Below are 499,005 nucleotides of genomic sequence, written 5' to 3' on the forward strand. Positions count from 1 at the left end.
ACTTTCTAAGGGGTCTATGTTCCCTTTGACCTCTCTCTGCCTATGTATGTATATCTATAAAAATATATACATTTAAAGAAGCGAAAAGATGTTAATACATTGGAAGCAGTTCAGAGAAGGTTTACCAGACTGATATCTGGCATTGCAGTCTGCCTTATGAGGAAAGGTCAGACAGACTAGGTCTGTATCCTCTGGAGTTTAGAACAGTTCTAATTCTTGAACTGAGGTTCACAGTTTAAGATTAAGGGAGAGAGAGATGAGGAGAGATTCTTTATTTCAAGAGGCTCAGAGTCTTTAGAATTCCTTTCCTTAAAAGTCAGTGGATTCTAAGTCTTTAAATATTTTAAGACAGAGTTTGATAGATTCCTGATCACCACAGGGATGTAAGATTATCGGAGATATGCAGCAATGAGAGTTAAGTTAGAATTAGAACAGCCATGATCTTATTAACTGGCACAGCACACTTGAAGGGCTGAATGACCTACTATTTTTCCATGTTCATATGGTTTCCATAATGATCACACTCCCTTTCCAAACCTTCAATTGAACCTGCCTCTTCTCACTCTCAGGCAGCACCTTCCAGACCCGAACCCCTTGACTAATCCTGCCTCTCCCTCACTCTCAGGCAGCATCTTCCAGACAATAACCCCTCGACTGATCCTGCTTCTCCCTCACTCTCAGGCAGCATCTTCCAGACCCTAACCCCTCGCTGAGTGAAAAGGTTTCTCCTTGTGTCTGTTGCTCCCTTTCACCAATCCCCTTCAATCTGTGCCCCTCTGGTTCTCGATCTTCCCACCAACGGGAACGTTAGCAACCATGTCCTGACCCTTTGTGATTTTGAACATCTCGATCAAATCTCCTCTCGACCTTCTCTTCCCCAAGAACAAGACCAGCTTTTCCAACCTGTCACACCACCGAGCTCTTTCATCCCTTGCAATCGTTCTCATGAATCTCTTCTGTACTCTCTCTAAAGCAGGCTGGACCCAAAGGCAACCCAACAAAGGGTACAAAGAGTGACACCACGTCCCCAAATCCAGGGAGGACGACTGGATGATTTTGATTCTGGGTGGGATGCACTTCAGAGTGTCGGAGTGGGCTGGAGGAGGTTAGAAAGATAGGGTTGTTGGGGCTGGAGGAGGTTACAGAGATATGAAGTTTGTAGGGGAGGGAGATTTCAGAGATGGGTAGTATTTTAAGAGCTGTGACCTTTCACAATAACTTACTGGTAAACTGTTTCATCAGGGGGTGAGAAAACGATCAAGCCCTTGGTGCAACGCAGATAGTGAGCGGAGTGGTTCAGTTGACGTTTGGCATCCCATTGATTTACCCCTCAATCTTCTCGATCGCAGGAACTTTAGGAACAATGTGGTGGACTGGAGCAACGGTCTGTTTTGGAGGGATTTGGATTTACTGCAGCTTCCTAGTCTCGGCTCCTCTGCTGCAACCAGCTCCCAGCCTCCACCGTATTCCCTCGATCACCCTACTTGAGGCTACACTCTGGACCATTCCCCATATTCCATGAGCTTCAGGCCCATCTTTAGCCAAGGGATCTATTTGCCTGTCCACGACAATCACCTTGCAATCTTTAAATGTCCCCTTTCTCATCTTCGGAATCCTGACAATTCCAATGCTTTCCCAACCAAAAACTCGTATTTTGGAGTTTGGCACTTTGAACTTACCAGGACTCTCTCTGGCCAAACTTATTAGTGTCTGGCCCCTTCATTGATTGAACACCAAGCAACCAAACTCCCTACTATTCTCATTCTCAATCTCAATTCCCTTCATTGTCTTGTACCACCTTTCCTCCCTACCTCCTCCAGCTCCAATACCCCTCCCTATTTCTGTAACTACTGTCAGCCCCTACACACCCTCCCTATCTCTGTAACCTCCTCCAGCCCCTACACACCCTCCCTATCTCTGTAACCCCCTCCAGCCCCTACACCCCCTCCCTATCTCTGTAACCCCCTCCAGCCCCTACACCCCCTCCCCATCACTGTAACCCCCTCCAGCATCTACAGCTGTCTAGCTGGGACCCTTATCTCTGTCATTTTCTCCCTAAACCTCCCCAGTGCTTGTACACACACACACACACAGTCTCTCTCTCTCTCTCTCGCTTTCATTCTGTCCTTTTCCTCTAAGATGCTTCTTGAAAGCTCCCTGTATGACTGAACCTTTAGTCACTTCTAATATATCCTCATGTGGCTGAGGCTTATGTTTTGGGCGTAAATCTTGCGAAGCACATTGTTTTGTGATGTTAAGGGGATTATTTAAATGGGAGTTTATTTTGAACTATCTAACCCTTCCTGACAGTGCCATTTTTTTTGTAAATGCTGCTCACTTTCACTAGACTGATGATATATTCTTAGAAGAAAATTAATAGTAATAGGTTGAAAGAAGCAAAACTGACTAGCACCTTTCGTTGTGCTGGTGTTGTGAACAAATTGGAACTGGGCACATTACACTGAGTGCTAGTTCATTCACGATGCTTGTAGCCTCATTCTGTTCAGGGTCATGGCTAGGCCTCAAACAAGTCAGATGGCTAATGTGTCTATTTCTCAGACCTCCAACTACCTTGTACATTGTAGAATCCTTGCCCAGTAGTTCACTTTCCCTGGCCATGCACCCAGTGATGTAATGGATTTACAGTGAAGCCAGACTTAGCTCCAACTCAGTTTCCAGAATTTTCATAGATATCTGATGAATTTTCACTGATGTGTATTACTTAACCAATGCAGGTTGATAACTAGGCAAATAGCACAATAATCTGTAAATATGCCTGGAATGATAAACTCTTTTCGTGGAGTTAGTAGAAACAAAAGATAAGCAGCTAACATAAGCATCTAAAATTCATTGCAGCAAGAAAACCTGCAGGGTGGGGGGAGAAGGACATATGATATAATGAGACAGAAGAGTCTGTCACTGAAACAATATCTGAAACAGTAAAGAAGCACATTTGTTTTCATGCAAATCAGTTGCCGAACTGACATATCAAGTAGTATCTCAAAATGTTTTGAAAACTCAAACTCCAACCAAAATGATTTTAAACACATTGTCCTCTGGCACCTAGCAACACACACTAAGACTGCAGCACCTGAAGGCCGCAGGTGTAATTTATAGTTTATTTCATTTAATGGCAACAGTTTTGGCTTTTTGACTGATGCGAATGCTTCCAAATAAATATAATGAAGGTTCTTCAACAATATCTGTATATTCAAGCTTGTTATGCTACAGTGAAATACATCTTTGCAATATTTGAAACCTCATTTTGAACCGTAGAGATCTGAATGTGTGAAGCATTTTAAAGTGAGAGGCAGAGATGTTTGAGAATTCATTCTGAGCAATGTGGATCGTTGTTTTATTTATTTATTGAATTTTAAAAACCATTTCTCAAGGCTTTAGTGCTCGAAGCATTGATCTATGGAACCGAAATTTGAACAAATCAAAAGAATGACATCAGCAGTATCATATTTATCAGTATTGTCCGTGTTGCACCGCATAATTTGTTAGATAACAAGGGTGTGTTTGCGACCTTGGTGCACATCATGATTATGGATCATGTTGGAACCTGAAAAGGAACTGAGTAAAGTCCTGCAAGTAGGCTTGAGAAGTTGATAAAATAGCAGTGCTTCAGTGGTAATTATGTAAGAATTGCAATTGCTATTAAATGTTTCTTAGTACGTGAATCATATGATAAGGGAGATATATGTGTATTGGAGGGATGATGCAGAAATAAATTCTTCAGATTTCTGATACAAGACTGGCCTGGGAGTAAAAATGCAAAGCTTTAAACTGAATATTGTTAAACGGAGGGAGAATATAAAATGAAGAAAACTGTTAGAGATTCAGTAAAACACTGAAATTCTTGATGGTATGGAAGGTGAGGGACAAGCTGAATGAATTTCGTGAGAATCAAAGAATTAAAAAGGAACTGCAAATCTATGGAAGCATATCGTAAATTGCAGAAGGGTTATATCTTCCATCCAGTAACTCATCCAAAGACCCCATTTGATATTTTCCCAACTAAATGGTGAGATTCCTATCAATCGTAGCACAGACTACTTGGCACTAAACAAGGTGAAATGACCATTAATTTGGCCTTGTGTTAGTTTCACTGGGCAGGGCAAATGGAAAATTCATCCAATACTCACAGCAAATGAAATTGTCCCAGAATATTTTAAATGGAAAAAATGATAGAAGCAGAATCCTTAATATTTTGAAAGGGATGTGGAAAAGTAAATTATTTCATAAGAATTATTGGATTAGAGGAAAGGGTCTAAGAGATTCTCATTTAGAGTGAGGAACAGGTCCAATGTCTCAAAGAACCTCCTTAACTGTAAAATTCTGTTACTCTAATTTTGATTTAGTTTTATTCCATTTCACTTGGTAACACATATTTAGAATCTACCTATGTGCTTTAACTGAAATTGTGAAATGGAGACAGTCATGATGGCAGAGGTAGGAGGAACTGCAGATGCTGAAGAATCTGAAATAACAAGGTGTAGAGCTGGATGAACACAGCAGGCCAAGCCGGGTCAGAGGAGCAGGAAGGCTGACGTTTTGGGCTTAGACCATTCTTCAGAGATGGAGAAGTGGAAGGGGATTCTGAAATAAATAGGGAGAGGTGGATAGAAGATGGATAGAGGAGAAGATAGGTGGAGAGGAGACAGACAAGTCAAAGAGGCAGGGATGGAGCCAGTAAAGGTGAGTATAGGTGGGGTGGGGATGAGGTTAGTAGGTAGGAAATGGGGGTGGAGCTTGAGGCGGGAGGAAGGACAGGATGAGCTGGGCTGGTTTTGGGATGCAGTAGCCAGGGCAGCGGTGGGGGGTGGTGGTTAGATTTTGAAGCTTGTGGTGAAGTCCACATTGCTACCATTGGGCTGCAGGGTTCCCAAGTGGAATATGAGTTGCTGTTCCTGCAACCTTCGGGTAGCATTGTTGTGGCACTGCAGGAGGCCCAGGATGGACATGTCGTCTGAGGAATGGGAGGGGGAGTTGAAATGGTTCGCGACAGGGAGATGCAGTTGTTTAGTGCAAACCGAGCGTAGATGTTCTGCAAAGCGGTCCCCAAGCCTCTGTTTGGTTTCCCCAATGTAGAGGAGGCCACAGCAGGAACAGCAGATGCAGTATTACCACATTAGCAGGTGCAGGTGAACATCTGCTTGATGTGGAAAGTCTTCTTGGGGCCTGGGATGGGAGTGAGGGGGTGTAGGTGTAGGGGCAGATGTAGCACTTCCTGTGGTTGCAGGGGAAAGTGCCAGATGTGGTGGGGCTGGACGGGAGCGTGGAACAGGCAAGGGAGTCACAGGGAAAATGGTCCCTCCGGAAACTAGATAAGGGTGGGTCTTTGGTGGTGGGGTTGGATTGCAGATGGCGGAAGTGTCGGAGGATGATGCATTGGATCCGGAGATTGGTGGGGTGGTAGGTGAGGATGAGGGGGATTCTGTTTTGGTTGTTATTGTGGGGAGGGGGTGCGATGGAAAACGTGGAAGACACAGTCGAGGGCGTTCTCGACCACTGAGGTGGGGGAAGTTCCAGTCCTTGAAAAACGAGGCCCTCTGGGACGTACGGGAGTGGAATGCCTCATCCTGGGAGCTGATGCAATGGAGGTGAAGGAATAGGGGATGGCATTTTTGCAGGAGAGTGGGTGGGAGGATGTGTATTCTAGGTAGCTGTGGGAGCCGGTGGGCTTGAAATGGATATGGGTTTCTAGGTGGTTGCCAGAGATGGAGACAGAGGGGTCCAGGAAGGAGAGAGATGGTCCAGGTGAACTTAAGGTTGGGGTGGAAGGTGTTGGTGAAGTGGATGAACTATTTGAGATAACAAAGTGTGGAGCTGGATGAACACAGCAGGCCAAGTAGCATCTTAGGAGCACAAAATCTGACGTTTCGGGCCAAGACGTTTCATCATTCCTGAAGGGTCTAGGCCTGAAACGTTAGCTTTTGTGCTCCTAAGATGCTGCTTGGCCTGCTGTGTTCATCCAGCTCCACACTTTGTTATCTCAGATTCTCCAGCATCTGCAGCCCATTATCTCTGGATGAACTGCTTGAGCTCCTTGTGGGCGCATGAGGCAGCGACGATACAGTTATCAATGTAATAGAGGGAGTGGTGGGGTTTAGGGCCAGTGTAGGTACGGAAGAGGGACTGGGGAGTCATGATGGCAATAGGTTTATGATTACTCAGTAACAGAAACATCAGACTACGCAATTTAGACTTTTGCTTTTTGACAAAATGCATGAAGAAAGATTATTTGACTATAGTTTTATCCAGATGTTGTATAATAATCAGCAGTTACACAGTATAGACTTTAGGGTTCATAGAAACGGCTCAACATGGTCATTGTTTTGTGAAAATTATTGAATAATAGGATAAGAAAACCAATAACAAAGGAAAACACTGTTTTGCTTTTTAGAAAGTTGTTTGTGTCATTTCTAGGAATTCTGCCAATGCTGAGGTTACAGTGAGACATCCTAACCAAAATTCCAGGGTTCATGATTCAGACCTTGTACTAAATTAACAGTTGAGGCATTTAGCCCCACAGGGTCTCCAGATTATCCCAGGTTTGTGCCAACTTAGATGATTAATTTTATACTAAATGATAAGATATAATGTAAACTTCATTCAATTAAAATTATTCTCTTGAGTTTTGTGGTTAAGTGCTAAATACTGGAGTCAGGGGAAAATTCAATGATACACACCATGTTGAAAACTGCCACCTGGTGGTCAGAAACAGAACAGATACAAAAACACCAATGAGGCAATTGGAGCAGGCTTGGGAACTTCAGAGGAGCAAGAAATCTGATGTTTCGGGTCGGGACCCTTCAGATTTTTTTCAGTCATTCAATGAATTACCAAATCAGCGTGTGGTTCCTTGGAAAACATTTCCATTTCACCATTACTTTACAATTCTCCACCTTTCCATTCCAAGCTGTTGCCGAAAATACAATAATGGAAACATCATTTCGTGACCCCTACATCTATGGGATCATTCTTGGTAACCTCCTTCAGAATCCCTGCAACTCCAGACTTCTTAATATAGCCCAAAACTGCTCTCAATATTCCAAGTGCAATCTGACCAGAATTTTGTACAGCCCCAGCAATGCACGCTCTTGGATTCTTGAAACGAATGCTAACGTTGAATTTGCCTTTCTAACTGCCAACTGACCCTGCATATTAACCCAAAGAGAAACCTGAACTTGGACTCAAAAATCCCTTTGTACTTCAGATTTAGTCTACACCTCTATTCTTCCTGCCAAAGTGCATAACTTCAGGCTTGCCAACATTGTATTCCAGCTCAAGAGACAAAGTGTGGAGCTGGATGAACCCAGCAGGCCAAGCAGCATCTTAGGAGCACAAAAGCTGACGTTTCGGGCCTAGACCCTTCATCAGAAATTCCAGCTTTTGTGCTCCTAAGATGCTGCTTGGCCCGCTGTGTTCATCCAGCTCTACACTTTGTTGTCTCGGATTCTCCAGCATCTGCAGTTTCTATTATCTCTGATACAATTGTATTCCAGCTGCCACTTTTTTCCTCACTCACCTGAGCTGTTCAGGCCTTCTGCAGCTTCCCCATTTCTTCAACATTATCTATCTCTCCGTCTAACTTTGTGCAATCTGCAAACTTAGCAACACTGCCCCCAGTTCCTTCATCCAGATCGTTAATGTATAACATGAAAAGCTGTGGTCCCAGCACAGAGGCCTGTGGAACTCGGCTTGTCACCAGCTGTCAGTGAAAAAGTCCCCTTTATCCCCACTCTCTGTCCTCCGCCAGTTGGCTAATCCTCTATCTATGCTAGTATAATGTCCCATAATACCATGGCTTCTTATCTGGTTTTGCAGCTGTTGTCTGGGTATCTCTAAGGCCCTACAGACTCCTTGATTAATGTATGCAATATTAGTTTACCCAGGCACCTTAGCATGGATCAGGAAAGGGCTACACACTACGAGTCCACAGTAAGTGAACAAGGTCACAATTTTATTTGAAGATAACAAAAGTTGAGTTAAATTTTAGACTTTTAACAACTATCGCTAACTATCCCATTCTTTAGAAACTTGAAATACTTCCCACATACTTGTTGCTTTATTGGTCTGACAAATTGTTCAGTCTGTTCCTCTTTATATGGTTTGACTGTCTGTCTCCCTCTATCTGGTCAGGGGGGTGAGCTGCTTCTGTCACTGGTGTATCCTAATGTGCATCTTGGTTGGCTGGGGAGGGTGGGTGGTTTGGGGGATTGGGGAATGAATCATTGAGCCCTGTCAGGCTGGGTTCTTATACCCTTCTGGTTACCTTCCAGAACTTTCCAAGACTTGACTAATCAGAGGTATCAAATTAATTGGCTTCATCACCTTAAAATGCTGCTAATGACAGTCGATGGCTTGCTTATCAGTAACCTCTTTGGGACCTGGATGTCTGGTTTTATCCCAGGATATACAGCTAGTCTTTTGTCTTACTCAGGCATCCCTGCCCCACGCATCTAGCTTTTCTGATGAAGGGTCTAGGCCTGAAACGTCAGCTTTCCTGCTCCTATGATGCTGCTTGGCCTGCTGTGTTTATCCAGCTCCACACTTTGTTACCATGCATCTGGTGTTGTTTGTTTGTCAGGAAGGATTGAATTGCCCTTTCACACTTCCTGATGTGTTCTGGTGCCTTTCTGATTTCAATTGTCTGAACTTGGGTCTTCAAGGACTTCCCCTGAGGCAGAATTGTCTCTTGTAAGAGTCTGAGATAACAAGGCGTAGAGCTGGATGTACACTGCAGGCCAAGCAGCGTCAGAGGAGCAGGAAGGCTGACATTTTGGGCCTAGACCCTTCCTCAGAAAATGAAGAAAATGACCCTTCTGAAGAAGGGTCTAGGCCCAAAACGTCAGCTTTCCTGCTCCTCTGATGCTGCTTGGCCTGCTGTGTTCATCCAGCTCTACACCTTATTATCTCGGATTCTCCAGCATCTGCAGTTCCTACTATCTCTTGTAAGAGTCTGTCTTCGCTCAGGCATTCCTAATATACATAGCATTTTGACCAATTTTGATGCCCTGTTTATTTCAGTTGCTCTGCCTATATTTCTGGCCACCGTTTTAAGGATTTTTATTTCACTTAAGCAGTCCCAGGCTGTTACACAGCTTTCTGAGTGGCACTTTGACAAAGGCTTTCTGGAAATCCAAACAGATCATGTACCCTGGCTGTTCTTTGTCTTGCTACTCATCAATTAATTCCTACGGATTTGTCAGGCATGACCTACCTCAGGAAACCATACTGACTCTGTCCTATTTTCCCATGCAGTTCCATGTGCTCCACAATCACACCCTTAAAAATGGACTCTAAAATCTTCCAAAAGACCAAGGTCAGGCTAACAGGCCTATAGTTTCCTGTCTTCTGCCTCACTCCCCTTTTAAACAAGTGTGTTAATTAGCAATTTTCCAGTCCTCTGGGCCCCTCTCTGATTCCAGTATACATCAATGTCACTCCAATTCCCTCAGCTATCTCCTTTAGAGTTCTGGGATATAGTCCATCTTGTCCTGATGATTTCTCCATCTTCAGTCTTTCAGCTTTTCCAGCAACTTCTCCTTCGTGATGGCCACTACACTTACCTCTGCCCTGACTCTGTTGAAGTTCTGATATGCTGCTGATGTGTTCCAATGTAAAAATGAATGCAAAGTATCAATTCAGTTCCTCTACAATTTCTTTGTTCCTGGTTCCTACTTCTCTGGCATCATTTTCCAGTGTTTCAATGTCCACCCTTGCCTCTTTCTTACTTTTTAGATATCTAAAAAAATCTTCCAATCTCCTTTTCCATTACTGGCTAGCTTACCTTCATATTTCATCTTCATCCCTTTATTTATTTATCCTGTGCTGGTTTTTAAAGGCTTCCCAATCCTCTGGCTTTGCACTAATCTTCACTACATTGTAAGCTTTCTCTTTTGCTTTTATGCTGTCCCTAACTTTCCTTGTCAGCCACGATTGCTTCATTCTTCCCTTAATATGGTTTTTCTTCCTTGGGATGAATTTCTGCTGCGCCTCCCAAATTATCCCCGGAAACTCCTGCCACTGCTGCTCCGTCATATCTTTGTATTATCTTTACTCAATTGTAATACCATTACGTCTGATTCTATCTTCTCTCCGTCAAACTGCAGGGTAAATTCTTTCATATTGTGGTCATCTCCTCCTAGTGGCTCCTTCACCTTAAGCTATCTAATCAGGTCTTTCTCGTTACATATCACCAGATCCCTTGTTGGACCTGCTACAAGCTGCTCCAACAAAGCATCTCAGACATTCCAAGGATAGTAGGAACTGCAGATACTGGAGAATCTGAGATAACAAGGTTTAGAGCTGGATAGACACAGCAGGCCAAGCAGCATCAGGGGAGCAGGAAAGCTGACGTTTCGCGGCTAGACACTTCTTCAGAAATGGGGGAGGGGAATGGGAAAGGGAAGAAGGGTCTTGACCTGAAACGTCAGCTTTCCTGCTCCCCTGCTGTGTTCATCCTTGTTATGTCAGACATTCCAGAAAGTCCTTTTCTTGAGATTACTACCAATTTGATTTTCCCAGCCCACCTGCATGTTGAAGTCCTGCATGATCATTATTGTAATGGTGCTTTTCTTTACACGCATTTTCTGTTTCCCAAACCCAGCTACTGCTAGGAGGCTTGCTCACCGCTCTCTTCGTGTCTTTTTATCCTTTGTGGCTTGTAAGCTCTACCCACACAGATTCTACATGTTCTGTCTCTACATCGTTTCTTGCTATCAATACAATTTCATTTGTTACTAACAACCCAACTCCACCTCTCTTTGCCCATCTGCCTGCTCTTTTAATAGGTTATGTCCTTGGAAATTTAGTTCCCAGCCCTGATCTCCTTGCAGACACATCCTTGTGATAACTACAATATCACACCTGCCAATTTCAATCTGTGCTACAAGCTCATTTTCCTCATTTCCTTTACTGTGTGCATTTATGCACAACACACCCCAGTTCTCCCCACAATCTCAGAGTTGTCCGCTTATCTGTTGTGCCTGGAATTAGATGCCTGACCTACCCCATACTATGTCTTATTACTTGTTCTGGAAACTTTAATAGCCTCTTCTGAGCAACCCCATCCCCGCCCTTAACATTTTTCCATAATTTTCCATGCAACTGAACCCACTCTCCCCCACTATAAAAGCCCCATCCATACCCCTAGTTGTGTGATTTGTCATGTTTCTGGCCCCAGCATGATTCAGGTGGAGCCTATCCCATTGGAACATCTCCCTCCTTCCCCTCTGCTGGTGTCAATGTCCTAAGAATTTGGGCCCTTTTCTCCCACACCAATCTTTGAGCCATGCATTTACCTCTTTAACATTCTTGACCCTGTGCCAATTAGCTCATAATGCAGAGATTATTTCTTCTTTGGTTCTGCTTTTCAATTTAGCCTCTAGCTGCTCATAACCCCTTAATAGAAGCTCTTTCTATCTAATGTGGACCACGCTAACTGGATCTTTTCACTCTTGTTCCAAGTTCCTCAGAGCCCAGAGGAGTTATCCTGAACTAGGGGGCGGCATGATGGCTCAGTGGTTAGCACTGCTGCCTCACAGCGCTAGGAACCTGGGTTTGATTCCATCCTCGGGCGACTGTCTGTGTGGAGTTTGCACATTCTCACAATGTCTGCTTGTGTTTCCTCTGGGTGCTCTGGTTTCCTCCCGCAGTCCAAAGATGTGCAGGCTAGGTGGATCGGCCATGATAAATTGCCCATAGTGTTCAGGGATGTGCAGATTAGTGGGGTTATAGGGGGTTAGGCCTAGGTGGGATGCTCTGAGGATCAGCGCGGACTTATTGGACCGAAGGGCCTGTTTCCACACTGTCAGGATTCTATGATATCTTCTACGATGTCTAACTGAAAGCACAAATGTAAGTAGATGGTTAGGGTGAAGAAAGGTGGGATAAGGCAGAATGCAAGAAGCCCTTAACATGCCATATGTATGGAGTTGTGGACTCTGATATACAGAACAAAAATAAATCTGCTGCATTTGTAATGGGTTCAAGTTCTTTTCTCATGCTTGTTCAAGTTACTGGAGACTGCCAGATTCCAATTGCATTAAACAATAAATTTGCACAGATTCCTAGATGTTAGTTGTTGAAATCAACCGAATACTCAAAGATTTTCCAGACCGCTACCAAAACCTCATCTTTTCTAGCAAACAAAAAATGTACAAAAGACATGTCACTTGATGTAACATGCTTTATGAGTTTCTTCAATGTAGAAAAGTCAGATCACTTTTCCATTTCTTTACAATGACACAGGAATTAGATTGCACTACAGGGGATATTAGCCCATATGCCACTAACCAATGACATAGTGCAGTGCACTGTCACTTGGATACTTGTAAACTAATTAAAAATATAAACCATTTACCCTCACAATTAAATACATTTAATTCATGAAATACAACACATATCCAGATTGCACTGCTGGATAGTTCATAGACAATAAATTGTACCTCACTAGTATCATCCTCATCCAGATAACAAAATAACACTTCCTGATCATCTAAAACCACTTTGCTCTCAACAAATAAGTTAATCTATTTGTTCTTTATCCAGAACCATCTGAATCTGCCCAATTCATAATTAGCATTGAAAGATCATGTTTTCAAAGCATGGTTTATGTTGCAAGGATTATTGAAAATAATTTGTAATTTATATTGCTGGAGTTAAACAATTTTATATTTCAGCACCAAGGTAAGCAAAGTGAAGTCTCTTTTAAGATGCAAGTGCTTTCTGGGCTCAACTGCTTACATGCAGACACATATACTCACAGTATATCCTTGTTCGAGCATATTATAACTGCACAGCACATTCTGGTGCTCTTTTGAAGTAGACTGTCCTGCCGTGGATTCCAACCAAGTTGATTGTCAAGAGGCAAAGGTCGTACTTGGCTTCACAATAATTCCAGAAAATAACTCCCACATCACATTCGGCAACATTGTTTATTTGATTTCTAAACCACCAAAGATCTTAAATTACTGTTGAATTTCTCATGTGGATTCATAATGCTCAGACATAAATGAGCTAAGAAACAGATATTTTGCATTTAATTGTAACTTGCTGTTGGTGTTAACTTCACTCATAGCTTAAATTACTAAAACAATTATAACAATATTAGTGGCCAGTTCTATTGCATTACCAGGTGAATGCATTACACTGGTTGCAAACTATCTGCCCACTCTTTTACATTTTACATTTAACATGGAGGAAGTCAATGTATTAATAATCAGATTATCACGAATAAATTATTTAGTATGTAATTATTTGTGACTACTATGCGATTATGGGTAGGCTATGGCCTAGCGGTATTAATTGCTAGACTATTAATCCAGAAACTCGACTAATGTTCTGGGGATCGGGGTTCAAATCTTGCCATGGTAGATGGTGGAATTTGAATTCAGTAAGAAAAGCTTGACTTAAGAGTCTAATGATGACTATGAAACCATTATTGATTGTCAGAAAAACTTGCCTGGCTCACTAATATCCTTCAGGGAAGGGAATCTGCCATCCTTACCTGGTCTGGCCTACATGTGACTCCAGACCCACAGAAATTTTGTTGACTCTTAACTGTCCAAAGGGCAATTAGAGATGGGCAATAAATGCTGGCTTAGCCAGAGATGCCCATATCCCTTGAGTTAATAAAAAAGTTACTGTATCATATGAAAATATATTTGACAAAGACACTGTTTCTCACTGTACAACTGCAATCCAGAGAATGAGGTCAAACCCTGTTGTAGTAAGTTACAAAATTTACATAAATAATACAACTAGTTGTTTGTGGACAAGGATCATATAAAATATCCATGAAAGACGTCAGACTATTATAAAATCACAACTTAGTCAAATGTCCTTCAGGAAAGCAGAGCTACAGTCTCTACTAGGTACAAACTATACCATGATGTGCACAAGGTAATAGATTCAATGCTCTCAGCAACTAACAATGAACAAAAAATGGGAAATAGTTCATTTCCTGAAAGAAAACAAGAAAAAATCTGCCTGACAATATAAACCCAACTTTCCATGAAAGATAACCCATTCTGCTTGAAAACAAAATTAGTCCTACTTCAAAAATGGATATTGCAAACAGAAAGGCTGAAGCATGCAAACAAACTGAACCATTCCAACTTAACCTAACAGAAACAAGGACAGAACTTGGAATGGAGTTTATTAGTTAGGTAAACACCTGTTAGAATTTAAAAAAATGAAAATGGGAAAAAGAGGTTACAAAGGGAAAAACAATACAACAAAACCATAAACATAACCAATTGAAAGGCAAGTAAAAACCAATGGCTTCTAGACCCTGTCCTATTAGATTATAGTGAGATTTTTACAGATTCACTATCCCTTTGCTGCTGTCAACACTTGCTCTCTCCTGCCCCTTGACTCCCACAAACCAACCACTGAATCACCTGGGAGAATTAAAAAGAAACTGAAAAAAAGCCTGAGGGCCACTGAGACAAAAATCGTCTAACTCATGAAGTAACTTTTCTTTTACACCCATGTTTTAAATATGTTCCCAGTTTTTACCTTGTTGAAGGAATTTGTAATAAAATTATATCTTTGAAAGTATCACTTCACACAACAGCATCCATGGACATCTATTTGGCAGCCACTCAATTTCAAGCCTAGATGTACTGAACCTGTAATTCATAAAGAAAAGCTTAGCTTTTGTGTTGACTGAACTATCACAGGTTTTGACTTCCATGCGTGAGTCAGACGGAGATAGTGTGCACAACTGAAAGTCATTCTTGGTTTTCCCAGGTTGGAAGACTTTTGTAAGATCTTAGTTTTTAGTCCTGAAGAAAACTTTTATTTATTTTTAAATGAAATACGCATTAAATAATAATAATTTTAAAATGCCCTGCTTTCTTTCTTTTCAATTGCTGTTCTTCAGGCATGTGATGTGATATCTATCTTCATCATCCTTTCCTAAAGATCAAATGATGTTGCAGTGGACTAAATTTACATCTTATTGTGGGTGTCAGACAAGGATGAAAAAATCCTAGTTAAAAAATCTGCTGCATCAATCCTGCCTTTCCTCAGAAAACACACTTCTCTTTACTATATTTTGTTACAGTCCCAGCATAGTCTCATAACCTTGTTAAAAAAAGTAACAAAATCAACTAAAATCAGTGTAATTCAAACACTAATTAACAGGTAAATGCTACTTCAAAATTCACTTGAAATTGTTGATGCAACAAAGATATGCCTTGTCTACATGCACGTTTTCAGTCACTTCCTGCTCAAGAACAAGAACACATGAATTAGGAGCAAGAATAGACTATTTGGTCCCCTGCAGCAAGGAAGAATTGAAAGTTCGTATACGACTTAGAAGTGCTGGGTGAGTCAGGATTGTTGTGATGTTATGTTCCCTGCTGCTGTTGAGCAGGAAGGATATATGTGGCAGAATTGGAATTTGTTCCAATCTCAGTGGGATAACTATGAAGTAGTTAAGGAATTAAATAAAAAGACTGAATAAGAGTAACACCCTTTTATCAGTGTAGAACATTTTAACAATCTAGAAGTGTTGAAGACATACTTTGAACCCAAATTAAATGTTACTTGTACATTTGTTCAACATCAGAGTTCAAGGGGAGATGGAGATCAGTACGTGATGGCATATGCAAGTCTGATGACTGTAAGATGATCTGATCAGAGATAGAATTGACTAAGGAAGAAAAAGAAAAGATTTGACTGTGAAAACGTGTCTATGGCAAGAGGAGAAATGTACTCTAAAGACAGCTATCAACACCAGCAGAGTTTTTGAGGTTGTCACTTAGAGTCTGTTCATGTTAGAACAGATGAGGTTTTGCATTATATTGTGAGACACTGCAGGGCCAATAAGTTAAGTATGTTGGATAAAAATGATAAGTATTTTCAGAAGGGCTGTTAGAAAGATCAAGTCCTGAAGGCACATACAAATTTTGTGGAGATCATGAAGAAATGTGACATGTCAGGTAAGGGAAGGTTTAAGTTAAATGCTGGGACAACACTGATCCCAAGAGGACAAATGATGCAGACAGTCAAATGTAATTGAAAGACGAAAATCTGGAATTTCATACAGTAGACATTTACAAAATCTACCCATCTCAGCCGAATCAAGTTTTAAATTTTGGATTGGTAACTCCACACATGCCAGAAGAGGCTTGCAGTGTTTCACAGACCATTAAGCCATTGAACAGATGCTAGAAGGTTACAAAGATGTTATTATTGGTCTTGGATGTCTTCCTATTGAACATGATCTCAAAGTAGCTAAGAGTACGAGGCCAATACCAAAATTGGTGGTGTAGTAGATACTGATGAAGGCTATCTCAGCATGCAACAGGATTTTGATCAAATGGGCCAATGGGCCAAAGAGTGGCAGATGGAGTTTAATTTAGATAAAGGTGGGGTGCTGCATTTTGGTAAGGCAAACCAGGGCAGGACTTATAGAGTTAATGGTTAGGCGCTGGGGAGTTTTACTGAACAATGAGAACTCAGAATGCAGGAGCATATTTCCTTAGAAATAGGGTAGCAGATAGACAGGGTGGTGAAGGAGGCATTTGGTACATGTGCTTTCATTGCTCAATGAATTAATATAGGAATTGGGATAGCATGTTGCAGCTGTATAGGAAATTAGGCCACTTTTGGAATAGTTTGTTCAATTCTGATCTCCCTGCTATCGGAAAGATGTTGTTAAGGGTTCAGAAAATATTTAAAGGATGTTATCAGGCTTGAAGAATTGTAAAGGTTGAATAGACAGCAATTCTTTTTTCCTGGAGCATTGGAAGCTGAAGGGTGACTTTGTACGAGTTTATAAAATCACCAGGGGCATGGATAGGGTGAATAGCCAAGGTCATTTTCCCTGGGTAGGGGAGTCCATAACTAGAGGCCATAAATTTAAGATGAGAGAGGAAAGATTTAGAAGGGGGCCTGAGGAGTAACATTTTCATGCAGTGGGTGGTGCGTATATGAAATGAGTTGCCAGAGCTGGTGCTGGAGGCTGGTACAATTACAGCACTTATTATTTATCTAGATTCCTTGTAAGAGTTTAGAGGGATATGGGTCATATGGTGGCAAACGGGACTGGATCAGTTTAGGACACCTGGTTGGCATGGATGAGTTGGACCAAAAGGTCTCTTTCTGTAGAATTGTATGACTATATGACTTTATAACTCTAAATCTGTTGATGAGCATTCTAAGTTTGCTCAAGTCCAACTTGAAAGACAGGTTAGAGGGACTAGCAATGCAATGGTCCCAGCAGGTCTTAAAGAAATTGAAGAAAAAGTAAGAAGGCCAAGAAATTTCACACTGAGGATCTGGCAGTTGGTGATAAGCAAGTGAAAATAGAAGTGTCAGCCAGCACAGAATAGTAGAATAATAAAACATGATAATAGTAAAGAATTAAACAAGAAGAAAATGTTATAATTGAAAATGCCCAAAGTCAAAAAAGTCATGCATTGATAGCAAAAGAATTTCATCTGGATCCTGACAAGGTCAAAGCTAGAGTAGACTAGTGGTGCTACAATTTGTTGGATTCATGCTTAATTTGCAAAGTTCTTGCCTAATTTAGTATCAGGATGTGAACCTCTATGTAAACTCGCTTGTAAGTATATAGAATGGTACTGTCGCACAGAACAAAAAGCAACTTATACTTGAATTAAAAAACTAGCAATGACAACTCGACATGCTGTGGAAGTCTTTAATCTAGCAAAGTCATCGAATTTGAAAGATAAATGTCTTGTAGTGATCAAGGAACAATATTGTCCAGGGAAGTAATAAGTCCAGGAATGTGTGGTTACCAGACAAGCTGACACAAACAACAACAACTGTCAGCATGTCAATATAAACACTGAATGCTATAGAAATAATGGATCAAGTGAATTTTCAGAGACTGATGGAAGTGGGATAGACTAGGATTTATACAGTGTTGTTCATGAATGAACATTTTTATTTATGAAACATGTACAGTAGGTAATTTAGGAAACTTCAAATGACAAATGATGGTATTTGCAAATTTTAAGGGACATGTTTGATGAAATGCATTTGTAGACAATATGCCAGCTACAGATGTTTTCCTAATCAACTTGTTTAAGAGATGTTATTACATACCTCTGGAGCAGGTGGGACTTGAACTCAGGCCTCCTGGCTCAGAGGTACGGACATAGCCACTAAGCCACAAGAGCCCTTAATTGGCTTTATGTAGTTAAGCAACCTCAAAATGTTTGTTTTAAATGCTTTTATTTCAATTTGTGGCCATTAAACACATTAAATAAAATAAATACTCCCCTAATTTTATGCTATTCCCTTTGGGGAAATTCCATTTGAATTCTTAATCACCTGCATACCAGCTTGTTGTGATTCATGTACTAGGAAATCCAGATCCATCTGTACCTTTAAGTTTCTTTCTCTGTTTAAATAATGTGCTGCTTTTTTATTTTTGATGACGAAGTGGACAAATTCACATCTCACATTATACTTCATATATCAAATGTTTGGCCAAAAACATACCCCATTTTAATCCTTATGTCATCTGACAATCTTAGCTTCTTATTTATCTTTATGTCATCAGTAAATTAGCCACCATTCATTTTGAACCTTTATCCAAGTCCCCAATAAAGACTGAATAGTTGAAGTCCCAGAACTAATCCCTGTGGCTAATCCCTGTGGCACTACATAAGCAAAAGCTATAAGATTTTCGAGCCCTCAGCAAATAATATCTTTCAATATGGTATTGTACTCTTCTGAAAAAAGAGAGTGCATTATCATGCTTCCTGTCTTTGGAAAAGTCTCACTAATTCTATATTTAAGAAGGTAAAATCATTATCACAAAGATTATACTGTCAATATTGAGCTGACCAGTTTCCTGAACCAATATCAGGCAGATTTCTGGCATCATGTGCACCCCATATCTATACAAGTCTTTAGAAATCATCAGGATAGGATTGTCATCATGAAACAAACTAAAAATTGATTCTGTGCTGGGAGGTGGGCTTGGAGAGAGGTTACCATCCTGATGTCTGGGTCATCTGTCCCGAATCCAATGATTGGAAAGTTTGAAGTAAATTATTAACATTGGGTAAATTACCCAGCCCTAGGATAAAATATATTAGTTGGTGTTTGGAGACAGGGCCAGTCCTCATTAAGTAGCAATGCTTGTCAAGCAGCCACCTTCTCCAGATAGAAGATGGACCAGTGAAGATGGAGAAAGAGTTGGGAAAGAGTTCCCTAACAGTCTGGCCAGAGAGCAGAATGTCACCATCACAAGCTCTTGAGATCCACAGTGTCTGTCAACTTGACCTTTGCTATCAGTGAACTGCCCTGAGCTGGAAAAAGTTGTATACGTTCCCTCTCCATCTAATTATTGCAGCATATCTGAACTCTGTCTCCATATCTCAAAATGAGTAAATGGCAAAAGTGTTTTGTCTTGCCTATATTGCTACGGAGGCACAGGAAACTAAACTTGGAAAGAACCAACAGTTTATACAGCATGAAAAGGGGCTGCTGATTTATAGGAATGCAGCAAGAACCTTAGCTTAGTCAATCTTAGTCAATTGAACGTAGACCAGGCAGGTAGACTCTGACTTGTCAGGGAACAAAGAACCGCCTCGGTCAGGCTATTTAAGCTGGCACTAACAGTATGCATGCCCTTGTTTGAATGCCATATTGGAATGTCCAACATTTTGGTGAACTTTCTATGGATGAAGACATAGTTTTAGGGACCTGGAAAGATGTACCATTCTTGCTTGAAACAGATTTCTCCAATTTCTCTCGAATCATATGAGGTAGCATTGATGATTCATGCATGCCAACTGGCATGTGGATGTGTTGATTTCCAGTTCCTTAAGGATCTGGCAGTGGCAGGAAGAATGAGAGGAAATGTATGTCTTAGCAGGTTGTGGCAAAACTCTTCACTGGTTAGAATGGGGTAGTGTGGTCTCTTCACAGGTTCATGAGATCTTTGGACCTATGCATACTCTCAGCTTTCTTGGTTGTCTCACAGTCCTGCCAAGTTGCTAAGTTCATTCTATCAGAATTGTCACTTCCTTGATTATTACTTTAATTTTTATTTTTTAATCTTTTAGGCTGGACTTATGGGAAAGCTGAATTAATTCTACACTTTCACTTACTTTGAAATGATATTCAACAAGGAAACATCCAAAGTCTGTGAAAATAACTTTATACTCTTTTGGGATCTGATTAGTTGTCAATGGCCACATATTCTGTGGAATGCAGCAAATCTCTACCTGTAGGGTTCCCAGTCCAAGCTTTAGATTTGCATTAGCTGATGAATTTTGCTTGATGTTTAGTACCTGGGCCCGTGGATCTTCATTTCGCCCCATTGCACTGTCTGTGACAGTAATATCACGTACAGGATACATCATATTTTCTTGATGCTCTCCTTAAGCAGCCATCATGCTAACGGTCTCAACCTACTGATCACCTATAGACAATTCAGTGCCAACACCTTGTTTGGTGTAAAGTGATTTATCAGAATCGTTGCACAGCATCCCTCCATCAGCCACCATTATAAGCCATATTGCTTCTTTTCAGTCAAACAACCCAATGGAAAGTCATTCAGTTTCTTTCAGTTTAAGCTCTGCTTTGCCCAACTTTTTCTTTCACATGGTATCCCTCTGCAATTTTGACATTTTGTACTGTGTTTCCAGAAGGGCCTGAAGAAAAATCAAAGACAATCTCCCTTTCTCCCTGACTGTCCTTGTTAATCACATACCGTTCATAATTAATAGCAATAGAGGATCTTCAAGGCTTTCACAATTTCTCCAGTCTAGCTATTACAGTCTTACTGAACAATGATAATAAAGTTCCTTTTCTTATATGTTGAATTTTCTGATTATCTCTTAACTTTGCCACCAGGATTGGAAGAAACTTGACTTTTGTCTCACATCATGTTTCATCTCCACAGGAACATGGACAAGAAGATCCAAGACCATAAGACAATAACAAGTAGGACAGGAGGTGGCCGTTCTTTCTCTCTAGCCGGTTCTTCCATTTAATAGGATCATAGATGAACCAACATTCCTCACATTCACTTTCCTGATTTTTTCCCATAATCTTGACTCACACTGGAGTGCAAAGTTGACTCACTTAAAGCCTGTAGTAAATGTCTCCATTCTGGCACAAACCATGCTTTCCTTATTCTTTAGCAACGTTTAACTTTCCTTGTGAAGGTGTCAGTTGGACATTCTTCCAGGCTGTCCTATTGCTACTCTGATGTCTCTGTCATCCCTAATTGAATGGAGAATGTGACAGTGACCTGTTAATTGGCTGTCTCCTAGAAGATCTCCCATTCTGGCTCAATGCTGAGCGGAGCAAATTCCCCACCTGGAAATAGTCCCAATACCCCAAAATATTTAAAGTCTCGAGGTTTGCAGCCAATATATCCCAGTTGTTCTTTATAGCCACTGGCATTGCACCCAGGGAGGTATCACCAAAATGAGTCATAGCTTTTGAATATTTCATCATTCTGTCAATTTATTCTGTTCTACTCCAAAACAAGAATCCATCAAATTTCACTGTTGCAACATTCCATTAAGTACTAGAGCGTAAATTGATTATGCAGTTGCCATCACATCCACTCAACCTACTATGGTAAACGTGGAAGTACTACATTGAGTAGACAGCAGGGACTGATGGATACTGTTTAGCTCCTGGATTCTGTGCTACCAGGCACTGTCCTGTGCCTCTGCCATTGTTTCATTATGTGTAGTGTTTCACTGTATTTAGTTTCCCAAAGTAATGTTGCTGAGCTCCATGGAACTGTTTGCAGGAACTCATTATTAACAGCTTGACCCATTCACATTTCAAGCAGCCTTCTACTTTTAGGTCTGGTTGCAGTTACAGTTGTGAAACTGGTGTCAAACACCCCATCACTGTAAACAGGAAAGCCCACAGGGCATGCATGGTCACCTGGTGGGCTTCCTGCTTTGATCATGACCCAGGGCAGTCATCTCCTGCCCCATCTGAAGCACTTGTGTCTCAGACACTAGCCACTATTGAGAGCTGCAGAACTGTGTCACAGTGTGCAGATGCTGGCACACAGGGGGCCAGGAGCAATGGGCATGGAAGGGAACTTTTTTGAGGGGATTGTAATGGGTCTCATGGGAAGAGAAAAGTGATGGAGAAATTGGCAGCAAGGTGATGGGAATCTCTCCAACAATGGTCCTGATTATTTTCCACTCCTGCTTTTTGCTCATATTCTGCCTATTCTATTCTCACGAGGTTAGAGTTTCAGCTCTAATCCAGCTGTATCTACTTAATCATGTGCCTTTGATATCATCAACATCATTAGTATATAGACTTCTGACATTAATCCCATGATCTCACAGCCACTGCATCCAGACCATTCAGGGTCTAGGCCCAAAATGTCAGCTTTCCTGATCCTACAATGCTACTTGACCTGCTGTGTTCATCCAGCTCTACACCTTGTTATCTCGGAAGCAGAATTGGTTTGGTTGTTTCGGACTCAGTTCCACCTTTAGAGGCAAAAGAAAAAGCCCAACTTTGAAAATGCCATCAGTGCAGAAACCTAGAGTTAGCTTTCTTTTCCTTTAGTGTACAGATACCAGGACCTGGCCTCACTCTCACTCATATCAACAAACTGAGCACAGATCAGCTATTGAATCTGGGACTTATCTATCATTCATTCTATTTACTGAGTGAACTTTAACACAATAATATATGCATGGAAATGATTTAAGTTCCTTAAAATAAACTCAAAAAAATTATTGTTAATCATAAACATGTGTTTATTTTTAGCTGAAAAAAGCTTAAAAGGAAACATCTGGTTAAACTATACTTTGGAAAATGAATGGTAGGATGTGGGACTACAGATTCACAATGGTAACAATAGCTCAATTATCTCAATGAGGTTCACTACAGATCAAAGCTATCTGTTCCATTGTTCATGTAGTTGAAAACAATGACATTCATGTTAATAAGTTTTTGATGCAAATTCAATCTATTTCAGCTAAGAGGTATTGAACTGGTGACTGCAATTGCCTTCACTTCATTCGATGGGATTTTATTTCAATATTGCTCCTAGTTATTATGACTAAAGAGCTCTGACAGGAATTTGTGCTCAAGAGAAAGTAACTAAAATATTTTTTTAGTGAGGACTGAAGGAATTTGCTGCTGAGCTGTGCCCAAATGATGGACTACTTCAATCTGAAACAGATGTCTGAATACACTATTATTAATCAAACCCTGTCCGTCTGCCTGAATGCTCTACTCCATCTATCTTTGTCATTATAACTGTGCAGTGCTGAGGCCTGAATGGGCTCACTAATACACTGTCTCTATTTGCTGGTCTCTGGGTTTCTGTTCATGTGTTCATTTATCTGCTTACCTGTTTGAAAATTGTTATGTATGAGCTTTTTGAAAGAGGATTTTTCCAATACAAGATTGCATGCACATCACACAGTTTATTTCAAAAGGGCTGCATCGCTGAAGTGTTGTAAGACAATTTACAACATTAGCAGACGAAGCAACAAGATTTCAATATTGTGTTAGTTTTAAACTTGGCAAAGTTTTACTATATAAACAGCAATCCTTCATTGGGTGATCTGCAGATCTCAAATGTAAAACCAGGTAAAGGTGAACAGAAAGGAAACAAAAATTAGAGGCAGAACCATTATCATGTCCTGTCTGTCAGATTCTGAGCCATAGAGGCCAGCATGTTGGCCAATGCAATTTAAGAAACAATTAGATTTACTTTTGGTGAAATTGAGCATTTTTTAATAAAGAATTTCTGTAAACAGAAAGTTTAAAAAAAAATCAGATAATTTCAAATTGCTCAGTTGCATTGTTCACATTTTTGTGGCCTAAGCTGAAGCTCATGATGTCATTCCCTGTGCCTCTCTTTCTTGTCTGTGTCACTTTATTTTCTACATTCCTATTGAATCCACTGTCTTATCAGAATGACCTAAATGATCTTATATCAAATAAGTTCTTTATAATCAGGAAATTGTTATCCTTTTATGGGACGTGCAAGTCTCAGATGCAATACTACCTCTTTTTACGAGGCTTTGGAAAAGGTGCAGAAAATAAATCCTAGTTTGAAGCATCTTTGTTGTCAAAATATGCTGGAAGAGTTGGGACTTTACACCTTCAAAAATCACAAACCTGGAGAAATCTGATTGAGATTTAGAAGATGATGAGGGGAATAGATTGTTTTCCACTTGACAGTTTGATCCAATTGAATAGGCTTGGGGAGAACTAGAAACACAATTTTAAGGTTGTATAAGCTTAGAAACAAGATAGATGGCATGGTAATAAAATGTGAGGCTGGATGAACACAGCAGGCCAAGCAGCATCTCAGGAGCACAAAAGCTGACGTTTCGGGCCTAGACCCTTCATCGGAGAGGGGGATGGGGAGAGGGAGCTGGAATAAATAGGGAGAGAGGGAGAGGCGGACCGAAGATGGAGAGTAAAGAAGATAGGTGGAGAGAGTATAGGTGGGGAGGTAGGGAGGGGATAGGTCAGTCCAGGGAAGACGGACAGGTCAAGGAGGTGGGATGAGGTTAGTAGGTAGCTGGGGGTGCGGCTTGGTGTGGGAGGAAGGGATGGGTGAGAGGAAGAACCGGTTAGGGAGGCAGAGACAGGTTGGACTGGTTTTGGGATGCAGTGGGTGGGGGGGAAGAGCTAGGCTGGTTGTGTGGTGCAGTGGGGGGAGGGGACGAACGAGGCTGGTTTAGGGATGCAGTAGGGGAAGGGGAGATTTTGAAACTGGTGAAGTCCACATTGATACCATATGGCTGCACTCTCTCCACCTATCTTCTTTACTCTCCATCTTCGGTTCGCCTCCCCCTCTCTCCCTATTTATTCCAGCTCCCTCTCCCCATTCCCCTCTCTGATGAAGGGTCTAGGCCCGAAACGTCAGCTTTTGTGCTCCTGAGATGCTGCTTGGCCTGCTGTGTTCATCCAGCCTCACATTTTATTATCTTGGAATTCTCCAGCATCTGCAGTTCCCATTATCTCTGATACTAGATGGCATGGTCCCTGAATGGCATTTTTCTGTGTTGTAGCCATTCTACAAAATTCTATGATGATAAAACGTGAGGCTGGATGAACACAGCAGGCCAAGCAGCATCTCAGGAGCACAAAAGCTGACGTTTCGGGCCTAGACCCTTCAACAGAGAGGGGGGTGGGGAGAGGGAACTGGAATAAATAGGGAGAGAGGGGGAGGCGGAGCGAAGATGGAGATAAAAGAAGATAGGTGGAGAGTATAGGTGGGGAGGTAGGGAGGGGATAGGTCAGTCCAGGGAGGACGGACAGGTCAAGGAGGTGGGATGAGGTTAGTAGGTAGCTGGGAGTGCGGCTTGGGGTGGGAGGAAGGGATGGGTGAGAGGAAGAACCGGTTAGGGAGGCAGAGACAGGTTGGACTGGTTTTGGGATGCAGTGGGTGGGTGGGGGGCGGGGAAAGAGCTGGGCTGGTTGTGTGGTGCAGTGGGGGGAGGGGACGAACTGGGCTGGTTTAGGGATGCTGTAGGGAAAGGGGAGATTTTGAAACTGGTGAAGTCCACATTGATACCATTAGGCTGCAGGGTTCCCAGGCGGAATATGAGTTGCTGTTCCTGCAACCTTCGGGTGGCATCATTGTGGCAGTGCAGGAGGCCCATGATGGACATGTCATCTAGAGAATGGGAGGGGGAGTGGAAATGGTTTGCGACTGGGAGGTGCAGTTGTTTGTTGCGAACTGAGCGGAGGTGTTCCGCAAAGCGGTCTCCAAGCCTCCGCTTGGTTTCCCCAATGTAGAGGAAGCCACACCGGGTACAGTGGATGCAGTATACCACATTGGCAGATGTGCAGGTGAACCTCTGCTTAATGTGGAATGTCATCTTGGGGCCTGGGATAGGGGTGAGGGAGGAGGTGTGGGGGCAAGTGTAGCATTTCCTGCGGTTGCAGGGGAAGGTGCCAGGTGTGGTGGGGTTGGAGGGCAGTGTGGAGCGAACAAGGGAGTCACGGAGAGAGTGGTCTCTCCGGAAAGCAGACAGGGGTGGGGATGGAAAAATGTCTTGGGTGATGGGGTCGGATTGTAAATGGCAGAAATGTCGGAGGATGAGGCGTTGTATCCGGAGGTTGGTAGGGTGGTGTGTGAGAACAAGGGGGATCCTCTTAGGGCGGTTGTGGCGGGGGCGGGGTGTGAGGGATGTGTTGCGGGAAATACGGGAGACGCGGTCAAGGGCGTTCTCGATCACTGTGGGGGGAATGTTGCGTTCCTTGAAGTACTTGGACATCTGGGATGTGCGGGAGTGGAATGTCTTATCGTGGGAGCAGATGTGGCGGAGGCGGAGGAATTGGGAATAGGGGATGGAATTTTTGCAGGAGGGTGGGTGGGAGGAGGTGTATTCTAGGTAGCTGTGGGAGTCAGTGGGCTTGAAATGGACATCAGTTACAAGCTGGTTGCCTGAGATGGAGACTGAGAGGTCCAGGAAGGCGAGGGATGTGCTGGAGATGGCCCAGGTGAACTGAAGGTTGGGGTGGAAGGTGTTGGTGAAGTGGATGAACTGTTCGAGCTCCTCTGGGGAGCAAGAGGCGGCGCCGATACAGTCATCAATGTACCGGAGGAAGAGGTGGGGTTTGGGGCCTGTGTAGGTGCGGAAGAGGGACTGTTCCACGTAACCTACAAAAAGGCAGGCATAGCTGGGGCCCATGCGGGTGCCATGGCCACCCCCTTAGTCTGTAGGAAGTGGGAGGAGTCAAAAGAGAAGTTGTTGAGGGTGAGGACGAGTTCAGCTAGGTGGATGAGGGTGTTGGTGGAGGGGGACTGGTCGGGCCTGCGGGACAGGAAGAAGCGGAGGGCCTTGAGGCCATCTGCATGCGGAATGCAGGTGTATAGGGACTGGATGTCCATGATGAAGATGAGGTGTTGGGGGCCAGGGAATTGGAAGTCCTGGAGGAGGTGGAGGATGTGGGTGGTGTCACGGACGTAGGTGGGGAGTTCCTGGACCAAAGGGGAGAAAATGGAGTCCAGATAGGTGGAGATGAGTTCGGTGGGGCAGGAGCAGGCTGAGACGATGGGTCGACCAGGGCAGGCAGGTTTGTGGATTTTGGGAAGGAGATAGAAACGGGCCGTGCGGGGTTGGGGAACAATGAGGTTGAAGGCTGTGGGTGGGAGGTCCCCTGAGGTGATGAGGTCATGAATGGTGTTGGAGATGATGGTTTGGTGCTCGGGCGTGGGGTCATGATCGAGGGGGCGGTAGGAGGTGGTGTCGGAGAGTTGGCGTCTGGCCTCGGCGATGTAGAGGTCAGTGCGCCATACTACCACTGCGCCACCCTTGTCTGCGGGTTTGATGGTGAGGTTGGGGTTGGAGCGGAGGGAGCGGAGGGCTGCCCGTTCTGCGGGGGAGAGGTTGGAGTGGGTGAGAGGGGTGGAGAGGTTGAGGCGGTTAATGTCTCAACGGCAGTTGGAGATGAAGAGGTCGAGGGAGGGTAGGAGGCCTGGGGGTGGTGTCCAGGAGGAGGACTTGTGTTGGAAGCGGGTAAAGGGGTCAGTGGAGGGAGGGTTAGGTTCCCGGTTGAAGAAGTAGGCATGGAGGCGAAGACAGCGGAAAAACTGCTCTATGTCCAACCGTGACTGGTATTCGTTGATGTGTGGTTGTAGGGGGACAAAGGTGAGCCCCTTACTAAGGACTGACCGTTCGTCCTCAGTCAGTGGAAGGTCTGGGGGGACGGTGAAGATGCGGCAGGGTTCAGTGTAACCCCACCACACCTGGCACCTTCCACTGCAACCGCAGGAAATGCTACACTTGCCCCCACACCTCCTCCCTCACCCCTATCCCAGGCCCCAAGATGACATTCCACATTAAGCAGAGGTTCACCTGCACATCTGCTAATGTGGTATACTGCATCCACTGTACCCGGTGTGGCTTCCTCTACATTGGGGAAACCAAGCGGAGGCTTGGAGACCGCTTTGCAGAACACCTCCGCTCAGTTCGCAACAAACAACTGCACCTCCCAGTCGCAAACCATTTCCACTCCCCCTCCCATTCTCTAGATGACATGTCCATCATGGGCCTCCTGCACTGCCACAATGATGCCACCCGAAGGTTGCAGGAACAGCAACTCATATTCCGCCTGGGAACCCTGCAGCCTAATGGTATCAATGTGGACTTCACCAGTTTCAAAATCTCCCCTTTCCCTACAGCATCCCTAAACCAGCCCAGTTCGTCCCCTCCCCCCACTGCACCACACAACCAGCCCAGCTCTTCCCCCCCACCCACTGCATCCCAAAACCAGTCCAACCTGTCTCTGCCTCCCTAACCTGTTCTTCCTCTCACCCATCCCTTCCTCCCACCCCAAGCCGCACCCCCCGCTACTTACTAACCTCATCCCACCTCCTTGACCTGTTCGTCTTCCCTGGACTGACCTATCCCCTCTCTACCTCCCCACCTATACTCTCTCCACCTATCTTCTTTTCTCTCCATCTTCGGTCCGCCTCCCCCTCTCTCCCTATTCATTCCAGTGCCCTCTCCCCATCCTCCTCTCTGATGAAGGGTCTAGGCCCGAAACGTCAGCTTTTGTGCTCCTGAGATGCTGCTTGGCCTGCTGTGTTCATCCAGCCTCACATTTTATCATCTTGGAATTCTCCAGCATTTGCAGTTCCCATTATCTCCTCTACAAAATTCTATACTTGCCAAGAGTCAGTAAAGTTTGATAGGCTGAATAGCTTCATTTAGTGTTGTAGCCATTCTATGATTCTATGTCAGGTGGTAGTTCTTTTCTTAGGGAATAGTGGACCGCTGTAATATGCTGCTGTTGATTCACTTAATTCATTGAAGTGAGTGCTGAAGCCATTTTGGTTGCAAGACGCATCACCTTGTTTGATAAATAATCTGGGCCAGAGTGGTCTACGTGATGATTTTTGACCATCTGGGGGAATCAAAGAGGAATTTTCAACATTTTATTCCCAAAACTGACTTGTGCTTTTAGTGTTTTATCATCTCGCCCAGGAGACTACATGGTTTTGTGTGGGCTGGATAATGTTTACATTAAACACCTTTCGAAGTCCATCCACACAACATTGTCCACCTTACATCCACCAACCGTCTCTGTTATCTTGTCAATCAACTTAATTGAACATGATTTGTTTTCAACAAAGTGTTAGCTTTTTTAATCCACGTTTACCCAAGCTGTTGTATACGGAAATGCTTCCGAAGGGGTTAATGTTCATGTTCCATTGGCTTCACCATTTTTCTGATGCCACATCAGATCTCTAGGTTTTGAAGAAACCAGCTATATTTTTTATCAGCTCCCTAAGGTACTAGGAATTCTTCCTGAGTAATTATGGTTGTATATATTGCTATTATGAAATATATCTTCTTGTTATCTAAGAATGATACTTCTTCTGTAGATCTTCCACACTCATCACTATATAGGACCAAAACAAAGTAAAAGACAGAGGAGGATTCATGGCAACAAATTATCTCAAACAATCCTTATCTACTCTCACTGGTTGGTAGCTATAACCAATACTAAAGGGTACCATGAATGGACACCTGGGAAAATACCACCCAGTTGTGGCATTGCAGATTTGACCTTCACCATGAAGAGAAGAAATCCAGAAAATGTAAAAAAAAATTCAAACAAGTGAGTTTACTGCTTTAAGAGCATTTTCACTATAAGAAAACACAGTCGGCAGCTGAAACAAGACTGTTGACAGAGACAGCAGCCGCTGCAGAAGCAGTAAAATCTAGTGAAAGAGTGTAGCTGGAGAATAAAAGTCTGAATAATTTAAAGGTTTGTAAGGATCAGGAGTCATTAATTAATTTATAAGTTTGATGGCAAGTTTTAAAATCAACAACTGTTCTGTATATCTTAAGATCAGTACCTCAGTAAGCCTTTAAGCAACATGCTCATGATATCATTACTGTATCATAGCACATGACCTGACAGTATAAAGCTTTCATACATCATCTCACCTAGGATCACATGAAGCATGACACCCCAGTGGAAACATGCTCTCAGTTGCAACTTAATAGCATGAGACAGTAATGTGCCTACGGAATGTAATGTTTGTATAGAATAGTCAGTTCTAAGAAGTGACTTTTGGATTCTTTGATGCCACAACATCCACGACTAGTTTCTTATATTATAGGAGATGACATGAGTATTGCTGTGACAAGGAAACATCCTGTTGGAGGAAAATTCACACCATGATAGCAGTACTCCAGGACAAAGCTTCCTGATTGATTGGCACTACATCCACTCCCTCCAACTGACGCTCAGTAGCAGTGGTATACTATCTGTCTACAAGATGCACTGCAGAAATTCACCAAAGATCCTCACAGAGCACCTTCCAAACCCACAACCATTTCCATCTAGAAGGACAAGGGTAGCAGATATATGGGAACAGTACCAATTTCAGGTTCTCCTCCAGGTCATTCAGCATCCTGACTTGGAAATATATCACTGTGCCTTCACCGTCACTGGGGAAAAAAAATCCTGGAATTCCCTCCCTAACGGCATTGGGAGTCAACCCACGCAGGTGAACTGCAGCAGTTCAAGAAGGCAGCTCACCACCACCTTCTCAAGGGCAACTGGGGAGGAGCACTAATGCTGGAAAGCCAGCAATGCCCACGTTCCAGAAATGAATAAAGAAAAAAAACCTCTATGAAAGATTCCAATATCTTGGTGATAGGTGCTTGGAAAACTAACTGAAGATCAACAGAGCAACATCTTTCGACAGTAGAGAATTTGGACCAAGAAATAATTTCTTACCCATTTGCAGTATCAGTTTCTTTGTATTTGTGGTAGGGCATTAACTACCAAGAAAACAGAGGTAAACTCCTTTTGATTAGCATGTGGATTCTTTCAAGACAAAATAAGTTTCTATGACTGCCTTACTTATAAAAAGGAGCTGAAGTACACTGTTGAGCTGGGACATAGTTGTGAAAGCTGGAAGGCCAGAATACTTGGTTTCTGAAAGTTGACACATGAATCAACAATCTCTCATAACAACAGCTGCAAAGTCTTTGTTATTAAGGAAACAGCAGGTTTAATTTACACAGATTCATACTAAGAGACACATGGCACGAATTATTAGGGTACAGTTTTATAAATTGGAATCATGGATAGCTGAAAGTTCATTTTGGATTTGGGATCCTGTCACACCCTTAGTGAATTGCAACATATGCAGTTCTATTTTAAATATCAATAGCAGATGATCCTGAGAAAAGATCTCTCAGGATCTGGCTTGCCATCAGTAGCGCGGGACTTCACAGACTTAATAGATCCAAATTTATCATGTAATCAAATAGAGCCAGGAAACATCTGAAAGGTTCGTAGAGACCGGTTCAAGTTAAAAAACAACTTCAGGATTAACAAACTCCACTTTATTTCCTACAGCTATCAATCTCAAAAGCCCATTGACTAGTTTGTCAGAAAATGTTGCGACAAAGAGCAGACCTGATAGTGGTCTCTCCACCATTGTTGTACCAGACAACCCCCCACCCCCCACTACCATTGGATCATAGTTCCCCTCTCTTCTACTTTCCACATAGCACCCTGGAGGGTCCCTTTCCTGCAGAGACCTTCTCTGTTGCTGCTAGATCTGACACCACCACTGCTATTGGACCAGATATCCCCTCCCTGTCAGCCCCTTTTCTACCAAGACCATTCCTACCATTTGTCACTGGGGTATTACACTGGAAATTGAGCCCCTCAATTCCCGAATATTACAAATGTGACATTTGATTAAACCATCACTTCACCAGTTCTACCTGATGGTCAAATTCAGGTTAAAAAGATGCATAATAGGTTTTATTGTATGCAAGAAAATAACTAACTATTTAAATAAAACATCTTTAAGCCAATGTCAAGAAGGAAAAAAAGCATTTACTACTCACTTGTAGCTGTATCACTTAAACTTTACCTCTTTTTAAAATTCCCATATACATACAAACAGATACATAAAAAAAATCAAGCACAATGCAAATATTACGGGTGGGAAAAGGGAAAGATGTCGGAGAAACACAGTTCTGGTACCATGCTGGATCACAGATCACAGACACAGACAATGAAATATTCTCTTTTAGTTTTCTCTCAATTCCTGGTCCTTTACTAATGACATAAGGTTGTGGATACCTTAATTCTCAGTCTTTCATTCACTGATTGAAAATTTGCTCTTGCAGTGCCTGTGAAGGTTTTTTTTTACAATTTTCTGTTCATTAAGGGAATTGCAGAGGCACATTTTACAGGAAAATAGTGAATGAGAACAGCTACCAAAAGATTTTTTTATTATTTCTTTGCACAAGAGGAGAAAAGATTCAAATGCTTTCTTTTTACAGGCTAGAAGATTCTCCTGGATTGTCCAAACACAAGGCTGTCTCCTCCTAAACCAATCACAAAGTTGTCCAGATGCTGATTTCTTCTGCACCCACACAACTATTCCTGATTGAGAAAGCGATCAAATGATTGACTCTTGGCAAAGTTGCCCTTGGTGATGATATATCTAACAGTCTCCTCCACTGCTTGAATAAGACAATATTATACATTCAGCTCACAAAGTGTCCCACTAATTTCTAAAAATAATTGCAAATACCTTCTTACACACCTTTCTGAAGCAACAGTTTTTAAACTTTATGATGTTTATTTCAGCCAAGTCTAACAAATCTTTTTGCTGAAAGAATAATTTCCTGCAAATCAGTCTCAATGCATTTCCTACTTACTGTATCTGAATGCAGGTTCTGTTTTACTTCAGAGCCATGTGGAAATTTCAAAACTTAAAAAAACTTACACCAACACTAAGAAACACTGATAATTTCAGATGATGGTTGAAAAACATCTACATTGGATGCTAAAAGAGAATTTGTAGGACAATGTTCAACAACTATTTTGCATTTTTTAAACTGTGAAGAGATTGTCTTTATATTCTTGGTCTCTACCTCACTGGATAACGTCCTTGACATAGCACAGTTTGAGAGATTTGGTCATGCTACTGCTGTGGATGCTTTTAAAGGATGTTCTAGGCTATCTCATTCATTAAAATCTCCAAAGTTTACCTGCATTTCACTATTCTCCTGTACGTTGTGCAGAATTACTACTTCCTGAGCTTCAGAACTTTAAAAATTTAAAATCAAAATGTAGACCTGATGGAATAGATGAATCTATAATAGGACACTGAACAGTTGTTTCATATTCTGTTAACTGAATAAACATTTGCTCATTTTTCATGATAGAGTTGCGCATTCCACATTATTTGATTAAGCTTCAGATTTACTTTTTATCCCGTGCTTCAAAATATAACAATGATTTCTTTACCACAATTAAACTTTTCTTTTGACTGGACAGTCACCTTCCCTGCACCAACCAAAATTTTCTTGCAGAAATCATTACTGACAGTTGTGTTACAATCCTTCTTGGACAAAACAGAATTATTCTCCAAGGAGTAGCTTCTGGAAACAAGGTCATCATCTCCATAATTGGAGTACATTGACATTCTGTTCATTTGGGTAATTGTCTGACACAATCCTCTAACATCCTACTCATTAATACTTCACAAACTGGTCTGGATATGAAATGTGCTGGTTTGATTGAACCTGACATCTATGACACATTTTATAGAATGGTTCTGTGTGTTTAAGTAGTATTGTCCATGTAAAATACCTGTTTGTCAATGCTCAAGTTTTCCCTATTCCAACAAACTGTGCCATAGAAGTTTCAATTGTAATTTGCAGTATCGTCGTGATATCTGGTTGCTAGCACTACACAATAATCTGTCCATGCCTTGTCCACAGTTCTGTGAGGGAGTCTCCACTTCCTCGTCGAAACTCTGTTTTAAATACAGTAACGCTCTGGAATTCCTTCAGCCTCAGCTTCAAATCGAACTGCCTGTGCTAACTAATTTAACTATTGATCTGCTTCCTGAGCCTCAATTGGCAAGGATATGCCAAACACTTTTGCTGAATTATCCTCAATCTTAAATAGAGTTTCCGTTATCCTAACATCTGCTTGCAGTAAAACTGTGACCTCTGGTGATGGAAGTTATTCAGTCATTGCTTTGGTTACTACACATGATAGAAAAACATTTGGAACTTGTTCTTGTAATTGTTCTGTCTCTTTAACCTCATTCAGGCTTTCCATGATAATGGGTGAAAATATAACCTCAAACTTAACGCTGGCCATATCATCACCCAGGAGTAAGCCAACTCCGTCTACAGCTGTTTTCTTAATAACTACTACTACCAAAGTTTCTGAACAATAAATCACACTTGAATTGCACTTTGTGCAATGGGGCTGAGATATACTCTCCACTCTTCTGTTTAATAACACTCTGGCTTTCATCGTACTCTCTCTAGAAAGAAATCTCGATCCTTCGTCAGCAACTGAGTTTGATTATGTCTTGTGTCTTTTAATACAGTTATAGTTGTAGCTGTATTATTCAAAGGAAAAGCAGTTGCCTTCCCTTTTGACAAAAACCTTTCATATCTCTCCTTTACCTTATTCACCCTACCAGGTTCGTTGCAGCTTTTACCTGGTTTTCTGATTGTGGTTCAAGCTACAATCTGATCTATGGTTTTTTTTTGAGTTCCCTTTGCAGTGTCACTCATACAAACTTCAATAAGTCAGTGTCATACAGCATGGAAACAGACCCTTCGGTCCAACCAGTCCATGCCGACCATAACCCGATACTAAACTAATCCCACCTAACTGCTCCTGGCCTGCATCCTTTTAAGCTTTTCCTATGCGTGTACTTGTCCAAATGTCTTTTAAACATTGCAATTGTACCCACATCCATCACTTCTTCAAAAACTGAGTTCGAGACATGAACCACCCTGTGTGTAAAAATTTGCTCCACATGTCTTTTTTTAAAAATCTCTCTCCTTAAAACAATGTGCCCCCTACACTTGAAATCCCTCATCCAGGGAAAAGACAATTCCATTAACTCTATCTATACCTCTCATTATTTTATAAACTTCTATAAGGTCACCTCTCAACCTCCTCCAGTCCAGTGAAAAACGTCCCAGCCTTCCCAGCCTTTCTATTCTCAAACCTTCCATACCGCCAACATCCTGGTAAACCTCTTCTGAACCCTCTCCAGCTTAATAATCTCCTTCCTATAACTGGGGGATCAGAATTGGACAGAGTATTCCAGAACAGGCCTCGCCAATGTCCTGCATAACTTTAACATGACTTCCCAACTCCTAAACTCAAAGATCTGAGCAATGAAGACAAGTGTCTCAAAGGCCTTTTTAACCACATCGTCTACAGGTGATAAAAACTTCAAAGAATGCATACCTGCACTTCTAGGTCCCTCTGTTCTACAATACTACACTAGGCTTTACCATTAATTGCATTAACCCTACCTTTGTTGTGCGAAAGCGCAATACCTCGTGCTTATCCAGATCGAATGCCATCTGCCATTTTTTAGTCCATTGACCCATTTGATCAGGATTCCTTTCTAATCTTAGAAAACCTTCTTCACTGTCTACAATGCCACCAGTTTACTTACTAACCATGCCTACCATATTCTCATTCAAATCATTTATATAGATGATAAACAAGAAGAGGGCCCAGAGCCGATCACTGTGGAACACCAATCTGTAGAATTCTGGTTTGCATTTAGTAATTTGCTGACTTTAGATGGTTTGAATCACCTCCAAATCCATGGTTCTAGGCACTGGATTTAGGGAATGTGAAATGAAGAAGCAGTAGACAGATATTTCAGGTCAAAAGAATCTGTGTTTATTTAAATATGAAATGGTAAGTTTCACACAAAAAATAAAAGGTAAATGCAATAACAGTGAGATTAACACTTGTCAATCAATCATACAAAGGACAGCAATGAAGGACACTATAAAATTAATCACAGATTAAAAACTATTAGAACCTAACAGTTTTAAAGCACAGAAACTTTAATCAGGTTTCCTACCCTTGGGATCCCATGCACTATCACTTTCCCCTCCTTGCTAGCTAGGTCAGAAATTTTGGAAGTTTAAGCTCATCATAGAGGCAAACCTGATTTTGAAGTACAGCTGGCTGTTCCCACCTGGTACCTGGAAGACGACTGTGGACAGCGTAGGCCTTCAGTTCGGGTTGAATCCACTGATGCAGTAGGAAGTAAACTGGATCTATTGGGTAAGTACTTGGTTTTCCTTACCCTCTGTTGGTTTTTTAGGCCCAGTTTTCATGTCAGGAAGTGTCTGAGGCCGTGTGGTGTCGGTTGGCTCAGTGGTTTGCAGAGTTTGTCAGTTCTTTGGTCTGCTGTTCGTGGTCAGCTGCCACTCATTCCCCTAGTTAGGAACAGATCTGTGTCAGTAATTTTCGGCATTGCTGTTGAGATCCCTTTTCTGGAAATCACTCTTGGAAACAGCCATGGAATTAGCTGTTAGAATTCTTCTAAGCAAAAGCTGCATAGGTGAGGTCAGGGCCTGCAATTATACTGATTGTGAGCCTCTTATCTTCATTCCAAATCCATGCTTGCCATTGTGTTTCTGGTGTTCCCTTTGAAGTCACTTGGCTTCCTGATAGTTAAGAGTATGTGCGAATGCAACTTGATTGGCTTTGAACATCCAGAATCCCTGTGAATGGATTTTGATTGAAGTTGAAGGTTTGGTATTTGTGTAGGATCCTTACTGCCTATGATCAGTAGCGTGAGGTGTAAAAAATAGCTTTGGTCTTGAGTAATAGATTTAGTTCAGTTCTGAAGAAGGGTCATTGGACCCAAAACATTAACATTTTTTTTCCTTCACAGGTGCTGCCAGACCTGCTGAGCCTTTCCAGCAACTTTGTTTTTGTTCCGGATTTACAGTATCCACTGTTCTTTTGGTTCTCAAGATTTCATTGATTGTTCTTTAGCATGGAGGTGTAAATTGGAATTCCAGGTCGAACAATTGCCCCAGGCTGATTTAACACAATGTGGGGCTGGAGGAACACAGTAGGCCAGGTAGCATCAGAGGAGCAGGAAAGTTGACATTTCAGGTCAGGACCCTCCTTCAGAAATGGGAGGAGGAAGGGAGCTCAGAACTCTGAGGAAGGTAGGTGGGATGGTGATAGGTGAGTGCAGGTAGGGAATGGTGGGGATTGGTTTGTAAGGTTGGAGAGGTGGATAAGTGGGAGAGAAGATGGACAGGTTGTATCAGGTCAAGGAGGCAGAGATGAGGGGGGAATTGGTCTTGGGATGAGGCAGAGAGTGAGATTTTAAAACTGGTGAAATCCATGTTTAGGCCATTAGCTGTAGACTCCCGAGGCGGAATATGAGGTGCTGCTCCTTCAGTTTGTGGGTAGTGTCATTGTGACACTGGAGGAGGCCCAAGATGAACTTTTCACCCAGGGAGGGGGGAGTTAAAATGATTGGCAACCGGAAGGTGTTGTTGTTTGTCGCTTGTTGCATACAGAACACAGATGCTCTACAAAAACAGTCTCCGAGTCTCTGCTTGGTCTCACCGATGTACAGGAGACCACATTAGGACTGCAGATGCAGTAGACCAAGTTGACAGATGTGCAGGTGAATCTCTGTCTAATGTGGAAGGTTTGTTTGGTGCCTTGAATGGAGGGGATGCGGGAGGTGTAGGGACAGGCTTAGCACTTCCTGTGGTTGCAGTGCCGGGGCGGTGGGGTTGGTAGGGAGAGTGGAGCGGACGAGGGAATCATGGAGACAGCAGTCCCTGCAAAGGGCAGGTAGGGGTGGGCAGGGAAATATCTCTTTGGTTGTGGGATCGGACTGTAGGTGGTGGAAGTGATGGAGAATGAGACGTTGGATGCAGAGGTTGGTGGGGTGATATGTGAGGACAAAGGGGTATTCTGTCATAATTATTGTTGGGCGGAGGGGATGTGAGGGCAGAGGTGGGGAAAACACGGGAGATACGGTTGAAGGCATTTTTGGTCACTGGAGGGGCAAAGTTATGTTCCTTGAAATAAGGAGGCTTCTGGGATATATGAGAGTGGAACGCCCCATCCTGGGAGCAGAGGCATAGGAATTAGGAGTAGGAGATCGCGTTCTTGAAGGAAGGTGGGTGAGGTGAGGTGTAGTCTAGGTAGCTGTGGGAGTCGGTGGGCTTGACATAGCTGTCACTCCCTGGGTGACGTGTCTGTCCTGATGTGGCCTCCTCTGCATTGCTGAGACCAAGTGGAGGCTCGGAGACTGTTTTGTACACCATCTGTGCTCTGTACGCAACAAATGATAATACCTTCCGGTTGCCAACCATTTTACCTCTCCCTCCCTGGTGACAAGTCAATGTTGTTAACTTCATCACTTTACACCAGTTTTACTCATTTTTTTCTTGAAACGTTCATTCTCTCTTCTTCGTTTCAAGCTCGAGTCTTTTAGGTTCTGATTCTCGTTTAATCCTGCTTTCCTGATCTTTCTCTGATCTCTCTAGCTGCTTTATTTTCTTATCCATTTCAAGCTGCTTTAAATATTTCCTCACATTCAAACCATTATCAGTTCAACTCGACAGGATTCGGATGTCACATTACTTGGAGAGCCTGGTCTCTCTGGTTTCTCCCGTGCAAATCTTTCAATTATTCTTGCCTTCTTGGCTCTGATAGGCAATTCCATCACTAAATGACTTCTCAATTCAACTTTGTTGTTATCATTTTTAAAGTCCATCAGGGAAAGCTAATCCATCTATAGTTTGGAATAAGCGGTTACTAATGCCACCTTTTTCACTTCAAAACCTGGTGTTTATTCTTTATTACTCCACATCGAATCCTATGTTGTCTTTGCTCTAAAATCCTGGCCAAGAGCCACGAAACTTTATCACAGCTCACCAAATTGGTGTTTTACAAATCAAGTCTCATTATTACCAGGAGCTGTCATAAATATGAAAGTTTGATTAAACAACAAAATTGACCTCATTGTTTAATTCATTTTATTTTAAAATTATCCTTTTTTTAAACATAAGAAAATAACTACTAATCAAACTGTTTTAAACCAATGGCAAAAAAACATTAAGTGCTAACTTATAATCCTACAATTTAAGCTCTACTCCTTTTATTGTTCTCATACATGTACAGACACACAAAGAGACAAGTTAAGACACAAGTATGATTAGTGGGGAAAGGGAAATTATCAGTGATGCACAGTTCTAGCTCCAGGTTGGATCATAGATATCAGTGGGTTGTTACCTTTTGGATTTCTTTCAACTCCTCCTGATTGTTTGCAAAGTTGTGGATACCCTGATTCTCAGTCTTTCATGCATTTGTTGAGTATTCCCCCTTGCAATGCCTCTGAAAAGGTGTTCCCCTTCCAGCAAGAAAGTTTGCCGACAGAATCTTTTACAGGAAAATGGTAAATGGAGAGCAGTGATGATGCAATTTTCAGTTGCTTCGGTTCAGGAAGGAAAGAGAGCGTGAGAGACTGAAAGCGATTTAGGTGTTTAATTGATTTTAGATATATGGCTGCTTGAAGGACTGAATGGCCTATTCCTGCTGCTATCTCTCTCTCTCTCTCTCTCTCTCTCTCTCTCTCACACACACGCACACACACACACACATAATAGCTCCTGTTACCCTGACCTCTGCTAGAAGTATCCATCACTGACTTTGTACCCTGCCCAACTTGTGCCCTAACACCCTTCCCATTGGTATCCTAATTACCTTCTGCCCAAACCACCTAGCACCCTATTCACTTGGCACCTTGCTCACCCATCATTCCATTCACCTGGAACCCTGGTATACTACCCACTAGTCACCATACCCACCTGGTGCTCTACTTACTTGATATTCAACATTGCTGTAACCTCAGCTTCTGGCACCTTGTCTATCTGGTATCATATTGATCTGGCATCTAGTTAACATACATTCTGGCACCCTATCAAGCCAACACAGTAGCCACGTGGCACCTTCTATACCTGCACCATACTTATTCTACCCATCTTGCACCCTGGCATCCCACCCATCTAGCACTCCATTCACCTGTCACTCCACCACTTGGCACAGTGATAGCCTCAGTGATGTTGCAAGTATGCAAGCTAACAATGGGGTCAAAATTACTCTCTTTGCTGTTGCACATGCTAGCAATGCCCACACCAGACATGGCTGCTTGGTATACAGCCCGACAGTCAGTAGAGTATTCAACAAGGGACTACCACACAATCTCTGTGTTCCCTACTTCAGCTCTCCTGGGCACCAAGTGCATGGGCATTGTGATGGCTGCAATCGCAAACAGGTCTAATCGCACTTTTAACCCTTCTTTGCCTGTCAACTTAAAATCTCTCCACATAAAGTCATCCTCCTTACCTCTGACCATACTTCCTTTGTAACTATTTATAATACTGTATGCATTACAGATTCTGTTTTTTGATTTGTGTAATTATGAGACTTGCTCGTAAGTGCATTCATGTTTCTGCATCTTTGAGGATTGAAGATCGCAGGAGAGATCTCCATCAACAGCCTCTCTGCACAAGCTGGACTTTTATTTCTGGAGGACCTCTGCTGGTGAAATGATGAAATTTCCAATATGACTGTCAGGCTGGGAGAAAGGCAACATTTATTTTAATTAAATTATATAAATTTACACATTTTCTAAGGTCGTTCCACTTTACCAAATATATACTAAATGTCAAGTTTGACAAGTAAAGATACAACTTTCTGCAGAAACACTTCTTAGGCCAAAACTTCAAGGATGGTCTGCAGACTTATACAAGAGTTCAGCTTCTGGTCAGAATAAAACAGCAATCACAGTAGAAATAAAAAGATAAAATAACTTCTTTTAAGAATTTATTTTTTCTTGTTGTGGTTTAATCCCACTGGATTTACTAAACACAATCCTGTGTCAGTCGAGTGCAGGGAAAACCAGATGAATAAAGAAGACATTAGATCCCATTTGTAAAGAGCCTGATGTCAAAGTGGGTCCTGTGAGCCTCTTTTTAATACCAATATGTTGCAACACACCGCGCTAAAATCGGAATGAGTGTGCAACATCTGGCATATTGGCTGTTTCTGCATCCTTTTTACGCCTTTCAAATAGCCATTGTGTGATCAAGTTCTTAGGCTGAGTTTGTGTTGGGATGTTTACAATTTGAATAAAGGAATAGCAGACGGTCAATCTAAAACTGTATTATGTAACATGGAAGGATCTTCCATCAATGATATTAATCAATAATCTTTTGTTGCGCTAGTTAGGACTGCATTTACCTGGTTCCATTTCTACCCCCCATCTTAACCAGGAAGCCATCAACAATGTGAGACAATAAGGTGTAGAGCTGGATGAACACAGCAGGCCAAGCAGCATCTCAGGAGCAGGAAAGCTGACATTTCAGGCCTAGATCTGATGAAGGGTCTAGGCCCGTGACGTCAGCTTTCCTGTTCCTGTGATGCTGCTTGGCCTGCTGTGTTCATCCAGCTCTACATTTATTATCTAGGATTCTCCAGCATCTGCAGTTTCTATTATCTCTGAAGCCATCAACAATGCGTTCTTTTTCCATTCTGACACAGGTACCTGTTATGTCCCTGAAGGATATATCTCTGAGCTCTTCCTATTGTTTGCCAACATGCTGCCTGTCCATGACATATCCAAATACAAAACATCAGTTAAGATGTACAATGAAAAGCCCAGCTTCAACATGCCGCTTCCACTCTGGATCCCTTTACCAGACTGCTTGTATGCTATCCGGTACTCGATGAGAAAAAAAGTACTTTGTCAGTTAAATTCAGAAGGATTTGTGTCATCTCCATTAACCTTCAACAAAAACATTGTGCTTTCACCACCCTCCCTTTCCCTGACACTTGTCAGAGAATGAATTCACTGTGTGCAACTTTAGTGTCACGTTTGATCGCGACATGGACTTATGTATCCATGGCATCCTAAAACTGCTTTTTTCCACCTTTATAGTATGCTCAGAATTCACCCCTGTCCCAGCTCTTCTGCTCATCATCTCTGAAATTAAATATTTTCAGATTCCTGGTTGGCTCTCACATTCTACTCTCCGGAAACTTAAGGCCATACAAAGCTCTGCTGCTTATGTCTTGCACCAAATCCTGTTCACCCATCAGCCTATTGTGTAAAGAACACCCTTATTTTAAAATCCTTATCTTTGTTTCGGTCCCTTCACATCCTCATCCCTTCCTACTTCTGTAATCTCCTCCAACCCTAAATCCTTGGGATTATCTGTCTTCCTCTAATTCTGGAAGAATTTCAGTCTAAATCATTGCACTACTGGTGGCTGTATGTCCAGCTACCTGGGGCCTTAGCTCTGTAATTCTCTCCATAAAGCCCCTTGTCTCTAGCTCATTTTCTTCTCTGAAGAAATTCCTTAAACTTAGATTTGATTAGCTGTTTAGGCCATTGTCCCAAATATCTCCAATGCGGCTGTGTCATATTTGTGAAGCCTCCTTCGGGTGTTTTACTATATAGAGTCACTTTGTGAGTGCATGTTGTTGTTTACTAAGTTGACAGGTAGGTGAAACTTTGTCCTTAAACGTAAGGCCAGAAGACAACCTACTCTTGGGTCTGTACTTCTGTTGCTCAGGGGCTGACTGTTAGGATATGGCTAACAGTAGTCCTGCATATCTAAGCTCCGCTCCAGTTTGGAACAGCCAGCCCTTCCACGGATTGCTGAGCTAACATTGTCACTTTCTCACTAGGTGAAAGGCAGGAGCAAAACCCAAAACTGAAGTATAATCTGAGAAGAAAACAAAATAGCTGAAGAAACAATATTTGGCTTATTTATCTGACCGTAGGAAACACATCGCAAAGGAATTCCCTCAGTTGGCTCTGCCACAGGCAAGTTGACAGAGCGCCTTACAGCAGGGGCTCTGTGTGAGCTTACACAGTCCCTTTGTTTTAAAACAGATTCCCTTGCTTTCTGCCAGTTGGCTTACGAGCAGCTCCTCCCTTTCAAACAGCGTTACATTATTATATCATAAATAGCCAGAAGTTTGAAGAGAAATCAGATCCTCACATAATTTTGAAAAGACTTGAGCAGCTATTTCTTTCTCAACAGACTTTAAAACACTTTGGTGGAACCGGAGATGCATGGCTGAAATTTTTGTATTTTATTGAAACCAAATCATATTGGATTCCTGTTATTCTGCAACTTAAATGCACGCTATTTAGATCAGGATTTTTGGAAAAAAAGAGGCAATGTTTGTCAATTAGGGATTGTTGGCTGCAGCAGGCACATGTAGTTGCAGCTGTGACATTCACGTATTTCCATAAGACCATAGACCATAAGATACAGGAGCAGAATTAGGCTATTCACCCATTGAATCTTCTCCACCGTTCAATCATTCCTGACTGTTTATCAACCTCACTAGCCAGCCTTTTCCCTGTAACCCTTGATCCCCTGATCCCCTTACTAAGCAAAAACGTATCTCTTTCTTAAAATACACTCAATAACTTGGCCTCTAAAGCCTTCTGTCTTAATGAGTTCCACAGAGTCACCCCCTTCTGGCTGAAGAAATTCCTCCCTGTCTCAGTATTAAAAGGGTTATTGGTTCACTTGGAGACTATGCCCCTAGGTCCGCCTCACTCCTACTAGTGGAAACATCTTATCCATGTCCACTGTACCAGGTTTCTCAGTACTCTAAGTTCCAATGAGATTCCCCTGTCATCCTTCCAAACTTTATCGAATACAGACCTAGAATCCCATGGCAAGCTCTTCGTCTCTTGCAACATTTTTGTAAACCTCTTCTGGACCACCCCCAAGGCCAGTGCATCCTTCCTCAGACATGGGGCCTAAAACCGCTCACAATATTCCAATGCAGTATGACTAGAGCCTTATACAGCCTCAGCAGTACATTCCAGCTATTGTGTACTAAGCCTCTTGAAATGAATGCTAACATTGCACTTGTCTTCCTAACTGCCAATTGAACTTGCATGTTAACCCTAACAGAATCCTGAACTATGTCCTTTTTCAAATTTCCAAAGCTTTTCCCCAATTAGAAAATAGTCTTCACATTTATTCTTCCTACCATAGTGCATACCTCATACTTTTACATCTTGTATTCCATTTGCCACTCTCCTAGCATGTCCAAATTCTTCTGAGACCTTCTAATTTCCTCAACAATACCTGTCCCTCCAATTTTCTTTGTGTCATCTTCAAACAGTGTCTTCAGTTCCTTTGTCCAGAATGTTAATGTATAACAGGAATAGTTGTAGTTCCAACCCTGACCCATGTAGAACTCAGGTCACTAACTACTATCTGAAAAAGACCCCCTTATTTTTACTCTCTGCCTTCTGCCAGTCAGCCAATCCTCTATTTCATCAGAAACTACAATATTAACTTCTAGAACACCACAATTGCTCGCTCTGAAAAACTGCACTGATGTCAACACTGAGACACCCTACTTCTCCCGTTCTTAAAATACGAAGGTGCATTGGTATTGCCAAAAGCGTAGGATGACATTAGACTGAAAATCCAGAAGCCCAGGCCAATACTCTGGGAATATGTGTTCAAATCTCAATATGGCAAATGGTGACATTTGAATTCAATAAAAATCTGGAATTAAGAGTTAGCCTAATAGTGTTTATGTAACCGTTGTTGATCATTGGTAAAAATCCATCTGGTTCATTAAAGTCCTCTCGGGAAGAAAATCTGCTGTCCTCATTTAGTCTGGCCTACACGTGACCCTAAACCCATAGGAATGTGGTTAACTCTTTATTACCGCCTGGGCAATTAGTGTTGGGCAATAAATGTTGGTGTAGCCAGCAGTGCCAACATTCTATGAATGAATATTAATAAAAATAAGTTTAGCTGCTGGAACTGAGATTTTACATACTAAAGCTGGCAAACAAATCAATGGGGGGGAAGAAGAGAACAGAGTGACTAGTGGGGCAAAAGAGGAAAGCAGAGCAGTGAGGTGAGCCCTGAATGGGGTCGAGAGGAGGGAGGAAAGTAGCACAACGGCTGGAAGATAAAGTGAGCCAGCAAGTGTAAGGCAGAAACAACATGCACCCTGTTTCCAGTTCCAGCTCCAATCTCCTCTTCCAATGTGGTACAGGCACAATCAAATTGTACACAAAACTGACCTCCTGTTCGAGTGTGTTGGCAGGAGATCCACTGGATAAATGATGAACAAACAAAAGCAATTCTCAGAGAACACGCTACACTGTAAGATCTCAGTAAATTCATAGTCATAATGAATGGGTGAGTAAAGCAAATCAGGAACCAATTTACCTCCAGTTGGTCAAGGAGAAGATAAAGAAGCTGCAAGAAGTTTAACAAAGACTAAATTTGAGATAACTTCACAACACCCAAGATTCAGCACTCTCCCAAAAGGTTGTGTTTGATCGATATTGAATCTCCACAGGGTTAAGAGATAAATGACTCTCTGTCATGAGTCTACAGACTGCAGTCTTTCAAAGTAATGGGATTTTACCCCCCCCCCCCATCCCCTTTACCTATCCCCAGGAAAGCACTATTAATTTGATGGAAGATGACATTATTTGTATAACCCAAAGTAGCTAATTCAGTCACTTATTCAGTCTATTCATACTTGTCAGTTCAACTGATGATACTTGATAGCTTGCCCCTATGATTCAGTTTGAATGATCTGTACAAGAAACATCAGTACCTTTTTAATTGTAAAAAAAAAGAAAATAATAAATTCCAACAAACAACAGCACCAGAGAATTCAGAGCCGTCAATAAGCAAAACCAATGAGAATTCTTCATGCATCCTCCCACCCACCCTCCTGCACTAGAATACACCTCCTCCCACCCACCCTCCTGCACTAGAATACACCTCCTCCCACCCACCCTCCTGCAAAAATTCCATCCCCTATTCCCAATTCCTTTGCCGCATCTGCTCCCAGGATGAGGCATTCCACTCCCGCACATCCCAGATGTCCACGTTCTTCCAGGACCACAACTTTTCCCCCGCAGTGGTCGAAAACACCCTTGACCGCGTCGCCCGCATTTCCCGCAACACATCCCTCACACCCCGCCCCCGCCACAACCGCCCCCAGAGGATCCCCCTTGTCCTCACATACCACCCCACCAACCTCCGGATACAACGTATCATCCTCCGACACTTCCGCCATCTACAATCCGACCCCACCACCTAAGCCATTTTTCCATCCCCACTCTTGTCTGCTTTCCGGAAAGACCACTCTCTCCGTGACTCCCTTGTCCGCTCCACACTCCCCTCCAACCCCACCACGCCCGGCACCTTCCCCTGCAACCGCAGGAAGTGCTACACTTGTCCCCACACCTCCTCCCTCACCCCCATCCCAGGCCCCACGATGACCTTCCATATCAAACAGATGTTCACCTGCACATCTGCCAATGTGGTATATTTTATCCATTACACCCGGCGTGGCTTCCTCTACATTGGGGAAACCAAGCGGAGGCTTGGGGACCGCTTTGCAGAACACCTCCGCTCGGTTCGCAACAAACAACTGCACTTTCCAGTCGCGAACCATTTCAACTCCCCCTCCCATTCCTCAAACGACATGTCCATCATGGGCCTCCTGCAGTACCACAATGATGCCACCCGAAGGTTGCAGGAACAGCAACTCATATTCTGCTTGGGAACCCTGCAGCCCAATGGTATTAAAGTGGACTTCACAAGCTTCAAAATCTCCCCTTCCCCTACTGCATCCCAAAACCGGCCCAGCCTGTCTCTGCTTCCCTAACCTGTTCTTCCTCTCACCCATCCCTTCCTCCCACCTCAAGCCGCACCTCCATTTCCTACCTACGACCTCATCTTGCCTCCTTGACCTGTCCGTCTTCCCTGGACTGGCCTGGCCTGTCCCCTCCCTACCTCCCCGCCTATAATCTCCTCTCTACCTATCTTCTTTTCTCTCCATCTTCGGTCCGCCTCCCCCTCTCTCCCTATTTATTCCAGAACCCTCACCCCATCCCCCTCTCTGATGAAGGGTCTAGGCCCAAAACGTCAGCTTTTGTGCTCCTGAGATGCTGCTTGGCCTGCTGTGTTCATCCAGCTCCACACTTTGTTATCTTGGATTTTCCAGCGTCTGCAGTTCCCATTATCACAAATACTCCAGCACGTTAACTCTTGTATAACCATTCTCAGAAATGCTGTATTACAAACTGATGGATCCTTTTTATAGCAGGATTATGTGTTTAGATTATGTAAATACAATGCAAATATGTCCAACCAATTCACTAAGATTAGGAGCAGAAGTTGGCCATTTGCCTCATCATTAATTGAGGTAAGTATTTATTTACTGTCCTGTTACATTAGTTTTTTTTCAAAAAACCTGTTAGAAATAATAAACAATATCATCACATTAAATTCAATTTTAAAATAACTTGCCTTCACTGTCCCACCACAAATGCCATAAATCTTGTGAATAATATCTTGAAAAATTCGATATGATTTTTCTTTGTAAAGTAAATAGCATATTAAATCATTAATAATTAGAACACGAAATATTTACAGTTTTGAATTGCAATGTTGTACATAACGTGGGAACCTAGCTGCAGTACAAATTAACACCAGTAGATGGTGCAGTAAAAAGAAGCTGGAGAAACTGTTGTAATGCAGACAGCTCTTGTGGATCCTGTACTATTTGTATTCCAGCGTGTCTCTGGGTGTTTTCATGTCCGAAGAACCTCAGACCAACCATAAATGTGGCATACCTCTGTAGGTGGCGTTTGGCTTCTTGTCCAATTTAGAAGTTTGGGCATTTGGCTTTGGAGAGAAAATTGATACATTGTTTGGCTAACCAGCTGCAGCCCACGGATGATTCTGGAGGTTGAACTAAAACAAGCTCATATGATATTCAGCCATCAGGGCACAGGAAGGAGCAGAGACAATGAACACCGGGAAAATACAATGTGACTTCAGCATCCCCTGTAGAACACCCACTCCCCTCCAGCCACCAATCTAAAGACAAACGTTCAGTTAGATTTGTGAAGATATAGCCCCATAGAATATTAACACGCTGCTGCAATGCAGATGAACTCCGTTACTGCAATGTACTTGTTTACATGAGCTCCCCAAAGACATATGCTGATCTGCTGCAAACAATGGGGAAGGGTGGGTAGAGATGCAAATATACTGAGTCTTGAAGCAGGGAGAAAATGTGAAAGTCTTGGGGTTTAAGAATATAAGAACTAGAAGGGGTAGGCAAGTCAGCCCTTGATCCTGATCCACCATTTGACACGATCTCATCTGGGCCTCAACTTCACTTTCCTGCCTCAGTGATAATGGGAACTGCAGATGCTGGAGAATCCAAGATAACAAAGCGTGGAGCTGGATGAACACAGCAGGTCAAGCAGCATTTCAGGAGCACAGGAACACCCTCTCTGATGAAGGGTCTAGGCCTGAAACGTCAGCTTTTGTGCTCCTGAGATGCTGCTTGGCCTGCTGTGTTCATCCAGCTCCACACTTCATTATCTTCACTTTCCTGCCTGCTCTCCATTACCTTTCAACACATCATTAATTGAAAATTTGCTTATCTCCTCAAATTTACTCAATGTCCCAGAATCCACCACACTTTGGGATAGATTCATGACCCTCCGAGAGAGGTAATTAAACACCTGTTTTAAATTTGCTACCCCTTATCCAAAAACTATGCCTCCTTATTCTAGATTGTCCCACAAGAGAATGTCATTTCCTCATCAACTTTGTTAATCTCTTTTAGTTTCTTATATACCACAATTTGATTTTCTCTCATTATCCTAAACCCCAGAGAGTGTAGGCCTAAACCACTCAGTCTGTCTCTTCATAAGGAAATCCCTCACCTCTAGAATGAAACAACACAGACAATGCATTGGACTACAATGCATTGTAAAGATATTTAAAAATTCATTTGTGGGACACAGGTGTTGCTGGGTGGGCCAGCAATGATTACCCATTCTCAGATTCCATGGGTCAAGCTCCACCTGCTCCTGCTATGTAGTGCAATATGTTTGAACAAGTGGATTGAAAATATTCATAGCAAAAAAAATGGAGGAGCTAAGTAGTGTTACTAGAATCTAAACCATATCATTGGAGAAATAAATATTATCAAAACACATCCTCATTTTCACCTTAGTGTACTGAGGAAATTGTTGATGCATTACTTATATCTCCTAAAACACTTTCAATTCAGGAATCATTTCCTTGCTACAAAGAGTAAGAGGGATAAACTGTGAAATTATCAACTTATTTGTTGGGGATATCAGTTTAAGACAAATGATCAAAAATCTATTTCTATGGACAGATAATAGGGACAAACATGAGCTGAGCAGAAAGCATCAGTATGGATTTTTAATGGCTAAGTCCTGCCAAAGAATCTAGTAACTTTTTGAGGAGGCAACTAATGTGACGGATAGGGAAAAACAATGGATATTTAAAGAGAATTCCAAATTCAATACAGCTTTGCAAGAGTGATTGTTAATAAAATGAGGCAAAAAGTGAAGGCAACCTGTTGGCTTTACTAGGGAGCTAAATAGAAATTAGATTGGGGATGATAGACAAATCATTCAATTTGCTAATGAGCAATGGATCGTTACCAGATCCACATGTTTTCAACATAATTACAAATGACAAGGATCAAGGAAAAAGAGAGAGAGACCCATACATCAAAATTTGCTGACCAAGTTGCAAAGCACAACAACTTGAACCAAAGAATTGCAAAGCTAAGTTGATTAAGTTCGTTCTCAAAATTAGCAGGTGTTCGATAAGGGGAAGTGAAAGCCAGTCACTTCAGTCACAAGAAAGATCAATTAAAGTATCTTCTAAATATTGACAAGTTAGAAAATGATAACAGAAAAATTTGAATTTTTTGTTGTTTAAACTATTTTCTACTCTATTGCTACATTCTTGTTTGTTCCTCTTCTTTCCCAATGTGACATCTCTGTGCTTTCTTAACATAGAATTGATCAATTCTGTCTGTAACATGCTACAGTTCTGATGAAAAGGTGCTATCTGTCCTGCTCAGTGCTCCCAGCAATTCTGATTATGTTCTAGAAGACCTTGAAGTCATTGGAGCACACATATACCAGAACCATACCTGGGCCCAATAAATAGTTCAAATATAAGGACAGCATACGAATGAGGCTTGTTTTCCCTAATGAGTTTATGTAATTGAAGTGTTAAAAATTCTTGAGATAATTAATGGTTGGTGAAGAACCTGGTAGAGCAGATAAGGAACAGGAGCAGGCCATTCAGCCTTTAAGCTCATTCTGGAGATGGAGAGAAACTCTGTACACTAGTGTGGGTCTCCCGAACAAGGGGTTAAATGTTTAACTGGGCCATCTGGGCTGATGTCAGTTGCTGTTGTAATTCTTCACAAAAGGCATAGAAATCTAAAACTATTATCCTAGGAATGTGTTGAAACTTGATCAATTGAGAACTTCAAAACAAAGATTAATACATTTTTATCAGGCCATAGAATTAAACATTGTAGAATGAAAGTCCTGTCTTGAATTAAGATACAGATAAGCTGAATTCTCAAATGAATAACGTACAAAATGTCCTTGCTCCTTTATCAAAAGCTACACCCAAAAAGTTTAATGTGAGGCAAATATCCCATCAGGTCAGTTTCAGTTTCCAGCATTGTCACCCTGTGGCCAAATTATTTTTATAGGAGCAGATCAAGAATACCCTTGAACTCCAGGCCTTAAAAATGCAACACTCCCCTAGAACATTAACCTCCGTTGAGCAAATCATTTATAGCTATTCCTTTGTGCATAGAGGAGATTGAATGAGGAGTGTACACATTGCTTCCCCTGCTTTCTGATAGCTCTCAGCATAGACCTTCAACTATGGATCTTTGTCTGCAGCAATGAAATATATCACATATCTACAGAGATACTTACTGTCACTTTTGAGTCAACATCAGAAACATTCATTCATAAACAGGGATAGAGCAGATCTGAGGCCTGGATTGCTTATTTATGCTCTGACTTGTTATGATCCAAGCCACTTTCACTTGTGCCAAAATGCCCACAACACATTTTGCTTTCTCTCACTACGTCTTAGTGCAATCTCTGGTTTTGCAGATGGGATGGAAGGAGCCTTTTGACCATAGAAGTTTGGTAAGGTTGGACATGCTGAGGGTTTTATTCTGCAAGGCAAATTGACCTTTCTCTTGCCTGAACTTCCAAGAGTTGGAGGAGTGCAGGCAAGGTGAAGGTGGAGGTCCCAAATACCTTGAGTGCCCAGGGTGAAAGGTTTGGAGAGGCCTGTGTGTGGCTCCCCCTCTAGCTGCGTGCCTCCTGTCACTGTGCCTTTCGTCCTGAGGACTAATAACTGGGGTTGTGACCAGCGGTATGTGCACTTCTTCACTAGTCTGGGAGGACACTGAGCCTGACTGCCAACCTGTCCTTTGAACTATGTACATTTTTTTCCTTTTGTCTGTGATCCTTCTAATCTTTTGGCATTAAACTATCTATCAGCAGAATACAAACCATGGTCTGTTCTGCCAAGAATATACTTTATCCATCGATTCACTACCTTAGCTCAACTGTGCATGTTGATCACTTTCCTAAGAAGAAGTTTCTCTGCAGTTGAATGCCCTGATGGTAGGATCTCTTAAAGTTAAGACAATCCTATAGCCCAAATGCATAGCATTCTGAGAGCTGAGTTATGCAGTCATATACTGATCAATTAACTCATTTCCACTCTGAGCCTTAATATTGAACACATACTCGTTGCTTGGGGTTCAGAGAACACATTCAAGGCTTTCACACTTTTGAATTTGTTCATTCTATTCTTCAGAGAAATTTATGGTGGAGTACACTTTATAACAGTCTCTTCTTAAATAATAAGTCTGTACTTGCTCATTAGCTGCTCTGAATTGTTATTGTAGTCTGTCACAATTTCAAACTTCTTGTGTTGCAGTAAGATTGCTAGTTCCATTTCAAATCATCCTTGATTTCTACCAGAGCTGAGAGAAGAAGGTTTACAAGTGCTATGTGACTTACTCACTTATTCAGCTACAGCTTGATTCTTTGTTTATTTCGCAGTGGCTTTTAGAAACTTCCACCAGCTCTGAACTTTTCTGTATTCCCCTTTTAGTAGCTTTAGGTCTTTTAACAGTTCTTCAACCCTCAATTTCATCCCCACTTCTGAAAACTTGGAGCACATTCAAAGAGTAGAATTTTGCTTGTTAGATGGTTACCTGCAATGTGTCTAATGGCTGAGGTCACATGACTACAACAAGCATTGCATTTCCATCCAAACAACATGCACACTGATGCAGACTCATCAACCTACCTAATACACACGGATGTATACGTATGAGATAGCGGGAACTGCTGATGCTGGAGAAATTGAGATAACAAGGTCTTGAGCTGGATGAACACAACAGGCCAAGCAGCATCAGAGGAGCAGGAAAGTTGACGTTTTGCGTCTGGACCTTTCTCCATTCCTGAAGAAGGGTCCAGACCCAAAATGTCAGCTTTCCTGCTTCTCTGACGCTGCTCGGCCTACTGTGTTCAGCCAGCTCGATACCTTGTTATCGTGGATGTATATCTATATTTAGATACCAACCTACTCATATAAACCACGTACAAACTCTCAAACAGAGTCGCAGACACACCATCAGTTTATTCACAGAACTAATTTCACACAGATTTAATTTAATGGAATCAGAGTCATTAATCAACACTAATGGTGTGGCAGCCAACTTTTCTTCCCAGAGACTTCAGCAACCACATGCCATTGATAAGAATCAGCTGTTTTATGAAAAGCAAAAGAATATGAAACATTTTAAAGCCAGGGCCCACAGGGTTTAATTTACCATATTTTTGAGATTTAATGCCAATGTTGTTTATAAATTTCAAAATGAGAAACTAAGTGTAATCATTTGAGTGCAATTTACAACTGATTGGTTTCAGAAACCCAGGATTATCTTGTCTATAAAGCATAGTATCTGAAGAGCTCTTCAGGTTAATTGCTGTAGTTCAAAAGACTTTGAAATACATTTGAATCTTGTCAATAGCTTCCTTCTTATGCAGCAGTTTAGTAAAACAGACAAACTGTATATTGTATCAGAGATAATGGGAACTGGAGAATCTGAGATAACAAAGTGTGGAGCTGAATGAACACAGTAGGTCAAGCAGCATTTTAGGAGCTTTTTCTGATGCAGGGTCTAGGCCTGAAACTTCAGTGTTTGTGCTCCTAAGATGCTGCTTGGCCTGCTATATTTATCCAGCTCCATACTTTGAAACAATATACAGTTTAAGAGATAACAATGTAATTTTCCCTGATTGTGTGCAGAAGTACTGGTTGGCTGGTATCTCCATCAGCATCCTTGCCCATTCTTTTCTCTCTCTCTCTCTCTCTCCCCATCTCTTGCCCTCACTACACAAGCCTACATTTTATTGGACAAACCTAAGAGCACACTCAGTGTTAATCTGTAACTTCCTGCCTTACAAAGACTGAAGATCCTGTTACCCCTGAGTCTCTGAAAGATTACAAATTCAGTCCCAAAGAACTACACAACATCAGTAAGCAGTCTTCTTACAAAACTCTTGTAGTACTCTCACGTTCAGCACTCCAGGAACAGAAAACCCTGCAATTTTGGTGCTTGGCCTTCCCAATCTGACACTGCCAAAATATAAGCAGAAAAGTAATTGCCAAAACAAGATTGGTCTGAAACAAACTAATCAGCCTCACTTTCATACATAGAGCCTTTTATCTATCAGGACTCCATTTTTGTCACATCTGTTCTGTTGATGCAGTCTCCTGCAACAGTATTTCAAATGCAGCTTCTTTTTCCCCTCAGTGAGGACTCCCCACCCTCATGTCCAACCCATTAGGCTCACTTCTACCCCCACCCTTTCCCTTATTGATCAAGTCACCTTGATTACACACTGCAGCTGAACTCCACTGAGACTCAATACAATCTGGAGGAACAACAGCTCATCTTCCAATTAGACACTTTACGGCCTTCTGGACTCATCATTGAGTTCAACAATTTTGGACCATGTGCTCTGTCCTTCATTGGTTCTGCTTTGTGGCTGTGTGCCAGTTTGTTTTCCATAATTGTTCTTTCAGGGAAGCCTGTTCATCATTCTGGGAATTCACTCTGGACAATGCTTTGTTTCTTCAATACAATAGCTTTTGCCTTTGATGCCATGACATTTTTGTAACTTCATCTTTCTTATCCTTTCCCTTTCCATTTTGTTCTTCCTTCTCCTCCCATTTTCAATGGCATAAAACACATGAAATACTTTCCAAAAAAAAAACAAAGAATTATGGATGCTGGAAATCTGGAATGACAGAAACTGCTGGCAAATTCAACTGGTCTGGCAGCATCTGTGGGGAGAAAACAGTTAAGATTTTGAATCTGGTGATTTTTCATCAGAACATATCAGTTCATCCGTTCTGATGAACATTTACCAGACTCAAAGTGTTAACTCTGTTTTCTTCCCACTATCCAGACCTGCTGAGTTTCTGCAGAAATTTCAGTTCTTATTGCAAATTGATAGCTTCTTTCAGCTCCGAGGGTGAGTTGTATTTGAGCTGAAGCATTGCTCATGTTTCTCTTTCCACAGATGCTGTCAGACCTGCTGAGTATTTCCAGCACCTTGTTTTGATTTCAGATTGCCAGCATGCACAGTACTTTATTTTTATAACAGGAGACTTACCTCCATTTGAGATGAAGATCTTACGAATTGCTATTTGTGAAGTCTACTTTCACTGACTTTGTTGATGTGATTTGCAGAGAGGAAGTGAGGCTTTATTCAGTAAAAATAGATTTATCAAAAACTCAATTTTAGCCTTAAGGGTATAATTACCGTATTTAAATGAAGTATGTGCTTGTTGCAGGCATTCCTCACAGACAATGAAGGAAAATCCACATCCACATCAATTTACCCTCTCTGATGAAGGGTCTAGGCCCAAAACGTCAGCTTTTGTGCTCCTGAGATGCTGCTGGGCCTGCTGTGTTCATCCAGCCTCACATTTTATTATCTTCAATTTGCCCGGAGGCTAGTTTCCAGTGTGATGTTGTGTTGCTCTGTTAGACTGCTTTGGTGTCGTTTTAAATCCATCAGGTGCAGATGCAACATGATATTTACTGGACCCTCCACTTTTAATCCAAAAATATCGTAAGACAATGTTATTCCAGATATGCCCAAGGAAAGCAATATAGAAATGGAGAAGTATGAAAATGTATGCGAGTGAAGATAGTTGAACAAATGTGTAGAATATAGAAAAGGTACAGTTTTTAGTCAGAGTGATTATCTGGCTCCAACTCAGCCTTTCTCCTACAAAGAATCACCTAACTTCAAACATTCAGATTTTGTTCAGGCTGGTATTTCTAATTTTCCTTCAATGAAGGAAGTAATTTATCCTGAGGTATATTTTGGTTTCATGTAAGTGGTGAAGGTGGGCTGGTTAGTTTGTGTGGGATGGTGTTGGATGTATGACCAGCTGAGGAGTTAACCATTTATTAAGGCAAATAAGCAGCAGCCAAACATGGGAAGAATCTCAGGAGGCAAATAATATGAATACTATTATTTTTCCATTTGTGTAAGGAGAGGGGGTGGAGTGCTTCTGTCATCAGGAAACAAGTTAGGAGATTTCCCCAGCCCAAGGAGTAATGAATCTATCTATATAAAGCTCAGTTTTTTTGTCATTGATTAATATTCTTGTAATAAAGTCAAGATCCTTTTCCTGAATGCTTGTGATTTCAATATATATGCTACATGGATGTCTGTGCAACATATGGCATTAAAAGTTGGATGTTATCCAGGGGAAATAAAAAGAAAGTTGTTCATCCAAACCTTTGGAGTATTCCCACTAAACTAAGAGAAAAAGCAGAAGTCAGCATAAGGATTGAGCAAGAAAACTGGGGCCATGTGCAGGGTGAGTTGCTGTTGTGACACCTCAAGTCATGTGTTAAATGTCAAGCAAAAACTAAATATAAGCTGATGTTGTTGTAGCTTTTTCCAGTATATTTAAAATTTTCCAAGCTTAAGGAATGGTGGAGCTGAAAGGGATTGACTAATGTCATGGCTCGTTTATATACCAGAAACTGAATTACTCAAGGAAACAAAATGATTCATTTGCAGTGTTAAATTAAACAGGATTTTTGCATCATCCCACTTGATGGAAGTAAAAACATATCAGTGGGAAAGTTCGAGAAACTGCTTCTGCCTAAAATGAAACATAGTCCTATGACACCACATTTCACTTGTTTGCATATCCAGACAACTATGCGGATTAAAAATAATATATTGTCAAGTTCAGGTAGATTTGTAATAAATCAAGAAAGTGTAATAGATTGGAGTTGAATTTTCCCAAGCATTGTCTAATAGGCAATTTTGTCACGTTTCATGGATACTTTTTGTCATCTTATTACTTATGCACCACATCTGTAACAAATACTCTAAAACCAACTAATATCCAAAAATTCAAGCATGTTAATCATTTAACGTGCTAATGCAACGAGTAATTTTGCACTGCCTATAGATACGTCTCAATGCTTCCCACAGCATTACATTGTTTAAAGGGTACAGTCCACAATGACTTCCAACGGGTTAATATGTTTCACCAATTTCCAATTTACATCAGTGTTAGATGTGGGTTCAAATGGATGGCTGCCAATTTTGCCAATGATAGCAAGATCGGTAGAAAAGTAAGTTGTAAAGAGGAGGCAGAGAGTATGCAAAGTGTTGTAGACTGAGCGTTCTGGCAATTGGAGTATAATGTGGGTGAATGGGAACTTGTTAACGTTGTTATAAAAATAAGAAAGCATTTTACTATTTAAGACTATTAGTTAGAGCAGAAAGATTATCACTGATGCCTCCACAATCCCCTCAACTAACTCCTTCAGAACCTTTGGGTGTAGTCCATCCAGTCCAGGTGATTTATCCACCTTCAGACCGTTCACCTTCCTTAGCACCTTCTCCTCAGCAATGGCCACTTCATTCCTCTCTGTGCCCTGTTTCTCTTGAAGTTCTGGTATGTTGCTGGTGTCTTCCACTGTGAACACTGATACAATGAACATAGTCAGTTCCTTTCCTACTTCTTTGTTCTCTATTACTACTTTTCCAGCCTCATTTTACAGCAGTGATATATCCACTCTGCATGTATCTTACATTTTATATAACTTAAAAAAGATTTGTAATTTTTTTAATGTTACTATCTAGCTTGCCCTCATATTTCATTTTCTCCACCCCTTATTGGTTTTCTCATGATCATCAGCTGGTTTTTCAAGGCTTCCCAATTCTCTGGTTTCTCACTAATCTTCACCATATTATATGCTTTTTCTTTTTTTTATATGTTGTGCCTGACATCCCTTATCCTCCATGGTTGCCTCATTTTGCCCTTAGCAAGTTTCTTCTTCCTTGAGATGAATTTCTACTGGGCCTCCTGAATTGACCCCAGCAACAGCTGCCACTGTTGTGCTTTTTTCTACTTGCAAATCTCCCCTACCAATCAACTCTGGCCAACTCCTCCCTCATGTCTTTGTAGTTATTTTTGACTTAATTATAATACTTTTAAATCTGATTCAATATGCTCCCTCTCAAACTGCATCATTTCCTTTACATGAAGACATACTGACTCTGTATGATCATAGTATGTTTTTCTAAATGTCTGCTATTACATTCTTTATGATTAAATCTAACATTTTTCCAATAACAGATATTAAACAAACTGGCCCACAGTTGAGATAACAAAGTATGGAGCTAGATGAACACAGCGGGCTAAGCAGCATCTTAGGAGCACAAAAGCTGATGTTTTGGGCCTAGACCCTTCATCAGAAAAGGGGGATGGGGAGAGGGTTCTGAAATAAATAAGGAGAGAGGGGGAGGCGGACCGAAGATGGATAGAGGAGAAGCTAGGTGGAGAGGAGACAGACAAGTTAAAGAGGTGGGGATGGAGCCAGTAGAAGTGAGTGTAAGTGGGGAGATAGGGAGGTGATAGGTCAGTCCGGAAGGATGGACAGGTCAAGTGGGCGGGATGAGGTTAGTAGGTAGGAAATAGAGGTGCAGCTTGAGGTGGGAGGAGGGGATAGGTGAGAGGAAGAACGGGTTAGGGAGGTGGGGACGAGCTGGGCTGGTTATGGGATGTAGTGGGGGAGGGGAAGATTTTGAAGCTTGTGAAGTCCACATTGATACCATTGGGCTGCAGGGTTCCCAAGTGGAATATGAGTTGCTGTTCCTGCAACCTTCAAGTGGCATCATTGTGGCACTGCAGGAGGCCCATGCTGGACATGTCATCTAAAGAATGGGAGGGGGAGTGGAAATGGTTTGCGACTGGGAGGTGCAGTTGTTTGTTGCGAACTGAGCGGAGGTGTTTGGCAAAGCGGTCCCCAAGCCTCCGCTTGGTTTCCCCAATGTAGAGGTAGCCACAACGAGTACAGTGGATACAGTATACCACATTGGCAGATGTGCAGGTGAACCTCTGCTTGACATGGAAAGTCATCTTGGGGCCTGGGATGGGGGTGAGGGAGGAGGTGTGGGGGCAAGTGTAGCACTTCCTGCGGTTGCAGCAGAAAGTGCCGGGTGTGGTGGGGTTGGAGCAGAGTGTGGAGCGGACAAGGGAGTCGCAGAGAGAGTGGTCTCTCTGGAAAGCAGACAAGGGTAGGGATGGAAAAATGTCTTTGGTGGTGGGGTTGGATTGTAGATGGCGGAAGTGTCGGAGGATGATGTGTTGTATCCAGAGGTTGGTGGGGTGGTATGTGAAGACTAGGGGGATTCTCTTTTGACGGTTGTTGCAGGGGTGGGGTGTGAGGGATGAGATGCAGGAAATGCGGGAGACATGGTCGAGGGCATTCTCGACCACCGTGGTGGTGGGGGGAGGTTGCAGTCCTTGAAGAACAAGGACATCTGGGATGTATCAGAGTGGAATGCCTCATCCTGGGAGCAGATGCAGCGAAGGCGAAGGAATTGGGAATAGGGGATGGAATCTTTGCAGGAAGGTGGGTGGGAGGAGGTGTATTCTAGGTAGCTGTGGGAGTCAGTGGGCTTGAAATGGATATCGGTTTCTAGGTGGCTGCCTGAGATAGAGACAGAGAGGTCCAGGAAGGTGAGGATGTGTTGGAGATGGTCCAGGTGAACTGAAGGTTGGGGTGGAAGGTGTTGGTGAAGTGGATGAACTGTTCAAGCTCCTCTTGGGAGCACGAGGCGGCGCCAATACAGTCATCAATGTAACGGAGGAAGTGGTGGGGTTTGGGGTCAGTGTAGTTGCAGAAGAGGAATTGTTCCATGTGACCTACAAAGAGGCCTATAGTTGCCTGTTTTTTTTTGTCACTGGCCCTTTTTAAATGAAGTATTACAGTGACAATTTTCTCATCCTATGTGACATATCGAGAATCCAGAAGATTACTACTAATGCATCCATTATCTTTGTAGCTACTTTAGTTAATATCCTAGGATGCCTCCAATCACTTTAGTGATGGAAAGGGATACGTGTATACCACTGGACAAGAGTTATAGCTGGGGGAAAGGCAATTACAATGAGATTAGGCAAGATTTAGGGAGCATAGGATGGGGAAGGAACCTGCAGGGGATGGGCACATTAGAAATGTGGAGCTTATTCAAGGAAAATCTCCTGTGTATCCTAGATAATTATGTACCTGTCAGGCAGGGAGGAAGCTGTAGAGTGTGGGAGCCGTGGTTTACGAATGAGGTGGAATCTCTGGTCAAGAGGAAGAAGAAGGCTTATGTTAGGATGAGATGTGAAGGCTCAGTTAGGGCACTTGAGGGCTACGAGGTAGACAGGAAAGACCTAAAGAGAGAGCTCAGAAGAGCCAGGAGGAGACATGAGAAGTTGTTGGCGGATAGGATCAGGGTAAACCCTAAGGCTTTCTATAGGTATTTAAGGAATAAAAGAATGACAAAAGTAAGATTAGGCCCAATCAAGGATAGTAGTGGTAAGTTGTGTGTGGAGTCAGATGAGATAGCGGAAGCGCTAAATGAATATTTTTCAACAGTATTCACTCTAGAAAACAACAATGTTGTCGAGGAGAACAGTGAGATACAGACTACTAGACTAGGTGGGATTGAGGTTCACACAGGAGAGGTATTAGAAATCCTTCAGAAGGTGAAGATAGATAAGTCCCCTGGTCCAGATGGGATTTATCCTCGGATCCTCTGGGAAGCCAGGGAGGAGATTGCCGAGCCTTTGGCATTGATCTTTAACTCGTCATTGTCTACAGGAATAGTGCCACATGACTGGAGGATAGCAAATGTGGTTCCCCTGTTCAAGATGGGGAGTAGAGACAACGCTGGTAATTATAGACCAGTGAGCCTTACCTCAGTTGTTGGTAAAGTGTTGGAAAAGGTTATAAGGGATAGGATTTATAATCATCTAGAATAGAATAAATTGATTAGGGATAGTTAGCACGGTTTTGTGAAGGGAAGATCGTGCCTCACAAACCTTATTGAGTTCTTTGAGAAGGCGACCAAACAGGTAGATGAGAGTAAACCGGTTGATGTGGTGTATATGGATTTCAGCAAGGCGTTTGATAAGGTTCCCCACAATAGGCTATTGTACAAAATGCGGAGGAATGGAATTGTGGGAGATATAGCAGTTTGGATCGGAAATTGGCTTGCTGAAAGAAGACAGAGGGTGGTAGTTGATGGGAAATGTTCATCCTGGAGACCAGTTACTAGTGGTGTACCGCGAGGGTCAGTGTTGGGTCCACTGCTGTTTGTCATTTTTATAAATGGCCTGGATGAGGGCGTAGAAGGATGGGTTAATAAATTTGCAGATGACTATAAGGTCGGTGGAGTTGTGGATAGTGACGAAGGCTTCTGTAGGTTGCAGAGAGACATAGATAAGCTGCAGACCTGGGCTGAGAGGTGGCAAATGGAGTTTAATGCAGACAAGTGTGAGGTGATGCACTTTGGTAGGAGTAACCGGAAGGCAAAGTACAGAGCTAATGGTAAGATTCTTAGCAGTGTAGATGAGCAGAGAGATCTCGGTTTCCATGTACACAGATCCTTGAAAGTTGCCACCCAGGTTGACAGGACTGTTGAGAAGGCATACAGTGTTTTAGCTTTTATTAATAGAGGGATTGAGTTCTGGAACCAAGAGGTTATGGTGAAGCTGTACAAAACTCTGGTGCAGCCCCACTTGGAGTATTGTGTACAGTTCTGGTCACCGCATTATAAGAAGAATGTGGAAGCTTTGGAAAGGGTGAAGAGAAGATTTACTAGGATGTTGCCTGGTATGGAGGGAAGGTCTTACAAGGAAAGGCTCAGGGACTTGAGGCTGTTTTCATTAGAGAGAAGAAGGCTGAGAGGTGACTTAATTGAAACATATAAAATAATCAGAGGGTTAGATAGGGTGGATAGGGAGAGCCTTTTTCCTAGGATGGTGACGGCGAGCACGAGGGGGCATAGCTTTAAATTGAGGGGTGAAAGATATAGGACAGATGTCAGAGGTAGTTTCTTTACTCTGAGAGTAGTAAGGGAATGGAACCCTTTGCCTGCAACGGTCGTAGATTCGCCAACTTTAGGTACATTTAAGTTGTCATTGGATGGGCATACGGACGTACATGGAATAGTGTAGGTTAGATGGGCTTGAGATCAGTATGACAGGTCGGCACAACATAGAGGGCCGAAGGGCCTGTACTGTGCTGTAATGTTCTATGTTCCATGTTCTATATCTAGGGCATATGTCAGTGTTTAGCCCCATTAATTTCCCTATCACATTTTCTTTAGTGAAGGATATTGTATAACTATTGCACATAATGGTAGTAATTCCTGTCTTCCTTTTCACCATATTTAATATTTTTGGAAATCTTTAAAGTCTTCCCTTGTGAAGATGGATCTGAAATATTTATTCAACTCCGCTATTTCCTGATTCCTCTTTATTATTTCCCAGCCTCATTCTCCAACAGCCTATGTTCACTTTTGATCCTCTCTTCCATTTTGTATATTTAAAGAAGCTCTTGCTATTACCTGAAAGTTTCCCTTCAAGGTTTTTCTTCTCCCTCTTTTTAATCTCATCATCTTTTGGTTTTTCAACCACTCCCAATCGAATGACTTATCACTCGCCTTTGTCAAATTATATGCCTTTTTCATTAATTTTATGCCATTCTTCACTTCTCTGGTTAATGCATTTCCTCCCTAGAATCCTTCTTTCTCACTGCAGTGGGTCTTTACATTAAGCCATGAATTATTTTCTTAAACATCTGCCATTGCTCCTTAGCCATTGACCTTATACCCGAGTACTGATACTAGTGCCCCATGAACTGAAACCCATTCCAACCACATCGATCTTTGAACCATCGATCTTTGAGTTTATTTACCTTCAGTTTACCTGTAGCTCAGGTAGTAATCCATCAATTATTATCTTGGAAGATCTGCTTTTAATTTTTCTCCCAACCGTTCAAAAATTATTTTTGTTCAATTAGTCGTAAACACAGCATGAAATGATAATGGTAGCACACTCTGTCTGAAATAGATTTCAAGTCCCCTCACTCTCCCAAATCAATGCGCATATTGGAATTTCAGGTTCGTTGGGGCTATTTTGTGCTTCACAATGGTCCTAGTTAAAGAAGGACTGCATCATATCTCTGCACAGTGACGGTCAGGGGATCGCATAACAGTCAGAATTGTTGTGGAGCTCCTTTGTCTCCCAGTAGCCATCATTGTGAAGCATCTGCCATTGAAACAAAACGAGATCATGGCATATCCCATGGTATCTGGCACAGCATTCTAAGATGTGGTACCAATGATCAATGAGGGCTAGAACATTGATCAAATTGAACCCTTTTCTATGGATGAAGTCAGCTGTGTTATGACATCGCACTTTCAACATGATGTGTGTACAGTCTATAGTGCCCAGGACCGGGGGAAAGCCAGCCATGTTGGCTCAGCCTAGTGCTCAGGCTGTAGCACTGACCTTGTCACAGGGGATTGAGATGAAGCGGGATGATCTGGCACAATTGCAAGCATAACATCCTTGACACATTTAAAGATTGAGGAATGAAAGGTCTCACACAGGTTCCCAGTGGATCCTTTGAAACAGCTAGTTAAATAACGAATTAGTACAGCTGTCACCTTTTGGGTCACTGGGACAGGGTGGCCACCCACCCCTGCAGGGGTCAAGCCCTTCACAGCTGACTGCACTATTCTGTGACAGTGTCTGGTACCTCAATCTCAGGAAGTAACGAGTCTGCATCACTTGGAGGTAATGACATTGATGCTGATAGACTTTGTGTTTCCTGTAGCCCCCTCTGCTTCCTGAAATGATCTTCAGTTGTGGCTTCTTCTTGTGGAGGCCATTCAGCCCCTGCAGATTGCTCCTGGTCCTAAGCTTGCTTAGTGTATTTGCTCCTCCTTGATTTTTTTTTGTGTCTTCATTCCACTGTGGCCACAGCGATTGACAAATGCTATGGCTGAACCCTTTAGTCATAATTCCAATTAATCTGGATGGGGAATGACAGTGGAAAAGATTCTAATGCAGCCGTAGTAATGTTTAGGTGCTAGGGATTGGCCTGACTCATTGCTGTAGGGCTTCATCCCCCTGTACAAGAAAATGTAAAAGCCTTACAGCTCTCATCTCTCATATTCCCTCATCCCCGATACACTCTCCATGTCACCTAATGGCTGTCATGCCAAGTTAAAGTTCTACTCCCAGTCCAAATGCACCTCATGTCATCTACTCTACCTACTCTGCAGGCCCATAATGCTCCACATTTCAAAGTATGGCAGTTCCATGCCCATAAACAAACTACTACTGGACCGAAACAATGAATTCTAGAGTGACAGCTGGATACATAATCTAAGCATCAAAAATGTGAATAATTTTAACTTTCCACTGTTTGAAAAAATAATTTCTTAATGCAGACAAAATGAAAGGTCAGTCATTCAGAGTCTTTAATGTTTCAGAAGCAGTTATTCCCAACTGTTCTTGTGTTTACTTTCAAGAGCTGAAATTACAAGATACTTGAAAGGACTGAACATTGTGTAAAGAGCAGTGTGAAATTGATGGATATTTGATGGTCAGAACTGTCAGTCCAGCAGGGGCTCAGGTGTTTCAACAATCTAATAGTTTGTTAACTATCAGTTAAGCTTTCTTATATATTCTTGGCTGTCAGATCAGGCCACAAAATTGGAAAGCCTGGGAATGGACTGGGAATCCCAGAATTGGAGACAAGCTGCCATTTTTAAGTGACTCTAAATCAACTAGTCTAAAAAAAATTAAAAATGATCCGCCTAGTATGTACAGTTAGCTGAACTGCTCATGTCTCTGCTTTCAGGTGTAAGCATTTTGCGTTCTTCTGCCAGTAAGTCTGAAGCCAGGCACCTCAGTCTTCACGGTAACCAAAACATATGCCTGTTATTTAATAAAACTCTGAACAGATCACAAGATAATCTTTGCTCCTTCATTTTACTTTGAATTAAAGAGGCAGCTTAAGACATAAGGATCTTATAAAACCTCACATATGTATCATAAAACTTTCTCATGCAGTTGCTATCAATGAGAGAGGAAATGAAATTATATTTTTGAGCAAAGGATATGTGCTTTCTTCTATTATCTGTTACGAAATTGCTAATGTGACTTTTTTAAATAATGAAATTATCCAGGTGCATAGTTGTTAAAGGTTACTGTAATCTTTGTGATATACTTGGTTGCAGGTCACTGCAAACAACACAACCCAGTCAAACACTCACCTGAATCATAGCCTGCTTGAGCATTATTTCTCTTACATAATGAAGTTCTGTAACTGTAAGTTCATGTATGAAGATGTTGGCAAATGGAATAGGTGCTTCAGGGCACCCTGACCTACTTTGTAATGTTCCATAGTAATATTCCAATATAATATTCCATCTTCCAGAAAATACAAGTATAGAGCACTACCATGGAAAAACCGATTGATACTATTAATGGTAGCACTAATAATAGCATAAGCGCTACATTTGCTATAAAGGTGCCTTCATAGGCAAGTGAAAAGAGGAAACACGAAAAAGCGTAGATTTGTTTTAAATTCTTAATGCAGTCTTCAGATAGCAACTTTTTAGGATCAACATTATTTCAAAAGCTTTGGCTCTAGGAACTGTAGGTAAAGTACATTTGTAAATGAACAATAACTTTTTGAGAATTGCACAAAAGATATTGATATTACTCACAACTTACTGGCATATTAAAGTGATTGAATTCCAGAAAAAAAGGCTGTAGAAAATTGCACAAGTCAGCTAACGTTCAGGGAACTTGTATAACTGCTCTTTCCTCTATTATCAGCTGGTTCTGAAATCAAACCCATGTGTCCACAAGTGCTGCACTCATATCGAGGCGGTGTTACCAGAGAAACTCGTATAAGACACTGTAATACAAATAGCACAACACCAGTGATTTCAGTAGCACTATGAACCTTTTCTACTCAGCATTTTTGAAACTCAATAAAATACCTTGAATGGATGTACAAGTCCTGCAAAATTATTAGAAATTTACCTAAGCATGGGGTTGCAGACAAAGCAAGCAGAATGCGTGAAGGTTTGTTAGTAGTCAGTTGTAATAATGTGATTTAGTAACCCTGATTTCCCAAAAGAAATCTGCTCAATGCTGCTGTTTCATCTTCAAATGTTGCAAACATCATGGACTGTTGCACAATGAAAACTTCATAGCCATATCCTGGATACAAGTTGCTGATATTGCTGTCTATCATTAATTAACTAAAAGTTCATTGAGTATAAATATCTTCAGGTTAGTGAATAACACAAATACAGGAGTTATTTGTCTCTTCAGCTTTACAACCAAGCGAGTAGGAAAATTGGGGCCCACCCCATACATCTCCCTCACTTTTGATGGTCTGCATTGGCCTTAATGGGTTTTGCACATAAATCAACCAATTCGAAAGCTAGTGTAATATAATGGTAGTGGTTAATTCCCAGCGCCAAATCACCTGAGGCTAAAGCTGTTTGGTTGTATTTTATCAGAGATAATGGGAACTGCAGATGCTGGAGAATCCAAGATAACAAAGTGTGGGGCTGGATGAACACAGCAGGCCAAGCAGCATCTTAGGAGCACAAAAGCTGATGTTTCAAGCCTAGACCCTTCATCAGAAATGGAGGAGGAGGAAAGGGTTCTGAAATAAATAGGAAGAGAGGATTGAAGATGCAAAGAGGAGAAGATAGGTGGGGAGGAGACAGACAAGTTAAAGGGGCGGGGATGGAGCCAGTAAAGGTGAGTACAGGTGGGGAGGTAGGGAGGGGATAGGTCAGTCCGGGAAGGACGGATAGGTCAAGGGGGTGGGATGAGGTTATTAGGTCAGAAATGGAGGTGCGGTTTGAGGTGGGAGGAGGGGATAGGTGAGAGGAAGAACAGGTTAGGGAGGCAGGGACGAGCTGGGCTGATTTTGGGATGCAGTAGTGGGGAGGGGACGAGCTGGGCTGGATGTGTGGTGCAGTGGGGGGAGGGGACGAACTGGGCTGGTTTTGGGATGCAGTGGGGGAGGGGAGATTTTGACGCTTGTGAAGTCCACATTGATACCATTGGGCTGCAGCGTTCCCAAGTGGAATATGAGCTGTTCCTGCAACCTTTGGGTGGCATAGCACTTTTGGATATAAGTAAACAAAATAAAAATGGAGGACATGGGGGAATGCTTTGTGGCACAATAATAGTGTCCCTACCTCTGAGCCAGGAGGCCTAGGTTCAAGTCCCAGCTGCTCCAGAGGTCTGTGATAACATCTCTGAAAAGCTTGATTTGAAACTTTTGAAAGTATCTAATCAGAATTGGCCCCAGGGAATGTCAAGGCTTCCAGTTTCAGATCAGTTATTTCATTCAGCTCTATGTAAGCAATAATCTTTAATATTCATCACTTAGCATTTTTAATATTAGAAACACAAGTAAATTCTATTGCAGCTTTTGAAGGAACACTCTATTTCCCTACTTTAGTTCTGTTGCTTGCCTCTGAGAATGTCCTAGTTGAATCCTAGGTTGAAATGGCTCCCCTCTGTTTTAACCTTCCTTCAATTGGCTGCAGTAAATATTTTTCTGGTTTCCTTTTATTGCACAGCAATCACAATTTATTTAAAATGCTGTTTATTAGAAAATGAAGGAGCCAATTGCCAAGGTGCTCACGAATGAAAGAAAGAGGAATTATGTATTAACCCTGGGGAAAAAATGCAACAGAGTGCATACAAACAATCACACATAATAAGTTTTTATAAAAAGGATAGTAATACGGACAGGAATAACAATTATCACACAGTCAGAATCATTGAGGTGTTAGAATATTAATTTGAAAATGTTGTATTCAATGGTTAACTCATTGCCTCAGCAGTAGTATAGTCTGTGGATAGCTTTGTGTTCTTGGTGAATACTTGTTTTACTAGGTTGATTTTTAATTACCATGAGTTTCAGAGTGATGAAAAATATAGAGATGAAGAGTTCCAGTGCCTGTTGTCATAAATTTACTTTCCTTTCCTTTACCCTGCACTTTAAATGTAGCTATTGAAATATAATTCACTATGTATTCTAGAGTCTGGCTTCATTATCTTTCTAAGCTGGCTAACTGGCGATAAGCCTTATATCCTACAATACGTAAAATTATTATACATGCGTGAATTAAATAAGAGATGTAAATTTCTTGATGCTGACTCAACTGCCTGGTTTCAATGTCAGTAGATTAATATGGTAATTTCAGTGTAGGTGGCTTCATTTTTTAACTTGTGTCTAACAAATCTTGCCTCAAAATGTGACCATTTTAGTTTGATGTTAGAGATAATAGGAACTGCAGATGCTGGAGAATCTGAGATAACAAGGCGTAGAGCTGGATGAACACAGCAGGCCAAGCAGCATCAAAAGAGCAGAAAGGCTGACGTTTCGGGCCTAGGCCCTTCATCAGAAATGATGTTACTTTTTCTTCAAAAGCTATTTCAGTTCAGAGACGGTCTCAGGGATAACAATGAGATGAAGGAGGCTGAAATTTAGTAGACCATATTTACCATTATCATTACAACTTGAATTGCTACAGTTTTCTGGATTTTTTTTTGCCATTTTTGAATGGGTGTGTAACATTTTTGTTGGTGTTGTATTGCTGATACGTTGAGTTTGGTGCTTGATTAGTAAGGCGTTCAAAGGTTACAGGGAGAAGGCAGGAGAATGGGGTTGAGAAACATCAGCCATGATCGAATAGTGATTCAGACTTGATGAGCTGAATGGCCTAATTATGTTCCGATATCTTCTCTCATTTACATTGAGAACTGTTTCAGCATTTATGAATTTTCAACTGCATGCATTAATTCAGTTCCACCACACTACTGGGCTTTTTCCTTTCATTTTGTTTTACGAGGAGGTCACTGCGATTTGAAAGACAAATTACATTGTGCATTTACTGTGTTGCATGGATGAAGGTGAAAGCTATCTTGCACACAACAGAATCCCTCAAACAATAATATAGCGATTGACCGGTTTTTTTATGGCAGTTGTTTCAGGGAGAAATCTAATTTTCATTTATAAATTTGAATAAAGATGTAATCATGACAAAGTTTACAATGGAAATTAATTTGTGTTGTTTTGTATAGAAAAAGATTATAGAGCAAAATATCATTAAAATTAATATATCCCTGGACATTAGAATGCTGAGACTCAGACCCATGAAGTAAGTAATCAGCACAGGTTCAGGTTGCAGGTTTACTTCCCATAATGAGATATGTTTGCTTTGAGATTTCTCACTCTTTAGGCAAAGAGTGCAAAAAAATTGTTGGGCAAGCTGCTTAGTAGCAACGGCTGATGGTTAATCACAGGTAGAATTGCTAGAAAGTTACAAACAGGCTGTTTGCTTTGTTGGCAGCAGAAGTGTTTAAGCAATGAGAATGTAGGTCACTACGTGGAAGCAGCATTTATGATGGTTCCACTTCAGCTAAATGAAAATCATGTTCCCTGACTAACTGATTCTTCTTTCTTCAAGAAAGATTAGTGAAGTGCTTGCATTTATGGAATCAGCATTGATAAAGCTGTGTTTACACCCTGCCCAATGGGACAGAGCTCTCATAATTTGCAAGCATTCAGTAACAAAAATGAACATCTTACTGCTGTGGTAAATGTCACTCTGTTGAAAATCTGTGACAGATCCGGATTAATGTTTCAATATGTGAAATAACTTTGCAATAGCTTGTCTTGTGATAGACAGACATCCTGGGCAGGGCCTTGCTAAATAAGCTTTATAAATATAACTCTTTTTAAATGAGGTTCTAAACTGTGCCATGCTCTGAGTGGAGTAATACCTCATATTTCCTTAGTATTGGCAATGCTGCTATACAAAAAAGAGAATGACAAAACAAGTTTGCCTGAAAATTTATTTTGTGGAAAGCATGATATTCTTAGCGAGTGAAGGTTTCACACAAATCTTCCCAGACCAAATAAACAGGTAGCAAAGGGGAATTTTCCAGAATCAAGCCACACTACTGGAAGAACAATTTGTGGTAACTTCACAAAAGAATTACACTCCAACTGACTCCAGGAGTAGCACCACTCACTCATCAAGCAGACCATTATCATCATTGATCAACAACAGTTTGAAGACCATACAGGAGAAGAAGCCGATTTCACGTTTAAGTTTCACTAATGAGAACCTCTTGGTTTTGTTCCTTCATGCCATTGCAGCCCTCTGTGTTGTTTCTTCAATTATACTATTTTGAATGTAAGTGAAATAAATAGTACATTGGTGAACAAGGAAACTGTTTGAAGTCTATCTGAGAAAGTTCTTTTCTATCCTTAGCCTGTCTTATCATCCAATAGCATATATTTGCTAACAATTCAATAGAAATAGGCCTGATTGATTGCTTTATGCGCATCTGTTGGTAAAGCTTCTAAATTAGTGCGTTGCATGTTGGTCAACACTGCGGCTTCATCATTGTAAAACAGCAACCATGCCCACATTAAGTGCAAGCAGCATTCCAGCCAGAGAAATCCCAGATGCTCCTCCACACTCCTCTGCATTTTCCTGTGGAGATAATGTAAATTGCCATTAAAACATTTATTTAAAATCCTTTCTTCAGCACTTAGAATTTGCTTCAGAAGATACTGATTCACACTGAGAGACTGATCTGTGCACAATGTCAGCACCTGACCCAACTGGCTGTGCTGCATTCACAAACCAAAACAGTGCACACTGACAGCTTAATCTGTTATGAAACATTATTAAAGCCAATTTAGATCCTCAGCCAAGACAATTTCATCTGCATAAATAGGCAAAAAGAAATTGGTAGCTCAGCAATTATAGAATGAAACATGTTTCCCTATCTATATTCTCCCGTCTCTTCGTCAATGCATGTATGTAAACACAAGAACTTCTGCTTGTAAGTGACTCTGTTGAAGTGGTACCATCAAGAATGGTCTTGGTCTCAGGGAGATACGACCTATCATTCAGCTGCTTCTGCTTGATCTTTTAGAGGAAAAAAAACGTGCAATGTGCCGCAGAACTAAGGGAGGGGCAGCAAATTGTGCCCTACCACTTCTTTATGTCTAACCCACCAATTTATTGATCCTCCGAATATCCACAGGTAATAGGTTTCCAAAAACAAATTATGTAAAATTTTTGGAAGTGTTTATCATGCGCTACATTCAATGATAGTGAAACTATGATATGAAAACCTGGTACTAGAGAAACAACTGTCAGATTATAGATAACATGGCGTGAAGCTGGATGAACACAGCAGGCCAAGCAGCATCAAAGGAGCAGGAAAGCTTGACGTTTCGGGTCGGGACCCTTCTTCAGAAAATTTTCTGAAGGAGGAGAGATGTCCTAGCCTCTTCTCAAATAGTCTCTATGTCCTGTTACACACAACTGTTAGAGTATTGTGTGAGGCTGGATGAACACAGCAGGCCAAGCAGCATCTCAGGAGCACAAATTTTGTGCTCCTGAGATGCTGCTTGGCCTGCTGTGTTCATCCAGCCTCACATTTTATTATCTTGGAATTCTCCAGCATCTGCAGTTCCCATTATCTCTGTTAGAGTATTGTTTCCACTAACCATTTAAAGTAAACTAAAGTGACCCATTGAATTCACAATTCAATCAGCTCCTCTGATGCTGTGTTCATCCAGCTTCACACCGTGTTATCTCAGATTCTCCAGCAGTTCCTACTATCTCTGTCAGATTATAGCATCATTTCATTTCATTGTACTCTTTGTAAGTGGATTCTTTTTTAATCATACAACAGTGTTTGTCCTGAAACACACCTTACCTCAGGATGGAATGCATGGCACGTATTGGGTCGACGCCTTAACTTTTGTGTTCGCATACGTTCACACTTCACTGATGCATTATTTACACAGGGGTCAAAGAAACATAATGTAATTAGTGGAGATTATTAGTCATCTCTTCCGACAGCATTGAGGCCTCTGCTGAGTTCGTAAATATAAACCTTAGACAGTAGTGAAATGTATGATATGCGGCGGACGTTCGTGTGTTGCAAAATTGTCATGTGCTACTGCATGTTACCATCATGACAGATTGACATTGCACTCTGCCTAAGAAGAAATAGAAATGAGCTTGAGTTGACAGGTGTTGTTTCCTCGCTGTAGCTGACATTGTCTCTGTGGAAAGGCTCTCTTCAGTGCTGGACCCTGTTGCCAGGGACAAAGTCTTCAAATATTTTTAGTGATAGTTTGCAATATGCAGGTGAATTGAATTTTATGATAATAGTTTCATTTCATGCAGGTTTAGTCAAGATATGGTCTGAAATTGAGGTAATTCTGAAGAGCCATCCTAAACCAAGATTATTTAAGCATTTTAATATCCGCATGGTGTCATTAGTTCAACTGTAAGTTTTCCTTTAATGTTATCTGTAAAGACTAGGTCTAGCCATCTCTGTAGATACAATTGCAACTTATATGAAGATTTCAGTTGAAAACCTTTTGGTGCAAGTAATCATGCTTGGTGAAGGGAAACAAGTGTAAAAATAAAACACTTGAACAGCAGCTCATGAGAATCTAACTGTGACCAGAAAATGAACACTGAAGAAACGGCTTAAGTATCCTTTGAACCTTGTTATTAGATTCTTGAAAAAAATCTGACCACTGATACCGCAGCAGTTAGCAACTCGAACATACCTGTTTCTAGGTGGGATGCTGAGCCAGCAGTCTGGCCAAACAAAAGCCTTACTGTAATAAAAGTATGTAGCTCTGGCCTTTTTCAGGTAGGCTTTTGTTTAACCTGTTCTTTTGCCTCTCAAGCCATTGGAAACGCCTATCTTGTGCAAAAGGAGGAGAGATGTCCTAGCCTTTTCTCAAATAGTCTCTACGTCCTATCACACTCACAACTATTAGAGTATTGTCTCCACTAACCATTTAAAGTAAACTGAAGTGACTCGGGTATAAACCCATTGAATTCACAAGCAGGTGATCTGTAAAATTCACAAATGTAACTGCAGTTATAAATTCACTGATGCAATACTTGTGATGTTGTCATTTGGGGAACAATCCTGTCAAAGGGATGTCTTTGTAAAAAAAACATCCTGTTCAAACATGTTATGACACATGTCCATGGTAGGTAGGACAGACTTGAACCCTGATGTTCTAGTGCAGAAGACACTACCTCTATGCCACAAGACCCTAAATGTGCTTTTTCAAAAAAGAACAACATGTTTAGAGATATTATTGTGTGCCTCTAGAGCATGTGGAAATTTAACATTGGTCTCCTGGTCCACAGGTTGGAGCATACCACTGCACCAGAAGACCTCTAAGACACTATACTTTTTAAACAGAACTCAACCATCTTTGCTAAAATTTTCCAACCATCCTATTCAGACAGATATTATGACACGTTTGGTGCATGCGGGTCTTGAAACTTGACCTCCTGGTCCAAAAGTAGAGACATTACGAAGGGGCACAGGATCCTAATAGCCTACACCAGTATTCTACTTCTACATTCCTTTCAGATGTGGAAGGCTAATAAGGGGAATGTCTTCAAAGTCAGTCGTATTGTGTGGCTCTGTAAACAAAGTGCTGGCAAGCATGTACCTATTAAGGTGGTCAATAAATTGGCCACTGACCTGTCTTTTAATCCAATTAGCAAGGACACTTTTGATTTTCTGATTTCTTCTTTATGAAAGAACGAGGCCGAAATGTGATCAACTTGGTTTACCGCAGGTGGACACAGATTCCAAACCTTCCGCCAACTCTTTTTGCCGTGTATGTTTTAGAACATAGAACATAGAACATAGAACAGTACAGCACAGAACAGGCCCTTCAGCCCACGATGTTGTGCCAACCATTGATCCTCATGTATGCGCCCTCAAATTTCTGTGACCATATGCATGTCCAGCAGTGTCTTAAATGACCCCAATGACCTTGCTTCCACAACTGCTGCTGGCAACGCATTCCATGCTCTCACAACTCTCTGTGTAAAGAACCCGCCTCTGACATCCCCTCTATACTTTCCTCCAACCAGCTTAAAACTATGACCCCTCGTGCTAGCCATTTCTGCCCTAGGAAATAGTCTCTGGCTATCAACTCTATCTATGCCTCTCATTATCTTGTATACCTCAATTAGGTCCCCTCTCCTCCTCCTTTACTCCAATGAAAAGAGACCGAGCTCAGTCAACCTCTCTTCATAAGATAAGCCCTCCAGTCCAGGCAGCATCCTGGTAAACCTCCTCTGAACCCTCTCCAAAGCATCCACATATTTCCTATAATAGGGCGACCAGAACTGGACGCAGTATTCCAAGTGCGGTCTGACCAAAGTTTTATAGAGCTGCAACAAGATCTCACGACTCTTAAACTCAATCCCCCTGTTAATGAAAGCCAAAACACCATATGCTTTCTTAACAACCCTGTCCACTTGCGTGGCCATTTTAAGGGATCTATGTATCTGCACACCAAGATCCCTCTGTTCCTCCACACTGCCAAGAATCCTATCCTTAATCCTGTACTCAGCTTTCAAATTCGACCTTCCAAAATGCATCACCTCGCATTTATCCAGGTTGAACTCCATCTGCCACCTCTCAGCCCATCTCTGCATCCTGTCAATGTCCTGCTGCAGCCTACAACAGCCCTCTATACTGTCAACGACACCTCCGGCCTTTGTGTCGTCTGCAAACTTGCTGACCCATCGTTCAATCCCCTCATCCAAGTCATTATTTAAAAATTACAAACAGTAGAGGCCCAAGGACAGACCCCTGTGGAACCCCACTCACCACTGACTTCCAGGCAGAATATTTTCCTTCTACTACCACTCGCTGTCTTCTGTTGGCCAGCCAATTCTGTATCCAGACAGCTAAGTTCCCCTGTATCCCATTCCTCCTGACCTTCTGAATGAGCCTACCATGGGGAACCTTATCAAATGCCTTGCTGAAGTCCATATACACCACATCCACAGCTCGACCCTCACCAACTTTTCTAGTCACATCCTCAAAAAACTCGATAAGGTTTGTCAGGCATGACCTACCCCTCACACAAAGCCGTGTTGACTATATTTGATCAAGGCATGCTCTTCCAGATGGTCATAAATCCTATCCCTCAGAATCCTTTCTAACACCTTGCAGACGACAGACGTGAGATTTACTGGTCTGTAATTGCCGGGGATTTCCCTATTTCCTTTCTTGAAGAGAGGAATTACATTTGCCTCTCTCCAGTCCTCAGGTACGACTCCAGTGGAGAGCAAGGATGCAAAGATCCTCACAAGTGGTGAAGCAATTGCATTTCTCGCTTCCCAAAGCAGCCAAGGACAAATCTGGTCCTGGCCTGGCGACTTGTCAATCTTAATGTTTGACAAAATTTTCAGCACATCAGCTTCTTCTATCTCTATCCATTCCAGCATGCACACCTGCTCTTCAAAGGTTTCATTCACTACAAAGTTCGTTTCTTTCATAAAGACAGAAGCAAAAAACTCATTTAGGGCTTCCCCTACCTCCTCAGACTCCACACACAAGTTCCCTGTGCTATCCCTGATCGGCCCTACTCTTTCTTTGACCATTCTCTTATTCCTCACATAAGTGTAACATGCCTTTGAGTTTTCCCTAATTCGTTCTGCCAAGCCTTTCTCGTGCCCCCTCCTGGCTCTCCTCAGACCATTTTTGAGCTCCTTCCTTGCCTGCGTGTAATCCTCTCTAGCTGAACTTGACCCTAGCTTCCTCCACCTTTTATTTAATGTTGTTGAAATATATGTTTTTATAAAGGATATATTTCACTTCTTTAGGTTCCAGTGTTACTGGTGGGAAGACGCTGCAGTCACAGTATGCTTCTGTCACTAGGAGGAGTAGATTGCTGTTTTCAATGCTCTGCACAACAAACATTCTGGAAAAGAGGAAAATACACAGCAACTGTAAGGCACACAATGAGAAGGATGTTTTCAATGTTTTCTCCAGTTAAATAATCACTATGCTTTACTTGATTTGTTAAAAATTCTCTCTGTTTCAAGTCAGTCAGCACACACATGGGGGAAGAAAGGGGTATAATTTGGTCTGGGTATTTACCAAGGAGCAGGAGAAGTTAAGTATTGAGGGTGATCAATAAAGTCAGTGGATGAGAAAGTGACAGAAGCATGTTAGAAGTTGAAAGAAAAATTAATCAGATGAAGAACATGTTTTCACTGACTGTAGGTTTGCTGGTGACTTTCATTTTGTTTGCTGCCTTTCTGTTGTGATGATGCTGTGGCTTTAAGAGGTTATTTTTGTCCAGTATCTGCAGAAATTTGCTCCTACCTTATTTTGTGGGCTTGAAGAAGTAGATGCTACTTTCCCTCTCCCAAATACAGCCAAAAGCTGGGGTTCTCTTCCTATGCTGCTGGACTGCATGTGAGACAAAACCTGATTTCTGAATTTGCCTTTTTGCCAAAGGGTATATTTATAGGATGTTATTACATTGAAACAATGAATTAGTAATAGTCACTCTATCTATTATTCTGTTAAGTCTCCCAATAGAGCTATGTTATTCTAAGTTCTTCTTTCATTTGTTGCATTTTAATTATAGTGTTTAAATAATGTTTTGCATAAGAACGTAAGAACTAGGAGCAGGAGTAGGCCATCTGGCCCCTCAAGCCTGTCCCGCCAATTAATAAGATCATGGCCAATCTTTTTGAGACTCAGCTCCACTTACCTGCCCACTCATCATAACCCTTAATTCCTTTACTGTTCAAAAATTTATCCAGCCTTGCCTTAAAAACATTTAGTGAGGCAGCTTCAACCACTTCACTGGGCAGGGAATTCCACAGATTCACAACCCTTTGGGTGAAGAAGTTCCTCCTGACCTCAGTCCGACATCTGCTTCCCCTTATTTTGAGGCGATGCCCTCTAGTCCTAGTTTCACCTGCAAGCGTAAACAACCTCCCTGCCTCCACTTTATATATTCCCTTCATAATTTTATATGTTCCTATAAGATCTCCCCTCATACTTCTGAATTCCAATGAGTATAATCCCAGTCTACTCAGTCTCTCCTCATGATCCAACCCTCTCAACTCTGGAATCAACCGAGTGAATCTCCTCTACACCCCCTCCAGTGTTAGTATATCTCTTCTCAAGTGAGGAGACCAAAACTGCACACAGCACTCCAGGTGTAGCCTCACCAGGACCCTATACAGCTGCAGCACAGCCTCCCTGTTTTTAAACTCCATCTGTCTAGCAATGGCAGACAAGATTCCATTTGCCTTTTTAAACACTGCTGCACCTGAAATCCCACCTTCAGCGAGTCATACACAAGGACACCCAAGACCCTCTACACAGCAGCGTGCTGCAATTTTTTACCATTTAAAACTTAGTCCATTTTGCTGTTACTCCAACCAAAATGGATGACCTCACACTTATCAACATTGTATTCCATTGGATAGACCTTTGCCCACTTACTTAGACTATCTATATCCCTCTGCAGACGTTCAGTGTCATCTGCACACTTTGCTCTACCACTCGTCTTAGTGTCATCTACAAATTTTGACACACCACACCTAGCCCCCAACTCCAAATTATCTTTGTAAATTGCAAACAATTGCGGTCCCAACACTGATCCCTGAGGCACACCACTAACCACTGACCGCCAACCAGAAAAACGCCCATTTACCCCTACTCTTTGCTTTCTACTGGTCAACCAATCCTCTATCCATGCCAATATATTACCTGTAATACCGTGTAACTTTATCTTAGGTAGCAGCCTTTGGTGTGGCACCTTGTCAAATGCCTTCTGGAAATCCAGATACACGGTGGCACGGTGGCTCAGTGGTTAGCACTGCAGCCTCACAGCACCAGGGACCCGGGTTCGAGTCCAGCCTCCGGCAACTGTCTGTGCGGAGTTTGCACATTCTCCCCGTGTCTGCGTGGGTTTCCTCCGGGTGCTGTGTTTCCTCCCACAGTCCAAAGATGTGCAGGCTAGGTGGATCGGCCATGCTAAATTGCCTGTAGTGTTCAGGGGTGTGTGGGTTATAGGGGGATGGGTTTGGGTGGGATGCTCCAAAGGGCAGTGTGGCCTTGTTGGGCCGAAGGGCCTGTTTCCACACTGTAGGGAATCTAATCTAATCTAAACGACATCCACAAGTTCCCCGCTGTCCCCCATGCAAGTAATGTCCTCAAAGATTTCAACCAAATTAGTTAAACATGACCTACCCTTCATGAACCCATGCTGGGTGTTCCCAGTGGGACAATTTAAATCCCGATGTCTTGCTATTTCTTCCTTAATGACAGATTCAAGCATTTTCCCCACTGCCGAAGTTAAGCTAACTGGGCTATAGTTACCTCCTTTTTGTCTACTTCCTTTTTTAAACAGTGGTGTCACATTGGCTGTTTTCCAATTTGCAGGAACCACCCCAGAGTCCAGTGAATTTTGGTAAATAATTACTAGTGCATTTGCTATTTCCCCTATCACCTCTTTTAGTACCCTGGGATGCATTTCATCAGAGCCAGGAGACTTGTCTAACTTTAGCCCCATTAGCTTGCCCAGCACTGCCTCCTTAGCGATAATGATAGTTTCTAGGTCCTCACCTGTTATAACCTTATTGCCATTAGTTTTTGGCATATTATTTGTATCTTCCGCTGTGAACTCCGACATGAAATAACTGTTTAATGTCTCGGCTATTTCCTCATTCCCAGTTAGTAAATTGGTCTTCTCATCCTCTAAAGGACCAACGTTTACCTTCGCTACTCTTATGATTTACACATTTACAGAAACCTTTGCTGCCTGTTTTAATATTCTGAGCTAGTATACTCTCATAATCTATCTTACTTTATAACATTTTTTGTGACTTTCTGTTGGCCTTTAAAGATTTCCCAGTCTGCTAGTTTCCCACTACTCTTTGTTTTTTTATATGTGTTTTTTTTCAGTCTGATACTTTCCTTTATTGCCTTAGACATCCATGGCTGGCTGTCTCTTTTCCTACAGTTCTTCCTTATCACTGGAATATACTTCTGCTGAGCACTGTGAAAAATTGGTTTGAAAGTCCTTCATTGTTCCTCAGTTGACCGACCATAAAGTTTTTCCTCCCATTCTACCTTAGCTAACTCCTTCCTCATTCTTTCATAGTCTTCTTTGTTTAAGCACAGGACACCGGTCCTGGATTTAACCTTCTCATGCTCCTCTGTATTTTAAATTCGGCCATACTGTGAGCAGTCCTTCTGGGAGGATCCCTAACTGTGAGATTAACGTCAAGTAGTTTGACCAATTGCATTGTATCTGCAAATGGGGCATTACATTTGCCTTTAAAATAAGGAAACTTTAAGGTCGAGGCTACTTTAGGAGCTGTGGTCTGGAACATAACACTGGTTAAGAAGAAATTTATGTGGAAGGAGAGGTTTTCTTAATTGTTGAAGTTGACGGAATTGACATTATTGATATGACTTAATTAGTTAATCTTAAATATAGTAGGTCAAAAATGGATTCATGAACTGAACACTTGCTTTATTTGATGTCATGTGATCTCTGTATATGATCTAGCATATTGTGACTTAGAGCTCGTGGAATTACCCACTGGTTTGCCCTTGATTACATTCTTAGAGATTTTTATTTCATCTCTGAATGACCAAATTAGCAGAAAAACCTGTTGGAAGCATTCAGGCCCCCCGCTGATAATGATCTTATTAATGGGGTCATCATCTGACACATCCTGCTGAGTCTGCCTCAATTGACTGAGACCAAACTGAACGAGGTTGATGTTGCAGTTAGAATGTTTGGTGATGTAACTGATAGTTTTTCACTTTGTGGATTGTTATAGCATATCTGTGCATGCTGGCAGACCAATAATAGGCCCTGCTGTTTCAACAATGTGGAAGATTTCAAATATCATATTGACAATGAAGATGGGCAATGTCATTGCAAGCGATGTCAGACCAAATGTAAACAGTTAACTTATTGTGTGTGATTGCACTACATTGTGTCAATTTCCTGCGTACGTCGCTTGTAAGATATGAAAAAGGTTGATATTTGCACTTGCATCAGGATCAAAATTGGAATTTAGTGCATGTTGTCAATTTTTTTTATCGTGTAAAACCACTTGGATGGAGGCCAAAGTTTCATCTTTTTGGGCATCATCTATTTTTCTTAATCAACCTGTTAGGAGATTTTATTACACATCTACAGAGCAGATGGGACTTGAATCCAGGCCTTCTGGTCCAGGAGTTGAGAGATTATCAGTGCTCCACAAGACGGTCATAAATATCTCTTTCATTTTGCTGTTAAGGTTATGTCATGAACTTGAGCCTACATGTCCTGAAATTGACTAGAACATTGTCAGGATCTTCGGAGACAGTTCAATTAAGCAGGTTCCTTCACCTTTGGTTGGAACTGCACCTATTCAGGCAAGTGGAGAGTATTCTATCATAGTCCTGACATGTTTATTTTTATCAACATTCCAAGAAAATATTTGCTGATCATATTACTGTTTGTGGGAGCATGCTGTGTAAAAGTTAGCTATATAAGATAAAGATTCTGAAAGAATTAATATAGAATTGCATTAGTTGCACCCAACCTGATGGTGTGCCAGAGTCTTCAGATGGAGATCAAAAACAGAAGTTCTGGAAAAGCTCAGCAAGTCTGGCAGCATCTCTGGAAAGAAAATCAGAGTTAAAGTTTTGGGTCTAGTGACCCTTCCTCAGAACAGTTCTTACTGAGGTTCAAATTAAGGCATGTCAATTGTGACTAGGATTAGGGTGCTTTTGCTTTGCTGCATCTGATGTTACATCAGACCAAGGAGTATATGTTGCTGATACTTTAAATGGGAGATTGCTGCACTCCCTGATGCTAATTTCATTGTTTTGATGGGGCGGCACGGTGGCTCAGTGGCTAGCACTGCCGCCTCACAGCATTAGGGACCTGGGTTCGATTCCACCCTGGGGGGGCTATCTGTGTGGAGTTTGCACATTCTCCCCGTGTCTGTGGGGTTTCCTCCAGGTGCTCTGGTTTCCGACCAAATTCCAAAGATTTGCAGGCTGGGTGGATTGGCCATGCTAAATTGCCTGTAGTGTTCAGGGATGTGTAGATGTGGTGGGTTATAGGGGGATGGGTCTGGGTGGGATGCTCTGAGGTTCAGTGTGGACTTGTTGGGCTGAAGGGCCTGTTCCCACACTGTAGGGATTCTATGATTTATAAAATAATTACAGGGAATAATATGCATTATACTGATCACTCAATAATCAAAGCAAGATAAAGAGAGAAGTGTGCTTTTGAGGAAGTGTACTCACACTAATTTCCTACTTGTAACTGTTAATATTGAGTCACTGTGCAGCTGGTGCGTGGTCTATTATTCTGTGAGGAGTTAAGCGCTATTGGACATTCTGCTCTGCTCCCTCCTCTGTAACTGCATTCTCAACTTCCTAACCAATAGAACATAATCAATAATGAAGGTAACTACGCCTCCCCCATGATAATCCTCAACACTGGTGCCTTGCAAAGCTGTGTACTTAGACATCTGCTATATTCCTTATACACACGTGACTGTGTGGCCAAATTCTGCACCAGCTCCATTTACAAGTTTGCTGTTTAAGGACTGTTGTAGTTTGGATCTCAAACAATGATGAGACAGAATACAGGAAAGAGATTGAATGCTTGGTGGCAAGGTGCAATGACAACAATCGGTCCCTCAACATCAGCAAAATGAATAAACTGGTCAATGAGTTCAGGAAAAGAAGTGGATGACATGCCCCTGTCTGCAGCAACGGTGCTGAGGTGGAAATGGTCGAGAATGTCATGTTCCTGGGAACGATGATCACTAACAATCTGTCCTGGTCCATCCACATTGACTCTACGGTCAAGAAAGCACAGCAATGTCTCTACTTCCTCAGAAGTGTAAGGAAATTTGGCATGTCCATAAAGACTCTTATAAATTTCTATACATGCACCATAGAAAGCATCCTATCCATACGCATTGCAGCATGGTATGACAACTGCTCTTCCCAAGACAAAAAGAAAATATAGGGAGTTGTGAACGCAACCCAGGCCATCACACAAACTAGCCACCCATCCATCGACCTCATTGGTACTTCCCTCTGCATTAGGAAAGTAACATAATCAAAGACCCCTTCCACTTTGGGCAGAGGATACAAAAGCTTTTATCCACCTAAGAACAGATTCAAAAACAGCTTCTTCTCTGCTGTTATGAGGCTTTTGAAAGGACCTTTTTAATGTTAATGTTGATCTTGTTCTGCACCTTCTTGGCAGCTATAACACTGTATCCTGAACTCTGTTCTGTTATCCTGATGCAGTTGTAGAGTGGGATCTGCCTGTAAAGCATGTAAGATACAACTTTTCATGGTACCTTGGTACACATGACAGTAATAAGTCAAACCAAATTCAAACAGCTAACATATCTAATTTATCACATTCATCAACTGCGAGGAAAAGTAATGGAATGTTGCTAGTTCTTTAACGTAGATGAGTTCTCAATGGTTTCTTTGTTAGACTTTGATCAGCTGCAATTACTACTATTGTTTGTTGGATGTAATCTGTCAAGCCACATCCTCTTGCAAAACAGGCATTATTTTTTACATGCTAAGGTACAAGGAAGGTATTTCCTCCTGTGGACATGTCAGAAATTTTTTGTCATTGCAACCATTTTCCTGGCATTTTCAACTCTGTTTTTAAACGAGACTAGAGCTTTAAAAGAGCCATTTTGCTGCACCCTGTGCTTCATGCACCAACTCTCATGAAGCACAATTATTTACATTTCCCATGATTTCCTAATCTAGGTTAAACTGTGTTCAAATGCAATCTGTAGCCTTGTGGCCTGCCATGTCCTTCACCCTATTATCATCATGTGGGGAACCACTTCGGTTTAATAAAGTGCGCAGGAGGACATGCAGTACTAGGCATACCTAAAAATGAAGCATATTATGACTGCTGCACTTTTCAGTCTTAGAGTCATAAGACTAATATGTCACATATTGTCTCAACGGGCCAGTCATTGACAGCAGCTTAAGAAATGATCCCTTGAAGATACATGTACATCATATCGCAACATATGTTTCTCCACTCTGTAAAACTGCTCAACTACAGTCATTAACGAGTATCAAATAATCAATTAATTAGCAATTAGCTATTGGGAAAACTGAAGCCATTGTTCTTGGTCCCTGCTCCAAACTTTGTTCCCTAGCTACTAATCCATGTCTCTCTCATGCCAGTTTAGGAACATACTACAGGCTGGACTGAGGCCTGACATGCTGAAAATGTACCACTGACTGCATTTTAACCTGCTGTGTTGTGAAGTCAAAATTGTGCATCCTGCTTAATTCAGTCACCTTGCTTGCCATATTTATGGTACTTGTGGCCTCTGTAAAACAGCTCCTAATGTTAAAAACTTAAATATTTTGATCAACACTGCTTTCCTCTTGTTTCTCTTGAAAAGATCAAGCATAAAAGAAAAAGCATAAAAAAATCCAGTTTCTCCTGTCACTTCAGCTAACCAGCTCTGAAACAACAGCAAGTCAACCCAGATTCTCAGTCATTGAATGAATCCTACCATGAGAGGAAAACAAATTGAAAGACAATTTTATTCAGAGTTTTACTTCACACACGGCTAGAAGAATTGAAATGAAGTGAACCAGTTAACAGATAACAAAGACATGGATAGATTCAGACTTCAGTGCCAATGCCTTGTCATGATAGAGATGGGAAAGTAGGAACTGAAACATACTAGCTCAATGATGTTGGAAATCAGATATTCTCCTCTTAAAAAATATTATTAGTTCAGTGACATAACTACTATACATAACCGTGGTGCTATCTTATCTGAATAAATGTAACCGGCAGATGAAAATTGAAGGACAAAGGATACTTACTATCCATATAAGACTCTGGAAGATGCAGATTAACCTACAAATGAACAAATAACACATGTATGCAAACCAGGTGCAGTGATACTAAATTATACCAATTTGGGTCCTTTGGTGGCTGTACAATCCTGACAGCAAATATTTTATACAAATGGAATGTGTGCATGTACCAAACATTAAGCAGCCTAACCAGCTTAAATGGGCTGAAGGGTGCTCATAAATTCAATTTTTAAAAGGGTGAAATAGATTTTGAATTGTTATTTTTGCAGCCCAGAAGAATGAGAAGTGTTCTACAGCTCCTTTCCGCCACAAAATTTCACCCTGTTCTTTCTTAGTTTATTAAACTAAATGATTGAAAGGGTTCAATTCCGATGTGGAGGACTGTTTCCATGACAAAATAATGACAAGGTGAATAGTTTTACAAGAATTAGGTACAGTATCAAAGACTTTAGGTAACCTGGAATTGAAAGATGTCAAAACAAGACAGGAGGACATGGCAACAATTGGTGCTGGTGGCAGAACACACATGTACAATTGTGGTACTAAATGTATAATTGTGGTACTGAATGACTGAAAAAGCTGCCAAACTGCCTTTAGGAGTTTTCATGAATTATCTTTGCTGGAACTCAACAACATCTCATTCACTTTCTATTTATATCTCCTGACCATTCTTCATTTCTATTCTTTATAAATATTTATGTGGGAAAATTTAGAGCCCATTAAGGAGATGGATGACAATACTGTGCAAAATATATTGCGTCAGTAAGTGTTAGCATTGGGTACTGCCAACAAAAAAAAATTAGAATCAGAGTTGTATTCTTCTAATTCAAGTCTAAATACCCCATTTTTTACTAGCTGACAAGGGTGGAGTAAATATATAGTAATTCTTCATTTCCAAGGAGGCAGATTAGAATCATTTTGTGTAAGAAACTGATACGTAGCTGCAGAACGCAGAAGTTTTTTTTATCCTATGTTGCTTCAGGACTTAGTTGGCAATGACTCAGCTCTAAAATTGAGGCGATCTCAGCATGGCAGCTATGTCTCTCACATAGAATGGAAACTCCACTGTTTAAAAAAAAATAAAATTAAAGTGTTTTCAGCTGAAGGAGCATAAGAAATACAGACAAGGACTTTACATTCTCTAAAGAACAGTTCTCACCTTGCTCCAATCTCCTACTTGGCTCGTCAAATGTGTGTCTTTCCTATTGTTCCATTTTGCTGTTTCCAAATTAATTGAATTTCTTACTAATACCTGCTCTCATCCAGGTTTTCTTTTTCAAAGTATATAAAGGAACTGGCTTTAACTCTAATTGACTAATTGGAATATTGTGGTCTCAGATATGGACTGCAGATTTTCATACACATTGATACACCACATGGCTGAAGAGTCATGCTCAACAGGTTGTATATCAAAAACTGTCCAGCAGATATGGCTTCAGTTACAGACTCTGACCATTTCAACATTATCAAGCTATTGCTCAACAAGAGCAAGGATATACCTTAACAGAAAATATTATATGCCAGTTAAGTTAGGTTCATGAATGGAGGTGGAAACATGTTTTCTAATTTTATGTAAGAACTGAATAATATATTTTATTATTTCCAGACTTAAATCTTTTTGCATACATCAATTGGCAGTGGTTTGTACATAATTTAACAATTGTGGCCTTCCATTTGACTCTGAACTGAGTTTCTGATCCTATATCCACTTCGTCAACGAGATCACAAATGTCCATCTCCATAACATTCTTCATCTTTGCCATACCTCAGCTCAACTGTTGTATCAAACTTCAGCTGTGCTTCTGTTATTTCTAGGCTAGGCTATTCCAATACTTTCTTGACTGATCTTCTACATTCCACTTGCAACAGACCAGTGCAACAATTATTTTCTTTGGGATTCGACCAGCACGGCCAGTAGTGGTGCTCCACCCAGAGTACATTCTGCACCAGTGCCACCAGTGTTTCCTCCAAGTGATGTTAAACATGGAACAGCACTGTTTCATCAGCTGAGGTGGGGCCAGTAAGTGGTAATCAGCTGTAGGTTTCCTTGCCCATGCCTGACCTGACGATTGAGACTTCATGGGGTCTGCAGTCAAGGGTGACTCCCTCCTGACTGTACACTACAGTGTTGCCACCTCTGCTAAGTCTGTCCTGCCTTTGGGACAGGATGTATCCAGGGATGTGATGGTGTTGTCAAGGATAGATAATGTACTCTGTAAGCATGTCAGGCTGTTGTTTGACAACTCACTGTGACATTTTGGCACTAGCCCCCAGATGTTGGTACAGAAGACTTTGTAGGGTTGGCAAGGCTGAGTTTGCCCTTGTCTTTTCTGGTGTCTAAGTTGGGCAATTCAAGTTCATTCCATTTCAAAAATTGTTTTAGCCCTGTGCTTCAACCATTTCAAAGGGCATTTAATGGTTAACCACAGTGTTGTGGATATGGAGTCACATGTAGGCCAGATCAGGTAAGAATGGCAGTTTTCCTTCCTTAAAGGGCATTAGTGAACTAGATGGGTTTTTACAACAATCAAGAGTGGTTTCCTGCACTACCAGAGATGTCGTCACTGTGCCTTCCTCCACATGGTTCAGTATTAACAGTCATGTTATCACAGTCTCTCATCCAGAATGTCCTACATTTCTGGAGATTCTATCACTGTTCCTCCTCTATGAAGTTCAGCATAGCCAGAAATGCTGCGGGGGAGCTTGATGAAGATGATGAGAATCCCGAGCAACTTGCACAGTTTAAGGATGACATGCTCCTTGTGTGGTCATAACTGCATTAATACCAGTGACTTTGGTGGGAATTAATGCCAAGCCTACCCATGGGTTTTCTCCTATGGACTTGATCAGCATGGAGAGGTAAAGGATACAAATTCAAATAAATGGCCTCTCCATATCCAAACTTAGTATGGGGGGAAACAGCATAAATTGTCAGTTGTTAATTGTCATCTTCGCACAGTTCAGTGCTGCTGGCAATGTTGTAACTGTCCTTGGTTCAGAAAGTCTGACATTTCTATAGAATTACTACTACTGTCACCTCTCCACATTAACTACTCTGGATACAGTTGCTGTCCACCAGCACAGTCTGTGTTACTAGTGGATTATATAACTGTTCCTCTCCCTTTGCCTTTTCCATGCACAGTGGATTGTTCAGAAATGTGATTATGAATCTGCATGGAAAGTGTGCTTATTGATTTCTTTCTACCGTCTGTGTTTTGCTTGCTTGCATGCAAATCTAAGACTCTACATTCAAGCAGAATAAGCTTATTCAGGAGTGATGTGTGTTTCCACATGAGTCAACTTGAAAATCTTAGTGGTGAACAACATAGATGAGAATGCTATCATTTAGGTTAGACTTTGAGTGGGTATTCTAATGATTGGGTTAAGGTGGGAATTCACTTGTTATCATATATATAGGAGCAGACTGAAATTGTGATAATTGAATTGTATGGCACATTTGTGATGTTTGACTTTGGTCATAAAAGTTTATAAGCATGTCAGGCTTCAGTTTTATCCTTCATTTCCTAGCTATCTGGAATAGAGCAGTTGTAATCCTAATATTTCACTCATTGAAAGAATGTGCTCTAAACAAAATCACTATCAAATAAGTAAATAGGTGTTGGAAGCTGACGCCTTCAGAGAAAGAACAGATACTTTTCAAAATTGAGAGAAGATGAAGAATGTGGATTAAGAGCGAACCCTATTAACTTTTAGCTGTGAAAGGAATGGGATATAAGTATCCTCTGTCAGCTGGTTACAAGGGTTCAGATACAAAATAGTAGCACTTACCGTTTCCTAACATACTCTGTATAACACAGTGCATGTCTGATACACCACAGCCTTCTGAACAATGGCATTGTTTACGAGATGTAGAAAGGCAATACAGCTCAAGAGGATGAAGAGAAAACAAATTTGAAATATGTTCATAGTTTTTATTCTATAACAGCTTGGTTTAAACTAAATGTTCTGCTCAATGTAATGATGATCGAAAGATTACAAAAATGACTAAGGTTTTTGTCTGAGAATTGAGGTTATTTAAATAAACCTGGAGTGCAACATTGATTCAATTAACCTGTATTAGTTTATTCAACACCTTTATTAATATAAACAGCTGAGCGACAATTACCAGAAGCAGGTTGAGTCTCCAATAAATCAAATTCACAATCTTTATTGTCAGCCGTGTTTGGGTTAGTGTAGTTGTGGCATAATCATTAACTCATTCTTTAATAAATTGCTTATTGAAGAAATGAATTAATTGCACATATGTCAGGGAATAATGAAGAAGAAAAAGAAATCTGACCATGGAGCTCTAAAGATAAACTAGTAAGCAAAAAAGGCAACAGCAATTGAACGGTGTATTTTAAGAAAATTCTACTCATCACCAGTATACCTTAAGTGATTTTAAACCGCCACTGATATTCTTTATCTCACTCATTGTTGCATGTTAGAGCATTAAATTTCAATATTAATGTTTATAAACTACACAATTATATATTTAACATACATCAAATAATTGCTCTTTCATGATCACTGTAATAAAAACTACAATGGCATCACAAATCAGTGATATGGTTCACAGATGACCAGGTGCGTTTTTTTCATTAAATTAATTATTACAATCTAGCATTTCTCCCACATACCTCCTTGCTTTCCCAATCAGTTTCTCTTGAGATCTACATATTCGCTTTTCTATCAATTCTGTTTTTAAGCACTTCAATCCACTTGCCCACAACATTAAAGCAAATTTTCACAAACTGAAGTGACATCCTATGAGGCAGCAAAGTGTCCATAATATCAGGGAAGTTTCAGATCGGGAATTATAAAGAGATCATTTGTCATGCGCTACTTCTCAGCACTTTGAATGTGATTCTGGTTTTCTACCATTCATTCTCCTTCTTAGTAGTTTGGTAGCCTTTTGTATGCATTTTCCTCTGTAACCAATGCCTCTGTGTTACTGCCCCTTGGAGTTCCACTGACATGTGTCTCAATATAGATACTGCAGAATTGATTCCATTATATCAATGAGGAGTGGCCTGCATAGGAAAGGCATTACTGCTGATAATTGGTACATTTCCCATGATCTTCTAGCCACCAAAGTAATGGATGGAACATCATTCACATCCCTATCATTACCACTTGTGCTTTTTCTCCATGACTGCTGTTGAATCAGTCTTTGTGTCTTCTTCAATGAATGCTGCTCTTGTATTCATGATCATTCCACAAGCCCTTGTTATTAAATGGAGTCAGCTTCTATCCTCAAGAATGTTTCACTATTTATCTGCCACAATAGAGCTGTTTATATTATTAAAGATGGCGAATAAACTAAAACAGGTTAATTGAATCAATATTGCTCTTTGTTTATTTAAAAATGCACTGATGTTACAGTTACTTGTGTCACACTTTATGGTATAGTGCATTGGAAACCATGCCTTACTATTCCCAGACACATCGCATAAGTTGAAGATTTTATCAAAGTATGCAAAAGTTCCCATCTTCACCAGTCAATTTCAACTTAGGCAAACAGAAACGAGAGGGGGTGGGGTGTAGAAGAAAAAGGGGAAGATTCAATGGCCCCTGTTCTCACTGAGATGATCCTTTCACAAGCCCAGATTTTCTGTTCTGGAATTTCTCTTCTCCTAGGTACTTTTAACTTCACTTGCAGGAAGCATAGAATGACCGGATCATAAATGATAATGTTTCTGATGTATTGGTTAAAAGTAACAGCTTTCAGCAACTGGTGGGAGAAGATAACTGGATTTTTTTCAAGCTCACATTAATTTCTACTTCAGAGAGACACACCACCTCCCCTACAGGAGGTCTAAAGGTTTCTTGCAATGTCGTTGTCACCCACAAGTGGTTCAGCTACCCAGGAGAAATCACATAGTTGTTGACAAAAGCTATTCAGTTTGACAACTGGTCATTACTCCGGGGCTTCTTTTTGTTGGCCAAGTCTCACTCTTTACTCATCCCCTGGTGCAATCAGCCAACTTCACTGGCTGAGCAAAGCAGCAATGTAAACACCACTTACAATGACTTTCAATGACAAGATTTTAAAAAGTGCAGCAATCTCATCCACATTACTTTTTAAAAAAATAATCCTTATCCCATTTCAACCTATAATTAAAGCACAGAAATAAAATCTCATTAAGTGTAACATGCAATTTTTGGAAACCTAGTCTAATTGATTGCTTGGTTTTCATTGAATCATAGGATCCCCACTGTGTGGAAACAGGCCATTCAGCCTAACAAGTCCACACCAGCTCTCTAAAGGGCATTCCACTTAGAAACATCACCATAACCCTGCATTTCCCACGGCTAGTACACCTAAACTGTGCATCCCTGAACACAATGGGCCAGTTTAGCATAGCTAATCCATCTAAATTTCACATCTTTTGAGTGTGGGAGGAAACCAGAGCACCTGGCAAAACCCCATGCTGGCACAGGGAGGATGTGCAAACCCCACACAGACATTTTTCCAAGGCTGGAATCAAACCCAGGTCCCTGGCACTGTGAGGCAGCAGTGCTAACCACTGAGCCACCGTGCCACCCCATGGATTATTTTACAGTGAATATATTCTGAGTCAGCTGCTTATTCAAGGCATAGTGATTTTGAGGGACAAGATTAAATTTTATGAGGGACAGAAATTATTTACCTTTGTTTAGTCTAGAATTTTGCCAAATAGATTACAGGTTCAAGAATTGTCAGATGTGCCATCTTTCAGAGGAAATATTACATCCCAGTTGGTCATAAAAGAATTCATTGCATTAATTAAAGATGAGCACAGAAGTTTTCCTGATGTCTTGGTTAACATTTATCCGTCAAATAATACATAAAATAGGTGATTCTGTAATTTAATTCTCTGCTTATTATTATACCAACTGCAAACCCATTTTGAGGTCCACCACTGTCCCAAAGAGCTGTTGTGTAGAACCACATCTTATTTTCTTCACAACATATCAATAATACTAGACAAGGACACAAAACATGATTCTGTGGAGGAAAATTATGCTAACTGCCTTCTTGAGTCAATTTCTTTCAACAGATCACTTATGTAGTACTGCCCTCTTTTTTTGTAAATCTAATTTACCCCCTAAAGGATTGTAATGAGTGTAGGTCACTTTCAAGAAGAGTAACCTTGCTGACATTTTACCTGGTTCCCAAAGATAATTAGACAAAAACTCCACAACACCAATTAATGCTACCATCTACAAGACCTCGCTCTGAGTAAACACTCTTTCCAAGTAGAAATCTTGTGGGGCCACTAGTAAGTATTCCACTGTGTTTTTATCTCATCTTTTACATTGCCTTACAGCCTTCAAACCCATACTCAACTGTGTATTACTCAGCTTGGGTACGTGGGAGTTAATTTAACAAATAAAAACAATCAGTGTTATAAATAATGTGGTGCTGGAGGAACACAGCTGGCCAGGCAAATCTTCTGAAGATTTCTGAAGCAGGGTCCTGACTTGAAACAGTATCAGAGATAATGGGAACTGCAGATGCTGGAGAATCCAAGATAATAAAATGTGAGGCTGGATGAACACAGCAGGCCCAGCAGCATCTCAGGAGCACAAAAGCTGATGTATCGGGCCTAGATCCTTCACCAGAGTGGGGGATGGGGTGAGGGTTCTGGAATAAATAGGGAGAGAGGGGGAGGCGGACCGAAGATGGAGAGAAAAGAAGATAGGTGGAGAGAGTGTAGGTGGGGAGGTAGGGAGGGGATAGGTCAGTCCAGGGAAGACGGACAGGTCAAGGAGGTGGGATGAGGTTAGTAGGTAGATGGGGGTGCGGCTTGGGGTGGGAGGAAGGGATGGGTGAGAGGAAGAACAGGTTAGGGAGGCAGAGACAGGTTGGACTGGTTTTGGGATGCAGTGGGTATAGGGGAAGAGCTGGGCTGGTTGTGTGGTGCAGTGGGGGGAGGGGACGAACTGGGCTGGTTTTGGGATGCGGTGGGGGAAGGGGAGATTTTGAAACTGGTGAAGTCCACATTGATACCATTAAGCTGCAGGGTTCACAGGCGGAATATGAGTTGCTGTTCCTGCAACCTTCGGGTGGCATCATTGTGGCAGTGCAGGAGGCCCATGATGGACATGTCATCTAAAGAATGGGAGGAGGAGTGGAAATGGTTTGCGACTGGGAGGTGCAGTTGTTTGTTGCGAACTGAGCAGAGCTGTTCTGCAAAGTGGTCCCCAAGCCTCCGCTTGGTTTCCCCAATGTAGAGGAAGTCACACCAGGTACAGTGGATGCAGTATACCACATTGGCAGATGTGCAGGTGAACCTCTGCTTAATGTGGAATGTCATCTTGGGGCCTGGGATAGGGGTGAGGGAGGAGGTATGGGAGCAAGTGTAGCATTTCCTGCGGTTGCAAGGGAAGGTGCCGGGTGTGGTGGGGTTGGAGGGCAGTGTGGAGCGAACAAGGGAGTCACGGAGAGAGTGGTCTCTCCGGAAAGCAGACAGGGGTGGGGATGGAAAAATGTCTTGGGTGGTGGGGTCAGATTGTAGATGGCGGAAGTGTCGGAGAATGATGCGTTGTATCCGGAGGTTGGTGGGGTGGTGTGTGAGAACGAGGGGGATCCTCTTTGGGCGGTTGTGGCAGGGGTGGGGTGTGAGGGATGTGTTGCGGGAAATACGGGAGACGCGGTCAAGAGCGTTCTCGATCACTGTGGGGGGAGAGTTGCGGTCCTGGAAGAACTTGGACATCTGGGATGTGCAGGAGTGGAATGTCTTATCGTGGGAGCAGATGCGGCGGAGGCGGAGGAATTGGGAATAGGAATATCCCACAGCTACCTAGAATACACCTCCTCCCACCCACCATCCTGCAAAAATTCTATCCCCTATTCCCAATTCCTCCGCCTCCTTCTCCATCTTCGGTCCGCCTCCCCCTCTCTCCCTATTTATTCCAGAGCCCTCACCCCATCCCCCTCTCTGATGAAGGGTCTAGGCCCGAAACGTCAGCTTTTGTGCTCCTGAGATGCTGCTTGGCCTGCTGTGTTCATCCAGCCTCACATTTTATTATCCTGACTTGAAACAGCAACTTTCCTGCTCCTCTGATGCTGTCTGGCCAACTGAGTTCCTTCAGCTCCACACTGTGTTATCTCTGACTCCAGCATCGGCAGTTCTTGCTATCTCTGACTCAGTGTCATAAATATCTTCAAACTGACTGACAACCTGAAATATATAAACCTGCATACTTTGGTTCCCAGATATAAATTGAAGATTTCTGAAGAAGGGTCCTGACCGAAACATCAACTTTCCTGCTCCTCTGATGCTGCCTGGCCTGCTGTGTTCCTCCAGCTCCACTGTGTTTTCTCTGACTCCAGCATCTGCAGTTCATACTATCTTCACTTTGGTTCCCCGCTGCTTTTTCAATTTAAAAACGGTGATATAGCACACCCTGTTGACAGCTCAATAAAGCTGCAATTCTTCAAAAATACAATTAATGACAATTCATATGGAAGAATATTTGCATTTACATCATCACTCACCAATTTAGTGGAATGTCTCAAACCACTTCATGAAAGAAGTGAACTTGAGAGGTGTATTATTTTGATTTTTAAAAGAATGAATTAATAAATGGACTTTATCGCACAGCTGAGATAATTCTACATTGCAAAAAGATTACCGAATATGAAAATATGAAAATATCCTGTCAATGTATGATATTTAGATTTGTACTAGTGACAAATAAGTATTTTCCAAACCAATTTTTGAAGAGGATGAGCATAATTGTTGCAAGATTCAATCTGCAGAGTGTTATTTTCATACGTTTCTCACATATTTAATTTTGATATATATCACAACTATTTATTTGCTTCATTAGGAATGAAATGGAAATGAAATCATTTAGAAAATTACACCAATCATTTTATATTTTTCATTCACTAAAGTCTATTAAACGTTCACTAACTTTGCTTTGATGAAGGAAATCTGCCATCAGATCACAATGTGAATGAATCTTCTTGTGTCTGGAAGCACACAGCAATGTGGTTGATGCTTAAATGCTCTCTGAAATGACCAAGCAAGCCCCTTGTAGCAAACTTAGTGCAATGAAGTTTAAAAGGACTGAAGCTGTTCAGACTGGCTGGCACTGAGCAGCGTCCAGAAAAAGCAACAGACCCAGCTTTGTTACTCCTGTAAAATCCTCCTTACTAACTGGTGGAGGCTTGTGACAAAGTTAGGAGAACTGACCAATGGATCCTCTTCACCTGATAAAGGAGCAGTGTTATGAAAGTGTGTGATTTCAAATAAACCTGTCGGACTATAACCTGGAGTCGTGTGACTTCTGACTTTGTCTGACCCAGTCCAACATTGCCACCTCCACAATTACGGATTAGTGAAATGACAACCTGACATAGCCACACTTATTGAATCATACTGTACAATGTCCCAGACACCACCTCACCATCCTGTATATGCCTAACCTACTGACAGAAGGGACACGATTGTGATGACACAACAGTGGTATATATTAAGGATGTCATGGTCCAATTATCACGGATCTCAGGAAGGCTCAGTATTATCAGGTCAAACGTAGGTAAAGAAGCCTCCTACTGACTACCACCTATTGCCCCCAAACCCCACCTCCTCCTCACTCATCTACCTGTACAGATGCATCAATCGATTTCAGTATTGAAAGGAGTGACCATCATACGGTCCTAGTGGAAACAAATTTCTGATGAGGATAGACTCCATTGTACTGTGTGGCACTACCGTAGTACTAAATGGGTTAGATGTTGAACAAACCTCACAACTCATAACTGAGCTCCGTGAGATACTGTAGACCATCAGTAGCAGAAAGTAATTTAATCACAATCTTAATGCAATTTAATCACTATCTTTATGCCCCAGGCTCGGGGGTTAACCTTGATTTAATAATTGTGCAAAAGGCACATGCCAGGAGCAGCACCAGGCATACCTAAAAATGTTGTGTTAACCTGGTGAAGTTACAACGCAGGATTACATGCATGTGGATCAGATTTTAGCTCTATAGTCCTGTCACATCTAGTCATGAATAGTGATTGAAAATTAAACAACTAACTGGCAGACTATCCAAAAATAACTCCATTCTCGAAAATAGGCGAGCCCAGCAAATCTGAAAGCCAGAAGTAGATAATCCATTTTGGCCACTTCCTAGGTTCCTAGCATTATAGTTGCCAGCTTTTACCCAATTTATTCACTTCACAAGATATCAAGAAATGGGTGAAGGCACTGGAAACTTGACTGTGGACCCTGACGCCAATCTCGCAATAATATTGGAGACTTGTGTTCCAGAACTATCTGTGTCCTTAGATAACATTGGTATCAACCTGACAATGTGGATTATTTCCCAGTTCCTTCCATTCCACAAAAAGCAGGACAAATTTAGCCCAGCCACTGGTTGTCCTGTTCTACTCCTGATGATCAATAAAATGATAGAAGGTTTTGTTGACAGAGATATCCAGCTCTTATTTAGCAATAATCTGCTCACTGATGATCAGTTTGTGTTTCAATGAAGCTGCTCTGCTTTTGGCCATACTACAGCCTTGGTCCACTCATGGACAAAAGACTGAACTCAACAGGTGAAGTGAGAATGCCTGCTGTTGGCATCAAGGAAGCACTTGACAGTATGTGGCATCAAGGACTGTTTGTAAAACTGAAGCCAATGTGAGTCAAGGGGAAAAGCCTTCACATAAAAAAAATACAGCTGATGATGGAACAATGAAATAAAAACAGAGAATGCTGGAGAAACTCAGCAGGTCTGGCAGCATGTGATAATGGGAACTGCAGATGCTGGAGAATCCAAGATAACAAAGTGTGGAGCTGGATGAACACAGCAGGCCAAGCAACATCTCAGGAGCACAAAAGCTGACGTTTCAGGCCTAGACCCTTCATCAGAGAGGATGCTCTCTGATGAAGGGTCTAGGCCCGAAACACCAGCTTTTGAGCTCCTGAGATGCTGCTTGGCCTGCTGTGTTCATCCAGCTCCACACTTTGTTATCTTAGGTCTGGCAGCATCTTTGGAGAACTATTGAGTCTTGTTTGGACAAAGACCCTTCCTCGGAATCTCTTCAGTAAACTCAATCTTTGCACAAAGAAGGATGGTTTGAATTATTGACGGGCAATCATCTCAGCTCCAGGTCATCTCTGCAGGAGTTCTTCAGGCTAGTGTCCGAGGCCCAACCATCATCAACTGCTTCATCAATTAACTTTTCTCCTGCATAAGATCAGAAACGAGGATGTTTGGCGATGATTGCACAATGTGTTCAACACCATTTGTGATTTCTCAGATATTGATGTATTGTTTATCCAAATGCAGCAAGACCCGGACTATATCCAGGTTCGGATTGACAAGGGCCAAGTAATATTCACATGGCACAGTACCAGCCAATGACTCCCTTAAACAAGAGAGAATCGAACTATTCCTTCATAAAATTCAACAGCATTATAATTGCAGAATTCCCCCACTACAAACATCCTGGGGTTACTATTGACCAGAACAGAACTGAGCCAGCCATGTAAATAGCCTGGCTACAAGATCAAGTCAGAGGCTGGGAATTCTGCTGCAAATAACTAACCTCCTGAATCCCGAAAGCCTGTCCACCATTTACAAAATACAAGTTTGGAATCTGATGTAATGCTGTCAATTTGCCTGGATTAGCGTAGCACTGGCAACACCAAAAGTTGGTTGTCATTCAAGACAAAGCAGCTGGCTTAAAGGAGACTCCATCCACCATTTTCTTCATTCATTCCCTCTACCTCTGATGCACTGAGCCCGCAGCACATAATATCTACAAAATACACAGTAGCATCCAATTATGCGACCTTTATCAAATGGAAGGAAAAAAGGCAGCAGATAGAAGCATGGGACACCACCACCTGCAAGTTCACATCAAAGCCAAGCACTATTCTGATTTGGAATCATATTGCCATTCCTTCACTTTCATGTGATTAGTATCCTGGAATTCCTTTCCTTACAGCACTGTGGGCATTCCAAACCCTCATGATCTGCTGCAGTTAAGAAGGTGGCTTGCCACCACCTTCTCCAGGTCAATTGTGGATGAAAAATAAATGTTGGTCCTAAGAATGAATTATATAGTCAGATTCCAGCATGTAACTGATTTTTCTTTGATTAAATCATTTGTCAGTTAGATTTAGCTCTATAGTTGGGCTTACAGAACGATGGCAACCATTTAGAATAACCCGTTTCGTGTGGAGACATTTATCCCAATTGAACAGTACTGGGTATCATTTTGGTGATGGCATCAGTACAAGTTCAGAGAGAACCTATTGCAAATATGCAGAGCAGGCAGACTGATCCAAAAGTCACTTTGGTGCCCAATGCTTTAGTTAATTCCCTGTCTAAATCCTGCACAACTAAGGGCACATTTAACACTAGAAAGGAGCCCCTTTCACTAGTTTTATATATATGAATCATCAACTATCTACAGATTGTTAAAACTTCTGTTGTATGTTGATGTGTCTGTAAAAGTCATTAGTGTTTTCTAGACTTCTGTGCAGCTATTGAGCGCTCTATAAAGAGTGGTGTGATGCAGCTCAGAGGTTTTGTCTTGGCCTGAAAGATTCTGCACAATCTGCTGCAGATATTGCTACAGTAGTTTGGATTTGCAATGAACTATAGCATGATTGTGGCAATACTTTGGCTTTAAGAGGTGTATTTGGTCCTTTTTTTAAATGAAGAAAGGTTAAGGCAGAGGTACCGTGCAGTCTGTTCTAAACCTAATATAGTAAACAGCTTGTGAGGCCTTGAATTTTCTTTTATAAGTCAGAATAGAAGCAGCCTAAATGGGTGGAGTCAAGCTCTCACAGAATAAGGTTTTGTTTTAGTTTTGGCTTTCGGTAGCTGCTTTTCCTCTCTCTGTAACAGCTAAAATTGGGGGGTGGGGTTGGGGGGTGGGGGGTTCTCTTCCTGTTGCTAAAATGGCATGTGAGACAATCTATTTTACTGAATGTGCCTTTGCCAAGAGTGTGTTTATGGGATCTTGCTATATTGGAACAGTTAATGCCTAGTAGCTAAATAATTCTGTTAAATTTTCCAACAGAGTTGTTATTCCAATTCTTTCTTTTGTTGTATTTTGACTATTGTATATGAATAAAAGGGTGTTTTGCTTCAAGACTGGTAGTTTGACCAATTGAGTTGTACTTGGAATGACTTTAAAATAAGAAAACCTTAGGGTCTAAGCTATCTTCTTCATATATTTTGAGGGGGTTTGGTCTGGGCCATAACGTCTGGTCACGCACTGCACCTGCAACCAAAGCCTCAGTGTAGAGCAAGGAAATAAGAACATAAGGGAAAGGTAGGCCATCTGGCCAATTAAGCCTACCATTCAATAAGATCCAGGGCTCAGCTGAACTTGGCCTCATCTCCAGTTTCTCCAAAACCCTAGTGTCTATAATTTGCTGAGAATCTATCTCAACCTTTAATATGTTTTATGACTCAGCCTCCACAACTCTCTGAGGTAGAGCATTCCAAGGAATAATGACCTTCTGAGAGAAGAAATTCCATCTCATTTTCATCTTAAATGTCCAACTGCCCCTCAGGTTGAGTCTTCCCCATGAGGGGGAATATCCTTTCAGCTTTTATGTTGCTAAGTTCCCCCCAAATCTGATACATTTCAATAAGGTCTCCTGTTGTTCCTCTGAACTCCAATGATTGTAGACCTAACCCCCCTCAACAAGGCTGCATAGGACCTATACCTTCATCCCTGGAACCCAAGCTTGCATGAACCATACTCAGTGCTTGGATCAGAATATCTAGTTTTACTACAGTTCTCTGATATTGGGTGTCCTTCTGTGTGTGACGCAGTGGGGGTTAAGGCCTTGGCCACCATAAGCTGCAGCACAGTTGAATCTGTAAGTATGCTAACTGAGTCGGCCAACACATTCACACTGGAAAAGGAGGACTCCAAGTTCTGTGTCAAGTTGGTGCTAGACTCCACTATGATCTTGCATCTAAAGTATCTTCCTAGGCATATGCAATGTTTGATCTGGTGGCTGGGAGAGCTAATGACAGTATCGCTTTATCATCACTGTTTTCCTGATTTTTCACTTCTTTTTCTTCTAGCACTGCCTGACAGCTTGTAGTTCCTGGATATTTGAAAGGAGGAAAGAACAAGAATGAGGGCATGATTGGGGTTGGTGTGGATAGTAGGAAGTGTATGAGTACACTGTCAACAGCCTGTCAACAGGATAAGGGGAAAAGAATGTGAGAAAAAGGGTTTTTATGAGATGGTTGTATCCTACTGCCTTTAGTTACGTGTTAACTTGTCTAATAAGAAAGAGAGTATTGTGTCATGGATTGCTGCAAACTGTTTGGGTAATTGGTGATTTGATTGGTGTGGATCTGTGAGATGAGATGTGAGGGTGAATCTTGTGGCAGTGCAACGTGTGTGAATGTGAGGCGATGCTATGAGATTTGAGTATGATCCATGACAGATAGAAACTGTTAGGAAATGAGAGATGTAGGTATCAAGGAGAGTTTTTTAAAAATGCTCTGGTTGTTTCAATTGCTATTTGTTGATATTTTCCAAAGGATTCCACAAGTTAAAAACTAAATGCTATGGATGGTAGAAATCTGAAATAAAACCCAGGGAGCAGGCCAAGAGCAGTGGTCAGGAGGGGACAGAGGCCGACAGCTGACAAAGAGAGTATGCACCTGAAAGCTCCCAAAGTCATGGAGAGTGGTTGTGTGGAGGCTCAGGCTGAGGTGGCATCAAGGAGCAATGGTAATCCACCACAGAGGTAGCAAGAACTGCCAGTGCTGGAGTCTGAGATAACAAGGTGTACAGCTAGATGAACACAGGAGGCCAGGCAGCAGCAAAAGAGCAGGAAATCTGATGTTTTGGGTCTGGACCCTTCTTCAGAATTGGGGGAGGGGAAGGGGGCTCTGAAATAAATAGAGACGGGGGAGGCGATGATCGAAGGTTGATAGGGGAGCAGATAGGTGGAGTGAAGACGGACAGGCTAAGGAGCTGGGGATGAAGCCATTAAAGGTGAGTGTAGGTAGGGAGTTGGGATGGAAGTTGGTCAGTGAAGAAGGAGGGGAAGGTAGGTGGGAGGGAAGATGGACAGGTCAAGGAGGCGGGGATGAATCTTGTAGGTAGGAAGTGGGGGGGGGTTGGTCAGTGAGGTGTGAGGAGTGGATAGGTGGGAGAAAAGACGGACAGGACAAGGATGGAGGGACAAGACGGGCTGGTTTTGGGATGAGGTTGGGGCTGGGGAGATTTTGAAACTTGTGAAGTCCACATTGACACCACTGGGCTGCAAGGTTCACAAGTGGAATATGAGGTGCTGTTCCTCCAGCCTTTGGGTGGCATCGTTGTGGCACTGGAGGAGGCCCAGGATGGACATATCATCCAAGGAGTGGGTGCGGGAGTTGAAGTGGTTTGCGACGGGGAGGTGTTGTCATTTGTAACGAACCGAGCATAGGTGCTCCACAAAGTGATCTCCAAACCTCCACTTGGTTTCCCTGATGTAGAGGAGGCCACAAATTCTCATCACACAACCTGTTTATAAGTCCAGAATGATGGGATTGGCCCATTCACAGGGTTCACCAACCATTCCAGTTCCACCAGTGCTCCAGGCCGGATGACATATGGCGCTAGATTAACCTTCGGACTCCTAGTCCAGTTGATTAACCATGGCCAAGTTCAGCCCTAATTTTAGGAACTGGGCCGCCAGAATAATGGAAGATTTTCACCCTTTACCATGTAAAGTGGAAATTCTGCACACTGGTCCCTTAATTGTACTTTCACCAGTACATATCTCTTCAGAGGCACCACTTGTTCCATGTATGTCTGTAGTACTATATTGGAAGGCCACTCCCATCATTCTGGACTTAAAAACAGGTCGTGCGATGAGGATTTGTGGTGACTTTAAGGTTGCAATAAGCCCAGACCTCAGTGCAGATCAATTCCCTTCCACAGATAAAAGGCCTATTCAGTGCAGGGGGAATGAAATTTTCAAAAATGGATCTGCCACAGGCCAATGCCTACAGATGGCAATTACAAAGGAGTCTCAGCCATTGCTGCTAATAGTGATACACAGGGGACTGTTCCACTGCAAGGGAATTCCATTTGGCATCATGTCAGCCAGCTGTATCCCAGAAGACCATGGATCAAATACTAAGTGGGTTGCCAGGAGACCTGTGTTAACTGAACAATATTTTGACTACTCAATCATCTGAGAGGATCATTTTAAAAATTTAGAAGTAACTCCAACAAGATTGCAGGAGCATGGCTGACAAATAAAAAGGAGAAAAACATGAGTTTTTTAAAGACTCTATAATATACTTGGGCCATGTAATCAATGGCAAGGGACTACACAAGGTGCCCATAAAGATCAAGTCTATCATGAAGGCTCCCAGACCAGAGAATGTATCTCAACTGGGATTGTTCTTGGGACTTGTAAATTATGGTGGCAAGTTTGTGTCTGATCTGTGCTAAGACCCCTGCATCGATTGCTGGGAAATCGACTCAGGAATGTGAGGTGACTTACCGGGGGCGGGGGGTGGGTGAACCAAGCCTTAAAAAAGGTTGGAAGTGTTAACGCATTTTGACCCACAGTTGCCGCTACAGTTAACATGTGATGCCTTGTCTTATGGGGTTATTGCTGTACTGTCATACATCTTACTGAATGGAGAGGAAGGCCCATTGTGTTCACATCGAGGTCACTAATGAAGATGGAGGAGTTTATGCTCAAACTGAAAAAGAAGGATTGAGCATTGTGCGGTGAATTAAGAAGTTCACCTATTTCTTTTACAGCAGGATGCTGTGTTAAAGACTGACCATGGACATCTCGTGTCCATTTTTTGGCCCCTATTTGGGGATACCATCAATGACATCAGCCCGCCTGCAGAGGTAGGCACTGGCTCTGTCAGCATACTCATCTGAGACTACATAAGAACAGACAGAGAAGCACAGCAATGCAGATGTCATGTCAAGGCTGCCACAATCGGGGAGTAAAGATGTTCTTGAATGGAACCTAAAAATTATGTACTTTTCCCAGGATGACAAGGTGCCAGTGAATCAAGTACAGAATGCCACTTGGAACAACCCAGATTGGAGCTGGGTGGGTGGGCTTATTCCTGAGAGGGAGGACCAGTCATGGAAACCACTGAGAATTAAATCCTCTCCTGCCCAGGAGGTGGGAGTTGTCCTTGTCGGATGGGTGTTTAATGTGGGAAATGAGAGATGTTATTTCTCCCCTGTTAAGAGGAAGGGTGCTAGAACAAGTGCTCCCTGGGCATCGTGGCATAATGTGAATGGAGGAGATAGCCACATCTATTTTTAGTGGCCAAATGTGGACTTTCAGGTTGAGCAGAAAGCAGAAGCAAGTGAATTCTGCGCACTAGTAAGAAAGGTGCTGCTGTTACAAACCTTTCATTCATGGGAATGCCTCAAACACCACACCAGTAAATTCACACTGAATTTGTGGGACTGGTGGAGGGACAGATGCTACTCATGGTCTTGGATGGCCACTCCCAGGGGCTGAGGTTTGAATAATACCCACTCCCCCGAGGGTCTGATCATGTCAACATAAACTGGAGAAGGGTTTTTTTCTCTTTCTGTTTTTTTCTATACATTCCCGATGATGTAAATATGTTAGCCACAATGCTTATTTAATAGATATAATTGTTGTATACATGTTTATTAAAGGGAGTTTTAAAATAATGGCGGAGGATTGTAAAACATGTAGTTGTGGCTGCTACCCCTTTAAAAGGGTTGGTTGGGTGACGTGGAAGGACGGAACTTGGGTCCAGTCCAGAACTGGCTGGGGAGGTGTGAGCATCCAAATAAAGTGTTCCTGTTCAGATTTACCATTTATCTACCAAGCACGTGATTCCTGGTTGAAAAAGAGCCAACGTAACAGTTATGGAACATGCACTAGTCTCACCACCTCATCATGGCACAGCTCCAACTCACTTGGAATACAGTTCTCCAATTCCATGTTGGATTTTGGCGTGCACAGTCACCTCTCAGTGCAATATTGCAATCAGACATCTCTGTACACAGGGACAAGTACCCATCTTACAAATTAGAGCAGGTTGTATCTCAGGACTCTTGCTTTTGTAGCAATTACTCACTACGTTTTCCTCCCTAAATGCTCATTGCAACTCTATCTTTGCTGCCTCATTCAGAAATTACAGGCTTACAATATCTCTGTCTTGTTAATGTTCCAGCACAGAAACAAAGCCAGGTAGTTCATCACATTTGTCAACATCAGTCAAGTGGGTAGACAAGTTGCTGTGTGGCATAGAGTTGCATCAATGTCACATTCACATCATGCATCAGGGCTTTAGGCAGCTAACACACCAAATACTGAATGGTCATAACTCAAAGTCTAAGAGCATTTGTCCTTAGTTGAATCAAGAGGACTGTCAGCAGCCAGGTGGGTTCCACCACAGTCAGTCAAGGGCAGTGTCTGATCTCAGTCTAGGGGCTCACTCACGGTCAGCCTTTTCAGGTGTTTAGGGTCAATGGTTCTGTATCATCATTGTCTGGGGAATAGACCATGCAGATCAAGTGCAAGAAGTCAGGAATTAGTGTTAAGTCAGGTGGGGAGCTGTACAGAGATCTGTGAGGGATCTGGTCACTCATCAGTCAGGACTGTCCTTTCAAGACTGTCAAGGAGGTGGGTCATGGTCAGTCGTGGGGATATGGTCAGTAAAAATCAAGGTGGGTTCCTCAGGAGCCAGCGCTGAGATATGGAAATTGGGCAAGTAAATTGTGAGAATTAGAGGTAGGATGTTGTGAAACAGAGGAGACAATAACTGTAATGGGAGCAATTCAACATATAAGGGTGGGAACCATCAGTCCATTGCAGTATAAAACAAGGAACTGCGGATGTTAGAGATCTGAGAAAAACACAGAAGTTGCTGGAGAAACTTAGTAGGTCCGGCAACATCTGTTGGAAGAAAGCAGAGTTAGTATTTTGAGTCTGTTGACTCTTCAGCAGAATTGTTAGCAGCTGGGAAAAAGCGTATTTATGCTGAAGCTGAAGTTGGGCTTGGGAGGGGGGATTGTGGGGGAGGAGGAGGGGAGGGAAGAGGTGAGCTGATAGGTAGAGATGGAGCCCAGAGAGAGAGGAATATGAAAAGGTAGGAAGCAAGGACATTATGGATAGCAGACTAGGACAGGAGGAAAGCTGAATAGTGATATTAAGAGCTAAGAGTAGGGGAAAATGGATAAACCGTAATGAGTGCAACCCACATCATGTTTTAATGGGCTTAGAAGTACATGTGACTGTACTAAAGCACCTATGTCATTATGGGATTAGGTGTGGGGTGGGTAACAAAACATGGAAGGACATAATCAAGCTCAAGTGAACTTGAAGTTGGAACCAAGAGACTGCAGGAACCCCCCAAGTGGAAAATGTGATGATGCCAGACCTGCTGAGTTTCTCCAGCAATTTGTTTTGGTCCGTTGTAGGATTGGGGTCACTGCAGGGGGGAGTCAGAGGGTTTAGTTGACTGTCACCACCACCCTGACTTCAATAGGAAGCAGTACATCATGCTGATTGTCAGTGGTTAACTGTAGACCCAGGTCTCTGGAGTGAAGTCAGGACATGAAGACTTAAATGAATGAGTTGGTAGGAATAAGTCAAATGTCAGAGCTGATGGAATCTTACCAGGAGTTCAAGGAAGAAAGGGAGGTTTGGGTGGGAGGGTTGTATTACCAGTCTGAGCCTATTATCCCCTTTGTGAAGCATGACAGGGTCGCCTTTCATCTTCATACAAATTGCAAATGTGCAATGGAAATAAAAGGAACGGCTGTGAGCATAACCAGAAGTGGGTGGAGTAAATGGTTTCAGTTGTCTGAGCAAGTGGGTGACATGAGGCCCTCAAGGGGCAATTGCATTAATCAGGCATTTACACACTTCAGGTTGATGACATCAGTAATTCTCGAGTTTTGTACATGAAATACATACAGTGACCAATCCTGGTCACAGCAATCTTGACCAAATCATTGGTCACTGTCAATTGATCAAAAGCATCTTTATGAAGCAGAAATAATCACAAGTGACCATTATAGTGTCACTTGTAGGTTACAATTCAGAAAAGCAACCCAAGACCTCAAAGACCATACAGGAACTGATTTCCTGTCACTTTGAACGGTAACTATTTGCCAACATGCCCTCATATGCAATACTGCCTTTCCTTGGGTGATGTGTGGTTGGAGTTGCAGGTGAGATGGTTTTAGTAATCATCGAATCATAGAATCCCTACAGTGTGGAAACAGGCCCGTTGGCCCAACAAGTCCACACCAAACCTCAGAGCATCCCACCCAGATACATGCCCCTATAATTCACCTAATCTACGCATCCCGATTGGCAATTTAGCGTGGCAATTTCACCTAAACTGCAAATCTTTGAACTTTGGGAGGAAACTGGAGCACCCAGAGGAAACCCACGCAAACATGGGGAGAATGTGCAAACTCCACACAGACAGTCACCCAAGGCTGAGAATCGAGGTTGGGTTCCTGGAGCTGTGAGGCAGCAGTGCTAACCACTGAGCCACTGAGCCACCCCTGCACTATCACATTCTTACGATATTTTCTACATGGCTTGTGCTGCACACAACAAGATAAGGTCTCCTATGTCAAAGGAACATTTACAGACATTTTGTGGCCATCCTTGTCAGAGTTTTCCATGACTCACTGTTTTAAGGACTATGCTGAATGTGATGGTCTCATTGTTAAGGACCTGACGTCTTTCTGATATTGCCCACTCAGGTTTATTGAAACTGTGACTAGTAGATCTAGGCCCAGCAAAGGTCATGTCACTGTGGCCATGATGCAATGAAGACTCAGAGAAATTTAGAAACACCAGGTTTGTCAGCAAGCCCCAGAGCAGCAGCAACCTCCAGGAGCTGTGGGTGAGATACATTGCCTCCACAGACTGAGGTTGTCTCAGGACACCATCACAGAATGCCATACATCTGCTGGAGCCGTACCTGTGACCTGAAGGAGGGGGTGGCCATCCTACCCCAGTGGCCATCAAGGTGACACAATTTCACTCCATTTATTATGTAACTGGCTGTTTCCAAGGATCCACTAGGGACCTGTGAGGGATCTGTCAATCCTCGACCCACAAATGTATCGAGGATGCTACTGACGAAATTGTGCCAGATCACACCGCTTCATCTCATTCCCCTGTGATGAGGTCAATGCTGCAGTCTGGGCACTAGGCTGTGCCAACATGGCTGGCTTTGCCAAAGTCCTGGGCATCATAGATTGTACACACATCATGCTGAAAGCGCCATATCATAACACAGCTGACTTCATCTATAGAAAAGGGTTCAATAAGATCAATATTCAAGTCCTCAGTGAGCTTAGATCACCAGATCCGCCTGGGAGCTGCCAAGTTGCCTATATCCTCGAGAACTTTCATGTTCCTGCTTCAGTTCAATAGTGAATTGCCTTTCAAGGGTGGTCACAGGGAGGCTACAATTTGCTTTCTACAAGCATAGCTGCTAAATCAATTATAAAACCGCTGATTGATGCTGAGAGTAGATACAACAGAGCCTAATTTTTAACCAGATCCACCCTGGGACAGATGAAAGGCTTCCTGAAGGGAAAGGTTCTGATGTTTGGATCAGACCGGGGAAGGCTTGCGGTACAGTCTAGCCAGAGTGTGCTGAAAATTTTCCAGGCTGCACTCTGAACAACTGGGTAGGTACAAAGGCAATGTGATGGATGCTGAAGAGCTGGGAGAGTGACAGCAGTCTTTCAAGGAGGAAGATGAGGGCATTGAGCAGGAGGAACAACTCGTTAACCATGATAGAGCAGGGTAGCATTGTGGTCATCAAGCCAGAGAGGACTTAACTCACATCCACTGTCAATAGATGTGAGCAGTGGACATTCATTAACATAATTTGCTGTTGATCAAAAGGCAAGCAGTTCTTTTCAATTCCCATAGGCAAATGCAGTCTTTTCACTTGATTTTTTTGCTTTTCCTCGTGTTCAATAAAAGTTAATGTTTTCAATGTTTGAAGGTCTTTCACTATGTGATGCATTGAGAAGATGTTTTGCTGCGGCTGATGTTATGGAAAGAATAGTTCTTCCTTACACAGGGTTCTAAGGATGGGGAGCTTGTGCAACTTGATTGTTGCCCATCAGACAGGTGCTGATGTGAAGTAACAATGTATTTCCAAACATGAGTTTCCCCTTACAATGAAAAGTCACCCGTGTCAAGTGTGTGCCCTCAGAACCTGTTCTTATTTATGTCCCTCCCACTAAGTGTACTCTAAAGGGCTACTCATGGCCTGGCAATGAATAACCTGCTATACAGTGAGGTTATATATATGGCACCTGTGGCAGACATTCCCAAAATGCCCAGCAGTAGCTAGTAGTTCTGCTGCTGGTAAGAGCACAATAACATGAGAATGGCACGATGGAGCCATGGTGTATTTGGAATGAGGTGAGCAGGGTAATTATGAGTAACTCATTGGAGTTCATGGGAAGAAATCCTCCATGAAATTGCTGAAATTGTCACTCAGCTGATTTTTGGTGAAATTTGGCATTGGTTCTTAAAACGTACATTTTTGACCAAATTTTTGGTTGTCCACCCTAATATTGCCTAATGTGTCAAATATTGCTTAGGATTACTCCTATCCCTTGGTTTTAGTATGCTAAATTACCATTCAGCTATGTGTTATTGTTGTTCTGTAATCTGGTGAGTATACTCAGATAAAATGAATACCGGAGTGCTGAAAGCTAAATGCATTTAACAACACCAACCCCCACCACCCCCGTCTCAACTCAATCCGTACCATACAGATAGCAAAAAACATTATTCAACTCCATTAATGTAACTATACAGTCAAAATATATTTCCCTTTCATGCCGCAGACCAAAAGCAACCCCTTTACCACTGCAAATAATTTTCAAAGTGCTTCTTAAAATATGAAAGTCATTTCACTCCCTGCATTCCATTCTGGATTAAAGTTCTCATGACATGCACTGATGAAGAGAAATTTTCCATTCTTAGTGCTAAACTTAGACCAGTGAGTACTGTTCACTGAAATCAGACTGTACCACTCTCATGGGATTTGATGTGGTTGGCCTCTTCAGCTATTCATAGCAATGTTCCAGCTTAGATTTTGGCTTGCCTGTGGGAATTCAGTCAATGGGAAGTGGTAAATATGTGCAGCAGTAATTCTTACAAGCTACATCTGCTGTCTTTAAGGCATGGTTTCATTCTTTCTGTGGAAAATCAGAAATAGCCAGTGAGAGGGTAACACTGTCTTTCACTTCCTGGAATATGATTGTAATTGCTTGGCAATGATTTTTTGGATAGTGGGGTTTCTGGCCTCGCTATTTGAAGGGTCAGTGGAACACATTGCTGCTAATATTGGCTGCTTCACAACAACTGAGTTTCTGGCCCTCCCTTGGGAGGTAGATTCACTTTGAAAACTACTGACTAATCTGATTGTCCATTAGTTCTATATTCCCAGCAGTGGCAGAACATGCAATGGACATGACTGGGGCTGCAAATAGTCCCCGGTGCAGTGATTCAGGGTTAGATAGATATGGCACCTTGGGCTGGGAATGGGAGGTGAAGCTTTAGGTTGGATGGGTAGATTGGATGTGGGAGTGTGGAGGGAGAGTTCAGGGGATTGGGGAGCAGATGTGGGCAAGGGGAGCCTGATGTTGAAGGAAAGTTGTTGGTGTGGGCACCCTCAGCCTCCCATCTGAGATATGCACAGGTTGGTTATCTGAGCTGAACTTCGTCTCTGCTGCTGAACTTTGCCAGCCAGCCTGAAAATCAAGGTGGTTTGGGAAACAACCTTTAAGTGGTCATTGTAGTAAATTATGGTCTTCAAATAAGGCAAGGGTGAGCTGGCTGGCTTGTAGTTGTCCCACCGTGAAATTGAGGAGAGGGGTAAGGAGAGCTAGCAGGAAGACCACATTAGGAATTTTATAGGCCTCCATCAAGCCTGCAGGTTGGCGGTAAGCAAATGTAAAATTCTGCCCACTGTGAAAAATGTGCAGCCAAGGAGGTTATTTATTTAATATCCTTTAGAAAAGGATAATCTGCTATTCTTACTTTGTCTGGCTTACATGTGACTCCAGATCCACGACAATGTGGTTGATTCTTAAAAATTCTCTGAAATGTCTGAGAAAATTGTTTTTTGCGACGGAATATTCAAAATTACTTCGTAACTTTAAGTTCCCTGTACCGTATCAATGAGGAAAATGTTTTGGGCTACCTGCAGCCATTAGCACCCAATTATACAAGTCAAGATTAATTTCTAATGGTTTTACTTTCACCTGTTCTTCTGACTCATGGTTATAATATAAGGCAAGTGGTATAGAAACAGGCTATTTGGCCTAATCAATCTATGATGACATTGATGCTCCATCTTGAGCCTCCTCCTAATTTTCCTTATTCAAACCTATCATCGTAACCTTCCATTTTCTTCTCCTTAAGTTTCTTTTCCATATGTTTGTCTAGCCTTTCCTTATACACATATCCACACATTTTATTTTAATTTATCCCTGGGTGAAAATTCCACATTCCCACCAGTCTTTCGGTTAAGAAGTTTGTTCTGAGTTCACCATTTGATTACATGACTATTTAATATAGATGGCTCCTAGTTAGGCTCTTCACTGCAAGAGAAAACATAGTCTGTGTATTCATTCTATTAAATCTCTCATAATGTTAAAGGCCTCTAATAGGTCATCCTGAGCCTTTGTTTCCCATGTGAGAAGAGACACACACTTTCAATCTTTTCTGACTCATATATTTCTGGAAGCCTTCTCTGAAAACCTCTCCAGTACCTCTAAATTGTTTTGTTTGTAGTATGGTGAACAGAACTGCACATAGTCCTCTCAGTGTGGTCTCAGCCAGGTCCAACACACGTTCAAAAAAAATCCCTACTTTTCAGTTCCACCAGGGCCTTAGTCTGTGTAGAGCTGTCAAGATTATTCTGTATATGCATGATCCATTCCACTGCAATACCTTAGAACACCAACTGAGAACCAACATCATAATGCTTCAGTACCTAATGGAGTCTTAACGGCTATAATGAATCAGAATTTCAATTTCTTGGTTCAAATTATGGAAACCTTTAATGTAGACTGATGAGGGTTTTGTAAGGGTCATTACCGTATGGCACATGTTGAACAATTGCCTCCCTGAGGCCCCAGAGGCATAAGGCACAAAGGCACTCAAAAGCATGAGTGTTTTGGCAGTTAAGGATAGAGACAGAGGTTGAATTGGTTAAAACGGAAATTGGGGAGGGGAATTACGGGAAGTGTTGACTATAGCATCAAATTCCAAATAGGGAGATAGGATGCCAGTAAGAGACTGGAGTGAGAGAACACAAAGTGGTAAAGAAGAGATGCCACCTATGATATATAGGAGAAGAAAAACTGCATTATTTTGACATGATATAGGGGAAGGATGCACAGGCAAGAAAGTAGCAAAAATATCTTTCTTGGTACTGGGTAGTCTCAATGTTTGGTCTTTGTATGGGGTCTAGTTTAAGGCAAACCAATGGCTGTGAGTCACTTCAAATCTTGCTTACCATTTTTAGGAGATTCAACACTTTGACAAACTAGATTGATTTAGCTATAAAACCTTTCACAAACTTCCTCTGATAAATTAAGTACTATTACTGCGACGGAATATTCAAAATTACTTCGTAACTTTAAGTTCCCTGTACCGTATCAATGAGGAAAGTGTGCTTCTGAAATAATTACTTGGAAAATGAGTGATTTAATTTCTTAACATAAAGTAATGGCTTTTCTTTTAAAAGAAGGCTACAGATAAGGTTGGAACTTGGACCAACTAAGTATGCTCAATGATCTTGTATCAGTGATAATGGGAACAGCAGATGCTGTAGAATCCAAGATAACAAAGTGTGGAGGTGGATGAACACAGCAGGCCAAGCAGCATCTCAGGAGCACAAAAGCTGACGTTTCGGGCCTAGACCCTCCATCTGATGTGTTCATCCAGCTCCACACTTTGTTATCTTATGCTCAATAATCTCACTGCACCTTTATAACTAGTTGACAATGTTAATATGAGAAAATTGGCTGTTATTTTTCCTTTTCCCTGCCCTCCCTATGGATATTCTTTATGTATTTGCTTCAGATGGCTCACTTCCTCAGGATACAGTGATTGATGAATCTGGGTCACAACAAAACAGCTTTGATAGTGCATGGCGAAGAAATAAAATTTATTAGAAAGATTCATTGGAGCAGTGTCTAGTAAATAAGGGCTCTGAAATAGTTGTAAACTGATACTCAGAAGCAGAATTAATAATTGTGTTAAACTATAACGTTTCAGCTTTACAGAAGTTATTTAAAATAATTAATTTTGACTTGGCTGCTGTCTGCTCAATACTGTCAAGTCTCCAAGTTGATGGAGTATCCCATAATACTTTGGAATACTGCAGTAACCTACATTTTTAACACTAAAGGAAGCATGATTTATGAAGCTGCTGCAAAAATAGATAATGCAGTTAGAAAATGCTAAGGAATCTTCAAATTAAAAGCACTTTATGGTAGAGTAGTTAGAAAATGCTAAGGAATCTTTGAATTAAAAGCACTTTGTGGTAAAATGATTTTGTTTTCACATTCATGTTAAATATAAAATAAGTGGGTCTCAATTTAGCATTAAATTACTAGTACAAATCATTCAAACAGCATTTAATATGGATGCTCTGTTTCTTTGCAGATTCCCCCCAAAAAAGGTAACAAAGGCCACCTAGTAAGTGATAATGGGAACTGTAGATGCTGGAGAATCCAAGATAACAAAGTGTGGAGCTGGATGAACACAGCAGGCCAAGCAGCATCTCAGGAGCACAAAAGCTGACGTTTCAGACCTAGACCAGTTGCTCTCTGATGAAGAGTCTGGGCCCGAAACGTCAGCTTTTGTGCTCCTGAGATGCTGCTGGGCCTGCTGTGTTCATCCAGCTTCACACTTTGTTTTCCACCTAGTAAGTGTCCTGTTCTAATATATGTCATGGTACATCTTCAAACTGACTTAGGTATTCACAAACATTAAAAAAAAGGAGACGTAAATTTATCCAGAGCCTTTCATAACTTCAGGATATCCCAAAAAGTGTTTTACAGCTTATGATTTACTTTTGAAGTATTGTAATGTTGGAAGCATTGTAGGCCAATTTACACAAAAGTTCCTGCAAATAGACTGGTGATAATGACCAGATAATCTGTTCTGGTAATGTTGATTGAGGTATAAATATTGGCTTGGTCACTGGGGAATAGCTTCTCAAAAAAAGGAAATCTTTTATGGCCATCTACAAAAGGAAACAAAGCCTCAGTTTAATGTCTTACCCAAAAGACATACTTCCAACATTGCAACTCTGCCTCAGTCATGCAGTGAACTGTCAAAGCCTCAACTTTTAAGCATGAGTCTCTCAAGTAGAACTTGAACACGCAATCCTTTGACACAAAGGTAAAAGTGTTATCTACAGAATCATAGCAGACACCAAGGTGAAATCAATTGATTCAAATCGCACCTGGGTGAATCACCTGACTTTAAAGCCGAAAATACAGGAAATACTCAGCAGGTTTGAAATGGCTGTGGAGGGAGAATCATTTCATGTTTCAAGTCAGTGTTTTTTCATGGTCACAACTACACACAAACTGCTTGACCTATCAAGTATTTCAGGTGTTTTCCATTATAATTTCAGATTTTCAACATCCTACCAGAACAAGTGCAGGCTCAATGGGCTGAATGGCAACCTTCTGCACTGTAACAATTCTCTGATTCTGTGTTTTGTGTTTGTAAACTGCAGGCTCATAAGTAATGTGTGCCATGCACATCGTCTTCTGTGGCCATTCGGTCTAGTTGATAATTTAATTGTTTTGTATCAACCATTGATATCCTTATCCCGCCTCAAATTTCTTCCTGTTCTCAAGATGTTGATTCACACTGGCTTCAAGAAGTGCAGATTACTTTTAGAATATAGCATAAATTCTTTATTTTACTTTGAGCCTGGACATGACCATTTTCAGGTTGTTCACACCAAAGGGCACCACAGCCTGATCACCTCACTACCAGATCTCCACTTTCCAGCAGAGGTCAACACAGAGTGGTCAGGAACCAGAACCCTGGCTTGTATACTTTCCTCCTCAGTCACGTGATTTATAAGTTGGCAGACTCAGGCAACACTGCATCCCAAATATTAAAGAATGGAAAGATAAATGTATCTGTTATAAAGATATTGGGAAGCAGTCAGCCTTCAAGCAAAGTGTTTCACAAATAGCTCATTTGACAAATGCGTGCATATAACACAAAATGAATCATAACAGTGTGGATAGAAACTCTGATAACAGTCAAGAAAAGAAGCACAGACACGGGCATGAATTTTCCCCATATTGATTGACATAGGCATTACCAAGGAAGTTGGGAGAATTGCATGAGATTGGCAGTGAGGAGATACCTGATATTTACCAACCAAATGCTGAACAATGAGATGAGAATCTTGCTAGTGAATGATGAGAGGCCTATTTACCTACATTTACATCCATTAACATCCACTTTATTATATAATTCCCACTTTCCCAGCCACTGGATAGAAAATAAATAGCAAGAACAAGTCAGAGAAGTTACATGGTGATTCCAGTTTGACATTTGTTCCTCCAGCCCTCCATCTTGGCACCTACATCTCAAGGCAGTGATCACATGTGACCCTTGTCTGTCAGAACCTCCAGCTCCATGGGAGGAACTATGCAGGGCAGCTGCAGACTAGCAGTACTTAATCAGGAATGACTCAGCAGCACAGTGACTGAACAAGCTGGTCATGTCCGAAAGGATACAGCTGCTACACTGGGTCTGTTGCAGGTAGTTAGGGAACCAAAAAAAGGGGAAAAACAAACTTGATATCATCTCAACATTCTGCCTGCTGCAGCTACAATTGTCTATGACAGTATCAGCGAGACTGACCGCTCCCAGGACAAAGTCCTGTCTTCACAGTAATAGCATTCTAAATGGGATCGACTTCAAACATTTTTAACACCTTAAGACTGGGCACTCATTGGCCATCAGCAGTTGCTGGATCGTACTGCAACACCATCTGCAGTCTCATAGTCTTTATATCCCCCACTCTACCATTACTATGAAGGCAGGGAATCAATCTTTGTTCAATGACAGAATGCAGGAGGGCATGCCAGCAGCAGCAATGGCATGCCTAAAATGTTGGTAACTACACGCAAGACTACTTGCATGCTAAACAGTGTAAGAAGCAAATGATAGATAGAACTAAGCGCTCACACAACCAGTGGATCAGATCTAAGCTCTGCAGTCCTGTTACATCTAGTAACGAATGATGCTGGAGAATTAAACCACTCACTGGAGAAGGAGGGTCCATAAATATCCCCATTGTCAATTATGGGGGAGTGCAGCACATCAGTGCAAAGATAAGGCTAAGACATTTGCAAAAATATTTTAACCCAAGGTGCTGAACAATTCATGTTGGCTCCTCTAGAGGTCCCCAGTATCACTGATACTAGGCTTCAACCAATTTGATTCACACCACATGATATCAAGAAACAATCTCTGGATATTGCAAAGGCTATGGTCCTGACAAGAATTAAACAAGACTACTGAAGATTTGTACTCCAGAACTTACAGCACCCCTAGCAATACTGTTCCAGTACAGCTACAACACTAGTACCAACCCGACAATGTGGAAACTTGCCCAGATATGTCCCGTACACAGAACGCAGGATATATCTAACCCAGCCAATTGCCGCCAATCAGTCTACTCTTGAACATCAGCGAAGTTCTGGAAAGTGTCATCAACAGTGCTATGAACTCCTGACCTCCAACACAGACAAAAGTGCTGAATTTCAAAGATGGGGTGGGAGTGACTAACCTTGACATCAAGGTTATATTTGACCGAGTGTGACATCAAGGAGCTCTAGTAAAACTGGAATGAATAGGACTCAGGATCAGAAACTCTCTGCTGTTTGCAGTCATACCTGACACAAGGTATCTCAGTTCCAGGACATCTCTGCTTGAATTCCTAGTGTCCTGGGCCCAACAACCTTCAACTGCTTTATCAATGACCTTTCCCCAGCAACTACCTTCCCTCCATCACAAGGTCAGAAATAGAGATGTTCACTGATGATTGCAGAACATTCAGCAACATCTTGGACACATGTTTGGATGCACCAATATCTCAACAGTATCAAAGTTGAGCTGCAAACGGGGAAGGCAAAGTTGTCATAGTCCTCCCAGTCTATAGGACTGCTCTCTGAAAGAGAGGAATGTCTGGTGATAGTTTAAACTGCGGGTCACCATTTCCTCAGGTGAGGGGAAAGGTTGAGCAGGATAGCCCTTCATCATAACCTCGAGTGGTGCAGGAATTGAACCCAGACCCTTGGTGTTACTGTGTACTACAAATCAGCCATTCAGCCAACTGACCTAACTTGCCCCCAACAAGTAATATGCACCTTACCCAAGTGCCAAGCATTGGCCATCTCCATTAAGACAAAATTCAGTCATCAATCCTTGTCATTTAATCACTGTCACTGAAACTCCCCCTGTCAACATCCTGGAGATTAGAACATGGCTTTTCTGAAAATCCTGGACCAGAAATTGAACTGGACTACTTATATTAGTAACATGGCTACAAGACCAGGTCAGAGGTTAGGCATCCTGTTTTGAGCAACTCACCTTCTGAATCCCTAAAACCAGTGCAATATTTCCAAGGCACAAGTCAGGAGTGTGACAGCATACTCCCCACCTACCTGATGTTCAAGAAGCTTTACATCATCCAGAACAAAGCAAACCTCTTGATTTGCAATAATCCACAAACATTCACACTCTTCACCACTGATGCTCAGTAGAAGCAGTATGGACTTCCTACAAGAAGCACTGCAGAAATTCACCAAAGCTCCTCAAAATAGCACCTTCCAAAACCAATGACTACCATTGAGAAGTACAAGGGCAGCAAATACGTGGAACATCACCTCTTGCAAGATACCCTCCATCATCCTGAGTGGAAAATATATTCTCATTTTTCTATTGTTGCTGTGTTAAGATCCTAGAACTCCCTCTCTAATAGCTCTGTATATATACCAACTGCAAACGAATTGCTGAGGTTATTGAAAGTAGCTCACCAGCACCTTCTCAAGTACAACTATAGACATGCAATAAATGCTGGCCCAGCCAGTGATGACTACATCCATGAGGAATAGAAAGAAGACCAGGGCATGTATGGGCTTTGAAGGTGCTGGCATGGGGGTTCCAGAAGGTGTCAGAAGTGGCCAGTCAATGATAATAAGAGGTAGGCTATTTGTCCAATGAGTTTGCCTTGCCATTCAATGGGATCATGGCTTTTCTGATAATCCTCAACTCCACTTTCCTGTCTTATCTCCATAACCTTTTATTTACTTACTGATTATACATCTGTCTATCAGCCTTGAAAACACCTAAAACCCTAACCTTGACAGTCGTCCCTGACAAAGAATTCCACAGAATGATTATCCTCCTCCTCACCTGTGTCTTAAATGGTGACCTCTTACTCTGCAACTATGCCCTCTGATCTTAGACACTACCACAAGGGGAAATATTTTCTCTGCATCTACCCTAAGGTAAACTGCTAAGGATTTGATATATTTTAATATATTGCTATTTCATTCTTCTAAAGTCTAAGAGCACTGGACTAATTTATTCATCCCCTGCTCACAAGAAAATCCCCCCTGGATCCCATAAGAATCAATCTGGCAAACCTTGTCTGGATTGCCTCTCATGCCAGTATGTCTTTCCTTAGATAAAGGAACCAAAACTGATTACAGTATTCCAGGTGGGGTTTGACTTGTTCATTTTATTGGTTTTGCAAAACCTCCTGATTTTTACTTCTGCCTGTTGTGAGTGGGAGAATATGATAAGTGGGTGCCACTTGATTTGTGGTGCATAGGTAATGAAACAAATGTAAAGCTTGCTTGAGAAAATGGCGTGGTGGCTCAGTGGTTAGCACTGCAGCCTCACAGTGCCAGGGACCGGGGTTTGATTTTAGCCTCAGGCAACTGTCTGTGTGGAGTTTGCACATTCTCCCCGTGTCAGCGTGGGTCTCCTTCCACAGCCCAAAGATGTGGATTGGCCATGTTAAATTGCTCCTAGTGTTCAGGGTGTGTGGGTTATAGGGGGATGGGTCTGGGTGGAATGCTCCAAGGGGCAATGTGGACTTGTTGGGCCAAAGGGCCTGTTTCCACACTGCAGGGAATCTAATCTAAAAAAAACAGATAAGGCTCACTGAGAGAAAATCTTTATGCAGCACATCAAAACTGACATTTGTCAATTTCTGATAAAGTGGAACCCATGTTAAATGGTGAAGGGTTGAAAGTACTGTACCCCAGAGGTTAATGTTGGGTCCTAGGTGTATGCCAATCATTTGGACTTGGGTACATTTAACACAAACTTGAGATTTGTTGATTGTTTATAGTAGACAATGAGGAGAGTGTGGACATGTTACTTGGATGGGAAAATGACAGATGCAATTTAGTGTATCTGCAGCCCAGCCACCTAAACACAAAATGGATATAATATCAAATATATAATAAAGGTTTTGAAAACAATGAAGAGCTTTGGTAAAGTGAAAAGGAAACATTTTCTTTGTTGGAGAACCAGAGACATGGAATCATCAATTGAAAATTATCACTGAAAGAGAGGAGCGATTGGTAGGTCATTTTTGTTGCAAGGAGGGATGTTAGCACTTGGGAGCCGCTGCTATTCTAGAGAGTGGCTGAGGCAGATATAATTGTATTTTTAAAAAGGAAAATTGAATAGATATCTGATGCAGAAGGAGGTAGAACAAAATGGTAAGAAAGAAGAACAACAGATTATTTTTAGATTACTTGAGCAAAATGTCAGCCAGACAGAACTGGCTGAATGCTGCTGGAAACCTTTCTGATTCTCTACCTATGTCATAATGCTTGGTATCAGAAGGTGAAAAATGTACTGACTTGTTAATAAAATTAGAGTAAAGTCAAACAATTCAACACTTGAGACTACTTTTGTGAGAATATACTTATATTGACCTTAAAGAGTGAGGAATTCTTAGAGATCAACATGTGCAGCTTTGTGCAGTGTTGTTTTAGTCTGACTCAGGACTGTAGTCGATGAGTGAAATGTTGGTGTTTGACAGTATTCTCCTGCAGAGGGCACTGCAAACCAGGAAACTGCAAAAAATTCACCCACAATGCCAACATAGTAAAATAACAGAAACAGCAAGATCCTCTGAGCTCTAGTTACAGGCACTAGACAATACTAATTAACATTAAATAAAGACTGTAGAGAGGATTTATGTATAGGGCAGGGTTACCTCAGAAAAATATAAATCAATTCCATCTGCTAATTAATTTTTTTTCTCCTCGGTACAATGTGCTTCTTCTTTGCACTTCACTCTTCTTCATATTAGACAAGGTAAAAACGAACTAGCGCCTGTACCGTCTGATGCTAATTGCAGATTCTGGATCAGCAACCATGCTTTAGTATGCATACAGCTCAACGTGTATATATAACCATATGTGACACATTATATACATTCAACAACAGCAACTTATGTTTGCATAATGCCTTAAAAATAATAAAACATCCTGAGTTGCTTCCTAGGAGCACTATAAAATAAAGTATGGCACAAAGCTATACAAAGAGATATTACTTCAAGTGATCAAAGGTTTTATAAGGAGATATGTTTAAAAAGAGACAGAGAGGTTTATGGAAGGTAGTCTGGAGCACAGGGTCTAGGCAACTGAGACAAGACCACAATAATAAAATTTGAAATGTTCAAGGTGCTGGAATCAGATAAACATTGGTATCTATGAAGGCTGTGGGATTACAGAAGGAGATTACAGATAAAGGAAAGGCTGAGACTTATGAGGAATTTGTGATCAAGGATGTGACTTTAAAAATGAAAATGTTGCTTGATTTAGAGCCAATGTAAGTTAGTGAGTACAGATGTGATAGGTGAACAGTATATAGATGAGAAATATGAAAGGGCTAAGACATAATATTGATGGACACCGGAATTAATGATGAGAGCAGCAAGAGAAGCCATTGCAAACGATATGCCATCCATGATTAGAAAGATACAAATGGAACCAGATGAGACCAGTCCTATGGAGTTGGAAGACTACAGAAGACTATTGCAGATGAATATTTAAAGGAGATGGAGGGACAACACCAGAAGAACTATTAATAATATCAGCCGGAAAGGGGACCTGGAGGAAAAATTAGATGGTCAGCAGTTTAGTGGGAATAGAGTTAAAGAAGTAAGAGGTTGGTTCATGAATACTATGAGCTTAGAGAGGGCCTGAGGAGAGATCAAAATTAGAAAGCGATGTGAGTTCAGAATTAGAAGCATTTTAAACCAGATAGGATCTGAACCACCGTTCACTTGTTAATGGTGATGTTTAATGTAAGTCAGTGGTTTTGGATAAAGTGCATATTCATGACACTCGTAATCAAAAACTAAAGCCGTGCACCCACATCACAGAGATATGTTATGGATCAGTCTTAAATTCAGAAGATTAATTCTGAACTACTTGCAACATCCTTCATTGTTTTGCTGAGCACACCTGATAATTTTTAACTGTTGCTTTGAAAGAAACTCTTTTCACTGCGTTGAGTAATGACCATATCCTGAGTTCCCCTGGAGGTCTTTTCTTGAAATTAACAAAAATTTCTAAAAGTAGTTTCTATTCTGCACTCATGATTTTCTGTTTTCATGCCAGGTACTTCAGTGCAAAATACTCCTCCCAATCCCAAAAGGGTGTTCCATCTTTAAAGCTAACACTTCAGCCTAGATCTTCGTCCTCAAGATGGGAAGAGCAAGTTGGGCTATTTCCCAACATTGCAATTCCTCCATCTGCCCAGGCTATTTTTACAACAACTAGGTGGGATCGGCCAGAGTGAGGTTTCTGCCTTCAGAATCAGACTGAAGACATGGGCAAAAGCAAGTGGCTGTTGAGATGGGCAGGTTAGCCCACTGCTGTTTATTGGAACATTGGCCTTGTTAATAAGTATTAGGCACCTTGTTGCACATCCCTGACTTCCATACACCTCCATACTCCCTTCATTAGCTTGGTCAGGCATTTATAATGCGAGTCTATAGGGCAACTCTGTCAACAAAATCGCTAGGGCTTAACGCATGAAATGTTTGGAGAAGCTGGAGTAAAAGGCTATCAGTTCTAATGGTTCTAGAGGCTGAACAGATGACAGGACTACTAATTTTAAAAAAAGAGGGAAAAATTGATTGTTCAAAATCTAGATCTCAAAATTCCTGAAATGTAGAAGGGCTGCTTCTAAACAAAGCCCTTTCATTTATCACTATATGAAAAGCGTAATTAACTTACCATGTGCTATTACATTGTGCCATGTGAAGTTGCTAACACCTTTGAACTTACTTATTCCAGACTCCACTTCTGCCATGGTTTAGAATTCCCTTGAAGTATTGTGAATCACTTCTTCCAACCAATGGACCCTACTCCATGAAAGAAAGGGGGGAACCAGAATTCACATCCTCACAATAGAACAGTGAAGGATGAGATTGATTGATTTGCGCTTGTTACTCACACCCTTATCAGAAAGCCATTAAATACCACAAAGCAGGCCTGGGGGTCATGAATCCAAGAACTAGGTGCTGCCTGCCATTGTAAATGCCTCCTGTCTCCATCTTCATTGCTAAAGATGTTTACCTTACTATCTCCAGAGCAACCATCATCTGCTTCATTGGCATAGAAAGGATTACTTTTTTCAACTTCCTGTATAGGAGTTCCATCCCGCAATCAATACAAAATGAATGCTTCCAATTATTATGCTCTCTTCTCATATCCATTTTCCTTACTATAGGAAATTAAAACGTCAATTATTATTCTTCATACCATGGTATTTCGCTGATACCTAGTTGTTCTGTGGTGACGTCCTGGTCATCTTGCTACCCATCCTACAGCTCTTTTTACATGAACTCCTAACTGCAAGGGAGGATGAACTAACCCATATTTCCAGTGCATGAAGCTGAGATTGAACTATATTTCAATGTCTTCAAATATTGATTCCAGAAGGGGTTATGGTGTGCTATGAAATGTCAGAGCAATCGGAATAACCTGACTCAGTTTGCCTTCTAGAGGTAACAAGGTGTGGAGCTGGATGAACACAGCAGGCCAAGCAGCATCTTAGGAGCAGGAAAGCTGATGTTTCGGGCCTAGACTCTAGAAAAGGTCTAGGCCCGAAACATCAGCTTTCCTGCTCCTAAGATGCTGCTTGGCCTCCTGTGTTCATCCAGCTCCACACCTTGTTATCGCGGATTCTCCAGCATCTGCAGTTCCCATTATCTCAGTTTGCCCACTGGCTGGCGTAAAGGTAATGTAGAAATGTTGTTATTGGGTATGGGTGAGGGAGAGAGAGAGAGAGAGAGAAGGAGAAAGAAAGAGAGTCTATTGCAACCTTACTTGGTATCTCTGCTTTGTTTTATAATTTGATGGTGAAAAGATATTTTTAATACTAACATAGAAATCTATCTAGTCTCGTGCCTATTTGGCCTAACTGATCACTAAATCCAATGATGCAATTGTCACTGTAGTTGCTCTATCAAAGGATCCTGCATGTTCAATCCCCATTTGTTGATTGCTGGCTTTCTCTTTACTAGCTGCTACTTCTTGGAAGCTTCTGGAGAGCTTCATGAATGACCTCAATAATCTATCATGCTGAAATAGCATATTTTTGTTATCAGCAGTCAACAGTACAAAATAGGCAATGTCAATGGCTTCTGACAGATTTGCTGGTCGTCTTTCACTTGCTCCTGATTTGGTTCACCTATGTTCTATGACTCAAGATTCGTGCTGCGCTTCTGCAAGCTACCTAATGCTCCTGAAATGACTGTATTTGAAGTGATGAATGGCTAAGGTGAACACAGTGACAGAATACTAAAAACTCTGCTATTTCCCCACGTAACCCAGTTTCAGGAGGGAATGGCTCTGGCTCTGTGAGAATATCCTTCAAAAATTGAAAAGGACACACTGACAAGAAAAAGCCTTAGAGTTTGATACTAGTGTGACATTGCTTTTTTGCTTCAGGAGAAATAATGTGAAACCATTTTGATATGATGTGCAGGAGGGAGTAATGGAATAATAAACGTTTTGTGCATATCCCTTTCCCTCAAATTTTATTACGTTTGGACAGAGATATCCAGAATCTCAAAGGGTCATAATCCATGATGGAAGGGTATTTTCCTTCCGTTGCTAAGTGCTGTGTTGTGGTGATCTACTTCCATTTGTAAAAGAGAAAAGCGGTGAGGTTGAGACATGGAGAGAAGTGGCATTAACAGAAAAATATAATTATGTAGAAGAGATATTGAAGCATTGAGAGTTTTTGAGGTGGGCGTGTTTATGCTAGAAAAGAAACAGCCACAAATAGTGAGCATGGGAAATGCAATTGCTACAGTGATTCAGTGGTGGGCTCCCCTTCTGAGATTAGGTTTCAGCAAATTGCAAATACAGTATTATCCTGCATTGATTCTGAAGTATGTTAACTTTGACCTGGACTCACTCAAAGCTGGAACTGGAAATAAAAAGGGTAAAAACGTACTTTTCTAAGGACCTTTCAAAGGCAATTAGTTAAGCAAAGCTTTGAACTATATAAACACAGCATAACAGTAAACTACATAAACTGTAGTGAAACGTGGGACAAATCTGTTGTATAGGATGTAATAATATGGAATGAAGTGATTAAGGTAACAATTTACATCACAAAATATTAAACATAATACAATTTGTTTGAGAATGAACTGCAGAAACCAGACCACTAATCACTCAAATCAATATCTTGGTAGAGATGCTGGGTTGAATTTTAAACAATAAGTTATGTTTTAGTCAGGTTGTGGTCCATGATAACAGTCTCAAGAAACTGTTTCCAGATTCAAAGCTGCCTCCAACTCATCCATTTCTCACTTTAACTCAGGTTGGCAGGTAGATGGGTGATTAATCCAATTCTAAAAGGCAGATTGGGACTTTTACCTATGATAAGAAGGTTAAGAGCCTCGCAGGTTTTTAACATTACTTGTGGTTTCCACTGAGTTTCCTGTTGCACTCTTACTGAGATAAGGCACTCGTAGGATTCGTATGGTAAGAGGTTTCACACTGACTTCGTGAATTTGGATGTCCATCTTAGGATCCTCTACGGTTAGGTCTAGTCCCTTCTTAATGATATTATCCTCAAGGCGTCTGATCGCATTGCAGGCCCTTTGAGCTTTTCCAACTAAATCAATCCTCTGAGCATCCCTGTCCCAAAATTCCTCACTAGACACCCCAGCCATTCATGTAAGGATTGGCTGCGCGTAAGATTGATTTGCTGTTCATCCTTCCATCTAATCCGTCTCCCTTCCTTCTTCCTCTAATCATCTCTCCTTTGTCCACTGAATGGTTTTCCTCTTCGCACTCCCTTCTAATAAATCCCACCACTCCAGTAAACCAAGCCTGATGCCTCACAGTACATATCCCTGTCCCTCTCTGATTGTGTGCCTACCTGCTGCTGTGGTGGTCACTGATTTGGGTGTACCTGACTGGAAACCTAAATTGTCTTTGGAGTTGACTGTCTGATGGGGAACTGGTCAGTGGTTGCAAGTGATGGCAAGGACAGCAAAGCTCTACATTATGTGAACAGGCCACTAAAAATTCTGCCTGATTTAGCGTTACAGCAGATTGATTGATAAATGTTACTTTCAAAGATTGGGACTGGATAAATGGAGTGTCCTATTACAGTCGTCTGTTCCTATTATTCTTCTTCCTGCTCCATTAATGATCTATTCCAGTTCCAAATGGATATAAAGACATGAAATAATTTCCTTACTTCTGACAGTCTCCACATTCAACAAATCCATTTGCTTCTTTGATCGTGTCATCATGCACAAAAGCTGGATATTCCGTGTTGCAGGGCTGAAAGGCCTCCACTTTCCGGTGCTTATGACCTGCAACAATTAAATTAGCATAAACATGGGTGTTCAGGGTGAAATTCATACCAAATTGGTTTTTTCGATAAAGGGATTAACAATTTGGGCCTCCAGATTTCTGAGATTGCTTGGTGTTGGTGGTGGGAGCAACAGAATGGGGGAGGATGCAAACACATACAGATCGGGTGGTGGCAGTCTTGCTACGTGTGAAAACGGAATGTGGGATGAGTTAGAAATGGTTGGGATGGAGTCAAAGATGAAAAGAATGGGAGAAGTTGGAGATCATGGAGTCTGTAAGGGGGTAAAGCTTACTGAACTTGGATGAAACATTCCTTCTGTGCATGTCCTACAAGCATTTCTGTCAATGCACTTGCCTCATGAACCTTCTCTTTCCTGTCTCCTTTTACCTGCCAGATTTGCCAAGCCCAGCCCCCATAGGTTTTAAACTAAATTCCCGTTAAGTTGGCCAACCTGGCACCAAAGGATGAATTAGTTGTCTTTCCGCCAAGCCACTCTTAAGAAAACAGGAAGTTCACGTGGTTGGAGGTGAGTCAAGGTCAGGTTTAGATATTTCTTTCTTTACACCTGTCCCCAACCCACCTGCTTGCTAACTGAAACTCCCCCTTCAATGTCACCAATTAGTCAAGTATTAGCATTTTAAAAGATAGTGTCAATTAGTAAGCGTTGATAAGCATTGGTTAATATAACCTCGTGAGGAAGTACTGTAAAACTTATTAAGACTCAATTGTTATAGAAATTCCACATTCATGTAATTAATTAGAATCTGATGAATTTCTAATGGAAGCAGTTTGATTTTATTCTAACAAAATAGAGATGAAGATGACCTCATAGATGTTGAATATACAGTTACTTACCAAAATGGAAGACAGTTTTGGCTGAACAGATCGCATCACATTTTAGCAAAGGATGATAGCAGTTCACATGATGATCACAGTCACAGATGGATGATAAAGTATAGGGTAATGATTCATGAGGAAAATATGTATGAGAGAAACAGAGACAAGAAGCGATTAGGGTCCAAAGATAAACAGACTGACAGCCAGAGGCCCAAGGGAGGATTCTGTGTTTGAGGGCATCAGGAAGACATACACAGGAACTTTTGTTCATATAGAATATAATTGAAATGATCTTATTCATATGCTTATACAGCTATTAATACATTTTAGATCACTTTATTTCTTTCTTCAGTTTATTTCAAATAAATATTCAAAATAACTAAGATTGAATGTCAACATTCTTACTGCTGTTTTACCTTGGGTTCAAATTGCCTGCCTGGGTCTGGGAGGGTCAAGTTTGCAAATAACAAACTATTTCAATACTTTCAACATTCACCTCAGTCTCTTGGCTGATTCAACAGGATTATGTCTTGTCCTTCTAAACACCAGAGAATGTGCACCTATTTTGCTTAATCTTCCTCTGGGGACAATCCATTACCCCAGAAATTGACCAAAGCTTTACTGAATAGCTTTGAGAAGACTTTTTAAATTAATCCTCAGCATGTGGGCATTATTGACCATTTATGGCCCATCCTGAACTGGCCTTGAGAAGATCATGGTAAATAGTCTTCTTAAACCGTTGCAGTTCATGTGATATATGATCAGCATGAACATGTGCTGTTAGGGAGGGACTTATAGCATTTTGACCTAGGGATACTGAAAGAATGCTGATATATTTCCAAGTCAGGATGCTGAGCAGCGCTGGGGGGAAACTTGCAGGTGCTTGTGTGCCCATGTATCTGCTCCTCTTGTCCTTCCAGATGGTTAGAGATTGCTGGTTTATAAGATTTTGCCTAAGGAGCCTCGGTCAATTGTTGCAGTACACCTTGTAGGTGCGTTTCAGCTTTGTGGGCCCATCTTTGCAAATTTGAGAGGAGGCTTTGATAATCTTTGGCTTAGCAAGTGTGGGCCACCTCTATGTAGTTTATTGGTTTAGTGCTTTGCTGGGGACACAAACAAAGCCTATATCATTCTGTCAGTGTTAAATTATCTGGGCCTTAATTAAAGCTATTGGCTGCCAAATATTTGGAATGTTGACGGGCAATTTGTCCCTGGAAAAGTCACCCGAGGTTGGGGATAGCTGTGGGAATATTCCTGATGTAGTTTCCTGCTGCTTACCGAGCACTCCCTCTTTGCTCCAAACCTGTCCTTATTGTGAAGGGAAAATTTAGTCCTCCTCAAAGCTTACTTTCCCACCAAGTAAATTGGGATATAGTGTTCTTGATTCCTTCAACTTAGTTAATAATGTTGACGATTCAGCACAGCTTCTTGTGCCACCCCTGTCATAAAATGACCTACTTAATCCTGCTCTCTTTTTTGTCCTTTAACCAATTCTTTATCCATGTTGAAGCATTACCCACAAGCCCATGAGTTCTTGCCTAACAACCTTTCATAGCACTCAAAGGACAGCCTTTTGAAACTTTAAATGTATTATATCTACTGGTACCCTTTATATCACTTCCTGGTTATATCGACAATAAAATTTCATTTAATCATGTTGATTCTATCTAATTTTCAAAATGTCTTGTTGTAGCCTTTTAAAAATGGATTACAGAATTTTCTTTATTCCTTCTTTGATAACAGGGTAAATTTGCTAATTTCCAATCCATTGGGATTATTCTTGAGATAATTTCAGTAGAATACATCCAGTATGTCCAATATTTGTGGGACTGTCGCTTTCAGAATGTTAGGAGGTAGATCATTAGGTCCAAGTTAATTATTTGATCTAATATGATTTACGTAAAGTCTCACTCTCACTAGACTCTTGGCTCCACACTACTTCTGGCATGCTTTTTGTGTCATTTACTGTGGAGACAGGTATAAATATTTGTTAAAGTCTTTTTCCATTTCCTTATTCCTCAGTATATTCTTTGCTGCATTAGCCTCAAAGGAGCCTATATTTCAAGATAATCTCAAACATATGAAAATTCTTTGACTTACCATTCACTAAACCTTCCCTATTCCACAGATCACAGAGGTTGAATTCAATGAAAAATCTGCAACATTCAAAGATACATTATTGTTCCTGAAAAGATGCCTTACAAGATAAATTCTTCAGATATGCTAGAAGAATGCAGAGACAATAGATGGTTAATTCAGTTAGTGTGTAATGCTGATTTGATTCTACTGGTGCCAAACTGAATGCTTCAGCTAACATCCTCTCTTAATCTTATATAGTTGAATATGCATTCAGGAGCAGGAAGAAAATCCTACCAGTGCTATTGAGGAGTTTGTCATGTTCTTAGAGTATCTGGAGGTTTTCAGAGCTATTTAAATCTGTTAAAGTTTTCAGAGAGAGTTGTAATGGGTTTGGTTTTGATTTTAAAAGATTTTTCCCAATCATTAGATGTCATAATTTCATTCATTCTTGGCTTATAACATGACAGAACATGCAGAGATGGCATAGAAGGCCTTCTTGAAGACAGGAGGAGGAAGAGAAAGCCCTCAGTAGAGAGCAATTCAGGTACCTCATTCTTGGAGAGGCTTGCAAGGCCTCTTAAAAAGATACTAAACAAAATAGGCCATTGGTTGCAGGTAACACTTCCTGCCATAACAAGGTCAGGGACAATGTCAGTGGTCAAGACTTTTTCATGCTGGCTCCTTCCAGACTGGGAATGGCAGCAACTCACTGTCTTGGAGCTTTTCATCCACTGTTTGAAAAGGGAGATCACTAGCTGCCTTTGGTAAGACGAGGGAAATACATTCCCAACAGTGCTGAGTGCATTCAATTCACACATCACTTTGTGGATGTTATGTCTAAATTCAAAGATGTAGCATGACCAAAAAGTGTCCAAATGGCATGTGCTCATACTGAGCACATCTTGCAAGACAATGTCTGGCATGCTTGCAGCAGTCAGAATCTCTTTATTCTGAACGGGTACACTGTAATATTTAGCATCTGAGTCGTCACAAGAATTTGGATGGTTACAACTGAGCAACGAAGGCTATTGGCTACTATCTGTCTCATCACATTCGTGAACAGTCAGTTGCAGTTGGGCAGTGTGTTTACAGCAAAAGCCAGGCTGCAACAGAAAAAGGAACAACACAATAGAGCACACGGGTAACACGGGTCCACTGTCTGCGGCCATCTGGTGGAATCATTTGAAATATGATCTGAATTGTGGTGGTCCACTGCATGTTGTACAACCTCAATATCTTAAGGGCACTGGTCTTATTACGCTGAGGATGGAGAAGGAAAGTTGACATAAATGCTACCACAAAGCAAACACTCCAAACCAACAATATTTCTAAACCATTCAATATTCTGTACAAAATTCGAGTGATTATCCTGATGATTTTCCTTAGTCCTTCCTTCTGTCTGCTTTAAATCTTCTCGTGCTCTACAGCGGTGCTATCCCAAGAGCTGTAGCACAACTAACAGTTGGGGAGAAAGGAGCTGGCGTTGCAGGATGGCTTCATGAAATTCTGGTTCAAGCTGGCCTGACTTACCAATAGAACGCACTGCGATGGGCGGGCTGGTCAACAGGCAGGAGCACTGACAGAGTGGCACCAGTAGGAGGGGCACCAATCTTGTGCCCTATAATGCTACAGGCAGTCTCCTTGATGGATGTGTCAATAATCTTTGTAATATGTTGGAAGACATATTGATGGACTGCTACAAACCTCTGAATACCTGCAGCATTACAAAGATTACAGAGATTCCGGTCCAGGGAAGCAGCAACAGCATCATGGAACACAAACTAGCTTTCCTTTCTCAGGATGAGAGTAGATTGAAGTTACATACTGACAAACGGTTTTACCAGATAAACACCTGGGTTTAGATCCACAGTCATATTTTGACTGGATATCTTCTTTCAAGAGAAGGACATCATAATTAAAAGTTCAATATCTCAAAAAATAATGCAAGGTTATAATCTATTGATATGATACACTATGTCTAGGTCGTTGAGACTCCACTTTGGCAATTGTCATACTGGATATAGGGTCCCAATTCATTCGCAATGCCTATCTGGTTGTCCTTGGATAGATGTCACTTTTCCTCTGCCCACTTCTTGCACTGATACTTCCAGTGTTGAAGAACCTTGGGTATAGTTCTTTGTCACATTGTGCCATTCTTGTATTTTCCTTGGGTTAAATTAATTTTTACAACGATTTCTAGCACATTCTCCTGACAAAATGCATCTCCTTTTCAGAGACATATACTAACATGATTTTATGCTGGCTTCTCAAAACTTTGCACCCTACACAGGCATGCAGCCATTGAATTAAATGTTAGATGCACATTATGTAAACAAGCAGGCAGTAGGCATTTTGTATGCTGTCTGTGTCAGAAGGAATGATGGTGAGTCTATCCCCACATCATATTTAGGTCCTCATGAATTTTATTTCTTAAACCAGCTAACTGATATTTTTCTGAGATCTATGGAAATTAGTGGCTTGTGATACCTTGGTAACTGGAAAGGATTCTATCTCAGTTATCAAATTACACCACAATGCACAACAACAACAATGCATCTGTTCAAAACACTGTTAGTTTCATTTTCAGTCACTATTTCAAACCCTAACAAAAACTGATTTGGCATCAATAAAAGCTATTTCAACATGGTACCGGAATATGCAGGATTCACCAATATTTCAGCAGATGATTTCTAGACAACAAAAGCAGATATTTTGTAGCAGACAACATTCAGTCAAATCAGAACAACACACACCAGTTTGCTTGTCTAAAGATTTACCATCTACAAAGCTCACAGATATTCAAACCTGAGTTTACAGATTACATCTAAAATGTTGACTGCTAGATTGAAATATGAAAAATTATCGATATTTCCTGTTGCCAAAAAAGAAGATATGTTTGATTTTAACATCAGTGTTGTGCTCCTGGATTTTAACTCTGGTGGTATTTGCAAATCTTAGATGATATTTGGCAGGCACTGAAACCTGCTATTGGGACTGACAAGGTTGGCCCAGGGAGTAAATTCAAAGCGCATTGTTGAAGTGTTGTGTATGCTGAAGGGGGCAGCTGCGCCCCGAGAAAACCTAAAGAGAAAAGCATGAATCTGGTTGAACATTTTTAGTAGCTGTATTATGAATGTTCAATTTCATAAGCAGCAAGGAAATATTCTGGAGTGCTTCTAAAAATGTATTTATGCCAAGTGTTGTTTTGCAGATGGCAGTGCCAAGAAGAAAGGGGTTGGAAAGCACAGCAAGTGACTCAGGTTGGGCATCCTACTTTCATGATGTGCCATTGACCAGTGATCAGAGGAAGGGAGGTTAAAAGATTACTTCCCTATTACGGAACTGAACTGCTTTAGTGATGATCTACATATATACAGATATTTCATGAATAAGGTATATTTTTGAAATTAAAAAAGTCAGTATCATTGAGAAAAGGGGTTGAGGTGAGGATCCTGTGATGGACAGTCAACATCTCGGAGAGGGGAACAGAGGAGGGGTGAGGACCCTGGGACAGGCAGTCAGCATCTGAGAGGAGAGGGCAACAGTTCAGCCACACCACAGGGATACAGGCAGCCTCCAGTGACAAGACTGCAGATGAGTGGCCATAGGCTCGATAGGTAATTCTATAAACACTCAAAATGGGTTTTAAGATTGCCACTAGTAACATGCGTATTGTTAAATCTACTACATGATGAGTTTCCATGCTGGCTTATCTTGCCAAAGTCAAAGTAGACCTCCCGTTTCTAAAACTGGGAATGGTTGCACTATGGGCCCACTTTGCGATAGGGGATAATGATTGCCATTCTTCCAGCCTGGGTATTCTGCTGTGAGGAGGCAACTTCACTATCTGCGAGTTAAGGAAGTGGTAAGTGGGTACCTCCTTGTAGCAGACATTATGTACAGGAATGCTCCCCTGAGACTAATTAATGTGTATGCCCTGGTGGTAAACAGCGAGTAGCTGGCCATCCTCCCTATGCCGCTGGCTACGTCCAGGCCAGCCATTCTAGCCGCAGGCTTCAACTGCCTCATTGATGCAGGTGGATAATCCGGAGGGGCTGACAGCAAATTAGATGCCACATCCGGATTTCTGATGGAAATGGTTAAAGTCGCCAAACTGCATGACGTTTTCAGCACCCTGCAGACAGAGTGCAGCATGGATACAGCCAGACAGGTCTAGCCACTCAAGGATAGATATCCTGTCTGAGTCCTGCATGTTGTCAGTCAGATCCACTGATGTCAAGTCAGTGTTTTTCTGACCACTGCCTCCTGCTGGCTGACTGTCAGCTGCAGGTATGTCGAAGCTGAACCTGAAACTGTTGATCCAGAAAACACTGAAGAACCCAATAGGGATTACAAAGGTTGGAGGACTGTGAAACCCCTCTTTGCTTCTCCAGCAGATTAGTAGGAAATCATGGGGAACATCAAGAGGTTGTTTATCCTCAAAGGTGTTCAGAAGTTGTGTGTGTGTGAGACCATGCAGGACCTACTCCTGCTGCAGACGATAAGGGTTGATGTCAGAGATGACCTCCAGCAGGTGAAGAGCCAGCAAGCCTCACTCTCTGCCTCGGAGGCCTCCAAGATAATCTTCCAGTCTAGGGTCCACACCATGGTTGAGATGTACACATGTTTCTTCTTCCAGAAGGTACACAGGAAGAGCTCTGATCAACAGCTGAGGGAAGAATGTGTCTTGGCAACATCATCTTATTTGAATATTTGAGGATCAGGAAATTTTTTTTACGTCTGACTGTGTGACATGAAGCTTGCAGGCAGTACATCCTGCCAATCATTCCTGACCTCTATCATGGAGGTCTTAGATGACAGCACATGAAAGAGGCTGGACCAGCCTTTATCTCTGGATGACCAGATCAAGACCCTTGAGTCCTTTGAAATGAATAAAACTCATGGAAGTGATGGCTTACTGGCTATGTTGTATTCAGCTTTGTGGGACGTGATTGGCCAAGACCTGCTGGAGGTGTCCAACAAAATGCTTTTGGCTGGTATCATGTGTGAATCCATAAGAAAAAGTATCATCATCCTCATCCACAAGCAGAAGAGGGGGAAGGGAGGAAATTGGAAATTGGATACCAATTTCACTGCTGAATTCAGATTACAAAATCCTGTCTCAGGTCATTGCCAGCCAGGTCAGGTCTGCTCAGGGATCAGTGATTCAACCCGATCAAACCGGTGCTGTATTGCCAGGAGAAATAAGTGTTTTTTTTTCTATCTGTGGTAGAAAGGTCTCCTTGTGAGCAACATGAGGCCCTTCAAGAGGTAATTGCATTAATCAGGCACTGACAAAGTACAGACGAAAGATGTCTATAATCCTCAAATTCTAAATGTGAAGTACATCCAATGACAACTGTGTGGCAAACAAATCCTGGTCATAAGCAATCTTGATCATGTCATTGGTCATTACAGATTGATTACAGACATCTCAGTGAAGCAGAAGTAATCATGTATGACCTCAGGACCTAATAACAATGGCTGCTGTTCTGAATGTTGTAGAGGTTTATTGGGGGACTTGAGAGAGCATCTCAGTGAGTGGGGTCTGTTGCAATGTCTGGGAGACATTTTTGTGAAGTTCAGCACCAGACTGACAAATTATACCAACTTCTTCAACAAATACAGTGCCAACCTAAAGGCCATTGATAAGGTATGAGTCTGTTTGAGGTGCTTGATCTTCCATGATCACATTAAGATTGCATTCTGGTCTCCCTACCATGGAAAAGCTGTTGTGATACCTGGAAGGGCTCAGAAAAGATTTACAATCATGTTGCCGAGTCTAGAAGGCTTGAGCTAGAGGGAGAGGCTGAGTAGGCTGGAGCTATTTTCCCTGGAGAGTCAGAGACTGAAGGGTGACCTTATACAAGTTTACTAAATCATGAAGGGCATGGTTAGGGTTAGTAGATAAGGTCTTTTCCATGGAATAGGTGAATCAAAACTAGAGAGCTCAGGTTTAAGGTGAGAGGCGAAAACTATAAAAGGGCCTGAGGGGCAACTTATTCATGCAGAGGATGGTGAATGTATGGAATGAGCTGCCAGAAGAAGCTGTTGAGGCTGGTACAAGCCATCATGCTCTTTTCTTAGTTACACTTTGTTTTGACTGCATCAGTTCTGAATTTCTATATATTCCCACCTAATTCTTTCATCTCCCTGAGCAATTGGCTACAGCTGAGCAATCCCAACAATCATGATGTGCAGTCCTCGTGTTGTGGCAGTTACTGTTACTGACCGCACTTAGTGCAGTATTCCCTGCCTCCAATGCATTATTGTCTCCCGTTCTTATATCATAAAATGTGAGGCTGGATGAACACAGCAGGCCAAGCAGCATCTCAGGAGCACAAAAGCTGACGTTTCGGGCCTAGACCCTTCATCAGAGAGGGGGATGGGGAGAGGGAGCTGGAATAAATAGGGAGAGAGGGGGAGGCGGACCGAAGATGGAGAGTAAAGAAGATAGGTGGAGAGAGTATAGGTGGGGAGGTAGGGGGGGGATAGACTGCAGCTTAAAGCCCTTGCCATGCTGGAAATGCGATCCATTTGAAACCAGCACTGAGTTCAAAAGGACACCTTTGCTCGGTTCGCAATAAACAACTGCACCTCCCAGTCGCAAACCATTTCCACTCCCCCTCCCATTCTTTAGATGGCATGTCCATCATGGGCCTCCTGCAGTGCCACAATGATGCCACCCGAAGGTTGCAGGAACAGCAACTCATATTCCCCCTGGGAACCCTGCAGCCTAATGGTATCAATGTGGACTTCACCAGTTTCAAAATCTCCCCTTCCCCAACTGCATCCATAAACCAGACCAGTTCGTCCCCTCCCCCCACTGCACCACACAACCAGCCCAGCTCTTCCCCCCCACCCACTGCATCCCAAAACCAGTCCAACCTGTCTCTGCCTCCCTAACCGGTTCTTCCTCTCACCCATCCCTTCCTCCCACCCCAAGCCGCACCCCCATCTACCTACTAACCTCATCCCACCTCCTTGACCTGTCCGTCTTCCCTGGACTGACCTATCCCCTCCCTACCTCCCCACCTATACTCTCTCCACCTATCTTCTTTACTCTCCATCTTCGATCCGCCTCCCCCTCTCTCCCTATTCATTCCAGTTCCCTCTCCCCATCCCCCTCTCTGATGAAGGGTCTAGGCCCGAAACGTCAGCTTTTGTGCTCCTGAGATGCTGCTTGGCCTGCTGTGTTCATCCAGCCTCACATTTTATTATCTTGGAATTCTCCAGCATCTGCAGTTCCCATTATCTCCTGTTCTTATATGTTGAATTGCATCCCTTCATGATTGTTATTTCTTTTGTATTCCAGTGTGCTTCCTCCAGTCCCCACAAAAGATTTGCCCATCTTCTGAATCACAGGATGCCTTCTCATAAAGCCCAATGACTTTCAGTGAGTTCACTGTGGCCCATTCCTCCAACCAATATGCAAGGACTGCTTCCATTTAGTGAGTCACCAGACCCCTAACTGATACCTGGGCAGCTTCCAGATTGATTTACCACAAATTCCCAATCTGGTTGGACTGGATCTGCAGGACTGACCATGGCCCACATTCTGGGCTGCCGGGATATGAAACCCTTGACCCTGACAGCTGAAGCAGCTGACTGATTGAGTCTAAGCTCCTGGGTGAGATAAGATGAGATGATGCCTTTGACCTACAATGGTGACACACCTGACTGATGACAGTTCCATTTGACTTGATTGAAGATTGTGTCCTTGGACTTTGAGTCATGGCCATTAAGCTGAATCGTATTCAGTGTGCTGCATAGGGTTCTGGCACATGATGTGGGTGTAACATTGATGTAATACAATGCTATGCAGCAAAATGTCCACACACTTGGGCGGCACAGTGGTTCAATGGTCAGTACTGGTGCCTCAAGGCGCCACTGACCCAGGTTTGATTCCACTCTCAGGCGACTGTCTGTGTGGAGTTTGCACATTCTCCCTGTGTCTGCATGGATTTCTTCCAGGTGTTCCAGATTCCTCCCACACTCCAAAGACATGCCAGTTAGGTCGATTAGCCATGTTAAATTGCCAATAGTGTCCAGGGATGTGTGGGGTATGTGGATTAGTTGTCGGATATGTATGGTTACAAGGATAGGGTAGGGCCGTGGGTCAGGGTGGGATGCTCTTCAGAGAGTCAGTGTAGACTCATTAGCCCTGATGGTCTGCTTCCACACTATAGGGATTCTATGATTTTATGACTTACTGTTGCTGCTGATAATCGTGACTTGTATGCTGGCTTTATGTCTATGCTGGAAGGCAAGGTAAGGCAGAATTACTCTAAGCCTGTAAGTTCTGAATGAGGTTGAAAAGTGCAAAAAATGCAGGGCTGTGAGCATCCAAATAGGTGCAAAGTGAGTGAGTACCCATAAAGTAAGCGAAGAGTCCAGAGGCTCACTCTGGTCCAATCCATGAGATGGCTGCCTGCCCCTGGCCAGATGTCACCTGGCAGCAGCATTGCAATGAAACATGTCAGTAAACTCCTAATTTCAGTTTTTAAGTGAAGAACTGATCTTCAACTTAGTCTAAACTGTACCATGATGAGTCGATGATGCCAGCGTGCATCCATTGCCTAGCTCCATAGACAGGGTGTGCAGGTGGTCACTACCTGTGTCTCCGAGGTGTTGGGGCATATAAGTAAGGCAAAAATAGTTAATGATGAATATTAATTAATACAAGTAGGCATCTGACTCCTCACTGGCAAGATTCTCATCTCATCATTCATGGCCTGGGAAGCAAATTGGACTTTTTATCCCCCTCAAGGTCATTTTTCTGTTTGCACTTTATTGTCCCAACTGACATCATTTCCACGGTGCTCAGGGGCTGGGATAATTCAGCCCAACATTTCTCTCTATCTTTTAGCAGTCTGATTATTGGTACTACAATAAAAAGATAACCATTCAAAAACAGACGAGGACATTCAATCTGGTCCACAGTTGAGCCATTTTGAGAGTACCTGACTCCAACACATTTATTATCGTTTTAAACAGAAAATAACTTAAATGACTGCTTACTCAAAGAATTCACAGGGAAGATGCAAACAGCATGGCATTTCTTAACCAGAACCCCAAACTCCAAGCTACAAAATCAAATGCAAATGCTGTGAGCATCCAGGTAGGCTCAAAGTGAGTGAATGTTGAACAGCAAGCAAATGACATGGAAATAGAACCTGGTTCAGTCTATAAGTTGGATGCATGTCCTGAGCCCAGAGTGTCCTGCTGTAGCATTACAATGATGGTTGTCATCATGCCTTGAGGTGCAACACTGAAGTCCTCTAACTGAGTCAAAGATATGCCATGAGGAGTCTTAGAAGCTGCACATGTTAGATGCCAATTTTGTGGATGTGAGATGCGTTAGTGCTTTTGGAGTGTTCTCTGTGATGTTGCTACCCAATGTCCTTTGGAGCTGGTGGTGTACCCTCTTTAACTTCCATGTTGAGAATTCTTGAAATCTAGTTTACTCGTGGTGGATGGTATGATAGGAAGCTCCGTATTAATGGGGTGAGGTTTGCTGTTAATAAGGTCATTGATAAGGAGGGAAAGAAAGGAGAAAAGTTTCTGAGGACAGATAGGTGGCACGGGTGACATGTCGTTGTAAATACATTATCACAAATGTTCTCTTTTCACCATCATCTGTGTGTACAAGTCTCTGTAATTACAACACTATAGATATGGAGCCCACCCATCCTTAGCATAACTTGATTCTCCATAGATGAAGGTGTGAAGTGTGAGCAGCTCCTGCACCATATGCAGGCAATGGGTAAATTGCATGTGACTGCTAATTGAACAACTAAGCACTATCTTTCCTGATAAGAAAAATTGCTACGGTGTCACAAGTATTGGTGGAATGAATTTGTTATGTGCATGCTATGATCACGAGTGATTGGGGCATAGATTTGGACAGCTCACAGTAGGCTCATACCCAAGATTCACAATGCAGGTAGTGCTTTCAGGTTGTAATGAAGTGTCACTGGATTCGAAACGTTAACCATGCTTTCTTCCCATGGATATTGCCAGGCCTGTTCAGTTTCACCAATTTCTATTTTTGTTTCAGATCTCCAGCATTTGTAGCTCTTTATTTTCTTTTAGTGCTTGCGGGTGTTTAGCTTCAGTGTATGAATGTTTGTGTTATGCTGTTGCCCTTTGACGGTCTTACATTGCTCAAAAGGGGAGGTCCTCTCCCTTAAAGAACAAAGAATTTACCCTGTTCTGTCTGGGTGTGGTTGCAGCCATTTTCAGCACCATTGTGCGGTTGTTATTTATAACACAATGGAAAGTAACAGTGGTGACTTATTGAAATGGCAATAATAAAGTGCAGAAGTGTACTGTGTGCCATGAGAGATGTGAGGCTGGTACTGATTAATGCCATGAAGATGGTGTGAGTGGCGGCTACCCAAGAGTGTGCCCTGCAATGCTGTTGCTGAGTGTCTGCAATAGATGACCAAAGTGGTGAGGTGCAGTTGCCAGATAACTGCTCAGACTTTCATGTCAGGAATTCTCAGCTCTTTGTTTCTATCTGGGTGAGCAGGAGAAGATTAGATAGTAATATGGGTGGTAATGAGTGATGGTCCATGTTAAAAATCACTTGCAACCCATTATTGAGAATCTCATCTCAAGCCCCTGTGTAAACTCAGGGTAATAGTGGGAATGGATGAAAAATTGACTGAAAATGTACCTTCTCTGACCCTATGCTCATTCAAATGTCTTAATATCAAAGGTAGCAATTCTTGCTTTTTCTCAGGTAAAAACGCTTTTACTCTTATCAAGGCTGATAGAGGTTTGGAGTCAATGCTTCCAATGCAACACACAACAGCCTTTAGGACAGGGGAATATTGCCATCAAAAGAGTTTTATTCCTGAAAATACATTGTTAATGTTGATGACAGCTTCAGCCAAGTTGCACGAGTGAGAGAACATTCCTACCACTGTAAGACTGAAAAATACAAAATTGGTTTCATTGCCTCTTTCGCAACAAAATACTGGAGCTCACTGCCATTTTGCCTTGGCCACTCCCTGAATGCAGGTCAGCACTGTAAGTTTTCACTTGTTATCTCTATGGATTTGCTGCATGTGGCCATTTGGAAAAATTAGAAACGTAGTTTGTCAAAATGGTGTACGAGTTGTTTTTGTTTATTGGTAGTACAAAAAGGTCATAAAACCTATTCTGCTTGTCGATATACCAAAGAATCGGTAAATGATAGATCATGTAGCAGTTGCAAGTGATGCGAGAGACTTTTGGTTACTCTGCTGCCTCAGAAGTTGCAAAAGACCTCAACAGAGTTGACACTACTGTGCCTTTTTAAAAAACAAGTTTAACAACTATTTAACAAATAGTATTCCATGACAAGAGTACCTCTTTCAAACTACGGAAGGTGACTTTGATGGCTTTATACAAAGTGGAATACATAACATCTTCTGAAGCATTTATCATAACAAGTTTGAGAATAATGAGTACGTACATGAATAAATTGTTCAGGAACCATTTTAGAGCAGCCAAAATAACGTAGAAAGGCTACAGAAAGAACCAAAAAAGAAATTAGATACTACTAAAAAATACCTCAGTCTGTAAAATACCTTAGCTGTAAAACTACTTTGGATAAAGCTAGGAGATTAAACTTAATTTACTTCTGTTGGTACAAAGTCACACTATGATGAAATACTTCTTTAATTGTTTCATGTGAGGATTATTTGAGACTGTATGTGAAAGTGAATGAAATAATAATACCTTATGCACAGCAGCAAAGTTATGTTGACTGTAACTTGCAGTTCTCAAAAATTACTATAGCAAATGCCCCAGAAGTCAGGAACACTGACTTTATTCTAATAACTGGTTTAGAAACCTTCAAAACACAACAAACCTGCCAGGAATGGGTGAATCTATAAAATCTAATTTAGTCCCGGAAACGAGTCTTGCATTGATTGCTGTAGTCTAGAGTTTTGGACCTTATACGTTATTCAGAAAGACTGGAGGCTATTTGTTTTGGCATCTACTCCACCATGCTGTTGGCTTTATCCCAAACAAAATACACATGAAAGAATTATAAATTATTTGCAATATTTACAATAAAATAGATATTCATTGGCTGGAGATCCTAGAACCAATTTTGGGATAAATTTAGAATTATCTTCACTTAATGGGTTGTGAATTTGAATTTTGCTGACAAGATTAGGTGGGAAAGTAGGCTGTACAGCAAATATAAAGGGATTGTAAAGAGATTTAGTGATGGGGAATAAAGGTGGCAGATGGAGATGTCGTGACAAGGTGTAAAATTATTCGCTTTAGTGAGAGGAATGGAAAAACAGAATATTTTGGAAAAGGTAAGAGAATGAAAAATTTTTAGCTCAGACGGATTTGGTTTTCCTTGCACAAAAATCACAGGGAGTACACATGCATGTGGCACAAACGGTTAGAAAAGTAAACAGTATGTTGGTCTTTAACTTGAAGGAATTGCAAGATGTTAGAAAGTCTTCTGCAATTATACAGGGCTTTGGGAGGAACACACCGGCGTATAGGTTTAGATTGTTTACCCAAGAAAACAGAGAGAGAGAAAGAGAGAGAGAGAGACGGGGGGAGAGAGAGCGAGAGGCAGAGAGAGACAGACGTTCACTAAACTGATTCCTGGGTTGAGATGGTTGTCCCACAATAAGTTGGTAGAACAGACCTTTATTTTCTAGAGATTAGAAAACTTAGAAGTGACCTTATTGAAATGTATAACAATCTTAGAGGGCTTTAAAGATTAGAGTCAAGAGGTCTTTGACCCCCGAAGCGACGGCAGGACAAAAGCTTGGCCATTTAAGAATGACAGTAAGAGGAATTTCTTCTCTCAGGAGTTTGTGCAACTTTTGAATTCTCTACCTGTGGATGCTGAGTTACCGAATTTATTTAAAATTGAAGTTTTTGACATTTTTTTAACATTAAAGAAATTAAGAGAGTAAAATGTTAACCTGGCAAAATGAAGTTGATGTCAAATTCCAATTATGATGCGATTGGTGGAACAAGCTCTGAGGCCTGATGGCCTTATCCTGGTCTTATTTCACAAGCTGTTGTGAAGTGCCACTGAGTTCAGTGTAAAGAGCTGAGGTTAACACAGAGGATGTAAAATTATACTGGGTCAATTGGAAAACGTAATTCGTACACCCACTTTGTTCAAAGTGCATTGATCACTGTGTGGATACTGTAGGGTCTTGAATTACTTCAGAATCCAAACTGTCAAGAATGCCAAAATCCTTTTGTCTGTCAGTTTATTTGTTGAACTAGGTAAATTGCTTCTTAAGAGGGCCAGCACGGACATGACAGGCCAAATAACCTCATAATTAAATTTCTGCAATGCTCATCCTTTGTAGTGCCATCAATCTCTGCTGCAGGGATGCCATCAATAGATTAATGCTCTGAGTAGATTGACATCAAAAACAGAAGCATTCTGTAAATAAGTCCCACACCCAAACTGGACTTTTCTTTTGCAGTGAGTAAACAGCCCAGTTGTTTGTTAAATAAAATTGCTTATGGTTGCGTTAGGAGGTATTTATTCTGCCATCCTAATTCTGATGGAACAAGCAAACACATTTATGATCTTTGGTAAATAAGAGGTAATTTTGCTTGCTCAGTTGTTGCATTTGTATTGGTAACCAGTGACACATACTTTTACAATCTTTATGAATATAGCACAACAATCAAGAATGTTAAATTAAGCACAACAATGTCATTATGGGATAGATACTCACACTGAGCATAGGCTGAGATCCACTGTGGTGATTGGTGGCCCCTTTGCACATAGCTTGGTAATCATAAAGTTTCACCCTAAGATTAGAAATAAGAACAGGGTTACTTATTTGCATACAGTTCAAAACAACAAAACAGTGCTAATTTTGTCAAAGCTTGCAGAGAAACCTGAAACATTATAGGCGGAGACTTACAAAAGACCACTGTGATAATTGTCTAGGCTGTACTGCTAACAGCCTGCTGAAAGTGAAATAAACCAAAAACAATGCTGGAAATTATCAAAAGGTCAGAGTTTTGAGAGAGAAGCACAATAATGGGCAGATTCTTTCTAGCCTGGCAAACGATAGGGGTAAAAACTTGATGGCAACACATGGAGTTGATTTCCTGACTAGGCCCCACCTTTGTGCAAACATACTGGATGAGGCTATGGCTACCTGCCATACAGCAACAGTCAGTTAGGCAACTTTAGGAATGAATCAAAAGCAAACTGTTCTTGCCATTGGGATTTTCTAGAAGTCTGCCCTTACCTGAAGGCAGGCCAGGGAACTATCAAAGCTTTCAACCAACTAACTCTCAATTAGTTCCAAAAGTGGTGTAAATGACTACTTGCTGCTGCAAAGCGGTAGATGTGTTAAATCTGCCTCTGGCAATTTTGCTCGGATGCTGGAATACTTTCGAGGAACCAAACCTCCACAATGATGACCTGACAAGTGTGGCCATGTCTTTTAAATTTACGCAAGTCATTACAGAGTATCTCCATCTTGAAATGACCTCGCCATCTTGGACATCTAGCAGTAGCATGCATCCTTTGTCGGCAGTTCAAATTTTTGATCCTACTGTTTGACCTTTCCACTTTGGGTCTCTTGCCCATTGTCCTTAACTCACCAACAAAGACACAAGTGGCCTCTTGATTGGCCCCATTCCAGAAGATCACATTATTATGTGGTTAGCCAACATCATTGAGGTCAGGGACTGATTTTGTCCCAGAGCTAGAAAAATTCAGAGTTGATAGAATTCCACCAAAGGTTTCAGGTGAATAATTATCCATTGTCTCTGTCACCACAATTGTTGCCAGGCCTACTGAATATTTTCAACAAGTTGTATTTTTATTTCAGAATTCCAGCAGTCCACAGTATTCTGCCTTTGCATTGCTATTGGTAAAGTCTGTTTGAGGAAGTTTAGAGATAAATTTTAATGAAATCTGTCAGACTAAACTTACAGAAGTGCTTAATGAATTCCAGGATGCTATCAGTGGCAAGTAACAGTAAAATCTGTCAAGCTTTCATTTGTTTTAGACTACTGCGCCATCTGTTTGATACCTTTAAAGGTGCCTTTGTAATACTTCTGGCTACATTTGCATTCCCATAATAAATCACTTCCTCCTCTTTTAGGATACAGGAAAAATGTAAATGCAAATAAAAGCAAATACTGTTATAAGCAAAACTAAAATAACTTAAAAACCAATGTTCACTTCTATTAACATTACCCACCAACACTTTTGTAGAGATAGCAGAAGAGTGAGTTTAGGTGCAGCTCAAAGACTAAAGACAGGAACAAGTTCAGTAGGAGAGTCGCACCAAAGGGCAAGGGGGTTGGGTGTGGGATGTAGTTCAATCAATTACAGGTAGCAATCTATCTTGTCTTTTATAGTTGTATTTCTGTAGGCTTGTCTGTGCATTTTGCTTTGTAAAATTCTGAACAGTTATTTTCTGGCTCCTTTTTTTGCCTTTATGTGATACTGCCAGTTACTTCAATTTGGACATGTTTTAAAAATGCCACAAAATCAAACATTTGTAACCGCTGGACCCTGAGTGAGGTTTTCAAGTTATTATGATTTCAGATGTAATTTCCAAACTGTCAGCTCCTTGATAAGGAGGGTTGAACTAGCTCCCTTTTATTCACCTTGCCCCTTTGACTGGTTGCAATGAGTTCACTTAGAAAACATCCCTTCCCTTGTGGATACCCTTCTTATACCAAAAGAATTTATATTTTAAAAGATACCATTTTGAGTAGGCTTTCTTCAGGTGATGAAAGAGTGGATTTATTGGTTACCAAAAGTGAAGAGAAATAACAATGCAACACTCACAGATCGGAAATGAGAAATGAGTGAAAAGAGACAGAAGTTAGAAGATCTGTGATTCAGTCTCCAATTGTTCATTAAGGATAAATAGTAAAATGTTTATAGTCAACCAGTTGATTTTCAGATTCATAGTTTTGCTTTGAACTAATGACTCCCAGGAGATCACAGTTTAGTTTATAACGTATTTCTTCATTTTTAAGTCAATTCATTTGAAAGTTCCTTGCCACCTTGTGAGGTGTGGCACTCTATGGTCTCTCTCTCTCACTCCAGACAATCCTATTAATTTCCAAGCTGACTGGCCTATTATTCCCATGTTACACACAATTTCTATGAATCAACATTCAAAAGAGCTAGCTGTAATGATTCAGTGAGATCAATCCTGCAGAGGATTAGTAGTTGCAAATGCCAGCTATGAAGTTCAAAACTGACACATTTGGCTCTGGAGAATTCTGCGTCCTGATTATTGAAGGTGTAGGTAAATGTGATCATTATACCCTGTGGAACAGCAAAGTATTTCAAATCCCTGTCCTTCTACCAATGTTATGGAGGAACTGGGTGAATTCCTCATGTAGGTCATGATAACTTTGTGCTGAGATGTATCTCTTTAACGTTGACAATGCAATGGCAGTTGACTGAAAAATTAACTTGTAAGATTGCCAACATCCACAGAATCAATTGCTGAAAGATTGATTCTCTAAGCTGATATTAAACATGATACAACTATTTCTCCATTTTGCTTAGCTTAGAGGTCCAATACTAGAATACAATTGCTGATTTCCAGAATGAATAATGGATCTAGCAATGTTAGTTTCCAGCTGAAAAGCAAGATCATAACAGTTTCAGACATGCTTGATAGAATTACGTTCCAGTAAAAGGTCAAGGGTTGGAATTTTACAACCTGCCTCTCAGCCTTGCGGTTAAGCTGGCTTCAGGAGTTGGTGAGGGTGGGGGGGAGTGTGTTGTAAAATTGAATGGCACACTAGCGTTTGGTGCCTGCCATATTGTTACAATTTCCCCAGTTCACTCATATGCTCTCAATGATATGACATTTTACCTGTCTGCCAGGTTTCCTGATGGCCAGGCAAAGGGGAAGCCTACTTTTTGGGCTATGTGTCAATCAGATGCCTCCCTCAAGGTATTCCACCCATGTTTCTGCTCCTCCACCTTAGCCCCCAAATCCCTTGTCCCCTTCTCCCTCAGTGAAGAACTCCATTGCAACATATTTCCTCCTGGGACACATTTCAGGTGGTACAGTGGCTACTGCCTCCAATGACAATGTTGGGAGCAGAAAGCAGGTGACCATTTAATTGTCGATAACAAAGTGTGGAGCTGGATGAACACAGCAGACCAAGCAGCAACTTACGAGAACAAAAGCTAGCTTTTGTGGTCCTAAGATGCTGCTTGGCCTGCTGTGTTCATCCAGCTCCACACTTTGTTATCTCGGATTTTCCAGCATCTGGAGTTCCCATTATCTCTGATCACAATTTTAACCTCACTGCGAAGCCTCTTCCAGGATGGCTAACCTGAAGAAGTTACCCTCCTCCCTCCGGACTAACCTCAGGGGATCTCTCTCCTATTGCAACTCTCTTGTTGTCTCTTCGGCCTTGAAATTGCTCGACCATGTCCTGAAACGAGGTACCACGGCCACGTCACCTTCCTCAGCACCTGCCTACGGAACTAGATCATCCCCAATGGACTACAGTCTACATTCAAGTCTTCCCAATTTTTCCCCAACCGTGACCACATCTACATCCAGAACATCAAGACCCTTCAGAAGCGTTTCTCCCTGCGAGTCCTGAAACAAGCTTTTGTGCTCCTAAGATGCTGCTTGGCCTGCTGTGTTCATCCAGCTCCACACTTTGTTATCTCGGATTCTTCAGCATCTGCAGTTCTCATTATCTCTGACTATTTAATTGTTGGCAGTTCCCCAAGAATGGGCAAAGCTGTACGATGGTAGAATGGAGGTGGAAATCTTGTCTCAAGGCAATCAATGGTCTTACATTTGCTGAGGGCTGTTCTGGCCAAGATGGGCAAACTTGACTTCAATCTTACACAATGAGAGAACAAAATAAAATTCAGTGCAAAGAGTTTTGCAACTTGGATTAATTTTTCAATAGAGAGATCTGTGTCCCATTGAATACCACCATATCCAAAAGAAAAAAAAACGTGAAATGCAAACATACCAAAGAAAGCAGCATCTTTTCTCAGAATTCTGATTTTGTCTTTCAGATAATTATTTGTTGACTGAAACCCCAAATCCCAGCTGGCACACACTTAAATATTGATCATTGCAAATAAATGTGAGCAAACAATATCTTACTCAGTGAACAGCCCCATGTTCAGCAGTTGCGTCATCACTGACCCATCCACTTCTCCCAGAAACTTCCCTGTCTAAAAGAGAAAGTAAAGGAATGAAGATATTGCTTAATTCACAAATCCCTGATTCAGATGCTCAGCAGCTCCATTCACTGCTATACTGATTAAAAATTCATACTTACCTTCAAATTATTAACCAATAGGCTTATCCTCTGTAATTAATGATATCTGCAAATTTTTTGACCAAACATACATCCTTTTGAACAGTGATATATATTAAGTCTATGAACAGAAGCAGTAATGCAATGAGACACCAGAAGCCCACTTTACACATATGAGTCCCAAGACAATGACGAAGGGCTGGTATGTAATCTTAGGGGCTATCATACTTTTATCAGATCTTGTACTGAAGCAACATCCAAAAGTACAATTTCCAGAAGTGGCCACTGAGGAGTCATTAAGAATGAAAATCTTAGATGACCTTGCACCTTCTAACTTAGAGATGCTTAAACTATTTGCAACGTCCAATTGCTGTGCTGCCAGAGATTAGCCAATTTAGCAGAGACTGGGAATCAAAATTTGGGACCTTTTGGCATGTTTTCTTTAATACAGTTTCATGAAATCATTGTTGGGTTACATGATGTGATACTTGTATAATGCCATCTGCTCTAGTCTGCAGCATCAACTCTGACAAATTCAAAACTCCAACACAAATTTATTCACAGTGGCAATGCTTTAACCAGAGTCAAGAGAAAATTCTAATTATGCTGTTTAATTTGAAAAAAAATTACATACTCACCTCATATTCCTTGCCCTGTTCAAGTTACTTATTAAGAATTAAACATGATTCAATTCAAATAAAAACCAAAATAACTGCAGATGCTGTAAATTAGAAACGGAAACTGAAAATGCTGCGAGATCTGCTCAGTTTTTCCAGCAATTTCTGTATGATTCTGTTCAAACAGCCTTAATAAGTACAAGTACTGGTTCAGGTTTAACTGTTGTCAAATTTACTGGAATATTCTAAACATTGAAAATCAGGTGGAAATCCAGTCCAGGCAGAAGGGTTGCTGAAATATGTTGCAGAATGAGGTGAGAATGGGGTGTAATGAGATCCATCGCAACATCGAGATCATCTCACTCCATCTTATACATTTTTCATAAATAGTGTGCCATGATTCTCGTTAGGCTGAGATGTTAATTGATGCTCATTATTTATTGTTAAACTATGTGTTGACAGCATAGCTCATCTCATCAATATTCAGACCTTCATTTTACCAAAGGTGCCAAACAAGATCAAAATCAGCAAAACTCAACAAGGAAACCAGAGAGAGGACCTGGTGGATTCAGCCAATTCGTGTTCTGAGATACCTCCATTTCTGTGATCAGGCTAAAGCCCAGGTCACTATCCTTGGGCACCAGCTGCATGCACTCCTCCTCCATGGACAAAAGCATCTGCCTTCGAAGAATCTCCCTCAACCATCCAGACACATCTTATATACATTGGCAATGCACTCTGGAAGCACAGACTTGCATTGCAGGGTATACTAGCAACTAGCAATGAAAGGCTGCAGGAGGGTCACCTCGTACACAGGGACTGGTACCCCATTCCCAGACTGGACCAGGTTGCATCTCAATCTCTTAGTGTTTGCTCACAATGCTCTACCTGCAAGCTTGCAGCATCTCTGCCTTGCATTGCCTTGGCTTGGTATGTCAATTAGCACAGTCAACCAACAAGGCAACTTGCCTTACTGCTAGGCAGTCCTCAGTCTAGAGGTTCCCATCTTGCAAAATCACAGTGTGCTATATTAATCTCAAAGTTGCACTGTGTGCTGTGCAAACAGACAGTACATGCAGCAAGCAGACAGTAATCTTTCCAACTTCAAGGCAGGTAGCATGAAGGCACCGAGCAGTTCAGGGGCTCCTGGCACAGGAAGTCAAGGGGTCTTACACTGCTCAAGGGCAGGCTTGTGATACCAGTCAGGCTGCAGTCCAGAGAGAGGGCCACAATCAGTCCATTGCCTCTATAGCAGTAAGTCCAGAGGGTAGTGCTATTGCAGTCGGGGTGACATTAGTCAAGGATCTGGAAACGTCTGCTCCTGTTGGTCAAGGGGATGGGCCATGGTTAGTCTGTTGAGTCCCTTCACAGAATTTGAGACGGAATGACAGTAGGAGGGATGGGTGTGCAATTGCCAGTCTGAGGCTGTGAGCTCCGAAAGAAGCACTCACTCTCAACATCCATTGTGTTCATTCAGAATGGGTAGGATGAGTGATTCGAGCTGTGAAGGAGGGGGCTGCAGCACATTCTGTTCATAGGGGTCTTAAAGGGTAAACACCATAGGTTGCTAGTGTGTTAAGGATTTAGCACACAGGCCTGTAGGGTGCCTACAATCTGGTCATTCTATAACCCTCCCTGTGGGTTGCACCTCCCTGGCACAGCCACTGCAGGAGAACACTGGCTGGAGGGAGCCTGTTTTTATGTGGAGCCTGTTGGCTCTGGGTTTTGTTTGGATGATTTCCAAATGCACCTGTGTCTAGATGGGTTAGAAAATGCAAGAGTCTGCTCGCCACAGGCAAGTTGACCTTCCTTTTCCTGAACATCCAAGGGCTGAAGGGTCCAGCAACATATACAGTGTCCTGAATGGAAAGTTTGGTGAGGCCGGTGTGTGTGGCTCCTCCTCTAGCTGAATGACTCTTGGCACTACCCTGTCTCCTTGTAAGGATGGGGTTACTGGGCTGGGTCAAGGTTCTTCACCTCTCTCTGTCATCAAACCTTCAATCTTGGGGATCTGTGACTGTGGGCTGAGAATGCAGACATGTGAACCTCTTCAGCAGCCCCAGAGGATGCTACATTTGGGCCTGGATCTCTATTGTGACCACCAAACCATTCATGGAAGTCAACTCAATTGATTTTTGGCACGGCTACAGCCCCTGAACAAGGGGGGCCATTGTGTCCCATATACCTGTCAGCTACAGCTGCACCTTCCTGTGCATTTAAAAAAAATTCCCTGGTTGTTGAAACCACAGAACCAACATTCATGTTGGCCTGAGCAGGTTCCTGGTCTCTAATAGTCCTCTGAGTGCCAGCGACCTGAGGCATTCTTCATCAGCTAGCTGCATAGCAGTCACTGTAAGATGATTACTGCACATGTACCCTCATTTTCCATCATGACTGTTCCCCTGAGGTATCAGTATCTGGTTTAGTGTAGGGTGCAGGCAGCAGCCATGCACATGCTACCTTTAAGGCTTCAGTACTTAGGCCCTTAGAGATCCAGGAGGGTAGCTCTTCCATGACCTACCATTTCACTGCAGATGTTATAGGAACCTTTGTGGAACCTGCAATTCAAAAGAGAAATAAAGCATCATGGCCAGATGTTAGAAGAGGTGTTTAATGACAGAGTGATAGTGAGGTTAATGCCAGTAATAAGCAGAATGATACTCACTCATTTCGTAGGATGTGGATATTACCACCTCTGTGGAATTCGTCCTGGTCTTCTTCTGCAAGAGCCAAGATTTTTTCCTTGTAGAGGGTGAAGCGAAGAATACTGGGCACTCCCTGCCCCTCCCCACTCTTCTCCCCACAATCAGTCCAGGCTCTTTTTGCTCTGTTAGGACTCTCTTCTCCAGCAATGAGAAAGGTGTTGAATGAGTGAGATGGCAGTGGCTGGCACATCCAGTAGTACTTGTGCATTTGGAGAAAGACATTGAGATGTGTCAAAGAACTGAGAAGGCAGCACAGAGGGCAGGTATGGTTAGTGATATACAGGGCTGAGGGAAAGCAGTAGATGACGTAGTGTTTCATGCAATAGTGAGGGTGCTTGAGCATGAGCCTTAGCATTAGACTTGTGCAGCGACACAGACAGCATGAGTGTGAGATGGCAGAGATAATAGTGTGTCACTTCACCTGGTGGATCGAAGAAGATTGTTGACATTTTTTTATGCACTGCTAGCCGTTGCCTCACACTCTGGAGATGGCACTGACCAGGTGGTGACCTCAGACCAGGCTGGCAGGGTCTGTTAACATAGCCTTCTCTGCCAGTCCTCTGGCACTAACCTGCTGACCAGGATCCTGTCAAAGAATTGTGGTGCCATCTTCCCCTTCTCTGAAATGTTGAATGCTGTCCATAGACAATCAATGTGACAAGTTTGGTAAGATACGGCGTGAGAACTCTCAAATCCCTTCAATAATCTTCAAATTAGAAAAGGTAAGATTCAATCCTGGGTGGCACAAATTGGCAACTTCATGAAGGAGCCAACAGAACAGCTGTGGAGAAAGGAGAATATAATATTTTTCCACTCAGTGATATTCTTCTGAGATTGAGATAAGGCTAATTGTTTGTGTATATGGAAATATACACCTACGCCTAGTATTTTGACTCACGTGGTACTTACTGTTGACTGGAAGATGCACTGTAAAATCTTACAGCACTTAAGACAATTCCAGTCTATGTACATGGTACCTATCTCAGTCATGCTTCCATACGATTTGCCAAATTGATCTGCTATTTTGTCCCATGGGCAAACCAACAAACAAGAATGATATAAAGAAGAATGTAGGTCTGAACATGAGAGTAAAAAGACAGGATGAAAGATAGAAGAGATGAAGAAAGGGTTGGAGAAAGGAAGAGGGAGAATCAGAAAAGAGTGAAAACTTGTTCCCAGATTACTCTTATCCCATTGCTTTATTCAAGCGCTAGATAGACAAGGGTCTGGCAGACGTGGCTGCCTACCATTGTATACTCATTGCTTGTGATGTGCCTTTTTACATTGGGGAAACCAAACACAAATCAAGTGATCACTTTGTTGAAAACTCAGTTCTGTCTGTGATCTTCAATCACTGATAGTTATTGATTCAATTTTCCATTCCACTTCCACGCTAACTTCTGTTTCTGTTTTTTTCTACACTCTTTCGATAAAGCTTAACATAAGTTGGAAAATCAGCAACTCATCTTTCTCCTAAGCATTTTGTAGTCTTCTAGCCTTGATGTTCATTTCAACAATGAAGACTTTCATTGTAACTTCCATTTTTTCTCTGGCTGTAGGTGTTAGGAATATCAAATGACTTTCCGACATTTTCAGAGATGAGTTGGGAACATGATGGCAATGGGGGCTGGGTACCCTTTCCTGGAAACACTAATTAGTGGAATGAACTGCATCTTTGGTGTCAACCTGCAATAATTCTTACCAAATTCCTGGATCTACCACGGAAGTCCTCTACATTTTTTCATTTTACCGATCCTCTTTTAGCTATTAACAAATATTATTCTTATCAAATTTTGGTTCTCTTGTTATACTTCTTTTGAATCTTATTAGTATCATTCATGTAACTTAAATACCCCAACTCGTTAACATTTTTGCTGTTAAAACATCTCTGTTTACCACTTGAGCACTTGGGGTTTTTCTCCATCCTCTTTCCCCTTGTTTTGTTCCTTCTAAATGGTGTTAATCAGTAAAATCTTCCTGTCACAAGAATGGAACTAAGACCTGACATCTTAATTTCAACTGTTACCTGATCTGCTGAGTATCTCCAGCTTTTATTTGAGAAACTCACACTTCAGGGGAACATGGGTTAGGTACAGAGTGCCTTTCATTCGTCCTTTATCTGTTTTTTTTGTCAGAAAAATGTTCAAATGGCACATTTATATTTCCAAACCAGCCTACCCTATAATCTCTGAATAGAATTAGTTACAATTATTGCTGAATTATGGACAATTTTGCACGATGGTCTTAATCTTACTGCAGTTGACCTATTTTTCTAACTTACAGCAGTTGATTGTGCCTGTCCCAAATCCATTGAACTCATTAGTGTTCATTTCAAAGGGAGAAGAAGTAAACACTCATTCCACCTGCCACATTTTAAGGGCATTGGTGTAAGGACAATTTTTAGAGACAAGGCACAGATCATTTCCCTCCAGTGCATAGTAGACATCACAGTAAAATTGTAAATGTTTGTGTGGTTAAAGTCCAGATTACCCTGCCAAAATGGAGTGTAGGACAGAAATCCTGCAATCCTGTCTTCCACTTTGTCAAATTCTGTTTCCATAGCTAGGGGTAAATGTGTGGGGTGCAACTCACACATGAAGGAAATGCTGCAATGAGGGCCTTAACCTACAATGTGGGAGAAATTTTACAGTTGATGTAAATCTTCTGAAGGGTGAAGAATGTTTGTGAAGCTGTCGAGCTGAGTTGTCATTTAAATCCATTGCCCTTCAAAACGTAAAAAAAAATTATGACAGTAAAAGATAAAAGGAAGTGCACTAGTCACAATCGCTGTTTGTGGACGCTATCTTAAGGGATATAATTATGTCATTATTAATGCTTGTTTGCTTTTTACATCCTAAAATTATCCCAGCTGAGGATCCTAAGTTTACATTTTGCCTGATAGCCCAATAATGTTAATAAAGAACTGGTTGTCTTAAATGTTGGTTTATGAATATATAAGTCTGTTAGACTTTACAAATGCTTGAGAGGTTTCAAAGTTTTCAAAGGGATATCAAGAATGAGAGTGTTTTTACTGTACTGATATAGATATTAATAGATATCTAGAAATTTGGTTTATTTTGTCTCAACATGGCTCCAGAGATCTGCCCATAGTGTGCGTCCACCCAAAGGTGAGTTGGCATGGAGGATGTAAGGGTAAAGAATGATAGGGAGGGTAGTGTGCATGAGTTATCATTAGCTGCTATCAAGGACTATTGGTTCTCAATTCATCAATCAATGGGAACAGTTTACCTGTCTCTAGTCTGACCAGAATCCTCATGCTTTTGACTACCTCAAATAAATCTTCTCTCAATCTTCTTTTCTTTTATGGCCTTATTAACTTGTAGCCTAAATATTAGTAATCAGTGTGTATGAACTCCGAGATCTCTTGTTCCCCTAATTTAAAGACTCATACATGACTTTGTTATATTTCCTACCCAAACAAATTAATCTATGTTGAGCTTTGTTTGTCATGACCAGGTAACTAGTTCCATGACCTCAAGAATGACACCAAACTTTAAAAATTGGAAATGGTACATCGATTAATTGGTCATTGCTTGCTATCAACGGGTAACAGAACAAGGCCAATTAGAGATCTATTCAATGATCATCCAACATAATTCAATCATGCATCCTATTAACATGAATTCATTGCTAACGTGGTCCTAAGATCTTCAAAAGAACCGTGGTATGGCAAAGCAGAAGCAACATAGACAAGATTGTTTCTATGCTCTGAATTATAACAGGTGGCATTACTCTGCTATACCTTGCATATGATACCTTATACTTATTACCAACAAGAAAAAGTTCCTTTTTGTATTTACGCATTTATGTACTGCTCAACTCCAAGGCATTTCTGACATTAAATTCTCTACCTTCAATATTCTGAGGGGTTATCATTAACCAGAACTTTAACTGGTCCAATAACATACCACTATAGCTAGAAAGACATGTGAGAAACTGAGTATTCTGTAATAAATACTCACCTTCTGATGCCCCAAAGCCTTTCCACCATTTACAAGACAAAAGTCAGGATGGAGTGCTTTCCAATTATCTGGAAGAGTGTAGCTGTAACAATGGTTAAGAAGCTCAATTCCATCCAGGACAAGTCACCTTCATTGATTAGCACTCCATATGTTAAGGTCACGGCCTCCATTGTTGACAAACCCTGCCTGACATCTGCATCATCTACAAGGCGCATTGCAGCAGCTCAACAAGGCTTCTTTGAGATCACTACCCAAAACTGTGACCTCTACTATATAAAAGGATTGAGGTAGCAGGAACAGTTCATTTCCTATATGGCTGTTTCATTACTGTTTTTGCAGGAAAATGGAATGTTTTACTAATTGTATTCATGTTATACCTTCGTTATAGAGACTGCATAAATTTAAGAAGGCAAAACTATCACCATCTTCAAATGGGCATTTAGAGATGGGCAATAAATGCTGACCTTGTCAGCAAAACCATATTATTTGGATGAATAACAACAAAATAGTCAACATAATCAGTGAGAGAATAAATGGCTATATAGTGCAAGAAGGTCAAACCAAATCTGAGATAGGAAATTTAGTAATTTCTATTTTGATATAAATCCTTATGGAGTCTTATTGTGAATTTGAACATTGTATTGGAGAGTTCTTAGATCCTGAAGAAATGAGCAAGATTTTGGTGCATTCCAATATACTCTGACCAAAAGAGTCATGGCCACTTATTAAAATGGAGTCATGTGCTTCTTGCAGATTTTCGCAGGCACAAAGCCTCAATGGTAGCAGATAGGTTGGGACTATAGCAAGCAATGATTTTTTTAAAGGTTGTTGCTGCTTTCCTGCTCAGTTATTATAGTTGACAACTGTAAATAAGGTAGTTTTACTGCGATGTATGTTGTTGTAGTGTCAATACTGGAGTCCCTAGGACGATTGAGCAACAAAGGTGTCAGGAGTGGGATCGGCTGCTTTTTCCCCTTTTGTCTAAATTCCATTTCCTGCTCCTAAATCAATGGAATTGTCAGATTATTAGAATATTTATGTTGAGCACCATGTTGGAGTCAGATTTGCAGTGATTGGCAGCAACAATTTTGTGTTTGTAAATTTGTGGTTCAGTTTTCCAGAAAAGCAGCAAGAATATTTAAAAAAATACAAGCAAACAGCAGCACAGAAAGTCAAGTAGGGAAACAAATTCCAAATCATCAATAATTTGTAAATCTGCGATTCAAAATCTGAAGACAGCATAATAGAAAGAGAAAAGCTTTAAATAGTAAGTGGCACTTCAAAGGTAACAGAAATGAGACTTATCAGATATTATTTTTACTTAGAGATGAAATAAGGCTTATGAGACCATGTCAGTGTATACCATCAATGGCTGCATATTAGAATGACATACCTGTAATTTTTGCAATCTGTAAAGCTGTTAGTTATATAAAAAACATTTCTGATATCTTAGATAAGAAACTTGATTCTAAATTAGAAGTATTTCTTAGAAATATTTTGGGGAAGATGGAATACAATCATGAATTATATGCTTTGTTGTCAAAACCTCACATCAAAGTTGACCTGTATATTTTCTATAGCTGCTGTACTGCCTATAAGTAAACATTTTCCTGGAGAAATTACTAATTCTGTGTAATTTCTGTGTATCATGCTTTGCTATGTTACCATAGCAACCATCAATTAGATATTCCCCATTTTGTTACTGTAAAGTAGTGTGACTAAAAGTGTGAATGTTCAGAGAAACTGATCCTAATTTACATGGTTTATGATATGTGGAAATGTTGTGTATCCATGGTGACAACAAGTTTCTATTCAATTCCCAGAAATGCTGCCGACCCAAAGGAAAATCTTTGGAAGAATAAATATTCTTGCTTAAAGCATTCTTCAGTAGCTTTCCTCACACATGCGCGCTCAGGCACTGTATTGCTTTCAATTATATAATTGGAGAATAACCAATGACAGCAGTAAAGGGAAAATATTAATAAGAAAACTGACATTGATAGGTTTTTCATTTTTAAATGAAGTATTCTTTATATGACAAGGCATGAAAATCATTAAAACTGGGATTTCTGTAAAATGTAACAGAATTATTCATAAAATCTGTGCTGTGGTTGAGGAATTTACATCACCTGCTTATTCCTGTCATACTGCAAAATGACCAAATGTCTGGATTTAATTGGTTCAGCTGCGCAGACACCTAGGTCTGTATGTAATACATGCAAAGTTGTATTTGTGATGTTCAGTCCTAGTCATAGAATCTCCTGTGTGCCATACAAAGGTTATAATAAATCAGCAATGTTAAAAGTGAACTGTATTGTAGATTGATGACAAACATTACGAGGGGCAGGTTTTGAAAATTGATGTAAGTTGTTGACTTTACTTGATTGACATTTTAAGTGGATTTTGTAATGTCTTTTATTGATGCTTCAATTTTTTTTTATTGGATTAAAAGTTGTAAATGTTTGAAGCATCTGTAGTTCCTACTTAATGTTCTCTCTCATTTATACTGGTGTGGGGTTGTGAAGCATTTTTTTTCCAAAGAACATTTCTGAATGGATTTGTTTTAACTGCAGTTCCACACTTACCATTGCGGTTATATGGTTCATCAGTTATCTACATAATGTGTACTGAGTGAATTATGTCAGTTTGCATGAGGAGCTGTGGGGAATGAATGGGAAACGGATGGAGAATAGAGGGCCAAACTAGTTTTCTTATGATTAGGACAAAATCCCAAGAAACCAAGGCAGGCCTTCTAACCTGTAAACCTCAGCACTAGCCCGCCCCCATGGTTGCCTAGGATCTTCTTCAAGGTCGGCCTTCCTGACACTAGCTCAAACTCGAAGTGAAAATAGCATGATTCTAAACCCTCTAAACTAAGATACGTCCGCCAATCAGAAAGATTCCCAGCTTCAGCTATATGCACCAATAGCAAAAACACAGTCCCAACAACACTGTAATTCTGTCACAATTAGGGTATGAACCTTGTTTATTCTTCCCTGAGTCATTATAAGAACTTCCAAGTTGGAATCCTTGGCAAGGCAGGAATTTATTGCTGATCCCCCAATTGTCCTTGAACTATTCAGCTTTCTGTGCCATTTTGGACGGCCAGCCACATTTCTGTGAAACTAGTCACATATTTGTCAGATGAGATAAAGATGGCAGAAGTGCCTTCCTCTAAAACAGTATTAGTGAAGCAAATGGATTTTTACAACAATAGTTACATTTTTACCATTTGCTACATTTTTAATTCCAAATTTTATCAGATTTAAATTTCATCATCTGCCTTGGCAGGATTTGAACCCAAGTGCCTGGAGCTCCAGATTACCTATCTAGTCACATTGGCACAATGCTACGCTTTATAAAAGTGCATTGGGGAATCTTGCACCTACTGCTTGGCTATTCTCATCCACTTAAATATTCACAATTTTTTTTACCCATTACTGTTATTAACTTGGTAAACCAGGTGTATACCCTTTCCAAAGACCTTGACATCCTTCCAATACTATGAGCCCTCGATTCTACCCTAGACTCCAACTGACACCTACGTGTTTTGTGATAAAGATGATCTGTTCCACTTTCATGCTATGTATATTCATCAGTCATACTGAAGATCATAACCCCATGTTAAAATAGCTGCAATCCTACTGCATTGTCTGCCTCTTATAGTGTTTAAGACAAAATCACCCTTCATCTGAGCAGAACACTTACCTCTTCCTCATTCTTGGAGATCAGAATGAACCCATTGTTATCTATTAAGAAACAATTCAGAGCCTGCATGACAGATCAAAAGTTTTTAATTATGTGAAATGTTTTTGGCAGTTTCTCTATAATTCAATTCAAGAGTTATTTTCTCTTAGTTTAAGAGACAGGTTAATGAATACTCACATCATTATCACAGCTGATGGGACATGTCCCTTCTATGTTGCTGCACTGGAAAATGAAAAGAAGTGAAATGCGTGATAGACAGAAGGATAATATTTAATTAATACTGAAACACCACTCTTTTCATGGCATCTGTTTAGCAAACATTTCTCTGCACAAACAAAAGGTGCAAATTATAGCTAAATTCCTGATTGATATCATCAGAAAATTGGACAATGTAAAAAAGTGAGCAAGGCCTTTCCCTCTCTAAACTGATACAGAAGATTCTTCTCCGCTGCTAATAAAAACAATCTCACGTGATCTGCTGGCTGCCAAAATGTGCCACTCCTTTTAGAAGTGCACTGCCCCATAAAACAAGCTGCTAATGAATGGCATAGGACAGCTAGAAGACGGCCAATTTCATTTCAAATGATTGGAGACCAACTTAATGTTTTGATTGCTTGCACATCATTGTCTTCAGGCAAATTCTGCCCCTTTGTGCAAAAGCAAGATTTTAATGACAGCAGCTGAATAAATTATGTTTTTATTCCAATTTCTTCATTATAGTTTCTAGATTTTCGAATTAGTCATCTCCCATCATACCAGCCTGGATTTTAGTCTAGAGGCAGTTTCTATACAGGGCAGGAACACAGGAAGTGCAAATTTTTAAATTCTTTCAGGATTTGAGTATTACTGGTTAGACCAATATTTATTGCCCATCCCTAACAATGTGAAGGTGATGATCAGCCACATCTTTGAACTGATGCAGTCCATCTGGTGTAGATATCCCACAGTGTTGTTCAGAGGGAATTCAAGGTAAGTCTTTAGCCCAGTGACAACGAAGGAATGAAAATACAGTTTCAATTCCGGATAATATATGCTTCCCTAACCTCCTTGATAAAGCATAGGTAGGTATGTGGACAATAGCTGCATCTAATGTTAGGCCTGATTCTCATAAGTTTTATTCCAAGAAAGCAGTTTACTTACATCTGTATCATTAGACTGTAAAGGGAATAGTGCAAGGCAGCAAGAAAGAAGAAACATTAGCTCAGTCAGTTGTAAGCTTCAGGGCAAATATATTTGTACACTTCAATATAACTATGCATATTCTATTATACTTACATACACAATCATACCCAATTATGCAAACATTATAAATCACTGAAGATCAAAAAAAACTTAACACAAACCAGCAGACCTCAATAGAGTTTTTGAGAAGAATTGTAGCTCAGGCTGTGGATGAAGTTGTAGGCTTGCTCGCTGAGCTGGTGTGTTTCATTGCATACGTTTCGTCATCATGCTGGATAACATCGTCAGTGTGCTTCTGGTGAAGTGTTGGTGTTCTGTCCCTCTTATTATTTATGTGCCTCAGTTTGCTGGGCTGGTTGTCAATACTTCTGGTTCTGTTTTTCAGTGGTTTGTATAGTGGACCCAGTTCAATGTGTTTGTTGATGACAACCATCAACATATAAATAACAAGTGGGACACAACATTAAGGCTTCACTGAAGGTGCATTGAGGATGTTACCTATCAGGATGATGAAATGTCCACAATCAAACATACTGGCTCAGCGAGCAAGTCTACAACCTCATACCTCAATGGGTTTTATCATCCAAAATGTATCAACATCTGTTGAATGAGGGAACTAAATGAAACCCACTCTGTTGATTACCATGTTGTGCACACAAGTAAACTGTCTCTACACCTCAACAACTGGTAGATTTGCTGCCAGCATTTGCTTTAAGTGTTCGGCCTTTCTTGATCTAATGCAATAGAGAAAAAAGAACTCGATGGTCTAATGAAGAGTCTCTTACATTGAACAAATAGGTTATTGCATGTTAGCAACTAGTTACAGGTTACATTTATATGTTAGACATTGATACAGCTACTATAAGGAGGACCTGGATATTAGATCTTAATGACATGACCAGGAAACATCAATAGATGTTCCGAATTTTCTTTTGAAATATAGCTTGCAGATGTAAATCCAGTGGCTCTCTGACAGAAAAGCGCTGGAATATTACACTTGATGAGCTGTCAATGAAGATTAAAAAGGGTGGTCTTAAAAAGGGAAATATGCTACAAACTGAATTTTCAACTCTTTGGAGTTACCCAAGTCTGTGAACATGATGACAGAAGAGATAAAATTTAGGATGGAAGACATGTTTCATGTCTTCTCCTTTTAAGAATACAAAAGAATAGAGGTTAAAAGCTAATTCAATCCTGGTTTGTGTGTTCTGGTGGTCTAAGATGCTCATGTGTGCCAGTAGGCTGAGGTATTTATGTGTACAACCTGGGGTGTGACAGCTACTGAGCTTTGAAGGTCACAGTCTAAGAACCACCCACTAGTTACTCCTGTGTTGCAGGTAAGTATTCTCCCTAGCTGAATGCAAGAAGTCAGTTAGCCACTAAGCAAGTCAAAGGAAACAGGACAACAGAATCCCTACTAATCTACAAAGATAAGATTCTCAAATTATCAATGTTTCACTATTTACTCTTCACATACCACTCAAAGAGACTGATCCATGCATCTTGTAACTTTTGTCATTACTTTTAGACTCACTTCTTTCTAATTTGTGTTTATAGGTTTTGCACTATTATTTCTTCTTGCCTTTAAATAAATTCAGTATTTTGTCAACTCAGCTAAGCCTAGTTAAACGTACTCCTTTTAGAACAAATTCCTTAGGTCTGGAAGAAATATATCCATTAGGCAGCAGATTCTTTAAAAATTAACCTCCTTGCAAATAATTGAGAGGATGACCTGGTAAAGAAGGGTAGGCAGTTCATTTGTGGTTCTTTGGAAATTTGGGGTATCCTGTCCAAACTGTACTAACTTTGGGAACCTTGCTCGGGTTCTAGTTATAACACTTCTTTGCTCAAGATCCTAGGCCATTCAGCCCACAACTCCATAATTCATCACTGTGGTGGGTTGTGCTTATTGCACTCATGTACAGATCCCAAGTTAGTTTCCACAATTTGTAACATTTCCCCAAATTGTTAAGCTCCTGGATGAGGAGGGATGAACTGGCTCCCTATCTTTGTTCACCTTACCCTTGATTAGTGGTTAAAAGGTTATTTGTGGATACCTTCTTCCCCAGATCCATTTGAATTATATTTTAAAATAAACCATTTAAATCAAGCTTCCTACAGTCAACAAAGAGAGAATTTATTAACTTCTAAACCTGAGAATTATTAGTAAGACAACACATATTAACCCAGATTAGAATTAAGAGGTGAGTTCAAAAAGATAAAAGTTTAATAAAAACAAATATGCAGATCAGTCTCCAAATTGTTCACAAAGTTGAATATTTGGCTAATTGAACATTATGGCTGTTGCTGATATTAGTACTTGAACAGTTGGTTTTATGACTTTAAGTTTTTAAGATTGTTTGACATTCTGTAGTTTTGGTTCCTCTTAATGGTGACTAACTTTCAGCATTCAGGTGGAGACAGAATTCCATTTCCTTTTGTGTGTCTGGTAGTTTGCTGACTTCTAGCATTCAGAGTGAGACAATCTTTACTGCAACACAGGAGTAACTAGGGAATAGCTCTTCAACTGTGACCTCCACAGCATGCTAACACTTGAATTCAGGCTGCTCTGATGGCTGTGACATCTCATAGATTTCATTATAATGAGGTCTGTATACTGGGACTAACTCAGGCTACAGGATCCCAAGGATGGGCTCGCACAATTTTCTAGGCTTGTGTGTATGTAAAATCATGATGTAAAAAAGGATTACTGAGACAACAGCATTTGAAAAGAAATAGTAGGAACTCCAGATACTGGAGAATCTGAGATAACAGGGTGTAGAGCTGGATGAACACAGCAGGCCAAGCAGCATCAGAGGAGCAGGAAAGCTGACGTTTCGGCCCAAAACATCAGCCTTCCTGCTCCTCTGATACAGCTGTGTTCATCCAGCTCTACACCTTGTTATATCAGCCATTGAAAAGAGATTATTTTGATTAATCATATTTCTTTTCTCATCTTATTAAATCTGGAGACGATGATGTGAATTTGGATATTGCTACATTTCTTAGAATTGGTTCTGCAATTTAAATAACATAGGTAATAGGACTGAATGTGGTCCAAGGAAGTTGTTGATGCCGTGTATATTTCAGTCATGGTTTTTGCTTTTATGTCTGAGGAGAGAAACTCCCACTCTGCAGCGCTGTAGTCATTACTGCACATCACAGGATCACCTTATTAACTCATGCACAAAATGGTATCAAATTACAAGGACCTGTTCCCATGGAAACCACTGTATTTCAAAAGCTCATGTGCTACATGCCTTGAAGATCTCTATTACCTTTCGTTAACAAAATAGCTTTCCTTGTATAAAGGTAGTCTTATAATTAATGGAAAAATTCTCACAAAACAGGAATTTAATTGGGTTACTTGAGTGATTTATGTAAATTTCAGAGATTTAAACATTAAAGGTTTTATTTGAAATACAAATGAACAAACATTAAATACATTCATTTTAAATTATTCCTTATTTACCCTATTTAAAATACAGTTAATGCTTCTTAAAATAACAGAGCAAGAAATTACATCCCACTGCGCTAAGCTTTGTGAGCAGAGAAATTCATCGGACTAGGTTAGTCTGTCCTCAAAACAGTTCCTCCATTCAATGAGATTATGAGCGGGAAATATCTTAACTTGCAGTGCATTTGCCTTGGCTCCTTATTCCTTAATGGACTTGCTTGTTAAAATAAAACTATCAATCTCAAACTTAAAATGAGTAATTTAGTAATTAGTTATTTAGCAGCTATTTTTCTTTTGTGAGCGATAGGGTGAAACTTTGTGTTAAACAACGCTGAATTTCGCTCAAACAATCTGCCTCTAATTTTAAAGTTATGCTCCCTATCCTAGGCATTCCACCACTGGACATAAATAGTTTTCTTTATCCATTCTATCGATTATTTTCAAAATCCTAAAAGCTTCAACTAAAACACTCCTCAATCTTAGTATTCCAGGCAAGTGAGACTAGTTTGTGTAACCTTGTCTCAGAATGAGCTTTGATTACATTCTAGTGCCCAGAATTGTACACAATTCCAACAATGGTCTCAAAGAGCCTTCCATAGTTGCAATAAAACTTTTTCTTCTTTCTAATGGGCCTTAAAAGATTAAAAACTAACATTTCACTGCCCTTTTTTGTATTTTTTTATTCCTGATTAACATATTGTTGCGATTTGTCTACATGAAATCCTAAGTCTTTTTGGACCTTCACTGTTAACATTTTAAAAAAAATTCAGACAGATTCTTGTGTGAATCAAAATGGGTGATTTCACACACATTTTGCCGCAGCCTTGCTTACTCACTTAAGTCATCAATGTCCCTTTGCAATTTTATACTCCACCTACATTAATTAGTGTTCCATCAATCTTTTTGTCATTGGCAAACTTGGTTATATTGTCCTCTATCAGATAGATGAATTAAGCACAAATTCCACATTAATTTGTACCATTAGCATAGTATTAGTGCCAGTATGTAATAAAATAATATATACTAATATATCATGAGATAGTTTCAAGCTTTTACCATGAAACTGCACATTTGAAATGTGAAATGTTTTAAAATAAACACTATAATTACATAGATTATGTACGCATGATCATTATGTCATATATAGAACAGCCCACTCCCTGTCACATAACTTCACCTCAAATAATTTGTCTAACAAATGTATGCAAGTCTATTAAGAAAAATAGGCTTCATAGAAGTAGATAAAGTTTTTAATAAATATTTTTTCTTTCTGCCTTGTTTGGCGGGTTTTCATGGTTTGAATACAGTGAATACTAGGAACAAAAGACCAATATAGGCTAGTACTTTAAGGTTTGGTTGCAGTGTTGTTTAACTGTGTGGTTGATTTATTGTTCCATAAAGATCTTGGCATAGCACAGTGCAAAATGAGAAAAATTTATTCACCTATCAAGCATGCTGTTTCCATAAATTTATTTTTGATTGTTAATAAAAATTAACTCAAGATCTCAGACATTTTCTCATAATCCAACAAAATTGGAAGGAACTTGGTGCAAAAATAGGCAACCAAAGTGGTGCGTGAAATAAATGTGGCGTACAAATTAAATGACAAATGTCCTGTCTCTGACAATTATATGGATTTAGATTAAAATGATTTTAGGACAGCTTCAAGGCCAAAAAGGAAACCAAGTGAAGTGCAAATCATAGAAAATAACCTGAGAAATCACTTATCAGCTAAAAGTTCATTTTTTACCTGCCGTGTAGCCATCCAGAATTTCTGACGCATTAATCGGAGATTAATCTGCACACCAACAGCTGGAAGAAAAGATGAAATAATTAACCTAAGGTTTAAATAAACTAATTGCCTCATTTTCTGGAATGATTTCAAATACAGGGAGTCTCAGAGTAAAAGAATTAATGCACACTCTGGGAAAAGGGGTGGTGAGAGACATTTTGATGATTCTATAAATGAATATATTAAAGCTGTCTTTCTTGTGCAGTCATGAGACATGTATTCTCCTTGTGCCTTGTTCACATAAACATTCACATGCTGTTTTATCCTGATGTAAAAATTATTTCAGAAAGGCAAATTATTACCTCATGGGAAAGGGTGGCTTGCCACCTTCTGTAATAATGTAATTCAACATCAGTAAACCCGGAGAAAGCTTGCAGAAGAAAGAAATTGAAGGATTGCAATTGCATAATCCCCATCTGCAGATGGCTTGTGCACCATTCAGCAATTGTCTGCATGCAACAGGATCTGGATAATATTCAGGCTTTTTTTGCACCACGAAGTGTGAGGCTATAACCATGGGCAATAAATGAGAGTATCTCTTTAATATTCAATCGCATTACCATCACTGAATCCCCCACCTGGGACTTATCAGGGACAAAAACCTACCTGGATTAGTTAAATAAATCTTGTGGTTACGTAAACAGGTCAGAAACTCAATGAATCATGAAACTAGGCTCTTGGGTGCACTTCTCCTGGAATTGCATGGCTGGAGAGGGGGAAGTACTCACCACTGCCAGGACCTCCTGTCATTTGTGATGTGGGCACTGTATTTAAAGCCCAGCAACACACCACTTCATGGGCTGCAAATTAGAAATTGGCCTTGACATTGTGGTGTTTGTTGCTTATCGCAAAGGACATGAGATCCAGAGGAAAGGAAAGCCTTCTGCATGTTTCACAGACAAGAATTCAGCGGTTTTGGTGGATGAGCTGGGAAAGAAGGATTGTCCTTATAACTGTGGGTTGCCACATAAGATAATGCCTCTAAACCAAGCTAACCTGGAGCCAAATTTCAACTGGGTCAGTGTCACAACCCAGGTGAAACGGAATGCTCAGTAGCTGGTCCATGGTCAATGATATTCTGCACTGCCCAACAGTAAGCGTAATATTGACGCTGTTACTTCAAACTCACACTCACTCCAACTCTGCTACTGCACATGCCTCTCACCAAGGCTCATGGTCCCAAAATTGCCTGCATCATGTCAACTCAACAACACATCTACCTGAGACTCCTAAACTATTAACCCTTCCTGCCCTCCACACTTCCTGCTTACTCACCAGGGACCTCACCATTAAGTGTTCTTCAAATCACTTTTATCATAATCAATCCTTCCCTTTGTCAGATAGCAGGCAAGATTGGTCCACTCACAGACAGATGTCTCGACTGCAAAATGTAATTCTCAGACTGAGTGGAGAAAGCATCACTCAATCCTTGGATTGCAAGAACACAGATCCTGAAAATCTGCTCAGTCCAACCAACTGACTGAGCGTAGCCAACCCCTGTACTGGAATCGGATGTTACTTTGACTGATTGTAACTGTACCTGTAAAACTGTAGGAATTATCAACATTTGCACAACAGGAAACTCGAGTGTAACACGGACTGAAGCATAACCAAATATGGCAAAGTGTACACACTATCAGTGCAATGATAGTTCTGAGATAAGGGCAATCATTCCATTTTATCACCATGAAACACATTGACTACTTTATTTATCGCCTTTGGTAAAATAGCATGCACCTGACAAGATAGTGATCCAGTGAGCTATCTTCAAGACCTCTAGAGGGAGTGCTTTAATTCGTTTTCAGTTTGCAGAAATAAATATTTAATGGTTCATGGTAATTTCTGAGCACAAATGATCTTGTCCTTTTTTGAACATGATGCTAAAATAATATAGTTGAAAGATTGAGTGATTTAGTTGAGTTCTTTGGGATTATACTATGAAAAGCGGCAAAACTGACCTTTCAGTCTCAAGGACAAGTAAGTTTAAAAAATATAAAGAAAAGCTATGTAAAACATTCTCACCTGCAAAGCAGGAATGAAAGGCTTGAATTTACATTATAATCCTCTACCTCTGGAGTGGCTGGGACTTGACCCAAGTCCTCCTAGCCCAGTATCAATGTTCCCCTTAAGTTACACAGCTGTGTGTACATTACATTTCCAGTTCCATGATGATAAGTGCACCTATGCAGATCACATACTTCTGGTTCCAGAAGTCACTGCTGTGAACTGACCTTGTAGGCTCACATGAAAAATAAAGTTAGAGGGAATGCTGCACGGTGCCACAAAAAAATCCTAGACGTGAATTTATATAAAGCTTTTAGTGATCATTTGACATCTCAATGAATTTTACAGCCAAAAAAGTACTTTTGGATTATAGTCGATATGATCATTTGCAAGGAATAGTCAATAGATTTGTGCCAACATACTCCCATAAACAAAAATGTGTTGATGACCAGGTAATATGCCTTTTAATAATGACTGATGGTGAAACATGACTAAGACAATGAGGATGATATCCCTGCTCTTTTTTTAAAAAATGTCAGATTTTAAATGATAAATACTCAGGGATGATAAAAAGAAAGTCATTGTTATATTGTAGGATACCCAAGAGTCAACGTACATGCAGCAAGGGTCCAAAGCCAGCAACGATATAAATAGCCAGAGAACCTATTTTTGTGATTACGGTTGACACATGCCAACAAAACTTGCCTGCTTTCTTAGACTAGTGCCATAGGATTTTTTACATGCGAGGGAGCAATACCTTTAAAATGTCACTCAAAAACAAGTGTCTCTGACAATGTAGCAGTCCCTCAGTACTCCACTGGAGTGTTAGCTTCGAGTGTTTCCTTGAAATTTTTGGCTTGAAACTTAAAAGCACAAGGTTTAGAGGACAGAGTGCTACCACTTAGCTGTGTCTGACACCTAATGAAACTGATTAAAATGAGTCAAAATGCAACTAGACAGATATATAAAAGAAGCAAGAAAGGGTTATTGCTGGTTAAATGGGGTTGATCAATGCAAAACTAGAAATGTTTGGTTCTTCTTATTCTTTTCCTGCTCTTAAAGATTCCTGTCTTCATTTTAATGCACAGGAGAATTCACTATCATAAGAAATTCCAGTAGCAGAATAGTTAGGCAGAGCAAAGAGGGATGTTAATGACTCGGAAATATTAGCTCAATAGGAAATCTGTACTCCAATCTCTTAAAAGGCAAGGAAAACATTAAATCTAGGAGTGGTGTTGCCCCACGCCTTAGAATTTGAGAATATGCTCCATAAAAAACGTGGTTATATTTTCCTAGTTCCATGTGAGCTACTTAACTCAAACTTATACATTTTATTTAATGAACAATGAGTGTATTATTTTAAAACAGGTATAAACTCTGGATTGTTTATTCCTTTTTGATGGTGCTTATGACAAGAAAATGCAGAATGTTGTGTAAAATTGGACAGTTGGCATCTCATAAAATCACTGTATGCAGATGTGTACAATATTTTCCCGTTTACGCTCCTTTTGCTGTTCTCTCTCCAAATGGTCCTTACAACTAAAAATTCGGAATATGGTAAGACTCAGCTGTAAAGACAGGGAAGAAAAATAAAACTGATGTTGAAATCCATAAAGAGACTTGAGATGTGAAATTGAAACAGATCAATTACTTTGAAGGAATCAATCAGTTCAAGACTGAATCTTGTCATGGTTTGTGAGTGTATGTTATGTAATCACATTTATGAACTTCATCAGTGATAGTACATACTTTGAAGTTTCTGGGCATTTCACAGCAGCTTCACAAAAAGAATAGATTTCAGGTGTAATGAAAACCATAAAGATTAGGCAGCACAGGCCAAATGAACTGCACTGATGGCTTCAATGTGATTTTGTAGTTTTGCTTACTTCTTCATACCTAATGATAAATTGCTGGTTATGTGGAGCTGTACCTCCTTTAAAACGCAGACTAAATTAAACTAGAAATTTTTGTGTATTTGCTCCTGCGAAGTGAAGCGATATCTTGACTCTGGTAGTTATTAAAGCAATGATAATCACTGGTATAACAAGGTGTAGAGCTGGATGAACACAGCAGGCCAAGCAGCATCAGAGGAGCAGGAAGGCTAATGTTTCGGGCCTAGACCCTTCTTCATAAATTCTTCAGCAATTTCTGAAGAAGAGTCTAGGCCCAAAACATCAGCCTTCCTGCTCCTCTGATGCTGCTTGGCCTGCTGTGTTCATCCAGCTCTATACCTTGTTATCTCAGATTCTCTAGCATCTGTAGTTCCTACTATCTCTGAAACAATGATAATCACTGGTCTTGTGAAACATAAGTAGTCCGTTTTCTAACTTGGAAAATCTAAGCCTGTCACCTCTGCCCATACTCACCATATTTTTGACTCATTTATTTTGGGTGGGCAGGGTTCAGATTTCCTAATTCCTGAGGCAGTGTTGGAGGTGGTTGGTTAAAAGGTTGCCATACTTTACTGAGCCTCAGTCTAGTTTTTTGTAACGTTGATATTCTCCCTAATCATCACCCATCATCCCCCCCAAGCCCTCTCAGTTTCCTACATCTATCCTCTATAGCTAGTCAACCGGTAAACACTATGTACAGACATCGAGTGCTGTGTAGTCGCAATGGGAAGTCCTTGAGATGAGCATGTGAAAAAGACATTGTTAACAGTCTAGTAGAGCTGTCACACAAAAGCACACCACCATGCTTGAAATGCTACAGAACAAATTAAAAAAAATTAAATCCCTCAAATTGTTGTTTAGCTGTAAAAACAAGCAGGCATCTAACTGTAGTTCCAAAAAGAGAGGTAAAGCTTAAAACTGTCAATCAAACTGCGCACATCAAAGTAGGCGCTGCTTAAGCTTTTGAAACTAAGTTAAGCATTCATAATTGTTCAGTTTTCAAAACAAGCTCTTGCAACTGAAGATAATGTAGTCAACTGAAAAAGAAAAATAATGAATTTTTCATGGTTAATCGAACGGTCTACCGATCAGTACAACTCAGGAACAGATACATGGTTTTGCTATCAAAGCACATGATGCAAACTATTTTCTTTTCAAGTTGAACACATTATAGACATGTACCTCATTTCAAATCATGACATTCGAATTCCCAGACATACTTTCTCCAATTATGAATAATAACAACATTTTCCCATTGAAAAATGAGAATATCCCAGCCCAAGAGATAATAGGAACTGCAGATGCTGGAGAATCTGAGATAACAAGGCGTAGAGCTGGATGGACACAGCAGGCCAAGCAGCATCTTAGGAGCAGGAAAGCTGACATTTTGGGCCTAGACCCTTCATTAGAAAGGGTTTTCTGATGAATGGTCTAGGCCTGAAACCTCAACTTTCCTGCTCCTAAGATGCTGCTTGGCCTGCTGTGTCCATCCAGCTCTACACCTTGTTATCTCGAATACACCAGCCCAAGTTATTTCAGTCATTTACATCTAGTATAGTATAATTTATTTGGAGACATGGAAAGTACCACATGGAATGTGAGTATTAAGTCAATTAGATTTCCTTTGTGTAAACTGCGAAATGTTGACTAAGGCATTGCTAAGTAAATTAGATATAGTTGTATTCCATTTCCTCCCAGTTACTTGAAGCAGAGCTTGCAACTTTGTGATGTTCATTGTTATAGCTCAAGATCAGTGGCAGTGTCACTGGCAGGGATGCCTTCTTGGCATCACGAGGCATCTAAATTTGTTAGATATTTGTTCTGCAGATTGAGACTTGAACCTTTATTTTTGCGGCTTCTATCCTTAGAAGAAAATACCTTGTGGGTTTTAGCCAGAAAGTGTGATATACTGGCACCCTGCATTTTGCCTGATACCTGCATGCCCAGACAAGTTGTACAAGCTGACACTAGTTCAAAATAGTTTACTGTGGAAACTAGGAATTTCAGGCTGGAGCAAATTTAACAAAGTTAGCAATAATTGCAACCATATATCTAAGGTAGGAAGCTCTTTTACATAGACCACAGAGGGTCTGGCCAGTGACGTTGAACAATACTGCACTTTGACTTGGAGTATGGTCTACAGTTTTGGTCACTGTATTATAGGAAAGACTTGTTAAACTGCAAAGTGTGCGAAGAAGATTTGTCAGGGCTAGTAAGCCTGAGTTACAGAGAGAGGCTGGCCAGGATAAGACTTTGTTCCTTGGAATGTCGTAGAATGAGGGGTGACCTCATTGAGGTGTATAAAATCTTGAGGAGTGTAGATAGGATGAATGCATAGAGTCTTTTTCCAGGGATGGGGAATTTAAAACTAGAGGGCATAGGTTTAAGGTGAGACTGGAAAGATTTAAGAAAGACCTGAGGGGAAACTTCTTTACACAAAGAGTGGTGTATATGTTGAATGGGCCACCAGAGAAAGTGGTTAAGGCAGGTACAATAGCAACATTTTAAAAGCATTAGGATAGGTACATGGATGGGAAGGTTTAGAGAGATGTGAACCAAATGCGGGCAATTCGAACTAGCTGAGTGGACACCATGGTCAGCATCGGCCAGTTCAGCTCAAAAGGCCTGTTTCCATGTTGTATTACTCTTTGTTCTAATTTATATACCAATACTTAACCCTACCCTGTTAAATTTATTTCACTCCTTTTAGCATATATAACCCATATATTTCAAATGATATCTGAATAATAGGTAGTAGCATTGCATATAGATGCATTAAATGTTTATGTGCTAATATTTGTAAAATATAATTTTCAAGTTCCATTAGCTCCATTGTGAAACAAGTTGATCATTTCTTATTTGCCTCAAATCTCTGCCCAAATGTAGACCTGACCCATTGCATCACAAGGGGTTAGGTGAGGGGTGAGGGGTTAGCTCCTGATTTACTGTTGCAACATGCATTTTTACATGTACATTGTAGTTTAGAGATATGTACAGTGATGGTATTGACTTTAATTTTCTTTCATCACAAAGCTGGCCAGGAATTTTATCCACTCTTACTCCATGACATTGGCACACTTTGGGTGAAATGTAGATTGATATAGAATTTTTTGTGTTATGAAAGCAAATTTCTGGAATATCGAGATCTGGAGTTGGACTTGAATGCAGATGTTTGGGCTCAGAGGCACTATCCACAAGATCTCCGCATCATTCAAATTATGGCTAGGTTAATGCTTTTTTTAAAGAGGAAGTTGCAGTGCTATTCCCAATGCTATGTTATTCACAAGATTAGTCTCAGTATATTAAAGCAAATAAATAATATGTGTATATTTTTACCATGAATCCACTTCATTAGAATACCTGTGTTTCCCATGGGGACGTACCATCCCTAAAAACTTTTTAAAGCAAACTGACTTTTGGTTTAGGAAGATTAGATTAATTAGATTGCTCTGATGCCAATCATTCCTGTCAATTTTTTTATGGCAATTTAATTGGTTGAGTTGTGTAATCTACAAACTCTTTCTCACATGATTTGTGTCATGGAATAGATTTCAGAAATTTCTCATAATACTAGATTGAATGAGTCAACTACAACAAAAACAGCCAGTGCTTATATAGAGATAACAAGGTGTAGAGCTGGATGAACACAGCAGGCCAAGCAGCATCAGAAGAGCAGGAAAGCTGACGTTTCGGGCCTGGTGTCTTTAACATTGCAAATCCCCTCAAGGTGATTTGTGAAAAATGAATACAGATTCTCTGATTCTGTGATAATGACTCATATAGGACATATTAGAAAACCATGACTGGTCAAAGATGTAGGTTGTCAAGCGTTTCTTAAAGCAGGGAGAGATGCCGAAACATTAGCTTTCCTGCTCCCAAGATGCTGCTTGGCCTGCTGTGTTCATGCAGCTTCACACCTTGTTATCGCGGATTCTCCAGCATCTGCAGTTCCTATTATCTCAGAGATGTAACAGATTTAGGGAGGAGATTCCACTGTTTAGGTCCTTGGCAGTTTAAGAGGTGGCCACCAGTGGTAGAATGCTTAAAATTAGGAATGGTCAAGAGGTTGGGATATGGTAAGTAATAAATATTTAGTTGGGTACCCTGAAACATGTCTAAAGGTATTTAATGAGAATCCCTGGGGGTGAAACAGTATTCAGAGTTTTTGGCATGTGTCCGCAAAGAATTATGTACTCATATGAAATGCAGGCACACAGACTACATTGAGGTTATACAAAAAATAATTCTTCATTCCATTGGCCCAGATCTTTCCAAATATGATCAGAGAAGCTCAATGCCCAAAATTAAAATATTTATAGTTGACATTTGTGGCTGATACTTCAGATCCACCAGGATATTGTCAAGAGGTTAATTCCTAATTTTTACATCAGCTACAAACACTGATTTTCTTTTGTTGAATTAGGCAGCTAAAGACTTTCAGCAAGTTACAAAAAGGTTTTATTTTAAATCCGTATTAAAGTCCTGACATCTGTGTCCACCTTTCATTGTTCAGATTCTAACATGCTGCTGGGGAAGAACTCATCTTCTTACTAGTATTAAACAGATCAACATCTCTAAATACCAAATAACAACTACTTGTCAACCAGGGGCAGTTTAACAAGACCAAAAATCAAAAACTAAAAACCAAGAGAAGGGGAAAATTAAGAGGGGTTAAACCAAAATTTTGTTTTAGAGGAAGATAGTTAGGTAGCACAAGGCTTTCAGAGGTTCAGAACTATAATATAGTTCTTACATCAGTTTGCACTTTTCCTTTCTGGACCTTTTCCTTGTCCTTAAACCAATTCCCAATTGTGGAAGAACTGAAGTCTTATCTGAAGTCTTAACTGATGTGTAATTAACCCTCTTGAGGTAAGGTGGACTTGAAGCCATATCTTCTAGCTTAGAAGAAGGAAGAATTTTCATTTCATATTTTTGCCTTTATTTTAACTGGACATGCTATCACACACAACCAAATAACTTTTCCTACCAACAGTAAATCACCTATTTCCTCTACTAACCACCAGCAGTAAATCAGTTGTATTTCCAATTGTTCAAATCAAAGAACAGAACTCTTATTTAACCTATTTGCCCAATCAATCTATTCAGATATATTATTATACACTTCTGGAATAGGTGCAACTTGAACCCAGGTCTTTTAGTTCAGGGTTACAGAAACTATCAGGGCACTACAAGAGAACTCTAGAACTGAAAGGGGTTTATTTTTATTAAACCCATTTTTCTAATCAACCTGTTCAAAGATGTTATTACACACCTTTGGAGCAAATGGGACTTGAAATTGGGTCTCTTACTCCAGACATAAGGGCACTACCACTACACCTGCAAGAGGGCCCAGAACTGAACTGTTAAATACAAAATCAAATGAGAATCAACTGTTGTCATTAAACTCTGGAGCTAATACTCTTAAGCCTTAAAGAGACCTGCATTTCTAACGCAGACATTCAGTAGATTGAACTCTTACAGTTAATTTCCTGTTATCATGTGCACCAGATGATTGTCTCCCAGAGTTGAAGGGAATGTTCTCCTCCCTGTGACTTTTCAGACTTACTGATGCTGTTAAAACATTGCCCCTAGGGTCCAGGAGCTGTTTGCCTATTCCAATATGACATTTTGTCCTCCAGCCTATTTCTGGGATTCTGGGATAACCTATCCTTGGGTTTTACCATGCTGCAACAGATCAGGTTCTGAGCTTATGTTTGCTTGCAATGATGCTGCTCTCTGCCTCTCTTTCTTTTCATGGCTTCAGCCACACTTTGGGTATTAGGCTCAGCTCCATTTACAGCCCACACACTGGGCATTAGGCTGTGCCCCACTTAAAGTCCGCACTCTGAGAATCAGGCTTACCATTTTTCAGGCCATTTTATGGGTGAAAGGTTCAGTCCCATCTTCAAACTATGTTCTACGTGTCAGGATGCGCCCTTTCCAACATATGCTCCGGGCATCAGGTTTGCCATCAACTTGCCGAGAACAATACTTTGAGAACCAAGGCCACAGTGTCCCTGAGCCCCTCACACTGCTGCGTTCTGCTGGTCAGGACACAACGCCCCATGGGAAATGGCCCACAGAGGGCTAAATTTACTGGCTCTATGTTAAGGTCAAATGTGATGCCATAAGATCATAAAATGTAGGAGCAGAAGTAGGACATGGTGCCAATTGAGTCTGGCCTGCTATTCAATGGAATTATGGCTGATATGATAATCCTCAACTCCACTCTCCTGCCTTATTCCCATGAACCTCATTGCTTTATTCTTTAGAAATCTCTCTCTCTCACAGCATTGAAGATATTTAACAACTTAGCCTTGACAACCATCTGCAATAAGTAATTCCACAGATTCCTCACCACCTGAGTGAAAAAAAAACTTATTCCCCATCTCTTTCTTTGATGAGCAACTCCTCGCTCTGGTAGTATGCTCTCTGGATCTAGATTATCTCTTAATGTGAAAGAATTTTCTGCTTCTAAGCTGTCATACCCATCAAGAATTTTGTATGATTCAAAAAGGTCTCCTTCCTTCTTGTAAACTTCATTGCATATAAGCCCAACCTACTCAACCTCTCCTCATACGAAAATCCCTTCGTTCCCAGGCTCAACCTAGTGATTCCTTTCTGGACTGTCCCCAGTGATAGGATATCTTTTCTTAGATAAAGGGACCAAAATTTTTCACAGTATTCTAGCTATAGTCTCTCAAGTGTCTATTTCCAAGGATTCTTGGAAGATTATTACCAGTGTATCAATTATCTCTGTAGTACTTCCTTTAAAACCCTAGCATGCAATCCATTAGGACTGAGGACCAATTGACCTTTAGCTCATTAGTTTCCCCAGCATTTTTTTCTCTAGTGATAGATATTGCGTTTCATTTCTCACCTCTGCCCCCACACCATCTGCTCCATACCCTACCCACGCCCTCTGCCCTACTCTGCCTTTAGCCCCTTGATTATGTAATGTTTTTGGAATGTTATTGCATTACTATCCTCTAGAGCAAAAACTGAAACAAAATATATGTTCAATCTTTCTGTCATTTCCAAATTCTCCATTATTATTTCTCTAGCCTTGTTCTCTGTGCTGCTTATATCGACTATTTCCTCTGTCTACATTTTTGTATGTTTAAAGGAGCTTTCACTAACTGTTTTTATGTTACTTGTTAGTTTGCCCTTTTATTTATTTTCTCCCTCTTTATTATTTTCTGTAATCTTTTGGTAGATATTAATTTTTTCCAATCCTTTGATTTACCACTCATCTTTGCCACATTTTATAACTTTTCTTTCAGCCTTAGGATCCTTGGGTTAACTCTGGTCAGGTTAGCCCCTTCCTACAATTCTTCATCTACACTGTTGTGTCTTTGCTATGAGTCATGTTAAACAAAATCTGTCATTATTCATCAACCATCTTTTTTGATAGGCTCCATTTTCCCAGTTCACCCTAGCCAACTTTGGCCTCATTCCTGTGTAATTGTCATTGTTTGAGTTTAGCACAGTTGTTTCTGAATCAAGGTTCTCGCTCTCAGATTGACTGCTAAATTCTAACATGTTCTGTTCCCGGATCCCTAGGAGACCTTTTATTCTGAGACAATGTGTGATAACTGGTTCAATTCATAGCAGATTATCCCACGAAACTATCTTGAATACATGAATTCTTCCTTGTCACTATCCATGCCAATTTGATTTTCTCAGTCAACATGAAGATTAAAGTAATCTCTTAATCAACGTACTGAGACATCAATGTCCCACTCACCTCCTTATTCATGAGGGAGAAAAGAACAGAAGGATGTTAAGAAGGTGAGATGAAGAGGTGTGGGAAGATAAGCATATGATACATTAATATTCATGTATTTTTGTGCTGTATATTCTATGTAATTTAACTGATATGTAAATTATTTGTGGAACAGAAAGAGGAGATTTGACTATCATTGTCGCAATACATTAGAACCCCAAAATATATTTAGGCATTTTTTAATTTTAATTCCAAATTATGCTGATTCTAAGGAAAAATGATATTGGAAAATCTGTGGATTTAAATTCAGTAACTGTCTGGCAAAATAGTTGGAAAATTGCATATGTAACACGTAGACTTGTCAAAGAAACTTCAAACAGACTCTACTGTGAGGTCTTGTGATTACAAAGATAATGAAGGGCTGATGATTCCGAACACAACAGCAAGCCATCCTGCTGGAGATTATGTCTCAAACTACAGATGCATTTTGGGTTTTTCCCTGGTGTATAAAAAAGTTTAATTTCTGCTGGAGTGGACTTGTGGCACTGAATGCTTGCATGCATAGTAGGATGGATTCATGTGTTGATATACTATGAATGTCACAGTCAAACAATCATCTCCAACAAGCTCCACTCTAACTCCAAGTGTTGGAAACCGTTATTTTAAAAAAAAATCAAGACAAAGGAACTTCAAACAGCCTGCAAAACCAAGAATCTCAACCACTCTGGAAACTTAAGGATTGTAAAACAGACTATTCATCTATCAACACCAATACTGCCATTAACCTTCAAAGCAATATCAACAATGTTCAAACATATGCTCTTCACAAATAATTCAGAGACTGATCTAGACATCTTTTTTAAAAAAACTTCATTTCCAATCTGTGTGCATGTGTGTTCTGCCATTAGTTCTTCTCACATTTATCAATTAATAATCTCAATGTTTGTTAATTCAAGAAGGCCTAGGTAAACTGGCTCCTTTTAAAATATAAATTTATCTGCTCTGGTAGAAAGGTATCCACAAGGAAGAGGATCCTTCTTTACTTTAACTTGTTGCAAGCAACTGAGTGGGGTGGATAAATAAAGAAGGGAAGCCACTTCATCCCTTCTCACCTGGAAGCTTAAAAATTTAGCATATGCATGAAATAATAACAAATTGGGGAACATCTCTGAAGTTCTGGTTGTAACATGATCAGGTCTGCACTGGTTCTTTGAATAATCATTTTGTGCTATGCCATTTTCCCCGGAACCTTAATCATTGTTTCTTTTCAATAGCAAAGGCTATTTTCCTGTTGAATATGTCTGCAGAACCTGCTTCCACTGCACTTGAAGACAGTGGATTCCAGATCTTAACCAATCAATCCTTTTACAAGTGGGAACAGCTTCTCTACTCTACTATCAACTTTATCCAAACATCTTATGATTTGAATCTGCCAATCAGATCTCCTCTCAGCCTTCTTTTATCCAAGCAAAGCAGTCCCAATCTTCTCCATTCTATCATAACTAAAGATCTTATATCCTGGAATCATTCTTATGAACCTCTTCTGCACTGTCTCCATTGCCTTAATGTCATTTTTGGAGTGTAGTGCTCAGAACTTGACACAATATTTCAGCTGAGGTTGAACTAGTTTTTATGTTCTTACCATAATTTCAACATTTTCAACTTGCTCTTGCACTTTATGCTGCTTTGAATAAAGTCTAGAGCATTGTATACTTTATAAACCACTCACTCAACCCCTGCCATGATCAATGATTTATGTACAAATACAACGAGATACCATATTTCTTGTACCCACTTTAGAATTGTACTGTTATCTTCCGTATAGTCTCTCCATGCTCTTCCTAATACAATGAATCACTTCAGATTTCTCCACATTATACTTCTTCTAGCACCTATCCACTTATTCCACCAATCTGTCTCTGTCCTTTGAAGTTCTACGTGTCCTCCTCACAGTTTTCAATGACTCCAAGTTTAGTATCATATGTAAATTTCAAAATTGCATCTTGTGCATCAATGTCTATGTCATTAATACATATTGGGAGAGAGAAGGGGTCCAAAACTGACCTCCTGGGAACTCCGGTACAAACCTCTCTCCCCTTTGAGAACCACTCCTGGATCACTATTCTCTCTATTTAAAGTCATTTGCCCAAAATTTTTAATATCTGTTGCTATTGCCTCTTTTATTTCCCCATGAGGTACAGCTTTGCTTAAATGTCTGCTCTGTCTCTCTGCAGTAAATGTGTTTTGAAAGTAGATGTGCACCACACCAATGCCATGCCCTCATCAAACCTCTCTGTTACCTCTTCAAAATATTCCAACATGTCAGTAAAAACACAACATTAAAAATCCATGCTGGTTTTCCTTAATTAACCTGCACTGGTCCATGTGATTACCAATTTTGTCCACTTCACAGAAAAACCATGAATAGATTTGAAAACCAGGATGAAAATGTTAAAATTACATGCTACTGTACTGGAACCAAATATAGGTCAGTAACGACAAAAGTGATGCGTAAGTGGATTTGATGAAAGGTACAGCATGAGAAAATTAATTTCGTATGAACTAAGGTTTATGCAGTGTAAAACTAGAGAGGTCAGCCAGGAATATGTTTAAATAGGCAAGTTTTTAAAATATTCGCTAATATCATTTATGTGAATTAAGATTGTCATATTTTGAACGTGTAAGCAATGTTGGGAAGAAGTTTTTTTTAAAAATTTCTTCCAACAGCAAATGAATAGAACATATGAGCAATCCCAAGGTCATCTGTGATTGTCAATTTAAGGTAAAAAGTAAATCTTGAACAGATTTTACTCCTGTTGCAGCCTGAATGTAAAATAATTATATATTCAATCACACTAAAAAATGCTGCTGGGCCTGCTGTGTTCATCCAGCCTCACATTTTATTATCTTGGATTCTCCAGCATCTGCAGTTCCCATTGTCTCTGACACTAAAAAATGTGATGGTTTTGTTATCCAGTTCATGTTCTGTCCTATGGTTGTAGCAGCTACTCCCCACCATTAAGGTGAATTATGTTCAGGATAATTGCTTGCTTCTGTGCAGGGTACTGATGCCTCATGTTGGAATCACAAGCATTAATGTTTTGTTCATACTGACCCTCACCACTTCCAAATAATTTCTCACAGGCCGTTTAATGATCATTGCTCTTCTAACATTAATTTTGCTCACTTAGCAGAGTGTTTAATGCCATTAAATCATTGCTGCAAATTGGACTGCACTAGAAATAGAGACTGTATAAATGACAGTCTAAGTAGGCCATGCACGGAGCTGATATTCCCCTGGGGTGACATTTGTCCGCCTGAGCTTGGCAGTCAGGAGGAAAGAATAAAAGATCCTGTTGAAAAGGGGATTCCTGAATTCATCTGTTGGTATAGTCAAGCAAAGAACAGGTGTCAGCTAGATGAAGATTCAATTGTGGTCAGAACCTTCTAACCTTCTGTAAAATTATGGTTGAGGTATTATATTTAACATAGGATTGTGATGGCAAAAGGAGAAAACAACAGCAGACCATAAAATTTGATTTGTAGAGAGGGTATTCCACTGAATTATACACATTTTAAAGCTTGCATCACTATAGCTTTAATGTAAGTGATATCAATGTAGCACACGGAACTACTGTCAGAGCTGAGAATGTCAGATTCAACCTGACTGCAGCTTTGTAACACGTTAGACTGTGGGGAATGAAAGATAAGCGCACTTAAAATGTGAAAGTGGTCGGTTGTATCTCCCCAGGTTATTTTATTTGCGATTCTTTGGTATATTTAGCAGCATCTTTTTTCGGCTCAGCAACACGATCAGGAAGAAAAGCTGGGTTTGAGATTTAGGATGAGAGATGGGAGTATGTGAAAAGGTAAGGCAATGCATTCATTTATTAACTTATATGAAATCTACATTGTGTATTTATTGGGATTTAAATAACACGTTAAATATCAAAGTAAATCTAAAGTCTATTAAATAATAACCAAAATGAAAAATGTGGAAATATTTGAAATATGTGACAGGAACATTTTAATCAATTATAACTCTAAATTAAATACAGGCTTACGATGGAGGAGGTTTGGGAAGGTGGGGGAGGGGAGATGTCATTTTTAACATTTTTTCAGCAGTCTGGAATGGGGAATCCTACATTCTAGAAGTGCAGTAAATGATCTGAGCTGTCTGTGCTTGATGTCTTAATATAAAGCAGTAATAACAGGTGTCTTTGTTTCCTCATGAGGTACCCCAAATTGATACTGTCGTTCACAGGGGACAAGTGTTGTTTAAATGATGCATTTGTGTTGCATTTCAACTGTCACCTTGCATCAAAATAATATGAGGAAATAAGGTTCACAGAATTCAAAGGAAGACTGACGCGCAATGGCTCTGTATTTCTATTTGAATGAGACACATAGAACATGTGAAAATTTCCTGTCCAAATATTCTTCCCACCTCTTTTTAAAACCATATTGTACAGACATGGCAAAATTTCAAGTGTTATTAACCCATGGCATATGAATTAGCCTGATATGATATTATTGTCATAATGGAGTTGTACAATGTTTGAAGTTTCATTATTTTTGCAGAGCCCCATTTTCTCTTTATCCTATGTAGGTAAACATGTGGTAACCTGTGCACAGTTTATAGAAGGCAGGGAAATCTTCCAATGTCCTGGTAAATACCTCTACCTCAGCCAATTCCACCAGAAACAGATTCACTAGTCATTCATATTGTGTTTGTCTGAATTTCCATATTAAAAACGAGACACTTTTTGTTCTTCTTATACATCTGTCTTCATCCAACATACCTAAAGGATCATGAGGGAGCCAGCAATTAATGCCTAACATTACTAACTTGCTGTAGATTGGAAACTGAACTTGGGATCTTTGTGGTTCTGTACCATTTCAGTTACGCATTTCACTGAAATATCACAAGCAAATCATGAATGAAGTTTGGGAAGCGTGACGCAAGTTCAGCAATGTATATAAGCTAACCAAAGAGATATTAACTCATTTATGTTCTAAACATAATAACATCCAAACACATATGAGGATATTATTGTCCTGGTTTCAAGTGTAATTTGTTGTATATGAACAGGAGGCTGGGAGTTAATCATTTGTGCTACCTGCTGAATCCCTTTCCCTTTGATCACTGATGCCAATTGAATGCTGCATTAGCAGCTACAATCCAGGCAACCTGAGAGCATGGTCACTTACAGCAACAGTTCAGTAACACTCCCATTTGATACACCATTTCTTTATATTCATTAGAACAAAGGAGGATTACATGAAATTTTTGTTGGGAGACCCAACAAAACATCATTGACTTGACTGTTCCATCACATCGCGACAGAAAAGTGAGTGTCAAAGTTTGGGCGAGGGGAAGGATGTGTTGCTGGGAGATCCTGGCTGAAGGATTAATAACATGTGAGTTATTAGAATACGTGTGATCAGACAGAGTGATATTATTTCACTGTAAGTTAAACCATTGGCCAGGTATGCATAATTTCCTTTGCCAAATATTTCAGGTTTTCAGTATTGTTAATGCTGAGGTTGAGAATAGCAGCACCCTAAGATGCTGTAATGTAGCAGCACAATTTAGAAGGGAAAGAGGATTCTATATTCACCAAAGCTACTGCTAAGTCATTTTGTTTGAATTGATTCATGTCCCAGGTTTCAATTCAGGACAGTAATTCCCTCTCTAAAAAAAAGTAGCAGATTTCTCATACAATGTGACATGCTAAATTATACTGGAAACCCTTCAATTCTTTAATAAACGATACAATTTTTTAATATATGACAAGTATGTTCTTAGTTTTCAATACCACAGCTCTTAGCTTCTGCAGGGGTACCCCAAACTCCTGATGTAACTTAAATGGAAGATCAGTAAAACTGCGGAACATTGTTCCAAAAGCTGTTACCAGCAATTGACATGGTGGAATATGTATTGTAAAATTATTGTTTGTACTGCAATGATTGTAATGAGGTCAGCCACGTGGACCACCATGAATATCATGGCTATTAATCCGATCCATTCAGGGAGCTCTGGCTGATGGGTATAAACAAGAGTGTCAAAGGTTCTGTTCCCTCTGAGACCTGGCTCTGAGGCAGCTGGGTCAGTGTTAAGAATTTTCCATGTGTTAGTAAAGGTTAACTTGGTGAAAGGCCGTTGTGAAGTTATTTCAGTGGTGATGAGAGAAAAGCATGCTTCTGAAGAAATTCACTCTCAACAGTCATCTTTGAGTTGGGGTAAGTATTTCTGTCATCATGCTGGGATAGCAAGAACTGCAGATGTTGGAGTCAGAGACAACACAGTGTGGAGCTGAAGGAAGACAGCAGGCCAGGCAGCATCAGAGGAGCAGGAAAGCTGACATTTCGGGTTGGAACCCTTCTTCAGAAATGTTCAAGATTTCTGAAAAAGGATCCTGATCCGAAATGTCAACTTTCCTGCTCTTCTAATGCTGTCTGGCCTGCTGTGTTCATCCAGCTCCACAGTGTGTTGTCTCTGTCATCACACTGTTATTTGGGAGGCTTCACTCGTTCAATCCCACCATCAAATTCTGGGCCCAGCACGTGGAAAGAATACATTATTTTTTCTGGGCAAATAAGTTTTAGACAGATGAAAAACAACAATTAATTCTCTTGACAGCCGTGAACCCGTAGTTTTTTCAGTTATTAGGAGCCTAATTTTCCCTGAAACACCAGATACAAAAAAATTTCAAGAGACGATGGATTTAGTTAAGGAATATTACAATCCCAAGCCTTCACTAATTCTGAGACGCTAACAGTTTTACTTGGCAAGTTGAGAACAAGGGGAATCTGCATCGGGATTTTTGACCAGGTTAGGATGACTGGCAGAAGCATGTGACTTTGGTTTAATCCTTAATGAGTTGGTTTGCAACCATGTGGTATGTGGGATTAATGATGCAACCATGCAAATGCACCTACTAGGTGAAGCCCAACTAGACTTCAAACAGGCTTTATCATTAGGCAATGCAACAAATGGAACATATGAGTTGTAGGGTATTCTGATGGAAGTGGACATCCTCGCGAGTCTAACTGAGCTTGGGGTACACCTATTGCATAGCCTCACTCAGGTCATATCCTGAACTGTGAGATTCTACCCCACAGCAAAACCTCAAAAATAAAGACAAATCTTGGCCAAATGATTAAAATTTTCCTTAGGATCTGGTCTGGCAAGCCATTGTAGTTGCTGCTGGTGCGCAGACTTGAGACAGCAAAAGAGTCCCACTTGACTTAAATTGAATGAGAAGACATATAAGCCAGAATCTAGAACAAAAGAACAAAGAACAAATAAAAATTACAGCACAGGAACACGCCCTTCGGCCCTCCAAGCCTGCGCCGATCGAGATCCTCTATCTAAACATGTCATCTATTTTCTAAGGGTCTGTATCCATTTGCTTCCTGCCCATCCATGTACCTGTCCAGATATATCCTAAAAGACACTATCGTGTCTGCGTCTACCACCTCCGCTGGCAACGCATTCCAGGCACCCACCAGCCTCTGCATAAAGAGCTTGCCACACATATCTCTCTTAAACTTTCCTCCTCTCACTTTGAACTCATAACCCCCAGTAATTGAGTCCCCCACTCTGAGAAAAAAGTTTATTGCCATCCACCTTGTCTATACCCCTCATGATTTTGTAGACCTCAATCAGGTCCCCCCTCAATCTCCGTCTTTCTAATGAAAAAATCCTAATCTACTCACAACCTTTCTTCATAGCTAGCACCCTCCATACCAGGCAACATCCTGGTGAACCTCCTCTGCACCCTCTCCAAAGCATCCACATCCTTTTGTAATGTGGTGACCAGAACTGTATGCTGTACTCTAAATGTGGCCGAACCAAAGTCCTATACAACTGTAACATGTACTCAATACTCCATCCAATGAAGGAAAGCATGCCATATGCCTTCTCGACCACTCTATTGACGTGCTTTGCCACTTTCAGGGAACAATGGACCTGAGCACCCAGATCTCTCTGTACATCAGTTTTCCCCAGGACTTTTCCATTTACTGTATAGTTTGCTCTTGAATTAGATCTTCAAAATGCATCACCTCGCATTTGCCCGGATTGAACTGCATCTGTCATTGATCTGCCCAACTCTCCAATCTATCTATATTCTGCTGTAATCTCTGACAGTCCCCTTCACTATCTGCTACTCTACCAATCTTCGTGTCATCTGCAAACTTGCTAAACAGACCATTTACGTATATCATAAACAACAGTGGTCCCAGCACAGATCCCTGTGAAACACCATTGGTCATAGGTCTCCAATTTGAGAAACCCCCTTCCACTGCTGCTCTCTGCCTCCTGTTGCTTAGCCAGTTTTTTTATCCATCTAGCTAGCATACCCTGGGCCCCATGCAGCTTTGCTTTCTCCATCAGCATGCCATGGGAAACCTTATCAAACGCCTTACTAAGTCCATGTATACAACATCTACAGCCTTTCCCTCATCTACCAACTTTGTCACGTCCTCAAAGATCTCTATTAAGTTGGTAAGATATGACCTTCCCTGAACAAAACCATATTGGCTATCACTGATAAGACAATTTTCTTCCAAATGGGAATAGATCCTATCCCTCAGTATCTTCTCCAGTAGCTTCCCTACCACTGATGTCAGACTCACCGGTCGATAATTACCTGGATTATCCTTGCTACCCTTCTTAAACAAGGGGACAACATTAGCAATTCTCCAGTCCTCTGGGACCTCACCCGTGTTTAAGGATGCTGCAGAGATATCTGTTAAGGCCCTGGCTATTTCCTCTCGTGATTCCCTCAATAACCTGGGATAGATCCCATCCAGGCCTGGGGACTTGTCCACCTTAATGCCCTTTAGGATACCCAACACTTCCTCCCTCCTTATGCCGACTTGACCTGGAGTATACAAACATCTATCCCTAACCTCAACATCTGTCATGTCTCTCTCCTTGGTGAGTACCAATGCAAAGTACTCATGAAGAATGTCAACTTTTTTCTCTGACTCAACGCATAACTTTCCTTCTTTGTCCTTAAGTGGGCCAATCCTTTCTCTAGTTACCCTCTCGCTCTTTAAATATGAATAAAAGGCTTTGGAATTTTCCTTAACCATGTTTGCTAAAGATATCTCATGTCCCCTTTTAGCCCTCTTAATTCCTCGTTTCAGATTCGCCCTATATTCCCGCTATTCTTCCAAATCTTTGTCCGTTTTCAGTCGCCTAGGCCTTATGTATGCTTCCTCTTTCCTCTTAGGTAGTCTCACAATTTCACCTGTCATCTATGGTTCCCTAATCCTGCCATTTCTATCCCTCATTTTCACAGGAACATGACTCTCCTGCACTCTGATCAACCTCTTCTTTAAAAGCCTCCCACATATCAAATGTGAATTTACCTTCAAACAGTTTCTCCCCATCTACATTCCTCAGATCCAGCCAAATTTTGGTGTAGTTGGCCTTCCCCCAGTTTAGAACTCTTCCTTTAGGACCACTCTCATCTTTGTCCATGAGTATTGTAAAACTTAAGAAATTGTGGTCACTATTTCCAAAGTAGTCCCCTACTGTAATTTCAACGACCTGGCTGGGCTCATTCCCCAACACCAGGTCCAGTATGGCTCCTTCCCGAGTTGGACTATTTACATACTGCTCTAGAAAACCCTCCTGGATGCTCCTGACGAATTGTGCTCCATCTTGACCCCTAACACTAAGTGAATTCCAGTCAATGTTGGGAAAATTAAAATCTCTCATCACTACCACCCTGTTGCTCCTACACTTTTCCATAAACTGTTTACATATTTGTATCTCTATCTCACGCTTGCAGTTGGGAGGCCTGTAGTACAACCCCAACATTGCACCCTTCCTATTTCTGAGTTCTACCCATATTGCCTCATTGCTCGAGTCCTCCATAGTGCTATCCTTCAGTACAGCTGTGATATTGTCTTTGGCCAGTAATGCAACTCCTCCACCCCTTTTACCTCCCTCTCTATCCTGCCTGAAGCATCGATATCCTGGGACATCTAGTTGCCAATCATGCCCTTCCCTCAACCAAGTCTCAGTAATAGCAAGAACATGATACTTCCAAATACCGATCCAAGCCCTAAGTTAATCTGCCTTACCTGCTACACTTCTCACATTAAAACAAATGCACCTCAGACCACCTGTCCCTTTGTGTTCATCATCTGCTCCCTGCCTACTCTTCCCTATGGTCACGCTGGCTTCATTATCTAGTTCCCTACAGGCTTTAGTTACTACCTCTTTTCAGTCCAATAACCTGTCCAATATTTGGTTCCCATCCCCCTGCCACATTAGTTTAAATCTTCCCGCACAGCGTTAGCAAAAGCAACCCCAAGGACATTGGTTCCAGTCTGGCCCACGTGTAGACCGTCCAATTTGTAACAGTCCCACCTTCCCCAGACCCAGTCCCAATATCCCAAAAATCTGAACCCCTCCCTCCTGCACCATCTCTCAAGCCATGCATTCATCCTGGCTATTCTTTCATTTCTGCTCTGACTAGCACGTGGCACTGGTCACAATCCTGAGATTACTACCTTTGAGGTCCTACTTTTTAACTTGGCTCCTAACTCCCTAAATTATGCTTGTAGGACCTCATCCCGTTTTCTGCCTATATCGTTGGTGCCTATATGCACCATGACAACTGGCTGTTCACCCTCCCCCTTTAGAATGTTCTGCAGCCGATCGGAGACATCCCTGACCCGTGCACCTGGGAGGCAACATACCATTCGGGAGTCTCGTTTTCGACCACAGAACCGCCTATCTACTCTCCTTACAATTGAAACCCCAATGACTATAGCCCTACCACTCTTTTTCCCACCCTTCTGTACAGCAGAGCCAGCCACGGTGCCATGAACCTGGCTACTGCTGGCTTCCCCTGCTGAGCCATTTCCCCCAACAGTATCCAAAACGGAATACCTGTTTTGGACGGAAATGACCACAAGGGACACCGGCACTGCCTTCCTGCTTTTTTTCTGCCTTTTGGTCACCCATTCCCTTTCTCCCTCAGCGATCCTAATCTGCGTGTGACCAATTCGCTAAATGTGGTATCCAAGAGCCCCTCAGCATCACGTATGCTCCAAAGTGAGTCCATCTGCAGCTCCAGAGCCGTCATGCGGTCTAACAAGAGTTGCAGCTGGACACATTTCCTGCACATGAAGGAATCAGGGACATCAGCCGTGTTCCTGAGCTCCCACATTGAGCAAGAGGAGCATAACACGGGTCTGAGATCTCCTGACATAGTTAATGTTAAATTTAATTTAGATAAGTGAAAAAGGAACAAAAAAGGTTTTTAACAATCACATGATATACAAAAAAAATGAAACAGAAAAAGCCTTACCTTATCTTCACACCACCGAGTCATTTTTTTTTGGTTAGAGGAGGAGGGAGGGGTGGGAGACACTACAGGTGTAGTGTTTCGGGTTCAGCCGCTGCCCAAATAAATCTAGAGGAGTGCTTACCCTGGGAAGCCCACCTACTTCTGATTTGGAACAGTTAAATTGCTTAGCAACATCCAAACCAGAAGCAATCAAAATAAATATCTGGTTAAATGGTCACCTGTTTCAAATGGAGTTCAATACTGTCACAGCCATTTTAGTGATTGCAGAACTAGTTTTAACAAAATTTGCTCTGGACTCCAAACCTTCAGTTTGCATAAGACCTTGGCCAGACTGAAAACCTATACTGCGGAATCTTAACAGATTAACGGGACAGCTTTGATTCCAGTCTCTTTATGAGAAGCACCTGATTCAGTTATCACTGATTGTAGTAAAAGGTTCGGTCCCAAGCTTGATGGGGCAAAGTTGTTTGAGAAAAATTCACTGAGATTGGCATAACATTATTCGGTGAAAAAATGGTTGCCTGAGTGAAGTCCTAATTAAATACCTATAAGATTTTCAGGAAGGTCTTGGAAGTATTGCTGGGGCCAAGGGCACCTTGCATGTTGATCAGGAAGCAATTCCACGATTCTGCAAGGCCCGCTCAGTGCCATTTGCCTTATGGGCAAAAGTAGAGGCAGAAATCAGACGCTGGAAAGTGAAGGAATAATCAGGCCAGTCCAGTTTGTAGAATGGGCAGCACTGGTCATATTGCTTTTGAAGCCTGATGGATTGGTTCACCTTTGTGGGCATTTTAAACAAACAGTAAACCACTTTTTGTAGCTGGATAAATACCCAATCCCTCATATAGAGGATCTATATTCAAATATGGCAGTGGGGACTGTCCTTCATGAAGCTAAACATGAGCGTAATTGCAATTGCAGATAGATGACGATTTCCAGAAGTATGCTACAGTACTCATAAGGGTTTGTACCAATATACAAGATTACCATTTTGTTATCACCAGCCTGTGCCATTTTTCAGCCAACAACAGAAAACATTTTAGAGGGTCCACCAGGTTGTCATTTAACAAGATGACATGCTAATAACAGGGAAGATCAGTAAGGAGCATTTAGAGAATTTGGACATACTCCATAGATGTTCCTCCAGGGCGGGTGTATGTCTTAGAAGAGAAAAACGTGTGTTCCAGGCACTCCAAGTGACCCACTTGGGTTATGAGTCAACAAGACTAGCGTTTACCTGTTGGAAGATAAAGTGAGGGCAATCAGAGGTGCCCTGGCTTCCATGTCTGTACTGGAGCTTAGGTCTTTCCTTAGATTGGTGAATTATTGTGGAAAGTTCATATGTAACCTGGCCTCCATCCTGACATCTTTACATCAATTCCTAAAAACGGGATCAGCCTTGGGAAAGGTCAAGTAGCCAAGCCACAGTTTTCAGGGAAGTGAAAAAACAGCCATCAACCTCCAAGGTATTGGCATACCATGATCCCAAGCACGATCTGGTATTGATACGCGATGCCTCCCCATACAGCATTGGGGTAGTATTAGCTCATAGGTGGATTAATGGACAGGAATGCTTAGTAGTATATGCATCCAGGACTTCGGCTAATGCAGAGCTTAAATATGCCCAGATAGAGAAGGAATATTTGACAGTCATATTTGGAGTCAGGAAGGTCCATCAATACCTTTACTCATGTAAATTTGTAATAATAATAGACCACAAAGCCCTGCTAGGTCTAATTAAAGAGGACAAGACAGTGCCACCCATAGCTTCAGGCCAAGTCCAGTAGTGGGCTCTATTAATTAATAATGTGCATAATTACAAGTTGGAATACTGTCTGGGAGACGAAGTGGCAAATGCAGTTGCATTAAGCTGCCTCCTATAGGCAGATGTGCCACCAGTGGTGTAGGGTTCTGGAACAGCCCACTATGGTTTTAAATTTTCTGGACAGATGCAGACAAAGTTGCATTGGTCAGACAGTGCTCAAAATGCCAACAAGGTCAAAAATTACCACCTGCAGCCCCCCCACATTTGTGGGAATGGACATATAAACCCTAGACTTGGTTTTACTTTGACATTACAGGTCCTTTCATGGGGTCAGGGTTCTTAGCTATTGCGGACCATCCAAAATGTTTGGATGTTCATAGAGTTCATGCATCAAACACAGTTATACTGTTAGAAAACAACCTGCACACATCTTTTATAACACATGAACTCTCTGAAGTGTTGGTCACAGATAATGGGCCAACTTTAACCAGCAAGCAATTTGAATATTTCCTAAAATCTGTTGGTATTTGTCATAAAAGGACAGTTTCATACCATCCAATGGTTTGCAGAACGAGCAGTGCAAACTTTGAAGGCAGGCTTAAAGAAATATCCTACAGCTGCACTAGATACCAAACTGTCCCGGTTCCTATTTGATTACAGGACCATCCTTCGCACACACAAGGATAGCTCCAACGGAGTTGCTAATGGGGAGGAGATTCTATACCAGGTTTATCCTGATTTTCCCAGACCTGAGAGGGAGGGTGAAATGGTATCTGGAACACCAGTACTGGACACATGACTAAGTGAGAGAGACTGTTTACTTAAGGGGATGAAGTTTGGTGTAGGAACCACAGGTCTGGCCCAGCATGTGGAAGAGGCATTGTTGATGTGAGGTCAGGGCCAGAGATATGTAAAGTTTGGCTGAGTATGACGGTCCTGAACAAGTTCATGGATCACATGAAAGCTGCAAACTTGGAAATGAGGTGGGAGTAAAGCATGCCTTGCTAATCTGGTCCAATCAGAGAGCGCTGACTGACAGATATAAACAGGAGTGTCAGAGCTTCTATTCATCCTGACAGCTGGCTCTGAGGGAGCTGGATCAGAGTGCAGGACACTCCATGTATAAATAAAGGGTGACTTGGTGATGGGATACCAGCCCCTGTGCAGTTATTTCAATAACTAATTGAAGAAGATATAGACCTTGAACTTAATATAATCAAACTTTCTTGTAGCAAGGATGGGGTGACTGTGGACATTATAACTAATGCATGTGGCAGGGTGATATAGCTATTAATGGTTTTAACATTAATGTTTTACTAAGTCAGTATATTGCAATGGCTAAACATGGTGGTTCATCAATACCTTGTCAAGGGCAATTCAGCATGAATATGTTATGTCCAGTTCTGGCTGCCCAATTATAGGAAGGATATTATTAAGCTGAAGAGGCTTCTGAAGAGATTTATCAGAATGTTGCTGGGCATAGAAGGTTTGGGTTATAAAAAAAGACAGGAAAGGATAGGACTTCTTTCAATGGGCCACAGGAGGTTGAGATACGACCTTATAGAAGGTTATAAAATAATGAGGGGTATAGATAGAGTTAATGGTAGTTGTCATTTTTCTAGGATGGGGGATTTCAAGACCAGGGGACACATTTTTAAGGTGAGAGGAGAGAGACTTAAAAAAGACATGAGAGGCAAATATTTTACACCGAGGGTGATTCGCGTAGGGAATGAACTTCTGGATGAAGTTGTGGATGTGGGTGCAATTACAATGTTTAAAAGACTTTTAGATAAGCACGTGAATAGGAAAGGTTTGGAGAGATATGGGCCAGGAGGGGCTAGCCGAGACTTTTAGTTTAGTTTATTCTAGTTTAGTTTGTTCTGTATGGACTGGTTGGACCGAAGGGTCTGTTTTTGTGCTGCATGACTCTGTGACTCTATGTCTCACCTAGGACGCCAAGCGAACTTCTCATGGCCAAATAATAAATAACAAATAATAATAAAATGTCATGTGAATAAAAATATTTTGATAATTTTGCTTTGCTCAATTAATAGCTAATTATTTTCTCCTGGATTTCTGATGATTGCCGGAAGGTATGGCAGGAGATTTAGGAAAGTCTAGAAAAGTCTAGGAAAGTTTAAAAACTAAAGTCCACATTTTTTGAAGAATTTTACTTAGCTTTGTCAGGGATGCATACCCATAATCCAGTGCAGTGGTACATGTTAAATTGAGCCACACTGACCATGGCGACAGGGCCAGCTGGGATTTAACCTTAAGAAGGATTTTTCTCAAGCAGTCTTGGGGACACTGTAATGATAGCTATTATTTATTCATCTTTTATCAACAATTTTCTGGCAATTTTCCAAGAAAGCCATGTTCCTCTACTGGAGTAGAGGTTTTTGAATAATTTCTTCAGATTTCCAGTGAGGACAGCAGCTTTGAAGTGGAAGAAAGGGGGAAGGAAATCAAGGAGAGTAAGAATGGGCAAGGGTAGAGAAAGAAAGGTGCAGAAGATGCATAAAACAATGGAAGAGGAAGGAGAGTGGGATGTGGAAGTAGGAGAGGAAAGGCATCACAGGAGGCACAAGCCTCAAGGAGGAAGGTGAAAGCAAAGAGAAAAGGAACTGGAAGGACGCATAAAAGGATACACTAAGTAAAGATCATTTAGATCAGTGGAAGTAAGAAGAATTATTCTTTGAGAATCTAGCCACTGGAGAAGAAACTGAGTTTGGGAGGTATTGTTGTGGTTTGGAAACAGTGCATTGTGGTTATTGTAAAATGGGAAATGTGAAGTAATGTACAATCTGCAGATGGATGGAAGGGACAGAAAACTGAAATTTTGTTCAGTGGAGGTGGGTAAAGTGTCATGGTCCAAAGTATCTTCCTATGGATAGTCTAAGGTCATGCCCTGAAGAGTTCATGTTCTCGTTACTTTGGCCCTATTCATTCTACCACCGTCAGACATAATCTGTGGGTGGAGACGAACAGTTCTGCTCTATTTTTCAGAGGGAATAGAAGTACCAGCTACCTGAGGTCCTAGTAATTATGCCTTAACAATTCTAGTTATTGTTATTTCTACCGTGCATTAAACCTTGATACTAAGAATAGTGCTACTTCTGTAGGTACTCTACAATGGTCTAATGACTACCAATAATCACTAAATAGGCACAAATCAAAGTAAAGACAAAAGGAGATTGGAGTGGCGAATTACCTCAAATAATCCTTACTAAGCATAATAAACTGATAAAGGTGGCAATTATCAGAAGATTTTTTGGGAAAATACCATGATCAGTTTCCAGAATCTTGCTAATAGAGGAATGTTCACTGAATGAGCTGCAGTTTGTTTCTTGTTTGCCGCCGGAGTGTGTATTAATATTAAATCTCGTGCCATCATAATCATCCAAGATTACAATAATGTTAGAAATTTGACATCACTCATCATTTATAATATTTAATAAATGGGTTATAACTCTGTGAATTTAGGAAAGTAATATTACCACAGAGACAGTCCTGGAGAACGTGCATTTAAGGTATTTTTGGGCTGAAGATAACTTACCTTAGAGAACTATTCTTTGGGTTAACTGGGATGAAAAAGTAAAAGAGATGAAGGTAGTTTCAAATGTCAGGGTGTAATTGGCATAGACGCGTGAGTGTTTTGCCATGTAAATGTGCAGTGGGTTAGTTTCAAATATGAAAGAATGACATGGCTGCAATACACACCTGTACATTCTAGTGTTTTTCAACTTAAAATAATTCATGATCTTTTCAGAATCCCTTCAAAGGGTGGTATTTTCCCACCTAAGAGGCAGTAAGGAGAGTGGCTGGAAGGACAAATAATTGAATAGTCAATTGTAGAGCAAATCAAGCTTTTTAAATATAAATGACTCCACCAATCTCCACTTAAATGCAGGACTACATCTTCTAGTCTTGACTCTTATAGTTGGCTGCCTACTAATTCCACGAATCACTTAAGTTCTAACTGCGGACTTGGATTCCTCACTGAGTCCTTACATAGAATGTATGCAGTTCAGGTGCCTTGCCAGCAGTACAGCTAAGTTCATAACTCATAACATGGAATCTGCTTCTTTCTCTCTCCCATACATCCTCACTCGCTGCCTGTAATGTTTCAAATCCTTTTCAGTGATGCCTGAACTGTTCTGTATGACATATTGAAAACCTAATAATAAGCCTGCCCTTCTTGGAACTGTCTGTTCCATGAATGCAATCTGCTTGAGCAGAACAAAAAAACGGTACCAAAACAGGGTTTTGTCACACTAGACAGTTCCTAACATGACAAAAGAAGATTGCAGTATATAAGTCAAGCTTTGAGGTTTTGTAAAATCCATCCAAAAATGGGGATAAAATTACATTGTTCTCTTAACATGGGAACTGTTGGTATTGATAGTTAGTGGTCAAAATTTTGAAATGTGAAAGAAAAGCATAATTCAATAAAAAAAACTCAAGTTTTATTCAAACTCTAAAACACCATGGCAGTTTGTAAAATTTGAATTTAATAAAAATCTGGAATAAGAAACTGGTGTAATACAATCATGTAACTATTGTCAATTATCATAAAAAACATTCTGGTTCACTAATGTCCATAGGGAAGGAAAGCTGCCATCCTTGTTGGGTTTGGCCTACATGTGACTCCAGACCTACAGCAATACAGATGACTTTTAATTGCATTCTGGGCATTTAGGGATTTATATGGGGTTAGAATCGATTTGAAGGAAACCATAAGGGCAAGGTATGTCTATAATGATGTATTTTTGTCAAACTATGTTGCAAATTTCACTGTGCCTCATAATGTTTATCATTCAAAAAACTTAACGTAACTTGCGCTTTGGCAAAATAATCATAAGATTCAGCCCTTTACCTCCATCCAAGTGATGCATCCCAAAAGGAAGGTCAACATGCAAAAATGCCAAATTCACTCTGGTGCCAGTGCAAATATGATTACTTTATGTATATCACCCAAGAAGTACTCAGGAAATTGGCACAGCATGGTGCAGTCCACACAACATAAGTTAACTGTTTGCAATAAATCTGGTATCCCATGCAATGGCATTATCTATTTTAAGTATAAATTTGGTTTGGGACGGAGATCCGAATTGTTTTCAGCTATTATTAATCTACCGGCATGCACACATGCATATTGTTCTGATCCATGAGGTGACTAGTTCATCAATTGCACAAGAGTTTTGATCTCAGCATCAGCTTTAACCAGCACCTGATTAATCTTCACCCAGATAGGTTATCAGCTACTTTAAAGCCGATGCAGGGTTGCATCTGAAACATGATGCCCAGCCCAGCACCAACCAAAAGTGCAACATGCACTCTAGAAAAAAGCTCATACTAGAACTGGATTCCATTGTGCAAAATAACATCGTCCAGAAATTTGAGTATCATATTAATTGGTGCAGTTCCATTACTTGTGTGTTTCAGAAAATGTTCAGATCCAAAGTAATCGAATAATGCACTAACAACAATGTCTATAGGAGATTCCTTCCTTGGAGGAACTTAATTCCAAGTTCTTAGATGCCTAATATTTTTCCAAACTTCATGCAAAGAATGGATATTGGTCCACATTTCTTTCCTTGGAATCATAGGAACTGACAACATTAAGAACTCCTTTTGGTAAATACTGTTTTCTCAGATTAACATCCAGGTTATTGATCAGCCAGCACACAGCCCAACATCATGTCAATTATATCATCAGGAATCTACCAGGTTCTTTCTGTATCTCAGATAACATTACAGTTCTCAGAAGAACTAAACAGGAGAATGACAAAAACCTCCATCAGCTCATGACAATGGCAAGAAAGTGTGGTCTTGTTTTCAGCAGTAAAAAATGGTAAATGAATATAAAATCAATTTCTTCAGTTCAGGCTGCTCATAAACTGGTATGAGACTGTATCCTACTGAAGTGGAAGTCATACTATGTGTCATTTTGGTTTTCCTAATTAAGGAAGGATGTAAATACATAACAAAATAATGTGAGAAAACTCACTAGGGTTTACAAAGGTAACCCTCCATGAAACTCCCCAAAATTGACATGGACAATCTCTGATAAATTCAGCCTGTAGTGAAAAGAGATTCAACTGAAGCTTCTTATAGTTGTTGTTAAATACATGTAATACACTCACAGATACTTCATTGTCTGTGTTAATACTAAACCATGTGGTTACAAACAGTAGCATGATTATTTTATCATGTCATGCTGCAAGTGGCTTGTGTTAAGATGGAAACTGAGACATTACTACCCTTGAGTTCCCTTATTGTGGTATGGTAATAACATAATGAGCATATCTCTTAGAGATATACTGCGTACTAGCTGCGAGACATCATTGGATAGAATGATAGAATCCTTTATAGTGTAGAAAGATAACAATATGCATAGAAGATGTGTGCACTGCAAGGCAAAGTTGACTTGCAAAGGTTTCTTTAGCTTTTTATCTTTAAATATTCACTACTTGCACATCCTAACATGGAAATATATAACCTTTCCTTCAATGATCATTAAGTGGAAAGTTACTCACCAAGATTTACGGATTGCTAAGTTAAACCTACAAACTACTCTTCAAGGCAATGGTTTACCATCACCAGCTTTCTCATGTTTGGGAAAGAGATCCATACAGTCGAACACGTCTTCCCACACTCTCATGACCCAACTGCATGTATACAGTGGATTGTTGGAAGGAAGGGTGAAATGGTAGAAAAATATGATAATTAAGGCGTAGACAGTAATCCCAATTTAGACCAGGACACAGCATACAAGTGCCAGTTTTTGCATGAGCACATAGATTCATAGAACAATACAACTTAGTACAGGTTGTATGATGGTGGGATGAGTAATGGCTAAGTCCTGTGAAGAAATAGACAATATATTTGAACTTCACATCACTAACCACCAATCAACCATGACAACAACTCAGATACTGAATCTTTCACGGCAGCCATCAAATGGTACATGTCCATCAATGATGACAGACAGCAAACCACAGAGCAAACTGCACCATTAAATTGTGACAACTGTTTAAGGACTAAATCTTGTCACATCATAAGTCCAGCAAATGATTATCTCAATGTATGCCCATAATATGGATGTGTATCCTTGTACATCCTTATATTAGGAAAATAGTCTACCTCTTCTTTGAAGGACAAAGGGGATTCTTTTTATGGCATGGATTACAGGCACAATGTGCCTGTACCTTTAAGACCATTATATCTCTCTGATATATTTCAACTTATGACAGAAATGAAGTCTAAGCATGCAAAAAACACTGTTGAGAGAGAGTGCAGTTGTATTCAGTTCAATGCAGAGCATTCCATCTTGATATTACAGATGGATAAGCTTGTAATGTTAGTTCTTCCAGGTGGGGTTTCAATCATGTAACTGCTGGCTGTTGGTGCACTATGGAGGCAATCCATATCAATAAATGTCAAAGCTCCCAAGATGCCAATGAAACAGATAGATCAGCACTCTCTTGGTAGACCTTCCTGGTCTCTGGCTGTTCCTGCAGACAAATGGTCTGATTGCTTCGTGTTGCTTTCAATTATCTTAATAGCAATCAGCTCATTAGCAATGCTGTGTAGGCAACTATTTTGGAATTCCTTGTGGAGCTTGGCCAGCTTGGGGGTCAGGTGGCTTCTGCAGTTATTTTAAAACAGTGTCTATATTCATTTAAAGGTGTTGTCTTTCAAATGTGAATCACTGGCTTTAAATCAATCAATGGAATTCAAGACTAATAGTCTATATGTTACAACTTCATACTGTTAATTCTCTTTTAAAGACTCATTTTGAATATTTCAATCAGATTACCTTATTCCTCTCCATTTCTAAGTCGTAGATAATATCTTATAGTAATTCTACCCTTTCCCAGTTTTGTTGGACTTTATAAAATAACATATCTTTAAGTTAGAATGTCTAATACTGAATACAATTTTACAAAGGAATGAAGATGGGAATTCAGTCTAAATAGGAAGTATTAGCGTCTTTGATGAATAAAGGTATTTAGAGCTTGGAACTCTTTTGTCCACACCTTCCTCTCCACCAGTCTTCGTGTTCAACTGGTCATTTTCTGCTATTTCTGCTACTTCCAGCAGGATACTTCTACCAAGTTGATCTTCTCTTACATTCCACTAACAGCATTCCACAGGCATCATTCCTCTGTGACACCCTCTATCACTCCTCATTTCCTCATCCATGGCACCTTCCTGTGCCATTGCAGAAGGTATAATATTTCCTATTCACTTCCTCCTTCCTCATTGATCAAAGCCCCAAACACTCTTTACAGGTAAAACAGTGCTTTATTAATATTTCTTCTAATCTAGTTTTTGGTACATACTGCTCACAATGTGATCTCATTTACATTGGTGAGACCAAATACAAATTGGGTGACCACTTTGTGAAACACCTCTGCTCTGTCTGTAGAAATGGCCCTAGCCTTCCAGTTGCTTCCCATTTCAATAAATCACTTTGCTCCTATCCTAAAATTTCCATCTTTGGTCTCATACAGTGTTCCAATGAAGCTCAATTCCAGTTTTAGGGACAACTCCTCATTTTCTGATTTGGTACTTTATAGCCTCCAGGACTCAATATTAACTTTTGCAACTTCTTCCCATGCTGTGTCTTTGTGAATGTTGGATTTGCTCTCAGCAGAGTGTACTCATTTCTCTCTTTTCACAGCTATCATTTATACTTATTCACAGATAGCTAGGTTAAACCTACGAACCACACTTCAAGGCAATGGTTTACCATCACCAGCTTTCTCATGTTTGGCTAGGGCCATTTCTACAGACTGTCTTTCCTTTACCACCACAATCACTGCCTTTGCCTTTTGCACTGGGTGCCCACATAATCTGTTCACTTGCTCCCCATCAACGAACAGTATAAAACACCATTCTTGACCTTCTGTCAGTTCCAAAGAAGAGTCATTCCAGGTTCAAAACATTAACTCTGTTTTTCTCTGTACAGATTCTTTAGACCTGCCGAGTTTTCCCAGCACCTTTTGTTTTATTTCAGTTTTCTAACATCTGCATTCTTCTGAATTCTCTATTAATTTTCTGGTAACTATCTTATATTGATGGCCTCTAGTTATGATCTTCTGAAATAAAAAGATGAAGACAGCTTTTCTAAATGCTTGTGTTTGTGGGTTTCATAAACAGGAATGCATGTATTGTCTTAAACATTGCTTGTGTTCTATTATTTATACTCAGTTGTAAATAATAAGTGTCTGATATCAAATTGCCATGGTACATCTTTGAAATGATATACTTATGACCACAATTCTGTGCATTCTCAGTGACTTTCCATTTCTATTATTCATGAGTAAAGTCTCAAATGTGTTGGCAATCAAAATAACCAAGAAAAATGGAACTGAGATAGTCAAATATCTGACCACTCATTCCAAAGAAAGTGAATTGAGAGTTCTTCATGCACACTTTCTTTCTCATTCCTTTCACAACCAAAATTTCATAATTGAAAGTTGCAATTAACACGTGAATATTTTCACCCAATTATTTTTCTGGAAAAGGATTATGTGTTTTAATACTACACGAGAGAATAATTTAATGGTGTAATATGGTGCATTTTTGCTATATATGTAGAATACTGAATCATCAAGGTCAATATTGTATCAAATAGATGAAATTACCACAGAGTGCCGCTGAACCATATTTTTAACATATGGAAAGCAATACTGGTATTGTATAGAAAGAAATAGAATATCATAATAATTACACTAACATGGAGAATGCTATAAATTTAGATAGCAACAGACAGGGAAAAACCAAACAGAGACAATATAATTACATATAGACAGTCTAAATATGTAGCAATCTGCATTATGCAGTTGGATTACAGTATATATGACGGTAATACTGGAGTCATTGATAAAAATGCAAATACATATAATAGGGAACAATGACCCGGATATTGTTTTAATTCAATTAATAATTAATGAGTAGTAAATAAATAATTGAATTTTGTTTGGCTAAATGTGATGAATGATAGTTTGATGTTTAAATTTCAGGAAATAAACATCATCCATTGATAAAAATCAATGAAACAAATAAAATGCTATGTATTTTGGGAACAAAATTCTGAAAATGCAGTGCTGCATGAAAAAGCAACATTGCCATTCCTTTATTTGATTTATGTAATCAGTTGATAGCACCAATACTGTGAGCATGATCACAGACATCAGGCATCACAGTGATTGTGCTGAAGCTCAAGTTAATGACATATAATACTGCTGTCTCTGTGTCATTATTTCACTGAGAAGATGGGGGTGGGGGATTGGTGTCAGTATTTGGGCTAAGGAGAAAATGATTGCCAGGCAGATGAAACAAGAGGAACAAGTATTTTAAAAAGTGATTCGCAAGAATTCACCAAAAGAAAACATAGCAGAAACAAGGAATGACCTACTGACTAATATCAGTGAGAAACATTAAAGTAATTCACAACATCAGAGAAAAAGGACTGAATTTCCCAATTTTTGCTGAAGTGTCCTTATTAGTGAAATTCAAGGCAGGCCATAACAGGTAGTTTAAACCTTCTCACCTCCATTGTACACCGACCACCTACCCTCTTTATTCCACTATTTTCAATTCAGTATGCTCGAAAACTGATTGCGCACCATCTGCCTCCCATGTGCTTCCTTTACATAATCAACAGCTGTTTACATGTGCTTTGATCAGAAATGAATAACCTGCACATATGAGAAATCTAAGTCACTGATCAAGTAAGTGGCAGACAGAAGAACTCACCACATGGAATATCATCATTTCTGTGCATATTTTGATACACAGCTGTAATCACAAGAGCATATTCAAAAATCCACTGAATAACATTATGTACAGAAAGCAACAGTAAGGAAAAACACTCTGAGACTTTGTGCTTTGACTCACAAGTACCACTTTGGCAAAAATGGGATTCCAAAAGTTGCCACTGATTTTTCATTATATTTTACTATATGGTTTATGAATATTTGTAAATTGACTAAAATAAATGTGGAGTTTATGATACAAGAAATACACTGAACACACAAAGGAGGGAGCTCAGCTTCATTTTTTGGGTGACTGGAGATCTGAGTCTTTCAGTAAACATAGATAACAAAGTGTGGAGCTGGATGAACACAGCAGGCCAAGCAACATCTCAAGGCTGCTTGGCCTGCTGTGTTCATCCAGCTCCACACTTTGTTATCTTGGATTCTCCAGCATCTGCACTTCCCATTATCTTTTTCAGTAAACATATTTATTTAATTCAGGTGAGCTATTTTCGAGACTCACGGCTGTCAGTCTGGTGAAGGAAATCCCACATTGCTGTTTATTAGGAATATCCAGCATTCTAATCAAACGACAATGAAGAGATAGCTACAGATCAGATTGTCACCAAATTTGGATCCTTAAAAATGGCAGGTGGAATCTGGATTCTGAAGTTGCCACCTTCATGTTGACAGATTTCAGATTTTCCAAGAAGGAAATGCGGTGAGGTGTGACTCACACAGGATGGAAGCCCAAACTTAGCAAAGCCTTTTGAACTCAGTGATAATGGGAACTGCAGATGCTGGAGAATCCAAGATAATAAAATGTGAGGCTGGATGAACACAGCAGGCCTAGCAGCATCTCAGGAGCACAAAAGCTGACATTTCGGGCCTAGACCCTTCATCAGAGAGGGGGATGGGGTGAGGGTTCTGGAATAAATAGGGAGAGAGGGGGAGGCGGACCGAAGATGGATAGAAAAGAAGATAGGTGGAGAGGAGAGTATAGGTGGGGAGGTAGGGAGGGGATAGGTCAGTCCAGGGAAGACAGACAGGTCAAAGCGGTGGGATGAGGTTAGGAGGTAGGAGATGGAGGTGCGGCTTGGGGTGGGAGGAAGGGATGGGTGAGAGGAAGAACAGGTTAGGGAGGCAGAGACAGGTTGGACTGGTTTTGGGATGCAGTGGTTGGAGGGGAAGAGCTGGGCTGGTTGTGTCGTGCAGTGGGGGGAGGGGACGAACTGGGCTGGTTTTGGGATGCGGTAGGGGAAGGGGAGATTTTGAAGCTGATGAAGTCCACATTGATACCATTGGGCTGCAGGGTTCCCAAGCGGAATATGAGTTGCTGTTCCTGCAACCTTCAGGTGGCATCATTGTGGCACTGCAGGAGGCCCATGATGGACATGTCATCTAAAGAATGGGAGGGGGAGTGGAAATGGTTTGCGACTGGGAGGTGCAGTTGTTTATTGCGAACCGAGCTAAGGTGTCCTTTTGAACTCAGTGCTGGTTTCAAATGGATCGCATTTCCAGCATGGCAAGGGCTTTAAGCTGCAGTCTGTCAGGCAAATCTTTACAGTGGATGTATATGTTCATGAATGTTGGAGAAGAACTATTAGCACTGCCAAGTTGTGAGGCTATTCAAATGTATTCAATTCCAGTCTCCTTGCTGTAGGAAAAGTGTTGTTAAACTTGAAAGGTTTCAGAAAAGATTTCCAAGGATTTGGGAGTGTTGGAAGGTTTGAGGTAGAGGGACAGGCTGAATAGACTGGGGCTAGTTTCCCTGGAGAGTCTGAGGCTTTGGGGTGACGTTATGGAAATTTAGAAAATCATGAGGGGCATAGACAGAGTGAATAGTAAAGGTCTTTTCTAGAGGGTAGGGGAGTCCAAAAGCATTTCATGCAGAGGGTTGTGTGCATGGAATGAGCTGCTAGAGGAAGTTTTTTTTTCCTTTACCACCAATGCATTTACAATCCTTAGATATCTCTTTCAGAACTCTGTGGTGTAGTCCATCCAGACTGCGTAACTCAGCTTCAGACTTTTCGCTTCCAGTACCCCACAGTTTCTCCATAGTGATGGTCATGACACTCACCTTTGCCCCTTGACTTTCTTGAAGCTCTGGTATGTTGCTGGTGTCTTCCAAAGTGAAGACAGCTGCGAAGTACCAATTTGGTTCCTCCACCATTTCTTTGTTCCCTATTACTACTTCTCCGGCCTCATTTGACAGCAGTCCAATGTCTTCTCTTGCCTCTCTCTTATCTTTTAATATCTAAAGAAATTCTTGCAATCTTCGATATTACTAGCTAGCTTATTCTCATATTTCATCTTCTCTCTCCTTATTGGTCTTTTGGTTATCCTTTGGTGGTTTTTAAAGACTTCCCAATCATTTGGCTTCCTAATTATCTTTACTACATTGTATGCTTTTTCTTTTGCTTTTATGCTGCCCCTAACTTCCGTCATCGTCCCCTTAATGTATTTCTTCTTCCTTGGGATGAATTTCTGCTGTGCCTCCCAAATTACCCCAGAAATACCTGCCATTGCTGATTCACCATCTTCCCTCTTAGGCTTCTCTTCCGATCAATTCTGGTCAGCACCTCCCTCATGTCTTTGCAGTTACCTTTACTCAGTTAGAAAGTTTTGAGAAGATTTGTAGCTCAGGTTGAGTTTCTGGATGTGAGTTTGCTCGCTGAGCTGGAAGGTCAGTTTTCAGACGTTTCGTCACCATTCTAGGTAACATCATCAGTATGCTGCCGGTGAAGCGCTGGTGTTATGTCCCGCTTTCTATTTATCTGTTTAGGTTTCCTTGGGTTGGTGATGTCATTTCCTGCATTGGTGATGTCATTTCCCGTTCTTTTTCTCAGAGAATGTTAGGTGGGCTCCAAATCAATGTGTTTGTTGATGGAGTTCCAGTTGGAATGCCATGCTTCTAGGAATTCTCGTATGTGTCTCTGTTTGGCTTGACCTAGGATGGATGTGTTGTCCCAATCAAAGTGGTGTCCTTCCTCATCTGCATGTGAGGATACTAGTGATAGTGGGTCATGTCTTTTTGAGGCTAGTTGATGCTCATGTATCCTGGTGGCTAGCTTTCTGCCTGTTTGTCCAATGTAGTGTTTGTCACAGTTCTTACAAGGTAGTTTGTAGATGACGTTTGTTTTGCTTGTTGTCTGTATAGGGTCTTTTAAGTTCATTAGCTGCTGTTTTAGTGTGTTGGTGGGTTTGTGGGCTACCCTGATGCCAAGAGGTCTGAGTAGTCTGGCAGTCATTTCCGAAATGTCTTTGATGTAGGGGAGAGTGGTTATGGTTTCTGGGCATGTTTTGTCTGTTTGTTTGGGTTTGTTGCTGAGAAATCGGTGGACTGTGCTCATAGGGTACCCATTCTTTTTGAATACGCTGTATAGGTGATTTTCCTCTGCTCTTCATAGTTCCTCTGTGCTGCAGTGTGTGGTGGCTTGTTGAAATAATGTTTTAATGCAGCTTCGTTTGTGGGTGTTGGGATGGTTGCTCCTGTAGTTCAGTATTTGGTCCGTATGTGTTGTTTTCCTGTAGACGCGATGTGGATGACACCTTTGTCATCACTAAACAAAACAAATTAGAGAAAACCTTCAAGACTATCATGACTATGCCCTTACTAACATAACATTCACAAAAGAGGAGGAAAACAACAACAAACTGCCATTCCTAGATGTCACAGTAGAGCGAACAGCCAATGGGGAACTTCAAACCAGCGTCTACAGGAAAACAACACATACAGACCAAGTACTGAACTGCAGGAGCAACCATCCCAACACCCACAAACGAAGCTGCATTAGAACATTATTCCAACGAGCCACCACACACTGCAGCACAGAGGAACTATGAAGAGCAGAAGAAAATCACCTATACAGCGTATTCAAAAAGAATGGGTACCCTATGAACACAGTCCACCGATTTCTCAGCAACAAACCCAAACAAACAGACAAAACATGCCCAGAAACCATAACCACTCTCCCCTACATCAAAGACATTTCGGAAATGACTGCCAGACTACTCAGACCTCTTGGCATCAGGGTAGCCCACAAACCCACCAACACACTAAAACAGCAGCTAATGAACTTAAAAGACCCTATACAGACAACAAATAAAACGAACGTCATCTACAAAATACCTTGCAAGAACTGTGACAAACACTACATTGGACAAACAGGCAGAAAGCTAGCCACCAGGATACATGAGCATCAACTAGCCACAAAAAGACATGACCCACTATCACTAGTATCCTCACATACAGATGAGGAAGGACACCACTTTGATTGGAACAACACATCCATCCTAGGACAAGCCAAACAGAGACACGCACGAGAATTCCTAGAAGCATGGCATTCCAACCGGAACTCCATCAACAAACACATTGATTTGGAGCCCACCTACCATCCTCTGAGAAAAAGAACAGGAAATAACATCAACAACACAGGAAATGACATCCCCACCCAAGGAAACCTAAACAGATAAATAGAAAGCGGGACATAACACCAGCGCTTCACCGGTAGCTTACTGATGATGTTACTTAGAATGGTGATGTAACGTCTGAAAACTAACCTTCCAGCTCAGCAAGCAAACTCACATCCAGACCTTTACTCAGTTGCAATACATTTGATTCAAGCTTCTCTCAAACTGCAGACTAAATTCTATTATATTATGGTCACTGCCCCCTAAAGGTTCCTTCCCCTGCAGTTCCCCAAACAAGGCTGCCTCATTATAGATCATTGAATAGAATTTTTTATCCCTAGTGGGATCTACCACAAGTTCCTCCAAAACATATCTCATTGACATTCTATAAATTTCTTCTGTTGAGATCTGCGACCAACCTGATATTCTCAGGCCACTTGCACATTGAGGTCCCCCATGATTACTGCTACAGTGCCCTTCTTACATGTCTCTTCCACCTCCTGATTTATTTTCTTCCCTACATCCTAACTACTGCCAGGAGGCTGGCACACAACTGTCATCATGCTCATCATGGAGATAACTGGAGATGGTTTAATCTGAGGGTTACCATGCTTTAGGTAAGGGGAGAGGTTGAGAAGTAAAGTCCTTCAGGGTAACTTTTGCAGGATAGCACTGTTGATAAAACCTGCACTACTTTGTTGAAAATTGGGAGTGAACTAATGTGTGGTAATTGAGTGAGTTAGATTTGTCCATTTTTGTAGGCAGGGGATAACTGAGCAACCTCCCACATGGTTAGGTAGATTCCAATGTTATAACTGTATATGGGCAGTGTGACTAGGGGTTTGGCCAGTTTTAGAACATAAATCTTCAACTCTTTTGTTGAATTGTAGTTGAGGTCAATATCCTTTGACTAGACTCAGATATGTAGAAGGTAGGAAGGAAACAGTTGCATTTAAGACCATAGATACAAGACAGAATTAGGCCATTCAGCCCATCAAGTATGCTTCACCATTTGGTTGTGTCTGATACGATGTGTATGATTTGTCAACCCCATTCTCCTGCTTTCTTCCTGTAAGCCTTTGAACCCCTAATTAATCTATCTCTATTTTAAAGCCCCTCAATGACTTCACTTCCACAGCTTTTAATATTTAGATAACACTTTTCATAACCACTTGACACCCAAAGTTCTGTACATCTAATAAATTACTTTTGAAGCAGTCATTGTTGTAATGTGGAAAGCATTGTAACAATTCATTCACAGCTAGCTCCCATAAGCAGTAATGTGATAAAAATCAGATAATCTACAATTATTTTATAATGTGGGATAAATATTGGCCATAGCACCAGAAACCTGGAGGTCCATGTGTAGATGTGAAAAGGAGATGAAAAGAAATGTACATAGTGCATACATGGTGAACAGCAAGCATTTACCCATATTTTATACTTTTATTACTCCTTTACCATCAATTCCACTGCCTTTGTCTTTTACTGTGGGCATGCTCACCATTTGTTCTACTTGCTCCTCCTCCTCCCTTTGTCAATAGCATAAAAAACCATAATTTTCTCGCTCCCTTCAGGTCTGAAGAGTAATCATTTTAAACTCAAACTGTTCTCTCTCCACAGATGATGCCAGGCTTACTGAGATTCCCCAGCATCTCCTGTTTCTATGCCATAAATCCAGTTTGGCAGCTATGCTACTCCAAATGTTGGAAGCACTGTCAGTGGTGACACTCAACCAATCTTGGAGATTATCACTGAAGTTCTCCACCCCGGAATACACTTTGAGTTCTTGCTACACTCAGATGTTTCTTTCAAATAATGTTCAACACAGAACAACCAATTCATCATCTGAGAGAAGGTCATAGGTGGTAATCAGTAGAAGATTTTCTTCCTCATATTGACCTGATACTTTGAGACTTCATGGCGTTAAGTAAAGGACAGACATTTCTTCCAAACAAACACCACTGTGCAGCCATGGCTTAGGGGTCTCTCCTGCAGGTAGCATGCAGGGAAGGCAAAGAAGGAAATTGGAATGTTGATAGAAAGGTATAGCTTAATGAATATGTCTACATCAGAACATTACTTGACATGGAGATACTCACAAGTCACTAAATCATTTACAAAATATTCACTCGAAACCACTTCTTCATTTCACCTTCATATGAGCTATGTCTCATTAATTAGAGTCATAGAGTTGAACAGCATGGAAATAGACCCTTTGGTCCAATTTGTCCACGCTGATCAATATCATAAATTAATCTAGTCCCATTTGCCACCATTTTGCCCATATCCCTCAAAACTCTTCCTATTCATGTACCTATCCAGATGTCTTTTAAATGTTGTAATTGTATCAGCTTCTAACACTTCCTCTGGTATCTCCTAGAAATCTGTAAAATTCATAATGGACTAGACAGGTTAATTATAGGAAAGATATTCTGATGGTGGGGGAGTCCAGAGCCCGAAGTCATAGCAAGGATAAGGGGTAAACTTTTTTGGACTGTAATGAGGAAAAACTTCTTTACCCACAAAATTCATTATCACAGAAAGTGTTTGAGGCCAAACATTACATGTTTTGAAACAGTAAGTAGATATAGCTCTTATAGTTAAAGAGATCAAGGGATATGGTGGTTGGTTGGGGGAGTTGGGTCGGGGGAGGTGGTGGGGAAGTGTGGAGGTGGTGGGATTAAGGTATTGAACTTGAAGATCATCCATGATCACGATGAGTAGTGGGACAGGTTTGAAGGGTTGAATAGTGTACAGTTGCTCCTATCATCTATGTTTCTCCAATTCCCCAAAGTTTACAACTGCTATAATCAACTATTATTTTTCAATCTGTATTAAAATATAAATTTAAAGTAAGTATTATAATTTGTGATGATCAAATACAATATGAAGTGAAATTGTTCCTGTGTGAATGAAACCATGGAAATATCAGTCTTCAGCAGGTAATTGATTAAAGATGAATAATGTAGGATGTAAAGCAAGATGGCTGATCTAGAGTTTCATTCTAATTGGCTTTGTAGGGAAGTTTTTTTTTCTGGAAGTACATAAACTGCATGGAGTTCAAAGCAAATTGATTTGTGCTGGCCTGTGTGAAAACTGTAGCACCTTCAAATATCTAGGATCAGCCTGGCTTGCCTGTACTATATGACTGTATGCCATAGGAGTGGAAGTAAGGTCATTTGGCCCATCGAGTCCACTCCGCCATTTAATCGTGGCTGATGGGCATTTCAACTCCACTCCCCTGCACTCTTCCTGTAGCCCTTGATTCCTTGTGAGATCAAGAATTTATCAATCTCTGCCTTGAAGACATTTAATGTCCCGGCCTCCACTGCACTCCGTGGCAATGAATTTCACAGGCCCATCACTCTCTGGCTGAAGAAATGTCTCCTCATTTCCATTTTAAATTTACTCCCTCTAATTCTAAGGCTGTGCCCAAGGGTCACCTGAGTTCAAACAGCACATCAATGTGACAATCAAGGACAACTTTGAGCAATGTTACATTGTTAAAGACACTGTCAGATATGCACCTGTGTCCCATTCCAGCTGTTCAGGGTAACACAGTATTTAATAATGCTTTATGATATTATAGATTGACATTATTCCCTCATTCAATACTTCTAAAAACTAACAATTTTCTCTAGCATTTTTAAAGATCTTACTATAAAATATTATCTACAATTAACTGTTTGACAAGTTTATAAGTTTAAGTTGTTTATACTTTAATACAAGGAGTATTACAAACAAGGCTGATGAACTAAGGACATGGATAGAAACATGGCAACACGATATTGTTGTGATTATGGAAACCTGGCTACAGGAAGGATAAACTTGGCCGCTCAGTATCCCTGGATATAAAATTTTCAGGCAGGATAGAATGAATGACAAAGACAAAGGAGGAGAGGTGGTAACAGTTTTGGTTAAAGAATCAAACACAGTTGTGAGAAGGGATAATACACTAAAGGGATTAACAAATGAAACTTTATAGGTTGAGTTTAGGAATAAAAAAGGGGCAGGCGTACTACTGGGAGTATACTTCAGACCTCCAAATAGTGAGAAGGAGATAAAAGAATACGGATGTAGACAAATTTCTGCCTGTAGGAATAAGAGGGCAATAACTTAGGAGACTTTAACTATCCCAAAATCAACTCGGTTTCAAACAATATAAGGGGCATTGAGGGTGAAAAATTCAAGTACTGTGTCCAGGAAAAGTTTTTTAAACAATGTGTAACAAGTCCAATGACAGGAGATACAGCTCTGGATTTATTTATGGGAAAAGAGGATGGGAAAGTGACGATGAATGACCTTATTGGAGATTGTGGCCACACTTCAGTTAGATGTAATATTATTATGGAAAAGGACAGAGATAAATCAAGAACAAAAGTTTTTTAACTGCGAAAAGCTAAGTTTCCAAACTGAGAAGTGACTTGGCTGAGATGCTAAAGGATAAATTGATAGTCAAACTGTGGGTGGCACTAAAAATGAGATCCTTAGGGCATAAAGCAGACATGTCCTGTCCAAAATAAGAATGCTACTGTCAAATCTAGACCTCGATGATTGTCTAGAAAAGTACAGGGGAAGATTAAATAGAATAAGAACACTTCTGCTAGTCACAAAAAACTCAACACTGCAGATGGCCTAGAGGAGTATAAAGTACAGGGATCAAGTAAAGAAAGAAATAAGGAAATCAAAGAGATGGCATGAAAAAAATTAGCAGATAAGAGTACGGAAAATTCAAAGGTGTTTTACCAACGTATAAAGAGAAAAACAATAGTTTGGGAAAATGTATGACCTATCAGAGATGAAGAAGGGAATTTATGTGAAGATGCAGAGGATATAGAAGAATTTTAAATAATTTTTTTGACTCCATATTCATTAAGGAAAGGGATGATGCAGGTCTAATAATCCAAGAGGAACAGTGTGAAATATTGAACAAAATAATCATAATACGGGAGGAAGTGTTAGAAGAGTTGGAATCTTTGAAAGTGAATAATTCATCAGGGTAGGATGGATTGTTTCCTAGGATGTTGAAGGAGGTTGGGAGGAAATAATGGATGCTCTGAGCATTATTTTCAAATGTTCACTAGACAGGTGAGGTGCCAGAGGACTTGAGAAATGCAAATGTGGTTCAGGCGTTGAAAAAGATTACGAAGGAAATGCTAAACAATTATAAGCCAGTTAGACCTGAGACATCGGACAAACTGTCACTTAGAAAGACGTGGACTTGTCAGGGATAGTCAACATGGCTTTATTAAGGGAAATTTGATTGAATTCTTTGAGGAAGTGACAAGGAGGATTGGTAAGGTAGGGCAGTGGATGTTGTCTACATGGATTTTAGTAATGTATTTGACAAGGACCATCATGGCAGTCTGGTCAAAAAAAAAATAAAAGCCCATGGAATACAGGGGATATGTGTTGAAATGCATCCAAAGTGGGATTAGTAACAGGAAAAAAAGGGTGATGGTCATTGGTTGCCTTTGTGAATGGAAAGCTGTTGCATAGGGCTTGATGCTCGGAATCCTGCTGCTTGTTTTATACATTAATGATTTGGACTTGAATGTGGGGGGCACAATTAGAAACTTTTCAAAGGCACAAAAGTTGATTGTAGTAGATAGTGTAGAGGACATTTGTAAGCTCCAAATTGATATAGATGGATTGGTGGAGTGGGTAGGAAAGTGGCAGATGGAGTTCAACACTGATTGATATGAGATAATGCATTTCAGGACGTCAAACAGTAAAATGGTAAACACAATAAATGGGAACATACTAAGAGGGGTAGATGAAGAGAAATGGTGTTGGCGTGCAAGTGCACAGTCTCTAAATGTGGCAGTACAGATAGATAAGACTGTAAAAACGTCATATGGAATTGTCTCTTTCATTGGCAGAAGTATAGAATACAAAAGTTAGGATGTAATGATGAAACTGTATAAGACACTGGTGAGTCCACAACTGGGGTATTGTGTGAAATTCTGGTCACCACACTACAGGAAGGACATAATTACTCTGGACAAATTGCAGCAAAGATTTAGTAGAATGCGTCAGGGCTGCAGTTGTAGTTGCGAGAGACTGGAGAGGTTAAGGTTGTTTTCCTTGGAACAGAGAAGGCTGAGCAGTGACATGATCGAGGTATATAAAATTGTGAGGGGTAAAGATAAACTAGATAGAGGGAACCTGTTTCCCTTGGCAGAGAGTTCAAAAACAAGGGGTTAGAGGTTCAAGTGGCAGAAGGAATGCAGGGGATGTGAGGAAAATCTTCTTTACACAAAGGGTGGTGGGTTTATGAAATTTGCTGCCTGCATTGGTGGTGGAGGCAGACCTTAAACTCTTTTAGGAAGTACCCAGATCCATGCCTTAAGTGCTATAAACTGCAAGGCTATGGGTCATGTTTCAGAAAATGAGATTAGAAAGGGCATCCAGGTCTCTAGGATTGGCTGAATGGCCCCTTGTACTGTATCATTTCTAGGGTTCTGTGGTTCTAATTTGAAATGTTTGAGGGAAGTGATAAAGTGCAATGCAAATGCAAACCTAAGCCTTTCTTTCATAAAGGGGAAATACATATTACAAGTAAGCTTCTTTTTCTCATTCATGCTTTCTAAAATCCTAGAACAGCTATTTAAATGGCACTGTACTTTGGAACAAAACATGATACTTTTGATGTTCAATTTGTGCATTTTTGAATATTAAAATAAATTGAATTTGAGGATTTTGTATTTGGAAATAGTACGGGGGTCTCATTGTAAAAATTGTAAAAGGAGCAGAAATATTTCTAATTGCATCTAACATTATTTAATTTGACTCATCCATCTCTAAAATATAAGCAAGTGACCATTTCAGCTGCGAGATCTCTGTTTTGTCAGCTGATCAGCAGTAAGTAGAGCAGGCAGCAGATCTCAAGTTACTATCTATAACATAGCAGCAGCAGTGGTGAAACTGCACAGTCCCACTACTATCAGACAGACAAATGTGCCAGAGGGCTTACTGCGCCCTAGTCAGCACCTTACATTGTGGTAACAACAGATGGAAACAACATCCAGCTGAGTAATAAGAATGGCTGAGAAATTGAAAAATCAATGTTACATGTAAGTGTGTTCAAATATTTTGTTGCAATATGAATGGTTCAGAGGATGGTTTGGAGACCAAATACTAAAGCAGGATCTGTGCCTTTCTCAGTATTTTGTAGAGGATTCCGAACATGTAAGACATTCTGGGTCAATCCACAGCAGATCTTTTCCTTTTGAATTATTAGATCACATTTGTTGAATGAGCATGAAGTTGCAATGCAGGGATGAATGGCAAAAGCTAACCATACCTTATAAGGAATCCTTTATGCTTTAAATTGTTTGCTACTAATTTCTGCATGCCCTAAAGTATTGTGATATTTCTGTTAAATTGCACTGTCTGTGAAATTCAGTCAATTTATTTGCCCCTGTATAATTCTGTAACTGTATTGCGACAGCATAGAAATATATTCTGTGCCTCATATCTTAAGGTCTTTGTGCATACCTTAAAATTTACATTTATCTTAACTTCATATTTATATCCGTGTCTACTGCCTTTATCCTTCCTATTTTTACCCATGGTCTATACACTATATATTATGTATTTTGTAGTTTATTAGCAGACAGGCATTTGGATGATCACATTAAATTCAATGCTGAATGTGTTTGTGATATAGCCCTCCCCTCACCGAGCTGATTGTATAATGAAAATGGCTCAGCTAAGCGCATTCCTGCAAACAGTATTTATTTTCATCTTTATTGTCACAGGTGTTGCAACGGATGTTTATATAAACACAGATCCTGGGCCCAAGCTTGTACTCAGTATATTCCATGTTATCTATCAATTTAACTGACTGTACCAACCCAGTTAACTGTCTACCTGTGCGTATCCTTTTCATTTGTGAGTCTACATACCTGTATAAGTATTTGCCTGTAGTTACTTGCCTGCTAGTTTCTCCAACTGTTCATTTGTAGCCATAAGAATTTGCCATAAATCATATTTTTTTGTTGGTCCAACTACATCTCTTTATGAGCACATCCGTTGTTCTATGTCTTATAACTTTGCTTCTTTATCTGTTAGTCTCCTTCTCTATGCTTGACTTTGAACTTTCTGTGCTTACGTTTACCTACTGACAGCCATGTCTATTTTTATCTCATCATTAAGTCTGCCTAACTACACTTATATTTACATATATCAATGTCAGACAGTATTTCAGGACATGTGTCTACCTTCTGATTTCTCACCCTCTCTGTACTTGTCTCACAGTCATCTTGTTTGGATCTACTCATGTCTATGCATGTGAAGTCTAACTGATGTTTCTTTACATTACAGTTTAATAATGCTATGTTTCAAAGTGTGGTGCTATTGTGGAAAATGTGGGCTAATGTGACTACTTTAGAAAGCATGTCATATGGGGCATTTAAAACAGTGGTATCATGTTACTCTATCATAATGAGGGCTATCAAACACTTTGTATGCAACTAACATCATAAGGATTAAGTTATATAAAGATAGTTTGTTACTTCTCAATTGGAAAGGGAACAATATGCATTATAAAATTATTTGTTGATGGAAGAAATAATATCAATCATATAAGATGATACAGTGAGGCAGAGAATTATTTTGAAAGGTTCCTTGTCAAGAGCATGCCTTATGACTTTGATGGACTGATTGGCCTACATCTTATGGTCTGACGCAACATTAAGCCACAGCCTCGCACAGTTACTTGGGTAAAAGATCATAGTAATATTTTCAAGAACAGCAGAGGAGTTATTCCAATTTTTTTGGTCATTATGTATCACACAATCAATGTCACTAAATAGATTATCTGGTCATTGTCACATTGCTGATTATAGGATTTTAGTTATTTGGAAGTACAATGTGATGAGACTTCAAAAGTACTTTGAGGTTTATAAGGTTGTTATATTTGGCATTTTGTCTTTAAAGTTAAGATTAGGTGAAGGGTTTCATAACCTCATCGAACATCTGCCTAACAGCAAACTTCAGTGGTTTAGTTGTCAATGGAACCCAAATTGTTTTACTGAGAAGGAAGTGTAAAAGTTTAACAGTGGGAGTCAGTGGCTGCAGTTTATGTACTAGTATTGGATAGTTTAAGAATTTCCAAAAAAGGTGTCAAAATATTGTTTTGTGAACAATCACTATGATTTCAGTGGAGAGAGCAGTAATCTTCAAAGCTAAATGTAAACTCTAGTTTTTAACTATAATTTATATTTTAAATAAAAATCTTTAATTTAAGAAAGATAAACAATCAAGTATCACTAACTTAGACATTATCTTTCATTACCATTTATGATTTAAGATTAAATGCCTCAACAGGACATGCCCTGTTGTACTTTGATACCATCATGAGTTTACCTATATTTCACAAGATCTTTAGAGTTCTTGAACTCCCCTGGAACCAAACAAAGGTATGCCACAGCATCCAGGAATGTTAATCTCAGGCATATGTAACTTCTGGCAGGTTAATTCAGAAGTATCCATAGAGATAACCTGTCTAACTCACTTGCAACACTTTGTAGTTATGGTCTCCCAGCTCAAGCACGGACTTCCCAAAACCCTGCTCGGTACTTCCACATCAAAGAACACTTGCTTCCTCATAGTCTTCTGTTAATGACCTACAGCTGTTGGCAAATTCCCACTCTCTGCTTGTCGCAAAGCAGATACCAGATTTACTTCATTGCTTTTCTATACACAGATAAGCACAAAAAAATCAAAGAAAATTCTCTGAAATATATCCCCCCACAAAGTGGCATTTTTGCGATGTCCCAGATAGACATTTAAACTAACTGACATTACCTTGAAAACATCTCTTTGATTCTGTGAACAAAATTAATAATTTTATTTGTAATGAGGGTAATGTCTTACTGGAATCTTACCAGATTTACCGACTCCATTATCAAAGAGGACTACCTTTTTTTTACTACTTTCACACCTCCAACTCTGACTTCTTTAAGTTAACATGGACTATCATTTGAATTGGAGCTATCTTAGGGGTGGTTTTCAGTTTTTCAAACCTAGGTTTTTCTGTTTATCTTACATTTAAAAACTTAATTTCCAATATTAAAATTTGTATTCCTAATACATGTGAATCATAAAATTACATTCAACATAAAGTGTCCTTTAAAACTATCAATATACTTCTATGATGACAGAGAGTTAGAGTATCAAGAATAGCAAACTAGAATTCATAATTGAATATAGATCCCATGTGATTCACTTTGTGATGGAGCTGGACTTTGAAAGGAGAAGAATTTTAGAAAACTAAATAAAAACCGAAAGAATTGTTGATGCTGTAAATCAGGAACAAAAACAGAAGTTGCTGGAAAAGCTCAGCAGTTCTGGCAGCATCTGTGAAGAAAAAAATCAGAGTTAACGTTTCAGGTCTGGTTCTGAGGAAGGGTAACCAGACCCAAAACGTTAACACTGACTTTTTTTCTTCACAGATGCTGCCAGTCCTGCTGAGCTTTTCCAGTAACTTCTGTTTTTTTCCCTTAATTTGAGAAAACCCTGGAAACTCACAAACAAGGTTAATCTTCTGGGATCCAACAGAGGGAGAGCAGCTATAGGAAACAAGACACAATGGTTCACCACTCAAGGAGAAACAGAAAGCTCAAATTCATGCAGAGTTAAAACGAGGCTGAAAGATTTGATCACCTTCAGTTAGAATAAGAATTTTCAACTGAAATACTTCTCTGTGAAAGATAGTTTTGAGATACCTCAGGCTTGGAAAGAAAAAAAAGTACACCCCTGGGTGTTAACAATGACTTGGACTGGGTCCAGAAGAATTGAATATTAACTTAAAAGAGTAATGTAAAGTATAACTATGTAGTGTGCTGTTTGTTGTGATAAAAGGAAAAGTGGCATGTTCAGATTTGTGGTTTAAATTTTAAATTATCTACAAAGGTGATGTTTAGTCAATACTGCTTTGTCTTTTCTTTTGGTAAAAAAGTCTTAACACTTGAAATCTTGACATGTTATCTTTGCAGCTACTATCTGGAAGTCTGATCTTTTTTTAAAAAATGAGATTGTAATGCTGGAAAGTATTTTGAGAAATCAAATGATCAAAAAATATACTATATAAAAGCAAGTCTTGTCTCTTTTAAACCTGTTCTGCATTCTACCCAAGGAGCTAACATCATTCCTAAAATGTGGATTCTGGAATTGGACAGATTAATTTAGCTGCGTCTGTGGGGTGTTTGATCATTGTGTGCCGACACACGTTTAACACATCTCTGGAATTTAGAGTATAAATTGCAAATATATACAAAGGCCATGTTCCTTTTTCTAAATTTTTGAAGTAGTTTTGTAGGGTTTATTCTATTTGTTCAAAACCATGGAATTGTAAGATGTAACTTTTAAGGTAAGTACCTGGGATTTCAAGGATGGTTTATCTTAAATGGAAAGGGTACTGGTCCCTAATTAGATTGAAATATAAATCTGAGTAACTTGTCTGGGATTGTAACATGAATTGGGGGCTCCTGTTGATTGCAAATCTACAATCAAAAAGGTATTATCTCTGAGAATAACCAAACAGAAAATAATAAAAAACAACCAAGGCTTCATTAATATTATCTGCAGAAAATTTGAAGTGTAAGCTAAAATCAGGAATTTAGACAGCTATCATGACTGAGGTGAGAGCACAGCATTTAGAATTGGGAGAAGGAAAAAATAATCCAAATAGCAATTCAGTTGAGTTGGCTGGAATTCATTTGCAGATGGAGCAGCTTAAAACATAAAAAAGAAATTGTAATCAAACTAGAAAGATAATAAATACAGAAAGAAAAATAAATACAAACTGGAATAAGAAAAAGAAATATGAATGCTTGAATTTGAATTCCAGAGGAACAGTTAAAGACAGAGAGCTACAAGAAAAAAAAATAGCCAGATGGTATAAACTGGATAAAGAAAAGCTTAGGAGAAAAAAGAAAAGTGAGGCCAAAGTGAACACAGGCCCTATTGACAATGTGGCTGGGGAAATAATAATGGAGATCCAGGAAATGGCAGAGGAGTTGAATAATTACTTTGCATTAGTGTTCATGGTAGAAGACACTAATAGCATTGACAACATATTAAATAATCAAAAGGGAAAAGGGATGGAGAAGGAGATAAATACAATACATATCACTTGGGAAAAAGTACTTGGAAAAATAATATGGCTAAAGGCTGATCAATCCCTTGGATCTGATAGGTTGCAAACTTATAGAAGAGATTAGCAATAAATACGATATGTGTAAAAAAAAAGGACATCACCATGGCCCATGGTGAGTCTCGCATTAGCAACAGCCTCTACCAAAGTTGTAACAATGGAACTGAAGGGATGGGATTAAGAGAAAAGTACTTTCACCTTGCATTACATTGATAATGCAACTGGATTACCTAGCTTAAAAGCATAAGAGGAGACAAGCAATGGCAAAATAGTTAGGTACCAGGCTGGATGCACTGGCTAAGTTTCTAACTGAAGTTTAGGGTAATTTGCCAATGATGAATTCAGTAATTCATGAAAATTGTGAACTTTGAACATGGCAATAGAATGCACTTTTAATAATGAAGTGTGTGAAAGAAATTACATGAAAATAAATAACCTTCATAAAATTCTAAATAGGTTGTAAATTAACACATGCCCTGACATTGGCAGTCTATGCAAGGAACTTATTTCCGATGATAACAAAGTGTGGAGCTGGATGAACACAGCAGGCCAAGCAGCATCTTAGGAGCACAAAAGCTGATGTTTCCGGCCTAGACCCTTCTTTGACCCTGCTTTGTTCATCCAGCTCCGGGTCATTGCGGATTCTCCAGCATCTGCGGTTCCCATTATCACTTATTTCCGATAATTGGGTGCACTGTCCATATCAACTTGTTTTAGGGAGAAATCCTAGAATTCATCAGTACCAAGTGATCATTCTCTGGCTTCAAAGGGGACTATAGATACCTCTGCTATAACGCGTGTTTCATTAACGCAAATTGGCAGTAATGCAATTGATGAATATGGATGCTGTTTGCATAACACGACCTTTCTGCTGTTAGGTATAGTCATTTTTCTATGGCGATTTCCCTATAGCATGATTTTCTAAAGCATGAGGTCACACAGGAACGCAACTATTGAGAGCTAGGAGAAACACCTGTACAGTTTGCACCAATTTCTCTGAGCACTGCAATGTCCTGCAGGCAAGAAGAAGGGCATTCATTAAGACTGAAGTTTCAGAGGAAATTCTGCAAGCCTTATGACATCATATAAAGCCATCAGAAATAAATTTTCAAAGAAGGACATATAATATTTTAAGGAAAAAGGGTAGAAACATTTGAAATGTCTGGGTAAGGTCATAAGCAGTGATAAAAAAAGTAACAAAACCTAATTGTTAGACTGCATTCTTTGAAGTTAATTGACACTGCTTGCACACTCTGAATCTGAACAAGTCATAGAAAGTGATGAGGCATACTATAATTCACAGGCACGAATGTTGGACAATTATGTGGAACAAGTTATGGCTGATGAACAGCTGACTGAACATAGATAAAGAAATACACAGATACAGGATAAAGCTTTTTGCCCCAGAGGTCAACAATTGAAAGTTGTCACCAAAAGCAACACCAATGCCAGAACAGACCAGTGAATGGAAGAATATCCCCAATCTAGGGAGAACAAGGAAAGCCACTGGCATCTACAAATATTAGCAAAGTGTGCAAGGTGAGGAATCAGAGATCTATGGATTGATAAAATGAAATATAAATGTGGAAGGCAAGAAAATGCTGTACAAGTTCTGAGATTGTCCTGGAGTGAACATACCCTTTGATCCTTGGGAAAAAGGAATTCTGATTATAGCAGTGGCATAATCCTGAATAAATAGGAGGACTGGTGGCGGTTTGAGAAGGTCAAGAATTATGGAACAGATTATGACTACCATGAGGAGCAGAAGCCCTTACAATTGAGAAGTTGTAGTGTTTACAAATTAGAAGATGAGTTAATTAACAATGCAAACAAAAAGAGTTGGAGAGCTGGGAAAAAATTGGTGTGTACAATGATGTACCAAGTAGGGGACAGTGCTCCCTGATGGGGCATATGCATAATAGTCAGACTACTAACTTAGTATTTCAAAGAAAAATTCGAGTAGATTTTCCGACTGTAAAAGAAGTGACCTTTAGCTCTTTTAGCAGCATACTCATGGAAAATGTAAGGCAGTCAATACAAAGGCTGCATATTTTCAGGATTAAAATTTCAAAGAGAAGTATTTTTGAAACTGCCAAAAAAAAAGTGATAGAAGGAAAACTGTGCAAATTAAACAAGCACACTTATAGGTTGAGTAACACAATGAGGGTATGGTGTTATTCAGTTCAGTCCAAATTGCTGAAAATAAGTCATATTCAGCTTAAAACAGATTCAACAGTGTTCTACTGATGTCAAACAGAAAGACAGACCGGTGACCTTATCATACATGTTGATTTTTTTAGGTGAAGTTCTCTGGAATTTGAATATTTGTGATTCATAAATTTAAATGGAAATTAGATTGGAAGTGATTCTTTAAATAGGTTCAGGTAAATATTAAGCAGAATAAATTAGGAGGGATTTCACATCAGTAGCCTTACTTGGAAGATGTTAATTGAGTCCTGATGAATTGGACCAGATCCTCACAGAAAGATGGTTTTGCAGCCAAAGAAGAAACAGACCAATTAATGAGAGATAATGGGAACTGCAGATGCTGGAGAATCCGAAATCACAAAGTGTAGAACCAGATGAACACAGCAGGCCAAGCAGCATCTTAGGAGCAGAAAAGCTGATGTTTTGGGCCTAGACCCTTCATCATAAGGGTGATGAAGGGTCTAGGACTGAAACATCAGCTTTTGTGCTCCTAAGATGCTGCTGGCCTGCTGTGTTCATCCAGCTCCACACTTTGTTATCTTAGGCCGATTAATAAGTTTGACAAGACAACTAAACTGATAGTATATTGGGACTAAAAACACTGACAGTTTGAAGTATTGAAGCTGAATTCTGTGATGAAACATGACACTGTTTAGGAAGCTTTGAGAGGAAATACAACATTAAAAAGATTAAGTTTAGAAAAATGTACATTCAACTATTCTAGCTTTAGGTGACTCAAGATATAGTCCCTTGTGAAAAATAGTCAAATCAGCCTGGAAATATCAGCTTTGTTTCTTACTTTACAGATGCTGCCAGATCTCCTGATAGTCTCCAACATTTTATTATTATTAAACAAATCAATACTCTGAGATACACCTGGGCTGCTCAGTCATTCTGGAATTATGTATTTGCATCTTTCTTAGAAGTTAAGTTAAAAGTGACTCTGTAAGCTAAGCTGCTATTATGAGAATTGTTCAACATTTCCTATTGAAGGGGTATATTTTATTTTGCTAAGGAATTATACAGAAGATCAGCTAACATGGCAAAGATTGTGCTGCAGCAGTTGCTTGATCATGCTAAACTTCCCAAAATCACCGTGGCCAAACATTAGAAGAATATTGCTGATTATATACAATTGAAGAACTGACCAACTTAAGAACCAATTTTCATGCACAAAAGATTAGGTACCTAATAAAGAGTGATACCTGGTGAAAACGCTTCAACATTGGTTACAAGAAGTAAAATACTTGAATGGGGTCATGGAACTTCCAAATGAAAACTTAAAGAAGCTAATTCCATGAAGATAGATCTTCAATTAAAACTTAATGAAATGCAAGGATCAGATATATCATGAAAATATCCCTTGAGCTAGAAAAGGAATTGATAATAAATCTGAACAGTTGGTTAAATGCCAAATTCAAAACCTAGCGTAACAAACTACTGGATCATTGTCACAAAAAGAACAATAAGTATTTTGAACTCAGTTTGTGATTCATCATGGAATTCATAGAATCCCTACAGTGTGGAAACAGGCCCTTCAGCCCAACAAGTCCACACCAACCCTCAGAGCATCCTACTCAGACCCAACACCCTACAACCCACCTAACCCACACCCCTGAACAATACGGGCAATTTAGCATGGCCAATCCACCTAACCTGCACAACTTTGGACTGTGGGAGGAAACTGGAACACCCAGAGGAAACCCACACAGACACAGGGAAAATGTGCACACTCCACACAGACACCGGAGGATGAAACTGAACTCGGGTCCCTGGCCCTGTGAGGCAGCTATGCTAACCACTTAGGATGAAATGCGTGGTAAGAAAGACTCATTCCAAACTTTACAGCAGTTAAGGACAATATTAAGTAATGGATAGAGTTTAAAAAGCTGTCAGAAACATTGGAGGAAAAATTACAAAATGAACAGAATGCCCATGTAAAATTGTCAAACTGTGTAAAAATTCTATAGATGACTCTGAAACAAAAGGCAATAGAGCCCATCAGAGTAGTTGCTCAGCTCAATGAAGAGATCAAAAAAGAAACTGGAAAGTAAGGGAGTAATCAAATATTTGGAGAGGCTTGTGGAAGAAGTGCAAATGAAGACTCAATTTTTGATGCAACAGCCAGAAGAAAATGAATGTGTACAAAAGGCTGCAGGCAATCTCACAGACAAACTAGAAAATGACTTCACTAAAAAGATCAAAATTCCCTTGGCACTGGTTGATTCATCTTGTGCTGCTCAAGCAGTAAAATTACACTATCTATTATTGGGGAAGTGCCTTCCCATGCAAACTTTAAGGTAAAATTGAAGGCACATTTCCACTAACAGAGATGCGTAGGAAATTTTAAATGTTATTTTGTATCAAAAGTTTAGAAACCTAGGCAAAAATAACGTGTCATATAGCATGACTAATATACATCAATATGTGAAGAAGGGCAGGCTGCCAGTGTTGGTTTCTAAAGAAAACTTTACTGTAACTGGTTGGCCTTGAAAATATTATGGAAAAATGAACATGCAATTGTTGATATTCTTTCTAGAATTCAAAGGACAGGCATTAAAAAAGTGCAGGCTCTGATTAATAGAGTCAAAGATTCATAGAATCAAACAAAAGAGGATAGATACGATAGTGAAGAAGGCATTTGGTATGCTTGCCTTTATTGGTCAGTGCATTGAGTATAGGAGTTGAGAGGTCATACTGTGGCTGTCTAGGATATTGGTTCAGCCACTTTTGGAGTTTTGCATGCACTTCTGGTCTCCTGCTAAAGGAAGGATGTTGTGAAACTTGAAAGGGTTCAGAAAAGATTTACGAGACCGTTGCCAGGGCTGGCGGGTTTGAGCTACAGGGAGAGGCTGAGTTGGCTGCAGCTTATTTTCCTGGAGTGACGGAGGTTGAGGGGTGAATTTATAAAATCATGTGGGGCATGGATAGGGTAAATAGACAAGAACTTTTCCCTAGGATGAGGGTGTCCAAAACTGGAAGCCTTGGTTTAAGGTGAGAGGGGAAAGATTTGAAAGGGACCTAAGGGGTAACTTTTTCACACAGAGGGTGGTGCATGTATGGAATGAGCTACCAGGAGAAGCTGTGGAGGCTGGTATGATTACAACATTTAAAAGGCATCTAGATGGATATATCAGAAGCTTTTAGAGGAATATGGGTCAAATGCTGACAAATGGGACTAGATTTATGTAGGATATCTGATCAGCATGGATGATTTGGACCAAAGAGTCTGTTTTCATGCTATATACCTCTATCACTCTTTGATTGTAGTACCAATTGCCTGCATTTGGCTGATGTCCCTCTAAATCTTTCCTATACATGTACTTGTCCAAATGTCTTTAAATGTTATAACTGTAAATGCATCTACCACTTCCTCTAGCAGTTTATTCCACATACAAATTACCCTTTGCGTGAAAAAGCTGCCCCTCAGCTCCCTAGTAAATTTTTCCCTCTTGCCTTAAAATTATGTCCCCAAGTTTTAAAACTATGTCAATAACGCTGATCTATGATTAGTACCAGCTAAAAATAACTAAGTGAATATTCATTGTACAGGTTAATTAAAAGATGCACTTAATACTGTGAAAAGAAAATGCAACATCAGGGTTCAGGCTTGCAAAAAGGAAAACATTTGAGCATCAAATGACCCCAAGTTATTTATAAATGCTTGTAATATGATTTCCAGTTCTATTAACAAATGAAGTTCCAATGAACCTGGATTATTATGGGTAAAATAAGGTGCAGGTAATATAAACTTGCAATATTTGATGTTTCAAATAATTCGACAGCAATTTTTGAAATCCAGAGATCCATCACCAAACTGCAAAATTACTCATCACACCTGCTTAATCCAGACTTTGAACTCAAATCCTCTTCTAAGACAGTAATAAATTAGAACTCTTTCTACCTGCAACACTTCCTTTTTTGCTACACATCTACCTCATGGATTTATGTCTAATTTCACATTTGTTTTTTTTCCCTCCCACATTCCCTCACTAATATCACAAACCTACCTACCAAGAAAATAAAAGCATAGTCTGCTTAATTTCTGTGATGTCATAGATATACCACTTCAGTGTCACGCCTTCACAGCACAGAATTATTGTGCCTTTCTGAAGTTAGACCAAGAAGGCTCAGAGACATCAGCTGAAAGGACTGCCACCTTTTATTTCCAAGTGTACATATCATCTTTCACATCTTTGATGTCTGACAAGTGAATAAAACAAATACATATAGAAAAACAGAGGTATATTAATCTTACATCTCAATACATTTTATTTGCTTTCATTACACAATAATTTCAAATGGATTAAGTCACCAGATACTCCAGTTCAGTCTAGCTGTCATATACTGCATAGCACAAGTCTATTTTGAGATCAAAGCTGCTTGTGGTCAAAATGACATTATAGAAATATTTTTTGCAACATAATTCAGTTCCAATTATGTCATAAAACATTTCTGTTCAGTTCAGAAATTATGACTTGGAACAATTTGCTTATAATGTGATATTTAAATCCTAAGTATACTTGTCATGTGTACTTACTTTGGTTTGAGTTAATATTTTATTGCTTTATCAATATGATGCTGCAAACAAAAGGAAATCCATACAGTATATAATAAGCTACCTGTTAGAGGTGTTTGATAATAAGAATTTGTAATGTCAAACATACGGCAAAAGGAATCTTCACTATATTGAAGAATTTTCGCTTTCTTTCCTCAGTCATAAAATTTAATATTTTTAAAAAGGCATTTCTTGAAAGTCATATCTTTGATAACTGCTTGTTTACTGCAGAGTCTTGGTTACTGCCTGTCAGGGTGCAACTTCTGCTTTGGAGATTTGTTTTAGGTGATGGTCAGCCTGGGGAAGGAAAAGAGCCACCACCTCTACCATTGCCAGACCTGCTCTTCTGTTTCTGAAAAACTTTGTGTCATGGGTCCAGCAAAGTACCCAGAGCCCTGATTCACACTGGACCTCAATTATCCTCCTGACATGTGGCTGTAAAAATCGTCAATGAGTCTTTCCTGAGCTGGTGAAGATTCCAGAGATATCTGCCCAAGCTTGTGACATTAACTTTTGTGTGCCAGGATGTCATGCTGTCTGGATATTCCACACTTTATACTTCTTTCTTTGCTTTCAAGAGCTAAAACATATTGGACAAATGCTTTATTTCCGAAGTGAATCGCCGCAGACAGAAATTCACTTTTTCCTTTTACTTGACATATGTTTGTCTATGAATTTTGGGTCATTTTCATTTTACAAACTGAGTGTTTCATCCAGTCTTATATTATTTGATAAGAATATTGTTTATAATAAATTAATGATTGAGTTTTTTTGAAGAAGTGAGAACGAAAATTAATGGAGGCAGAGTAGTGAACATTGTCCCTGTGGGTTTCAGCAAGGGTTCAACAAGGTTCCACATGGTAGTCTGTTTAGCCAGGTTAGTTCACATAGAATCCAGGGAGAGTTAGCCATTTGGACACAAAATTGGCTTGAAGGTAGAGGACAAAGGATAGTGGTGGAGGGTTGTTTTTCAGCCTGAAGGCCTGTGACCAGAGGTGTGCCACAAGGATTGGTGCTGGGTCCACTTTTGTCATTTAAATGAATATTTGGATGTGAATATGGGAGGAATAGATAGTAAGTTTGCAGATGACACCAAAACTGGTAGTGTAGTAGACAGTGAAGAAGGTTATCTGAGCATAATGTGTCCTTGATCAGGTAGTCTAATGGGCCAAGGGGTGGCAGATGCCATATAATTGTACGGCACTATAATTCTTTTGTGTTTATTAAATTTGTATGTTTGGTAGATCTTTTTTATTTTAAGCATGGGGTCACTTAATATTTTAAGGCCCAGATAGATAGACTCATGTTGGGTAAGGCAATCAAAGGTTATCGATGATAGATGGGAATATATAATGTGAAACACAATCAGCTTAGTCATAGAGTAAGCTTGATGAGGCAAATGGATCTTTCCACTGCTAATTTGTGTTTGTAAATTTAATACATATAAATAAAGGTTATGAATGGCAATACCAGGAACTGGATAAACTAGAATAGTGGAGCTGAGAAAGACAGTGCACTCCTCCCATCTTAATCACTATGGTAAAGTAGTAAGCACCAGTTCTGCATGGCATTCACACTCAAAGGGAAACTCTATCCTTCCAATATGTCAGTCTCATTCTTCCCCTTTTCACATGGCGTAGTCTCTGAGAATCTCAGTAATTTAAACTTATGTTTTACCATTTGCCATAAAACCAAAATCCAATTGGCTATTATCTTGAAAGCATTATAGTGTCTTTCACCTGTAGGCAACCATTCTCTGCCACTGTGTTTGGACTTAATTTGGCAGATGGTGAAGGATAGAATGCTTAAAAGATTTTATTTGCATATTGTATGTCTTTAACATCTCTTTCAGTTTGTTCCCTTACATTTTATAACAAATGAGTTCATCACTTATACCTAGGACCTGAATGAAATCAATGCCGAATTGATAAAAGTGGCAGAGGGCTCTTGTGTTGCAGTGATAGTAACCCTACCTTTGCACAGGAGATCTAGGTTCAGGTCCCACTTGCTCCAGAGGTGTATCACAGCATACCTGAACACATTGATTATAAAACTAAAACATGCAGATTGATACATGTTCTGCTGTGTGTGTGTGTGTTTCCCCGCCCCCACCTATTCATTAACAGTATAAGGGCATTGCTGGCCAGTCGGCATTTATTGCCCATCCCAACTGCCCAGTGGGCACTTAAGAGTTCAACCACAGTGCTGTGGGTCTGGAGTCACATGTAGGCCAAACTGGGTAAGGATAGCAGTTTCCCTCCCTAAAGGACATTACTGAACCAGATGGGTTTTTCCAACAATTGACAATGGATTCGCGGTCATCATTAGATTCTTAATTTCAGATAGGTTTATTGAATTCAAATTCCACCATCTGCCTCAAAGGGATTCAATCTCAGGTCCCCAGAATGTTATCTTGGTCTCTGCATTAACAGTCCAGTGATAACAGCACTTGGCCATTGCCTCCCCTCATTTATACACAGGCATTAACAGGACCCATGAGCTTCAAAACATAAGTTGATTGTCAAATCAGTCTTGGATGCAGACAAGCTGCCTGACTTATATGCTGCTTATGGTAGACCCATACAGTATGCCCATCCTAACATAGCAGTCAATGCAGGCCATGCCAGAAGTTGGTGGAGCTAACTCTTCAATTTTTCATCTTCAGGCTCCAGTTATGTGAACAGCATAATATTCTGATGACAAATTTTGCAACCTCATTCTTTTAACATTTTCCCATTGGCTGAATTCTTAGCATTTCACCTCCTTCTTTTGACATGATATATAACATTTACAGCTTCCACTTTCCAGGTCCCAAGTCCCAATGATGATTGGACAATTGTGGACAAACTCACATCCAGAGCTACCTCCTTTGCACTGTAAAAGACACCTTTTAGATAAATAAACTTATCTACTTCGCTACCATTTCCTACATCAAGTACTCTTACATCATCCCTGAGTGACACTGAAAGTTTAGGCTGAATTGTTCAGTTTTGCAGCATGATTAACCATAAGCATTCAGTTTGAACATGGCCAAATTCATTGACTTAAGAGGTTTACAGTTTGTGAAGATAGACTTTAATCCTCTTAATTTATGATCTTATGCTCTTAACATGGGCTTGATCCAAAACTGTCTGTCAGAGAAGAAAGGAATGCTCCTGTTCTAACCCAGTAAAGAAAAACCGCAGAGTGGTGAACACTGCCCAATCCATCACGCAAGCCAACCTTCCATCCATTGACTCCATCTACATTTCCCACTGCCTTGGAAAGACAGCCAACATCATCAAAGACCCCTCCCATTCTGTTACAATCATTTCAAATCTCTTCCGTCAGGCAGAAGATACAAAAGCTTAAACACTGTTATCAACAAGTTTCAGTTTCTTCTCCGCTGTTATTAGACTTCTAAAATGGACCTCTCAGATTTCAAACCTAATCTTGCTTTTTGCATACCTTCTTTGCAGCAGTAACTTTGTTTTCGTCACTCTGTTTTATTACCATATGTTCTTTGTATGGTATGATCTACCCGTACTCCGTGCAAAAGAAAACTTTCCACTGTACATAGGCACGTGTTATAATAATAAAGCAAATCAAATAATAAATCAAATCAAATCAAATCAGTGCAAATTATCCACTGTTCTATTTATATTACAGAAAATTGAAAACCTGAACTGCACAAAACAAAATTGGGGATAATTTTTGAGATCTTCTGCCAGGCAACAGCAGTCAGTAGCTGAATATTGCTTCCATTTTCCTGGTCTTGTCCTGTGTCCCAAAGATGATTGGAAAATTGTGACATTGTGTACATACCCCACAATTTCTGCTCTGTCCCCACCAGATGGAATTTTTCAAGGGGACCCAGACATCTACATGTTTCAAGAGGAGCCATATCCAAATATGTTAATACATTTCCTATAAAGTACAGAGCAGTCCAACACAATTCTTAGGTCTCACAGACTACACATTCTATACCTATTAACTGCAGGCAATGAGTGACCTAATAATGAAAATGTAAATTCTTTTGTTGTTTTCTTTGTTCTCTTGTGGAGCCAGAAGTTCTTCAGAACCCATGGCCCCTCCTATTTGAATTAATGTGTGCTGACCAGAGAGCAATATGTACAAGTTCCTTCAAAATGGCTTAGATTTTTCAGCAGAAACACTACATAGCCACATAATTGCACTTTTCATCTCCTGTAAAATATAATATTAACTCCAGTGTGTTGGAACATGGTTTACTGCCTTTGATTCTTCGCATTATGTTACTTGAATTCAGCATATTGCCACACAAAAGCCTCTTCCTGGGTTTTTAAAATGGTTCTGTAAAATAGCTGATTGTTTTACATTTAAAGGAACTTTTCAACTCCAGTCCCCTGCCTTGGCTCACACATAGCAAATGGCAATCCAAAACGTCTGCTGATGATGCTTTATAATTTACTGCTGAAAATAGACATGAGTAGACCAGGCACAGGCTGGTGAGCCACCTTCCTTAGTTAGCATGGTTGAGATCAGTCACCTTCAACCTGTGTCAAAGCATTAGTGGTTTAACATAACAGTTTTATAAAGGTCAAAGCAGAACGAGTTGGAACAGGCATTTATAATTGCAGTTTCACTGTATCAACATCTAATTGGACAATGCTTTACAACTGATTAAATTACATAGTTGGTTAAGATCACAAAATACATTTAATAATCTACAAAATAATGCCTTCTTCTAGTTTCGGAGACCAAAGCACTGGTTTTATTACTGAACTGTGACATTGGACACCACTGTGAAGCCGATTCCACACAACATCAGTCACAAGACACAAATCAACAACTCTTAAATATGGAGCCTGTGACAAATGAAATAATGAAGCTGGGGAGGAAGGCCTCCTGCACATGTGAGTATCAAACATCCCTTTTGATGACCCTTATTTAACACATTCCTGATTGTTGATTTCTATATCGATTACAAGGTTCTGGAAATGATGAAAGGATAAGGAGCAGATAATAGGAATAGAAAACACAATTTCAGCACAAAAGGTGATGTTCTCATCATGCCTATACCATTATGAGCTTCACATTTGAACTATCTGTCCTAGTAACATTTTTAAGCTGTAATTTTGTTCAAAAGTTCCCTTGAATTCCTCTTCATTTCATGATTAACTGAGCTTCAATAGTTGATGATTTTAAAATAATCTTTATAATAATTTTGAAAAATCCTTTTAACTCCTCCATCACCTTCTAACTTCAATTCTAAATTTGGACTATTTTAGTTCCCAATTCATAGACAAGTGGGAAAAAATATTTCATAGTTTTGGTCACGTTTTCAAGTCCCTCTATAACATTTTCAGTTTCAGTGTAGTTCTAAGTTTCAAAGTTTAAAAAACGTAAAGAGAATAAATCAAATAAAATTCCATAAACAAGATAAGGGGCACATTCAAGAAAAGAACACAGAAGTTGGTGAATTGATTGAGAGTGGCTAGATTCCAGAAAAGGCTTAAATGATCAGCTATAATCATTAAATGATTCCCTGTCAAAATAGTCTCCTTACTTGTTGTAGCATATTTATATGTAAATAACCGTTATTCAAAATAACAAAGTGTGAAGCTGGATGAACACAGCAGGCCAAGCAGCATCTCAGGAGCACAAAAGCTGACGTTTCGAGGCTGTAACTGGGAAAGAGATGAAACACTAATTTTCAGGCTGCATGGCTAGTTAAAGTTCTTTCCAGAATTAATACATGAGAATGCTTTCACTTGGGTTTAGGCCTGATGTTTGAAAACTTTCCATACAGACAGCTTTCACCCTGTAGCACAATCCATTTTTATATTTCTTGCTGTTCATTCTCATTTTCCATTTGTCATCCTCTGCTAGGTTCTTAAACTCCCCCAACTCACAGGCATTTTAAATTTCTTGTTGCTATTTTGAGCTTTTTCTCTTAATTTAAATTTATCTATGTCCTTCTTAGCTTGCTGGAGATTTCTGGTAATGTCTTTATTTCTGAATGAAACGTAAGTTCATGTAAGGAACATTTCTTTAAATGTTCACTTTGCTTATCTAATATCACACCTTTTTTAAAATTGAATTTCCTCTACCAGCTCAGCTAACACTTCCTGCTTACCTGTGTCATTAGCTTTATGTAAACTTAACTGTCTAGTTTCAAATGTATATCACTCTCGAGTTAAATGTGAATTTCTATCATGGCATGAACACTCTTTCCCAAATGATCTCCTACTTTCAAAATACTAATAAACCCTGTTTTATTACACAGAGCAAAGTCTAGCTTCTTTCTTGATCAGTTCCATAATGTTTTGTTCCAGGAAACAATCGTTATGGGGAAAATGCAACAAAGTGGAGTTGAGAATTATCAGATCAGCCAGAATCTCATTGAATGGTGGAGTGGTCTTGACAGGCTAAATTACCTACTTCTGTTCCTACTTTTCAACCCTGCATGCAAGAGGTGGATACCTGAGGTGTAGTCAGAACAGGTCAACTAAGCCAGGGTGCTGTAGTGGGAGAGAATAGGAAGAGTGTGAAGGTACCTATTCAAATGTAATACTTGTCTAGTATTCTGCATGGAAGCTGCAATTGAATTATGAAGTTGTTTTGTTTCTCAGGATTTTCGCTAATCCATCAACAATTCATTGCAACAAACAGCTTCAAACAGCAGACCTAACTTCTCGATAAAACAGAAATAGGTCGCACTTGTTTGCTAGATTAGTTGAAGATTCATCCACCCACTGTTTGCAATATGTGACACTAATAAACTGTCAAACACAACTTACAGCTACCATGATACCAAAACTTCTTGCCTTATTGTTTTCAATTATCATTTAGAAAAGCTGTGAAGAGTTGGTTTACATGGAAGAACAACCATCTGTAACACATTTGAGACATTTGGGTAATGTCTCATACAAAAAGAACAAAATACAAATAGGTTATAAAATTCAACTTTGAGTTTTTTTGTGAAATGTTTAAATTTCTTTTGCTTCCGTAATTATGAAGCATTTATATTATTGCAATTATTCCTGCTATATCACTTTTGAGACTTCCCTTTGAATAATTTACGTGCAAAACCTATTAAGAGAAGTGCAAACCATGGCTTCTTTTATCCATTCCAATTTCAAATATCATCCCAGTCTCCATCAGGTTTGGTTGAATGGAATTGAAGACACTTGCGGCAAACCTTTGTATCTGATGGATAAGTAATTAAGACCTTTTTTAGGAGAGTCTTGTCCCTACCTTTCCAGCAGGTCCATGTTCAAGACCCAGGTGTCCCAGATGTATGTTATAATGTGTTTGAAGTGGTTGGCTTTAAAGAAAAAAACCCTGAAGGCTGTGAATTTTGTATTTTCCAGTCAAGGCACCTCTTTCTCAAATTATCAGAGGTCACCAAGATCAGTGTCCAGCAGATAGAGCTTCTTCAGGGAAAATGAGGAGTTGGGAAATGTTCAGTCATTAAAACTGTCACCACTGAAGACCTTTGTTCTTCTCTGTACTTCTTCTCTTAAAGAATATCTTTACTTCTTGTTAAATGATTGCCAATTTCTTTTCGTTTTATTTATCTAAGCCTTCAGTCACTTCAGCAACTTCGCTGCTTCCAGCCTTCAACACGGCATGCATGCAATACTTTGCAGCTCCATCCAGGCAGAAGCAACACCATCAGCATCAGCACAACTAGCAGAGGCAACTGTCTTCTTTTCAGTTATATGCGCCTCCACAGGAAAAGGTAACTGAACTAAAATCCAGATAGAAGGGGGAAATTACTAGGTTGAAGGAAGCAAATCTCAACATATCTGAACACTACTGCCTCAGGGGCTCAGACTCTCAAGACAGGCAACTTTGACATCTGCAATCTCCTGAGACAAGACCTCCAATCCAATGGAGAAGGTGGGAACAAATTGCCAATGCCTGATATTTCTCTAATTGGAGGGCCACCTCTCCAAACTCCACCCTCAGTCACTGCCTCTACCAGATTGAGCACTGTCTTCTGAAAGAAGTGAAAGCAGAGAGGAGGAAGAACATGTCTATTTTTATTCTTTTGAGAAACGTTGGCATTGTTCAATGGGCCAGCATTTATTACCCAACCCTTGTTGCCCATGAGAAGGTGGTGATGAGCTGCCTTCTTGAACTGCTGCAGTCTACACACTGCAGGTACAACCACATTGCATGTGTTAGAGAGGAGTGACAGTGAAGGAATTGCAAAATGTTTCCAAATCAGGATGGTGAGTAGCTTGGAGGGGAACTTGCAGGTGATGTTGTTCCCACGTCCTTCTAGATAGAAGTGGTTGTAGGTTTGGAAGGTGATAATGGGAACTGCAGATGCTGGAGAATCCAAGATAACAAAGTGTGGAGCTGGATGAACACAGCAGGCCAAGCAGCATCTCAGGAGCACAAAAGCTGGTGTTTTGGGCCTAGACCCTTCATCAGAGAGGGGGATGGGGAGAGGGAACTGGAATAAATAGGGGGAGAGGAGGGAGGCGGACCGAAGATGGAGGGAAAAGAAGATAGGTCGAGAGGAGAGTATAGGTGAGGAGATGGGGGGGGGGGGAGATAGGTCAATCCAGGGGGGGATAGTTCAGTCCAGGGAAGACGGACAGGTCAAGGAGGCGGGATGAGGTGGTAGGTAGGAAATGGAGGTGCGGCTTGAGGTGGGAGGAAGGGATGGGTGAGAGGAAGAACAGCTTAGGGAAGCGGAGATAGGCTGGGCTGGTTTTGTGATGCAGTGGGGGGAGGGGAAGAACTGGGCTGGTTTTGGGATGCAGTGGGGGAAGGTTTGCAGGTTTCTGCTTTGCAGAACACCTCCACTTGGTTCGCAACAAACCGCTTTGCAGAACACCTCCGCTCGGTTCGCAACAAACCGCTTTGCAGAACACCTCCGTTCGGTTCGCAACAAACAACTGCATCTCCCAGTCGCGAACCATTTTAACTCCCCCTCCCATTCCTCCGACAACATGTCCATCATGGGCCTCCTGCAGTGCCACAATGATGCCACCTGAAAGTTGCAAGAACAGCAACTCATATTCTGCTTGGGAACGCTGCAGCCCAATGGTATCAATGTGGACTTCACAAGCTTCAAAATCTCCCCTTCCCCCACTGCATGAAGGGTCTAGGCCAGAAACGTCTGCTTTTGTGCTCCTGAGATGCTGCTTGGCCTGCTGTGTTCATCCAGCTCCACACTTTGTTATTGTAGGTTTAGAAGGTACTGTCTAAGAATGTTTGGTGAATTTCTGCAGTGCATCTTGCAGATAGTATACACTGCTGCTACTGACTGGTGGGGAGAAAAGATGTTTATGGATATTGTGCTAATTGAGTGGGCTGCTTTGCCCTGGATGGTATCAAGATTCTTGAGTTTTGTTGGAACTGCACTCATTCAGGCAAGTAGGGAGTATTCCATCACAGTCCTGACTTGTACGTGTAGAATGCGGGCAGATCTGGGCGAGTCAGGAGGTGAGTTACTTGCCACATATTTGATTTCTGTGGTGAAGCGGAAAGAGTAGTATTTGTGAAGGGTTATCTTGAGGCAAGGGTGTTGAAGGGAAATAGATAGGTCTGAGTATTCAGATGGAAAGATGAGGTGGCTGTAGAGGGAGGAATGAGTGGAGCTGTACAATGAGTTAACCTAAAAATGTTGTCAAATAGAACACTAGTTAAGTCTAATTGTGAGGCTTGGCACTCGAAAGTGCTTTGTGACTCAACTGTCTGAGTCTGATTATCTGATTTTCCTTGGGCAGAGTTCCATGCTTGGAGGGATCACATTCCTGCTGTTTACTTCTTTGGTCATTGCATCCACACCTGCTTGGTTGGAGAGACTGTCCTTTTCCTCCCAAATTTTGGAAAGCTCACTTCAAATAGTTCTTTTAATACAATTAGACTTTTAGGTGTAAATGAGGCCTGTAAGAAACCTTCTTGAGCACCTTCTCGATACCTCAAAAATTAAAGTACTACCAAATTCTTGTAAAGAATGCTGTGGTCCTTTAAATCAGAAATCTTTCGTTTGACAGAATGGACATGTCATCCCAGTAGCATTCCCTGGTTTTTCAGCAATCTCAAAGGCAAGACATAATGTATAAAAGAGCAAAAGCAAAGTCTGCCTGTTCTCTCTCATCTCAAAGTGATCATTTATTAATAAATGCCTGAATCATGCCTTTTATTACAAAACTGATAATTGAAAGAAATAATTATACATTATAATATTATACATTCACATTACAAATGACCTAATACTCCTCAGGATTTGCGCTATTCTCAAGCACAAAATTGCTCATGATTACCAAGAATAATATCACGCCCTGTTGCAACTCATTTCAGAAACAGCATTGCTCTGTTTTATAAAACAATTCACTATTTTCCTTATTACTACTCCTTATGATTATTGGACATATTGCCACTAGTTTGGAAAGCTTTAAACTGGCAAGCTTTTTTCATTGTCAAAGTTTGAGCTTATATGTTTTGGAAATTAGATATCTTACGATCTCACTCAGTGTTGACTCCATTTCTCCTCAATTTCTGTGCGATTCTGTAATTGAGCTTAATGTAGATTCAATGCAAGTTTCCCTATGGTCATATGCTACATACAAATGGTAGCCAGCAAGAGTCAGAAAGATTTATTTGTGTGGAAGATTCTGCCAGAGTTAGTTCTGGTTAGTCGAGTATTAAAGGCAAATGGAATGAACTCTTAAGTGAAACGAATTCAGAAGTGAAGCAGCGCATTATTGTATTTTATTGTTGTAATTTTGTTAAGTTTTTTAGTTTTCTTTTTGATTATTACTACCTGGGAGATCTAGGGTTACCTTTGGATTCTTACTCTCTTGATAGTGTTTCAGGAAAGAATGTGCAAGGTGTCCCTCTCTAGGACAGTCAAGTGATACTTAATATCTGTTCACTCTCTGGTATTTGTTCATTCTTTCATATTACATGCCACATTAGCCTTTGTACTAGTCTTAACAAATTGCAATTTTAAAGACTATCAGTCTATTGTACAACAGTTAATAATTGCCAGGATTCAAAATATTGTAAGACTTGTATCAGTTTTCCCCTGTTCACTGTGAACTATTCTCAGCAACTGTTCCTACAACCATTGTATTCAATCTCTGCAGTGTCCACCATAACAAATCATCTGATTTTCTCAACTTGCTTCCAAAAACTTCTTAGTTCTGTCCTTGGGTCAAGGAAATAAAACAGGCACATAAACTGTAGTTAGCAAATGTTCAATGATATGAAACAACTCCTTCAAATTTCAAAGTGAAGCAGAAAACTCCTACCTCCATAATTGTTGAAACTTCTAATTCATTAACACATGCTTCTGTTTCTCCACAGGTCATTTCTGCTTATTTTTCGTGTTGCTAACAATTGTTGAAGCCTTGTTAGCGTGTCCTACACACTGTTCTTGTAAAAAATATGAAGTAGACTGCAGCAATCTAGGTCTTGTGACCATTCCAACAGACATTCCATCAAACATTAAATTTCTCTCACTCAGCAACAATAAGCTCAGCAGCTTGCAGGCTTTCACATTCATTAACTTTACCACATTGGAGAAACTGGATCTGTCTAACAACTTCCTGGACCAATTGCCAGCAAATGTATTTGATTATATCAGGAACCTGACTGATCTTAACTTAAGAAACAACAGCATTCGAAGCCTGGATAAAAGTATCTTCTACAAGACCACTAACTTGCAAAGGTTAGACCTTTCTGTTAATGGCCTCTCTCAGATTCCACAGCTCTTATTTGATGAAATGCAGAACTTGACTTGGTTGAATTTGGAAGAAAACAGGATGCCAAACCTCGAAAGAGAGGCCTTTGAGCCACTGGAACTTCTTCGGCAGTTGCAACTTGGTGGAAACCCTTGGGAATGTGATTGTAGCCTGAGGGACTTCAAACATTGGATGGAGTGGTTCCTCTACAAAGGTCAGTAGAACAAACTTTAGCAATCACATATATACTTTCTGGCCACACTGGCTGTAATTCACCTGCACTAAAATTAAAACTGATCTCATTAATAATATATTGAACTTATTGGCAAAAACATATAGGCTTTATTCTTGATCTGTGTAAAGCTACATTATCTCATACGAAAGTGAAAAAACAAAACAGCTCAACTAACTGAGATAACAAGGTGTAGAGCTGGATGAACACAGCAGGCCAAGCAGCATCAGAGGAGCAGGAAGGCTGACGTTTCAGGCCTAGATCCTTCTTCAGAAAAGCTTCTGAAGAAGAGTCTAGGCCCGAAATGTCAGCTTTTCTGCTCCTCTGATGCTGCTTGGCCTGCTGTGTTCATCCAGCTCTACACCTTGTTATCTCAGATTCTCCAGCGTCTGCCGTTCCTACTCTCCCAGCTAAACTGACTGATCTTCATTAACTCAGGGCAGGAGACATCAGCCAGAGTTTTTGTAGTTACTAATTAAATGTTGGTAAGAGGTTTTGTCTTCAATCCTTGCCACAAACGCTACTCACTTGACACCAATTCTATCCCTTGCCCAGCCATTTTCTGAATCTAAATTAGTTGTAAGCATTGGCATTTTAAATGGTTCAAAGATGAACATCTGACCTGTAAATATTTCATCACCTGGGCCTCAATTTCACATCTAGAACATTACCTACCTCTGGTGGTGCCTCACTTTAGTTGTGGTTAAATCCATCATCTGTATCACTGTTATATCAGGGTTTGGTAATCTCTACAGTCTCTTGATGATCCCACAATAACTTCAATTTATCATGGTTAGATGAGTAGTGTATTGTACAGATTGATCCCAGTGACATAACTTCATTCCCTATTCCAAATGGCTCATGGAAGAATGCCTCCTTGCCTTGTCCCGTACTTAGAGTCATAGAGACACACAGGATAGAAACAGACCCTTTGATTCAACTTGTCCATGCCAAATAAATTTCCTACGTAAATCTGGTCCCATCTGCCAGCATTTCACCGATATCCCTCTAACCCTCCCTATTCAAAGGCCCATCTTGATGCCTTTAAATGTTGTAATTGTACCAGCCTCCATCACTTTCTCTGGCAGCTCAATCCATGCATGCACTACTCTCTGTGTGAAAAAGCTAACCCTTGGGTGTTTTGTAAATCTTTCCCCTCTCACTTTAAACCTATGCCCTCCAGTTCTGGACATCTCCACCCTCAGGAAAAGACCTTGTTTATTTAACTTATCGATTTCCCACATGATTTTATAAACTTGTATAACATCACCCCTCAGCCTCCGATTCTCCAGGGTAAATAGCCCTAGTCTATTCATCCTCTCCCTAAAGCTCAAACCCTCCTGCCTTAGCAATATCATTTCAAATCTTTTCTGAATTCTTTCAAGTTTCACAACATTCTTCCTATTGCAGGGAGACCATCATTGTACACAGTATTCCAAAAGTGACCTAATCAATATCCTGTACAGCTGCAACATAACATCCCAACTCCTATACTCAATGCACTAATCAGTTAGGCAAGCGTACCAAATTTCTTCTTCACTACTCGATCTGTCTGCGACTCCACTTTCAAGGAACTATGAACCTGCACTCCACGGTCTCTCTGTTCAGCAACAATCCCCAGGACCTTACCATTAAGTGTATAAGTCCTGTCCTGATTTGCCTTATCAACAATGCAACACCTCTCATTTTTTAAAATTAAACTCCATCTGACACTCTTCGGCCCATCAAGATCTGATCAAGGTTACTCTGAGGTATCCTTCTTCGCTTTCCACTACACCTCCAATTTTGGTATCATCTGCAAACTTTCTAACTGTATCTCCTGCGTGCACATCCAAATCACTTATTTAAATGACAGAAAGTAGTGGACTCATTGCTGATCTTTGTGGCACACTGCTGGTCACAGGCCTCCAGTCTGAAAAGCAACCACCTACCATCACTCTCTGTCTTCTACCTTCGAGCCAGTGCCGTACCCAAATGGCTAGTTGTCCCTGTATTCCATGTGATCTAACCTTGTTAACCAGTTGACTAGGAAGAACCTTGTCAAACGCCTTATTGAAGTTGATATAGATCACACCCACTGCTCTGCCCTCATCAGTCATTTTCATTACTTCTTCAAAAAATCTCAATTAAGTCAGTGAGATACGATTTCCCACACACAAAGCCATGCTGACTATCCTCAATCAGTCATTGCCTTTAAAAATACATGCAAATACTGTCCTTCAAGATTCTCTCCAATAACTTGCCCATGACTGATGTCAGGCTGACTGGTCTATAGTTCCTTAACTTTTTCTTACTACGTTTCTTAAATCGTGGCATCATGTTAGCCAACCTCCAGACTTGTGGCACCTTGCCTGTGGTGATCGATGACACAAATATCCCAGGAAGGGTTAATGGGAACTGCAAATGCTGGAGAATCCAAGATAATAAAGTGTGAAGCTGGATGAACACAGCAGGCCAAGCAGCATCTAAGGAGCACAAAAGCTGACGTTTCGGGCCTAGACCCTTCCTCAGGAGCACAAAAGCTGACGTTTCGGGCCTAGACTCTTCTGTGTTCGTCAAGCTTCACACTTTATTATCCCAGGAAGGGACCCAGTAATCATTTCCCTAGCTTCCCACACAGTTCTAGTGCACACCTGATCTGGGCCTGGGGATTTATCCACCTTTAAGTGTTTAAAGCCATTCCAGCATCTCCTCTTCTGTAATATGGACATTTCTGAAGATCTCTTTTACTTTCCCCTGTTCTATATCTTCCACGTCCTTCTTCTCAGTAAACACTGATGCAAAATACTCATTTACTGTTGCAAAATACTCCTGCGGTTGCAGACATAGGCAGCCTTGCTGATCTTTAAGGGGCCCTATTCTCTCTAGTTACCCTTTGTCCTTAATGTATTTATAGAATTGCTTCGATTCTCCTTTAGTCTATTTGCCAAAGTTATCTTATGTCCCCTTTTTGCCCTCCTGATTTCCATCTTAAATATATTCCTACTGCCTTTATACTCTTTCAGGGATTCATGTAATTTCTGCTGTCTATATCTGACAAATGCTTCCTTCTTATTCTTGACCAACATCTCAATTTCTCCAGACATCCAGCATTCACTACACTTACCAGCCTTGCCCTTCACCCCAACAGGAACATACTGTCTCTCGACTCTAATTACCTCATTTTTGAAGGTTTCCCATTTCCCAGCCATCCCTTTACTTGCAAATGTCTGCCCCCAAACAACCTTTGAAAGTTGATGCCTAATACTGTCAAAATTGGCCTTCCTCCAACTTTTAGATCGGGTAAATCCTTTTCCATCACTATTTTAAAACAAATAGAATTATGGTGACCGGCCTCAATGTGCTCCCCCAAGTGCCAGTCTATGCTTGGAAGGTTGAAATACCCTACCATAACCACCCAATTATTCTTAGATAACTGAGATCTCTTTACAAACTTGTTTCTCAATTCCTTGCCGATTATTTTGGGGACTCTATTGTACAATCCCAATAAGACAATCATTCCTTTCTTATTTCTCAGTTCCACCCAAATAACTTCCCTGGATATATTCCCAGGAATATCTTTCTGAAGTACAATCCATAATGTTATCCCTAATCAAAAACACCACTCCCCCTCCTCTCTTTTCTATCCTTTCTATTCTTCCCATAGCATACCTTGGAACATTAAGCTGCCAGTTCTGTCCATCCCTGTGCCACATCTCTGTATTAGCTATGATATCCCAGTACCTTGTTCCCAACCATGCCCTGAGTTCATCTGCCTTATCTGTTAGGTCTCTTGCATTGAAATAAATGCAGTTTAATTTATCAGTCCGAACTTGTTTTTTGCTTTGATACTACCTGCCTGCCTATCTGACTTTTCCCAATTGTATCACTATCGCCCTAGGCCCCACATCTCCCCCTCCCCCACTTACTAATTTAAATCCACCGCAGTAGTTCTAGCAAATATCCCCACCACTATGTTAGTCTCCTTCCAATTCAGGTGCAGTCTGTCCTTCTAATACAGGTCACCTCTACCCCAGAAGAGATTCTAATGATCCAAAGATGTGAGTCTTTCTCCGCTGCATCAGCTGCTCAGCCACTCATTCATCTGCTTTATCCTTCTATTCCTACGTTCACTAGCTTGTGGCATGGGGAGTTTTCCAGATATTACTACCCTTGAAGACCTCCTTTTTCAATTCCTGCCTAACTTCCTACTTTCTCTTCCCAGAATCTCATCCTTTTCTGTTTCTATGCCATTAGTTCCAATGTCAACAACAACCTCCTGCTGGTCTGTCCCCCGTTCAAGAATATTCTGCACCCACTCCAAGATATCCTTGATCCTGGCACCAGGAAGGCAACACATCATTCTGGTGTCTCGCTATTGGCTGCAGAAATGTCTCTCTTTGCCTCTGACTAGAGATGTCCTCTATCACAATCAATCACTTGGAACTTGATGACCCCTCCTTACATTAGAGCCAGTCTTGGTGGTAGAAACCTGGCTGTCAGTTCTACATTTCCCTGACACTCCATCAACACCAACATTTACCAAAACAGCACACTTGTTTGAGATGACGGTAGCCACAGGAGACTCCTCCATGACCTGCCTCCCTCTCCTACCTTGCATCAGTGATAATGGGAACTGCAGATGCTGGAGAATCCAAGATAACAAAGTGTGGAGCTGGATGAACACCCCAGGCCAAGCAGCATCTCAGGAGCACAAAAGCTGATGTTTCGGGCCTAGACCCTTCATCAGAGAGGGGGATGGGGAGAGGGAACTGGAATAAATAGGGAGAGAGGGGGAGGCGGACTGAAGGTGGAGAGAAAACAAGATAGGTAGAGAGGAGAGTATAGGTGGGGAGGTAGGGAGGGGATAGGTCAGTCCAGGGAAGATGGACAGGTCAAGGAGGCAGGATGAGGTGGTAGGTAGGAAATGGAGGTGCTGCTTGGGGTGGGAGGAAGGGATAGGTGAGAGGAAGAACAGGTTAGGGAGGCAGAGACAGGTTGGACTGGTTTTGTGATGCAGTGGGGGGATGGGACGAGCTGGGCTGGTTTTGGGATGTGCTGCAGTGGGGGGAGGGGAAGAACTGTGCTAGTTTTGGGATGTGATGCAGTGGGTGGACCTACCTACCACCTCATCCCGTCTCCTTGACCTGTCCGCCTTCCCTGGACTGACCTATCCCCTCCCTACCTCCCCACCTACACTCTCTCCACCTATCTTCTTTACTCTCCACCTTCGGTCCGCCTCCCCCTCTCTCCCTATTTATTCCAGAACCCTCACCCCATCCCCCTCTCTGATGAAGGGTCTAGGCCCAAAACGTCAGCTTTTGTGCTCCTGAGATGATGCTGGGCCTGCTGTGTTCATCCAGCTCCACACCTTATTATCTCCCTCTCCTACCTTTCCTGGAAATAACCAATCTACCTGACAGTTTCTTTGGTTTACCTCTCCCTTCCTGCAGTAGCCATCCATTGCACCCCCTCACTCCTATAATTTCCTCATTGCCTTGGACTGACACTCCAAATGATCTGATAGGATTCATAACATCATAACAGGATTCATAAAATGGCCACCCAAGTGGACAGGGTTGTTAAGAAAGCATATGGTGTTTTGGCTTTCATTAACAGGGGGATTGAGTTTAAGAGTCGTGAGATCTTGTTGCAGCTCTATAAAACTTTGGTTAGACCGCACTTGGAATACTGCGTCCAGTTCTGGGCGCCGTATTATAGGAAAGATGTGGATGCTTTGGAGAGGGTTCAGAGGAGGTTTACCAGGATGCTGCCTGGACTGGAGGGCTTATCTTATGAAGAGAGGTTGACTGAGCTCCGTCTCTTTTCATTGGAGAAAAGGAGGAGGAGAGGGGACCTAATTGAGGTATACAAGATAATGAGAGGCATAGATAGAGTTGGTAGCCAGAGACTATTTCCCAGGGCAGAAATGGCTAGCACGAGGGGTCATAGTTTTAAGCTGGTTGGTGGAAAGTATAGAGGGGATGTCAGAGGCAGGTTCTTTATGCAGAGAGTTGTGAGAGCATGGAATGCGTTGCCAGCAGCAGTTGTGGAAGCAAGGTCATTGGGGTCATTTAAGAGACTGCTGGACATGTATATGGTCACAGAAATTTGAGGGTGCATACATGAGGATCAATGGTCGGCACAACATTGTGGGCTGAAGGGCCTGTTCTGTGCTGTACTGTTCTATGTTCTATGTTCTATGTTCTATAACAAATACATTTGCTGCAGAATTATCCTCAGTGACATGGAAACTCTCCCTAATCTGCCACATCCGACAAGAAAAGCACATCACTCTAATAAAGGCCATCTTTGCACTTGAACATTCTACAGGCCAAGAAAATAGCATAGTCTTGCTGCTCTAAAAAAAAACACTGCTCCAGGATAACTTAGTACCTCTGTTTTATAATTATACTGAGCTGCTTCCCGGCTGTGAGCTGTCCCACATAGGTTTGCCCAAGGTCAGCTGTGAATTTCACTGTTTGCTAATTTTTCTTAGACAGCTCTGATGTCCAGAGATACTTGAAATCAATCTGGAATTCGCCCTTAATCTCTCTTACCACTTGTCTCTAACAGAGGGTAATTTCTACCGTGCCTTGTAGGACCCTATGGCTGTTTACTCAGATTTTATATAGCATCCATAGTATAGTAAAACATCCCAAAGCATTTCATGGCAACATTATCAAATAAAATTTTACACTGAGCCATAACAAAAAATATTGAAGCAGAGCTTGATCAAAGATTGAAATTTTTTGCATTTTCTTCAAGAAACAAAGCAGATTTGAAGAGCTGAGAAGGTTACAGAGTTAATTCTCGAACTTGGGATCTTGCCAGCTAAAGGTGTGGTGAGCCATGATGAAATGATTAAAATCAGAGGGGCCAAAATTGCAAGAGTGAACATATCTTGGAGGGTTATAGGGTTGAAGAGTTTAAATGAATAGGGATGTCATGAAGCGATTTGAAAACATGCATAAGAATTTCAGTATGGATGTGGTGCTGTAATGGAACCAATGCAGTACACCAGGCAGATGAGTGATGGCTAACATGACTCGGTGTGACTGGGACATGGGCGTCAGAGATTTGGATAAAAGTTTAGGTGGGGGAAAATGCGAGGCATGTAATGTTGACAAGTCAAACATCCATTCCCTCCTCCACCAATGCTCAGCTGCAGCAGAGTGCACTATCTACAACATGCATTGCAGAAATTCACCAAAGATCCTCAGACAACACCTTCCAAACCCACAACCACTTCCAACTAGAAGGACAAGAGTAGTAGATACATGGAAACACCACCACCTTTAAATGTCTCTCATAGCAACTCATAATCCTGGCTTGGAAATATATCGCTGTTTGCCACTGTTGCTGGATCAAAATCCTGGAATTCCCTCCCTGATGGCATTGTGGATCAAACCCCTGCAGTAGTTCAAGAAGGCAGCTTACCATTACCTTTTCAAGAGCATCTAGGATGGGCGATAAATTCTGCCCAATCCAGTGATGTCTATATCCCACAAATGGATAAAACAAAAGCCAGAAGTTGATTGGAATAGTAAAGTCTTGAAGTTATCAAAATGCGGATGAAGGTTTCTGCAGTAGATGAGTTCAGGCAAGGACAAAGTTGGGTGATATTATAGAGGTGGAAATACAATCTTTATTGGATCTGGACATGTGGTCAGTAGCAAATGTCAAAATCAAATATACACCAAGGTTATGAACAGCTAGTTACAGATAATTATAAGGACAGAGACATAGTTAATGGCTAGGGAACAGAGTTATGGTACATCCAAAGACGATGGCTTCAGTCTTCCTAATATTTAATTGGAAGACTTTTCTGCTCATCTAATTCCAGATGTCATATAAATTTTCCGATATATTACAGACAGTCAGTGGTTGAAAGATCAGTAAAATTGGCATGGATGAATGTTGTTTGATACATGTGAAAACTAATGCTGTCAGTGGAAAACATGTCAAAATGAAATGGTGTGGACCAAGGGATAGATTTGTAAGGGATGCCAGAGGTAATGGTATGGGAGCAGGATCGTTTAGATGTATAAAAGAGTTGCTCTATTCTGCTGGACGACCTGGTGGAACCATTCGTGTAGAATTCATTCTGTAGACAGGTTGATAAGGATGAGGAGAAATGGCTAACCTTTATCCCAGTCACTTAAGGCATAATTTGCAACTTTGAAAGTAACTAGTTGTTAGTATGGCAAGGCCAGAAACCTGTTTAGCATGATTCAAGAATGGAGTTCTGGGCAAGTTGGGCACAGATTTGAGAAATAATATTGAGAGGTAATGGGGTTGGAGATGTGGCAGTGGTTTGCAAGTCTCCTTTAAATATAAGCTCATTTAAAAATCTGCTGGATTTATACTCGCTGGAGTTTAGAAGGATATGAGGAGGATGTGATTAAAACTTACAGGATACTGAGAGGCCTGGAATAGACTGGATATAGAGAAGGTATTTTCACTAGTAGGAGAGACTAGGACCCAAAGGCACAACTTCAGGATGAAGTGACGACCCTTTAGAACTGAGATGGGGAGATATTTCATCAGCCAGCAGTTGGTGACTCTGTGGAATTCATTGTCACAGAGGGCTGTGGATGCCAAGTCCATGTATTTAAGACAGAGATAGATAGGTTCTTGATTAGTTAGGAGATCAAGGGTTGCAGGGAGAAGGCCGGTGAATAGGGTTGAGAAATATATCAGCCATGATCGAACAGTGGAGCAGTCAGTGGAGTGATTAGTCTAATTGTGCCCTGACATCTTATAGTTTTGTGGTCTTTATCCTAGCTCACATCAGGTCCTGTTTGCATCACCCAATTTTTCACTCATTTACATTGGCTCCTGGTCCAGCAATGTCTCAATTATAACATTCTCAGCCTTGTTTTGAAACTCCTCCAATTCTGACTTCTTGAACTTCCTTTGCCCACACTGATGGCCACGCCAAGGTCCTAAACTCTGAAATTGACAACTTAAACCTTTCTGTTCTGTTACCTCTCCCTACTCCCTCAAGATAATTCTTTAAAACTACCACTTTGATCACATTTTTGGTCACCTTTCCTAACGCCACGTTCAATACCTTGAATTCAAATTTGGTTTGATAATGCTCCTATAAGGCACTTTGGGATATTTAACTGTATTTCTGCTCTTACTGTAGCTTGCAATTTTTTCTAATAAGCACGTCAATAAATATTAGACTATTTAATTCAACTGTAAAGGCTGAATTTCTGCTCAAGGTGAGGAAATAAAAGATTGCATCCCATGATTTTTTTTTCCTTTTAAAACCCGAGGAAATTTGAATAAAAAACTTGAGCACTATGCCAATGATTTCACATGATACTTCCCTATAGAGTACCATCACCTACAGAACATCCAGAATTGGCCCAATAAAGTCCTCACCCCAATGAAATAACAAAATATTATGAGGGGCAAGATGGGAAAATGTTAAATAAAATGTGTTTGCTCAAACTTGCTTAATAAATGTAAACATTACTTACTTGAGGAAATGGTTACACTGGGAAAATATGATGTATTGTTTTGACTGGTAGAATACAAGTCCTAATTAATTGATTAATCTATCTTAAAATCAGGTGGAAAACTTGATGGAATTGAATGTTCTTTGCCAAAAGACCTCCGTGGGAAAGATCTCAGAGCAGTTCCAATAGAGATGTTCAACTATTGCATCCAACTGGAGGATGAAAACAAATCCTCAGGAGATGGAAAAGTAGTCACAAGCCCTCCCTGTATGAAACAGGAGGTCAGCACCCCAAGGCCACATTACTTTCACACTTCAGATTGCATGAGACAACGCTATCGCCCTGTCAGTGTCAGGCGAGCCATTGGAACAGTCGTTGTTGCTGGGGTCTTGTGTGGCATTGTTTGCATCATGATGGTGGTGGCTGGGGCATATGGTTGCATTTATGCCTCCTTGATGGCAAAGTATCATCGAGAGCTTAAAAAACGACAGCCGCTGATGGGAGAGGGTGAGCAAGAGCAGGACGACCAAAAGCAGGCTTCCTCCATGGCATGAGGATTGGGTACAATGATAGCATTGGTCTGAATGGGGAATAAAAAAGCTGCCTTCATCAGTTTTCTCCAGCTCCGGCCTTTATGCGCTTTGTGCAGTGTTGATACAAATATTGACTTGTTAGTTTCATCACAGTATTGGAAAGCACAAATCATTTAATGAAACATGTCCTACAGGCCAGGATGCTGCTTAATTTGTTTTCTGAGCCTTGACAGGATATTTTAGTCTCTGATATGGAGAATTCTAGAGAAAGGAGGAAGGTCGTCTTGAAAATTCTTTTGCATGAAATTTTTTTGACAGTAGTTAGAATTCAAGGCAAAAAATGGCTGTTTGCATCTTTGTACCTGCAGCTGGCTCCAGTACTTAAAGGAAAATATACCGAAACTTTCAGTTTTTTCTAGGGTTTTTGTGTGCATGAAATAACTCTGAATTTCAGCATCAACTGCTATTCATTATGGGAATCTCATTAAGCCATTCCTTATATAGTTCAGAAGTAAAGCTAGCCCTTATTCCAGTTGGGTAATATCTTCTGTAATTGTAAAATGTTGTTTGGTACTTAATGATACTTAACAGCTTATTTTTAGGATATGCAATCAAACAATTTTTCTAAGTATTTCACTAGAGCATCTTAACTAAAGTTGCTAGATATTTCTTTGTCATTTTAATACACTTGTCATACATTCATTTACCATAAAAATGAGAAAGACCTTTCACCATCCAAATTGACACAAAATGTTGGAATTTTGAGTGATTGAGAAGTTATAATAAAGAGGTTCAACAGCAATATAAATAAGAAAACATTCCAAACAGTAGTGTAATGACAGTGTTCAATTAGATACTCAATATAACAAGAACAAAATTATTTTTTAGGGTTGAATGGGCAGCAACATCATAAAGTTTAATTTCTGACGCCATTTAATGCAGCTGCAGAATTTTAATGCAGGGCTTTAGATGCCTTTTCCTGATAACTATATAAGATAATAAATCTCATTAAAATGTCCCAAAATCATAATTATGAAAATATACCTTGAAGTAATGCATCAATGAAATAACAGGGAGAATTTTAATATATTTGATATGTTTTGAATGAGAGGGTAGGTGAAAGTGACATATTGGAAATCCGATGGCTGAATTGTTCTGAGGAATTTGAGGACCCACAGTTGTAACTGAGGTGGGAGGTGATCCTATTCCAGCATGTGGCGGGACTCTATGGAGGCATTTTGCCCACGGCAATTAAGGACTCTGGTCCAACATGATAGCTTTGAACACTTTCAGAGGGCTAGCCCTAATGTTAGCAATGCCAACATTATTGCTTAACAATTCTAAGATTGTATCACCAAGTAGAAGGCCCTTTCGTAATCAGGTGCCCTTGAAGAGAGTTGGGATTTCTGAGGCAAGAAGGGACAGGCAGATAGGAACATTCCACTGGCACCATCTTCGGTGCAGAAAATATTATTGATGCTGGGGAGCTGTTCTATTGAACATGCAACATCCATTTCTCTTGGCGGTGGTAACCCAGTGTGAAGTTGCTGCTAAGCTTCCCACAACTGACGATATGCCATTGTGGCTGAACTTCTTGAGTTTACTTTACCGTTCCACTTCACTGCCATATTGCCAGCTGACCCGCTTGCCAGCCCGTCTCCAAAAGACTGAAAAAATCCAGCGCCAGAAGTCTGTCTTTTCTCAAATGCTACTTCACACTTTATGATTTATATCACGGACTGGCCCTCCTCTTGGAAGCCTGCTTGATTTGTCAGTCTCGGCTTCCAGTAATGAGAGGAATACTTGAGGCTGTATGATAAAGTATCCGAGGTGGTGTCACCATATCTGACAGTATGGAGGATGTGCAATCCCATGAGGGCACTCCAATTCCTGAGAGAGGGGATGCTCTGATTCATGTTGTTGGGACACGTGACTTGTCCTCCACAGCCTTCTGTGATGCAGAATTACATAGGTTCACTACATATCTCTCTGAAATGCCCTACCACATATTGTGAGATCATAATCCCTTGTTCTGGAACTCCCCAGCCAGGTGAAACATCATCCCCACATTCAGTCATTACAACTGTACATGTTTCAATGAGGTGCTCTTTCATTCTTTTAAACTCCCAGTGAATACAGGCCCAGTTGGCCTACTGTCTCCTCAAAAGGCAAACCTGTTATCCCAGGAATCAGTCTGGTGAATGTTTGCTGCCTCTCTCTATGGTAATCAGATCAGAACTGCACATGATACTCCAAACGTGGTTTCAGCAACACCCTGCAGCAACTGTAAGATCTCCTTCTTCCTATATTAAAACCCACTTACAATGAAGGCCATCATGCAATTTATTTTCCTAACTGCTTGTTGTATCTGATGCTTTCCTTCCAATGACCAGTGTACAAGGACACCCAGGTCCCTCCTAACATTAACCTTGCTTGCTTTCCCATTGATTAGATTAGATTCCCTACAGTGTGGAAACAGGCCCTTTGGCCCAACAAGGCCACACTGCTCCTTGAGGCATCCGACCCAGACCAATCCCCTGTAATCCACACACCCCTGAACACTAGGGGCAATTTAGCATGGCCGATCCACCTAGCCTGCATATCTTTGGACTGTGGGAGGAAACCAGAGCGCCCGGAGGAAACCCACGAAGACACGAGGAGAATGTGCAAACGTCGCACAGACAGTTGCCCGTGGCTGGAATCGAACCTGGGCCCCTAGCACTGTGAGGCTGCAGTGCTGACCACTGAGCCACTGTGCCACCCATTGAAGTGGGCAACTTCTCATTTATCCGTGAAGATCTGTGGTTAAGGACTAGCCATAACCCCCTGGAATTAATTTCTTGAATTTGTGTTGCTCACAATTTTTAAAACATATTTAATCTTTGTTCTTGGTTGAGCCTCTAAAACAAAAATGGCATTCCTAGTAATAGTTATGCCACCTAAAATTGCCATACACTTGGATCCAAAGTTTTAAAGTGATTGTTTGCTGCTGTCTTCAGCCTAAGTTACTTCATGATAGGAAGGGAATTTGGGTACTAAGCAGTGATTGGAGAAAAAGTAGGGAGGTGACCAAAAGGGTTGGTTTTGAGGGATTTTTGAAAGTGATAAAAGGTGTAAGAGTGTAAGAATCTTTGGAATAGAATTCTGGACAGCAAGACTGAGATGATTAATATGTGGTACTAGTGAGTTTTGAGAAGATTTGTAGCTCAGGTTGAGGTTCTGGATGTGAGTTTGCTCACTGAGCTGGAAGGTTAGTTTTCAGACGTTTCGTCACCATTCTAGGTAACATCATCAGTGAGCCTCCGACGAAGCGCTGGTGTTATGTCCCGCTTTCTATTTAATTTATTAATCTATTAAATCTATTGTTAATTTATTTAATCTATTAAGTAGAAAGCGGGACATAACACCAGCGCTTCGTCGGAGGCTCTGTCCCGCTTTCTATTTAATTTATTAATCTATTAAATCTATTGTTAATTTATTTAATCTATTAAGTAGAAAGCGGGACATAACACCAGCGCTTCGTCGGAGGCTCACTGATGATGTTACCTAGAATGGTGACGAAACGTCTGAAAACTAACCTTCCAGCTCAGCGAGCAAACTCACATCCAGAATATGTAATACAATAGATATCTGGCGGTGTTCCAGGCTGGAATATAATAAAAAGGTTCGTATTTGAAGAATAATGAATTACGAAGAATGGTTTCAAACCATTTAAAGCCATATATATATGCTACAAGCAAATATTATCAGGAAGATCAATGTGAACTGAAAGAATGAAGCTTCAGTGTTACAAACATTCTGATACCTGAAATTTCTACATTCAACTCTTTGATACTGTATTCAGATTTCTATATTTCATTCTAATTTCTCATGTGTTTGTGATCCAGGAGTCATTTGATTTTGACTTTGTTGTTCTGCTTGCAGTAGCCATCGGCATATTGGTCACTGATCCTATGAGCAACACCTATGCTGCTATATTAATGAGTGGGACTTTGCTAATGTCATTGTGTTGAAATTGTTTGAAATTTAATGGCAGAACAGTCTACCTGCAGGAAACATTTATGTCCACTTTATTTCGGCTTCTGTCTCATGTATTTGTTTAACTCCAATATATAAATTGGGCCTTTGAGTAAAATTGTCTTTTTCTCCTAGCAATGCGCCTTAAAATCAATTCAAGAGAATTTCTTAACACACCAGTTTGTCACTTAAATTTCCAACTCCAGGATTCTTGGGACTCGCCTCAGAAGGATTATCATCAAATCGAAGCGACCTTCAGTCCACTATCTATGTGCTACTTTTAATGGGAGATGCTTCTTATAAAGGACCTAAGTCAAATAGGTGTATTCAGCCTCAAGTTTCAGCTAAACACAGGTCGACAAGGCAACACAACATAGCAAGTTTTCTTTTCAGTGAAGCCTAAAGACTGTTTGTTATAGAAAATGCAATACATACATATGCAGGAAAATATACTCTCCAAGGACTGCAGAAACAACATATTATTAGGAAGTGTAGTAGGAATTTTGTGTTGTGTTTATCATACACTGTTGATGGTGACTACTGTCACTGAGTGACAACGATGAAAAATATAATACTGGCACTTTGATGAGCTCATAATCTATTGATACGTTTTAGTGCTAGCTGCCAACAGCTGCTTCTTCCTTTACATAGGTTTATAGATGTAAAATGGAGAATATCTATGCCCATTACCAATAGTTGGGAAGGATGCTTTTGGTCTATAAGTGATAGTTTTGTTATCAATTTGAAGTTACGGCTGCATTCCTTCTTTCCAAACTTAGTTACCAGTTGCAACATTCATACCTTCTCAGAATAGAATTGCCAACTCTCAAAGATTATCCTGGAGCATCCAGGAGTGAAAGACTTTTTTTTGGACACTGGTGTGAGCAATCTGGGAGAAAAACCATAATGGTATTAAAAGTAATTTATTCTTTCTACTTTCTTTGGACACCTTGTTATCAGCTGTAAAAATATTGGACATTGGGAAGCAGCTTGTTTGTCTTGACAGGTCAGATGGCAGTCAAAAGGAAACTCCAGAATGCCCTAAACTGGAGTCGGCAAATCTTTTTCAGAGTATACGGTCTCTTGTAGGTATTTTATACACTGATTACCTGCCTTCCTTTGCTATTAACTTGAAAGAAGATTTTTATATTTTCCTATTGAACAGGGCCCGGTATATTAATCAAACAACAAAAGTAAATATGTACTGACACAGTTCTTCAATGTAAAGCTGAAGCTAAAAAAAGCGAGAGAGAGAAAATGTGTGTGTGTGTCGTGGGAGGAAGGTAGATAGATGGAGGAGTTCACATTATACTAATTTACAGCCAGTTTTACAGGGGAAAAAAACAATTTCTTGCATGTACACTTTACACTTGTGATGAATAAATAAATCTGATAAACTGTGTTTAAAACCTCCTGTCAAAATGGAAATAGCTTATTTCCGTTTTAGAGACTTAGCACCAAAATTCTGGCAATTTGAAACATTGAATGCTTGATATTTTAAATAAATGCTTGATTTACGAATTAGATCCTACAATGTATATATAATGGTTCAAAATTGATTGAGCTTTTTATTGATGTATGGAATAAAACATTGAAGAAATCATTGCTTTTACAAAAGGAATTTGGATAAAATGCTATTTTTTCTCCAGGGCTGTGAAATTGCAAGAAACCCTCTTCTAGAATGTTCTGGATTTTAAAACATGTCATTAAAGTTTGAATTTGCTTCTTGTAACTTGGATTTGCTTCTTGTCACTTATTCTTGGACGTTGTACAATAAAAAGAACTGTTGCTATTCTTTGGTGCTGCATGTGCAGCCTCAGCCCTTTTGCTTCCATTACATGTTAAATAAAAAGATATCTGATATAAGCTCCTGTGGTAAAGTAAAACAAAAGTAAAGGAAAAGTTTAGAGAAGGGCCTCTCGTGCCATAGTAATAGTGGCATAGTAGTAATGTAGCTTCCAGGTTTAAATCTCTGAACAGGTTGATAAGAAAATCAAAAATAGAGACTTTAATAGCATCATTGTCCATCTCATTTGGAGCACTGATTCTTTCTGAAGTCTAATTTTTTTGATCATTTGAAAGCAGTTGTAATGCTGATTTTTTTCTGTTTATGGCTACATTTTCTACAAGACAGCAAATTCAGTCTTCTAAGTTCAGGATTTGCAAAGAACAAATTCCTTCTTATATTCACAAGCTAACAGGCAATTAGGGCCATATCACAATACAGATATTGGGCAAGAACAGGCAAAGAAAACTTAAAATCAGAGATAAAAGACTTTACATCAATAGTATGTGCATGCAATGGCAGTGATAGTGAGTGTGGGGAGCCCAAAGTCTAATATAGAACCATGGAGTAACACGGAAGCTTCAGTAGTAGAGAATGGGGAGCAGGGAACCAGGTCACAGTCATTGGGAAGAAATTAGAGCAGAGTATCAAAGGTGACATTTATTAAACAAAAATTGTGGCGGTTGCAGGTGGCTGACTCTGGGTCATTAGGTTGGGGCAAGTGAGGCAGAAACAGAAATTGGTTTTGATGGAAGTCTCCAGTGATTGGCTAAGAATAAGTAAGTGGAAAATTCAATACTAATTCTAAAAATATTTACAATGTATTAATTATAGACCCCCATCTGAGAAATAAACCAGGGAGAGAAAATAAAATGAAATGACTGTAATGGGTGTTGATTAAAGTTCCTTTGCAATGCTACGTGGTAACCAGTGGATGGAACTGCAGTGTCACAAATTATTATAGGAGTTTTTATTATATAAAATGTGGGTATTATCATTATTGGAACAAAAGATCAGATAAGACTTTAATGATTTTAATATTCTTCAGTCATTTGTTCGAAACAAATGGCAGCATGAGCATAGCAACCAGTCACATAGCATATTGCCTCATTGCAGCAAGAGATAAGGCTAGTTTGCAGCTGTGCAGGATAGTAACAGGACATTGTTTACTTGCTATTTTATCAAGGCATAAGGATCTCCTTATGTTCTAAAACTAATGCCATCTTTCCGTAGACTAGCAAAAGTTTATTTTAGTCATATCAGTCTTCTAGTAGGTATGCATTTAGCAATGCAGCACAAAACAGGAGCACAGGGAATAAAGAATCTGAATCATTGAAAATTCTGGATAGATAAAAGGTAGAATCTTATAGGGGTTCTGAACGACATGGGCTACAGGGCAAATTATGGCATAATCATCTGAGAAGTCCAGTAAGACCTAACTTGATGTTGGGAGCAACTCACTCCATCTTTCAATTAATTCCAGGTATCAAGGCAAAATTCTTACTCAGAAGGAGTGAGTTACCTATTAAAAGAGATTATTGCTTGTTTAAAACTTTATTAATTGCACTATCATCTCATTAATATGCTGCTTCCTCTCCTATTACCCACCTTGACTAAAATGAACATTGGTAATTCTCGACATGGAAATCAGAGTGGCTACCAACAGCAAAGAGCCTCCAGATTGGTCACCATACAATGGCACCTCAGGGCATGATTCATGGGCACCAGTCAAATGCACCCCTCCATCATTATTGGCATTTGATATTTGCTGATCCCTCAGTATCCTGAGAATCTTCATTGTTCCTTTCTGATCCCCTTGCAAGACATTTCAACCTATTTTTCAGGGTGCACCAGCAACAGGCACAGAAAGGTGATGATATGGCCACTTAACATGTAACAATGGGCATCCAACACACAAACTTGATTAGGTTACATTTTAGGGCTTCTTGCCTGCTGACACTGCATGTACTTTAGATAATTGTGGGAGTAGACTGTACTGGAATTCCAACAAATTACCAGAAGACATTAATAAGTCTGTCCAATAAGCAAAAATTGTCAAATCATTTTCATCAGAAATAAGTATGCAGAATTACATTTTGGTAAGAAACATCAGATCATATATTAATTGTAATAAGTTGCTAAATTACTAAAATAAGCAAAAAGGGTCTGGCAGTAGAAGGACACAATAAAAAAAGGACCCCTGTGGTGCCATGGTAGCATCACTACCAAATATTTGGGCATGTATAGAGTCTGAGTAAGTGTCTTTGTTGTCCAGATTTCCAAAGATGAGTGCAGGGCTGGAATATGACATCCTCGGAGGATCTAATACATCAGTAGGCAAACTGTAGGGGATCGAAGAAGGTTAGGAGACTGGAGTTGATGTAGGCCATGATCAGTCTCTGAAGCACTTTACGATTATTACAGTCAGAGCTTTTGGGCAGTTGTCATAAAGACACACTGCATATACCTCCAATGAAACTGAACTCAATTTTGTGAGTTACTGAGTTTATAAGTTCAATGGATACTGATTCACATAATGGTGACACAACTAGAATACCATAACATGGTACTGCACTGTAAATAATTATAGCTTCCTTGAGTGGTACATTAGTGCACAGGTTGGCAATGCCAAATGTGCATACAGACTCTATCTTGCTATTAATGTGCAAGTCCTGTACACTCTTCACAAATGTGGAAGAATCAATCCTCATCTATGTAGCAATTTATCCAACCATTTATCAAGTTACTTCTACTGAAAATCTACTTTGTCTGATCAAGATAAAATTGGAATTCCTCCGGTTGCAAGACTGTATGATTAGCCTCATCAGCAATCTCATAAATAGCACCTGAGTCATTTGTTCACCGTGCAAACTTGATGCTGAAGTGCAGCATATCAAAGCCATCCTGGGTGACAAAGGATACCCAGTAACAGTTTTTTTTTATCACTGTACTGATTGATTGATTGATTTTGTTGTCATGTGTACTGAAATACAGTGAAAAGTTTTGTTTACGAATAGTAAAGGCAGATCACAACAAGCAAAGGATGGACAGATCAAAAAGGCTTAGAGGCATAAAGGTTACATCATTTGAGGCTAGAGTCCATTTAATAGTTTGATAGCAGCCAGAAAAAAGCTGTTCCTGAACCTGCTTGTGCGTGTGTTCAGGCTTCTGTATCTTCTGCCTGACAGAATAGGTTGTAGGAGGTCATTACTGGGATGCGATGGGTCTTTGATGATGTTGGCCACTCTTCCATGGTAGCGAGCCATGTAAATAGACTCCTTGGATGGAAGATTGGTTTCCGTGATGGTCTGGTCTGTGCACACAACTTTCTGCAGTTTCTTACAGTCCTAAGCAGAGCAGTTGCCATAGTAAGCTGTTATGCACCTGGACAGTATGTTTTCAACGGTGCATCTGTAAAAGTTTGTAAGGGACCTTATGGACAAGCCAAATTCCTGAGCTGCCTGAGGAAGAAGAGGCGTCATTGTGCCTTCTTGACTATCACACTTACGTGGGAAATCCAGAACAGTTCATCAGTTATCGTCATTCCGAGGAACTTGATGCTCTTCACCTTCTCAAGCTCAGTTCCATTGATGTCGATGGGTGCATATTCTCCTGCCTTCTTTCTGAAGTCGATGATCAGTTCTATAGTTTTGCTGACATTGAAAGACAGATTGTTTTCATTGCACCACCTCACCAAGCCCTCAATTTTCCTTCTGTATTTTGACTTGATATTGTTAGATATCTGTCCCTCTGCAGTGGTGTCATCAACAACTTGTAGATGGCTTTCGTTCAGAATTTGGAACAGTCAAAGGCGTACAGGGAGTACAGTAGGGGGCTGAGGATGCATCCTTGGGGGGCTCCAGTGTTGAGTTTTATTGTGGAGGAGATGCAATTCCCTACCCTCATTGATTGCAGGCTTTGGGTCAGAGAGCTTAGGATCTAGTTGCAGAGGGCGGAGCCAGGACCAAGGTCACATAGTTTTGAGATCGGTGTGGAGGGGATAATGGTGTTGAAGGTGGAGCCGTAGTCAATGAGCAGGAGTCTGAGTAAGTGTCTTTGTTTTCCAGATTTCCAAAGATGAGTGCAGGGCTGGAATATGACATCCTCTGAGGATCTGTTATATCAGTAGGCAAACTGTAGGGGATCAAAGAAGGTTGGGAGACTGGAGTTGATGTAGACCATGATCAGTCTCTTGAAGCACTTCACGATTATTACAGTCAGAGCTTTTGGGCAGTTGTCATAAAGACACACTGCATATGCCTCCAATGAAACTGAACTCAATTTTGTGAGTTACTGAGTTTATAAGTTCAATGGATACTGATTCACATAATGGTGACACAACTAGAATACCATAACATGGTACTGCACTGTAAATAATTATAGCTTCCTTGAGTGGTACATTAGTGCACAGGTTGGCAATGCCAAATGTGCATACAGACTCTATCTTGCTATTAATGTGCAAGTCCTGTACACTCTTCACAAATGTGGAAGAATCAATCCTCATCTATGTAGCAATTTATCCAACCATTTATCAAGTTACTTCTACTGAAAATCTACTTTGTCTGATCAAGATAAAATTGGAATTCCTCCGGTTGCAAGACTGTATGATTAGCCTCATCAGCAATCTCATAAATAGCACCTGAGTCATTTGTTCACCGTGCAAACTTGATGCTGAAGTGCAGCATATCAAAGCCATCCTGGGTGACAAAGGATACCCAGTAACAGTTTTTTTTTATCACTGTACTGATTGATTGATTGATTTTGTTGTCATGTGTACTGAAATACAGTGAAAAGTTTTGTTTACGAATAGTAAAGGCAGATCACAACAAGCAAAGGATGGACAGATCAAAAAGGCTTAGAGGCATAAAGGTTACATCATTTGAGGCTAGAGTCCATTTAATAGTTTGATAGCAGCCAGAAAAAAGCTGTTCCTGAACCTGCTTGTGCGTGTGTTCAGGCTTCTGTATCTTCTGCCTGACAGAATAGGTTGTAGGAGGTCATTACTGGGATGCGATGGGTCTTTGATGATGTTGGCCACTCTTCCATGGTAGCGAGCCATGTAAATAGACTCCTTGGATGGAAGATTGGTTTCCGTGATGGTCTGGTCTGTGCACACAACTTTCTGCAGTTTCTTACAGTCCTAAGCAGAGCAGTTGCCATAGTAAGCTGTTATGCACCTGGACAGTATGTTTTCAACGGTGCATCTGTAAAAGTTTGTAAGGGACCTTATGGACAAGCCAAATTCCTGAGCTGCCTGAGGAAGAAGAGGCGTCATTGTGCCTTCTTGACTATCACACTTACGTGGGAAATCCAGAACAGTTCATCAGTTATCGTCATTCCGAGGAACTTGATGCTCTTCACCTTCTCAAGCTCAGTTCCATTGATGTCGATGGGTGCATATTCTCCTGCCTTCTTTCTGAAGTCGATGATCAGTTCTATAGTTTTGCTGACATTGAAAGACAGATTGTTTTCATTGCACCACCTCACCAAGCCCTCAATTTTCCTTCTGTATTTTGACTTGATATTGTTAGATATCTGTCCCTCTGCAGTGGTGTCATCAACAACTTGTAGATGGCTTTCGTTCAGAATTTGGAACAGTCAAAGGCGTACAGGGAGTACAGTAGGGGGCTGAGGATGCATCCTTGGGGGGCTCCAGTGTTGAGTTTTATTGTGGAGGAGATGCAATTCCCTACCCTCATTGATTGCAGGCTTTGGGTCAGAGAGCTTAGGATCTAGTTGCAGAGGGCGGAGCCAGGACCAAGGTCACATAGTTTTGAGATCGGTGTGGAGGGGATAATGGTGTTGAAGGTGGAGCCGTAGTCAATGAGCAGGAGTCTGAGTAAGTGTCTTTGTTTTCCAGATTTCCAAAGATGAGTGCAGGGCTGGAATATGACATCCTCTGAGGATCTGTTATATCAGTAGGCAAACTGTAGGGGATCAAAGAAGGTTGGGAGACTGGAGTTGATGTAGACCATGATCAGTCTCTTGAAGCACTTCACGATTATTACAGTCAGAGCTTTTGGGCAGTTGTCATAAAGACACACTGCATATGCCTTCTTGGTTATGGGGATGATGGTGGTCTTCTTGAAGCAAATTGGGACTTCAGCTTATAGTAGGGAGAAGCTGAAGATGTTGGTGAAAACCTCTGCCAGCTGGTTCACACTGGATCTGAGCACTCAGCTGGGGACACTGTCCGGGCCTGTTGCATTCCTTGGACTAACTCCCAAGAAGACTGATCTGACGTCTGAAGTGGTGACAGAGGGGATGGGGTGTCTGGGGCTGGCGGGACAGGCATTGGCATGCCAGTGGTATTCTGCTCAAATCAAGCATAGCAAACATTAAGCATGTCAGGGAAGGATGTGCCATTGTCCGCTATCTTACACTGTTTCATTTTGTAACCTGTAATGACATTTAGGCCTTGCCATGGACAGCGGGAGTCTGTTTCGTAGGTCTGAGCCTATAATTTGGTCTGGTATTGCTTCTTGGCCTCCCTGATAGCTTTGTGGAGGTCATGTCTGGATTTTCTATATTGGTCCAGGTCACCCAAATTGAATGTTGCACTTCTGGTCTTCATTAAGGAATGGATTCCCTGGTTCATCCAAGGTTTACCATTGGGGAACACTCAGATTGATTTCTTTGGTATACAGTCCTCCACACATTTCGTAATGAAGTCTGAGACGGTGGTGGCATACTCGTCTAGGTTTTTCGCTGAACACTTGAACATGGTCCAGTCCATTGAGGTCCAAGCAGTCTCAGAGACAAGCATCTGCTGCTTCAGACCAGCACTGTACTTCAAATCATGAAGGATTCTCCATTTCAGCTTCTGCTTGTAAGCTGGGAGGAGGAACACAGTTTTGTGTCAGATTTTCTGATGTGTGGGTGGGAGATTGAGCAGTAGGCATTTGGATGGCTGTGTAGCAGTAGTCCTCTGGTGGGGCAGGAAATGTGTTGGTGGTATTTTGGCATCACCTGCTTGAGGTTAGCTTGTTTGAAGTTGTCAGCCACAATGAACAGGGCCTTGGTGTTTGTGGTGGTGTAAATCTCGTCTAGGGCATTCTTGGCATCTTCATGGGGTAGTATGTAGACTGCTGTCAGCATTACACAGGTGAACTCTTGCGGTAGGTCGTAGAGATGGCATTTTACTGTAAGGTATTCTAGGTCTAGGGAGCAGTAGCTTGCCAGAGTCACTAAATCCGAGCACCAGGAAGTGTTGATCAGGAAGTATACCCCACCACCCTTTGCCTTACCCAAGGATGTCGACCATAATATATATCACATAAAGTCTTGCAAGACCCTAAGGCAAGCACTTTTAGTTCTAAAGAAAAAGGATGCAAAAAATTTACAAAGATTTACAAGAATGTTACTAAGATTGGAAGGTTTGAGTTGTAAGGAGAGGTTGGACATGCTGGTACTTTTTTCCCAGGAGTGTTGAAGTCTGAGGGGTGACTTTATAGTGGTTTATAAAATCATGGCTGGCGTAGATACGGTGAATAGCCAAGGTCTTTTTCCCTGGCTAGATGAGTCCAAAACTAGAAGGCATAGGTTTAAGATGAGAAGGGAAAGAACTAAAAAGGACCCAAGGGGCAGAAGTTGTAGAGGTGGGTACAATTACAACATTCAAAAGACATTTGTACAGGTACATGGATGAGAAAGGTTTAGAGGGATGTGGGTAAAATGTAGGTAAATGGGACTAAAAAGTTTAGGAAACCTGGTCAGCAGAGACAAGTGGGCTGAAGGCCTGTTTTCTCCATTACTCTAAAAGTGCCCGGCCACCTCAGATTACTTTAGAAGGTTAAGCCACTTTGGACTTTTGTGCACAGGTGAAGTTTGCTGTTTCATGCTTACGACTATGCAGTATGAGTATTGGTCACATTAACAGGGTGCTGTTGTCTATCACACAAATTTGTAATGTATAATATGAATCTCAGTGCTGTTGTGATGCTAGGATATCCTTATGATTACTGATAAAAAATAAGCAAGGTACAGATCATACCCAACTAGCCCGTAAGTGGACAACATTTGTTATATAATCCTGAGTGTGTGAGGAATTACACTGATGACCAATTTAGGATTGTCAGTTTGTTTTGCAGCTTGGCACATGTCTATGCATGGGAAGTTACATTAATCAATACATAGGGAGCTGTTATTTGTAAACAGAAAGAATTTATACTGCGCTGCGCCTGTTTCAACTCAACAAGATAGATGATAGTCATAGGCTATTTAAGTTTTCAGACCAATGCGCTGACTAATTAGTCAACCTGCCTGGTTTAAAAGTTGAACAAAGTCTAATAGTTAACTGTCAATCATCATTCATTGTTGTACTCTCCATGGCAGCATCTCTGCTCATTTCAGTCCACTTGCCAACCAATCAACATTATTCTCTCATGTAGTATAATTGGTATCTTTGTGAATTGTTCCTGAATGTATGACAAAAAGCCTCACCAAAATATGTCTTTTTCAATAACGCGTAAGTTCCTTTTTTGGCAATGCTAAAGTACATACATAAATGTACAAAAAGTAGATTAATATGGCCATTGAATGAAATAAAATGAAGCACTATCATTTGTTTCTAAATAGGGTTAAAAAGTAGAGAAGCTACTTTAAACCTAATTGTGTCTTGATTAGATCACATTTGGAATACTATGTACAGTTTTGGTTATTGTATTATAAAAGGATATACAGGCATTCAAGTGGGTATAAAAATAATTTACAAGGATGAAATATAAATGTGAGGGTAAACATTTCAGGGATGGTCGATCAGAATAGGCCTGCCTTTCCTCTTGTAAAGACTAAGGGCTAATCTAACAAAACTATTATGTAACGTTTTGGGGAAGAACAAATCTACACGTCATCAATTTAATCACTAATAAATCAAATCAGGTAGATTTGCAAGAAACTTCTTAATGTATATCGTGGTGCATAATGTGTAGCCTATTACCACAGTGAGTAAGGAATTCTGCTGATAGAATTATATGAGGAAAGGTAAGAGGAGGCTCAACGGTACATTAGTGGCACCATAGACTGATTAAGCGAGATGACCTGTTTCTGTACTGTATTTTCAATGTGACTCTGTGCAACTGAGACTAAACTTGAAAAGTACTTTACTATTAAAACACCTTGGGACATCATGCGATCATAAAAGGCAGAATATAAATATCAGCACTTTTTGTTTAATTTCTTAATGTAATTGGCACTTAAATGCAGATTTTTGTGTCAGGACTTATGTAAGCCAGACATCTATAACTTATATTGCATGTCATATCTCTACTTCTATAAAATGTAACAAAGGCTAGAAGTCTGATGGAAATAGGTGAAAGTTTCACTTAAAAATTAATAGATGAGTGGGTCAACCTGCGTTCTATTTCTTTATGCACAGGTTCTCTGGTTACAGGTAGCAGGAAATGAGGGGCACAGAACAAATTACTCAATGTCTTGTAATCAGTGCCTTATTAGCTCATTTGCATAGACCACTAGTATGTGGGTTTGAATAACACCAACAGCATCCATTCATTCTCCATTCTGACTGAAGTAAAACCAAGGCCAGACTCCAAGTCATAAGAGTCACGGTACTGTGCTTGTTTGCAAATAATTATGGAAGGTGTTCCTTCAGACAGAGGATTCAAGAAGAATCCTTTCAGAACAGTCATTGTGAACTTGAAACATTGGCAATGTTTCTCTCTCCACATATTCTACCAACCTACTGAATTTTCCAAGAACTTTCTGGTTTTATTTCAAATCTCCAGCATTTGCGGTATTTTATTTTCCTTCTCCTTTTATTTGTAGTAAGGACTGTCAATTTGTTAGATGCCTTTTGAATCATTTCAATGACTTTCTAAAATTATCTCCACCAACTTTGTTCTGATGATGGTATTACTCCTTAATTGTCCATTTTAAATTTCAAATGGGGCTTTATAAATGGAGGCATAACATACGAAAGCTGGCAAGTTATGATGATCCTTTGTAAAACCCAGGTCTCACCTCAGCAGGATATTGTGTTCAATTTTGGGCACCACACTTTAAAAGGATTTGAACACATTGGAAAGGGTATAGAAGAGATTCATGAGAATAATTCTAGGGATGAGAAAATTCAGTTAGATGCATTGATGTTTGGAGAAGCAAAGAGAAGATTAAGAAGAGATTTGATAGGTTTTCAACATCATGAAGGATCTGGACAGAATAGGTGAAAGGAAATTGTTCATTTTGGCAGAATGATTGAGAACCAGAAGGTACTGATTTGAGGCAATTATCAAGAGAAGTAATGGTGCTGTGATGAATTTTTTTTTACACAACTTGTGGTTAGGATCTGAAGTGCTCTGCTTGACATTGTGCTGGAGGAAGATTAAAATGAGGGTTTTTTTAAAGAAAATTACATAATTATCTGAAGCAATAACATTTACAGTGTTTCAGAGAAAAGGAAGGAGAGTGGCACTAAAAGTCAGTATGGACATTTGGCTGAATGGCCTCCTTTTTTATGTTGTAACTATTCAATGATTGTATGAATTACATATAACATTATCCTTATATCACATGAATGCTTCTTGGACATTTAAAATCTGCACTTGTAATTACACATAATTACAATGGATGTGCAAAAAGGGAACATTTTCATTTTGCCTGTCTGGACCCCACTTCTAGAAGTTTGGGTGTAAAGTGTTACTGATTGAAAATCCACTGAACTATGTAATGACGAAGAAGTCTTATCCTACATAAACATGACCACAGAGGGCTGTTTTCCGCAAATGTCTTTTTAAAAGACATTTTTAATGCCTTCTGGTAAATATATTAAACCCTTGTGGATTGATTGAATCTTAACTGTTTTCTAAGCAGTCTTACCATAAGTATCTTGCTGTGTTTTCCTTTTTCCATGTAATTATCCTACTTGAAAATAAATAGGCTCGCTGATTTTAGTCCAAATGCAACGTTTCAGATAGTGTGGCCTTTTCACTGTATCCACGCCTCTTAACACTCTAAAAATCTTTCTAAATGTTCTTTTCTTTTGCTGAAATATGTACAACTCTGAGATCACTCCTTTTAAGTTGGAATCCTACATTTCAGAAAGCTAGAGGCCTGTGTACCAGTCGCATTGATGTTGCTTTTCTCACATGTTGAATTTCATCTTGTGACTGACATAAAAGAGAGGGCATTGAAGTCCTAAGGTCAGATTTTCTGGTGCTAGGGTGTAAATTTAAAAGTCGGACCTTTGATGTAGTGCTCTCTTCTTTTAGTTCTCAAAACCACACTTCAGGGAGACTAAAAATACAAGACCGGTGAGAATCCTTGAATGGTTTGATGAATGATCCAAAAAGAAAGCTTCCGATTCTTGGAACACCGGAGCTGGTTCTAAGATACAAGGCACCAATTCTAAAGGAATCTAATCATTGACATGGTCCTAAAGAGCAGTTTCACTAGTGTGGTTGGGAAGGATTTAAACTATGAGGGATGGATGCCCTCTTTGCCACTTAAAAGTTGAAAAGAGGGATAAGGTGCATAAGGTCAAAGTGTTACAAAATACTAGAGAAGGGAGAGTTCTATCTAAGACAGCAGACTAAGAAAGACCCCGAGGAATATAGAGAGTAGTTATGGTTGGTGAGCACAAATAGCCTTGTGGGAATATGATGTTGTTGGCAACAATAACAATATGGCTTAAAATGGGAAGGGCTGGATGCCTGTTCTTCAAGATTACAAAGTGTTCAGGAAAGAATAGGAAGGAGAAAAGGGATCATGGGAACTGCAGATGCTGGAGATTCCAAGATAATAAAATGTGAGGCTGGATGAACACAGCAGGCCAAGCAGCATCTCAGGAGCACAAAAGCTGACGTTTCGGGCCTAGACCCTTCATCAGAGAGGGGGATGGGGGGAGGCAACTGGAATAAATAGGGAGAGAGGGGGAGGCGGACCGAAGATGGAGAGTAAAGAAGATAGGTGGAGAGAGTGTAGGTGGGGAGGTAGGGAGGGGATAGGTCAGTCCAGGGAAGACGGACAGGTCAAGGAGGTGGGATGAGGTTAGTAGGTAGCGGGGGGTGCGGCTTGGGGTGGGAGGAAGGGATGGGTGAGAGGAAGAACCGGTTAGGGAGGCAGAGACAGGTTGGACTGGTTTTGGGATGCAGTGGGTGGGGGGGAAGAGCTGGGCTGGTTGTGTGGTGCAGTGGGGGGAGGGGACGAACTGGGCTGGTTGAGGGATGCAGTGGGGGAAGGGGAGATTTTGAAACTGGTGAAGTCCACATTGATACCATATGGCTGCAGGGTTCCCAGGCGGAATATGAGTTGCTGTTCCTGCAACCTTCGGGAGCTTTTGTGCTCCTGAGATGCTGCTTGGCCTGCTGTGTTCATCCAGCCTCACATTTTATTATCTAAGGAGAAAAGGGAGGTGGAATACCAGTACTTTACATAAAATAAGAGCTCATGATGTTGTGATAATAATTTAGGATGGATAGAGAATTAGTTACAAATAAAATCAGACAGTAGGGATAAAACTGTTCATTTTTGAATTGACAGGCTGTTACTAATGGACTACCACAGGGATCAATGCAAGACCTCATCTATTTACAATATTTGGTTGCTGTAAAGAAATGGCTGCAGAACAAACTGATGAATGTAGGAGAAAATATAAAAGCTTATTTTTAAAATAAATGTTACTGTATCAGGAATAATGGGTGCTGTCTTACATTTTTAGTACAGCCAAGTTAAGGGACAACTCACAAGCATATAAAGGCCCCCCGGTGCAACTTTTCTTTTCTTCTTTATTTCCCGAAATGTTCAATTAAAATTTAAACACAGTACAATTGCATATGAAATTTTAATGAATTTCAAGAGTCAAATCTCAGCCTAGAAATTGGATAATCTCAGACTAGTTTGCCTAATGAGACCAGTGGCAGGACCACAGTGAATTGGTCCCCCAACCCTTTTTGGTATTGGTAAACATGGGTGCCAATTCCTATTCAGAGATGATTTGATAGCATGTTCCCGGGGAGGTGAGTTAGATGTGTAGGAGAAGGGACAGTCAGGAGGGAAGGTGCATGAATGGTGACTGGTGTTAATATTGAGTTGGCTGCACATTAAGCAAATTAAACATTGTCTAAACTTATGATTTTGATGCCAATATCAAGTGATCCTTTCAATAGCCGTTGGTTAGGCTACATGCAAATCAGGTAATCCTGGATGTCGCGGAAGTCAACCAAACTAATTTTCTGTTTACTCCTTAAAACTGTTGTTCAGTAAAGGCGCATGATGACTATTTTGAAAAATTGTTAAGGTTTCCTCTGTAACACTGGAACCAGTTTGGTGACAAATGTGTTTCTTCTGCAACTCAAGTATGGGAGATTGGCTGCCTCGTTGCACCCGTTTTCTGCCCAGAAACTGGATACAAGATGGTCCAATTTCTCTCCTGTTTGATCAAAAGTAAATGCAAGCAAAGATCTGTAGCTTGGGATACGGATGGGGTTGTTGAGTTGCTTGCCGAGCTGGCTTGTTTTTGTTCAGACATTTCATTACCATGGGAGGTGACATCATCAGGGGAGCCTCAAATGAAATTTCATTGTAGCCCTCACTGATGATGTCACCCATAATGGTGAGGAAACATCTGAACAAAAACAAGCCAGCTCGGCGAGCAACTCAACAACCTCATAAATGCAGGTAAATGTGCTAACGAATGTCATGAAATTGACAACTTAGTAAAATTTGAATCTTTACTGAAGATTTATTTAAAAAATCATAACTAGCCTAAGTACCATCTTCTCTCTCCACCATATTTAATAATAATAATAATTAAGAGCAGCACTAAAATGCTTTTACCTTTCCATGCTGTACTCACCTGGAAGGAATTTATGGCAATAAAGATTTGCTATTGGGTGATTCACAAAGTCAAGGAATCATAAAAGCAGAACTTATCAGGGAGCAAGCAGGTCATAAGTGTTGAAACAGAAGTGGGCATAATGTTCATGCTAACCCAGTACTGTCTTTCTGCATCCATCAGGCATTAGGCAATCAAGTAACAGTCAGCTAGGAGAAATTCTCCCATCAGAAAAACTAACAGTGGTTTTAGCGATGGGGATGGACTCATATGTGGAAGCAATTGCCAGTTAGACATTTAAACAAACAGCGGCAGTTTTATTTTACTTGAGACAGTTGCTAGAGGAGAAGGTAGAAGTCACTGTAAAGGAAGGCAGTAAAGGACAGCTGTAGGCATCAGACCGATAGTGATCCTGTTATTCCATTGTGCTTAATTCACTGTGTATTAATTCATTGGAGGCCTTGAAGAACAGAACTTTATACATTGAAAGGACAGCACAATGGTTTAATGATGAATTCCTGGATACCATCTTCCAGGCTGTCAGTAAATGATACAAGACTCTCTTCTTCCTACAGGCTGCAAGTGGGTACTTGCACATTGACAAATAAAGTCTGGTTGATATAGTTGTGGTTTGAATATTATAAGATTTTCAAGCCTTTATTTATTCGCTGGATGTGGCATTCCTTAAAAGGGTGGTGGTTGGCTGCTGTCTTCCTAAATCACCACAATCCATGTGTTGTGTGTTTCACTGCTGTGAGTGAATTCCAGGGTTTTGGCTCAGTAACAGTGAAAGAACAACAATACAGTTCCAAGTCAAGATGGTGTGTGGTGTGGAGATCAACTTGAAGAATCTGGTATTCTCATGTACCTGCTTATCTTTCTAGGTGAGACAGACTTTGATTTTGGAAGTGGCCTCGGTGAGTTGCTGATGTTCATCTTGCAGTTATTAGACTCTGCAGTCAGTCTAATGGTGGAGAGCATTGGCGACAGGAGATGGGTGCCAATCAAGTGGGCTGTTATATTCTGGAAGGTGTAAAGCTTCTTGTGTATTATTGGGGCTCCACACATTGAGGCAAGTGGAGGGAATTTCATTACAATCCTGGCTTGTGCTTTATGGACAGGCTTTGAACAGTCAGGAGATACATTACTCACCTCAGAACTACCAGCCTGATTTTGTTTCCACTAAATTTATAGAGCTGGTCCAGCTCAGTTTTATGGTGGCATTCCACCATACTTGATGGTGACCCAAGCAGTAGGAACTTTTCTCTCCTGAAATAACATTGCAGATGGGGTTTATTCCTTACAGACTTGTTGCCTTGTGTGGCTCTGATGATATGTAATTTGAAGGTAATTGGAGCACTGCCTGTATACTCTTCTTCCCGAATAATCTCTTCTTCTTCGACACATATGTCCATGTTCCACATGTTGGCCTTGTGGTGCCTTTATTTAAAAAGTACAATATCTCATTGTGACCATGAGACAATAAGATAAAGCCATTTAGTCATTTAATGACGTCAGGGCTGATAGACTAATCCTCAACATCACTTTACTACCCTTCCCCATAACCTTGATTCTCTAACTGATTAAAAATCTATTTCAGCCTTGACGACACTTAATGACACATCCTCTAAAAGAATAGTAAAGAATAGAACAGATTAACTGTCCAGTGAGGGGAAATATTCCTCATATTTGTTTTAAATGTGCAACTCCTTATTCTGAGATTATGTCCTCTGGTTCTAGACTTTCCCACAAATAAAACAACCTTTCCACATCTACCTTCTCAAGTCCCTAAGAATCTTTTTTGTTTCAATAAGGTCATCTCTCATTCTTCTGAACTCCAATGAGTACAGGCGCAATGAACTCAACCCATCCTCATTAAATAGTCCCTTCATAATTAGGATCAACCAATAGAACATTCTGTGGACCGTCAACAATGCCAATATCTCTTTCCACAGACAAGGGGTCTGAAACTGTTTGCAGTATTCCAGTAGTGGTCTGACTAATGTCTTGCATTGTTTTATACTTCATTCCATTTGAAATTAAGCTGACAGTCCATTTGCCTTCCCAATTATTTGCTGGACTTGGATGCTAGCTTTTTTTGTGGCTTATAAAAATGGACCCTAAATATCTCTGTGTTGCAAGTTTCTATAGTCTTTCCTCATTTAAAAAAAAATTCAGCTCATCTATTCTCCTACAAAAGTGCATAACCTCACATTTTCCCACATTATAGTCCATCTGCAACGCTCTTGTCTACTCACTTAACCTGTATCATCCTCACTACTTAGCTTGCCACTTACTGTTGGTTTGTATGCAAATGTCATGATTGATGATGGAAGCTAATGACCTCTGTCATTAAATATATTGTAAACAATTGTTGTCTCATCACTGATCCCTGTGGCACTCCACTAGTTACAGGTTGCAATCCTGTAAATGACATCTTTATCTCAACTCTCTGTCTTCTATTAGTTGGCCTTTAGCTTTGCCTCAAAATATGGATGAATTCTCTTAATCTTCTGTTCATGCATATAACTTTAATAAAAGGGAAGCAGAGAAACAAAAAGTGGATTGAAATGTAACGTCTTTCCAGCAGAGGCTGAGGAGAAGGCTGCTAATTTTGCCTCCCAAGTTAAACCACACACTCCTCTATTCAAAGACAGGGAGATGTTGAATTAGGAAAACTTGCATGTATAAATCAACAAGAACTTTAATGACCTAAAATTGTCCCAGAGGTACACTTAACATGCAGCAGTGAAAAAATATTTTCACATAAAAAAAAGAGAATTTGTTGGCATCACATGTGTGGAAATTTTTGCTTGAACCCCTCCCCCCATGCCTTCCAACCTCCCCCACTTCCCTTCCTAGAGTACACATCTTGGTGCTTTGTGTCTTGTGCACCCCACTTTGGCCATTGGAAGCAGATTGTAGCAACTAAGAGAGTAGCTGCAGTTTTATAATTCTTGCATTAATACAGGCAATGCACTGGCATAACTCTTTACTGCACATGGAGATGCTGACTTATTCATTCAGGTGATAATTATAGGCATAGTCATGACTAGGCAATGTAGGCTGATGGCTAATGTGGTATAATGGGTAATGGATTGAGGAATTGTCTATTTTGAAGTGGGAAAGAAGGTATTCAGGCAATGGTGTCAAGGATAAACAGATGGAGAAGACTAATATGCTCTCTAATGCCTCCTGCAACAGTAAAGTAAAACACCTCTGGGTACATATCATCTCTGTAGAACCAAACTACCCACATTGCTGTAATACCCCTTTGAAGAGTTATTCCAAGATTCAAAAGCCCTAATCCTTGGTGAGAAAAAAAAGTGGCACCACACAGTAGTCAATCACTATTGGCATCCCTGACACTCAGGGAATGCCTAAGCACCAGTTGAAGCAGAAGCATTAGAACATAGATGGATTCATGATAACAACAGTATTTTGCTACCTGCCCTTCAGCATTTTCAGGTAGGATTTTTGTTTCTTCCTACATTTCATTCTTGGATCCATGCAATAAAATTCACTGACCACTCCCATTATCCCTTAAAATTACAGAATATGGGTCCCCTTGTAATAAGCAAATTACTCCCTACCGAGTAATGACTAAATGAACTATACCGTCTAGGCCAATTCAAGAGCATGTGCATACTGGATTTCTTCTTCTGTTTTGTGATGTTACTGTTTCTTTTGTTCTATTGTCATGTGTTAATTCTGTTCTTCCTGTCTGAGTCTGTAGAATTTATTCTTACCTTTGCATTGTTAATTCACAGTTTCCAGTTTCAGCACTCCAGCTGACATACGTATTCTTTTGCTCATTTTGCTCAGAATTAAACAGGCTTTGTTAATGTTATTCTGAGACACTGTAGGCATTACTAAATATTGTTATTGTCATTTATTACTTTCTTATATTTAGCTTGACCATTATCTCATTTCATGTCAGATGAGATGTCAGCAGTGGTCGTGTTGTCTCTTTTATTCTTAATTCTTCACTTCCCAGTTTTAAAATGCAATAGGAGAAAATTTTTAAAAATGGGTACAGGATACCAACAAGTGATAATGGGAACTGCAGATGCTGGAGAATCCAAGATAACAAAGTGTGGAGCTGGATGAACACATCAGGCCAAGCAGCATCTCAGGAGCACAAAAGCTGACGTTTCGGGCCTAGACCCTTCATCAGAGAAGGGGATGGGGTGAGGGTTCTGGAATAAATAGGGAGGGGGGGAGGCGGACCGAAGATGGAGAGAAAAGAAGATAGGTGGAGAGGAGAGTATAGGTGGGGAGGTAGGGAGGGGATAGGTCAGTCCAGGGAAGACGGACAGGTCAAGGAGGCGGGATGAGGTTGGTAGGTAGTAATGGAGGTGCGGCTTGGGGTGGGAGGAAGGGATGGGTGAGAGGAAGAACAGGTTAGGGAGGCAGAGACAGGCTGGGCTGGTTTTGGGATGCAGTGGGGGGAGGGGACGAACTGGGCTGGTTGTGGGATGCGGTGGGGTAAGGGGAGGTTTTGAACCTGGTGAAGTCCACATTGATACCATTGGGCTGCAGGGTTCCCAGGCAGAATATGAGTTGCTGTTCTTGCAACCTTCGGGTGGCTTCATTGTGGCACTGCAGGAGGCCCATGATGGACTTGTCATCTGAAGAATGGGAGGGGGAGTGGAAATGGTTTGCGACTGGAAGGTGCAGTTGTTTAATGCGAACCGAGTGGAGGTGTTCTGCAAAGCGGTCCCCAAGCCTCTGCTTGGTTTCCCCAATGTAGAGGAAGCCACACCGGGTACAATGGATACAGTATATCACACTGGCAGATGTGCAGGTGAACCTCTGCTTAATATGGAAAGTCATCTTGGGGCCTGGGATGGGGGTGAGGGAGGAGAAGAGGGTCTCTCTGATGAAGGGTCTAGGCCCGAAACATCAGCTTTTGTGCTCCTGAGATGCTGCTTGGCCTGCTGTGTTCATCCAGCTCTACACTTTGTTATACAGGATACCAACAAGCGTTTTTTTTCTTTTTCAAAAGACTGGCTGGTGCTTTGTTTTGGCACTGTGACTGATGGTGAACAGCCGGGCTCAGATTAGGATTAGCCAATTGAGAAGCTCTAGGTTTTAGATCTAGAATACAGTTCAATACCAGATCACACAAGGTTTCTTGTGGTTAACTTTTCAACTTTTCAACTCAGCAATTATTACTAATCTAGACAAATCAATAGGCTTACCCTTAAAATCTACAGTTAACACACACAACTGTTTTGTTCATTATTTTCAGAATTTCATATTTCTCCAATCAGCCCGGGGCAAATCACATAAGTTGGTGGAAATGACTAGGAGGAAGGCATAGGAGAGTTGTCAGGGGTAGGTTCTTTACATAGAGAGTGGTGGGCGTGTGGAACGCTCTGCCAGGAGGGGTAGCAAAGTCAGATACTTCAGAGACTTTTAAGCAACTCTTAGATAGGCACATGGAGGATAGTAAAATGCAGAGTATGTAGGTAATATGATCTTAGTAGGAATATAGGTTGGCACAACATCGTCGGCCTGTACCGTGCTGTATTGCTCTATGTTCTATGTTGAGAAAATACTTCTGCAAGTGACACAATGTATAGAGAAAACCAACTTGACCTGGTGTTCTGTTAGAGCAAAGTATACAGTATTATTGATTCACTCCTAACAATTTGTGAAATTTAGATGTAAGAGTTTGAAACAATTTAATGAGAATCTGTTTTTAACATTATTATGTGAATTATGATAATTTCTCTTGAGCATACAAATGACAAGCTACATTAAATGAATTTTGGTAAATGTAATTATTCTGAATAAAAATCTCATAACGAGAAGTTATTGACAACAGAAGTGAGAATATTTGCTATCATAAAGTCAAATTTAATTATAGTTTAAATCAAAGATTTCCTACCTGCTGCAATGGCCATCCTTTTGCTCACAGTAACACTTACTACCGTACTTGCTGTTACCATTTTACTTCTGTTCTTCTTTCCTGAAACGAGTAACCAAAACATGACCATTAAATGGTACATCAAATTTCTTAAACATGCAGCAAAGAAACAGATCAATTAGGCCAACCAGTCTATTCTGTTTTTTATACAAGACTCCTCCTATTCCAATAATCTCTTCCCAACTTTTCAGCATGTCTTTCTGTTCCCTTTTCTCTCATGTACATGTCTGTCTCTTGTATATTTCATTCTGAAAGTAGGTAAACTACTTGTCTCAAGCTCTTCTTGTGGAACATAGAACATAGAATACAGCGCAGAACAGGCCATTTGGCCCTCGATGTTGCGCCGACCTGTGAACTAATCTAAGCCCTCCCCCTACACTATCACATCATTATCCATATGCTTATCCAAGGACTGTTTAAATGCGCCTAATGTGGCTGAGTTAACTACATTGGCAGGCAGGGCATTCCACGCCCTTACCACTCTCTGAGTAAAGAACCTGCCTCTGACATCTCTCTTAAATCTATCACCCCTCAATCTGTAGCTATGACCCCTTGTACAAACTGAAGTCATCATTCTCGGAAAAAGACTCTCATTGACCACCCTATCTAATCCTCTGATCATCTTGTACGTCTCTATTAAATCCCCTCTTAGCCTCCTTCTCTCTAATGAGATCAGACCCAAGTCCCTCAGCCTTTCTTCATACGGCCTGTGCTCCAGACCAGGCAACATCCTGGTAAATCTCCTCTGTACCTTTTCCAATGCTTCCACATCCTTCCTGTAATGGAGCGACCAGAACTGCACGCAATATTCCAAATGAGGCCGCACTAGCATTTTGTACAGTTGCAGCATGACATCACGGCTCTGGAACTCAATCCCTCTACCAATAAAACCTAACACACTGTAAGCCTTCTTAACAGCACTATCAACCTGTTGGCAACTTTCAGGGATCTATGTACATGGACACCAAGATCCCTCTGCACATCCACACTACCAAGAATCTTTCCATTGACCTTGCCTTCCTATTATTCTTCCCAAAGTGAATCACCTCACGTTTATCCGCACTGAACTCCATTTGCCACCTTTCAGCCCAATTCTGCAGTTTATCCAAGTCTCCCTGCAACCTGCAACATTCTTCCACACTGTCCTCCACTCCACCGACTTGTGTCATCTGCAAACTTACTAACCCATCCACCTTTGCCTGCATCCAAGTCATTTATAAAAATGATAAACAGCAGTGGTCCAAAAACAGATCCTTGAGGCACACCACTAGTAACCGGACTCCAGGCTGAATATTTTCCATCAACCACCACTGGTTGCCTTCTTACAGAACAAATTTCACATTTTAATCATTCCGAGTAACTTATTACTTCACTGGATTTATTAGAAACTATCTTGAACTTCTAGTAAGTGACATCATCTGAGAACACAGCACTAGCTTTTATGTGTATATTGACATCAGCAACAACTTTATATTCTGTATAAGCACTAACACTCTTGGGTCTACAATACTGCTAAATTATCAGTCTATTTATCCAACATCGTAATGTATGAGCAGAAGTGTCCTCCAAATGCATATTAGCAAGACAGGGGCTATTGGTTTTGGTTCCCACTCCAAACTATTCCCTCGTTAATACTTCTAGTTAATGACCAAATAACAGTCAGAGACTTAACCAATCAATGCCACATTTGGCCCTAAGGTGATCTAACCTCCAATTTACACCATTGCTAAAACTACTTCCTTTCACCACCATAACATTCCACTACTTTGTGTCTGCCTTAGCATATTGACTACTATTTGCGCTGGCCTCCCACATTTTATCTCCCATAAACTTGAGATCATTCAAAATTCTACTGCGCACATCCTTTCATGCAACAGGTCTTGTTCACCTGATACATCTGTGCTTCTGATTTACATTTTGCTGTGATTTACATTTTGGTGGATCTTATTGGCTATGAGATCCTTGATTGGTTTGTTAACCTGGGCCAATCAGGGAGCCCTGGCTGACAGATATAAGCAAGGGATTCAAGATCTCCTCATTTCAGTAACTGACTCTGAGCTGGTTGACCACAGTCAATGTATTGTGCAAATGCAAATAAAGGGTGATTTGGTGAGGGGATACCAGCCTCTGAACAGTTATTTGTGGCAAGATTGAGATGACTGGCAAAGGCAAGTGATTTTTGGGTTAGCCCTGAATGAGATGCTGGGAGACCATTTGGTAGGTGGGCTTAATGATGTAACCACGCAAAACAGCCTACTAGCTAACACCCACATGGATTTCAAACAGGTACTACAATTTGCTCTGTCATTGGAAAATGTGGTAAGTGGAGCATGGGAGCTACAGGGCATCGCAATGGAAGTGAACACCCTTAGCTGTCTGATTGAGCTCAGGGAACACCATGTGAGAATAGGCAATCGTAGAGCCTCATGCTGGGCATATCCTGAGCAGAGGGACCCAAGTCCAGCCCACAGAAGAACCCCACAACAAAGCTGAGCCTCGGTCAAGTGGTTAAAATGTTCTTCAGGATCTTGGTCAGCAAGTCACTGTAGTTGCTGCTGGCACGTGGACTTGAGACAGCAAAAGGGTCCCACAAGGCCTGATTTAAGTAAGAAAACTCATAGGCTGGTATCTGGGAGACTGCACATCCTGGAAAGTCCACCTACATGTGGTTTGGAAAAATTAAATTGCTTGGCAACATCTAAGTCAAAACCAATTCAAATTAATGTCTTATTAAATGGTCACCAAGTTCTCATGGATGCTGATACAGGTGGGTCTGTACTTGTGGCCACAGAACCTGTTTTTTCACAACTTGAGCTCTGTTCTCCAGCTGTTAAGTCTGTGCAAGACCTCGGCCAGGCTGAGAACATACACTGGGAAACAGTTACAAAATAAGGGTGTAACTTTGGTTCTGGTCTCCTATGAGGAACAGCTGGTGATAATCGGGGAAACAGAAGAGTCATCACAACCAGAACTGAAATCTTTCTGGACCCGGTGAGACCAGATCACTGCAGAGGATAGCATATTACAACTGGGAGCAAGAGTAATGTCTTGAATAAAGGTCGCTGCCAGATAATGCCAGAACTCCATCAGTGTCATCCAGGGGATTCCAAAATGAAAATCTTGACAAGAAGTTACATCTGGTTAGCAAGGTTGGATGGTGACATAGCTACAATGGTGGGGGAGTGCCCAGAGTGCCAACAAGATAAAAAAATGCTGCCAGTAAAGCCCCAACATTCGTGGGAATGGCCAGGTAGACCCTGGACTTGGTTGCATGTCCACTATGCCAGTCTTTTCATGGGCTCAATGTTCCTGATCATTGTGGATGTGCATACAGTTCATTTGGCAAATTTAGGGATGATGATTGAAAAGCTGCCAACATCAATGCCATTCAGACTCCCGGAAGTATTGGTCATGGACAATGGGATGTCATTTACCAGCAGGGAATTTGAGTATTTCCTAAAATCCAATGGCATTTGGCATGATCAAACAGGTCCACTCCACCCATCATCCAACGCTCTAACAGAAAGAGTGGTCTAAATGTTGAAGACAGGCTTAAAAAAAAACAGCCTACAGCTCCACTTGATACCAAACTGTCCCGGTTCCTGTTTGATTATAAGACTACCCCTCATGCCACTACAGGGATAGCTCCAGCAGAGTGGCTGGTGAGAAGACTCCACACCGGGTTAAATCTGACATTCCTGGACCCGGGGTTGGGGGTGGGGAGGGGAACGGTGACAAGAATGCCAATGCCGGCCATATGGTTCCTCTAAGCAAGACAGGCAATTTTTCTCAGGAGACGAAGTTTGGTGCTGGAACAATGGAAATGGCCCTGTATGGGTATGAGGCGAGGTCAACACGAGGTCAGGTCCTGTGATTTACAGAGTTCAGATAGATGTGGCAGTCCTGGACATACATATTCACATGAAAATGCTACCTTGCAAACAGGGCAGGAGCAAATCTTACTTGGCTCCTCAGAACAGCTAGAAGGCTTGTCAGAAACCATGGGTTCTTCCCCTCTGTCTAGTGTCAAGGAAACCTCAGAGTCTGAGATGCACGCAGCCTCAATATTGTTAGTGCTGGAAGAAGAGGAGAAAATGGAGGAAACTCATCTGAGACAATCCAGGCACAAGAGATGGACTACAGTCGAATACATGCTGCCCATAGTGGAGGAACTTGACCTGGGGCGAAATCGTTACGGCAAACTTATCTGGGAAAGACCAGGCCTACATTCATGGGCTTCGGAGGTGGTGTGGTAGGGGTGGTGATGCGGTGTGGATTTAGTTATTAGAAGGAGGTGGATATTATTGACTATGAGATCTTTGATTTGGGTTGCTAACCTGGCCCAATAGGGGTGCCCTGGCTGACAGATATAAATAGGGGATTTAGAATTTCCTCACTTCAGTGACTGACTCCAAACTGGCTGGCCAGCCTATTAATCAAATGCAAATAAAGGGTGACTTAGTGATGGACTACCATTCTCTATGCAGTTATTCCACATTTAGTTCCCAGTTAAGCAAAAACTGAATTTAAAAATTCAAATGCTCGTTTTTAAATCTCTTCATGACATTGCACTCCCTATCTCTGAAAATTCCTCCAGTCCCATAACCTCCAAGATATGGGTGCTCATCTAATTCTAGAATCTTGAACTCCCTGATTTTCATTGGTCCACTCTTGGATGCTGCTCTTCCAGTTGTCTAAGCTCTTGAAACTCTTTTTTACACTTTTCCACCTTGCGATCTTTTTCTTCCCCTTCCTTAAAATCTTCGCTTTTCTTTCAATAGCGCAGATCTTCCAACTCCAGATAGTCAGAGACCAGATGCACCTTCAAATGTGCAAAGGGGATCCTTGGCTGTCTCAACACAAGGATGGGCTCTATGGGAATTGACTGGGAAGTCTGAACCTCTGTTGGGCAATTTGCTGCTCTGAAAATGTGGTTGACTTAGACTTAGATGGCCACTAGGGCCAATACCCCACGTGGCTCAGTGTTATAAACTGTTTCAAAATTTTACAGTGAAGTTACTTTGGCTGTTTTATTACATTAAAGATGCTACATAAATATAAGTTGTTGCAGCTCTAGATTCACCTATAAGCAGAAACATGCTTTCCACATCTATTTTGTTCAATCCAGTCATCATTTTAAAAACCCGATAAACTGACTCCTAAATCTTCACTTCCCGAAACAAATAATTCCCAATTTATAGAGTTCCTGAGAGTTATAATCTCAGTTCTGGCGCTTATCTTGTAAATCAACTTTGTATTGCTCCAGTGCTTCAAAATTCTTTCTTTGATTTGAAGGCCAGAACTGTTCACAGTAATCTGAGACAGAAAGTCATTCATGCACCATTGTTTCTAGCAGTGGTTGTGTAGATTGTGTTGATTTTCCTTGAGGGCAGACAGAGCTGCTGGCCATTACATGGGCTACCCGCATGACTTTGGCAAAGGTATCAAAGTAGGAACCAGCACAGAGGTGGAAGCCAGTGCCACTGTCTATCACTGGGAAGTTGCTGAGGTCTGCATAAGCAAACTGTACCCCCTCTAAGATTGGCCTGACTCGGATGTTTTACAAGTTTATTATAATTTTACTACATTTTAATCATACACCGCTTAAAATAAATTCTAATTCTTTGTTCATATTTTTAATTGCCTTACTGATCTGTAATTCTGGTTTTAATAATTTATTTACCTTGATATTCCTTGATATGTCTGTTGTTCTATCAATGTTCATTTACCACTTAATTTTCTAAATAGCTTGCTTTCTAATGTGTGCTGCATTCTCCTTAACACCAGCTTTACTAGTTTGGTCATATCTGCAATTTCTTTCTTTATCAAATTACTTGTTCTCACGTCAAAATGGAAAATGTGGAATGTCCAGTTTCTACCTTGTCCAAGCTGAGAAACAACCTTTTAACCCTAGTCTCTGTTTTTTTAAAATTCAATAGTCTTTTGATTCATATGTTGTAAGCTTTGTTAAGGCCTACTACTTGATTAAGAGTTTTTTTGAAAACCCAATAAATAACTACAACATTACATTGTGTCAGTCAGACTTGAACAGTACTTTATTTCCGAAGATTCACATTTACAAAGTTCTGGTACAGGTCCAAGTCCAGAACTTGAGCATAGAATGATTTTCCCAACAATGTATGAAAACCAATAGCGAGTGCTAGCTTCCAGGCTGGAAATGGTTTTTAGATAAGATCTTAAATTAAGACCTCGTCTGTCTTCCCAGATGGGCCTAAAGATTCCGTGACATTATTTAAAGAAAATCAGGGGAGGTAATCCTGGTGACCTTGCTATTAGTTATTCCTCAATTAACGTCATAATGTTGGATTTGTTTGTCATTGTCACAGTGACAATGTGGGATCTTACTGTGCACAATTTATCCATTTATCCAGTTACAAGACCTCAAAGGTATGTTACTGTCAAGTGCTCTGGGATATCTGTGGTCATGTGTGGTCATATAAATGCCATTTATATAAAGTTGCCTTTTCTACCGTCTATTTCTTGGATTGAACTTTTGGTGATTTGCCCTCATGTCTCCCTCGGTGTGTTAGTATCAAATTTTGTTGAATAACACTCCTGTGAAATACTTCGGAATGTTTTAGTAAAATAGGCCATACTTGCTGACAGCAAGAGGCATGTGCTTTAGAAGTGATATTTCTTTAGTTACAAATAAATACACATACCAATTAATCATACTGTTTTAATGAACTGGTGCGTTATAGTAACTATATATTATAATAGTCAAAGAAAAACTGTTAAATGTTAAACTGTTAAACAACTTTTCTTCTAGTTTTCCACAGCTTTAAGATGACAGAACAAAGCTTTTAAAAAGACATAAGCGGCAAATGTTTTACATAGAAGGTAGTTCATGTATGGCATGACCTTCCTCAGGAAATGGTGGATGTGGGCACAATTACAATGTTTAAAAGAAATTTGGATATATACATGAATAGGAAAGGTGGGGAGAGATATAGGCCAGGAGCAGGCAGGTAGGACTAGTTTAGTTTGGGATTATGTTTGGCATTGACTAGTTGGACCGAAGCATCCGTTTCCTTGCTCTGTGACTCTGACTATAAATCTAAACACTTTAATATTATGTGCACACATGCAGTAGATTTCAGAAATCAGTTTTATAATAACGGCATGATGCAAATTAAAATGCTTATGTTGTTGTGGTCATTGCCATCTCCTCCATAGTATTTATGGGTGCATTCCATCCACACCTGGGATCTGATCCTTTATAAGTTTTACTAGTTTGTCAAATCCAACAATATGAATACTCTTTTTAAGATCATCATCTAATATAGTATCTGTTTCATTAATAAAACTGAGGTGAAGCAGTTATTCAACATGACTGTCACCTCTATTTACTTATCTGTGACTTTTAACTTGCTCCTTCTTCAATGGTCCTATCTTTGCTTTAATATTTTGTTTATTATTTCTGTGTCTACAGGCATTCATTTTCAAAATATTTCTTATTATTACAGTGACAAGGAATGTGCTGATAATCAAGATTCACCAGGTTACACCATTAGTATATATTGATTCAAACTGAAATGCCAATTGATCCTCTTTTCTACTATTACCAGTGTGAAAGAGACTCTCACCTTTAATGATCTCTAAATAATTAATTTATTATAACACCAGTTGTTTTCTTAGAGCAAGTGGCAAATACTGGTTAACATACATATTTTAATCCAGAATTAGAACAATACCACCTAAACTTCCAACACAGACACACACATACACAAAAATTCAGAGACAACGATTTTCTTGGAAAAGGTCAAAAGAGAAAACACCACGTTAGAAACTAAAGACAGAACTTGATTTTTTTTATGGTCCTCCAGGTTTCCTGTCGACAAAATTAAGTTGCAGGCAGCCTTAAACTAATAGGAAATCTTCAGATTGAAACTAAACTGGATCCAAGTCTTTGGAAAGTGACCACTGGTCAACTTTTCAAGGCTTATACTGATATTTGGAAACTTTATCAGGCTCCCAAAACTTCTATGGAAAGAGAGGAGGAGGCATTTGCAGATCATGGGGTTTCTTCTTTACACTACTTCAGTCTGTAAAACAGAAAACTAAGTCCAGAATCATTAACATTGAGGACCCAATAGTTTTTCCAAAGCCAAGTCTTCCAGCAATTAAGGACAATAAGGACCTATTTCTCCAAAGTCACTGACTTTCTGTAAACAGCAGATAAACCATAGGTAATGAGCTGCCGCCTTGAACTTCTGTAGTCCCACAGCACCGTTATGAAAGGAGTTGCAGAATGTAGATCCAAAGAACTGTGATATTGTTCCAAGTCAAGATGGAGCATTGTTTGGGGGGCGGGGGCAACATGCAGATCATGGGGTTGTCATTTGTGGGCTGCCTCTTTCCTTCTAGGTAGTAGAGTCTGTGGATTTGGACAGTGCTGTTCAGGAAGAGTTGGTGCGGTTCGTTTTGTAGATGTTATACAATGCTGTCACTATACATCTCTGTGGAAGGAGTGAATGTTGAAGACGTTAGTTGGGAGTGCCAAATCAAGCAGCTGCTTTGTCCTAGATAGTGCTGAGTTTTTTCAGCATTGTTAGAACTGAACTAGGTAACGGGGGAATTTTTTATCACATAATTGACAAGTGTTTTGTAGATAGTTACAAGGCTTTGCGGAGTCAAGAGGCAAGTTATTTGCAGCAGAATTCCTCATTCTGGCCTACTCTTGCTGCCACAGTATTTACATGGCTCATCCAGTTTAGTTTCAGATCATTAGTACTCCCCAGGATGTTGCTATGTTCTTTTATACATAGCCATATAATTAACATGTTTACTTTTATTTTTGAAATGGTCCAGATACCAACTCCAGATGGAGGTGGGCAATACAATGAAAAGGATAGAGACAGGCAGAATGAGGATGGAAGCATGTTTAATAGATCTGGCTATTAGCACTGAAGATAAAATTAGAACAGGGATAATAGGTCAATGAATTGCACAATGTCCAAGAGACTGTTAAGTGGAGTTTCAGATATATTGGAAAGTATCATTATGTGGTGAACTGACCAAAGCAGAGTTCTTGAAATTACACAAGATGATAAATTCTGAGGAAGAGGATGAAAATAAAGATTCATGTGAAGAAGATATACTGGCCTCAAGGAGATTTAGTCTTGTGATGAACGTATTACTGTTGCCGTTTTTCTAAATATGCAGTTTGAGATTGTGCTTGAAGTTTGATAGTATGAGGATCAGTTAAAAGATTATTTTAATTCACTAAGCAATGAGGATCAGTGCAAGTTAATCAGTATAAAAATACTTACACATTGAATCACTAAAGGGAGTTGTAATTTTTATGTAAATAGTTAGGGTGGGACACTTTTAACCAGGCTTTCTATGAAAAAGGCACAAATGGAAATTTATATGAAATGTAGTAAAATAACTTTTTTGAAAGCCAGTCAGTCAATCCGCAGTTCCCCTAGTCACACATTACTGTATTCACCTAACAAAAACTTATGTTTTTATCATTGTTAGAAAATAGCAATGGCATAAGGTAATAATAATCAGGGAGAAAGAAGCATGTTGCTTTAAGGTCACAATTTAGACAATTTAACTACTTAAACGTTTGAAACTCCTACTAAAACTGCAGACATCATTGATGAAGTGCGAAAGTCGCCAAAGTCCTAGTGGACCAGTGGGTTACTCTCTCATTAGAGACAGACTGACGGGTAGTGGTTTAACCTGAGGGTCACTATACCAGGCGAGTGGTGAGGCTGAAAAGGAGAGTCCCATGAACTGTATTGAAAACTAATAGAAGAGGCTACAGAAAGTTGTGACAATTGTGCAAAATTATCAGAAGACACCGCCAAGTCCAATTACAAACCTTACCTTGACAAATGACATTAATAAGATAGATCTATAGATCTAAAGCTGTTGGACAAAGAGAGAAATACATTTATCTTATATTTTTAGATCTGGCAATTAGGTCTAGCCTACCTAAAAACAAATTAGTAACAAATCATGAAGAAAAACTGAATGGAAATGGGTTTCTGGCATGAGACAAAACTTGCCAATGCCATTACAGGCAAGGTTCAACAGCCTGCATCCAGCTCTGTTGGCAGTAGTGGAGCAATACTAAAACCTGGCAGGTGGATAACATTTAAGAAAATGCAGATAACAGTTTGGTTAGCACGTATAAGACTTATCATTACTTGTGATGTGTTGCAGATATCTACTGACTTTTTCTAATACTTTATTTTGATCTTAAATGGATTTCAATAGGATGTATGGTTTTGGATATATTTGATTTTGATTAAAGGGATTCCACTACAATATGACGTACTGATTTAGTGTATGACAGCCTGTTATTTTAAATGGCCTCACTTGTGAAGGTTTAAAATGGTAAAGCAGCTTTATGTGTCTGGGAAGAAATCTTTTCAAATGAAGTTCCACAGACATTTCTTTGTTCTGTGAAGTATCACTAGATTGGAACCTCCTGAGTTTCAGGAGCACATGCCCCTAAGTTACATGTATATTCAGGGTATGCCTGTGTTGCTTGCTGTGGCTTTGCCTCGTTGTTCTTCTCACCGTTCTTCTCTGAATTCTCACTGAAGAATGTGGCGGCACAGTGGCTCAGTGGTTAGTACTGCTGCCTCACAGCACCAGGGATCCGGGTTCAATTCCAGCCTCAGGCAACTGTCTGTTTGGAGTTTGCACATTCTCCCAGGGTCTGCGTGGGTTTCCTCCGGGTGCTCTGGTTTCTTCTCAAGACCAAAGATGTGTAGGTTAGGCGGATTGGCTGTGCTAAGTTGCCCATAGTGTTCAGGGATGTGTGGGTTATAGGGGCATGGATTTGGGCAGGATGCTCTGCGGGTCAGTGCGGACTTGTTGGGCCAAGGGGGCCTGTTTCCACACTGTAGGGATTCTATGAATTTCTGTTCTTACACTTCTCCCATTCTTTATGTCAAGTTGTGGATAATGCACAAAATCATGATGCTGGAGACCCTCACTGGCAAATAGTGAGAAGCACTGTCTTGGCAATTAAATCTCATTCAGAGCAGAACTGTGAGGGTGGAATTTATAACAGAATGCATCATCTGTCTTCCTCCCAACTAAAAAGTCCATGAGAGCAGAGCAATCAGAATCCCAGTTCCCTGCTGTAGTAACATGCAGGGGGGCATCCTTAATTAGATCAGAGTGGGATTAGCTTGCAGCTCTGTGGTCACAGCAGTGTTAAAATCAAATAGTGGCCACTTCTGGGATTATAGTTTCTATATAAGATGAAGAAGTGATGGTTTCAAGATTTTAGATAAGTCGGGGATTTTATATGGGCATGCCTAGCAGTCACCAGTGAGGTTAGGGAGGGAAGTATGGGTCAGGTTTTAGAGGGGTTGGAATAAAGAGACACAGCACGATTCTTGGGACTGAGACAGAATGCTCTCAATAAGGAGGCAGACCACCTCCCCATTTCTGCCCATCAGCAGCATGCACAATGAAAGCTGTTGGTTTTCCCACCTGGCCACCGGGCGGTAAAGGCAGAACGAAACTGTTATACTCCTTAGTGTCCAGGGTTAGATAGGTTGTGGGTGCACGACATACCTTCCGTATTTTAGGAGACAAGTCTGGGGTAGGCAGAAAGGCAGTGGGCAGAATACCTGCTTTATTTTGTGAACATTTCCAGTTTCAACTATACTGGTGGGTGACCATAAGACTCAGCCCATGGTCTGATTAATTGCCACCTGCATGGTCACGTGGATCTAATTATCTTTTTGCTTTGGCTCTGTTCTTATGTTCTTCACTGGGGTCATTAACCATCTCCTAAATGGACACCTCTTGTCATCTAGAATCCACTCATCCAATTGCTGGTTTGAAAAGCCTCCACACCTGGGAGTATTTGAAAGATGTAGTAGTCACGGTTACACCCAGGGTACCACACACATGACTGTATAATAAATTAGCAGAGGGCGGCATGGTGGCTCAGTGGTTAGCACTGCAGCCTCACGTCACCAGGGACCCGGGTTCAATTCCCGCCTCGGGTGACTGTCTGTGCGGAGTTTGCACATTCTCCTGTGTCTGCGTGGGTTTCCTCCCACAGTCCAAAGATGTGCATGCTAGGTGAATTGGCCATGGTAAATTGCCCATAGTGTTCAGGGGTGTGTGGGTTATAGGGGGATGGGTCTGGGTGGGATGCTTCAAGGGGTAGTGTGGACTTGTTGGGCTGAAGGGCCTGTTTCCACTCTGTAGTGAATCTAATCTAATGACACTCTCTGCATGTTGAAAAAGTATATCCCCTTGTGATTTTCAAAGGGTTAAGGCTGGCCCATATGTGCTCTACTAGCCACACAGGTGCAGTCTACAACTCTTTGCATGTTATGAATAGGGCACAAAAGCCTCTTATTCTCATAGCATGACCAGCCTTGTCTGGTGTGGTTTATGAATTTCCAAACTCCCCACAATAAGGCATTGTCATAACCTTTATGCTTCCGATATTCCACAGAGATCCCCGTCTGCTGCCTGGAATGATCCTGTGATGTAGACTGTCAAGGCTACTGTCACCTTAACTGTTGCCAAACTTGGGTGGCCTCCCAAGCATCTAGAGCTTATTTATCTTGCCATCAAGTCATGGGTGAGATAATGCACTGGTGCTTAAAAGGCTGTAGGTAGTCAAACCTCTATAGGCTTATGCAAGATAATAAAATGTGAGGCTGGATGAACACAGCAGGCCAAGCAGCATCTCAGGAGCACAAAAGCTGACGTTTCAGGCCTAGACCCTTATGCAATATGGGTATGGATGATCTTAGGGATGATTGGCTCAACCGCATTCTGCAACTACTGCAACACCAACTTTCTTAATGGCCTGACTGACCCTGACTGACTGTTCACCTCTCCTTCCTTCACTCAAATTCTTCCTCGCTGAAAAATTGCTATGGTTCAACCTTACATCTATGACTCAGCCACGTGCAATGGTCACTCAATGAAACCGTAGTATTTATCACACATATTTGCGATGTTAGTTCAATGGAGAGTCCCCAATATAGCAATGGGGTACAATCCTGAACATTTACTGCAGTATTAACTGCTGCCTCCAACCTCCCTCTCATTATATGCACTCTGACCTTTCTAAAATACTCTACTACCCTTATTCACCCTACAAGATGTACATCCCACTCACCCCTGTTTTGCCTATGGAGGTAACATAAATTGTAGAAAATTGTGCAAATTTCAGGTGTATTCAATATTAATAACCTCGAAGGGCCAACTAAATACATTCTTACAAAATGTGAGCAAGTTCTTGACTTTGGGGGAAGAGAATAATTTCCTTCCAAATGCACACAAGAAAATGCACAGCTTTAAGAGACTCATACAAATGATTCGGCATGAAAAGACACATGTACAAATGGGCTATGAGACATTACTACTAATACAGCAGTATTTGAGAAACAATGGTTGAGAAGAACACTAACCTATGTCTTCCTCAAAAGCTATGTTGTAAACAAAATGTCCAGGTGGGTGCTCAGCAGCCCGTCGGTACCAGAGTGGAAAATGGTCCATTGTGAAAATACTATGTCTATCCTGAGTCGTGAAGAACTTCCTGGAAATTAACAAGAAGTGTTTAGATTATCTAGTCAACAGCTCAAATTTTAATTCAGACTATTTGTGCTAGATAAAAACCAAAAGAACTCTGGTTGTTGTAAATCACGAACAAAAACAGAAGTTGCTGGAAAAGCTCAGCAGGTCTGGCAGCATCTGTGAAGAAAAAAAAATCAGAGTTAACATTTTGGGTTCGATGACCCTTCCTCAGAACTGATGGTGGCTGGGAAAAAGTCAGTTCACATGCAGAAAAAAAGGGAGAAGGGGACAGGGTAAGGAGTAAATGATAGGATAGAACCTAAAGAGGGAGAAGAGCAGTTGGACAGACAAAGTGTTGAAAATGATCAGGCTGGGAGGATGAATAGTTGTTAATGGGGACTATTAGTGGCTAATAGCAGGTCATGTGTAATGGTAGGCTATGTGGTAACAGGGCCTGGGACATGGGAAAATTTAGGCCTTAAAATTATTGAACTCAATATTGAGTCCAGAGGGCTGCAGGGTTAAAGTGCCACTTTAACGCACCACCCTGTTCTCTGACCAGCATATCTGTCTCTGCCTTGCTGCAACATTCCAGCGAAGCTCAACGCAAGCTAGAAGAACAACACTTCATTTTCCGCTTGGGGACCTTGAAGCCCTCTGGATTCAATATTGAGTTCAATAATTTTAGAGCCTGAACTCTCTGATGTCCCACCCCCAACCCCACACACGAGGCCCTGTTACCTCACAGCCTGCTATTACACTCTACCTGTTATTAGTCACTAATAGTCCCCATTAACAACTACTCACCCTCCAAGCCTGATCATTATCAACTCTTTGTCTGTCCAACTGTCTTTCTTTCTCTTTGGGCTCTATCCTATCAATTACTCCTTACCCCATCGCCCTCCCCCTTTTTTATGCATATAAACTGATGTTTTCCCAGCCACCATCAGTTCTGTGGAAGGATCACCGGACCCAAAACATTAACTCTGTTTTCCCTCACAGATGCTGCCAGATCTTCTCAGTTTTTCCAGCAATTTCTGTTTTGTGTTCTTCTCTCTCTTTAGGCTCTATCCTATCATTTATTCCTTACCCCACCCCTCTTTATTTTCTGCATATAAACTGGCATTTTCTCTCAGTTCTGAGAGAGGGTCACCAGACCCGAAATGTTAACTCAGATATTTTTTCTTCGCAGATGCTGCCAGACCTGCTGAGCTTTTCCAACAACTTCTATTTTATTTGCTGTATTTGTGCAGGTCCTCTAGTTCATCAAATTGTTTTTTAATGTATTGCCATTCAAAACTGATAGAAATATCTAGTTGGCTAATGACCAACAGTGAGATTTTGCACATCAAGAGGTTACAGGGAACAATCTCTGACATATGTGATACAACCGGATAAGAAGGGGTGAACTGACTCTCTCTAGGTAAGTCGCAACAAAGGTTTAAGATCTTTTCAGCATGAAGGTCTATATGTCTCCAGTTAAAATAGTTAACTAATTTTTATTGTAGTAGTGAGGAGCCAATGATAAAGCTTCCTTGAGTTCAAAAATAGCAAGTTTATTAACTGCTAACACCAAGGAAAATAACAAAGCTACAATATCAAGCATACAGCCACTTTGCACATCACAACCCTTGCATACACATACATGTAAAAGTGTGCAGTATAAATGGAAAGTAAAATATATTGTTTAGACTCCTTTGGGTGACCTTGAGGTGTAAGACAATAGGTTAGTTGAATGTTTTGGATAAGCAGCAGTAGCAAATGTCACTATATTTTACGTTTTCTGTTTCCTATTGTTTCTTTCTAGTCAGTATTGCCACCAGATACTCTTCTTTTTGAGATACTAAGAGAAAGAGACCACCTTCTCTAGCCAGCGTTTAATTCTGCAGTCTAAAATCATCTCATCATCTTTCTTAAAAACTACCCATTGAAATAGCATCTTTCTAGTATATTCCATCTGCTGAGTTCATTCTGCAGTGTTTCACAGAATCACAGAATTGTTAGAAGGATGCCATCTAGCCGTCATGCCTGCATTGGTTCTATTACCTATTGTGAATCTCCTGACTTTTCCCCATATCTCTGCACACCATTTCTATTCAAATAATCATCTAATGTGACCTCTTGAATGCCTCAATTGAATCAGCATCCATCACATTTTCTAACAATACTTTCCATTTCTCATCTCCAGCATGTGGATGTTCTTTTGACAGTACAAATCAAATAAGACAGGAGGATCTTTTCACATATCCTATTGTGAGTGGTTAGCTGGTTTGATTGCCCTTGGATAAATGATCATTTCAGCTCAGACTGTCTTTTCTAAAATTGTCTAACTTATGCCAATTTCATGAAGCTTAGTCAACCTGTGACACCTATGTCATCTTATGCCTGCATTTTTAGTCCTGTTTTAAAACATCTCAGCCCATGAAAATCCCAAGCATTAAATCAGCAGTTGAAATTTAAAAAACAATTATCCACATTTTTTATCACCATGACACAAATTAAGGAATGAGAGGATATAGGGTTCATCGTGGCCAGAGGAGGAGAGTGTAAGACAAGAGCAATAGAAATTCCTCTCCTGCTGCTATACCATCTGGTCCACAGGTAACCAAAAAACAGTAAAAAAAGAACTAGATGAATGGAAAAATCCTCCAGTTAATTATTGGCAAGACTGAAGCTATTGTTTCTGGTCCTTGTCCCTAAATTCTGTTCCCTGGCTAATGACTACATCCCTCTCCCTGGCAATAGTACACATTAAACTAGTCTGAATTCACACAACACCAGGTTATAGTCCAACAGGTTTATTTGAAATCGCAAGCTTTCTGAGCACTGCTCCTTTGTCAGTTGAAGTATTAAATCAGAGATAGTAGGAACTGCAGATGCTGCTTGGCCTGCTGTGTTCATCCAGCTCTATACCTTACTATCTTGAAGTATTAAACCAGTCTGTTCATAGGCTTGGTGCTAAATTTGTTCCCACATTGAGCTTCCAACCTCAGATCAGTGCCATCTATTTCCAACTCTGCAACATTACTCAAAATTGTCCTTGTGCTTACTGCAGAAAATCTCATTCAAGCTTTATTCAATCAATAAACCCGAGGTCATCCTAAACTTTGTTATCCATTTCTTACCTCCCAGCCAACCCAATCCTCTATCGCCCCTGTATTCATTATCTTACATTGGCTCCCAGTCAAACAACATCTTGAGTTTAAAATTATTATCCTTGTTTTCAAATCTCTCATAGCCACTGTAATCTTCTCCAGCCCCACCAGCCTTCTAAAACATGTTCCCCTAATTCTGGCCTCTGGTGCATTCTAAATTACAATTGCTGATAAAAGTATGATTTTGCAACATGGTTCAGTAATTAAATTGGTCACACTTGTGAATGCAGCAGGAAGCCTTTCACTGCAGTTTTAACCACATGACTGACCCTTGCCCACTGGGAAAGCGCGGGTTTTGTTTGGAAGGAGTGGCAAGGGTAATATCCACCCAAAACATACTTAATTATTGAAGACAGTGTATTTATAATGGAACAGTCCATATACAGTTCCGGCATAATGTAATTCTCACAGGACGGGACTTTGTTATATAACCCATAGGACTGATAACACACTGATCCTGGAAATATCTCTGATCGCAGAGCTCATTTTTGTATCAAAACATCCTGATGGAGGGATGAAACATGTCTGAGCTCTTGGAGTAATGAGGTGAGGCATGTAGTCAAATTTCAAGTAAAACAAGGTGAAGACATCTGCGTTAAAAACTGTCTACTTATAAAGTCAGACAAATTTTGGAATGTGAATGGAATTGTCCAAGCAGAGTGATTGGGAGATATGTCCAGTTTCCTATGCAATAAAGTGGTATACCAGTTAAAGTAAAAGAACATATTGTCAGTCTTCCTGGTAATCAAAACAGTCATTATTGGGAAAACACTCGATATGTAATTTATAATAATATATTAAGAGGTGAAGAAGATCTATTTATGTATATAGTTGTAGTCATCTTAAACTGAATGGTCACCATAACCAGAGGTATAATTTAAATGGAATTAGCACTCCGATATAATGCAAGGAGGATGTCCTGTTAATAGAACTTCCTGCAATAATGTTATGTATGTATGTATGTGTTTACGCTTGGTGGGAGGAGACAAGAGACAAACAGAGAGGATTAAGAAAATATATACAAGTAAAATAGTGTGACTAACAACCCTCTGTCTTTGATGGTGTGTGCCATCTTAATATCCAATGATTCGCTGTGGTTTCTACATAGCACCTTGAGTGTTTATATTTCTAGGTTTCTGAAACAGGCTCCTTCCAATACCATTGTCACAAGATATGCATATAGAGGCATTTTTATACATCTCTGTTAAGGTTGAAACATAAAGCTTTTTCAGGAAAATTTTAACATTCATCCTTGGGAATCTTTTGAGACTTTATCATTTATCCTGCAGAGGGAGCCATTGCTATAATGAAATCTTCTCAAAACTCGCTCCGAGAAAAGAAGTTGAATTTCAGAATATTTCATATTGTCGCATAAACTAGTCATGAATACATACCTATACAGGGTTAGGATTTAGACTAATCTCATGTGATTAAAGCTTTTGCTTTCCTTTTACTTATAAATGGCTGTAGATTAATATGACAGCGAGAAATAATGAGATGGTTAGAGCTGTTCATTCCCAGGATGATTTAGGGTTTAATGATGTCAGGGTATAATTTAAGTGACTGCACTGTTTACAGTAGGTTTTTTTGAGGTGCAGAATTAATTCATGCCTTTGATTATTTTCATTGCCACGTTTTGAATTGAGAGAGGCAAGACAGATTCAAGAAAAGGAATCAAGACAATGAGTTCACCTTGATTAGTTACACACCTAGATAATAATTAGATTTACTATCCCAACATTGTAGAACTGTACCATTACTGGAGTCTTTGCTCACAATAACATTTGTCATGGCATAACTAATTAGTAAGGATAGAGGACATGAAGAGACCTATAAAAATCTTAAGATTTCTTTAATTTATAGAGCATCAGGATCAAAAGGATTGACAAAATTTATGGGCAGAATCTTATAAAAGCTTGACAACATGGGCAATGGGGCAATTTGTGGCAGAACTGCATGAGAAATCTAGCAAGGTTCATCTCAATGTTGGGAGCAACCCAATGCATCTTTCAAGCATTTTCAATAGAGAGGTGACATGGTGGCTTACTGGTTAGCACTGCTGCCTCACAGCGCCAGGGACCCGGGTTTGATTCCATCCTCGAGCAACTGTCTGTGTGGAGTTTGCACATTCTCGCAGTGTCTGCCTGGGTTTCCTCTGGGTGCTCCGGTTTATTCCCACAGTCCAAAGATGTGGAGGGTAGGTGGACTGGCCATGCTAAATTGCCCGTAGTGTTCAGGGATGTGTAGATTAGGTGGGTGAGAGGGAGATGGATTTAGGGAGAGGATGCTCTGAAGGTCAGTGCGGACTTATTGAGCCAAAGGGCCTGTTTCCACACTTCAGGGATACTATGATACTATGAACAGGAGCTTCTTGTTAGACATTGGCTTATAAGTCTTTTATAGCTTGTTAAATGTCTTATTAATACCACAACCCATTTCATTAATATTCAGCATCTTATCTTACCAAAATGTGCTGAACAAGCTAGATGTTGAGAATTCGCATCATTGGTACTGAGTGACTTCAGCACACTGTTAGCTATGTACAGTCTCCATATTTGCTCAGCACCAAACAGCATCTCACAACACAATCCACTGGCACCAGCTGCAAGCACACCCTCATCCACAGGCATTGGCATCTGATCTTTGTCAACCCCTCATGATCATCATGGGACTTCTGTAATCCTCTTGCAGAATGCTTAGGAAGCACAGGCTTGCATTTCAGCAGCACCCATAAACAAAATTCCCATTTTGCATTGGGATACTGCTATAAAGATACTTGCCATTCAGGTATAGGCACCCAGCTCACAGATTGGGTCAGACTGCATCTCAGGGATGCTCACTTGCTCTCTTACCACCCAACCTGTATGTTCACAGTCCATGTCCTGCCTTGCCACGCCATGCCTGTTGTGAGTTGGTACTTCAGCCAGAGCTAACAGACGTCATTACTGTTGTTCTAAAGAAGTGATGTGGAGGTGCCAGTGTTGGACTGGGGTGGACAAGGGCAAAAATAACACGCCGCTAGGTTATAGGCAAACAGGTTGTTTTTCACATAAACCTGTTGGCCTATAACCTGGTATTATGTGCTTTTTGACCTTGTTCTGAAGAAGAACTCAAAATGTTTCTCACTCCTCAGATGCTGCCAGTATCAGCTGAGTTTCTCCACCAATCTCCATGTTGCATCAGTACTGCCATATTGAGGTAATATTTAGCACTGGCACATGGATAAATTACTTATCAATTGAGATCTGTCTGGGCCTTGGGGAAGGACATCTTGCTGTACATACACCAAGACAAGAATTAAACATCTGCAGGATATAACAGATGTCTATACAGCAAGCACCCTGCACATTCTTTCAACCAAATGGCCATGTCAAGAAGTGGGTGCAGGCTACTCCTCAGTCAAGGGGTGGTTGGAGATTGGGTGCTGTCTGTCAGGGGATCCCAGTACAATCAGTCATGGGCATGGTCTGTACACAGTCAAGGGCTTGGCCAACATCAGGCATTGGCCAGAAATGCTCACAGTCAGTCGGAAAATCCATTGCTTTCAGCACTGATTACCCAAACACTTGAGTATCCACAGCCCTCTGGCCAAAAATTCATAGCAATAAAATGTTTTACATTCAACATAGAAGTTTGTTTATAATATGACATTTCAGCAGAGATGCTGATTTGGATAAATGTAGTAGCAAATATTTCAGACATCCAGATCCACAGCTTTGACTCGAGACTCAGCAGCTCAGGATTAAATATTTGAATGTTATCTCAATTTATCTGAGATGGATCACAAATGTTAGTGAACATGAAGGAATTTCTGGTTCATACAAACAGTCTGAGAACCTCAAAGTGACTGGAAATTAGCTGGAGTTAATTAACCTAAAAATGTATAGAATGAAATCCAATTATATTCTGTTGAGAGAACTAATGTAATCCAGTTACCTACAGTGGGGGAGAATAAGTAACCAAAATATGACTGGTAAATAGGTACCACAGATCTTTATATAGTGCTTTTATACACGGCTGTAGGAAATATTCATCCTTTCCACAGAAGATAAATTACCATTAATACAATTGCTGCACTTATGGATGATTCTAGATAAATTGAGGGCAGTAGAACTTCACACGATAATTAAATACATCAGTCCATAATTAAACAACTACGTCAATCTGACCTCAACACATTTCAACAGTAACTCAAAGGAACAGTGCAGCCAAGAATTAACTCAAGAAGTGCAGTCAGCAGGCTTTAATCAATCCACCTTCAATACATTCAATTTAATTTCACAGGAAGCAAACCACTGAGTACTCAACAAATAAACTCAACAATAAACTCAACAAATGAATAAATACAAGTTAAGCTTCTGAGACACAAAGAATTAAACTTTTCTTTAAATTTGTTCATGGGATTTGGACATCACTGATTATTCCAGAAATTATTGCCTAAACATTAAAGGTAAATAAAATATTTGTGTACCGAATTATTAAAAAAATAATTTTAAAGAAAAGCTTTGGGATCAGCAAGATAGCCACAAATGAATACATTTCAACAATATAGCATCAATGTGAAGATCTGGGCTGAAGTTTACTGGACTGGCCATAGATAAAGAGGGTAGTTATTGCCATGGTGTCACAATTACTGTTTGGGTGGCCCATCCAGAAAGGAGCACCCATCCTCCAATCTCATGGGGAGACCACCACACTTCAATGGCTTTCCCAGGGCATTTTCCCCACTGGACAATCCCTTTGTCACTTCTACCTCCATGGTCACCCAATGTCTTCCCATCTCCCAGCCCACACCTCAAAACTCTGGCTATAACTGTTATTGCTTTCTCCGCAAATACAACCTGATCTTGTGGTATGTCAAAAGCTTTTCATTTTTATTTAATTTTGAAGCATCTATCGCATTTTGCTCTCGAATCAATTAATCTTGTTGCTTTCCTCCATCTGCATCACACCATACCTACTTTCTTATAAAATCATGGAGCCTAACTTTCACTCTCCTTCAAGTCAGTAATGGGGCTGCACTGTACAAAAAAGGGGCTGGGTCTACTGCCCCATTGTAGCCACAATGCAATAGCTCCTTACTTAGCCCATGGTTGGAGAACTGGAACGATACAGAGTTAAACTGGGATCATACATCATATCCAGGATCCAGTTACAGTTCTTGGACTGAATTGGTGGGACAATGGTCAATATCATATAGCGACTCTGTAGAACATGGGAATTAAAAGTGAATTCCCCTTTACCTTTGTGTATTCAGAACGAGTGAGATTGATTTTGATAACACCTCTTGAACTTTCTAATTGGCATCCTCAGATATTTGGTCAAAGAAGTAGGAAGCTAAAGGATCACACTTCTATTCCACTTGAAAAGCTAATTTAGTGGTTGTCACCGGCCTCCAAAGGCTACCTGTTGCCTATGTGTTCCTTTAAGCCCAGTTTGACTGAGTACTGAAATCCAGTTTAGCTGTAAGAGGCTTATTGAATAAACAATATGAAGTGTATTATATAAATATTAACCCCAGACCTACTCCGAAAAGCTCCTTCTTTACTCTTTCCAAGTTCCGCTCACATCATCACAGTGGATGATACTTATTGCACTCAATCAAGTATATATATTCTGAACCCTTTCAGATCCAAATACAATATTCCCTCACAAGTATTTTCCCTCATAATTATTAAATTGTTATACAGTTGTTTACATATTGATTCCTACCTCTACCCTATGCCACCTCTCTCACCTCCCCTTGCAGCGCATGTATTTGACTTCACAAATTTAGATGATCTGGAATTTCCAATTTTTTCTGAAAACATGTTCCCTGCAGCTTTGGAAGAATGTTAGCTTGGTGGGTAGAAACTTGAAATGTTTTCCTGGTGGTCTGAGCTCTGTAGTTCTTTTCTTGAACATTTTTTTATTTCTTTTGCAATGCACTTGGGAATATATGTCTTTTCCTTCTAGCTGTTGGTGTAGTCCTTCCTGTAGCAGGTGATTTCACTTTGCAACATCTTGGATCTTTGCACATTTTTTGACTCTTCTTAAATGTCTTCCATTGATAATTTGAATCATGTGGAATTTGCTGCTTTTGAAGATTCTTCACTGGAAGATGGACTCATTGGATATTTTGGTTAAACTTGTCCCTTTTATTCATCTCAGCATCTAATGTCAAACTTGTAATTGCCACGAAGAGTTATGCACTGTTGTGCAATCCGAATCCATTTACTTGCAGATTCCATTGCCTGTCTATCACTATACAAACTCTCATATGATGTAAATTGTGCAGCTGTTGCCTTTTTGCTGGAGCTTCATCTTGAACTTTGTTGTAACTTGAAATGTGAACTTCTTTCAGTTTTGATAGCAGTGCGAAACATTTCATCTTGACCACCATAGTGATCTCGTTCCATCTCTTTGATAGTGTAAAACAAAATTTTCACTCTAATATAACTTAGAAAATTCTGTTTTTTCCTTTAAGTTCTACCATGAGTTTACAGGGACCATAAAATTTTCTACTGGCTTTTTCTTGACCTTTTTTTGGTTAACCTCTTCCACCTAATGAAAGTAATTGAGATCAATACAAGTAGCTTCTACTCAGGAGTGACACTTTTGATTACACAATACATAAAGATTTTCATGTATCTGAAGTCCCTTATGTTGGAGAGATTCTTCTGGTGTACCTTGAGGAGTTAAATTCAAGGCCCATTGGACCATTTAGCTGAACTTCTATCAGCTGTAATCAGTGTTCTTTCAAGCAAAATTCTCTGAAAGACAATATTGTGATGCATACTCCAGTGTCTAAACTGAAATTGATGAGATGCCCATTGATTTAAATGTTTGATTTGGGTCATTGATTTCTCTAAGATAACAGTGGGATTAACCACTACAGGAGACTGTTATACCTCATTTATCTCTGAGTGGGTAGCCCTTCCTTAAAAAATTTCTTTACTCAGATCAGACTACGTATTTCTTTAATTTGTTCCAAACTTAAGTCATTTAAGTATTTTTGCCAGCAATTTTTCCAGTTTTCCACTCGTAACAATCTCCACTGTATACATTTTCTCGTGTAGCCCTCTTTAGTTTCAACTTCACAATCCTGCCTCATGATATTCATGCATCATCATGGTGACACCCAGTTGGAGTTGTGACTTCTCTTTAAAATTGCAATTGTTGCAGACTGAATTACTGCACAATTTAATACTTCCCTCTTGTACAAACGATTTTTGGTGTTGACTCATGGAATCCTCTCCACCTGGTTGGCTCACCAGTTTTAATCAGAGTAAGCACTGCTTCATGATGTGAGCTCTACCTTGGACCTGCAGGTTTCTTTTGTTCCTGCACATCTTGGGTCATGTCAGAAATGCTTTGTGCCATTGGCTTCATTCTTCATCCGTATTGCTTGTTGCCCCACTGTTGCCACCTTGTTGTGTGTGGTTTTCTTCAAGTCTGAAGGGCTCTCGAAAGAACTATGATATCCACCTTTTTGGCCTCACTCAAGTAGTTTTGTGGGGTAAGCATTGAGGTGTGTTGCATTACTGTAACTAGTTTCAGATTCTATATATTCAACGTTACTTAGTGAGGAACCCACTTAACCCAGTTCTATCTCCTACAAGCTCGTTTTTTACACTGACCAAGTCCTCATGACATCATTACCATGGGTAATATTTACTGCCCTTAACCAAGTGTTAACTCTTTCAACACAACTTTCATTAAAAGCCACCGAACACCATATTGCAGTTAAACATCTCGTGTTCCTGCACCTCAGGTAACATTCAAATGGAAAATCTGGAAAGAATTAAAAACATCATGAAGTAACACCAGGAAGGAACACAATATAAAAAGGGAGGATTTGTTATAAATAGTGATGTGAACTTTAAAATGGAATATTTAGCAAGTAGTAATACACCTAGTAAGAGAAAGAAGCACTTTATGCAAATACTAATGAGGCTAATAAAAAAACCCAGAAAAAAGTTCTGTTTCCAGACGATTTTTTGCTCTTAGGTTATTTTGTTTCCTTTTTTGAGGATTTCACTTCGAAAGATTAGATAGTTAAAGGGAAAAGGTAAAATGCATGAATGTGTCATGGTAAAATACACAAGGGACAGTTGCCTCTTTACTTATAGGTTGGAGAAGGCAATGTTCCGCAGATATTGTCTAATCTGTCTTCTTTGAGATCTCATTCATTTGTTCTTCAGATGTGCTTCTGGAAGGCCCTTCATTAAACATGGCACTACAAATCCAGTGCAGCACCACTATTCTGCAGACTCTGATAGTTTATGCTGCAATTCTTCCCCAGTCTACAGAGGCAGTGGAAGATTATGTCGGTTCCAAATTAATACAAGGCCTGACATGGATCTTATGATACTTTTCATAATGGAGGAGGAAATAGGCAGGAGTCATTCGTTTACATAATACAAGATATCCTTTATCATAATTAAATTGACAGTGCTTGCATTGTGACAAGTAGGAGACAACAACATGGAACCACTTGGGAATCAGATAAATAAAGAAGCAATCTGTTTTTTTTAAACTTCTGACAGAATTAAACGTCTTTGCTGTTAATTGTACAGTTACGGCAGGATAATTGTAAAAGCTGTAAGGAGATTTCCAGTCAAAATTTAAATACCCTGTTGAATCATAACATGTAGGAGGAGGATCAGGGAAACAAATACTTAAGCTGTAGAAAATCCATGACAATTTTTACTGCATCCCCAATAAAGAACAGCAGATGTTAGATTGTGTGGGAGGCAAGGGAAATCTGACTGATAACCTCACCCAATTATATCCATATGGATCTACAGCAAATTTATCACTGCCTTGATCAAATATTTAACTATGTTAGCAAAGGCTATTTACCGTCTTTGGAAATTATGATAAAAAAAGGTAGATGTAAACAAATATCCATTTACAATTTTGCTATACGTAGCAAATACAGAAGGCTTTTTCAGTTAAAACTAATCTAGTAATGCCTGAAGCGTAAAGTTGCCAGCATTGCCAACAACTGAATACTTAATTAACTGTTTTAATGCTCAACAGAAAAGCTTAACAAATCAGTTACCATATTCTTGCAAAACATAATTTGTTAAATTTCCAGTAAATTATGAAGTCCTCTCTGCAATTTATCTTACCCTTAAAAGGATGAAATGTGAGTGCACATAATTCTGTATGATATGAGATTTATATATATAAAATATTATTTATTCAAATTTGAGTTTTGAATTTAGAGTTAATAACATATGGGTTTTCTGCATGCCTGAAGTTAATTATTAACTGGTAAGAAGTTATGTAGCCATGGTCATTTTTTTAAAAAATCAATTTGCGAAGGTCACTTTGACATCCTAATGGGTTTGTGTCTCCTTAAAGATTTTATGACTTGGCAGGGTGAACCATTGCACTTTAAGTTCTGTTAGAAATGTCAAAACTTAGGGAGTATTTTTAAACTTAAGGGAAATGCCCATAGCTTGTTGGAAGATACTTTTGTGTTAATTTTATTTTGATTTGGGAATTTCTGTGAAGTACTTATATGGAGATGCATGAATGGAACAGCACTCCTGAGAAAGGGAGAAAATAGTAAAACTAGATCATCTTTGGGTTAATTAGTAGTTGTTCCAAACTTGAAGTGGTTTCTTGAAGCTGAGCATATATGATAACTTCTAGAATAAGTTATGAGTATCTTTAGTCTAGAAGTTAAAGTCACAGCTAGTCTAAGAGTTAAAGTCGCAGTTATACTACACTTATCAAGTAATTTAAAAAGCCATTCTGGTGTTTTTTAAAATTTAAAAAAAATTTTTGATATAACTATATGTTGGTTTATTCTATTTACCTTAATTTACTTTACATAATAAACTTCTGCTTTATTGTTAAGACAAAATCTGGACACTGCATGCTTATGCTTTAGTGAGAGACCACCAGGTTAAAACCAAAACAAAATATGACCTATTAAGCCAATTATCAATCTGGGATATGACTTATCCAAAAATAGCATCAATTCAGATAATACCAATATTTGATTAAATTGCACCTACTTGTTTGAGCTCTTCTCCTTTCCTACAAAGGGACAACTTCGCATCAAGCCTGCTCGAGTGCCCAGGAAAGCCATTTCAACACCATCTTTATTATTTCTGTGGAAAAGTTAAAGGAAGTTGACAAAATGTGTGCTTTTCTCTGTATAGTATCAGGATAAAAGCATGAATTGCCCATCTGCCATATGTCAAATAATGAAGTGATAATGGTTCCAGATATAAAGTAAGCCTGATAATATTATGGAGGCCTATGCCACTAAACTTAAAATATAAATGTAAAATATAAATCATAACCTCTATATTCAATGAATATTTTTCACTCTTTTCTATTCTACAAACTTTGCACAAGTTACTATTTATGATTGCATCAGTGACTTAATGAATTAAATTAACAGAACTTCAGACATACAAACAAATCAAAATATAGCAGTCAGCTGTCAACAGATTAATGAAGCAGCGGGTAAACTTAGCAGCAAGTACCCTGTGAATATATCTGCATCAAATGGGCTACAGTAGCTCAAGAAAGCAGCTCACCTCCACCTTCTCATCGACAATTAGAGATGGGCAACAAAAGTTAGTCTTGCCAGTGACACCCATATCCCGAGAAAATGAAAAAACAATCAGGAATGGAATAGTTGGCACCAATAATTAATTGGGACAGCAAGTGAATTAACAAATTAAACTAATGGGAACATCAAGAAGTCAATAATTTATTAAAGATAAATCAACAAATACTCAAGATATTCCACAACAGGAATGTTGACAAATACATTCATAGATCAGCAGATATACAATCAAATCAAAGCAATAATTAATCAGTAACACACACCTAAATGATTGCATTCATGGAGCAGATGATACCTGCCCCCCCGACACAAAACTATACCTTGTAAAATTTCTGTTCACTTATCTTTAAAAGTAGAAGAGTGTCAAATGCTGACAATTAGCATAATTCTAAAACACACTTCATTATTGTTAGAAGTTTTTTTGCAATTGTCACACTTACTCAGAAATGTTCATGGCTATAGCTGTCCAGTAAGCTTCAACTGGAGCAGTTACTACAGCATCAAAGAGAACCTCTTGCAGCAACTCCTCATCACCTTCATAAAAAAATTCAAATAGATATTAGCAAATACGTGGAATGGTAGATAAATTTAGATAGATAAAAACATGGAAAAACAGACTTATCTAGACTGACAAATTGACGTAGAGAACTCAATACTAGATTTAAAAATGCTTGTGTTAACATGGAAACATATACTTAACAGTTATTAGAATGATGTTTGCAATGTTATATAAATAAGCAGATACTAAGAACAGACTGATTGATAAAGAACAGTGAAAGTGAAAAAAATACATAAATATATCAGATAAAGGGCTTGTACATTTTCTGACTGTAAAATGTAATATAGTAAAAAATTTAGCTGTAGACAAAAACTCTTATATTAACCTTGTGATGAACTATGTTAACCATAAATACAAAAACAATGATTATAGGCAGAATCTTCCAAACCCCTGTGGACATTGATGAGTCAGTTGAGAAAATAGGGTGAGCTCAGCAGCAATGAGATTGTTGACATCAACAATGAATAATCCAATTCTCTAACCAAGTTTTGAATATTGAGACGAGAATCTCACAACTGAATAGTGAGAGACTTATTTGTATCCATCGGCCGACATTAGCATGCCATTAGCACTTAATCCTGCCTCATTGACAAGGCAATTTCCCACTCTCTAACCAATCAAGTAGAAATGAGAGTGATAATTCCTGACATAAAGACAGACTGGTAATTAGTGTCCAATATCAGTCCAGAGCCTGGACACTCTGCTTGGGGCATTCAGGATTGGAGGACTGGATTACTGCAGTCCACAGAATGGGCCACAATAAATCCTGCAGATGAGGTGCAACCAGTTGAGGAATTGTAATATGTCAGTCAAAGAAGTGCATAAGGATCAGTCAGGGTTGTCCATCCAAGTTGATCAGGGGCTGAGCCATGATTAGCGTTGGGGGCTTGGCTCAATGAAAATCAAGGAGGATTACTGGGAGTCACTGCTGAGGTAAGGAAGTATTGCAAGTCAATTCTGGGTATTGAAGGCAGCATGCTGGGATGTGGAGTGGACAATAATCTGAAGAGAGGAAACTCAATATATGAAGGAATGATTGGAGAATGTTTTCATATTGAGAAATCGATGGCTTAGTCGTCTTTTGAATTTTTAACCTCAACCCCACAGCATAGTCCAAGAACTTCCCCACACTCACTTTGCTGCAAGGTTTACTTTTCAATTACAGTGAATCCTTTCTTTGTTTCCATTGCAGTCATTGAAACATAATATATTGGCTTACGTTTTACATCTTATGGGATATGTAGCATTATTGTACCCAAACCTATGGGTGCTAAATCCGGAGCTATTGTTGATAACTGTGGATTGTAATGCACCAATACTTCGCAAAAGTTAACAATTTCTTAATCCTTTTGAAAGTCTTTCTCTGATAGATACTCCATATCATTGTCTGCCTTATAGCAACATCTATTTCAAGAGTTCAATTGATATTGGATTAGTTACTTGGTTTCTTATCTACTGTCCCCAGGAATCTTTATCACTCTTAACTGAGGCTCACTAATTTTATCAAAGCTTTGACAATGTGAACCAAGACGTTGACTATAAACTAAGCAAATTCACATTTGTCCTTGAAGGTTGGGTCAGCATTCACCAATGTTTTCAGAATTTTCTTAAATTTATGAACATGGTCCTCCTTTATGGATGGTAAAATGTTGTTCTGTCTCTTTGTTAGGAGCAGAATTATCCCCTCCTTAGTGTGGCAAGAATAATGGTGACAGAGGTGAGAAAATTCCATGATAATGAAAATATCAGATTCTTGCTGTTTAGAAAAGTTTTTCTCTTAAATGACAACTTCAGAATACATTATTTCCATGCATTTGCATCTAATTAAATCTCTAACTCATCTTATTTGCATGACACTTCCAATCCTCCTCTCTTTCAAATAGAGACTCAATGGCACAGAGTCCTGATTTCTTTTCATTTATTCATGGGTAATGAGCATCACTGGCAAGGTCAGTGTTTATTACTCATCTCTTACTGCCCTGAAGGCAGCTAAGAGTCAAACACATTGCTATGGATCTGGGGTAACATGTAGATCACACCAGGTAAAGAAGGCAGATTGCCATCCTTAATGTTCACTAGTAAACTGACAGTGGTTGGTTGCATAGTTATCATTAGACTAGCTTTCTACTCCAGACTTTTCTATTTGAGTTCAAATTTCACCATTTGCCAAAGTGGGATCCAAACCCATGTCTTGAAAACATTACAAGATAATAAAATGTGAGGCTGGATGAACACAGCAGGCCAAGCAGCATCTCAGGAGCACAAAAGCTGACGTTTCGGGCCTAGACCCTTCCGAAACGTCAGCTTTTGTGCTCCTGAGATGCTGCTGGGCCTGCTGTGTTCATCCAGCCTCACATTTTATTATCTTGGAATTCTCCAGCATCTGCAGTTCCCATTATCTCTTGAAAACATTACTGTGGGATTCTGGATTACAAATGCAACGACATTGCCACTATACCATTGCCTCTCCATTTAAATCAGAGCAGGTCCTCGTGGCTGCAGTTTGCTAAATGCTGATCTCAGCCATTGTGTGAATGTTGCTTTACAACAACATCCCTGCAAGTTCCAAGGCCATCTTCCCACTTGACCTTGCATCCATGCAAATTGGCATTGGCAAACCATCATCTTGCCACATCATCACGCCTACTCTTAGACAAACTCGCACTTTATTTTGAAAATCAGGGAGATCTATGACCTGCGTGCTTCTTCCAGGTCACTTCGCATGCAGGGACAAAAATGCAACTTATGGGTCTTAGACTGCTTTCTTAATGTTCACTTACTTTGAATTAGCTTGTAGGTTATAAAACTCTGTGCTTTTTACATTGCTTTCTCAATACATACTCATTAACTTCAGCATTTACAGGCTGCTGGCCTCCGTGCACATGACTTTTAGAGCTGAGTTACCAGCTATTAGCTTATGTATGACTCATATTGTTTTCTTCGAGCCCCGAGTGTTTTGCACTGTTACAAGCTTCCAATTTTTGTGCCTTGCTTTGCTTTTCAGCTGAGAGAGAGAAAGGCGACAGCATGTGACAGAGTGCATTGAACAGGCAACCTATCGGTGCTATAGGGTTGGCATGTTGGTGGTGCAGCACCGCGACATGTAAATATCACACCTGCAGCATGTGCTGGCATCTTATATGGCAAAGTCAGAAGTCACACACGCTAGGTGGCAACATACCACATGTGTTTTGTGCAAATGGCCATTGTGAAAATCAAAGGGAGCAATCCTTAACAGCGTGAAGCGGTCCTACTGTCAGTCAGAGGTACCACAAATGCCAGTCAGGCGTTTTGTACTACCACTGTCCAGGGCTCCATTCCTTGCAGTCCAGGGATTCGGGTACAATTGGCCCTGTAGGTCAAATATATACAGTCTGGCAATTACTGGTAGGTTAGTTAAAGCATTGTGAAGACATTACTACATGGGGTGAGCTGTGGTCAATTAGGGCTCTGTTTCCTAGATAATAAAATGTGAGGCTGGATGAACACAGCAGGCCCAGCAGCATCTCAGGAGCACAAAAGCTGACGTTTCGGGCCTAGACCCTTCATCAGAGAGGGGGATGGGGAGAGGGAACTGGAATAAATAGGGAGAGAGGGGGAGGCGGACCGAAGATGGAGAGTAAAGAAGATAGGTGGAGAGAGTATAGGTGGGGAGGTAGGGAGGGGATAGGTCAGTCCAGGGAAGACGGACAGGTCAAGGAGGTGGGATGAGGTTAGTAGGTAGATGGGGGTGTGGCTTGGGGTGGGAGGAAGGGATGGGTGAGAGGAAGAACCGGTTAGGGAGGCAGAGACAGGTTGGACTGGTTTTGGGATGCAGTGGGTGGGGGGGAAGAGCTGGGCTGGTTGTGTGGTGCAGTGGGGGGAGGGGACGAACTGGGCAGGTTTAGGGATGCAGGAGGGGAAGGGGAGATTTTGAAACTGGTGAAGTCCACATTGATACCATCAGGCTGCAGGGTTCCCAGGCGGAATATGAGTTGCTGTTCCAACACCATTCACGACCTCATCACCTCAGGGGACCTCCCACCCACAGCCTGCAACCTCATTGTTCCTCAACCCCGCACGGCCTGTTTCTATCTCCTTCCCAAAATCCACAAACCTGCCTGCCCTGGTCGACCCATCGTCTCAGCCTGCTCCTGCCCCACCGAACTCATCTCCACCTATCTGGACTCCATTTTCTCCCCTTTGGTCGAGGAACTCCCCACCTACGTCCGTGACACCACCCATGCCCTCCACCTCCTCCAGGACTTCCAATTCCCTGGCCCCCAACACCTCATATTCACCATGGACGTCCAGTCCCTATACACCTGCATTCCGCATGCAGATGGCCTCAAGGCCCTCCGCTTCTTCCTGTCCCGCAGGCCCGACCAGTCCCCCTCCACCGACACTCTCATCTGCCTAGCTGAACTCGTCCTCACACTCAACAACTTCTCTTTTGACTCCTCCCACTTCCTACAGACTAAGGGGGTGGCCATGGGCACCCGCATGGGCCCCAGCTATGCCTGCCTCTTTGTAGGTTATGTGGAACAGTCCCTCTTCCGCACCTACACAGGCCCCAAACCCCACCTCTTCCTCCGGTACATTGATGACTGTATCGGCGCCGCCTCTTGCTCCCCAGAGGAGCTCGAACAGTTCATGCACTTCACCAATACCTTCCACCCCAACCTTCAGTTCACCTGGGCCATCTCCAGCACATCCCTCACCTTCCTGGACCTCTCAGTCTCCATCTCAGGCAACCAGCTTGTAACTGATGTCCATTTCAAGCCCACCGACTCCCACAGCTACCTAGAATACACCTCCTCCCACCCACCCTCCTGCAAAAATTCCATCCCCTATTCCCAATTCCTCCGCCTCCGCCGCATCTGCTCCCACGATAAGACATTCCACTCCCGCACATCCCAGATGTCCAAGTTCTTTAAGGACCGCAACTTTCCCCCCACAGTGATCGAGAACGCCCTTGACCGCGTTTCCCGTATTTCCCGCAACACATCCCTCACACCACGTCCCCGCCACAACCGCCCAAAGAGGATCCCCCTCGTTCTCACACACCACCCTACCAACCTCCGGATACAACGCATCATCCTCCGACACTTTCGCCATTTACAATCCGACCCCACCACCCAAGACATTTTTCCATCCCCACCCCTGTCTGCTTTCTGGAGAGACCACTCTCTCCGTGACTCCCTTGTTCGCTCCACACTGCCCTCCAACCCCACCACACCCGGCACCTTCCCCTGCAACCGCAGGAAATGCTACACTTGCCCCCACACCTCCTCCCTCACCCCTATCCCAGGCCCCAAGATGACATTCCACATTAAGCAGAGGTTCACCTGCACATCTGCCAATGTGGTATACTGCATCCACTGTACCCGGTGCGGCCTCCTCTACATTGGGGAAACCAAGCGGAGGCTTGGAGACCGCTTTGCAGAACACCTCCGCTCAGTTGGCAACAAACAACTGCACCTCCCAGTCGCAAACCATTTCCACTCCCCCTCCCATTCTCTAGATGACATGTCCATCATGGGCCTCCTGCACTGCCACAATGATGCCACCCGAAGGTTGCAGGAACAGCAACTCATATTCCGCCTGGGAACCTGCAGCCTAATGGTATCAATGTGGACTTCACCAGTTTCAAAATCTCCCCTTCCCCTACTGCATCCCTAAACCAGCCCAGTTCGTCCCCTCCCCCCACTGCACCACACAACCAGCCCAGCTCTTCCCCCCCACCCACTGCATCCCAAAACCAGTCCAACCTGTCTCTGCCTCCCTAACCGGTTCTTCCTCTCACCCATCCCTTCCTCCCACCCCAAGCCGCACCCCCATCTACCTACTAACCTCATCTCACCTCCTTGACCTGTCCGTCTTCCCTGGACTGACCTATCCCCTCCCTACCTCCCCACCTATACTCTCTCCACCTATCTTCTTTACTCTCCATCTTCGGTCCGCCTCCCCCTCTCTCCCTGTTTATTCCAGTTCCCTCTCCCCATCCCCCTCTCTGATGAAGGGTCCAGGCCCGAAACGTCAGCTTTTGTGCTCCTGAGATGCTGCTTGGCCTGCTGTGTTCATCCAGCCTCACATTTTATTATCTTGGAATTCTCCAGCATCTGCAGTTCCCATTATCTCTGAGGGCTCTGTTTCCTAGTCAGTTGGTGGGTTTGGTCAGTAATGGTCAGAGGGTTCAGCAGGGAGCAATCCTTGTAGACCTGAGGAAAGCAAGCAACCTTATGTTTTGGGAATGGGCTTCATTGTACTGCACCACTTAGGGAATGATGACTGTACCAGGGGTCAAATAGAGATAGTCAGCTGGGACCTCCTACAGATGGGAGAGAACTGGGAGAGCCAGAAGTCGGGGGAGAGGGTAATTCAAACTGATCATAGTAGCTTTGGCTCCTACATGGGAAGGATGGAGGGTCAATGATTACACTTCCAAGATCATGGGTTTTGGGGGTAACGTGGTGACAGTAATACTTGCGTAAAGGTGCTCAACAGAAATGGGGGAGACTAGAAGGTCACAGGGGCCACAGGAACAACAATATTCAAGGATGGTAGGAAATTTATACACCACAAGCGGAGCCAGTAAGTCACTCACATTGAACCAAAGTTGAAACCTTACTATATCAGGTCAAAAGTTAACTGTACAAAAATTACACAAAATGGCTGGTACAGCATGAAAAGTGAGCAACATAAGCTACTGTTACTTCTTCAGGGGTAGATTAAAATTCTTGGAAGCGGAAACCCTATTAGGGACAATTGCAGTAATCATTACTTCACTGATTCAGTAATGGCACCAATCTGGCTTCAATTTGCACTCATTAGTAGGTCATTATTATCCAAAAATGCATGTTAAAAATTATGATTTCAAGCAAACAAGGCACGTAAAGCAGAATCTGAATTGCTCATTTCACAAATATCTTCAATAATGAAGAAGACAATGCTTTGCAGCCTGATTCACACATTGAGCTATAAGCATGTGAGGACATGTTTTGTGATGTGAAAAAGTGCTCTTTTATTTGTGGGAGTGGGTGCTGTCATGGTAGTTTACTGCCAGCATTCTATGCCAGCATGAAAATTTTGCTTGCAAAACGTAAAAGTGGATAACAGCAAATACCTCAGATGTCCTCATAAAGGAGTGACATTGACCACCTTGGGAAGCCTCCATGGCACTCTCTGGGAGGGCATAACAAAGTTTCATTGTGATGGATGTGACAGGAGTACCTTCAATAAAGCTGTATTATCTTTTCCTCACTCCCCGCAGATTATTTGCTAATAGTTGTCACATGGAGAATACAATAGCTAGATTTATTGCGACCTTGGTGAACTCTGAAGACAACATAGAAGGAGTCAGTAATTAACACATAATCAATGAATCCTGGAAGAACAGCAATGTCCAATGGCAACTGCACAGCATGCTGAGGGAGAAGCGGCAGGTGACGCTTCACCAAGGAGGCAGAAGAGAATATTGAAATCCTGGAGCTACAGGTTTCTCTGCTATTTTCTTCAACAGTCTAAAAGGCGGCAAAGGCACTGATAAAGGATGTTCTAATCTATCATTGCTGGACAATGTAATTTACTGGAGCAGGGCTTGTGTTCAGCAGGACTGGATGGAAATCCCATTTAGTTGGCTGTCAAGGTCAAGCTGTCCTGAATTTTATGCCAGTGATTCAGTTCAAGGAGAAATTGGGGATCTGTGTGGCATCTCCAATCCTCAACGCATAAATGTATCTGGGATGTAACTGATGCTATTTTGTAAAGAATACAGCTGCCCCTCCTCTATGATGATGAGGGTCATGCAACTTGGGCAATGGAGATTCTTCACCAACCGTTGTGCTCGTTAGGTCCAGGGCTTCATAGACCGTACCCCTATTGCTTTAAGAGCACCCTAACACCAACTTCCAGAGTTCAATCAACAGAAAAGGCTTCCATGCCGCTGATGTTCAAAATTCAAATTATATATGTCCACTGATGCCAAGTTCTTGAGGTCTGTGTCATGTATCCTCAGAGTTGCCATAATCTTTTCATACTGGAGAGCTCACGAGCTCCTGCCTCTTTCCAATGAGCTCGGGCCATACAAGGCTGGCTGCTGGAAGGCAAGTGCTAACCCTCCAAACACGGCTAATGCCACCTTTCCAAAACCCTGAGACGGAGACAGGACTAAGTTACAACGTTGCTCGCACCTCCACAAAAGCCATAATGGAACAGGCATTAGGCCTCCCTTTGCTGCCTGGATCACTCTAGTGGACCTTTGCAGTATAACCCAGAAAGGGTACCCTGTAAGATAACGGCATGCAATGCTCTTTACTGGAGCAGATAAAAGGGAATGTTCTGAGAGCAGGCAAAATAGGGGAACAACAGCAATCTTCTGAGAATGAAGACGGTGAGAATTTATAAGCTTAAACACTTACAGCACAGCAGGTCATTTAGCCCACTGTGACCATGCTGGTCAACAAATTTCTCATTCATTAATCCCATTTTTCAGCTTTTGGCCTATAGCCCTGGAGGCTATCACAATGGTTTTGAATATCTAAATAATGTTCAAATGCTGAGTGATTCTCACTCAATCACCCTTTTAGACATTGAGTTTCAGACATCTACCACCTTCTTAATGAAATAAAATTCTCCTCAACTCTTCCCTAAGCCTTCGACCTCTTACCTTATGTCTCAGCCCTAGTTATTTACCCCTTCCAAAGGTCTTCCCATCCATTAATGCCCCTTGTAATTTTGTAAAAGGTGAAGTTGCCACAGTCCTGGAAGGTTGTTTTCTCATGAGACAGAGATGGTTGGTAATCAGTTTAATATGAGGATCATCATGCTTCAGGCTAAGTGCAGACTCTCCGTCCCATTCCTTAGACGACTGTCTATCTTGGACCTCCTGCAGTGTCACAATGACGCCACCCGAAGGTTGCAGGAACAGCAATTCATATTCTGCCTGGGAACCCTGCAGCCCAATGGTATCAATATGGATTTCACAAGCTTCAAAATCTCCCCTCCCCCTAGTGCATCCCAAAACCGGCCCAGCTCGTCCCAGCCTGCCTAACCTGTTCTACCTCTCACCTATCCCCTCCTCCCACCTCAAGCCGCACCTCCATTTCCTACCTACTCACCTCATCCTGCCCCCTTGACCTGCCCGTCCTTCCCAGACTGACCTATCCCCTCCTTACCTCCCCACCAATCCTCTTCTCTCCACCTATCTTCTCCTCTATCCATCTTTGATCTGCTTCCCTCTCTCTCCCTATTTATTTCAGAACCCTCTCCCCATCCCCCTTTTCTGATGAAGGGTCTAGGCCCGAAACATCAGCTTTTGTGCTCCTAAGACACTGCTTGGCCTGCTGTGTTCATCCAGCTCCACACTTTGTTATCTCAGATTCTCTAGCATCTGCAGTTCCCATTATCTCTGACCTTGATAGAAACTTCAGCCAGTGCAGGAACTGAACCTGTGCTGTTTGCATCACTGTGCACTATAAACTCACTGTCTAGGCAACTGAATTAACTTACACACCTCTAATGGATTGCTACCAGCCTTCACTGTTCTAAAGGAAACAATCTCAGCCTGTGTAATCTGTTCTCATATCTCAGACCCTCCTGCCCAAGCAGCATCCTGGAACAGACTTGGAAGGTGGTCTAAGAATGCATAAACAAGTTGATCTCAAGACATGAAAGCTAAGTGAACTGATTACTTGTTGAGTTTGAAATTCATCTAATTGTTTAACATTCCACTGGTAATGGAAAGAAGTGCCTGTATTCTCTCAATTATATCACCTTGATGACAACTATGCAGTCCTGTATTAGATAATCTTTTAGGTTACTTTGTGTACAATTTCATGTTATTATGTAAAAGTTGATGATAAAGGAATCAACAGATTTCCCTAAATAAAAATCGAACGAACTGCAGATGCTGTAAATCAGAAACAAAAACATAGTTGCTGGAAAAGCTCAGCAGGTCTGGCAGCATCTGTGAAGGGAAAAAACGGAGTCAATGTTTTGGGTCCAGTAACCTTTCCTCAGAATAGACTTCCCTGTTCTCTGCTTCTATCTGTTAAATTTAACACATTCAATAATCATGGTCTTACAGATGCCAAAATTTACATGGAGGCATGCAAAACTTGCCTGTAAGAAAGGAATGTCTCATCCTCTCCTTGTCTGGTCAATATGTCATTTGTGGTGGCTCTGATTCCATAAAGCTGGGTACTGATTGGATAGCTTTGCCCTCTTTTGTTTAATCTGGAAGTTGTTCAATACCTGGTAAAGCAAGTTCCATTTTTTCCCTTCTGAGCCGATAGTGGGCCTTCATCAGCTAGGAGTAGTTCTGGAAGTGGGTGTGATGATTGCATGTTCCTCTGAATCCCAGAATGTTGCCGGATTGAAGCTCTTATGGTTTCCTGTTGTTCTCCATTTTGATACTCGGATTTTCATCCCTAGTTTGCACTAGTTGTTTCCTGGTGAATTTAAAGTCTTTCTTTCTTTGACTTTGATCTGCTGTCAAGGTAATGCTGTGGAATGCTACCATTCTAGACTTTTCTTCAATGCTTGCTGCTGTTTACTTTAGTATCTCTTTTTTTGCTGTCTTCTACTGTCACTGTGTTTGCCTTCATATTGGTACTTTATGGTTAGATTCTCTTTCAAATAACTCTTCTGCAATCTGTGTTCATTTCAAGACGACCCTTTCACTTATTTGCTTTCTATTTACATATTAGAGTTCTACATAAGCTTGTAGTGTCTCCTCTATGAAAACTCTCTCCAGATTTTCTCCACATCCCAGTTACCAGTCATCTCACAATCTCTTCTGCTTTACAAGCTGGTCTAAACATGCACACCTAGTTTTCCTCTTCAGCTAACTACAACTTAATCTTGGTATTATTCCTTTCAGAAGCACAACAATTGCAATCTGATGGTGCAGTGGTGAAAAAGCAAGAGGAAAGTGCAAAAAGAGAGTCATGAAACGAAGTACCATCAGTTGCTCTAATGTTCATAGCCACCAGGTGTGATAATTACACCACATATAATTTTGAGGATAGCTTAGAGGTTGAATGCATCCCCTTACAATTGCATTTCAATTTAGCTCCTTCCTCATCACTTTTGATGGTCTGCATTGCCCTTAACAGGCTTTGTGTGTAAATTAATCAACTGAAGTACATGGGTTAACAGGTGAAAAAATACGATGAGTGATTCAGTACTGGGGAGAAAAAAACATTCAGTTGTGTGCAAGAGCATTTCTGGATATAAATAGAAGCAGAATGTGCACATGGTGACACAATGGGTAGCTAAGTAATGGGATCAGAATTAGTTCAGATGTCAGATCTCCATAGGGCAAGGTCACGCACAAGTTTTGCCACAAAGAACTTACCTAAGCACTTCAATGTAGAGAGCTATTGTAGAATGCTAATGGATATGCAGAATAAAATATTTGGTCCACTGATGGCCATGTCATAAAATTTGCTTGCAATGTCAAGTACCTGATACACTTGAATGGTCACACAAAGAGTGGGCCCATTGCAAATGCTGTACATGTCATACATGTTGAAGTATGATACTCCAAAGCAATATGTATACAACCCTGTTCTATGGAAGTAGCTACAATCTTCACACGTGCCCAATGCAACTAAAGAGTAAGAATGCAATATTTTCTACAGTCTTGCAATACAGACTCTCAGCAACCTCCTCACGTGAAAGTGGATGGCAAACTTGGAAATACTGCAAAATTTTGCCTGTTCCAGCCTTGAAGGATCTAGGTCCCTAAAATGTACAATCATGGTTTCTTCGTATGTATTGGCAATGCCATCCTTACCTGGTCTAGCCCACATGTGACTCCAGACCCACAGCAATGTGGTTGACTTTTAACTGCCCTCTGCGCAATAAATGCTACCTGACTAGCTATACCCTCATATCACGAATGGGGAGAGGTGGGGTATGATCCTTCTAAATAGAAATTGTAAGGGAGTCCTTTAAGTTGGTTTAAGGAATACATTAACTGGAGCATTATTGTCTAAAAATACAAGGATACTCATTTAAAAGGAGAAATAATTTCTTCTTTGAGAGCAGTGAATGCCTTAAATTCTCTATTCTAGAGAGCTGTGGAGGTTAGATCATTGAAAGCATTTAAAAAGAAGGTAAATAGATTTTGAAACATGGAGGACCCGAGGGCTATGAGAAGCTGGCATGAAAGACGAGTTGAGGCTGTGGGCAGAACAGCCATGATCTTACAGAATGAAGTCTACAGGGTTTGAATGGTCTACACCTGCTCCCATTTGGTATGTGAGGTTAAAATTGCTTCAGGACATGGTCAAGCAGTTTCAAGGCCGTTTGGTATGTTCTTATTTTGCTTGTCACATATAGGACCTGCCACTTCAAAATACATGCCAGGCAGTCATAGGCAAATGGAAATTATCTATATAATTCATGCAGTCAGAAAATGGTAGCAAACTAAATGTGTAAGCAATATTTAAAGTGTAAAAACCACTTGTTATATTTTAAGTTATTTATCTCTTAAATGAGATTAACAATGCATCAAACATCTTGGTTCATAATTTTCTGTGAAGACAAACTGAAGGCTAATAGCACTTGTGTTATTTATGTACAAATAATACTGCCACATTAGATGAAGGCATTTCTGTGGCTAAATGTGAAGATCAAATATTTGCAATCCAAGATATACCACCCCAACATTTGTGAAATTGAGCATCTATTTGGTTAGTCATTATAATGCAATGTACAGCATTAAACTGGTGTCCTTGTACAATAGAGATAAACTAAACTGAACACTGAAATGACTGTGTTTTCATTTCAGGCTAAGTACTCTTTAAAAAATGAGATAAAAGTGTTAATTAATGCCTCTCAGGTACTGAAAATTAACTATTACCACTGTTGGATTGCATTCTTTCAGGTTTTCAATGCTGTTGGGGATTTATTAAAAATTCACAATTCTTCAATTTAGTTTGTGAAGGAGAAACACAGTTCTTTGCCCTGATTACTCATATGCCAGATGCTGTTTCCTCTCATTACAATGTTAAGAATGAGCTCAACAAATTGACATACTAAAATTAATAAAACCTAAACATGCAAGGGCAAGTCTAACTAATTGTAGATCCTGTTCAATGCCCTGCCATGACAAATAATGATCCCTTGTTCTCTGGAACTGACAGCATAGCAAGCTAACATGTGGGAGGTACATTGTAAATTCACTAGCAATGCAGGAAAAAGCAATTTCAACTATTCTTGATTTAACACATTAATTTCCTGACTGCTGCAAGATCCAGAACTTTTGCAGTTTGCCTGGTTCCTCTGCATGGCACTTGGAAACTAGCTGTTTACTGGATACAAACTGAAGGATTGTCTCCCCCAAAGGCATTTACAAGCTTAGATTCCTGTAACATTTTATAGTAACTAGTTATTTAACTGACAAAGCTTAATTGAGTGTTATAAATGTAGCTATTTTCAGCTGATGACACAAGACTTTTCTCATGATGAGTGAAATATTGAGTTTTGCAGTCTGTTCAGTTGCTGTTGCTTATGCTATCAATAGGGTCAAGGTACAGATAATGTTCTGTGTGATAATACTCACATTCCAAATCTGGTTCCTGTCCAGTAAGGTAACGAATTACAGCTTCTTTTTGTGATAGCTTGCGATGGTCTGGATCAATGTCAGTTACACAATAAATCCTACCAGGAAAGATAAGCAAAGATTCCATCAGTTACATCTACAATTTTGATCAAAGTCTGAGTTTTTAAATCTGTCAGTCTCCAAAACTAAATTAGTATCAACTAACTACAAAAATGACATCCCACTAAATAACTCAATGTATTCAATTACCGGGCAGAATTTAAGATTACACACCATAATCAGCCATGCTTCATTAGTAGCTCTCTTTCAGTGCATTAGAAAGTCATGGTTCAAACCCCATATGTGTTTTGGTTGGTCCCATATTTGTTGTTCTAATGAACTATGCTGAACACACTTCATGAACTCATCTTCAAATCTACCATTACCCATTTGATGTGTTCAATCGAGATGATGATTAAAATCAACCATATTGTTTGCAAGTACTTTCCTTTCAAGTTCCCATCTTTGCTTGAGTTATGCTCTTGCCCTACTTTTAGAGATAATAAAGTGTTCTCCCAAGTGACTTAATTGTCTTGCTATTTCTTATCTCTGACCAAACTGATTCTATCTTGCTTCTCTGAGCAAAGATCTTTCCTCACTACAATGATAAAACAAGGAACTAAAACAAACATAAACTGAAATTGCTGGAGAAACTCAGCAGGTCTGGCAGCATTTCTCTCCACAGATGCTGCTAGACTTGCTGAGTTTCTCCAGAATTTCTCCTTTTGATTCGTCACCACTGTATTGATTAAATCATCTATTATCAGATACCTCAGCCACTTCTCCTTCCTGTTTATCCTTCTACAATGACAAATTGCCCTATATATTGTCATATTGAGTACACTCTAGTATGTTGCAATTTTAAAATAAGATAAAATTAGTGCGCACAATTTTAAAAGGCCATCGTTGACCTTTTAAGGGAGGTGTCACAGGGCACATAACATTTGGAACTTCAATTGTCCAAGTTTCTGGAAACTTCTAAAAGTGGTCTACCGAGGGCATGCCTAGAAAAACTCTTTGCGGATGTCATATCAGTAAGTTTCAAGAATCATCCCAAAATGACAAGGAAAACAAGTCTTCAGACACTCTACCGTTAGATCTGCCAGGTAAAAAACAAAAATAAAAACATTGATATGCACAAGAAGATGTTAAAAATCTCAACATGCCTCTGATATATCTCAGACTATGTTGTCTCTGGTACATCTCTGACTATGGGAGTTGACAGCTACTTCATTAATAGGAAAACAGCTATTTATTGTTTTCCATGTAGATTCAATGGCTAGCAGTCACATAGGCAAAACGCTAAATTTTAAAAAATCGCTTGTGAGATAGTAGACAGAAGCAATTACAGAAGAAAAATCACAACAAAAAACAGGCTTTAATATCTAGCCTTTACAGAGACAAAGGGGTTAAAGCTTAAAACCTCAACAAAACTTTTTTCCAAAAGTGGTGTGTTCACTTGGAAAAGGGTCTAGGCCCGAAACGTCAGCTTTTGTGCTCCTGAGATGCTGCTTGGCCTGCTGTGTTCATCCAGCCTCACATTTTATTATCTTGCAGGTTTGCAGCTTGTTTCCAACTCTTGTCCACAATGATATTCTTGTTCACTTATTGTCCACTTTGCAATATGTCTCTTAAGTGTAACTAGGCCATATCTATTATTTGTATTTGTAAGTTTAACTGATCTATCTGTTATATGGGCTGTGTTAACTCAGATAAAGAATCTTCAGTTTTGTTCTTTCATCATGTTTCCCATTTCTGACTTTATTGTGCTAGCAAACTGATTTTACATGCACACCTTGTCTATTTCTGTCACACTCTGAGTTCCATCCTCAGATCACTAATTTGCAACATTGTGCTGTCCTTTCACCTTAAATTGATCAATTTCATATCACTTGAACTTATCTGCTCTTTCCTCCCTCTCAATTTTGTTTAAGGTCCTACCACAGTTTAGCTGCTTGATTTGCCAAGACATAGTTCTCAGCATAACTTGGGCAATGCCCTTCCTAATGCTATAGCTTCCCCTTTTCCCAGCACTGGTGCTAGTTTCTCATGAATTGAAATCATTTCTCCCTTCTCAATCTTTGAGCCAAGCAGAGATGACAGTATCCAAAGCCAAGTCCTTCTATTCATTTGTGGGATGTGGGTGTCACTAGCTGGCCATCCCTGGCTGCTCTTGAGAAGTTGGTGGCGAGCTGCCTTCTTGAACCGCTGCAGTCCTCCTGTTGTAAGCTGACCCACAATGCTATTAGGGAGGGAATTCTAGGATTTTGACCCAGAGACAGAGAAGGAATGGTGATATATTTCCAAGTCAGGATGTTGAGAGGCGTGGAAGGGAAATTGGAGGTAATGGTGTTCCCATATATTTGCTGCTCTTGTCCTTTTAAATGAAAGTGGTCATGGGTTTGGAAGGTGCTGCCTGAGAATATTTGGTGAATTCCTGCAGTGTATCTTATAGATAGTACACACTGCTGCTACTGAGCATTGGTGGTGGAGGGAGTGGATGCTTGTGGATGTATGCACATCAAGCAGGCTGCTTTGTCCTGGATGGTGTCAAGCTTCTTGAGTGTTGTTGGGGTTGCACTCATCCCAGCAAGTGGTGAGTATTCCATCACACTCCTGACTTGTGCCTCGTAGATGGCAGACAGGATTTGAGGAGTCAGGTGAGTTACTCGCCACAGTATTCCCAGCTTCTGGCCTGCTCTTGTAGCCACTCTGTTTATGTGATGGGTCTAGTTAGTCAATGATAACACCGAAGACGTTGATAGTGGGAGAATCAGTGATGGTAACACCATTGAATATCAGGGACTGTGGTTAGATTGTCTCTTATTGGTGATGGTCATAGCCTGGCATTTGTGTGGCGCAAATGTTATTTGCCACTTGTCAGCCCAAGCCTGGATATTGTCCAGATCTTGTTGCACTGAACACGGACTGCTTCAGCATCTGAGGAGTCATGAATAGTGCTGAACATTGTGGAATCATTAACGAACATCCCCACTTCTGACCTTATGGTAGAGGGAAGGTTATTGATGAAGCAACTGGAAATGGTTGGACCTAGGACACCACCGCAAGGAACTCCTGCAAAGATGTCCTGCAGCTGAGATAACTGACCTCCAACAACCATGACCATCTACCTTTGTATCAGGTATGACTCCAACAACTGGAGAGTTTGACCTCTGATACCCATTGATTTCAGTTTTGCTAAGGCTCCTTGAGGCCACACTCAGTAGAATGCAACATTGATATCCAGGGCTCTCACTCTCACCTCACCTCACCTCTGGAATTCAGCTCTTTTGTCCATGTTTCAACGAAGGCTATAATGAAGTCAGGAGTGGAGTGGCCCTGGTATAACTCAAACTGGGCATCACTGAGCAGGTTATTGCTGAGCAGGTGCTGTTGATGAAACCTTCCATTACTTAACCGATAATCGACAAATGGGGCAATAATTCACCCAGGTTAGATATGTCCTGCTTTTTGAGTACAGGACGTACTTGGGCAATTTTCCACATCGTTAGGTAGATACCAGTGTTGTAACTGTTCTGGAACAGTTTGGCTAGGGGAGCAGCAAGCTCTGGAGCACAAATCTTCAGTGCTATTGCCGGAATGTTGTCAGGGCCCAAAGCCTTTGCAGTATCCAGTGTCTCCAACCGTTTCATGATATCATGTAGAGTCAATCAAATTGGCTGAAGACTGGTATCTGTAATTCTGGGGACCACTGGAAGAGGCTGAGATGGATCATCCACTCGGCACTTCTGGCTGAATATTGCTGCAAATGCTTCAGCCTTATCTTTTGCGCTGATGTGCTGGGCTCTTCCATCAATGAGGGTGGGGATATTTGTGGAGCCCCCTCCTCCAATTGAGTAAATTGTCTGAATTCTAACTTATAGGTCTGAATTTTAGTTTGACAAAGAATCAAATAACCATAACGGTATAAATTATCTGTAATCAACATAAATGCTTCTAGATCACTTCAAATTGTGTAGAAATAACAAGTTTCCTTTGTTAATCTTCCATTACCATCAAGACCAGGGACCAATGAATTTGCTGCCTGAGACAAGCTTCCTGGTTGGTGAGTTTACAAATGTTGATCAGTTTGCTGACAGCCATTTTGATAACTGCTTCTCTACTATTACCAGCACTCCATGTCGCTATTACTCTGGGGCACCTTTACTATCTGTTCCATTTGCTCCTCTTCTCCACCACCCCCTACATTTCCACAGCATAAACCCCTTTACCTTTACAGTTCCTTTCAGTTCTTACGAACAATCATATTGGACTAAAGTGTATACTCAGTTTCCCACTCCCAGTTCAGTCATACCTACTGAGTTCCTTCAGCACTTTGTTTTTATTTAAAATTTCAGCACCCACAAAACTTTGCTCTTAATTAGCTCTTTAATTCACTGTAACTTCTCTTCCTGGAATATCCATCTCAAAGAAGTTCTGGCTCTCTCTGTATTCCATTTTGTTTCTCAACTTATTTGCCTGCGTTCATTTTTATTTCTTCCTGGTGTTTGATTATTCCTCAGTGTCTGCCTCCAGCTTTGACCTGACTATGTAGTTTCTAACTGAATTTCTATCCCTTATGTTTCTGAATTCACACAGGAATGCAGGAATCTCTGAAACATACAATGTTATTCAGACAGATGTGCACCATCACTGGCATATTCTTGATTTCTGTTTTCAGCAGTACTGCTTCATACTATTTCAAAGCTTTCCTAGTCCCCAGTTCCATTTCATCTTCACCTCATTTGACAATTCAACTGTAAATCTTTTTTAAATAACAAGGTATAGAGCTGGATGAACACAGCAGGCCAAGCAGGATCAGAGGAGCAGGAAAGCTGGCATTTCGGGTTGAGACCCTTCAGAAGAAGGGTCCAGACCTGAAACATCAATTTTCCTGCTCCTCTGATGCTGGCTGGTCTGCTGTGTTCATCCAGCTCTACACTCTGTTATCTCAGATTCTCTAGCATCAGCAGTTCCTACTAATTCTGTAATAATAAATCTTTTTTGCATCCCTTCACATGTTAAGGAACACAAGCTCCAACAACTGAAAGATATCAATGTCCCTTTGGATCTTTCCTCCTCTCCCCTTCCTTTTGGCTTTATCTCCTTTTCTAATCCAACCTCTCATTATGTATCTACTGTACAATCTGACCTTTCTCTTTCCAATGACAAACAATCCATGCTCAGCAAAGGCCTCAAATATGGTCCTTACTGCCTGCACCTCAATAACTTTCAGGTACAACATGACATTTAACTCATTTTTTTTTCACTTTTGCCTTTTTGCCCACCTCTCTGGGCAGGACTCCTCTTCTAACTCCATGGTCTTTTTCATCTATCTCCAATACTCTTCCTCAACCTGGATCTCTCTTTCTGTCCTGATCTGTTCATCAAAAACAGTCAATGCGACAAGGGCTGCCTTAAATTCTCTGCTCTCCTTGCCCATTCTAACCTGTCACCCTCTGAATTGCTGTACTTTATTCTCTCAGGTCTAACTCTGGGCTTGTAATGCAACTTTCCAATAAGAGTGGTGCAGGCATGCTGATTTCTGCCTTGCTGAGGCTGAGTGCCAATCCTCAGGCATTTTCTCTTGCCTCCTCCTGAACTATACCCCCACCACTGTACATCCAGCTGTTTTTACAAGGACCCTCACCGACCTCATCTCCTCTGGAAATGTCTCCTCTACAGTTTCCAACTTCATAGTTCCCAAACTCTGTACAGCCTGCTTCAACCTCCTTTCCAGAATCCAAAAGCAGGATTACCCTGGCAGATCCATTATTTCAGTTTGTTCCTATTCACTTAACTTATTTTTTTCCTATCATGACTCTCTCCTTTCTTTCTCTGTCCAGTCTCTTCCCCGAAAACTCATTATTCTTCTGATGTTTTACAGAGATTCCACAATTTCCAGCTTCTTGGACTCCTCTTGCCAACCTTGAAAGAGCCTCAACATCTCCATCCTTGTTCACAATGATCTGAAGGCCTTCTGCTTCTTCCACGAGAAAGGCTTGAGCTGTCCCTATCCCAGCACTCTCCTTTGCCAGGCTGTGCTCATTCTCACATTGAGCAATTTCTCTTTTAGCTCATTTATTTTTCTCCAGGTTAAACATGCCGTCACAAGTATCCACATGGGTCCAAGTTATGCTTGTTTCTTTGTGGCGTATATGGAATATTCGTTGCTCGAGTCATACTTGGTTCCTCTCCCACAACTGCAGCCCAGTATTTTGATTATATCATTGACGCTGCTTCTACACTTGTCCGGATTTTTAAAAAAAAATTCATTAATATTTCTTCCAATTTCCATCATTCCCACCATCACCTGGCCCATCCCCGAATCTTCTCTTTCCTTTGTTTACACTTCAGTTTCCATTTCTAGCAATAGGCTGTCCATTACAAACTAATCAACTCCCCCAGTTATCTTGGACTATGCTTACTCACCCCTTGCTACCTGTAAGGACATTGACTCAGTTTCTCCGTTGCATGTGTTCTGATAATATCCCCTTCCACTGAGCTGCTTCTGATAAATCTTAACTTTTCCTCAATCACTGTTGATCAGCTGTCGGTGGTCCATTTTCTGAACTTCTCCTCAATCCAGATTGATGATAAGGTTCTCTTTGTCCTCATTTTCTACCCACCAGTCTCCACATTCGAAAGATCATCCTCCACTGCCTCCAGTAGATGCCACCAAACAATCCTTCCCCTTTTGTCCCTTGTCAGGATTCTGTAGGGACCAATGCCTCCTGATCCACTCCTCCACCATTCCCAATATCTCTTCAATACTTTTTCCTTGTAATCGCAGAAGTGAAACACTTTTATGTCTCTCTCTTCCCTCCTCATTTTCTAAGCTCCTAAACACATCTTACGAATGTAAGCACATATGAAATAGGAGCAGGAGTAGGCCATTTGGCCCCTTGAGCCTGTTCTACCATTCAATAAGATCATGGCTAACCTTTTTGTGGACTCAGCTTCACCTACCCATCTACTCACCATAGCCTTTAATTAGTTTGCTGTTCAAAAATCTATCTATTTTTGCGTTAAAAACATTTCAACTAGGTGGCCTCAGCTACTTCATTCGGCAGGCAATTCCACAGATTCACAAACCTTTGGGTGAAGAAATTCCTCCTCAGCTCAGTCCAAAATCAGCCGCCTCCTTATTTTGAGGCTAAATGTAGACAGATGACTGCTTTGTGAAACACCTAAATTCTGTCTGCAAAAATTACCCCAACCTTCCAATTGTTTGCATTTCAATACACCATCCTGCTGTCCTGTTAAAATTTTTGTCTCAGGCCTGCTGTGGAGCTTTGGTGAAGTCCAATGCAATCAGCATCTCATTTTCTGTTTAGACACTTTACAGACACCAATGCTCATCTTTGTGTTCAACAATTTCCGACCATGAATTCTGTCCTCCATTTTGATTATTCCTCTTCCCCTCTTCCAGTGTTTTTATGGTATGGGTTTGCACTCAGCAGAGCCTAACTTTTTTCTGCTAATAACACCTACCATTAACACTTACTCTTCATCTATGACCCTTCTCTACCAACATGATAATGTCTTTTGCTGTGGACTTCTCTCACCCATCTGTTAAATTTGGTCGCCCTCCATCTTTTCCCGACAGCGTATATATTAGGGAAACTAAGCGGAGGCTTGGGGACCACTTTGCAGAACACCTACGCTTGGTTTGCAATAAACAACTGCACCTCCCAGTCGCGAACCATTTCCACTCACTCTCGCATTCCTTAGACGACATGTCCATCCTGAGCCTCCTGCAGTGCTACACGATGTCACCCGAAAGTTGCAGGAACAGCAATTCATATTCTGCTTGGGAACCCTGCAGCCCAATGGTATCAATATGGATTTCACAAGCTTCAAAATCTCCCCTCTCCCCACTGCATCCCAAACCTGTTCTTCCTCTCACCTATTCCCTCCTCCCACCTCAAGCCGCACCTCCATTTCCTACCTACTAACCTCATCCTGCCCCCTTCTCCTGTCCGTCCTCCCCAGACTGACCTATCCCCTCCCTACCTCCCCACCTATATTCACCACTAAAGGCTCCATCCCTGCCCCTTTACCTTGTCTGTCTCCTCTCCACTTATCTTCTCCTCTATCCATCTTTGATCCTCCTCCCCTCTCTCCCCATTTATTTCAGAACCCTCACCCTATCTCCCTCTCTGATGAAGGGTCTAGGCCGGAAACATCAGCTTTTGTGCTCCTAAGATGCTGCTTGGCCTGCTGTGTTCATCCAGCTCCACACTTTGTTATCTGACATAAAATCCATCATTTTGCCAGATGTTTCAGTTCTGAAAAAGAATCACACTGGTCTTGAAACATTATGACAGTTTCTTTCTCCACAAATCTGCTCAGTTTCTCCAGCACTTACTGTTTTTTTTTCCAGGTCTCAGCATCCGTAATGCTTTGCTTTTGTTATTATGTTGCCGTTTTAATTAAGGGACTGCCTGGGCAGCTTTGTATAGTTTGGGCCAGACAACTTGAAAATAATCAAACCTTGCTCTTGGTTTCAGTCAATTCCACAAACTGACAGATTGAGAGGATTTTTTTAAAAATCCAAAGGTCAGAAAAAGATCCAAATGGTAGATTTCCAAAATCCCATGATGGAAATCTGCCATTTAATGGAAATTTGTCAGCCCTGGCCATGAGTCTGTGTTCAAATTTGGTCTTAGGAATGGCAGCATCTGTGAAACAAAATCAGAGTTAACATTTCGGAAGGGTCAGTGAGCCCGAAATGTTAACTCTGATTTTCTCTTCACAGATACTGCCAGACCTGCTGAGCTTTTCCAGCATCCTCTGTTTTGTTCCTGATTTATAGCATCTGCATGTCTTTTTTGTGTTAACTCGCAGACATTGAAGATTTTAAGACAATTACATCTTGTGCAATAATTAGATTGAGTGTTTATTGTTGTGGAGGTACAAGGCTATCCAGGCTGTTGTTCAGACAATATTACCCTATTTATTAATTAATTAAAATGCACTCGAAACTATCGTGCATTATTGCCAGCAAGTCATTAAGCTTGTTAATTAATTAAATTAATCAAGCAACTAATTAAGCATTTCAATGAACCAGCATTGTTGTTAACATTGTTGGCTTAAAGAATGAAGTCAGTGATTTAAATCATGCTTCAGAGACTTGATTATTAAGTTAGACACTCTGCTGCAGTGTTAAGGGAGTACTCTGCAACTGTGGTGTGGGAGGTGGAGGGGGAGGTACAACATTTCTAATGAAACACTAAACTGTTGTCCCAATTCCTCACTCAGACCAACATACATATCCCAGGACGCCATTATAAGGAATAGGGATATTCTTCCAAGTGTCAAGATCAATACTTATCTCTTAAGTAACACTTAGATCACAAATCTGGTCAATATCAAATTGTAGGACGTGTGTGCTTGTCACACACAATTGATTGCTGTATTTACATTTTGCATTAAATATTTCAGAATAACCTATGTCTCTTTTTTTAAAATCATTTCTAGTGGGAATGTGTGTGCCAATCACAAATAGACATCAATAGAATGGTCTGCTTCGCTGAAGTTCCATTATATGACTATAGATCTAACAATACGGAATCAAAACTATCTTACCATTCATTTGAAAGTGTCAGGTCAGGTTGGTCTATGTCATGCAACCCTGAAATGCAATATATAAATTAATTAACAAAGCTAAATTTCTCTACATTGGATTTTTAAAAATGACAGAAAAACTCCCAATTTTATTGGGGCAAGTTTGAGAGCACAGAACCGTAGTTGTGTAGATGTTACAAACTACACTACAGATTACATGTTGGCCAATTGGCATACATCCCTTCTATTCACTACACTTCCACCTGGTGCTCGTCACCTTCTTTGGAGCAGGCAGATGCTCCAAATAAATTCTCACTGGAACTGTAGGTAAGGTCAAGAGTTGTAGCACTCAAGACTTTACTTAATTCTCAGGCCAATTCACTGTCCATGGACTATGTTCCAGCTGACCTAAGTGCAAGTGTTCCAGAAAGGTTGTAAATTTTCAGAACTTGTTTGCTAACAAAATATAAGATAATACTAGACATTATTTTGACAAGAAAAAGAACAATAGAAATTCAGACATCAATTCGGAAGAATGAGCTGAATTTCAATGGAAGATATAAAAATTAATAAAAATTGACTTATGCCTTGTAAATGGTGAACAGGCTCTGGAGAGCTATGTGGTGAGTTACTCACTGCAATATTCCTAACCTCTAACATGCGCTTGCAGCCACAATATTTATATGGTCAGTCCAGTCAATTTGTCATAAGTGGTAACGCCTCATGATATTGTTAGCAGAGAATTCAGTAATTGTAATGTCTTTGCTGTCAAAGGGTGAAGTTTACTCTTGCTGAAGGCAGTCGTTGTCCGGCACTTTCTGTGACACAAAATTTACTTTCCACTTGTTAGCACATGCCTGGATATTGTTCAGATCTTACTGTGTGTGGACACTTCATTTATATTGTCTTTGTTACGGGAAGGATGTGGAGTCGGCAGCTCAGTTAATTGTCAAATATAATGTTGATGCTACACAAGTTTGATTCAACCTGTGACAACGTTTAGGGATGGAATGTGAATTAATTTTAAGTGTAAAATATTTGTTGCAGTTACAAAAGGCATGATTGTGCCCCTCCTGATGTTTAAAGAGATGAAGTTGGACTCATTGATGACTCGAAGTTACACAAACAAACTGACAACACAGTACATTTGGAGTTGTCAAGAGACATGTTGCAATCAGTGAACATGTGGTAGCTGGTTTCTTCAACTGATTCACTAAAAGGCAATCAGTCCATTCAAAACAGGAAGGTGTCGTGTTTGTAGGCCTCTGAAGATAATCATGTGGTAGTAAGGAGGTAAACAAGACATTGTTGTACATGTTTTAGCTCTGGGTTTTTTGGAACAAATGATAAAATTGCCTGTGTCAACAAAGGATAAAAGAGGTCAAATCATAACCTAAACATGAAGTTGGAGAAAGATCAGCACTGATTTATCAGGTGAAAAGATCCTACCACAACAATGATATTATTTTGAAGTCCTCATCAAAATCTCTTTCAATTCAATTAGCTGATCTAGGATGAGGCATCGAGGCCTGTAAAACAATAATCTGAGCATTCAGTTGTGATGTAAAGATTAGCAAACTTTGAGAGTTATGGAATCAGAAACCCTATCCAGCATGGTTTGAAAGCTGCTCATTACCTCTCACAGATTGACTCACAAATCAAGGTTCCTGTTCTTACCAGCTATAGAAGAATTTGATTTCATCACTCTTGATGTGCTTGCTGTTCTTCAAACCCTTCTGTTCACTTGTACGTTTTACATCACCTAGTGTGCTAACTTTCAACCTTCTGCCCAAATCCTCTGGTATTGATGGCTATGTGCATGTGCTCAGACAATGAGATGCAGTACCAAGTAAATGGCTGAGAGGGAATCACAAATTTATCCTCAATCAGCCACACATGTAAAGTTAGGAATTTAGTAAGCATTATTGTAGAGCTGCCTTGGGTAAGTAGCATGATGCTGCAGATGTTCGTGAGTTCATACATCAGTGCTTATGAGAGGATTGGCAGAAATTTAGCAGCAGGTTTATTTGGCTTAAAACCCTGTACTTTCCTACTCCTGACAAGCTTCAGGAATGCCTGTCTCTATACTTTTAGGAATCTACCCTCAAACTGAATAAGTAAACTACATTAACTAAACTCACTCCTGCAATTGTAGTTAGCAAGTCATTTTCTGCATATGCCACTTTTGAAGGTGACTACTATCAGGCTTTTGAGGCAAGATTATGAAGACCATTTGATGGAAACCATGTCAGCAATGTTTCACACGTACAAAAACAAAAAGTTCAAGAGATCTGAGTTCTACAGATGATCTAGACTTCTACAGATGCAATCTGTTCACATCTGTAAGTACTCAAATGCTGACAAACCTGCCAAGTTTCTCCAGTATTTTCTATGTTTATTTCAGATTTTCAGTATCTGCAGTATTTTACTTTTATTTTAGGCCTAGAATGCTGTTGTTACGTATATTGGCTTCTAGGTTATGTCAATTTGCTGAGAATGAATATTTAAACTAAGTATCTGCAACAATCAAAGGAAAGACACAATTTACAACATAAGAAATGATGAAGAACAATGAAAGTAAGCATTTGGACAGCTCACTTCGTCAAATCACCAGAATTCAATTCTGGCCCTGACTGAGGAAGGCAAGCTTCCATAATCTGCCATATGTGCCTAAGATGATCCCCAATCTTTGCTTCTTTCTGCTTACACAACCCACATCTTTGGTCCTGGGCAGTTGCTTGTGCATGGCAACAAACAAATGTAAGTACAGGTTCAACTTATAAATTTATATCCCAGTTTTGTTGAAACATCCATTTTCTCAATGCAAGAGCAATGTTGTGGAAAATTTGGCAGTCCAGAGAGATATACTAATTCACCAGTTTTTGGTATATAGGGGCTAGAGTTTACAGCTGTCTCAGCTCTTTAGTGTTGATGCACTAGTTAATGCAATACTTTCAATCACAGCTTTCTCAAATTGGTCTTATCACTGGATTCAGACATGACTGACAGAGAGAGAAGCCTACCTTACTTAACTTTACTCATTTGAATATATCATTCATCTCATGTGCTTTATTTCAAATTTCAGTGTGCAAATAATCATGGTAAGAAAAACTGAATTTTCTTTTTGCCAACTATACTGTTGGGTTATTGATCCAATGTGCTGGGTTTCAGTGTTCTGATAGATGTAAAAGGATCTTGAATGCTAATGGCTTATGATCTAATGATAATTTGCTGTATTCAAGCAATACGTTCTCACCTTCTTCCACAGATATATTTCCAATGAACAGAGATTCACCATGTCCTCTTGTAAGAACAATACACAGACTGAAAAGAAAATAATTAAGTCATAAATATGACATTATATAAATATTCTACCCAACCTGATGGTATCTTTATTACGAGATGTATGAGGTGTTTGTGTTTATACTCAGGGCATGCAGAAGGTCCTTGAAAGTAAGGCCCTATACAATGGCCCTGTCAGAGTGTGTGGGAAAACAGGCTCCTTTTTGATGAAGAGTCTTCTACAATCATTAATATTTTTTGCTTGCTCCACAAATACTGCTCATCCTGAGAGTATTCTCTATGGTCAATGTCAATTATTCTGCTAGGTGGGTTTCGGGCAATGGCTGGTAGGTTGGTCAGTGGGAATATTTCAGATCAGTCCATCCTTGTTGCAGATTTCTAACATAGTAACATTTTGCTTTCTCATTGTACAGCCTCAAAGCTGAACCTCAGAAATGAAAGATGAAAGATAGTAGTACTGATAATGGCCTTGAATTTTATAAAGGTCAGGAAGAACATACTAGAGACCTTCTCTCACTCCACTGCAGTCCAATCTCCTACCAGTTGCTTTCAACTGAGGCCATCAATAAGCATCTGGTTTGACATTTTTGGGCACCAGTCCAACGGACCAGAGCATGAGAGTTGGAGCAATGTTGAAAAACAGAAAAACTTTCTTATGTCTTCTTAAACCAGTGACACAATACCATTCCACCATCGTAAGTCGTTAGCCCATGTTATTCTCATTGCCTTTTAAGCTAGTTTAAGCTAAAAATTACCTTTTATTCATAAGCTACATTTTCTAGAAATTAGAGAGGTGGGAACAGAATGTCACCTGAAAGGCGTGTCATCGATGTGTGTGTAGAAATAGTCATTGGTTAGAAACAAGACACGTTTCTGAAAGAATAAAAACATAGATTTAAGAATAGTGGAACGTTTTACTAGAGAACCGAAGACACACATGCATATTTGTTACAACACAGAGACAGCTGAACAAATTTCTATGCTTTTCCGAAGAAGGATTCAGACTCGAAATGTCAGCTTTCCTGTTCCTCTGATGCTGCCTGGCCTATTCTGTTCATCCAGCTCTACACCTTGTTATCTCAGATTCTCCAGCATCTATGCCTCTGCATTTGCAACATAGTAAAATTAAACCAAAGGCCCCCAAGTAGTCACTCTAACGGTTCCACTCTAACTTTTAAATAACCAACCATAGACTTTGGGTACAATTAATTTCCAGAGACCAGTTTAATAACTTAAACAAATGACTTAACGTTTTATTAAAAACACAAAACTTCAGCAGATAGAAGATTAAATAACACAGTAAGCTAATTAATGTCTATGCTTTGAACCCAAAAAAATTGTTTGCTTTCAGCCCTGGCCACACAAAAGTCAGACAGAGAAACAAAATCAGGGATAAATAAAAGAAAGTAACAAACTGGCCAGTTTACTTAAATTGTTTTTACAATGCAGTGTTTCCAGGCATAAATGTGGACTCCTTGGTTGTTTTTCTAAAATGTTGATAAGGGTCACTTTCTCACTTTATCCAGGCAAAGGCAGCAACACTGCTTATTCAACTTTCTGCTCATTCAAGTTTCAGCAACTAGAGTATCAGATTAGGCAGGGAACGTTTAAATCTTTATCTTCAGCATCAACCCAAAACTCCTTCTCAGAAAAGATAGTTTTGATAAAGAGCAATTTTGATTCTGGTTATACCCTGATAGACTAATTGACTCTTTCTGAGGCATCAGTTACCATTCAACAACTGCCACCTGTTTGAACACTGGGGCTTCTTCCAGACTTGCCAGAACCAGTTCCCAGGTACTGACTTTGTTAATAGCCAACTTCTACTATCTGTTTAAATGCAATATTTTTCTTGGGGTCACAGTGCCTGTTAGAATCTTTTTAATCAAGGCTCAACCTGAAATTTGCCTCCAGCCTGGCCTTACAAACAAACAAAGCTTCTTTGGTCTGTTCTTCTCCTTTTACCACAGGCTGTACCCAAAGTTCATCAGTCATTTCCAGCTTATTATTCAAAATTGATAAAAGAATAAAAACAAAAATAATGGAATATCAGTGAAGGTACTAACACATTTGTGTGTGAAAATGCACAGAATACTTTGCAAATTAGCTCATTTAGAAAATACAGATATCTTGACATGTGTTAACTACGTAATCCTCTTATACTTGGCTAGGAATGTGCAAAGTCAGCTACGTATGCAACTAAAATGACATCACATACTTTGTCAAAATAACTATTGCTAATCCTAGGCCACAACTTGCATATGTTGTGCTGATCAATTAGTGGCAATCATTCTTGCAGTTGAGGTGAATGGCGTCAACTTGGGATTAATGTAATACCAAGGTAGCTTTCCATGCGATGGAACTTTGACACTCTACTAACTTGTTCTGTCAATAATAGTGCCCTAGTCAACAATGGTTACAATGACCTTGTAGTTAAAGTCCTGGTTCAGCAAACTAGAAATTGTGAATTTAATCTTGCCATGGCAAATTGTAAGTTTTAATTCAATCAATCTGCTCATTTATTGTCTCAGATAAGACAATGAAAATAGTCACACTGTGGTGAAAACCCATTTGGTTTACTAATGTCCTTTAGCGAGGAGGATCTGAAAGCCTATCTGTACTGACTGACATGTGACTTCAGTGTCCCACTCTGACAGTGACTTTTCATGTCTGCAGATCAACCAGGATAGGCACACTACACGGGTTTAGCCAGGTAAATTTTAGTGGTACATTTGAATACACTGTCAACCTAGAGATTATGTAAATACTGTTCACTACTATGGGAAGGAATGTACACTCTACATCTTTTGTTATTCCTCAGGAGTTGTATTCCACAGAAAAGATTAATATTATGGTCCAGACCAAACTCCCTCAAAATAAATTAATAAGATAGCCCAGACCCTAACCTTTTCTTATTTTAAATGTAAGTGGAAGGCATTGTGTTTGAGGTGTGCTTCAATTTTGTCCGACTACACAACTTTAAGAAAACACACTTTATTTTTGCACTACAGTTAAAATACAGGCAAAATAAAAAAGATAAGAAAGAACATTGGCTTAACTGTAACTTTATCAAAATGCTTAACAAAATAATATATATTAACTACTACTTTCCAATATAGTAACATCTCATAAACACACTCTTGGAAAAGGCAGATTCAATAAAACAGAGTGTTTCACATGCAATTGTAGATGCAGGAAGAGAACCCCACCTTCTAGCCATGACAGAGAGAGGGATAAGAGCTTTCACTTCCAGCTACAAGACTCCAGAAACTGCACAAAGCTAAAAACTAAAAATCCTGGTTCTGCGGAAGCTTGATCTCATCCATTGAGGTGGTTTCTATTGTTCCAACTTCAAAAAAAGAACCTAAGGCCTCACAAGCTGTTGACTTTATTGGCTTTGAGCAGACCACTTTTCTCCTATCTCAACTTTCTTCATTTAAAAAAAACAAAATACGCCTCTTAAAACCATAGTATCATCATAGTAACAATTTCAAATGTTTTATTAGCACCAATATCACTGGTCTTTCACCTTTCAGTCAGACTCTAGCATGAGCCAAATCAATGCCCATTTGGCACCAATATCTCCCAGACTGCTTAACACAGAATAACCACAACAGATCTGTATTAGCAAGTAGTTTAATGCAACAATTCTATCTTATGCATCTACACTGCATGCCAAAGTAACTTTGGTGACAGCTACTTTAGGCCCCAGACAATGTCACAATTGTTATAGGTCACTGTAATTAGGAGCCAGTTGTTTCAACCTCTGCTGGTAATCAATCTCCAGCAGATGCTCTCTGTTATATTTTTAAACTCTTGCAACTCTCCACTAACAAACAATAAAGAGACATCTGATATGTAATCACGATATTATCAATGTATCCCTGAAGGCGGAAAGCCGTTGGATGCCTGGAAGCTTTACAAAGCTATGATCTGCTGCAGAAACTATGGTAGTGGTCAATAATTCCTATTAGAAGTGTAAACTAACAGAAGGCAGAATATTGAAGCAGCTCTCTATTTAATTATGCTACAAAGCGATAGCTGGTGCATGTCTCTAGTACACAGTCATATTGATTGGCTGATAAATCATAAAATGGCTGGGGTCGTGGAGGAACAAAATGAAGAGACTCTGCCAGTCACAGCAACATGGCAATTACAGAAAAATATTGGCAGAAGTCTAAGAGTTGGGAACTAAGAATGTCCTTCCAGTCATAAATGGTATGTGATCAGAAAGGGTTGCAAATATACATCATTAAAAAATGGAATTTGTTTGTCATGACAGTAATAACAACCCACTGCAGAAAAAGGAAAAAAATTGACTTTGATCCTTTAACTCGTAATTGCATCACATTTTAGGTTTAATTAAATTTGAAATTCTATTTGCATGGCTTGCTGTATCTCTTAATTATCACTGATATAAATTCACATCATTAAGAGCAGTAACTGCTGTGTTATTACATTATTCACAGCCCGATTGTAGGTTAAAAGGAGAAGTGTTTGCATATCCAGGTGAGAAGAGAAGCATGTAACTGCAAGGAGACTTGTTGGAAAAACAATGTCAAATTCTTATGTTGGGATAAATCTACAGTTACAAATGTAGAAGAAAGTCAGAATTGTTTGGCACAGAAAGGCAAAAAAAAAACACAGCAGAGGCAGGTAGTCAAAGCAGTGGCTGCCACCTTCACAACCCATCATCAACAACACAGTACTGAAAGAGGTTTATTGACTTGACAGGTGGAGATCAAAGACAGCATCTTGATCATATTCATTTGAAACAATGCACAATATTGGACTGCTAGTTTTGTTGCAGGGAAGCACCTAAAGTTTATACACTCATTGGGGTACCAATCCGAGTTTGCTACTTCTCAAACTTGTTTCTTTTGCACTGATTGTGAGATCTGCAGGGTTAGATAGCCTAGGTTTTTGATGCATAAGGTCACTGGCAGTTGATCATATGCACCTTCGTTTCCTCATAAAATCATCTTTGATCTCAACTGTGCCATGGTTGGGCAAACAGGAACTAACCACAGGTTCAGAGAGATATCACTAACCCCTTTACCAGTCTGTTGCTACTTGATAGCTACTCTGGCCAGGAGAGCTGCCCTCATAGTATGCCTCAAGTGCTCCAAGATCTGAAATGTCCCTGTGTGGAATTGTGAATTGCAAATCAAATTGGATAGAAGTGAATAAAATCAAACACCCACTAAATCCTATCTGGCGCGTCCAAGTGCACTTACTGAAATTTCCAAAACATAAAGATGACATCAATTTGCATTGCACAAAAGCAGAACATGTTAAAATAATTGCAAATCTTACCCCATCATCAATAGGTACTTTAACATTCATTGAAAATGATCCAGTTTCACCATTCACCATAGCTGTTCTGAGCTACACATGAAAGAGAAGTTGCAGGCAAATAAGTTACTTTCAGTTACTAACCAATTTTATGCACTCCTGAAACCTGCCAAAGTAAACATATGATTTTGACAGAGATGACGTAAAGTTGGCCGTCGTGGATGTTTGTGTGGTTTAAGCAACATCACTGCAGAGTGAAAGGAGCTCCAGTAAATAGTTTCAGTGTGCCTGGAATCTCGTGATTCATGAAGGTCACAGAAACATGTAACATTGGCCTTTCAAGACTGAGCAGAATGCTACCATCTCTGCAAACAACAGAGCAGTATACTGCTACTTTCAAACATTCGTATGGACAGGTCAGTCTAAGAGCTAGGTATTCATGTAAAAGCTAAAATAAATCCCCAAGAAAAAGCAACATCTTGAGGATGCTGGAAATCTGAAACAAACAGAAAATACTCAAAATATTCAGCATACGAGGCAGTGGGAAAAAACGCAAAAGGGTAAATTTGGGATAGGATGGAAGACAAGAAAGATTAAATATCAGAAGAGTTTATTGGTTCAAAGGAGCGATAATGGGACAAGAAACAAAAGATGAGCCATGAGAAGAAATGACAACTGAGATCGAAAAGGAGAAAAAAGAATGAGTTAAGACTGAAACATGCAAAGAAAACTGAATAGATTATAGGCAAAAATTAGTGTGAAGCTGTTGAATCTCATGTTAAGTTAAGAAGATAGTAAAATGCCTGCTTTAAACTTCAGGTGCTGTTCCACCAACTTACATTTAGCTTTAATCAGAACACTGAGGATTTGAGGACAAGGGAGTCACCATCAGAGAAAGGTGGCAAATTAAAATGACATGTGACGGTTGGAAAATTGAGGGTCAAGCTTGTGGACAGAAATATTTTACAAAGCAGTCAACTAATCTCTCCTCAGTGGAGGGCAGGCTGCATTTTGAATAGTGGATACAGTGTACTAAATTAATTCTACATATGAATCATTATTTCATTTGGAAAGAGCACATGGTGACTTGGATGGTGAGGAGAGAGAAAATAGAAGTTGTAGAGTTATATGTACTCAGATGGAATAGTTCCATCGGAAAGAGAATGGGATTTAAATGTGAATGAGAAGTGGAGCAGGATGACAGGGATGGAATGTTCTTTGAGAAATCTCAGAAGGGAATGATTGGCTTGGTGGTGGCACATACCAAAGGCGGTGAAAATATTTGCATGCTTGGGGTTTAACTCTGTTCAGCCACTCAAAATAATCCTAGTGAAACCATCAAACCCGCAGACAAAGGTGGCGCAGTGGTAGTATGGCGCACTGACCTCTACATCGCCGAGGCCAGACGCCAACTCTCCGACACCACCTCTTACCGCCCCCTCGATCATGACCCCACACCCGAGCACCAAACCATCATCTCCAACACCATTCACGACCTCATCACCTCAGGGGACCTCCCACCCACAGCCTGCAACCTCATTGTTCCCCAACCCCGCACAGCCCGTTTCTATCTCCTTCCCAAAATCCACAAACCTGCCTGCCCTGGTCGACCCATCGTCTCAGCCTGCTCCTGCCCCACCAAACTCATCTCCACCTATCTGGACTCCATTTTCTCCCCTTTGGTCCAGGAACTCCCCACCTACGTCCGTGACACCACCCACGCCCTCCACCTCCTCCAGGACTTCCAATTCCCTGGCCCGCAACACCTCATATTCACCATGGACGTCCAGTCCCTATACACCTGCATTCCGCATGCAGATAGCCTCAAGGCCCTCCGCTTCTTCCTGTGCCGCAGGCCCGACCAGTCCCCCTCCACCGACACTCTCATCCGCCTAGCTGAACTCGTCCTCACACTCAACAACTTCTCTTTTGACTCCTCCCACTTCCTACAGACTAAGGGGGTGGCCATGGGCACCCGCATGGGCCCCAGCTATGCCTGCCTCTTTGTAGGTTACGTGGAACAGTCCCTCTTCCGCACCTACACAGGCCCCAAACCCCACCTCTTCCTCCAGTACATTGATGACTGTATTGGCGCCGCCTCTTGCTCCCCAGAGGGGCTCGAACAGTTCATCCACTTCACCAACACCTTCCACCCCAACCTTCAGTTCACATGGGCCATCTCCAGCACATCCCTCACCTTCCTGGACCTCTCAGTCTCCATCTCAGGCAACCAGCTTGTCACTGATGTCCATTTCAAGCCCACCGACTCCCACAGCTACCTAGAATACACCTCCTCCCACCCACCCTCCTGCAAAAATTCCATCTCCTATTCCCAATTCCTCCGCCTCCGCCGCATCTGCTCCCACGATAAGACATTCCACTCCCACACATCCCAGATGTCCAAGTTCTTTAAGGACCGCAACTTTCCCCCCACAGTGATCGAGAACGCCCTTGACCGCGTCTCCCGTATTTCCCGCAACACATCCCTCACTCCCCGCCCCCGCCACAACCGCCCAAAGAGGATCCCCCTCGTTCTCACACATCACCCTACCAACCTCCGGATACAACGCATCATCCTCCGACACTTTCGCCATTTACAATCCGACCCCACCACCCAAGACATTTTACCATCCCCACCCCTGTCTGCTTTCCGGCGAGACCACTCTCTCCGTGACTCCCTTGTTCGCTAAACACTGCCCTCCAACCCCACCACACCCGGCACCTTCCCCTGCAACCGCAGGAAATGCTACACTTGCCCCCACACCTCCTCCCTCACCCCTATCCCAGGCCCCAAGATGACATTCCACATTAAGCAGAGGTTCACCTGCACATCTGCAAATGTGGTATACTGCATCCACTGTACCCGGTGTGGCTTCCTCTACATTGGGGAAACCAACCGGAGGCTTGGGGACCGCTTTGCAGAACACCTCCGCTCAGTTGGCAACAAACAACTGCACCTCCCAGTCGCAAACCATTTCCACTCCCCCTCCCATTCTCTAGATGACATGTCCATCATGGGCCTCCTGCATTGCCACAATGATGCCACCCGAAGGTTGCAGGAACAGCAACTCATATTCCGCCTGGGAACCCTGCAGCCTAATGGTATCAATGTGGACTTCACCAGTTTCAAAATCTCCCCTTCCCCTACTGCATCCCTAAACCAGCCCAGTTCATCCCCTCCCCCCACTGCACCACACAACCAGCCCAGCTCTTCCCCCCCACCCACTGCATCCCAAAAACCAGTCCAACCTGTCTCTGCCTCCCTAACGGGTTCTTCCTCTCACCCATCCCTTCCTCCCACCCCAAGCCGCACCCCCATCTACCTACTAACCTCATCCCATCTCCTTGACCTGTCCGTCTTCTCTGGACTGACCTATCCCCTCCCTACCTCCCCACCTATACTCTCTCCACCTATCTTCTTTACTCTCCATCTTCGGTCCGCCTCCCCCTCTCTCCCTATTTATTCCAGTTCCCTCTCCCCATCCCCCTCTCTGATGAAGGGTCTAGGCCCGAAACGTCAGCTGTTGTGCTCCTGAGATGCTGCTTGGCCTGCTGTGCTCATCCAGCCTCACATTTTATTATCTTGGAATTCTCCAGCATCTGCAGTTCCCACTATCTCTAGCGAAATCCATGCAACTTTCTGCAGGGACGCTTTATTTGTAGTTTGATCTTCAGGCATGTCCCTTTCACATTAGGTTACAGCTTCTGCTCGCTTCCAGCTCTCTCTACTTAATCATATGCTCTGATGTCATTACTACATGATTATGTATGCTTCTATGTTATTGCAATTACTCTTTGCCTCCCCGAACTCTTCATTTCAGTTATATTTACACTCTAATCTCCTCCCCAACGTCTCAGATGTCACTTTGGGGCATTGCCCAATCTCCCTGATCTAGTTCTGCTCTCATTCTGAATCAAGAGTGTTCTGGACTGTCCCTTCTGTCAGTGTGATTGTTGTAGAGTTTTCTTGTTCTGAGAAATAGTTCTATTTCTCTGTTAGTTTCTTGTTCAATGATATCAATGCATTACAATTTCTCCTTATCACATGATCTGTTTCAAGCTTACACAATCTACTTCTGCAATGATCATTCTTTCTCTCTACTGATCTCTCACCCTTCTCTTTCCCTGTGCTGCAGCTCTGGTAATACATGTGCTATGTGAATTTTACTGAACTTTGGAAGCTCATTGCCTCTGTGGTCCTCTTTGTACTGTTTCAGTCTGTTATGATCACTCTTGGTAATCTGAGGATTTAACATCAGAGTCAGAGATAGAATTTGTGTTCTTAGTCCCCTGGCCATCATTATCTGTGACAGTGATAACTCATTCTGAGTGAAGATTAGTAGTTTAACAAATACAAGGTTCAAATCTTCATTCTTCATCATCAATGCTTTTATCATTAACACTCCTAGCTTAGCTTCTCCACTTGCTTGAGGAGAGTGAGACGAACCAGTAACATGAACAAAATTTTACTTATGTGCATATCTCTTTCACTGCTTTTTTGAAAACTACGCATCATTGTCTGATTCTATAATATCCTGATTCCCTTGCAGATCCTCTTGAGCATGTTTATTGCTGCCTCTACTGTGGTATCAACTTTGAGTAGCTGTCTGCAACAATAATGTGCATTTTCATGTTTAATTTAAATAAACCCATTCCCAGACACTCAAATGATGTTGATGGAAAAGATGGATAAGAATGAATAGATGAAAAGATAATAGAATTTCTTCTTTCTTTGGTTGTTTGCAGCACAAAAGGCAGTGGCAATTTTCTATATTGATTGAGTGATGCCTGGCTACCAGGCTGACTGTGGTGCTCTCACATAACACTTTGTAACAATGAATTATCCTTATTGAATTCATTGAAGAATCTCAAATTAAAAAGCTCTTTGTATTCTTAATCTATCACTGAAGGCTAACAAATCATCAATAATAGAAATTCTTATAGTTTGAAAAAAATACTGGTGTACCTTTGGATTGTTAGAATTGATAAAATGGCGATCCCTCAAGAGAGTATTTCTGGATTTAGATATATTCTTCATCCCATTTCCTTCTTAGATAGCTGGTGGCTTGCTTTCATTAGCTGGTAAATATTTAGGAACATCTAAGGTGCAGGCTTCAAGCTGTTTAATGAAGTTTGAATCTTCTTGTTCCATTGTAATCGATGATGTCCTTGTCAGAGTGTTTGCTGTCATTTGATATTTCTCCTGTCAATATTCTAAATCTGAGTCATAGTGCATGAGACAAAATCTGAATTGCTGAACTGTAGGTAGTATCTCAGTGATTTTTGTGGTGTTCAGAAAATTAATCAACAGTCTATGCATAAATTTGGTCTTGAAATAATTGAGACTGAAACAATTTCACACACTCCCATTGCTGCTAAAGCTTCTTTCTCAATTGTAGTGTAAAGCCCTGTATAGCTTTATTTCTGTTAGCGATGCAGAGGGATATCCGTGCAGTGATTAACTTTGTCATTCTGCAACAGAAAAAGCCCTGCTCCCAAATCTGTTGAAGATGTATCAGGTGCTACTACACTTGCAGATCTGGGTCACCTGTTGCTAGGATTTCTGAGGAGATGAGGTGCTGTGTTGGATTTTTGTTCATAAACAAAATGTTCATACACCTGCACTTCATTGTCCCAGATGTTGGTCCTCAGAACCAAAGTCACAGGAGCGGAGGACAGGAAGCCCTGTGAGCACTTCAGTTGATCTCTCCCTCACAAGGAGATAGGATGTCCAAGGGTAATATCCAAAGCAAAAACAGAAGCTGTTGGAAAAGCTCAGCAAGTCTGGAAGCATCTGTGAAGAATAAATCCAGTGACCCTTCCTCAGAACTGCATTGGTAAATTTCGGTAATACCTGAAATGTTGACTGCTCCTTTCCTCCAGATGATGCCTGGCTTGCTGTGATCTTCCAGCCTCCTGTGTGTCTACCTTGGATTCCAGCATCTGCAGTTTTTTTGTTTAGAATACAGGGTGACTTGGACAGGCTACGTGAGTGGACGGACACATGGCAGATGCAGTTTAATGTGGATAAAGAACAGGAAGGCAGATTACTATCTCAATGGAGTCAAGTTAGGTAAAGGGGAAGTACAACAAGATCTAGGTGTTCTTGTACATTAGTAAATGAAAGCAAGCATGCAGGTACAGCAGGCGGTGAAGAAAGCTAATGGCATGCTGGCCTTCATAACAACAGGAATTGACTATAGGAGCAAAGAGGTCCTTCCGCAGCTCTACAGGGCCCTGGTGAGACTGCACCTGGAGTATTATGTGCAGTTTTGGTCTCCATATTTGAGAAAGGATATTCTTGCTATTGAGGGAGTGCAGCGTAGATTCACAAGGTTAATTCCCAGAATGGCAGAACTATCATATGTTGAAAGATTGGAGCGACTAGGCTTGTATACACTTGAGTTTAGAAGATGAAAGGGGATCTGATTGAGACATACAAGATTATTAAGGGATTGGACACCCTGGTGCCAGAAAGCATGTGCCCACTGATGGGCGAGTCCAGAACCAGAGGACACAGTTTAAAAATAAGGGGTAGGCCATTTAGAACAGAGTTGAGGAAAAACTTCTTCACCCAGAGAGTGGTGGATATATGGAATGCTCTGCCCCAGAAGGCAGTGGAGGCCAAGTCTCTGGATACTTTTAGAATACAGGGTGACTTGGACAGGCTACGTGAGTGGACGGACACATGACAGATGCAGTTTAATGTGGATAAAGAACAGGAAGGCAGAGATGGATAGAGCTCTTATAGATAGTGGAATCAAGGGTTATAGGGATAAGGTAGGAACAGGATACTGATTGTGCATGATCAGCCATAATCATAATGAATGGTGGTGCTGGCTTGAAGGGCCGAATGGCCTACACCTGCACCTATTGTCTATTGTTTCTAACCATGGGTTCAATGTCTGTGTTGAGACCCCGCTGCAGCATGTGGCGGGTACATGAACAAGGTGTATATAGGACAATGGCTTTTGTTTACAGCACTGCTCCTCATCCTAAAACATCCTTATTATTTCCCTGGCCTGTGTGTCCAAAATGCATTGGTGTGAAGTAGTTGGAAATGTCCATGGCATAGATGTGTACTGCATAAAGAGAGCCAATATATTGCCATTGCCAGAGATTAAGGACCCTGCAGGTATGGGTCTGTGAGTAAGGTTGTTTCCCTGTAAAAGACTTTGCATTGGTAGATTCTGCAGTCTACTCTCTCACAGGTGAAGACACGAGAGTCATAGAATTATACAACATGGAAACAGACCTATTGGTCAACTTGACCATGCCAATCTAATCCTATTTGCCCAGACCTGGCCGATCTTCCTCTAAACCTTTCTTATTCATGAACCTAATCTGCACACTGACTATGAACAGAGTGATTTGCTTCCCGATTGTGCACTTTCAATTTCCAGCGCAATGGAAGGCAATAGTCAGCCCTCTTCAGCTAGTGTCTGCCAGCCTCTGCCTCTAGTTAAGGCTCCAAACATCCACATACCCTTCCTTGTAGTCATTCCTGTGAGTCCTTAGGGTTTGCACCTCCACAGGGTCTCCACCCAAATCGTGATCCTACACTTGCCCATTTATCTGGCCCCAGACCCTGACCAATTCAGTGACCATGCCAGATGTGGTGAGACAGTCTTCCCTCTTGAAAGCATAGTGCTACCACCTGTGGATGCATCCACCTGTGGCATTACCTCCTTCCCACATAAGCTTTACTAAATGCCTCTTACACATACAGTTGCCTCCCTTCAAAAATTGTCTTCATAATCCCTCTCTTCATAATCCATCCTACACCCAACTTGCAGCCCCCAGTCTCTGCATTTTGATTCCCACATCTCCTCTCTCTTTTCCCTTAATTTTTGTGGGCAGACCCGATGAACTAACCATGGCCTACCCCCTTAAGCAACCTAAGCCAGACATCCCTGATGAGATAACAAAGTGTGAAGCTGGATGAACACTGCAGGCCAAGCAGCATCTCAGGAGCACAACAGCTAGAGCCTTTCTAGGCCCGAAACGTCAGCTTTTGTGCTCCTGAGATGCTGCTTGGCCTGTTCAGCCAGCTTCACACTTTGTTATCTTGGATTCTCCAGCATCTGCAGTTCCCATTATCCCTGATGAGAATTCTTCCTTGACTGGCATTTGTACATTGAATCTGACAATCCCTACAATGCAGATAAGAGGCCATTCAGCCCAAGAGTCTGCACCTATCCCCTGAAGAGGATCCCACCCTATCCCCATTGTCTTACGTCTCCTACATAACCTACCTAGCCTGCACATTCTGGAAAACTATGGAGAAACTTGGCATAACCAATGTACCTAATTTGCACATTTTTGGACTGTGAGAGGGAACCAGACCACCTGAAGGAAATCCACGCAGACAAGAAGAGAACATGCAAAGTCCACACAGACTGTCACCCAAAGCCAGAATTGAACCCAGGTCCCTAGTGCAGTGAGGCAGCAGTGCTAACCAGTATGTTGCACCTGATGCAGCAATACCTTTTTTTTTGTAGAATTTTGAGCCAGAGATCTTTCATGATTGAGACAAATGTGACAGCTACTACTATACAGAAACACTCATCTATCTCCACAGACTATGCCCTACTTCACAGATTGGTCACTATGGAGCCATAGACCTGACCTTGAATCACTCCCTGGACTTCAGACGAATGGAACCCTGTCAGAACAGCCTGACTGGATGCTGATCATTGCCAACCCCCTGGGCTGATATTGGAGGATGCCCTTAACTTATTCTGCCAGAATCCTTGATTGATGTGTGCCTCCATTGTTTCAGTGAGGACTGCTTTCTTAAAACTTTGAGATGTCTGCTTGCAAGGAGTTTTCTGTGTAAACTGCTGGCACAGGTGTAGGTGTTAGACTGACTTAATATTTTGCCATATAGCAAGATGTTTGTCATCTTGATAGGACTGCTGTCCAGCAAGGCAAGTGGGCTGGTTGTGTAGCTGGATTAATTTGTGAAAGCATGGATTTGTGTGCATGCAGGCATACTGAAAGTGAGCGAGAACTAAGGGACAAAGTGTACAGTCCTGAGATGAAGCCTGATCCAATCTGTGAGCTGGATGCCTGTCCCCACATGCAAAGTGTTCTTGCTGCAGCCTTTCACAGCTAGTTGTTTGTGTGTACCCCAGTGCAAGTCTGTGCTTTCTAAGCAGCCTTAGGATTATGAGGAGTTGGCAATTATTGGAGGCCTTCTTTTCATAACGTTCAGAGTGATCTTTCATCACATCTTACCTACGCTGCTCCTATGGTGGCCCTCCTCACCAATTCCAGCCTAATTCTACTATTCACCTTGGTTAGACAAATTGTCACTCACCAGATATCCACTGAAGGACTGACATACTTGGTGGCTGCACTATTTTTAAAAGGCCACTGTTCATACAGGCGAGCACTGGTGCTCCAATGTCATCCTACTCACTGAAGGAGAACCTTTCTAAAGATGTTTGAGAAGGGAAAAATTGTGCCATGATTCTCAGACAGTGACCTGGAAGTCTTGATGGATTGGGTGGTTCAGAGGAGGGCCTACCTCTTCCTAGAGAACCGCCAGACCACCAGGCACTGCCAGTCTGAGCCCAAGTCGCCAGCCATGTCATGCCATCTCCACAAACTGGAGGAACAGTCAGAAGTGCTGCAACAAGATCAATGACATTTTCTGTTTCTCCAGGGTGAAGTGCCACAGTCTTCTCGCTGTTACATGATACACTATCTCTGTTGCTGAATCACCTTGTGTGCTACTACTATTACCTGTGACCTTGTCGGCAACAACAATTTCAGAAAGCGTGGGGCTTCAATGTGGTGAACACAACACAGCAACAGCTCGCCAATACTTGGAGTATTATTGAAACCAGCCTGCCGCTTAGCCCCAGGAAGGATAGGATCCCTGAGTCAGCCAATCAGGCATGTCATCCACGCACACAGAGAGAAAATGGGAGCAGCAAACAGGTATGTGGGAGGTCATATCCTTCACAGCCCAGAGCCTGTAGGAATGTAGCTGTGCAATGGAGACCCAACAGCCTCAAACTGCCATGGAGAGACAGATCCTGACCCTGCTGGGTACATGTTCATATCTACACTCCATCACTTCAGCTATTGATCCTTATTATCAAGGGCATGGAAACAGGAAGACAGGGAACTTGGCACCCATTCCAGGTACTTTTTTAATCAAAAGGAGATAGGGTGGTGACAGAAAGCCCCTCGGGCCTCTCAGCACATTCCAGAGGTGTTTGCCATTTGCATCCTCCCCGCCCTGCCTGCTTCTCTCCAATCTTTGGAATTGCAGAGGGTCCACTTGCATCTGGCACATCCCTCGACATGTCTGAGCCATCAGTCCTAAACACACCTGGAGATCGTCCAACCAAACCTCCAGAGCCAATGGAGTCCTCCAGTGACCTCTAGCAGTCTCCCTCACTCTTGCTGTGGAACCAGGAACTACATTGAGATGTACTAAGTGAAAGAAGAAAGGGAATTTGGCAGTGCAGGTGACAATGCACTGTTTATAAAGTATCAAGTTTGCATAAATTTAAAAAGCTTTGTAATGCATTTGCTTATTTGTGTCTCTGTGCAGTTCTGAATGTAACTGTGCCAGCATAGCTAACGTCAGTTCCATACAGGATGTACTACAGATTGAAGTCTATGTAGAGTACCTGCTGCAGTAAGTGGAATAAAGTGCATCTAGGGCAAGAGATAATGGGAACTGCAGATGCTGGAGAATCCAAGATAATAAAATGTGAGGCTGGATGAACACAGCAGGCCAAGCAGCATCCCAGGAACACAAAACAGCTGACATTTCAGGCCTAGGGTCTAGGCCTGAAACATCAGCTTTTAAGCTCCTGAGATGCTGCTTGGCCTGCTGTGTTCATCCAGCTTCACACTTTGTTATCTTGCATCTAAGGCAATGTGTTTTGCTGACACCGTTGACCCTCTTAGTCAAACATCGTTCTCTGGCATCTGTTTGTAAAATTATTGGTGCTGAATGAAGTAGTCAGCAATAGCTGGGGCAGATCTGTATATGGACAAGCAGCCAATGCATTAGGATCACAAAAGATTAAGGACCCTGCAGGTTTATCTGCTGTATAATACATATGTCTGTATGAAACATCTTGCCCTCCAAATAGTCTCACATCTGTGCATTTTGCAGCTTCATCTCTTACAGGTGAAGATACGTACCCAGCCACTTCCACGTGTGATTACAGTTATTTTCTTTCCTGTTGCATAATTTCAATTTCCAGGAGATGCAAGTTGACAGTGAGTGCTCTGTGGGCTATGTTTCCTAGCCTTCATCTCCAAGTGTCGGTGAATCCCGAGATATCCAGATCCCCTTCCTAAAAACCCTTCACATAGATCCTATTAGCTTCACACTTCCCCAGTTCTCCACCCAAACATCTATATGAATTTGCATGTGCTCCCCATCCTCTCAGCCCCTGGCATATAAAGTGGCATACCAGGTGTGATCGTATAAAATTGCCTACTTGAAGCCAGTATGCTCCTGAATGTGAACAAAGCCCTAGTACAGCATTATCCTATTCCCATCCATGCTTTACCATATCCCAAGCACACAAAATACAATTGAACCCCCTTCTCCTGAACCCCCAGCCAATTGCCCTTAATCCCCACAAATAGGTTCCTGAGTCTCCTTTCAGTAAATTCAACACAATCCTGTTCCCCTCCCTCACCAACCCTCAGGTTCTCTGGATGGATCAACTAACTGACTTCCCTTCAAATAATCTAACTGGACAGCCCCAAATGAGAAGTTTCTAGCACCATGACTGATAGCTCTACATTTCCTCGACTGCGCTAGCCCTACTCCCCAAACTTACTATTTTGGAACCACAGAACTAACCCTGACCTACTACCAGACTGTAGAGAAATGGACTCCCTGATCATGAATACGATGGCCAGAACCCTAACTGTGGCCAGCTTCCTGGACTGATATGGGAGACTGCACTTGCAGTCCTCCTTATTGAAACAGAGGTTACAAGAGAGCTTGCCACATGAGCTGTTAGTACATGGTGCAATTGTGAGACTGACATAGTGGCCTTACAGCAAGATGTGTGTTCCCTAGACTAAGGACTGTTGACCAGCAAGGCAAGTTGCCTGATTATGTGACTATGTCAATAGGCATTGCAAGACATGGTAGGGATGTTGCAAGCATGCATGTAGGCTCTCAGTAAGTGAGTGCTGACAGCAAGCAGGCAACTGTGAGATGCAGCCAAGTCTAATGTGTAAACTGGCTTCCTGTGTCTGCATGCAGACTGTTCTTGCAGCAGCCTTTCAATTTTTGTTGCCACTGCATCCTGAAATCCCAACTTCTGAAGAATCCAAATTGGATCAGAGAATTGCCATAAGAATCCTGAGGGATTGGCAACAATTGGTTGCTGCTGTCTGTAGGTGGAGTGTGAATGCAATTGGTGTCCATGGATCACACCCTCAGATACTGTTTGGTGCTAAGCAACATGGAGAGTCTTCATAACCAGCGACAGGATTGTTGCTCGGTACCAACTCTAAATTCCATGTCACGATTTTTAGGTATCCAATCTGCAGGTAGGATAGGAAATGGCATATTAATGAGGTGAGATGTGCAGTTAATAAGGTCATTAGCAACAATCCCTCTTAAATGGGCAACTCACGATTGCCAAGTGAAAATCTTGCCTATATACTCAAAGGTTACTCAAAAGAAGCAGAAAATTTTTCCCAATATCAAGCTAGTTCTTGGACTCTCAAGCAATTTTGTCACATTTCTCTCCATATCACTATCCAAAGTATTAATAAGAAAACAGAAACCATCACAAATACTATCAGATGATAGTTGATAGTATTGGCACTGGTTGATCAGATGGTATTTCTAACTGAGTAATCCCAATAATGTTTCAGAACTGGCTCATTAAGTTCCAATAACAGGTTCATTTAGTATTAGGAACAGGCATGCCAAAATATTAAAACAGTTTTATTAGCCAGAATTACACAAGAAATTTGTTAAATTTTCCAAGAAATGTCATACATGTCAGGTAGTGGGAAAGCACAACCCTCAATTAAACCTGTCGTTTTAATGAATTTTGACTTTTGATGATTGTGTATGACTCCTAACCAAAAACAGGAAAGGAATTAGTATCTTTGAATGATTATAGATATTTCCAGAAGCATTGCCTTTAGGAAAAATTGCTGCCAAAGTGATGGTAGAAAAGTGAGTTTACTATTTTAGAAAATAGAGATTACCCAAAGAAATACAAACACAGATAGCAATCAAATTCTTTGTCACACATATTCAGGGAAATGCTGACCAATTGGAAATAAAACAAATTACATTTTCTGCTCATCACCCAAGTTCCAGAAGTTAGCGTGCTATGTTGAAGACTATGGTTACAGCCTATTCTTAAGAATGTGTGTTCATGATTGGGATAAAGGAATTCCTTTGTTATAATTAAGGATGCTCCAAACAAATCTACAAGTTTTAATCCTTTTAAACTAATATATTGATGTGAAGTGACAATTTTAATCCACTGTTTACTTAATTTAAAAAAAAATGATGAACACTTCCAGCTTATTCTTCAAGTTCCAAAGAAATTGACCAAAACTTTCAAATTGGCTAAAAAGCATCTGCAGAGTGCTCAACAATGAATGACAACTAGAGCAAAGAAAAAGGCCATAGTTCAAAATTTTGTTGTTGGAGGCAAGGTATCAGTGTCTCTGGGGAACCATTAAAAGCAAGTTTCATTGGTTGCTTTTAGCCAAACCCAATTACTGTAAACCTACTTCCATTAATACCCTGGGATCTGCAGTCACCTGCTTTCTAAAAGATGCTAGATTTAGGTCACTATTCCAGGAGTGCTCTTTGACCTCATTTCTTTTAAACATTGACCTCACAAGCGTAATCAACACCTGCCTCTATTTTGAAACCCAAATACCAAAAATTATTTATATCCAAGCTGGTGAAATCTTTGCTGATTAGCACAGGTATGTTTGGTATGTTTGCTTAGAATGACATAGTTTCTTGGTAACTTTGTCCTTCCATTGATGCTAGGGATATGGAATACTGGATGTGAAAATTACTGTGCCTTTTTACTTGTTAGATGTAAGTTGTCATCTACAATAAAGCAATGTGCAGAGTGTACAGGCCTTGCAATAAACATTTCAGTCATGGAGGTCTGTTTGCTGTTTTTCTATTACAGGTTTTAGATCACCAGAATTGGTGACTGCCTTTCCAATGAGCTTTTGTTAAGACATAGGCTAGCTGTCACTGTATTTTTCAGGTGGCAGAATTTCTGACTAATTCCAGCCCTATTTTGTTGAATCAGATCACAGACAGGGACAAAATACCCCGTCCAATGATAACATTCTCCCTCAGTATTATTGTCAAGAAAATTCTAATACCATGGAAAATACAGTCCATGAGCTAACATCATCAGTAAGTGGAAGCTCTCTGATCAGGATTGCATGATTCACTATATTAATGTACCAAAACATTGTGCATTAAGCCAAGGAACACCACTTTATTCTAATGTTTCATTCTGTAAAACAGTGTCAAAAGTCAAATATGATCTCCTCAATCACTTTGAATATACAAAGGCAACAGATCTTGGTTGGGAATTTCAAATCATTCTGCCTCAAAGGATGCTGTGCTGTGTATCCTGGAGTCATTATGGACAGAAGTAGGAGGCTCAGCAATATGGGTTATGACAAGATTTGTGGCAGAATTTTGTGGAGTCCAATAAAGCTGATTCTGATGTCAGGAGCATCTTGCTCCACCTTTCATTCTCTTGATAACCATCACAGTGAGTTTCTCATGAGGCAGTGGCAAGTGGTCAATTAGTGGGGATTATTTCTCGTTAAATTCTTTACTATAGCCCAGTTTGCTTCTTAAATATTCAGTTTCCTATCTTACCAAACATGCCAAAACAGTTAGGGCCTTGTGAGGTTTTGACATGAAAATCTAAATGGGTACGTGACAACTTCAGCTCTTTGCTTTCTGTGAAGGAACTGCATGTTGAACACAAGGCAGAAACATCGAAGAACACAGTAAATAGGCACTGCCAGACGCACCCTGTAACCAAGGATATTGGCAACTGATTATATGCCAATCTTTAAGAACACCCAGGGCACAACTCCAGTACACATAGGATGCTTCTGCATTTCAATCTTAGGGTGTGCCAGCAACTATTATAACAAAAAAAACTGTACATGCTGGAAATCTGAAACACAAAGCGAAGTACTCAGCCGGTATGGCAGTATCTGTAAAGAGATAAATGGACTGAAACTTTGGTTTTGTTTCAACTATCATTATAATGCTGCTGTAAGGACAACGTGAGCTCAGGGACACTCGCATCCAGCTCATGAAATGGACCAGGTTTTGTCGGTATGGGTGACAGCAATTGGGGAAAATGTTTCAGGCAACTGTGAGAGTGGTAGACCATGAGCTTCAATGGCAGGTGGGTACAGTCGCAGAGACGGAGTGAGTGTAAGGTATTGGAGAGAAGATGATGCCACTTCAGCTAGCAGAGCGAAGAAGGTCATTGATCTTTTTCCTACATTACACAGCATTCTTCTAGATGGTCCAAGACTGCTTTGACCCAGATAGGAACCTCAGACGGGGCTGGCATGGTCTGTTGTCTGGCCTCCTCTGCTGGTCATGGGAGAGGAGGAAATCCCGTTTCTGTATCACATTGTACAAAAAGATCTTCAGGGCACTGAGTTACCCCTGTCTGCCGTGTCTGGAGCAAATGAGGGATCGTATTGGACAGTTCCAGACTATGTTTGTCTAGGTTTACAAAGAGCTTTAAAAGATGGCACATGCACAAGGGTTGTCAATGAACCCTCGTATATTTGCTGAGCGATGAGTTTTTCCAGAACAACTGGATCAAAACCGGATGGGAGACACATCACAGGGGTACGGTAGGTAGATAATGGTAGGTGGTTAATCGTAGAATCATCAATAGAATCCCTATAGTGTGGAAACAGGTCATTCAGCCCATTGAGTCCACATCAGCCCTCTGACGAGCATCCCAGCCAAACCCATCCTATCCCTATAACCCTGCATTTCCCACGGCTAATCCATCTAATCTACACTTTCCTGGGCACCAAGGGCAATTTAGCATCATCAATCCATCTAACTTGCCATCTCTGGACTGTGGCAAGAAACTTCAGTACCCAGGAGGAAACACATGCAGACACAGGGAGAATGTGCAAACTCCAAACAAACAGTTTCCCAAGGCTAAAATTGAATCCGGGTCCCTGGCACTGTGAGGCTGCAGTAGTAACCATTGGGCTATCACGTCACCCTGACTGGGCTCCTTTAATGGGATGAGCTTGGTAAAATACGAGAAATCCATAAGCCTCATAGTGGAAATGCATCAATAAACTTGATGCAACTGACACTTAGTCAAAAAATGTGAGCTTCAGCTCTACGACCTTATTAATGATATAAACATGTCAGTTTTGTGTAGGGAAGAATATGTGACACTGAGTAAAATGCCTTTAAAATTCTGATGTTTGCAAATGCTTTACCAAAGAATACAAATGACAATGAAAATGCACTGAAATGTGCAGTGAGATTGAAGGGTTAGAAAGTCTAGTAAATAAATTCAAAAGCAGAGTTGAATGCACAATAGCAGTATCCTGAAACCAGAAAGGCATTGGTAATACTGTGAGATATTTTGACTTTTGATGATGGTGGGGAGAGGTTATCTAGCAGCATGTGATATTCAGTATAGCTTTTTTCTGTTCCTGTAATACGCAATTGAAAATGTTACTTAAAATGAACAACAGCTTTTAAACATCCCAAAGCATTTTACAGAATTACAAAAAGGCTAGAATTTGACACAGAGTCAAATACACATATGTGGAGTTAAGCCACTAATCAATCATGAACTCATTGAATATTGGAACAAACTGAAGGGGCTGAATGGCCAAATCCTGCTCCTATGTTCCTATGTTCCCATGAAAAAGACATTAGAGCAGATGTCTTGCAGCTTGGTTGTGAAGATAAATTTTAAAATGGTTCTTGAATGAGCAGCAAGAAGTGAAAACACAGAAATGTTTAAGGAGGGAATTCATGGCATAGAGTCTAGATGGCTGAAAGCAGATCTACCAATGGGGGGAGGAAACATGTGGGCTGCAGAAGACCTCTGAGTTGGAAGGGTGTAGATGTCATGGAGGTGTATTATACTGGATGAGATAACAAAGTGTGGAAGAGGGAAGATCACTGAGGCACTCAAACAAGAGACTGAGCATTTAAATTTGAAGCATTGATGAAGTAGGAGCCAATGCAGACAATGTTGTCGAGGAGAATACTGAGATACAGGCTATGAGACTAGGTGGGATTAAGGTTCACAAGGAAGAGGTATCAGAAATCCTTCAGAGGGTGAAGATAGATAAGTCCCCTGGGCCAGATGGGATTTATCGTCGGATCCTCTGGGAAGCCAGGGAGGAGATTGCCGAGCCTTTAGCATTGATCTTTAACTCGTCATTGTCTACAGGAATAGTGCCACATGACAGGAGGATAGCAAATGTGGTTCCCCTGTTCAAGAAGGGGAGTAGAGACAACCCTGGTAATTATAGATCAGTGAGCCTTACCTCAGTTGTTGGTAAAGTGTTGGAAAAGGTTATAAGGCATAGGATTTATAATCATCTAGAAAAGAATAAATTGATTAGGGATGGTCAGCACGGTTTTGTGAAGGGAAGGTCGTGCCTCACAAACCTTATTGAGTTCTTTGAGAAGGCGACCAAACAGGTAGATGAGAGTAAACCGGTTGATGTGGTGTATATGGATTTCAGCAAGGCATTCGATAAGGTTCCCCACAATAGGCTATTGTACAAAATGCGGAGGAATGGAATTGTGGGAGATATAGCAGTTTGGATCGGAAATTGGCTTGCTGAAAGAAGACAGAGGGTGGTAGTTGATGGGAAATGTTCATCCTGGAGACCAGTTACTAGTGGTGTACCGCAAGGGTTGGTGTTGGGTCCACTGCTGTTTGTCATTTTTATAAATGACCTGGATGAGGGCGTAGAAGGTTGGGTTAGTAAATTTGCAGACGACACTAAGGTCGGTGGAGTTGTGGGTAGTGACAAAGGATGCTGTAGGTTGCAGAGAGACATAGATAAGCTGCAGAGCTAGGCTGAGAGGTGGCAAATGGAGTTTAATGCAGACAAGTGTGAGGTGATGCACTTTGGTAGGAGTAACCGGAAGGCAAAGTACAGGGCTGATGGTAAGATTCTTGGCAGTGTAGATGAGCAGAGAGATCTCGGTGTCCATGTACACAGATCCTTGAAAGTTGCCACCCAGGTTGACAGGGCTGTTAAGAAGGCATACAGTGTTTTAGCTTTCATTAATAGAGGGATCGAGTTCCGGAACCAAGAGGTTATGGTGAAACTGTACAAAACTCTGGTGCGGCCGCACTTGGAGTATTGTGTACAGTTCTGGTCACCACATTACAAGAAGGCTATGGAAGCTTTGGAAAGGGTGCAGAGGAGATTTACTAGGATGTTGCCTAGTATGGAGGGAAGGTCTTACGAGGAAAGGCTGAGGGACTTGAGGCTGTTTTCATTAGAGAGAAGAAGGTTGAGAGGTTACTTAATTGAAACATATAAAATAATCAGAGGGTTAGATAGGGTAGATAGGGAGAGCCTTTTTCCTAGGATGGTGACGGCGAGCACGAGGGGCATACCTTTAAATTGAGGAGCGAAAGATATAGGACAGATGTCAGGTGTAGTTTCTTTACTCAGAGAGTAGTAAGGGAATGGAGCGCTTTGCCTGCAATGGTAGTAGATTTGCCAACTTTAGGTACATTTAAGTCGTCATTGGACAAGCATGTGGACGTACATGGAACAGTGTAGGTTAGATGGGCTTGAGATCGGTATGACAGGTCGGCACAACATCGAGGGCTGAAGGGCCTGTACTGTGCTGTAATGTTCTATGTAAGAAGCAAGTATGTGCTATGAGAGTAAGACAATTATAGATTAGAATACAAGCAGCACAATTTTTGAAGGGTGGAATACAGGAGCCTAGTAATGAGAAAATTAGAATAAATGTCTCCGAAAGTAACAAATCCCTGGATGTAAGGCTTCATTAATAGATACTTGAAGCAAGGGAAAAGACACTCACATGGGGCGCAAGGAAGAAAAATAAAAATTAAATTACTCACAACTTCATAGGTGTCTTCCCACTCCACCTCGGAAATGTCCACACTGTTGTAATTTGGTTTTGGCTTCGTTTTCTTTCCATCTTTGTACTGCAATTAACAAGAATGAATTCTCATACATTTATAGACAAGTTTAGACAAGATACATGGCACATTACATGGGAACTCAAACGCATTTTGCCACAATATTACATAGTTTTCCTCTAGCAATTCCATTTCGTACTAAGTTCTTGTCTTATGGAATCTGGATGGGGAAAGGAAGAGTTAAGCAAAGATCAGACATTCCCCAAAAGGAACAAGAAAAAATAATGGTCAAAGCCAGTTTTGTAAATCTCCTAATGGTAGATTACAGAACAATACTGATAAGGGGCTCGGCCTTTCTGTTAGTATCTATTTTGGGATGTAAGTGGCCATATACTCCAAAATAGCCCGTACTGTGCCAGTGCATATTTATGGGAACGAAATGTGTTGGACACAGTCATCAGAAGGATGCAAGGTAAGCATGTCATAATGTCAGTATGCAATGTTGATGCGACTGTTGTTACAACACCACTTGATGGTGATACTGGGCAAATCAGATCCTGTAGTGAAACCTACCCTGATAGGTCATAATTTTAATTGTGGCAGATAGTTACTATGGTGGTTCGTCATTCAAAGCATCTACACAATGCTGCTAAAGTCTTTAATTTAAAAAGTGAACAAGTTTATTGCACAAAAGAAAAAGAAACAAAACATAAGACAGTTTATAAGGATCTTAACATACAAACAAAACAAAGTTAACTAAGTGTGGAGCTGGATGAACGCAGCAGGCCAAGCAGCATCTTAGGAGCACAAAAGCTGATGTTTCGGGCCTAAACCCTTCATCAGAAAAATTTTGTGCTCCTAAGATGCTGCTTGGCCTGCTGTGTTCATCCAGCTCCACACTTTGTTATCTCGGATTCTCCAGCATTTGCAGTTCCCATTTTCTCCAAAGCAAAACAAAGTTCAATTTGTTTCCCGGTAATATCCTTCACAGCTGCTCAGTGCCAGTGAAGTGTTTTTCCAATCTTAACTCTTACTGTCTTATTGAACTGTCTCTTTCCAGTTTTTAGGCTTAGAGACTTCTTTCCAATTCTGATCACCTAAACCTCTTAATTTCTCACAGTTTGAAAACTTTTACATAAGCATAGAAGCTTTATAAACTAAACCCTTCTGCTAAGGCAAAATTTTTCTCCTGAACTGAATTAAAAAATCAAATGGGCTCTGATCTGTTTTCTCTACATGTTGTGCTAGTTCAATTTTATAAATGTTTTATCCTTTAAATCACAGGTATCTTGCTAGATATTTGACTTAAATTATGTCTTATTTAGGAATTATGTCTTTATTCCCTATTCCAAATGACTTTCTGACATCAAACAAAGCTAGCTTCACAGAGCTGAAACTCCAATTCTAGTTTTACCTTTAAAATCCAAATCCCCAAATTATAACAGTGACTCATTCTTCCATAGCACACTCTAAAATGCTATTTTAATGGAAAAGATCTAGCTACTACACTCTTAGACTTGCACAACTGAAAAAAGCATCTATCAGTTGGTTGGGCACCTGTGGTAATTTCAATACTTTCTGTAGCTGTTTCACACTGTAAAAATCTACAGCACATGGTGTAACAAGTGCTGAAGCAGTTTTTTTTTTGGCAATGTAAAGACCTTTGCACATGCCATTTGCATCTTGGCATGGATGTACAAATTGGAATTTCTCTTGCAACACAGAATTATGGAGAATAAATCGAGATCTCACAAACCACAACAAGTTGCTGGAAGAGTGAGGAGGAAAGCAGTAAGGACTCTCAGCAGGAGGGTTTATCCACAAATTGTGTTAAGATGGAATCCTTCCACTTAAACTTTAGAAAGTAACAATGAGAAGAATTTACTGCCATACCGATTGGCAGATTTGGAGCCAAGGGCATTCATTTAGGAGGGAGGATGCAGATGGGCGCATATTTTCTGTTTCTGCTGATTAAGTATATGGAGGAAAGACCTCTAGAAAGCCTTCTCAAATAGATATTAGCTGAGGCCCACTTAAGAGCCTTATTACCATGTTGCCACTGGTATTCAACAATTAGGGGCTGGGGAGTCACCATGAAAGGAGCCTGATGAGGAAACCTGATAGCAGGCTGGTAAGGCTTGCTGTGTCCCACTCAAAGGCACTCAGTGCTAATGTCAAAAGCACACCTCTGAACAGGACAACTTTTTTTGCCTGAGTATGATGATGAATTATCTGCTATGGAGTTCTTCCAGGTTGAAGCTGGAGAGTTTTGCAACATGTCACAATTTGCCATCCACTGTTATATAAAGAAGGTTATGAGGCTTTTCAAAGAGAATTAATTACATGTTATTTTTGCCAGACATAATCAGGCAGAAAATGTTTCTGGTATCTTGAGTATTGCAGACTTCACCATAATGCTGGTTGCCAATGAACTTGAAGGTACCACATGCCATCTCACTTTTATACTGGAACCAAAACAGTTTCAAATCCCTCAAAGGCCAGCTGTTGCATGACATTGCACAACAAATTGTTCATGTCCATGCCCTGAAGTGATAATGCCATAATTTTCCACTATGCCAGCTGCAATGAGCCAGCTTGACAAACAGAAAGGCATTCTTATAGAATCCCTACACTGTGGAAACAGGCCCTTTGACCCAACACATCCACACCAACCCGCAGAGCATCTCACACAGGCCCTCCCCCTATAACCCACCTAATTTACACATCCTTGTACACTACGGGGTAATTTAGCATGGGAGTCCACCTAGCCTGCACACGTTTGGGCTGTGGGAGGCATCCAGAGCACCTGGAGGAAACCCACATGGACACGAGGAGAATGTGCAAACTCCACACAGTCAGTCACCTGAGGGTGGAGTCAAACCCAGGTCCCTGGTGCTGTGAGGCTGTAGTGCTAACCACTGAGCCACCGTGCAAGTACAGGTTGGTGGGATAACTCTGCTGATGACATGGCTGACAGCTCTAATGTATAAATCATGTCTTTTTTATTCATTAGTTCATGGATCTGATCATCACTGCTTAGTCCAGCATGTTTGCCCAATCACGACATCCATTGCAAAGTCTGTAGCAAATTGCAATGCCTATACAGACCTGTGTACATCTTGCAGACAAAGACAACAGGAACAAAAGTATCAAAGACTACTCTACCATCAACAAATCTTCAGAAGGAGGAGAGCTGGACAGTTTGAGAACACACCAACATGTCACAGTCTTGAAATCTGGTTAATTTTGCCAATGACAACTCTGGTTCAAAACATTGAAATTTGCTTGAAGGGGAATGTTCCAAATGTTCTTCATAAAGCGCATTGTTATGCATATAGTATATTACTGTTGGCAAGTCTCAAGTTCCATAAGTGTTGCTTATTCATAAACATATCAATTTAATATTAAATTGAGTTGTTATTTAAGAGAAGGAAATGTTGTAATGGAGTAGCATTAATTTGTTAAAATATTTACTTAAATATATGCCCAAGCACACATTATGTAACCCAGAAAATGATGCAATATCACGTTCCTTCTCTCTTACACAGTCAATTGGCATGTGGAAGCTGAAACAACTGAAGTCTCCATTAAAGCTCTATATCCAATCTTTATTCCTACCCTTCAGCTTTTCTTAAATCTATAAAGAAACAATACAGCAAAAACCATAGAGATCAGTGATCCAGGGATGATAGCTGAACCAGACGTGACAGTAAGGACATGGACAACAGAGTTTTGGATGAGCTCAAGTTTAGACACCACAGAATACAAAGATGGTCAGATGGTGTTGGGATAACAAAGGCATGGTGAAGATTTCAGCAATAGAACAGCTGAAATAGGATTGAAGTAAGGTGACATTACAGAGGAGCCATGATGTGCAGGTGCTGGTATTGGACTGGAGTGGACAAAAATGACTTCACCAGATGAAGGAGCAGCACTCCAAAAGCTTGAGATTTCAAATAAACCTGATGGACTATAACCTGGCAGTTGTGTGACTTTTTACTTTGTTACAGAGGAGAGTAAAGGCAATTTTAGTGATGTCATGAATAGACAGTCAGAAGTTCATTTCTGGATTAAACAATTTTGTAAACAGACTGGCCTAGTATCAAATAGTTACGTTTGACAGAGACTGAAGAGGAAGCTAGGAAGTGGAAGTGGAAGTAGCAACTAAAAACTATTGTTTTAGACTCTCCAATGTTCAACTGAATGAAATGCATGCATTGCCACTACTGGATGTTGGGCAAGCAATCTGATAATTTATCAGTAGCAGAGGAGCCAAGAGAGATGGTTGTCAGATCGAGCTGGGTGTCATTTCAATGTGAAAACTGACACTATGACTTTGAATAATGCCAGGGAGGGCAGCATGAAGAAACAGGAGAAGGCCAGAGAGAACTACTGGCAGACACCACAGGTAACGTAGAGGAGGAAAGGAGACCATTGAAAGAGATAGTTTGGCTACAATTAAGCAGATGAGGAATCTCAGCCTGTTAGAAATTTTGCATTTCTATCCATCACGTGGCTAGCAAGTTAGAGACCTTAGCCCTTTAAGATAATGGCCTGATTTCAAAAAGGAAAAATATTGCATTGAACTGCTTTTCTTCATCAAAGATTTGAATTCTCACGCTGCCTGTGTTTCAGAGGTGATATGTGAGCTAATCACAGCTTCACAGCTATGTTTTTTCTTCACTAATATTAGCCAAAGGAAAGAAAAAGCAGAACATGCTGGAAATACTCAGAAGGTGAGATGGGTTTGGAGTGGAAACAGAGTTAATGTTTCAGGTAACTGACCCTGTCACCCAAACATGAGTAAAGGCTTGTTTATATTGCAGTACGTCCCCATACTTTTGGGTTGTCATGGAGACACTCAGTGCTTTTCTTCATTTTTTCATACATTGTGAGTATCACTGGCATTTGCTGTGCATTTCTAATTACCATTCAGAAGGTGGTGAGCAGCTGTCTTCTTGAATTGCTGCAGCCCATACAGTACAGATGCACCCACACTGCTGTTAAAGAGTAAGTTCCAAGATTTTGGAAGAATTGCAGTGAAGGAATGGCAATATAGTTCCAAGTCAAGATATTATATCATAGAAAGAAATTTCAAGAGAACCCTTATTCTTCTGGGAGGAACTGATGATGGAGTTGGATGGTTTGTTTGTCGAAGGAGCCTTGGTGGGTTGCTACATAACATCCACCATGTTGAAGGGAGAGAATGTCTAAGGCAGCAGATAGGATATTGATCAAACAGGATGCTTTGTCCTGGATGATAGAGCCACCTGTGTGTTGTTGAAGTTGCACTAATCCAGGCAAGAGGAGAGTAATCAATCCCACTCCTGATTGGTACCTTCTTGATGCCTAAGGTTTGTGCATCAATCAGGAGCTCACTAACTGAAGAAGTTCCCAGTCTTTGATCGGCTTGTGTAGCCACAGTATTTGTATGGTGAATTAAGGTCAGTTTAAGGTCAATGGTAACTTCCATGAAGTGGGGAATTCATTGATGGTAATGCCATTGACTATCAACGAGAGACAGTTAGGTTCTCTCTTGTGGAGATGATCGTTCCTTGACACTTGTGTGGCAGGAATGTTCCTTGCTACTTACCAAAGCAAGCCTGAACTTTGTCCAGATCTTGCTGCATATGAACATAGATGGTTTAAGCATCGGAGAAGTGAGCTATCATTAGCGATCATCCCCACTTCTGACCTAAGAATGAAAAGAAGGTCATTGGAGAAGCAGCTGAAGTTGGTTGGGCCTACAAGACTATCCTCAGGGACCCCTGCAGAGATGTCTAGAGATAAATGACGTCCAATAAGCAAAACCATCATGATTTTAACTATGTATGACTCTAGCAAATTGAGATGTTACCCCCAAAATCCCAGTGACTTCAATTTTCCTCATACTCCTTGGCGCTAAATTTGGTTAAATGCTACCTTAATGTCAATGACAGTCATGCTCGTCTCACATCATGCAGTGAGCTCATTTGTCCTTGTTTTGAACAAGGCTCATGATGAACTCAGGATCTGAGAGTCTCTAGTGGAACCCCAACTGGTTGGGCTAGTGCTGTGTAAGTGCTGCTTGATAATGCTGTCAATACCATCTTCAATTGTTTTGCTGGTGGTCAAGAGGAGAATGTTGTAATCCGAGAACCAGATTACAACAACCCTGAAGAAATTACACAACTGAGGATTTATGAGCAAGATAGGCTGCCGAAAAATGAAGCTAAGGAATCCAGCACACCTTATTCTTCTGCCTTCCTAAGATACACAAGCCAGGAATCCTCCTCAGATGTTCTGCCTCACTACCAGGTACACCAACATATAGTCTACCCAAAGAACTAGAATAGAAACTGAAATACTTAGTAGACAACACTAGCCACTCCATTCACTCCTCCTAAGAATTCTCCAACATATCAAGGACACCAGAACGAAGATGGTAAGATAATAATATCCTTCAATATAACAGCACTATTTACATCCATAAACATCTCTGTAGCCAAAGAGACAACTGCCACCCTGCTGGACGAATCAGGAAGACAGACACCCCATGGTATCAACAGCATCAACAAGGACAGCACCCTGAAACTGCTGGATCTGTGCCTCACAACCCATTTCATCCTCAATGATCGGATATTTAAGCAAATCAACAGAAACCAATGGGATCCCCAATATCAGGCATGAATGCAGAAGCGGTAAAGTAACGGTTAGAATGGACTACATCCCCCACTATACAACCCAAATTCTGGATCCAGTATGTAGATGACACCATCGTGATTATCAAATGCACAAGACTAGAAGAAACCCACCAACACACATACAACATTCTCAATGGAATAAAATTCACAAAAAAAAGAAACAATAACTGACTACCCTTCCTAGACATTGTGGGAACTCCAGACCAAAGTGTGCAGAAAGAAGAAAGACCACCGATACAGATCAGATATACCAGCAACCAGCCCAACGCCAATAAATGGAGCTGTATCAGGACATTATTCAATCGAGCCACAACACACTACAGCAGCCCAGGATTGCACAAAATATAACAGGAGCATTTATACAGAGTTTTTATAAGGAATAGATACCCAAAAAGCACAATCCATCATTACCTCCATGACTGACCACAACAAGAGGACACAACATGGGCCAGACACACTAGTCACCCTATTGTACATCAGAGCCCTTTCAGAGATGATCACAAGACTACTCAGACCTCTAGGTATCAGGGTAGTCCACAAACCAACAACCACCCTGCTACAGCTACTAAAGACCCCATGCCCACAACCAATAAAACTCATGTAGTATACAAAATAACATTAACGGACTGTGAGAAACATTACATTGGCCAAACTGGAAGACAATTGACAATAAGGATACACAAACATCAGCTAGTCACCAACAGACATGACCAATTCTTACTGGTCTCAAGAAATATGGACAAAAAAGGACACAAATTCAACTGTCTCAACACATCCATCATAGCACAAGCCAAACAAGACAGGCCAGGGAATTCCTGGATGCCTGGCATTCTAACTGGAACTCTGTCAACAAACACATTGAACTGGATCCATTATATAAACCACTGAAAAACAGAACCAGATGTGATGCCAACCACCTCGACAAACTCAGGCATATAAATAACAAATGGGAAAGAATGCCAACACATCACTGGAGGTGTACTGACGATGTTACCTAGCAGTGTGACAAAATGTCTGCAATCAAACACACCGGCTCAGTGAGCAGGCCTACAACCTCATTTGCAACCTGAGTTACAAATTTTCTCAAAAACTTTGATTGCAAAACTTACTGGCCCAACAGAATTCAGAGACAGGAGGAAATGGATTTCAGGAGGAAGTATCAATGAGCCTGGCTCAGTAAAAGCTCCAAGTTACTCAACAGGTGACATTTTGCTCTTTGCAGTTCACAACAGTGTGTAGGAGATTAATCCCCAATTCAACAAGACCTCTGAACAAATTAGAAAACTTAGCAAGTGCTAAAAGATGGACTTCCTCAAAGTGGTTTCTGAAACAGATATCCAATTATTTATTGTCAATATGCATATACCGCTTTACAATACAGTTGTAGTCTTTAAAAAGATGTCGCCACGTGTTATTTCCTAGCCTTTGTTTTCAGTAATTCTTTAGGATGTGACCAGAGAATACAGGCTGTTGAATAACATTTGGTATCTATCCCTCTGAAGAAAGTCAGTCTTTCCTTCTCTGTTGTTGTCATTGTATACAATAATTTGCATCAATAGAAAATGATGAGGTTACTTACCAAAGGCCGGAGATCAGGATGGGCTAGTATATAACCATTATTCGTATTCAGGAATGCATAACCATGGGCTCCAAGCTGCAATATGTTAAAGGGAATAACAATTTAAAAAGCAACAACACAACAAAATTTGCTCAAGATAATGTTTCTTTTGTTATGTGCTTTTGAGTTTTGTGGGTGCAAGCAAGGGAAGTTGCTTGCAGCAGAATTGAATGAAAATATAATGAAGTAAGTCTAGCAAGATTTAAAAGTATCAGTACGAACTAAGGGCCAGTATGTGAAATGAATCGAAAGTGACAAATGAGTTCTAAAATAATTGAATAGAACAGAAACAGCAACTCAGCTAACTAGTAGGAGTGAAGAGAGAAGTGATTCTGGGAAGGGAAAATTGACTGTGACGCATTTGAGTAAACTAGATCTGGTTGATCTCTTGTAAACCTAAGTAACCTAAATGCTTCAGATTTCCTAATTTTTGAACAATAATCCACAACTTGTAAAATATATGAGTGTTTCTTCAGGACGATGCAAGTGTATTGTTTTGAACATAGAACATAGAACATAGAACAGTACAGCACAGAACAGGCCCTTCAGCCCACAATGTTGTGCCGACCATTGATCCTCATGTATGCACCCTCAAATTTCTGTGACCATATGCATGTCCAGCAGTCTCTTAAATGACCCCAATGACCAATAGAATTTTTCAGTTGCGTTGATGGTAAGATATTTAGGATGGTGGATACTTTATCAAATGACAGTTACTATGATTTGAGTCAATGGACCTGGTTCTGTCTCCTAAGAGAGATTTACAGCTAGAAAAAACTTATTTTTTACATTTAAAATTTCATACTCTGATACTGAGAACTCAGAAGTCTAAAATTTGTGCAGTTAAAAAAGTGAAGATTTTAAAGGCTCAAGAAAGATTGTAAATATCTTCAACCTTCAGAAAGCCTGCTGGGAAACAAATAACAGGACAGAACAAAAGGATAACAATCAAAACATAGCATGAAATAGTATCTGTTGGTCAATATCACAGCAGTGCTATCCTGACCCTGAGACGATTTGCCCTATCTGGTGTGCATAGCAACCATCTCCATCGTAAAGCAGTGGTCAATGTTTGCCAGGAAGAAGTGACTGGGCTCAACCAGTACTTACTTGGGAAGAGATGTGGAAGAAATAGAACACTTAAAGGAATCTAGCAAGATAATGCTACCCTAAACTATTATGCATTGGGTAATTTTTCAAGATTTCATGGTGCAAATCAAACCTTTGCAGCAAATATATGCTCACATTTTGTCAGGCTGGGCTGCAAGTTGTTTGCTGGCTGAAAGTGTCCCTTATTAAATATATTATTAAATACTTTTAGCCTTTACGGCAGTAGAGAAAGTATTAGTGAATCAGCGTCTGTGAATGATTGAATATTCAAAAGACAACTAAATCAATTACAGCATGAAAGCAGACGATAGTGTATATGCTCAGTGACAACTTAATTTCTTGTCAACAAAATGCATTATGATGACTTCAGCTTATACGAGAGGGCACAGCTACAAATTGAGGGGTGATGGATTTAAGACAGATGTCAGAGGCAGGTTCTTTACTCAGAGTGGTAAGGGCATGGAACGCCCTGCCTGCCAATGTAGTTAACTCAGCCACATTAGGGGCATTTAAACAGTCCTTGGACAAGCATATGGATAATGATGGTATGGTGTAGGGGGATGGGCTTAGATTAGTTCACAGTTCAGCGCAACATCGAGGGCCGAAGGGCCTGTTCTGCGCTGTATTTTTCTATGTTCTATGTTCTATAAAAGAACATATGATTTGAAAGGCTCTAGAAAAGTACAACACATTGGAACACTGGTTGCCTTTATTTACTGCTGAGTTGGCACATTTGATATCATTTCTTTTTCCTGACTGGCATCGAAAAATGGTATGATATGTTAACTGTTAAGATGCTGTGGTTTATCTCCAAATAATTTGCAGCTATTCTTCTAATTCAAATTCCAAACTAGCATAACGACTTACCATCACTGATGAAAAATTTAAATGCATTTTAGAACGTACCTTATACCTCGGAGCTAACTTTAACAGCTCTTTCAGTGGAACATCTGTTCCTACAACCCCAAGAAGGATACCATGTGCTCTCTAGAGAAAGAGAGTGTGAAAGGGCAGGTTCAGTCACAATAAAAAATAGTTTGAAGTTCAACACTACCCAGTTTGCTCCATATTGCTGCTACTATAAATGGTAGTCATCAGATTGAGTTTGAACACCTCATAATGGGATGGAAATTGATTCACAATGTCTAAATCTAGGTGCTTGCCAACTTAGAGCAGGGATCCATGTGCATTTAGTGAAATCAGATTCTAAAACCAGTGAAGAAGCTGTGAGCTGTAACTTTTGGGGTAGATGTGAAGAAATTGTAGCTTGGGATCATTAGTAATGTGTTAGTAGTGACCTGCAAGCATTAAGGAAGCTACCGACCTTGAGCAGAAAACAAGGCAAGGTTGTATCTGAAACACTTGGTGGGATATGAAAGCACTGAGACAACCTGCATGTCTGAAACTAATCTCAGATTTGACAGCACCTGAGGGCATCTGAGGTGTGGCAGCAATGAAATCAGGCCAATTTGGTGCGAACTAGAATGATTAGAAGAAATGCAGCAAGGATGAGAGAGATAGGCAGATTTTTAATCAGAAAGGAATCATGGGTTGTAGGGAAAAGGCAGGAAAATGAAACTAGTGATCATCAGAGCAGCCATGATCCAATTGAATAGGGAAGTAGATTTGATGGACTGAATAGCCATTTCTACTCCTACGTATAATAGTCTTCTGGTCTATTCTCAGCTAATTCCTTCGATGCTCCCACAGCCTTCAATCATCCCTATGTACTGGCTCCTAATCTTCTTCTTTCTCGCCACTCCATACATCCGTTTCGGCATCTAAATCTCATTAGTATCCAGTCATTGTTCCACTCTTCTTGATGTTATTCAGGTTTCTGCACAATATAACAAGGCTGGCTTGTAGATGCTCAGTTTTAGTTTCTGCAATCTCACATGGGTGTGGTAAGATTGCAGAAACTAAAACTAAGCAGATTGCAGAAACTAAAACTAAGCATCTACAAGCCAGCCTTGTTATATTGTGCAGAAACCTGAATAACATCAAGAAGAGTGGAACAATGACTGGATACTAATGAGATTTAGATGCCGAAACGGATGTATGGAGTGGCGAGAAAGAAGAAGATTAGGAACCAGTACATGGGGATGATTGAAGGCTGTGGGACCATCGAAGGAATTAGCTGAGAATAGACCAGAAGACCATTATATGTAGGAGTAGAAATGGCCATTCAGTCCATCAAATCTACTTCACTATTCAATTGGATCAGGGCTGCTCTGATGATCACTAGTTTCATTTTCCTGCCTTTTCCCTACAACCCATGATTCCTTTCTGATTAAAAATCTGTCTGTCTCTCTCATTCTTGAATATACTTAATGAACCAGCCTCTACAACCCTCCATGGTAAAGAATTCTATAGTTTCACTGCTTCCCATAAGGTGAACCTCTGTAACTGGTATCACCCAAGTGAAACTTCTCTTGTCTGCCTCCAAAATCAGTAGATCTTTCCTTAGATAAGGGTCCAGAATTGTTCATAGTATTGTAGTCTGACAGATGTCTTGCATAGCTTTAGCAAACCTTCCTACTCTTATATTCTATTTTCCTTTGAAATAAAAGCCAATGTTCCATTTGTCTTCCATACTTGGATTCTAGCTTCCTGTGATTCATGTACAAGGACTTCCAAATTCCTCTGTTCTGTAGCTTTCTGTAGTTTCTCTTTATTTAAGTAATATTCACCTCTTCTATTCCTTCTGTCAAACTGTATAACCTCTCATTTTTCCATATTATATTCCATCCACCAAGTTTTTGCCTCCTCACTTGAATATATCTCCCTATAGACTCTGTAATCCTGACCACTTAGTCAAAGAGTCACACAGCACAGAAACGGACCCTTCAATTCAACTCATCCGCGCTGACTAGTTACCCTAATCTAACCTAGTTCCATTTGCCAGCATTTTGCCCATATCCCTCTAAACTGGGAAACTAGAACTCACTGTCTGTAAAGTTGGTATAGACAGAAACCGTCATGGCATTTAAGAAGAATTTTGATGTGCACTGGCGATGCCAAAGTATACAAGGTAATGGCCCAAGGGCTAGAAAATGGGATTCAAATAGTTAGCTGGCTGTTCTTCACAGGCAGAGACTCTATGGGCCAATGGTGCTGTAGATTTCTATGATTCTAAAGCACTCTAGAAGGCTAATATTGAATCTAAATCCATCACCATACCAGGTGGTGTAATCTATGTTCTAATGATGCTTGTGTTGCAAAAGGTTTTCCCTCATTTCATCTCTGGATCTTTTGCCAGTCATGTTAACTCTTTGTTGATGGTTCTCAATGAATTGGGAATAGATTATTCTAATTTCATTCTTTTTAAAAGCTCCAAGATTTTGAACACCTCTATCAATTTCCTGCTTAATCTTCTCAGATTGGAGAACAATCCCTGCTTGTCCATTTACCACTAGAACCATTCCAGTAAACTCTCTCCAAACCTCTCATGTCCTTCCTAAAGTGCAGTACCCTGAATTTAAATAGGCCTACCACAGCCTCTTGATATTTTTATACTAGGATTGTATTTATAGTAATACAAACATCATTTCGGTTTAACGTTTGAGATTACAGAGAATAATGTAAGAGCATCTATGCAGGCTGAGACTGAGAAAATTGTATTTAGAGCCTATTTGAATTGCCTTCTGCCTGGGTCAGGACAAGATCATTAGACCTTACTCTGCCTACATGTACCAGTGGAAAAAAGCCAACAATTCTCCATATCCAAACCTTACTTTACTCCACAGCCAAATACATTCCCTGCTCTACACTCAAACCCCCTTTGACCATCACCAGACCCAATGCCAACCCCTGCCACACTACCTTCCTCCCAAACTCCCCTCTTGCCCTGACACCAGACTCGACAATTATCTCTACCCTGCAAGACCCTATTTCTATCACCCAAGCTACCCTAAGCATTTACCGTATCTTTGTTTCCTTTCACCCTGATATCCTATCCATTGACACCCTACCCACATCCCATTTGATATCTTACCCATCTGCCATCCAAATCCCTGGCATCCAGTCCCAACCCAGCCGGCACTCTACTTACTTGGCAGCCATTTGTAATCCTGCCCGTCCCCCCCCCACCAACAGTCTAGCAGGGATCTTACCCACCTGGCACCCTACCACCTGGCATTCCACCCACTTTGCACCCTACATCCTATCCATCTGGCGTCATACCCTGGCATTCTATTCCTTATCTACCTGACAGCCTATTCTTCTACCCATCCAGCACAGTAACCTCCCTTGCTCTTACCTTGTGTATTTACTACTTGATATCAGCTTAAAAGTGATTGCCTAGACCTTTAAATATCAGAATATGGCAACTGGCTGCTGTGAAAAGGAGACATAGTTTGCCTTCCCCCGAAATTTCTGAGCTATGAAAGATGTCTGGTTCCACAACTCTGAATAAAGGGGTAGAGTGGCAAACTGCATCAGTTTGCCATTCCTGAAAAAAAATCAGATTAATTGCCTCTTTTTTGTCTTTTTAGACTCTTTTTCCATAAATTGCACATAAGAATATCCTACTGTGAACTTTAGTAATACATAAATGCCACAATGCATAAAGTGGAAGTCAAATATAGCTGCTTGGAAGACCCAGTAAATTTTATGAATCCAACAGGTTCACATTGCTGTCAATTCCATGAATGCATCAATAGTATCAATACTCATTTTAAGACTTGCCTTTTCTTCTGGATCAAAACACAGGAATTGTATCCCATACTGTATATGCGTCTCAATCTGTGTCTTTCCTGTAACTTTCATACAAATTTCAACCCAAAGATGTTTTAACCAGTTTGTATTTGTATTATCTGATGTTCAATAATGTATATCATATGCAAACAGAGATTGAGCACAGACAGAAGATGAATACAAGTACTCACAGTTTCATTCTTTCTGCTAAAGACTGGCATTGCCACTGTTGTCATGAGGAGCAGACTATGTGCTGCAGATTGAAATAGCTGTCATAAGCAGATGATCAATTATTAATAAAAAAGAATAACTACAAGAATAACAACTGATACATAGAGCACAAAAGTTTACAACAACCCTAACTGTAATAAATAGTTCTTATATCAATGAATTACATAACATTATGCTCAATTTATGACAATTCTAAGAGATATGAAAATATTCAAAAGAAATGATGCAATCTTATAAATTTCACAGAAAATGCTATTCAGAAGATGTTAGGCAGCACTTTTTGTGAGATGGAATGCTTCCAGTTCAGGCTGTGTCTGTGATTAAATAGGGGGTGAAATTCCTTAATGGATAGGTTCCGCTTTCTACTGAAAAATTCTCAGGTGCGATATATGATTCAGATTTATTAGATTGCAAAATGCCACATCAGCTAATAAAGCACATGATTATTTTCTAAAACCCAGAAATGACCCCTTTGCCCAACGAGCTTACTTACACCAAACCTGCACAAAAGGAAGGAAAATAAAATATTGACATTTTCTGTAGAAGTCCTTTATTACGGTACAACTTCGTCCAGGAACAGGAATAGCTTACAATGTTGAGTTACATACAAAAATGTGTGCAACTTTAATTTCTCGTCCCTTAAGTAAACAAAACCTGTTGCAGAAAGTTGTAGTGTCTTTATTAATGAAACATTGTTCTCGTCTTGAAATACAGATGTGCAAAACCACATGTATGTATTCGGAATTGTTAAGATAATGGGACCAAAGTATTTTTTGTAACTTTTAATTCCAAAATGTATTTAAAAATAACTGCTACAGAGAAAGAAAAAGAGTGGATTCAAATTTAGTGACTTGCAAAATCCTGTAACTACTGGAATGTTGCAGCTGTACAGAGTCACTGTAACTTCAAACATGGAGAGACTTAATAAGAAGAGATAACAAGGTGGCTGACTAGCCCTCTCCCCTCAGAATTAAGCCATCTTTTACATAATTTATCTGCTTTTTATTTCTATATTTTATGTCTGCTTTTATCCTTTGAAAATATACAAATCATGGGATTAAAATTGACTGCAATACTGATCTGCATGCTTTATACACCGACTGTGCACTAGAGTGCTGTAAAGACAACAGCTTTTAGAAAAGCACTGCAGGTAAAACAAAAAACAAAGATTTTCTCTCACTTGGTGCTGCCAGCCAGTTCAAAAGAAATCAGAATGAACAAACTTCAATCAGCCTACAAGAAACTGGAAATCGAATGCTCTATTCTCAATGTCACTGCTATTAGTACTGTCCAATAATAATCATAACATCCTCATACTGTTCTTCACAAACAATTCAAAGACCGATCTATTTTTTACTTTTATCTTTTTGGACTCTCCTCTTATTTCTTCTGTGTGTATATTCGTTGCATAATCATCTGTTCTCACAGTTAGTAATTAATAAATTCACTCTTTTAGTTAATTCAAGGAATCCCGATTAAATTGTCTCCTTTTAAAACATAATCTCATTTTGCTCTGGGAGAAAAAGGTATCCACAATGGCAGGGATTTACAAAAAAAAGTCTTGTTGTAAACAAAGGGGTGGGCAAACAACCAAGGGGAGCCAGACCATCCTTCCTCACCAGGGGGCTTAATGATTTAAGATATCCCTTTGGATCCATAAGACATTGTGGAACCTTGCCCAGGGTCTGGTTTAACAACACAATTCATATCCAGCACAATGTTAAATACACACAACACAGCACAGTACAAAACAATGACTACTGAGCTCAGAACACAACACATAATAATAACAGCATATGCTGCAAGTTGCGGTTACCTCCTTAGACTGTAGCAATTAGTAGTGATGAGGTTAATAATGAGCAGTAGCGACAAGATGAAAGTAGAACAGAATGATGACAGTGATTGGGGGTAAGTAGATTGCAAGTGAGAAGAGTAGACAGAATAAAAAGTGAAATTAAAGGAAGTGATATTAAAAACAATAAAAATGATCAAGCAAATGTAATGCAAATGTGACATTAAATTGCACCACACATATGTTCCATCTACCTTCCTGGGGGAAAATATTTAAATTAGCTATTGTTTTTCATGGGCAGACTTTTTTGGCCATGGCATTGGTGTACTTATAAATGGGCAGCCTGCAAAATTCTGTGCATGACTTTTCTACTACCAATGGGTCTGTGATATATGGTCAGTGGATGAGATCTAGGGTGATTCATCAGTCTTTATCCGAATTGAGGTCTTTGAGTGACAAATTAATTCCTACTTAGGGTCACTTAATGTGGCTGTTGCAAAATTGTGACTGGTAAGAGGTTGCTGACGTGGAACGGAGGACATGTTCAGGAGAATGAGGACAGGGTCTGGCAAGGTAGCTTTTTCTGGACAGCAAAAGTTAGGTGCCTCCTTCACTGCCACTTTCTTGCAATCCAGCACCTCTTTTGAAACTGGGCATTCCTGCTCCACCTCGCTGCCCTCCTCTATCCCAAATGCCTCTTCCCTCAGCCAGCCACCTTTCCACCATTTTCTGGGACCTCTGACATTTCCTCTGTTGTTAAACCACTGTACTCACTTCTTAACAGACTGTAGCTTCTTGATGGCTGGGACTGCATGCATTTCCAGCAGTGGCATCTGCTCCCAATGTAATTATTGGAACGAGGGAACTGCCGTGGTAGCCTTGAGAGATGGATCTTCCTCTCAAGTTGAGGGCTGAGGAGCTGATTAATGCTCCTAGGCTGATTAATGCTCCTCAGAGCATTAATGCTTCACAGAGTGGGAATGGCTCATCAAAACTTCAGGTAACAGGGGGCAGGGCGGTGGAGGGGGGCAATATTTGAGTAAAGACATAGTTCATGGGTGTCAGCACAGTTCTGAACTATGAAAGACAACAGTCCAGACAATTCTTTTCTCATTCACTGACCACACAGATCCACTCCCCAGCAGGGTTGCTCAGAAGCGATCAGGGGCAACAATTCAAACTAATTTTTTGATTCTTTGTTGTGGAACATACAGCTCAGAAATATTGAGTTCAGTTGTATCAAAGCTATCTAATAATGACGCAAATCATCTCTTTAAAGCAAAGCAAAATGGTAAAAACCATTCCTACACAGGGGACAGCTACAATTGGTGAATAAGATTTAGTTAAATATTCAGACAGGTACGGAAAGGCTCTGTTGAAATTGTAATTTTTTTGGAAAATTTTACACTGTGGCAAGGAATACATCAAAATGGAATGATTTTGGGACAGGGTTGACAGGATGGAGACCCAAATGCCTGAATGCTCCTTACCAATAAAAAGATGTAGATGGAGAAGTGTATGATGAACCAAACATGGGTAAAAGAGGCTAAGTAACACAGGTGGATAAAATTACAGAGATCGGGTTACATAAGACCAAAAGGGCTCTTTTAGTGCAATGACAGTGTCCCTACCTCTGAACCATGAGGCCTGGGTTCATGTCCAATCTGTTTCAGAGGTAGATAATAACATCTCTGAACAGGTTGATTAGGAAAATGGAATAGATAAGATCAAAGCTTGAGGCTGTCTTATGATACAGTGGTAATGCCCTTACTCTTGGACTGGGAGGTCTGGATTCAGCTCCCACCTGCTCCAGAGATGTGTATTAACATCTCAGAATAGGTTAATTAGAAATATAGGTTAAACAATTTAAAAAAAAAGACCAATAAAGGAACCTGTAAATTAAAAATATAGCATTGAATTTAGAATGTTAGGATTGAGGAATTGTGGAGGTTGGTAAGTACAATTGTGATAAATGATCATTAATTGGCATAGGCTGGAATGAGGATTGTGGAATATTCAGCAGCAATTGAAATTGGGAACTTCTTGCACTATATGCCTTAATATTACACTAGACAGAATCCTGGGGTAAACAAAAGAAGAAGCTCTAAATAAAGTAAGTTTTCCACGAGTAACATTTTTTCACGAGAAATTAAAAACAAATTTCTCCCATTATCTCACAATTGCAACTGCCATGTCAAAGACTTTTCATATCAAAATTTTCATATCAGAAATTAAAGTATTATTATTATTAAACATTTTTCTATAAATAAGCAGTAACCTCCAAGGTAACAAACATTGATTTCTGTGTAATAAATTCATGAAATATATCAAATAAATCCAAAATAAAATTCCTAGCTGATACAATTAAACTTGGTTTATTTCAGTACAGGAAATAATGCTGGTGCTATTTAGCAGCACAGGGATACACTAAACAAAATAAAATCCAAGAAGGTCAGCCTCTCGATCACTAAAGCCAAATAAGTAAATCCAATTTGCCCTTGAATGGCAACTGTTTTTTTCCATCTTTAGTCTTTAATGGGACATAGCCATAACTGGAAAGGCCAGCGTTTTTTGCCCATTCCTTACTATTTTAGAACTGAGTGGCATACTAGACCATCTTGCAGGGCAGTAAAGAGTCAACCACATTAATGTGTCTGAAGTCACATGTCACCTAACCCAAATAAGAGTGACAGATTTCCTTTCCTACAAGGGCACAAGTCAACCAGATGAGTTCTTACAACAATTCTAGCAAGATTCTGCATGTTAGACTAGTTAGCAAGATTAGATCACATGGAATATAGAGAGAGCTAACCATTTGGATTCAAAATTGGTTTGATGGTAGGAGACAGAGGATGGTGGTGAAGAATTGTTTTTCAGACTGGAGGCCTGTGACAAGCAGCTTACCACAAGAACTGGTGCTGGGGCCACTGCTTTTTGCCATTCATGTGAATGTTTGATGTGAATGTTTGGAGGGATCATTAGTTAATTTGCAGATGACATCAAAATTGGTGATGTACTAGACAGTGAAGAAAGTTACCTCAGTGAACAACAGGGCCTTGATCAAATGGGCCTATGAGTGGAAGAGTGGCAGATGGAGTTTAATTTAGAAAAGTGTGCGGTGTTGCATTTTGATAAGGCAAATCAGGGCAGGACTTATATGCTTAATGGTAGGGTGCCAGGAAATGTTGCCAAACAGAGAGACCTTGGGGTGCAGGTTCATAGTTCCTTGAAGGTGGTGTCGCAGATAGACAGCATAGTGAAGGCAGTGTTTGGTATGTTTGCCTTTATTGGCCAGTGCATTGAATATAGGAATTGATGTGTCATGTTGTGGCTTTACATGACATTGGTTAGGCCGTTTTAGGAATACTGCATTCAATTCTGGTCTCCCTATTTATCAGAAAGATGTTGTTAAACTTGAAAGCGTTCAGAAAAGATTTACAGGGATGTTGCTGAAGTTGGATGGATTGAGCTATAGGGTAAGGCTAAATAGGCTGTGGCTATTTTCGCCAGAGGTTGAGAGGTGACCTTATAGAAGTTTATAAAAGCATGAGGGGCATGGATAGGGTGAATTGCCAAGGTCTTTTTCCCAGGATAGGGGAGTCCAAAACAAAAGGACACAGGTTTAAGGTGAGAGGGGAAAGATTTAAGAGGGACTTAATGGGCAAATTTTCATGCAGAGGGTGGGGCATATATGGAATGAGTTGCAAGAGGAAGTGGGGGAAGCTGGTACAATTACAACATTTAAAAGGCATCTGATGGGTACATGAATAGGAAGGGGATTTTGAGGAATATTGGCTAAATGCTGGCAAATGGCATTAGATTAATTTGGGATATCTGGTCAGCATGGAATGATAGGACCAAAGAATTTGTTTCTATGTTGTACAACTCTATGATTTTATGACTCATAGTGCCATGTTTACCATCACTGAGATGAGCTTTCAATTTCAGACTTTTAATTAAACTTAAATTCTACCAGTTATCATGGTGTAGTTTTAACTCATGTACCCCAGAGCATTAGCCTGGGTCTCTGAATTACTTGACATTACCAGTAAACATGCAGCTCGATATATGGGCAATCAATATCAAACTTTCATCAGCTATATTTTCATGCCACTTTCATCTGGCCATCTTTTATTACCAACATGGGTGACCACTCATTTTGGGAACTGCTATTTCAGGAAGGTAATTCTCTTGAATAACGTTATTGGCTTGATCTTTGTCCCTTTGGACATTGACATCAGTACAACTGTGAATCTGCTTTCTTCATGGCCAGTTGATTTCATTCAAACTGTTTTATCTCCAAACTTGTTCACTTTTTGATTGGTTGAAATGTCAAAAATTCATAGAAATGGCAAGCATGTTTCCAAAACAGGCTAATCTGTACCTATTCTTTTGTCAATGCTGGAGTGAAATCACTGAACACAATAAGCATATCATCAAGTTCTACTGCATGATGTTGTGAAACCGTAGGCTTTTATTGCTGTACAAAATTGCTTCTCTTTAAAAATCTGGTACACCATGCAAGGCTGGTTTAGAAATGTGCAATGCTGAATTTTCTGGCTTGTTTCCAGGCAAAGATTTGGATAGATATTTGTGAAACTGAGTCCATTTTGCTGAATTTCATTAACATGTTTTTCAAATATCTTTTCCAACTGCAGCCAAGTGCTCGGCCTTCTTCTAGTTCCACATGAGGCTTTGGGCATATGCCCAAGCTTTACATTGTACTTCCTCCAGTCTACAATGTTGTCCGATATCTAGCATTCCCTAGCTACTGTACTGTTATTTGTCTGCTCTGCAAATTCAATGTCTTTAAGTTTGAACTGGCCTGTATTTCTGATGTTCCTTCTTGATATCATGTTACCATTTTAAATCATGAGACTAGTTGGAAAGCTCCATGTACCAGTGAAGGGGATGCCTTGACATCGCATATTGCTATTAGACACAAGTAGCTAACAGAACGTTTAATTGTGTATTATTCTATCATTCTTAAAATGTAAGTTTGCAGTGGGGTCAGTTTGATTTCAGAGGCAAATGGGTGGTAAGTACAAAGAGTTTGGACTTCTGGTTAAAATGGCAGGGGTCAACTTTTATACAAATTGATAGAGATATATCGTGTGCCCACCATGACAGAAAGTCAGAAACCTTGATGGAGAATACCCGGCCCAATACAGGAGGCCACAAACAGAGACCTGCCTCCAGTCCCGATCACCACACTTCACAGAATACAGATGACAATACCACTTCTGCAGACCAACATTGGTTGTGAAGCTCCTTGCAACATTCTTAGGTAGGAAAAGACATTATATAAATGCAAGTTCACTCCTCTTTTCAAGAAAACTGCTGCTCTAAATGGTAGCTTTCAAGCCACTTTTAAAGGTTATTGAGTATTTCAAAGTGCTTCTATTTCATCATCATTTAATTTTGGAATTTACGACTGAGAAATTGGATTGGTACTGTCTTCTTGAGGTGTGCCGTATATCTGAAACCCATATCCCAAGGCAGATACCCAAGACTCAACAGAACAATCCACTCAGTCTCATTTCCCTGCTCTATTAGGTATGAAATGCTTAGTTGTTAGTTTTCCATAATTCCTTGAATTCAGGAAAGATTGCATTGGACTACCATCAGAAATTAAGTTTAAAAAAGATGTTTGCTTATCTCAGGTGTCAGGTTGCAAAAACAGCTTAGAATAAAACTGAATATAGAAAGTTCAGAAGTGATGTGAAATGTGAGAAGCAAAGAGATAAATAAAAAAAACTTGCAGTTAACACAAAAAGGAACTCCGAAAGATTTCTATAAGCATATCAATAGTAAAAAGGTGAAAAAGGAAGAGTAGGCTAAACAGGAACCAAAAAAGGGAATCTACATTTAGAGGAAAGGCTGCTAAGTTAAATGGATATCTTGCTTCTGTCTTTATAATAGGGGTAGATACTACTAGGCATTGGTGACAAAGGAGAAAACTCAGTCACTGCATGAGTTTGAAATTAATAAGGAGGGAATACCGAATCAGCAGTAAGTTCTTAAAATTGATAAAGAACTGAGTCCAAATGAGATGCATCCAAGGATACTAAAGAAAGTGAAAGTGAGAGTGGAAACTGCAGTGCCACTGGCAATAATCTTTCATTCTTCCCTGCTTAAAGTGCAGTGTCAGAGAATTGCAAACATTATCCCAAGCTACCAATTACAGACCAGTGGAACTTTGGTAGCAGGGAAACTTCAGGAAACAATATTTAGGATAAAATTAATAGTGAGATGGAAAAATGTAGATTAATTTGGAATAATCAACAGTGGATTTATTCAGGAAAAATCATGTTCAACTAACCAGCTCAATTTTTTTTTTGAAGAATAACAGAGAAGGTTAATGAAGGGAAGGCTGATAATATGATACAGTTGGATTTGTGAAAGTCATTCAATATACCCAGGGATTAGTGTTGGGACTCTTGACATTTCTGCAATAAATAAATGATCTAGATCTTGGTGGGCAGGGACACGTTCACAGTTGGTAGACCTTGAGAGAATTGTAAGCTGTAAGCAGGATTGTGTAGAACTTCAAAAAGAACATTGAAACATTGGTGCAGTGGCAGATGAAGTTCAATGTGGAGAGGTATGAGGTGAATCACTTTGAACAGAAAAAAATGTGAAGGGTTATGGGAAAAAGGCAAGAGATTGGCATGATTTAAACCGCCCAGAGAACCAGTGCTTATACCATGGGTCAAAAAGTTTCCTCTGCACTATCTCAAGTCTGTGAATCTGTGACTAGAAGGTAATAAATATAACCTTCCTATTCATGAAGAGAAGGAGGCATAAAATAGCAAATGATAGGGAAGTTAGCTTGACATTTGTTTTGGGGAAGAGGTCATGGATGCAGGATTGTCTGGTTGACAGAAAACAGAATATGCAGAAACAGGTCTTTAAGAACCAAAAGAACTTCAGATGCTGTAAATCAGGAACAAAAATAAAGTTGCTGGAAAAGTTCAGCAGGTCTGGCAGCATCTGTGGAGGAGAAAAAAGAGTTAACGTTTCGGGTCTGGTTACCCTTCCTCAGAACAGGTCTTTGTCTGATTTACAGCATGCGACAATGTAGCCCTGCATGGGTTTGCGCTCGGCCCTCAACTTTTTATGATTTACATCAATGACTTAGATGATGAGGATGAAGGTATGGTGGCTAAATTTACAGATGACACCAGTATGTAGAAAATATGTTTTGAAGATGATGTCAGGAAGTTGCAGGTATAGTTGGCTGAGTGAATGGGCCATCATCTAGCAGATGGAGTATAATGTGGTAAAATGTAAAGTTGTTCACTCTGACAGGAAGAATTTTTTAAAAATGTATGAATTAAACAAAGAAAAACTATAGAATTCTAAGATACAGAGGGATTTGAGTGTATTGGCATGAATCACACAAAGTTAGTACGGTAGGTACAGCACATAACTAAAGAAGCTAATGAGTCGCTATCCTTTCTTACAAAAGGAATTAACAGAACAGTAAAGATATTATACTTCAGTTATATAGTGCTTTGAGGAGAATGCGCCTTAAAATTCTATGTGCAGTTTTGATCTCCTTATTTTAGGAAGGTTGTAAATGAATTAAGGCAGTTCAGAGGAGGTTTACTACATTGATAACTGAAATTAGTGTGTTGTCTTATGACCATGGTTTGACTTGTTTCCACTTAAGTTTAAGAGAGTGAGGGTTGGCTTGAATGACATGCCTGAGATCCTGAATGGCCTTGACAAGGTGGAGATGAAAAGGACATTTCCTCTTGTGGGCCAGAACTAGAGGCACAGTTTCAAAATTAATTGTTCCCCTCTGACAACAGAAAGGAGGACTTTTTGTTTCTTTCTCAAAGCACTGTAAGACTTTGGAAATCTGTCTATTGTTCATAGAGGCAGAATCATTGACCATTTTAAAGATAGACGTGGATAGATTCTTGTTAGACCGGAGAATCAAAGTTTCTCAGGGGTAGATGAGAACGTGGAATTAGAAACACAAACAAATCAGTCATGATCTTATTGAATGGCAGTGCAGGCTTGTGGGACAAAATGGTCTACTTCTGCACTGATTGTATATTCACATGTATCCAGAAAGGCCACATAATCTCTCTGCTACAATACCTGTCTCTTAAATTAATTCCAAGCTTTTGGTTTCTATTCTGGAAGTTATTGCATGTAATGATCAGTCTTTACATGTCTACAATCTCACTGGTAATATACTCAAAAGAAATCTGGCTTACCCGTAATTGACATTAGGCCAGCAGTACTCTATCTTGCTTCAGTGCTATCCAACTTTAGGTTGAGAGTTACAGGGAAATTTCTGCCTGTTTTCCCTTCATGTCTGAGATCTGAGAGTTTCAATAGCATCCTTGAAACTCATTCAAAACATCCTCAAAAAGCCTTAACAGATTTCTCTGAGAAGCAGTTTCAATAACATTAACAGAACCGTAAAGGGGGCATGAACTTGCCCAGATTGAAAACTTGGAAGAGGAATAATTCAAACAACTAGCAATACAAGGTCTGGTAAATGCCTGCAAGCAGAGCGTACGTGCCCCCCTTAGACTGAGATTGATATATACATTTCACTGAAAAAGAAAGCACATAAAAGATAATGAAAATTGTTTATATTGAATCATTTTGAGCTCTGTGGATGTAGTAATTTATTGGGAATGGGAAGAATTAGCAGGGCTATATAACAAGAGTGAGTAAGGGAAGACAGAAATTGTTTTCTTTTCTCCCCAGATTCCTTAAACACTTGTGTCTCAAGGTAATGTTTTTAGTTTCCAGACTGCATTGGCCTAATTGTTTTGTATCAGTTTTTATCTAATGTGAATGAAAAGGATTTAAAACATGCGTGGGTTTATAGCGGAATCTGGGTCACCACCAGGTTAGATTTATCATTGCAAACACTGGCACCCACTTCATTAATATTCAACGTTATGCTGCAAGAAACACAGCTCCTCCCACAATTAGCTTTATGTTAAACTCTAGTGAGAGCTAAAAATAATTTAACACCATATGGATAAAACTTGTTTCTTTTAGCTGGTTGATTGTGCAAAGCATTTGACAATGGAGAGCACAGCAATAGTACAGCACAAACTAAAATTTGGTAGATCAGTTGAAACAAGATGATAATAAAATACAGGTTGATGAGGATACCAGGATCATTATCAATTATTGATAGTTGGATATAGCAGAATAATTGAGAATCTACCTCTGATTTGACTTTTCTGAACAAAATGCCTGTGTTTCCTGTTGCAGTAGAAATGACAGATGCTGAGACATTCACATGCAATACCTACAATGTACTGTAGATTATTATGAATTCATGCAAGTTTATTCCACTGCAGACAACCATGATAGTTAAAAGTACACTCTGTGAGCTGCTGACAGAGACCAGAAGTGATCCATTATTATACATCAGAAAATTAATGGCTGGCACTGCTGCCTCACAGCACTAGGGACCCAGGTTCAACTCTAGCTTTGGGTGACTGTCTGTGTGGAGTTTTCAGGTTCTTCTCATGTCTGTATGGGTTTCCAGCAGGTGCTCTGGCTTCCTTCCACTGTCCAAAAGGTGTGCAGGTTAGGTGGATTGGCCATGCTAAATAGTCCTGTAGTGTCCAGGGGAGTGCAGGCTAGGAGGACTAGCCATGGGAAATGCAGGATTGTGGGAATGGGGATAGGTGGGTGTGAGTGGGTGCTCTTCAGAGGGCCAGTGAGGACTTGATAGACCAAGTGCCCTCTTTCTGTCCTATAGGGATTCTACAATCCTTTAAGTTTCTAAGGAGAATTACACATACCTGCACAAAGTCACACCCAAATATTCATATTCACCTGACTGTACAGAAGAAATTTCAGAGCAACTGTTTAACGGGCAACTTACAGCACTGTCCATGTATGCTTCTGTCCATATAATGTCATGATCATGATTAATAACCATTGGGCGGCTCAGAACATGAAGGTATTCCATGACATTCTCCTGCACATCAGCCAATGTTGAGATATGAGTATAATATCCTGAAATTAAGTGATGGTAATTGTAAGTTCACTTTAATAATGACATAAGAAGGTAAAATGATCAAACCAAAAGTTGTAACAAAAACAAAGTTGCTGGAAAAGCTCAGCAGGTCTGGCGGCATCTGTGAAGGAGAAAACAAGAGTTAACATTTCAGGTCTGGTGACCAATTCTGAGGAAGGGTCACCGGACCTGAAATGTTAACTCTTGTTTTCTCCTTCACAGATGCCGCCAGACCTGCTGAGCTTTTCTAGCAACTTTGTTATTGTTCCTGATTTACAGCATCCGCAGTTCTTTTGGTTTTTATTAAGTCAAAGGTACTGTTAGGTTCTGGCTGCTGAATTTGAGATTACTTCCACTAATTTACAGTTCAGTCTGTATTCAATCCAAATATCCATCTAAAGCTGACCTTTTGTAACTAATTCATTTGAGAGTCATCCCTAATTGCCCTTGAAGATATCCGTCTTCTTAAATATACCTAAGTGACTTACAATGTTATTACAGAGGGTAGTGAAGAGTTGATCACATTGCTGCAAGTCTGGAGTCATGTATAGGCTCAATCAGGTAAGGACAACAGGTTTCTGTCTTAGAGGTCATTAGTAAACTATTTGGGATTATATAACAATCCAGTCACATAATGGGTGTTCTTCCCTTTACTAGTTTTATCATTTAATTACTTTAATTTAAATTCCTGGCTGCCATGAATCATTAGTCCAAGCCTCTGGGTTACTAATCCAGTAAAGTAACCTTCATGCTATAGTACTCTGCACAAGCGGTAAAACAGTAATTTAAAGTCAAGTTTCTTACCTTTGTTGTTACATGCTATCCACTTGACATATTCTGCAAATGTTACCTCCCGGCCAATAAGATATGTAAATACACGCACCTGTCAAAGTAAGTAAAGTTGAATTTGTTGCAAAAACCTTTTATTGATAAAGACAAGGGAAATGTATGCTGTGTTGAGCATTTTATGGAAGATTTAAAAATTAAAGCAAAGGAAGAAATAATTCGCATTCTAACATTTAGAAAGTCGAATTGTTCTGTTAAACCTCCAAGTTTGATCTTGAATTTCACATTATGCCAATGACAGTTAAGAATTGCTAGAAAAAACCAAAAGAGCTGCGGATGCTGGAAATCTGAAACAAAATCAGAAAATACTGGGAAATCTCAGCAGGTCTGGCAGCATCCTTGGAGAGAAGTTAGAGGTAATATTTTGAGTCTAGTGACCTTTCTGTAGAGCACTGTTACAATTTTGCTTTCTCCAAAAATATTAGGCTTAAAAGCACAAAGGGAAGCATTTTTGTAGCACAGAGACAGTGTCCCTGCCTCTGTGCCAGATAATATGGTTCAAATCGCACCTGGTCCTGGGGCGTATATTTACATTGCTGAACAGGTTATTAGAAAATATCTAAAATCACAAAGCGAACTTCTGAAAATACACCCATAATTCCACATAAATAGGAAGGAGTTCTTTCTGTTAAAATACAAGTTATATCAAAACAATGCAAGTAGATGCATAATTTCAGAGCTGCAATAAAAATTTCATTTTGTACCAATTACCATTATTAAATGGATACCTAACAAAGGATGCTCACTGCAGCAATTACTAAACATTGTATTGAAAACCCTCCAAAGAAAGATACCGATGTTTTCATCCAAATTCTAATAGCACATTAAAATGAGGTTCTACTGATTGGGAAAGAACACTACATCATAGCACTGAAAAGTGTCACACATTATCCTGACATTGCACAATTTTGTCATTCATAGACATGATAATCATATAGAAAGTGAACTGGAAGTGGCAACCTACAGCCTTGGCAACAAGTGAGAAGAATAAAGAAAGGAAAGAGAATGATTGAAGGCAACGTGCAGTGGGGAAATAAATGCAATGATTGACAAAACTTACACTGAATAATTTCACTGAGCTCCTGGACATGGCCTTTATGGTTCCCAAACATTTTTTGAGGCATGGCGCATACGTAATGAACTGAAAAACTCCATCTCACTGGCATGTTCTCTGGACACTCACCATGGTCATCATTCTGCAAAATCTCAGGCCGCAGTCCAATGGCAGTAACCAACTGCGCCCTCCATCCAGGGAAGTTGGCATCAGCAAAGCACAAGCCTTGGCACAATACCATGGTACTTCAGAGACTTACTTTTACAGTTCATCATCTGAATGCTGCAATTTGGAGTTCACCTTACACTGCAATGTTGATGCCAGGCCACTTGGCACACAGGAACAACATCAATCTCATGCATCAGAACAGGGCACATTTGAAGGCTATTTTCCCACTTGCTTCACGTCCACTCATTTCATGCCCACTTGGATGCTCACAGCATTTCTGCCTTGCTCTCCTTTTGTGCGTATTGTTGCATCATTCAGAACTTATAAGGTCAGATGTTCCCTCTTACTTTGTCTTTGAGTACACACAGAAAGCCAGGCAACGCGTCGCGTCTCAACATTAGCATTAAGGAAATGGGCATGATGCTGATGCATCATTTCACATGAACATCACAGCTACACCATGTGTCAGTAGCTTACATTACAAATATACTGCAAGTGCTTCAGCCAAATGGCTTTGTCTAAAAGTCTGGGTGGAGTATTTATTCAAGTCCACTCAGGGGTACATTGATCCTTTTCAGGACATGCCATCACAGTCCAGTTGGAACTCAGCCCAGCGGTTTGCACATGGTCAGTTGACCACTTGCGGCAATTAGGTTCAGGGTATCTGTCTCATTACATTCGGGGAAGTGGACCACAGTTAGCTCTGGGATTGGTAGTAAATCAGTCAGGGAGCCATATGTGCATCAGCCATGGGATTGGGCCATCAACAGTTGGGGCTTACATTCTAAATCATTTAGGTATGGGCCACAGTTAGCTCTGGGGTCCATTCACTGAAAGTCAAGAGCATAATCAGGGCCCACAGTTGCAGTGGGGAATTTAGGAAAATGGGGATTGGAGGCAGCATAGTTGTGAAGGGGGAGGTAACTCATTACATGGGATTAGGAAATAATAGAGGGCACAGGATACTGCTGAAAGGGAGCTCTCCATGGTAACCATGGCATTGATGGGGCGGTGAGGGGTGTGGTCATGTGCGGGGAAGCAATGTATCATGATACTTAGCATAACAAAACTTTAGACCTGGAGATCAAGGGTAAAGTAGGGAGAAGTTGAGTTAAATGAGAGGTAGTTAATGTGGGGATACTCAAACCTGATGAGGTATGACAGGGAGTACAAGGCAGAAAGAAACAAGGGGTTTGGGGCTGTCCTAAGTTAACAGGCTGAGTCTGCAAATGCATTTCTGGAGCACTGTCTTGCCTTCCTTCCTGATCCGAATCACAGATGTGCAATGAAAGTAAAATATGGTTGTCAGCAAACTCAAGAGTGGATTGCTTAAGTTTCTTTTTGTCTGATGGAACATGTTCCACCTGTGAGCAACATGTGGCCTGTAAAGGGGAATTTGCACTAAGCAGACACTTGTACATTTTGAAGACCACTGTAATCACAAAATTTTTTACACGTACCTCATGGAGTGACCAAATAAACCAATTACAAATCCTGGCCCTTGCAATTCTGACCGTGATATTGATCATTATAAATTAATCCATGTCATCTCCGAAACAGGCACAATCACTGGTGACCTAAAATGGGTTCATGTGCTTTCCACAAGTCATTGCAAACACATTGCAAGACCCCATAAGCTGAAAAGGGTTTGGAGCCTCCTTTCTCACATATTGAATACTAAATATTAAAAAGCACATTCTTAAATACTGTTGGGCTGGCCATGATAGTACAGCAAGAATGGCTGACAAAAGCCCCAAATAGCTTTGTAGTATAAAAACTGAAAGAAGTGTGGGTGCTGTAAATCAGGAACAAACACATAAGTTATTGGAAAAGCTCAGTACTGAAGAAGGGTCACCACACCCAAAACGATAACTCTGATTTCTCTTCACAGATGCTGCTGGAACTGCTGAGCTTTTACAGCAGTTTGTTTAATAGGAATTAAAGACTGTTGGAAAGATTTGTATTTTCAGTACTTAATACAAGGCAGGGCACTCGCGTTCTGTATCTTCCTCCTGCTGCCCCTTTCTTTCTTCTCTTCCATGTCCTGCTCCTCCTTTCCCCTAATGAGCTCTGTCTTTCCAGTGTCTTAGCCTCTTCAATATTTAACCCTGTTGAGAGAGCTAAGTTATTGAGAGCACAAGAGGCTACCAAAGGAGAGCGAGCAGGGTGCCTCTCAACTGGTTGCGGTACCACGACTGTACCTTCAGAAAACTAATGGTTTGTTCCATGGTAATCTTAGTGAGCAGATGACTTCAGCTGTAGCACCTCCATTTCAGGGTCATTAAAAAGGGGTGATTAGCCATCTCTTCAAAGGATAACTGTTTTCCTCTAGAGTTCATTCATTGATTTCAGGAGATGGAATGGAGCATTTCAGCACATGCACACCTGTAAGAAACTCTTCATAATTGCAGGAATAGAAGGATGAAGTACAAACCTTCTTGCTGATGATTCCCATTAGATGGCCAGTCATGACTTGATGGCCAGTTAGACATAATTGATTGATACCCTGCTGCCTAGGGAATCCTCGATAAAGGTAAAATTCACTTCCTTTGTGTCAGCCAGGTTGTACCTGTTTAATATGGTATGTAGTGTCTAGTTCTTGCATATAAAGCATTGGACACCTGCAAGATGCCACAATAATCCACTACTGATCACTGGAAAGAGCGAGAGGTAAAGAAGTTCAAGGTCATAATAGATCTCATGACTATCGGTATGGCATGATAGCCTGTGCTCTCAGGTACAATTTCTTCGGTCACAAGGATACAATAAGGGGAGGCAATAGCCTAGTGGTATTATCGCTGGACTGTTAATCCAGAGACTTAGATAATGTTCTGGGGACCCGGGTTTGAATCCCGCCATGGCAGATGGTGGAATTTGAATTCAATAAATATCTGGAATTAACAGTCGAATGATGACTGTGAATCCATTGCCAACTGTCAGAAAAACCCACCTGGTTCACAAATGCCTTTTAGGGAAGGAAATTGCCATCCTTACCTGGTCTGGTCGCCATGTGTCTCCAGACCCACAGCAATGTGGTTGACTTTTAATTGCCCTCTGGGCAATTGGGAATGGGCAATAAATGCTGCCTAGCCAGTGATGCCTTCATCCCATGAATGAATAAAGAAAGAAAAAAAAATTCAAGAATCAGTTGCTTGAATAGGTGCTGCTTCCTGTGGTACTGGTTCTCTGACATGTTCAGGTAGTTCCATCTTTGATGATGGATTCTATGCTAAGGGTATGACCTCTGTTGCCTTCCTGCCCATTGTACCTCTCCTCCTCCCATGAATCCAACTCTGCAGCTGCTGAGAATATTGCTCCTAAAAGCCACTCAATCCAAGATTGGAGAGTTGCATTCCAATTATCTGTTGTCTTCCTCATGTACTGAGCTGTCCTCCCAATACTATTTGGAATCCTAACCCCCATTCTCCCTTCAACAGCGGCACACTGGACAGCACCTGCATGTCAAAACTTCATTGTTCCTCTCAGTCACACTCTTTATTGGTCCACCAATGTTGATGGTGTGATATCTCTTGGTGTTATTCTCAATCTGCATATAGCATCTCCCTGATGCACCCTATTTAAATGAAAAAAAAACGCCCATAACAAGTTGGCAATGAGCATGTTAATATTATCCTCTTGTCTTAACTGGGCACGTTATCAGTTCCAGCGTTCCCTTTCATGAGAAATATCTCAAAGCAGAATCGGTGATGTGAACTGGTGCACAGGCCAGCAATGCTATTATTAATGCCTGCCAGCCTCGCTTCTTCCTCCATCAGGACTTAAAAATTCAATGCAAACTTCTCCTCTCAAGTTCCCCCCAGGGATCTAGAGACACTGTCATTAGTGCATCAAGAAAATTGCCCTTGTTCTTCCCAAATCATTCCTCCTTTCTTCTTTCTTTTCTCTCATAGAGCACTAGCCTGCTCCCACTCCAGGAACAGTACATTTTGCATCATCCTTTCTTGTCCTTTTTGTTCCTGAAGAACAGCCATTTCATTGTAAACAATGAAAGTCACCTTTCTGTGTATCAATTTAATATCATTTGCATTCTAGGCTTTCTCATCAGACTCTATATTTAACATATACTTGCATACAATAATGTGACCAAGTAAAAGCACATCCAACTCAGTGTATCTCACAATATAAACTGCATATCATCTAACATGGTACGTGCATATCTTGTGTTCTAAATTACCTCAGTTAATGGTCTTAAAGAAATATTGAGAATTGCAAATGTAATTTAAGATTATACATTATACAAAATGTTAATTTAGAATATCATTGATAGGACATATATCTTGAACTTTGAGAAAAAAAGAATTGTAAAGCATAGGAAATTAGGTGTAGTAGCAAAAAAAAGAGCTGCATTTGTGAACAAACAGGGTGCTTGAATGGATACAGAAAATGCAACACACAGAGATGACAACATGGCCAACTCTCTGGTTGCAGAAAAATATTGGTTTTAAGCACAGAGAAAAATTGTTACAAGGGAAACAATCCTTGCCTTCTCTCTCTTTCGCCGAAATACCTCTCACCAATTTTGAGAGTTTAAAACTCACTGGGAGGCCTCATCACTGCAAGAGGAGAATTCTTAAAGGAGACTCTGGATATAACGCATCATCCTCCGACACTTCCGCCATCTACAATCCGACCCCACCACCCAAGACATTTTTCCATCCCCACCCCTGTCTGCTTTCCGGAGAGACCACTCTCTCGGTGACTCCCCTGTTCGCTCCACACTGCCCTCCAACCCCACCACACCCGGCACCTTCCCCTGCAACCGCAGGAAATGCTACACTTGGCCCCATACTTCCTCCCTCACCCCTATCCCAGGCCCCAAGATGACTTTCCACATTGGCAGATGTGCAGGTGAACCTCTGCTTAATGTGGTATACTGCATCCACTGTACCCGGTGTGGCTTCCTCTACATTGGGGAAACCAAGCGGAGGCTTGGGGACCTCTTTGCAGAACACCTCCGCTCAGTTCGCAATAAACAACTGCACCTCCCAGTTGCAAACCATTTCCACTCCCCCTCCCATTCTTTAGATGACATGTCCATCATGGGCCTCCTGCAGTGCCACAATGATGCCACCCGAAGGTTGCAGGAACAGCAACTCATATTCCGCTTGGGAACCCTGCAGCCCAATGGTATCAATGTGGACTTCACCAGCTTCAAAATCTCCCCTTGCCCCACTGCATCCCAAAACCAGCCCAGTTCGTCCCCTCCCCCCACTGCACCACACAACCAGCCCAGCTCTTCCCCTCCACCCACTGCATCCCAAAACCAGTCCAACCTGTCTCTGCCTCCCTAACCTGTTCTTCCTCTCACCCATCCCTTCCTCCCACCCCAAGCCGCACCTCCATCTCCTACCTACAAACCTCATCCCACCTCCTTGACCTGTCTGTCTTCCCTGGACTGACCTATCCCCTCCCTACCTCCCCACCTATACTCTCCTCTCCACCTATCTTCTTTTCTCTCCATCTTCGGTCCGCCTCCCCCTCTCTCCCTATTTATTCCAGAACCCTCACCCCATCCCCCTCTCTGATGAAGGGTCTAGGCCCGAAACGTCAGCTTTTGTGCTCCTGAGATGCTGCTGGGCCTGCTGTGTTCATCCAGCCTCACATTTTATTATCTACGCCAAATTTCCAACACTGTTTCCAGAGAAAAAAACTAAACTAGTCACAATTAATCCAGGAAGAAATCCTAGAAAGTGACTTTGGAAAATGTCCAAATCTTCTCTTTAACTGAATTTTGGCCAAAACTCTTTCAAAACAACGTTCTGCAGAGTTTTATGAGAACACAGGGGAAGGTGCAGACAAGGTGTGCGGTGTCATGTGCAGATGTGGGAGCATATGCAGGAGAGGGTCATGTGCAAGTGTGGCTGTATGTCAGGTATACATGTATATATGGGTTTGTGCGCATACATGTGCATGAATGTGCCAGGGCATAGGTATGCGTAGGGGAGGGTTTGTGCATAGGTGTGTGGAGGGGGCATGTGCACCATGCAAGGGTATGTGTATACACTCAAGAGAGTAAGTAAGTGTGTATATGCTAGTGGATAAGTATGCACATATTTGTGCTGTGTAGGCAAAGGGCTGTGTGAGACTTTTCATGAAGGGTGAGTAGACAAATTTTTTGGCATACTTGCTTAAGTCAGTCTTTTTTGCAATAACCTAGTTATTAAGTTATGACGTAAGGAGCCTGGCTGATTGATTTCTGAGACCAAGCTACATCCAGTCTAACATACAATTGGTATATTACCTTCCTTTTAAAATTTCAAGCCAATAGAGGAGTGGGACATGGCAAGGAATCAAGCCATTCTTCTGAACGTGGACATAAAAAAGTAGAAAGTTGGCTTGAAATGGATAGAAACATTTACAGGCAATAAAGGCAATTTCTTGTGTTTCTACCATTAGAAAGGAATAAATGACCGTGTGCTACTTCTACAGCTTTACAATCATGTTGACATGTATAAAGGCTCCACTGGCTTCTGTGTTTGATTTGCATGTTTGCCTTTCAATGAACACAGCACAGTATCATTGAAATTATGCACATACCTTGCAGTCAGGCCAATTGTATTGTTCAAATACAGATTCATAATCCTCAACTGCACCATCTGTGATCAGCATGATGGCTTGGTTACACAGGCTGCCTTGTCCTGTCTCATTAAACTAACAAAGAATATAGATTTCAGTTGCAACATCAAGAATAGAGTTAAAGATCAACAATGGATACACAATTTTAAAAAGAAACATTATTTCCATTGACGAATAAACAATTTCAGAATAACTGTGAGATGGCAAGCTTTCCTGTTCCCTTAACGCTGCCTGGCCTGCTGTGTTCCTCCAGCTCCACACTTTGTTATCTATTTCAGAATAACTGTAGCGTGTAATTAATTCTGCGTCAGGAAAATAGTAGCGATTCCAATTAGTTGCACAGCTTAGAAATAGCAGACATCATATCAGTAATTTATCACAGAGTCAGGTGTCAATGTTAAAGGAAAATATCATATTAACGCTGTACATGTCGTGCTAAAGTTCATGGAGGGAATGATATAGAGTTTCCGCCATAGTTTAGCAACTACAAAATGGTTGTTTGATATATGGGGCAGGCTTGTGATTGTGTTACATGTTATTTTGTAACCCCCAGCATAGGAGCTTTGCTTAGATTAGTAAGATTAGTTCTGTGAAGGTGAGGAAGAGAGATGGCATTCACGTATTTGGGCACTGAACAGGAGTATTATCCTAAATTCTCCATATCATGTAGGCAGAAGAGTCAAGGCACAAGTGTCAATCGCAACAGAGCAGCCACTTGTCCAGGAGAAATGCACCAACTATCATCTGGGCAGGACAGTGATATTTTCCATGTAGTGAAAGGGCGGGGGGGAGGCAACCCACTCTACATGAATGGTGAGATTTCTGGGCATCAAGAAGGTACGGGAGGGGAAAGAGAGAGAGGAAAGCCATTCCTTCTACACATGATCTACTCCCAAAGATGGGTCTATCTTGAGATGACTGGGGTTGAGCATCTCAAGAGACTATGACTATCCAGGATTTGGTTACAGAGATCCAAAGCTTCTTCATTGAAGAATTTGCACCACTCAGCACTAGTTGTCAAGTCCAGACAAGGACGGTGTTGAACTTCTTCCTTTCTCGTTCCTTTCAAGGATCAACTGCAAATCTTTGCGACATCCCGCAAATGGCTGCACACCACAGAATCTTGCTAAATGCTGATGGCTGTTTTTGCTAGGACATTTATTGCAGGACGGTCAATGTCCCTTGAGCGAAGTCGATTTCTCAGCCATTACTAGATGCTACCTGCCCTCCAATTGTACAGCATCATTCATTGTATCCATGTGACCATCAAGGCACCTATGGATTGGAAAGTGAGATTCATCAACAGTAAGGGCTTGTGCTCCTTCAATCCAAAATGTCTGTGAGTACAAGAATCAATTCCTCCACATGTGCTCGCTTTCTTTGCAGCTGCCATGAATCCTTCATTCTTTACTAGTCCAAACTGTCTCAAGAACTGACCTTATCCAAAACTGTGGATGGATACCAGGGCCATGGGATACCCCTTGAAGATATGGCAAAGCATCACTCTACATATATCCCAGACAGAAGTACATTGGCAATACAACTAATGCCACCTGCTCAACTGGAAAAACATCAAACAGGATCTGGCTTCTGAAGATGAAGTCTAGACGAGATGATATTGCAATTCAACACCCTCCTGCCAGAATCTTTTGTGACTGTTGTGGTTTGATGCACTCTACAGAACATGGCCATGCAGAGAACAGTGAATATTGAACATAGTAACGTCTTGGAGGAGATCATTATTGAGGGCAGATCATGAGCAGGTGATGACAAAGAAGGAAGACTTAGTGACAGAGAGAGATGAAGTTAGACTGAAAGGCACCACAAGATGAATTCCACCTGCCACCATCCAGAAACGGACTTGCTTCCTCACACACGGCCTCCAACATTAGACCCAGCTCAGCATCAATGCAATGGGGAGAAGCACTCCACTGACTTTCCTGGAACATCACTGGTGCTTTTATAACTTTAGCATAATCAGCAGATTTCTCCCTTAGGACAATCAGCAACCCCAGTGATAACTGCTACAGGGAGTCTAAATCAGTCTCGCACACTATCCAATCCACTTTTGTTCTTGTCAACAGTGGCTTTAAATGGGCAGGAAGCTTATCTCCATTGGAAGTAAGGTTCACCTTATGGAAAATCTTGACTTTAAATCAGTAAATTCCCCAACTCCAACAGACAGGCTTCTAATATGACAGACTCAGCTCCAGTTTTCTGTCTCTTTGGCAAAAAATCAGCCCTGGAATTAAAAAGTACATCAAAATCCACAACAAGCACAATAAAAAGGATATAGTTACAAAGGATAATTGTGCTTATGCTTTATTTGAGGATACTGTCCTTCAGTGTAATGGTGGTTCAGGGTGGAACAGGGTCCCTCATAGAATGGAGTGATTTCAGACTGTGGGAAGCATGATCCATAAACATTTCTTCAGGAAGCACTGGCTTTTTACAGAGTGGATCTGTATAAATTGTTAACTTCAGTGTGCTGTGTCTGCCACGTCTTGTGTCTCTTGTTCCATCTGAATCCCTTCCTCTGTTTCTGCTGCTTCATTTCTTTCAGATCTTCCATTTTGAAAAGATTCAATGAATGTCACGAAAAAACACCTATGAAATGAGTGAAGCTGACTGGGTGGCTAGATATTACAGAATGGAGTAAAGAAATGGTTTCACCAATATAAATTAAAACTAAGTAAACATTTGTCATTACATCTAAAGAATGTCAAAAAAAAATCTAACAAAGCACAGAACACAGTATCCTATTTTGCTATATTGATTATGACATGGATGTTAAGAGTTTCCTATGTGCACTGCACCGGCAGGTCCCCCTTTGTTCCAGTTTTTTTGATACCGTACCAAAAACCCATTATATATGGCACAATGGTCCACAATTTCATAAACACGTCCCTCAAACTCATTCAATTGCATACAATAGGAAAACAAGCACTTGCCTCAAATTCCAAATATTCTACCCCTTTTTTACAACTGGACCTGTGCAATTAGTACAAAAACCATAATTTCAAATCCTTTGTGCAGAATTTCCCCAAATGCACCATTGGAAATGAGCATAACAAGTATTTAAACATAAGAACATCATAGGATGGGCTGCTTGGGAACATTAGAAAACAAAGTACTTAAGAACACCATTAAGCATTTTAAACTTTCCAGCCTTACAAACTTTGTACCATCACTGATGATTCCCAAATCGGCAAGTATCAAAGTGAAAGCTTTCTAATTCACATTATGCAGAGATCCAACAGAACACAACTACCCCTTAATCTGAGTCAATTATTGAAAAGAGCACCAAAAATACGCAAACCTTATTCAAGATTATGAAGGCTTCAATGAGCGCCTTAGTTACTACTCCTGTTCCTTTGGCATTAAGTTTATCAACCAGCAGCTTGAAATGCTGAAGAGGAAAATAAAGCAACAGAAAAAGCAAATATTCAATATAACATGGCAACTACTGAAAAACATCATGAATATTTTCTATAATAGGACCTCAGCAGCTTAATAAGTTTAGCTAACGATTAGCTGAACCATACACAACAGTGCAAATCTCCTATAGCACCATGTTCATGGTGTCAGCAATTGTCATGCAATATTGTCACAGGCAAATTTACAAATGTTGACCTTTCTAAGAAGACTCCTTTAACTTAAAGTGAAACAGAACCCTTCATGAAGGGAGTAGGTGAGGACATATGTAATACTTCTGCTTGGAAACAGGACTATGAGGTCTGGATGCCAAGAGGGTGAAACTCAAACAGAAGCATAATTGAAATCAAGTGACAGTTTTCACACTTCCTACAATTACTCATGATGTATTAGGCAGTATATGAAAAGGTTAACTGCTATCACAAGATGAGCTCTGCCCATCAAGAGATAACCAAGTGTTCCTGGGGGAGCCTAAGCAGTGTGTGGCCACATTCCAGTTGTTTAAATATCTCTAAGTTGTGCAGAACGTTTCAGTTTATCTTTCATCAGGACTTCCAGTATTCTACCAAAGAATATCTGTTTTCTCCACCAGTTCTGAATCAAATTCTAGCTTGTAACTCATTTAAAATATCCTTTAGTCCACAAATAATGTTTCAGCAAATGCTATATGAAATGTTCAACAAAAGATTCACACAGATGAGGTTTAACATTTGTAAAAACGCACTTGACACCCACCTCTCGGTTGTCTCTGTCAGCTTGCACGAGTGTTCCTTCGAAGCAGGGTTCGACATAATGGATGTAATCACTGTACTACCAGAAATACAGAGTAAAACTCACTTAGATAGATACTCATATTTACTCATTCATTATTGAATGGATTCCAAATATTTGTAGGACATGTACAAGGTTTTGGCAGTGCTGGTTGGAGTGATTTTGTAATGATGAATATGAGTTACATTGGATGCATTCTATACAGGGATCATATCAAGTGGTTTATTAAATTTCTTAATTATCATTCATAATGTTTGCAAATGATGTTTTTTCATCGGCTTGGCAATATTCAATGATTGGACCATACTAGCAACATGCTCATCAAGAAACTTGAATTATTATCTGTTGCTCCTCCATTCATGTCTAAAATTTTACAAGAATCAAACCCACACAGCCAGAGTTTTATGATAAGTCTCTACCACATTTTGAGGAATGAGGGTGTAAAACTTGGTGGGGTGGTCAGTAGCATTGTGCCTGACTGTTATCCACCTGTGCAAGAATGTTATTAATGGGGAAAAGGTGGTGGGTGGCTTGCTTCCTGTTGGTCCACATGATGCCTTTCAGTAGCCAAATAACAGCCCCTTGAGAACTTTTCCTGGTATTTTATCAGTGAGGAACAATGCCCTACTATGTGATGAAGCTGCTAAGTTTACTTTGGAAATCTAATACCTGCCTCTGTTTGAGGCACACAGGGAAAACCTGCTAGCAGAAAGGATTGTCCCTATTTCTAATCCCACGATCAACACTCCCCATTTCAATCTAACAAGGCCCTGGAGAATCCAGCCCACTAACCAAATTTTCAGCATTTTTATCCATTGTTGTTCCTTGTTTAGACTGGCTGCAGTTTCGATAGTGACCACGGCTCCCTACGGCATTGCTGAAACCAATGATGTATCTGCCCTTTGATTAACCAATTCAATAGAACTAAAAGTAAGCCAATGAACCAAACTGAAAAAAAAATTTTGTTCTACTGGATGGCAGCTTTGGGAATTAAAGAGGAGAATGGAGAAAGGATGGAACCAACAACAATCATCCATCAACTCATCCAGCTTATCCTTAGTAGTTCTGTGTAACATCACCACCAAGGGGGTATATAACTTCATGAAAAGAAATTCTTGCAAATTTTCATGATCCAACAACTCTATTAAACTATGCAAATTTCACCAAAATGAATACTTGTGTATGCAAACTATAAGATGAAAATGATAGCAGCTTTTTAAGATCTTCCTCCCTCCCAAATGTTTGAACTACCAGTTTAACACCCTTTCATGAATAAATTGCCTTAAAAATATAAGGCCATTTCCTTCCAACTTCTTATTGATACTCATTCTCCATCATATGTATCTCAGTTTAAAGTTCCCAAGGGAAGTCAATTTTGTAGCCTTCAGATATTATCTTCTCAGTCAATATAATATTCTCCAAAAAATAATGCAGAATTCAGGGGAAGACTGACTAGATAGCACTTTGATTTTGTTTAAATTATACAATAACTGCCAAGAACTAACTAAAAATTTCTGCAATCCAAGTTTAACGGGTTTTTTTCTAAATGATATTTGACTTAATTAGCAGATTCTGAAAATCTGTGCCTGTTAGACAGTTGAGAACATTCACAAGGTTCAGAATTTAGGATGAGTTAATGCTAACTCGATGACTTACACATGCTTGCCACTGAGAAAACAGTACTCTTGAGCTTGTGCTCCTGAGATGCTGCTTGGCCTGCTGTGTTCATCCAGCTTCACACTTTGTTATCTTGACTTCTTGAGCATGCTTTGAGACATGTGAATTTATGCCAGCATGTTTCTGAGTCAGAAACTGGAGTGATTTCGCCACAAGTAAACTACCGCCTCCCACAAAAACACAAACATCAATCTGAATCTTTGAAGAAACTTCAATATCAATATTCTTTTCACTAGTTTTCCCAGTAACTCTGGCTGCAGTAACTTAGCACATGCAGAATATTTTCAGACGTTAATATAGAAAAGACTTTGGAGTCTCTCATTGTCTTGCACTCATTCCTTCAACCCTTGATGGTGAGCAGCTTGCAGTTGTACTTTATCTTGCGAATTCTGAATTTGCATGAATGAACCATGATGGCTGCCAGATAGCTAAAAACCTGCATGTTAATATTGTTGTTGAGGGCTTTTGTGGTGTTCCCTGAGATCTCTGGCCAACATAACATGCAGACATCTGTTTTATGCCTAAATTCTGAGCACGCTACACTCAACTTTCTAGGTCCCTTGATTATTTTACATAAATTTAGCAGTAATGACCTTGAACTCTCAGCCTAAGAGGATGATAGAAGTAGAAACAACTAATAATTTTGAAAGCAAATTGAATGGTCTCTTGAAAGAAATAAATACAGAGGGTTATGGAGTTAGAGGGAATGGGACTGACCGGCAAACTCAATTGCTCTACAAATGTATCATGTAGATATTCAAAATACAAGGGCAACAAGCACAACATCAGGCAGTCTGAATTTTGCGCTGTGAAAGAAATGTTGAAATTTTCTTGCCTGTTTTACTTACAGCGATAATATTGACAAAATCATTTTCACCCAATGTGTCTAGGATGGTGTTGATGGTATGTTTGGCTATCGTCATTCTGAGACCTTTCATACTGCCACTGATGTCGAACAGTATGATAATGTCTTTTGGGGAAGTTGCAGCCTGAATATACCTGTACATAAAAGCGAACAAAACGCACAAGAATGAGATCAGCACCCACTTTTTCATCTGTCAGATCATAATAAAATCTGGCCTAAATTTAAAGGTGTAAGCCTTTGTCTTAACTAGCTATAAAATATCCTAAATGAAATGAATTTAGGACATCACAACCCAATTCCTGGTGGCATACCACTTAACATAATCTGTATTAATTACAAGGATGAATCATATGGAAAACAAGAATGTAACATTGGGGCAGTCTAAGGGCTCTTTAGTTGTAATCATACTGTTAAGACAGAGTTGGAGATAGCGAGTTTTGAGAAGATTTGTAGCTCAGGTTGAAGTTCTGGATGTGAGTTTGCTCGCTGAGCTGGAAGGTTAGTTTTCAGACGTTCCGTCACCATTCTAGGTAGCATCATCAGTAAGCCTCCAACGAAGCGCTGGTGTTATGTCCCGCTTTCTATTTATCTGTTTAGGTTTCCTTGGGTTGGTGATGTCATTTCCTGCATTGGTGATGTCATTTTCTGTTCTTTTTCTCAGAGGATGGTAGATTGGCTCCAAATCAATGTGTTTGTTGATGGAGTTCCGGTTGGAATGCCATGCTTCTAGGAATTCTCGTGCGTGTCTCTGTTTGGCTTGTCGTAAGATGGATGTGTTGTCCCAATCAAAGTGGTGTCCTTCCTCATGTGTATGTAAGGATACAAGTGATAATGAGTCTTGTCGTTTTGTGGCTAGTTGATGTTCATGTATCCTGGTGGCTAGCTTTCTGCCTGTTTGTCCAATGTAGTGTTTGTCACAGTTCTTACAAGGTATTTTGTGGTGATAGACCCGACCCCACAACCAGAGAACCGAATCACAGCCTTACTCAAAAAACTTCAAAAATCTGGAGAATTAAACAAGAGAGACTTCCAAAAAATGAAACCAGGTGGATCCAACACACCACGCTTCTATGGACTACCAAAAATTCACAAACCAGGAGCCCCACTCAGACCCATAGTGTCACTACCTGGAACACCAACCTACAGATTAGCCAAGGAACTACACCAAAGACTAAAACACCTAGTAGAAGACTCCCGCCATTCCATTCGCTCCATCCAAGAATTCCTGAACACCATCAAAGACACCAAGATAGAAGAGGATGAAATAATGGTCTCCTTTGACGTAACAGCCCTGTTCACATCCATCAATATCAACCTGGCCAAAGAAACACTGAATACACTATTAGAAGAACTGAAGACAAATACACCAGACACCAGCAACATCATCAGCAAGGACAATATCATCAAGCTAGTGGACCTATGCCCCACCACCCACTTCACTTTCAATAACAAAACCTACAGACAAACCAACGGTACACCCATGGGATCTCCCGATATCAGGGTTCTTAGCAGAGGCAGTAATGCAGAGACTCAAACAAACAGCTCTGCCAATCATCCAACCCAAACTTTGGGTCCACTATGTGGATGACACCTTTGTCATCACTAAACAAAACAAATTAGAGGAAACATTCAAGACCATCAATAATACCCTTACTGGCATAACATTCACAAAAGAGGAGGAAAACAAAAACAAACTGCCATTCCTAGATGTCACAGTAGAGCGAACAGCCAATGGGGAACTTCAAACCAGCGTCTACAGGAAAACAACACATACGGACCAAATACTGAACTGCAGGAGCAACCATCCCAACACCCACAAACGAAGCTGCATTAGAACATTATTCCAACGAGCCACCACACACTGCAGCACAGAGGAACTACGCAGAGCAGAGGAAAATCACCTATACAGCGTATTCAAAAAGAATGGGTACCCTATGAACACAGTCCACCGATTTCTCAGCAACAAACCCAAACAAACCGACAAAACGGGCTCCGAAACCATAACCACTCTCCCCTACATCAAAGACATTTCCGAAATGACTGCCAGACTACTCGGACCCCTTGGCATCAGGGTAGCCCACAAACCCACCAACACACTAAAACAGCAGCTAATGAACTTAAAAGACCCTATACAGACAACAAGCAAAACAAACGCCATCTACAAAATACCTTGCAAGAACTGTGACAAACACTACATTGGACAAACAGGCAGAAAGCTAGCCACCAGGTTACATGAACATCAACTAGCCACAAAACGACATGACCCACTATCACTCGTATCCTTACATACAGATGAGGAAGGACACCACTTTGATTGGGACAACACATCCATCCTAGGACAAGCCAAACAGAGACACGCACGAGAATTCCTAGAAGCATGGCATTCCAACCGGAACTCCATCAACAAACACATTGATTTGGAGCCAATCTACCATCCTCTGAGAAAAAGAACAGGAAATGACATCACCAACACAGGAAATGACATCACCAACCCAAGGAAACCTAAACAGATAAATAGAAAGCGGGACATAACACCAGCGCTTCGTTGGAGGCTCACTGATGATGTTACCTAGAATGGTGACAAAACGTCTGAAAACTAACCTTCCAGCACAGCGAGCAAACTCACATCCAGAGTTGGAGATAGCCTCAACTACACTTGACCTGAGTCAGAGTGTTTTTTAGTGATATCATATGCAAAGTAAACAAAACTACTTACCCAAATTTGGCATAATTCAAAATAATGAACATAAAATTTATCAAAATTGTAAAATACAAAAATAAGTGATAGATTTTATTTGTTTGACCTGGACATCTGTGGGGTATAACATTTAGAATAGTTCTAAAGTGGTGATTTTTAGATACTTGAGATGTAGTTCAATCCAATATTGCAAGCTTAAATTTTAAAGAGTACTAGTAAATACTAAAGATTTATCTTATTGCAATTTCATTCACTGTATTTCCTACCAAAGGCAAATATATCACTCTACTTTAATGGAATTTATCACCTTCGAACTTGAGGTTTTTAACTTCTCAAAATCATTAGAATCAGTTAATCAATGTGCCTAAGAACCAACAGAACTTAGTTAGTATTGAATGAGTGAAGGAGACATGAAAGTTAAATTTCCAAATGGCACAGCAAAAGCAGTGTTGAAATTTGTTCCCCCAAATAACGGATCCTTTGTACATTTTAAAGGAAATATATTGTACGAAAAGTGAGAATGGACGTTCCCATCCTGCCTGTGATTTGTGCAGAGAAATGCATCCCTAGATACAGGAAGGAATCAGCTTGATCCTAAAGCAACATGTCTAGCGTGGGGGTGGGGGGTGGTGGGGGAAGGAGAAATTTTACAGGATGCGCATTTAAGATAGAACAAATAATTAACCCCTCACAAACTAACGTCAGGAAGGAAGGTGAGAATACCAGGGAACATTGTGGATTGGTAACAAGGAAGTCACATCTGTGAGAGTGTTGTTCAAGAGCTGTGCCTACTGAGACAAGTAATTAGAGATCAGCAAGTCAGCCATGTCATGGAAGTAAAGGTAGGAATGGAACAGGATGAGATACCCACAGTAAAGGATAAGGTACAGTTCAAGCTGACAGAGGAGAAACCAATATAAGAAAATGTGGAGCTAGATGAACACAGCAGGCCAAGCAGCATCTTAGGGGCAGGAAAGCTGGCGTTTCGGGCCTAGACCCTTAGTATTGAAAAGTATGGAAAGTGTAGGGGTTGCTTAAACTCCTTGTTATCTCAGATTCTCCAGCATCTGCAGTTCCTATTATCTCAGATGAGAAACCAAGATTTTCCCCAAAGTGGATATGACCTTATGAGGCAATAATGATTAGAGATAGTTGATGACTATGTGGAATCAAAAGGAAAGTGGTGCAGGTCGCAACTGAAGCAAGCCACTGACTGATTATGTTTTCCAGAATATTTGTTCACAGGAATAATTGAACCATGTTCACCATGGTAGTGGCATGCATTATGGGGATATTAACTGCTTCCCCAAATAACCCATGAGGAACTATCTACAAATGAACTCTTCATGTGTAATGGAAGTATAGTGTACACTGGGTCAAAGGCAATTTAGCATTATAGCATACCATTTACAGGTATTTCTGCCATAATGTGTGTTTCATTAATGCAAATTGGCTATAACACAACTGATGAATAGTGGATGCTGTTTGGATAACACGAACTTTCTACTGTACACTATAGCAATTTTCTATAGCATGAAGTCGCACAAGAATGCTACCATCATGTTATAGGAGAAATACCTGTGTTGTGCATGATTCACAATGGTTTCCTTTATGTTGAACAAGTGGAAGGTGAAGAAATGAGTAATATAATTGTCTTTATGCTATTAAAGCTTAAAATTTACAAACAATACCATGACAGAATGCATATCCTCTTCAGGTACACCTATGTACTAATTTGCCAGGGCCCCAGCAATCTCTTCCCTTCCCTCCTGTAACAGCCTAGCACATGTTCTGTCAGGCCTGGGGATTATGGTAAACAAATAGGAGGCTGGAAGAACACATCAAGCCAGGCAGCATCTGGAGGAAACGAGAGATCAATGTTTTGGGTAATAACTTTCCTCAGGACTGGATTGATACATGGGGAATTTATGTATGTTTATACCTGTTAAAACACAAAATATTTTCTCTTTAATAATCTTAACATGTTCTAGAACATCATTATTTCAAACAAAATCCCTGGCAATGAGTGTTTCTCCTTTGTGAATACCGGTGGAAAAATAAATTTAAGACCTCATCCACATCTTCTTGCTCCACTCACAGTTTGTCCAATGGTCTCTAATAGGTCCCACTCTTTCCCTGGTAAACCTCTTAATACTTTAAAATGCCTTAGAGTTTTTCTAAATCCTATCTGCCAAAGATATTTTGTGGGTCCACTATGCACTCTTGATTTCTTGTTATAGAACCCCTACACTTTTTATACTTTTCAAAGGCGTCTCCTTAATGCACTGTACCTAACATATGTTTGTTTCTTTTTCTTTATCAAACTCGCCTGATAGTCTATGACATCCAAGGTTTCCTACCCTTGCCTTTTATTCTTAGAGGAACCAACTGGCCCTGAATTTTCATTGTACTACTTTTAAAAGACACCCACTTTCCAAATGCAAATTTACCTGGAGTAATTATTCCCAGTCTGTTTGCCAGATCCTGTCTGATGATTTGAAATTAGCACCTCCCCAGTGTAGACATTTAACTTCTACACTATCCTTATCCCTTTCCATAATGACTTTGAAATTTACAGAATTATGGTCACTCTCCTAAATTGAACAACTTTACAGTCTTCATTCCCAAGGGCTAGATCTAGCACTACTTCATCTCCAGCCCTAGATGCACTGTAAAAATTTCACCCTGCCTAATCCTTTCATATTAAGGCAATCCCAGGTAATATTAGCAAAGTTGAAATCCCCTACAACAATAACCCTGTTTCACCCACCTTTCTGTGATTTGCCCACACATCTGCTCCTCTAACACCCTCCGATTGTTAGAAGGCCTGTAGTACAATCCCAGCAATCACCTTTTTTTTATTTTAATTCTACCCAGGTGATTTCATTTGAAGACCCTTCCAGACACCCTCCTTCATTATTGCAATCATGCATCACTCCCATCTCTCTCACATCTCCCCTATCCTGCCTGATACTTCTATACCCTTGAATGTCGAGCTACCAGCCCCTATCTTTCCTTCAACCATGTTTCAGAGATTGCAACACTATCATATTCCCACGTGCTGATCAATGCTATCAGCTCATCAACCTTACAACCAAGCTTGTTGCATTAAAATTGATACATTTTGGCCTTCTGAGTAACTTATCATGCCCATGCCCTGGTTTTCCTTCTACATCTGATTGGACCTAGCTCCTGACTTTACATCTAGTCTGCATCCCATTCCCCTGCCAAATTAATTTAAAACAACAGTAGTTTGAGTAAAACCAAAGAATATTAGACCCATTCCAGTTCAGGTCATCCCATTCATCTTTACATGTTTCACCTCACTCAGAACATGTCTCAATGATCTAAAAGTCCAAAGCCCTCCCTTTTAGATCATTCTTTTACCCACAAGTTCATCAGACCTGGCTTCCTATTCTTATACTCAGTAGCACATGGCACTGGAAGTATTCGAGGTTACAACAAAAGTAGTCTTCCTCTTTAATCTGCTACGAAACTCCTGTTGTTGGGCTTCATTTACTTTTTTACCCATGCTGTTGGTATTGACATGTACTATGACTGCTGGCTAATCACCCTCCCCTTCAGTATACTCTACTACTGCTCTGAGAAATCCCTGACCCTAGAACTACTGAGGAAACATGCCATTCAAGAGGAAGGTTCTTAGGAAGGGTCACTGGAAGTGAAACGTTAACTCTGTTTTCTCCTCCACAGATGCTGCCAGACCTGCTGAGCTTTTCCAGCAACTTTGTTTGTATGTCATTCAAGAGTTTCATTTGATACCACAGAACCTCCACCAGTCAGATTCCCTCACAATTGAGACCCCTATCACTAAAGATCTGCCAGTCTTTTTCCTTCCCTGCTGTCCAGTAGAGCCAACTGTTGTGCCACACATTGGCTGTTGCCACTACCCCAACACTCTCCACCTGAGAGATCATCCCTTCTCCCAACAGTATCCAACAAAAGAACTCCAGATGCAGTAAATCAGAAAGAAAAACAGAAATGGCTGGAAAATCTCAGTTGGTCTGGCAGCATCTATGAAGAGAAATCAAAGTTAACGTTTCGAGTCGAGAGAGTCACTCGACTCATTAACTGATTTCACTCCACATAATATGCCACATTGCTGAGCTTTTCTAGCCATTTCTGTTTTTGTATCCAACATGATACATCTATTTGAGAGGGGAATGGCTATAAGGGACTCTTGCACTGCCTGCCCACATTTGTCATCTTCCTGGTTGTTACACAATACTTTTCTGCCTATGCAGCTCATACAGTCAAACAGGAGCTGGAGCTAAAGACACTTCCCGCATACATAGTTCCCATGGTCACTGGAAGTGACTCTGATTTCCCACACATTACAGGAGAGGCATGAAAGTTGACTTTTTGGGTTGGGCCCTTCTTCAGAAATGGGGAAGGGGAAGGGAGCTGAGAAAGAAATAAAGAGAGGAGGGATGGGGCTGGGGAAGATAAGTGGATGGTGATAGTTGACCAATCCCCACCACTCCATACCTGAGCTCACCTATCACCATCCCACCTACCTACTTCAGCCCCACCCCTCCTCTCTATTTATTTCTCAGCTTGCTACCTCCTCCCCATTTCTGAAGAAGCATCCTGACCTGAAACGTCAACTTGCCTGCTACTTTGATGCTGCCTGGACTGCTATGTTCCTCCAGCACCACACTGTGATATCTCTGACTCCAGCATCTGCTGTTCTTGCTATCTCTAAAGGAGAGGCATTACACTTGCCATTGTGAACTTTCCCAAGTACACACAAACAAGGAACAGATAGCTCAATCTCACCTACCACTCACCAAATCAGATTCCTCTCTCTCTCTCTCTCTCACCATCCCTAATAAGCTACAAACCACAAAAAAGGACTTTGCACTGTGTTTGCCTCTCAGTCACCAAAGCTAGCTCCTAAGCAGCCAATCTTCTTGCCAAATATCACTTCATGAACTATGACATCACCTCAGGAGCTCTAACTTTTAATTCAGTGAAGCTCCACGGTGCTCCTCTCCTGCTGCTGCTACAACTGAGCTTGTTCTGGGCCCTGGTCCTCAGGTGTTTACCTGGAAACTCTGTCACCTCTGCCTCCAGTTGCCTGCAACATCAACACACTATGTTCCCACACCAACATTTTTGTCTCAGGCCCACTGCAGTTCTCCAGCAAGGCTCAATGGAAGCTCAAAGAACAGCATCTCAAATTTAATAACTTTAGGATCAGATTACATCCTTCCACACTTTTCACTCTCCTCACACCTTGGTCTTATCAGGACGTGTTGCTTTCAGCCCAGCCTACTCATTCTCTCCTACACTTAGCTTTCATTATCACTTATTCAGCTTCCCTTTTCTCCCAGATTACAATTAAAACCTCATTCAAATACATTTCTTTTTCTGGCTCAATCGCGACATACCCACTCCATTATCTCCCTCCTCCCTCCCGTCACACCACCTCTTTTTACCATAATACCACTCCTTCCCAGCTTCTAAATGTTCTGGTAAAGAGTTAGTAGATTCGAAATGTTAACTCTGCTTTCTTCCACAGACGCTGCTAGACCTTCTGAGTTTCTCCACAATTTCTGTTTTTGTTTCAATTCATTCCATATCTGACTACAGAGAGATATTGCGTTAATGCGTCACAAAAATTTATGGAAGTGGGAACAATTGATGCTGTCCTAGAACTAGCCATGTGCCACTTTTCCACAGACACCAGCTACAGTGGGGAAGGTAGAACTGGTGAAAATCTACAGGAGAGAAACAGTTTAAAGTACAGGTGAAGGACGACATTAAGGAAAACTTGACAGTATCAATGCTAGTTTTCCTATATTATCACATTGCTACCTGAACACCCTAGAGGTATTTGAGATGACACCCGGTGAGTACATGGGCCATTCTACACTTCGGCAACAAGCCAGGATTTGCCTGAAAATATTAAACAAGCAGATACCACCACTTGGATGGGGAATCTTTGGAACTGGCAATCGAAAGTACAAATGCACCCATGGGTTAGGATCATCTCCACTGTTTGGATTATCACCAGTTGTTATTAGTTCTATATTCAGCCCACTAAGTTCACCAGGAAGAGACAAAAGAGACAACAAGTAGTTATGGGATTTGGATAATGTGGGGCCAAAACACATGAGGCAAGAGCCCATGTTGCTGCACCAAACTATACAGATGGTGCAAAGTACCATTAGAACCCTCAGCTCAACGCCTGTCGAGAATCTTTAGGTAGTGGAACACGAGGAGAAGGGACAATACTACAATGCTGGCAATTTGGGCAAGGCTTAAGGGCAAAAGGTGGAAAGCTAATAAGGTTAATGCTGCAAAGGTTAAAAATAGATTCAGCTAGAAATGTTTATAGTGTAAAATAAATGCAAGCAAATAGCAAAAGACACAGGTCAGGGAATGAGTGATAGAAACAAGGACTTGGTCCAGAGTATACAATCAGCAAGATAAGGGAGCTTTGAATAGACATGAACAATGCCTGATATATGTACTGGAAATAAGTGACATCTGATTAAAATACAGTTGCAATCTTATCAGATTGGAAATAGGATGTGTGACTTAATATGTAAAAACAGATGGGAATGTGTGGGTTTTTGCTGAAGTTCAGTCCTAGAACAACTTTGTGTACACACTATAACTTGGACACCAATGGTAGTTCATCAAGTTGAACTACAAGCCCACTTTATGAGATATTACCTCCTCCCGCAAAACAACACTAGCAATGCCTACAGGTTATTCTCCTCCATCCTAGATTTTTGGGCTTTTGTCCCAACAGCAGCCACAGTTTTGACTATCGCATTGCTGGGTTCTTGGGATTTCCTCACCCCAGGTGTTATTCCAGCAGAAAGTCCATTAACATCTAATCAGCTGCCTGCCTGACAGAAAATTATGCAAGCTCTCTCATCTTCATAGGCAATGAGTTTCCTGCTTCTGGACTTATTCCAAAAATGGGAAGATCCCAGCCATTGTTATGAAAATTGAGTTTATCAGTTAGATGGGTTAAATATCACTGAAAACTGAAGGTAGATATAACAGTAATGAGAAATCCAACATGAAGGAGAAAGAAAGGTTGTAACAAGGAACCTCAGACTAACTTTGAAATGTATTCATTTAAAGACATTAGAAATGGTTTCCAAAGAACAAGACAGCTTCAAACGTCATGTTTTGTTGGATATAGAGACTTGAATCAAACTGAAATTGAGAGAAAATAACAGACATTTATTGTTTGGGTGTGAAAGAAATAATGAAGATAAATGCATACACAATGTAATGGCTTCAACAGGAGGTGCTGACTGAGAGTGCTGAGCATGGGAGCTCAAGCAATCAAGTGGCCTCTATCTGGAAAAATAAAGATGTGTTTGTCGAAAAGCTGAATGGAGACAGAAAGCATTCCTCAAACAGATGTGAGCTACATGGATAATTCAATGCAAATTAACTGGTTTCCTAGTTCAACCTTAATTCCCCTTTGTGTTTGTAAAGGCCTGATGTCAGTGGAATAAACAGTCTCTCTTTCATGATTTTTGGGTGATCATATGTAATGGAAAATGATCAATCTAAATCACAGGAGATGCAATTATTGCATGCCCGGATTAGGCAATCATAAATGGATTTAGGGCTATCAGAGTTGATTTCCATTAAAGTAGGATGCACCGAAAGCTTAAAAGATACAATTAATATAACTGAACCAGAGAATGCCTTGAGCAAATACAAATTCTTAACAGTGAATGCTCAAGATGACATCCACATTACTCTTAATTACAATGTTTGTGGGAAAAAAAAGGACATGCTGTCAAAACAATTTCTCTTGTACTCATCAGAACAACTCTAGATCTACCAATATAATGGGGAAAATAATGTTTACACCACGTGAAAAGACAGTAGTTATTGGTTCAGGCATTGTCATGTTAATGCTGACTGACAATTAACCACCAAACTTTGTTTACATTCTAAAGCAGGCAAGTTGACTATGGTTGTCAACATAATTCTTCACACACAGGTTTATTTAGCAAATGTTTTCAAATCATAGAATCACTTCTAATGTTATGGACTGTGTTATGAATTTTGCAAGTATAGCTTGGTTGAGTAATTTACATCATCTAAAGCAATACACTGCTTGATGCAACCCATCAGTCTTTGAGCTGTATGGCCTACATTTCCAGCATCATTGAAGACGTGCTGAAGCAGCTTTACATGGCATCTTAGACATTACTTTCAAAACCTGTGATTTTTTTTATCAGCAAGAAGATTGAGAAAATCAGGTGCCTGAGAACACCACAATCTGGAAGCCCCCCTCCAAATCTTATGGTTTCTAATTCAGGATGATTTCATTCAATAAAATTCCTGGAACTCCATACTTACCAGCAACGTGGGTGTAAGTACACCAAAATAATTGAAATAAATCAAGATGATGGCTCACAAACCTTTTTCAAAGGTAATTAGGGGTCAGTGATTAATAATAAATAGTAATAAACTCATTGTCAGTGCCATCCCCATTCTAAGAAGGGATTAAAAAAAATACTGCTTGATTTTTTCTTTCTCATCCAGTTACAAGAGAAATTAAATTCAGTGTTACTTTCAGTTAAGATTGGGAACCAGGCTATCTGAATGAAAGATTAAATTGTGCTTATCCTTTGAAAGCCAATCAAGCAATCACTGAATAGTGCTTTTCTTACCAGCCTCGGTTCCTGCAATCGAAAGATATGACTCCATTTTCATCTGGCATCCATTTTATACCTGAAAAATATAGCAAGAACATGATTATCAATCAGCTATTGGACTTAATCACAAAGTAGCATGATGTATAATCTTTCCCACCCTCATCTCATTCTCAAGCCTCCCTCCTTTCTCATTTCAGCCACAAAGTTTGGAGATAAAGAATTTATAAAAATAGCTGTTTGTTAATACAAAGCTTGAGTATTTCATGATTCACTCAGGTAGTTTGCTGGAAATCAAGCTACACTACTTCTAGAGTTATCACAACTGTGAAAAAAAATTGTCATAACCATTCAAAGATTCGATTTTACCTAACAGATGAACCCGTGTAAAATGGCAACACTCATTGGGTTTCTGTACTGAACAGAAAAACAGTCACTTATTGCAAACAGATTTTTTTAAAAACTGATTTCAGAAAAGAAACACAAATTACTAACATACCTGCGACATATGAGCACTGGAGGAGATGGTGCTGGCCATCTCGGAATGGAAATTGCTACACCCATGACCAGCAGTGGAGGCTGAATCAATTGAATGTGATAATATCTTCCTATCCATTCCTCCTCCTCCCGTAATATCTTTCTACTTAAATGCTATAGACAATGCAAGCATTCACCTTTCGCTTTTCCTCTGCATTCCACCACTGATGACAAATTTAGATAACCAAAAATAATTAGATGGTCAGGCAGAAAACAACCTGATATTGACAGACTGTTACGAGTTTATACTGACAATCACCAGCTCAAATTATGACACTGCATAATTTAGAAGATGGCACAGAGGTGGGATCTGCAAGTGTTGAGATGTAAGGAATGAGTAACCTGCAACCACGTCAATGGGATAGGTACAGGTCAGAACTAGACGGCAAGTTATATTTTGTGGGACTCAGATGCGGATTTTGATGGGACAAGCAACAGAAGAAGACTGATGGACATGTACAATGTAATACTTAATACATTGGAAGCCTATGGGAGGTGGCAAGAGAAGGAGCGGTGCCCAATACAGAGCAGAGGAGTGCTAAAAGTAGTATCTAAAAACACAGGGAGGAGCAGGGGCAGTGAAAGACATGAGGTCACAAATGCTGTTACCATTACAATAGATTCATTCGCTAGGGAAACATTGCTCATCCAAGGTAGGACATCAGTCACTGTTAATCTGTTGCACTGTTATGATGCTCTGGAATTTCCTTTCAACACAAGTATCAGTAACCATAATGGGTACACAGTCTAAGCTTGCATAAGAGCAGTGTGAACTGGTATTGCAGATTGCTGATCCTTCTTAACTGCAGTCTGAGCTTGCACTGTGACATTCAAGCTGTTGTAAAGGTTCTAGCTGCTATAGAAGCTGAAATATTAGATATAAAATGCTGCATCATGATTGGATGCACAAGTGTGCTAACAAAAAATTGATTAGGGATAGTCAACATCATTTTGTGCCAAGAAAATCATGTCTTACAAACTTGATTGAGTTTATTGAGGAAATTACCAAAACGATTGAGGGCAGATCAGTAGATGCTGTTTACTTGGACTTAAGTTAAGTGTTCGACAATGCACAGTAGACTAATCAATAAAGTTAGGTCACAAGGGATTCAGGGTGATCTTGCCCATTGGATACATAATTGGCTTAATGGCAGGAGACAGAGTGGAGGTGGAGGGTTGCTTTTCAGACTGAAGGCCTGTCACCACCATAGGGGCTGGTTCCGGATTCTCTTTTGTCTGGCATTTAAATGAGTGATTTAGATGAGAATATAGAAGGCATGGTTGGTAAGTTTGCAGACAACACCAAAATTGGTGGCATAGTAGACAGTGAGGTAGGTTTTCTCAGATTACAAAGGGTTCCTGATCAAATGGGTCAATGGGCTAAAAAATGGTAGATGGAGTTCAATCTGGATAAATGCGAGGTATTGCATTTTAGTACAACAAACAGGTTGGAACATAGGCAATTAATGGTAGCAACTTGGGTAGTGTGATAGAGCAGAGTGAACTAGGGGTTGAGATACATTATTCTTTTAAGTTATAGACAGGGTGGTGTAAAAGGCATTTAGCATGCCTGCCTTCATTGCACAGTCCTTTGAGTATGGGAGTTGGGATGTCATTTGAGGTTGTACAGGACATTGGTGAGACCTCTTCTGGAATGCTATGTCTAGTTCTGGTCACCCAGTTATGGAAGGAGATTATTTATCTGGACAGGGTTCAGAAGATATTTACCAGGATGTTGCCAGGTACAGAGGTTTGAGTTATAAACAAAGGCTGGGATTTGTTGTTCATTCGAGCATAGGACAAAGAGAGGTGATCTTATAGAAGTTTATAAAATCATAAAGGGTATAGATAGGGTTAATAGCAGAATGGGGGATTTCAAAACTAGAGGGCACATTTTTAAGGTGAGAGGAGAGAAATTTAAAAAAGACATGAGGGACAATTTTTTTTTACAGAGGGTCACTTGCATGTGGAATGAACCTCCTGAGGAAGTAGAGGATGTGGGCGCAACCTCAACATTTAAAAGATATTTGAATAAGTACGTGGATACGGAAGATTTGGAGAGATGTGGGCCAGAAGCAGGCAGGAGGGACTAGTTTAGTTTGGAATTATGTTGGGCGTGGACTGGTTAGACAGAAGAGTATCTTTCCATGCTGTATTTTGGAAAGAATGGATTTAGATCAAGTTGGTCCCAAACAATTGTTCCTTAACGTTGACGACAGGCTTCCAACTCATTAACAATTTTTGAACATACCCATCAGTTTTCTTCCATTTCTTGTCCCATCAGCTTCCTTATCTGAATTCCCCCCAAAACAGAACTTGCTGTCCAGCTCTGACCTGTGCCTTTCCCCTTGACATGGTTGCAGGTTATTCATTTCCCACATCTCAACACTTGTAGATGCCATCTCTGTGCATCCTGTAAATTATGCAGGGTTAGTATTTGAGCTGGAGGCTGTCAGTATAGACTCATAACAGTCTGTCATCATCAGGCTGTCTTCTGCCTGACCATCTAATCGTTTTTAGGTATCAATTAATCTGTCATTATCAAAATTAAATTGATTAACTAAGTAAAAGAAACAAAATGGAATGCTACGGGGCAAAGTTAGGAGAGAATATCTAGCTGAATCTTTATTGCAGAGTGCCACCATATATACAATGATCAAATGGCCCCTCACTCTGTGCTTTAACATAATACCATTCTCTATGATTCACACCTAGAGATTCAAAACTGTCACCAGCAATCTCTCTGGCATCTTCTGAGATTTCTACCATTAAATCTTTCTGGATTCCAGAGTTGTTAAATACCAACACATATATAATTTGTAAGATGTGAAATGAGGGTCATTGCATATAAACCCAAATTCTCCATTCCTTTGTTTACAAAGTAATTCATTCAAAAATGTTAATATCGGTTCTCTGTTGAATTTTGATGTGTGTACCTGGATAAAGTCTAAAGAATCCCGTGGAACTTCCAAAATATTGCCAGGTGAGAGTTGGATCTTGACCAAAGTTGTCAGAAAAGATTGTGTTTAATGCTTCTGACCAGTACGCTCCATTCAAAATATCAGGATCTGTGGAAAGGGTAAGTGGTAAGAGATGTGCACTTTATCACATGGCATTACTAAATCGTTCAGATTGGATTTTTTATGACTATCCTGTGACATAAGATGCTACTGTTACTGGAGCTATGCAAAGTAAAGATGTTTGTTCCTTAAACGAAGTGTGACGGATTTCAGTTAGCCTTCACTCTATTCAAAACTCCATCTTATAACTCATGAGAATTGCTGAAATTACGCCAGTGGTACAGGAATGTTAATCAGATCAGTGACATTTTCCATCTAATCTGTACCATTTTAATAAATTGTGCTTTAAATGTATTAATTGTGGAATCACTTTGCTCATTTAAAAATAAAGGATCGAGCCCTATAAAATTTGGAGTATGGACAATACACATATTATACAGAAACTTATCATTAATTTCCAAAGTATACAGAATGTGTATATTCGGCTAATGTTTCTACTTAAGTACTGATGATTCCTTGTATCAGAAATTATTGCTCTTATGTGTTGGTTACACAATTTATTCAACATATATCTTATCTCCAGTGAGAAATTTGGTTCATTTAAACTTTGTGTCAAATATTTGACTAGTCAGTGGATTGGATTTTGATATCCAGATGTTTCACAAACAGTGAATGAATTTGAATCACGGTAACCAGTCCAGAAATTCAAAGCAAATCAATAAATGTTTTCTGACAGAGACCACCTTGGGTACTTAAAACCTCATGATAACCAAGAAGCAGTATCAGTTCACACTATCACTATATTTGGTCATTTCAGCTAGACTGCTGAGAAAACATTCCACTCATCCATTTCAGAAAGGTTGTTGCATCATGAAGATAAGAACTGATGTAGTGCAGATGTCCTGTCACTAGATGACAGTAATACATTTATGAAATATACATTTGTGAAAAATCTTGATGTTGCTCAGATGGTTTTTGGGAGGAAAGATAATTAAACTGCACGGAGTTTTACTTAAAATAATAAAATTGAAATTGACGAATGGATTACCGACAGCTTGAACATATTTTGAAGTTTTAATTATTATGCTGATTTCATGTTAGAATCAAGGTAGAAATTGGGTTTGGCCCATTTACAGTCTCAGATTAGGCTCTTAGAAAGTGAGTTGGATGCTGAAGGTCCAAGCTTCTTGTGAAAATGGGCCTTCAGTCTCAACATTAACTTCAGAAAACAGGGCATCTAAAGGCTATTCTACCTTGCATTCTTTCCACTTTGTATTGGCTGAAATGCCAATAGCATTTTTCAAGTAGATTCTGGCATTGGGAGAGGAAGAGGAAAGATGGCAAACATGGGATAGTTGCCAGCATCAGGAGGGCAGGAGAGCCGGGAAGACAGTAAATGATAAAAAGAAAACGACAAATTCATTAACACCTGAAATTAGAAATGGCAAGTAACATGCTAAGGAACAAACTTGTTTACCTTACCTTTATTATACACATTAGTTGGGACTTGTATGTTACTGAGTGAGGTGTTCACAGGCAAATTGTTGAAATGTTCATTTACTTCCAAAATAAACTCATTTCCAAGCTCCACATAATTCCCATTTTTATCTCTCTCATTGATCAGCACAGAATTATAATAATCAAACTGCAGGAAGTAGAAGAAATTATTGTTAATGCAAACCAGTGGATAATGTGTTGCCGTTGTTTCACCATTCAGCCGGAAACAGCTACATTTGGAACCCATTCAATAATTCTAGTTGCTGGATCTTGATCAGAAGCAAGAGTTTGGATAATCTTTCTCCTTATCAACTCAATGTTCTGAGGGAACATGGAGTATCTCAATCGATTCACTGTAGATTATACATTGAAATTTGGCTTGTATGTAACTCACCTGTGCAATTGATAAAACATTTCATTTTTGTATATGAGCAATAATATCCCCATGATATGCAGAGTTTTGACAAACCAAAGATAGGGTATGCAGTCAGTGACAGAAGTGAAAAAATGTCATAGGACACAAGATTCTTGAAGGTCTTCAAAGCTGAAAGATTGAATTTAAACTGAGGTGGAAGGGTTTTTCCTGTTTGCTAAGAGTTGGTAAGAGTCCCTCAACACCTTTTTCCTGGAAGATACATAAAATTAAGTATCACACAGGTGCCTAACCCAACAGTAATTGGCCTATGCACTCTAGTTTTGGACTCTCTCACCCCAGGGAAAAGACCTTATCTATTTGCCCTATCCATGTCCCTCATGATTTATAAATCTCTAAGGTCGTCCCTCAACCTCTGATGTTCCAGGGAAAACAGCCCCAGCCTATTCAACCTCTTGCTGTAGCTGAAACCCTCCAACCCTAGCAACATCATTGTAAATCTTTTCTGAACTCTTTCAAGTTTCACAACATCCTTCCTACAACAGAGAGACCAGAATTGAATGCAGTATTCCAAAAGTGGCCTAACCAATGTCCTGTACAGCTTCAACATGACCTCCCAATTCCTATTCTCAATGTACTGATCAATAAAGGCAAGCATACCAAACTTCTCCACTATCCTATCTATCTGCAACTCCTCTTTCAAGGAACTATGAACCTGCACTCCAAGGACTCTTTGTTCAGCAACACTCACCTGTACTTTGCTGTTGAGTGTATATGTCCTGCCCTGATTTGCCTTTCCAGAACGCAGCACCTCACATTTATCTAAATTAAACTCCATCTGCCACTCCTTGGTCCATTGGTCCATCTGATCAAGATGCCATTGTACTCTGAGGCAACCTTCTTTGCTTTCCACTGGTGTTCATGAATCTGTGAAATTGTTTACCACAGAGGGTTACGAAGGCCGAGTCAATAAGCATTTCAAGGCCAAGACAGGGAGATTTTTGATCAATAAGGGAATCAAGGGTTATGCAAAAAAGCTGGAAAGTGGAGTTGTGTTTTATCAGATCAGCCAAGACTTCATCAAAAAACAGAGCAGATTTGACGGGCTAAATGACTAACATTGCTTTTATATCTTACGGTCTTTATCCTGGGAATAGTCTGAAATTAAACCAGTCTGTGCTGCTTGGCCTGCTGTGTTCATCCAGCCTCACATTTTATTATCTTGGAATTCTCCAGCATCTGCAGTTCCCATTATCTCTGTTCACAACCTTTGTCTCACATTTGATTCAGAGATGAGCTCATATTCATGCCATCATCTGGACTGCTCATTTTCAGCTCCACAACATTGCTCAATTTCAACCCTGGCCTCAATTCATCTGCTGCCGAAACTTCAAACACTTTTATTCTCTGTAGAATCTATCATTCTAATGTACTTCTGGCTGGTCTACCACATTCTACCTTCCATAAACTTGAAGTCATCCAAAATTGTGCTTCTTGTCTTGTCTATTGTCAATCTGTCTATTGGCACAATTCTTGCTGAGCTATATTGGCTCCTTGTCAAGAGAGCCCTTGATATTAAAATTCTCATCCTTATTTTCAAAACAATCCTCAGCTTTATCCTTCCCTAATTCCGCTATCTTACCTATTTGTAGCTTCTTATGTATTCCCAATTATAAGTGTTCCATAGCCAGTGGCTGTCCCTTTGTAATAAACTGTGCTTGCATGTTTAAGGATTGCATGATAAACTACTGTTGTTGGAGCCTATACCACTCAGCCCCCATGCCCCCCACAAACACCACCCCCCTTACCCCGAACACACACAATCACACACACACACACACACACACACACACACACACACACACACACACACACACACACACACACACACACACACACACACACACACACACACACACACACACACACCTTGCAAGTGGAAGATATTCATTCAAGCAAAAACCAGTTATTACAGGGAGAAGGCCAAAGGATCGTCCCTGAATCTGGCCTCAACATGAGAACTCAATTATTTCCTTAATCTTTGGCTCAGATTAGAAGAGAGATCAATGACACGTTCTGATTTTTTGCAGGGAATATACAGCATTTTATAAATTTTCTGCTACAATAATCAAACACAACGTAGTCACTGTCCTTTCCTGTTAACCCATACACCCAATTCTGTGGGAGGCCTAATCAGTGATGGGCATTCCTACAGACAGCCCCAGGTTCCCATGGTCTTATGGCACTTACCAGACATTGTAATCTCTAGGTTTTAAGATCTTGCTAAGCATCCTATTCATTTGCATTGCAAAGCTACTGGCTAAACACCTACGAATCTGTTTCAGGCTTCTTATTTCTAAGGAAGATGTAAATTCTATTCATTATATTACAGGTGCTTTCTTCTTTAAAATTTTGCTGTTCCTCTTATATATCCCACTGTACTAATTATACATGTAAAATACAAAAACAGCTAGTTTTAACTAATTTCTAGGAGGTTATTCTCTATTATACAGTTAGATAATAAAATGTAAAGTTGTACAGCTACTTCAAATGTTAGCACTTTATGATTAGTTGGTTGTGAACCGTGTATCTTGCTCAGGACATAAGGGAAGGCATTTCGCAAGACGAAATAACTTTCACTTCTGCGTTTAAGTACTTCTTCCACCCCTGTTGCTTGTATTAGATTCTGGTTATCAGCTGAAAACTACTTCTATGATTATTTGAATAATCTTTAACAAAAGCCTATTTCTTAATACTGTAAGTAAAAAGTTAATTACTACAAAATATCTTTAGTTGTTGTCTTTGCAGCTGTGGCTCACACCTGGTATTATTCATTTACTGAGACAATCATCCTTTCATTAATGAGGCTGGAATTAATACTTGTCTGTTCTTAGGTATTCTATTATCAAAACAGTCTCAGATGATTGGTAGTAAGGCTCCTTTGCCAACCTTGCAGTAGTCTTGTTCAAAGGTACCACTGCGTTTCACTTAAATTTTGTTTTAACACTTATCGGCTATTGTGTGCTTTTCTACACAGGCAGCTTTGGTGTAAGCAGGTACGGGTCACTTTATATGGACAGGCACAGATCACCCCTAAAACTATCAATTAATGTGTACCTCCTGACAGGACATGATGTATTAGTCTACTGGTTGTGGCTCTGGTTGGAGGTCAGTCATCTCAGCTCCAGGACTTCTTTGTAGGAGTTTCTGAGGATAGTCTCCTCGGCCCAACCATCTTCAGCTGCTTCATCAATGACCTTCCTTCCATTATAAAAGATTAGATGTGGGGATGTTCACTCTTAAATGCACAGTGTTCGGCACATTATGACTTCTCAAATGGTGAAGCAGTCCATATTCAAACACAGCAAGCCTTGGACAATATCTAGGTTTAGGTTGGAAATTGGCAAATAACATTTCATCACACAGGTGCCAGGCAATGATCATGTCCAACAAGAATCTAAGCATCACCTCTTGACATTGAATAGCATTATGATTGTGGAATACTCCTCAAACAATGGCCTGGAGGTCACCATTGATCAGGCACTCAACTGAAATAGCCATGTAATACAATGGCTACAACAGCAGATCAGAGGCTAGGTATCCTGCAGTGAGTAATTCATCTCCTAACTCCCAAAAGCCTGTCCATCGTGTGCAAGGCACAAGTCAGAAGTTTAACAGAATGGTCCCAATTTGCTTGGATGAATGCAGCTCCAACAACATTCAAGGGGCTTGACATCATCCATGACAAAGCTGCCTAGTTGACTGGCACCAAATCCGTAAACCTTCACTCCCATCATCACTGATAGTCTACAAGATGCACTGCAGAAATTCACCAGTGCTCCTCAGACAGCATCTTCCAAGCCTATCTAGAAAGACAAAGGCAGCAGATACATGGGAACACCACCACCTGCAGGTCCCCATCCAAGCCACTCACCAGCCTGACTTGGAAATATATAGCCATTCCTTCAGTTTCACTGGGTCAAAACCCTGGAGCTTTTTCCCTAATGTCATTGACGGTCTGCCTGTAACCAAATGGACTGCAGTGATTCACAGCAGCAGCACAGCACCAATTTCTCAAGAGCAACTAGGGATAGGGAATAAATAGTGTCACATCCAATGGCTACATCCACATGACTTGTTATTCATAGAATCATAGAATCCCTACAACCAGCACACATATCCTTCAGCCCAATAAGTCCACACCAACTCTCAGAGCATCACACTCAGACCCCTCCCAACAATCTACTCATCCCTGAATACTATGGGCAATTTAGCACAGCCAGTCCACCTAGCCTGCACATCCTTGGGCTATGGGAGGAAACTGGACCACCTGGAGGAAACCCCCACAGATACGGGGAGAATATGCAAACTACACGCAGACAGTAACCCGAGGGTGGAAATGAACCAAGGACCCTGGCACAGTGAGGCAGCACTGCTAACCACTGAGCCACCATGCCGCCCCACTGTCCTTGTTATTCAGTCTGAAGCAGCAGCGATAGAGATCAGATGTACAGTACTTGGTTCCCAGTGAACAATCTCTACAAATAGTTTACTTTTCAAATAAAGAAACACGTTGTTGTATCACCAGTTCTTGTGTATGATTTGTACATCTACATCTAAGAGAAGCCTTCAGTTGTCTTGTTCCCAAGATTTGAGGTTCTTCCCTATATCGCTAACTTTGAAAAGAGGCATTGATTTAGTAATTTAAATTACAATTAATTATGTCAAAAAGAAACAGTAACAGTGGCAGGCAGGTGACCTGTTGCAGCGGCATATTTTGGGAAGTCCTAGGCAGTGGAGTGAACAAAGGAAAATAGGTCTCTGTGGCTCAACAATCTTTTGCTCAGGGTTTGAGAGCCAAAGGTTGAGCTGCAGAATATGACACCTGAGGTAGGAAATACACCAGGACACTTTATTCAAGAAAGTGGTTAAGCCTCTTAGGAAAGCGTTTTCTGATTTGGTCTGTGGTCAATCACAGGAGGTACGACAGCAGGTGAGGTGGGTATGGGGACCCAGTAGGTAAAAGGGATAGGGGCTAAACTAAATCTCCAACATTTGAGATTCTTACAGCTTGTATCAGTGAAAAGTCTAGCTGCAGTGTGGATGAGCAAACTGACGAGGACACAATGGTTTAGAAAGTGTCTCAAGTGGTGGAATTTAGGAATGTGGTGATAGCAGGAAACAGTATAGTTAGGGGAGTTTAATACAATTCTCTGCAGCTGAGACAGAGTGCCCAGAGTACTGCATTCTCTACCCAGAGCCAGGTTTCTAAACTTCTGCTCTGAGCTGCAAAGGAACATTTTGGAGCAGGTGTTCATGGTCCATTCAGGCGCCAACAACATAGGTAGAACTCAGAAAGCAGTTATAAGCAGCTGACATGGAATGCGCTGCATTTGATGGAGGAGGTAGTAGAATCAAAGGCCGAAGTCTTCAAAAGAGTAAGGAAGTGGGTGTGCTTTCATGTGACAATAAATTCATCTACCCATTTACCCTGACAATTTTGCATCTTCCAGTCCATGCTCCAGTTTGAATCCAGTAATGAGCACAGTCAGGAAGCCAAATGATGATTGTGATTCCAACTAAGTTATAAACCCTGTTTTACCATGAACAGACAGCATATCTCTTAAGATCTGTCTTCACTTCATTAATTCGCATGGTTTTTAAAATGATGAAACTGTTAACCTCTGAAACTGGATCACCCCGACCTTTGACAATTTTTACAATCATCCTTCAATTTCTGGCAATTCTCAACCCTTCTCCCTTCCTAACAGTTCCTCAAAAAAGGGCCGCAGGAGCCCCCATTCTGCTCAGATCCTAACAGCCCCTGACAATGTTTGCCATGTCCCTCAGACCTGGGCAACAATCACCCTTGTCTATTATTCACTGACATAACTGACCCTTTTGCTCAATTTCACACCCCACACCCATCACAAACAGACAATGCTGATCTCATGGCTCACTGTCCCATTTCAGCCTGAGCAATTCTCACTCCTCCTCCTGCCTGACCCCAACAATACTAATTGTTCTGATGTTAGCTGACAGAGGCAAGGAAGGGTGCTTAGAGAGGGGGTGATGAGCTTTGCTGGAAGGAGAGTGAGAGCTGTTGGGAGCAGAGACAGAGTTGCTGGGTATAGTAGGGTAGTAAACATTGCATTGCACAGGAGTGGTGAGCATTTCTTGAAGGGGAATGGACATTGTCACAGCAGGATGAGCATTACTAAGATAGCTTCTGCATTGTCAGGAAGGAAAGGTGGTGAGCAATGTGGGAGGGGTGGGGAGGGTGGAATGTGCTTTTTCAGAAGAAGACTGAACATTGTCCAGAGAGGGTAGACATTGTCTGAATTAAGGTAAACATTGTCAGCAAATGGGGATGAACATTGTCAGAAGGCAATGGGCATTATCTGGAGGGTTAAGTGTCCATTATCGAGAGACAGGCTGTTCAGTACTGCTTGGATGGTAAGCTGTGTTACAAATGGGGTAGGCATTGTCAGAAGAAGATGAACATTGTTGAGGGGTGCATGTGAACATTGTCTGGAGGATTACTGAACATTGTTGAGGCTGGTTGAACACCGCAGGAATTGGGATGTGGTTAATGTTAGGGAGCCAGGGGCACATTGCAGGCAGCAGGTGAGCATTGCCACGAGGGGAATGAACTGTACTCAGCAGGTCTTACATATACGAGGAAAGGTTCTAAACAAATCGATATAAAAATCAGTGGGAGTACATTGCAAATAATCTTTGTTTAGGGCTAACTGAATAGCAATTTCAATGAGCAAACAGCTATATGATTCTATTATACAAATCTACCCAAGTATTACCTAGGGGCTTAGTTGAGTAGAAATCTTTGCTAAATCTCAGTACCAAATAGCAAACAAGATAAATGGAATTTATCAGTGTAAATTCAGGCTGGATTTAGCAAGAACTGCAGATGCTGGAGTCGGGGACAATACAGTGTGGAGCTGCAGGAACACAGCAGGTCAGGCAGCATCAGAGGAGTAGGAAAGTTAACATTTTGGGTTGAGAACCTTAATGCTGGAGTACTGCTTTTAACACAATTTTAAAATACCCTTTTAGCTCTGGTGCTTGATCAGTACACTCACCTCAAAATTCATATCATACTTGTGATATAAATCAGCTTCTTCAGCAGCATCAACCAATCTCTGCATGGAAACAAAAAGTTCATTGTTGTCTTTATTTTGTATCTATGCTAATCAGCTCCGTATGAGAATGAGAACACAAAATGAAAATAGAAAGTGTGGAGGCAATCAGGTGCTCAAGCACTAAGATAACATGCTCTCTCCAGAGACAATGATTGATTTACAGCATTTGTAGTTTTGCTCTTATCATTTAAAGGCCTAATTTTAACCAAATTAAAGTAACAATTAACTTAAGAAGTGTTGAACCAGATTAAGAATTGGCTTAATCAGGAATAAATAGTTTTGACTGAGTTAATAAAAAGAAATAATAAGAAGAAATGCTGGGATCAGTGGCTACCGTTAACTTTTGGTAAAGATATGATACAAGTAGTGACAAGACACTATCACAATCAGTAGGGTATTGAGTGACACAACAGACTAAAACAGCAAGTTTGTCGCAATTTCTTTGCTCAAAATTCACTAAATAATTCATTTCAGCTAGGTATGTATGAACATATGAAACAAGAGTAGGAGCAGACCACTCAGCTCCTCTTATTTTTAAGCTACAATATTATATACAATACATTCAACTTGAGTGGAAGCCATATCACCCATGACTGGAAGAAATAAGTTTCATCATTAGACTTCAAATCCATAATAAAATACTTACATATCAGCCAGACTATTTAGAATATTTAAACTTCAGCTGAGTGTTGGAAAGTGCAAAAAACATGCACAATTATATCAGCAGCAAGAAGGAATGATCCAGCAACTAACTTGTAAGTAATCATGGATAATGAAATGTGAGGCTGGATGAACACAGCAGGCCCAGCAGCATCTCAGGGGCACAAAAGCTGACGTTTTGGGCCTAGACCCTTCATCAGAGAGCATTTGTAGTTTTGCTCTTATCATTTATCAAACTACAAATGCTCTCTGATGAAGGGTCTATGCCCGAAACGTCAGCTTTTGTGCTCCTGAGATGCTGCTTGGCCTGCTGTGTTCATCCAGCCTCACATTTCATTATCTTGGATTCTCCAGCATCTGCAGTTCCCATTATCACTTGTAAGTAATCATGATTTGTTTAAATATAATGGCAAGAATATCCTGCATTTCTGTTAAGTATTACATAAATGCGAAAGATCAATATAAAAGTGCAGGCTGGAATGTGGGATCTGAATTTGGTATCAAATCAACATCGCCAAATGGTTCACAGTAATTTAGGTATTCATTGTATTTTTGTATCCCAGAGTTTTCACCAATTTTCAGAAAAGGTTTTTGATTAACAAGAAATCATCACAATTGGTTTTCTCCTCACTTTTCTACAGGAAAAGATCAAAAAGTGTTTGAACTCTTCATTACTATTCATTGTTGCTGATAAGTTGGTACGTGGGGCATGCTCAAAGATCAGGATTCAGCCAGCTGTCGTGAATGACCATTAAGGAGATCACTATAACGCTTACTGTCTAGACTATCATATATAAAAGTTTAACAGAAACAACTTTCTTTGATTTATATAGCACCATTAAAGTAGTAAAAGTTCCAATGGCACTTCAGAGAACTGCTGTCAGAACATTTGTCACTAAGTCATAAAAATATAGCAATGTAAGTGACCAAAACTTATTTAAAGAGTAAGATTTTAATAAACATTTTAAGGGATAAGAAAGGAAAATGAAGCAAAGATGTTTGAAGAGAGAATTTCATAGTTTAAGGAGGTACACATTTGCTTGAGGATAGTCTATTATTGTTGTTTATTGTGATGTTTATTTATTGTGATGTTGGCGAGTCTTTCTTTTGTTGAATATCTTTTACTTAAGACATGTGTTGGTGTGGACTGTTATCTTATCTAGAGGATTGTTAAGTCTTCAAAACCTTTAATGGAAGACAACTGAAATAGTAAAAGAAGTAATCTTCTTCTTTTGACTTTATCATGAGATAGATTTAGGTGATTTTTTTTATCAATGTTATCCTTTTGCTCGATTTCTTGGTAGTGGCCCTGGGTGTGCAGTATTGCTATCTTCTCTGAACAGCTATGCTCTCAGGACCAACTACATTGCAAATGCATGAATGGTTTCAGATACTACCAGAGTTTTCAGGAGATTAAACCTGTAAGATTTTTCCAGAGATATGGAAAAAGTAAATGGCTATTTCATTCCAGTGAAATGGATAGTTTCTTCTTTGTTGGTAATGTGAATTAGTTGCTTTATATTGAGATGGATGATTTCAATTGGGGTGTATTTATTTCTGGATTTAGCCAGCATTCACCTGAGAACAGTAAAGTCTTCTTTTTGCTGACATACATCATCTTGGCTGATAATAGAAGTTTTTTGGGTGTTTGAATCCCTTCTCAAATTCCAAGATTTTTGGGGCAAACATGCTTTCATGCCCAGAAGAGACATCTTCTGGCTTTGGATGGCATGCACATTTCTCAAAAACAAGACTGACTATCTTCCCTAGAAATAGCTGTGGTATTTCTTCCAAAGGAGTTATGTCATTATCTAAGCAGACACATTCAAATGAAAGCATTCTGGCTGTCAAAAGCTTTGCTTTTAATGGTGTTTGCTATAAAATATTTAGTTTTTAAGATCTAACCAACATGTTTTTTTCTGTTGTTTAAGGATTTTTTTTCTGGTTTTTGCACATATTTTGAAAGTATCTCACTATCTTGTAAAAGTTAGTTTCATCTGATGGAAGTAGACATTGCTTTTGTTTATGCATTTTTCTTTGCTCTACATCTTGGACAGTAACTCCACTTTGCACTAGTTTGTCATGTGATTGTTTAATGTGTTTGTGCATAAAGATATTGATACATTTGGATGGTCTTCCGAAGTAAATTAATTCTGTTTGCCAAATTTTTCTGGCGACTCCCAAATCTAAGTTTCTAACACAGTCTATATAATTTTTCCAGTGTGTAAACATCCTTTGTTTGTAAAAGATCTGAGAGAGATAAATCAGAAATCCCAAAGACAATCCTATATCAGATTAGTTCTGGTTGTAAAGCCATATATTCACAAGATTCAGGTTATATATGAAGATCACTGATTAAACTGACACCAGGTTCTCCTGGAAACCAACATTTCATTGAATTTTGTTCTTCCCATAATATGATTTGTTCTTAAAGTAGTTGCCAAATACATTTAAGACATTTAACTGTTTTCCTATTCATAAAATGGTCAACCAATAGTCCAAGAATAAACCAGTGTGTTAACTTGATCTGCTTGTGATTTGGTTTGCAGGCCTGAAGAAATTCTATATCTCAAATTGTTTTTCCATGCTGAACTATTTAATTCTCGGTCTAAAGCACTTGTAACCTTGAATCTACCAGGAGCTGTAATAGATATCTCCAATTCTTTGATTAAATTAATCAGCTCATTTTAAATTATGAAAGTTTATTTTTAAAAATTAAATTCTGTTGTACCTTCAGCTCGTCTTCTTTAACTCTGAATTGTGGTTTTGGTTCAATTGTAAAGGAATTTTCAACTTTAAGGTTTTTTTTGAAATAGTAATCTAGTTATAATCACTGAAAAACATAATAAGAAATCTTCATAAATCTTTAAATTGCAATTGGTCAGCTTATACAGTATTATGTTTTTCAGTAATTATAACTAAATGTGGTGGGGGAGGGAGGAGAGTAAATTCAAATCTTATTTGAATTATTTCCTTGAAATTTTAAAATTTGTAAGTTTTTTGACATATCTATTGTATAGCTATATCTTCAATAAAGCTTTAAAATTTATTTTCAAACACTGAAAACAAAAAGAAATTCCGTAAATTGTTATTTCTTCACCAATTTAGATTTTGATGTAACCCGGCAGTTTCCATAACAAATCCACGTAATCTACACATCCCTGAATACCATGGAAAATTTAGCATGGCAAATCCGCCAGCACATCTTTGGAACATGGGAGGAAACCCATGCAGACACAGGGAGAATATGCAAACTCCACACAGACAGTTACCTGAAGACTGGAAGTGAACCCATGAGTTTGCGGCATGGTGGCTTAGTGGTTAGCACTGCTGCCCCACAGTGCCAGAAATACAAATTCAATTCAAGCCTTGGGTGACTGTCTGTGTAGAGTCTGCACATTCTCCCCATGTCTGCATGGGTTTCCTCTGGGTCCTCTGGTTTCCTCCACAGTCCAAAGATGTACAGGCTAGGAGGATTGGCCATGCTAAATTGTCCATAGTGTCCAGTGATGTGTAGGTTAGGTGGATCAGCCATAGGAAACACAGTGATAGGGTAGGGGGTGAGTCTGGGTGGGATGCTTTTCAGAGAGTTGATGTGGACTTGTTGGGCTGAATGGCCTGCTTTCAAACTGTTGACATTCTATAACTAAGATTGAATATTGGCATAATTTTCCACTTCTTCTTGGCATGTTTCCCATATTTCTCACAATCCAGATGATTCATGCCATGCTTACTTCCTCCCCAACTCACTCATGCCCTTTATAACTCAACAAAAATGGCATTATGTCATTTTCACGGTTCTAAATATTTTTGATTGTACAACAAAAATTTGTTTTCAAAACATTTCCTTAAAATAAACTTTTCTTTTACATTCCACTGTTATATACCAATAGGGCCAATTATACCGCCTATTTAAATAATCTGTTAAATAATTACAAACAAAAAGAAATCGCTGGAAAATCTCTTCAGTATCAATGGTGAGAAATCAGAGTTAAATTTCGGGTCCAGTGACCTTTCTTTAGAACTGATGGTAGCTAGGAAAAGGATAGTTTTATTTAAAAGATGTTAAGGGGGAGGGAGGAGGGTAAATAATAAATGGAGATGGAGGCCAAAGAGAAAGAGAGAAAAACAGTTGGACAGACAAAGGACTGGTGAAGTGTCAGTCTAGGGGAATGAATAGGTGCTAATGAGAAGAATTTGTGGCTGACAATGGGTGGTGGGTGGTAGTAGCCCATGTAATGACAAAGGCTCTAGGCCTGAAACGTCAGCTTTTGTGCTCCTGAGATGCTGCTTGGCCTGCTGTGTTCATCCAGCCTCACATTTTATTATCTTGGAATTCTCCAGCATCTGCAGTTCCCATTACCACTAATGACAAAGCTTGGTGCGTGAGCGTGACTAAAGTAAGGGTAAGGTGCTCAAGCCCTAAAATTGTCGAACTCAATATTAAGTCCAGAAGGCTGCAATGTTCCCTAGTGGAAAATGAGATGCTGTTCTTCCAGTTTGCACTGAGCTTCACTGCAGCACTGCAGCAAGCGTGAGACAGAGAAGCCAAAGAACACAATGGTGCTTTGAAGTGGCAAGTAACTGAATGCTCAGGGTCTTTTTCGTGAAGGTGTTCTGCAGAGCGGTCACCTAGGCTGTGCTTTGTTTTCCCAATGTAGAGGAAACAAAACTGTGAGCAATGAAAAAATTAGGTTAAGTGAAGTGCAAGTAAAGCACTGCCCTGCCTAGGAGTTTTGAACGCTGGATAGTGAGGAGTGAGGAAGTAAGTGGCCAGGTATTACAATTTCTGTGAATGCAGGCAAAGTGCCATGGGGTGTGGGGCACATTAGGAGTGAAGGGCAAGCGGAACAGTCCTTGTAGAAGGCTGCCAGAAAGGGGAGGGGAGTTTGTGTCAGGTATTGGCATCCCACTGGAGGTGGAGGTAAATGTGGCTAATGAGTCTCTGGATGTGGATGTTCGAGGAAATGTAGGTAAAAATGAGGGGGACGCTGTTGCTGTTATGGGAGGGAAGATGGAGGTGAGGGCCAAAGTACAGGAGATGGGTTGGATTTGGCTGAGGGCCCTGTCAACCACAGTGCAGGGGAATCCTCAGTTGAGGAAGAAGGTGGATATTTCATCTGCCCCCTTATCAAAATTGGCATTATCAGAACAAATGTAACAGAAAAGGATAAACTGGGAGAATGGAATGGAATCTTAGCAGGAAGCAGGAGACAGGATGTATAATTAAGGTAACTGTAGGAGTTAGTAGGTTTGTAGTGGATATTGGTGGCCAATCTATCCCCGGAAATAGAAATATGGATGTTAACGAGGGGAAAAGAGGAGTCAGAGATGGATCAGATGAAGGTGGGATTGACATGGAAATTGGAAGTGAAATAGATGAACCATTCCAATTCCAATGAGAGAGGGAAGCAGCACAAACGATATCATCAATATACTGGAGAAAGAATTGTTGGTGGGGCTGGAGTAGGGCTGGAACAAGGAATGAACCACGTAGCCCACAAGGAGACAGGCATAACTGGGGCCCTTGTGGGTATCCATGGCCATCCCTTTGACCTGGAAAAAGTGAGAGGAGTTAAAACAGATGTTGTTCAGGGTGAGGATGAACTCGATCAGGTACAGGAAGGAACGAGTTGGTGGGATGGTTTACGCCTTTTTTCCAGGAAGAAGTGGAGAGTCTTCAGGCCATCATGATGGGGCATGGGCAATGTAATGACTGATGCTTGCTTTCAGCTTCACAGACCGGAAGGTTTCCATAAAAGTAAATATTTTCACCATTCCTCATAGGGATTGACAATACTTCTGCAGCCGATGTTGATTTTTATTCCAGATCACAACTCAAATTTATCTTCATGTAGCTTCTGAGAGGCTTTTTCTGGCCCGTACAAGTTCATTTTTTAACAACTTTTTCTGGGCAATTTAATCCTCAAAGAAAGATTTACTGCAGCCAAAGCTTCTCAAGCTCTGAGCTACTATTGTTTCTTTAGGAGCAGATGGGATCTGTTCTCTTTAAAAGTTGTTGAATTTGTCAACATTTAATTGATTTTATGTAGATTTAATAAAACTCTCACCTCTTTGAATTGCTATGGGTTCTTTGCATTGCTAGTGTTCTCTTCACTTTAGAAAACAGTCCACATCATTGGCATCATGTTGTGAGAGAAGCCTGGAACTAGCACTTGGTTCTGCTAGGTGTTTCTTTGCATAAAAATGTTGTTACCAACTCTTCTTGTAATACTAGTCTATGGGGCTTACTACAATTAAAGGTGAAGGATTCACTATAAATAAATCTTCAGTAGCAGAGGCATATGCTTGGGTAGCATGAAGTAGTTTATTACATTACAGTAAGATAACAAGTTTCAGTAAATCATGTGACAGTGAGAGAGAAACAGCAAACAGTCCTATACCAACCACTTGCACAGGATTTCAGTAGTTTAAATAGTGGCCTTTAAACAGTTCACTGGAGGCCTCCCAGAGAAATAACGAGAAATTTGAAGTTTATTTTTATAGGGCCAAGAAGAGCAGTCTGCTTCTTATAGTCTTATAAAAACAACTCTAGTCCACAGTAAGTCCTTACTAAGTCCTTCCCAAGATTACTTTCCAACCCAAAGTTAAGAGCCAGCTGGAATGTCAGGGGATTCCACTCATTTCCTGCCATCCTAGCCACATTTAAATAAAGAGTGAGTCCTAAAATGTCATCTCATGTGGCAAGAATGGGTAGCTGGCATAAACCTCTACACTCAGTTCGGGATTGTTTTAGGAATAGCTACCTAGTTTTAATTCTAACTGACTGTGCAGATTGTCTTGTTAATGACTTTGTGACTATTAATAGAAAATTCAGTGGGGAGGAGGAGAGGCAGTAAGAACACAGCCAGAAACCTGAGAAATCTAGCTGATTCACTGAAATGAATTTCAGCTTGAGGCAGGAAACAGATAAGCCTCGAATATTTTAATGCATAAAATAATCAAGGCTGCTAATAGAATGTTGGCTTTTACATCTAGAAGACTAGAGTACAAGGACACAGAAAATATGTTGCATCTATAGAAAACAATGATTAGACTCCACTTGCAGTACAATGCGTAGATCTGGGCACCACACCTTAGGAAGGATATTCTTGTAAATCTTCCTCCAAGGCTAATATGATACCTGGGCTTCAGGGGTTATGAGAAGAGATTAGACAAATTAGGTCTATTTTCTTCAGAATTTATACGGTTAAGGACTGATCCAATCGGAGTCTTCAAGATATTAACATGAAAAAACAGGATAGATAAAAAAAAATTGTTTCCATTGGTGAGGCATTCTAGAACTAAGGGACCATAGATTAAAAATGAGCATCATTTTTAGGAAGCAGTTTTGCACACAAATTGCAGTAGAATTTTGGAACTCTCTTCCACAAATGCAGTTGGTGCTAGATCAGTTGATAATTTAAAATCTAAGATAGATAAATTGTTGTTAAACAAAACGTTTTAAGGATATGGAGTTAAGCCAAAGATCAGCAAGGCATTCGATAAGGTTCCCCACAATAGGCTATTGTACAAAATGCGGAGGAATGGAATTGTGGGAGATATAGCAGTTTGGGTCGGAAATTGGCTTGCTGAAAGAAGACAGAGGGTGGTAGTTGATGGGAAATGTTCATCCTGGAGACCAGGTACTGGTGGTGTACCGCAAGGGTCGGTGTTGGGTCCACTGCTGTTTGTCATTTTTATAAATGACCTGGATGTGGGCGTAAAAGGATGGGTTAGTAAATTTGCAGACGACACTAAGGTCGGTGGAGTTGTGGATAGTGACAAAGGATGCTGTAGGTTGCAGAGAGACATAGATAAGCTGTAGAGCTGGGCTGAGAGGTGGCAAATGGAGTTTAATGCAGACAAGTGTGAGGTGATGCACTTTGGTAGGAGTAACCAGAAGGCAAAGTACAGGGCTAATGGTAAGATTCTTAGTAGTGTAGATGAGCAGAGAGATCTTGGTGTCCATGTATACAGATCCTTGAAAGTTGCGACCCAGGTTGACAGGGATGTTAAGAAGGCATACAGTGTTTTAGCTTTTATTAATAGAGGGATCGAGTTCCGAAACCAAGAGGTTATGGTGAAGCTGTGCAAAACACTGGTGCGGCCACACTTGGAGTATTGTGTACAGTTCTGGTCACCGCATTATAAGAAGAATGTGGAAGCTTCGGAAAGGTTGCAGAGGAGATTTACTAGGATGTTGCCTGGTATGGAGGGAAGGTCTTATCAGGAAACGCTGAGAGACTTGAGGCTGTTTTCATTAGAGAGATGAGGGTTGAGAGGCGACTTAATTGAAACATATAAAATAATCAGAGGGTTAGATAGGGTGGATAGGGAGAGCCTTTTTCCTAGGATGGTGATGGCGAGCACGAGGGGGCATAGCTTTAAATTGAGGGGTGAAAGATATAGGACAGATGTCAGAGGTAGTTTCTTTACTCAGAGAGTAGTAAGGGAATGGAACACTTTGCCTGCAATGGTAGTAGATTCGCCAACTTTAGGTACATTTAAGTCGTCATTAGATAAGCATATGGACATACATGGAATAGTGTAGGTTAGATGGGCTTGAGATCGGTATGACAGGTCGGCACAACATCGAGGGCCGAAGGGCCTGTACTGTGCTGTAATGTTCTATATTCTATGTTCACAATTTCACTGAATGATGGATCAGCCTTGGGACACTGACTTGGTCAACTCCTGTTCCTATATTCAGAACTGAGAAATTTAAATTCAAGAAAATGGAAGACTATCATCCATTCTCTTAGAGATTTGGACACCCTAAATTACAGAAAGATCTGACTGGAAAGGTCAAATTCAAGGACAATATTGTAGGCTGTAGATACTGCCAGAGCACATGAAGCTGCAAACAGATACATGAAAACACTGACTACGTGTGATTACTTAGTCATACAAGAGTCCAAAACTCATATTATTGTCTTTAAGTTTAGCTATCACTTTAAAGTACTCCCACATTAGATGGTAAGATCCATTTATCATGATCAGATGGCAAAGAGTTTCTATACATGTATTGGTATCTCATTGATTACCCTATTTGGCAGAATTAATCACCCCTTCACAATTAATCTCTGCTCTAGTGATGCCTCAAAATCTCAACTGTATAAATAATTGTTACTTATCAATTTGGATTCTCTGCCGCCAGCCTAGAGGAATACACAACTGTTGCAGCCACATTTCTTCTCTTCGCTTCAAATGGGACTGCTACAATTACATTTGGTTCTCCATGCTGGATAAGGTACGAAGTCACCCTGGGCCATTGCTTCACATAATTGGGCAACATTAATACACCATTACCAGATTCTCAGGTGACATGTTAGCAGGCAGGGTTAGGCATGAGCTAGTTTCCCACATGTTGCACTCTAGGGCAGCCGAAAAGGCTGTGGTTGAAGTGACAAGTTTTGCAAAAGAGGAAAATTAGGTACTGTTTGTCTATAGGAAACACAGAAGAGTAAATGTGAAAAAGGGTGTAACATGGCAGTGCACAGCTGTGTCATGTGTCATCAGCTTCTACGGCAAATGCACTGTATGTACACGAAGAGTATGTCAATAGGTGAAAGGTAAAGTGGAAATGTGAGGTAAGGACAGACCATAGTCAGTTTGGAGGCACTGCCACAGTCATTTCAGGCCATTTCAGGTTGGAGGAGTTTGTTATGGTCCTTTAGTCTGTTGGTCCAGCACAAGTCAAAGCACCTGCACTTTTGCAGTCTGGGGACTAAGCCATGGTCAATACATGAAATCAGGCAAAATCAGTTCTTGCCTTGATCAGTTAATTCACATCAGGAAATGGGATGCAGTCAGTCGGAGTTATCCTACAAACTTTGTCTAAGTGATAGACCATATCTGTCAGATTGAGTGTGATTCATACATAATCTGGGAAGTTTTAAAGGCAATCCAAGATGTTTTCAAGGCTGCTGGAAGCTCAAGTCTCAGGACTGACCTGCTTGTTTTTTACTGGCTGAGAAAATTGTTACAGTGATGGGGCATCGGTAGATGATACGGTGCATCCTGGCAGGTTATCAGAGGCGGTTGTGAGATTTTGAAGGGGATGGGGAAATCAAGACAAGTCATGGCCACTCTAACCTCAATATGGGAAGGGTGGAGGGTGTTCAAGATAATTTGATAGTCAAGGCATTAAACCAAAGTTAATGCTAAACCAACAACAATATAGTGAATACTTTCACTATTTTACGTGCCTGGATGTTAACACTAAAATGGTTTTTGCAACAAAGACAAATGATTCACATCAGACAGTCCATTCCTTAATGAGGCTATGAAACTGACCCCACCCTAAGTGTTTCCTTTATGCACCTTTAAGCCTCACTATTACTTCAGAGCTTTAGTATGCAATAATCTTCATTGTAACCTTACAACGTGAACATTCTCTCTGGCAACATATCCACTACAATGGCTTTGAATAGTTAATCTGCTCCCTCAATAATGCTCCACAATAATGATAGTTTGACTAATTTAGTAATGTGAGCTAACCATCCGCCATCTTTGTTTTGTTTTGGGCAACTTAGACTCCTCAGTTTAAAATAATTACAACAATTTACTCTAACAAAAGTGAAGAAAATTGAAAAAAGAGAAATAAAATTCCGTTGTTACAGAACTCAGCAATTTTATTCAGAAATAATAACCTGTATCTTTAAACTAGTGCTTCAGAACTTCACATGAGGATACATTTTATCACTAAACAAAAAAAATGATTAACCATACAAGGACAGTTTAGGTCAAAATCTTAGTCAAAGTAGACAATTTTAAAGACAGTTTTGAAGGAAGAAAAGTAGAGAGGCAAAGAGATGTACGGAGGTATTCCAGACCATACCAAAAATAAATTAAAGCAAATGCAATTGTTTTGAAATGTAGACCCCATTGTTACTCAGTGAAATTCTGGCTGGGGATTTGATGTTGTGAAACAAAACTGGAGGAAATTTCAGCTCTTTGAGTAATTTCATGTGAATTTTAATGCCCAAATTAACCACTCTTTAACATCTCATGCTGGAGACAGCAATTTCGACAATTGAACATTAATTCTTTGAAACATCAGACTAGATTATGTGTTCAAATTCTACAGTGGAAATTTTAAACATGGGTACAATTATGTCAGAACTTGTTGTTACGTTGTCTGCTTTTTCTATTGAATCATGCAAAATTTGAAAATCCCACACTGATAGAAAGCAATCGCTGGGATAGAAATTATGTGCAGGTGGAGCAAATTAGTTTATACCTTCACTGCCTCAACTTTTCTTCGTAACATCTCTTTCATCTTCTCTCCAAACTGCATTACCAATTCCACTCCATCCACTTCTTCAATCCTTATGAAGGGTTCTACATCTTTGTACTTCTGGACAGAAAAAGAAATCAACAACTGTAACAAATTGGAGTGAACCATAAGGCAGCAATCACTTACATATCCTAAGCCTCTATTTAGAAATTGGCTCTCTTGAAATAACAAATGTGTCACACAATTAGGCATTATAAATATTATTACCAATTAAAATGTCCATTTCCAGTTCACTAGTAGATTTCATGTTGCAGCTCCATTGTTCTGAACTATATGGTAAATAAACTTTATCAGGAATAATGTAACTTACAGTGATTCATTGTGTCAAATGTCATTTCTACAAACTGTTCACAGCTGTTTTGGAGACTGAATTACATCAGAATCCATTATTCTTTGAAAACTGGAAATGACAAAGATGTCCAAAATGGCATTGGCGGAGTAGTATGCTTCAGCCAGACACTGTCGGTTCCTTTCTCTTTTCTTCTCTCGATGTTTCTTTTCTTCACTCCCAACCTCAATGTGGACCCAGAAAGATGTCCTCTTGGCTGAGCTGAGCTTATGGTGGTCTCTCAGCAGCATATGCTGGTCTCTTGGCCAAGGTTGGTGTTGCCTCGGCAGCTCTTGGCAGACCATGGTGGCCTTGAAACCCAGCATGGTGGTGTCTCACTGAGTCTCTTGGCACATTGCGGCAGTATATTGGCATGCAAATAGATCCTGCCTGGGCGTGTTCTGGAGGCAGCTGTAGGAGACTGGTGAGGAGGCAGCTTTAGCAGCAGCAATGGCATTGCAGTTCAACACAGGAACAGCGAGTGGTGAGGAAGGTCCCCTGGCAGCGACGCCACAAACAGGCTGTTGAGGACTTTTGGATAGTGAACTAAGTAGAGGACTCGAAGACTGTGAACTTTTAACTTTATTTCTTTACTTTTCTAATTTAAATTAGGAAGGACTTTAATGCTAACTATTACTTCATTTCTTTATTTTTCAACTCATGCTATGAAAGTAATGCTTAATTTTTTAAACATTTTTTCTTTTACTACTTTGTACCTAAGCACCATGTATGGCAACATTATGCACTTTTCACAGCATTCCTACACTTGAATATTACATGACAATAAAATCTAAACCCAAATGGAAAGATTTGATTATCATGGCTCTCTATTTTAAACAAAGGAAATACACAGCAACATGGATGTACCAAATGTCAGTCAGACATTAATATCTAACAGTTGACAATACTGGGAAGAAGCGTGAAAATTTAGTTTATTACTTTCCCATTCCATTACAGTAGGCACTCGCTATTGGAAATTCATAGTAAACTATGGTAGAATCTACAACCCCACAGCCTATAGCATGAAAAGCTGGAGAAGCACCAAAAGTAATATATTCACATGCAAGTCGCATAACATTTTGACTTGATCATCATTTCTTTTCACAATCATTGGGTCAAAATCCTGCTGATCCTGAAGTACTAGCAATATAGGAGCACCATTGCAATGATACTGCAGGTGTATGACACTGTTTTTCCTGGCAGTTAAAGAGCGCAATAAGAAAAGTTGCCATGGTATTTCTGAAAACATTGGCTCCTCTTCTTGGTGGTAATCCTTTGTTTTCTACGGAATGGATAAATGCTGAGTTTGCCTGATAATGGGACATTATCTTACCTTTGCTAAAACTGAAGCAGGCTACTGGATTTGACTGAATTTAGATATCATCCTGGAGTTTGACACCATCTGCAATAAGTTTCCAGAATCATTGCAGATGTGAATTAATGTCTGACAAAATCATCAGGTGCAAACCTAGGTTTTAATACAACCAAAATTCATTTTTGAAGTTTATAATTCTATTGAGTTTTTGATGGAAATTGCCAGATGGGTGGATGCACTAACAATGGCGATGATGAGTGAAAACATATGACTCAGAGCATTTGCAATGTTCTAAAGGATCTCTGCAACAATGAATTGCATTTGATAAAAGACATGCAAAATAGGAACAGAACGAGACCATACGGCCCATCAAGCCTATTCCACCATTGAATAAAATCACAGATGATCTTTTTTGTGCGCTGAATGCAACATTCCAATCTAATTACGATAAACCACAATTTCACAATTAACAACAATCTATTAACTGTTGCATTAAAAGTATTCAATGATTCTGTCTCCACCACCTTCTGAGGCAGCAATCTCCAGAGTCATATAATCAAAGTAAAAAAAAATTGTCTCATCTGTTTTTAAAAGGCTGACACTTTTTTTTAAAAAAACAATGCCCTCTTCATCTGGGCAGATCCGCAAGAAGAAACAGCCTTTCCACGTCCACCTTGTCATGACCATTCAGGATCTTATTCACTCCAATCAAGTCATTCCCTCACTCTTCTAAACTCCTGTGCAAACAAGCCAGCCTATCTAACTCATCTTTATAAGACAACCTGATCAATCCGGGCATCAATGTATTTAACATCCTCTGAACTCCAATGCATTTACATCCATTGTTAAATAAGGAGACCAAAACTGCACACAGCATTCAAGATGTGGTCTCACCGATGCCCGAGATAACCGAAATGTAATATCCTTATTTTTATGTTTCATTCCTAAAGTAATGAAAGGATAGCAATTCCATTAGCCTTCTTGCCCATGTGCTGCATCTACATACTAAAGTTTTGTGACTCAGGGACGAGAGCAGTTAGATCCCTCTACATCTTAGAATTTTGTCAATCACTCTCCATTTAAGTAATTGCTTTTTATCTCCCAGCCAAAGTGAATAATTTCAGCTTTTCCCACATTATACTCAATTTTCCAGCTGTTTTTGTCGAATCATTCAATCCATCTATATCTTTTGCAACTTTCTAAGTCTTCTTCACAACATACCTTCCTTCCTAGTGTTGTCTCATTTGCAAATTTAGTTGTCAAGCATTCATTCCCCTCAACTGAGTCATTGAGACTCGACTGCCACACTCTCGCAATCAGAAAAAGGCATTTTTAAGAATTCTATCTTGACTGAATCTTTCCATATTTTAGCTGTCAATTTCAGGAAGTTTCAGGGAGGGTTTTTTTGTGATCCCTGGTAACTTTTCTCATGCAATTCTCCTTAGATCATCTCATTACCTGTGCGTTTTAATTCCAGGGTGTTGCACTTGTGCAATCTTGTGCTCAGCAGTGGTGTACAGTCACCGATGCTGGGACTTTTCAGTGCAGGCACGCTGTTTCAAACACAGCTGCACATTGTTTCAAATTGCTGCACACCAGGGTTGTTCTTATGTTTCCGTAAAACTTCAAAAGGATATGTTTGAGAGGAAAGTTCTGTGTGGAGTTTATACATTCTCCTCATGTCTGCGTGGGTTTCCTCCAAGTGCTCCAGTTTCCTCCCACAGTGCAAAAATATGCAGTTTAGTGGATTGGCCATGCTAAATTGCCCAGAGTTGAGGGATGTGTAGGCTAGTTGGATTTGCCATGGGAAAGGCAGGTTTACATGCATAGGGTGGGGGAGGTGGTGGGATGCTCTTTGGAGGGTTGGTTGGACATAGGGGAGGCAATGGCCTAGGGGTATTATTGCTGGACTGTTAATCCAGTGACCTAGATAACGTTATGGGGACCTGGGTTCGAATCCTGCCATGGCAGATGGTGGAATTTGAATTCAATAAAATATCTGGAGGTAACAACCTAATGATTACTATGAATCTATTGTCAATTGTTGGAAAAACCCATCTGGTTCACTAATGTCCTTTCCGGAAGGAAACTGCCATCCTTACCTGGTCTAGACTCACAACAATGTGGCTGACTTTGAACTGCCCTCTGGGTGCTAAGGTATGGGCAATAAATGCTGCCTAGCCTGTGATGCCTTCAAAATATTAATGAATACAGAAAACATGATGGGCTGAATGGCTTGCTTCCACACTTACAGGATTCAATGATTCTATGAAAACTTCACTAACAGGGCCCTGGATGCCCTAGTGGATGGTGCTGTGGAGAGGAGGGCCATTCTTCTTCCACTGCATTGACAAAGGAGACTGTAGCACATGATGGTCCAAGATAGCCATGGAAGTCACTGCAGTGTCCACAATCTGGAGGAAAATGAAGCAATGCCTTTAAAAGGTTCATTACCTTCTGCGCTTTATGAGGGAAAGTGCCACCATATACCCTCTGCAACCTCAAATTCACTCACTGTCTCTGTGCTACTGTACCCACATCCCACCAAGTCTCACGGTCTACCATGCCCACTACTGAATACAGCATCTTCATTTATTTGCTCTCACCAGCCCCATCCACACAAACTACCAAGCCTTCTAGTCTTCTGTGCTTCCTATTCATCCATTCAGGACACCTCACTGCCTTTCCTGCACCACTACCACTAATAACATCTGACCACTTTTTTGTTCCCCAGTCCTTCCAATTCTCATAATGCAGGACAGGATGGTTCATGACAGGGCTGAAAGAGCATTTGTCACCTCATTCCATGTAACAAAAGAATTCTTGCTCTAGTGGTACAGGATCATGACACTCGTGGTGATGACAAGAACTCCGAATCCCAGCAACCAACTCCCCCTTAACACTGCTGTGAATGGATTCTTAAACTGCACAATCTTCTTTCGCTATTGCAGAACTCATTACCTTTTGTCTTCTGTAGGCACCAGCAACACCCACACGTTCTCCATCTGAAAGAGATTAGTGCCTCCAGATATCAATTCATCCCCACCTCTGAGGAAGAAGCCTCAGACCCCACAGAGGATCCACTGTCAAAGTTGTATTCTATATCATCCCCCAGCCCAGATACTTTCACCCCAATAGATACATCAGGTATACTGGACTTGGGAGCACATTCTGGTGAGTACAAGTTTCCATCCTAGATTACGGGCATTCATCAGGCTTCCACAGACCAGGCATCTGCTCAGTTCCAATCAGATGACCCCATGACATTTGCCTGTATGCACAATTATTAATGGCCAATTTATACAAGACATTTAGCAAACTGGATTGAAGTTGGAGGTGTCCATCAACATTATCAGGAATGTACTGGCCCCAACATTCATGCACCTAGTTGTCTCCATGGACAGGTTGGCAGTAACTTTTGAGAAAGAGGGTCATCAGAACAGTCAGTATCTATTGAAAAGACATATAGATTTGTAATCCAATGCCTTCGCCATTGATGCTCAACATCAATGGCAAAATGAGTGGGATGAGGGACCTTGATCTTAGTTCTCTTCCTCTCATGGAGACACCAAGACACAGAAGGAGGCATACACTGGCCACAACAGAATGCCCTGTCAGGAAACTCCAGAAGTGCACCAAACTTTCACCTGTAGCTTGTCTACACCCATCAGTCCTGTGGAAGTTACTGCCAAGGAGATTGAGGATCTGGGTGGGACACTCTGTGTACATCTGGGCTCTCTAGCCATGAATATCATAGGATCACCTGCTCAAATCTTCAAAGTTAATAAGATCCATTATAGGGAAGCTCTCTCAACCCCAGCTGCAGACCCTGGGACTGCTCCATGATATGATGAGAAAGCAAGGAGAAAGAAAACCTTCCTCAGACAGATTGCAGATAGAATATTACATATGCAAATATATTTGCACTCTAAATCAGCTGTCTGATTGACTATCATTTTTCCTCTAGGATCAAGAATCAGGTAACAGAAGCTATCCTTGTTCAGCATTATACATTGTGAGAACCTTGTCTGAAGGCGAGTTACCCTTTTCCTAATACCCATTGTAACACAACGCGTTGTGACAGCATTAGATGCTGTGAAGCTTTGAAACAGTTGGTTACATTAATTGTTATTAAACAATAGGAAAAGAGAGGAAAGAACAAATTTTTAAAAATCTGTATTTATTTTTGGGACCAAATAAGGGCTGCTTGCAAATTGGAGCAGTAATAAATCCACAGTCAATGAATGGTATTTCCAACCAATTCATGTCTCATGATAGATGTCTGGTTTGTTGTGCCAATACTGAACTGCTGTGGTACGGGAAAGGTGATATTCCTCTCATTCAATGCCTTCATCTCTGTCCTCAGAACACTGTGCCGCTCTCCCAGCTCTTCAGCATCCATCAGATCAGCTCTTTACCTGCTCCAGTTTTTCAGAGCACGGCATGTTAAGATTATGCAGCGCACTTTTTCTGGAGAGGGCAATGCCCCCCTCAGACTGATGCAAGCATTGGAACCTCATCTTGAGGAGGCCTATTGTCTGCTCCAAAAAGGTCCTGCTGGAAGATTGGATTACTTTGTATCCACACTCAGCCGCAGTCAGGGGTGTTGTGTAATGGAGACATTAGTCATAGTTGGAAACTGTAGCCAATGGCTCCCAGCAACTGTATATATAAGACATCCAGCCCTTATGCCTTGGTGACAGATCAAAACTTCAAGGTACAATGGGCATTCTTAAATTATTTTTATTCCAAATTATGTGCTTTTAAAAAAAGACTGTTACAGACAAAAGTATGCAAATTCAATGTTGTCTGGCAAAGTACTCATGGAATGTTGCACTTGTAGGATGAGAGAGAGGAAGACAGATAGAATGAAAGAGGTAGACAGACAGGACCCCTTCCAGGAGTATGTAAAAATGAATTTAAAACTTGACTGTAATCCTTGTCTGTGTTCATTAGTGATAGAGGATGTGGTAATGGAAGACAAGCTAGTAAACTGAGGTTGGTGTCTACTAGTTTGGGTTTGAGTATTTGTGTGCTGCAAAGGTCACAATTGAGGGATCACCATCTAAACACCCCTCAATTGTAGATAACATTTCTGATGTGCTCTGGGTACTAGAAGTCAACTAGTCAGCAAGCAAGTCAGAAAGAAACAGGACAAAATGATCTCTATTTTTTGGAGTGCTGCCAATCGCCATCATAAGGAAACAGGAGAAAGGATTTCAACTAATCTGCAAAAGCCAAGAATCCCAAAATACACTGTTTTATTATCTATACATCATGAAACTCCCAGTGAGACTGATCTGTGTATCTTTTAACTCTGACCTATTTTTGGACTCACATCCTACTCCTAAGTGTATATGTATTGTTATTAATTTTCACATTTAGTAATTTTAAAAAAACTTACTCTTTTATTGACTAAAGCCCAGTTACAATGGTTCTTTTTAGAACATAAATTAATTTGATCCAGGAGAAAGGATCTACTGAAAGGATCTACTCGGGTGACTTTTTAAATTAACCATGTTTCAACCAACTGAGGGTCAGGTGGACAAAGAAGGGGAACTATTTCATCTCTCCACAGCCACAGCTGAAGGATTTAGGGCATCCAGTTGGAACCTTAGGGATAGTAGGAACTGCCGATGCTGGAGTCTGAGATAACAAGGTGTGAACCTGGATGAACACAGCAGGCCAGGCAGCATCAGAGAGCAGGAAAGCTGACATTTCGGGTCTGGATCCTTCTTCAGAAATGGGGGAGGGGAAAGAGGCTCTGAAAAAAATAGACAGAGAGGGAGACGATGATAGAAGATGGATAGAGGAGCAGATCGTTGGAGAGAAGATGGACAGGTCAAGGAGGCAGGGATGAAGCCAGTACAGGAGAATATAGGTAGGAAGTGGGGTGAGGGTTGGTCAGTGAGGTGGGAAGAGCAGATAGGTGGGAGAAAAGACGGACAGGTCAAGGAGGCGGGAACGAGAGCGGCTGGTCTTGGGCCCCAAGAAAACCTTCCAAATTAAACAGATGCTCACCTGCACATCTGCTAATGTGGTATCCACTGTGTCAAATGTGGCTTCCTCTACATCAGGGAAACCAAGTGGAGGCCTGGAGATTGCTTTGTGGAGCACCTACAGTCGGTTTGTGGCAAACAACAACACCTCTCAGTCGTGAACCACTTCAACTCCCCCTCCCACTTCTTGGACAACATGGGCCTCCTCCAGTGCCACAATGATGCCACCCAAAGGCTGGAGGAACAGCCCCTCATATTCTGCCTGGGAACCCTCCAGCCCAAAGATTTCAATGTGGACTTTACAAGCTTCAAAATCTCCCCACCCAAGATCTCATCCCAAAACCAGCCCCCCTCATCCCTGCCTCCTTGACCTGTCCTTCTTTTCTCCCACCTACCCACCCCTCCCTCCTCACTGACCAACACCCATCCCAACTCCCTACCTACACTCACCTGTACTGGCTTCACCTCCGCCTCCTTGACACCTCCATCTTCTCTCCACCTATCTGCTCCTCTATCCACCTGCTATCATTGCCTCCCCATCTCTATATTTATTTCAGTGCCCCCTTCTCCTCTCCCATTTCTGAAAACAAGTCCAGACCTGAAACTTCAGCTTTCCTGCTCCTCTGATGCTGCCTGGCCTGCTGTGTTGATCCAGCTCCACACCTTGTAATCTCAGTAGGAATCTTAACTTGGGGAACGTCAGCTGGGGTCTATCTATAACACTTGGACGAAAGCAGGAATCTTATTATGAAGGACATAGGCATCATGGTACCTTACAGGATACCCAGCACAGATGTCCGAGAAGGGAGATGCTAGCTACACTGGTTGCTGCATTGGCACTCCAGGCAATCTCTTTCCATTCCACCTTGAGGGCACCTTCTGCTACAACCTCTCCACATGCAGGATTTTTGGTAGACATTGGTAGTTGCTGCTAGTTCTGGTTTGCTGATGCATTTGTGCCTCAATTTCTTTACACCTTCTTTACAATGCAATGATAGCTATAACATCTGCTGTTTCTGGGTCTATTCACAATGGGCACAATTAATCCTAATAATGTGACTTATCAGCAATCATGAGAGTTTACTCTCGGTCTCAATATAATGGGGCATGAAGGATTCTGACAAGGAAAGCCATGTGATGCCTCTACATAGACTTCTGACACATTAAAGCATATTCAGATATATGCAGCATGTCACACAGATCATTTTGCTAAGTTAAATGTGGTAGGATTACTATCACCTTCCCCACTTTCTGTGAAATCAGTCAAGTATGGAAGCATTTCATATTAGAGCCCATGTTACCACTGATTATAGTTCTCTGAGACAGGAAAGCAGCATCATGCCCTTGTTCAATCTATGAGACCTCTGCGATATGCTCAGGAATTGAGTGCCACAGTTGATATGTTAAAGGTTGCTAGTAGTTACTTGTGCTTCAGAGGGATTACTAGTATTTGTTTGTAAAATCAATTATATAGTCAGGATTGCTTGTGCCAGGATCTGTAATATACACTGTTGATCAATGCAGGAGCTGCAGTTTATTGGAATGGCAGGTGCACATCATCCCGAACCCAAGAGAGTGCCAGTTTAATGCAATAGTGCCTTGAAGGCCATCACATCATCCCCAAGTGGACTCTGCTCCCATAGACTAGCCAAATGTACTCTGCCCAATCTGGTCTTACTGAAAGCCAACTTGTTGCAACTATTGCACAGTTAAGATTAATTTGAAGATGCAAGGCTTTCCAGATTACACTTGCAAGATTCAGACTTAGGGCTTGCCTGGCATTCTATGTGGCCACCAAACCTCCATGTTCTGTACTACATTGCAATCCCTGTCAATCAGCTTTAAACCTCCCCATGTTCTCACCCAACCCTACTTTTGTTAACTATTATTATCCCCTGATAACCTCATTTGATGTTTACTCCCTAAAGATTCACCCTGATCCAATCCCAGATTAACTTGTGAAGGCAGCCTCAACTAAGAATAGCCCACAACAGCAACAAAAACAAAGTTGCTGGAAAAGCTCAGCAGGTCTGGCAGCATCTGTGGAGGAGAAAACAGAGTTAACGTTTCAGATCCAGTGACCTTTCCTCAGAACTTCTCAGGAAGGGTCACCAGACCCGAAACATTAACTCTGTTTTGTCCTCCACAGATGCTGCCAGACCTGCTGAGCTTTTCCAGCAACTTTGTTTTTGTTCCTGATTTACAGCATCCGCAGTTTTTCTGGTTTTTATTAAGAATAGCCCAGCCCCCTTATTGATGTCGATACAGTGCCTCGATTGAGATACCATGATCACCAGACTAGTTGGATTTAACCTGCAGAACATTGCCCATCTCTGCACTGGATGAACATGGACTCCCAGACCTATTCATTCTAAGTATCCAACTGAACATAGCTAAGCCCCTGAACCGAGATCAGGTCACGCCCTTGATTGACTGTGGCTGCTCCCCACTGACTGACAATTCCAAACCACCACCTGCAACCCCACACCCAACCTTAATCGACTAGACTTTCAATCATGACCATTTGGTTGAACAACAAACAGTGTATTTGCTGCATAAACTGTTGGGACGTTGTGTACATATAACATTGATGGAGCACACTGCTGTACATTGACATGTCCACTGCTTGACAGTTCATTGCTGGCAATTATGATGAGTGCTTGGCTTTTTATCCACACTAAAAGGCAAGTCAAAACAGGATTATAAAAACTATGTTTTGAATGAAGTAGCAATGCACAAAAAGCAAGAAAAGACAGAGATACTATGAGCATCCAAGGAAGTACAAGATGAGTGGCTGCTAAGGGGACAAGGTAAGAGGCCTGAAATGCAAGATGTTCTGATGCATGAGATGGACATATGTCCCTGCTTGCAAAGCAACCAGGCAGCAGCATTGTAATGTAAGGTGTCAGTGAGCTCCAAAGTGCAATACTGAAGGGCTAAAGTACATTCTGAGTTAATCTAAGATGTGTCATGCTGATATGGTGAGGTTGATGTTTTATTGATGCAAACTTTTGTGGAAGGAAGGTGCAGGTGGTCTCTGCCAAGGAACTTGTTCAAGATGTTGTGGACAACATGGAGACCAGGAGAAGATGCCAATGATCTGCAGCTATCAGGTATCTACTGGTTTTCGAATCAGGAACTGGAACCATTCTAGTTTCTCATTGGAATCCAGGTTATTAACAACCTACATATAACTGAGACAAAATTAGCTAATAATGAGGTGCAAATGTATGGAGATAACAAGGTGAAGAGCTGGATGTACAGGGCAGGCCAAGCAGCATCAGAGGAGCAGGAAAGCTGATGTTTCAGGCCTAGACTCTTCTTCAGAAATTTCTAAAGAAGGGTCTAGGCCCGAAATGTCAGCTTTCCTGCTCCTCTGCTGCTGCTTGGCCTGCTGTGTTCATACAGCTCTACACCGTGTTATCTCAGATTCTCCAGCATCTGCAGTTCCTCCTATCTCTGCAAATGCATGGAACTAGGTCTTTGTCACTTACTAACAAGATTCTAACCTTGCCAGTGCTCTCTGGAAGAGAAATTAGACTTTTTTCTTCTGAACATCAAGAATCTATTTTTTTTTTCATTCTCACTAGACTTCCCAACTTTGTCATTGTTCATATCATTCAAATATTGAAAAATTCCTGCCCTATTTTCTGTCAGCCAACCAAATTTCTGGCCAAGATAATAAAGTGTGAAGCTGGATGAACACAGCAGGCCAAGCAGCATCTCAGGAGCACAAAAGCTGATGTTTCGGGCCTAGACCCTTCATCAGTTCCCATTATCGCTGATACAAATTTCTGGCCATGCTGTCATGCTATACCATGAGCTTTCATTTTTTTTTCTCAATAACCTTTTGAAGGTACCTTCTCAAATGCTTTTGGTAAATCTAAATATAGTACCTTGACAGACTTCCTAAAATACATTAAATATTAATTAAACAGGATTTTCCTTTGGCAAAACCAAGTTTACTCTTGCTAATTACCTTGAACTTTTCTGTTCTCTCAGGCCAGGGAAACCCAGCCAGCATTCATCAAAAATACAATGCAAGTAGCCTCATCAAGAGCTTCCCCTGACTTGCCTCCCTTCTATGGGTGGATTTGTAGCCCACCATTCATCTTGTCTTTATTAAAACTGACATCTGGGACTTTGAGAAAGGTAAGTTCAGGTTTGTTTTTTTAATTTCTCATACAACCTAAGCACCCATTTTTAGAAGTCAAACTGAGCCCTCTATGCCACTGTTACTTGTCTCACTCTCTCGCCGTCTTAGCTTTCATTAATGAGAATATTTACATTTTCTACAAAATAGCATAAACAGAAAGATATGGAAGTTAGGGAACACAGAGAAATAACTTGTGATGTCTAGAAAACATTCTATGTGCCTCACAAACCTTATTGAGTTCTTTGAGAAGGTGACCAAACAGGTAGATGAGACTAAACCGGTTGATGTGGTGTATATGGATTTCAGCAAGGCGTTCGATAAGGTTCCCCACAGTAGGCTATTGTACAAAATGCGGAGGAATGGAATTGTGGGAGATATAGCAGTTTGGATCGGAAATTGGCTTGCTGAAAGAAGACAGAGGGTGGTAGTTGATGGGAAATGTTCATCCTGGAGACCAGTTACTAGTGGTGTACCGCAAGGGTCGGTGATGGGTCCACTGCTGTTTGTCATTTTTATAAATGACCTGGATGAGGGCGTAGAAGGATGGGTTAATAAATTTGCAGACGACACTAAGGTCGGTGGAGTTGTGGATAGTGACAAAGGATGCTGTAGGTTGCAGAGAGACATAGATAAGCTGCAGACCTGGGCTGAGAGGTGGCAAATGGAGTTTAATGCAGACAAGTGTGAGGTGATGCACTTTGGTAGGAGTAACCAGAAGGCAAAGTACAGGGCTAATGGTAAGATTCTTAGTAGCGTAGATGAGCAGAGAGATCTCGGTGTCCATGTACACAGATCCTTGAAAGTTGCCACCCAGGTTGACAGGGATGTTAAGAAGGCGTACAGTGTTTTAGCTTTTATTAATAGAGGGATCATGTTCCAGAACGAAGAGGTTATGGTGAAGCTGTACAAAACTCTGGTGCGGCCGCACTTGGAGTATTGTGTACAGTTCTGGTCACTGCATTATAAGAAGGATGTGGAAGCTTTGGAAAGGGTGCAGAGGAGATTTACTAGGATGTTGCCTAGTATGGAGGGAAGGTCTTATGAGGAAAGGCTGAGGGACTTGAGGCTGTTTTCATTAGAGAGAAGAAGGTTGAGAGGTGACTTAATTGAAACATATAAAATAATCAGAGGGTTAGATAGGGTGGATAGGGAGAGCCTTTTTCCTAGGATGTTGACGGCGAGCATGAGGGGCCATAGCTTTAAATTGAGGGGGGAAAGATATAGGACAGATGTCAGAGGTAGTTTCTTTACTCAGAGAGTAGTAAGGGAATGGAACGCTTTGCCTGCAATGGTAGTAGATTCGCCAACTTTAGGTACATTTAAGTCGTCACTGGATAAGCATATGGACGTACATGGAATAGTATAGGTTAGATGGGCTTGAGATCGGTATGACAGGTCAGCACAACATCGAGGGCCGAAGGGCCTGTACTGTGCTGTAATGTTCTATGTAACAGAAGAGGAGATGCTGGAGATCTTAAAATGCACTAATTCCTGGAACCTGATTAAGGGTATCCCAGGACATTGTGAGAAAGTAGGGAAGGAATTGCAAGCCCCCTGGCTGAGATATTTATATTATCAATAGCTATGGCTGAGGTGCCAGAAGACGACAGGGTGGCTAATGTTCTGCCATTATTTCAGAAAGTCTGCAAGGAAAAGCCAGGGAACTACAAACCGGTGACCCTGATGTCAGTGGTCAGTAAGTTGTTGGAGGAGATTCTGCAAGACAGGGTCTAATGTATTTGGAAAGGCAAGGATTGATTCGGGGTAGTCAGCATGGCTTGTGCATTGGAAATTACATCTCACAAACTTGATTGAGTTTTTTGAAGAGATGACAAAGAAAATAGATGAAGGCAGACAGTAGATGTTGTCTACATTGACTTTAGCATGGTTTCCACAAAGTTCAACATGATAGACTGGTTAGTATGGTTTGATTATATAGACTCCAGGGACAGCTAGCCAACTGCATACAAAATTGGATCGATGGTAGGAAATAGAGGGTGATGGCACAGGATTGTTGTTCGGATTGGAGGCCTGTGACCAATGGTGTGCCGCAAGGATCTGTGCTGAGTCCACTGCTGGGCATCCTGCATTGCCACAATGATGCCACTTGGAAGCTGCAGTAATAGCATCTCATACTTCACTTGGGAACACTGCAGCCCAAGGGTATCAATATGGACTTCACAAGCTTCAAAATCTCCCCTCCCCCAACCGCATCCCAAAAGCAGCCCAGCTCATCCCCGCCTCCCTAGCCATTCCTCCCACCTCAAGCCCCATCTCCATCTCCTACCCACTAACCTCATCCCACCTTCTTGACTTGTCCACCCTCCCTGGACTGGCCTATCCCCTCCCTAACTCCCCACCTACATTCACCTTTATTGGCTCCAACCCTGCCTCTTTGACCTGTCTGTCTCCTCTCCACCTACCTTCTCCTTTATCCATCTTCTATCTACCTCCCCCTTTCTCCCTATTTATTTCAGAACCCCCTTCCCCTCCCCCATTTCTGAAGAAGGGTCTCGACCTGAAATGTTAGCTTTCCTTCTCCTCTGATGCTGCTTGGCCTCCTGTGTTCACCCAGCTCGACACCTTGTTATCTCTGAGTCCACTGCTGTTCATCATTTATACAAAAGATTTGGATGAAAATATAGGAGGCATGGTTAATAAGTTTGCGGTGATGCCAAAATTGGTGGTATAGTAGACAGTAAAGAAAATTATCTAAGAGTATAATGGGACCTTGATCAACTCGGTCAGTGGCCCAAGGAATCGCAGATGGAGTTGAATTTAGATAAATGTGAGCAGTTAGGCCTGAGGGAGTGTTGTACAACAGAAAGATTTAGAGTTGCAAGTACACAGCTCCTTGAAATTGGTGATACAGGTAAATAGGGTCATATGGAAGGCATTCTCATGCTTGGCTTCATCAGTCAGAGTCTTAAGTTGGAATGTCATATTATGGCTGTACCAGACATTGATAAGGCCCATCTGGACTACAGAAACCATACAATTCTGGTTACCCCACTGCAGGAAGGGTGTTATTAAACTGGAAATGGTGCACAAAAGATTTACAAAGAGAGGCTGGGACCTTTTCTTCCCTGAACTCTCGAGGCTGAAGGGTGATCTTACAGAAGTTTGTAAAATCATGGAAGGCATAGGTAAGGTGAATAGCCAAGGTTGTTTCCACAGTGTAGGGGAATCCAAAACTAGACAGCACAGGTTTAAGGTGAGAGGGGAAAGATCCCAAGGGATAGCTACTTCATACAGAAGGTGGTGCATTTATGGAATGAGCTGCCAGAGAAGGTTGTAGAAGCAAGTACAATTATAACACATACAAGATATTTTGGACAAGCTCAAGAATAGAAAAATTTTAGAAGGATATGGGCCAAAATAGGCAAATGGGACCAGTCCAGGTTAGGAAACCTGATTGGAATGGGCAAGTTGGGCCAAAGGATCTATTTCCACGCCGTATGGCTCTATGACCCTAATTAGGGTTTTGTCTGTGCATTGTTGATTTAGGATTCTGTAGTTACAAGACAGAGATGCAGTTAAAATGATGTGTGCTTCTACATCACAGCAGAATAAATTCCACCTTTTAAATTAAGCTGGCCTTTATCTTAGATAATGGCACTGGTGAGGTTACTCTCTAATGTAGAATGTTGTCTTTCTTTCTGTTTCATCTTCTTTAAAAATTAGTGTAGAACCTTCTTTAGGTTGAATAAGTACTCCAGTTTGGCAACTGAATCTCATTGCGATATGAAAAACTGTGCTCAGCTTTCCAAGGCCTCCACATAATTTTGGGAATTCTAACTTGAATCCTTTTGGGCTTGGGTTTTCCAATTTGCCTGCTTTATAGCTGAGCTGCAGATCAGTGAATGCTTTCTGGTTTTGAAGTGAACACTCTAGGTTTGAGTGATGTGCGCGGTTTCTGTGATTTTTTTTCTTCTGTTGTACTAAAATGTCACAGTAAACTATTCTTTGACTTTGAATTGAATGGCTCCTGCTCTATCAAGCTGATTGGTGGATGACTAAAGGAAGAATTGTATTAGCTACTTGAGTCTGAAAGAACTTAGACTCCTGCCACAGAATCTAAATTGAAGTTTGTTTCATGTCCACTTATCATAATTCTTAGAAAACCATTAATCACCATTAGATTCTGTAATTTCTCTCAGGAATATAACTTGATTATTTTTAGCATCAATTTCTTGAATTCTACATGTCTTCTGCTGGTTTTCTGTTTGGTTTCGAGTTTGACTTGTTTTGCTGCAAACAGTTTTAAAATGCCCTTTCTTCTTTAACAAACATAACAAAACATGTAGAGTGCCAATCTATGGGTTGATACAGCCTTTTCCTACTCCAGCAAGTATACTAATATATTTTGTCCACATTTTAATGGGCTCTGAGTAGGTGTGCTTCCACTGTGACGCCCCACAAACTGCACTGCCTCTGATGTTTTACTCACAAACTCTAGTTGCTATCATGAGTAAAATCATGGTTTTGTCTTCTCACCTCTGTCTGTCTTGCCAACCGTACAGCCTTTGAGAGCATTAAGTCCTCCTTCACTAGTAAAATAATCGAATAATGTCTCTTTAATTAAGACTGGCAGCAATGCAAATCTGAATTAATTCACCTTTTGATACTCAGTTTCCCTTAGGTGTCATAAATCTTTTGTGTAAAAACTAAGCTCTCTCCTGTTCTTTGTTTCTGTCTCTTGAATTTTGCTGTTTGTACAGTTATATTCCTTCTAAGGCTGACAGAAGTGACAGAAGCTGTTATAATGTTAGAGTTTAACTGGGAAACTATGTGCTAATAATGATAATAAAATGTGAGGCTGGATGAACACAGCAGGCCAAGCAGCATCTCAGGAGCACAAAAGCTGACGTTTCGGGCCTAGACCCTTCATCAGAGCCCAAGATAATAAAATGTGAGGCTGGATGAACACAGCAGGCCAAGCAGCATCTCAGGAGCACAAAAGCTGACGTTTCGGGCCTAGACCCTTCATTCTCCAGCATCTGCAGTTCCCATTATCTCTGATGCTAATAATGATGCCTGATTGTTCCACAAGTTGCAACAAAACATATAAATATACAAAATTCCAATTTGCCTGATTGCTGATCAGGAAGCAACCATTCACACCAGGTTTTGTTATTAACAGAAAGTAACTATTTATCATACAACTTCAACAAAAACATAGAAAAAGGGATTTCTAATCTATGACTATGCTACTTAAGCTAGAGCCCTTTAAAAGTCCCCAAAATATACACATTCAATTAAGATTAAGACAGACAAAAGAGAAATGGCTTAACACATACACGATGGGTGGAAGAGAATATAGACAGGGTAACAAAATTCCAAAGATCAAAAGTCCAGATCACAATATACAAAGTTATTTTTACACAGTCCTTCTGATTTTTGCAATGATGACATACTGTCTGCAGTGTGGTGATGATCATTTTTCAATTTGATGGCTGATCAGGTTGAATGGACTAGAATTCCTTTCTTTGTGCATCTTTTTTCCTACAAATTGAGACAGACAGCTAGACAGACTCATTGGGCATGGAGAAATTCTCTTATGAAGAGAGTTTGGGTAGGTTAGGCTGGTAGTCATTAGAGCTTTGAAGAATGAAACAAGATTCTTAACGGACTTGAAGGGTAGATGTGGAAAAGTTCTTTACCCCTGTGGGAGAATCAAGGTCCAAAGAAATGAAGAGGAATTTCTTCTCCCAGAGGGTGGGGAATCTGTTAGATTTTTTACTGCAGAGGGCTATTGAGGCAGGGTCATTAAGTCTTCCAGTGCTGAGACAGACAGATTTTTAATCAGTAAGGGTTATGGGCAACAAGGGTTATGGGGAAAACGGAGAAAATGTATTCGAGAATTATCAGGTCAACCTTGATCCCACTGAATGACAGAGCAGATTCAACAAGCTGAATGGCCTATTTCTGCTCCTATGTCTTAAGAAAAAATGGGCAAGATGGATTTCTATTTTCACCTTCTGGATGCTGTTCCCTTCTGCCCTGACACTTACAGTTTTTAATACTCTTGAGCTCAACCAATCAAAATTTCATTGTCAACCAAAATTTCCTTAACGTGGGAGAGTCTCAGTGCTGCCAGTTTCAGTATTGCTAGTCTCAAATCATCCCTTTTAATGCCTCAGAAAGCAATATTGAACTATGTAATACCAAGTGCAACACCCAACTTTCAACTTGCAACACTCTCCTGGATTTTTCATTATAGCAGTCCAAATTCCATTTCAGCTTAAAGTTCCAAAAAGATATGTGGTCTTTTACAATGACATCTTCCATGTCACCACTGTTTTGCTTTGTGCCCTGTCACTAATATGCTTTCTGCACCACATCTGATAGCACAGAAACAGGCACTTGTGAAGATTCCCTGCTAATCCAAAAGCAGTGCTGTACCTTGTAAATCTTTGACTGTGTGGTGTGTGGCATTGTAGTATCAGTCCAAGGTTGAGATGTGTCTCCAAAAGCTCACTAATTTTAACTGGATGAACACTGACTGTTTTTCCCCACCAGGAGCATCCCCACAAGAATATCTCCACGAGACGTGGTAAATATTCTATATTAATCTAACAAATGTTTCCTCTTGGATGTTACTTTCCAGATATCATGCATGGTGATATGTTTGTGATGTTTACAGTCTTAACTTGCATGACTACTTATAGTGATTTAGTAATCTACATTTAGGAAGGCCTTTGCTCCTGAACCTGATCCTTGTGCCGTTCAAGCAGCCTTCTTAATGCTATTACCAAAATGCACCATCTTACAGCTTATTCTGTTAGTCTTTTATAGTAGAAGCTACATTTGACAGGATTTTTCAGATATAATGGGAACTGCAGATGCTGGAGAATTCCAAGATAACAAAATGTGAGGCTGGATGAACACAGCAGGCCAAGCAGCATCTCAGGAGCACAAAAGCTGACGTTTTGGGCCTAGACCCTTCATCAGAGAGGGGGATGGGGAGAGGGAACTGGAATAAATAGGGAGAGAGGGGGAGGCGGACCGAAGATGGAGAGTGAAGAAGATAGGTGGAGAGAGTATAGGTGGGAAGGTAGGGAGGGGATAGGTCAGTCCAGGGAAGACGGACAGGTCAAGGAGGTGGGATGAGGTTAGTAGGTAGATGGGGGTGCGGCTTGGGGTGGGAGGAAGGGATGGGTGAGAGGAAGAACCGGTTAGGGAGGCAGAGACAGGTTGGACTGGTTTTGGGATGCAGTGGGTGGGGGGAAGAGCTGGGCTGGTTGTGTGGTGCAGTAGGGGGAGGGGACGAACTGGGCTGGTTTAGGGATGCAGTAGGGGAAGGGGAGATTTTGAAACTGGTGAAGTCCACATTGATACCATATGGCTGCAGGGTTCCCAGGCGGAATATGAGTTGCTGTTCCTGCAACCTTCGGGTGGTATCATTGTGGCAGTGCAGGAGGCCCATGATGGACATGTCATCTAGAGAATGGGAGGGGGAGTGGAAATGGTTTGCGACTGGGAGGTGCAGTTGTTTGTTGCGAACTGAGCGGAGGTGTTCTGCAAAGCGGTCCCCAAGCCTCCGCTTGGTTTCCCCAATGTAGAGGAAGCCGCACCGAGTACAGTGGATGCAGTATACCACATTGGCAGATGTGCAGGTGAACCTCTGCTTAATGTGGACTGTCATCTTGGGGCCTGGGATAGGGGTGAGGGAGGAGGTGTGGGGGCAAGTGTAGCATTTCCTGCGGTTGCAGGGGAAGGGCCCCTCGATCATGACCCCACACCCGAGCACCAAACCATCATCTCCAATACCATTCACGACCTCATCACCTCAGGGGACCTCCCACCCACAGCCTCCAACCTCATTGTTCCCCAACCCCGCACGGCCCGTTTCTATCTCCTTCCCAAAATCCACAAACCTGCCTGCCCTGGTCGACCCATCGTCTCAGCCTGCTCCTGCCCCACCGAACTCATCTCCACCTATCTGGACTCCATTTTCTCCCCTTTGGTCCAGGAACTCCCCACCTACGTCCGTGACACCACCCACGCCCTCCACCTCCTCCAGGACTTCCCATTCCCTGGCCCCAACAACTCATATTCACCATGGACGTCCAGTCCCTGTACACCTGCATTCCGCATGGAGATGGCCTCAAGGCCCTCCGCTTCTTCCTGTCCCGCAGGCCCGACCAGTCCCCCTCCACCGACACTCTCATCTGCCTAGCTGAACTCGTCCTCACACTCAACAACTTCTCTTTTGACTCCTCCCACTTCCTACAGACTAAGGGGGTGGCCATGGGCACCCGCATGGGCCCCAGCTATGCCTGCCTCTTTGTAGGTTACGTGGAACAGTCCCTCTTCCGCACCTACACAGGCCCCAAACCCCACCTCTTCCTCCGGTACATTGATGACTGTATCGGCGCCGCCTCTTGCTCCCCAGAGGAGCTTGAACAGTTCATCCACTTCACCAACACCTTCAACGCCAACCTTCAGTTCACCTGGGCCATCTCCAGCACATCCCTCACCTTCCTGGACCTCTCAGTCTCCATCTCCCCTTCCCCTACTGCATCCCTAAACCTATACTCTCTCCACCTATCTTCTTCACTCTCCATCTTCGGTCCGCCTCCCCCTCTCTCCTTATTTATTCCAGTTCCCTCTCCCCATCCCCCTCTCTGATGAAGGGTCTAGGCCCGAAACGTCAGCTTTTGTGCTCCTGAGATGCTGCTTGGCCTGCTGTGTTCATCCAGCCTCACATTTTGTTATCTTGGATTTTTCAGATGGTTGGGTTTCCCTCCCCACCAGTAGAAGAGTCGTTAATTGCCTGTAAATAGGGTATCCATTCCTCAATCAACCTGGATCTGACAGGCCTGCAAGTCTCTAATCAGGAGGATGAGGACGACAAGCAATCACCATATTTCAAGCCCTGGGACTGGAAGTAATGCCATCTCATCGATGGCGTCAAATGCATGGGGGTGGCACTCAAAATCTAGCACTTGGCTTCATGCTGCCCTACCTAGATGCCCTTCACATTATTGAAATATTATGGTAGTTGTGGAGGCGCCAAAATCACTTGTGTATTTGTACAATTGATATCAGTGATATAAAGTTACTCCTGTAATTAGTCTATGTATTTTAGTGCATGCTTTCAAAGTCATTTTGTCAGAGACTCTGATGGCATTGCCTCTAAATCTCCCTCTTCTGTGCTTTTCATTACTCATAAACACATAATTGGCAAAATTAATTTACAGAACTGCAGTGGACTCACTAATCAACCATGTCCTTCAGAAATCAGGATGACCTGTTAAGAACATGAACTGTTTCATGCTATTGGATTATTCACAGCAAGAACATTCCTTTTTAATTCTCCCAAGATCTTGATATTGCACTAAATTAAGACTGTTGAGTAATGAATTCAAATTGTCATACAAAGTACTAAAACTATCACATCACCTCCTGAAAAATTCCTACAAACCAGGTGCTTGATTCTTCTGTTTTGTTTATGATTTGCATTTGCATGATATGTTGCCAGCTTTAGCTGGCTAATATGGTTTTCGAGGCTTTGAGGTATTGCATAATCCCTGTTGCTGCAAGTAGAGCACTACTGATTTAAAGCAGGGTTCTTGGTGACATTGGCATGAATGTGCATCTGAAAATCAGGCGTGCCAATATAGTCATATGGACAGTGGCAGCATTGCAGCTCTAAGTATGTCTAAATAGTAAACATGCAATATATGGTCAAAATGCATGTTAATATCATTAAGTGCTACTGGCTAATTGGAATGCATTAAAATTTCTAACTGCCTAACAATGGCCATCCAAAAATACAATTCATACTCAGTCACAATGAAGAATGAATATCAAATTCAATACAACATTAAATGTTGTCTGTCATTTAATCAGACATCAAATATGGTGGTGCAGTCTATATAGTAAAAACAATATGCGACGTTGAGCAAATTTGACTTGCATATCATGTTGAATTTCACATCCTGAAAAATAATGAATTTCATTTAGAAATGATTATTTTAATTATAATATGAAAAAAGTAATACTAATAAGAGTTATGAAATAAAAATGTATATTGGTCAGAAATTCCGATTCAGTCAGAAACCCAATTCCGACCCCAGATAGATTTTAAAATACCCACTTATTTTAGATGACTTCTGTCCTGGAGATTTTTAGATGGGGTCTCCTGCTATGAATTTGTCTAGGAATCTATGAATCCAGTAGTGAAGAAAATCATTGTACAGTCAACTGTCCCTTTATAATATTGAGTGCTGAAGGTTAAATGCCCAGAAGCTGCTGTAGGGTAAGCATGTTAGGTGGCCAGGCAAATTGGCAGTGCCAAGTTGGAAAATGTGGGTACAATGACACATTGGTGAGGAATGTGGTGTTCAAGATAGGCGAAGGGGTGGGGTTCTAAGTGCATTTTGAGAGCCAGGAGTAGGTGGACTGAGTGCCAGGGAGCTATGTAAGTGGATGAGTGTCTGCGTTAAGACAAGCTGGGGTGTACAGTTGTTGATTGGGATGGAGGGGTATCAGGTTGAGGTTCTTACGTTGCGTCAATAGTGAGCCAGGTTCCACTTTTATGGCAGCCAGGAGATGGAGTAGGTTATTAATCCTCTAACTATTCCTGAGTAATTAGTAACCTTAATAAGTTGGAGCCCTCTGAAGTCTCTGTCTTCAAAGAGAACTCCTGTGTAGTGGAATTGCCCTTTGGACTTTTTAAATTCTTAGTCAACCATCTTAGAGTTAGCTGCACAGGGAAATCTGCAGGGTCCCAATGCCCAACTCCAGCCTCCAACAATTAGGAAAAGTGAAAAACGTGGGGCAGAGCTTTGGGAAACAAAGTGAATATTTCTGAATCAGGATGAAGGGCTGCCTTGACTGTATGAAAGCAAAAGATTAAGATGTACCATTTTTGTCACAAGCATTGAGATGATGGAACAAGAGCACATGCTTTCATAATGACAAGACTAAGTTCTTCATTTTTTGCATGACTAATCTACGGTGTATATCAGAAGTATAAATTGTAATGTAATCAGATATCGCTAAATATTAGGGTACAATCAAAACAAAAACTTTATTCAGCCGCAAAAAGGAAGGTAAATCAGAAAGAGACTGGAGTTAGATTCCTGGGAATTCCTGAATGATTGTCATGAACGGGCTGAAACCTGGTGCATCACTAGGACATAAAATCTGTTGTAACTTAGAGGAGTAATAATAGCGTCAGGTGGAACAGACAACTAGGAATGATAGGTGGCACACAATTGGTTCACAAGAACAGCCAAATTCAATGATTCTGAGGCAGATGCCCTCCCAACGGAGATAGAAAGCAAGAGTTGAGAAATATTTGAGTGAAAGAAAAATAGAGAGTGAAAGACCATACTGCATGCGGTGCATGCTCTGTGAAAGTGGGTGACTTTGGCAGAGTTCCAACCCTTTGACCACAAGCACCATTTTGCTGTGCTTGACATAGTGTAACAATCTCAGCAGAGCCAACTGTTTTTTGGGTCTGTTCCTCAGTCTGTTCTTCAAAAGATTTACTGTGTGGTGTGGTTTCATTCATTACCATTGCAGTGTTTTAAGACCCACTGATCCATTTTCCCATCTGACCTCAACTATGATAAAAAGGCGTATAATTTATACATAAATATAATTTTCAGAATTTGAATTTCAAGTTAGAGGCAGACATACGTTGGTTACTTCTGAGAAGGTTTTTTTTTTAAATACATAAAGGTCATAGAGTTCTTTTGGAACAATGACTAAATCCAGCATTTGTCATCAGGTAGGTGACTGCAGGCCCCTGTGGCATAAATGGAAAGATTTAGATTTATCATCAAATTTATATGAAAACAGTGAAAAGTGATTTCCTACATGTCAGATGCAAAATGTCACCATGCTACGGAGCCATCTTGAAACAATGAACAAAATGCAAGATTTTATTGCAATAGAGTTCATTTTTCTTTCTTCTTCTTGTTCCTCCTTCACTGCACCTCCAGTCACTGCTTGACATTGACTGGGATCTCCAGAATGGGTTCTGGATCACTGTAATGGGCTTTGGGATCTCTGTTATAGGTTCTGCTGCCACCACACCCGTGACTGCTGCGTCCAAGCTGGAGGCATGGGCCTGGGATGCTTGGGTTCCATACATTCTGTTCCCCATCCAATGCTCCTCTGGATGTTGCTATTGGTCATCAGTCATCAGGGTCCTTGTCAAACCTTTCACAGATGCTTCTACTCATTCAGATCTGCAGATCTGGAGCCTTGGTTTGGTCTGCAAGTCCAGGCAATGGGAGTCACCATGGGACCTGATCCTTGCTTACCAGGGGTGCAGCCATGTCTGCCTTGTCCTGGCATTGCTGCCACTGCTGCTGCCACCACTAGAGGTCTCGTCCTTCATCCTTCACTTGGCCTTGAACATCACCAGACCCCAGGCTTTAAAGAAAACAAAGAAAAAAGAAAAGAGCAAAAGTAAAAAAAAAGTCAAGAAAAGAGAAAGAAAGCAGATGAGACACCCACGTTCAGCCCTGTTACTCTGCTTCCATGTTGAATATTTATATTATTAGTTTAGGAAGGGTTGGGAAAGCATGCAAGACAATTAACTTTGTTTGCAATTTAGAGGATAGCAAGGTTGAATTCAGAAACAAGTTTGATTTTGCTCCGAGAAGTTCAGAGTAGTTCAAGGAACAAGTCACTTCAGTAGAAGAGTTTAATTTGTGAATTTTTTCAAATTGCAAGTTTAGTTAGAAATCTGCAGTTTGTTAGTACTGAGAAAGTTTAGGTTCTCAGATCTATGGAAAGTTTACATCAGTAAACTTGGAAATGACTTAAATTATGTCCACAACCCATATTCCTGAGTTTCTAACTCCATACCTTCCAAAACAAAGATTGTGATCAGTTGGTTAATTGCAGAGTCTCTAACAGTGGATCATCTCACGTGCCAGTGTTTGTCAGAGGTAATAAATAATAGCAGCAATCCAGAGCATATCACTTGGTGTTTCCATAGTAGCAAGACAAGGAGAATAATTGAAGACATCTTTAACCAACTGCAGCAGGACTTGAAGGACTGTGAATGCTTCTCACTGCAACTTAAGAATCCATTGACATAACCAACACAGGCCAGCTGATTGTTACATCCTTAAAAACCATGCACACAAAAACAACTAAAGAGGATCTTCTCACTCTTTTGACCCTTGAAGAGAGAACAAGAGGGTGAGGATATTTTTGACAAATTAAAAAAGTATGTGCTTGAGAAAAATATTCCAAATGAGAAACTGACTTCCATCAAAACTGCTGGTTCTCCATCTATGCTTGATGCAAATGTGGACATCGTTGCATTTTTCAGAAATGATTTTGATTTCCTCTCTGATGTCAAATTATTGTTGCAACATCTACCAGCAAGCATTATTGAGTAAAGTTGTGGATTGTTCTCATGAAAGTTAAGATTGTAAACTCCATTCAAGCAAGAGCTTTCAGAACTTGTTTAAATCTTTACTCGAACACTATGTCGCCCACAGTGAATTATTCCTCCATGCAGATGGTGAGGTAATTAAGTTGACAGAAGATCTTATGAAGATTCTTAGGGCTGATGCCTGAAATCACCATTTGTCTTAAATCAAGGAATAAAATGTACAAGTGAGCTGTCAGGAAAAAGTGGTTGATTGACTTTAGGTTTCCACAGGCAACGTCAAAACTGAATGAGCTAAATTGAATTGCAAGGCCAGAGATTTCATACAAATGACCATTTCTGTGAAAACAGAGAAATTGGAACTGGGTCTGTGGTCCTCTCAATTAAAAATGCACAATGCTGCAGTAGTTCCTGTGGCTGGAGAAAATACTAGGAAAAAAATCAAAGATAAAGCAAAATGGTTTGAACCAGAAAACTCTGCACACCTAAAGTTAACAGAGAAACTTAACGTGCAATTTCAGGAATCAGATGTGATGGAACAAATCACATTTGTCTCATATCAATTCCTTCAAGTAGACAGTGAATTTGGTGACAGATCCATTGATCAGATGGTTGACTTAAAGTAGTAGAATTGATATGAAGATAATTACTATGTGAAATAACCAAGCTGAAAACGAGATCAAAGGACAGTGATTTTTGCAGACTTAAAACAGACAAACAGCCCCTACCATCCTGTGTTTTTCAAGTGAAAGCTTACTTTGGCTCCATATATCTCAGAGACAACATTCTCCTAAATGAAAATAATCAAGTCCATGTATCACACTTGCCTTACAGATACCCATTTAGTGGACTGTTTGTAATAGAGATATTTTTGGTGTTGTCATAGGTGTAAGTGTTATGATCTACTTCATGTGTCTCATATTGTGATGGCTGGAGGAAAGATAGGGTAACAGACATGAGTTCTGAATGAGATGCATAGCTTTTCCATACTGCTTCATTGAATACTCATGATTTTTTATATCCATTGTGCTCATCCTTCGCAATGTAACTTAAAATACAGGCAAAGCAGGTTTCCAATCTATGCATGCTAGAGGCTCTTAGTACCCTTAGTTCTCAGCAAATATACTTAACGTAAGTGCAGTTGTATTCAAAGCCCTTCAAAGATGGTACTAGGTCAGTATATTTGGTAGAGTAGGCTGTTATACTGATGCCTATGTACTCCCAGGATGCCCTTGGCACCAGTACTCAGTAGCAAGTGAGAAAGACTCGGCTCCCCAATTTAAATAGGTGCTAAAGTGAGCAGATTTGTAGTTTACATAGAAAAGGAGATTATCAGGACTATGTATATAATTCAGAAAGGTTATAGAGATCTGGTCATAAAGCGATGGTCATGCAGATGTGTCACTGTTATGCAAACCTTACATAAATCAAGTTATTCCCAGCATTGTTTGCTTGTCTCTACAAGGCCCTGACATCCATGACAGGTTCATATGGAGTTATGAGTTCCTCTTAATTGCCCAGCAAATCTTTGGTCACAAAGCCTGCAATTGCAGGTTTCCCCAAAAACCATGGAATTTTAACTCCAGGGCTTGCACATTTCACAAATCCAGTATTACTGATAGGTATTTGCCTGATGGACAAGGGAAAAGTTGTTTAAAAACTCATACCTTCGGATCAAATATATTTTGTTGTTTTTAGTAACAAATAGCAGGTAGAAGTAAATCATGATCATGGCAGGGAATGGCTGATTACATCCAAAAAATTGCCAATGAGCTATTGTGATGGTTTGCATGGGTTACAAGTGAAATTTTTGAGCCTGAAGGAAACATCCCTGCTCCTCCTTACCCTGAAACAATATAGTAAAGGCATTTTCTTGATGGATCTAATCCTCAGTTTTCTTTCACCTATATTTTCCTCAAGTACTGGAAAACCCATCCAAAATGGGTTAAATATCTGATCTGCCTCCTGAGTGCAAAATAATGGCCCTTGATACATTTTATTGTTCACTGAATGTTAGTTAACATAAACATATATCATGGAGACTTGTGTTCTTGTGGAGAGATGTCTTGAATTTTATTATAATAATTATTTACATGGCTAAAAGACCACAGATAAAAGTATTGTCAAGGCTGGAGATCTAATTAAGATAAGTGCTGGAGAAATTTGGTAGGTCTGGGAGCATCCATGAAGAGTTAAACAAAGTTAATGTTTTGAGTCCATTGTGACTCTGGCATTCCCAAGCACACAATCATTGGATATTGAGAGTATAGGAGGGATGGATTGTGCACATCTGTTCTCCCAAATATGAGCACTGCTGGTAAGGCTAAGCCATTGCACAGAGGGATAGTACATCAATTTTAATAAGTCCCTGTACATTTAATGATCACAGATTTTATCGTGTCAACAGTGTCACGAGATTATACACTGACGACATTTTCTTGGTGACATCACATCAACTTTGACACCTTGGCACTAAGCTAAATGAAACAAAGTGGTGGAACTGACTGACCATAAGTAGTTATGCCTAGGTTAGAAAATCACTAATTGCATGAAAAAATTCCAAACAGTATCCGTTAGCCATAGTAGTTTTAAACCTGTAGAAAGGCTTTGGTTCCCAAGTACACATTTAAATCTGAATAAGTCTTTTGATTAATGTCCCTTAGCTTATGTCAGGAAGCAGGCTAAAAAGGTAAAGGTACAGGGGTTTCTGCCTTGATAAATTGAAGTAGAAATGAGGCAATTCTAGTTCCTGACTATTTAAGTTAGAGATCTGTCCTAATTTAAGCCTACTGTAGTTAGTTATATAAATGGTTTACAATCTATGGTTATCTAACTTTCAATGAAGATTCTTTTATGTTTACGTTTATTGCTACTGTGCTACCACTGTGACATTAGGTGACAAGATCATTAGTATGATCATTCTTTTAGCTCCCATAGCATAAAATGTGAGATGTGGGTCACATGGAACTGAAGAATTGTTATAGTTCCTGCTATTCATGCATATACACCACAGTCACAGGCCCTTTTGTGTCTGGGCTGATTCTGAATCACTCAATGGGTACCTTATCTGAGTTTTAACATCATTTGTTGACATTTTGGAAACCTCCATATTGCAAGATCAGAGCTACTGGGTCTAAAGGAGGACAGTTTAGGGACATCCCAAGTCCTTGGGCAATTCGCTAAGCAATGATACTCTAAAACAACCCCTGTGCAATGGAAAATGTAGAACCAGACAGGCTGTATTGATTAGTTTACCAAGGCCAAGAACATCATTTGATGTACATTTTATGCCAGTAAAACCTTACAACAGTACAATACAACTGGGAAATTTATTAAAACTTGACTCACTAAAATAATTACCTTATTCAGCACAATTAAACATACCTCGGCCTCTAGTTTAAAGTTGTCTGGTTGGATAGAGGTTGCATCCAAGCAGTAAGCTGTTGATTTAATCTGGAATGATGTTTTTGTCCAGGAGTTGGATACAATGTCATTCTTATAGTATTGAATTCCAAAGCCTTGACTTGAAGTTCAACCATTTGGCAAGATCCCAGTTGCACCAAGCCTTACAGTCAGTAGCGTTTATTATAGTTTTCCAGGATTGGTGGATCTAGACATACCTTGTGCTCTGCTATCAGGTTCTTGCTTGATTTCATTTTAGATTGATAACTCTAAATGTCCTTGAGGACTTTAATTTGTCTCAGTCCTCCAATTTGTCCCATTTTGTTCTCTTGGCAGAACTGGAATGAAGCCCAGATCACTACGTCCATAGTGACTCTCTTTTATGAATAATGGCTGCCGGGATTTGGACTTCGAGTTTAGGCTTGCCCTATCCTCTGTCTCTATTCCTTGAAAACCTATGCTGTCTGTTGTATGGGATGGTAAGTATAGAATGTCTTTGACTGAGATGCAGATAATACTGTCCAGTTTCAAAAGAGCATTCTTGCAGATTTACACTCTTTGTTTTGAGCAGAGAATGGCGTCTTGAAGGTTAGAGATCCATGTTATAAACTTCTATCCCCACTGTCCTCCCATCACACCTGCCAATGGATTGATGCAGGCTCCCAGGTATTTTTCTGTTTCTGCTGAGGGGAATGTAATTCAAGTTATCTCTTCTGACTGACCAAATGTTTTTCATGGTTGTATAGAAAAGTCTTTCATTTATACATAAAGTGGAAGCCTTTTGTCTTCATGATATTGATGGTAAATCCTGCATTATCACAGAATAATTGGACAATCTTCAGATTCTTCATCATTCCAATGTGTGAGTTGCTTAAGTGAACAATGTCATCTGCAAAAGTCAGCGCACAGCAGTCAATTTTTCTTACGCCTAATAACATGGAGACTCCTGTGCTGGCTTCCTCACAACTGCACGTCAGTGAATGCAAAACGAAATTGAATGGTATTGGTGATAAAGAGTCACCCTCCTTCACTCATCTCAGCATCTCGATTGGATTTGTTCTTCAGTGGTTTCCATTGATAATGGTTATTGTATTGGTGTACATATCTTCTACGAGTTGAAAGGTTGGCGTAAGTAGCCTCTTTGCAGGGCTTTCAGCAGAAGTTTGCATCCAACTGACCTGAACATCTTTGCAAGATCAACAAAGATAACCGCGAGATCCTTCCTATTCAGTTTGGTGCCTTTGGGGATGTTGGCCAGTCGTGCAATATCTTCATTGCAGCCTGGGGTCGCCGTTAAAAGCGCCTTTTGCTTGGAGTTGATCTGTGGTGTTTCACTTTATCTCTTTGTTATAATTTTCATAAATAGGCAAAGCAACATGGGTCCAATTGTGATAGGGCTCCAGTTATCAATGTCACTCGGATTGTCCAGATCTTCTGTCTTTGAAATGAGGACTGTTCAGCTCTTCAAGTATTCCGGAATTCTATAATTCAACCACAGGGTGAAGAATCATGGAATCCTTGAAGTGTCGCTATACTGGATCCTCTGGATATCTTTCAACTTCATGCCATCAGATTCCACCGCACTCTTGGGATCAATTCTTTTGACGGCCTTGTCAACTTCTTTTCCCTCAACGGATTGCATGAGCAGCTGTTATCTTTGCTTCCAGTGTATGGCTTGAATCAATTCAAGTTTGCTTTGTTGTTCAGGGTGGGAAAAAGTTTCTTTCCAGCTCTTCCTTGGAGAGTGGACATGTGGTGAAAGCTAGGGTTCCCATGATCTGTCCAGCCAACTGTCTCTTATCTTGTTTTTAGAGCTGTTGAGTTGTCTTGAATTTGGATATCTTCACTTCCCAGCATGTTCCCGCTCCCGAGTTCTTCTTGAACTCCTTCCTTCTTTGGGTTTCCTCTGCTTTTTTTTCCAACTTTGGTCCTCAGAGAGGGTTCTTTTTCATTAACAAAGTGGTCACCGATACTTTTGATAAGCCCCAGTCCCAGGGCTCTAACCTTGTGGTCCCGCTTCTTGCTTATGAGTTCTTCTGCCTATGCGGTTTGGTCATTATATCTCAATGTTTAGGAGTACAGGTTGAATAATTCTTTTCTGCTGCTGGATACGTGAAGATTCATTTTCAGATCTTCTCCAGAGGTGGCCTGTGGGGGTTTAGGCACTGGGGCTTGGGGTCCCACATTACTACTCTGCAGTATCCTATGTTTATTTGATATTTGTTTTGGTGTTTTTATAGTTAGGATACTGGCTATCTTCTTGTAGATAAAAGATGCAAAATGTACATTATTGCTCTAACTCACGGAGAAGTTTTGTCTCTTCTTCTATCCATTTCTAGGCTTTCCTTCCTGGTTTTGGTGTCATCTTGAGGGGTTCTGGGTGCTTCTCATTACGAATTTCTGTACAGCTCTGTCGTTCCTGTTGGCCAAGGCCCATCTAAGATGTAAATTTTAACTTACATCTTGAGCTTGTAAAGGCTCCTGGAGGTTTAGAAGGCCCAGTGCCCTTACATTTCACATAATGGCAGCCTATAAGAGTGCTATTCTCCACTCTTCTCGCATTTAGAGTGCCAATTTTGGATGTTCTTGGCTTGTTAGGAAGGAGAAGACTGCACAAAACAGACTATCTGTAGCACAATGGATCACTACTTCCTTGACAGCTGTTCTGTTCCATGAGGACTCGATTATGACTGGCTAGATGTAAGTTGTCATATCTGATGTTCTGGTACCATGCTGTTTGTATACCTTGCTTCCCTTTATGTCATATCTTCTGTTGTAGAAAGTCTGAGGTGTAATAGCCTGATCCACATGCTGGGCTGGCCTCACCATTTCTTCTATAACAGGGCTCCCATCTACTACAACAAAGCCTGCTCCTATAGACCTGACCGGACCTTGTCTTGCATAATTGGTAAGAATTCATGTGCTGGGTCTCTCCATCATCTCCTTTGTCTGGGAGTAGATGGATTCTCTTCTGGTGTGGCATTTATACTTTTCACAGACCACTACCACTAATGAGCCTGTGGAGGAGGGTTGTTTTTCCCAGGACTCATCCAAACTGGACTGAAGGTGTTTATCTGCCTTCCTCTTAAGTAATCTTTTCTCGTAAGTGATATTTGGTGTTCAAGTGTCGTCATCCACGTGGATCAAACAGCAGCTTCACGATTTTTCTTCAGCTGTATTTAGCAAGCTAATAGCCGTGCAGGAAGCAATTGCTGTTTTCAATGGGAGCCTTGAGGTGGAATGACCATTTACTGCAGCAGACAAATTACATAAAAACTATCGCAACAGTAACTAGCCAGGCAAGACTCCCAAAGAAGACCCATCTAAGAGAGTCATAGTCACTACTGCAATTAAGCAATTTTGGTATACTCCATTTCCCTCAACATGTCATGCTATGAGTGAACAGGGCTCCCCAACATGGAAACAGAACTTTAGATAATCAGGTCATACACCATATCATGGCAGTGACATCATAAGCATGTCTATTAAAGGTATATTGTACATCTGCTGCAAGACATAACAAATAGTGCCTTGACAGTCCATTCGGAAGGTAGTGTGAAGTGGTAATATATTGAACAAACTATTTCATTCACATGTTCTTGAGTCACTTGTGTACTGCTGACCTTTGTCAAACTCAATTTATTGAGGTACAAACATATTGAATATGGCTGCCAATGCATTAATCGTTGCTGCACACAGTATCTTTGATTTGGCATACAAAGGGAATAGAGTTAAATAGTCAGTCATCGGAATGGATTCATGTCCTTGAACATTGCAAATAATACTTTCAATCTGGTAGCATGCTCAGAAGGAATTTTGTGTGGATGAAATTGCTTGATTGTTGAGGTTGATGGAATTGGCAAGTTTCACACAATTTGATTAGTTTTTTTTTGATATCTTTAATTACTGGCCAATAGGGAAATTCATGTGTCAAACTCTTGTTTTTTTTTCTGTACCCACTTGATTTATATAATCCTAACATAAATTTTGTTAATTACAAATTATTTGCCATTTAAGATAATTCTCATAGCCAGTTGCATTTTCTGCACGTGTCCATCAAGGTCACTTGAAATACCTGATTTGATGAGCATTCTTCATAGCTGATTGACCTGCTATACCTTAGGCTTTTAAGCTATTTACTGTAACCTGCAAATTAAAGCATGTAAAGATGGATACTTAACCTCAAGAAACTGAAGATGAAGAAGAACAAGTAATGATAGTGAAAAACCATTCAACTTCGCCTAATCTTCAACTCAAATACAGATGTTGGTTGTACCTTCAGAGGTAGCATTGAGGCAAGATTAAGAAATCAATGAACAGAAACAATCTTTTATCTAGGATAGTGAGAGGGGGTCACACAGGTACCACCTTCTTGAAGCACACTTTACATCAGAAAGTTCTGCTGTAGTGAATTCAGTTGAGGGTTTTAGTTGGATAGTTTACAGAAAAAGGACTGATCGGCATGTACAAGGAAGTGTTTGCTGCATTGTTAAGCTGCTAGAAAGCCTACTGTGGATGCCAGGCAGCACAGAAGAACCTGATGGCAACTTATCATAGAATTTGGAACCCACTTTGGTATAGAAGTGGCGGCACGTTTGTGGAATCCACTGCAGTGCAGCATCCCACAGCTGATATCTTAGCACAAGTAGAAACCACTCAACATCTTAATGATAAAAAGTAGACACAAAGACCCATGCCACACAAAAACAGCTGGCTTCCATGAAAGCTTGCACTGTTGCCTTCATTGGAGTGTTCAGTTTTTCAGTGTTTGGTTATGTGCATCTGGTATCCGTTCTGTGGGATTGGTCATACTTTCCTTGCTGTTACTTAAAAAAAAGTAACTCAATTTGGAAAGGTTGCTGCAAGCAAAACAGCAGGCATGTTAAGGTATAAAATAAAACTCTTCCGACAGACGTTAATCCCACAGCGTACTATCTAAGAAGTTTATTTGAGGCATAAAACAACCGGCAATGATGAAATTATAGTTCTCTACTTGCTTCTCACCTTGTCCTTCTCCTCCTGCACCTCTTCCACCTTAACCGCTCACTGGTTGGGATCTGCCAGATCCTGTGCAACAAATCAGGAGACACTCCAGTGAATGTGGTAGGGCACTGCTTGAACACCAACAGTCTATGTATGTTATGATAGTCATGCTACCATGAAAACATGTTTTCTATGTGGGGTTGGGTCATACACTACACTGCAATCAGTTGGTCAGCAAATAACCTCTGGCTCAAATAGCACGTACTTTAAAAATAACGACTACATGACAATTGCCAGGATACTGTGCACTTATCTGAATGTTTTGCTGATCATGATCACACATCACCCATGCATTCACAGAGTGCAATCTTTTCCAATCACTGTACATCTCAGTTTTTGGATATGGTATGTATAAAACCATGTATGCAGTTTAGTCCGTATCTTGTATCACAGGGAATTTTACTATCCTGGTGAAGGCATATGCACATTGACTTTTGATAGCAAGAATTGCAGATGCTGCAGTTAAAGATAACAAAGTGTGGAGCTGAAGGAACACAGCAGGCCAGGCAGGATCAGAGAACAGGAAAACTGGCATTTCAGACAGGGACTGCTGTGTTCCTCCAGCTCCATACTTTGGTATCTCTGTGCAACCAGTTCATCTGGTCTTATGACAATGACATAGAAAAACTGAAAATAGAACAAGTGCAGGCAATTGGCCTATTGAGCCCAGTGCACCATTCAACAATCATGGCTGCTCCTCTATTTCAGAGCCAAACTCCCACTTTTTCCTAATACCTGACACCTTTATCTGGAGGAAATCTATCTTCTGACCTATCATTTTCTTGATTTCATCTTTTCAGCCTTCTGGGACAAGCAAATCCATAGGTTCACCATCCTCTGGAGTTAAAAAAATTCTCGTCTCAGTCAGAAATGGTCTACCACATCTCCTAGACTGAGACTTCTTATTCCTCTTGAAGGAGGAAATATGCTAGTAATCAACTCCCATCTGTCTATCATTCTCATCATTAGTATAAAAGGTGTTGATTCAAAAAGAAGTGAATGGATTCTCTATTGTACTGCTACGACAATAAGAAAAAAACTTTCACCAGGCTTCTTTGAACTAAAAATCATTGGTTTATCTCAGTGCAGAACTTACCCTTAAAATATTTGGCACATGCTGGTTAATGGCAATGTTATAGTCTGGAATTGGAAGTAGATCCTTCTAACCCCATACAAACAACCAAAACAAAAATCTCTGCAGTTTTTTTTCAAATATGGCTACAGAAGCTAAAACACTCCTGTTGGCCAAGGGTCTGAAAAGACAGCACTCAAAGCAATCATATCTCATGGTTAACAGGGTTTCTTGATGATAATGACATTAAATGGCTGATTGCCACAGATTGATGGAAGATCTTTGGTCTGGATTGAAATCAAACTGGATCTGAATCTCTGGAAAGTGTTCTCATTTCAGCTTTTCAGATTTTAAAAGGTAGTCAGAAGTACTGGTGTGTAATCTTTCAGGTTATCAAATTTCTGCTGAGAAGGAGACACACTTGCAGCTTTCAGGGTTTCTTTCTTATAAAGTGCATAATGAACATAAAACCCTAAGTCCTGAGAAAAGGTTGAAGGGTTACTATTGGTATAGGAGCCCCCATGATTTTTCAAAGGCTAGTTTTCCAATAATTAAGAACCATAAATCCTCTCTTATCCCCGTAAACTTTGTCTGTCTTTTCTCTAAAGTCACTTAAGCTTCTGTAAACAGAAGATAAGCCACAGCACACAAATTATTGACTTCATTTCCAAGAAACATCATGATGTAAACACTTCTCAATCCATATGATGTTCAAAGTTCCACATCTTCCAATTTTTTGCATGGTCCTCAAATATAAATGTATGCACAACACTGGTTAGAATACAAGATGGTAGCGTAGTCCCCTACACCAGAACCATGATCAGCCATTTCACTTGTACACCAATGGATAGAAACATGGGAGGCAGTATCAGTGTTATATGCTCTAGCCTAGAAGGATCTTGATGTGAAAATATTTGTTGTCACAGTTATTTTCTCAGTCACTAATAGAGTCATCTATACCATATTTTGTGACTGAAGATCTGTCTGCAGGTGAAAGTAGATTTCAATGAAGATCTTCTTGAAAATTGAAATGTCATGAAAATTGTTCCCAGTTTAGGATTAGAAGTGCTGAAATGCCTGTGTGAATAAGGCCTTAGTTCATCATCTAAATTTCTCAATGAGCAGCTTGTCATTTTCCTATTATCGTTAAGCTGGAGATCAAGCGAGCTGATAACTCTAGCACCCAAGCTAGAATCAGACCAGAATCCTTGAATTAAGAACCAAGTGACATTCACCACATGCAGCACCACTCCTTACAGACTTTACAGCAAAGAAAACCTCAACACTCCCACAAACTTAGCCAGAATGATTAAACAAAACTAACCTGCTAGCAATTGATGATCTGTTTACATACCATTGAGTAGGAAGGCCAAAATTGCAATGTCACAATTGACTATATGCCTATTTACAATTTTCAGACTTAATGCCCACTATCATGCACAGCAAAATGCCACTAACTGCCACTAACAGTGACAGAGTGTGTGGACCCCTTCACAATCAAAACCATAAGTGGTATACAAGTTAAATTGTGTGATCAAAACTGCTTAATTAGACAAGTACTGGGGCAGGGTGGAGGAGAGATGACCAGCACTCAGCTACTATAAGCACCTTCTTTTCCTAGGGAAAACAAAATTCTGAAATTGAAGAAGTCCAGATCACTAAAGAAAAGTGTCCAGAACTTCAGCTCCTTTTATTTTAGCACTGACGACTTGTTCTTAATATTTAACCTACTTTTATAATCAACATGTTCAGAGATGTTGTTACACACCACAAGCAGCAGGCGGCACTTGAAAGGGCCTCTGATCCATGGTCACGGCACAACCACAGTGCCACAAGCGGACCCAAACATTTCTATAACATTTTATATACTGACATCTCAAACATGTCTGTACAGCAATGGTTATTATAGAGTCAAATAACACAGAAACAGACCCCTCAGTCCAATTCATCTGCGCCAACTTGACATCCCAATCTGATACAGACCCATTTACCAGCATTTGGCCCATACCCCTCTTAACACTTCCTACTTATATACACATCCAATGCCTTTTAAATGTTGTAATTGTATCTACCTTCACCACTTCTTCTGGCAGCTCGTGATAGTCATAGTGATAGTGATATAGAGTCAGAAGGCATGGCATCTGTGCGGGCAGAGTTTAGGAACCACAAAGGGTAAAAAAAAAGACCCTGACAGCAGTAGTATAATGCCTTTCTTACATGCCTCTTCTATTACAATATCCATGGCGATTTCAATATGAATGTGGACTGGGAAAATCAGGTTGGTAGAGGATCACAAGAAAGGCAATTCATTGAAAGTCTGTGAGATTTTTTTTGTAGCAACTTGTAGTAGAATCCACTGGGGAATAGGCAATTCTGGATTTGGTGACGTGTAATGAGGCAAACTTGTTTAGGGAGCTTAAGGTAAAGGAACCCCTAGGGGGGAGGTGACCACAGTATGATAGAATTCACTTTGCTGTTTGAGAGGATGAAGCTGGAATCAAATGGAACAGTATTCAATTGAATAATTCTTCAATTCAATCACTGATCAAGTGAAACTAATCTTATTTTGTACTAGACTAAAGTTGATTTTTGGTCTATTCACTCAAAAAGAGAGCAAGATATTTTCCGTTTACTGGATCTACACGTAATGTTCCTGACTGGGCTGTAGTTTAAACAGTGGGCTGTCATCAGGTAGTTTTACCTCACCTCAAACTCCTTGTGCCATTCTTATATAATTGAGTCAATTGCACTACTCTAAAACAACCTTTTACAACTAAAAACGTACACTACTTGATACTTAGAAGTTGCAAAATTCCTGTTATTTCAACTACATGGATGTGTCTAGTTTCTATTCTGTTTTACAGTCCAGAAGGAAAAACATGAGTTTTCTTGCACATCTCCATTCTTAAAAAGACGAAACATTATTTTTAAATGTGTTTTATCACCAGGCAAACATAAGAAGAAAATTACATTCATTCATCATTATGGTCTCTGTGCACAGTATTTCAACAATGAATGAGTCTTCAATGGATGGATGATGTTGACTAGTCTGTGGAGTCTAGACGGTTAGATGCAACCTTGCACTCAATGACAGTCTGACAGTCTGGGCCACCTTCAGCATTGTGATAGCCCTAAATCCTACTACCTTATCAGCCTAGCTATCTTGATCAGTGAGAAACTGGATGCATTGTTTAATGTCCTGTACATGCCAACAGTAACTATCTTGATGGGAGTGAGTGTGACATTTTGGGTGTTGGATGGGTGGAGAAGGACAAAACTAAAGGCAAGGAACATGGAACAGGATGGGGGTCTGGGACACAACAGTATGGTTACTATTAACAATAACTATCACCATGGCCTCCAAGGAAAGTGGACAGGACCACATTAGATATTTTAAAAGTGCAGTGCCAGAGTTCAGGGGTAAAGAGGAAAATTGGAGGCTGGTAGTGGCACTACAAGGAAAAAGGATACTTATAACCTCTGAGGGTACGTGGTGAGCAGACTGAATGCCCACCATGAGCTACATTTCCTGTTATCACCGGCTATTTGTCCAAGATGACTGCTAGAAAGTGCCTGGGCAGGTAGATGGAGTCAGTGTCCATTTGATGGATAAAAACAGGATCCACTTCTGCTGGATGAGAGATCATCAAAGGGGCAAAGGCAATTGTGCTCTTTCAAAATTCAGTTACACTTCATATGGAATCATATCAACATGCATGAGATCTTGGGAGGTGTTTTGGAGGTTTAAATACTGGTCACAGTTGATATCTGTCGTGGCACTGGTCCTTGCAACTTGCACAGATCTCAATGAAGCAGATTTCATCATCACCAACTTTAAAACAGCCAGATACTGGCCACTACCAGTTCCTGAGAAAGTTCAAGAATGTGTGTATAATGATGAGAACTACTGCTTGCAGTGATAATTTCCTCAGTTGTTGTGGGGCTGAGATGGGAAGAGTTCATTGCACACAGAACTGTCCCAAGCAACTCTTATGTTGACTACTCAGGTCGACACGGTGGCTTAGTGGTTAGCACTGCAGCCTCACAGCGCCAGAGACCCGGGTTCAATTCCTACCTCGGGTGACTGTCTGTGTGGAGTTTGCACATTCTCCCCGTGTCTGTTTGGGTTTCCTCCGGGTGGTCCGGTTTCCTCCCACAGTCCAAAGATGTGCAGGCTGGTGGATTGGCCGTGCTAAATTGCCCGTAGCGTTCGGGGCATGTGGGTTATAGGGGGATGGGTCTGGGTGGGATGCTTCAAAGGGTGGTGTGGACTTGTTGGGCCAAAGGCCCTGTTTCCACACTGTAGGTAATCCAATCTAATCACTCAGTCATTGCAGCACCTCTACAAATAAGTGGCACTGTTGGGGTGCGATGTTTTATTGCAGAGAAATATAAGCAGCCATCATTTGCAGGGTACGCAAGCACAGAGCCTTTACTAAGCTAAGAACTTGTTTTGGACCCGACGTAAATCCCACACAACAGGAGCGACAGGTGGAATACTGGCAGTTGCAAGAAGGGTAACCTTGACAGGAAGGTCAGGAACTGCATCAATCCACTGCAGAGGCTGCGAAGCACACAGTTTAGACAAACGTCACATCTGCAGAGACCGTCAGGATGCAAACAGCTACAGGAGGGCCAGAGATTTTCTCCTTCAAACTTATCTTCTTGGGATAATAAAGGTGTTGTGTTGGTGCATCCACATGTCCTGGATTATTATGACAGAACTGTGCCAGCTGTTGGATCAGGACCTGAGACCTGCAGGGATAGAAGACTTTCCTCTCCTGGTGGTTATGAAGGTCAAGGAGTAATTTTCAGAAGAGGAAGATGACACCGGGTTGGAGGAAGCACACTTGCGAGAGCAGGATACACCGAATAGAACAAGTAGATGGGAGCTACGTGCAGACCATCATTAAAATATAAAATAGCCATTGGTCATCATGCGAACTTTTCATTTGCATTGTGATATGCACTGCAGCCTCTTAGTTTTTTTTCACCTCTGATGACTAAATAAAAGCTCATGTTTGGAAATGCCTGAATACTTGCCTGTCTGTGATAGTCCTTCAGTGGAAAGTGAGAAGATGCTACCTTCAGTGACCACTGGGGGACAGATCAGCAGTAACGTACAAAGTGTGGAGCTGGATGAACACAGAAGGCCAAGCAGCATCTTAGGAGCACAAAAGTTGACATTAAGATGATAGTTGGCCTGCTGTGTTCATCCAGCTCCACACTTTGTTATCTCGGATTCCCCAGCATCTGCAGTTCCCATTATCTCTGATCAGCAGTAACATGCTGGCTAGTTGATGGGATGTGGCTCAGGACAGCTAAACTGTGGCCTGGTTAGTAAACAGATTGGGACAAAAAAGTGGAGCTGTATTTTTCAGGAAGCATCTACCATGTCAGCTGTAGACTGTGAGCAGTATACTTGGGCTGTTGTGCTATTATATTGTTGAAGGGCAACTCCACAGGACCCAAGCTTGGCCAGATTTTAAAGATGGCATTTGACACTGGGGTGCCAGGATTTGAGACATCCAGTGAGTGATGATTTTTTACTGGCATCAAAAAGTGGTTGAATCAGGCTAGCATTTAATGAAGACAGGGGTGCCATCCTTAAGTGATAGATAGTTAATGAGGTGGGATGAGAAAACATCGTGAGAAAATTCTTACACTTCATTAGAAAGACGGAGATTGAGTGGGGACCTGATTGAGGTCTACAAATTCATGAGGGGTATAGACAGGGTGGATAGCAAAAAGCTTTTTCCCAGAGTGGGGGACTCAATTACTAGGGGTCATGAGTTCAAAGTGAGAGGAGGAAAGTTTAAGGGAGATATGCGTGGAAAGTTCTTTACACAGAGGGTGGTGGGCACCTGGAACGCGTTGCCAGCGGAGGTGGTAAATGCAGGCACGTTAGCGTCTTTTAAGAAATATCTGGACAGGTACATGGATGGGCAGGGAGCAAATGGACACAGACCGTTAGAAAATAGATGACAGGTTAGACAGAGGATCTTGTTCGGCGCAGGCTTGGAGGACCGAAGGGCCTGTTCCTGTGCTGTAAGTTTCTTTGTTCTTGTTCTTTGTTCATGGAAAAAATACCCTACAAGAAACTGAATGAAAAGGTCATGCAGTCAAAATGTCATTAAGATTCATCCCTTGCTGTCTGCAAATCTTGCAAGATGAATAGTGCAGAGACATTCATGCTTTAGAAGATAGAGTTAAATTGGTTTAAAAGAATGTTTTAATGAATGCTGAATTTTAAAACTTTCTTATTCAGATCAAAAGTAGAAAGTGTAAATGAGCAATAATCTGTTCAGCTAGAATGTAGGCATAGCTGCCTGGGCCAGCATTTATTGCTCGTCCCCAACTCCCCTTGATGTAGTGATGGTGAGTTGCTTTCTTGAGCCCATCTTCATAGCTGAGAACATACATATGCTAGGTGAATATGGAAATATGGAAAATGCTAAAACTTTAGATTTCTAGATAGCTGTGCAATAAGTTCTTTTGTTCTACTGAATATTAAGTCATATGATGGAGACATCAACTGTTACATTTATAATTGAAATAGCTGTAGTCAGATCTCCTGTCCATGTAGAGTTACCTAGTTCTAGATTTTAAGAAGGACAACATTTCAGACGTGTAATCTCAGGAGAATGAAGGGACAGCTGCTCTAACGGTAACCATTAAAACCTACACCCACACATTGTCTCTTACAAGGAAAATGAGACTTGACAATAGGGAATGGAAAAACTTTTAAATAAATAATGAAAAAGGGTGAAAACCTACAATTATTTAAGCAGTCCTAATGGTAATTAACAGTTTAATTTACCACCCTGGACTGCTGATGCCTCAGCCCCTGGTTTATACAAATTACACTTACTTACAAAAGGTTTTGATAGAAGCATGGCAACATGGAGCATAATTCCTTAAGTAACTCATGATATCAGTTGATACTGTCAGTGGACAAGTCAGATCACTGAATGAAACAAAGCTTGTTGCAGTTTAGTTTTGGTGATTTTTTTTTTGCAAAAAACATTTTCATGATTATTGGACAGAATTTTGAGATTTTTGTACAGCAGCTCCACTTATTTGATGATCCACCAGTCACAAACATATTCACACGCAGTTGCAGGCCCTTTAACAACAGAACACAAAGTTTCTCATACAGAAGAAGCAAACAAACAAACCATGCTCTTAATATTATTGTTAGAAAGATTTTAACAAACATCAAAAACAAAGCTTCTCCCTGTTCCCAACACTACAGAGACTCAAGTCCAGAGAAACTGTACTCCTACTTTAACTCTAAATGTTAACTTACTCCTTCCACTTTCTTCCTTGAGCTAGAGACAATTTTATGATTCCTCTCAGAGCCTGATTATCTGAACTTTTGAAGTCTAATAACATGAAGATTTCCATCGTGAGCTTTCCTGGTTTGGACATTTGGCTTTGGAAAATCACTCTGTTACTGAAGAGACATAGTTCCAGTGAACTTGACTAAAACATGCGAATAGAGAAACTAAAACATTTGTTTCTAAAGTCAAATCTTGATTCTTAAGAAAACTGTAGTATTTCCTGAACTGAACACGAATAAATGATTTAATGTGCTTTCATTGCTTGTTATAAACCCAGAAATATAAAGATTTATTTCATTGGTACTGCACAGGTTAAAAACTGTAGTCACACCTTCTGGGAACTAGTATATTTAAGTCGCTGTTCTAGAATGACTATGATCTTTACAGCACTACCCCGTAAATTGTTCTTGTTGTAAAAACAGTTTAATTTTGAAAGGTGGTAATATTTCACATATTTCTGACATGTTTTCTGTGTAAATAAGCAGAGTTTGAATAAGATAGCTAAAGATCATTAACTATACAACAGACTTGAGAAATCTTTACCAATAATTTCTTCCATCACAGAAGTAGCCAACAAAGTGTTGTCTGCTGTGTTAACATTAGATGGCTTTCTAAGGACATAACAAATTCAACGATTTAGAGCAATGATGCCTAATATTCTATTACCTTAGATCCTTTTCCTACTTTCAGTTGAAGCTGACTGCTTGTGTTTTGGCTGTTTTAATGTCAAATTATGGCAGTTTCTGAATTAAGACCTGGCTTAAGACCATATGAGATAACACCAACTAAACAGTGTACTTGGTGGACATTCAGTGACAAGAAAGTTCACCAATGAATGAATCATGAACAGTAGTTGAAAATAGAATAAAGGTAAGTTAAGGTTAATTAAGACTGAAATGTAAAATTCAATTTATATGATTAAACACTTCTTGGAGCATCACATTTCAATATTTCTCCCATTAATACTTCAGACCGTTGGTATATTGTCACTCAAGGAATAAGTTAAATATAACTTTCATCACAAGGAATTTTTACATATGTTTAAGTAGCCTTTGAGGTCTTTCATGAACCCCTAATCACTAGACTTGACTACATGTGCTGTTTGAGGTCTTGTTATGTCCTGTTTTAAAAGAAGTATATAAAAAGCTTGATAATAAAATGTGAGGCTGGATGAACACAGCAAGCCCAGCAGCATCTCTGGACCACAAAAGCTTTTGTGCTCCTGAGATGCTGCTGGGCCTGCTGTGTTCATCCAGCCTCACATTTTATTATCTTGGATTCTTCAGCATCTGCAGTTCCCATTATCACTTATAAAAAACTTGATTCTGCTTACTGACCTTCTGTAGCAATAAGGAGCCTGAATACTTTTCCACAATGGAATTCAGCTCTCCACCGAATTCCAAGGCCCACACTTGCACACTAACAAAGAAAAAGATATTTAGAAAGTGTCCTAACATACTAATAGTAATAGTATCTGTTATTTTTTTAAAAAAGCACAATAACTTCAAAAACCATTTATTAACACTGGTCAACTAACAAGTTATTACAGACTTTCAGGACACTTGAAAAAAAGATGTTTTTCAATGGTTATTTTTGAACAACAATTGACAAGAGGTTTCCGAAATTTAAAATAAAAAATTTATTTTCATCATGTAAAGTTCAACTGGAATAAATTTTTGGGCAAAATAGAAAAAATGAAAATCAAGTATTAGGGATTGAACTTAATTCTCCCCTTAAAACTATATATTCATTTTCAGTGTAAAATGCTAAAATGCAATGAAGCTGGGCACTTACGTTTCGGTTGGGATCCTGTTTTGGGCTTTGACCAAGTAAAGGAGACAGCGGTTGAAGCAGATAATCCACAAAATAAAGAATAGCCTCAAACTGTTCTTAAAGCACCATTGGGGCATTCTGTTTTCCATCAAACCAAAATAAATAGAACAACACAATCAAAGAACAAACCACTTGATCCAACAAAGTTGCATGAAGGCTGTTCACATAATGGCCTGAAGTAGTATCTTCCCAATGAAGGTTCTTCCTATAGTAAACAGAAAAAGCACTAAGTGCTGAGTATTCATCTTATTTCGATTTACTGTCATGAACAGCGGGAATATCCCTGCATCTGAAAGTCGACCATGAACATTTCAACAAGCCCTGAACAAAGAATCACTTGTCCATACGTAAACACTTGATCAAAACAGCATCCATTCTTCTCCACAAGGTTTCAAGGAAAAGTCGAATAATGTTGTTGAGTCCTGATTAAGGTGGTCTTTAGTGTTTAAAGCACACAATGAACTGAGCATGTGGGTCACATTCAAGTGAAAAATGAGAGCGGACCGGTGTAACATCACAGCTGGTGTATAATCCAACCAGATTTAATCTTTAAATGGATGCAGATTTATGATGGTGGCAGTACTGGGGGAAGGGAATCACACCGGATTATTCTGATTGCTCGAGACAGGTCTCTTTATCCAATCAGATGATAGAAAAATAAGTCTTTGAGTTGACTGAGTTAATGAGTGGAAGCGTTAGCTATGTTCAGCTCTCTTTTTATCCATATGCCTCCTCTTCTTTCTCCACATTCTGATTAATATCCTCAAATCAATTATAAAACGCAGCAAAATAAATGCTTTTCAATTCAACAAACAATTGCCCAAGGTCAAGAAGCAGAATCAGTGAAAATCTGCAGCATACAAAAAGCAGACTATGCTGTATCACAGCCAGAAAGTATCAACCTTTCTAGCAGACTAGTCAACAGATAATTAATAATGCTGTGCAATCAAGTAGCTCTAACAGATGCCAACATGTCCAGAAAAATAATGTTTTGTAGACAGATATGTATTCAATTTAAACAAAAACTGCAATATTGCATTAATTTTAAATTAGTTCCAATGAGGAATTTTATGGTTACATTGGTGCTAAAAGTATGGGCTGAGATTCTGATTATTAAAGCATAAAGCAAAAATGCCCAAAGGCTGATCAAAGTGGTAAGTTAAAGTTTTGATGAAAGGTCACAAACTTGTAACATCAACTCTCTTTTCCTTGCCACAGATGTTACCAGACATGAATATATTCTACAAGTAAAGGCATGGATCACTGGGTCAGCACAGAGGCAAGGAGGAAGTTAGGCAGTATTAAAGATGTAGAACTGTGGCCTTAGCATTGGCACAATTATCTGAACCGAGGTTTATCTCATGAGTTAATTCTAAACAACATAGTTGTGAACAGTTTAGTTATGCCATGGAGAGAAATGAAGGTGTTCTGACACCAAAAAAGGTTGAAAGTTCAAATCAAAGTCGTTTGCTTTGAATTTCCCAATATTAATTGGAAAAAAATGGCTTCTCATTCAGAACTGCTTATTGGCAAAAAAAATTGACCTTGTGGCACCACCAATTACATAGTACCATTTTGAAAATTATCCACTTATTCTTCCTCTCTGCTATGTCAAGTTAACAATTCCTTAATGCTAATAATTTTTTTCAGTTTCGTGAGCCCCAATTCTGTTTAATGTAGCACACTGAAGTTTTTATTGAATGCGTTTTGAAAATCTGAATATTACATTTACAGCTTTGCTTTTGGTCACAAACTTGTTCACAATGCAGTCAGTCAATGAACTGTGATTTAGAGCTTTGCATTTCCACTCAAAGATATACTCAAGTAGGAAAGCTTTCATTTTAAGGCAGGATCATAGGTTAGCTCATTACATAACTATTGCTACAATTACTAAACTAAAGTTACACAATTATTAGATAAAACATAGGTACAGATTAAAGGTTGATAAAGAGCATTTATAAAAGCATGAAAATTACTTTAGTTCATTAAGCATTGTAGCCCATTAATTACTTGTAGGTTTATCTTTCCAGACAAAAGAGGTTAAAAATGTGAAGCCAGAATTCAGCAGTTACAATGATTTATGTAGTTGAAGAATTGGAGGTTGCTCCATAATTAGGCTCTGCAAGTACAGCAGGTTTTGAGAGAAAAACAAGTTCCTTATTTATCACTAGTTCTGTGGTTTTAGCACCTGCATAAAATCTTTTAGGCAAAATTATGGTTATTTTCTGAAACAATTGTTTTCTCTTTAGAGATCTCACTTGTGAGAGCGTTCCCTCATGTAAAACGGAGCTCCGATTTTGAAACAGTTTCTCCCAGCTTTATATAGATTAAACTCAAGACAGGCTACTCTATTAACTTCAGCAGAAACAGTGTCCCACAAAATCAACTCAATACTACAGAAATTCCGATGTGTGTGTGTGTTTTGAGGGGGATTTTGATGTAAGATTTTGGGATTCACTATAAAATCTAACTCAATTATAATTATAGACTGAGTTGCGAGAATCAAGAAGTTTACTCATTTTGAATAATAACAAGGCCCTGTTACAGGTGCAAGCAAATTTTCATAAGCATCACAGTATTTATTATTTATCAGAGCTAGTACAAAAGAATTGACACTTAATAATGCAGTGGGTTCAGTCAATCCCAGTGGAGGTCTGGCTCTCAACTTTCAGCTGACTGGAATTCCGCCTCTTGTTCTGTAAGCTGAAGTTCTCCATTTTCATTCTACACTGTACTGCTAAAACCAGATCTTATTAATCATCACTAGCCGCTATCTCACAGGCATGATCAGGAGTATCCTGGTCTCTAATTAGCTTATTAGTGCAAACATAAGGCTGGAAGAACATAGCAAGCCAGGCAGCATCTGGGGGAAAGGAGAAGTCAACGTTTCAGATATTACTGTTCTTCAGGACTTGAAAGTTGAGTTTGGCAGAGTTCAAGTTCCTTGCAAGTAGACTCAGGACTGAAGCAGAATATTACCCGAAATACTAACTTCTCCTTTCCTCCAGAGGCTGCCTGGTTTGCTGTGTTCTTCCAGCCTCCTGTTCATCTACCCTGGATTCCAGCATCTGCAGTTTTTTTGTTTCTAACAAAGTTTATTAGTGCGGGTCATTCTTGGAATGGCCAAGCTGTGCCTGTCCAATTGATGATTGGTTTCTTTAAAAGTAAGAGTCATCTTTAATTATTTGGATGTGAACATAGGAGGTATGGTTAGTAAGTTGCAGAAGACACCAAAATTGGTGATGTAGTGGATAGTGAAGAAGGTTAGCTCAGGGTGCAATGGGCATTGATCAGATTGGCCAATGGGCCCAGGAGTGGCAGATGGAGCTTAATTTAGATAAACGTGAGGTGATGCATTTTGAAAAGGCAAATCAGGGCAGGACTTAAACACTTAATGGTAAGGTTCTGAGAAGTGTTGCTGAACAAAGAGACCTTGGACTGCAAGTTCATAGTTCCTTGAAAGTAGACTCATAGGTAGATAGGATAATGAAGAAGGTATTTGTTATGCTTGTCTGTATAGGTCAGTGCATCGAGTATAGGAGTTGCAAGGTCACAGTGAGGCTGTAAAGGACATTGATTAGGCCACTTTTGGAATATTGTGTGCAGTTCTGGTCTCCCTGCTATAGGAAGGATTGTTGTGAAACTGAAAAGGGTTCAGAAAAGATTTACAAGGATATTGCCAGGGTTAGAGGGTTTGAGCTACAGGAAGAGGCTGGATAGACTGGAGCTATTTTTCCTGTAGAGCTGGAGACAGGGGAGTGACTTTATAGAAGTATATAAAATCATGTGAGACATGGATAAGGTAGTAGACAAAGTCTTTTCCCTGGGGTATGGGAGTCCAAAACTAGAGGGCATAGGTTTAAGGTGAGAGGGGAAAGATTTAAAAGGGACCGAAGGGGCAACTTTTTCACGCAAAGGATGATGTGTGTATACAATAAGCTGTCAGAGGAAGAGGCAGAAGCTAGTACAATTACAACATTTAAAGGGCATCTGGATGGGTATATGAATAGGAAGGGTTTAGAGGGATATAGGCCAAATGCTGGCAAATAGGATTAGATTAATATAGGATATCTGGTCAGCATGGACGTATTGGATTGAAGGGTCTCTTTCCATGCTGTACAGCTCTCTAACTCTAGCAACATAACTTCCTACTACTTCTTGCTTGTTTTCCTAAGATGTCAGTTATTCATTAAGCCGTCCTCTTCATTATTCTTTGTTTCTTTCATGTGTATAACTTATAATATCTTCTTTATTCATTCATTTAGTACAGGAAGACGTATACTGTCATGTACTCATGACTGATACACTAAGCTCATTGTCTCAGAGCTGCTCAATTAATGAGAGCTACTCATTAAATTAAATTAAACACACCAATGATTTCCATTTTTGGAAGCCATCTGCTCAGGAATGAGTAAATGTTAGCAATTGCGAGTGGTTACAGGTGTTAGGAATTTTTAAACATTGATTAATGAAAAAGGGATAAGCAGTAAAAAAAAGTAATGTGCAAATGACCCTACAACTATACAATAATACAGAAAATCACAGAGTAGACAATTTTTAAAAGCAGGGAGAGTCCATTTTAAATAAATGCAAAATGACAATCAGCGTGGTCAAGACAAGGTAGTGAAGTATACTTACAAATTCAGTTAAATCAGTTTTGAGTAATGAAGGCCAAAAGGATGGTACAGTCATAAATCTAATCCCCTGATACACTACTACAGAAAGTCACTCAAGCATAGATTTAGCCAAACATGTTTGCTTCTCTCTTTCCAAAAGACTATGATAAACCTAGCCTAATGTAGAACACAGCTGTTATTTTTCTTCTTGCGCTCTCCTTTCTGATATCCCTCTGATAATGCCAGGATTTAATAATGTTCATTCAATCTTGAAAAGCTATAGGTTTATGCTCTATGATATAAAAAAAGTGCAGCACTACACCCACCACCCCCAGACAATTAATATTAGATTAAAAGATTACAAAAAAGCACATAATCTAAATGGTGAGAGATTGCACAGCAATAATATGCAGACGGATCTGGGTGCCTTAATGCATTGAGTACCAGAAGTAACAGAATGTTGTATTTTATTGCAAGGTGATTGAATGCAAGAGTTATGCTTCAGTTATACAGGGCATCATTGAGACTGCACCTGGACGACTGTGTACTTACCGACAGATGTTAATACATTGTATGCAGTTCAAAGAAGGGTTACTAGATTAGTAGTGGAATAAGCCTTATGATGACAGTCTAGATAGACTAGGCCTACATCCTATAGAGTTTAGAATAGTCAGAGGTGGCATAATTGAAATATGTAAGATCCTGAGAGGACTTCACCAGGTGGGTGTTGAAAGGATATTTCCTCTTGAGGGAGAATTTAGACCTGGGGTATTTGTTCAAAAATAAGGGGGCATTCATTTAAAACATACAAAGGTTGACAGTCTTTAGAATATCCTCCTCGAAAAGCAGTGGATGAAGAATCTTTCATTTCTTTTAAGGCAGAATTAGATAGATTCTTGATCACCAAGTAAATGAAAGATTGACAGGGATATGCAGGAATGTAGAGGTTAAAATCAGATCAACCATGATCTCATTGAATGGTAGTGCAGGCTTGAAGGGCTAAGCGGCCTATTCTTGTTCTTTGTATGTTCATATGTGTGAATTAATCATGTGGTGTATGTGTCCTCCATTGACAACAATCGAATAAAATATAAATTTAATTCTTCGCTTGCGTAATCAAGTGAACATTATTAATTATCAAAAAGTGACTCAATCTCACAGATGCTTCTTCTGGTCTCATGCATTTCAGAGGTATTTAATTTTCATACTTTCTCGGCCAAATTGTGTTGTAAGGGGGGTAACTGGTAAATGCTCAGACAAAATACCAGTTTTTCTGCCTTTGGTTGGCATTGAATTATCAGGAATAGTTATATGAATCTCAACTGTCATTTTTACATGCTGTGTTGGATATTTAAAAAGTTAAGTTAGCAGATTAATGTAAAACACAAGACTGAAGCAGAGATTTTCACTCATTCCACAATGTTCAGCCCTATTCTTGGCACTTCAGATATTTAGCAGTCTGTATCCAATTAGACCTTGGACATCATTCGGGCTTGGGCTGATAATATATTATTCACACCACACAAGTGCCATGCAATGACCATCTTCAACAAGAGTGAATCTGACCACCACCCCTTTTCATTGATGAAATGCCATAAGTCTGTAAGAAATAGGAACAGGAGTAGGCCATTCAGTCCTTCATGCCTGCTCCACCATTCAACAGGATCATGGCAGATCCAACATTCCTCGTGTTCACTTTCCGGCATTTACCCCATAATTCTTCATTCTCCTAATCAAGACTATATATCTCAGCCTTAAATACACATATGACTCCACCCCTACAGATCTCTGTGGCAAGGTGTTCCAAAGACTGAAAGTACTCTGACAGAAAAAAAAATCCTCCTCATTGAATCCCTACAGGATGGAAGCAGGTCATTCAATCCATCAGATCAATATTGACCCTCTGAACAGCATCCCACCCGACCCACCCCTCCCATTCTATCCCTGTAACCTTGCATTTCCCATGGTTAATCCACCCATCCCTGGACACTATGGGCAATTTAGCATAGCCAATCCACCTAACCTGCACATCTTTGGAATATGGGAGGAAACCCACAGAGACATGGGGAAGATGTGCAAACGCTACACAGGGGGGAATCAAACCTAAGTCCCTGATGTTGTGAGGCAGCAGTGCAAACCACTAAACTGCTGTACCACCCTTCATCTCAGTCTTAAGTTTAGCATTTCTTTATTTGAAGACTATGCCCTCTGGTCTTAGACTCTTTCATAAGGGGAAACCTTGTGAAGCCCCTTAAGAATCCCACATTTTCAATGAGATGACCTTTCATTCTTCTAAAGTCCACTGAGCAGACTTTGAACCTGCTTAGCCTTTGCTCATAAGACAATCGCTCCACACTGGGAAATCATCCTAATGAACATTTCTGAACTGCCTCCAATAAAATATTTCCTTAAACATGGGACCAAAACTGTTCATAACATTCCACATGTGGTCTCACCAGCACCTTGCACAGTTGCAGTAAGATTTCCCTACTGTTATACTCCAAATCCTTTGAAATAAGAGCCAACATTCCATTAGCCTTCCCAATGACCTCCTGTACATCTGTGCTTGCTTTCTGTGTTTGATGAACAAGCAGCTCTGAGTCACTTTGCTTGTAAGACAATCACTCCATACCAAGTATCATTCTGGTGAACATTTCCTGACTGCCTCCAAAGAAATTATATCTTTATTTCAATAAGGGGACTACAGCTGCTCACAGTGGGGTGGCCCAAAATCATGAGAGGCTTGGATAGGGTGAATAGCCAAGGTCTTTTTCCTTGGGAGGGGTAGTCCAAAACTAGAGGGCATGGGTTTAAGGTGAGAGGGGAAAGATTTAAAAAGGACCTGAAGTGTAACGTTTTCACACAGAGGCTGGTGCTCACAGTATTCATGCTCATGTGGCAGAGGAGCACTCACTGTCACCTTCTATTATACTGAAAATCAAAGTGTACAATGCAGAGGAAAATGGCTGCAAGTACACTTGGAGTGGGCGGGATAAATGGCTCAACCTGTGAGGGAGGGGTTGCTGCACATAGTTCAGAGGGCTTTTAAAAGGAAAGAATGTTGTTCACAGGCCTATGCAATGTACAGCACACAGGCATGCAGTCTGCCTATTCCCCAGGCATTCTACTCCATTGACCCTGTCAGTATGTATCCCTTGCACAGTCACTGATGAACAATTCTTTGACAGAGGGAGTCAAACATTGAATATTGAATGAAGAAGGGACAAATATGTCATCATGACCCAATGCCACACGTGTTTCTCCTGCTTCCAGATGGTGCAATAGGTTCTCAGCACAGACATCCATGCATGGAGCTTCATCTGTGGTTATGAAATGCTGCTAGACAGTGTGAAGATGCAGTTAATGCCTATACAGAGTTTTATCGACTGTAGTGGTAAGCTTGGAAAATGTCTTGAAACTGGGCTGTTAAGGGTTAATCATTTAGGGTTAATTGGAGAAGACAATGAGAAATTGAAATGAAGTTGAAAAATGCTGGGAAAGGATGCCCAATGCAAAGACAGCCTGTTTTAACTGAAAAGTAATCTTGTGACAAACTTATCAGTGGGAACTGTTTGGAAGAACCATTACATGGGCCACCTGGCCATGTTGTTTCGACATAATGGGAATGCTGTTAATGTACTGAAAGTACCACAGAATGACGATACAACACGCAATCTTAGATTGAGAACTGTATAAATGTCAGGGACTGTAGTGATTGGAAAGAGAGGCAAACACTACATTGGACAAACAGGCAGAAAGCTAGCCACCAGGATACATAAACATCAACCAGCCACAAAGCGACATAACCCACTATCACTTACAGACCCAGTATCCTTACATACAGATGAGGAAGGACACCACTTTGATTGGGACAACACATCCATCCTAGGACAAGCCAAACAGAGACACGCAAGAGAATTCCCAGAAGCATGGCATTCCAACCGGAACTCCATCAACAAACACATTGATTTGGAGCCCACCTACCATCCTCTGAGAAAAAGAACAGGAAATGACATCACCAACCCAAGGAAACCTAAACAGATAAATAGAAAGTGGGACATAACACCAGCACTTCACCAGAGGCTCACTGATGATGTTACCTAGAATGGTGATGAAACGTCAGAAAACTAACCTTCCAGCTCAGCGGGCAAACTCACATCCAGAAATGAGAGGCAGATAGATCTCATTGATTATGAGATCCCTGATTGATTCAGATTAACAAATGCCAATCAGGAAGCCCTGGCTGACAGAAATAAAAAGGAGTCTCAGAAATTCTCTTCACTGTAGGGACTGACTCAGAGCTGGCTGACCAGAGTCTGTGTACTGTGCACAAATAAATAAAGGGTGACTTGACGACAGGATACCAGTCTCTATGGAATTATTTCAGGGACTTTGCCCTATTCAGAGGCTTCACCTTGGACTGGTATTGTGAATGGTGCTAGGAACCGCAGATTGACCTGACCAGCTGTTGTAAAGCAGGGTGCCCAATGGGCAGGCAACAATCAGACTCACCGTTGAACATGTCTAAAGTAGTTTCAGCACTCATTAGTTTACAAGTGTTTCTAATATATTGGGTGACATGGTGGCTCAGTGGTTAGCACTGCAGCCTCACAGCACCAGGGACCCAGGTTCAATTTCAGCCTTGGGTAACTCACTGTGCGGAGTTTGCACATTCTCCCTATGTCTGCGAGGGTTTCCTCCGGGTGCTCCGGTTTCCTCCCACAGTCCAAAGATGCGCAGGCTAGGTGGATCGACCATGCTAAATTGCCCGTAGTGTTCAGGGGTGTGTGCGTAATAAGGGGATGGGTCTGGGTGGGATGGTCCAAGGGGGAGTGTGGACTTGTTGGGCCGAAGGCCTGTTTCCACACTGTAGGAGATCTAATAAAAATATTTAAGTAGATTACTGCTTAATATATATTTACTGCTACACATGCACATTTACTGCTGAATGTTTACCACTTAATAGATATTCATCACTGCTTGATATATACGTATTATATCCAACAACCCTGTTAATTAGTATCACTCAACCTGTATTTTGTCACATGCCACAATACCCACTATGAAACCCTAACACGAACATATGAAAGCTAACATCAATAACATTTATGTATAATTGGGTCTGATGAATCAGCCTTCTTTAATCCTGTTACCAAAAAGCCCTCAATACATTTTCTTCTTTCTCTCCCTCCTACTACATCTAAATGCATTCTGTGGTTTCTGTTATTGGGTGGAGGGATCATTGAGCCCATTGGTCTGGAACATTTGGTGGGGTGGCCCAAAATCATGAGAGGCTTGGATAGGGTAAATAGCCAAGGTCTTTTTCCTTGGGAGGGGTCGTCCAAAACTAGAGGGCATGGGTTTAAGGTGAGAGGGGAAAGATTTAAAAAGGGAAAGATTAAAAAGAAGTGTAACGTTTTCGCACAGAGGTTGGTGCGTATATGAAACGAGCTCCTGGAGGAAGTGGCTGCTAGTACATTTGCAACGTGTGGATTATTGATACCCCTGGATCCCCTCCTACCTGTGACTGAACAGGTACCTGGTTTCCACCAGTCTTCTGAATGATGACTGCCTGGGCATAGTTGTTGCTGTGAGGTGCTCACCAGATTGTACAATTCTCTTCTTTCTGTGTGGTCCCCTGGGATGCCAGTAGCTAGGTTGGTCAGGGGTGCAAAAGGTATTCTTGCTGATGCCGCCCCCCCCTCCCCCCCCCCCTCCCCCCCCCCCCCCACCCAGGCTCCATATTCTCACTCTCAGGCATTTCTGAGGGAATTGGAAGTTTCTCTAAAGAGATCCTGAAGAAGCTTGTGAACCTGCAAAGCAAGAAAGAGGTGTCCTAGTCAGTGGTTAGAAGTGGTTTGCAATCGTTGCGTGTGCCAGTGGGGTGAATATGAGAGTTGTAGTAGAACAAAGTAGCACTTAGTCATTTAGTGGATGTAGTGTATGAATCCAAAAATGAAATCTCCAAAGCAGATCTTCAAGAGTTAACTGGACACGACAGTAAGCAACGGATAGAGAATGGAAAAAATACATAAAGGACATGTGACTCACTTGTTGAATATGTCAAAAGTAGTTTAAGCTAATAAATTCAGTCATTAATTTGCATATATCTAAAGTAGTTAAACTAATAATAATTTGTTCCAATATATCTAAAGTAGATTAACATAGCTCTGTTATGGGCTGTCTTCTCCTGTAATGAGAGAAAAGAAGGCAACGAATGAGGTTTTAGTGAGTGGTACTGCTTTTCATGCTGGTGTATACGGGGAAAAGATGTACCAAAGAACAGAGCAGGCAGAACAGAGAGCATATAGGTTTGGAGCAGTGGGAGGTTGGGAGTGTTGGGATGTGGGGTAAGTGGGGAGGTAGTAGGAAATGAGTATAGGAAGGTGTTGCATTTAATTGTGACAGTGGCAGTCCACGAGCTTTGGTAGGAGACAGGTGCAGTAATAAAATGGAGTGAATAAGTGGTTGCAGAGAGAAAGGTGTGGCACTTGCTCTGACAGAACAACCCAGCCTGAACAGTTTGGAATACTGCAGTATACCTTTCAATTCAATAGGAAATTACTGCATCAAAGCCATCTATTAAAGTACGAGCTGTAAACGATATTCAAGAACAATGCTACTTTTGTCTTAGGAAGCTATAGATCAAATTACTTGAGAACTATTTATAGACTTTTACACTATTAGCTCATTTCAACTCATCATCATTTTTGTCAAGCAAATGACTTCAAGCTTGCTTTCTAGGTCAATACACATGACGATACTTTCAAGATCGTAGAAACAGTTCAAGTGGAGACATCAAATTTCCAGAGATATTGGGAACTGCAGATGCTGGAGATTCCGAGATAATAAAATGTGAGGCTGGATGAACACAGCAGGCCAAGCAGCATCTCAGGAGCACAAAAGCTGACGTTTCGGGCCTAGACCCTTCATCAGAGAGGGGGATGGGGGGAGGGAACTGGAATAAATAGGGAGAGAGGGGGAGGCGGACCGAAGATGGAGAGTAAAGAAGATAGGTGGAGAGGGTGTAGGTGGGGAGGTAGGGAGGGGATAGGTCAGTCCAGGGAAGACGGACAGGTCAAGGAGGTGGGATGAGGTTAGTAGGTAGCTGGGGGTGCGGCTTGGGGTGGGAGGAAGGGATGGGTGAGAGGAAGAACCGGTTAGGGAGGCAGAGACAGGTTGGACTGGTTTTGGGATGCAGTGGGTGGGGGGGAAGAGCTGGGCTGGTTGTGTGGTGCAGTGGGGGGAGGGGATGAACTGGGCTGGTTGAGGGATGCAGTGGGGGAAGGGGAGATTTTGAAACTGGTGAAGTCCACATTGATACCATATGGCTGCAGGGTTCCCAGGCGGAATATGAGTTGCTGTTCCTGCAACCTTCGGGTGGCATCATTGTGGCAGTGCAGGAGGCCCATGATGGACATGTCATCCATCATGGGCCTCCTGCACTGCCACAATGATGCCACCCGAAGGTTGCAGGAACAGCAACTCATATTCCGCCTGGGAACCCTGCAGCCATATGGTATCAATGTGGACTTCACCAGTTTCAAAATCTCCCCTTCCCCCACTGCATCCCTCAACCAGCCCAGTTCATCCCCTCCCCCCACTGCACCACACAACCAGCCCAGCTCTTCCCCCCCACCCACTGCATCCCAAAACCAGTCCAACCTGTCTCTGCCTCCCTAACCGGTTCTTCCTCTCACCCATCCCTTCCTCCCACCCCAAGCCGCACCCCCAGCTACCTACTAACCTCATCCCACCTCCTTGACCTGTCCGTCTTCCCTGGACTGACCTATCCCCTCCCTACCTCCCCACCTACACCCTCTCCACCTATCTTCTTTACTCTCCATCTTCGGTCCGCCTCCCCCTCTCTCCCTATTTATTCCAGTTCCCTCCCCCCATCCCCCTCTCTGATGAAGGGTCTAGGCCCGAAACGTCAGCTTTTGTGCTCCTGAGATGCTGCTTGGCCTGCTGTGTTCATCCAGCCTCACATTTTATTACATCAAATTTCCATCTTGCTGATTTACAAAACAATGGAGGATCTCCATCGGTGATATCCACGTGGTTATCAAAATACTGATCAACAAACCTGTAACAAAAATGTATCGAAAGGATTTCTGATTTTCAGATCCCATATTCAATTTGAAATTTGCCTATCTTTAAATATTCCTGTACTACTGTGGACTATTTTAAAATGCTGCAAAGAAAATGACTTGTACGGTTCAGTTGCTAAATATATCTTATAAGATCACAAAGGTTTAATTCACAAATCAATGTTGAAAGCTACAAGTGGCCTTGGCGTCTCTGGGTTATTTCCTGTCCCTAATTGCATTTGAGTGTCAGCTGCAGAAAATGGTCTCTTGATGCAAGGTTGAAAGTACAGATTGGATTACAAACTGCTCCTGGCTGCCAAATACTTATCAACATGTACTGTCAAAATGGCCATTTGGAAATAGTCCCTAGCAAGGAGTTAATGCCTTTAGAAGATAAAGCAAATATGTGGAGGCTGACAAACAGCATGTATTTTTCTGTCTCTCTTCCATTAAGTCTTATTATAAAGGTCTGAGGGCAGCTGGGTTTGCTTGGGTTTGGCTACGGGACAGAGATGTAGGGCCCCATGTGGTGGAAGGGGTTCTGAAGTATGGGAGGGGGATCAGGTCTGAAATGGGAGATTGGAGTTGGATATACCAGTAGGGCTAGTTATTGGGCCCAGAGTGTGGAAATGGGATTCCGGTCTGGAGTGGGAGAGTCAGGGTTGGGTCATAGGGTACAGGGACTGTCAGGTCTGGATTAGGAGAAGGGGTGTTTCGGTCCAATGATGGGCAGGAATTGTTTGTTCTGATCGCAGGCGACAGGAAGGACCCGGAAGTTTGTCAGGCCTTGGGCACCGAGGCGAAATGCTGGGTCTGGTGGATGAGAGCTATCAGGTCTAGGGTGAGAGGGAGTGTCAGTTTAAGATCTGAAAGATGTAGAAGTTCGAGCGGAGGAATTTTTGGGGGTGTTTCAGGTGAGCTGGAGGTTCAGTTTTATAGTTACTGTGGAGTTAGACTAGGCATGTAATAATCTAACTTTTCCTGAGAAACTATTTACCAAACTTCATCAAAACCCTCTGAGCTCTCCAATTTAAATGGAGACATTCAGAGGGTTCCAGGCAGAAAGAAACTGTCCAGCAAAATCTCCAATTCCTACAGAATCTGCTACAACGAGAATTACACAGGGTTCAGTAAAGACTATCAAAGAATCTGGGCCATTCAGCATTGTTAGTTTATTTTACGTCCATATAATTGCTAAGTATTTATCTTGACCTTCTATTTTTAAAGTCAAAAGAAACTACAAAAACATGAACATGTTTTATGGACAATTTAAAGGAGGCAGCACCATTAAAATATCATCAAAATAGATGTTGTGCAATAATAACTCATTTTATAAAACAAGTTATACTTTTCTAGAAGACTTTTCTTTTCATAACTGAAAAATTAGTGCACAGAAGTACAATATTGCAACTGACCTACTTACACAGTTTATCGTCACTACATTAGCATTCCCTTTACCATTTGCTCTGAGGTACCTTGACCATCTGTTCCACATGCTCCTGCTCTTCACTTTTTCTACAGCATAAAACCCATAAACTGATTTATCCATTACACCCTTTCAAACCCAAAGAAGGGCCATGCCGGGCTTGAAAAGTTAACTCCGTTTCTCTACAGATGGTACCTGCCTGCTGAATTTCTTCAGTGCTTTCTGATTGATTTATAATGGATTCCTTATTTCTTTAGTGAAGGAGGTTAAATTAAAAAAAATTGAAATAAACCTGTCTCTTGTAAATTAGGTTAAAGAGAAGACTTTCATAAGGCATATTCACAGATGCAAATAGGTCCTTTTATGGACAGCACAAAATTTCACTCCCCAGTCATTGGCAACAATAACTCCTCTTCCCACAGAACATTTTCATGCAAGCACAGCAGATACAAACTTACCCTTTAATCAAATCACAGAACTGCGACATCATAGAAAGAGGCCGTTTGGTCCATTCTGTCTGCACCAGCTCTCCAAATGATCGTTATGACCTGGTGCCATTCTCCTGCTTCTTCTCCACACTCGTGTGCATTGTTTCCTTTCAAATAAACATATAATGCCGCCTTCTATACCTTAATTGAACCTGACTCCAGCAGCCTTCCATGCTGTACATTCCAGACCTGAATTTGTATAATGAAGAATTTATTTCTCATTGCATTTGCTTCTTTTGTAAATCATTTTAAATCTAAGCCCTTTCCTTCTAAGTCCATTTATGAGCAGAACAGTTTCTTCCTATTTATTCTATCTTGCCTGTTCATGAAAACTTCTATCAGATTTCCTTTCAGCCTTCCTCTCTTTGAGGAACCAATACCAATCTCTCCAATCTATCCGCATAACTAATGTTTCTCATGTCTGGAAATATTCTTACAAATGTCTTCTGCATTCTCTCCAATGCATTCACAGCCTTCTTATTGTGTAGCACTCAGAACTGTACACAATATTCCAGCTGAGGTCTAAGAACTGTCTTATACCAGTTCAGTATCGTATCCTTTCTCTTGAATTCTTGTCCCACATAAGAAATCCCCGTGCAGTTGATTCTGCTATAACGCGTGTTTCTTCAACATGGTTGAAAATTTAGACTGCTTTTGTAGAATGTGCACTTATATTATCTGTATTGGCTAAGCGTGATTCCAGCCCTATTAATTTAAATAGCATGGCTATTGCATGATTTTCAAAAAACGCAAGATCAACGGCCCAGTTTTAGCATATTGCGCCCATAGGTGCTAGCGAGTTTTGAGAAGATTTGTAGCTCAGGTTGAGGTTCTGGATGTGAGTTTGCTCGCTGAGCTGCAAGGTTAGTTTTCAGATGTTTCGTCACCATTCTAGGTAACATCATCAGTGAGCCTCCAACGAAGCGCTGGTGTTATGTCCCGCTTTCTATTTATCTGGTTAGGTTTCCTTGGGTTGGTGATGTCATTTCCTGCGTTGGTGATGTCATTTCCTGTTCTTTTTCTCAGGGGATGGTAGATTGGCTCCAAATCAATGTGTTTGTTGATGGAGTTCCGGGTGGAATGCCCCCATGCTTCTAGGAATTCTCGTGCGTGTCTCTGTTTGGCTTGTCCTAGGATGGATGTGTTGTCCCAATCAAAGTGGTGTCCTTCCTTATCTGTATGTAAGGATACGAGTGATAGTGGGTCATGTCGTTTTGTGGCTAGTTGATGTTCATGTATTCTGGTGGCTAGCTTTCTGCCTGTTTGTCCAATGTAGTGTTTGTCACAGTTCTTGCAAGGTATTTTGTAGATGACGTTTGTTTTGTTTGTTGTCTGTATGGGGTCTTTTAAGTTCATTAGCTGCTGTTTTAGTGTGTTGGTGGGTTTGTGGGCTGCCCTGATGCCAAGAGGTCTGAGTAGTCTGGCAGTCATTTCGGAAATGTCTTTGATGTAGGGGAGAGTGGTTATGGTTTCTGAGCCCGTTTTGTCTGTTTGTTTGGGTTTATTGCTGAGGAATAAATATCAGTAATAAACCCAAACAAACAGACAAAACGGGCTCCGAAACCATAACCACTCTCCCCTATATCAAAGACATTTCCGAAATGACTGCCAGACTACTCGGACCTCTTGACATCAGGGTAGCCCACAAACCCACCAACACACTAAAACAGCAGCTAATGAACTTAAAAGACCCTATACAGACAACAAACAAAACAAACGTCATCTACAAAATACCTTGCAAGAACTGTGACAAACACTACATTGGACAAACAGGCAGAAAGCTAGCCACCAGAATACATGAACATCAACTAACCACAAAACGACATGACCCACTATCACTCGTATCCTTACATACAGATGAGGAAGGACACCACTTTGATTGGGACAACACATCCATCCAACGACAAGCCAAACAGAGACACGCACGAGAATTCCTAGAAGCATGGCATTCCAACCGGAATTCCATCAACCAACACATTGATTTGGAGCCAATCTACCATCCCCTGAGAAAAAGAACAGGAAATGACATCACCAACTCAAGGAAACCTAACCAGATAAATAGAAAGCGGGACATAACACCAGAGCTTCGTCGGAGGCTCACTGATGATGTTACCTAGAATGGTGACGAAACGTCTGAAAACTAACCTTACAGTTCAGTGAGCAAACTCACATCCAGTAAGATCAACGTGAACTAAACTATCACGTTATATCAAAACCAACGGTATACTTTAATAATTGCCACTATCAATCATCTATTTGCAAAAATACCGAGGTCCCTCTGCTCCCGCATCCGTTTTAAAATTGTACCTCTTATTTTGTATTGTCATTCAATATTCTTGGGCCATTTGGCCCATCAAGTTTGCTCAGACATTTGATCGTAGCTGATACGTTTCTCAACTCCATTCTGCTTTTTCCCCTTAACTCTTGAACATTTTGAGGATGGGTCGATTGTTTTTGTTTTGTGTGGTTTCACTAGCGCAGAGATGAGATATGCCCATTTGCAGAAGGAAGTCCTCAGCTCCACTTGTCTGCAAAGAAAATTTTACCATGACTTACAAAGCCACCATTTCATTCTGCTAACAGATTATTGGCCTGTCACATCAAACTTTGGCCTGTGCACTGAGATTCCCTTAATGGCTGCCAGTCAGCTTCAGATTGGGCCTTACTCCTCTTGGAGCACTCACACATACAAGGAGTCAGAGCAACACACAAAAGCAAATGCATTGTCCGGGCTACCCCTGCCACAAGGGGAGATTTACCCAACCGCATCCCAAAACCAGCCCAGTTCGTCCCCTTCCCCCACTGCATCCCAAAACCAGCCCAGCCTGTCTCCGCCTCCCCAACCTGTTCTTCCTCTCACCCATCCCTCCATCCCACTTCAAGCTGCACCTCCATTTCCTACCTACTAACCTCATCCTACCTCCTTGACCTATCCCCTCCCTACCTCCCCACCTATACTCTCCTCTCCACCTATCTTCTTTTCTCTCCATCTTCGGTCCACCTCCCCCTCTCCCCATCCCCCTCTCTGATGAAGGGTCAAGGCCCGAAGCGTCAGCTTTTGTGCTCCTGAGATGCTGCTTGGCCTGCTGTGTTCATCCAGCTTTACACTTTATTATCTTGGATTCTTCAGCATCTGAAGTTCCCATTATCTGACCAGAATTTGTAGAATTAGCTTTCAGCAGTTTCAGCAGGAGTCTTGAAGATGAATGTGGAAGCTTTTATTCCTCTCTGTTACAGCCAAAAGCTGGTGTTCTCTTCTTGCTGCTAGAATTGCATGTGAGACAACCTATTTTACTGAATTTGCCTTTGCCAGGGTGTGTTTATGGGATTTAACTATAACGGAACAGTTAATTAGCAGTAGTTAAGGATCACAATAGACTTACAATGAATTATTTTCTTTTATTTTTATTTTGCCTGTATGTTAACTGCAGTGTAAAAATAAAGTGTATTTCGCTTAAAGTTAAGTAGTTTGACCAATTAAATTGCATCTGAAATGCAATGCCTTCCAGTTACCTTTAAAGTAAAAGAAGTTAGAGTCTAGGCTATCTTTTTAATACATTTTGAGGGGGTTTGGTCTGGTCCATATTAAATTGGGGGCATCTGTCAGGATCAAAATCTCCAATGCCAGGTTAGGTTACTGGACTCAAAGGCACTGAGTGGTGAATGTTGTTTTTTTAATTTCAGGTGTTGCATTTGGTTCATTTAAATAGGGTGTGCCTTGTGAAATAATGGCTCTTTCAGTCACTAAGTGGTTCTTGGGGATGGACAAAGTCACTTCAGGAGTTTACAGAAAGTGAGCAAGACAAAGTTTTTGGGAATTGGCAAACAAGCTGCAGTTGGGGTGGTCTTTGTCTGTGCAGCAACAGCTCGACATTTATGATTGGCAGAAATGTCATTGGAATCATTGGAAATGGCAAAAATTGCAAACTGAGCAGCTTGAACGTGAAAAGGAAATGAAACAGTATGAATTATGATTGAAAGAAGAAAAAAGCAGAGAGAATAGCTCTAGCAGAGGAAAAGGAAAAGGAAAGGAAGGCCCTAGCAGAAGAAAGGGAGAAAATTTTTGAGCTTCAGTGGTTGGAACTGAAAACCCAAAGTCAATGTAAAGTGACGGAGGTAAGTGGTGAAAGGTAGCAGTAGTGATGAGGACAGTGATGTGGAGCAATCCCATGCTGTGAAAGGCCTGGTAGGGATCTGTTTAAGTATGTCCAACCATTGCACAAGTTCAAGGAGAAGGATGTAGAAGCTCATTTAATTTCAATATTGTTTGAGAAAAAGGCTGAACAAATGAAATGGCTGGTGATCATGTGGGTATTGTTGGTTCAAACAAAGCTAATAGAACTAATGAAGTGTTCACATCATTATCAGAGGAGGAATCTGGGCTGCACGATGATGTTAAAAAAGCATATGAAATAGTATCAAAAGTCTACGGTCAATGTATTTAGTTTGATCCTTTCAAACTCAAATAAATTTTGATTGGTAGATAAGGGCATTGAAAGACATATGACATGCTTACAGAGACAATTATTTTGGAGGAGTTCAAAAATTCAGTCCTGAAGTAGTTAGAACTCACATGGAAGAGCAAAAAGTTAAGAATGTAAGATATGCTGCAGAAATGGCCAATGATTATGACTTAATCATAATTCGTAAATCAAAGTTTTACTTTCAACATCAATTTCAATCTGTGAGGGATAGAAATTGGGGAAAAGAGAAATCCTCTGCTGCTAAGGGAAAAGGAGATTTCATTTGAAGAAAGTAAAGATTGCTTACCACACGGTAACTTATAAGCGGGGAAGAGAAATTAAAAACTCCCAGGTGTTTTCACTGTAATAAAGTAGGCCACATGAACACACAGCGTTGGTGGTTTAGAAAAAGTGCTGGGAAGACAGATGTGGAAAACAAGATAAGTCAGTGAGTTTTGTTGATGTGGTAAAGAAAAGCACAGTGGAAGCTAAAAAGCTACAGAAGAATGTACAACCTGATCAGGGGGTGGTTGAGAAGAACGTGCTGGATTTCTTTAAAGAATTTACTTAGAGTCATAGAGCTGTACAGCATGGAAATAGCCCCTTTGGTCCAACTCGTCCATGCTGCTCAGATATCCTAAATTAATCAAGTCCCATTTGCTAGTATTTGAACAATATCCCTGTAAACCCTTCCTATTAAAAACCCATCCAGATGCCTTTTAAATATTGCAATTATACCAGTCTCCACCAATTCCTCTGGCAGCATATTCTATACATGCACCACCCTCTGCATGAAAAAAATGCCCCTTAGGTCCCTTTTAAATCCTTCCCCTCTCACCTTAAACCTATACTCTCTAATTTTGGACTCCCGCACCCTGGACGGATGACCCTAGCTATTCAACCTATCCATACCCCTCATGATTTTATAAATATCTATAAGGTCACCCCTCAGCCTCTGATGCTCCAGATAAAATAGTCCAGCCTATTCAGCCTCTTGCTATAGCTCAAAGCTGCCAACTGTGGCAACACCCTTGTAAATCTTTTCTGAACCCTTTCAAGTTTCACAACACCCTTCGTATAGCAGGGAGAACAGAATTTCACGCAGTTTTCCAAAAGTAGCCAAACCACTGTCCTATACAGCTGCAACATGATCTCCAATCTCCTACTCTCAATGCACGAACCAATAAAGGCAAGCATACCAAACACTTCTTTTACTATCTTGTCCACCTGGAACTCCAATTTCAAGGAACCATCAACCTGCCCTCTTGCATAGTTAAAGTTTACTCAAATTTTCCAGGAGGAGTAAATAAAGAAATTTAAGACTTTAAGACATACTGGAGCAAATCATTCTTAAATGGTGACAGATGAGAAGATACATAATTCAGGAGGAGTATTGCCAGAAAAACTGGTAATGTGTGGAATTCAAGATGAGAAGAAGTGTTCCATTGTATAAAGCAGGGCCCAGCACCTAGCCAGAGACTGAGAGTGGGTCCTGCACAAGGATGTTCTGTGTACAGGGCAATTGGAGACTGCGAGTAGGTCCTGCCCAAGCAAGTTCTGGGCACAGGGCGATCAGAGGCTGCAAGTGGGTCCTGCTTGAACATGTTCTAGAGGCAGCAAGAGAGATGTGCAGCATCGGCAGCAATATAGCAGTAATGGCATGGCGACTTTGTTGGATCTGGAATGTGGATTTGTCGTTTGGAGTAGAGCCCCATGTGGAAAGAGCGAGTAGTGAGGGAGGTCCCCTGGTATGTGCAGCATTGAGAACAGGCAGCTGAGGTCTCCTGGAGAGTTAGCTAAACAGAGGAGGTTGAGGCGCCCTACTATCGCTAAGCACTCTAGAAAGATTATTAAACTTTTAGCTTTATTTCTTTATTTTTCTTATTTATATTAGGAAGAATTTAATGTTAATGATTACCTTATTTCTTCCTCTGCCTCGCATCAGTTTCACTGGTTGGCCACCAACACACTCACTTGCATGTGGCAAGATTACAGTGATGTGTTCTTGACTTTAACGTAGTGAAAGAGGCATTAGATGGGAATGCTGTGATCAGCCATGATAAAAATCTGCAGAAAGATTCAAAAGGATGGGTGTTTAGGGTGATGGTTTCGGTGTTGACAGGATAGATGTGGAAATGATGTTTCTACTCATTGGAGAATCTAGAATTCAGTCATTTAAAATAGAGAAATACCGATAAGCCAGAAGTATTTCTTAGAGGTCATTAGTTCTGCAACTCTCTTCCAAATAAAAAAAAACTGTGGAAGCTGTTTGAATATTGATAAGGCAGAGATGGATACATTCTTTGAAGGGGCTCAAAGTAAACTGCAGTACGAAGGGATCTGTGTTTTCTGAAGCATGAAACATTTAAATTAAGCATGTGGGTTTTCCAAGTATTTAAGAAGGTTTTAAAGTAGTATTTTGGTCATTATTGCCAGGGGTTTGGAGTTTAAAAAGAGGAAAATCTTGTTGCAACGCTACAGGGTGTTGGTCAGGCCATACCTAGAGGGCCATATATAATTATGTTCTCTGAACTGAAGAAAAGAAATACTAACACTGGTGGCACCTCATGAGAGGTGATTCCTGGAATGAAGGGATTGACTTATTAAGAATGGCTTAACTGGTTAGGCCTTTATTCATTACAGCTTAAAAGAATGAGGGGTGATCTTAAAGGGTCTTGACAGAGCAGATGTTGAGAATATTTTTCCAATAGTGGAACAGCACAGTGGCTCAGTGGTTGCAGTGCAGCCTCACAGCACCAAGGAACCTGGGTTCAATTCCAGCCTCAGGCAGCTGTCAGTGCGGAGTTTGCACATTCTCCCTGCGCCTGCATGGGTTTCCTCCACTTTCCTCCCACAGTCCAAAGATGTGCAGGCTAGGTGGATCAGCCATGCTAAATTGCCCGTAGTGTTCAGGGGTGTGTGGGTTATAGGGGGATGGGTCGAGGTGGGATGCTCCAAGGAGCAGTGTGGACTTGATGGGCCAAAGGGCCTGTTTCCACACTGTAGGGGATCTAATCTCAAACTAGAGGTTATAGTTATGGAATAATGGAACACTTATTTAAAACTGAAATGCAAAGGAACTTCTCTTCTCAGAGGATAATGAATGTCTGCAATTCTGCAGCCCAGGGATAAAAGGAGGCTTGGTCGCTGAAAGTATTTAAAATGAATGTAGAATGTAAAATGAATGTGTCTGCTATGTCACACACACTCTATCTCTGCCCTTGCATATTCCTCCCCCCACGCTAGTGGCCTACGATTCTCACTACTGCATGCAGCATCTCCACTCAATGGTTTTCACCCACCTCAATCCCTGCCTAAAATTACTACTCTTCTTGACCTCTGCATTTCTTGCCAACTCTCTTTGGACTCCTCACCACCTCTTGTTCCTGCACCATCACAGTCAGTTCTTCCAACCACTTTCACGTCACTTAATTCCATCCTTTGGTCTCACTGCAGGACAAAATGTCACATCACTCTGTAGAAAAGGCCAAAACTGGCAGTGACAGTTGTGTCCTCATCCTGGAGAAAATCTACAAAATGGCTGGAAAGAACTATGACCACACATAGAGTCATAGATTTCTACAGCACAGAAACAAGCTCCTCAGTCCAATGTGTCCATGCCAACCAAATATTCTAAATTATTCTAGTCCCATTTGCCAACGTTTGGCCCATACTGGCCCTATTCATGTACCCATCCAGATGCTTTTCAAATATTGTAATTATACCCACGTCCACTATTTCCTCTGGCAGTTCATCTCCTACATACATCACCCTCTTCGGGAAAAGAAAATCGCCCCTCAAATCGTTTTTAAATCTTGCCCCCTCACCTTAAATGTCTGCCTTCTAGTTTTGAACTCCCCTATCCTGGGATAAAATATCTTGGCTATTCACCCTATCTGTGCCCCTCATGGTTTTAAAAACCTCTATAAACTATAAGACCATAAGACATAGGAGTGGAAGTAAGGCCATTCGGCCCATCAAGTCCACTCCGCCATTTAAATCATGGCTGATGGGCATTTCAACTCAACTTCCCTGCACTCTCCATGTTGTCCTTGATTCCTTGTGAGATCAAGAATTTGTCAATCTCTGCCTTGAAGGCATCTAACGTCCCGGCCTCCACTGCACTCCGTGGCAATGACTTCCACAGGCCCACCACTCTTGGGCTGAAGAAATGTCATCTCATTTCCGTTTTAAATTTACCCCCTCTAATTTTAAGGCTGTGCTCACAGGTCCTAGTCTCCCTGCCTAATGGAAACAACTTCCCAGCGTCCACCCCTTCTAAGCCATATATTATCTTGTAAGTTTCTATTAGGTCTCCCCTCAACCTTCTAAACTCTAATGAATACAATCCCAGGATCCTTGGCCGTTCATCATACGTTAAACCTACCATTCCAGGGATCATCCATGTGAATCTTCACTGGACATGCTCCAGGGCCAGTATGTCCTTCCTGAGGTGTGGGGCCCAACATTGGACACAGTATTCTAAATGGGGCCTAACTAGAGCTTTATAAAGTCTCAGAAGCACATCACTGCTTTTATATTCCAACCCTCTTGAGATAAAGGACAAAATTACATTCACTTTCTTAATCACAGACTCTACCTGCAAGTTAACATTTAGAGAATCCTGGACCAACACTCCCAGATCCCTTTGTACTTCTGCTTTACGAATTTTCTCACCGTTTAGAAAATAGTCCATGCCTGTATTCTTTTTACCAAAGTGCAAAACCTCACATTGAATTTCATCAGCCATTTCCTGAACCATTCTCCTAAACTGTCTAAATCTTTCTGCAGCTTCCCCACCTCCTCAGTACTACCTGCCTGTCCGCCTATCTTCGTATCATTGGCAAACTTCGCCTGGATGCCCCCAGTCCCTTCATCCACATCATTAATATACAAGGTGAACAGCTGTGGCCCCAACACTGAACCCTGTGAGACACCACTCCTCACCGGTTGCCATTCCGAAGAGCCTTTTATCCCAACTCTCTGCCTTCTGTCAGACAGCCAATCCTCAATACAAACCAGTAGCTCACCTCGAACACCATGGGCCCTCACCTTGCTCAGCAGCCTCCCGTGAGGCATCGTATCAAAGGCCTTTTGGAAGTCTAGATAGATAACATCTACGGGTTTCCCTGGTCTAACATACTTGTTACGTCTTCAAAGAATTCTAATGGGTTTGTCAGGCACGACCTCCCCTTACTAAATCCATGCTGACTTGTTCTAATCTGACCCTGCACTTCCAGGAATTTAGAAATCTCATCTTTGACAATGGATTCTAGAATTTTACCAACTACCGAGGTTAGGCCAATCGGCCTATAATTTTCCATCTTTTGCCTTGATCCTTGCTTAAACAAGGGGGTTACAATAGCAATTTTCCAATCATCTGGGACTTTCCCAGACTCCAGTGACTTTTGAAAGATCACTACCAAAGCCTCCACTATTTCCTCAGCCACCTCCCTCAGAACTCCAGGATATAGCCCATCTGATATCAATTTTTGGATCTTTTAGCTTTTCTAGCACTTTCTCTTTTGTAATGCCTACCATACTCAACTCTGCCCCTTGAAATTCCCTAATTGTTGGCATACTACTCATCTCTTCCATGTGAAGACTGACGCAAAGTACTTATTAAGTTCTTCAGCTACTTCCTTATCTCCCATCACTAGCCTTCCAGCATCAATTTGGAACGGCCCAATGTCTACTTTTGCCTCTCGTTTGTTTCTTATGTATTGAAAGAAGCTTTTACTATCATTTCTAGTATTACTGGCTAGCCTACCTTCATATTTGATTCTCTCCTTCCTTATTGGTCTCTTTGTTGTCCTCTGTTTGTTTTTGTAGCCTTCCCAATCTTCTGATTTCCCAGTGCTCATGGCCACTTTATAGGCTGTCTCTTTATCTTTGATATATTTCCTGACTTCCTTTGTCAGCCATAGCCGTCTCATCCCACCCTGGATAATCTTTCTTTTCTTTGGGATGAACCTCTGTACTGTGTCCTCAATTACATCCAGAAAGTCCTGCCATTGTTGCTCTACTGTCTTCCCCGCTAGGCTCTGCTTCCAGTCGATTTTTGTCAATTCCTCTCTCATGCCCCTGTAATTACCTTTATTTAACTGTAACACCGTACATCCGATTTTGCCTTCTCTCTTTCAAACTGCAGACTGAACTCTACCATATTATGATCACTGCCTCCTAAGTGTTCCCTTACTTTAAGGTCTTTTGTAAAGTCTGGCTCATTACATAGCACTAAGTCCAGAATAGCCTGCTCCCTTGTGGGGTCCATCACAAGCTGTTCCAAAAAGCCATCCTGCAAACATTCCATGAATAAAGTCACCCTGCAGCCCCTTACACTCAAGGGAAAATAGCCACAGCATATTCAGCCTCTCCCTATGGCTCAAACTTTACAACCCTGGAAACAACCTTGTAAATCTTTTCTGAACTCTTTCAAGTTTAACAATATCTTTACCAATAGCAGGGAGATCAGAACTGTACACAGTATTCCAAAAGTGGCTGAACCAATGTCCTGTACACCTGTAAGATGACATCCCAACTTCTATACGCAATGCACTGACCAATAAAGGCAAGCGTGCTAGACACCGCCTTCATTATCCTATCTACCTGCAACGCCACTTTCAAGGAACTATGAACCTGCACCCCAAGGTCTATTTGTTTGTCAAAAGTCTATTTGTCGCCAGGCCCTACCATTAAGTGTATAAGTCCCGCCCTGATTTGCCCTATCAAAATGCAACACCTCACATTTATTTAAAATAAATTCCAACTGCCACTCCTCGGTCTATCTGATCAAGGTCCCACTGCACTCTGAGAAAATCTTCTTCACTGGCTACTACACCTCCAATTTTGGAGTCATCTGCAAACTTAACCTCCACTATTCACATCCAATTAATTTACACAAATGACAAAAAGCAGTGGACCCAGCACCAAGCCATGTGGCACACTGCTGGTCACAGGCCTCCACCCCGAGGAAAAATCACTTCACCACCACCCTCTGTCCCCTACTGTCAAGCCAATTTTGTATCCAGATGGCTAGCTCTCCCTGGATTCCACGTGATAAACCTGCTAACCACCTTACCGTATGGAACCTTGCTGAATATGTGGGAATGCTGAAACCGTCAAGCCTGGGTAACTAAGTCAACTTTGCTGTGCTGTGCAGCTCTATTGTGACCACTAGTGTGAATATATGGCTAGATTCCGACAGAGTAGAAACAGGCCCTTCGGCCCAACAAGTCCACACTGCCCCTTGAAGCATCCCCCCCAGACCCATTCCCCTATAACTCACACACCCCTGAACACTACGGGCAATTTAGCATGGCCAATCCACCTAACCTGCACATCTTTGGACTGTGGGAGGAAACCAGAGCACCTGGAGGAAACCCACGCGGACACGGGGAGAACGTGCAAACTCCACACAGACAGTCGCCTGAAGCAGGAATCAAACACATGTCTCTGGTGCTGTGAGGCTGCAGTGCTAACCACTGAGTCACTGTGCCACCCCAATATTTTAAGATGTTCAAGCTTCTACCCTGTTGCTCAACTATTGGACTTTCTTCTTTTATGCAGGCGCCACTGGCACCCACACAAAGTCTACTTTGAAGAGCCCTGTCCTTAACTACATCAGATCATCCTCCACCTCTGAGAAAAATGTGACAGATCCCTCAGAGGATGTGACAAAGGTTTATTGTGTACCAGCTCAGAGACTTTCACCATGGTGATTTCTATTTCTAGGTTAGATTTAAGAGCATTTTATGTAAGCACATCATCATAGTTGATCAAGGAAGAAATGATCCAGGTCTCTGGCACTCAGAAGACACTCAGAGAGGCCAGGCAACTGCTCAGCCCCAGGTGGAAAATGACCCCATGATGTCAGCCATTAATAATCTCATGCAGGTGTTCAGTCAGTCACAGCAACATGCAGACTGTCAGAAACACAAGGTAAACCGAACTGAAGATTACGGGAATCTACCAACATTACCGGCTTAATTGCATTATCATGCATACATCTGGCTAGAGCGTCAGAGAACAGAGGAGGCTCTTGGCCTATCGAGTCTGCACTAACCTATCTACAATAATCCCACTTTAACTTGGTTCATTGACTTGAATGTTATGACATTTCAAGAGCTCAACCGCAATCTTTTAAAGGTTGGAGATAATGGGACTTGCAGATGCTGGAGAATCCAAGATAATAAAGTGTGAAGCTGGATGAACACAGCAGGCCAAGCAGCATCTCAGCAGCACAAAAGCTGATGTTTCGGGCCTAGACCCTTCATCAGAGAAGGGGATGGGGTGAGGGTTCTGGAATAAACAGGGAGAGAGGGGGAGGCAGACCGAAGATGGAGAGAAAAGAAGATAGGTGGAGAGGAGAGTATAGGTGGGGAGGTAGGGAGGGGATAGGTCAGTCCAGGGAAGACGGACAGGTCAAGGAGGTGGGTTGAGGTTAGTAGGTAGGAAATGGAAGTGCAGCTTGAAGTGGGAGGAAGGGATGGGTGAGAGGAAGAACAGGTTAGGGAGACAGAGACAGACTGGGCTGGTTTTGGGATACAGTGGGGGGAGGGGAAGAGCTGGGCTGGTTGTGTGATGCAGTGGGGTGAGGGGATAAACTGGGCTGGTTTTGGGATGCGGTGGGGGAAGGGGAGATTTTGAAGCTGGTGAAGTCCACATTGATACCATTGGGCTGCAGGGTTCCCAGGCGGAATATGAGTTGCTGTTCCTGCAACCTTCGAGTGGCATCATTGTGGCACTGCAGGAGGCCCATGATGGACATGTCATCTAAAGAATGGGACGGGCAGTTGAAATGGTTTGCGACTCGGAGGTGCAGTTGTTTATTGCAAACCAAGTGGAGGTGTTCTGCAAAGTGGTCCCCAAGCCTCCGCTTGGTTTCCCCAATGTAGAGGTAGCCACACCGGGTACAATGGATACAGTATACCACATTGGCAGATGTGCAGGTGAACCTCTGCTCAATATGGAAAGTCATCCTGGGGCCTGGGATAGGGGTGAGGGAGGAGGTGTGGGGGCAAATGTAGCACTTCCTGCGGTTGCAGGGGAAAGTGCCAGGTGTGATGGGGTTGGAGGACAGTGTGGAGCGAACAAGGGAGTCATGGAGAGAGTGATCTCTCCGGAAAGCAGACAAGGGTAGGGATGGAAAAATGTCTAGGGTGGTGGGGTCGGATTGTAAATGGCGGAAGTGTCGGAGGATGATGCGTTGTATCCGGAGGTTGGTGGGGTGGTGTGTGAGAACGAGGGGGATCCTCTTGGGGCGGTTGTGGCGGGGGCGGGGTGTGAGGGATGTGTTGTGGGAAATGTGGGACACGCGGTCAAGGGCGTTCTCAACCACTGTGGGGGGAAAGTTGCGGTCCTTGAAGAACTTGGACATCTGGGATGTGTGGGAGTGGAAAGCCTCATCCTGGGAGCAGATGCCGGTGGGGGAAGGGGAGATTTTGAGGGAGGAGGTGTCGGAGAGTTGGTGTTTGGCCTCTACCACTGCACCACCCTTGTCTGCGGGTTTGATGGTGAGGTTGATGTTGGAGCGGAGGGAGCGGAGGGCTTCCCGTTCTGCAGGGAGGTTAATGTCTCGACGGCAGTTGGAGATGAAGCGGTCGAGGGAGGGTACCACCTCCACTTCCAGTTACAACACCACACACACCACCCTCACCGCTGTTGCTGCTGCCCACCCCGCTCCTCCCACCGCCAACGGAATCCCGCAACGGCCGACAACCTCATCGCTCCGCCCACAACCTCCACAGCCAGCAACCCCAGAGATGACAGCCACACTGAGCCCTGCCGAATCTTCACCATCCCCCCAGACCTCCCACTGACTGAGGACGAACGGTCAGTCCTAAGCAAGGGGCTCACCTTTGTCCCCCTACAACCACACATCAACGAATACCAGTCACGTTTGGACATAGAGCAGTTTATCCGCCGCCTTCGCCTCCACGCTTACTTCTTCAACCGGGAACCTAACCCTCCCTCCACTGACCCCTTCACCCGCTTCCAACACCAGTCCTCCTCCTGGACACCACCGCCAGGACTCCTACCCTCCCTCGACCTCTTCATCGCCAACTGCCATCGAGACATCAACGCCTTTCCCCTGCAGAATGGGCAGCCCTCCGCTCCAACCACAACCTCACCATCAAACCCGCAGACAAGGGAGGCGCAGTGGTAGTATGGCGCACTGACCTCTACCTCACCGAGGCCAAACGTCAACTCTCCGACACCTCCTCCTACCACCCCCTCGATCATGACCCCACACCCGAGCACCAAACCATCATCTCCAACACCACTCATGACATCATCACCTCAGGGACCTCCCACCCACAGCCTCCAATCTTATTATTCCCCAACCCCGCATGGCCCGTTTCTATCTCCTTCCCAAAATCCACAAACCTGCCTGCCCTGGTCAACCCATTGTTTCAGCCTGTTCCTGCCCCCCCCGAACTCATCTCCACCTATCTGGACTCCATTTTCTCCCCTTTGGTCCAGGAACTCCCTACCTATGTCCGTGACACCACCCACACCCTCCACCGCCTCCAGAACATCCAATTCCCTGGCCCGCAACACCTCATTTTCACCATGGGCGTCCAGTCCCCATACACCTGTATTCTGCATGCAGATGGTCTCAAGGCCCACCACTTCTTCCTGTCCCGCAGGCCCGACCAGTCCCCCTCCACCGACACCCTCATCCGCCTAGCCGAACTTATCCTCACCCTCAACAACTTCTCTTTCCATTCCTCCCACTTCCTACAGACTAAGGGGGTGGCCATGGGCACCCGCATGGGCCCCAGCTATGCCTGCCTCTTTGTAGGTCATGTGGAACAGTCCCTCTTCCACATCGACACAGGCCCCAAACCCCACCTCTTCCTCCGTTACACTGATGACTGTATCGGCGCCGCCTCTTGCTCCCCAGAGGAGCTCGAACAGTTCATCCACTTCACCAACACCTTCCACCCCAACCTCAAGTTCACCTGGGCCATCTCCAACACATCCCTCACCTTCCTGGACCTCTCAGTCTCCATCTCAGGCAACCAGCTTGTAACTGATGTCCATTTCAAGCCCACCGACTCCCACAGCTGCCTAGAATACACCTCCTCCCACCCACCCTCCTGCAAAAATTCCATCCCCTATTCCCAAATCCTCCGCCTCCGCTGCATCTGCTCCCACGATGAGGCTTTCCACTCCCGCACATCCCAGATGTCCAAGTTCTTCAAGGACCGCAACTTTCCCCCCACAGTGGTCGAGAACGCCCTTGACCGCATCTCCCGCATGTCCCGCAACACATCCCTCACACCCTGCCCCCGCCACAACCGCCCAAAGAGGATCCCCCTCGTTCTCACACACCACCCCACCAACCTCCGGATACAACGCATCATGCTCCGACACTTCCGCCATCTACAATCCGACCCCACCACCCTAAACATTTTTCCATCCCTACCCTTGTCTGTTTTCTGGAGAGACCACTCTCTCCGTGACTCCCTTGTTCGCTCCACACTGCCCTCCAACCCCACCACACCCGGCACTTTCCCCTGCAACCGCAGGAAGTGCTACACTTTCCCCCACACCTCCTCCCTCACCCCTATCCCAGGCCCCAAGATGACTTTCCATATTGAGCAGAGGTTCACCTGCACATCTGCCAATGTGGTAGACTGTATCCATTGTACCCGGTGTGGCTTCCCCTACATTGGGGAAACCAAGCGGAGGCTTGGGGACCGCTTTGCAGAACACCTCTGCTCGGTTCACAATAATCAACTGCACCTCCCAGTCACAAACCATTTCAACTGCCCGTCCCATTCTTTAGATGACATGTCCATCATGGGCCTCCTGCAGTGCCACAATGCCACCCGAAGGTTGCAGGAACAGCAACTCATATTCCGCCTGGGAACCCTGCAGCCCTATGGTATCAATGTGGACTTCACCAGCTTCAAAATCTCCCCTTCCCCCACCGCATCCCAAAACTAGCCCAGTTTGTCCCCTCCCCCCACTGCATCACACAACCAGCCCAGCTCGTTCCCTCTCCCCACTGCATCCCAAAACCAGCCCAGCCTGTCTCTGCCTCCCTAACCTGTTCT

The 499,005-nt window shown here is 40.8% G+C and overlaps 2 protein-coding genes across 14 annotated transcripts; one reads left to right on the forward strand and one right to left on the reverse strand.

Annotated features, from left to right (window-relative positions):
• Window positions 1-69,059: 69,059 nt before the first annotated feature.
• LOC125460896 (voltage-dependent calcium channel subunit alpha-2/delta-4-like) lies at window positions 69,060-472,577 on the reverse strand. Of its 9 annotated transcripts, XM_059652381.1 has the most exons (40): window positions 472,493-472,577; window positions 467,816-468,059; window positions 467,359-467,440; window positions 423,938-424,054; window positions 411,973-412,032; window positions 404,485-404,647; window positions 402,919-403,050; window positions 399,464-399,524; window positions 388,071-388,221; window positions 385,510-385,584; window positions 384,659-384,748; window positions 381,301-381,414; window positions 373,479-373,557; window positions 372,540-372,673; window positions 360,834-360,911; window positions 356,854-356,934; window positions 354,799-354,873; window positions 346,516-346,602; window positions 327,398-327,469; window positions 322,893-322,954; window positions 322,035-322,102; window positions 318,800-318,845; window positions 309,170-309,267; window positions 295,499-295,592; window positions 294,496-294,591; window positions 281,222-281,349; window positions 267,750-267,830; window positions 161,491-161,552; window positions 156,242-156,256; window positions 155,279-155,323; window positions 155,102-155,164; window positions 143,932-144,002; window positions 139,534-139,609; window positions 137,271-137,323; window positions 125,828-125,883; window positions 123,746-123,766; window positions 122,771-122,888; window positions 74,885-75,000; window positions 70,945-71,029; window positions 69,060-69,709 (listed from the first exon to the last, which is right to left on the reverse strand). In XM_059652381.1, the coding sequence occupies exons 2-40, from the start codon at window positions 467,941-467,943 to the stop codon at window positions 69,523-69,525; spliced, it is 3,420 nt and encodes a 1,139-aa protein (XP_059508364.1). In that variant the 5' UTR covers window positions 467,944-468,059; window positions 472,493-472,577; the 3' UTR covers window positions 69,060-69,522. The 9 variants fall into 9 exon arrangements, with proteins under 9 accessions (XP_059508364.1, XP_059508365.1, XP_059508367.1 ...); XM_059652382.1 differs by lacking the exon at window positions 472,493-472,577 and having other exon boundaries at window positions 423,938-424,051; window positions 467,816-468,361; XM_059652384.1 differs by lacking the exon at window positions 472,493-472,577 and having other exon boundaries at window positions 423,998-424,054; window positions 467,816-468,361.
• On the forward strand, window positions 153,648-245,535 carry LOC125460897 (leucine-rich repeat and transmembrane domain-containing protein 2-like). 5 transcript variants are annotated; one of them, XM_048549086.2, is made up of 5 exons: window positions 176,499-177,023; window positions 203,064-203,486; window positions 225,082-225,246; window positions 231,668-232,258; window positions 241,843-245,535. In XM_048549086.2, the coding sequence occupies exons 3-5, from the start codon at window positions 225,192-225,194 to the stop codon at window positions 242,280-242,282; spliced, it is 1,086 nt and encodes a 361-aa protein (XP_048405043.1). In that variant the 5' UTR covers window positions 176,499-177,023; window positions 203,064-203,486; window positions 225,082-225,191; the 3' UTR covers window positions 242,283-245,535. The 5 variants fall into 5 exon arrangements, with proteins under 5 accessions (XP_059508373.1, XP_048405043.1, XP_048405041.1 ...); XM_059652390.1 differs by lacking the exons at window positions 176,499-177,023; window positions 203,064-203,486 and adding an exon at window positions 153,648-153,755; XM_048549084.2 differs by lacking the exon at window positions 203,064-203,486.
• Window positions 472,578-499,005: the final 26,428 nt, after the last annotated feature.

Source organism: Stegostoma tigrinum, chromosome 18 (assembly GCF_030684315.1).
Source record: "Stegostoma tigrinum isolate sSteTig4 chromosome 18, sSteTig4.hap1, whole genome shotgun sequence".
Lineage (NCBI taxonomy): Eukaryota > Metazoa > Chordata > Chondrichthyes > Orectolobiformes > Stegostomatidae > Stegostoma > Stegostoma tigrinum.

Coding starts and splice junctions, on each gene's coding strand:
- LOC125460896 (XM_059652381.1), bottom strand. CDS start 467,943: ATGGAAAACAGAATGCCCCAATGGTGCTTTAAGAACAGTTTGAGGCTA. Junction 155,165..155,278: donor CCATCAGCTGTGATAATGAT/GTGAGTATTCAT, acceptor TCTGTCATGCAG/GCTCTGAATTGTTTCTTAAT. Junction 137,324..139,533: donor GATCTCAGCCTATGCTCAGT/GTGAGTATCTAT, acceptor TTCTTTCTGTAG/CCTTTCTACGTTATTTTGGC.
- LOC125460897 (XM_059652390.1), top strand. CDS start 225,192: ATGGAGCCTGTGACAAATGAAATAATGAAGCTGGGGAGGAAGGCCTCC. Junction 225,247..231,667: donor GAGGAAGGCCTCCTGCACAT/GTGAGTATCAAA, acceptor GTTTCTCCACAG/GTCATTTCTGCTTATTTTTC. Junction 232,259..241,842: donor GGAGTGGTTCCTCTACAAAG/GTCAGTAGAACA, acceptor TCTTAAAATCAG/GTGGAAAACTTGATGGAATT.